Here is a 576716-nt window from a genome sequence, read left to right as displayed (position 1 = left end):
GTTTTATGGCTCCTTCCTCTATTTTAAAAGCCAGCATCATAGCATCTTCAAATGTTTCTCTCCCTTTGTCTCTGACCTCTGCTTTTGTTGTGACACGTTCTCTGACTAATACTCCTGCCTCCCTTTTTTAAGAACTCTTGTGATTACATTGGGTCCACTCAGATAATCTAGGATAATCTTACCATTTCAAAATCCTTAATTTAATAACACCTGCAAAGTCCCCTTTTCCATGTAACGCCACATGTTTTCAGATTTTGGATAGTACTTTGTGGACCTCTTGGCACAGGACGGGGAATGCTTCCTTCTGCCTACTACAGAAAATAAGAGAATATAAAGAAATACAAAAAAAATAAAAGGAATAAAATGTAAACCTTGAATACCCACATCCATGTAAGAGCAATGCCTCAGGATAGAAAGAAGAGTACAGATGGAAGAAAATGATCAATTAAATAAGAGGAGAAAATTTTCTAGACCTGAAGAAAGGCAGTATGTCTTTAGGTTGAAAAGACCATGTGGAACTAAGCAGGATGTATAAAAAAAGACTTAACAACTAGACACGAGTGAAAGATGAGATCTCTAAGGATAAAGAAAAATGTATAAAAGCTTACAGAGACAGTAGCTTAAGCACAAATGAGTGAAAAATCATATTGTCATTAAGCTTTTATTAAGTATTACTGGGTACATTAAACAATAGAATAGGGTCTTCAAAATTTTGACACAGAATTATTTTAAAAGTTAGAATTCTATACCCAGTGAAGTAACATTCATGAGTGAAGACTAAGGATATTTTTGTACATGCCAAGGCTTAGAACTTTTTCCAGCCATAGACCCCATTTGAAAGAATTGCTTAAGAGGCTGTATTCTAGTAAAAACAAAAGGAAGTAAAATGAAGAAAAAACAGGGGATGCAAGTAACACTGGAGAGCAAAGGAACCAGTAAAACTAATGAAGTCTAAATCAATGGTGTATATGTTTAAAACTAATCTGAAATTTAAACCACAGATGATTCTAATGTAGATGCTGGTAGAGTTGATATGGGTAGGGAAGAAAGGAAGTGAAATGAAGCCAACTTTTTGTTTGTTTGGTTGGTGTTTTTGTTTTTTTTTTGTCTTGCTAGGCATGAAAAAAATCTTAATGTAGTTTATTTTTGCATTTTCTAGATTAAAATTTTAAAAAGTTAAATTAAAAAGATTAGATTGATAATACTCTGTGTTAGTGTATTTTGAAAGAGATATTCTCATATGCTGTTGGAAGGTGTGTATTTTGCCTAGTTTTTTTTTTTTTAGAGGACAATTTGGTAGTTTCTTTCAAATTTTAAAATGAGTATATACATTTTAAAATTTTAAAATAAGTATATACCTAGCAATTTCCTCTCTAAGAATTGATCCTGTAGAAGTATTTTTATAACTGCAAAAAGGTTTGCAAGAATGTTATGTGGCATTGTTCAAAATTATAAAAAATGGAAAATAATCTAAACCCATATCAGTTAATTAGATCAATTATGGGTAACTATTCCCTAGTTAAAAAGTCAAGTAGTTATCATTGATTGCAGTCATAAAAATATCTTCTAATAATATATAGTTTTTTTGTGTGTGTATCTTAAAAGAATCCACTTATTTAGCTTACAAATCTACAATTTGGGCAATATTCAGAGTAGGATTGATTGTCTGTTTCACTGGATGCCAAATGGAGAGGTGGGAAAAACAGGGTTTAAAATAATTTCAGGATTTGTTCACTCACTATTAGTTAATAACGATCCAGCTATGGCTAAGACCTTAGCTGCATCTATTGGCTGGAATACTTTCACGTAGCCTCTCCATGTGGTCTGGGATTCCTTTTAGTATGGTGTCTGGGTTTGAAAAGCAATCATTAAGTAAAATAGAGATATAGATGGATATCTGTATCTATATATCTATATCTATATCTATATCCAGAGAAAGAGAGAAAAGAAATAAAAAACATATCACTCTTTATGACTTAGCCTCAGAAGTTTTACAGGTCACATCCACTACATTCAATTCATTGAGGCAAGTCCTACCCAGTTACCAGAGTTCTTCTAATAATATTATTGAAAAAAAGTAACTACAGGTGTAATTCTATTTATTGTAAATGATCCTGAAAAAAAATATATATATATATTCACATGTATATGCAATTATACTGTTGTGTCTGGAAAAATACAGTCCAAAATGTTAACTGTAGGAGCGTTGATTTGGGAGACAATTTGCTTTTAATTTCTTCTATTATTTTACAATAAGAATATTTATGTATTGTGCATATCACTCACATAAGATACTAAAATTCAAGAAGAAAAGAGCAGAATTCCTTGAAATCTCAAACCCAAGGATAATTACTGTGAACAGTTTGGTGAGCATACATCCAGACTGCCTGATTATACATATGATTATGCAGATATATTTAATTTTCCACAAAAGGAAACATACATAATCCATTTTAAAGTCATTTTACATTAAACTCTTTTATTTTGACATGATTGTAGAGTCACACGCAATTGTGAGAAATACTACAGAGCAACCTGTTGTACACTTTACCATGTTTATCCCAATGAAAATGTGTTGTAAATCTGTGCAGTATCACAACCATGACATTGACATTGCAGTCAAGGCAGAGAACATTTCCATCTCCCCAAGAATACTTCATATTGCCCTCACACATGCTTCCCGCCCACCCTTCACTTCTTACTTAACTCCTGTTAATCACGAATATGTTCTCCATTTCTATCATTTTGTCTTTTTAAGAATGTTATATAAATGGAATCACACAGTATATAACTTTTGAGGTTGGCCTTTTCACTCAGAATAATTCTCTGGAGATTTATCCAGGTTTTGCATGGTAAATAGTCGATTCCTTTTTATCGCGAAATAGTATTCCACAGTATGGTTGTAACCATTTATTTAGTCTATCGCTTGTTGAAGGATGTCTGGATTGTTTCCAGTTTTTGGCTATTAGAAATAAAGCCATCATAAACATTGGTATGTAGGTTTTTTGGTCAACATAAGTCTCCATTTCTCTGGAATAAATACCCAGGAGTGCAATTGCTAGGCCACATGGTAGTTACATGTCTAGCTTTTTAAAAAACTGACAAATTGTTTTCCAGAGTGACTGTACTATTTTACATTATTTCTCCCTTTCCATATGCATATCTTTTATTTCTTTTTCTTGTTTTCTTACACTGACTAGAACTTCAGCACTGGTGGTGAAGAGAGTCCTGGGAGCAACATCCTGCCTTGTTCCTGATCTCGGAGGTAAAGCATTCAGTCTTTCACTATTAAGTATCATGTTAACTGCAGGATTTTTGTAGATGTTCTTTATCAAGTTTAGGAAGTTATTCTCTATTCTTATTTTTCTGGGAGTATTTATTTGTTTTTTTAAATCATGAATTGGTGATAAATTTTGTTAAATGCTTCTTCTGAATCGATTAGTATATGTGGTTTTTCTTCTTTAGTCTGCTAATACTGTGGATTACATTGACTGATTTTCAACTATTGAACCAACCTTGCTTTACTGGGTAAACTCCATTTGAACTTGGTCTGTAATCCTTTAATGTATTACTTAATTCTATTTCCTAACATTTTTTTAGGGATCATCTACAGTGATGAGGGATATTTTTCTATAGTTTTCCCTTTTCTCTTTGTCTAGTTTTGGTATTAGGGCAATACTAGCTTCATGAAATGAATTAGGAAGTTCTCCTACCTCTTTTATTTCTGGAAGACTTTTGTTTTGTTTTTCGATTGGTATTACTTCTTTAATGTTTGGTAGAATTCTATAGTGAAACGCTCTGAACCTGGAACTAGCTTTGGGAGAAGTTTTAAAATTATGAATTCAATTTTCTTAATAGCAACAGACTATTTAAAGTTTTTCTTATTGGGTGAGTTGTGGTAGTTTGTATTTTTTGAGGAATTGGTCCATTTTGTCTAAGTCACTTTTATGTATGTAGAGTTGTGTGTAGTATTTACAACAGGTCCTCAAAAAAATGTCATTTTGTTTAACATCATTTTGTCATAGCATTCATAAAAATAAAAATCGATTCCTAACCATGGCCACTGTCTGTGTGAAGTTTGCATGTTCTACCGATGTCTATGTGGGTTTTTTTCCAGGAATGACTCCAGTTTCCTCCCACATCATGAAGATGTGCACGTGAGTGAGGTGAATTGGCGTATCTAAATTGTCCCGGTCTGAGTGAGTGTGGTGTGTGTGTGAGTGGCCCTGCCATGGAAGGTAATCTTGTCCAAGGTTGGGTCTGGCCTTGAGCCCTGAGCTGCCAAGATGGACTCTGGCCATCTGTGATCTTGAACTGGAATAAGCAGCTTGGTATAAGCAACATTATTTCAATATTTAACATTAGAAGTGCTTTGGGTCTTTATTTAGAAATTTGGTGGTGTTTCATGATCAGAAATATGTCATAGCAACTTAAATCTTGTTTATATTAATTAGCCTATAGTAAAAATTTTTTTGATATGTCATTTCACTTAAAGTCTGTTTCCAAGAACCTATTGACAATGTCAAGTAAGGACTTACTGTACTTTCTCCTTCTGATGTTTTCAGGGTCTGGAATTATAACCCTTTGTTACATTTATGATATTCATTTGTATCTTCTCTCTTTTTATTTGTGAGTCTTGCTAGAGGTTTGTCAGTTTTACTGATTTTTTTCAAAGAAACAGCTTTATTTTCTCTTTTTTTAATTCATTGATTCTGCTCTTTATTATTACTTTCTTCCATTTGTTTACTTTGTTAATTTTGCTCTTTTTCTGATTTCTTGTAATGGGAACATAAATTACTGATTGAGACCTTTCTTCTTTTGTAATGTATGCATTTATTGTAATAAATTTACCTCATCACTGCTTTAGCTATGTCTCACATATTTTGACATGTATTTTCATTTTCATTCAGTTCTGTGTCTTTTTTTAAATTTACCTCGAGAATTGCCTTTTCACTATGGTTGATTTAGAGGTGTGTTGTTTGGTTTTCAAGTATGTGGTGATTCTCCTATTATCTTTCTGTCACTGATTTCTAGTTTAATTCCATTGTGGCCAGAGAATACAGTATGTGTTCTAAATTTGTTGTGTTTTTTTTTTTTTTTATCTCCTGGGATATGCATTTATTTTTGGTATATGTTCCATGGGCTCTTGAAAGGAATGTACCTATATTCTGTTGTTGTTTTTTTATAGATGCCAATTATATCCTGTTGCATTATGGTGTCATTGCCAATTTTCTCTCCTTGCTAATTTTCTGTCTAGTTCTATCAATTGTAGAGAGAGGGATGTTGAGGTTTCCAACTATAATTGTTGATTTATCTAATCTTCCTTGCAGTTCTACCATTTTTTGCTTCAAAAATTTTTCAACTTTGTATTTGGTACATTCACATTTAAGATTGCTATGTCTTCTTGGTGGACTGACCCTTTGATCTTTATATAATGTCCCTTCTTGCTCTGGTAATTATTTTCTCTGAAGTCTACTTTATCTAATATTAATATAGTCATTCCTGATTTTCCTTGGATGACATTTGCATGATATATCTTTTTCCATCTGATATATCTTATACTGTAAACCTGCCTGTATTGTATTTTAAGTGAATTTTTTGTAGATAGCATTTAACCCACTTTGCTAATCTGTCATAAAATTGGTATCTATTGATCTATAGATCAATAATTTGATATAATTATTGATCTGTTAGAACTTAATTATGCCATTTTATTTTTGTTTTGTTTTGTTTTGTTTCAGTTTTCTGGGTTTTTCTCCCTGCTTACTGTGAGTTCCTGGAACATTTTGTTCAATTCCATTTTTATTTATCTACAGGGTTTTTGAGTGTATCTCTTTGTGTAGCTTTTTTAGTAGTTTCTCTATTATATCATATATACTGGGGGTGCCAAGAAAATGTATACAGTGGACACTTTGGTCAACGTTGTTCAAGCAGTAGTTTGCCATAATCAGAAGTGTGTGGATGCTTATGGTAACCATTTTGAGCACCTCTTGTAATTGCAGAAGTCAAACGTAACTTGTGTTCATCTTTTGTTATCAGCATATATTGAGCATTACAATTTTACTAGTTTTTTCTTTTCTTTAAAAGTGTATACATTTTTTCATTATATATATTGTGGAAAGTTTGCAAACTTAATTGTCCAACCTCGTATATAGTCATAGTCTACTGGTATTGTTATTTTACCAGTTTGAATGAAGTACAGTAGCCTTACCTCTATTTATGTCCTTTTACCTTCCCCCAGTTGTGATATAATTGTCTTAATTTTTTTCTCTACATATATTTAGAAAAAAATCGGTAGTGTTATAATTTTTTCCTTCAGCTATCACATATATATAACTCAAAAAGAGAAGGAAAGTTTATTTACCCACATTTTACTTATTGAGTTCTTTCTTCTTTTCTGATGTTCCAAGGTTCTTTCTTTTATCATTTCTGTTCTGGTTAGAGAACTTCAATTTCTTTCTTTGTTTATTTCTTTCTTTCTCTTTCTTTCTTTCTTTCTTTCTTTCTTTCTTTCTTTCTTTCTTTCTTTCTTTCTTTCTTTGTTTCTCTTCTTTCTTTCTTTCTCTCTTATTCATTTTATTTGCCTTCTTTTCTAGTATTATTTTATATTAGCTTCAGGTGTACAGCATAGTGGTCAACCTTCCTTGTAGGGTAGGTCTGGTGATGACAAATTCTCTTTTCCTTCATCTGAGTATGTGTTGATGTGTTGATTTCTCTTTCATTTCTGAAGGATGTTTTCACTGGGTATAAGATTCTGGATTGCCAGTTCTTTTCTTTCAGCAAGTAAAAAATATTGTACCACTTCCTTCTGGGGTCCATGGTTTCTGATGAGAAATCTGCTACTCTAAGTTTTGTTTTTTTCCCCCCTTTTAGGTAAGAGGTCATTTCTCTTTCACTATTTTCAAGATACTTAATTTTAGTTTTCAGAAGACTGACTTTGAGGTATCTTGTTATAGATTTTCTTTAGTTTTTACTTTTTGGTATTCATTCAGCTTCTTAAATTGATAGGTTTATGTTTCTGGCTAAAATTGGAAATTTTCAGTCATTATTTCTTCAGGTAATTTTTTTAGCCCTACTTTTTCTCTCCTCTCCTTCTGGAACATTGTCAGATAATTGTAACATATTTGTCATCTCAGTGTTGACATCTATCGATTATCCTTTTTTATTCAGTTTGAGATATTCCTGGTTCTTGATATGATGCATAATTTTTTTATTGAGACCTGGTCATTTTCGTATTATATTATGTTACGTTTTATATGCTGTATCTTATTTAAACCTTGTATTTTAACTGACTTTTTTTGGATATGGCTCCAGTGGGGGAGGGGTGGCTCCACCTAATTATAGCCTCATGCCAGGTGGAGACAGAAGCTCAGATTCCCCACTTGGCCTCAGTTAATACCAACAGCGTTTATGTTCTCTCTTACTGCTGGGCAGGTGTGGGATTTCTGGCTCCCCCAAGGTCCCTGCTGATTTCTTTGTTCCTCCTTGTTACTGCTAAATGAGTAACTGTGAAAATTCTAAGTCTCTACAAGGCTTCCTCTGACATAACTCCAGGGAGTGGGTGAGGACACCTCATTACTGTTGGGTGGAGATGGAGATCAGGTCCCCACATGGTGCCTACTGTCATCACAGTGGGTGGGCCTTATTTTCAGCCAGCAGTGATAGAAATGCCAGCTCTACTTGGCTTTCTCTGATATTTGGGGTGTTGGAGTGCATCATACAATCTCATAAGGCTAGAAGTCTATACTCCCCATTCAGCCTTTTGCTGGTAGGAGCAGGAGTGGGATCAGAGGTTTTCTGTGGTGTTTGACTGGCAGACAGCAGTTATTGTCTGCAAGTTTTGCTCTTGATTGCCTGTCCCTTTCCTGGTTCTTTGGATAGAGAGAGTAATGTTTGTTGGGGCTATTTTTGTCTGCAGCCAATGACATTGTTGAATTGCCAGCTTTTGTCCCAAATCTGAGATGAGGCAAAAAGAAAATCCAGGCAGTTCACCACTGTGTCATTTCTTGGATCCTGATGTCCAGAGTTAGTCTGTCTTCTTCTTTCCACCTTTTCTGAGACTTCTTATGTTAGTTTTATTTATAATATGCAGAGTTATTAGTTGTATTTAGTAAGAAGAATAGGAAGAAGCCTATCTACTCCATCACCCCCGAAGCGAAAATCCTGTACTAAATCCTGATAAACCAAAATCCATTTGTAACCTACTTTTTCATTCAATAATATATTGTGAAGATCCTTCTATTCAAATGAATAATGATTGATATTATCCTGTCAGTGGACAAATATTCCGTTATGTGATTATCATCATAGTTTCCTTGAACTAATCCATTATTAATACACCTTTAGATATAATAAACAATACTGTGATGAACATATTACAGAGACCATGTTCTCTTGTCTACTGATTGCAAAAGCTATGTAAAACAAAAGTATTTTATAACGTTTGGTGCAAATTCATTTTGTGGCAAAATCTGACTAGAAATCACATAAGGCTATTTATAGTCTTAATTTGTCCAGCCTGATTCAACACTTCATGTTTGCTATGGAAACACTGAGATGTTTGATTACAGTTTGTTGCCCAGACTCTGCTGGGGATTGTTATGAAACATGTGGTTTATGTATCTTATTACTTTCTAAGATCCAAATGTTCTAAATTCTAACATAACTCTTTCAAATCTTCTTGAGATAATGTCCCAAGAGAATGATTGTTAAATTTTGGTTCATACTATCAAATTGCATTTCTAAAATATTGTACTATGTGCTCTTCACAGAACATAGGAGTACCCATCATTTCTACATGTTCTTGACAACAATGAATATTGTCATACAATAGTTTAAACTTACATTTATTCTTTGTAGGATTATAAATAAAATCTATAAATGTACATTTCAGAAAAATCTAGAAAATACAGAGCAGTATAAAGAAGAAAATAAAAACACTTATAACATTTCTTTTCACAGGTAATGGCTTTTAATATTTTGGTTTATTTTCATATCTACTTTCAAAATACAGAATTGGAAGCATGCTATATGTAGGATATTTTTGATTCCATTGTTTTTTAGTGTTACATTGTAAGCAATTTCTTCTTTCTCTAAACATTCCTATAGAGTATGACTTATTGTATAGTTTTTCATTTAATAGATATACCATAATTCATGTAACTAATTATTTATTGTTGATCAACATGATTGTTTCCAGATTTCCCATTGTAATAAATATGGTCATACACATTCCAAAGTGTAAGAGTTAAAAAGAAGGAGTTTTGGCCAAATCCTGGTTTATATCTCTTAAAACTGAAATTCCATCTTTTCCAAAGGTATTCTAATTCACTCTGATTATAGTACTATTATTTTCATAAGAATATGACATAGAGTGCAAATTGAAAGGCATTAATTTTCTCTCTTACTTCCCTCTCTTCTTTCTTTCTTCTCTCCCTTTGTCCCTACAGAAATATTTAAATAAAAACATTGAATCCTGTTGTCAAGAACCTCAAACAAAGAAAAGTAGAGGACATGGACTTTTAGTTCTCATGATAATTCAACTTGGAACCAGGAAAAGCCACTAGAATTTCTTGTCTTTACCTTCCTCAGCTATAAAGGGAAAAAGTTGAGTTAGTAGTTACATAAGATTATTCCCAGCTCCTAAATGCCTATGTTTTCCTTTCTTCAGGCCATGATAATGTCACTGAGGTGAGATCTTCATCATTTTTCTAGTTTTTTCTGTTTATTTGCATGATTTTTTGGCAGTTGTTATTTATCTTTGTTTTATTATTTTAAAGTTTTCTGGCAGGATTTTTTGTGAACAATATGAAGGGTACATTCTTTAGATTCCAGGTGAAGATTTTTCTATATTTTACTTCATCTGTCCTGGGGTTGATGGGAGAGTCAATCACCACCCTGAATTTCTCAATACATTATATATGTACTACATTATAGAATACAGATAATGTGCCAGCTCTCTCCTTTTATAGCCATTTAGTCTATGTAGGCATCAGTTTCCTTATCTGTAAAATACAGAGAAAATTATATACCTCACAGCTTTCCCTTAAGAGGTAAATGGGGTAATGGGTGGGAAAGTCCTCCATGAAATCAACAGAAGTCCCACAAAGAGAACAAATTAAATAACAGGAGGGACCTCTTACCACTAGATGGCAGAGTGGAGGCATGGAGTTTGTCCATTCTGCATTGAACCAGGTTGACCTCCGCTATTCCAAACTCTTATATCAGCATCTATTTCTTTCCCACCTTTATTAATCTACTCTTCTGAGGCTACTTTCTTAGCTTTCAAGACCCCTATTCTGGTATTCTTAAGTTATCCTCCTTTTAAGCTGTCAAAGGAAGACTTTTTGGCTACATGTTTGCAATTGTTTATCCCTACTCCCAGGTACTTGACTGGCTCACTTGCCTTGACTACTCAGGAGGGAAGCCAAGCATCTCAAGCTAGTGGGCGGGGCTGTCATTCTTGCCAAGTTAAGAGCCAGTACCGTAAGACTTTCTCACATATGCTCATGTGGCTGTTGGCATTTGGGGGGGTCTCACATCAAGCACAGCAGTGAGGGAATGAGTGTCAAGGTAAAGAACACTACCCCTAGCACCTGGGAAGTCAGTTCACGTTGAACCTGATCTCACTGGAGTGTGAGTGGTTTAGTACTTTATAACAGATTCCAAACTCCTCTGTAGTTTATGTGTAATCGGGACCGTTGCAGACACAGTTTTTCACTGTTTGTTTTTTAGATAAACTTCTCACTGGAAATCAATATAATCAAAGCATGAGTGAAGGAATATAGATGTTGTCTTATTTGCAATGATTAGATGATATGTAGCTATACATTGGTACCCCCTACTCCTAGAGCAGGCATGAACACTGAAAAACTGTTGTTCTCCCAAAAAAGGGCTGTTCTTCCAAATAAGCAGAGTAGATGTTCCTCTAAAGATGTGATCTACAAAAAAAGTGTTAAAATTTTTTTTCTAAAAATGTCTTCCTCATAGTCCAGCTGGAATGCTCAAATTTCCACTATTTGTCTTTAAGGCATTGTTTCTCTTTGTGTGCTAAAATTAGGCTAAGTAATAGCTAAGGTCAAGTTAAGTTCCCTTAAACATGATTACAGACTATGTTTTGATGGGGTCAGAGCACAGGAAGAAAAGAGACCAGAACAGCAGATGGTGTCCAACAATACTGAGTGTCTATAAGGAAGTGGAGTGTAGGCTTAAGGGTTGATCGAAGGATTGAATGAGATAATGTGTAGAAAGTCTTTAGCCTAGGGACTGACACAAGGTCCATCCTCAATAAATGTTATTATTACTACAGTGTGCCTTGCAGCTTGATGATGGGCTGACAATAGAGAACAATACAGGCTTGGTTCTTGCCCTCAGGGAGTTGGGTAGATGGACAACTAATCAAAATTCATAATAGGGTGTGTGATAAATACTATACTGGAGGAACATCAGAGTAGGGTGTTTGAGGAGCAGAGGCACACAATTCAGTATTCTGACTAGGAGGGCTTTCTAGAGAAGATGATTATTCTGTGGCCTGAAAGAGAAATGGGTGATGTGGGGAAGGGAGGAGAGGAGAGTTTCAAACACAGGGATCACACACATGAAAATCCAGAATTGCAGTCAAGCAGGTCCTGTGCTTAGAGCTGACAGGATTTAGTTGGAGAATAGAGTACCAGTCAATCAGTGTATTGAAATGAGATTGAAAAGATTGGCAGCAGAAGGAAGCGTGGAAAGTGGTGGGCATAAAAGTCTTGTCGATAGTCTGGAGCTGGAACTGACTGCTCCAAAGTGAGAAAAACCTTAGTCACCAGTACAAATCTGCCAATTGTTTTTGGAGTATTGATGCTGCAATCAACTCTTATTGAATTTGAGAGAAAGCTGAACATTCCAGTTGCCACTTTCATGCTCTGAATCATATGCTGCAATTGGAATGTTGTTACTTCTCCCCTTACAACTTTTCCTTTTCTCTTTTTGTCAGAATGGTCAGAGTGATACAAGGGTCACTTCACTTGCATTATTAATGTCTACAATGTGTGGGACCACAAAGAACAAGCAAGGAATGCTGAGTATAGAAGGGGATACAGCTGAATAAACAGGGAGCTCAAAATTGTTAGAAGTTTAAAAAATAAAAAGTATACAGGAAAAGTAAATAATATAATTCACCTACTCCCACCTTCTGCTGCCAACCTCCCCAGTCTCATTTCAGTACAGAGACTGACTGGTACTCTCTCCTCCAACAAAACTCCTTTCAGCTGAGGAGTTAATGTTAACAGATTGGGGCGTATTCTGCTGTACCTTTCTCCACGACCAAATGCATATAAACCTATACATATGTAGAGAGCTGCTTTCTAGTTTTTAAAAGGAGCTATACTTTATACATTACTTTGAAACTTGCACCGTCATATAATGGTACATCATGGACAATATTCCAGTTTTAGAAACATGAAGACTTATCCCAATCTTTTTTATACAATATTATACTAGTTTCAGGTATATGATACAGTTATTACACATTTATATAACTTACGAAATGATCACGCTGATAAATCTAGTATCCATCTGACACTATAGTTATTAAAACGTTAGGTTGGTGCAAATGTAATTGAGGTTTAAAAGGTTAAAAATAATTGCTGTGACGTTAGTGTTGGTATACTTAATATTGTCCCAGATGTACCTTAAACTGTCCTCAGTTTTTTTCTTTTTTTCCTTTTTGCTCTTCTGTGTTTTCTACCACTTATCTTCCAAATTGCTGATTCAGTCCTGTGCTTTGTCAAATCTACCGTTGATTCCCTCTAATGTAGTGTTCATTTCAGTTATTGTATTCTTTGTTTCTGACTGGTTCTTTTTTGTTTCCTGTCTCTTTGTTGAAGTTCTCACTGAGATTGATGAGCATCCTTATAACTAGCGTTTTCAACTCTGCATCTGGTAGATGGATTTTCTCCATTTGTTTAGTTCTTTTCCTGAAGTTTTGTTCTGTTCTTTCATTTGGGCTATTCTTTTTTGTCTCCTCATTTTGGTTGCCTCTTTGTGTTAATTCTCTGTATTAGGTAGAACCACTATGTCTCCAGGTGTTGGTAGAGTGGCCTTATGTTGGAGGTGTCCTGTGGGGCCCAGTGGCATGGTCTCCCTGGTCACCTGATCCGGGTGCTCCAGGTGTGTCCCTTGTGTGGGTTGTGTGTGCCCTCTTCTTGTAGTTCAGCTGTGATTGCTTTTGGCATATCAATGGGAGAGATTGAATCTCAGGTGAAGACTGGCTGTGACTACAGTGGAGGAGCTATTGTGTAGGGACATACCCTATGGAACTGGATTCACTTTAGCAGGGCTCTGGTGCTTACTGAGTCTTCCTTTTGGGTGTGCCATTAGTGGAAGTGGTTGGGTGGTACTCTGGTATGGTCTGAAACTGGCCAATGGGTATGTTCATTCTGTGGCCTCTTGGGAGGGGCTCTGGCAAAAACCAAGTTTAACCAATGCCTGTGCCCTGCCCATGGCTACTTGGTATGAGTTTCAAAGTGATCTGTAGATGGTTGCCACTTCTGCTGGGCTTGGAGGTACCTAGAAGAGGCTAATTTGCAAACTGAGGCTGGCTGCCACTAGTGCTGGGCTTGGGGCTGTTTATCAAGAGGTATGGAGCATGCCGAGGCCAGATGCTGTTTGTTTGGGAGTTGTGAATCTTTGAGAGGTTTTAGGAAAGTCTGCAGCATGATCCAAGACATGCCATTTCTATGGGAAAGCCACTGGAAGTTGCTTGGGTGGGCCCGTGTGTGTGGGGAAGAGGGCGTCTTAAGGAATCACCAGAGTGGGCTGAATGGTATTAGCTAGGTTGATGGAGGCTCAAATATGACACCTTCCTAAGTCTGCAGGCTGGGAGAGGGGAAGGCTGAACAAAGGAACAATGTCTTCTGCTGGAACTTCTGTCTGGGAGAAACCTGCTCCTAGCCTTCACTCTGATGTCAGACAATTCAGTTCCTCCCTGTATGTCCCTGGCACCTTTCGCACTGTTGCCCCAACAATGGAGTGGGGCTCAGAGTCAGTGAGTCCCTCAGCGAGTGAGTCCATGAGCAGGCCCTTTAGGAGGAATGCCTGGGATTCCAGCAGCCTTCTGTGTCACTGAGCCACAATCTGCTGGTTTTCACAGCCGAAAGTTACAGAGACTTCTCTCCCTGGCACTAAAACCTTAGTCTGGGAATCCTGGTGTGGGACTAAGACCCCTGACTCTCCACAGCCAAGTCATCCCTCCCAATTTTTAACTGTCACATGTGAATGTAGGACCAGCCTGCTCCATGTCTCCACCCTTCCTACACGTTTCAAGATGGCTTCTTCTGTATACTTAGTTATAGGACTTCTGTTCAGTTAGACTTCGGGTGATTCTCAATGATGATTTTTATGTAGTTTAGTTGTAGTTTTGATGTGGTTGTGGAAGAAGGCCAGTACAGCATTTACCTACTCCACCATCGTGACAAGAAGCTGCTTAATCCAATCCTTTTCATGCTGCATACTATTCTGTCGTAGAATATGCTGTAATTTAATCAACCAAGCCATTTTTTATGAACCTTCAGATTGTTCTCAGGTCACACTATAAAAATGCTATAGCAAGTATAAGTATTTATAAATTCTTACAGGGTTTTTCTATGGGTTGTCATAGGTGCCAAAAATTGAATTGAATTTATCAACATGTGTGTATAGGAAATCCATATTTTCTCTTTTGAGGATGCCAAATTTTTCTCTCTTCTGAATCCTTGGGAGCAGCCAATACTCAAATTTTGGGTGGAGGGATTGGTGGTACTCAGCTTTGACCCTCTATAATTTTATCAAAACATCCTATAAGCCAGCAGCACCCAAACTTGTTGGTCTCAGGTCCCTTATACTCTCAAAAATTATGTAGAACCTCAAAAACTCTTTTTTGTTAATGGAAGTAATCTGTTAGTATTTATCATACTAGAAATTAAAACTGAGTAATTTAAAAATATTTATGATTTCAATTAAAAACAGCAATAACAAATGTATTACATAGTAACATAAAAAATATATTTTTTATGAAAAGTAGTTATGATTACCAGAAGAAAATATTACTGAAAAGAATGGCATTGGTTTTCCTTTTCTGCACAATTTCTTTAATATTTCGCTTAATATTAATAGATGACAGCTGGATTCTGATACCTGCTTCTGCAGTCTAGTAAATTGCTTTTATTGAACAATATAAAGAAAGTTTGGGCTCAAATATGCAGTTGGAAAAGAGGATTATTTTACTAGAATTTTCAGATAATTGTGGATGTTCTTCTTTGCTACTACATCAAAACTTGACTAGTGGTAGTTTCATGAAGGTTATGTGAAATGTGGAATCTGAATCCGTAGCACTAAATTGTACTCTGTTACCCTAAAATTAAAGAGGCTGGTTTAGCTTATAACTCAAACAATCTCACAGGTGCTTTTTCTTGAGGCAATCTTTATACTTCCACTTGCATCAGCAATGCCTTGTATACATACTTCTTGTTTATTTCTGTCCTCAAAATAGTAAAAAGATGTGTATTCAGTGGTAAAGATTTAAGAAAATCAGTATGTTTTCCTGCATCATTAAAAACATTAAAAATGCAATTGGCCTTTTTTTCCCTGCAAGTGTGTGACAGTGAAGAAATTAATAATTATTTCTACAGTTTGGTGCCAATACCTTGATTCATGCTAAAGACCCCAAAGTTTTATCCTCCATTGCTTTTGTACAGTCAGTGCAAATGCCAATATAGTGAAAAAGGTAATGCATTTTGGTCTTGTTTTAAAAATATCTTGATCTTATTAACCCCTTGAAAGGTTCAGGTACAGTGTTGCAGCCAGGGTGCAGCCAGTGTTGAGAACCACTCTTCTAGATCAGTGCCTCTCAAATATTAATAGCACACAAATTGCCTGGGGATCTTATTAAAATACAGATTCAAAATCAGTAGTCTTGAGGTGTGACTGGAAAGTTGCATTTGTAACAATTTCTCAGGTGAAGATGATGCTTCCGGTGGGTGCCTATCTTTTAGTAGCAAGTCTCTAGAACTGTACCGTTCAACACAGTAGCCACTAAACTATATACGGCTTCTTTAAATTTAAAGAAATTAAAATTAAAAACAAAATTAAATATACAGTTAATCAGTCATATTCATCACATTTTGAGCACTGAGAATGGACACAACAAATAGAGAATATTTCCATTATCACAGAAAGTCATTGGACAGTGCAGCTCTAGATTGTTTACAAGGAATTAACAGTGACAGACTCATGTAACTGAGTCCATTTAAATATTAACCAGAAAGTATCCTTTAAAACGAATGTGGAGGTGATTTATGAATAACTTCAATTTTCTGACCAGTGAAATAAGGCAATAACTTGGGATTAAAAACAAAAGAGTGTTTTAAACTCAATGGCTTCAAGTTGCCTGACTAATTTCTTATAAACTCTCTAATGCATATCTCTATGGGCTACATAAACTGATATTGCCTAGACTGGTGCATGAAATTCCATTTTTGTAGAAGAAAGAAGTCTATTTAAAAGATAAAATGATTAGATGACTGGTACAGAGATGGAAAAATCCTTAGTCATTGTAAATGATTTTCATAATCAAAACATGGTCCTCCATATAACTCACAAGGAACAATTCGAGTGAAAAAAAACACTCCATGAGGGAGAATAAAAGGTTACGCCTCAGAGGTTAGCAGGCGGTATAGTATTTCTGCTGGGCACACGCCAGTGCAGACGGCATGCTGAGAGGCATTCCTTGGAGTTCTCTTGGGCAGTTCTTGCTCAGATGAGAGCTGGCCAAACTCTGCATACCCCACCTGATTCAAGGAAACATTCCAAGGTAGGCTTTCCAAAAGCATTCCTAGTCTGCAAACTGCGCAAGCTGAGACGAGCCTAGTTGGAGTGAAGAGCAAATAAAAGCTAACAAAAAGAAAAGAAAAGTGGGGAAGGTCATTCTAGATTGTACGATGGGCTCTTCTTTAGGTTATTATTTTCTGTCACTTCTATATCCGTAAGTACAATTTACTATATACTTGTAAAGAACAAGTTGTGAATATAGCCCACCTGAAGTGTAGCTTGTTATTTGGAGCTATAAGAACCTGTCAGTAGCAATGCAAAATGTCTTTTTGTCAAGCACTCCAGTTTTAAAAGTGAATATGGTACTAAGTATTCTGGGAGAAATGAGCAACTCCTACCCTGTTCTTGGTCTCTCTTTATGTAACTAACGTACTTCTATACAATTTTTCAGTGAGAAATAATAGGAGACAAGGAGAATGTTCCATCAGTCTTGGCTACTGGTTTACCAGTGTTCAGAAGCACAGGGTTAGCAGCTTTTGTAATTTCATCCTCCAGAGTAGGTGCAGATGTTGCTCTTGTCAGTTCAGTTCTCATTTGGGTAGAAGTGTCTTGGCTTTGAAACTTTTCAGACATCAATAAAATACCACCACGAGGAGCAGACTGGTGAACGCCATTGGAATCTACATCTAAGAAACATGTTTTCCTGTTGCTGCATTAGCTGTCACTCTGTGGTTTTAGAGTCTGGTCTCCCAACTCCCACAGTCACACTTAGGTGCCAAGCCTTCCCTCTGTGCTGTGTCTTGGACCCTGGAGTCATATCTCAGTGGTCACCGTTATTGTGAGAGGCCAGGCTGTGGGCATTGTTTTTGTTATGTAGTTGAGACAAAAATAGGAACATGTTAGGTAAAAGGCAGGATTTCCCTTTGCTCTTTGGTGTGGAGGTGGGTAGTGAGGGGAGGCAGATGTGCCGCCCTGGGCTGGCATTTTTATAGATAACCTTCTAGGAGAGCTCAGTGCACAGTGCCTGCCCTGCTTAGGCACACGTGGCCTTTTCAGTTCACACCTGTCCCTACCTGAGTCACTTGCCTCAGTTACTCTTTCTGCCTGGGCCTCACATTTGCTTGTGCAATTCCTGCTTCAGAGCACTGATCTCTTATAAGCCTCATAATCTAATATACCTATGGGCATTAGAGTTCAGTGTCATGGCAAGAAAAGCCAGCATGTAAAGACAAAGTGGTGGCCAAGTTCTCCTTTGCAACTTCTCAATGAACAATTTGCATTTACTAAGAAGCTACTATGCACCAGACCATCGGTTAGGTGCCAGCAGATAGTGGGCTTTCCAAATTTATTTGTCAAAAGAAAGAAAAGAAATAAAGGGATAGCTTGTGGAACTTTCACAACCAAATCTATTAATGTATATTAGGACTCAAGAGGCTTAATAGTAAATATAATGGAGTAAACCCTGAAGGCAAGCAGGAAAGTTTTGAGAACCCTGTATCTATTCTTCCTTAAAAGCAAAATGGTTTGAGTGTTCACATGTCTGCATACAGACTTTTCTTTTCCTTCTTGTTGGTTCAGCATCATTATCTTAAACTTTAACGTGCTTTAAAGATCTTGTATAGGTATTTGTATAGCACCATGGATTCTCAGACTTTTTTATAGTTTACTTAGGTAATTATCCATGAGTAATTTTCTTGCTAATCAAGGTTTGCCTTGGAAGCTAATTTTCCTACCTACCATTGGGTAAGATGCTATTACACTACATTAATGAAAGATTCTAAGTATTAGCATTACTTCAAAACTATATAATGGAGAGACTAGTCAAGAATCTTACAATCAGTGAAATTTTAATCTTGAGTAATTTGAAATGAGACTGTTAGTTCTCCCTTTTTTCTTCCAAAGTTTACATCACTTAGAACAATTATTAGATGAATGAAGTACTTGCTTTCCAGCTAAAATCTACCAGGACACAAGTGTTGTTCTCTATACTTGCAACTGGGTTTAATTTTTTCAACTAGGAACAAATGTCATAACTACTTATTCTTAGAAAGAGCAACTCATCATCAGCTATAAAAAAAACCCCACAAAGATGACAGACATTTACAGATGTGTTAAGTGACTAGTGTTTTTTTTTTTAATTAAAGTTTATTGGGGTGACAATTGTTAGTAAATTTACATAGATTTCAGGTGTACAATTCTGTATTACATCATCTATAAATCCCATTGTGTGTTCACCCCCCAGAGTCAGTTCTTCCTCACCATATGTTTGATCTGCTTTACCCTCGTCTACCACTCCCTTCCCCCCTTAAGTGACTATTCTAATACATTCACATAAAAGCAATTTACTCAACTACTTAAAGGTGCAATTTGAAATTTCTGTGCTAGAGATGTTATTTTGTCTACTACAAAGGCTTGAAATATATCACAGTTTTTGAACCATGTTTTGGTATTTCTTTATTGTTAAATATGAGGAACCTTAAAAAATAGAAGTACCCTGAATCCCTCTAGACCTCTGAGAAGCCCTGCTTGCAATTCAAAACAAGTTATTTTTAATTGATAACTTAGAATATCAGTGTGTGATATACCGTTAGATAATTCAGTCCCAAATTAATTACAGTCTAATTCTTGCCAGAAGCTCTTTTAGAGATATCCTAATTAACATGTTAATTCTCTCTAGCCTGCTCTTTAGCTTTGTCCCTAAGTTACCTGATTAACAGTGCTGGTCCATGTGATACCAGCCAACTGTGTAATTTAGTTCCTGCAGAATTGCTATCACTGTGTTAAGATTTCTTCTTGGCTCTCAGTTTTTCAAGAATACTAGAAACTCACAGATTCATTTTTAGATATCATTTATTCCAGTTCTTTCATTTTGGAAATAAAGTAATTGAGGCCTAGAGAAGGAAAATGACTTGCTCAAAAATGGTGAAGATAATTGGTAGAATCAGTACCAGAAATCCGTCTCCCTTTTCCTTTATGTGACAACCCCTTGGAAATGGTAGTGTCTCTGACTTCCTCCACTGTGTGTCCTGTTTCCTCCATGCACCTGGTCCACAGTTTCTGGTTTTGAATCCTGTGGGTGAGCAGTAATGAGTGGAAAGCATTAATTCTGATGAATGTGTAGGAAATCCTTTAAGATGTCCACATATTCATATTCGTTCGTTGTCCACAATACTACTTCTAAAAGGAATCCACATTCCATACACTGAGGGGGAACTTTTGACTGGAGAATCCATGTTGGGCCAGGTTTCTTTGTGTTGATTCTAAAATTAGTTAAAATTAAACATAACATTACATTGAATATCACCATTGCCTGTATAATGAAGTCATTCTAATATAAGTATGACATCCAGACCATGTGGCTTTAAATATATTCTACCACACCAGTCCGGGGACCTTGAGTAAGTTACTTATCCTCTCTGTGACTCAGTTTCCTCATTCATAAAATGGGGATAGTAATCGTTCTTATCTTATAGAACTGATGTAAGGAATAAAGAAAATATTACAAGCAAAGCTTTTGGAATAGTGTCTGGTACCAAGCCATTATTGGTATTTTTATAAACTAATCCAGGCTTTCTTACTGAAAGGCATGCATAATGGGAATTTTGGAGCATGCATCTCTAACAGATAAATGTTTCTTTATATTATATTTATATCACTGTATTATTATGTGTCTTGCATAAGCTACAAAAATAGAAATTAAGATTGATGAGATAAAAATTAAATATTTTTGGATGCCCAGGGACTGTCTTGCATATGTATTCCCACGAGAAACTCTGGACACCACAATTATACTCTCATGCCCGATATTTTATGCTAGTGCTTCCTTCAGCTTTATTTCACAGTCTACCATCAACCACAAAATGAGCAGAGGACAAACTTCTTTCCTCTCTCAAAGCAATCATTCCTAACTTTAATCAAATTCAGTGGTTTAAAGTACTGGTAACCTTACAACATACATCTACAGTAATTAAGGATTTCCCCCCATCTGGCACCAGTGGAATTATTCTGTGGTGATTAGTCAAAGGCTATAACAAATTATATTGTATGCTCAGTGGTTAAGATTTTTTTATTGCTTCAATCTGAAGGCTATAATAGCTTTTTCAGTGTCTTTGGTTTTTTTACAATGTTTTGTTTATAGATGGAAATGCATCAAAAAGTTCTCTTTTTCTCAGATTTTTTAGTTTGTCAGTGGAGGATTTTGCATATGGTCTTAGTTACCATAGGGAACCGGAGACATTCCACTGAAGTCTTGGAGGTACCATATGTCAGAGTCCCAGATGGGCTGCAGATGACATTTAAAATGAAGGTTGTCTTTGGTAGCTTTATACTAAGACATGTCAAACATGATTTGTAAGATGATTAATGTTACGGGGTAACTTTTCTCAATTTTTATGTGGTTGTGGAAGTTGTTGGGGCATCTCTAAGATGGTAAGCAATTATGAAAATTCAAATCCATTTCTTATTTAAGGATTTAAGTTGATTACTCATTTTCATTTTGGAGGAGGTAAAAGCACTCATCCAATTAATAATGATACAGTAGGTATGAATGTACTATTGGAATTGTTAGGAAGTTTTTTTCATAACTTGTCTCAGCAACAATATTAAAAAGCAATTATTATATTATATTAATGCTGTATTAGATTGTCCTATATAGGAATATCATAGAGTTTACCTATATTATTTTATAAATAAAGTTCTACAATGGTACTTTAAAGCTAAAAAGATATATTTTATCTTTAGTTAGCAAAGATTAATTCAATCATCACAATGTTAAATATTTTGGGGGAATGCTGTGAGAGTTTACCTAGAATATAGAAGACATAATACACAACTTCAAATGCAGTAAAAATCATACACAGAGAAAAAATATTTAGAAAGACAACAGAATCTTCAAACATCTACAAAATTACCCATAGCAATGATTATCTAAGTGCAAAAAGTGGAAAGGTGGTTGGTTCAAAGACAATAAATTGAGAATATAATTACTGAAATATCTGAATCCAGCTATGGATGAAATTAGAATGACTTTTTTGATTGGGAAGGATTTTTTAATAAGTATACTTAAGGTTTAGAGGAGAAGAGGAAACAGATTTCCCCACCCTCAGAGAGTTAATGTAATCTTCAAGGGACAGGAATTGGGGGATGTCTAACAGCTGCCTTGTCCATCTTAAATTTGAGAGTATGTTGGCTATTATTCAGTGCCAAACTTGCACAGGAAGGCAGGCTTCATCATAAATGTTGACATTAGCCTGGAATTATTCTCCCTTTGGCTTTTTGGGCACCATATTGCAAACAATATGGCTGTTGTTGCTAAGCATTCATAATCAGTCATAAATGGTGAGCCAACTTTGTTGAAGATCAATGTGTAAAATGCAATCACATAGGCACCTTTAAAAGTACGTATTTCTTAATTATAATTTTATATTTCTTTGTAGAATGCTCCATAAAAATTTATTCCTGGCAATTAAAAATATTTTATATTGTCTATGTTTTTGTTACTTTTAAACTTAAATCACATAGAATAGAAGCGTTTTTCTATTCATATTTAATTGTACATGGAACTATGGTTATATTTTTTCTCCCTTCCTTCTTCCCTCCCTTCCTTCTTATCTCTTCCTTTCTTCTTCCCCTCTTTTCCTCCCTCCCTCCCTTCCTCCATCTCTCCTTTCTTCTCTCTCTCCCCTGCCTTTTTCTTTCTTTTCTTCTTTCTTCCTTTCATCAGCTCTGTAATAATATCTTGAGGTCTGTTTATAATTTTTAAACATATGAACATTTAAATTTCCTGTTAATAGAGAACAACATATTTTAATCACACACTTAATTCCCTGATTTTAGCTTTTATTTAAGAAATATTTTAGTGGAAAAGTGTGGAAATATAGGTGATCAAGTTTCAAAAATTTTATTCTAATAATATACAAGTCCTCTGATTTGTTATTTTATCATTTATCTTCAAATTTATGTTGAATCATATGAAATTGCTGATATTCAACCATTTAAGATCTCTAGAATAATTTTTTTTAATGTGAAAAGCCATTTATGATCTACAAAAATGGCAGTTTTATCATTGAGCCCATCCAAACCTAAAGAAATTCCATTGGCACCTAAGAATACCTACAAATTAGGATGGGGATAAATAAGTACAAGTGACCTCAAAATCCAAATGCTGCCCACATCTCACTGCACATATTGGGGAAGTCTGTTGTCCTTGGTGACTCAAGTATAACAGAGGTTAGTCCTACAAGGTTATCAGGAGGATGGTTTGAGCATAACATAGACAGCTCAGTGACAAGGGACATTTATTGATAAATATTAAGGCTATAATGATGGGTTCTATTTTTTAACGATGATCTTTTGAGTGGTAAGAGTTACAAAAATATAATTCCAATTACATCTTGGAAATATGATTTATATTTGAAAAGTTAGGAAGACAAGAAAATGACGAACTAATAGAAGAGAGTCTCTGTTACAAGATATGATAAGTGGGCCAAGGCTAGGTCATGGCCCTGAGATGCATGGGAAAAATTAGAATTAAGATCACAAAAAAGAATCAGTAGTCTATATGATGAAAGTAGGAAGAAAGACAAATCAATGTAATATAATCATAAAGTAATTTGGTACCATTAATGTATTATAAAGATTTTTATGAAAAAAATAGCAAATAATGCTTTAGAAAATTATAAATGTATGGTTGGAAAACATTTTTGAAAGTTTCCTAATTCCAAATATTTTGCTTTGGAATAGTTATTTTCTACTAATTGTTGACTTCCTCAACTTAAACCACATTATTAGCTCACACACAAAAAGAATGTTCTGAAAAAGACAAATGGAGTAAGAGTAAAATAAGAAAAAGATGATGATTGAATCATAATGTTTTATTACTTATGATGTAATACAACGTAAGTTTCCTTTGGGGGTCAGCTAGGGCTACTGCTCTGGATATATGTGAGTGAACTACAAAATTTGTGTTAAAGCAGTGCTTTGAATTTTTCTGTACTAAATCGTGTCATGTAACATGTGGTTCACTGACGGTCATTCCTTCAAGTACATGATGTGCTGTGTGAAGTTTGAAACTAGTAATCTTTACAGTAAATAAAATGGTAGGATTGAATTGTGGCTTGGATAAGATACCACAAAATGAAATACCAGAAGAGAAAAGACATTACCACAGTGCTTGCTGTTTGCCTTATAATCATTCTCTCTCTCTCTCTCTCTCTCTCTCTCTCTCTCTCTCTCTTCTCTCTCTCACACACACACACACACACACACACACACACACAAGTATATATGGTGACAAAAAATGTATACATATTTTAAGAAAGGAAAACTGTATTAAAATTATAATAATATATACTGATAACAAAAGTGAATACAAGTCACGTTTGACTTCTGCAATTACCAAGAGGTGCTCAAAGCGGTTACCATCAGCATCCAGACACTTCTGATTACAGTGAACTATTGCGTGAGCAATGTTGACCAAAGTATCCACTTGTATACATTTTTGACACCCCTGGTGTATATATTTATGTATATATACACATGTATATATGCATGTATGTACGTATTTATATATGTATATATATGTATATATATATATGTGTATACATATTTTGTTCATTTTGTTTTTAGTTTTTTAGTCAGTTATAACCTAAATATTTGAGTTAATCCAGTGGATTCTTAAAGTCGTCTGCTTATTTGATTTTTAGAATATAACTAATTATAGCATAATTTAAAAATGCTTAAATTAGCCAAGGAGACATAGATTAAAAAAGAAAATGAGGGGAGATGCACGAAATATTTTTAAATTCTAGACCCTCTTATGGAATATGGGGAAGATGTCTTCTATGATGCTTTAGACTAGAAATTTGTCAACCAACAGTCTTCAAGTTTTGATGTAGCGATATAGAGGTTTTAAAATGGTGACATTTCACATAAAAATCTGTTTTTTAAGCTTCTCTCGAAAACTAAGAACTTTTTGGCAACATCAGTCCTGCTTTCTCCCATGGCAACAATAATCGGTTGCAGAATAGTAGCTATTCCTTTTAGACTGGGCAAGTGCTCTCTCGTTTGCCACAATCCCCACTACTCCTGGCCAACTTCACGTAGCTGTTATCTCCCCGGTTTCTGTTGACATCTGAGTTTGCGATTTAGAAAAGAGGAAATTTTTAGTTTAGCATGATAACTATGTTTTATTTTTTATTGAGGTATAAATGACACATAACATTGTATTAGTTTCAGTTATACAACATAATGATTTGAAATATATATATATATATATACATATATATATACTATACATGTATATACATACATGTATGTATAGTGAAATAATCACAATAAGTCTAGCTAATATCTATCACCATGCATAGTTACAATTTTTTTCTTGTGATGAGAACTCTTAAGATCTACTCTCTTAGCAACTTTCAAATATGCAATACAGCATTATTAATTATAGTCACCACAGCATGACAACTTTAGTCTTCTAACAGCGAAACAGGCTGTCTCGTGAGGTAGCGGATGCCCCTCTAAAGTGTGAAAGAGGGTTTGGGTGTAAAGGAAACCAAGAAATAGATGTGAAATTTGGCTAGATAAAATTCTCTTTATCTGGAAACTCTTTTGATTCACTACATTAGCATAGAATTATTTTCTGAGAAGTGTTAGTCTTCAAAAACTTCTTGTCATTTATTTTAATACCGTTTTTAAAAGAATTACGGTAATTTTATATATTAAGAAACCAAGACATACAACTAGGATGCATTTTAGATAATGAATGGAAAGTGTCTGTCCTTAAACCCTGGACCTTATTGTCCAACATATCTATTTGTTCATTTGGCATTTATTTATTGAATACCTTCTGTGTGTTCAGGATCCAGAGGACGTAGGGCTACAATGAATAGACAAACTATATGCTTTAATGGGTGTTTGTATTTGGGTGTGTGAATTAGAAAATAGTATATAATTTCAGAGAGTAACAAGTGCTATGAAGAAAATAAAGCAGACTGAAGGAGTCTATATATGCTCTTTTAGGAAAAAATCGTCCAAAATGCCCCTAAAGAAAGTGACTTTTGAGTAGGGAATGAATAATTAGAAACAGTCAGCAATGCAAGGATATGGGGGGAAGGGACAGGAATGAGTTTGACTCCTTCAAAGCACAAGAAGAGAACTATTGTAGATGGAGCCTAGTGAGTAAGGGAGAGAGGGCAAGAAATGAAGCCAGATTGTAGGAAATATTCTGAGTGCAATGGGAAAACATTAAAAGATTTTAATCTGGGGAATGATGTGGTCTGATTTAGGGTTTAAAAGATTACATTGGCTGATCCATAAAGAATAAGCTTCAGGAGGCAAAAGAGTATGTAAGGAGAACAATTTGAAAACTGTTTCTGTAACCCATGATGGGTGTTAATGGTGAATTGGTGAGAAATGATGGTATAGGATTTATACCGAAAAGAGAACTGACAGAATTTGATGATGGACTGGAAAGAAGGAGAGAAAGAGAAGAGTCAAGGAAGACACCTACGTTTTTGTATTGAGCAATTGAATAAATAATCCTAGTAGTGAATAGTGAAGCAAGTTCTCCCAACAAAAACCCAAGTAGCACATTAAGTCTTTTCTGGAAAAGGCAGAACATAAATACTCAGGATAAATATATTGGGTACTAAGCACAAATAGAAAATGAAGACGGCACAGTCCCTGGTCCTGGAAGGCTTATCATAGTCTGGTGGGGGCAACACATGTTAAAAAGTCAATAAAAACTTTAATCCAATATAATAGAGAAGTGACTAAAGTAGAGGAGGACGGAGCTTCCAGGATTCTCATTTCCTTATAATCAGGAGGTAAACAGACAAAGTTGTAGCAATAAGCTCAATTGGATGCCTCAGGAATGGCTAGTAGCATGAGCTGTGAACTTCCAAAAACCATTATTAATCACCATTTACCTATTCTTTTATAGGGAGAAAAGGTTTTATTTAATATTTTCTATGAGGTCTTATTTTTCACCATTTTAATCATCCTGGTAATTCTCTGATTATTCCTTTACATCACATCATGGAAAGAATATGGAACACGAAAGAAATTTATTTCAGTCTGTTTCTCTTTCCTCCTCAAACTCTAATCGTGTTTCCACTCCCCTATCTCCTTTCTGTCTCAACAGAAATCAAAATCTACCAAGTGTTTCTTAAGAGTCCGTTATGAGCCAAGTACTTGTTTCTTTCCACATTCCCTGTTCTTTCTGGCACTTTAACCTTTGAGTATGCTAAAATTTCCAGCTGTTATTTTAAAAGCATTTTTAGACTTCCTCCCTTCCTGACTAGAAGTTTTATTTTCTTCACCATCCCCTATCTGTCTCTTTCATCTTGTTCTGCATTTCCCCCTTTTTGCTTAAGTGACCAATAACCTGATAATCTTTGCCATGTTTGCGCTTCCTCTGATTTAGCTCGCTTTCCCTTTGCCATCCTGTGCCTCTTTCCCATTTCTTATTCTTTCATCGGAGTTCCCATATACTCCATAGTTACCATCTCTCTTTACTTTTCTAGGTTGTTCCCTGTCCATATCACTTAATTCTGCTCTCTCTAACATGCCCTGTTGACTGCCATTTCTTCAGTAAATCCATACTAAAACAAATTTTGTATCTGAACTTTTTATGCAACTTAAAAATAGTTTGCTCTGCTGGTTATTGGTTAATCCTGCAAAAAGCAATGACTGCATTTCTTTCCTTCTTGCTCACTGGAGTTCCCATTGATGCATTTTCTTCACACACACACACATACACACACACACGCACACACATACACACAAAATACAAACAGCTGATCTACTTGTCTACTTTTGCCTATTGGATGATTTTAATTGAGCAGGGACTGAGTAAAGACTGCAATTAAGTATGATCCAATAGTATGAAACAAAAATCCAAATAAAAGGGTGGTTGGTTGGCTCAGTTGGTTAGAGCGCAGTGCTCTTAACAACAGGGTTGCCGGTTCGATTCCCACATGAGCCACTGTGAGCTGCGCCCTTCACAACTAGATTGAAACAGCTACTTGAATTGGAGCTGATGGGTCCTGGAAAAACACACTGAAATAAATTTAAAAAGTTAAAAAAGAAATCCAAATAAAAGGTTAACAAAATTAGATTCGGAGAAGGTGATAATGACATACATGAAGATGCACATGAGGAAAAAAGCAAGGAGTGAAATGCAGTTTCAAAGTCCTTACATTTTAATAGCTATTTAAGAGCCCCTTATTGGAAATTCTGTTATTGTAGATTGGGCAAGAACTGTGCTTCTCCTTTGAAACTGAACAGGTTCCCTCTATTCCTACACACTGCTAGAAAGACTGAAGTCAAATTACAGGTCATAATCAGCTTTCCTTTCTTTCATTTGTTCTCCCACTCTCCTGAAGACATTTAGGCCCCGAAACATTTTGTTTCCTTATCTGCTATCTACTTTTAATTTGTTGTCTTGTTGCATAATATTTATGCATGTAAGCCATCCCAAATATTTCTGATGAGAAATAAGATATAAATATGTTTTCTTAATAAACCCCCTTTTCTAACCATTTGGTGTCACTGTTCACCCTGTTTCTACCTCAGTCTTAACTGACTAGAATATGAGCCATTTGGTTACAAAAGCTGTCACATTTGGAAGAGAGCAGCCAGTCAGAGAGAAATTAAATTGTTTTTCTTTGTCTGTCTGCTATTCCAAGTTTCTGCTGGCATTGCCAGGCATTTGGAGGGAGAAGTGTGGGGCTTGTTCAGCTGTCAGTGAGTGTGAAGGAGGTTGGGTGGATGCACGCCAGCCTCTCCTTTTTGCCATGGAGTCAATAACCAAAGGCTGGGTAGGCACTGTGGGAGGCTCCACCAGGCCATCCTTGGAGGAAACAACTAATGCTTTCTGAGGAAAGACGGCTTGTTACTGTTGTGAAACTGATGGCATTGGTCTACTAGGCAAAGCTAATTTTTTCCACTTTCATATCTCTGGCATTAAGAGTCTTTGTGAACAAAACAACTTTAAGGGAGACTATTTACTAAAGCTGAATTTGCCATTAAGTTAGTTCCGTCACCCAACAGGTGTGAGATGCTGAAATAGTAAGAGTTTCTTTGTGTGAGCTAGTCCAATGAGATAACCCTGGAGTGTTAGGTCACATCCCTTTGTTTTTGTCTTAAGAAGTATGATGTTGGAGATACTAGAAGTGTAGCCCTCAAGTATGACTGGAATGAGAAAGACATGGATGAAGTGAATCCGTACTTGATTGAGGAAAGTTATTGAGGGAAAAACCTAATCCTATGGAAAATGGTGCAAGCTATATGGACGATGGAGCTCATTGTAAAATACAGAAAGCTACTAAGGTGACGTTTATTAATAAATTGAGAGGCCAATTTGTCTGATATTCAGTGTTAATGCATATTTATTTCCAGACTTATAGCAGAAATCAATTACTTGACTGTTGGGAATTAGTCCTGGGGATTAGTCCAGTAGCTTTAGGACTATGTCCTTTCCTACAGAAAAGCATAGGTTAGAAATTGTTATAGAAAGGAGTTTTCCTCCTCCTGCCTTTGATGTTTCTTTAGTGATTATCTGTATTACTATGCTAAGGACTTTGAATGCACTATTTCATTTAATACTTATAATAAGTTTATGAGCTCACCTCTGTTATCACCTCCATTTTCTGAATGAAGAAATTGAGACTGAGATAGTTACTGAGTAACTTGCCCAAAGTTCCACAGCCTGAAATTGGCAGAGCCAGGTTCAAACCCCAAAACTCCTCAGGTTGCTAACCATTTTATGCTATCTACATTTCATTCATGATATAGCTGCAAATAAGAAGATAGAAAGTTATCTTAACTTTTAATCTGTTAGGCATATACTAAGATTTGAAAGGGATTATTGAGCCACCGATTTATTTTTATTGAACTGATGAGAAATGGGAAAAAAATGCCCTCAGCACAGAACTTTGTAAGACCATCTCAAGCATGACGGCAATATAAAACAGTTTTCATGCAGATGTTGGAGTTTATCAAGGTACTGTATACAGTAGTCCCCTCTTATTCAGGGGGGATACATTCCAAGACATCCAGTAGATGCCTGAAACCTCAGATATTACCAAATCCTATATACACTATGTTTTTTTCCTATACATACGAGGTCTGACAATTAAGTTTACAAACTTGCCACTGTGTGCTTACATTGGCAGCACTGTACAAACAGCTCAATAAGGTTTCATAATCTTGATATATCAGTGTCTCACAGCTGTGTTCATGTTGATGTGTGGCGGTGTCTTGCTGAGTGATGTTCATTATTGTTGCGTGTTTCTGTGTGCAGTTATGAGAATGTCTGAGCTTGAATTAGAGCAACGAACAAACATTAAATTTCTTATTAATCTTGGCAAGAGTAGAAGTGAAATCAGGAACATGTTAATCCAAGTTTATGGGGATAATGCCATGAAAAAAATGGCAGTGTACAAACGGATTAAACGTTTTTCTGATGGGAGAAAATGTGTCACTGATGAAGAGCGATCAGGGCGGCCAGTAAGGAGCAGAACTGAAGAAAACATTACAAAACTTTGTCGAATTGTGCGTCAGAATTGTCGGCTGACTGTGAGAAGCATAGCAGACCAATTACCCATCGACAGAGAAACAGTTAGGAAAATCTTAACTGAAAATCTTGGCATGAGAAAGGTGTGTGCAAAAATGGCCCCGAAGGAGCTCACCGATGAACAAAAGCAAAGCAGAGTCAAAGTTTGCCAAGACCTTTTGGAGAGGTAAGACGATGTTGTGGGTCATGTTATCACTGGTGATAAAACATGGATGTACCAATACGACCCTGAAACAAAGTGTCAAAGTGCACAATGGAAGTCAGCCAATTCTCCATTACCAAAAAAATTCTGTCAGTCCAAAGCCAGAGTCAAAACAATGTTGCTAACCTTTTTTGATATCAGAGGGATTATTCATTATGAATCTGTGCCAACTGGACCAACAGTTAACCAAGTTTACTATTTGAAAGTGCTGAAAAGGATGCATGAAAAAGTTAGACAAAAACAACCAGAACATTTTGCCAACAATTCATGGCTCTTGCGTCACGACAATGTACCAGCTCACAGCACTGTCTGTGAGGGTGTTTTTAGCCAGTAAAGAAATAACTGTATTGGAACACCCTCCCTACTCATGTGATCTGGCCCCCAATTACTTCTTTCTTTACCCAAAGACACAGGATATGTTGAAAGAAAGACATTTTGATGACATTCAGGACATCAAGGTCACATACGACGACACTTCGGATGGCCATTCCAGAAAAAGAGTTCCAAAATTGCTTTGGAAGGATGGACTATGTGCTGGCATCAGTGCATTGCTTCCCAAGGGGAGTACTTCAAAGGTGATATTCAGGAATGAAGTATGTAGCACTTTTTCTAGGATGAGTTCATGAACTTAATTGTCAGACGTCGTATGTATGATAATGTTTAATTTCTAAATTGGACAGAGTAAGAAACTACCAACAATAACTAATAATAGAATAGAACAATTATAACAATATATTATAATAAAAGTTATGTGGATGTGGTCTCTCTCTCTAAAAATATCTTATTCTGCTGTTCCCACCTTTCACTTAAAAATAACACTTTATGGCTTCTTTTTGGCATATCCGAAGTGCCAGCCAGAATCACTACTTTTGCACTTTGGGGCCATTAGTAAGTAAAATAAGGGTTACTTGAGCACAAGCACTGTGATACTGTGACAATTGATCTGATAATTGAGAGGACTACTGAGTGACTAATGGTTGGGGAGTGTACACAGCATGGAGATGCTGGACAAAGGAGATGATTCATGTCCCAGGCACGATAAAATGAGATTGTGAGAGATTTTATTACACTGCTCAAAATGGTGTGTATTTTAAAACTTATGTATTGTTTATTTCTGGAATTTTCCATTTAATATTTTGGACCACAGTTGACTGCAGGTAACTGAGCCATGGAAAGTGACACCACAGATGAAGGGGGATTATTCTAGAACATTTACTGAGACCTACTCATCTGCTAGGCCCATCTTCATCACGTCTCATTGTTTTGACCCTTACTAGTTGTGTGACCTGGTTCAAGTTATTTCACTTCTTTGGATTTCATTTTTATCATTTTAAAAATAAGAATAATTACTCTACTTCCCTCTTAAGGTTGTTGGGATGTTTAAACGAGCTCATATATGTAAAAGATGGCCCAGCATATAGTGCGTTCTCAAATGTTAGCTATCATCATCATCACACTTTAATTCCTTTTAATTCTTACAACAACGTTACTTACTCAACGTTACTTATTCTAAGTGCTATATATTTATTGACTCAGTTCATACCTATAACTTATGCGGTGGGTATTATTATGTCCATTTTATGAGTGAGAATACTAAGGCAGTGCTGAAACTCAAGATGTTAGGCTCTGGAGTGAGCTTTCTTAACCACTACCCAAAGGCACGTAGATACGATAAATAGTCTGTCCAAATTCACACAGCTAGAAAGGGTCAGAACTGGCATTTGGACTAGCGTTTTCCCACTATAAGTCTAGACTCCACATTTTTAAATATAAATTGGGGACTGATGAGAGCTGAAGAATTGAAAGCAAGATTCTCCCTAACAATCAGAGATGTATTAGCATTGCATTCCAACATATGAGTAACTTCTAGCTTGCCAAAATCAGATTTTTATGGAAAAGAGGAATTAAATACACAGAAAGAAATTTCTTGAAAATACTCAAAATAAGCAAGAAGATTAGTTATATTAGTGAACTAATATAAATAACAGAATGGATCAAAGGAAAGTCAGAGATCGATCCCCAAACCTAACCCCTAAAAAGCTCATTTTAGCATGGCAAAGCAAAGTAGGAGTAAGATAATTGGATTATGTTTGCTTACTATTATGTTTTATTTGTTTCTGATGATGTCGAATAAAACTTATCAAATTATAACAATCTTAGCGCCACAAAATAATTTAACATTTTGAATTCTTCGATTTTTGTATCAGATCAGTTTTTATCTCATTCAAATTCATTAAAAACACCTATCTACCTTTGTGAAGGTTCAAATTTGGTATGTTTTAATATTCTCTTCAGGTTAATTGTCATTTATTGAGTGTTCAAAATACTATCAAAATGTCATGCCTTGAACATAGTGCCTACAAAAACCATCATATGAACAAGATGAATGATCATTTACTCTGCAATACCAGGAGAAACTATGCATTACACTTTTTCCTTCATATCGTTCTAGATAGCGGGGACCCAGCAGGAAAAGACAAGGACAAACCAAAGTGTCTGCTATCCTCAAATGAAGGAGAAATATAAAGCACCAAGAAAAAGGTCTAAATGCAAGTCAACAACAGAAATACTTGCAGTCATCTTTTTAATGCTGCAACTACTATTGAAAACAATAATAGTAATAATAATGACGATGATAACAATAGTAATACATGCTAGGTAACATTTATTGAGGACTTACTGCTGCAAAGTACAGCTAAGTGTTTTATATGCATTATATCTTTGAATACTCACATTTCGTTCACTCTGCAAGTATTTATTAAGAGCCTGTTTTGTACCAGGCACTCTTATAGAAGCTGGCTTTTATTAGTGAGCAAAACAAACTCTGTGCTTTGGTGAAGTTTATATCTAGAACTAATAAGTATGTAGTGAAAAATGTTTAAAAAAAAGGGATCTTATGTTAAGTGTTCTTAACACACACACAGTAATAATAATAATAATAATAATAATAATAATAATAAGAATAATAAAGGGTATGGGAAAAAACTTTGGGAGGTAATGGATATGTCAATGGCTTCCATGGTGGTGATGGTTTCACAGGCATATACTTATCTCCAAACTCATCAAATTGTTTATATTAAATAATTACAACTTTTTGCATGTCAATTATACCTCAGCTATGTGGTTTAAAAAAGACACAAACTTTGTGATTTGGAAAGCCAAAGTAATCGTAAAATCAAGGATAGATGAAAAGTACTGGGGAATGAGAACTAATCTGGAGAAAAGAGGGGGAGGTCAGTTTCTAACAGTTTGAATGTTGAATTTGAGGTTATAGCAGGGCATAAATATGGAAATGCCCTGTGGCCATTTGTAAATAGAGGAGGAGCTGATGGGAAATAAGAACAGGAAATGGAGATATGGCGATTAACTTCTCAGGAGAGAGTTGAAGCAATGACTTTTATAAAGTCGCTGACTGAAAGACTATGAGAGAAAAGTATGAAGGGCAAACGACAGATCCTTGAGAAACAAGAAAGGGCAGAAATGATGAGCAGGAGTTATCTAAGAAGAGAGAAACTGAGCAGTTAGAGAAAGAGAAAAGACCGAGAGAATTCTAAATACAACAGGGAGCTCAAAGGTAGTGAAGACAGGAGGACAATACTTTTTGCCAAGAAATTGGCTACTGATAATATCAAAGAATACTTTATGTGGAGTGGAAGCAAAGGTAGTGCAGAAACCAAATGCAGGAGATGGAAGGGGGTGGGCCGGCAGGAAAAAGATGCAGCAGTATGAGGAAGCAGAGGTAGGATAAAGGAGTAGTAGGGCAACGACATGGGTATTAGGGCAACGACATGGACGGACCTAGAGAATATTACACTAAGTGAAATAAGTCAGGTGGAGAAGTATAAATACCATATGATCTCACTTATATGTGGAACCTAAAGAACAGCATAAATGAATAAACAAAACAGAACTAGACTCAGAGATGTAGGGGAAAAAACTGATGGTTGTTATATGGGGGGGGAGGGAATGGGGCAGAAGGTAAAGGGATTAAAGTGTAAAGGAAGTATAAATTAGTAGTCAATATATAGGCATGGGGATATAATCAATAATGTAAAGATTATGTAGGGTGCCAGTTGGGCACTGGACTTATGGAGATCGCTTCATAGACTGTAGATGCCTGACCTCTGTGCTATACACCTGAAACTGAAGTTGAATAATATTGAATGTCAATTATAATTATATATATATGTGTATATATATATATGTGTGTGTGTGTGTGTATATGTATATGTATATATATATATATATATATATATATACACACACACACACACACACATATATATATATTCATGGGATGTGGAGTATAGCATAGGGACTATAGCATAGGGAATAGAGTCAATGGAATTGTAATCACTATATTCGATGTCAGAGGGTTAGTAGAGTTGGAGGGGGGTTATCACTTTGTGAGGGATATAAATGTCTGACTATTGCATTGTTTTGTACGCCTGAAACTAGAAAAAAAAGAACACTCAGAGACACAGTCAGAATACACCTATGGATAGTGTAAGTTCAGTTCACAAAACCAATATGAATACACTCACAGCCAGTCACTAGGCAGGTCCAGACATTCAGGTTCTCATCAAGGCCAGAGAACTCAATGGGAGGCATAGACAGGAATCTGGCCATAGTCAGTTGAGAGACCGTGGGAGGTACAGACAGGATGAGGATGTTTATTAAAATGGCAGCTCTGAGACAGTAAGTAACAATGGAAACAAGCATAAAACGGAGTTTTCCTATTTTTTGTACAAACCTTCCACTCTATAAAGATAGCCACAAGCAACGGGACTATTATCGTAAGTGAGACACTAAGAGAAGAGGAGCTAACTCAAAGACTAAGTAGAGACAGGAGAAGAAAAAACATGAAGCACAGGAATTTATTGTGAAAGCTACTTTTTGAGGATAGTTGTCTGTCTTTATTCTTTTCTTTAATCCTATGATTCTACTCTAATCCTTCCACTGCCTATTAATCGGCTTTTAAATGATAGTGTATACTTGTCCTCTTCAGTTAGCATAAGTTAGTGGTGTGAGTTTAAATTTTAATAACATTATAGAAAAAAATTGTTGTGTGGGGTTCAGTTAGAATTAAATATGAGTGCTCAAGTTTTGGATTTTCTGCCAAATCTGATATTACACATGACTCTTTAAGGAGGTGTATTAGTTCTTATAGTAGCATCAGCTCACTGTGTCTATAACACCCTTGAGTTTACACACAGAGCTTCCAAGTCTCTGGTTTCAGACTATCTAATTGAATAAAAAATGCCAATAAATAAATAAAATGAAATGGGTTGTAGAGCCATTCCAAGAACAAAGTGGCGCTACCCTCTTCATATCTAGTCTCTGGTACATAAGACTATTGAGACAAATTGTTTTTATCTCAATGAAAACAATTCCTTACAAAACATTTGGTAAAAATCTATTTTTTCTGCATAGTAGTTAGTATTGAGAATACAACCAAACACCAGAAGAGACCCTGGTATCATTTCTTGAATATGAAAGCTTTATTGTCCCCTTTCCCTTCAAATAGAGATTTATTTTTGCTGTCAGTCAGAAGGGAAAATTGTCCACTGGTAGGTAGCGGGGTTTGAAGCAAGGCAGAAAATGAAACATAACTCTGTCACAAGGTTGCCTTTGTATTAGGAAACTATCATTTTGGCAGGAGAGACACTGTAATTTGTCAAGTAGGTTTATCTTGGAAATGGAACGTCCAAATCAAATGGCAAAGCCTTTAATATATCTCTTGGATAGATAGATTGACTGGAGCTCTCTAACTGCTATTGGAGTGAAAAGAGACTCAGACTATCTGCAAGAATCTAATGGATGGAATCATGATAAATTTGGCGAATTTGTGTAATGAGATTTGCTTAGTTTTGACCCCTTTCCGCAACACAGCAGAACAAGTAGAAAATGCTTATTTGGCGTGTAGTAGTAGCCTCTGTATAACACGTTAGCACCCATTTAATCTATCTGTAGGTTGTTCATGGCTAGACATGTAGAGAAATAAGCAGAGTAATTTTTCTTTCTCTTTTAGTCTAATTATATCTGTTATATTTTCAAATTAAGCAAAAAGGAATTGACAGGGAGCAAATTCAAAACAACACACAGGAGCTAGAATTTTTCCTCAAACCTTTACAAGCTGTTCCAATTGAAACTACATTTAATGGCAAGCTCATTCTAATTACACTCTGAAATTCTTGTCTCATTAAGGGGATCTTTCAGGAAATATTTGTTTACTGATAGATGCACAAAGTCTGTGCTTCACACATTGGCACTTGTCCTCATGTTTAATTACCAGCAATGGTGGTAGAGGTAAGCGGTTCTAGAACATTGAGATATTTGGCTTTGGTAGAGCTTTATTTCCTCACTTGAAGGTTAGTGCCAACTCCTGTGTATCCCCATGGTAGTTAGTTAGCAGAGTGCTTTTAGGGTAGTAAATAGACATAAAGCATGGTTCAGCATATGAACACAAAGAATGCTGTCATTATTTTCAATTGTAGTAAAAATAGTTTAAAAATCCCATAAAGAAGTCAAATGGACAGAATTCAAGAGCTCAATACATATTGATAATTACAAAGTCATCAATACCCCGATCCTAATTATTGATTATTTGGGAATCTTAAATTATAATTTGTAATACAGACAGATTATATCCAGTGTTTCCAGTTTACTACCGTTGAAAGTTGATGCTATTTGAGTAAATGGAGCCTCCGAGGAGTAGAGGGCCGTCTACGGAAATACAACACATATGGTTTGGTGCTGCCTAAAATGTACATAAATTGCCACGACTTGATCAAATTGTAGTATCTCTCCTTTCAAAATCTTAGACAATTTGTGCACACCATCTGCTCTTTGTCTGTATTCCTTCTGTGCTTTTCTTAATCTAGAAGAATGGTTCTTGAAATTCTTACAGGACTCTTTAAAATGTTTGCCACATATTTTGAGAAGCATCTGGTTGGACCAAGTCCCGCTTTCTGTATTTGTTCCCAGTTGTCTGATGTGTGCCATGTTTCTTGTGAATCCAGTTTTGTTAACTTTTGGGGTAAATGCTTTTGCATTTGCTTCGGTACATATTTATGGTGAGACTAATAGCCCAAAGCAAGTTGCTAAGGGTTGTATAAATGAAAGACTCAGTGTCAGGAAAATTTGATTAATTTACCTGCCATGTAATTTGCACAAGGTTACCTGGAAATTGGTGTTTGTTTCTTTTGCTTGATGATTTCAAGATGGACCTTGTCCCTTTAAGGAGCTCTGGATACCTTGAATACTTTTTCAAACATCTGCTCTGGTTTCATCAGGGAGACTGTGGGATAGCTATAATTCACATAGCTTTCCTTCAGCAAACAAGGCACCTACCTGTCAGTAAGACAAATTTTCCAAAGAGCTAAAAAAATGGAGAGTGTTATAAAGGAGTTCTGAATCTTACTAGGGACAGAGCTTTCAGTTAAGGTAGCTGTTGAAGGTTGTCTATTGGCTGCCTAGTTTTTATTACTTTAATAGTTTTTAAAAATTCAATTATTAAATTAACACACATTAAAATTTGGAAATTTTAAAACATATAAACAAGAAAATTAAAATCATACATAATGTCTCGAAATATCAATAGCCAACACTTGTATGGTGCGTCTATGTAACAAGCACTGCTATAAATGTTTTACTTGTATTAATTCTTTTAACTCTCATAATGATTTTAATAACATAAATGCTATCATTGTCCTCTTTATGGAGATGAGGAAACTGAGGTACAAGTTAACCTATTTGGCCAAGGTCACTTGCCTAATAGGTGGCATGGCCGGGATTCAGATGCAGGCAGTCTAATTCCAGGGTCCAACTCTTAACTGCTGTGCTGTGCCATCAATACGTATTTATCACTATTTACACATGATATTCCTTCCACACTGCTTTTAGTGATGTTTTTAAGACAAGGTCCCAATCAGAGACCCTGTTTAATTATTTGCCTTAATTTTGTTTACTTAAACTTGTAACACATTTTCTCCTACACTATCTATTTGGTAAACATCTTTGTAAGAAAGATGTTTTAATTCAGTAGAGCTGCGGAGACTGCCTTCTTCATGTATCACCTGTTTACAACTTTTGCTTTGCCAATAGAGCAGTAACATAGTGCACAAGAAAAAGTGCAGGTGCCACCCAGCTCGGTGCAGGGTGGGTCTGAGTGAATGTCCTTTGGTCAATTCCTTAACCTCTTTAAATCTCAACCTTCTCATCTATTAAATGGGCGTGATGATATTGATAACCTGCGGTACAGGGTTGTGATGACTGAAATATATACTTGTGAAGTGAGCTTAGGAAAGTGTACAGTCATTTACAAATGTCAGTGATTACTTTAAAAAACAGCAGTAATAATGAGTGTGTCCAACCGTGACTGGCAATCCCTAAAGAAAATTCTTTCTTAGGCAAAGGAGGAAATAAGAGAGGTTCATCAAAGAAATGAATAAAAACATTGTAAGCTACTATTGAAGATATTTCAGTAATGGTGGTGGAAGCACTGAAAAAAGAAATCAGAATAAAGAAGATTTCCATGTATGTACTTCCAGAGTTTTTTCTACCAAGTTTTTTTTTTTTTAAATTGTCATTTGGTTCATATCTGGTCTAAGGTCAACAAACAACTAAGTCAACTGCTTTCATTTTCTTTTTTAATTTGCTACTTGCTCTTTCAATTCTCCCATTTTCACTTTGTTGCTTGCTTGCCTAATTTCTCCCTTTTCTCTTCTTTCCTGCCCTTCCCAATGCCATTGATATATGGAGCCCTTTTGTTTGTAGACAAACCAGGTCTTGGGTGAGGGACTGCAGTCTTGCAGTGAGAACTGCCTGTCCATTCCTCTTCTCTGCCTTTGCACAGGACCAAGGTCAAGTGGTTTCAGGCACAGGAGGCTGGACACTGCAGGGAAAGAGATTGTGACTCTGTTTCCACAGTACTGCAGCATACGACCTATAACCACAAGAACCAACTTGGTTAAATGACTGCTTTGTAACTGACCTGGCTTAACCACTTAAGAAGGAGATAATATTCAAAATGCTAATAAAATGATAAAGAGGAATGATTTTTAACTTCCAGTTCCTTCTAAAATTGGCTGAATCTATCTACAAAAATTGCACTGATGACATTTTATATGAAACACTCTAATTCTCCAGCTTTTGCCATCTTTGGATATCGTTGGTAGTAGTTAAGCACATATTGACATATTTTTTCATTTTCTTTGAATTTGGGGCTTGGCACTTGCATTAGAAATCCTAGCGAGACTGAATGGCACATCCAGCAGAGATGGAATACCTGTCTTGTAAACTTGTTGTGGAAATATCCTTGAGAATATGTGAAAAGAGAACCTGTGTTCTGAAAAGATATCATCAGTCCCTGCCCACTGCCTTAGATTCATGTCATCTGCCCACAGAATGTGCATTAGAAAATTCTGCAGTGGGGAAGTCTAGACAAAATATTTTTGGATGCTTTGAGCATATCCCTCCAGATTAAACACTGCTGCGCCAAGGGGTTAATTGGACTCAAAGATCCCTCTCCATGAGGTTTGAAAGTCTGTGATATAAATTCCATCTGTTTCTTGAAGCAGTTTATGGGTTTGGCAATATGATGTGTTGGCCTGACAATTGTTTAAAAAATCCTTTTAAGCCTGATACAGGTATAACTTTTTTATAGTATCCAGATTTATTTTCTTCAACATCTAATTTTAAATTAGAAACCACTCCAGCACTGTGTCTGGGATACCAAATTTGTTCTGAATGTGAATACTACATAGTCGTCTCTTGACCAAAGAGGTGTAACTTTCTTACTGCAGTGTAGGAGTAGAACATTCTTCCTTCAATTTTAATACTATGAGAATTGGAATGTTATAAATTGTGAAAGTCAGACCTGAAGTACTTCTTGACTATACTTTCTTCGCTTCAAGGGATTGTCTGCAAACTCTCTTCAGTGGATGACAGGATCTGAGATGATCTCTTGGCTTATGTAGCCGTGTGAGCTCATTTTCCATGAATAACTTTCATACAGGTAAAGCCAGGTTTATACAGAGAAGAAGTAAATACAACCTTAAATGGGAAAAATTGGAAAAGTCAGCCTGAGAGAGGGTAAAATTTGCAGGAGGAAAGAGGTGGTTCCATCTCTTGGCCTTAGTCATAGAAGGGAAGGATCTGCTTCCCACTGGCTCCTTCTTCATCTGTGACTCTGGCTTTGAATTTTACATAAAGAGTTACTTTGGCTATTTATGCTTGGATAGGGAATTCCTCCAGGTCTGTCTGCTTCAACCTGCTCATGTTCTATGAAACGTTTGGCTTTTTATCATGCTTCCTGTCCTCTTACATAAACTGATTTGGTCACATGATCAGTTTATAAGCTTTTATTCTGACCTGGTTTCCCCTTAAATTCTGCTTCTAATTTAACAACTTTCCCAGGTTCCATACCCCACGACTGCTGGCAAAGGGCTCTGTTCCTTCAGTCCGCACCAACCATTCAGGAAACTTGTTATCTGGACTGATACCAACCCTTAGGCTTCACTTGTATGAAGAAGAAGATAGGACATCATTTAGTAATCGCTGTTTAACTCCCAGAGAAAACAGCTTCCAGTGTGTGAGGATGCTGCACCCACTTTTTTACCTGCCCAATGTACCAACAGGGGATAAGAAGCCTTAGGTCACCCTTTGTACCAAGGGAGGTGTCATGTTCCATTATTTAGGACTAAATAGAGCAGGCTTCTGTCTTCATAGCAAGAGGATAATGATCTCAGGAGCCTCAGCAAATTTTATGGACAAAGTCAATAAACCTGGAACGTCAATTTCTGGGGAAAATATGTCACTCTAACCCCTTACAGATAAATCAGGACACCCTGTTAAGGACTGGTGCCCACCGCACTCATGGCTTCTTCTGGTCTTTTTGACCTACGTTTTCTTTAGATTGTAATTTGACACTTGAAATTATTCCTCATCATCTGTTCCAGTTGCAGTGTTCCAGAATAATATGTTTGGGCTCTTAAAAAGAAGATAACCTAGTGTCCTTGACTCTAAAGACTATTAGAACCATGACAGAGTTAGCATCTGGAATGGCTACCTGCTTTTGTGGATGCCTGATTTCTTGAGCTAATGTTTATTTCACCAGTTGCCCTTTTAAACATTCCCAGTCTCCCAAGAGCCAGATAAGAAGCTCTATGTCCATCTGCTTTTCTACTCAGAACATTCTCCTGGCTCCATTCCTCATCATCTCCTCCAAAGCTCTTTCTTATTAGCTATCACAGTCTCCATGTTCTTTAAAAGTCACTAGGCTTTTAAAGTTCCTCTTTACCAGTTCCCCTTTGGAATGGCCGCTTGATTTCAGACTGTCATGCTGGCTCTTATCTAATATCCCTTTGAGGTTGTGTTTTGGTAAATGCCTCCATCAAAAGGCCTCAGAGCCACGATACTATCACTATGGCATTGGCTTCCTTGTGACTTTAGACATCAATTGAATACAGTATTCTTTTACTCATTAACTAACAAATGTAGTGCTGAAAATTCCTGCCTCTAGATCTAAGTGACTGTCTACTCCAGGGCACTGATTCTATGTGATCAGCTGTATCAGGTGTGACCCAACTTAAGCATCCATGTGGCAGGGATTTTCATGTGCCCATCACCCGGTGTACCGTCTGGCAGATGTAATGTCAACATAAATAGCTTCTGAATGAATAATCACACCTCAGGGACAGTTTGAGTGCATAGGTGGAACTTTAGACTGAGCTCTGTATTCTGTCAAAACTTAATTATTAGTTTATAAAAAGATATAATCCAAGTTTCAACTCAGGTGAAATTGCTATACATCAGACATCAAAGTGACTATGAAACAGATCTCCATATGCAGCATTACAATTTTTAAAAAATTATACATGGGATTTAATGTTTAGAGGTCTGACTGAGGGCTGACAAAGAATGGTTAATACCAGAGAAAGAAAATTTATTACTTACATTTCTCAAGAGACGGGGGAATACCACGTCATACAATGCTGCAAGAGAAGCACAGGTTTTGCTCAGGAGAAAGAAGCAAGGGCATGGAGAAAGCCTAGGTCAGAAACTTCACTGGGGGTTCTGCAGGAAAGGCAAGGCAGGGCAGGGTAAATAGCTCAGGAGTGTCTAGTCTGTATAAGGTCAGTGGGCTTTGGTCTGTAGGAGTGGTCTTTAGTTGTCTGATATCTGGTCCTTGGTGATTTAGGGCAGGGGAAAAATTGGCTTGATGTGTGAGAGTTTGATAAGAAGAAGACTGGAAATATAGGCTCCAGATTGGTTAGCTTGCACATGAAAGCTGTTCTTTCAAGTAAGTTGTTTACTATCGTTAGGAATTAGCCATCCCTGGAAGGGACAGTCTCTCCCCACATCTGTAAGGCACAAAGATATCAAATCATCATACCATGCAGGAAAAAAACAACAACAAAAACAACATGGTTAATACAACAATGAAAATGGTTGCTCACCAGTTCTATGACCCTTGGACCCCTCAGCCAAATCAAAGATCTAAAAACAGGTCAGGAAGTGACTTTTGATAATATTTGTTTGGAGAGGAAATGGTTACTATAAAATGATATCTCCATTACCCCAATACATATAAGAGGTGAACTGATTAAGGAGTTCTGCTTTAACCTGGCATAGTGAGGGAAGCTGCTACAAGATCCCTCTGAGCGCCTGCACTGAGTGTTTATAGAAGATTGTTACCTGACACATGTCTGAAAAAATGGAAGCATCCTGTGGCCAGTTTGTCAGTCCAAGAAATGTATAGACTTTGCTGTGGAGTGGTTGTGGGCCAGACAGGAGAGAGCTAGAGTCATATAATTGTAGGTCCTGTCCAGTGGGGCTGCCTAGAGGAGAGGACCCCAGTGAGAACATCTAGATGAGCCCTGAATACCTAAGGACTGCAGGAAGAGTTGCAAGGGACCAGCGAACACAGAGACTCATCCACCTGGTCAAGAGAACTGCAGAAGTCGGGCCCTGAGTGGCAGGAACTGCCAAAGTACCCTCAAACACACCCACCCAAAAAAGAACTTCAAATATCTGCCAGTCCCAGGGAGTCCAGAGGCAGCTTATGAGAGTGTCTGTTCAAATAAGACCTTTATCCCTTAACACTTCTTTCTTCCTCTATTTTACCTGAAAGTATCTAAAAATGGTTAGCAAGCCAGGCAGGGTGGAGATTGAGTACAGAGAAATAGAGAGGAAGCCATCCGTTTCACCTTGTTTCTACTGCAAGTTTCTAGCCTGAAGCATACTAGAAACCCAGTTATGATTAATTTCTTGGGAGGACACTTCTAATTTCTGAATTAAGACAATGCTTTTTATTTAAAGAGACTGCAGCACTAATCATTACCAAAAAGCAAGCAGAAAAGTCATGGGACCTACCCAAGTTTTCATCAAAGGACTGGAAAAAAGGATACAGAGGACACAAGGAAATATTTTGCCATAGAAGAGAGCTACAGTACCTTAATAGAGCTGGGGAAACAGATCTACCACAGGAAAGAGAAGAAACCTGTAGAAATTTCCGCTTTGTGTCTCCAGTGAAATATCAAGGGAGCATGATCTCTCTGAAATCAAAAGATTAATTGAAAAAACAATACGTTGGGATGCAGGTTGAGAGAAGTAGCAAATGAGTGAAGGAATCAACTGAATCATCATAGAATTAAAATACCAAAACAGCACATAAAGAACCAAACGCACATGCAGAAAACAGAATCAATGAGGCAGAGGACTAACCTGAAGCATTCTTAAAGCATGCTGAGAAAGAGCAATGGTGGCTCTTGTGTGTAGAGCACTCACTGGACGCCAAACATATGATTTAGGGAAAGAAACTAAGACCTGGAAAGGCCACCTCATGTTTCCAGGCAAACAACCAGTAGGTGACAGAGCAGAACTCAAATTCAAATCTGTCAAACTCCAACACAAGTCTGTTAACCATTACACTGTTAAACACAAGGACGAGACATTTAGATCAGAGGGAGAATGAACAAAGATCCAACTTACAAGTGATCGATATTTACAGGGGAAAAAAAAGCAGAACAAATAGAGCATAAGCAAAAAATGAAAAATAGAATGAAACTTTCTTGAACTAAAAAAATAGACAAATAAAAGATATTGTTTAGTTAGAAAATTGGACAATTGATTTAAAAAAAAGCAAGAACTAGTTCTTTATGTAGAATGAGGGTAGGGGATATGGAAATAAAATAGTTAAACCATTGGCAAAAGTGATAGAATTTACTGCTGTTAAGAATGTAGTGAGATAGGTATTCATATTTATGGAAGTATCAAATAGAAAATATTGATCATAAGAAAATAATGTTAGACACAGATAAATCATCTAAAGGAAGCAGACATTAATTTTATCATCAGAAAAAAATACTTAAAATAGATTTTTAAAAAGTTTTTAAAATGTAAAGAGAACTAAAATAACATTTTAATGTTTAGCATAGATTATTAAAATATTAAAAAAAATACTTGCTTCTTATTACCAGAGCCTGGTATCTGAGGCTTTTCATCAGTGGAAAAAATTGTGGTATCCCCACAAAAATCCTAAGAGGAAACTATGGACACATTTGACATAATAAGCTAATAAACAGAGTAGGACTGTGTTGAGTTTGGCAATAATCTTTGAATTCCTTGATGTAACTCTAGAAAAGCAGGATAGGGCAGGCAATGGTGGCTGGTCTGTAAGACAGAAGATGCAAGTTCTATTCTGGTTTGCCATTTATGGTGTTACCTTGTGCAAATCAGTTTCTTACTCTAATATCCAGCCTAGAAGACCCTCAGTAAGTATTTCTTGCCCGTGTCCCTTGTCCGAGGCCACACAGGTATTAAGTGTTGGAAGAAGAGAAGTGTGGTGAAGCCAAGCAGGTTGGAAGATAATCAGAAGGGAGGAAATTCCAATTAGAGAGAACAGTGTGAAGAAAAAGTATGGTGTTCAGCCCACATGAGAAGCTGGCTCTTTCCAGGCAGTACAGATATATATACTGAGGATTCAAAAAAAATGTATGCACTTTACTTGTATTCATCTTTTGTTATCGGTGTATTTTGAATATTGCAATTTTAATACAGTTTTTTCTTTTCTTAAAATGTATATACATTTTTTCACACCCTCTGTGTATATATAGTATCTTAGCATATCAACAGTATCTCATATTATATTTATTATAATAAAATATATATCAGCTTTCTATTATGATTAATAGGTTTATAATTGAATTACTTGTATATTTTCTTACTTAGTCCTCAGGAGGATCTTTGGATTTTATAGAACTGTCATTAATCATCCTCCATCCTATTCTTGAATTACAAATAAAAAAACTAAGAGAATAGGAACTTAATATACCCTCTCCTACGTAAGTAGCAGGCCAGGAAATTAATTGAGACAACTCAGAGCAATTTGATGGAAGATATTGAAACCAGTGGAAAACAGTGGCTTGTGCCACTGATTGACTGATTCTACAGGTTTATGTAGAAGGTATTTATATATGAGGCCCAGGGTCAGAATCTAGCAGTATGGATAATGGTAAAAGAAAAAGACAATCCCCAAACAGCATCCTAGAAATTGGATAGTAAATTTATCTCCCACAGTTCAGAAAGTATAAATGAAACAAGAAGCATTCAAAGAAGAGGTTGACTTGGCAATATTCTGAACCTCAAAGACTGATGGTTTTTGATTTCCTGTCTACCTTAAGGCAAGACCACCTCTCAACCATCTCATACAGATAAAAATCTTCCCAAAGAAGACATCAAGAAGAGATTTCTCAACCTTATACATTTCAAACAAGTCTTTGCTTGGCTAAGATAAGTGAGAATAAGCTGACGTCTGTCTGCCTGTTCTGCCTAGCTTCAGTCAAGTAGGATCTTGGAAAATGGCTCCGACATGGTTGATGTTGGATAGCAGAGCCCTGTCAAACCAAGAGGATGCTGGAGAAAGCTTCAGAGCAGGGCAAGCTGGGCCTCAACTCTGGTTTCTGGAGGCATACCTGACTCTTCTGTATGTTTGCAAAGGCAGCCTCAGGTATCTGAGCTCCTCGTTTCCTCCAGTAGCCCCTAGAAGGTATCTTAGACACTTGAAGCAAAAGTTCAGTTGCTTAATTTCACAACCGACCAGAGAATGCCAGCAAGTATAAACATATTTTGAAAATACGTATTTTATTTATTTAAATACATATATATTTGCACACGTAGAAAAAATATCAATAGAGATCAAATAGCTTTTAAAATGTTTTAATAATTTAAATACACCTGCTTATATATACAAAGTGTATACACACAGAGAGATTTACTGGAAAGACTTACTTCGCTGCTAATTGGTCATGTGCTCAGTGACCTGTGAAATCATCTCCCTTTTTTGGTATTAATTTGGGGGCTGGAGAGGATGAGATCCAGTGGCATTATGCCCCATGTGAAATCTGTGCCTAGTGGTCTGGCCATGTCCCCAGTCTCTTTTTCTAACTAGCAGAAACTCTCCAAGCACGTGATATGCCAACCAAGTTTCTCTTTCTCCTGTGGGTCACTCATATCCTTCACTCAATAATCTCTGAAAATATCCGTATTATCTCCTGAGACAACAGTCTCCTCATTTGTTGGCTTTTGGGTGAAGAAATACTCTTATAGAGCAGAAGTAGTATTAGTAGTAGGATTAGTAGTATTTTTGTTCAACACCAAAGCAAAAGCCATAATCTCGTTCGATGATTAGAATTTAATAGCCAAGCAATAGTTCCTTCTTATGGATGAACTTACGGATTCCTTTGAGGTTTCTCAAGTACTTGCAGGTTGTTTTTGATTTTCTGAAAAATGCCATACATCCTGCACTTGATCATAGTCCAAAAATTGAGCATTTCCTTGGAAATTCTGTAACTACATGAAAGTTTTAATATTAATTCCTCATGATGATATATCAGTGCTCTGAAAAGTTTTCAGGTAGACGTTTTGCTATTTCTGATGATTAAACATTTTACCATGCAAGAGACAACAAACAAATGGGAGTAAATGTGAATATTGTTTGTTTGTTGTTTGCTTGTTTCTGGATAATTTTTGCTAGAGCTAGAAGCAGCAGAGAACACATAAACTTAGAATCCTCTAAATGTTTGGAGATCGTTTTTATGGTTTCTATAAGAGTTTCCCCAAACTCTCTAGTTTCCTTAAACACAAATAAAGTCCAAATTGCTAACCAGTTAGGCCTCATCTGTAAGAAAAGAGTCAGCTGTTGATTCTTCCTTCACATGAGAGGCTCTTTCATTCTCCATTTAGATCCTTCCAAAGGACTTATAAATACCTGTGCTGTGGCTGGCTAGAAGTATAAATGCTCTGCGTGGCAACATAAGTAAGGAGGTAGAGAGAAGGCATACATAAGCAGCTCTGATGTGGTCAGAACGGCAGAGGCAGCAGTAGTAGGTGCAGTTCCCATTCATCAGGTGAGGAAATAGCACTGACCTCCTCCTCACTTTCCCGGAAAGAGATTCATTACGGATCAGTTCAGGTCAAAGTCTTACTCGGTGTAGCCTGCCCTCCTCGTCTAAGGCCACCTGTGATGGTGGCTTCGTAAGAGTCCTTAAACATTAATTTGTTTGAGTAGTGAGGGTTGGTGCCTAATTGCTTAGAACATGATTTTCCTTTTGCAGTGAAGACTGCTCAGAGTTGGCTGGCCATTATTTTTATTTGGGCCATTTTTCTCATTTGCCCTCTGTCTCTTTGAGGTCCTGTGGTGCCTTTGTCTTTGATTTTTCGGGGTCACTGGTATAGTAAAAAGAACATTCGGTCAGGAACTAGGAAACCTGAGTTTTCCTTCACGTATGCCATTACCCACTAGGTGAACTTCAGGGGGAATCATCTAGCCCTCTCGTGTCTCAGTTCTCTCATCTGTAAAATGAGGGCATTGCACTAAATGGCTTTTCCAGAAATCAAATTCTGTGAGTGGGCTCAATCTCACACCAATCCTCATTTCCACATCTTATCTTCTGGCAAATTTTATATTACCACTTTTAAAAATGAGATAATAAAAGTAATACAGGTTTGTTGTGGAAATTTCGGAATAATACAAAAAAAGAAAAGATCATTTAATACCAAAATCACTCCTACTCCAACCAGAGGTGACTGTTAACATTTGTTCTCTTGGTTGCCAGCGTTTTTCTTTTGCGTATGCATGTGTGTATTTGACTTACAGTTCATAAATATATGATATACACATGTAACTATCCATCTATTCTGTAGGTAAATAAAAATATATTTATAAAGTGTGCAATCATACAGTATTTATATAATTTCATATACCATGTCCACTCTACTAATAAGCCGATCAAAGGCACTCTTCATTTCTGTTACAGTTTTTTTTTTTTAATCTCTAGCATTTCTTTCCGGTTATTTCTTAGGAATTTCATCTCTTTGTTGACATTGCCCACCTGCTCTTGCATGCTGTCTACTTTCTCCATTAGAGCCCTGAACATATTAATCATAATTGTTTTAAATTTCCAGTTTGATAATTCCAACATCCCTGCCATGTCTGGTTCTGAGGCTTGCTCTATCTCATTAAATTGTATTTTTTGCCTTTTGGAATGTCTTGTAACTTTGTCTTGACAGCTGTGTATGAGGTATCTGGTCAAATGAACTACTTCAAATAGGCCTTTAGGAAAGTGGCGGTGAGGAGCGGTGGGCGGGAAATGTCTTGGAGTCTGTGATTAGGTCTCTGTCCTTTAGTGAGTCTGTGCCCCTGGACTATGAGCTTCTTGTGTGTTTGTAAGTTTTTTCCTCCCCTGCGGAGGTAGGACAGAATGGCTAGAGTAGGCTGGAGATGCGTATTTCCCTTCTCCAGGTCAGTTAGGCTCTGATAATAGTACCCCCGCAGGTTAGTATCTGGTTAACTAGTTTCCCCTGGGGACAGGCCTTTGTAAGAACAGAGGACTCTGGTGCATTTCAAAGCTGTTCCTCCCTCCCAACACCCGGCCCTAAACATCACTTGCTGGAAGCCCAAGGTGATTTTTCTCCAATGTTTAGTATCCTCACAGGAATCTGGTGGTACTCCGGGAGGTAAATCTCACAGTCTGACTGGTTTCCTTCTGGGATCTTTAACTCTCAGAGTTGTCTGCACTGAGCCTCCATTAATTCATCACTTACAGTTTAGGTTTTTCTCCTCCTCACTGGTCTCCATGGTGGTTTCTGCTTGTGAGTCTCTAAGGTAAGCCATGACTCCTTGTAGGTGCCTGTCTGATTCTCCAGTTTTGAGGGCAGCAGTCTGCCCTATGGCCACCTCTCTTATTGATTCAAGAAAATTTGATTTTTCAGTGTGTCCAGCTTTTTACTTGTTAGGATGCAGTGGCAACTTCCAAGCTTCTTATGTGCAGAATAGGAAATTGGAGGTCATTTCAAATATTTCTTTTAATTAAATGTATTGGGGAGCCAATGGTTAGTAAAATTACACAGGAACATTTCTGTAATACATCACCTATATATCACATTGTTTGTTCACCACCCAGAGTCAGTTCTCCTTCCATCACCATATATTTGATCCCGTTTACTCTCTTCTAACATGCCCCCTCCTCCCTTACCCTCTGGTAACCACTAAACTGTTGTCTGTGTCTATGAGTTTTTGTTTCTTTATTTGTTTGTCTTGTTCCCTTTGTTGCTTTCAGTTTTATATCCCACATATGAGTATTTTTTAATGACAATCTCAGGTCCATATACCACTAGAGACACCAGTCTCTATACATGTTCTTGCCAACATATCTCTGAAGTGTGGTACTTAGACCTACCCCCAATACTACAGATGGAGCCCAACCAGAACAAAGTGAAATGCCAGTACTGCGTATCTCATTTTGCACACTATTATCTAACTGATGCAGTTTAAGATGGTATTCATTTGTTTACCCATCCAATAATAACAATAAACTTGTACATAGTCTTTATAAGTTATAAGGAGTTGTACATATTTTCTTCTTATTTAGCTTATTTATCTATAAATCCTCAAGACTTTGTTTTTTTTTTTTTTTTTTTTTTGCTATAGTTATCTTTCATCCTGGACTTTTTTTTCAAGTTGATTTCTTGAATTAAAGTACAGGCTTCAATATTTATTTCTATTAAATTATATTTTATTCAACGTGTCCCATTATTTTAGCTTGACATACATTTTTGAGTCTCTATTGGTTCTTGAGTATCTTTCTAAACTATTTGCTGTCTCAAATTTGAGTCACATATGATTTATAACCTCAGAGAATCCACTGATTTAAAAAAAAATTATCAATAACAAGGCTTAGAGAAGAATCCTGTGGATTATTATGAAATACTTGTTTCTTCTCCTATCATAGCTGATGTCATTCTACTGTCTCTCTACAGAGTTGTTTATCCAGTTCAAACAACTATACTATTATCCATATTTTCTCAGTATTAGGACATTTGTACAATATATTTCTTTAATTGAGATGTATTATATTTTTGATGTACAAATATAATGACAAATTCAAAATATTAAAGCATTTTGGTATTGCTTATTTGCACTGAGCCCATATTAGTTCCTGATGATCAATGCTTCCTTTATAAACCATGAATTTAATAAATCCTGGCAAATTTTAGAACACATTATAATTCAACAAATAATTTTTATGATGCTGACCAGTGAGTGTAGCTTTCAGGAGAAGAGATTTCTAATGAGAGGGACTCATTAGAATACTCTAATGAGTATAAATTGTGTATAAATGCTACATAAAAACCCTGGAGGCTAGAGAAAGGCAGTTTTCGTTAAGCCACTGTCGACTGCCCAGTCACATAAACCTCAGAACATTTTAGTTTTCCCCTGTGCTTTTTTGATCCTTCAACAAGAATGCCAATTACTGTACTATGTTGATTTACTAAACAAAACATTGAGGCTAGATAATCTACCAAATATTAAAGAAGTTAGCATTTTATTCACTTGTTGAAAAAGGAAAACTTAAACTCTCTTTTAATTACATTGGGTTCTGCATGTAGTAGGAGCTCAAACACAATTTAACCATAAGTACTTGTTAAAAGAATATGTATTGATATTCAATCATAAGGTGTGGAATTTTGGCTGTTTCAACTGGAATTACTGTAGAAGCATTTGTCAGTAGAGGGAAATGCTATATGGAGAACAGAACACTTCCTTATTTGTCTCAATAGCTACGTTGTAAATACAAGCTATATGTGGGAGTCAAGGTGATGAGTGAGGTTAAAGGAGAAAAATGACTTTGGTTAAACACTTACTAGAATGTCTTATTTACCCCTAAATATAGGTGAATTGTTTTTGCTAAATGCTCTTTGAATACTGTAACAGTGTTTTTTCCCACTTCTCTTAGAATGAACAAGAGTGTTTTTCAACCGAGGTTTGACAGAAGAGCATTTTACCATATCTATCTTTCCCAGAAATGGTTTTTTATTTGCCTCATAAATCATACATACAAATTGGAAATGCCTATTTTTATCAGTCTGAATATAGCCTTTTGCACATTAAGTGGAAATGAACAGATAAGATACCTGTTTTGCTTCATATTGTTTCTAGAATCCAGTAAAGGAAAAACAATTTTGTACTTAAGACCTATGTTTCTAAAACTATTTGTTTCTTGTGGATAATATTGAACAAAATTAAACAAATTTTTTTTGAGGAAATTCTAAAGGTAAAAATGAAGATGAGAGCCTTCTCTTTGTTATTTTGCTTTTTAAAGAAAAAAACAAATATAAATGAATAAAATTAATAGCAAACTTATTTAGCTCTATTTTCATTGATCTAAGTTGCACTCATTTCTTCATACAATTGCTTCACCTGCCACAAAAACTTATACTACTTTTTCCATTTTAAGTTTTCTTACTTTCAAATATTAAGCTATTACTTTCTGCTTTGGTTAAGGTATAAGGCAATGGAAGCCAAAGAGAGGAACATATACTGGAGTAGGCGTGGTCCCCCCAAAATGATATGTTGGTGTGCTAACCCCCAGTACCTCAGCATGTGAACTTATTTTGTCTTTACAGAGGTAACCAAGTTGCAGTGAGGTCTTTAAAGTGAGCCCTAACACAATATGACTGGTGTTCTTACAAAAAAAGGGAAATTTAGAGACAGAGATAGACTCACATAGAGGGAAGATCGTATGGAGAGACACGAGACGATAGCCATCTACAAGCCAAGGAGAGAGGCTTAGAAGAAATCTTTCCCTCACAGCTCTCAGGTGGAACCAATATGGCTGACACATTTGATTTCAGACTTTTAGGCTCTAAAACTGTGAGATAATAAATTTCTGTTGTGTAAGCCATCTAGTTTGTGGTACTTTGTTACAGCAGACCTAGCAAAATCATACAGGTTATTAGGAATCATTCACAAATATAAAAATGCTTATTACAGATAAGATTTACTAAGTCACTTCTATGTGCCAGATTTAGGAAGGGCTAAGTAAGCTAAGTATAGCAGCTCATTTAATCTTTATTATAATCCTTATGAGGTAGGTACTTTATCACCCCCTTTTTGTAGATGAGGAAACCCAGCCTCAGAAAAATTTACAAAGTTGTCCAAAGTTACTCTGCTAAAAGGTGAATTTGGAACTTGACTTCAGGTTGAATGGCAGAATCTGTACTCTTAACTCTATATTGGTTACTACACTTTGCCCAGAGAGAACCTGCCAAATTATAAAATTATTTATTTTTCCAGACTTCAGAAACATTCCATTTTAATTGGTGAGATTTTTCAGTGTTAGTGCTTGTATTAGTTTTCTGTGGTTGCCATAACAAATTACCACAAACTGGGTCACTTGAAACAACAGAAATGTATTGTCTCACAGTTCCAGAGGACAGAAGTCAGAACTCAAGGGCCACAATCCCTCCAGAGGCCCTAGAGGAGATTCTGTTCTTTGCCTTTTCCAGCTTCTGGAGGCTGTTAGCATTCCTTGGTGTTTCTCGGCTGTGTTACTCCAATCTCTACCTCCTATGTGTTACTCTAATGTCTACCTCCATGATCACCTTTCCTGCTGCTCTTCTGTCTGTGTGTCTCTTATGAGAACACTTCTCAGTGGATTTAAGCTCAGATAATCCAGGATGATCTCCTCCCTTAACTTAATTACACCTCAAAGACTCTTTTTCCAAATGAGGTCACATTTACAGGTTGCAGGGATTTGATTGGATATGGACACATCTTTTTTTTCCGGGGGGGAGGGGTACCATTCAACCCCCTACAATGCTGCCTTGTATTTTTAAGTCAATGTGCTTTTCTTGTAATCATAGTGAACCAAAATCATTTAGGCAAACTAATGAAGAAATACAATGATAAGAAGGAAGATAAGGAGAGAGGGAGGAAAGAATAAGAGGAAAGATCAAAAAGTTACCTCTGGGAGAGTGACCATTACAAACCACTATATGTTTCAATGTTTGCTATCAAAGTGTAGTCCTTGTTATTTGAGAGTAGTTTAAAACAAGTGAAAAAAGATCATGGATTTTTTGATGGGTTATATATGGTTAAGTGTTTGAATAAAAATATGGGGGAAAAGACTTTTAAGGCAACTGAGATGATCTATTTTAACATTATATGCCCTTAAAAACATTATCATAAAGAAACAGAAATTTAAGTCATCATCACAATCTTCAATAGCTTTGCCTCTGATTCTATGGCAAACAGATGATAACATTTCAGCATAGTTTTGTACTATTACTGCAAGACTGAGAAAATGTCATGAGACTAAGAAGCTATGTGTCACTGGCAAGCCTTAGTGAGTCTTCTACATATGAATGTTCATAATAACTTCCAAAACCAAGTTTAAAATCCAGAATTGTATTCATAATATGAAAGTTGGAATTTTCTTAAAAGCTTTTCACACCCTAATAATAATAGAACAATAATCATTAACAGACAATTCACAAAAGAAACCCTATAAACACTAAATTTATGTTCAAACGCAGTAATCAGAGAAATGCAAGTTACCTGTTTATCCAACAGAGTGGCAGTGATTAAAAAGAATAATGATATTCAGTATTGCAAAGTATGTGAATGAAAGGGCATTTTTGTAATTACTGGTGGGATGTAAAATAAGACCAATTTTTCCAAAGGCAAGTCTTTAAAATGCACAGATACTTTGAACCAACAGTTTTACTGCTAGGCAATGTACCCTAAGGAAATAAAAATAGATGTACTCAAAGGTTTATGTACAGAGGGCTTATCCTAATATACTTACATTAGTTACAAATTAGAGACAACATATGTTTTAAACATCAATATATTCACTGAATCATAATGTATATACATACACAAAATATATCCAGCTGCTAGGAATGATGACAGAGATCTATTGAAATGAAAATGAATCGTGGTAATGATACCTTGGGACATGAAAATAGGTTATAGAAGGATGTGATTCCGTTTTTGTAAAAAGCACATTTTATTTATACATTTTATTCATATAAATATACATTTTTTCACATATTTGTTATACAGAGGAAAATATCTGGCAGCAAAAAAAGGTTAAGAATATTATCTAGCATTATGTGAAACTTTAAAAAAATTATGATTGTTTTCCAATTTTTTAATAATGAATTTGAACCACATGTAAAATAAATAAGAAAGTGTTTTGGAAGTTTTTAAGCACACTCTTTAATGAGTTCTCCATCAGAAAAGGAACTAATATGTTAGACAGTGTTTCACAAGGACGTTTTAAAGATTTGCCTCATTAAATTTTGCATTGTGGACATACATAGTTAATAGAAAACACACATAGAGTATTTTTTAGGGTAAAACTTTGTAATATGTTGCAATAGAGAAAAATAAATTTCCAAAACTAAAAACAAAATCCAATAATATGTTTCTGCTTGCTTCTGAAGGACAAGAATTTAAAATTTACATCAGATATATAATTGGCAGGTTAAGAATGTTTAGGGCTCAAGGATTTAAGATTAAATGAAGGGGAATAATAATCTCAAGATCCATCCATGTTGTCCCAAATGTCAGTATTTTATCTTTTCTATGGCAAAATAGTATTCCATTGTGTATATATACCACAACTTCTTTATCCAATCATCTGTCGAGGGACATCTTGGTTGTTTCCATGTCTTGGCCACCGTAAATAAAGCTGCAATGAACATTGGAGCACATATATTTTTATGGATAAATGTTTTCAGATTTTTTGGGTAGATACCCAGGAGAGGGATTGCTGGGTCATATGGTAATTCTATTCGAAATTTTTTGAGGAGCCTCCACACTGCCTTCCATAACGGCTGCAGCAGTCTGCATTCCCACCAACAGTGTATGAGGCTTCCTTTTTCTCCACAGCCTCTCCAACACATGAAATAAGTCAGACAGAAAAAGTTGAGAACCATATGACTTCACTCATACGTGACATATAAAACTGAAGGCAAAAAAGGAACAAGACAAACAAAGAAAGAAACAAAAACTCATAGACACAGACAGCAGTTTAGTGGTTACCAGAGGGTAAGGTGGTGGAGGGATGGTAGAAGAGAGTAAGGGATCAAATATATGTGGTATATAGATGATGCATTAAGGAGTTGTATACTTGAAACTTATGTAGTTTTGTTGACCATGGTCACCTCAGTAAATTTTAATTAAAAATAATAAATGAAGGGGAAATAGGGAGCTACTGGAATAAGGTAGAGATTTTCTGCTATTCTTGATACTGCTTGCTTCATATTCTAGAATAAAATATTGCAGGGACATTTCTTCATGTTCATTTCAATTCAGTAAATATTTATTGAGCTCACAGAAGTTACTGTATTCAAGAATGAAGAAATTAATAAGCCACAGTCACTATCCTCCAGGAGATCAAGTCTGGATCCTCTCCTATTCAAGTAATTTTCTGATTCATACAAAAGAGAAACTTCACTAGTAGCACTCAGAAACACTATCTAGTCAATGTGTCTCTAAGAAATTCCAATGTTTTAATTATTAATTTTATTTCATTCATGCTGTACTAAATGCTGTTATAGGCAGAAGATTGATGTTAAGAACCAACTCTTCCTTAAAGTAAACATTATAAATGCACTGTAACTTTTCCGTCTTTCATAGCAAATTGCTTTGTCTTAGTCCTTTTAGGTTGCTATAACAAAATAAGACAGACTAAGTGTCTTGTAAACAACAGAAATTATTTCTCACAGTTGTAAAGGCTTGGAAGTCCAAGATAAAAGTCTCACTCTGGTTAGGTCTCCTTCTGGTTAGGGCTGTCTTCCTGTTTCATGGCTGGTGCATTCTCACAAGGCACTGATACCATCCCTGAGGGCTCCACACTCATGACATAAGCACCTCCCAAAGGCCTCACCTCCTCATACCATCATCTTTGACAGTTAGAATTTCAACATATGAATTTGGGGGGACACTCACATTCAGACCATAGCATGGTCCAAGAAAAGCATAAATATAACAGGTTAAGACTAAGGAATAGACTCTCAGTATTGAATGTCATGGCCTTCATTTACTTTGAACTTGATTTCTAAGTTGAGGATGGTGATCACATCTTCAACACTTCTCTCTCATTCATGCTTTGGATCTGTTTATTTAAATATGTTTAAAATATCTGTTAAAAGGTATACACACACATTAAAAAAGTAAAATAGAACCCAAAAATGAGGGGGAAATACTGTCCTATTTTCACTCTTTCCCCCCCCCCAGTGCAGTTTGTGTAGAGGCAACTATTTTAAGCTATTTTCCTGCAGTTCTGTCCATATTACTAAATAATATACCTACACATATTGTATTCTCCGCTTTCTGTTAGGATATTGAGGATTTACTGTTTTACATCACCTTCCAGCTTTACACAGATCCTTGCAAAATAATCATATATCTTAATTCTAGGCAAATCAATGAACAATATTTGCATTAATTAGAAAAATAAATGATTCTCATAGTGTCAAGTGTTGACCTTGGAAGGCATTTCTTTTCTGGTAAAATTTTGTCTCCTAAAGTTACTAATTGTTTTGCTTTTCATTAAAGGACTTTATTATAAAAATGATTATATTGCCCCACAAAGTTTCATCAGAGCCATTTTGCTATGCAAAAGAAAAAATGGAGCCCAATATTGTTGTGTAGCACTCTGGGCCGGCCACTGTCTTGGCCGTGTCACTGTCTTGCGACTTCCCTAGTGTATGACCCTTAATAGGATCCATGTGTCCTAGGTCAAAAGCCTTTTCCTTCTTGGTGTACTCTTTGGTGTAAGAATTACCACATCCATAAGTACTTTCTAGAAAGAGTGCAGCGAAGGCAAGTATTGCCAACCGTATATATCTGAAAATGTCTTTATTCAATCCTCACTTATGACTGATGGTTTTGTTTTAGGATATAGAAACAGGCAAAGAGCTCTAAAATGTACGATAAAAATAAGAGACAAACTTGGAGTATCTAGCATTTCACTAATAGGTATTCTAGGAAAGAGATAAAGAGAACTTGGAGCTGGTCATTGTTGAAAGAGAGAGAGAGAGAGAGAGAGAGAAAGAGAGAGAGAGAGAGAGAGAGAGAGAGAGAGAGAGAGAGAGAGAGAGAGAGGAGAAGAAGAAGAAGAAGAAGAAGAAGAAGAAGAAGAAGAAGAAGAAGAAGAAGAAGAAGAAGAAGAAGAAGAAGAAGAAGGAGAGGAGAGGAGAGGAGAGGAGAGGAGAGGAGAGGAGAGGAGAGGAGAGGAGAGGAGAGGAGAGGAGAGGAGAGGAGAGGAGAGGAGAGAGGAGAGAGGAGAGAGAAAAGAAAGAAAGAAGTTAATCGTAAAGCTCCAGATCAAAAGAGCAAGATACCATTTTGAAGAAATTCAGCATTTTGAAGAAATGTTTCCATTGCCATCTAGCATCCAACGTTGTGGATGAGAATTCTGAAGTTATTCAGGTTTTTATTTCTTTGTACTTTCTTTTCCACTCTGGAAGCTTTTAGGATCTTCTTTTTACCTCCAGAATTCTAAAATTTTATAATGATGTGGTTTCCTGTCAGTATTTTAAAAAATTATTTTGCTGGGTACTTAGTTTTATCCTTTCAATGTGGGGCTTTATGGTACTTTAGCTCCAGTAAATTTTTGTTATGTTTTGTTTTGATTTGCTTTAGTTTGTTTTTTTTTCTTTTCCTTTTCTGAAACTCCTATTAGTCAGATCTTATCTTCTAGATTTGTTTATGTCTCTTGCTTTTTAAAAAAGAATAATATTTTTCAGCTCTTTGTTGTTTTTTTCTATTTTTCTGAGAAATGTCTTTAACTTTCTTTTCTAAACTTTCTGTTGATTTTGTTATTTAGGCACTCAAATGTTTAATTCTCAAGAACTCTATTTTCTTTAATTGCTTAGTTTTCATAGTTGCATGATTAATGAAAATTAATCTGTTTGGTATACAAATTAAAAGGTATTATTGTTGTCATTCTCCAGTCTTCTCAGTTCTCTCTTTTTCTTCTGTGATTTTTTTTTTTTTTTTCTGTTTATCTTCTTTGCCTTTCACATTATGGTCTTTTAGAAAAACAAAAAGAAAGAAAAAACCAGTGACTTTCAATTGCTCCATTAAAAAACTGGCTGTGATCTCTGTTGGATTTCATTTTCAGTTTTCAGCCTTGCCTGCTAGTGATCAGACTAGGACTCACAAAATGTCAGAACACCAAATATCTTTTCTCTGGGGTTCTTTATTTTTTCCAGAGAAAAAGACTCCACTCCTCTGTCTAAATTAGATTCATGACTACAGTCTTTCTGCCTTTTTCATCTGAAGTGGGCTGTGGCAGTGTGGACATGGGGTTGGGATGACTGTACGCAGACTTGCAAATAATTCCCCGTTTTCAGCCCATCGTTTTATCACTTCTCCCAACATTAGCTTTCTGTCTGGGGTTCTACAGGATATGCTGCTTCCTTTATTCTGAACCCTCTCTACAAGCACTCTAAGCTAAGGTCTCCTCTGAGATGCTGCATGAGTTACCATTCTTCTACCTGCTTCCCATTTTCCAAAGTTTTCTTAAATCTGTCATCCATTGATAGCCTTTTTTCTATCTTTTGGTTATTCTTCATTTAACTTCATGTCTCTTAATTCATCAAGCACCTGCTTTACGGTTCTGTGCTATGAGAGGTACAAGACAACTATAAGAGGCAGACTCTGTCCTGAAAAAGCATAATTTTTTATTTTAAATTTAATTTTTTTAATTTTTCAATTATAGTTGACATATAATATTATGTTAGTTTCAGGTGTACAATATAATGATTAGACATTTATGTACCTTACAAAGTAATCACCCCTATAAATCTAGTACACATCTGACACCATACATCATCACAATATTATTGACTGTATTCCCTATGTTGTACTTTATATCCTCGTGACTATTTTATAACTGGTAATTTGTATTTCTTAATCCTTTCCCCTTTTTCACCCATCTCCCCAACCCCCCTCCCATCTGGCAACCATCAAAATTGTTCTCTGTATCTATGAGTGTGTAAGAAACTTATACCTTAATGGCAGATAAAAGACTGATAACAAATGGTAATGAGCAATGAGTAGTATTATGCAGCACTAGATTGATGTGTCCCATTCTAATAGCGTGTGGGAGTTCAGAGCACTTGGAGTCTGGTCTGAATGACAGAAACATTTTGAATTGTGGAAGAAAGAATTTACTGAAAGCACTTATCATTGGTCTTTCTGGGTGTTTACTCAGGAACATGGCAATTTTATATACTATTTAGGAGGTTGACTGGCTAGTACAAAGGTTAATGTTGAACAGTAATAGCAACAGATAATCAGGGTCTTAAAGTGTAAACTTCATATGATAATAAAAAATACAAGAATTTATATGTTGCATGGCAGTGGATCTCTTGTAATTTTGTTGTATAGATAAGGAAACCAAGGTGCTGATAATTTAATTTGGTCTTGAATAACAAAGGAAGGAATCCAGGAATCCAGCAAGGAGCTAGAGATCCCAAGATCCCTGATGGATAGTCTGAAGCCGGTTTTACTACACATCATCTATACCTAATTTCTGATGTTAATTATGGTTTAGTTCCTTTTTCATGTAAAAAAAAATCCTGCACATACTCAGAGTTATTAGTAGCTGAACATTATAATGCTTAATTGTGAAGCAGAATGCATGCTTTATACAAAATTATTTTGAATAATGTCTCTTGCAGTCTGCATCAACTAATTCATTCATTTGCTCCTAAGTCATTATTTTACTCATTTTTTTTCCATGCGGGTGCTGAATGCTGGGAATACAAATATAAATGAGACACTTCTCTCAAAGAGCTCATTTTGTGGCTGTAAAGAGACAAAGTTATGTTGCTTTGTTTTGTGTGATTTTAGCAAGAAATTCAATTCCTTTGATTATTAGGGTTATTTCTAGTCCATGCTAGTGTTTCTATGTTGTTTTGTTGCGGGCCACCCACATTTTCCTCTTCCTGATAATTTTCCAGCAATAAGAACATTATGGCCAGGTATTGGATTTAGCAAACACGCCCCAAAAGTATTTTTTCCAAAATATTTAATGATACATTTTGGATTTAGTAGAACCCAAAATACAACATATTCAGGACCGCTTTTCCCTCTTGATTTCTAAATTCTGTCTCATTTACATATAACTCAATACAAAATTATTTTGTGAGAATGGTTCAATGTCCCAGAATTTTTGAGTTTCTGGTATTTACTCTTTTTCAGTCCTAACCACCAAATATCCCCATCACTCTCCCACCACCCAAAGCAGGAAATCCTATTATATCTAAACAGCCCTAAATATTTAAGTTCTGCTTAAAACCAAAAATTCAGAAAGTTTGAGGTCAAAGGTATATTTTGATGGCCCTGTCCCATATCTGTCTCGCCTGTTGAATCAAGTATGTTTTAGAAAAACAAGAGGTAGCGAAGGAAGGACAATTTCTACCAGTGTTTTGGCACTTATGTGTTCTTCTGCAACTTCCCCACATGCGAGTGTGATCATGAAGACAGAGCAGGACATTCTTTTTCCTTGAAGAATATACTGGCATGGATATTTTTGTTGGAATTTAGGCTTTTATAAAAACTGTGCTGAATCAGAAGAAAGCACTGATGGAAAGTTTCAGCATCTTTCTGCCTTCCCCTCCTTTTCATCCCTAAGAAATTAAAAAAAAGTCCCACAGAATATGTAGCACATTCCGAGGACATTGATCATTATTGTGTTTTAGCAACCCTCAAAATGGATAAAGCAATACCCAGGCTAACCTGGTGGAGCCTGAAGTTTCGTATCTTTTTGCCTTCTAATTGCTCCAATTATTACTAGGGCCATTACCATTACTATTACGGCGGGCATCTCACTCTGTTTTCAAACAAAAGCCTGGCTCCCATTTCTGAAAATGTCAGAACTAAGCCCCCTGTAAAATTTTAAGGAAACATTTTAAAACTAAAACAGCACGGTTTCAATCTGAACTTCATTAATGGCCTCCTTGAAGCCAAACAAAGTCTTGCGAGGCCTATTAGTGTGATCTGGAGACGCTGAAGTCCCACATAGTTTCTTGGAGTCCAAAAATGCCTCACTTGAGCTGGCATCATTCCCTGAACTGTGCTGTTTGAGGCCTTTGCTGGGTCCAGGTAAAATTCACATCTTGTTTCTTTCTCTTGATCCTTTCAGCTAAGAAGAAATATAAGATAGTGCTAACCTGCTTGGAGAACTAGCAGCTGGATGAAGGGCCTTCTTTATTGGCAGGGCTGACTGAGACAGCTTTTCTGTTTGTGGCGTCCATTTAGCAGAATGTCCAGAGGTTTCTCTGTGGCATATGCATTTCTGTATCCTTGACTAAAAATGCACACTCCGTCATTCTATGGCCAAATATATAACAAGGGATCCATGGAAAATAGAATTCTTCATAGGGACTGGAATGTATCTGAATCTTCCTGGAAAGGAAAATTGATGAAGGAACTTCTGATCCCTAGGCTTGAGGATTAGACCCAAGCCTACCCCTATGAGTAGGATTGCTTTTGAATGGCCTATTTCCAACTCTAAGAACAATGGTTTTCATTTACTCATTCAACTAATACTTGGAGACAGCTTCCTAGGTACCAGATATTATCTTAGGTGCCGGGAAAACAATGGTGAACAAGACAGGCAAAAGACTCATAGGGAACTTACAATAGTGTGATGGAGGCAGATAAACAAATACACACAATTATTATTTTTTTATAATGCTTTGGATAACCCCTCCAAAGAAAATTAAAGCAAGATAACAAGATGGAAAATGGGGTGGTAGATATGTGGTAAGTGTGGGAGCTATTTTAAATGTGGCAATCAGGGAAGGACTTCCTAAGGAATTGGCATTTAAGAGGTGTCTAGACACAATGAGAGAACAAATGGTGGAAATCTGGGAGAAACCCATTCCAGGGAGAGAGAACAGTAAAAGCCAGTGCCCTGTGGTTGGGATGGGCCTTGAATACTTCAGGAGCAACAAAATCCCGGTCTGGATAGAAGGGGTGGAAATAGGAGACTGTATTAAAAGATGAGGTTAAACCACGTGGTATACGAATGACTGGCCTCCATTCTTCACCTCTCAGAGTCTCATCAAGGTTAAAATGTATCTCTTGCTCCTTGACTTTGGCATCATCCACATGATTTCCCTTGGCCAATGGCAAGTGGGCAGAGATGACAGGGTGCCAGTTGTGACCAGAGAATTCAAGAGGCCTGGCATATTTCCATTTTTACCACAGCTAGTGCACCGATCCTAGGAGAAGGATGAGAGGCATGTGAACTGCTATAGCCTGAAGCTGGTTTGCCCAAGAATGGCTGGCTGAGGCAGATGTACTCAGCCAGCTCACACATCTGTGAAAATAGATGATTGAAGTTCTTGAGCTGTGCGGTTGTTTTTTATACTGCAAAATGTGGCAGTGGCTAATTAATACAGGGACCTCATCATTTAGCATCTCGAGGTCTTTGTTGAAAAGCTGGATATTCTTCTAAGTGTAATGAAAAGCCGTTGGAAGATTTTGAGTTAGGAAATGACACAAATTGAATTAAGTTTTTAAAATACTATTAAGTTTTAAATGATCTTCACTCTCTGAAGAATAGATTATAGAAAAAAATTATATCAGGCCATGCAGGAGGAATGATTCAAGAGAAATGTTGGTGGCTAAGATACTCCCTTGTTTATTAAAAATGAAAAAAAAACCCAGTTCTGATTTCTGCCTTAGAAACTTGGTAATTATATTACAGTCAATAAAATCAAAGGCATTTGTTTTGTGTTAAAGATTTGTTTTGTGCTTTGCTCTACAACTAGAATGAGTTCTGCTATAGCAAAATCAAATCTAGAATTTTTTTTGTTTTGTTTTCAACATAAGAGGCAGGGAGCAGAGCTTGAAATCAGGAAGAATCTTTTCTGATGACAGTTTTTAAGTATAAAAGGGGAAAGTCTAGTCATAGAGAAGAAACCAAATACTTTTTTTATTCCTATATTTAAAAGCCTTGAAAACTTTAAGGATATAATGTAGTAAGAAGGAAAGCGAGAGAAAGAGGGAGGGAAAAGAGGGGGGAAAGACAGAGACAGAGACAGACCAACCCCTCGGACAGTGAGTCAGTCAAGAGAACTAATGTCTTACTGTTGTGTCTCTAAATAATCTTGAGCAAGTGGAAGTCTTAGATCTTCCTCAGGTTTCTACTTACCCACTAGAAAAATGGGATAATAACTGAATATCCAGCTTATAAGCTTATCCTGAGTGTATTGTATTTTTGCTGAAGCATTTTAAAGAAAAGTACAAAATACTAAACCCATGGAAAGTATAATTATAAAACTTGAAAACTAGTCAAGGTCTTTGCTAGTGAAAGACAATTACTGCTATACATACAAGAATTCCTACTAATTTACTTCAAGTATTGTAATGATTAACATATCTAGGGAATTTCCACTTTTACTGAATGTAAGTTAGAGTAAATCTGAGCAAGTGTGACCAATCATGTCTGCTCTTATATTTAAATTTTGAGCTAATGTGGCCTGACATGGTAGCAGGAAATACACCAGACTCTTTAAAAGTGCTTTGCCATTGTGAAGGTATTAGGGAAGGATTTGAACTCTTCTAGGTTTTATTTTATTTTTTTGTATTAGAAGAAGAAGTAAGCCAGAAAGTGAAATCAAATGTGTTTTTTTCCTCTCTCTCTCAGTAAAAAATATCTACCAAAATTACAGATGCTTTCCTAAATCTAGGAGTAACTTCACCCACAGCACACATGCGTTGTCTGCTCTAATGTTTGTCCTAAAAGAGAAGACAAGAAATAATGTGAGCTCTCGTGCATGCTTTTCCAGTCTCTCCTGCCCATTTTTCTGTCATCCCTATGTCATTTGAGGGAAAATTCTCCTCCACTTACAAAGACAGCTATAAAATCTTCATGCGAACTGACATTTTTAAACCAAACTGCCCACTTATATTTTATCATTTGGTCAAAAATATTCTAGACCTTGTGTTCCAAATTAAACCAAACTAAAGCCATCAGTGGAAAAGTTGGGTGAGGCAGTGAGGACACTGTCCAGAGGAGTGGGACCTGGCCAGCTGGCTTTCCTTCTCAGATAATAGGGAATTTTAGACTTGCCAGCAGAGGTGACCGAAAGGCAGAAGTTTTTCTTCTCCTTTCCTTTACCCTTTCATGTCCATAAGGCAGAAGGGAGTGCTGGCGGGAGCCCACTCCACACTTTGGGGTTCAGCCCTCTCATTTGGCACAGTATTTATGATTGTTCTTGGAGCTTCTCACCAGGGACCCAGTTGCCTTGCGCAAGCTAACAGTGGACTCCGTGTTGGTTCTAACCGTGAAATAGCAGCAAGTCCTCCCTCTCATTAGCTCTCTGGCTTTCATGTCATCAGATGTTGAGAGAAATTATAGATGTGTAAATCAGACAACTTCCCTGACTGCTCACAGAGTCACAGAGGCAGGTGCTTCCATGACCACCCCTTCTCTCCAGAAGCGGGGAGGGCAACTGGGGTACAACTCAATGTCTTTTTGTTTATGATATTAATAGTTTAACACTCCTGTTTCAACTAAGTTGTTTCTTTCTTGATTCCATGTTGGTTTTAACTTTTTGCACTGATATTGTTTGTAGCACTTCGTGAGCTGTGTGGTCTTTGAACTTGAAGGAGAGTGTGTGCACGATTCAGTGTGTACAGAAGTATGTGTGTTGTGGCAGATTGAGAGGGTCAGAAGCTTTCATGATATTTTCAGAGGTCTGTGATAATGCGGTAAGTAGTATTAGACTTACTAATAAATGTGTCATTTTACATTCGGCTCTAGGACATTAGCCTTAAGCCATTAAGGGCACTGTATGAGATCTACTACAAGCTGGGGCAACTCCAAGGTTGCTCAGGGAATTGCTCAGATTCCATCACCCAAGTACTTTTGAGCTGAAACTTTATTTCCTCCTTCCTTTCACATTCTAGAATCCTTTGGCTTAAAAACCTGTATACTCTTATTAAGCACGCTACCTTATTACTGATACGTCATTTAAACATCTGTGAATTTGACTTTTACCGTCTTTGCATCAGAATCAAAAACACAGGAATTGGGAAGGACTAACAGGATGAGGGGAAGAATGAGAAACTGGAAACCTTTTCTCAATAAGGTTTCCTTGATGTCACTTCCTGGTTCTGAATCCAGAACCACAGATTTCAAGGTTCCAGGGCCTCTGACTGCCTGAGGAAGAAAATTGGACATGTAATACACATTTTAGTGGCTCTAAGAATAAAAAGGCTTTTAAAATCTGTCTTCCTTCTGCTAATTCAAAGACTCCATTCCAACAACCCAAGCCATATGGCACATATTTCTTTCAGTGCCTAACAGACCGAATGGGTTACCATCCCTCCTTTTACTTGGATTGGCTTGATTGGCCCCAGAAGCCATCTGCATCTGGTTTGCAGTTTCCTGTTCTCTGGTATCCTGAAGAGGAGCCTTCCTTTCTAGGGCTGTTTGGCCTATAGGAGGGTTCTGCCTTTGCTCCGTCTAATTTGCTTTATCCTCCTCTGGAAATGTTTCATCAGGCAGGATCTGACAATAGCTCTTTTTTGACCTCCTGAAACATGTCTATTTAGCAGGTTATTTCTTCTTTTCTTGATCATGTCTTTGAAAGTAATTGAATGGATGGAAGAACCTCAAAATGTGTAAGTATTTCCTGCTTTTAGACATTCTAGAAATAAGCTGCTGGTCATTAATTTAGCACTTCTCAACCTGGTTCAAAAAAATTACAAACATCAAAAATGCACAAAGTTGGAATAATAATAAAAGATTGTTCTGAAGCTAGGAGGAAAATGAAAATGACTTTTTCAATCACTGGGGAAATCTAGAGTGAAAAATTTGTTCATATAATTTATTCTTCAAAGGAAGTGGGTCCCATCTCCCATGTAATGACTTCCTAATCTCTGAAGACCAAGCTACAATTCATCTTAATTCAGATTCTAGTTCTTACTCTGTTATGTTACTTGTGGGTCACCTAGGGCCTTAATTTTTATTTGGGTCTCATGATTTCCTAGCTGGAACACTGTAACTAACTGTAATTTTCCACCTTTAAATAATCCTTGACACAGGGGCATACTCTCAAATACAGAGACAACTTCATAGGCCCACTATAAATCATAGTGAAGGCACATTTTGCCATCTTCTGAAAAATCTAATCTACACTTTAGGATTGAGCTATTTTTCCAAGTTATGCTGATGTATCCAAGTTCTTAGGTTGCCATTTAGGATGTTGAACAAGAGTAATAATTTGGTATCTATAGGAAGCCAAAAAACCTGGAGAGAGAGAAAAGAATAGAGCTTTGTCAGTGGTAACATGAATTATCCTGATGACATGTTTTAACAAAATGTTTACTTCAGAGCATTCTGTACAGCAGAATTGAGTTGAAAGTTGCCAACCAAAATGGTTAATTAGTATCTAACCAAGACAGCCCAAATGAATAGTTGATTCTCATCTTTGAGCATGTCTCATGTCTAAAGTGTTTTGAATGAGTTTGGCCTGCCTGACAGATGTCAACTGTCAGTGGGCCATTTGTAAGGCTGCATTAAGTAAAATGAAAGCAGATTGTGTAGGACCTCAGACTGAACTCATCAACTGAACCAGATGCTTCCATCTAGGCCTCAGATCTGCTCCTCCGCATAAGGACCTGATATTCTGAAACAGAGGTTAGAGAGTCCACTTGCAAAACCTGTTTACTTTAGGGTTTTGAAATAATCACCAACTTGTGATAATCTTTAAGGTAGCCTGTTTCTATAGCAGAATTCTTCTTTTTCCTTTTTCTTTTTTCCGTCCCTCCCTTTTTCCTTCCTCGAGTTTCCTCTTTTTCTCCTTTCCCTCCATCCCCGCCTTCCCTTCCTTTCATCTTGATGACTGTTGTAACATTTTTACTTTCTGTAACAATCTAACATTTTTAGGGTCACCTAAGGTCTAAGAACCTGTCTTAGAAATATATTATATTTGATCTAGTAGGAAGGTCACCAACATACAGAGACTGAAGCTGAGAAGGCAAGCTGGGGAAAGTTTTAGTATATTTTCATTCTTCTAATAAATAAAATCCTTTTACTCCCCAAATTTATTTATTCCTTTAATAATCAAAACAGTATTGCTTAAAATCTAACATCTGTTGGGGGTTCTGTGTTTAATTAGCTATGTATTTCAATGAACATGAATCTTCGTCTTCATGAGAATTTCTCCTTTCTCCTTTTAAATATTCTTGCTGATCTATTGTATTCTTCTTTAGATCGCTCTTCAAATATTTCAAAACTGGAAATTTCTTTTACTTTATTTTTTTTACTAACCTATATTAACTTTAAGGTATTTTTTCCTCTAAATTATTTTACCTGACGTCTAGTCCATCCACTAATTCCAGAGGATTTTTTCTTCACTAGCCCACTACACTTGTTTACAGTCTTTAATGTTTTCTGTGCTCACATTATTTCCTTCACTTTCTGTTCTTCTCCAGTAAGAACAGAACCAACCTTACTCCACAGAGTTTCTCACAGCTTGTTTTCTGCAGGGGATTCCCATAAAACTCTTCATACACCAAGATTGTAACAATTTTTATTATATGGAATGGTTTTCTTCCTTAAACTTCTGTAGCTCGTATGATACAGTGACTTTACAGCTAACAATAGAAGGATTCTCTTCTTTCATCCAAGGCACAGAATAGATTTCAAAATATATACCTATTAAAAATATTAACATAAATTTCTTCTTTAGTCCCCATTTTTTAAATGTGATAATCACAGTGGTATACAACTAGCTCATAAGAGTTTACAGGAGCCAATTATACATTTTTCAAGAATTTTACCAAAATTAGCAATATTAAAAATTAAATCATATAATGTTCATTAAATAACTTCTATTAAAAACAAAGTATAATATTTAAAACTCTTCAGTACCTAATTATTTTATTACATTTTACATTTATTTTATTACTATTACCTATACTCTTGAGATTATGTACATCTATTGCATCTGTATGGTAGAAATACTATATAATGATACACTACTATGCATTTCTTACCAGAGCGTGGGAGTATTTCCACTACAGAAATTTGCAAATGCAAATCAGGTCTTGTTTATGTTTTTGTTGATTGACAAGACAATGTTTATTAAACTTAAAGTGTATTGCTTTTGTACTGCTTTCAATGTGTATACCACCAAAAGTTGAGGAAATATTTTTCCTGTATTCAAAACTATTATTTAACCAAGAATCTCAACATAATTGGTGAACTAGTGAATTCCAATATATGTCTTCATTATTTAATTTTTGTCTTATTTACCAGCATTAAAAAAAAAATCAATCTTCATTTATGTCCAAACTGCGCTTACTCTCACTTGCAACCATAGACTTGGCTACAAAATAAGAGTTAGACAAAAATCAAAGAAAACATTCATTCTGTGAGAATTAATGGCTGTATGGAATTTAAAGGGAGTCTTATGTATTTTTAAATTATTTGTAAATTGCTACATATCCTTTATAGCAATACATTTATAATAAATAATATAAGTAAATATATTTTTATATATGCATACTTTTCCCAGAAATTTCCCCCATATTTATATATTTCACTACTTATCCTTTCTTTCCATTTATTACCTGGTCCTATTCTCTTTTTGTTTCTTTAAGTATGATTTTTCCCTTTTCCTTATAATGTTAACTATTAGTATACAGTCACCCCAGAGAATCATTCAGTCGTATGGGAGGCTAGTAAGAGTGGCAGTATATTTTCATAGCATTTATATAATTTTCCTTTAGAGAACAGCTAATATACCAAAAGCTGGTATTAATGATGATTTCTTTTTCAAGTGGATTAGGGCCACTTGTTGCTCAAAATATCTAAGAAATTTGTGCATCTGGAATAACCATACACCTCACTGATATTGCTGTCCATTCAGCATAGTATTTCTGTGTAAAGAGAGAGAATATAGAAAGTGAATATGGATACATGGATTTAGAAATGGCAATAGATAACAGGAGAGTTTTCCATTATATATTAATATAACTTATCAAGTAAAGGACATTTTGGGCTTGTTAAATAAATGGACAGACTCTCATTTAACTTGAGGCCCACGTTTTATTAGACACTTTATTGGCAATCAGGGATAGAACTAAGTTTTTGTGGGGCCTGAAGCTTATAAAATTCATGGGGCCGGCCCCCTTTTCTAAAAATCATACACAATTATGTACAAAAATTAGGTTACAAAAGTGAATCTTTATTTAGAACAAATACAAATATTACAAAACTGACACACAGCACAAATATTACATCTAGAAAAATATAACTTGTACTGTGTTTTCATATGAAAACAATTTGTAAAAACATTTCCTATACAAAGGATCGAAAGATAATTTAATCTTTCTTCTAGAATGATTGACAAAAATTCATTTTTTATTAATAGAAAATTTTCTTTCAGCATCATAACTTATTGGAAATGTCATGTACATTTTTAGGATTGCTGTCAAATTTGGGAAAACCTCTTTCATGTTTTATTCACTATGAACTTTAAGATTGCAAGTTTGTGTATGTGTGTAATGATTAATTGTAAATACTCTTTGAATTGATGGCACTCATTAATTAATGTGTCATTGGTGTCCTTATTGTACAATGTAACGTGTAATTTTATGTTATCTTTATTAATGTCAGTGTTTTAGGTCAAATCAACAATAAAGTCACAAGAACCAGTAAAATACAATTAGCCAATAACCAAGGGAAGAGAATGAGCAAAATTCTATTCTAGAAATGGTGAGCATTCTAGCTTGGATAGGACATAGTGTGCAGGGAAGGCAGGAATGGGCAAAAAGGAATGAAAAGTCTCAGAGCCAGACTGAAGAGTAGGGAAATAATATCACATTCTGGCAGGAGTTTGAAGACAGACAATCATGAAAAGGTATGCTGATGGATCACTAAGCATATGAAGGACAACTTAATGGAAGTGTTAATAACATTCTAGAGTCACACCAAGTCAGGTGTGAATCCCAGCTATGCCACTTACTCGTGTATGAGACTTTGCTACCAATGACTTAATTTTACATGGAAATGACTGCAAGTCACATACATTCATCCCACTAAACTGAATTAAAACTCTCTTCAAATCTCCCTCAGCCAGAGCCCTGAAATGCTTGTGGTTCTTCACACCACTCCACACAAGGAGAAGTGTGACAAAGAAGCTGGAGTGGAAAGAGTCAATGGTCTTAGCCAAGGCAGTGAAAATATCTTACATTTCGCAATTCTGTTTTCACACATTTCCTGGACCCCCTATGGGGCCTTAGGCTGGGCTGTGCAAGTGGGAGGATCCTAGGTTAAATTTCCTTTCAGCTTCACAGTAAATGAGCCTCTGCTGGCAGTGTCATGGAGGAAATGGCATTTTGGGTGTTTCATACATAATCATGATAATGACAAATTGAAGTGCTAAATGAGGTTCACTCTGAAATGCACCTTTGCCTCGGTTTTTTTTTTTTTTTTTTTTTTGGTGCACATACAATAAGATCACTGATCTCTGTGTGGTAATGATCTGCCTTTGCTGCAGACAATGAAAAGTACTTATTATTGGGCCACTGAAAGAGCTTCCAGAAATTGTGTTCATTTGCTGCTTCTGGCAAACTTTAATTTATAGGAAAAGCAAGAGTCAGTGAAGGGGCTACACTAACATATTATCTATAATATATGGTTGATCTTAAAACTCAACATACATTATGTATGAATGAGATAGAGATTGAAAAATAAAACTAAAATGTTCCTATTTTCCAAAAATTAGGCAAAAAGAACTATGTTTTTATGGATGAGAAACATGTTTGCAGTTGATTCAGTTTTGTTTTACTGGATTAAATTTGGAAACTCGAAATGCTTGTTACAAAAGCTTTATTTGTGGTATTACTGCTCCTCTATGTTCTTACTTCTGAGTGTTTTATTTCCTCTACCAGGCCAGTGGTTGTTAATCTTAGCTGTAAAATAGGATCGCTGCAGTACTTAAAAAAAAATACCCATTTTTTTAGGCACACTAGTAGGTTTCTTAGGTTAAAAAACAACCTAACTAATTTTGATACACAAATGAGGATTGAGAGCCAATGTACCAAACAAATACGAGGGCAAGACGTCTGTAGTCTAAGCTTCAACAGTTTCGTTACTATACTAAGATTAGAAAGAGGAAACAGAGTCAGGATTGTTTGTCCTAAAGTACAAGCATTATAGCTCCACCTACTGGAGAATAATCACTTAAAAATGAGTATTTACTTTATGAAAATATAGCTGGTTCCATTTCAGCCATTGACAAAATCAATTTAATCTTGATTAACAGCAACAAAAATTAGTTACCAAATACCCTATTTTATAAATCAATAGAATTCCTAGTTTCTGGCCCTGGTGAAAGGCAAAGCCGATGTGGGTAAACACATCAACATATTCCTTCAATTGTTGAAGTTGTTTGAAGCATGCATTCTATTCTAACTTTACTTCATATCTCAACTTGATGTTTATTCTGAAGAGTTCCAACCAATACTTATGGCGAATGAAACAATTTTACCATGAAAAAAGAAGTTAATGGGATAAAAACTTGCACTTTGGCTCCTGACCTATATGACACATCTTCTTTCTCTAACAATCCATTTTGGAAAAACTACTCTGACTTTGATCTTTACTATTTGTTAAAAATTAATTTTGAAAGTTCTCTGGCTTTTAATTTCACTTTTGGGGGAGAGAAGAAGAATCGACAATATCTCACTTCCCTTTTCCCTTGGGCCAGATGACAAGGAATTGATTATCAGAGCTGAACCTAATTCATTGATACCCACAACTACCATATACTATAAAAAAATATAAACTAAAAATAAGGTCTCGTCCCTTTTCTTAGAAAACATGCACTAATATTTATTATAAGAACTTTATAATGTAGTGGCGAAGAGCACAGTTTTGAAGCCAGGCTGCCTGACCTCCAACTCGGGTTTCACTATCAACTAGCTCATCCTGAGCAAGTTATTTAATGGAGATGTGTCCCGGTTTTCTTCATCTGTAAAATAAAGCTGATATTAGTTCTTATTTTATAACATTGCTGTCGTCAAAGTCTTGGCTTTGTATTTTTATGAGCTTTTCTTTTTCTTTTTTTTTTTTTCTTTTGAGCCACAGATTTCTTAGCCATTTAGGAGTAGGAGATGGAAAAGAGTGGTAGCTTGGAAGGAGAAAGAGCCACCTCGCTGATGTGGAAAGTGACAAAGACAGGTGTACCTGGAAATGATGACGAAGTACTAAAACGCCTAAAATATGGGCCAGTTGAACTCATGAGTGTGTGTTTTGGGTATTAGATTTGGGCAAGGAATATAGGAGGAGATAGTGTACTGAACAGAAGGCCAAGGAATGTCTTGGCTTGGAGAAGCAAGCTCCTGGGAGCCTCCAGAACCAGCTTTCTAAACTTTTTAAAATTGAACTTATGGAGTTGTTTGTTTAGGGTCATGTTCTTTGATCCACCAATGTCTGCAAGTTCTAAAAGTTAATTTAAATTGTTTGTGTCTCACAAAGAATGACATAGTTTTATAACTCATACAATGAAAATGAGAGTTTCTCTGTATCCAGTCTATAAATACAAAATTCTATAAATCCAAGACAGTTATAGCAAGGCTTGAGTTAGGACCTTCAGCTGAAGACATTTGGAATATGCTTCCTAATATGTTATAAAAACATTCAAAATGATTGATTTGGCTTTCAAGAGCACTTGACTAGAAATCCCAGATGAGTTACCTGGATTTTCTTTTGTAAGTCTAACCTTGGTAGATTTGGACTATGCCAGAGGAAGCAAGAAGATATCCCATGACTTGCCTGCCTGAACAGCTAGCTCTGATGTCGTCTCCAAGACACAGTTAGTCCCTCTCCATGTTCTTCCCATTGTAATATTTCAGTTAATATTTTAACAAAATTGTTAAAAAATTATATTGTATGAAGGTGTAATAAGTCATTTCACTCTGTGATACATCTTTTTCAGGTCTAGAACAGATGTTTTCTCCTTCTCTCTGCCAAGGCAGTTTTGCCATTGGCTATTAAAAGGAATGTGTTCATGAATGCTGCGGTGACATGAATTATGTTGAAAATAAACACTAAACAAACTAGAATGGGATAAAAATTTAGAAATATTAGAACAAGAGCAAAGCTGGCTGTAGTTATAATTATTTGTTAAACATCTTTCCCCAAAGCAGTTAATAATTGTACAAAGGGGAATATAGACAGGGAAGAGAAGAAGAGAAAAATTGCATTCTTTCTCTGCTTAGGCAACTATCACACTCTCTCCTGCATTTGAGTGTTTTGCAAGTTCTCTGAGCACCATGCAAGTTGAACTAGTTATTGCTGCCACGTTTTTTTCTACTTTTGCTGTGATGCGTAAGTGAGGTGTTTGCATATCCCTTCATTCATCAAATAGGTATTAAATGCCTTCCAGGTGCCAGACACTATACATGTGTGATAGGTTTGTTGGAGAGCAGAGATATGGGAAGTTATTTGAGTTCCTTTCTCTCTTCACAGTTTAAGCCCAGGGGGTTGATGACTATAAATATAAAGTTTAATGAGATGTATTCATTTCTATGATGATCTGATCATTTGGTGAGACAATGAAGATGAAATAATAGTATTAATGTGATGTCTACAGAAACAGCATATTAAAACTCTCCTAAGGCAATAGAAAGTGGGGCTCCATCCCATATTGAGCCCAAGTTGCACCTACTAGTGAGCTTCATGCAAACACAGGAAAAGTCAATGAGCTAATACAGTGGCTGGTCTCAAGGTATCTATTTGCATAAATTGATTAACATGGGAGAGGTTGACTGCCAAAGCAGAGGATAATGGGATAAAATGGGGGTTCAAAGGGCAGTAAGATATCTGTTTTAAGTATTTGTCTCCTGGTACAATGTTATGAACTCATTTCTGAGACTTACGGAAAGAGAGAGACTTTAAGTAAAACCCTAACCCTGGGAAAACAAGGAGGGCTTCTTTGGCAGCACAGAAGTATCTGGATATGAGACAGTAGTAGGAAGAATTCTCCCCCACCTCTGCTCAAATACAGCATCCTGAGGTTGGTAACATCAGGAGAATCAGGAGATAGTAGGCATGGCACAATCATTAGAATCTTTTCTGTGCTTCCCATTATCATTTCAAATTTAAAGCAGCATCAAATAACTTCTTCGGCAATGGACATTGATGAGTGAGTGGGAGTAGGAAGAGGGGTCAGATTCCCAGTAGTTAACATGACTGATAGAAAGGTTGTGACACATATAACACACTCTGAGCACTAGTAAACATATTAATAAATAGGTGCAACTTCATAGGGGGATAAAGCCTTTTAAAATGAGTTATTATTATTAACATGAAATTTAGATTACATACCTGCAGAGAGTACTTGTATAGAAGGACAGAAATATTCAACCTTTGGTTATTTCTCTCTTTTGGTTTGCTTACTATTTTCATTAGAAGGAGCTAAGCATCCAAAAAACCTCAATATTCCCCTCAATCCCCTAACTCCCATCCCAACACCAAAGCACTGTCTTTACTGCTGGGAGCATTTGAAAATTAAGCTTCTTTCTTTGCCTTCAGGAAACACAAACCAGGTTTTTGATAGTGAGTCATTTGGGTCTGGTTATAATGTGACATCAAGATCTATTAAGAAAGCAAAGAGAATTGACTAGGAGATGGGGATGGAAAGATTAAGAAGCTGTGACAGATAAAGCAGACAGAATTGCAGGTAGGAAAAATAAGTGAAGAAGATATTAACCTCAAAGTCTGGGAAACTATCCTGGATTATTTGTCCAAGAAGCAGGGGTGGAGGTTGGTAGAAAGAGACCATTGCCCAGTAACTGCCAGATTGGTGAACCTAAGAAGACTACTTTGAGAGGTATGCCAGTTAGAAATTAACAACAAAAGAACATCAAGACCACTCTCAAAACTTAGTGACTTAAAGCAATAACCATTGATTTTTTTCTCCCCAGGTTATAGGTAGGCAGGTGGGCTCTGATGATCTGGGCTGGGCTTGACTGATCCCAGGTAGGCTTGCTCATGAGTTTGAAATTAGACATGAGGTTCACCGGAGCTGGTTGAGAAAGCCTTGGGGGGGTGACTCCTCATGTGTCTCTCACATCCCTCCAGTAGGCTACCACTTGCATGTTCTCCTAGTACAGACAGCGTTCCAAGAGAGGAAAACGAAACATGCTGGTACTTTTTTCAAGTCTCTGTTTGAGTCAAGTTTCTACTTCGCATTGGTCAAAGCTTGTCACATAGTCAAGTCTAGTGTCACTGCGGGAAGACACTATCAAAGGCCTGTGTAGAGAAAGGTGGCATTATTCGAACGTCCAGGTGCCATTTGGAAAGTTGACTCCTCACTCTTACACAGCAGAGAACCTCTTACCACCTTCACTCCGGACCTACACCAGGTATTCCTACCACCCAAAGCATAGACATAGCAACTTAGTTGCTTAGTTGCTACCTGTGTCTGGCTTTTGTCGTCATCCCATAATGTTTAGGTTTTGGTTACAATGTTTGGATTAAAATAGTTTAGTAGGAAGCTAACCCATACTAGTAATGATAAAATCCTTAAGTTTTGTCTCGTGTTTGAATGCTTATAAAATTTCATTAATTTATAGTTTTGAGGCAAAACTGCTTACCTAAAGACATTTTTCTTGTTCTTTCCATTCAGAGTAAAGGCATAATATTAGGTGTCATCTTGGGTTAGCTTTACTTGAGTTTATAAATATTTTCAATGCTATACAAATGTGTATAACTGATATATGTCATTCATTCATTTTATCCAGAAAACTATTTATAAGGATATAAAAGAAAGTAAGAAAAAATGTTTACAATAGTCATAAAACAGGAACATAAAGTTACATCTACAACCAACAATATGGATGGATGTTCACACAATTATAACATTAGGGAACAAAAGTAAGTTCGAGTACATTCTATACAATATGATACATTTGTAAAAAATTAACAACAAAAATGAACAACATATTTTAGGAATAGTTATAAAATAAAACTTTATGGTTTTAAAAGCAAGGGAATGATATACAAGAAATTCAAGATAATAGTTACCTTGAATATAAGTTGAAGGGGCACAGGATGAAAGAAAATCATAGGATGTATGTTATTGTTAAAATTCTAGTTCTCATGATGGGTGTAGGGATATACAAGCCTAGTATTATTAAAAATATATTCGTACATACATACCAAGGGGAACCATATATAGATCAATGGTGAGAGTGTGTCATGAACCACAGATTAATTGAACTGTTTATATGAGTGTATAAAGTATTACTTAAAAGTTTTAAATGTTCAAGACAGATGACTTAATTTTGAAAACACACACACACACACACACACACACACACACACACATATCCCTACCTCTTTTCAAACTGCTTTTACTTTTTTCTTACTTCCTTTGAAGAAATGGCTTTTCTATATATAAAATATTATCTATGAAATAGCTTTAAAACTAATTTGTCTCTAACTACAACAAGTACCACTACCAGTGATTACAAATCTCACTCCCTTTGTAATTTAAGTCAGTAAACTACCAGTAAAATGTAAACTTTATAATCATGGTTTATTTCTACGTTAGCCATTCTATAACAATATTACACACAAAGTTAGTTTGCAACATCCTATTATTTGGCTGCCATGACTATATGAAGTTACGATAGATACAGCAAGTTTATTTTTCTTAGATTTGAGAATAACTAGGGGAAAGTCTAAGTTGGTTACTATTTACTGGAAATTTCTATTTAAAACAAAAAGAAAAGAGAATGTCAGCAAAATGCTTACAAATTATTACAAACTATGTTAGCAGGACAGATATCTAAGAAGTGAATCGACACTGACTGTTCATTGGTTAAATTACATTAGTTTTATCCTAGGCATGGGGAGAGGTATCATGAAATGCCTCACCATCACAATCCCACAATAAATGACAGGGAGATGAATGCTGTGAGACAGTACCAGAGAAACCCAAAACCAAGCATTCACTCACTCTGAAGGCAACAGCAGATGTTTTCCTTCAAAGTCGATTACAACTGGGAAGCAATTAACAACAGTCAAGTCCTACAGAGATTTCCCTCATCTAGAGGATGCTTTAAAAGAACTTATTTAGAGATACACATTGTCCCTGTGTGATACTAAAATTAAGCTGAATTAATTCCTCAAGGAATTGCCCATAAGGAAGACTCCACAGGCAGCCTGGGAACCATTACAGATTATACAACAGAGGAAGGCTTTTTATAGGATGTTTACCCAATGGTTCACAAAATTCACTAGAGATAGGATAATTATGGGAGCAGTGGGATGAGACATCTAGGAGCTCTGCTTGTGAAGATTTCTCTCACTATTGAGACATTAATTCTGTTAGGAAAGAAAACAAATGTATTATATTCTGGTTGGTTCACTCCAAAGGGTCTTTCTTCTGAAATTCCATGCCACTCTTTTTCATTGCTCTAAAATATGTTCATAGACACTATTTGATATATGTATATGTACATACATAATATATTTATATATTGTATACATTATATATAATATTCTATTTATAAATATATTAATGTAAATATATATAAAATACATAATGTATATTCACGTACATATTCATATGGAAAGTTAGTCTATTCTCAAAAAGACTACGATGACTTAGAGTTTAATTTCTCTCTAGACATATTTTTTTAAATATTACTTCCTTCCTGAGTTTGTGCAAGCTTTCTAAGTGAAGGTGAGATTAACTATGAGATTTCTTGGGCTCGTTGCACTGACTTCAAACAAGATAAAAGTTATGGCACTTGGCAGCAGATGCATAAAATACCTTGATTCTTTTTCTTGTATCAAGGAGCTGGTGATTCCAGAGAGCACCAGGTAGAGTCTCTTTAAAGTAGTGACAGATAGGCCCATTAGTGGATGGCAGTGACTAAAATCAGCTCCTTCTTGGCTGACGCAGCAATTGCTAATGCCCATGGGGGTCCTGTCAGAGTCAGTGTGGAACAATGCACATTAACAAGGTACAAATGTGCTCTGGAGCTAACTGATGACTGTCATGAACATTAAATCAGAATAAGCCAGGACTGAGAATTTCCAAAGAAATCAGGCTTCACCAGGTATATGGAATAAACCTGAACATGGAGCATCGTCAGATTCTACGGGAGGCTTAAAATAAACAACGAATGAATTGTGAGAATGTGCAGGACAGAAGGTTTTTAGGTAACAAACCAAGAAAGTGAGACTTGATTAAAAAAAAGTAACAGTAATAAAGAATTCTGGATACAAACTCCTAAAATAATAGCTGTGATAGGAACCAGGTTGGTTGTGATGGTACCATTTTTCCTCAACGATCATAGAAACAGAAAAGGTTGCTAATCTGTAGGATCAAGAGAAAAGGTGCAGTGATTTCTGACGTGGTACTGAGAAGACTGACACTAGGGATGAGAAATCTCAGGACTTCTTCACTTTCTGATCTCTGTGTTTGGAATATTCTTCCCCAGGCTCACCATTTGATGGCCCTAGCAAGCCTATGGCTTGCCCCTTCTCTTCCTACCTTGACTATGTCTCACACTGTGCAGGACCTCATGTGAATGCATTTGGAAACCAAACCTGAAAGTTCAAGTTCTATCCAAACCCCTCCCCGCTAGGAAACCAGTAACCTTTGTCTACACATCTGGTCTAGGGGTACAGAGTGGTCCACCTCAGAGGGAAGAACCTGGATAGGAGGACTGCACAGGCCCTGAAATGGGCTCCGGGCCATTTGAACATGAAGTGTGGTTTAGAAGAAGGAGGCATGGACTCTGGTGACCACCCGCCTTGGTCCTGTAGACTCTGCTCAGTGAGAAGAGCATGACTACGTGCCTGAGTGGTGTCCTTTCAAGTGCAGAGCCCAGAACAGGGACCCTCATTACCTGTTGCCCACTTTAACCCAATTATCCTCATGGTTCTGTCCCTCACTTCTCTTACTTTCTTCACTGTGCAGGATATTAGAATAATTTGCAATTGCCTTGGCATTTTTCCATTTCAGCTCTGGAGGCATTTACTCAACAGAGTTGTCACCTATAATTTTTGAACAGTATAGATACAGAGTATATTCACATCACAATAGTAAATGCATCTTTCAGAAATTAAAAAAAAGACATTTTAAAAAACTTTTTGAACATGATGAGGGATGAAGAAGTATGTGTTTATAGAAGTGGACCACAAAAGAGGATGTTGGTGAAAGCAAGCCATCTGCTCTTTGTGGTATGGGCTAGCTCCAACAGGGTGAACACCTTGGACTAGAAGAGCATTTTTCATCTCATGGAAATCTTCCATGCCCTCTACCCTGGGTAGTAAGTGTAGTCATGGTGAGTAAAGAAGGAGGGTAAATGTCATTTCTTTGACAACGATCCAAGCTCAAATTGAACCAACTCACAGAAGCCAGTTGTTAAAGTTTCAGGAATTTTGCAAGCCAAAAATTGTGTTAAACTCAGGCATCAATAAAAATTAACATATAAACTTATAATGTAATAACTTATATTTTTTAAAAAGTACTAAGACCTCATTGCTTTCTAATTGTCATGCTGTATTTTATTCTTTTCTATGTTTTAGGAAGTATTTATATCTGTTATATGTGCATGGTGGGAATACTACAAAATGATGTACATTTGTACTTCTGATCTTCATTCTGTGTTCCCAGACTACTAAACCTCAAAAGTTCACTGATAATGGTAGGTTTATCTTCTACCCTCTGGAGTATATGTATCTTGTATGTCTTAGTCTGATTAACATGATGTCATTGATATAATGGATCAATGTAATTTTCTACAGAACATCCAAACAATTAAATCCCTTTGGAATATATGAATATTAAGATCTATAAGATCTCTAAGATCTTACTCTCTAAGATGGTAAGAGAGTTTACCATAGCCCCAGGGCAAGACCATGGGTATATACTGTTGTTCGCCTCACATGAACACAAACTGCTTCTGACCCCTTTCCTGATAGGAAGAACCCATGACTTTGAATAGACTTCTTATAGACCCAGTGTAGACACACCTTGAGATAATTATGACTTAATTAGATTGCTTATTTCTTTTCAATTAATTCAAACTAATTTTTGCTTTTATATTTATAAATTACTTCCTCCTGTTTCACAAGACTTTTTTTTTTTGTCTCTCTCTCAAGTTGAATGCATAAAGTATTTATTTTAATTCATATATTGGGAAAAATCAGAGGCATAATTGTATTGGAAATCAATCACATTTCACCTCAGAGAACACTAAAATGACCCTTTCAAATATAACTGAGCCAGCTTATATTGAAGAATGTTAACACAAAAAAATATAAACTCTTAGTTGTTTTATTTTTTAAAAAATTATTTCCGTCACCTAACCACAACATCGAAAGCTCAAAAAGATACTCTATTTCATTTTCATTTTGCTTCTTTTTCATTGATTTTTATTCCCATTGCAGTTTAAATAGTGTACTCACTTGACAAAGTCACTCCATTATAAAATAAAATATCTAAGTGTTTGAAACTTAAATATAGTGAATAGTAAATCAAACATTTCTTGAATTTTTAAAGTTTGGACCTTAGTACAATAAACCATAGCAAAATGGTCATCTAAGAACAATATCTCTAATAAGCTTGCAATCTGAAAATAATACTGATTTTGACTAAGGTTATTTTAGTGCATTCATCTAATCATCATTTTTTAATCTCAAGAGAAATTGTGAAAACAGAAATATTGAATATAAAATACTTCTGCAAATACCATCTTTCATATTTGTTAGACTCTTTTTACAAAGCAGTGATTGAGTTTGAGATGCTTCTTTTGACATAATAGTATTTATGAATCCATGTGTTTATATTCTCTGCTTTTTCCTGTTTTGTTTCCCCTTTGATTCCTGTTCTCTTATTTTCATTCCATCTTTTCCATCATCAATTGCATTTATTCTATTAGTTGAGGTCTAGGCTTATTATTTCTACAGTAATGGTAGCCAAATTGGAAATGACACATAAAAATCAGCAAACAAGCGAACGATGAAAGTAAGAAAAGAGAAAGATCTTTCCTAGTATATTTTTATCCATAAATGTATTGTCTTAATGAATCTCAATATTCCTTTTTCTGCTGTGAGAGCCTTCATTTCCTAGGTTCGAGTATAATGGAGTCTAAGCTCATACTGCTTGCCGCATGACAACCAATAAGACGAGTGAGAAGCTGTTGGGGCAAGGAGAACAACTTTATTTGGAGAGACAGCAAGCCAAGAAGATGGCAGACTAGTGTCCTAAAGAACCATCTTGAGAAAGTATAGAATTCAGGCTTCTTTTGTATCAAGGGAAGGGGGAAGCAGGAGGAATAAGAGGTCATAAACAGCTGCAGACATCTAGGCGCCAGCAAAGGTCCAAGGGAGATTGTGAAACTTCTTTGTTCTTACTTTGTTGACTCTAGGTGATGCGGCTCTGGTCATGAGGTTCCTGTAAATCTTTGATAAATAATTATTATTTTTGTAGTTCTTCCCTTATCTCCTCAGGAAAAGCATTTTCTGGCAAGGGGCTGTTTTTGTAAAACTCAAGCCACAAGCAGAATTCCTCTAATGATTAGCATTCCTGTATGCAAGACTAAGCAGAAGATGTTAACTTGAAGGCCATGAGAATGAAGTTGGCTTGAACAAGATGAAGTCAGAGAGGTCGAGCATTTCACTCTATTACCCAAAACCCCCAAATTTGAGAAAATGAGATTTAATATTGGAGAGACATTAAATTAAATTCACATCTTAAAACTTAATGTGATGTGACTTTGGGCACGTTTTATTAACCTCTGAAGCTCAGTTTCCTCTTTCATAAATGGAGAGAATGCTTACCTTGCAGAATTTTTGTAACAATTAGACATATACATATAACTCCAGGGACAGAGCTTAATATTCATTTATCTGTTCATTCTCACATTTGACAAATATATAATGAGCGCCTTCTACATGCCAGGCATTATGTTAGGTTCTGCAGTGCTGCACCTAAATTTTTGAGAAATAAAATGGTATATTTCAAGCATAAAGTAAGTGGGAACTATTAAAAGACTGGAAAATATACTGCAGAAAGAAGCTTAATGACTCAAGGAGGGAGTAATGGCGTGTGAGAATCAATAGTTAGCAATGAAATTGTACAGTTATTTATTCTACTCAAGTATTGACTGTGAAAAAAATGAAGAACAAATAAGGAAAGTTAAAACTTTTTACATTTATTGACATGTTCTGGGGTAGTGTTTGTGACACTCTAGATATTAGAAAATATTGAATCTGACTATAAACATTAATTCTGTTTAGAAGTAAACACTAAAAGGATAAAAATAGAATATTTAATGTTTTTCATCTAGTACAATAAACAACAGAATGGAGAAGATAATCTTTCTACAAAAGGAAGAGAGGAGTTAAAAATTAGTAGAACTATAAAACATATTAAAATGTCAAAACAAAAAGAGCATGCCATGTATCTACTGATAATGGAAAATTTTAAACCTGGTGCGATAGCAGCATTTGAAAACCATAAAGGAAGGCTAGGACAATCTCAGCATTGCTGGGCCAGGGCCTTCACATTATGGATTTGATGAATTTAAACAATAAATATCTTTATGCATTTGCCACTGGTAATTGAAACTTTTTTAACTCATGGACAAAATGATTCTATCTATATTATGTAAGAAAAATAACTGAAACTTTTATAAGTTCCATAACATGTATTGCAACATATTAGTAAATTCTCATAACATATTGTTGCCCATAACTATTTCACCTAGTAAAAATTAAGTTTCACTTAGCTTACTTTTATTTAATAAATTTGTGGGGATACAACATTTCTTATTTCCTCTGTAAAAGATAGGTCTGATTCCTGTAGCCTCCTGAGTGCTTATGGCTTGTAATCTACTTATATATTTATGTACTACAGTTCCCACTTGGTGAGTTATAGTTTTGTTTGTTCTCATTTTATGGCAGTTGTATTTATTTTAATGACATAATCTAATTAAATATTTACTTAGGTGAATTTATTCTAAAGACATAATCTAATTAAATATTTACGTAAATCATAAATATGAATGGGAAACAGAAGAGAGATATTTGTATGAAAATTAAATTAAATGCTTTCGAATGACCCAATAGAGAGAAACAGCTGAAAATGATGTGAAATTAGATGTAGTCAAGGTATTTAGAAAAGAGTGCAACACCATCGAAATCTGAAAGGATTTTAGCATGTTTTTTGTTTCAGTAAAATATTTAAAGGATACTCAATTCATGTATCCTTTAAAAGAATGGAAACTGGAAATGTTAGATAATATCATGGGTGTGGTTTATGCAAGAAAAGCCAGGTGAATTCCCATCAGTGGCTATATTCTCAAGGCAATGACTTTCATCCTACACCACAAGACTAGAAATTGAATTCATAATTATTTGCTTTAAGTTAACATAAAATAAAATATTTATGATACCTGTAATTTTTTCTTTCCTAATTTAACTAACCTTTCAGATTAATCAATTAACCACCAGACTCAGTTGCATTGGTTAAAAGTATTTCTATTGTACTTTATGCATTTATTTCATAACATGCAATGTTAATAAATTTTAGTAGGTGAGTAAGCCACTTGCTTTTGCTTCTGACTCTCAGCTGGATATCAGTGTTATGGTTGAACTTATGATGATTTGTCTGAAGGTGGGCTAGAATTGACTTTATCATGAATGTTCTAATAGCCATACTTGGAGTTTTAATGTATAAAGACTTAGAATGGCCAAGTGAATTTTTTGTGTTGGCAATTTTTACAATGTACAACACCTTTTCCATATGATGTATAACACAATATATTAGGTGCAAAAGTAACTACGGTTTAAAAGGTTAAAAACAATTGCAAAAACTGCAATTACTTTTGCACCAACCTAATATTAGTTATTTCTACAATTATTTGTGAATTCTAAAGCCTTTTTTCTCCAACTTGTACCGAATTTACCCTCATTTTACCAGCCGGAGTTGACTTGTGATTAGCTCGTTGCAAGAGGAATTGCAGCAAGTCTGTTTTGCTTTGGAACACAGTAGTTAGCTTTGCCTACTGTGTTTCCCTGAAAATAAGACCTAGCTGGACTATCAACTCTAATGTGTCTCTTGGAACAAAAATTAATATAAGACCCGGTCTTATTTTACTATAATATAAGACCAGGTCTATATAATATAATATAATATAATATAATATAATATAATATAATATAACATAATGCTAGCTCTTAATATAATATAAGACCAGGTGTTATGTACTAGAATATAACAAAAGACCAGATCTTATATTATTTTTTGCTCCAAAAGATGCATTAGAGCTGATAGTCCAGCTAGGTCTTATTTTCGGGGAAACACAGTATGTGCAGAAAAGGAAGTCTACCCCAAGGCCACCTCCCTAAATTACCATTGAATTTTAAAAGGTTAATTTACTTGATTTAGGATGTTTATTTGGGTGTTTTTCTAATATAATTCTGCCTTGTCATTTCATTACAGAAGTAGATAGCTTCTGAAACATGGGGGCGGGGAAGTCATTTGAACACCCAATGGCTTATGGCAACAGAGCATAGCTTATTCACAATTCAGAAGGTTAATAGCAAGCATGTGGGTACCATTTGTTCTGAAAATCAAGAGCCTCCGTTATTAAACACACCATATTCATACTTAACCAATTACAGTATTATAAGAAAACCTGACTTCTTCGGGAAGGAGGATACTTCACAGATTTTATAGACAAGTATGGGGTGGGAGAACTACCAAATGCTGAAATATCAGTTCTAAAGTTTAACTCCTAAATCACAAGGCTGAGAATAGCTTTATCAAGTTTCTCTCTCCATTTCTATGTTGATCTAACAATAGAAATTATTCTCGTATGGCCCAAATCCAGTCACTGCAGAGAGTTAGAGAGCGAGCTACAAAATGTGACATTTGCAACTATTTCACATTATAATTGTCTTTCTCAAAAGTTAGCAAAATTTTGGCTTAATTCTGAAACCAAATTATATTACTGGGCATGTTAATGATTCTTACAACCTCCTCCTTTAATGGGCAACATATCCTACGTAATTTCTTTAAAATGTCCTCCATTATCTTGCAGATACTTATCGTGATCATTATAAAAATCTTCTTTCTGAAAAATTAAAAAAAAACATTTTGTTTAAGTATCTGACAGATGCCACAGAACTGACTTCGCACTGCCAGGACTGGGAGAGGCTGCTGTGTGGAGTGAATATTGGATAGAGGTGAGGAAGTTAGGGGATGCAATAATTATCAACGACCTAAGGCCAAATAAGGACAAATAAGTTAGCCACGTGGCAATAAAACTCCAAATATTTGGGGCCATCTACATATAAAAGGATATTATGTGATATGTGTGCAAGGGCATAGCTGTCATTAAATAGTTGAGATAAAAAAAAAAGTAGTTCTTAACCTAGCGGAAGCGTGAGGTGACTTGGTGTGAGGTAGGCTTGATAGGGCTTTTCTAACTTGTTCTCTAGACGGGAAAAAAGGTGTAGGTTTTTGAAGTAGCACTCATAAGGTATTCTCTTGCTTTTTGATTCAGTAGCATCCTGAACACATGTCTCTAATATCATTTACCACACTAGATTGAAATGGCCTGCAGGTTCACCTAAAATTTAAAAATGGGGACTCTAGGAAGTCGAGAGTGCTATTTGAGATGGTTTTCTAGCCCATTTTTCTGTGCCTCAGTTTTCTTACCTGTAAAATGGGGAGTAATAATGTGCCTGCTTTGCATTTGAGGTGAGGATTAAAGGAGTTATATGTATGTAGTGAAGAGTCACTGACACAGACAACCACTTAATGTACCTTAGCGATTGTCTTCGTAGGCCCGGACGAGGACTAGTCGTCCATGTCCTCTTGGGAAGTTGCCCTGCAGTAGTACTCTTCTTTGTGTTCTCCCTGAATTGTATGGGTATTAAGGAGCTTTGTTTTTAATGGGAGAGACCATCTTGTATTGTGGGTTTTCTTTCCGTTTTTGGCATTTGGCGGATAAATTGTGCTGCGGTGGGGATTAGTGGGGGGAGGAGTAGATCAGAGTGATATGGCAGAAACAGGCTGACAGCTTGATGCCCACATTGAAAAGTTTTCTGTTTTCTGTCTTCCTCCTCCGCATGCCTGCTGTGCAGCTCAGAAAGAATAAAAGAATAAAAGGAGAAGAACCGTGGCCTCTGGGTTGGGATTAAATGCGTGGGAACGTGGGAGGTAATGTGAGAAAGGGAATGGAGAGGTTTGGCTGTAAAAATCTACCAAACGAAATTTTAGAAGCTTTGTAGCTATTGATTTCTAATCTAGCCCTAGGGACCAATTAATTTTGATGATATTTCCCAGTCAGTTTGGGGCTAATGGATCCTCATGGAAATCGACAAATGAAATCAGAAAGTTGCAATTAAATACCAGGCCTCAGGAGCATCTCTATTACATACAGTCCTCTATCCTACAGTAGTGTTTTCTTTGCCTATCTGTCTGTATTATTCATTAATTGTTTTGTATTTATTGTAATATGCCAGAACAGATATTACAGGTTCATGACTTCTTCATATTTTTATTCCCAGCATCTAGTATAGTATCTTGCAAATAATAGGTGCACAGTATGTTTGAAGAAAGAAAAATAAGAGCAAGAATAGGAAAGGAAAAGAAAGGAAAGGGATGAAGGAAGACCGGAAGGCAGGAAGTTGAAAAGGAAAGGAGGAAAGGAGAGAAAGAGCGAGGAAGGGAAATTTAGCTAGTGCTTATTTTTATAACTGTTGTAAATGACTGCAGACAAATTCTCTTTTGAAAAAGCCCTAGGAAAGAGTATCATATAATGTTTCCCCATAATGTACTCCAGAGAGTAATAACTATTTGAGCAGAGATGTTATAAGGATCATAGATCTTTATGTAATCTAATCTTTATGCTGAAAGAGCAAGTTTTAGGGATACAAGAAATATGTTAAAGAGAAGTTAATCTGATTAAATTTAGACAGCACTTCTATCAAAAAATGCCATGTTCTATAATTAGGGGGGGAAAAGGTGATGTGATCCAACAAACGTTTTGCATAATGCAATTGAATGTTATTGTAGTATTCATCAGGAATCCTTCTGAAATATAAATATGAACTTTTACCTGTTTTTAATTCCCTGGAACATTATAATAAGGTAAACCATTGTACTTCTGTTAAACCAACACCTTTCAAAATTTTCTTAGCCTGTTAAGGTTGATGGATTATTTATTGTTAAGCAATTTGGTTGCCAGAGGGAGACAGTCTATGAGATTTTGGAAGCAAAATATGAAAAGCCTCATGATTTTGAAAGAACATAGTGCACTTGTTGAGAACTTTATTCAAATTCAGGGATTAGCTCAGCAATGTGACATTTCCCACATATATTGCTATCTCAATAACTTCAACTTAGAAGGGAGAGGCAGCACTTGTTATTTCTATCAGCACTTGTGGAAAAATGTCTTTTAAAAAATTTGATATTGTAAATATCTGATGGAGATAAAATGATGATGAGAGAACGCAGTTCCTCAATATGTTAATTCAAAATCATATGTCAAGATTTTAATTCTGAAGAAAACTATGCCACTTAATTCAAGTTCCCTTGGATACTATGAGAGAAATATGTTCTAGATTTTCGCAGTGTGTACTTCTAGTTTGAGCAAATGTGAATGGGCTCAGAAATATTTTAGCAAACTCTTAAGTATAATGTTTTTATTTTTAAAGGTGTGAAGCTACATGTCAACTTACAATTCCTCTTCTTTCACTATTTTAAAGGAGAAACGTGAGGCTTTTCTATGACATGTAACTTCTAGCTATATGTGCATTTTATATATGGAAGCATCAGGCAGTGCCAGGAACACAAGCAGCGTTCAATAATTGTTTGTTGAGTTGAAATTAGTAGTTAACACTCAAGTATTATCTGAGTGAATGAATGAATGAATGAATGAATGAATAAGGACCCATTAGTAATCGCCCTTCCGTTGCCTATTCCAGTTATTCAATATGCATTATCATGGAATACAAATATTCAGTCTTGTTCTTAGGGATTAGTCACAGAAATAAAAAGTTTCTGTATTTAAATTTAGTAACTACCCCAGTTTCAGGGAATGTAAATATATACTGTATAAAGCAGATAGCATTTAATGAATGAAAACAGAACACACTTCATTCACCTTTGCCTGCTTTTCCTAAGCAGAGGATCTCAGACATCACTTTGTACGTTCACTGAAAGGAAAGAAATGGGAGGTTACCACTTTTATAATGGAGAAAAGTGTATTTCATTTTCTTGGAACTTAAAGATTGTTCAATTGATTTTCTTCACACTTTCCAATAAAAAATGGGCTGGGATTAAATATGGAATGTTTCAGTTTAAAGTGATTTATTTTCAGGAGTAACACCCAACTGTGCATAAACTATGAGAATGGAAATCAAAACATCACTGCACTGATGCCCCTATTTTTTTTTTTTTTTGGTAGAATTGGTATATAACATTATATAAGTTTTAGGTATACAGCATAATTGACATATACACACACTACAAAGAGATCTCTACCAAAAGTATAGTTATCATCCATCACCATACAATTGACCCATTTTGTCCAACCCTAGCCCCCTTCCCCTGTTCTCTGTATCTATGAGTTTGTTTTTATTTAGTTTATTTCTGTTATTTTTTTTTGTTACATTCCACATATGAGTGAAATCATATAGTATTTGTCTTTCCCTGACTTATTTCACTTAGCATTATGCCCTCTAGGTCTATTCATATCACAAATGGCAAGATTTCATTCTTTTTTATGGCTGAATAGTGTTTCTGTGTGTGTGTGTGTGTGTGTGTGTGTGTGTATCATATTTTTTTTATTCATCCATTGATGGACACTTAGGTTATTTCTATATTTTGGCTCTCATAAATAATGCTGCAGTAAACATAGGGGTGCTAATATCTTTTTGAATTACTGTTTTTGTGTTTTTCAGATAAATACCCACTATTGGAATAACTGGACTGTATCGTAGTTCTATTCTTCGTTTCTAGAGCAATCTCCATACTGTTTTTCCACAATGGTTGCACCAATTTACTTTGCCATTAACAGTGTACAGAAGTTCCCTTTTCTCCACATCTCCTCTAACAGTTGTTCTTCCTTGTCTTTTTGATAATAACCTTTCTAACAGATGTGAGATGGTATCTCATTGTGGTTTTGATTTGCATTTCCCTAGTAATTAGTGAGGTTGAACATTTTTCACGTGCCTATTGGCCGTCTGTATGTCTTCTTTGGAAAAATGTTTATTCAGATCCTCTGCCCATTTTTCAATCAGGTTGTTTGTTTTTTGTTGTTGTTATTATTGAGCACCGGTGTCTTTATATGAGGTTATCTTTGAATTCTTTCCTGGGAAGATGTCATACAGGCAGAAACGTATCAATTTTGAGATACTTGGGTTAGTAGTTGCCTTAGATGGGAGGCGAACTAAGCCTATTATTGATTTCTGTTTTGTAGCGAAGGATGTTATATCACATGTTCAGAGTCTTAGTAGCCATGTTAGTGACTACTCAACAGACCCCACAGAATACTACACAGACTAAGATAAGTACTTGAACCGAAATGACTTGAAAATGCTTTTTGAAAATGGGTTTAGTTTATACTTTGGGAAGTATGAGTAGAAACATTTTCACCTTTATTGTCCAGTAACTGATTTAAGAAAATGATAACAGCATTTTAAAGAAACAAAATTTAATAATGGAGATGGTGAATCTATTTATCCAGGCAGAGGGAAAAGAGCAAAATAGAAGGAGAAACATTAGAGCTGGGAAGGGCAATGGAGATAATTTATATGAAGCTCACCACCTCTATTTTATAAGTTACCAAAATGAGTTCTAGGAAGACAAATGACCTGCCAAACTTCATCTGTGATGAAGAGAGCTGGAACTTTAGTTCTGAACTTCATGTTGCTTACCTGTAATAGGACACCTTAAATTAACATAACCCCAGGCATCCAGAATTTTTAGAATATGTGAAACTGAATGTGAGAAATTTAGTCCTACTGAGAAAATGGAGTGATTTCAATATTCCAGTGCTAGTGGTGGTGGCATAAAGGAGAGGAGAAAATGGTGTTCTTAAACGTGGTTGAAGTGGAGGGTAGAATAAAAGTGACTCTATCACAACCTTTAGGACTGATAGTTGAGTAGATGAGTTGAAAGTGTGGCATCCGATGAAGAAGATGTTAAACATAGCCTGACACTACATAGCCACAAACACAAATAATGCTACATGTTGTTTAATACCCATATAGTAATAAATAAATAATTACATGGAAATAATAGACTTTCAGAACAGGATATTGGTTAATTTAAGGGGGAAAGAGGGTTACTCAATGTGGGAAGGGTAACTGGAATATTTTATTATAATAATATTTCATTATTAAGCTGGCTATATTTTTCTTTAATCCTGTGTATATATTAAATATTGCATAATTGTGTGAAAGCAGTCTTCAATTTAGGATATGGTTATAAACTGTCCGCATACCTGTGCTCGTATACATTCATTTTCCCATATCACCACCCAAATACTGGTTTAAAACACAAAGACATGAAAATATATTAAGTCGTCAAAAGTTAATATTTCACCTTATGAGCCTAATTTTCAGACTCTTTATTGGTGGCCCCTCCTGTCTCTTCCACCCCAATTCTCACTACCTGTTTCCACCAGCTGTGTGTCCACCCACTTGGGCTTGGGCCCTGGCACTCTTAGCCCTCCACACGCACCATCTCAATACAAACTCAGATCAGCACAGGATCACGTTTCCTTGCATGCCTGTCTTCCTTTCTCAGTGGTGGGGAGATTTGATTTCACTAGGTTCAAACCACTTTTAGTGTAAACAATTCTAAGAACTAAGAAATTCTAAGAACTTCAGATGCCCTTAGCGAAGCAATTTATAAAATACTTCTTGATAATTGCAATACAGCTGTGGTTAAGTAAATTGAATATTTAGGAATTCAAACAACAATAGGAAGATTCACAAGTGACTATTTTAGTATGAGTAATAAGTCAGGAATTAACCTGAAGTACTAATAGGTACATGTTTTCATTTTCACTGAAATCTTCTCAGTCCTGATTCATAAACTCTATTGAATTAATGTTCTGAAAGTGTCAACTCCGTACCAAGGACTAAGCCTTTTCACCTTATTTTTTTCATGCCAAGAATAGATGCTGCTCCCTGTTCTCATCACTCAGCTCCTGTTATATTCGAGCCATGTGGGAAAAAAAAAAAGTGAAATTCTACTTTGCAACTACATGTATATCTGGGTTTAAGATGTAATAATGCAGACTCCTGTCTCAAAAATTTCATGGGTGTGATCATAAAGTGTGAGAATATGTGCAAGCATATGGCACTGCATTGTATTCCAGATACAGTATCATGGGATCTAACTTCTCAGGAGACATCATAGATGCATAGGCAGGAGTGAAAGAAGAGGCCAAGTTCATAACATGTCATGAAGAAAAAAGTAGTTGCTAGCATAGAGGTGTCACAAAAGAGATGGCAGGCCTATCTCTTATTTTCCGTATCACTTCAATCAAATCTATTGTAGTAGTATGGGTCAAGAGACCAGCAAATACCACATGTGAAAACTAGTTCAAAATCTTCGCCATGGCACCACAGAGTATTTCCAGTGGCAGGCAGATGTTACAAACTTTGGAAATTCCCAGGAGTCCATGTTCTGCTTTGAGATTATCCACCTAAAAAAGATTTAAAGGGTTTCAGCTTTCTTGATTGGCCCCTCACTACTAGCCTGCTTTTGACTAAAAAACCATAGATGCCCTCATTTCCCCTCTGCTAGTCTCCAAATGCCATTTGTATGGAGACAATTTTGAGGGGAGGCATACCTCTTTTATGATCCCATATTATTTTGGCTCAGCAGACTGTGGCAGCATAAAAGTCATACTTTAAACAACTGGTAGTTAAACCACAGAGGCATGGGCTGTTTCACAGTGCCAATGGGGAATTTGTCCTGAGATGGACTTCTAATGGGATTATGCTGGACTGAATAGACTATCTCAGCTATATATCCCCTTGTAGCTTTTTGGCTTGACAGTTGGGAGCATCACTCAGGGACCAGTAGGATCTGAGACAAAGTCCAGAACCACCCTCTGATTTCTTTGATGCCACCTCAAGCTGGTTCTTAGGCGGCAATTATTAATAAGGGAAGGGTGGGTGATAACAAAGGCAAGACCCGAGAAGTTTCTTGGGACTGCCCATGTAGGGACTATGAAGGCATTTCATGATGATGTGATAAGGGATGGTTCAGACCATGCAAGATGTAATTTTTATTTTTAAAAACTTATTTTTTCTTTGTTTAAAATTTTCCTGTTTGTAAATTACCTATGTTTTCCCTTCAAATTTCTTTTTCCTATTGACTTGAAGAGTTATATGTATGTACATGAGTGTGTGTATCACTCTGTAGTTGTTACTCAACGCTAAAACACATACACTAATTTAGTCTAGGCACAATAATAATATATTGCAGTTCTCACAAAATCCTCATGAAGCTGGTGATCTTATCACTATTTTACAAATGAAATTGACTCAGGGAACTTAAGCCAGTTATTCAAAAATAGAGCAATTATGCAAAGTACTGGATTGTAACTAAATGGACCTAATTCTTGTTTAGTTAGAATTTGTAGCCTTTAAAGCAACTTGATGTTTGTGTTCAGGTAAATATACTTTTATGTATTTATGGCTCTTTTTTTTCTCTCTTCCTGTAATGAAAATAGAATGGAATAGTGAGTAAAATATCTAAAACAGATCATTTGAGAGCTCTATTTTCCCCCCACTTTCTATCTGTGAGTGTGCAACTTTGTAACCAAATTTCTTTTCAATTAGCATATAATGTAAGCATTTTTATACTGTCATAAAATCTTTATAATCCTCATATGCATGATATTCATTCAAATAGTTATCACACCAGTTACCTATCTATTCGTCTATTCTGCAAATGTAAATAGTTTGAATTTTTCTCTAAGCGCAAATTTTGGTGCAATAAATATCTCAGTGGCTGATTTTTCTCATGGATTTATAATTATTTCCTTAGAACAGAGCCACAGAAGTGAATGACTGAATCAAGGGGTCTGAATATTTTTAAAACTATGATGCACACGCTAAACAATTTTTCTATGTGCCATACAAATAATATGTGGGTGTGAGTTAGCTATTATATTATCTATATGTGTGTTTATATGTATAATTGTATATATAGGTGTGTATATACTATGTGTGTGTGTATGTTATTATCTGTACAATTACAAATCAATACAAAATTAGAAATAATGTTGACAATGTATTCCAGTTTAATTAATGTAGTCAAATATTGGATGATGAATGAAACCCATAAAATATTTCTCTGATAATTGAACAGGTAGAAATACATACTTTTTTTAAAAAGCTAAAATTATTCTTAGCAGATACATTGCTCCAGAGAGGCACTCATAGCATTGACCAAGGACCTATTTGTACCTAATTAAATATCAATATCATATTGGTAAATATACATGTAAATCAGCAACAGAAAATTAGATAAGATTTTAGAAATATTGGAACACAGACCACATAGTGTTGGGCCACAAAAGAGATAATAATTTGAGACGAAGCAAGAATTTTTAAAATGCAGGTCTAAATTGAACCACTGTGACAGTGGTTTCCTAGCATGTTGTGCTTACTCTTATTCATCATCTTCTAAATATACCTGAAGCAGGGAATTCCCAGGTACATGACCCTAAAACTATCTGAGCAAATTCAATCACCATATATCATCTTTAAAATACTAAATTAGTATTTCAACAATAAAAAGAGTTCTTTAAGAACTATCTTCAAAGATGATGTGTGTCACAAATGTAAATAAATTTAGAAACTAGAAGTGTATCTCAATAAAATGTCAAATAAGTGACCAAGAATATGTACATAAGGTGGGTAATCTAGTTTTATGTGTGTTATTTCAAGTTACATGAACAATGATAAAATAAAAATAAAATACTGGTTTCTAGCATTGTCTCTTTTCATTTACATCTTCTAGATTTTTTTTCAAATTCAGATCATATAGATATAGAAAAACTGGGTCTGGAAATTATGCTCAGCTTAGACAATTTAGGAATGAATAAAATAGCATTCACCAATTGTCACTTATCAATAAAAATGATGGGATAACTTATTACTAATATTTGTATTTAACATGCTATTATAGTTTGTTTTATAAACAAGCTCCTTCTCTTCTCTAGGGACTAGTGACATTTTGAATGTTTTTCTATTCCTTTCTGAGGCTCCAGAGACTAAACATGGCCTCTTCGCTTCCCTCCTGTTGCCACCCCACCATGTTGACAGGTATCCAAGTGTCTTGTTCCTCTTTCTAGGGCCCTCCCAGGATAAGGAGAGTTTACTTCAGCCTTTACACCACCAAACATATATGTGTTCATTCATCCCTCCCCACAACACACACACACACACACATACACACACACACACACACACACAAACACATACACACATATACACACATACATTCTGCCCCAACAAGGCAGAGTATGGGTATTTTTCTTTCCAACACTAACTAACATCCAACTCTTCTACTCTGTTTCAGCTCTCCCCTTTTACCCTTAGGCAATGGAATCCTAAGATAATGCTCTCTCCTTTTCAGTACTTTCCATACTTGGCTTTTTGTTAGGGATAACGAGAGACATACTTAGTGTAATTCTTGAGATTCAAGCAAGTCTTTCTCTAGGAAACTTCAAGACTCAAGTCCACCATGGAATGTGGAGAATAGGCATAAATCACATCCTCACCATCTACATTTTTCATAATGGACTCACCTTAAATGTGCTTTCAAAGCACATTGAATTGGGAAATAAATTTTGCTTGATGGTGAATGGATATAGTAAACAATAGAATTAGTTTAATTTGGGTAAGCTCTTTCATGACCACTCTCTACTTCTACCAACCTCACTCTAAAACCTAACAAAACATATTATAATACAGTATCATTGTATGTCAAGCTAACTTTCTTCTCTGCTAGTTTATAAACATCTCAAGAGCAAGAAGGAATTTTGTCTTACTCACCTCTCTGTCCCTAGAACCTACAAGAGTGCTTGACCCTTTAGAACATTCAATAAATACTTGTGAATGAATGAATGGATGTGGTCTTTATGGTTTCAGTGATTGAACTACCTCAATTTCATCTTACTGGCAGCTTCCATGAATCACTGTAATATAAAAATGTCAAGAGGCTAGACCAGTGATCAGGAGACAGGGGAGGAGGAGTCAGCGATTTTAATAATAGTATCATATTTAAACTTGTTCTCTTCTCATGAGCAGATTCAATACAGTGGTGTCCCCATTGTGAAGCGAATTGGTCAGATATGTGATGTAACACAGAAGAATAAATCAGCTTTCTAGAAATTTCAAGAAATCGCAAAAAAATTATTTTTCACTACCTACTTTGTCATCTATGATTTGATATCAAAAATATGTTAAATCAATCTTTTAGAATTTAAGTAATGGCTTTCATGCCATTATCATAAATATATATATATATATATATATAAATATATATATATATATATATATATATATATAAATTTATATATATATAAATTTATATATATATAAATTTAGTAACTGATAGCCTGAGAGGTGAAGGGTCTTAATTGTGGTGACACAGCTAGAAAGAGGTAGAATTGAACCTAAATCTTCTCACTCCAAGTATTCTCTCCATCATGTCATAGATGTAAGACCTTATGATGAAGAGTCCAAAGATAAACCAGGCATAGACTCCTTAAGAAGTATACAGTCCACAGGTGAGATAATTGACTATGGGCCAAGGTGAAAACTAGAAGGACCATCTGAGAAGTACAAGTAACTTACAATGGGAAGATAAAGGAATGAGAGCTGACTTTCGCCTGGGGGAGGGGGAAACTCTTCACACATTAGTGAATGAACAGGCTTTTAGGATGCCAAGAATTTGGACATTTGGATTGTAGGGGAAGATCGTTTTAAGTTGAAGAAAGCGCATAAACAAGCAAAAAGCTTGGATTAAGGATCAGGGAATAGCAAGTGGCTAAATCTGGCAGGATCTTGAATGGGTGTACTGCAAATATGGTCAGAAAGGTCAGTTGGGGCCAGATTGCGAAGGAACTTGAATTCCAGACTAAGGTGTTCAAATTTATTATGGAGACAGTGATCACTAAAGATGGAAGTTTTCTGAGTGAGCCATTAAAATTGTTGAACAGGGAGAATGATCTGCTTGGACTGTGGCCACTGCACTCATATCCCCCATTTTTATCAAATCAAATATATGTGCACCTGTTTCTTTGGCTGATGTCAGGAAATCCTTGATATTTCCCCAGGGTTATATTTTCCTTGTACACCTCAAAAAAAGGAAACTGAAGATCCTATGAGCATTTCCAAGAAATGGGCTGTCCCAGGGCAGTGAGCCCTGATTTCTATCCGACAAAACAGGTCTGCTTTGAACAGGGTGTGCACTGCACACATTCAGTTGATAGCAATGGGAAAAGCAGATATTCCATCTGCCAACGATCAAACACATAAAATCACACAGGAATGTACAGTATGCTGGTTTGAACTACATAGGCGTTTGCCTCAACCAAAGAGAAAAGACCTGCCTATTTTGGTCCCCTGGTAAGGACATTAGTGAGGAAAAGCTTTGATGTTTAAGTAATCATATAATTGACTCTACTGTTCGATCCAGAAGTCCAGGGCTGGTTTCAGGAATGAACACTGAACATTTTTAATGGCACTATGAATAAATGGAGGCATGTGGTGAAAAATGTTTAGCACATAGACTATTTTATCTGCGAAATATTCTGATTATGCAGATTTTAAACTTTGCCTCTCAAAATGTACATTGCCAGTGTTGCTGAATTTAGGTTTTAGGTACTATATCCCTGGGAATCTAAAAAACAAAAACAAAAACATAGATTCTCAAATGTGGCAGTCAGAATATTTTGTACAAGTTTTGAGAAAACAGGGTAGGTGGAGGGGATTTAGATGACTGCAGGAGGACACATCTGTCCTAGAATTTTATGATTAGAACTGGAGCCAGTTTCTCATCCTTTTGCTTCTTCCCAATATATCCAGTGAATTTGCCCAGTTCTAATCAATTCATCTTTGACAAAACTATAACCATCTGCCCTTTTTTGTCACCAGCTTACTCCAGGACTTCATCGCTTTATTCCTGAATAATTATAATAGTTTCCTAACTGATTTTCCTGCCTCCAGTCTCCTCTTCCCCTATCCAATCTGCAAACTACCATCTTTTTTACCCCCATCCAACCTGCAATCATTCCAAACTAACATTCTTAAAATACTACTCTTGCTCTGTTACTCATCTGTTCATACTACCTCATGGTTCCCCATATCCTACTACATAGCTGGGTATTCAAGGTACTCCTGATTAAGTACATCAAGTAGGTGATACTCCTCCATTCCACTATTTACCAACACACACCCTACACTGTGCCACACTATTTGCATTTTTTTGAGATTTTTCTGGCCCCATCCCTTCCCTTGGTTGATAGCTCTTTTCTCTAACCTTCCTATTTATCAGCCTAAATCTTACCTTTTCATGGTTACTCCAGTCCACATTCATTTCTAAATTTTCAGAACGTGTTTCCAAATTTGTGTCTGAACTCCTAATCTAGCACTAAATTATGGGCTGCCTTGTTTGCTTATTGAACAACTTTACATGAGTGTTGTTCCGCAAAGCAATTTTATGTGCTGTTAAAGAAAGGATCAGTTGCGATTCCACATTTGTAATCTCGAGAAGTTTTATAGAGTGAATTCAAAATTAAATACTTTTTAAATGAATTGAATATAATTCTTTTCACACAGACAATACAAATAAATGATTTTTAAAAAGTTTAGCTGATGTGTTCTATCCCAAAACCGGAGAAATGATTTTTAAAAATAAGATAAATAATTATAGTGAACAATTAAGTTATTGTTTATTTTGTTCCAGGCATGCTTTTGTAAACATTAGATGCATGATTTTGTTTAATATGTTCAGCAAACTTTGAGGTGTTACTAATGTTATTTTCATTATATGGAGAGAGAAACTGAGACATATAAGGATTAAGAAACTTGACCAAAGTCACACAGCTGGTAAATGGAGTTTAAGCATAACTTCAGAAACCACATTTTTAATTACTCTTTGCCATGGTCTGAATGTTGTGTCTCCTGCACCCAAAATTGATAGGTTGAAATTCTAATCCCCAAGGTGATAGTATGAAGAGGTGGGGCCTTTGGGAAGTGATAAAGCCCAGAATAAGAAATAAATGTCCATTGTTGATAAGCCACCTAGTTTGTGGTATTTTGTTATAGAAGACAGAACAGACGAAGACAGTTCTATAGTCTAGATTTCTTAGAGGGGCATCAGCTCTCTGTCTGTTGTTAATATAAATACATATTTTATAGTATAATATGATTATTTTACTATTGATATTGATTACTATTGTTACCCAGCTAAAAATGTGAGACAATTAGTACCAGGATGAAAAACAGTTCTACTTAGAGAAAGAAAAATTGTATATCCCTGAATGATAATGAGGGGAAACAATTTTAAAGAAAACAAAAATATACCACGATTGGAATGGAAAAAATAGAATAATGACAAGACACATTAATATAAGCATGTCATTTAGGCATTGTGATATACATTTTCTAGTCTGAGCGTTATTGCGTTATTATTTATGACCAACAAATATTATTTTTAAAAATAATTGGCTACTGTTTCTGACTTTAGACACAATTTGGCTTTCACCAGAATTTCTTGTTCAGTTTGGAGTCTGATAGTTGAAATAAGTTGTAAAGATAATACAGTTTTGGAAAAAAACGTCTAAATTTAAAATTATTTCTCTTAAACCGTATTGTAGAATTTTATAGAAAACAAGACTGTCCAGCTGGTCTATATTTTCAAAGAAAACAAATAAGAGAAAATTGGATATTCTTCTAGCAGAAGGGTTTCAGGCAGTAAGTATTGTCAGTTTGGGAACAAAAAGCTCTCTAATTGAGAATCATGGTTCATAATATCAATGGTTAATATGTAATATTTTATATGAATATTGTTTAAGAACTTCAGTGGGAACTCTGCCTTTCCCTTGGGAATATCTTCATGATCCTTCAATAACAGAGAAATTTGAAAAGTTGTTAGAGCTGGTGACCAAAAGATACTTAGGACATCAGCCATCTCTGTGGATAGTTTTTGAGCTGAAGACTCTCAGACAGGAAGGGTCCACTAGTGTGTGTTCAAAATGGGAGAATGAGCTTTGAAAGAGGAAAGACTTTTCTAGTCTGGCTAAAAGACTTCATTCAGCTCTAAATAGTTTCAGATTACTTTTCCCAGCAAGGGCACATGCGTAGCCTCGTTTAAAACAGCTTAAAAGTGGAGTGCTTTGGAACCAACGGTCACAAATACTGATGAATAATCCATTTCTTAAATCATTCACTCAAACATAGCTTTTATCCAACACCGTTATACACCAAGCTCTCTACTAGGCACAGAGGTTATAAAAAGTATTTCATAAAAGTAGCCTTTGCCTTCAAGGGCTCAGCATGGTTTTGAACCAATAGTTTGTAAAAGAGAAGTGGATTAAAGGTGAATATAGGACTCTTAGGGCCTTCGAGTTATGACGGCAGGGTGACAGAAATAAGTGCTGCAAGGTTGCTTGAACAAATTTCCCTTTATCGCCCCAAACTCATTTTAGATATTTCAAGGGGAAAGCAAAGGTGCTTGTCCAGTTAATTCAGTATAGACAGCAGTGGTTTAGTCCTAATGGCCAGGGGAGGTGTGGCCTGAGACAAGCTTTACACCTGACACTCATCAAGGGACCTGCAGTCAGTAATGAGTTCTAATCCTGCAAAAACAGAGTTGGGGCTAAGGATAAAATGTATAGTATACTCATTTGGACCATCACCTCACAGACACCTGGTATCTCTTATTAAATACATTAGGGAAACAACCTTCCCAAAGAAAGATTAGTAAGATATAGGAGAAGGAATGAAAGGGCCATTTTCAAATTGTAAGGATTAATTTACTTTCTAGTCTGTCCTCTCATTATATTACTTTATTTCAGCCCTCTGGTAAAATTCATAAAACCTGAACCATGAAGGAAATGACTTCTTCATTGTCTTCACCAAAATTGTGCAGAAAAGAATGGCAGACTCCTTCCCGAACAACAAGGATATGCTAGGTAACTTCTCTGCGAAGGGAGTTATTGTAGTACCTTTAGGGAAGGGATGACTGGAAAAATTATAGTAATCATAAAGGAGCTGCCATTTGGTCCGTGCTTGCTATGTGCCAGGCACAATAGTAGGTATATTTTGGATTTGTCTAAAAATACATTTTGAGGTCATAGATCTTAGTTTCTTGTTACACATATTCTAGCCTCTCTGCCTTTATTATGACTCTGCCTAAAGCCCCTTTTCTCCCCAAACTATCTGTGAAAATTCCATTCATCATTCAAAACTCACAGTTTGACATCTACTTACCTGAAAGACTTTGCTGTAACTTTCTTCAGTCTGAGGAAACTGATCTTTTGTTCTTGAAATCTCTGTAGTGGGTATTTACATTTCTCACATACAACCTACTTTTTGCCTTACATTGCAATGCTCTAAGCTCAGATGGCATGTGTCTGGCTTCCTTACTGTAAGATAAACTCTTTCAGAATAGAAACCATGCTTTTTTTTTTTTTTAAGGATTTGTCTTCCCTAAGAAGAGTGTTTTTCAAGATTTTCCTCGTAGATCTCATGTATCAGAATCATTTAGGGTATTTGTTAAAAGTCTAAAATACTAGTGTCTACCTCAGCATTGCTGAATTAAATCTCAGGAAGTAGGGGCCAAGGATTCCTATTTCAAACCAGCATTTTAAGTGAGTCTTGTGTCCCTTCAAGTTCAGGCCTCTCTGTCTTAGCATAGTTCAGTGGTTTTCAACTTGGGGGTGATTTTGCTTCTGAGGGGACATTTGTTACATATGGAAACATTTTTGATCATTATAGCTAGGATAGAGGTGGATACTACTGGTGTTTAGAGGGTAGAAACCAGAGGTGCTGCTCAACATCCAACAATGCACAGGGCAATCTCCAACACAAAGAATTCTCCATCCCAGAAGGTTGGTGGTGCTGAGGCTAAGAAACCCCTGGCATAGAGCAAACAATATCCTGTGCATATAGGAGATCAATAAATGTTCCTTGAATAAACAAGTATGTGGTGAAGTGGGTTGAGAAAAATAAAACTGGGCACTCTTATGAGGGTTCAGCTGCATTTCTTCTGGGATATGCGGCTGCTTCATAGCTTTGTACCTGCCTAGTGTTTGGGGCCATTGAGGCCCAGGACCTCCTGAAGCTCATCCTTTCCAGTTAACTATACGTCACACCTTAGCAACCTCTACATAAGAGAAACAATCTTTTTTCAACAATGTTCACATCGTAGTAAGTTTCTAATTTTAGTTCTTTAACATAGTTTCTTGCATTTTAAAACCACCCAATATGTATTCCCTTAGGCAATCCCAGTATTCATGGGATAGGAGACCGCATGAGTCTCCGTATTACAGACAAGCACACTTGCAGTAGTAGTTCTATGATTTGCTGGTGGTCATGTGGTGAATGCACTCCCTCCTTAAGATTATAATCTACCATTTTCTACACACAAACCATAAAGCTACATTGCCCCCCAAATACTTATTTTGACTTCTTTGGTCCTTCCTTGGAAAATGGAATCTTCTGAAATCTGACATTACATGCTTAAAATGTCTCCTCAATTATCTTTTTGATTGCTCAATCCTAAATGAATCATCATCCATCATAACAGTGCAGCATTTCCTCTGTCTGGAGAGAGAATGTGTTTAGGTTGTCTCTATTGAAAGAAATCAAGAACGAGCTTATTTTGACAACAGTCACTTTGGAACCTTGTACTGATGATCTTAGTATGGGCATTATTTTCAAATATAGGCCATGCACAACTTTTGGCTGTGTTAATATGGTAAGCAAAGCATTTGTTTCATAGTCTCAGAGATTATATATGTGTGTATGTATATGTAAACATACAACTCTAGAATACTGAAACGAAATATATAAAAATTAAAGACTCATTTATGACTCTTTGCTTCCATCACAGTTCCCCTCTTTTGATTTTTGTTTGGGTTAAAAAACCCCCAGCTTGGCTGCTCTGTGTTGAGGTTCTCTGGCCTTTGGGTAACACTTTGACTATATAGTAGCAGGAAAGAAGAGAATGAAGATTCAGTTACCGTTTTCCATCTTAAAATAAATTCTTGTTTTTTTTTTAAAGATATTTATTTATGTAGAAACTTTTAAGGATATAACTAAAATTTATAACACATTATAGATTCCTTCACAAGTTCCATGAAAAATTTGGACACAGACTATATTATTTTCCTCCTTTTTTTAATCTTTGAGAAATTCAGTTCTAGTTTGTTCAGGTCAGAAGTAAAAATGAGTTTAAAAGACTGGAAAGTATTTAATAGCATATAAAAACATTTTTCTTGGGTGGTCTCCCTGTAACTCATCTCTTTTTAATTTTCCTTCACCTTATCACCTATATTTTCAAACATGTTTCAATACCAGACAAGTGAATCAAGGGGAAATGACTTGAAAAAAAAAATTTATCTTAAAGAAGAAAGGAGAAATGCAAAGGCTAATTAATAAGGGTGTTTTATGTTTTCGTCTCAGCATTTAATGCAAGGCTAACTTTCACTGCTGTCTAATAAAATGAACCAAGAGTGAAAAGTTCAAATATTAGGCTTTCCTGTGGAGCTGGTTTCATGAAGTCCTGGGAGCCAACATCAGCGGAGTGACAGAAGGGCGTTCATGTTTCTGTCTCGTCTGTGGTGGACTGCTGAGATGGCTACTTGAAGCAAATAAAACTCCCCAAACCAAAATTTAACCTGTACCTCAGAAGTTCAGTGACCTAAGGTGAAGGAACTTTGCTTCAAGTCTCCACTGACTTCCTCTACTTTTCACCAACCCCTCTGCCCAAATTGCCTCCTTAAAGCTAAACAAACAAAAGCGGCCAAACACCAGACTTCTCAACAAAAGGCATTTTGTTTTCTACCCAACTGTTGTGCACAATATATGAAAGTCGTAGTCATGGCAGAAGGAAACTTACATTAAATTAACATTCCCCAAAACAACTTAAAATCAATGGATGTGTTTTCTTCCAGAGAAATCCATAATTATCTTGGCTTCAGCACAGCAGAAAATAACAGACTATCATAGACAGTTTTCTGAGTTGACTATAGTTCAGATCAAGGTCCACATATGCTGTAAATCTCTGTAATGGCAAATAACTATCGTAACCTACCAAGCCATTTAGCAATTTCAGTGGGCCACACCAGAACTTCCAAATAGATTGGGAACAAGTGTTCATTTCTCATGAAGTACCTTGAAACGACCAGTAGACAAAGTAACAGTTTAGAGATTTAAAGCTGTGGCCATAAAATAAGGCTGCCGGATAAAATACAAGACACACAGTTAAGTCTGAATTTCAGAAAAGGAATTAATTTTTTTAATATAAACATGTCCCATATATTGTATAAGACATACTTGACTGAAAAAAATGATTTATGTATCTGAAATTCAAATTTAACTTTGTGTGTTTTTTTTTATATGCTAAGGCTGGCAACCCGATCTAAGAAGATAATTTCAAACTTCAACTATAGAAACCCTGTTATTAAACACTTATATATATGTATGTGTATACATATATATACATATATATACATATATATGTATGTATATATGTATATATATGTGCATATATATTTAAAAACTGTACAAGGTATACGAAATGTGAGAAATTGAATGCCAGTGCTAGAGGCATAATCTGTGCAAAGATAGCTAATGAATAATAGTAAAAAAGAGGTAGGGTTTTCCTAAACCTGAGTCTTGTATTTAGCACATCTTGTACACAGGCTAGCCCTCTTGGTGCAAATTATGATGTTTTGGGTCATTGACAGTGACATGTCCAGAGATTATTCTAGAGAACTGAACATTGAGTTTACCTGTGATGCTATCATAGACGGTGACTAGTTGATCTAAGTTTGAGCAGAGCAGAATCATTGAATATCTGCAGCTAAATAGTTGTTCTCAAAAGATATATAGGTCCCAGAATAACATTCTGTTTCTATGGGTTCTCAGTAATCATAGTGTCGTGGTTAATACAGAATTTTGCTTTAACTACCAACTCTACCACATGTTAATTGCATGAATTGGATAAGTTATTTAGTCTCTCTAAGCCTCAGTTTCTTCTATTTGTAAAATGAAAGTAAAACCCTTTCAATAAGCTGTTGAGATAAGCCATTATATGAGATAATGTAATTAGAACAGTGTCTGAGACTATTAATTATTAAGCTATGGATTCCCTGGATGCCAGGACCTATTCTGTCCTGTTCATGCTCTAATATCAACACGAAGCACAATGCTTGAGACATAGAAGGAGTTCACATACAGCAGTTCCCTCTTATCCATGAAGGGTATACAAAGACCCCCAGTAGATGCCTGAAACCACAGATAGTAACTGAACCCTATATATACTATGTTTCTTTTCTGTACATACATACGAGTGATAAAGTTTAATTTATAAATTAGGCACAATAAAAGATTAACAACAATAATTAATAATGACATAGAATAATTATAACCATATATCGCAGTAAAAGTTATATGAATGTGGTCTCGCTGTTGCCCTCTCTCTCCCTTTCTTTCTGTGAAAATATTGTATTGAGAATGAGAGAACCAAACTTGACTTCCAGATTCCACAATTAAACTGTTTTTGTTATTCTCTACACCTACTCTCATACCTATTAACTTTGTAAAGTAATAAAACTGTGTTATATATGTTAAAAATATTTATTTTATTGAACTGTATTCATCTTTTCACATAAGTGAAGTGCTTTATGGCTTCTCTTTGGCAAATACGCATTGCCAGCATCACTACTCTTGTGCTGTGGGGCCATTATTAAGTAAAATAGGTTTATTTGAACACAAGCCCTGTGATACTGAGAAAGTTGATCTGATAACCAAGACAGATACTAAGTGACTAACAGGCATATGCAGTGTAGATACACTGGACAAAAGGATGGTTCACATCCTAGATGGGTCAGTGTGAGATTTCATTATGCTACTCAGAACGGTGCAAGATTTAAAACTTATGAATTGTTAGGAATTTTCCATTTACTTTCATTTCACCGTTGACTGTGGATAACTTAAACTGCAGAAAGCAAAACCACAGATTAGAGGGAATAAATAACTTTAGTAGCAGACGTAGCCCTACTAATTCACTAGAGTACCTAATAAGTCCAGAAACTTAGTATTTTGAAAGAGAGAATTGCTCTTTGTGGTTTTCTGGAGGGTTTGGATTTCTGGAAGTATAAAATCAAGTTGTTAAAATAGATACATTTTATTTTAGGAAAATCACCAGTAAGACTCTTGAGTTACCCCACTGTAAAATACAAACCAACCCACTGGGTGGTATTGTGAGGTCATCTTAAACCTGAATGTCAATGTTGTAAATTGAGCTGCTTTGTGTCTGTTCACCAGTGAACATTGATGCACCTTTTTCTGCATTTCATCGTGCCTTTAAAAAATTAGAATAATGATTACTTAAAACATAGATTTTGATCAAACTATGGACATGCCTCATACAGTGTTGTTTAAGATTAAATAATCTAGAGCTCAGTCTATTAATTACTATTACTATGCTATGTAGGCTCTACAGATCACACCCTATGAGTTAAGAAGGGCTGTACCTTATCTTGGAGGAAATAGAATTTCCAATCTATGATTTTACCAGGGCAGGAGATGAAAGAGTTTTAAAGTGGGGGAGGAGAAGGCCTTCTATTCTGTAAGACTGAGAGTTGCAAGGCTAGACTTGGAGGCATGTAAATGTCCATAAAACAAACACCATGGAAGCTAAAGCTGATGTAGGTTCATCTGGTGACTGCCGTGTTGATTCCTGTTCAGATCAAGGTCCACATATGCTGAAATTCTATAATGGCAAGTAACTATTTGCTTGATTGAGATCTAGATGGGGACCCTTGATTTGTATTCAATTCCTATAAAATGCAAACATTCCCATGACATTTAGCCATGTGAGACACTAAATCTTGTACTTCTGTTGTCCCTTTAGCATTCAATGATATTTTCTAAAACACTTCAGTAAAGGCCTAGCCACATTTGGAGAGTTAACCAAGGGATCTATGTCCCTGCTTGGAGAAAATTGGGATGGGGAGAGAGAGCAGCCTAGAGAATCAAGTTATGAGATGACATGATGTGACCTGTGAGAGCTCTGGATTCGAGGCTGGGAGACATGATGGCTGGCAGAACTGAAGAGAGACCACTAGGTTGGATTTGTAGGACACCAAAGACTTCCTCAGAGATTCCCATAAATCACTTGGAAAGAGGAACACAGTACAAAAATGGACTTCCTGAAATCGATTTGGATATTAAAAGAAACGTAACCTTATTTTGCATTACAAGCTCGTGAGATTTGGGGGCATATTTATTGCATTTTGTTCATCTTGGCAGCCAGAAAGCTCAGAGCTGAAAGTATTGCTGGATTATAATAATAATCACATCCGGAATTCCTAAAATCATCAGAAGCTACTTGGAAGGGAAATCCAAGTACGTCTTCTCTCCTCTTAAATGATTTATGATGGCTCTTTTAATCTGTATTATTATAAAACCTTTTGGGTATGATTTACACATAAGCTGGGATTTATATATGCCTAGGCATGTGCAGTGAACTAGAGGGCAGCCTGCCAGAAGTCTGCTCAGATGAGTGACTAGGTTGGCTACTTAGAAAAACGGAGTCACTCACAAGCTTGGCCCCAAAATAAAACATCTTTGGAGGGGAGGAGAGACTCTGGATGCAATCATTTTGTCATTTGTATTAGACATTTGTTCTGCCTCCATGGACATATGTCTGGGACTTCTTGGGAGAAGTGTAAGTAAAACCAGAAAAAAAAAAAGTGTTTCTATTAAAACTCTTGCATGAGAACTAAAACAAAACTGCTTTAGTTCTCTCTTTTAAAAAATGTTAGATCCCCTTACCTTTGGCCCCTCAAGTGTTCTGAAACATTCACCATAGTGTCCGTTGGGAAACAGTGGTGCTTTGCGAAAGATGGCTTTGGAGTCTAGCGGCCAAGATTAACAGGTGAAAAAATAACTGTAAAAAGCAGCAACAGGAGTGCCTGGTGGGCACAGAAATATACAGAGGAAACAATAGTGAGGCCTGGTAAATGGAATATGAGAAGGGGCAAGACTTTTTCCAGTATGAGACTTCCCAGTATGAGAAGTGGCAAGACTTTTTCCTTGATTAAACTTTAGTCAGCCTCCTCTAAGCCCTCTAGGCCTGAACTTTGGCATCTATCCTTGTAGGGCCTGCAATAGGGCTTCCAGTTGTAGCAAAAATCTTGCTAAGTCAGTTTTACAAGAATCCTTGTCCTTCCTATCTAATTACCCTAGATATCTGATCAAATTCCTCGTTCCCCATGGTTGGCATCTGATTACCCTAGTCTACCTTCAGAAAGAATCTTGTTAAGATAGTTTAATGAGAATCCCCCTTTACACTTGATGTTTCCTCTTAGTAAATTTTCATACGCTTCTTGGCTATAAATCCCCAATTGTCCGTGTTTAATTTGGAGTTCAGCCCAGTTCTATACTGAGGTCTCTTTCCCTCCATTGCAATAGTCCTGAATAAAATCTGCTTTTACCACTTTAACTTCTGAATGGCTCTGGTTTTCTTTAAGAGAAGTGATACTTGGTAGAACTTGTGTCAAGTAGACCTTGTATCAAATAGACCTTGGCAGTACCTAGCATAAGGAGTGATGGTACACAGTGGTGCTGATGTTACCTGTGTGATTAGCAGTACCAGCAAAGGCAGCTATGTGTTCTGAGTGTACAATGAGAAGGGTGATGGCATAGTTGATAAGCACATATGAAACTATCCTTGATGAGTCTCAGAATACTTGGGGAAGGAATCTTCCCAAGTAACCAGAAGAAGAGCCAAAAAAACAGATTACAGTTGACCCATGAACAACATAGGTTTGAACTCCACAGGCCCACTTATAGGCGAATTCTTTCAATTAACCTATGCAGTTCAAACCATGTTCTTCAAGGGTCAATTGTATATTTGAGTCTCATAAAGTCAGTAGTATTTATTATAAATAAAATATTGTGCCATTTTAAGTATTTGCATCCTTGTTTTATAGGCAATAAAACTGAAGCTTAGGAGAGGATGCAAGATGGCAGAAAAGGTAAACCCCGTATCCCTTGACACATTATCCCTTGACACATTAAAATTACAACTAAATTATAAATCACCCTGGAGAACCATCTGAAGTCTAGCAGAACAGAAGTTTTATAACTAAGGATATAAAGAACAAGCCATGTTTAGACTGGTAGGAGGGGTGGAATGTGAAATGGGCTGGCACCAAAATTCTGTGTGGTGACTGATAATTGGAAAAGATATCTCGGCAATGGAGGTTCTCCCCAGAGGAGTGAGGGACCCCAACCCCAGACCAGCCTCCTCAGCCTGGAGTACTGGTGCTGGGAAATGGAGTCCCAACAACATCTGTGAAAAACAATGGGGATTTTGACTGTCCAGGTGGGACAAACAGGAAAACCAGACATCCTTCTAAAGGGCCTGTGCACAGACTCACTCACTTGCAGGCATTCACCCTAACCTCCAGCAGAGGGATGGTTACTTGGGAGCCATCAGAGATGTATGGGGTTGGTGTGGGGTGGGGGAACTGGGTTGTATGGCTTCGGGGGGGGGGCGGGAACTGGTGGTACAGTTGCCATTTTCCCTGTGTGGGGGTCCTCCTGCGCAGCTGGAGGGTGGGTACATTCTTTCCTGTGTTGACCCACATACCCCATGCCCATGTCCAAATCTGAATCTGAAATGGTTTGGTGTACTTTGCTCGCTCCACCCTGGTAACTCACTGAGATCCCGCCTCACCCAACTCGTATACCTCATGAGGCTTTATAAATGGCTGAACCTTACAGGAGCCAGTAGCTGGCAGCAGGCCTCAGAGTGTCCTTGCTTTTTGCAGAGCTGCTCCAGACCCAGTACTGGTGACAGCCATCCTCAATTCACAGTGTGGCCACTCCCATATACCTCCAAGTTCAGCAGAGGAAGTGACCAACTGTGGATCACTTTGTAGCTCCTAACAGGTAGTCCCCAGTCAGTCACAGTCAGCAGCTGACCTTGGCCTACACCTGAGCCCCTTCCAAGAGGCCCCAGAACCAACATACTTAGAGGTTGGCTTTAGAACACAGCCAAAGCCCCACTCAATTAGCCCCACAAGTGGCACACCCAAAGATCGGTCTCAATAGGCACCAGCGCCTGCTGGGGCAAATCCCACTCTGTGTGGTAAGCCCCTCCACACACACATACAACAACCTGTAACCTGTGGATATGGCCAAACCTCACAGCCAGTCAACCTAAGGGTCAATCCCACCTACTGATGTGCCAATAGCAATTAAGGCTCAACTATAACAGGAAGGCACACACTACCCACACAAGGGAAACTCCTGGAGCACCTGGTGCAAGTGACTAGGGAGACTGTACTACTGGGCCCTACAGGACACCTACTACATAAGGCCATCCGGCAAGACTGGAAGACATAGCAGATCTACCTAATAGATAGAAACAAAAACAGAGAGGCAGCCAAAATGAGGAAACAAACAAAAAAATACAATCCTAAATAAAAAAGCAAGCAAAAACTCCAGGAAAAAAGTAAACAAAATGGAGTCAAGCAACCTACCAAAGACAGAGTTCAAAACAATGGTTATAAGGATGCTCACGGAACTTAGTGAGAACTTCAGCAAAGAGATAGAAAGCATGCAAAAGCACCCACAAACCATAAAAAGAACCAGTCTGAAGTGAAGAATACAGTAACTAAAATAAAGAATGTACTAGAAGCAATCACCAGCAGACTTGATGAAGCAGAGGATTGAATCAGCGACTTGGAAGACAAGATAGCAGAAAACACCCAATCAGAACAGTAAAATGAAAACAGAATTTAAAAAATGAGGACAGTTTAAGAGACCTCTGGAATAACACTAAGCATAACAAAATTCGCATATAAGGGTACCTGAAGGAGAAGATGGAAAGCAAGGGATTGAAGAAATAATGACTGAAAATTTTCCTAACCTGTTGAAGAAAATTGAAGGAAATAGTCCAAGCAGTGCAGAGTCCCAAATAAGATGAACCCAAATAGGCCCACACCAAGACACATAATTAAAATGGCAAAGGTTAAAGACAAAGAGGGAAGCCTAAAAGCAGCAAGAGAAAGGCAACTAGTAACTTATAAGGGAGTTCCCATAAGATTATCAGCTGATTTCTCAACAGAAACTTTGCAGGCCAGAAGGGATTGGCACAAAATATTTAATGTGATGAAAACAAGGATCTATAACCAGGACTATTCTACCAGCAAGCGTATCATTTAAAATCGAAAGGATAGATAAAGTGATTCTCAGACAAGAAAGAGCTAAAGGAATTCATCACCACCAAACCAGTATTACAAGGAGTGTTGAGATGGAAAAAAAAAATAAAAGATCAATATTATGAATAATCAAACGGCAATAACTACATATCTATCAACAATTACTTTCAATGTAAACAGATTGAATACTCTGATAAAAAACTTAGGGTTGCTGAATGGATAAGACAACAAAACCCTTACATATGCTGCCCACAAGATACTCACTTCAGATTGAAAGACACACACACAGACTGAAAGTAAAGGGATGGAAAAAGTTATTTCATAAAAATGGAAATGGAAAATAAAAGCATGCGCAGCAGTGCTTATACCACACAAAATAGACTTTAAAACAAAGTTTGTAACAAGGGACACAGAAGGACCCAGTAATCCTAGTTCTGGGTATTTATCCCAGGAAACCCAAAGCGTTACTTCAAAGGGATGTGTGCGAGCATATATTCACTGCAGCATTATTTGAAATGGGCAAGATGTGGAGGCAGCCTGGGTGTCCATTGATGACTAAATGGATAAAAGTGGTGGTATATATATATATATATATATATGTATATATATATATATATATATATATATATACACAGTGGAATATTGCTCAGCCAGGGAAGGGAGTGGGTTCTTGCTATCTGCAGTAGCATGGATGGACTTGGAGGGTATTGTGCTGAGTGAAGTGTCAGATAGAGAAAGACAGATGCAATGTGATTTCACTTATATGTAGAATCTAAAGAACAAAATAAACAAAACAGAAACATACTCATAGATACAAAGAACATTTTGATGATTGCCAGATGGGAGAGGGTTTAAGGGGTTGGGTGAAAAATGGGAAAGGATTAAGAAGTACAAATTGGTTGTTACAAAGTAGTCATGGCGATGTAGGGTATAGCATAAGGAATATAGTCAATAACTTTGTAATAACTATGTATGGTGTCTTATGGGTACTAGATTTATCAGGGTGCTAGATAGGAGGGGAGTTGTGGGACAGGGTGAAAAAGGTGAAGAGATTAAGAAATACAAATTGGTGGTTACAAAACAGTCGTGGGAGTGTAAAGTAAAGCAAAGGGAATATAGTCAATAATATGGTAATAGCTATGTATAATGCCAGATGGGTAGTAGACTAGTCAGGGTGGGTCACTTCTTAAATTATATAAATGTCTAATCACTTACGCTGTACACCTGAAATTAATACAAAGTCATATTGAATATTAACTGTAATTGAAAATTTTAAAACGGGGGCGGGGGGGAAGGTGAAAGTGAATAAGTGGTCCAAATCTCTAGGTATAAAATGAATAAGTCATTGGGATGTAATGTACAGCATGGGAAATATAGTCAGTAGTTTTGTGAAAGCATGATACGGTGTCAGATGGTGGCTGGACTTATGGTGATCACTTCTTCATATAAATGTAAAATATATATAAATGTATATAAATGTTGAATAACTATGGTGTACCCCTGAAACTGGTATATTGCTGTATGTTAGGTATTTTTTTTTTAATATAAATCTTTTAAAAAAACTGAGGCTTAGACAAGCTAATTCATCTTGTAAATGGCAGGATTGGGACAGAAATCCAAGTGTTCTGCTAATTCCCAATGCTTATTGTACTATAATACAGCTGTCACTCATTTAAAATATTTCCCATACAGATTTTGATGCCCAAGTCCTTTTACAAAATTAGATGATATATGAATTAATAATTTATTTTTCTATATGTCAGGTGAAATATATTTCATACCTTGCTGATATTTAATTTTTAAATTTTAAATGGAATTTATTCATTAAAATGTATTGATTTAATTCATTAAAAAGATGCTTCCCATCTTTATTTGAAGAAAAATTTACTAAATTTAAAATTAGGTTATATACAAAATCTGGCAAGAAATAAGAAGATAACATTGCTTTAAAAAACACAAAACAAAAAAACCTAACTGGGGACTTTAAAGAAGCATAGAAGATTTCCATTACTGTTTTTAAAAGCTTCCCTTGAAAAAGGACACTCAAGCAAGATGGTGACATGGAGCAGGATAGGGTCAATACTACGGGACTTGCCAGCTTAGTCCAGGAAAGCTAGAGCAGGCAGTAGATTCACTCCACTAGCACAGAGGCAGCCAGCGCCAAGAACTGGAGCCCTGCCAAAAGCTGAGCAGGGTGAATGCCAGAGGAGTAGCCAAGAGAACAAGCCAAGGATTAGTAAGTAGAGAAAGCGGCAGAGGTAATGGGAGACAAGAACACAGGAAGCGGTTCTTGGGCTATCTATCTGCATTGCTTCTGGACAGTGTTTCTTTAGCATAATGCCTCATTTAATGCTGCAAGCATGAGCTCACTACACAGTGTCTTAAAGGTACTTGCTACTCCTGATACCACACTACCCCAATCTAATCTTCTACCCCTTGAAATATAGGATTTGGTGTGGAAGCTGAGAAACATGAGCATCTGAGTTATCTAGGTTGTCATTACAATGTGTAGCAGTCTTTCTTGTCCGTTTCTTAGACCTGTGTCCATGGATGACCCCCAGCCACTGCCTTGGCACAGAAGAGAGCCTGACAGATCCTGGAAAATACATATATATACATATATACATATATATATACACACACACACATATATATATATATGTATATATGTATATATATGTGTGTGTCCCTAATCAGTTGATTTTGAGTTAATCAGAAGAGTGAGTATCCTGGGTTGGGCTGACCGAATCAGGTGAGCCTTTAAATATAAGACTAGGCCTTCCCTGAAGGTAGAAACTCCAAGCAGCAGAGACTCTTTCTGTCTGTTTCTAGTTTTCAAGCAGCAAGCTGCAATGAATTCCATAGCCTCAAGGTAATAAATCCTGTCAACAACATGACAGAGCATGGGGGGTGATCCTTCCCCAGTACAACCTGCCCTGAGAATGCAGCCTGTCTGACCCCTTGCTTCAGCCTTGTGAAACCCTATGTAGAGAGTGCAGCTAAGATTTGCCCAGATTTTTGACCTACAGAGACAGTGAGTATTGCTTTAAGTCTCTACATTTGTGAAATGTGTTATGCAACAATAGAAAACTAATACAGATATCAAATAGGTTCTTCTCAAAGGGAAAAGTGAGCAGAGACCCACAGGTCAAAGTTACCTGACTTTGGATTGGGGCACTCTAGACATTTTTTTTTTTTAAAAGGGTTGAACCGTGTTGAACGTGGTGAAGGGCAGGGGGAAGATTTCATGCAGAAAAGAGATGGCTCATTTTTATGTGTGCAATGGTGCCTATCAAACTAGTAAAGCCCATCAAAACAATTCCACAGACAGATGTAAATTTGCAAGGGGGGAAGAAGGCTTCTCATTGTACCTTGTCAATCCAGGGAGTGGAAAATACTAGACCACCAGCTTAGCATGTTGGATGGGCAGCTTGATGCAGCCGGGCCCATTTGGCAAATGGTGCAATTGAAATGCATGCACAAATGTGCTCTGGTAGGGGAGAACGAATGTATACCAGGCCTTCATTAATGGAGGCCTCCTCTAAGTGTAGACAATGGGATGGCAGATGTTGATGCGATGGCAGGGGCAAATGGATCCGCTTGCTGAGGAGGACCATTTGAGTTTCGAAACCAGGATGAGTTTTCCTGTGGGGAATAAGAGTGAACTGACATTTGAATCCAGCAAAGGGCACAACCTTTGTCAATATCTGAGTTTTTCTCAGTTTTACTGGGTTCTGAACCTTTGCCTTGTAATGGAACAAACATGGTGTTTCAGTCTAAGAATTGCTTTTCCCACCTTGGATGGAAAAGGAGCCACAAACTAAACCTGAAAAGCTCAAGGGAGGCCTGCATGGTGGGTCTTATAAACTCAGAGACTGAAAGTAACCACATAGAATAGTCTGAACTTTCAAATTCCTAACTGAAAGCAGGTCATAGCAGTAGTCTCGTCCTAGGCCTGTAGCTTCCTTGACAAATGTCAGTCTTTACTTTATTGTCTTCTTGCATCTAAGATAACATACCTTTGAAATGTCAGAGTAATCTTCTTTTCCAGACCCCTCAAGGCACAACCACTGGCACCAGAGCAGAAACCATAGAGAACCCCTGTTGTTATCTGGTTCCCCTGAATACCATGTTTACGTGCTGTAAATGTTAATTATTAACTGTCCTGTACCCACCAATGTAAAAGAAGTGTCTCTCCATTTGACTTTTTATCCAACCCCAGAGATTTCCCCACTTGGCTTTCTCCCACCCCCTTAATCTATTACCAATGGATTTCATGTAACCCTCCTTATATCTCTTCCTTTGATTCTAATGTATAAAATAAGCTGCAAAACTGCCGTTCCCCAGAGCATTTTCTCTATCCATTGAAATGTTGCTTCCCGGCAATTGTCGTTAGTTGGCTCAAATAACTCATGAAAATTCTCTATAGGTATGGACATTTCTTACACGTACATCACAAAAGATCTCTGCTGAGATAGTCTAGCTCTCCATCTTCTCCAAGAGATAGTGATAAAGGAAAACATATGTACCTCCAACACCTCTTATGTGATTGCTCAGTTGAATTAGAAATCTTAATATTAACCCTTGAAACACACAGAGGATTCAAGAGTGCAATAGGAAGGCACCCACAACAGCTGTGAAGGCATTATTTATGCCCACAGGGAAAGATTGTTCTTTTGGAGGTGAGATTTTTTCCATTTACAAAAGAGATAAGGAATAAACAGCTGATTTATTACCAGAGCTCTGGTATAGTTTGGGGAAATAACCCTGTCAGACGTGATGAAGAGCCTTGTACAGCCCTAAAGGTGGATGCCATTCACACAGTAGTCCCAGGAATGGCTCTCTGGACTCACATGGTTCACAGCCCACAAGCACACAGGGACCCAGGTGAAAGCTCAATGATATTGAAACCATCAGCAATTTGGCCAGTTGTGCAGAAGCAAAGGTAAGTATATGATTCAATCTGTGACCTGAACATCGTATGTTCTGTCTGCCAAGGTTGAGGCCCTGAGATTCACTCAGAGATATTGTTAGAAAATGGGACACATCAGAGCTCTGCCCGAGGGATGCAGCTGAGAATCACTGAGGGACAGCAGCCAAAGTCATAAAATAGAGGAATATAGAAGACAGTTGCTAAGGCAATCTGACGAATTGTATCAGATCCTGTCTGGTCAGTATGATTGTAACAGAACTGTTACAAACCAATATCTGACAGATACCACTTCATTTAATGGCCTGATCATACTACAGTTAAATCTAAACAATACAAATATTTGAATTTGTTTGCCCTCATTCAGTTACATGTAAAACATGGACCATTGACATTTTTATTACGATAAACAATACATTGGAAAAGTGGCGGATTTTTGTTTTCCAATCACCAATTCAAGAATGTGATGTTTCTGTAGCAAAGAATGAGAAACCTTACTTTCGTCATTTCCCAGGAAACAAGAAACCAAAATTTTCTATCCCAATAGAAACGTTTTAGATGTTGTCAGAGGCTTTTTTTTTTGTTTTAAATTTAATGGGGTTAAATTCACAGCAGACAACCCTAGTGAAGCTATTTTATTCTAGAAATGTTGCCTATAATTTAGAGTTGGATTGTGACTGTGGGTAATGATACCTTAGTTGTGGCACCATAACCCGAACAACCTACAGGAGGTTGTGGATGTCTGAAAAGAATGCCAACATGGTTTTTCTCTCCATAATGGCTTCTTCACAAAGTGAAACGTGGGGGCCATTGTTTATACAACATCAATAATTATATTGGTAAGATGACACAATTAAAATAGGATTAAAAAATTATTAGCTTCTGCAGGTAATATATATCTGTGCCTTTTCCTTCTGTCCTTAAAATATGAAAATATTTATATTAACCCGTCCCCCAGTAAAATAATGGTAACACTAACTCCCAAGTGTTTACCATGCTGCTTAAGAAACAAACCTTACTGACTCCTTTTCCCTGACCCATATACCACAGAAGAGTAACCAGTACTCTGAGATTTGTGTGCATTATTATCTTGCTTTTTATTACTCCTATAGTAAGTACATGGATATACAGTACTATGTAATATGTACACATCTGAAAATGTATATATCCCTGAAAAGTGTTTATTAAATACTGTATATTTGTGATCTTAAAAGTAGGATTATACAGTAAATATTCTGATGCAACTTTCTTTTTCACTCAACATTCCATTTTGAAATTAATCCATGTCACAGCTATATAGTATTCTATTGCATTCATGTATCACAACGTATTCATCCAGTTGCCTATCGATGGACATTTGAGTTGTTTGGTTTCTTGTTTGGTTGTTTGCTTTGTTTTTTGCTAATATCTATTCTCTTATGAATATTCTTTTATGTATCCCCTAGAGCACAAGTAAAAGAATTTTTCTAAAGCACTGCTTCCTGATCTTTTTAATAGGTTATCATTCATAAGAACTACCATTCATTCTATGATACACTGGAACAGTTAGATGGATTGCTCTAGTCAAAGGCAATTGCCACAACCCTCTCAGACATTCCAAGGGCTAAGAGCAACAATTTTTGGCAGACCTGTGACCTAAAGCACACTATATATAAGAAGCTCTGCTCTAGAAAACATACCTAGGAGTGGGGTGGCTAGGATTTAGGGTTTGCGCATGTTCAATGTGCCTTTCAATGCTTCTTTGACTTACTCTCTTAGACTAGCAGTGGATGAAGGTCTTGCCACTTTCCAACACATTGTATTGCATGAATGTAAAAATTTTGTTAGGTGGGTGCAAAATGATCTTTTTATAGTGGTTTTCAATTTTTTCATTTCTCTGAACGATATTTTTTTATGTTTAAGGGCCATGTATTAGTTTCTTAGGGCTGCCATACAAACTACATCAAAACAAAAGAAATGTATTCTCTTACAGTTCTGGAGGCCAGAAGTTTGAAATCATGGCATCGGCAGAATTGGTTCTTTCTGGAGCCTGTGATGGAAAGACTGTCCAATGTGTCTCTCCCAGCTTCTGGTGGTTGCAAGAAATTCTTGGTGATTATTGGCTTGTAGCTACGTCACCGCAGTTGCTACCTCCTTCGACACATTGCCTCCTTCCTGTAAGTCTCTGTGTGTCTTCACATGAGCTTCTTATAAGGATATCAGTTAGTGGGCTTAAGCATACCTTAATCCATTATTATCTCATCTTACCTAATTACTTCGGAAAAATTATATTTCCAAATTCAACTCAGTATAGGACATTTATGAATTTTTTTCTATAAACTATCTATTCATATCTTTTGCCTATTTTCTCTTTTGTCATTGGTCCTGTTCTCAACTTTAGGACTTAATTGTTCATAAAGGGTATTAGCTTTTTGTCCTATTAGACATCAATATGTTTTCCAGTTTTTCTATTTGTCTTTTATAATGCACCTAGATTTTGAGTCATACTCTCAAGGGTTAATATTTTACAGTAATGTCTCTGATCTATTTGGAATTCATTTTGATGTATGGTGTAAGGAATAGATCTAGTTCTCCATATGCCTATATAGTTTTCTAGTTACTATTTGAAAATCCATATTTTTTCTAGTGATTTGAGATGTTCCCTTTATTATATACTTAAGTTTTATATTCATGTGAGTCAATTTTTTGATTTTATATTACTTTAATTTGTCAATCTATTCTTGTGCTAATATCACACTGTTTTATTTACAGAACAGTTATATGTTAATAGGTAAGTGCACAATCTTCTTTTTCTACAGTATTCTTTCTTTCTAGCTATTCTTGCATACTTATTCTTACATATAAACTTTAAAATCACCTCATCTAGCTCCCAGATAAAAGAGGCATTTTTAAAAATTGGGATTGTGTTACATTTAGAAACTAACTCAGAGAGATTTGGCACTCAATGATTTTGAATTTTTCTTACAAGAATAGTTATAACTTTCCATTTTTTATGATATATTCTGTATATTACTATGTTTTATGATTTTCCTCCTATAGATTTTGCACATTTCTTATTCGGTTTATGCCTAAGTATTTTATTTGACTTTTTCTTAGTGTAAATGTGGACTCTTTTCCACTATTATCTTCTAACTGGTAACTTTTATATATTTGAGGACATCATTTCACGTTAATTTTGTTTCTTGGTATTTTATAAATTATTGCTTATAATACTGATTTATTGTTGAGTCTTGTAGGCATGCAATCATAACATTTATAAATGAAGGTAATCTTACTGCTTCCTTTTTAATTATTATGCCTTGAATTGCTCTCTCTTTTTTAATTATGTTAGCTCCAACCTTTTATAAGGTTAAATAGCAAGAAAGATAATGGGCATCCTTGTATTGTTCTTCAGGTTAGTAGGGATGCCTCTTATGTGTTTCCATTACATAAGATGTTGACTTTTGGGTTGAGAAATACATATAATTATTATACTAAAAAGGATTTATCAATTTCTATTTTATCAAATGTTTTCTTACAAATTGAAATTAATTTATGTGAAATGCCTTTCTGGAATATATGAACATGATCATACAAACTTTTCCTTAGATCTATTAGTATGATGCATTTTAATAATGAATTTCCTAATGTTGAAATAACCACTTGATCTTGATATAATATTGGATTCTGTTTGCTAATATTTTATTTAAGATTCCATATCTATATTTAGAAATGTGATTGGTCTCTAGTTGTGTATGTGTGTGTGTGCACGTGCGTGCGTATATGTTATATCAATATTAAACTCACCTCATGAAAGAAAAAAGGAAAGTTACACTTCTTTACCAATGCCCTGGCATAATTTAAGTAGCTTTAAGATAATTTGGTCTTTAAGGTTTTGTAAATTCCTCTTTCATATTATTTGTCCTGGTGACTCTTTGACAACTTTTATTTCTTCTATGAAAACTGGACTGTTGAAACTTTGTACCTTTATTGAATCTAGATTTATAAATTATATCTTCCTAACAAACTATACATTTCATCTGGTTTTAAAAATTCATTCGCTTATAGGTTTGCAATAGAATTGCAAAATATTTTAAAACTCCTTTTGTTTTAACGAGCAGTTTCCCCTTCATATTTCTTATTTTGCATATTGGTCACTCTATCTCCCTTTCTCCGCTACGAATTTGTCTATCTGTGTTTTTCAAGAATCAACTTTCTATGATCTGTTTTTTAACTCAATTGATGTTTATCTTTAGTAATTTCTTCCATTTGTTTTACTTTGCTTTGTTTGTCTTTTTCTATTCTTTTTGAATTGTGTGTCTTGTTTATTTGTTCTCATTGTATTGGTATATGTATTTAATGCTATGAATTTCTTTGCAGGACTACTTTAGCAATGTCCCATAGATTGTGGACATACATCTGTGTGGGTTTGAATTTCTCTCCTGGTTTCAAAACATGTACTGCTATCTAACAAGTTAACATCAACTAGGGGCTTAAAAAATACATACATTTCTTATCTCACAATTTCTGTGCGTCAGAAATCCTAGTGTGGCTTAGCTGGGTCTCTGTTTAGCATCTCTCAAGGCTATAACCAAGGTGTCAACTGGGCTGCATTCCTTTGTGGAACTTAAGGTCCTTTTTGAACTTTGTGTAGTTATGTAACAGAATTCAGTTCCTTGTAGTTGAAGGCCTGAAGTCTTCCACCTCCTTGCTATCAGCCAGAGGCTGCTCTTAGCTTCTATAAGCCACTGCAGTCATTTGCCATGTGGGTCTTTCAGAGTCCCAACCATGCATGACAGTTTACTTCTTCAAAGCCAGGGAGGGAGAGACTCTCTCTCCAATCTGCTAAGACAGGATTTATATAATGGAATCTCATCAAGAGAGTGGCTATCTCATCACTTTTGTCGTATTCTATCGGCTAGAAGCAAGTCACAGTTCAGCTGCAACACAGGGGAGGAGATTATACAAAGGTGTGACCCCTCGGGGGTCATTTTACCAAAGGTACGGAATCAGCCGTACCTTTGTAGGTAATTTGGCTTTTCTCTCTAGCCAATCTTAAGAACTTTTCTTTGTCTTTGGTGTTCTGCAATTTCACTATGATGTTTTAGGTGTGGATCTGGTTTTTATACTTTTGTGCAGCTTATCCTATGTTTCTTGTAACCAGATTTGTATTTTCCAATAATTCTGGAAATTCTCAGGCATTGTCTTTTCAAACATTGCCAGGTGGTTTCTTTCAATCTCGGACCAGATAAATTTAATTTCTCAGATTATCTATGAACACATAAGTAATGCAAATTTGAATCCTAGACATGTATGAAAGTAGTTTTGTAATTTTTAATTTTCAGAGGAGACTATTATTATAACTGTTAGTTTTTTGCACCCAGCGTCCCAGAGATAAATAGATTTCCTTTTAGTTCCCTGACCTGGTAGGCCAATTTTTCTCAGTCAGTATTTTCACAGACGGAATAACCTATTTGGTTGTGCTTGCTTTGTGCAAGTGTTCCAGTTCATTTACCCTATTTTGGGAAGGCCCTGGGCTTTGTTTACTGGTCTTCCATGTGCAGCCATTGATTCCCAATGACATATGTGCCTGGTATTGTAATTTATCCTGAGGCTAGCCTTGTTTTTCACTTTTGCTTAATATCCTGGCTTCAGATTATAATTCATTCAATGTTTTTCGGTTGTTTGGTTGGTTTGGTTTGGTTTGATCTTTGATGATTTTTTTTTCTTTTACCTTCTTGTGAGTCAGAAACTCACTTAATATTATTTTTGTCGTATTTACCCAACATCTTCATGTTTCATTGTGGGAGGATATTTTAGGAAATAGCTGTATTATTGATGTGGCAGTGTACATTTTTTAACTGCTTTTAGTCATCACTCTTAATCTAGCCTTGGCTTTCCTCTGAAGATTAAGTAGAACACTTCTTTTTATTCACCCTGGATAGTCATCTTGGATTTCTAAGCTTTTCCCTCAGCTGGTCTTTCATTTTCCAACAAGCTTATCATATAACAAAGACCTTTCATTTGTTCATTTCGTCAAAAAGGGAGAACATCTTTTAGCAATATTTTTTCATGATGAATCTTTTATTATGGAGTTGGGAGTAAATGGAAAATTGGTTTGCTACAATCAGTTAAGATGTTTTATTAGAAAATAACTTAAAATGTTTTCTTATGACTTTTAACAAAGATATAAATTTATTTTGTTGCAACTTTTCTTCTTGGGCTTATAACAATCTAATCTCTACCTTATAAATCTGAAAATTAGAACAAATATTTTACCAACTGCCAGGGAAAATTTTTTGTATCTTGAATTATGATGGGAATTTGTCTGTAAATGACAAACTTTATCTGTGATCTCTTTTCATCTACTACGCTGCACAACTGCTTCTGCTTATACCGTTAAATAAAGTCCTAGAAGATATACAAACTTTGGTGTACGTAAGAATATTTTTGTATGCTTGATAAATTTGCTTATTCTTTACCTACATATCTATTCTGCTTCTATAAGGTAGATAAGACTATAAATTTTACATTTTTAACAAGCACCCTAGGTGAATTTACTACACAAGGACTAGGGATCATAATCTAAGCAACCCTATAGTACTATATTGATTCAACAAATCATTCTAAAATCCCTTTCTTTTCTTTTATGTGTATCTGTCACAGTGCTTTCAATTTTAGGAGGTATCAGAAGACTGCCAACATATTGAATTGAACTGGATTTTAAATTATAATTTACCTACATGCTGATTACTTCCAGGCCTAGATTAATTTGTTTCATGTTCTGGGTCTCTGGAATTCTTCTGACTTGCACATTTTCATTTTATTATGTTTTTAATATTGAAGCTATAAATTATAATCTTGACATTTGATAACCTTCTTAAAGATATTTAAATACATTTTTTTGGCTGTTCACCCATACATTTAATTTTTCTAATTCACTACCAGTACTTTTTTCCTTTTCTCTTTTTGCAATCATGTTATTGAAGTTACAAACACCAGCATTTTCCATTGCTTTTCCTCTTAGTCATGTGACTTAGATTTTATTGTGATTTTCTTTAATTATTCTATGATGTGTTTTATTCACTTCTTCCCATAATATTTCACTTACAATAACATTATATATAGTAGTGTCCAAATTTTACATAAAATGAAATTAATGAATGTAATTTAGTTGTATACTTGATGTTTTGCAATCAAATTTATTTGCCTTTTGCTTAATACAATTTTGTAACTTTACTGGCATACCTTTTGGTCGTTTGTTTGTTTTCTTAAATTCATGTACATAGTTTATCTAGTGTTACACTGAAAGGGTCATAATTTGATTTTCAGAAAAAAATTATTTTTTTTCTATAATGTAATTTATTATAAGTGTATTATAGAATATATATGGAATAAGTGCCTCTAAGTAAGTTATATTTGGTCTCTGTAAAGAGAATAGTAAAATATCTTACACTATTTTGGAGCTTGTTCTCTAAAAAGGAATAGATTAACAGCACATGGAGTCACTCATATCTCAGGCCTTTATTGTTCAAAATTAAGTCTAGGGTGATGATTTGCTAGAAAAGCTCAGCAGACACTGAGAAAATCAGAGTGGCCTGAGATATTAAATCTAGTGGCTTAAGATGTCATCCTACTGTAGGAGGGAGGAGACCCAGACAAAAAAACTAAACATGAACAAGATGAATCAAGGACTGTTCTCTTTGTTAAAGACTTCTAGCAAATTTACCGCATAGTGAAAAGGAAAAATACAACTACCCAGGGGCTTTCTTGAGTCTGTCTCCTGCTCTCCAGTGGCCACAACCAGGTATCTTGGAGATTTCACTACAGTGCTTAGGCATTTGGGGCAAGAGCTTTCCCTCTGGGAAACATGGCAATATGTGCTGGGAACCATAGGAGATTAGAGAAAATAGCTTCAGACTAGCACTGAAACATCTGCAGTCAGAGTTTAGTTTTGAAAGGGAAATAAAATGATACAGTGGACTTTAAACCTTGCTTTTATTTGTTTACTGAAAATTTCATTTCATTATATTTAATAAATCTATAGTTCAATTGGCTTTTGGACCAGAAATGATCATTCTCATAGCTTGTATGGGTGTTTCATAAAATACAACATATATTTAGTTTTTCATTTAGATCTAGGAAATTAAACATAGAGTATCAGCTATAGGAATTATTTAAAATACATGCATACTGTATTCATTCATACATACATACATACATACATACATACATACATAATCCAGGGAGGACAAATTCCAAACCACTACTAAATGTTTTTCCTGTCTTTCTGATCCCCCAAAATCTTTTAATATTAAAACGCATATTTGACAGATATCTCTAATCATCAGCTGTCATACATATATTGCACTGCTCCCCACCAGGAATCATTAAAGACATAATTAATTAATTATTAACAGTTGCAAATGTTTTATTGAAGCAGTTTGTAGAGAAGAGAGTCTTAACATCTTAAGTCTTTAGGATTTCTCTACTATTCTATTTTAGAATTGTTCAGTGAAACTCATTGATTTAATGATGATGTACTTTTTCACACCTGTATAGTACTTCCTTCTTAGAAAAAAAAAAAACACCGTAGGAAGCAAATGCAGGTATCATTACCACCAGCAGCAGCAGAGAAAGGGGAATAAAAATTTAGATTTGTTTCCAAAATGTAAAGCTTTTACAAGGAATGAAATACTAGAAATGAAATTGGTGGAACCTTGGTTGTGCCCGAGGTCCTGTCCCTAATTCTGGTCCCTTCAGTTTAACTGTTTTGAGAGTGCCAGAAGCACTCTCTGCTTGTCCTCATTAGAGCTTTCCTAGGCAGAGCAGAAGTGAGAAGAAGGGGACATGATTTGGAGTTTGCCTTCCAAGTATCTGTTTCCCCACATACTAAGATATTTGTAGTTAAATTCATTAGGAAACAAAAAGGAGTTGCTAGTAGCTCAGATTCTGATCCAGAATGGTATATGTGGAGAATCGAACACAATTTATTGTTTAAAATAAAAAATCAATTTTGTTAATAATGGATTGACAGTAATAATGACAATATAATAATAGTAACAACAGCTAATATTTGGTTAGTACTTCTCATGATATGCCATACATTTCACATGTATTAGCTTATTTACTTCTACAATAACCCAATATGAGTTAGGTGCTATAATTATCCACATTTAAGGAAAGTTTAAGTATAAAATTTATCTATTTTACTATAAAACTTGCTTATACCAGCTAATAATTTTAGTTATGATCCAACGTTTGAGTAGTTATTCAAAGTATAAATGTATAGGCAGACTAAATGACATTTTAGGGTAATACTATAGAATAGAACACTAATGTCTACACAGTAAGTATAAGTCTCAATAGACTTAGGAAAAATGATAAGTTAATATGTGTCATATATTCAAAAAGGTCAAACAGGCATCAATTCAAATTCTGACTTGTCTCTGTCCTTCTGTTTGTCTCCCCCCACTCTATTTCTCTCTCTCTCTCTGCGTGTCTCTCTGGATCTCTCTTTCACTGTCAAAATATCTCTTTTCCATATATATATATATGAAAATATATATATATCCCTGAATATGTTACTTAATGTATCTAAGCCTCAATTTCCATATCCATAAAAGCAAGTATGCTAATATACTTCATAGTGTGTTTTAAGAATTAAGTTTGACAACATAAGTGAAATATTACCCTGAGTACCTCTTACATAATACATTATTTTCAATCTCCTGATGATAAAGCATTTAGAAATCCCACTTTATGGAATTATTTTTTTAAAAGTCAAGAGGGCACCAAATGGCAAATTTTGTATAATTCACTCATTACTAGGAGACAGAAGCAATTTCATAATAGATACTGTGGGTTATGGAAGAATTGTGAAATATTTCATATTTCCACATACTAAAGTAAGTATATACACATCATACACACACACACACACACACACACAACTTGTCAATGAGATGACATTATATAAGATTATATTGACATAGTTAATTCGGTGTGGGAAATAAGAGGGCAAAATGGTATACAAGGTGCTAATTGTTCTGTGGGGATTAAAATGAAAATAAAGGAAATAAAGACCACTGAGATCTGGGACTTTTAGGGGAAACCTTGAGAAGGCCCTGCAAGTATATGTTCTCTAAGTATATATTGGCAAGAAAAGGAGAGAAGTCTAGACAATGGAAGCACTTGAATTAAAGTACAGAAATAGGAATAACTTCCTGTGTGTCTGTGAGTGTGTTTGTGAGTGTCTGTGTGGTGTGTGTGTGTGTGCGTGTGTGTGTGTGTGTGTGTGAGAGAGAGAGAGAGAGGGAGAGAGAGAGAAAGGGAGAGAGAGAGAAAGCTGAGCATTGGGGTAGTCAGCCTGACTTTAACACAAAGTTCTTAATAGTCAGCAGTGAGAAATAAGGTTGGAGGGTTGACTGAGGTAGGATTACTCATATGCACTCCAAGCCCAAAAGTAGTGTTTCATGACTGGCCTAGCATTGGCCATATGAACCCCATTTGTGAGTATGTGTATTGGGCTAATTTTTCCCACTTATTTTATGTATCTTTCCCAGATTACCAATATATATTTTTAGCATTGATTTTTTTAAAATAAAAAGCAAAGTATATTCATGAATCTATTTAACTTATCAAGCTGGAGATAATGTGAAGAAACTGAATTAAATTTAATATATTGATTGCTTATTATGTGTCACAAACTGGGATAAATACTGAGGAGATATCAGTAAATAAGAAATGTGATCTGTGCCCACAAGGAGCTTACAGTTAAACAGAAAACACTGGCATTCATTTCTAAAAAGTGCAAGGAGTTTTGCTAGAACAGACACTTAAAATGCTATAACCTAGTCTAGAGAGTAAATGAAGATTCACAGAGGAATGAAAAACCTGTGCTTTCTCATAATGGAGTTATACAACAGTTGAACACAACTTCCCATTGTCTTCTCATTCACATATGGCCAGTTAGGTGCTCAGAGGGATGGTAAATCTTTATTTATAGAGAGTTTCTTTGTGTCTTACTACCTGTTAAGTGCTTTTGAGAAGAGAAAACACAGGAAGGAAACCAACAGCACTTAAGGGGTTGTTGGGAAATAAGGTAAACCCATTTAAGAAAGACATTAGTGGTGAGCTGGAATTTCCTTTTATTTCAGAGTTAGAAACCATCTAAACTGGGCTCAGCCTTTGCTTGAGGTGATGATTGTTTCTAGATGCACCACAGGGTCATCTGTATTACTATTTTAGATTCCTAGAGGACAGCCACGCTTTGGTGGCTAAGGCAGCTCAGTGGTTCTGGGACTGACTCACATGTTAATAGTTAGCATTCTGTAGCATCCGTGGTTTGGAGGGCTTTGGCCAGTCCAGAGACCCCGCACGTCAACTCACATGACAGATGGTTCAACAAGACTGACTTCTGGTGGGTGTTGCTGTCAGGTGCTCTTTCAGAGGTTGAAGCAGGAGCTACATTCAATCCTGCATACAGAATTCAGACACACAGAAGCTCCAAAACATCATACGAAACAAAACACCACTCTTCTGTGACCTGTTAACTATTTCTTGAAAGGGTGGGGAGGAGAGGCTTTTCCTTGGTTTTCTAAAGTTGGCAAAATTCAGATAAAAACAATCAGGATTTTTCCACTCTGTGATACGTGAATGTGTGTTGTGACTCTTAGCCTGAGTTATGATATGCAATATTTCCCCAGAACAGTTCATTATGGGCCCTAGTAACAACCTGATACACCAGTGTTCATGCCCGGTTGAGGAACGTCTACAATAAACTCTTGTGGCCTGATCTTGATTATGGTGACATTTTTATTCCTTGACATCTATGAGATCCAAATCAGTCTGTCTTCATTTTACACCCCTGACGTAGCGCCTTTGGCCTACAGCTGAAACCAGTCCCGGCTTGTCAAAGGAACTGACTGAAGCCAGATCGAGTGTTTTTTATCAAAGGATGCCACACACAAACTTTTAGAAACTTTACTCTCAGGAAGTTCTTAAGTACTGCATCCAAAACAAATTAAATGCCTCATGCTCTAGCTGTAGTCAAGTACTTCTTATTCTGACCTCAGTGGAAATTCAAAGCCACCGATAATCATTCTCACATATTTGTTTACCATTAGCAAATCACTTTTTAGTTGTTTCATTTTAAATGATAAATTATCCTAGCTCCTTTTATATCTGTCACATTGAAACAAACACTTGTTTCTTTTCTGGCACATAATCCCACCCATGTCTGTCTGGTGGTGTGAGCCCAGTTAGGAATGGCATTGTTCAGAGGTGTGTTTAGAAACTTTCTATAATCCTTTTTTGGAAGAAATTTGCATATTTCTGCAACCCTAACTTAGCTGCATTTTAACGTACGCCCACTCATAGAATAGCCCCTGATTTTTGTGACTAACATTAGTGATTTTACTTCTGAATAAGGGTTGCCAGACAAAATAAAGGATACCCAGTTAAATTTGAATTTCAGATAAACAATGAATACTGTTTTAGTATAAGTATGTCTCATATACTGGGGAAAAAAACCACAAAACTTATTGTTTACCTGAAACTCAAATGTGCCTGCGGATTCTATATTTTTATTTACTAAATTTGACAAATCTAATGAGATCATTTGAAGAGTACTCATTTATAGAAGCAATCATTCTTGTGTTTTCAGTTTAAAATGAGCCCCACACCTCTCTCCTGTCTATAATCAGAAGCAGAAAATATCTCAGACTATTTGAATAATACCTCTTGTTGGCTTTACTGTTGATACCTGATTACTGATACCAAGGTTTGAAAGAGTTTTTTGTTGTTGTTGTTTTTTTTTTTTACCTACCACTGTGGAAAGCTTAGGAATCATGAATGCTGCCATGACCATATAATCTTAGACAAGTTTCTTAATTTCTCTGAATGTCAGATTCCTCAACTGTTAATGGGGATAATAATAACTGCCTTATAGGCCTGTGTCAAGGATGAGAATGATATAATTTTTGTAATGGGCCTGAAACAACACAGGGGCCTTCCTTCGGCAACTTCCCACAAATATTGGTGCAGTGACAATACAAGGCAGGTAGTTTCCTAGGAATCGAGGAGATCATAATGAGCTAGACAGAATCCCTGTAGATGATAAACAAGTAAAGGAACAAAGAAGCAAAGGAAGTTTAAATAATGGTAAGAGCTAGGCAAAAAATTAGTTGGGTAAATATGAAGGGCCATTAGATAGGGACATGCTGCTTAGCGTGGAGGATGAGGGAGAGTTACCGGTCGCCCTGAGTTGCTAATATTTAGACTGAGATTGAAGTGAAAGGAGGAGCTGCCCAGGAGGAGACGTGTGGGCAGGGCATTCAGGGAAGGAGTTATAAGTGCAAAGGCAGAGAGAGCTTCCGTGCTGGAAAAGATGGGGGCAACAGAAGGATGGGTATAAGAAACAAACCGTAGGGCTGGAGGAGCATGAATGGGGGCAGATTTCTAGAACAGTGTTTCTCAAACTACATGCAGTGAAAGACAATTTTTCTAATGCCCAATATTTTTATAAAATACAATGAAAATTACCATAAAAAACAAAACAAAGAAAAGCATATACAAAGTATATTTCTTAATTAGATCCAGAAGTACAAAATCATATTTTAATAAGTGATATCAGAACAAACATAACAGATAAAAATTACAAACACAGTTTGCACATTCATTGATTGTGTGCATATAGGCAATTAATACACCCTGTTCAATAAGTTGTGCCTCCCAATCACATGTGTGAATGTCGTGGTGATGTCAACATGCCATACACATTTCTTTTTTTAAATAAAGTTTATTGGGGTGACAATTGTTAGTAAAGTTACGTAGATTTCAGGTGTACAATTCTGTAGTACACCATCTATATATCAAATTGTGTGTTCACCACATACACATTTCTTACTCTCATTTTTGCAAATTGGCATTGGTGCATGGACCACATTTTGTATAACTAGAGGATACTCTAGTAAAAAAAAAAAGCAGAGGTCACAAAGGCCATGATAAGAAGTCAAGATTTAATTCTAAATGCTAGCCAGATAGTAAAATTAATAATAATATGAAGACTCATAATAATGAAAATCTGTTTTCCCAGTCAGCTGTGAAGGAATAGGATTCTCTTTATTCTAAACTTCCCAGAGGCTTAGGTCTAAGTAAGGTGCGTTCATTATGGAAGATGTCCACAATGGCAAAATCTACGTTCTTCCAAGGTTCCCACAATTTCTGTAGCACCAGCTGGTTTTTCCTTTCAATGGCATGCTGGAAAAAGAGAGATCTAAATGGGGCAACAAAGGAACTCAGTTCGAGTCTGGCTCTGACTAGTAGCAAGTCTTGGGCAAGTTTCTTAACATTTCTGGCTCTTAAGTTTTCTCGCATGTAAAAGATAAGATGGAGGACTAGCTAACATCTAGAGTACTTCTGAATTCTAAAATTTTATAAATCAATGATTCCAATTGTCTTCTTTCAGCAGTGGAATATACTTTTCATAAAGAAAATAACTTGCTAAATTAAAATCAATAAAAATAATTTCCATTAAATTATTTTCAATCAAATCAAAGTAGTTTAAATCATGTTAATTAAAATAATAATTTTAATGAAATGAAACTGCTAGCAAATATTTGAATAGCTAAATTTTCTAATAATTACCATATCTTGTTTCTGCATTGGGTTTACCTTAGGAAAGCATTTCCAGAATACTCTGGTCAGGCTGCTATAGATTCAGAAATTCTTAGTCGTTTGCTTTCTAACTTTTTATTCTTATTCCAGTACCCTTCATCATGTTTCAAATTTTAAGCCTACTGATTTCTACATAGATACTCTGTGGTAATTTAGAGAGCTGCCAAAAAATAATAAGCATTCCCTTCTAGAACTTTTTAAATGTAAATTTTAAAATGACTCAAATAATGATTTTCTGGAAATGACCATCCGTCCATTATATATTTATTGAACACTCTATTAAACATAAAATAAATGGTACCCAATCATGTCCATAAGAAGATTATGATTCGTTTGGGTAAAAACTCAAAGCAGGTCAATTTAATGGATAAAATTCTTTGAGAAAAGTACGAGTGCTATGAGAACGCCAGGCCTGGAATGGATTAACTGCCTAGGAGAGTTAAGACAAAAGTTGCTGGGGATACCAGAATAGGATCTAGAAGAAGACTAGAAAGGATATTTCAGTCAAGAGGGAAAGTTTGTACACAGGTACAGTCAGGAGAAAAGGAGCATGGGAGAAGGCAGGTAGTTCTGTGAGGCACTGAGGAACAACAGGCCTGTCTGTTACTAGCGTTATATTTTGAAGTTTCTCTATCATGTTACCAAGTTTGGAAATTATGTTGTAATGAATGGGAATAGACTTTAGAGGATGTAAGCAGAGAAATGAGAAGCGTCATTGAGAGCCACTACTGTCAGGTATCTTACCAGTATTACCTCCTTTACTCTTGACTAATCTTCCAGGTAGTTTTGACTTTCTTACTTTACAAATGAAGAAACTGAGACTCAGAGAGTTTAGTCAGTTTCCCCAAAGTAACAGAGCTTATAAGTGGCAGAACTGGCATTTGAATCTAATTGTTTGACTTCAAAGTTCCAAAAACCAGACATTTTACACTTCAGCACCAGGCCACCAGAAGGCCACATGTTGCTAGTGGGAAAAGTTCTCCTCTGTCTTTACCCTCAAGCCACCCGACTTCTAATGCTCCCTTCAAAATGTAATAGTTATTCCCCAGGATATTTTATTTGCAAGGGGATGGGAATTTACCTAACTTCAGAATGCTGTGCTCTTCCTTATCAACAAAGGCCTCACGGGGTCTGCCTTCAGGCTTTTCATCCCATTCCAGCAGGTCTGGCAGAGCGGTTCACAGGCTACATGGACAAACTTAATTAAATTCAAGTGACTGTTGTTACCAAGACCTGACAGGCTCAGTTGTGTGAGGCTGAATAATTGAGTTGTGCAGGTTTCTTTTTTTTCTTTGCCTTCTTGGTGGTAGCTTTTTTTTTTTTGGCGGGGCGGGGGGGTTGTTTTGTTTTCTTTGGGTTTCTAAAGATGACCCTGACACTTTTCATAAAGCTGTTTTCTAGTAGGAACGCCCTCCATCAAAGAGACGCAGTTTGGTTGCCAGGCTACCGTGAGAAAAGAGAACTCCGAAAGGACAATGCCGACCTTTTCTTGGAATATCCAGGGTCTACACTTGCTCAGTACAAAAGTACCTCCCATAGACCTCACAGCTAGAACTCCACAGTGTCACTACCTGAACCTCAGACTGTTGGACTGGAAGACACTCCTGCTCTCCTGGACTAAGCTCATAGCTAGGATTGAGAAATAAACTATATCAAATCAGTAGTGAGGAAACAAAAACGTCACTTAGAAAACTGTTTTAAAAATATCATGTATGATAAACACAGATGAAACCAATTCAGGAGCATTTTCCTGATGCAGCCCTCTGGCACAGGGAAAGAATGATGCCTGGTGGGTAGAAAAAAGGCAACAAAGGTTTTGCAGCTGATTTGCTTACGTTTTTTGGGGGTAAATCATTTGCAATCTGTGCCTCAGATTTTGGCTTTCAGTTTTTTTCTGCATGATCTGTTTTTCATCTGGTTGTTTAAACATTACAAAGATTACAACTCAGGGATTCCTTAGTTCCTGCTTCTCCATTGATTGTCAGTAATCATCCAGTGTATATTAATTCCTAGTATGAAATACAAAGCATAAAATAGAGTGAGTATTTTTAAAATGGTTGTTTTTGACATGTGAATCACTATTTAAAAGAATATGGACTGGTAGAAATTTTTAGTTTTTTTTTATCAGTGTGTATAGGTTTTTAGAGAGGGCTTTTGGCTTGAAAATACTTGAATATATTTCATTATAGTAGGCCATACTATGGTTAAAAGTCATTGAGGTGTTTATAAACTAGGTGTTTACAATATGTTTTCTTCTTTTTAAAATATTTTTATTTTATAGCTTCTTCCACTCTGATAATAGTATGGAACTCCACAGTTCATAAAAAGCTATCTTTCATGTAGACTATTTTTTATAAAATAATCTTTTCCAATTCCTGTGATATAGATTGGGGTAGATATTGTTACCTACATTTTACACATGATGAAATGGAGATTAAGTGATTATCCAAAGCCGCACATTACCTTTACCAAAACTTGATTGTTTCTCAAAAATCTCTCCTGACCCTTGTGCTAGAGTGGGTAGGGGAGAAATTCTGGCTCTCAGTGACTCAGCTCTATCCTCTGCTTTTTTTTTAAAGGTTTTAGAAAGATTCCTTTTGTCTGGACCTCTGAAGATCCTTGGGTTTTCTGGACAACTTTGTAAATTAGTACATGTTCTGACCATTGTTGGCCAGAAATGAATTCTTCCACAAGTCTCTATGGTTTTCCCTCTTCATCAGAGAATATTCTATAAAGTTTTAACTGTTGATTTTAAAACGGTATCAAAAAGTGGTTAATTGATTTATTTGCATTTCAGTCAGAAGTATTGTGGTGATAGTCCTCTCAAATTTATAGATAACTACATCACTTAATATTAATTTAATAAAATATTTAATGAGAACCTACTATATGCCAGACATTGTTTAAAAGCTGGAACTATAGCAATACACAAAGAAATTGCCTGTCTTCATAGGTTGGCCATGATCAGTTCCAAACAAACAAACCTATAAGGTCAAGGTTCCAAGGGTGACACAGTGATTGTCCTTGGTTGGTTCTTTTTAAAATGATTGTCCTTGATTGTCCTTTTGAAAATGTCTTGCAAGTGATTTTGATGTGCTGCCATTTGTATTCAGAATGTAACACAAGGCTTTCTCATACCAAAGGACTTTTTTTTGGTTTAAAGTGGTCTGTAGTTTTGGAATATAAATATAAACATTTTCTTTATAAATAGCCATGAAAAACATTGTGTTGAGAAATTCATAGGCTCTATGTAGTTTGGATAAAACCAGCAGGCATTCTTTTTGAAAAATTTTAACTGAGGAGGTATTTGTGGAAGATGTCAATATTTGAAATAGGGAATATAATCCATGGAATTGGTTAAACAGATTAGGGAGGGCTGGAGAAGTGAAACGGAGGTCAGTGAGGTAGAGATTAAGAACTTGTTATTGGAACTCCTGACGGGAGGGGAAAAGAAGAAGGTCTAGGGGAGACAGGGCCACACAACAGAAGCTGGACCCATGGTGGATCTGCCTAGTGGGAGCTAGAGACCTGAGTGGAAATGCTGCCCCAGGCAGAAAGAGGGACTAAATTACCTGCTCTCTCCCTTCCTCCCATCTTCCAATATCCCACTAGTGACTTGGACTGGCCAAACCCAAGAAGGCCAGTTGAGAAGGGAGTTTGAGAAACATAAGCTGCAGGAATCAGACCTTTTGGGCTGTAGAGGACAGCAGATCATGAGAAGAATTGAATTTGATGGATGCTGACCCAGAACCAGCACATTTATATACTTTTCTTTGTTCATAGCAGCTCAAGAACCAAACTGCTTGGGCTCAAATCCTGACTTTGCTATCTATTCTGTGTGCAATCTTGAGCAAGTTAATTAGTCTCTCAAAGTCTAATCTTCCTCATCTATAAAATCTATAAAATGAGGCCCAAGTGGGAATGACATTATGTAACTTGTCAAACTGTGGTAACAATTCAATGAGACAATGCATTTAGAGTGTTATTATTATGTGTAAGGCATTGCACTAGGTGATGTGAGAAACGTAGTAAAGCCATCCCTGCTCTCAAAATCATGTATAATTTATTCTAACAAGAAAACACATTGATAAATGAGGGACTATATCATGCAGAGGGAGGAGTGAGTATTGCATATTAATTAAGTATGGAACCATTATATTCAGTTTCCAAGTTGCAAATGGAAAGGGATGGTACTATGTGAAATTATTTTTAAATCCTAGTAGTATATGCTTAATGTTTAAATGTCCTATCTAGATTTGTTGTCAAGAGAGCAGTTTGTTTTTTATATTTATTTTTTGGATTATAAAAGTAATGATTTTCATTGTATGGAATTATAACGGTATGGAATGATACAAAGAAGAGAACAGTAATTTTCAGTAATCTTAACATTCAGAGAATATTTGATATATTTCTTACCAGTCTCTTTTAAATAAATGTATATAATGTATCTATACATTATTTTAGTTATAAAATTTAAAACAATTATATAACTATAAATCCTGATTTTTTTCCAGTACTCCATTGAAAGATTTCCAAATGTTATTAAATATAATTTTTTAAAAAAAATTTGGCTACGCAATATTGTATGTTATATCTGGACCTACATTTTTCTATTTCTTGTATTTGGACCTTTGATGAATTTACAGTTTGTCACAATTAGAAACAGTGGTGGAGTAGTATAATAATAATAAACCAAAGAAGTCAAGCTCAAATGGTTGCAGGAACAAGTCAAGTCCCTAACAAGCAGGTATATATAAGACAATATGGAGTCGTAGAGCTTGTGATTGACACTAGAGAATGAATGCTTTGTATAAGGGCATTCACAATGCAACAACCCCCCCAAAAAAAGTTAACAACCGACACGGGCAAGATTTGGCATTTGGGTGGACAGATGGAGACTTCTGGACTTCTATTAATGTTTTCCAGAAGAGTACCTGTGGGACATGAAATGCTTGGCCCAATTCTTCCTCTTCCATTGAATCCATGCCCTGAGGTGGTTTCATTTTGGATAAAGCATGCTTCCCTGCTCTTTAACTCAGAGTTTCACCTTATGATTCCCTTTGGCTTATGGTATGTGCCAGGTCCAAGCGTGGGTCCAAAGGAATCCAGGGCATTTCCACTTGTCCTTGTGTACCTCTGCCATCACCATGAGAAAAACTTGCTCTAGTTAGCCCACTGGTTTCAGGAGAAGGATGAGATACATATAGAGGAGACCACCCCAATAGAAATTTCAGAATGAAGTAGAGTCATTCCTGCTGTCCCAGAAACCTGTAAGTGAGAAATAAATGCTTATTTTTGTACGTCACTGAAATGTTAAAGATGTTTGCTATGCAGCAATAGCTAAATGATACCATACCAAACTGTTTAACAGAAAAGTATAAATTTGCACTTTAGGTTTTGCATAATATTTTTACCTCATACGTGCAAGTTTGCATTATATTTTTACCCATCCATAGTAATGTATAAGATAAAAATAATTGTTTGCATTTTGTGTTTTGGATTCATTAAAATGTCACTTTTAATTTCACATGCTTATTAATCATTTATATTTCTTCTTTTAATCAGGTCCTTTGACAATTTTTCTACTACAGTTTTGTTTGTTTGCAGGAGCTCCTTATAAATAAAAATACAAGGCTTTGCTATGTCTGGTTCGGCCTCCACCGTGTCCTCAAGGGGGACCCAGATGACCTACAAGGTGTCCACATCTGGCCCCCAGGCCTTCAGCAGACGCTCCTACTCGAGTGCTATCAGCGTCAGCATCATCTCCTTGGCCTTTTCCCAGGTGGGCGGCGGCTACCAGGCTGGCCTGGGCATCAAAATGAATCTGACCCGGGCTGGGGGTGTGGGAAGCATTACAACAGTTCAGGTGAAATAGAGCCAGCTGAGTCCCCTGAAGCTGGAGGTGAACCCCAATATCCAGGCTGTGTGCACCCAGGAAAAGGAACAGATCAAGACCCTCAACAACAGGTTTGCCTCCTTCATCAACCAGATGTGGAGCCTGAAGCAGCAGAACAAGATTCTGGAGACCAAGTGGAACTTCCTGCAGCAGCAGAAGACAATTCACAGCAACATGGAAAACATGTTTGAGAGCAACTTCAACAACCTCCCACGGCAGGAGAAACTGAGGCTAAAGGCAGTTTGGCAACATTCAGGGGCTGGTGGAGGACTTGAAGAATATGTACAAGGATTCGTATGAGATCTACAAGCGCACGGAGATGGAGAATGAATTTATCCTCATCAAGAAGGATGTGGATGGAGCTTACACGAAGCAGGTAGAGGTGGAGTCCCACCAAGAAGGGCTGACAGATGAGAATAACTTCTACAGGCAGATGTATGAAGAGGAGATTCGTGAGCTGCAGCCCCAGATCTCCCACACATCTGTAGTGCTGTCCCTGGACCTGGATGGCACCATTGCCGAGGTGAAGGCCCAGTACCAGGAGACTGCCAACCACAGCTGGGCGGAGGCTGAGACCATGTACCAGATCAAGTAGCAGGAACCACAGATGTTGGCTGGGAAGCACGGGGGTGACCTGCTTTGCACGAAGACAGAGATTTCTGAGATGAACTGGAACATCAGCCAATTCCAGGCTGAGATCAATGCCCTCCTCAAAGGGCAGAGGCTTTCCCTGGAGGCCGTCATCGCTGATGCTGAGCAGCGTGAGGAGCTGTCTCTCAAGGATTCTCAGGCCAAGGTGACGGAGCTGGAGGGGCTGTTCTGAGTACCACCAAGTGGACATGGCCCTGTGGCTGCGTGAGTACCAGGAGCTCATGAACATCAAGCTGGCCCTAGATGTGGACATTGCCACCTACCATAAACTGCTGGAGGGCAAGGAGAGCTGGTCTTGTCTGGAATGCAAAGCATTCAGTAAATGCTAATGGAGTCTATACCTGAATCTCCTCCTGCCTCCACAGCACGCTTGCTCTACTTACTATAATCCTTCTAGTATTTGTCTTTAGTTCTTCCTTCTATAAGTTTCTTACCTTCTGCCTACAAACATACTCAGATCTCTTCCAACAGAAGAAAGAGAATCTTTCCTGGATTACATTTCTCTTTCATGTAATCATACAAATACTTTTAACGCCATATTCATATTTATTTTCCCCTCCTTGTCATTCACTCATTTCATAATGCTTGGAAATCTGATTCCATTTCTACCTGTGAACTCCTAGTGACTTAATCCAAGGTAATAGCACTAGAAGGTACGTAGCTTGAAGGACATATACTCGTGCTTCCACTGCCCCTTTGTACAGATGAGAAAGGTAAAACAAGAAATGCTTCATGACTTGTCAAGATCACATAACTATTGTTGCTCTATACTAAGCACCACATGAGATGACTTCTCTTATGGACGACATCTCATTTAATTCTCATTATAGCTTGGTGAAGGCAGAATTATTATATCTTTTACAGAGGAGTTGGCTTATTATTAAGAGCATAAGTTTTGAAGTCAGACTCTCTGGTCTCAAACCTCAGCACCACATCTAATTAGCTATAGAAACTTAGTTTCTTACCTTTTCCTTTACCCTTTTTCTGCATGTGTGTATTAATATCAATCTTAATGGATTTATGTATGTGTTAAGCGTTAAAGAAATGATGCATTTGAAGTACTTAATGCCTGCTACAAAGGAAATATCCTACAGTAGTTCTTAACTGGGGGTAATTTTATTCCCAAGGGGACATTTGGCAATGTCTGGAGTCATTTTTGATGATCATTACTGGCATATGCTACTGGCTGGTATCAAGTGGACAGAGTCCAGGGATGCTGCTAAATGTTCTACAAATGCACAGGACAGCTCCTAACAACAAAGAATTATCTGGCATATATGTCAACGTGGCCAAGGTTGAGAAATCCTGTTCTACAAGTATTAGCTAGTACTAATATACTATACTAATTAGCAGGAAACTAAGGGGGCAGAGAAGCTAAGTAATATAGCCAGGATGACACAGTTAGAAAATGATAGACCCAGGCTTTGAATCTTTTTTTTTCCCTCATTCCAAGTTTGAATTCAATTCAGGTGTACTTTCCACTACATCACAACTGCTACGTACCTAAAACTAAATTTGTACCTAGCACCCAGGTCTTGGTGTCTAATACCACGCTCCTATAAAAGAAAGCAAGGCTCCTTGGAGAAATGGTTAACTCCAGGGCTAGGGTAGAAAATATACAGAATGATCCTGGAGCATCTTGTAATGACAGAAAGTAAGGAAGTACCAAAAAAACAAAGGAAAATACAGATACCAATGGTGGGAATATGTCAAAGGAACTCAGGAACCAACCGAAGGAGCTTCTGATGTCCAAAATTGGAAAAATTTGAGCAATGCCGCAATATAGTATTGGATTATAATCCAAAATAGAAAATAAATACCCATGAGTCCATCCTGATATAAATAAATAAATAATTTGAATTTATAAATTAATGGGGGGGATAGACAAATCTCCCATGTAGAATTCCAAATAATTTATGTAGATATTTTTACATCAAGAAAGAAATAACCCCTTACTGCTTAAGTGTGGACTATATCTAATAACTTCTGTCCAAGAGAAAACATCATGGAAAGCGGGGTAAAAATGATGACTTTCCAGAGGAGAAGCCTGAAAACACTACCTCAGTCAGGTGATCAAGGTTGACATCAACAATAAACTCATGTTGATAGCATGGACCCTTGATATGATGTGATGAAACAACACTTTACCTCTGTGGTCTTTTTCCTAAAAACTTATAAACGTTGTGTAATCATTAGAAAAAATATTAGACAAATCTCATTTGAAGGGTATTTTACAAAGTGATCAGTATTCAAAACTATCAAATTTATCAAAAACAAGGAAAGTGTGAAAAACTATCACAGCCAAGAGGAATCTGGGCAGACATGATGTAGTATCCTGAATGAGATACTACAACAGAAAAGGGGCATTAGGTAAAAACAAAGAAAATCTGAATAAAGTATGGACTTTTGTTAATAGTGTATCAATATCGGCTCATTTACTGTGACAAATGTAAGATGTTAAAACAGGGGATCTGAGTGTTGAGTGTATGAGAATTATCTGTACTATCTTTGCAACTTTTCTGTAAATCACAAACTTTTCTAAAATAAAACATTTTTCTTTTAAAAAAAACAGTACATTTGAATAACTAATCTTGAAACAAAGAGCTGACCTTTATTTTTTTTCTCGTAGACAAAAGGCAGTATCAAGTAGGGCTTTTGAGGAGGAGCGATGAAGTTACAGAGGAAGGAATGCCTTCAGTATTCTCAATAGAGTAGATACCAAGTGGGGTATTCTGAAATAGTAAAGGGTTGGAGGCAATTATGGTTCTGAAGTCAAAATTCAATAGGGATTTATAGGGAATATCAGTAAGTACATTGTATAAATTCTTTTAAATTGTCCATGTGAAGACTATATTTGATGTATTTAAATGTATGTGAAACAAAACCTATGTAAGTGATTATTTAAAATAAACTTAATATTCATGTTACTCAGATATGGAAAAAGTGAATACATACAACTCATGCGCACCAGTATCAATCAGCTGTTCAGAACTAGGTCTCTAAAATTACACTTAGACCACAGAAAAAACATCTGTCAGGGAAGTCTGTTTAGCAGATGAAGCTCTTTGTCTATTCAATATACATTTTTTATTTTTCTTACTAAAATATCCCTGGTTTTGTTAAGGGAGGCAGTGGAGCCATCTAAAGTAATTCAATACCCCAGACATCCTTGAAGCTAGAGGTGGCCATGTGACACAGCTATGAGGATTACAGAGAATTTGCTGGAGTTAGGGACAATTTTGTCTTCTTGATTATGGGTACCAACTGCCCTTCACAGTTTAACTTTTTTTTCACCTTCTTCTTTTTTTTACCTTCTTCCTTGTAACATTGGTTCTATACCTAGCATGCAGCAATAATTTTGTGACCATGAACCATAGTCATGAGGATAAGACCCACACATTAAGGAGAGCAGGATAGAAAGATGGACAGCCAGGGCCGTGATAATATTATTGAATAAATTCACTAGCCTGGAGAGACTATTGCCAAACATCTAGTTATCTGAAGACAGATAGTGGTACTCTTTGTAGGGTTCCTGTTCTATGAAGTCAGAAGCATTCTTTACTGAATAGTTCCCTAAACTGACTGTGCAACTTTAGGGAAGGAGGAAGGGAATATTGATTTAGTGAATCAGGTTTGCTCATAATCAGTCAATCAATGGATGGCTAATAGAGATACATCATCCCAATATGCTGGCAATCTGGGTTTTATACAGCCAGTCTTTCTTCTTGATTTAGAAGTTTATCCGTAAAGGAATGGTAGATTATGTCATCCCTGCCTGTGTTCCCGTGTTATCGCTAGGCATGTCTTCCAGTACACAGTGAATGTCAAAAAGGATTCATGGCAAATGCATTTTCTTAGAATATTATTATGTGTAAAATATTGATTTAAAATAATGTCTTTTGAAATGTACAAGTGAGGGGAATTCCCCATAGCTGATGACTTCTGTTGCCTTGCCAAAGAGTTACTGTAATGTAAAACAGACAAACAAAAACAAACGGAAATCAGACTACAGGAGCGCAAGGATAGAATTTTTTCCCCAGAAGTCTCATAGCAGAGTGTAGTGAGTTGATTTATGAAAAATTTTTGAGTAGATCACTGTCCATGCATGACCAATACCTGAGGGTTAAAATGAGAAATGATTGTATTATTGGTTCCATTCATCTGAGTGCCTCCCTTTTTAAATTGCATAGCAGTATTCAGATAGAATTTGGTGGTACTTAAGATATTTGTAAGGCGTCGGATATTAGAAGTTTAAGAGGGAAAATTTTCTTTGGAAGGAAATAGAAGATTATATAAATAAGGACCTGAAAAAATAAATTTCTGATAATTTATCTCAAAAGGATTTTTATATTTTTTCCTTGAAATTTCATTATATTTTATCTGAAAATATTCAACTCATTCCTTCCTATTTTTTATTGATTTTGCTGTCAAGAAAGTATATGTTTTACCATAATATTATTTAATTTACAAATGAAATTGTTGCCTTTGTTATAAAAAGTGAACCTCCAATGTAATCTACTCTTTAGATTTAAAATATTTTTTTTTTTCCTGTACTTTCTAGTGGAAGGGATTCTTGTTAATTTGTGGAGAAAAATATGTCCTCTCTGAACAAAAAGGCTAACGGGATCTCTGAAGTGCTGGAACAAAACTCTCTTTACAGCTGTTTTGGAAAATGCCGGAAGCCGGGAAAATGTGAAGAGAGCAGCATAGACTTTTCTTCCATTCATGGACCAAAGTAAGTCTGACATTTTCCCAGATGTCAAAGGACAAACTGACCCCGTCGTTAAGCACTGTTTTCAGAAGCTTCATGACCAGAGGTAGAAATAAAATAGAAAGCATAGGATTGTATCCTAGAATGTCAATAGAAGACATCTTACAGCCAAAACCAAAACCAAAACCAAAAAAAAAAAAAAAAAAAAAAAAAAAACAGAAAGAAAGAAAAAGCCCTCCATTAACAAAGATTATGAATTAAGCACATATGACTAAAAATTATATGATTTGATGATTTGAATGGAAATGATCAATGGAATATAAAAGTAAGGAAGAACTTTTACTAATTCTGATAACCCACGAAGCAGTGATTTTCCTTCATGAGAAATTTTGAGGAATTTTGGGTTGCTTGAATAAACAGAATTGAAATGAAGAAATGGTTGATTAGAAACATGATCCTCTATAGGTAAAGTACTGAAAGCAAGTACAAAAGGCCTGGCAAAATCCACGTAAGCCACCAGTCCTCTCCCTTTTCCCCATCCAAAGTCAGCGGAACAATATGGATTTTATTACTGCTTCTGGGAAATACAATTGGTTCCAGGAGGTCGTGGCAAGCAGAGATGCCCAAAGTGGCATTTACTCCCTGCCTACTTGGCCCACTAGGTAGAAGTGGGGCTCTTCTTTGGCTCCTAACAAGTGAAACTGTGCCAGGCAAAGAATGGTGGTTCTCTGCCAGCTAATTCTTGGCTACTACTTGCTGTCTTTGGCTTTAGATACTTCCTATTTCTCCCCAGGCCACTGTACCTCTGAACTAGCAAAGTATGATTACAGTAAATCTCAAATTTTCATATTTATGTGTTTTTATGCTAGAAAGGTTTGAACAGAGGGATCCACATAGTCTTTGACAGTTCCCTATCAGCTTCTAATTGTGAACAAGATAATTTCCTTTGCCTCAGGTGTGCCTGAGGAGACAGGAAAATCATCAGGCACATCTGTTATTTTAGAACAAACAAATGAAAATGCTCTGAAGCACTAGAACTTACTATAAGAAACAGGAGTAAATTTTGAAACCTTTTTGTGTATTAGTAAGATTCTAAGAAACTCTACATTTATGTAACCAATATGGTCAGTGATAAAAAGAGACCCATAAGAGCAACTTAACTATAATTTAAAAATTATTTAAAAAAATGGTTTCCAAATTAAAAGCAATGAAAAAGGCAGTGAAGAAAAGTTTGCATGTTATAGCAAATTGAATTTTAAATTTTTGACATGTTTAATAAATTCTACCAGAGCCTAAATAAAGAGAAATAGAAATAAAAATAATGGAAAAAAAGGTATAGACATGTGAAAGGATTTTAATCTAGAAAATGGATCTGGAGGATATGAAATGGAGAATCTTACACATACATCATTCTCAGAAGAAAGGAGCTTAAGAACTGAGAGACTAATGTCCCGTAAACGCCTGATTTACAGACGACCAAGATTTATCTCCTGACCAATGAACATGTGCCAACAATCTCTCCCTGTCTTCAAGACAATGAACTTTCTGCTTGGACTCTGCAGGACTTCCCCTTCTTTGCACTCCTCAACCATAAATACAGCTCACCCCAAGTTTTCAATGTAGTTTGCTACCTCGTGTGTTTCCAGAATTGCAATTCTTCTGCTATTCCTAAATAAACTCAAATTATCAGAAACTTATATTTCTGATAATTTGAGTTTGCCTCAGTTTACCTCTTTATTTAGGTTGATGGGCAGAAGCAAGAAATTCAATATGCATATGATAGAGATTTTAGGAAGAGAAAGAGAGCCAAAGAAGTGAAGTACTAATGAAAAGATAAAGACAATTTTAATGAGCTGAAGAAAGCCTGACTCTGAAACTAAAACAGCCTCACTGAACACAAGGCAAAATAAGTAAAAAGGGAAATTAATAGCATAAATCTCAAGAAAATAAATTCAGTTACTTCTAAGCAAGTCTTTTTTTTCCCCTAGCATTACATTAAGAATTTATTAAAGGAACTTACATAGGAGTTACATCTTAGGCAGTGACAAGAGGAAGTGGATATCCTCCACCAAGCAACTCTTGAACAAAAAAGAAAATTTCCAGATAGTCTAGATAGATTAGAGACTACACATAAAATAAGAACAATGAAAATTCAGTGTATCAAAACTTGTACTAAAGGACCAAAGCCATTCTAGAAAATGATAGCCTACATGTTTCCATTATTAAACACGAGTGAAAATAAATTGTTAAAAACTTCAAAACATTTGTAAATGAGGAGTCAACTCTAAGGAAAGCAGGAAAAAAAACGAATTAATACAAAATGTAAAATAAGTAAATACAAACTGAAAATCTATAGACAATCATAATAGCTAGGAACAGGTTTATTAAAAACTGTAAAATTATATATAATGTGATGATAAATCTAAACAAAAAAATTACAAAATTAATATATCTATAAAATTTTTAAAATAGACTATTATACAACTATATTAATTGTGTTAACAATCTTAAAGATATATAATATTTTATAGAAATATAAATTAATAAGATGGATTCTAAAATAATCAGAAAACCTCAAAAGACCAAGAAACAGAGAAGTATTTAAAAATTGTGTTACTTTTTAAGGCTCCTTTTTTAATAGGTTTACAGGTGAATTTTTCAAACTGTCAAGGAAAAATTAATATAAAGTCCCAAGGAAAAGAAGGAAAATTTTCTAATCTAGCTACTATAAGCCTAATAGCAAAATCTTCCAAAATGCAAAAAACTGCAGTTCTATCTCAGTTATGACAGTGTAAACATTCTAAAGATATTAGCAAATTCAGTACAACATGATTTTAATGTAATAACATATCATGATCAAGTAGGAACTATGTAAGAATGGTTTAAGGTTAAGAAATTTATAAAGCCATGCATAGCAACCAAAGGCCAAGGAAGAAAATCTACACACATATTTATTGGTTTTGCAGTGGGAAGAGGGCAATAAATGACTCTCATTATCTTATTTGCTACACCTCCTAGAATGCTGAATCAGTTGAAATGTAAACAAAAGACTCAAGCAGATGAAGATTCAAATAGCTTTACAACTGAGCTGTAACCATTTGAAAATACAATGAAAATCAAAGATTTCTTTCACAATGGCAACAAAATTTAAACTATCTATGGATAAACTTAGAACTAATGAGCAGTAATAAGAAAATTTATGAAAATTTACCGAGGGTCATAGAAAACACTTACATGGAAAGACACATCATATGCAGGGCAGGGAGGATTTGATTTTATAAATGTACAACTCTCCACAAAATAAGTTATAATTCTAATTTCTATGTGATTTCTCCCCCTTTTCCTTATAGTTCTTCTCCTTTTCTTACCTCTTTTCTCTTTCTATCTTACTCTTTTTGTTTGCTTGCTTTTTTCCTCTTTTGAAGTGTGAATAGCTAAAAAAAATTAGGGAAAAAAACCCCTGAGAGTTATCCTAAGATGTTATAATGCGACACTACTTAAAATTGCTAGATGTTATGTGTGTGTATATATGAGTATATACTGTTATTGTGTTCTATATGTGATGTTACATTGGTACTGTGTTAATATGATATCTATGTATTCTCTTGGGCTCCTGGACACGATTCTGGTGTGTTTGTATGTGATTGTGTGTGTGTGTGTGTGTGTGTGTGTGTGTGTGTGTGTATGTGTTTGTGTGTGTAGGCTTCCCCACACCAATAAGCAATTTTGGACATGACCAGGATGTCCTACAATTCAACTCAATTCAGACTTTATCCAGAGAGAGTTCTACGAGTAGGTTCCACAGGTTAAGGGCTCAGTCCTAAGAGACTTGCCACCATCAGATGTCAATCACAAGCCCAGGTTGTTACCTGTGCTTCTGACCAGCTGGCTACAAATCAGAGGTTCCCATGACCCTCTTCTTTGGTTCAATTAATTTGCTAGAACAGCTCACAGAACTCAGGAAATCTGTTCACTCAGTAGATTAACAATTTATTGTGCAAGATATTAAAGGATTTGAGTCAATAACCAGATGAGGAGATATATAGGGCAAGGTCCCAAAGAAGGGAGCTTCTGTCTTCGTGGAGCATGGTGGCATGTGGAAGGTTCTGGTTCTTCAACCTGGAAGCCCTCTGAACCCGTTCCTTTTTGGGTTTTTATGGAGGCTTCTTTATGTAGGTATGATTGATTAAATAATTGGTCACTAATGATTGATCCAACCTCTTGCCCCCCTCCCCTCCTTGGATATCAGGAGGTAGGACTGCAAGTTCTATGTCTCTGTTAATGGTTGGTTCCTCTAGCAACCAGTCCCCATCCTTAGATGCTTTCCAAAAGCCACCTCATTAACATAACTCAGATATGGTTGGTCTTATCCCTCAAGAAGTTCCAAGGGAGTTGGAACTGTGAATGAAGACCAAATATAAATGAGAAATATATTTTGGTCATCTGAATGACCAAATGTTTACATATGTATTTTTTTTCCCAAAATATCACAAGCATAAGTGTTTTATATATATATACACATATATATATGTATATATATGTATATACACATTACATATATATGTATATAGTTCTTAAATATTACAATATTGTAAGCATAAACAATCTGAATATTTTTAATTATAGTAGCATTATAATAACAGGATATATATATATATATATACATATATATGTGTATATATATGTATGATGTTAGTATGCCTGTGTTACATATACATGTGCATGTATGTATATCTGGAGGCTTTGCTTGAAATAAATGATAAAGATTTAATCAAAGGTCTTCGGGTTTGCAAACTGGAAACACAACTAGTCAAAAACTCAGAAGTGTTTGAAGAAGAAAGAAAAATAGTTCTTATAGTAAAACGTTCAGCCTTGAGAAGAATTAGTTCCTCATTCTCAGCCCTAGCATTGGTTCACGACAGTTATCAGTCAGATGTCAGGTATTCTGGATGATGGATGCCAAGAGGATGTCAAGTGGTCTGGATACATGAGTCCTTCAGTGGGTAATTAGATGGTTATGTGGAGGTCTGATATATATCAAGGCATTGACCCAGGACTGGATAGTTCAAAAGTTTGGGTTCCCAGTTAAACAAGAATGGAATCATTTCCTCATACCTCAACCTGCTTGATTTTAGTAATTTAACAGCTTGGCTATAGGGACTCCATTTTATTTCTTCTCTCTATTCATATATACAGAGGGTGCCCCCAAAAATGTATACACATTTTATGAAAGGAAAAAACTGTATTAAAATTGTAATACTCAATATATACCGATAACAAAAGATGAATACAAATAATGTATATACAGTTTTTTGGCACTCCCGTTATATGTGTATGTGCGTGTGTGTATACAAACACACACACGTAACAATATAACATAAATGTCACACAGTAAAAAGGGTAAATGAATTTAATTTAAAGCCAAGTCAGCTAATAATACTAAGTACTTTAGATAAGGTTCTTCCTTGCCTGGAGGTGGGGATTGGAATGGAAACAATTACATGCCTGAAAGGGTAGTGGGTAGAGTTACCATCTAATCCAAAAAGGACTAAGTGAAAGTGAGTTTGGCTCAAATAAAATCTTAACACTTTTCAGAGTTTTTCTGAGAGCTCTGTTTACTGAAATAAATAATTGCGGCATACCCAGATGTTTTTGTCATTTGCAAGTTAAGCAGCCTCTGGTTTGCATGTTTATAAGGATTTTATTTTGTTTTGTTTTAACTAGGCTCATTGAGTATATATAAAGAAGTTATATTCTCAGAGCATTTGTTAGAATACCACTGTAGAATGTTTTATACTTACGTTAATGCAATAGTTGTTTCAGAAAACTTCCTAAGATGGCTCGTCGTTTATGTATAGCTTTTTTTTTTGGTAGTTGTGGGTTTTCTCAGACTGGTTAAGATAAGATTTTACTTTTGAAGTCACTGACACTTGTGGGGAAATATTTGGCAAGAGATGCACATGTAGTGTAACAAATTAAATGTATAATATTCTTTGAGAACAAACTATAGTACTTGAAGAAGTGGAGTTTAGAATATGTTATTGAATTGGGCTGAGATGGAGTATTCTATGAAAAGCATTTTTATGAAGTGATAAAATAATTTTTCATGTCTAAATGTTGACTATCTGCCAGTGATATTTTCAGCTTGTCTTTGCTTATAGGAAATGGAGTTTTGTTTATGTGCTTTATTGGCTGATGCACACATTACAATACACACTTAAAAGAAAAACATATGGTGTTAAAAGTGAGGAGTACCTTGATAGTGCATGTGATAATGGCTCAAAGTGAAAATCATATGAATAGCCCCTGTTATGGAGGATTTGCCACCACCACCACCCCCCCCCCCCCCCCCGCCCCCGCCCCAAGAATTGCCTTGGCCTGGGATTCTGATCAGGAACTGATTTTTTCTGCTTTTAAATTGTCCCTCCCTCTGTTACTCTAGGACAACAGGATGAAGAGTCCTCAGGTTACTCAAGAGTCCTCAGGTTATGAAGAGTACTGCAGGGCCAAGCAATTAGACAGTTCTACTAGAATAAATTCTATAGCCTGCTGGCATTTCTAAAGTCTATGAGAAGGAGAAAACCTCTGCAACTCGAGAGAAAACAGTTGGCCAATGATTTTCTTAATGGTAGCTGTGAATATTTGTAGTTGTCAATATCTCTTAGCAAAGAGGCTCTTGATAGAGGAAAGCAAGTCTCTCTGAAATTAACAAGGAACAAAATCAGCTTGATTTACACAAGTAATCAGCCATGCTTGAACAATGCAAAGAAGTAAATCCAGACCCAGTTAGATGTAAGGCAACATCTCTTAGCCACTCTAAAGATTCTCACCAATTACTTAGTGCAAAGCAAGTGGAGTTCATATTAGTGTTTCACTATATACTCTATATTTGTTTGTGCTTACACTGACCATGTGGTAAAATACATCTAAACTCTCTATCTTTGGTGGGTGTTTGATTTTTCTCAAGAAATCATTTTTTTAAAGGGTTTTATAAAGTTTGAACTTAGAGAACTCTTCTAAGTACCGTGTTTCCTCAAAAATAAGACCGGGTCTTACATTAATTTTTGCTCCAAAAGATGCATTAGGGCTTATGTTCAGGGGATGTCATCCTGAAAAATCATGCTAGGGCTTATTTTCCGGTTAGGTCTTATTTTCAGGGAAACACGGCATTGTTATAAAGAGGGATGGACACCACTTCTCTATTATAAAATTGTGCCTAGAATGGACAAATTTAGGTTCAGCAAATGGAATTGGCAATCACAACTGGAATGTTCTAGCAATGTTACTTTTCTTTACTTATTTAAATTTAGTTAAAACATCTTTAAATCTCCAGATCTCTGGGCCAGCAGGAAATTCAATCTCAGTTACTTGGCCTTCCTAGAATTTTAGACTCACCAAAACACAGTGACCTCTCTAGGTTTGAATAGCACAGGTTACATTTGATATTCCTTGTATCCCAGACTTTGTGGCTTGGTGGGGAGCATAAGTGCCTGGGTTTGGGCTTCCCCAGACTGAACAACAGCCCTTGCCCTCTGAGACCTTGCTGTTTTCATAGACCTCGGCTCACCAGGCCTTATAGGAACGTAAAATTCTCTGTCTCTTTCACCAAACAGTCACCCATGTCTCTACCCTTAAGCTTCTGGGAAACAAAAGCAAGGAAGACAAACTATATGCGGGGTATTTCTCTTTTTAGTCTTTCCTTGAAGTAAGTGAACACAGAGCTTGGTGTGTGTGTGTGTGTGTGTGTGTGTGTGTGTGTGTGCGCGTGTGTATGTATGTAGGGGGAGCAGGGTTGAGGGGATATAGGAAAAAACAATAGTCACAGAACAAAACAAGTAAATGTGCTGATAATAGGTAGTTAACATCTGTTATAGAATATTCTCTTAATAGAGCTTATCTCTATCTACATATTAATAATGAGAACACTTCGTGTATTTTCACAGAAGATGAAAGAACAGTATTTTCTAAAGTAATCAAAGGGATTATTAGTAGGACATTTATATACCCAAAAACAGCCTTTAAAGAAGCCGTATTATATGATATAAGAGAAAAACAGGAATTATGAATCTAAGAGACATTCTATATGGTTTTGAAACATATGTTAAAATATTATAATTACTTAAGACTTGATTTTTATCAAGAAAATTATTCTATAATTAAGTCCCTCAAACTACAGTACCTAGTGGTTAGTCTTGCAATAAAAGTATCAACAAATTCCTTCAACGATTCCTTTCTTTTCTCAAAGATGAATGACATCAGACAGTTCCTTGAATTCTAAACTATTAATGGACAGCAAATTGTCAGCAAATTTCCATCCTCAGTGTAGGATGCTTATTGCATAAGCAGTTCAGAAACGTAGCACCTCAAAGGGAAATATCTGTCGTGAGTCACTGTGGGCACCAAACACTCCTGAGAGAGATTGTAGATTGTACATTGTGATTTATTTTTCAAAAAATTAATAATTAACCTTTTGTAAACTGGTTTGGTTTAATGACGTGCTCACTGTGTAAAAAAAACACATGCCGTTTTAGTCAAAGCACATTTAATCTCCTAATCAATGCCACAAGATGCTTTCCTGGGCTTATTTCTACCCAGTTCTGAATTATATGTTGATTGTGTATAATGGATGTTTAGTAAGGAATAGGGGACAAAATTAGATGTTATTCTACATAGCTCAAGCTTGGTTTTAATGTCACGTGGTTCCTATTTTCTGTAATTATCTATGAATAGTATGTCCCTGGGCCTTGCTACTCAGTGTTTTCTGAGGACTTGCCATGTCACTATTACTGGAGAACTTGTTAAAACTGCACTACCCCAAACTTATAGTGAATGAGAATTTGCATTTATTAGGTACCTAAAAGTTTGAGCAGCATGCTTTTGTACACAGTTTAGATTGAATTATCTGTGAAACTTTAGAAAAACATAAATACCAAATTTCACAGATCTATTGAATCAGAACAGCTAAGAGTTGCATACAACATATGCATTAAAAAATATATATATCCACAGATCAACTTCTCATGTGCACCTACATTTCTTTTTAGAGTGGGAAGAAAACTGCATAGTAAATGTAGACATGTTTTCAGCATGAATTGTCATAAACTGGTATTTAGTTCAAATGTTGAAACTGTTTTTTTACTAAAGGCAACAGATTTGAGGAATAACTAAAGTTTTATAGATTTGCATAACTTTCTTATGCTATTATTAATTTAAATTATTGATAAAAATAAAACAGAGTAAATATTTCTGATAATTTTTTCCAAATGTGGGAAAAGCATTAAATATCATTAGACTATTTGATTCTGTGTTAAGTTACACTGATGGCAAAAGTTCTTTCTAAAATGCTCACAATTCTTTGAGATGGCATAAGACTACTAAAATGGTTGTATAATTTCACATTTGAAATGTCTCTACTAAGCATTTATCATTTGAATTTGTCAGAATAGTGGTAGCTTCTGTGTTCTTGCTTTTAGTGTGATAATAACAAAATAAATACCCTAGACATAAATCTTTGTTTGTTTGTTTGTTTTTTCTTCAAATAATTGTCCCTCTGCAATAATAGCAACAAAATAAGAGCAGCAACAATTTCTAGCTTGATTACATTTGGTTTATCATCCAGCTGAGAATCTATTCAGATAAAACCCCAAACTTTCCAGATTAGAGTTTGGTTTTTGTTTTGTTTGTTTCTGTTTTTCTTCCTAAATAGCTAGCATCTAAGATTGTGAGTTGTTTTCTTAAGGAGAGACAGTCTTGGACTGATTGTTGATTTCATAACTAATTTTCCATTTCTTTGGTGAATTGTTTTCTTCTTCCCATTTTCTCTGTGCAAATTGTTCTTAATTCGAGTCTGGAAAAGTTAATTTGCTACCTTAATGAATGTATATAACACCCTAAGAACTAAAGAATTGATCTTATTGAAAAGCTGTTTTTATGAGATAACTCAGTGGAATGCTAAGTTTGCTTGTTTTTCCCTCAAAGGAAAAAAAGACAAAACCCTTGTAAAACATTTTGTGTAAACTTTGCCAGTCAGTGGATAAATAATATGATGGTTCAGATAATTAAATAATAAAATGTAAACTTAGTTCAAATGTACGACAATGATTTTTAAAATACATTGTGTCTCACTCTATAGCAAAGCTATAGTTTTTGCATAGTCATTGGATTGAGTACTCCAAAGACATTTGACTCTATTTCTCTGCTTTCAGACAGCATAGAAAGAGTTGAGTGTCCTAATCTCAAAATCTACAGGAAGTTTTCTTACAGAATTTATTTTGTCAATTTACAGTAACAAATCCTACGTAAGTGGAGGGATTCTCAAATGTAATTTTAATATAGCTTTTTCCACATAAACCCATTTCATCTTGTTTTGACTCTAGTATAAATTCAGAACACTTAAGTTTCTGATTTGAAGATAACCTACATTCTTTTGTAAAAGAATCCAATTTAAGAGCTGTAACTGCTAATTTGATAATTTACATCATATTGAGTCCCATTGAAAATGGTGAATCCTACCTTATTTTTTTAAATGGTAATTAATTTAGTCTTGTACTGTGAAGTACCTCCCAAATGTTTTGTAACATTGAGTTGAGAATTACAGAAAGCAACACGCAGTTCTGAAGTTCACAGTATGGTGGCACTTCAAAAATATAAGCACTGGTATGGTTGGTAGGAGTCAGTTATTTAATTAAATTTATCATATATTTGTTCAATGGTTAACTATGTGAAAAGCACTATACCACATCTTTGATTTTGAACCCCTGCCTCTCCAAGAGAATATATTGACTACATTCAGTAGTCCTAAATACTCATCTGTTTTATCCCAAGTTCCACTATATTAGAGTTTCTTGAACTATCAAGAGGAAAATCATGGCATAAATGCAATGTAATTTGATGATAATTCTAAATGCTTCACTAATAAAATAGCTATAATTATTAGGTTATGCCATATCAAGGAACATTTAGAAGAATTTTAAAACTCCCTCATTTCCGTTTAAACCCCAGGAAGACTCTGATCTTCTATTGCCATTTAGAGTTTCCAAGCAAAAAATATTTCAAACACTTGTAGAAAAAGATTATAAAAACAATGGAAGGCTGATAGCAATATCTGCTCATGTTCGTTGGTTATGAACAGTTAAATGCATTAATTGTAAAACTAAATTTTATAAAGGAAAGAAAGAAGGATATTTATGGTGCTAATCAAAGATGAGGGTACAATGAATAATCCCAAGTCAAGAAAAAGGAGGAAAATCAAGGAACATGAGGAATAATTTTTCAAGTCTTGTCGTGTGGTAAAAGTATTCTTCTGAAAGCAAATGATTAAATTAAAAAATCCTGGATGTCCAAATTTATCCTTATTGGTTTTCCTCTAAAGGAAAAGTCTATGGGAACAACACTACCTCAACCACTAGCTAAAGCATGAACCAGATGATCTAGTAGGGTTTTCCCATTTCTGATTTCTTGATCCTTATGTTTATAAACTTTTCTGTTTAAGTTTTTGTTTTTTCCTTTCAATGGGACTTGCAAAAACTCTTGTGAAATGGATCCAAGATTGAAATAGCTTATGCACTGATAGTAGGGAGGAAAGAAAACCTATTCATTTCACTCTGTTAAGTAGAGATAGTAAATGTTAACTCCCTCATTCATTCAACAAATATTCCTTGAGTGCCTACTATGTGTCAGACTCTATTTTACGAGTATGAAAGTTTAGCATCCTAACTTCTAACCAATCTAATGCCTTGGTCTAAACAAATAATAAGAGTAATGTATAGGCAGCATGCTTGATTCTCTGATCCACAAATGAAAAATCAGTATTACATAAAACAGGGAGGGTGCTGTATGAGAGGGACTCTTGTCCTTACTGAGCAACACTGTAATTCTATATGTGCTGCTCTCAGCCCCATTACCTCATTTTGCCGGTCTTATAGCTGTGTTCTTTGAGACTATAGAGGGTAGAGATATGGAGAAGATGGCCAATATGCTCAACTTTCACGGTCCTATAGTGGTGAGTTCCATGTACCTACTCTAAAGTTTCTCTGTGTTAGTTCTAGGTGTCGGGAATCCCAGGACCTGGAATGAATCTCATCACCGGGTAAGGGAAAAAGGACATCATTTCCCTAGACATGCTAAGGGTATAGTAGATAAGGAAGCTCCAACTTCCATGAGATGGGAATTATGCTAGATAATTGTAATTGAAAGTGAATAAAGCAGAGAGAGGTCAATGCTGTCAAGGCACTTGCAATTTAGAGGAAGAGGTGGATATAAACTTAGTTGATTATAATGCAATAAAGTTCTGTACTCTCACTTGGAACAAAGTTAAGTACAGAATATCTCAGATTTATTTGACCGTGGGAAACAATTATATTTCATGTACTGAATATTGATAGGAGGTCATTAGATATACTAAAAATGTGGGAAAGAACTTCATTAAAAAAACAAAAAATCTTCTCCTTTGTGAAAGACAAGGTCAAAAGAGTGAGAAGACAAGCCACAGACTGGGAGAAAATATTTGCATTTTTTTTTCTAAATAAAATAGGGATAAAGGACTGCTATGTAACATATACAAAGAACCCTTAAAACTCAACACTAACAACCCAATTTAAAAAAAAATGGGCCAAAGACCTTAACACACACCTCACTTATAAGAAGTTATACAGATGGCAAATAAGTATATGAAAAGATGCTCCACCTCATACGAGTATGTCATATGGGAAACTCAAATTAAAACAACAGTGAGATACCACAACACACCTATTAGAATGGTCCAAATCTGAAACACTTACCCACCAAATGCTGGCTAGGATGTGGAGCAACAGGAACTCTCATTCATTGCTGGTGAGAACGCAAAATGGTACAACCATTTTAGATAACAGTTTGGCAGTTTCTTATAAAACTAAACATACTCTTACCAGATGATACATCAATCATGCTTCTTGGTATTTACCCAAGAAATTTAAAATTTATGTCCACACAAAAAAATTGCACATGGATGCTTCTGGCAGTTTTATTCATAATTGCCAAAACTTGGAAGCAACAAAGATGTCCTTCAGTGGATAAATAAACTGTGGTACATTCAAGCAATGGAATATTATTCAGTGCTAAAAAGATGTGAGCTATCAAGCCATAGAAAGACATAGAGGAAACTTAAATGCATATTACTCAATGAAAGATGCCAATCTGAAAATGCTACATATTGTATGATTCCAATTATATGACATTCTGGAAAAGTGAAAACTATGGAAATGATAAAAAAAAGATCAGTGTTTGCAAAGGGTTAGCGGGGAGGGAGGGATGAATAGGTGAAGCACAGAAGGTTTTTAGGGTTATGAAAATTCTTCTATGATATTACAATGATGGATACATGCCATTATACATTTGTCCAAACCCATAGAATCTACAAAAACAAGAGTGAACCATAATATAAATCATGAACTTTGAGTGATTATGATGTGACAATATAGGTTCATCAATTCTAACAAATGTATCACTCTTTTCTTACTTTTGGGGTGATATTGATAATAGAGGACGCTATGCACATGTGGGGGTAGGAGGTATATTGGAAATCTCTGCATCGCCCCCTCAATTTTGCTGTGAACCTGAAATTGCTCTAAATAAATAAAGTCTTAAAAATGTGTGGAAAAGGTAAATAGCAGAAGCAATAACAAACATACAAATGAATTTCTTGCTGCAAGAAATGACAAACATTTTAATTATATGTTTAATATACAATAAACATTCGGTATCAAAATGTCCACATACACAGCACTGACCAGTCACCCTCAAACAGAAAACACACACACACACACACACACACACACACACACACACACACACACACCTCTCTGCTTAGTTAATTGCTGCCAATACAAGGATGCACAGATTAAAATGTCCACACATCAACTGATTTCATGAAACTTATGTTTAAAGGGGATGATTTCACTATTAGGGAGACTACATACATGTGATTACTTTTGAAATCATCTCTCTGCTATAGATGAAAAAGGGGTCACATACTAAACCTGACAAGCTCAAGGGAGGCCTGCAAACTCAGAGACTGAAAGTAATCACATATGATAGTCTGAACATAAAAATTCCTAACTAAAAGCGAGTCACTTTGTGGTTAGTCACTTCCTAGGCCTAGCTTCTTTGACAAAGAAAGGTCAATGTTTACCTCAAATGAGCCTGTCTGTTGTCTTTTTGCATCTAATATAACATACCTTTGAAATGTCAGAGTAATCTTTTTTACTAGACCCCTCAAGGCACAACCGCTGGCACGAGAGCACAAGAGCACAGAACCCCTCATTGTTATCTTGTTCCCCGCATATCATCTGTATGTACCATAAATGTAAAAAGTATGTACTTCTCCATTTTACTTTTTATCCAATCCCGGAGTTTTCCCCACTTTGCTTTTTCCTTCTCCCTTAATCTACCACCAGTGGATTTCATGTAAGCCTCTTTATTTCTCCTCCTTTGATGCTAATGTATAAAATTAGCTGCAAAACTACTATTCTCCAGAGCATTTTCTCAGTCTGTTGAGATTTTGCTTATTGGGAATTGTCAGTTTGGCTCAAATAAACTTGTAAAAATTCTCTACAGGTTTGGGGATTTCTTACATTGACACTACTTAAAACATACTTTGGAAGAAAACATACTACAAACATTTCTTTAGCATTTTTGTGGAGAATCTATTAGCATCCTCTGCAATACGTTCTTTGCCTTGTGGAAAGGAAGAGGAATGGTGTTACAGATTGAAAAACCAATACGAGCCAGTGTGGACATGAGTGTGGGAAACAACACTAGCTGGAGGCAAAGAAACACGGAGGGAATGGCAGGGGTTTGATGCTACACAGGCAGGTAGGGGTCAGTTTGTGGAAGGAACTCAACGACTTCTTTACCTTTGACTCCTAACATTATCTCTGGTAAAATTAAAAGTTCATCCATTTTAGCTGTTTATATTTTCCTACTTTTCTTAGAACTTGCCATATTTCATTATCAGTGAGTCATCTGTACACATGCCACATAGTTTTGTCTAAAAAATATTTTTCATTTAAGCCCTTACTATTTTCTGCACACTGTGCTAGACAGTTTACATGCAAGATTATGTTAATTATTGTAAACATTTTGCAAAAGCAGTATTATTAAACCGATTTTAGAGTCAAGAAAACTGAGGCTGAATCTACATGTGAATCTTCCTATCTGACTCAAAGTTCAATGTACTTTAATAACTGGTCTTTGTAATGGCATTTCCCTTAGTGTGTTCCTCGGAGGATAAAGCATGAGAGAAAAGCATTCTATGGTTATATCAATATGAGGACAAAAGTGCACTATATCTCTCTTGAAGACTCACAGTATACTTAGGATATTAAAGTCCCTGTAAAGTTCCAAAAAAAAAAAAAGAAATTCATTTCGTTTTGTTTATCTGAATACTTCACAAAATTTTTGACTGTCAATTTTTTTTTTTTTTTGTAAAACATTTAACATTCCAGGACGTACTTTGGGAAACTTTGTCTGAGAGTATATTGGGAGATCCTTATTAATCAGAACTCAACTCATGTAGAGTCCAAGAAACATAAACCTTAGTATATACTCTCAAGTCAATGTTTTTCAGAACGAGGGTCATGACTCATTGGGTTATGAAATCAGTGAAGAGGATCCTGACCAGTATTTGGGAAAATAAACTAAAAAAGAAAACAAGTAGGATAGAAAATATCGGGGTTGTTGTATATAGTAAGTACTGAATCATGAAAGTTTTACTGGGTCACTAAGTAAAATATATTTCTTTCTATGGTCATGGCCAAAAATGTCTAAAGCCACTGGTTTCATGAAAGTCATATGAATTACTTATTGTGCCAGAAGTTATGTGATAACAAATGTCTGACCTTTGTAAAATTAACACAAAAAGGCCTATTGTAATGCCATGGCTAAATATAGTATTTGTTATTACTTAGAACTGGAGAATTTTAAAGCTGAAATATAGGGGGAAACCAAAATAGAGCTTTAGCAATTTGTCAAGGTCAAAGGGCTGTTAGTTGGGTCTATAATCCAGGTGTTCTGATATGTATTCTAGCATTATTTTACTTCTCAGTGTAAATTAATATATTTTTTAATTTGTAGACCATGAGTGTTATTTCTTTTTAATCAATAAGAAAACCAGGCACAAAATCAGCAAATCACTCCTGGATGGTAGGTCAACGACAGGTTGCAAAAATGCTGAAGGCTTTAATTGAAGGGAAAAAAGTAATTTAGAGATACTTCAGTGCTGGGGTCTAATTATAACTACAACTAACAACTAATTAATGTAATACCCCGTTAATGGTGGGGCCATTCAGTTATCTGGTTTCTCATTTGCACATGTAAGTGTCCTGTATATATGATTTTGAGATGACAGCAGAAAAGAACACATCTGTGAATACAAAAGCTTGCTATTGGAATGTAAAGATGCAACCCTTAATCAGAAAACCCTTCACACTCACACCTTTTTCAAAAAAATTAAGACAAAGTATGACTTATCGAAGCATGCCTTAGCAAAACAAACAGGTTCTACACATTTTATTTCAAGCAGGCCCCTGCAAGAATCTTTGCAATTGAAGTCATTGAAGATTATACCTAAATTTGTGCCTAATCGCTCCTCTTTCATGGTGTATTCTTGGGAGGGAGTGTTAGAAGCTGGTGAATGGAGGCTGGAGACATGTGCTTCCTTTTCCATCCCTGTGCTTTCTGGAAAGCACCCTCAGGAGCCTACCCCAAGGAAATGGGCCTGGGTTTGGATTCCAGCAAATTCATCCTGTCTTTGGAGCCCAGGTTGGTGTCATCTACTCCCAGGAAGCTCCGGGCCACACTGGGCAGAAATCATTTGATAGCTTAATCTTGGTGAGAGGAAGAGAGGCTGAAGCTTGTGTACTCTAGTGATAAACGGAAGCAGCCGGCGAGTCAAAGAAGAGACATGGTATCTTTAAGAACTAATATAAACGAATAGCGCATAAACAAGAACTTAAAGGCGGCGGGCACCACCCCCACCAAAACGAGGGAGGCGACTGGTGTCTGGAAGGGAGATAACCGCGTCCTTAAGACCTGAAGGTTCCACGAGTTTTCTCTGGAAGACTCTTCCCTGGCTGGGAGAGCAGTGGAGGTTGGAGGAGGTGAATTTCTTACAGCCCAGGACTAGCCCTTGGACCCTCCCCCTTCTCATAATTAACTCAACGCCGGGTCCAGCCAGTCGGCACCCGTGGCTCCCCCGGACCGTAGCCTCCCCTTCTATCTCCAGGAAAGGATCCGGGGGTGGTGGGTCCGGCCCGGGCCACAAGCCCCCGCGCGATTTCAAATCCTGACTCTGCCTAGGGCCGGCCGCCCACTAGGTCCTCCCTACTCCCCTCTCTCCTCCCCCGCCTGCCGCTCCCGCGGGCTCAGGGGACGCGGGTGCCTGCCCTGGCCCCGCGTGACGTGGGCGCCGCGGCGGGAGGGGCGGCCCGGGGGGCTCGGTCCGCCTTATTAGTGGCCCGCGGGTCGCCGGCAGTGAGCAGACGACCGGCCGCTCTCCGAGCAACAGGAGCCCGCTAGCGGCCCACTCCTCCCACCTCCTCTGCCTCCTCCTCCTCCCTTTCGGCTCCTCCCGCCCCCACCTCTGTGCGCCGCGGAGTCTCCCTTTCCCTGCCTCTTTCTCCCGCTCTCGCTAGCTCCTCTCTCTGCTAATACTTTCCCCTGCTGTGCTCCAGGGGACCCAAGCATTCTTCGCGCTAACCTTAGGGACCAATGGTGCTCGAAAAGCCTAGAAAAAGCCGCTCTGGGCAGAGATAGTTAGAAGCCCCTCGTCCCTTCCCCCTCTCCCGGTGCAGCCCGTGCCCGGCTCGCAGCACCTTCTCGCTCCTGCATAGTCTGTTTGGGAGGACGGGGTGAGAAGGTGAAGTGGAAAGAACTGCAGAATAGAGGGGGCCAGTCTCAGAGCTCAAATTTCATTTTCATTGAAGCAAAGCACAGAAGATCAGGGTTTTGGTTTTTTTTTTTTAATTTTTTATTCTGCATTTTTTTTTCCTTTAAAAAAATTTTTTTTAGAAGAAACTTATTTTGGGGGGTGTGTGCTCTGGGCATTTGCTTTGCCCAGTAGTTGAAAAGTCAACTCGACTCGTGATGGTTCTCCTGTCACTTTGGTTGATAGCAGCCGCTCTGGTACAGGTTAGGACTTCAGCTGATGGACAAGTAAGTGGAAAATAATAATAAAAAAACTGAAACCCAACCTTTTCCCGAAAAAGTTTCTCCCCTCTTTCCCCTCCTCGCTCCCCTCCTCTGTCCCCCCGCCTTCCCTGTTATCTTGTGCTTTCAGGAACTGTGTTTTGACTGCTGGGCGCAGCGCGCGGGGCTTTTTGGGGTGGGGGGTGAATTGCACGGGAGGTTATGACTCCCACTTCGGGAGCCCAGGCTCGTCACACCTAGAGCTTCACCACTTTGCGGCATTCGTAACAATTCCTGGTGACAGACTGCAGCTAATTCGCATCCTCTCCGGGCCATCTGGTTTCCCCTTTCCAGAGGGCGGTCTGGGCGCTTGAATGAAGTTCTGGACGCTGGGTCCAAGATCCCAGTGTTCTGGTTGCTGCTGCGGGAATTGGGTTCGTGGGGACTTTCTCTCCTCACTGAATCACAGCTTTTTCGGGCAGCCAGAGGCGGGGGTTTCAGGAAGTGTTTGGGTCGGACAGGGAGCGATCCAGTAGACACGTGTCCTGGGAGAACCGCGGCGGGGCTGGGGTTTGACAGTTGGGGAGGGAGACTAAGGATGTTTCCTGCCCTGCATTTTCCTGGGCTGAGGCTGGAGGCGCCGGCCGCTTTTCTCCCCTCCCCCTCTGCAGAGCTCCTCCTCTTTAAAGCTGAGTGCAGCTCTGTTTCTTTTTGGCCCAACCCCCACCCTTTGGAGACTCAAGGTGAAGCCCGACGCTCTCAGAAGAGTCCTTAAGGCTAAGCTGGACGAGCCGAGCCGTTTGTAGTAAATCACATCAGCACAGGGCCGGTGGGACTTTGGGTACAGAATTTGTCCGTGAATTTTTGTAGCGTCTCTGGTCTGCCTGGTCTGAACATAGGGTAGAAAGTCTAGAATTGTTGATTCTTGACCTCAAATCTGATAAATCAAGCCCCCTTTTAGGCTTCTTTTCGCACGTGTAATGTAGAGACTTTCTTTTCTAATCCTTACCCAGTATCTGAAGTTTTCAGAAAAGCATATTCAGTGTCAGTATTTAATTTTGTTAGCTTTATAAATGTTAAATTAAAATTAAAATGGGCAAACAGTTCCCTGCCCCGAATTGTTCCTGAATTGGCTCGTGCTCTCTGGTCACAAGAACCTTCTGCAAACCCAGGTGCAACCTTTAGGCACCAATCCCTGTCTTCAGCATCTCCTGATTAGCTAGCTCCTAAAAAGCATTAATGGTAGAAATAAAACGCACAAGGTGATAAGATGAAACCCAGTAACTGTTTCTTTTTCTTACTTTCCCCCTCCTTTCCAGGCTGGTAATGAAGAAATGGTGCAAATAGGTAAGCATTGTTCTCAGATGTCACTCTTATCTTAGTAGAAAGTAAGGAATGAAGTAAGCTAAGCAAAATATTGTTTCTGAACTTTCTCTCATGGTTAAAGAGTAATTTGTAGTCCAGGAACATTTCTGTTCTTCAATTCCTCTTTCGGGAGGAGAATCCCACTTTCCTCAGGATGAGTTATAGCGAATTAAAAATTCTGCATTTGGACTTTTCAAGCATCAATTTATTACTGTCTTTAGACACGCCACTTGTAGCTTCTTGGAGGGAGATACAGGGGCTGAAAGAAGATATGGAGATAAATCGAATCAAACCAACTTGTGTAGCATTAGGAGTAGCATAGCTGATTAGAGCAGAAGGCAAAGTGTAAGAATGCTACAAAGAAGGGGAAAATGAACAGAGCATGGAAATTTTTCTCTTAAAAATCTTCCAGCTTTGAATAAACCGTCTGATGACTTCTCTTATTCTATCTGCTTTAAAATAATTACCTACTAATGTGTAAGATACTGCTAGGCCCTTTGCAAATAACATCTAAAACCTCAGTGTTACCTGATGATGTGGGGATTATTCCCATTTTATGGGTGAGGAGACTGAGACTCAGAGTTTAAGTGACTTGAAACGGGTCACTCCAAAGTGCATGGTCTTTTTTGGAACTGTTTATAATAATGTATTTGTTCTGAATTCAGAGACTGAAAGTCATCTGGCAAGGAGCCAGGCTCCATTCAAAGCCTTTTTATACAACATTTAACTTGGGTTACTTTAAAAGATAATTTTTCTTTTTGGCAGAGTATCAGCCTCTGTAAATTCTGTATTTGTCAAGTGATATTGTAAAGTCATCTTTTAGATGAAAAGTTTTCATTACTGCAAACATAGTTACAAGTCATTGCCCATGTACTATGTGCCAGGCAGTGTTAATTGCTTTGTGTGCATTATGTCCTCTAATTCTTGCAACCACACTATGAAGTACGGCCACCACTGTACCAATTTTAGATTTGAAGAAAATGAAGCTTGAGAGGTTACACAGCTACTTGCTGTAGTGCATGGTTGAGAGCTGGGGGCATTCCATACTTATAAACTAATAGGGAGACCCCAAGATCCAGGATCAGAGGTGTCTACATGCAGCTGTATATCATCATGTGTCAGAATGTTCCTTTCGTACTCAGTGCTTAGCATTGTTGGAACTCTTCCTCAAGCTTAAACCTGCATAGTAAGAGCAGGATAGAGGGGAGGAGAGTGGCTGAGAACTGCATTAAAAATATAGTGTTTATGAAGAGACATTTGTCATTTGTAGTTGATAGTATTCAGCCATCTTTCTCTTTCTCTGTATATATATATATTGGTTTCCTAAGTGTGTGTGTATGTGTATGTGTGTGTGTGTGTGTGTGTGTGTATATATATATATATATATATATATAGAGAGAGAGAGAGAGAGAGAGAGAGAGAGGATTTCTTTTTTTAACCAATCCTTAAACAAGTAGGGAAAAGAAAGCTGTTTTATTTTTAATACTTAATCATTTGATTACTGAAACATCTCAACTTTTCGATATGTAAATTAAAAAGCTCTTTTAAGATTACCCATTCTACCAAAGGAACAAAATATATTGCTTTGATTAAATTGTCAGATAGAATCAGCATGCTTTCATGTAAGCAACCCTTGGTTAAACTGGTTCAGTCCTTTTGCTAATATAAGTTACTTTGGTAGCCCTTTTCTGTAGGGACAGAAGTAGTACAGGTGTGCTTAAATTTGGCAGGGGGGGATGGGTAGCAGTAGGGCAAGGCAGTCTTCTACTTGCTCACAAGTTCCTCAGCTTTATGGAATATCTCTCTTTTATTATCATTTTTGTTTATCATTTTTAAGTTGAGTGAAGAAACAAAATAAAGACAAAAAATAGGTTTGGACTCAAGTCTTGTGAAAACAAAAGTGTAGCTATCATTTGACTTTGGGTTATCATCATTTATGTAGCTCTTAAGAGTGATTTCAAAATATATTTTTAAAAAATCTTACACACAGTAATGATATTTCTCTCCTGTGTTCCCCTGCGCAAAATATTTGCTAATAAGGAGATTTGGTAAGATGCACACCTCTACATATAATCAACTTTTTTCGAATAATTGATTTAAATGTGGTCTTATAAAACTGCCCAGAGGTGCTCTTTGATCAGTTATATAATTAGGAAAAACTAACAGTTTTGTAAAATTAATTAATTAATTTATATTTGTTGGTAGGCTAGGGAAAATTCCATGGTTCTGAATAATTTCTGGATAATTTAATGTCACAGGACACAAATTATTGGGAAGATAAATTTAAAAAGTATTTTCTACTGAAGTATGATACATATGCAGGAGAGGCATGTAAGTACACCTTGCTGATTTTTCACGAAGGGAAGCGAACACTCCCATGTACCTGGATCAGTAGGTAGAGGATTATAGTGCTTGTGTCCCTTTCCGAGCACTATCCCTATATGAAGAGTAACCACTCTTTTGACTTCCAACAGCACAGATTAATTTTGCCAAGTTTTATTGTGTGTGTTTCTTATAAATAGAATCCTATAATATGTACTCCTTAGTATCTGGCTTAGCAAACCAATTTTTAGAATTATATCTGATATGCTTTTCAAGGCTGATATGCTTTTCAAGGCTTAGAAAGGCTTTTATTTAGGTAAAAAGTAGGCAGTTTGTAATGGGGGCAGGTTAGCATATGTATAGATGTGTCACCTATATAATGTGTCATAGGGGATGTTGCTTCTTTCCTTCTCTCTTCACCCAGTGGAAAAATGCCGTCTTGGTTTGTGGGTAAGCGTGATTCACCTTAGAGAAAATGAGCAAAGAGGTTTTGAAATGTGCCCTACTTCTCTGCTCCTTGGTCAACCAGAGGAACTGCCTACCTACCTATTTACCCTGTACATGCTTACATACACCCATACATAAGCACATAAATACACATAGGCACATGTGTGAATGTGTACGCATTGTGTATATATGCGTAGGTGTGTTTCATGAGGTCATTAACATACTTCTGTGGCACATCAGGGAGTTCTTGCCTTTCTTACTCAGAATATGGCCTTGGTTGGAGGCTTAGGGTGATTGTGGGAAGCCCTGATTACGTAAGGAACCTTGCTCTGTGACACATGTGGCTTGGGAAATAATCCTAGTTCTGTAGAAATTGGAGAATCTGAGAAAGAATTGTCTGAGTCCTTTTGTTTCACTTGTAACCACTTTGAGTTTACCTGAGTATCATTAGAGGAAAAAAAACAATTGTGAAGCTTTGGTGTTAAGCTGTCTTCCCTCCCTCACCCGCTCTCTCGGAATTGGGGCATACTCATCTTTCTGTGCCCTGTTTCTGCTTCCGAGCTTCAAATTCCATTACCTTTCATTCCTAACAAAATAAAGTTGCTAATCTTGTCCTCTCAAATATGCAGTTTACTGAGAGATATTTTTTTCATCATTTGCAGGTATTTGGTTTTCAAGGTTTAGTGTAAGTCACTTCACCTAGTCCTTGGCATATAGTAAACATTTCCTCTACTGTAGACCTCATGAGAGCACAGAGTTGTCCTGATGACTGCTGTATCCCCATAAAAACAGGGGATACATACCCTGTGGATCCCCAATATTTGTTATTTAATGAATAGATCTAGCAAGCAGGGTATTATCACATTGGGATTTACCTGTGTTCTGAATTTTCTTAAATGCTCTTGTTCTGTGCTCCTCTCCATGTTTAATTGGTCCTCAAAAAAATGAGGATGGCGAAAATGGCTATACAATTATTCAGTGTTTTCAGGGCTTCTTGTGACTTCTCTTTCCACCCCACAAATCTCAGGGATCTAGGCTTATCAGTTTTTATACATTTTTCGGTTTGTGCTTCACAAGTATTCGGCCAACTGAATTATGTGCACATTTGAAATGCCCATTAACTTTGCCCTAACGTCTACTTGGGATCCTTTGCCCTGTTGCTGGAATCAGGTGAAATAAAATAAGCTAAGATTAAAATCTATCCAGTTTGCCAGCAATAATACTAAAAAGTGTGGTTTAAAGGAGGTTTAAAAGCATGCTTTGTAAAATTTAGAATTTTAGCTACCCAAGCCCTTATTCTTTCTTGTAAGTGAAGATTATGCACTTGACTCTACTGATTTAGCTCCTACCCCTCCATTGAGCGTCATAATGGTAACTGTTAAATTATTTAAGCCTCTTAGATGAAGATGTTATTAAGTGCAGCATATTATCTATCAGCAGCAACTTATTACTGTTTAGCTCATATATTTCTTCCACATACATTCACTGTTTGCCAGTCTCATTTTACTAAATAATCATGATATTGCTCAGAAATACTAAGAAATCCCCAAGGTCACCTCTGTTTCCAGGATGATTATCTCTAAATATTCTTTGCTTGTGACTAGCCAACCCAGATTACCTTGGAAATCCACTGGAGACAATTCGAAATTGCCTGGTAAAATCATGAGTGATATCAATATGAAGAGTTTGGTTATACTCCTTGGACAGGATATATTGACGATGATGACTTAGATGAAACTCTAATGCTTCCTCAAAGAGGATTGCTATTACCAGAATGTTGGGAACCCACTCTCTATTGTTCCTCTAATAGAGATCAATTTTTACTTCTAAGCTGTGCTACTTCTGTTATTATACATTGTTGAATTATTCTTTTAATTAGCTTTTGCTCTGATTATAGAAGATTTATATGTGCCCATTATAATCATCTTCTTTCATTTTTTTGTATTCCTCAGACTTTTGACAATCATCCCAAACACCAAACTAGTGCTATAATTTGGCATACTCTTATTCAGTCTTCTTTTAGTGCACAGATTGTGTGTTTTTGTAAACCTGTTTTTATTTTGTTTAATATTTTAGTATAATTTTTCCTATCATTAAAAACTTCTTATAAACATCATCTTAATCCCAGCATACTAATAAACCTTAATTTATGTAGTCATTTTGATAATGAATGCTGCCACACTGTGTTGTATATAGATCCTTGCTTGCTTTTTTTTTTTTTTTTTTTTTTTTTTACTGTGAAAACTGTAATACAGAGATATCCTTTATTTTGACACAATTGGGCTTGCTTGCTTTTCAACTGACAACTTTAGGAGACACCAAGAAGTTGATGACTGAGCAAAACCAAATTAACATGATACACTTTACAATGTATACATGTCAATGATACAATGTATACAAGCCAATGATACAATGGGTTTTGAAAATGTTTGTAGGATACAAACTCCTACTAGAAATATAGGAAAGTGTTGATTAAAAAAAAAAATAAGTGTAAATTAGTTTTGGCTCCATTCTTCTTGACATGAGTATAATTTTTAAATATTTGGTAATGCAGTCTCTGAAAGAAGGAATGAATTAATCATTTTTCTAGTTATCAAGTACTCAAAAGTATGAACAATTATATAAAAATGTTTTGTAATTTTATTTGTATTATAAGAAGATTCATCCACATCATAGAATAGAATTTGAGAGTTGTATATTCTTTAGAATGGATAGGAAAGCGTGGGAAGAGTTTCCTAGCTTAGGAATCTCAATTCCCACATGTAATTGATTCATCCTAATTTCCCAAATACGTTTACATGACTTTGCTGACTAACTGTAAATCCCTAGGAGAGATTTTGTGGTAAAATGTCAGTCTCTTGTTTATAAAAATGATTGCCACAAATCCAGCATGATGAAGCTTTATGGAATTTAGAACAAATTGTGAGCAGCATGAAACAGTCTGTCTCATTCTCGAAGTGACTGATTAAAAAAAAAGATTTAGGAAACTTGTAGAAGGTAAATAGGATTTAATATGTGAATCTTCAAATACTGTAGCCTCACTTATTAAATCACATATCCTAGAATTTTTTTCATATATAGTCCATATATTTTTATATGTGTATAGGTACACAAAAATAAAAAGGATGATTGAAATCATTATTCATATGATTTGAGTTCTTCTTCTTTTATATATACAAACTTTACATGTAGAGTCCATTCCTTAAACTAAAATCTAACCAGTATATCCAGTAGAGTAACTATTAATATCTGTTGCCTTTCAAATAGAAAGGGGCACAGACTCTGTTCACCATGTGGTTTAAAATCCTGACTCCACTACTTTCTAGCTGGTGACTTTAACCTCAAAGCATCAGTTTCTTTTATGTAGGCCTACTGCTACTACTTACTTAATAGAGTTGTAAAGGATTCAGAAAATGCTGCACCTGGGAAACAAACTAGAATAATATAGATATTAGTAGTAGTATATATTAGTCCTGTGCTTTTTAAAAAAAACAACAACAACAAACTTTTGCTCAAGGAGCCACCTCATTCTAATCCCTACATTTTTGACAGGTCTGCTTGCCACCTTTTCTTTCCAGGAGCCATAATTTACTGTGACGTGGACTTGTAAACTATCCAACCACTCAGCTCATCATGTGACAGCTCTTTGAGAGTTCTATTTTCATGTGTTATCTTTATGTTGATAATGAAGTGTTGCTTAATCCATTGGAATATAGCAGTAGAGGGAGAATGTTGAGTAAAGAATGGTACAAAAACAGTTATTCCATATGGATTCCACACCATCTATATTTTGTGTATACAAGACACAATTCTTTCTCTTCTTTTCACCTTATTTATTGAAATTTCTTCCATTTCATTGAGAGAAGATTCCTATATTAATTATGACTTCTTTCAATGTAAATAACAGGAACCAAGTTGATACTGGTTAAGGAAAATAAAATTGATCAGGTAATCAAAGTCAGGTATAGCTGGATCTGAAGGCCCAAAATAATTTCAGGAATCTCTTCTCCCTTCTTCTTCCTCCTTCTTCTCTTCCTTCTCTTTTCGCTTTCCCTCCCTCCCTCCCTCTCTCCCTCTCTCTTTCCCTCCTTTCCCTTCCCCCCTCTTCTCCCTTCCCTCCCACCTTTATTTTCCCTCTGTGTGGGCTTTATTTCTCTATCAGGATAAGATTTCTGTGTCCTCCCCACCTCCCAAATTGTGGCAAATACTGTCACCAGCATCTCTAGGCTATCATTTTACCTTTCACCCCCATAGACAGAATATTTCTTTTTTGACAGTTCCAGTAAGTTCCTGGTAGTGCTTTTATTGGCTACCTAGCTTGAGTCATAAGCTTATCCTTGTACTATTCGCTGTCAGAGATGCAGTGCTCTGATTGGCCTCAATTAAGACATTTCACCCTTGACTTATAGGGACTAAGAGTAGAGTGTGGAGTGGTTAACCTGAGGGAAAATTGGGGTGCAGTTAAAGAAATAGGGATGGAAGCTGGGGAGGCACACACGTGCAATATTGTCACAGAGGTGAGGGCTTTCTAGCACACGGAACTGGTAGGCAGAATAATGGCTCTAAAGATGTCTACTACTGAATCCCTGAAACTTAGGACTATGTCATGTTACACGGCAAAGAGGAATTCAGTTTACAATGGAATTAAGGTTGCTAATCATTTGACCTTAAAATAGATTATTCTGGATTATCCAGGGGGGAATCCTTATAAATGGAAGAGGTAGGTAAAAGAAAGACAGCAGTATAAAAAAGACTTGATTGATATTGCTGGCATTGAAGAAGGAAGAACTATGAGCCAGGGAATGCAGGCAGCCTCTAGAAGTTAAAAAAAGGCAAGGGAACAGATCACTTCTAGAGTTTTCTAGAAGATATGCAGCCCTGCTCATTCCTCGATTTTAGACCCTTGTGACCAATTTCAGACTTTGACCTCCAGAACTGATATATAATAAACTCGTGTTGTTTTAAGTTGCCAAGTTTGTGGAAATTTGTTATAGCACCAACAGGAACTAATCTAGTGGCCCCTTGGACTGTCCCAGTACCTCAGACTTTCGTCAAACCATGAGCCAGACTGTTTTAGATTTGGAAAATATAATTACTACAAGTAAAGTTTCAGTGAAAATCTTTAAAAATGCTCTCCACATTTCTTATCTGTCATATTTTCCCCAGTCCTTGGCCCTGAAGACAAATACTGATTTTCCTGGCTTTAAATTCTAGACTCAATATTAGTCTTTAAAATTATTGTCTATCAACAAATTGTAAGATGTATGAGAAATATTAATTTTTATAATGCCTAATATAGCTCTCGAGTCTGCAAGACTTCCAGTGATGATAAATATAGACAGTAGAAGTGCTTCTTTAAAAACTATGATTGGAATGTTAAAATTTTGGCATTTTGGCCTCACTTTTAAAAAAAATAATTCTCCGCTACTTGTTATTCTAGTATTGATTATTTGATCTTTTTAGATGTAGCAAACAAAGAAAATACTTGGATTTTAAAAAAAACAAAAACATTTTTCTTCATGGTTTTGCTTTTTTTGAAAGATCTCTTACCTGATTTTATGTTTCTGGAACAGAAAAGAATGTGCTGTTCTTTCCTAAATGACTTTTTTGATTTTAAACATTGTGCAATTGCAACAAATATTTATGAAAAAGACAGATTAGAAACAATGAAAATAATTTTTCAGTTTACAACCATTTTTAAGTGACTGAAAATAACCCCCCAAAACAACTTTTTGTTTTTTCCTCAAACAGCTTGATAAAAGATCTTTGACTATGAAAATGGGTTTGCAATTAATATAAAAGACATCAAAGAGTATCTCTGCCTTGTGATAAGAGCCTAGAGGAGGTGAAGTGAGGAAAAAGAATTTGGCTGTGTTCAGAGAAGTCCAGCATGCGTCACAATTAAATTTTAATTGCTTTTGAGAGAAGTTGTGTCCCCTTCTTTGTTAGCATTTACAGTTTTGGTAAGCCCTTCGGCGTGTGGTATCCTTTTTAAGGTCCATTCTTCACCCCACGCACATCTTTCCTGGAGCAGCTGGCTCCTGTCATTTCTGATGAAAGTCATTCTCTTTCCCTTGGCTCAGGATTTGGAAATGTTGTTGTTGGAGCTACTTCTTTAGCAGATCTTGAATAATGCTCATTTATTTTATTCTTGTGTCCAGATTGTTGCATACTGAGGATTTATACCTGATAAAGGAAATTGCCTGTGTGAACTGCCTCTTCGTAGTAGAGCAATCAGCCATTCTTGGGAGAGAATTCCAGTCTCTGGGTTGGGTAATGGAACGTGGTTTGTGCCAGTCAGCCTGGAATTCCATCCTTCTGTTGATACGGAGCTTAAGGTCCCTTCTAACCACATCGGAAACACAGGGCATGAGTGGGAATGCAGCAGGGAGAGAGGCCGGAGGGGTGCTCGGACACGGAAGGAATCTGAACTGCCTTCCTTCTTCTGTAGCTTTAGCTAGAGGATGATGGTGATGGTGAAACAACATCAGCTAATTTTTCATTTACTGAAATGTTATTAAGTGGACCAAGCCCTTTATGTGCTTTACCTCATTTGCTTCTCATTATTATCCCTTTTTTACAGATAATCTCTCTGAGCCTTAATTTCCATAATTTTCTTGCAGGATGCCAAAAAGTATATTAACTTGAAACCAATCAGAATTCAAACACAAGGCTTTCTGACTATAGACTTGGAGTGCTTAACCATCATACCCTATTCCCTTCCTTGCTTGGGATTAAAGCCACATTGCATCAATTACAAGGATTCCAGTAATCTGTCTGCCTGGGGTGATTTTGGTCTTAATTAGATCAGCTAAAATTGCCATGATATATGGGAGCTTTGTACTGGAGTCACTCCAGGTCTTAGTAGTGTTGTGCTACTGAGTACTTTTGTTCTCTTACTGTTCTATAGTGTGGTCTTTGCAGTGTTCTGGGGACATCTAGTCTCCTCTAGGAGACATTTGTGTATCATTCTACAACATACTCAGAAGCATACCAAGCTGCCTGTCCTCATTTGTGAGATATGTGGCTGAATAGGTAAAGGAATTAGGAAAATCCTGAAGCATGGGCCGCAGTGTCATACTGAAAGCACTCTTTCTCAAGAATTCCCAAAATAGCCATTGATTTTTTTCCCCCCTCAAAGACTGATGTACATTTTCCCAAGACTGGGACATTTAAACACAGCTAAGATAGCACATGTCTGCCTCAGAGAACTTAAAATCTCACTAATGACAAGACATAAGCATATAACTTTTCTTCATAGAGATTTTTTTATAACTTTTATACAGACAGTGTATGACAGTGAGAATCGGAAGCTCAGACAAGGAGGTCTGTACTCTGGACAAGTTAGCAGGGAAGATTTCTTGGGAAAGATGAGCCTTGAGATAGGCCATGGGGGCTGGTAGATTTGCATAGATGAAGAGAAAGCAGCAGTACCTTTCCCCTTGCTGATACAGTAGAGTAAACAGGCGCGTATAAAGACAGGCGTGATTTAACTGGGATTGGTGAGCAAATGAGAATGTTTTCATAGGCTAGTATGTGAGATGCTATCAAAAATAAATTAGGGACAAAATACAGAGGGCCTTAAATATCAAAGTTAAGTTATGATTTGCTTACGTTACCTATTCTGAGTTTCACTTCCTTATTTGTAAAGTGAGAGGATTTAATTAGTAAATTTCAGGTCTAACATGAAAAATAGATATCAGTTTTCTGCACCTATTTTATCCTGAAGTAATGATGTGCCATTTAAACTATTTAGAGAGAATAACATAGTAATATTAATACTCAATATTTATTGAGCACTTACTATGTGCCAATGGTGTGTTCTAAGCACTTTGGGTTACGCCATTTAATTTTACCCCAAGTCTATGAATTAAATACTTTTACTCTCATTTTTTCACATGAGTACTGACATACAAAAGCCTTAAGTGACCCAAATCGTAAAGGGAGTAAGAGGTAAAACCTAAGCATTTTAAAAGTGGCCCCTTTAAAAAATTTTCCTGGCAGTAATTTAGATAAGATTTTGATACAATTTATACAGTATTTGCTCTTGAGGAATTATATGTAGGGAGTTTGGAGTTGGTACTTTTTGCTTGAAGGTGATTGGAAGAAAAGGGAGTATAGTTTGAGAAAAAAGACTAAGGGGAAATCAGTAGAACTTGAACGATATTAATTTGGGGAAAAATTGAAATGATGGTCAGTTTTCTAGCCTGGGGGTTTGGGAGAATCAGCACATCAGGATCAGAAATAGTGACGTCAGGAAGGCAAGCTAAATGTTCAAGTGAAAATGAGCAGTTTGGGTTAGTCTTTCTAAGAGTGAAAGGGTAAGAAACATTTTTCTCAGCAGAGAACTGTCCCGTTCAGGTTTCAGTTGGAGGGAACTTCTTTTTATCTTTTAACCTATTATGTGTGGGTATTATGTTAAAACACAGGCATGTGTGAATGTGTCAGAAGCCTCAGAAATGATTACAATTTGGAAACTATTAGTACAATCGAACATGGTTGACGTTTAAACCGGAAAGTTTGAATAGCTCCAAGGTCTTTACATGTATGGAAACATAGAACATTCCCCCCTCAAATTCTTAGATGTATATTGTGTAATATCTGTGTATGAGTGTGTGTGTGTGTGCGCACTCACAGATGTATACGTATGTCACACATACATGTATTTATACACAAGAATGTAGTTTTTCATGCAGCACAAAGAGGAAGAAGGCATTAAGTTAAACTCTAGAATGAGGAATTGAGATAATGAGAGAATCCCTCTGACAAGAATTGTTAGTGTCATAATTAGACTGCCAGCCGAGATGTGACCATACTTTTGCGTAAAGGTAGTTCAAGTTTCTGAGGAGATCTAAATGAAAAAATACCCCTTACCCTCCTGGGTTCTGAATCAGTTGAGAAATTAGCAAACCTAAAGATTATGGTGAAAATATGTTTTACAAGAGACCAGGATGAAGCTCAGGCTTTCACTGGTGAGGCAGTGTCCTGGCTGAATGTGCACCCATCCCCTGTGTGTCAGGCCCACGGGGCTGGGGCAGGGCCTGCACCTGGGGAGGTGGAAGAGAACGTGTCTCCCTTATCAAAATCCTTCCCAGGAAGAGGAACGATGAGGGAGGTGTTGGGCTTTGCAACCGTCTTATTTTCCCCAGACTTACCAATCACATACGTACTTCTCTATTCTTTACCACGGGGAAGGCGAGTTAAGGGGATGGAGAGAGATATTCCTGGAAACACTCAGAGAATAGTCTCTCCTCATAGAGAGCAGGAGCAGGGTAAAGGCACTCCACCTCTAACTTCAGAAAAAAATAATGCTATCTACTCGAGATGCCTTCATTGTAAGAAAGAGGTAAGGGTGAGATGATTTTTCAAGGTCGTTTTCATGTTTGACCTGTATAGTTATTCTGTGAATATCCGAAGGGATTGCAAAGTGGGGCCTGATTTCCTGCTGCCTGCTTCTAAGTGTGAGGGGCTCTGTGTCTGCATTCCAGGAGGTCTGTTTTAATGATTAGACCCTTTTCTTTTGGTTGTTCTAGTAGCTTAAAATGGAAGACTCGGATACTATGAAATATTTGATTTATTGGCCAGCAGGAACTATGAGAAATGTACAGAATATTTGCAAGCAAAATTCTGACTGTAGAGGTACATAACTACTTTTGTAGTTTGCTGTCATTGATTGCTTGGTAGTAAATTACTATTTGGGTAAAGAGGATGTATTAAAGTTTTAGATACCCCCTCAGGCTCAAACTGCTCTCATTCATTCATTCATTCATTCATTCATTTGTTCATTCACAGATATTTATTGAATGAAGTCAGGGTCTTTTTAGGCACTGGGGACGGTAGTGAAGAGAACAGATAAGAATCCCAGCCCTCATGAAGCTGATATGCTAGTAGGTATAAAGAAACAATAAAGGAATAAACGTACAAATAAAATTTATGGTTTGAGATGGTGACAAACTTGTGGAGAAGTGTGAAACACAGACAGGGTTAAAGAGTGACGAGGTGGTACTGGTGGTCAGGACAGACCTCACTCGGAGGGTCACATTTAAGCAAAGGCCTGAAGGAACTGAGGGGTGAGCCAGGCACTTGTCTGAAGGGAAGATCATGGGCAGAGATACAGCAAATACAGTGACCTTGAGATGGGAGCTCCCAGTGCCAGGCTGTAGGACCTTATGAGCTGTTTTACTCTGAATGGGGTGGACTTTGAGGAGAATAATGATGTGACCTGCCACTTCAATTACTCTGGCTATAAAGGGGAAGAGCAAAACAAGGAAAATGGTTATGAGACTCATTCTAAAATGAGACGATGGTTATTTGGGCCTAGGTAGTAGAGGGGGGAAGGCGGTGAGCAGTGGTCAGAGTCTGGAGATATTTTGAAGGTAGAGTCAGTAGACTTCATGGAAAGATCTGGTGTGTGGTGGCAGAAGAGTGAAGGATGGTTTAGTCAAGTTTTTGGTCTGAGTAACTGGGAGGATAGAATTGCCGTTTATTGACATGGGTGAGGGCAGATTTGGAAGCAGGAAGATAAAACAGTTTACTTTGGGCAATGTTAAGTTGAGATGCCTAGTTCACATGGAGAGGATCTGTTGGCATTGAATTGACAAGAGAAGATCTCATGGCTGAAGCTTGGGCTAGAGATACACGATTGTGAAGGCATTCAGAGTCACGGACGGGATGAGCTCACAAAGTGAGAACAGGTAGACGCAGAAAGAAGAGTCAGTGGACCTGGTCCCGTGGCACTGCAGTGTATACAGGTCATGAGAATAAGGGACGTGAGGAAGGCCAATGAGGAGGGGAGACAAAATGAGGGAAAGAGCTGTCCTGGAAGGTAAATATAGTATTTCTAGAAGGAAAGAGAAACTGGATCAGATGCTGCTTGATAGGGCGAGTAAGAAGATGGATTCTTGACCATTGGTTCAGCAACATGGGGTTACCAGTGACCTCCACAAGAGCCTGACTAGAGTGGGTTATAGAAGGAACAAGAATAGGAAGAGAAGAGGTGGAAACATTGAACTGAGTTCATCTTTTGAAGTTTTGCTACAAAGGGGAACAAAACATGAAGGATTAGGTAGAGGTGGATGTGTCATCAAGAAGGCTTTTTTTGGTTGTTTTGTTTAAGATGGGAAATAACAGCAGCTTGTTTATTTGCTGGTGAAAATGATCTAGTGATGTGGGGAAATTTGATGAGGAAAGAGAGAGAGGACAATTGTTGAAACAGTTTTTGCAAAGGCAAAGGGGGCTAAGATGAGGTATGTAAGTGAAGGGTTTGCTCTTAGGTAAGATTGCACACAGTACATAAATACTACCAGCAGGGAGATAGACCATGTGTGCGCGGATGCCAGCGGATACTGGACAAGTCACTGTATCTCAGTCACGCTTGGATAATTAGTGACCACAGTGTGACTTTACAGTGGCCTCAGCCCTCTGTGCTTGTGGAACTTCTGACCTACAAAAACCTTTACACACTTACTGCTGTCGCCCTTCAGCTGACAATGAAATAGTTTCATATTTTAAAGTTGCACATGGGCATTACTTTAATGGGTAGCTAATTTACATGTCAATTAAAGTACCTAATATTTACCGAATCCTCTACATAATCTCCTTTACACTTCTTACCAAACCTATGAAGTTGACTAACCTCCAGTTAATAAATGAGGAAACTGAGCCTAACGAAAAATAAAGAACTTGTTCAAGTTCATATGCTCAACTTGCTGCTTTCTGACACTGTAGTTCATTCTTTAACAATAGGGTTTATTGCTTTGTGGAAGTATTTGAGCCTGTGAGATGTGTATTTTCCTGAATGCAGGCAAACTAACATTGGATATAATTTGATTTTCTTATGTGATGGTAATCTGAAATTAAATATTTTTGATAACTTTGAGCTTTATCCTTCCCCCCGCCCCCTTTTTTCCTCCCAAAGACTAAGAATTTAGAGTTTTTACAGAATTTTTGAAATTACACTAGAGGCAAAATTAGTTGACTAGCTGCGGTTAGGCAGAACATCATCATTCTTTTTTTTCCCCCGATTTCTTGATTTTTTTTTAAATAACATTTATTGGGTTGACAATGGTCAGTAAAATTACATAGGTTTCAAGTGTATAGTTCTGCAATATATTATCTATATATCACATTGTGTGTTCACCACCCAGAGTCCCTTCTCCTTCCATCACCATATATTTGACCCCATCTACCCTCTTCTATGTGGGGGAGGGTGGTAGAAGTGGTAGAAGATGTCATCATTCTTGGGGTAGTTTTCCTTTGAAAGTCAGATATTGAATTAGTAATTGACAGCAAGATGTTCCACCTTTTCTAAAGTGAATGAGAGCATAGGAGCATGGTCTTCAGCATCAAATATTCAGAAATGAAATTTTTCTTTAGCTTCTCACCGGCTTTGCGTCAGGCCTTCAGGCCTGCTTTCTCATTTATAGACCAAGGATCATATCTATCTTCTGTGACTGTTTGAGAATTAGAGATGATATATTCTTGAGCACAAAGCACAGCTCAGTATTTATTCTGCTAATCAGTAGCAGGAGACTGGGTAGCCCTTTGTCAGGTCTGTTAACGTTAACTACCCTCAGGGGATGGTAGCTTGAGGGGTTACTAAGTGCATCTTTCCCCTTGATTACCTTAATGTCCATTGGAAAATGACTCATTCAGGGTTTAATTTCAGAGATGTTTCTTACATACAGGTTTTAGGAATGATTTATTATTTAGTATTAGAGAAGACAGAACTCTATAGAAACATGGCATCTATATTTTGAAAAAGTTCAGAATGTATTGTCTGACAGGAAAATGGAAGTGTCCCAGTGCATTTAGGATGTATGGTTCATTGTAAGCATAAGGCTCTGGGTATCCTCCTGGGTGTGGAGGAGCCTCCCTGAATTTCTCTTAAATTTTCTAGTTCTACAGTCACTTAATCCAGGCATCAGTATATTGTCTAGACTTTGGTTGTGTGAATTCTCTTCGGGGGGATGAGAAATCCATACATTAAAATTAAGCATTGCTTTCTCCTTCCCATGAAACAGTAACTGATGGTTAGAGAAAGAGTTACAGCTGGGATTATTGGTACAGCCAGGTGCTCATGGGCCTGGATAGTAAGTCAGAGTGTGCAGCAGAATAGAGCAAAGATTCTCTGGTTACCTGTGTTACTACCTTAATAAATGTTTTAAAAATTCTATTGACAAGAGACCCTGGCAAGTACAAAATCTTCTATTAGATGATATTGGGACTACTAAATTGAATGCGGAGTTCTTATCCTCAGTGAATTAATTTGGGGTAGGCCACATCCCATAGACCCACTGATCCATCCTTCACTGTGGAAACTTTCCCCTCCCTCACTCTGCTCCTGTGACACCTCAGTTCATTCCCTAATATTTTGAGTTCTTTCTCTAAACCAGAATTTACACAAGTATTCCCCAGGGATTTGGTTGTAAAGGAGACTGATCTCCGTGCGTTGCTTATACCGATGCCTCATGAAGGCCTTGACTGTGATGCAGAGTGCCAACCAAGCAGTGAGTGTGCTGCTACTGCTGCCAGTGTGGGAGCCTCTCTTTTCTCTGATTTGACAATCCTCACTCCTTCTCTGCCTAGTAAATATTTACAATCGTGTTACTCACTCTGTGCATTTACTAAAGAAGGATGTTTTGTTTAAATCCTTGGAAGTGGCATAATAATCATAAACATGCACTCAAGAAATTTCCAAGTTGCAAAATGCCTTCATTTGTCTTCTGGTACTTTACACACTGTGTGAGATATTTAAAAAGCAGAAAAATAATGAAAACATAGTGATTCTGTAAGGATACTTTAAGAGCATAGGTTATAGGATTATTTATGGGTCTCATACTCTAAGTTATTGGATGTAGCTTTGATAGGTTAGCAGTATTTGGGAATCACTGAATTTTTTCAGGGTACTTGAACATACTGCAGGACTAGTCTTAGCCTAGAATTATGACGGTGGGGAACTGTTTCATTCATGTTCTCAGATTTACCTTTCCATGCTCTTTTTCTTCATCCTATTGCCTCCCCCCATTTCCTTCAGTATCCACTGTGTTCTGCCTTCAAATCATTTCTATTAATGGATAAATGGTTCATTCATTCAATGTATTATCTTTCCCAGGATGCTTGCATCTTAGCAGACACAATACTCAGATTGGCTAAGCAATGGGACTTAAATTCTATAATTGTGAAATACAGTTTAACATGTAAGTGGCCGCCCGTGTTGTCAGGTGGACCCCAAATACACTTTCGTATTCAAATTAGTGTCTGTCCCATGTAAGAAATATGGTGCAAAATGACAATACCATTTGCTCTTGACTAACTAGTACCTGCAATCAGTACAGGTACTGATTTACTAGTACCTGTAAATCAATTTACAGATTTTTCTTTCTTTAACCCATTTTGCTCATTTCCTGAAAACATTTGTGATTTATGGGACTTGATGTAATGTAGCAGAATGAATGTATGGACATTGGAGTACAACTTGGATCCATACCTGAGTTTCACAGTTAGTTGACCTTAGACACATACCCCCTGAATCTCAGTTTCTTCATCTCTGAAGTTTGATTGATAGGGTTATTATGATGGAAAAAATGTGTATAAATTACAGCACCATAAACTACAGTGTATATATTATAGGTCATGGTAGATGCAATATAAAGTAGCTATTGTAATTAGTATAAATTCTAGGATTCTTATAGCGAAAAAATTGTAAAAGTGAGAAACAAAATGTCTTCTACATAATAGCAACTTTGTTAAAAGTTTGTAGCAGGTGTCCATTAAGCAATAATAAATTAATTGGGGACATATCCTGATTATAAGCAAGCCACATATAGTTTATGGAAACTTATATTCATGTTCTCAAACATATATATGAGATCTGAATATTTACATTGTAATAAACTTTATGAAAATTAAAAATGGTTCTTTGGACACAGAGTTACCTAAGTGCATTTAAAAAATGATGTGAGTTCTCAAAATTTAATACTTATGAGATCATTCAGGAATATACTTATAATGCAAGTTGAGGTGCAGTCTTGTGAGGTGGGTGCTTTATGCATATGTTATATGTTCTCCTGTGTTCTCTTATTGCACAGGGTTCTACAATTCTGTTTTTAACTCCACAGATTTATCAATAAAGAGACAGAGAGAGTATGAGCTCGTCACTCCCGTCAGCACAAATCTAGAAGGACACTATCTCTCCCATATTCTTTCTGCAAATCACAAAAGAGGTCAACGAGGGACGTGTCCTCCAATTCTGAGCAATTGTTCTTTAACATCACAGCATTTGGAAGAGATTTTCATCTGCGACTGAAGCCAACACTCAGCTCCTAGCTCCTGGGGCCGTTGTGGAATGGCATGAGACTTCTCCAGTGCCTGGGAATATAACTGACCCTGTTAATAATCATCAACCAGGAAGTGCTTCTGAAAGAATCTGGAAAACAGAGCCTTTGCAGACTAACTGTGCTTATGTTGGTGACATCATGGACATTCCAGGAACCTCTGTTGCCATTAGCAACTGCGATGGTCTGGTAAGACTCATTCCCTTTTGTGTGTATGTTTGCAGGTGTTTGGGAGTGCAGCATGGCTTCAGCACGGTTTGGACGATAGAGGTGGAAAGGATGCCTCATTATTATATTTTAAGCTCAGGAAGAAGAAGTAGAAAGCATTTCACTGTCAAAGATGTGTACTTTGGCTTTCATTTTGACATGAAGATATTATTCCAAGAAACAATAGACCAGTACTTTAATATTTTTCGCTTATATTTTCACTTGTGTTACATTGGGGAGTTTTATTTCCCTATTTCTTTCAAAGAAATTCTGAAAACTTTCTAAAGAAACATAGATTCCTCCAAAATGATAGTATTTCACTTCTTATGTGGAAACTTTGGATATCTTCTAAAAGAAAGTATTTTGAAAGGCATTCTTTCACCTCCCCACAGAATGCTAAAATGGAAATGAGCAGATCTTATGTCTGAATTTGTTCAAAAAGCATTACTTTATGAACACAAGATGTAGTTCTCTCTGGATGGTGGCTTTGGTTCATTTTTTTTCTTTACTTTCAAGTAAAATACCCATATATTGCTCTTCAGTTTTGTGATTGAAGCCAATGGTAACTAACCTTTCTTTCACACTCTGCAGATGTGAAATATTTTTATTTGTTTTGTATCTCCAGATGTTATTTGAAAAGTATGTCAATGTTTATGCCTCTTCCATCCACAGTTGACTCCAAATCTTTGCTCAAAAAGGGCAACCGTTTTTCCTTTCTATGGTTGCCAGGCTGCTGTTTCTTGAGAGTTCAGAGCTATTCTCTTTGTTTTGTCACCGCTTCTAAGGTTCTCAAAATATTCCTTACGTTCCTACTTATGATTACTCTACCTTGGCTGTTCCTCCAATATTGTGAATATTCTGCTGTTGTCCTTTCTAAAGGGCCCACATTGGCCCAATTCAAAGGAATTATGATACCATATATTTTACCAAATGCTGGTGAGTTCATTGTTTTAGCTTTATTTTTCAGTCCTGTATTGCCTCATGATGTTCTGTAGAATTTTAAGAGCCAGCACACAAAATGGAATAGAATATGTATAGCAGGTCCAACTCTCCAAATTGGATGCCAGTAGTTTAGGATCTGTACCCTCATATTTGGGGTTGGACCATGTTCTGGGGAAGACGTAAGGAATCTCTCAATTTTTTCTCATTCTACACAGAAGTGAATAGATCTGAATTAATTCATTGAATAAAAATTAAAAGAAAGTACTTTCTGGAAGACTTAGTAAGTTTAAAGTAATCACGGAGAGAACTTGCTTGATTCAATACTACTAAGATATAAATGGAAATAAATTATATAAAAGGTGCTGTTTTATAATACTTTTAAGGAAAACATTGAGTATAAAATTTAAGTGTTTTATAGCGTAAAAAAATTATATACTTTTCCTCTCCTCAGTTAAGACTTGAAACTTGGAACGATGGCTTGGAAAATCAGTTTAAGGAAAACAAAAGGCAAATAAATTGTTTTAATAGATTGTCATAGTGATTTTAAAACTAATTTAGCAATCAATATTTTTCTTACTGTACATGTCAAATTATCTAATCATCAATAGAGAAATCTGGTGCAATAACAAGTTGTTATAAGGAAGAGGAAAAACAGATATATAGTGTGACTGACATTATTAGGATTGTTTAATTTCTCATTTTAAAGATACGGTGTTAACTATTGACATCGTGTATATGTAGATATAGTGTGTGTGCACTATACCGCCAGTGTACACTACAGATACTCATTAATTCTTTGATTAATTAATTAATTTATTTAAAGGTAGTTGTAAGAAATCAGTTTGTGGGCCAAGCACTATTCCAGGTGCTAGGAAACGGTGAAAGGAATAATCACGGTTTCTGTCCTCATGGAACTCAAAGATGTCAAATTTACCATAGAAATTAAGTGTCAAACATTTTTTAAAATGTGTATGTCTGTGTGTGTGTGTGTATGTGTGAGAATCATGTCAACATAAAAAATTGTCATTATGGGGAGTACTTTGTGGAGAGATTTTATGAATGGGACAATTTCAAACCAGAGAAAAGTGGCTCGGGCCTTTAGCTTGATCAAAGAATAGGGCAGGTGTGGCCTGCAGCAGGTCGTGCTGACTATGTGGTATGCAGAAATGGAAGTCTCTTTTAGCGTTTCCCGATTAGAGCAGCTTTGGAGGAATAATGAAGATGATGGCAGGAAGAGAACAGGGTGTGTGCAGAGCAGGTCAACAAACTGGATGGATACCACCAGCAGCTACTTCATTAAGCTAGGGCCAAGTTCTTAAAATTGCAGTCGTATTGGACAGGCTAAGCCCTTAGCAGGAATTAAGCAGGCACTTTAACTGATGTAAGTAAATTTGGCTGATTCCTACACCCTTTTTGTTTCTTTAACTTCCAATGTAGGGATTTAACTTGAACATCTTGACCTTACAAAGGGAATCAGGTATATTAAGAACATAGATGTCTGAGTACTTACCTCAGGGTCCAAAAAGCCATTGATTGCTCTGGGAGGCTCTGGGCTTATAATCAAATCCAAGTTGTCTAAGTAGAAAGTATAGCCACTTCTGGCCTAAAATACCAATGGGAAAATCTCTGTCCAACAAGTTATAATTAAGTCTCCTGGTACTGAAGCCATTGAAGCCCTACCTGGATGGGAATCTAATCCTTTTGATTAAGTTAACTTTAGACTGGCGTAGATGGGATTGCAGTGATATGATTTCTCCATGTGTCCTTTGAAGCTGTCGCTCATAGCAAGCAGCCAAAGTCATTTATTTTTCACTAAGGTTGGAGGGTTCATAACAAGGCCTTCTCCCTGAGTGAAATCACTTACCTTTTCTTTTTTTCTTATGCTAACTTATGGCGTGCTATTGACTTTGAAATGGGCAGTGCTCTGAGACAGAATTAATTTGTTTGAATAGAATGCTTTAATAATAAAACAGTGCTATGCAAAGTGTGTCCACAGACTCAGGTTTATGACAAGATAAGTACAGAAAGTGAGATTATATATAGAAAGTTTTATAGTAATTTGACAGTTATTATATTGTGTTCTAATAAAAATGGGCCTGGGGTTTATGTGTTGCTTTTTTATTGTATTTTCTAGTAATTAGTTTTTATTGTATTTTACAAATTATGAGTGAGACCAATTGGGAAGAAAATAAACTGTTTCTTCACCAATGAGAGTTTGAAAAGCAAGCAGTAACTCTTAGCTGTTTTTACCCCACTCAACATCAGATACTTGACTGAAACAGTCAGGTAGTCTACCTATTCCAGGTAACTGTTTGAAATGATCACGGGAAGGGTACTTTAACATTATTGACGAGAACAGAAAATACATTCAGTGACATACCCAGAACCATGGTCTAAAATGTGATCTAGACATCGATATGCATGAGAACTGAAATATTTTTCTGTGGGTTTCTGAAATCAACATCAAAGTCTTCCGCACAAAGGAATTGACAATGATTCTCACCCAGTGTGTCCCAAGAACAATATCTATTCCTGTCTAGCATGACCTTTCCTGTTTTTTGCCAAGATTACCATTTATGAGTGACTTTTATTTCTTTACCAATTACAGCTTTATTCCTGTTCTTATCTACTCTACTTATAGGTACGAATTATTGAGATATTTAATCATGGCATTCTCCCCATTTTCTGACAGCATCCAATCTAGAACAAAGCCCTGCTTCTCTAGACCCTCCCCAAATACCCAAACAAAGCCTGAATCTTGTATAATACGTTCTTACTAACACTATTACTGAGATGTTCATAGTTCCTTCTGGTGTGCATTCTCCCTCTGTGCAACATGTAGTAAACCCAGCTTGTCAACTGCAGATGTGCTCCTGGTGGTTTTTGGCTGGAGGGTGTTGACATGCTTTACCTCTCTGCTTCTACATCTTTGAAATGAGAGTCCAGTGGTCAGGAGTCATGGTGATGGCAGGCATTTCACACTCTTCTTAGTGGGAAGACACTTCTGGCTGAGAATCCCAGTTGAAAATAGATTTCTTTATCCACAATGCCCTGGCATTTGCTGTGTAACACCATTAAATCTCCGCTGCGAGTAGTGGCAGCTCACAATAATATTTTGTGGTCTACAAATTTGCCAAAATAAAGGATTGTTTGGTTAGTAGGCTTTATGTCATGTATTTCATAACATAAGGAAACTGGATTTTTCTAGGCTTGTTAGAACAATGTTTGCTTTGTTCATTCCCCTGGATTGTCATCAGAGGAACTGTTTGGGAGTAGAAGAATTGACTGGTGATGACTCTTCTGGGTTATCAGTTTGGTGATTTTTTTCATGGGCTGATTTTATGATCAAGAGAATTTATCTAGGATAGAATTTTTATATATATCTATATCTATACATATGTATTTATGTGTATATATATTTATATATATATGACATTTGGAATATATATGACAAATGAAATCACTAGGGGTTATCTAATAAAATAATATGTAAAAATGGATAACTTAGAAAAGGCCTGTAAAACACAGGTGGGAGATGTTCTTCCTAGTTTCTCTTCCTCCCGCCTTGTTCTCATTCCAGACCATTCATTCTTAGGCCTCCTGAGGTATGGAGCAGGGATTTTCACTGTTAGGGCAGGAGGTCTTGGAAACTTGAGTTTAGCAGTTTGGGAACCATAAACAACCTCTTTTCTAAAATATCTGATACTCACATCTGGTTAAATATCAGAGGCATTATCCTTGTTAGATTTGGGGCATGGAAATGAAGCCTTTGTGGACTACTGCTAACTTAGAAACAAAACAGCTTTAAGACTTCCTTGCCTTAAGACATTTGCTTTGGGATTTGGTCCTTCAAAAACATGTCTCTTGTCATGCCTATTTCAGTTAGCCGATCTGTAGAGGCACTTTTTAAAATTATGTTTTCATTTTTCAATTATTGTTGACATTCAATATTTATAGTAGTTTCAGGAGTACAGCATAGTGGTTAGACATTTATATAATTTATGAAGTGATCCCCCCGGTAAGGCTAGTACCCACCGGGCACTGTACATTGTTATTACAGTATTGTTGACTGTCTTCCCTATACTGTACTTTACACTCCCCATGACTATTTTGTAACTACCAATTTATACTGGTTAATCCCTTCTTCACCTTTTTCGCTCAGCCCCCCAATACCCCTCCTACATGGTAACCATTAGTTTGTTCTCTGTAGAGTCTGTTTCTGTTTGTTTGTTCATTTATTTTGTTCTTTATTATTTTACATATAAGTGAGATCATATGGTATTTGTCTTTCTCAGTCTTTTTTACTTAGCATAATACCCTCTAGGTCCATCCATGCTATCACAAATGGTAAGATTTTATTCTTTTTTATGGCTGAGTAATATTCCATTGTATATACTCATATGTGCCCCATCTTCTTTATCCAGTCATCTGTTAATGGGCATTTCAGTTGCTATTGTATATAGTGCTGCAGTGAGTATAGGAGTTCATGTATCTTGTTGAATTAGTATTTTGGATTTCTTCACAAAATACCCAGAAGTGGAATTTCTGGGTCATAAGGTAGTGCTATTTTTAAATTCTTGAGGAAACTTCAAACTATTTTTCATAGTGGCTGCACCAATTTACAGTCCTACCAACAGTGCACGAGGGTTCCCTTTCCTCCACATCCTCGCCGATACTTGTTTTTTGATTTATTGATGATAGCCATTCTGACAATGTGAAATGGTATCTCATTGTGGTTTTCATTTTCATTTCTCTGATGATTAGTGATGTTGAGCATCTATTGTATGTCTATTGGCCATCTGTATATTCTCTTTGGAGAAGTGTCTGTTCATGTCCTCTGCCCATTTTTTAAATTGGATTTTTTTTTTTTTTGGTGTTGAGTTGCATGAGTTGTTGTTTTTATTTATTTATTTATAAATTTTCGATATTAACCCCTTATCAGATGTATCACTGGCATATATCTTCTCCCATTCAGTAGGATGTCTTTTTGTTTTGTTGATGGTTTTCTTTGCTGTGCAAAAACTTTTTAGTTTGATGTAGTCCCATATGCTTAATTTTTCTTTTGTTTATCTTGTCCGAGGAGATATATCAGAAAAAATATTACTAAAGGTAATGCCAGATAGTTTACTGCCTATGTTTTCTTCTACAAGTTTTATGATTTTGGGTATTACATTTAAGTCTTTAATCCACTTTGAGTTTATTCTTGTATATGGAGTAAGAAGAATAAATGGTCCAGTTTCATTTTTTTGCATGTATCTGTCCAGTTTTCCCAACACCATTTATTGAATAGACTACCTTTACCCCTTTGTATCTTCTTGCTTACCTTGTCACAGATTAAATGACCATATAGGTGTGGGTTTATTTCTGGTTCCATTGATCTAATCTGTTCCATTGATCTACGTGTCTGTTTTTATACCAGTACCATGATGTTTTGATTACTATGCCCTTTTAGTTTGATATCAGATAGCATGATGGCTCCAACTTTGTTCTTCTTTCTCAGGATTGCCATGACTATTTGGGGTCTTTTATGGTTCCCTATAAATTTTAGGATTATTTGTTCTAGTTCTGTGAAAAATGCCATTGGCATTTTCATAGGGATTGAATTGAATCTATAGATTGTCTTGGGTAGTATGGACATTTTAACTATATTAATTCTCCCTATCTATGAGTACAGTATATTTTTCCATTTATTTGTATCTTCTTCAGTTTCTTTGATGTCTTACAATTTTCTGAGTGTAATTTTTTACCTCCTTGGTTAAATTTATTCCTAACTATTGTATTTTTTGATGCAATTATAAATGGGATTTTTTTCTTAATTTCCCTTTCTGATAATTCAGTATTGGTATATAAAAATCAGTTGCTTTCTGAATATTAATTTTGTATCCTGCTTGTTTACTGAATTCATTTACCAGTTTTAACAGTTTTTTGGTGGAGTATTTGGGGTTCTCATTATGTAGTATTATGTCATCTGTGAATAATGGCAGTTTTACTTCTTCCTTTCAAATTTGGATGACTTTTATTTATTTATGCTTTTCTTGTCTGATTGCTATAGCTAGGACTTCCAATATTATGCTGAATAAAAGTGGTGTGAGTAAACATCCTTGACTTGTTCCTGACCTTAAGGAGAATGCTTTTAGCTTTTCCCCATTAAGTATGATGTTAACTGTGGGTTTGTCATATATGGCTTTTATTATGTTGAGGTATGTTCCTTCTATTCCCACTTTGCTGAGAGTTTTTTTTTTTTCTCCTTCATCACCATATATTTGATCCCCCTTACCCTCACCTCCCAACCCCCACTCCCCTTACCCTCTGGTAACCACTAAACTATTGTCTGTGTCTATGAGTTTTTGTTTCTCATTTATTTGTCTTGTTCTTTTGTTGTTTTTGGTTTATATACCACATATCAGTGAATCATATAGTTCTCTGCTTTTCTGTCTGGGCCTATTTCACTTAGCATTATACTCTCAAGGTCCATCCATGTTGTCACAAATGTTCCTATATCATCTTTTCTTACCTCCGAATAGTATTCCATTGTGTATATATACCACAACGATTTTATCATTCATCTATCGAAGGACAGCTTGGTTGTTTCCATGTTTTGGCCACCATAAACAAAGCTGCAATGAACATTGAGCACATGTGTCTTTATGTATAAATGTTTTCAGAATTTTTGGGTAGATACCCAGGAGAGGCATTGCTGGGGTCATATGGTAATTCTATTTGAAATTTTTTGAGGAACCTCCAGACCTGCCTTCCATAACGGCTGCAGCAGTCTGCATTCCCACCAACAGTGTATGAGGGTTCCTTTTTCTCCACGTCTCTCCAGCAGTTGTTACTATTTGTCTTGCTGATGATAGCCATTCTGACTGGGGTGGGGTGATATCTCATTGTGGTTTTTATTTGCATTTCTCTGATGATTAGTGATGAGCATTTTTTCATATGTCTATTTGCCATTTGTATGTCCTCTTTGGAGAAATGTCTCTTCAAGTCCTCTGCCCATTTTTCAATTGGGTTGTTTGTTTTTTTGTTGTTGAGTTGCATGAGTTCCTTGTATATTTTGGATATTAGCCCCTTATCGGAGGCACTGTTTGCAAAAATCTTCTCCCATTCAGTTGGTTACCTCTTTATTTTGTCAATGGTTTCTTTTGCTGTGCAGAAGCTTTTAAGTTTCATATAGTCCCATTTGTTTATTTTAGCTTTTACTTCCATTGCCTTTGGAGTCAAATTCATAAAATGCTCTTTGAACCCAAGGTCCATAAGTTTAGTACCTCTGTTTTCTTCTATGCAGTTTATTGTGTCATGTCTTATGTTTAAATCTTTGATCCATTTTGAATTGATTTTGGTACATGGTGACAGATAGTAGTCCAGTTTCATTCTTTTGCACGTAGCTATCCAATTCTCCCAGCACCATTTATTGAAAAGGCTGTCTTTCCTGCATTGTATGTTTTTAACTTCTTTGTCAAAAATTATCTGTCCATATTTATGTGGTTTTATTTCTGGGTTCTCAATTCTATTTCATTGATCTATGTGTCTGTTTTTCTGCCAATACCATGCTGTTTTGATTATTGTTGCCCTGTAGTACAAGGTAAAGTCAGGGAGTGTGATACCTCCAGTATTGTTCTTTTTTCTTAAGATTGCTTTGGCTATTCGGGGTCTTTTGTGGTTCCAAACAAATCTGATGATTTTTTGTTCTATTTCTTTAAAAAATGTCTTTGGGATTTTGATGGGGATTGCATTAAATCTGTATATTGCTTTGGGTAATATGGCCATTTTAACTATGTTGATTCTTCCAATCCATGAGCACGGAATGTCTTTCCATTTCTTGTGTCTTCTTCAATTTCTTTCAAAAATGTCTTATAGTTTTCAGCATATAGGTCCTTCACATCCTTGGTTAAGTTTTATTCCTAGGTATTTTATTGTTTTTGCTGCAATTGCAAAAGAAATTGTTTTTGTATTTCTTTTCTGAGATTTCATTGTTAGTATATAGGAATGCAATGGACTTTTGTACATTGATTTTGTAGCCAGCAACTTTACTGTATTCATTGATTGTATCTAAAAGCATTTTGGTGGAGTCTTTACGGTTTTCTATATATAGCATCATGTCATCTGCAAAAGAGTGATAATTTAACTTCTTCTTTCCCAATTTGGATGCCTTTTATTTCTTTCTCTTGCCTGATTGCTCTGGCAAGGACTTCCAACACTATGTTGAAAAGCAGAAGTGATAGGGGACAGCCCTGTCATGTTCCTGAACGTAGAGCAAAGGGCTTCAGTTTTTTTCACCATTAATTATGAGATTAGCAGAGGGCTTGTCATACATGGCCTTTATTATGTTAAGGTATTTTCCTTCTATACCTATTTTATTAAGGGTTTAGTCATAAATGGATGTTGTATCTTGTCAAATGCTTTTTCTGCATCAATTGACATAATCATATGATTTTTGTCCTTTATTTTGTTTATGTGATGTATCACATTGATGGATTTGCGGATGTTGAACCATCCTTGTGTCCCGGGGATGAACCCCACTTGGTCGTGATGAATAATCTTTTTAATGCATTGTTGTATTCGATTTGCTAGACTTTTGTTTAGGATTTTTGCATCTGTATTCATCAGAGATATTGGTCTGTAGTTTTCTTTTTTTGTGTTGTCCTTACCAGGTTTTGGTATCAGCGTAATGTTGGCCTCATAAAACGAGGTAGGGAGTACTGTCTCTTCTTCAGTTTTTTGGAAGAGTTTGAGTAGGATTGGTATTAGATCCTCTTTGAAGGTTTGGTAGAATTCACTAGTGAAGCCATCTGGTCCCGCACTTTTGCTTTTGGGTAGGTTTTGGATGACTGATTCAATTTCGTTACTGGTAATCGGTCTGTTTAGATTTTTCAGTTCTTCATGGTTCAGCCTTGGAAGGCTATATGTTTCTAAGAACTTGTCCGTTTCTTCTAGGTTATTGAATTTGGTGGCATATTGTCCTTCATAGTATTCTTGGATGATCCTTTGTATTTCTGTGGTGTCCGTGATAACTTCCTCTATTTCATTTCTGATTTTGTTAATTAGTGTCTTCTCTGTTTTTATCTTAGTGAGTGTAGCCAAGGGTTTGTCAATTTTGTTAATCTTTTCAAAGAACCAGCTCTTTGTCACATTAATTTTTTTCTATTGTCTTTTTATTCTCTATTCCATTTAGTTCTGCTCTGATTTTTGTTATTTCCTTTCTTCTGCTGACCTTGGGTTTCACTTGTTCTTTTTTTTCTAGTTCTTTAAAGTGTAATAAGAGGTTATTTATTTGGGATTTTTCTTGTTTCTTGAGATAGGCCTGTAATTATATAAATTTCCCTCTTAAAACTGCTTTCGCTGCATCCCAAAATTTTGGTAGGATGTATTTTCATTGTCATTTGTTTCTATGTATCTTTTGATCTCTCCTCTAATTTCTTCTTTGACCCACTCGTTCTTTAAAAGTATATTGTTTAATCTCCATGTATTTGTGTTTTTTCCTGCTTTCTTTTTGCAGTTGATATCCAATTTCAAAACCTTGTGATCAGAGAATATGCTTGGTATGATTTCAATCTTCTTAAATTTGCTGAGGCTGATTTTATGTCCCAATATATGGTTTATCCTTGAGAATGTTCCATGTACACTAGAAAAGAATGTATAGTCTGATGTTTTAGGATGAAGTGCTCTATACATGTCAATTATGTCCATTTCATCTAATGTGTCATTTAGGGCTGCTATTTCGTTATTTATTTTCTGTTTGAATGATCTATCCATAGCTGTCAATGATGTATTTAAGTCCCCTGGTATAATTGTGCTTTGGTCAATTTCTCCCTTTAGTTCTGTTAGTAGTTGCTTGGTATATTTCGGTGCTCCCTGATTGCAGGCATAAATAATGATGACTGTTATGTCCTCTTGTTGTATAGTCCCCTTTACCATTATGAAGTGTCCATCTTTGTCTCTTATTATCTTTTTCACCCTGAAGTCTGTTTCATCTGATATCATTATGGCTACACCTGAGTTTCTCTGGGTACCATTTGCTTGGAGTGTCAATTTCCACACTTTCACTTTGAGTCTATGCTTGTCCTTGTAGCTGAGATGTGTCTCTTGGAGACAGCATATGGTTGGGTTTAGTTTTTTGATGCAATCTGTTACTCTGTGCCTTTTTATTGGTGAGTTCAGTCCATTTACATTTAGGGTGATTTTTGATATGTGAGGATTTCCTGTCATTCTATCTTTAGTTTTCTGGTAAGGCTTTGTCTACATTGTTTCTTTGCCTTTTTGTTGTTGTCTATTATTTCTGTGTGGTGGTATTCTATGATGTTTCCCTCTGTTTTTTCTTTTATTACAGTATATATTTCAGTTCTGGATTTTTTTTGAGTGGTTACCCTTAAGTTTATGTAAAAGAAAGTTTGATATTTAGAGTATTCCATTTTCTTCAGCACGCTTACTTTCTCCATTCCCATAGTCCGGTTCAGGCCTTTACTCTCCCCCTTTTTATGTTTTGGTTGCCACAAATTGTCCCTGTTGATGGTGGTCGAATAGCATCCTTTAGTATTTCTTGTAGTGCAGGTCATGTATTAGAAAATTCCCTCAGCTTCTGTATGTCTGGAAAGGTCTTTATTCCTCCTTCATATCTAAAGGATATCTTTGCTGGATATATTATTCTTGGCTCATAATTTCTCTCTTTCAATAGTTTGAATATTTGGTTCCACTCCCTCCTGGCTTGTAGAGTTTCTGCTGAAAAATCTGATGATAATTTAATGGGCTTTCCTTTGTAGGTTACCGTCTTCTTTTCCCTGGCTGCCTTCAGGATTCTTTCTTTGTCGTTGATTTTAAACAGCTTCAATACAATGTGCCTTGGAGAAGGCCTGTTGGGATTGAGGTAATTAGGTGTTCTATTTGCTTCTTGGATTCGAGGATACAGTTGTGTCCACAGGATTGGGAAGTTCTCATCGACAGTTTGTTTGAATATATTCTCTGTTCCCTTCTCTCTTCTCCTTCTGGTATGCCCATTATTCTTATATTGCTCTTTCTGATGGAGTCAGAAAGTTCTTGTGGAGTTCTTTCATTTCTTTTGTCTCAAGTCTCTTTCTTCTTCCATCCTTGTCATTTCCATGTTTCTATCTTCGATGTCACTGATTCTTTCCTCCATCTGGTCAACTCTGCTACCTAAGCTGGCTATTTCATTCTTAATTTCTTCTATTGAGTTCTTAATCTCCAGAAATTCTATTTGGTTCTTTTTTAAAATTTCAATCTCTTTCGTAAAATACTCATGTTGTTCTTTGACTGTGTTTCTGAGTTCATTAAACTGCCTTTCTGTGTTTTCTTGCATCTCATTGAGTTTTTTCAGAACTGCAATCTTGAATTCTCTGTCATTAAAGTCACATATTTCCATGTCTCTAAGTTCCTTTTCTGGAGACTTTTCACTTTCTTTCTGAGCTGACTTGTTGCCTTGGTTATTCAGGGCAATTACTGATTTATTATTTCTCTTCCTAGACATCTACAGGAGTGTGTTCTGCAACAGGTTGATAGGAAGAGGTCTTTCTTTTGTTTTCCAGTGCTTGTTGGTAGAATGCTTTATTTTCTCTCCGACTGCAGCCTTTTTTTTCTCTCTCACACGGTAGTGCTATGTTTTCTCTGCACTATTCCAGCTTCTCACACAATGGGGGGATTCCCTGGGAGATGGGCTTCTCCTCTGTTAATAATTCGCCTGGGTCACAGGGTGCAGTGTCCCTGTGGGTATGCGGAGAGCTTTTGAAGTTCCAAAGCTCTTCCTGCACCAGATTCAGAGCCCATATGTTTCAGCAGTTCTGTTTACTCTTGCAGGGATCTGCCCAGATAGGTGGGGATAGGGGCGGTATTGTTTGTGAGAGGTGGCCTAGAGCAATGGTGGTGACCACCACGACAGCTGGTCCTGTTTCCACAGCTCCCTCCCCTTTGCCGGAACTAATTGGGCTGCTTATCTGTGTCTGTTGACCACAGTTCTCAGAACAGCAAATATTCTGTTCTTTTGATCTGGCACTGCTACTGTTCTGCTTCTAGTATTGGGCTGGTGGGGGCGGGGTCAGCTCTGAGAGGGTCGGGAGGGGGCGGCTAGTCTCAGTGCCTAAGGCTTCCGTTCTCTGCTCAGCAGTGAGGGCTTAAACCACCGTTTTCAGCCTTCTTCCCTCAGTCTTTGCTCCGAGGTCTCTGCCATGAGCGTTGGGTTCAGCCGTGTTATATGCTGTCCCCTCAGCTGTGGGCCATAAATGGAGCCCTAGCAGTCCAAGTTCTTCCCTCTCCCACAGCTGTGGTAGTTCTGGGATGCAGCGAGCTTGGAGCAGGAGCACTGAGCTAGGTCTGCGTCCTGCGCCCGCGCGCCCTGTCTACGCACTTCTCCCATTCCTCCTTCCCCACTCGCGTGATTCGCCCACCTTTAGGTGAATTCAGTAGTGGGCTTCTTCATCTTGCCTGTCTGCTGTGCAGGAAGTCCTTTGTGGAGTTATAGTTGTTCGATTAGTTGTAAATTCTAGGGGAGCTTTACAGAGGCTCACCTCTTGCCGCCATTTTGATGACGTCTCCCTCCTTCCTGATTTTTAATGGTCACATGCAGGAGTGAGATCAGCCTGTTCTGTGTCTCTGCCCCTCCTGTCAGTCTCGAGGTAGCTTCTTCTGTATGTCCTTAGTTGTTTGTCGGGCTTTGGTTCAGCTAGACTTCAGGTGGTTCCCAGTGATGGTTGTTTTGTAGTTTAGTTGTAATTTTGATGTGGTCATGAGAGGAGGTAAGCACTCTGCCATCTTGACCAGAAATCTTATAATAACTCACTATTTTAGATTTTTCTTGTTTCTTGACGTATGCCTGTATTGCTATGAATTTCCCTCTTAGGAGTGCTGTCACTGTATCCCATAGATTTGGCATCACTGTATTTTCATTTTCATTTCATTTTCATTTGTCTCAAGGTATCTTTTGATTTCTTCCTTGATATCATTGTTAATCCATTCATTGTTTAATAGCATGTTGTTTAGCCTCCATGTGTTTGTGTGTTTTTAGGTTTTGTTTTTTTTTTAATTTGATTTCTAGTTTCATACCATTATGTTTGGAGAGGACACTTGATATGATTTCAGTCTTCTTGCATTTATTGAGATTTGTTTTGTGGACTAAAGTGGTCTATCTTGGAAAATGTCCCATGTGCATTTGAGAAAAATGTATACTGTGTTTCTTTGGGGTGGAATGCTCTAAAAATATCAATTAAATCCATCCGGTCTAGTGTGTCATTTAAGGCTGCTGTTTCCTTGTTGATTTTCTGTCTGAAACATCTGTCCATGGATGTCAATGGGATGTTAAAGTCCCCTACAATGATTGTAGTGCTTTTGATCTCTTCCTTTATGTTGGCCAATATTTGCTTTTTACATTTAGTAGGTCCTATGTGGGATGCATAGATGTTTACTAGGGTTACATACTCTTGTTGGATTGGCCCCTTTATAATAATTATAATAAATTATAATAATAATTTATATAATTTTTTTCTTTGTCTCTTATTATAAATTTAGTTTTAAAGTCTATTTTGTCTGATACAAATATTGTTACCCCAGCTTGTTTTTCATTTTCATTTGCATGAACTATCTTTTTCCATTGCTTTACTTTCATCTATGTGTGTCTTTTGATCTGAGATGAGTCTCTTGTAGACAGCATACGAGTATGTATGGGTCTTGTTTTCTTATCAATTCAGCTATGCTATGTCTTTTGATTGTAGCATTTAATCCATTTACATTTAAAGTGATTATTGATAGGTACAAAGTTATTGCCATTTTATTATTCATAATTTTTGTCTTTTTATTTTTCTCCTTCAGCTTCTTTAAAAAGTCAATTTAACATTTCTTGTAATACTGGCTTGGTGGTAATGAATTCCTTTAGCTTCTTTTTGTCTGGGAAGATCTTTAAATTCTATTTTAAAAAGTAGTATGAGCTAGTATGCCTGGGATTGAGAACATTTGACCAGTGATTGATTGTAAATAAGCTCAATCTGGTAAATAAAGTGTTTGATACTAAAAATAGATACAACTCCGTAGCTATTTATAATTGATTTAGACAAGTGAGTTTTCAGAGCTGATCTGTTGACATTTGAACATCTGCTTTTAGGAGAAGAAGCTGATTGCTAAAGGCCAGTCGCCTCCCACCTTTTCCTTTCATGGACATGTCAGTGGAAGGTGTCATATATTTTGTTAAGGGACAAAAGGGAGATCTGTGTCTCCATGGTTTACATGCTGATTTAGGAGACTTTAGAAGGTCTGAGGAACAAAGGACTGAAACCTTGCTTTACTTCTAGGCATGTACACGAGACAATTTTAGCTGCAGGATTAGAAGAAGCTCAAAGCCTCTATACCTTTTAATTTCTAGAACTAGAAGGGAAAAAGCATCAGGCATTGGCCCCTTTTAAAATGAAGAATGGGTGAGAGTCCTCTGTGTTAATTAGTCTGGGAGAACTAGTATTGCGACAGACCTCATTGGTTCTTCCCTGAAATGTGATCAAGATGTGGCACTATGGGAGCTGCTAGTATTTACCTAGTTATGTGTACCTGCCCATGTCAGGTCTGGGCTGTTGGATACATGCCCCCAGCCCCCAACTCCTTTCTCAGATAGGCAGCTAGTTTGTGCTTATCTGGAGGGAAAGGTTTGACATAACTCTTGTTTATTTTCATATTTCATATCTAAGTTTTATAAGCCTAGAATCATACACATGTCAAGCATTTTCCAAATTGTTTGATGGTATTTTTCTTGTGTGACTAAGTTGGTCTTATACAAAAAATAGCGAAAGACATGAGCTTAGAATAAAGTAGGAAGTGAAAAAAAAGTCAAGTGTTTTCAAATTTTGAAAATGTTCCTTAATAGTGATTTTGTAGTTAATCTAAATTATTCATGTTTATGAATACTGCCTATTTAGTGCTTATTATTTGATTTATATCAATTTGATTATGATTTATTTCCTATTATCTTCTCTAACTTGGCTATAGTAAAATTTTATTAAGTTTAAAGATGAGTTAAGTATTGGGGAAAAATAAATATAATGTGTATTGCAAATCTTTCTTTGAACAGACATGGAAAACAAAACAAAAGGGGAAGGAAAGTACTTTTTCTTTCTGGTGTTGGCCTGTCAAGTAATGATTCCTATTCTTCTCAATGCCATACCAACCATGACTTCATTATAACTCTAATAGAGATTTTTAAAGATACTGAAGAAATGCCTTAAGAACTGTGAAAATATTGCTGAGCCATCTTAAATATCTTCTGGGTAAATTATAATTAAAACAAGAACAAAGCACAGTGAGGTAATGATATGATGCCCTTGTACATAATCATGAGGTCTTGCAAACTAAACCCAGCCTCAAAGTTCTCAACTACAAACACTGTGTCATTAATTTGATTTAATAATCTTTGCTTCTAGGAATAGTGATCAAGTTCAAGCAATTTTAAGTACTAGGATATGTCAAGTGCTGAACTGATTGCTGTGGTAAATACTAAGGGAAGCCAGGTGTAACCTTTGTCTTCCAAGAGCACTGGGAATAAGATATGGAAAAGTAGAATCAAAGTACAAGGCAGAATGCTTTATATGCTGTAAGACTAGAATAGATAAAATGTGAAAGCTTGGATGATGGAGAGATTATTTCTGCCTGGAAGGATGGTAGAAGGCTTCCTGGAAGAAACAATATTTGTGATACCAGAGAACTGAAGAGGTAAATATTATATTAATCACCGATGATGGCAGGGATGGGATGAATTGGTAGGAAGAGGAGCCTTTGAGGAAAGTAGGGCTGTCTGGAGAGCCACATGTGACAGCCATAAGAATGGGGGAAAATGGGGTGAATTTGACTTCATGAACTTCATAATGTATATAATGAATACACTGGAAATCCTAAGTAATCTTGGTCAGTATTTAACTGAATATAGGACCAAATATGATACGAAAGGGAGAGAGAGAAAGAAAAAGAGGGTAAGTCAGTGAATGTGTGGTTGATACTGACAGGCTTGCATGGGCATTCAGGATGAGAGAAGGGCAAGGATTCCTGTTCCTTAATTATGTTCTTTTTTTTCATAGCATAATTTCTCTGAAGTCATGAGGCTTTTTTCTCTGGAGTTTAGGGGGGCTGATCTCCAGTAAGTGTTCTCTAGAGTTTGTTTCCAAAATTTTATCTGAGAGGATTATGAAATTTGATTTTAAAAAAAATTTAACTTCTCCCATTTTCTAAACCTTTAACCTTTCAAGTTTGATCAATTGAGTGACCCATCTAGCAAACCTCTTTCTAGGGCTATATTTTCTTCCACCTGAAATGTTTTCCTCATCCTCTTATTATATTTACTATACATTCATATTCCTTACTTCTTTATACTCGTAAGACTCCAAGTAGTATTCCTAATGTCATTTCAGTGATTTTTGTTTATCATGGCCTGCTATGTAAAAAGTAAAAAAGTAGAGCGTGAAGAGTAATTTGATTAGCTTAACTCTCAAAAAACAAAATAAAAATAACCCTGTCAATAAATGAGCTGATTTTGATATTAAATCCCATTTTACTTTAGATTTTTTATAATATGCATACTATATAACTATATATGTGTGTGTGTGTATGTGGAAGTATATACACATGCATATACATATATATTTATACATATACACATATGTATGCACATATACATACATATACATGGAAAACCATAGAAAAGGCAGAGAAAATCAATGTTTAATTAAATACTTTGATTCAAGGACCAGTAACAGAATTTGTTGTTAGGTTGTGGAGTTGCTGGCAGAACTATATTGGTATGTGGGTCTGTTTGCAACAAAGCACATGGTGGTTCTATTATTCCAAGCTACCTAAATATGCTTCTCACAGTGTGGGTCATTGACAAGGAAGCCATGATGATAATTAACTTGTATTTTTAAAATTCTTTTAGAAATATAGAGAGATTAACAGGAAATATAATTGAAAAGGGAGATTTTAATTTACTGTTGTCAGTCTATAACAGTGATAGTGCAAAAAATTGGCAGTAAAAAAATCAATTGTACTGTTAAGGTAGTCAGACTTTGAATTCTCTGTTTCTAAATCAAGGAATTTTAAACGTGGTATTTTTTTGAATATTTGTTTTCAAAGGAGTTGATGCATTTTTGAGCAATACTAGACAACACTAAATATGTCAAGAAATTGTCATTGGACTCACTGTGGTTTCTCAGTCCTTTGGTAAACCAGTTCAAATCTTCCATAATTATAAAAGATTTCTGAAAATTCTAGTTTACTGGTCGAAGAAATAGGGATTTACAATTGCAGAGACATCTAACTCCAGAGTCAGTAATACTTTTTCAAAGGAGGACATTATGTAGTGTGATAAGTTTTGAAAAGCATTATTTAAATTGTTATACTTTTATAAAATATTTTAGATAATATTAAATTAGGAGTTTTATAGTAAGAACAATTAATAAACACAAGTGAAGAGGAACAGTGGCCAAACTATTCAGTCATTATACTTTGGAAGAGTTGAATTTGGCAAAATGTAAGTACCACTGGTGACAGAAATAAAATTTATAAAGTGGTCGAGGGCGGTGGTTCATGTTGGGAGTGGGCATCATGTTGGTTTAGAATCAGACAAACTTGGACTCTAATTCCAGGTCCACGACCTACTGGCTTTGTGACTTTAAACAACTTATTTAGCCCTTTGGAAGTCTCAGTGAAGTGGGGAAAGGAATGCTTATCAGGCCAAGGCCTTACCAAAAATATTCATGTATCTTTCACACAGCCCGGCTCCTAGGAAAGCAATGATTGTTACTACAGTCACTTTCCTTCTTTTTCTATTTATCATTATTTGCCTTAAGATTTTGTGATTAATAATAATAATAATAATAATAATAATAATAATGACTAAGATTGCAAAATAAGAAATCCTGCAGTTACTCAACTCAACCTGTGACCTGACTTGTGGAAAATAGTCTCCTATGAAGTGAATACCTTGATGAAAATCCTGTAATTTTCAGTTCACTTTCTCCACCTGATGCAGAGCTCCTTTATCGTCTTCTCTGAGGGGCACTCAAACCTCTGCTCTCTTAAAGACTTCTAAGGATGGGAAACTCACTATTTTCCATCTCGTTTATATAGAGTTCTGCCACATAGAAAGTTCTTCTTTAGGTTCTGCTTACAAATATGAAGTGAGATATCTTGTTCCACTTACTAGATTCTTCAGTTAACAAAGATACAGTGACCATGATTGACTTCTATTTGTGCTATTATTACAATACTTTGGTTTTATGCAATTGAATGCTCAGTCATTCAGTGCACCATGCAGCCAACTACTCTAGGAAACTTTTTTTTTTATTAGAGTGATAGATCCCATACCCTGGCTGGAATGGAATTAACCAGGCATAAGTCACAATGTTAACATTCCTTTCAGGCTTCTCATTCGATCATATATTTTAAATGAATCTCAGAATGAGACATTTTTTGGGATAATGATAAAGAGTTCTGTGGCATTATTAATACACTGTTGTTCAGAATCTTCCCAACTTGTTCATTTCATATCTTTTGTATTAGTTGATTGTGGTCAATATGCTATCTTATATCCATTTTTTCCCCCAATCCAGAGTCTTCCATGAAAAAAAAATACAGCGAGGACTGCATTTTCTACAATTCTGTGGAGGCACTTGAGGGGAATGGAGATAAAGGTGACGTGACGAGTCCCTAGCTCCAACTACCAGAAATGCATTTTTGATTAAATGGCATTATCAAAATAGAATTTTGGGGTCTTGGTGATTTTTTTGATTACATAATAAGACTTTCCAACCTCAATTTAAAATGTAAGAGTTTTCTGGAAGGACTATTCCTGTCTGGTGATATCCCTGGGTAAAGTTCTTTATAGATTCAGAGGACTCTGCTATTAGAGGCTGGGGTGTCATATGAACATATGAATTTTTTTGATTAGCTGATAGGACTCTCCAAACCCAGTTTAAAATGTATGAGATGTCTGGAATGCCTCCTTCTATTGGTGATGTCCCTAAGTGGAAGTTCTTTATAGATTGAGAGGGCTGTGTTATTAGATGCTTGTGGTGTCATATGAACATAGCAGGACCCAGTCTGAGCATCTGAAGCCCAAGAGAAAACGAAGAACAGCACTTAGTGAGAGATTCTGCAAATGTTAGCAACCCAAACACAGTGGGAAACGTTTTATTTAGCATTATCTGTGAAACATGATGCTTTTAACATAGTGATTGGAATCTTGGGGCAATACTTCCTTTGGGCTTTCAGGATACTTGATCTTGCTTAGAGGGTGCCAGTATTTCATACTTTTCTGCCTGGCTTCATATAGTCCTTTATTTTGCATACCTGGCTCTGAGGATGATATTAACTGGCTGCCAGGACAAGAAAGCAGACCAAGCATAGTGATACGGGTCCAGATAAAATTAAGTCACTGTGAGATCTCTGTTTCTGTTTGGTCAGCTGCATGTCATTGTCATTTTTGGCTGCAATTATGGTACCACATTTAGATTTAGCATAATGATGGGGGAAGACTCCGAGCCATATTGGTCCTAGACCCTAACCATTGATCTAAAAATTTCGGGAAAGGGCCTCTTTTTGTAGGATATGCTTAGAAATATTTTAGAAGCATGTTGATCTGTGAGGATGTTTTGAAACTTGGGCTATAGTCATGGAACTACCTTGTTTCTCTTTCCCATACTTAAAAATTAGGGGTTTGAATTAGATCAGTGATTCTTTTTGTTCTACTTGTTGGATCTTATGTTATAAAATATTCTGTAAACCAGACAGAATGTTTATTAAATGATGAATCATTTTACCTATATGTTAATAATCAAAAACATACAAAATTGTTTTTATCAGTGTTCCCAATGAGTACAAATTATTCTCTCTCTACTCTGTTGATGACCTTTTCCAATAAAAGAGTAAATTATCCGTAGACCCTTACCATTTTGTTCAGCCTTGTGAGACAGTGACAGTCATTTCCAGATCTCCATTACTGCCTCCACTGGCCCCTGTGGGACCAAGGATTTAAAGTTCGGAAATTGTTGACTGTAAGCTTCCTGAGATTCCTTCTAGGACTCATGTTCTATAACTCTATAAGTTTGTGTTCTATTTATCCTTATGAACAGTGCATTTCTGGCCAAGGAAGAAATCAATGCATCACACTGACCATTATTCATTAATCATGGTCTGAAATGGAAATGGCATATATGAGTGTTATTTTTCCAAGTTCTGAGATATTGGTTAATTTCTAATAATGCTTTTTCTACTTTTTAAAATTTATTTTTAATACACTAAGTCTAAATATGTCCTATATTCTTGAAGGCTCCAAAGAACCTAACTGCTGTTACAGTTTTGGGAGATGTTTCAGCATGACTTCTAATGAAATGTGGAAATAAGCAGTGTAAAGAGAAGTATATACACATACATGTAATATATTCACACATACATATATACACATAAACACATACATGTGTACATGTATGTATACAATCATGTGCTGTGTAATGAGGTTTTGGTCAACGACAGACCCATAGACAATGGTGGTCCCATAAGATTATAATGGAGCTATAAAATCCCTATCGCCTAGTGATGCCATATCTGTGGTAACATGGTAGCTTGACTCGTTACTTATATGTTTGTGGTGATGCTGGTGTAGATAAATCTGTGCTGCCAGTCATATAAAAGTATAGCACATACAATTATGTACAGCACATAATACTTGATAATAAATTACTATGTTACTGGTTTATGTATTTACTGTACTATACTTTCTATAATTATGTTAGAATGTACTCTTTCTACTTATGTAAAACAATTTTGCTGTAAAATAGTACACTGTCTTATGACACGAACAACTTCACACATCTCGTGTTCACTGTATTTCTTGTAGTATAATTTTTCACTTGTGCTTGATTTACTCTTATGTCATTTTGTACAGTAACATGCTGTACAGGCTTGTAGCCAAGGAGCAATAGGCCACACCATATAGCTTAGGTGTGTAGTGGGCTCCACCATCTTGGTTTGTGTGAGTGCACTTTATGATCTTACAACAATGAAATCACGTAACCATGCATTTCTCAGATCATGTACTTGTTGTTAAGTGGCAAATGACTCTGTGTGTGTGTGTGTGTGTGTGTGTGTACACACACACACACATATACTGGGGGGGGGTGCCAAAAAATGTAACACATGACTTGTATTCATCTTTTGTTATAGGTATATATTGAGTATTACAATTTTAATACAGTTTTTTTGTTTTCTTAAAATGTGTATGCATTTTTTGGCACCCTCTGTGTGTGTGTGTGTGTGTGTGTGTGTATGTATATGTATATATACACACATACGTGTGTGTGTATATATATATATATACATATGCATGTTATATATAACATAGCACACATATAAAACATATATGTATATGTATATACACACATATATATGGAGAGAGAGAGAGAAGAGAGAGATTTATATTTTTATTAAACAGTAAGAGCAGAGGAGACTGTCCATTGGATATACTGTTCGTGAAGTACTAAGTTACCTCACCATAAGAATGTAGCACTAGCTGTATTGATGCAGCCATTTCCTTGAGATAATTCCTCATATGTTGCATTTGTGGAATATGCAACTAACATTGAGAATCCTTGTTCTCCCCAAGGGTCCTCTAACCTTAGTGGGCACTGAGATCTCCTGGAGCGTTTGTGAAAACATAGATGGCCACGTGCCACCTCAGAGTTTTTGATTTGAAAGATCTCATGGAGGGCTCTGAAAGTTTACATTTCTAACAAGTTCTTAGTGCCAGACTCTATAACTCAGCTGTCTGTTTCTTGTTTGTATGCAGTGATACTGGATACTAGTTTTTTTTCCCAGTTGACTGCTTTGTTTGGTAAGGAATTTCAACTTTTTTTTTTTTTTTTTTTTTTTTTTGTCTGTAATACTATCTTGGCCCTTGTGCACTTCCCAGTCATAATCCCAGCCAGTTTGACTCAGCACCTGTCAGTCCTAGATTGGATTAACTGTGCACAACTACAACTTCCTTTCTCGGTTCCGTTGCTTGGAGGCTGCATGTTCATTGGAAGCATCCAGTGAGTGCCATCTTCCCAGGACAAATTTTGGCAGAAACAGCAACTGGGTAAACTTGGACAAGCCACTTAATGTGTCAAATCCTCAGATTCCTGTTTTGATTCATGTAAAGATTTCCTGGTGGAAGGTGGAATTTGAAGTGGGTAGTCATGTTAGCTTATTAAGTAGCCAGTAGTCACTAAGAAGTGTTCCCATGTTTCCAACGTCATTTTGCTTTCAATAGCGGGTGGTGGGGCTGTGCCACGGGCATCACAGAGGCTTTACAACCTTGCATTGTCCTGAACTTTAAGTTTGGGGCCATAATGCTCCTTGGGCTCCCATGAGTCAACCCTGTACTCGACCAGCTCTGTGTTTTACCGCACCCTCTTCTGTAGCTACACTGTCAACCTAGATGATCTCATCTAATTTTATGGCTTGAAATACCATCTATACAGTGATGACTGTATGTGTCTGGCCCCGCCTGCTCCTCCAAGCTCTAGAATTCTGTGTGTGTCATGCTGCCTACTCAGCTTTTCTGCCTGGATGTCTAATAGTCATCTCAAATTTAACTGGGCCAAAGATCAACCCTTGAGAGCCACTCCGGCATGATTTCCTCCAAAAAGAAAAGTTTGGGCTCTGTTTCTCAGGCCAAAAACTTAGGCTTATGCTAAATTCCTCATCTCTCCGATAAAATCCATTAATAAGTCTTGAGGTTTTTCTATTAAATATTTTCTGAATCTACTTATTAAATCTCCAAATGCTATGACTTTGGTCCAAACCACTATAAGTTCTTCCCTGGATACTACAGTGACCTCCTAACTTTTTTTTTTTTTTTTTTTTGGTCCATTTTGCCCCTCTTTATCCACATACAAGCCGAAGTAACCTTTCTAAATTTGATGAACTTTTTTCTGTTTAAAAGCCTTTAGTCACTTTCCATTAAAATCTTACCATGACTTTTAAGACCCTATGTCAGTAGTTCTAATAATCATTGTGTATCATAATCACCTAAAGAGCTTTGAAAACAATATAGCTGTCTAAACCCCAAGCCCAGAGATACAGATTCATTTGGTCTGGGGCAAAGCTCAGCATAATTAGATTACATGCTGCTCCAGATGGTTCTAATATGCAACTAGAGTTGAGAATCATTGGTGTCTCCAAGAGGCCTCTAACCTTAGTGGGCATGAGATTCCCATGGGGAGTTTGTTAAAACATTTCTGGGCGCCACTTTGGGGTTCTGACTCAGTAGCTTTGCAGAGGGGCCTGAAAGTTTGTATTCCTAACAAGTTCCCAGATGACACTAGATTTCAAGAACCACTGTTCTACAAAATCTGGTCTTAACCATACTTCTCTGATATAATTCCCTTGTTCACCATATTTAGCCAATCTGATCTTCCTGCTGTTTCTTAAAACTGCTCAGAATATTTGTGGGGACAGAGCCAGGAGTACAGTTTCCAGGCTCTTGGCCTCACGTGGAAAGGTGCTGGCTCGGGTAGTAATTGGCCATCAGCTTTGACTAGTTGGCCATCAGTTGTAACCAGTTAGCCATTAGCCACTAATATAACTGCTGTGGCTGAGCTAGCAAGCGCGGATTGCAGTTAGCAAGTGGGGTTGGTTGGTTAGCAGAGAAGTGGTCGGCAGATTGCATATCGTGTGGCTCCTGCTTCCTGTGTTTCCAACCTAGCCGTCAGTGAGAATATAGTGGTATGACTCCACTATCTATGGCTCCGTGGGTGTTCCTTTTTGGCCTTATCATATCCTGCGTTCTTATGTGGGGAGCAGGAGCTGAGACCCCGCATGACACCCTGCATGACACTCTGCATGACAATATTCTTTTCTACATCTTTAAATAGAGGTTCCTGCTCATCATTTGGGTGTTAAATTGCGTTTCTTCAAGAAGGATTTTTCTGGCCATTCTAGCTGAAGCAGAAACCCTAGTCACTCTACACTATATTAGTGTTTTAAAACTTATTTGTAGCCATTGTTGGTCTCTCAAACTTATCTTGAAGTTATTTTTTCCATGTATTGTTTGGGGAGGCATGACTGTCTATACTGAGGATAAGAACTCTTTTTCCTGAGTCTTGAACAAAGCTTGGCACAAAGTATGTGCTCCATAAATCAGTATTGACAGACTCAGTGGTGTGAGTATTGGAAGGGAGAATTGATTACCACTTTTGAAAGTTAAATTATAGACCTTTCTTTGGTGTGTTTAGATTTCCCTATGAGTTTCACAAATGAAGAGAGTGCTATGAACTTGAAAGTTAAGGTTCCTAAGATTTCACATAAATCAACTCCATCAATTTGAATAGTGTTTTAATGCTGTGGTTTTTATAACCAGTTTTTTCCCCCCTATCATTTTCTATCTCCTCTTCTTTCACATATGAGTGAGTGAAGGGGCAAATCCACACCTGACAACATAATATAGGTATATTGTATCTCTTAAATTAATTTACTCCTGTTAAGTAACAAAACAGATACAAATCAACATGCTTCCTGTTGCTTAAAAAAAAAGAATTAAAAAAGAAGACATTATAAAACATTATACTTTGGACTGATTTCTTAGAAGAAAAAATGTGCTTATATATTGACTTTCTAGTCAAGGTTGTTACTATAGCAACCTGTAGTTCTCCTTTTGGAGCACTGATAACACATGATTTTTTTGTTTAATGCCTTTTCTCCCATGTTAAACTGGAAACTCCATGAGAGTTGGAACTTGTCTGTAATGCTTACTCGTATGTCCACAAAACCAGGTACCATGCCTGATAGACAGTAGATGCACAATAAATATCTGATGAGTTACTGAAAGAATGAAGACTCGTAAATTCCACAGATAATCTACTTGCTATCACCTTCCAGGTTTCACGAACCTTAATTGAATAAATGCTTCTTTGGTGCAGAATTCCGTTCCTTCCTTGCCCTTTGGTATCCGGAACTCTGCCTTGTAACCTTTCATTTCTTTCTGTGGTTTCTCCTGGATGAACGTTAAAAAGCTTCTCAAGCCAAGTCCAGAAAGCTACATTTCCTCAGTTTCTTGGAGTGTTTGATTTCTTTTAGACAAGTACTGGTCTTTCCAGCTTTGTGTCCCTTAGTAACTAACAGGATTCTTTGTATTCCTTTGAGTGAATTTTTTCTCTTTCTGCTTCGTAGGAGCAAATCAATAGATTGATTGACGTCTGGATTGAACTTGGCTGAGTCATGCATTCATTCCATAGATATTTATTGAGAACCTACTGTAATACTAGGTATTTTCAGTGCTAGGGATGCAACAGTGAGCAAAAGCAGACACGGTATTTGCCTCTATGGAGTTTAGATAGTGTGGGAAATGCAGATAATATTTTTTAAAAAGTCACCCAACTACATAAATATAAACTGACATAAATGCTCTAAAGGAAGGGGTTTTTTAATGAAATAAGTAACAGTCATCTGACTTAGGCTGGAAGTCAAGGAAAGGGTCCCTGAGGAAATGGTAATTGAGGTGAGTTTTTAAGGATGAATTGGAGTTCCCTAGATAAAGTGCTTGTTGAGCACATTTTATGAAGTAAGAGGACAAGGAGAGCACAGGGTTAGGTTATCAGGATTGGCTGAGATAAAATTTGACCTCCAGAAGAAAACTAATCTGTCACAGTGGTCTTTGTGAGCAACCATAGATGTTTAATCATAATACTAAGACTAGTTAAAATTTATGAGCACCAACTATTCGGTGCCAGGCACAGATCTGTCTTTTATGGGAATTATCTTAATTCTGATAATAGTACCAATTTATAGATTAGGAATCCAGAGGACTGAGTGTCTTGTTCTGTGTCTCATGGAAGACCCAGATACCTGTATTCAGAACCTGGTTTTTTAACTGTTATGTAATCCTGGTTCCCAGTGCGTATTCCTAATATTTCACATAGCTTGGGCAGCTTGAATTCAAACATAGAAAAATGTATGGATTTCTCTTGATATTCCCTATCTATATCTATATAGTTATCTATATATCTTTATCTCTATATCTATACAAAGGTGTATATGTGTGTTTATATAAAATAGTCCATGTGGGTATTTAGGTGTGTATATATGTAATACATATGTGTATACGTTTCAGTAGTATCTCTTGAGACTGAAAATTGAATCTAAGGATTTGAAATCAAGCAATTTAAGTGTGAAAAATTTGCTGGATAGGATAGAGAGATGAGTATCAGTAATTAATAAATGGAACTGAGCTGTGTTCTCTCAAATGTGGGTGCCTAACCACAGCAGGTGAGTGCATTTCATTAGGGCAGGTGAAAATCTTCTGTGTCTAGCCTTATCCTCTGCCATTAAAGCAGCTCATCTCCATCCCCAGTAGCTACTTATAGATTTAAATAGCACACCCTGGACTCTCTCTGCCAACTGTTCTCAAGCCGGCCAGGGTTACTGTGAGGCCAGGGTTGCACAGACGATGCCATGCTGCTATCTGTATGAGGCCAGGGAAGGGGTCAGTGAATTGGCCAGCTGCTTGGGCACCTGTGTGGGGAAGCCATGGAGCAATGTAGCAATTTCCTGCTTGGAGGCTCGTGCTGGGTAACCCCAGACACTTTGTGATACCTCATTCCCCCCTCCCACACACCCCTCCATTTCTCTGAGAGGAATTTGGTTTATGTTATCCACAGGCACATGGGGATGATTTAAGGGGATCATGAAGCCCCACCCGACTCCAGCTGACAATCATGTTGCCTGCAATTTGTACTATTAGAAAATGCAAATATCATACTTTCTAGTTAGGAGTTTTTAGTTTAAGTCAAATCATATGAGCAATGGAGCAAATTTGCTCCTGAGGGACACTGAAGGGATGGGAGAAAGGACAGGTGAGGAGGCCAGTGAACATGAAGCATACATCAGAAAAGGTGTGAAGAATTGGCCAGTGCCTGGGAAAATAGACCACCAAGAAGGAGACAATCCAAAGAAAAAGACCACACATTTCCTGCTCTTCCCAGTTTTCCTTAAGTCTGACCTTGACTTTGCCCATTTCTCTTTCTTTAGATGGTGAGACCAAAAGAAAATGAACAGATTTTTTTTCCTGTAAGTTCCTTTAAGTGTCACTTCTATGAAGGTGATGAACTATTCCATACTAAAGTAGGGCTGATAACTAGCTTCTTTTCTGAGCTATCCTAATTGCCTAGGGATGGTTTTATTTTAATGTTTAACTTCAGATGCCCCTCTAATAAGTGGTTGAATTTCAGGGAGAAATTTGAGGACAGAATTGTTTTCTATGTTATGTAGGGGTGATGGAGTATTTCTCAGTGAAATACAGTCTGGTCACTGCTGGCTTCTGGGTCTTTTGGCTGAGCCACATGCTTGTCTAATATGAACTATTCCTCCTCAATGAAGTGGGATGTCTCACAGGAAAAGCATTTACTCTGACTAAATAGGAGTGGGGTCCTAAGACTCTATGTGTTTTGATTCTCAGTGATAGGGAGCAGTTGTCTTTCCAGTGTGGACCACCCTGGAGCTGTGAGCACACCAGCTGGGAATATAAAGACCTACATGTCCTCCCAGGTTTCGGTCATAGGGTTCTTGTTGTTATAGAATCATTCCCATTGTTTTATAGATGAGGAAACTATTGCCAGAGAAGTCAAGTGATGAAATCAGTGTCACACATTTCTAAGTTAGCAGCAGTGAAAGAACTGGAACCCAGGTTTTACAACCATTGTGTTCAGCATTTTTCCTGTCCGGCACCTGGTTCTGAATCCAGAGTACTTATGAGAGGTCTTAGGGCAGCTGCCTATTCTGTCCACTTCTAGGTTTTTCCTTCTCCTCAGCTTTCTCAAATACTTGGTTTGACAATATTAAATTATTATTCATTTCAGTATTTTATTTGAACTGGCTGCCCTATGCCTATTTCTCATGAAGCATCAGTTCTCATAAGCTGGTTATGTCCTTCAGAAAATACATATCTGACTATCCACACTCATTTGATAACAATGAAGAGAGCATACTGGCCAATGGCAGACTCGAGAGTTAGCATGTGAATCCTACAGCTTCATGACATAGCAGGCCTGAAACCGTTCTAGGTCTCATTTCCTCCTTGTTAAAATGGCGATAATAAATGGTAAGTTAATAATACTAAAACCTGTTTCATGGGTTAATGTGAGCAATAAATAATTCATGAATAAGCACTTAGTACAGATCCCGGGATGTGATAAATATTCAAGGAAGTTCATTATTATTATCCTGTTTAGATAAGCTCAATTTTTCAGTTTATAACTAATACAGCATTGTCATTGCCTCAAATTTAAAAATCATACAACATTGTCAATGTGTACTTATTTAGAACGAGTCTAGTGTTTTCACAGCAGAGAAGCAGATCTCTGACAATTCTGAGGAGCAGGTGTGTGTAGGTGCCTGCATATCTTCCAGGCTTCTTCCTTCCTGTCCTCCTCCCTCACTATACTTTTTCCCTTTGTCTTTTTGTTGAAGTTCTCTCCCTTTTAATTACTTTTGAAAGGTCTTGAGGAGATCTCATGTTAGGACAGTGCCAGCTAAGTCATTTAAGGAAAGATCCAAGACCATGGGAAGGAAGCTAAAAGGAATCTTTTCAAGTATATGAACCGAACAAGATAAAACACTTGGGAAACAAAGGTTGCTCTAAAGTTTTTGGCAGTTAAAGCTTAAAGGGAAATATATTAGCTTACAGGATTCTAGTTTCCTGACAGTAGAAAATAAGATACATTAAATCTTTAGAGGCAAATTATTATTTTTTCTTTTTTTTAAAGATTTTTTAAAAAATATAGCTAACATACATTATATTAGTTTCAGCTGTACATCATTGTTATTCAACATTTATATACCCAAAGAAGTGATCACCATGATAAGTCCAGCAACCATCTGACACCATACCACGCTATCACAATATTATTGACTATATTCCCTGTGCCGTACATTATATTCCTATGACTTACTTCTTTTATACCTGGAAATTAGGACCACTTATTGCCCTTCACATTTCCCCCCCTTGTTAATTTAGAGACAAATTATTTTTTTTTTCTGATAGGGCTAAACTCAAGTTATAACAATTGTAGGTCCTACTTTTATAAATCAAACCATGATCAATAAACTACACCTGATAGACAACTCAACCTTTGCATTTTCAAGTCACATTTTCATGTTATTTTTGTCTTTTAATATGATGTAATTATAATCAGGTTATATATTAAAGATGTTCTTCATATTATGCATGGAAATAATTCAATGTCAAAAGGAGTCACTTTTGAGTGTGTTGGCATATTGATATTTTCACTAATTTTTTAAACTAATAGCAACTAGGGATGAATCATGCAGTTATTTAAAAAAACTTAAAATATTCAATATAGATTCTTCATATTTAAACCCAATTAAAATATGATATGTTATAAAATAAAATTTAATATAAAATTTCTTTAGATGTTTCCTTACCCAAGGTAAACAATAAGTTTTCTCATATATTTCATTTTAAGAAGAGACATTTGCATACAATTTTACTGTTTGGTTTAATTTGTTCTCACAATCCTGAGAAACAAAATGTTTGTAAAATATATAGGCCAACATTGTCCTCAGGCTTTTAAAAAAATGTTAATTGTGTAAAAAGATAAGATTTTAGAAACTGTTTTTCAGGAAAAAAGGAGATTACTTTGGGCCTGTGTTACCTTCATGAAGTTATAAAGAAATTCCCTCAAAATTCATTGGAAACAGTTTTTTTCTTCTTTTAATGCATGAATCAAATGTAGAGTGAGTATATACTCTACGTACATTTTCATTTTCTTATTCAACTTTTAGAATAGTCAAGTGTTCACTCTTTGCTGTATGAAAGATTACTGGGTAATATCCAAGACTTTTTCCTATGAAGTTAAAAATTAGATTAATAAATTCAGGTATCATTATTCTCTCCTATTCATTTTGATAGAACAGCCCTGTCTGAAAATACAGTAAGAATATATCATTTTCTATCTCATGAGGTTATGGTTGGGATTTTACATTTTTAAGACTTAAAACAATTCTGTTAAATAATTGCTGGGAACTAGCTCACTTTGGTACTCGCTCAGCCTTAGATATTTCTCTCTTTCTTTTTTTAACTTTGAAGTTAATGTTTAAACTTTTATAATGGTTTTAACCTTTTAAAAAATGTTTTAACATTTTTAACATTGTCAGAAATGAAGACTGTTCTTTTTTTGTTGGTTATGATTCATTTCTATACCAGTTTCCAAGAAAGCTGTTACGCAAGGTGTAGTGATTGAATAGAATAGAATCTGTGTGGGGGAGACTTAGAAGTTCAATTTGATAAATATAATCATCCTGTATTTGTTCTAAAATTAGTAATGAGAATGGTCTAATTTCAGAGGATCACTCTTTTCTTACCACAGTGCCTGATACAAATCCTAGATTTTGTAAGTGATTTTGGTTCTCTTTTTGTTTCTGGCCTCTGAATCTCGACTGACCTTAAGTGTTCTATGAAAGTATCCTCAACATGCCAGGGTTCTATCATCTCATGAGGATTATAACCAGGACAATGTAGGAGGTGCTGCTGAATCTGTTCTAAGAGAGGAAATTTCATAGAAGTGTAATGTTTGTAAGTTGAATGGAGAGAAACTAACCGGGTTAAGTTTTATTTAAGACTTTGAAAACTGTACCAGGTGTTAAAAAGATCAGAATCTGTAGTGAATACTAAGGATGGAGTTTGGCCCACCACACCTACTCAGAAGGTCAATGGTGGGAGGAAAGGTTTTCAGTCTTTTTTTTCAATTATGGATTTGTGTGTAGGAGAAAGGATATATCATTTCCTCTTTGATTGTGAAATGTCCCTCCCATGGGGTCTTTTATTGTATTGGTTCCAGCAATTGAACCTGCCATCTCACTTAAGCTTCATTTCTATAGAGGTCTCCCGTGTTTTTACTTGAAATGCTGGCGTTCTCCTTCCCTGTTTGGTTAAATGGGCCATATAAAGCTCTGTGTTTTAGTGGGTAGTTTTGGACTATCTCAAAGAAAAATCTAGACATCCTGACCTCATCTCAGAGAGATCTAGGTAGGGCAATGCTGTAGTTAACCTGGAAACTTGTTAAAATCATTTTGTTTGCTTACTGAAAGCATTCATTTGTATGTGGTTACTATGGCTTGATTTTTCTGGTAAGTGCTCTGTTATACTGATGATGAAAGCTATGAATACCTTCAATTTGAATAGAGATTATTGACAAAGAAAGAATTTAACAAACTGTCGGCAATGCACAGTATTTGGGATACTTTTGTGTATAATTTAAAAAATAATCACTTTTGAGTATGTTTCTTTGTAGAATATGTTTTGGCACAATTATAAGTAAGTCTCGCTTTCATGATGAGAATGATATAAACTAACATTTGTTGAGTACTGATTACATGCCAGAGAGACTCCGCTAAGTACTTTATGTGTATTATGTTATTTAATCCTAATAACAACCCTGTGAACTAGGTGCCAAGTTCTTTTTGAAACTGATTTCAAAAGACACTTACTATTTTAAGAGAGAGTGAGTATTGGAAAAATAGAGAAGAGAGGTTGATCACTGCACAGAACTTGGCCTAAGTAGTTAGGGCCTGGATTATCAGACATGAAGATTATAAATATTTGGATTAATTTTGAAATGTTAAATAATCAATAGTTTTGACTATTTGTTTATTTTATTTTTACCATTAAGGACTGACTGTGTGTAAGAATCTGTTAAATGTTTTGTTGAGGATATAGATTATTTAAACATGGGTGTTTGAGAGTTTGCAGTACTGTAAGGAACAGAAACTATGGTTTGCGTCAGGGAAGAAATATAGTTAAGTGTGGGGCACAGCAGGACTGCATGGGTAAGCTCAGGAGAAGCCTATTGTTTGAAAATCTGATGAGCTTTCTGAGACAGAGCTTACCCTGGGAAGAAGAATCCAGCTATTCTGAGCTTGACTTCATTTTAGGCATTATAGGACAGAGCAGTTCGGACCATGGGATAATTATTCTGTTGCTCTAGCTCTCAATAGATTTATGTCTGAATGCCATGTAAATATAGGAGGGCATCTAAATAAAAACTGTAGTGAATGAGAGAAGCTTTGTTCACAAGTATATGGGATACATGCTTGGAGTCTCCTAGAAACACTTGTGACTTGTATGAGCCTAGGGACCCCATATCAGTGGGTCGAAGAGTTGGTGACATTTAAGTTAGACCCATCTGTGCCTGTAAGGGGGTAAGGTCTGAAAATATAGAGGTTAGGGAAGTAACTGCTATACCAGTGAAAATGAAAGGAAAATATTGAGAGAGAGAGAGAGAGAGAGAGAGAGAAGAGAGGAGGAAGAGGAGGGAGGGCAGGAAGGTGTAAGGGAGGGGCCGATATTCAGAAAAAGAATGATTGTTCCAATCCTAGGGCTTGGAAGACTTCAAAGAGGAGAGTCTTAAAGAATATTTAATATTTAAGCATAGAGAGATTGGAAAGAGAGGGTATGTCGGTCTGTGTGGAGGAAAATATAGAAGTAAAAATATGGACATGGTAAATATGGGGAAAGAAGGAGGATAGTGAGAACTTTAGTTGGCGTCATCATAGAACACATAAAGAGCTTCAGAGAGGCGACTTAATAAACAAAAGTGTCCTGATTGGAATTATATTCAAGAAGGTTAAGTAAATAGGTGACATTGTGGGGAGTGAAACAGAAGTGAAGGGGAAGTGGTGGAGCAGTTTGGAGGATACTTCAATTTTAATACAGTAATACAATGCAATACGGTATAATACAATAATATAACAATTAGGAACTAGAGGAGTAACTGTGGACGTAGTAAAAAGGGAAAGATTGCATAACACTATTGAATGGAATTCCTACAACTTGGCAACTACTGTGAAAGGAGAGGGAAGAAGAGAGTGTGTTTAGGAGGAATCAAAGATGAGCTGAATTGAGCTGAAAGTTTTGGGATAACTAGGAAATATGGAAAACAGAAAAAAAAAACATTTGATAAATTATCTTTAAGACACATTAAATGTGAACAGGCAACAGACTGTGCAGATAGACATTTAACAGACAGCTGGGAGTTGTGGGAACTCGGGAGAGTATATATGGCCAGGGAGAGGAGTTTAGAAGATATGGCATAAAGGAAGTAACTGAAGCTGGGATAGTAGGTAGACTTGAGGATGTCCAGATAGGAGAGCTAAAGTACAGAGCCTTGAAGAAAACCTATTTTTAAAATACTATTTATTTATTTGTCTGTTTACGCAATTTTAGGTTCACAGCAAATTTGAGCAGAAGGTACAGAGATGTTACAAATACCCTCTGCCCCCACAAATGCATAGAATACCTATTTAGGGAGCAAGAAGAGTAGGGGCCAGAAGAAGAGACAGAAAGAAGTAGCTAAGCAAAGGAAAATAACAAAAGAGTAGAAAGTTTATAGAAACCAAAGGACTTAAAATTTAGGGTCAAGTTTAAATAGGTAAATAATTAAATTACATAGTATCCTTTTTTTGAAGTATTCTTGTTAACTCAAATTATGCCAAAATAGTATTCCTAAGAAATTCATGTAGAATCTAAGGGATTGTTTTTCAGGTGTCAGGATCATGAAATTACATTTGTTCATGGTTGAATCAGCTAGACAATTGAAATTTCAAAGTGTCTCTCTTAAAATATAAAATATTTCCCCTAATTCTTCTTTTTCTCAGATCAGAAAATCATTTAAAACCTTTTTCACTCTTCTTCCCCATGTTAAATATGACCATTCTCATTGTTTCCTAAAGTTACTTTGAAATTTATCTTAGAAAAGTAAAATAAAAATAACTCAGTTTTTCAGTCCAAGAGTTACTGGTGAGAGATTTTAACCACTGATCTATTTTACCCACCACCCCCCCAGTCTGTTTATAGAGTTCTTCAGAACCATTACTATAAATGAGTCATTGCGGAGGTACAGACTAGAAACTAATACCCCAAGTTCTTAGTAGTAGTAGTAGTAGATTTGGAGGGTGAGTGGAATTATGGAGACTTCTGTATTTGACTTTATAGACTTATGCATATTTTATAATGTACGTATGTTTGTTTATTTCAGTTTATCGATGTACTTTTTGAATTGAGCATATTATTATGCATGGTGAATGATATTATATATTTTCATGACATTTTGTTTATTTTTATATACTCTAAGCTAAAAATAACATGCTTGATAGTGAACAGGGTCATATATGACTTTAAAAAAATCAGCACAAATGCATGGGGATTTATTTATATTACCTATGTGGATGGCCAATAGAGTACTTAACACGCAGTCAAAAGAGACTGGGCACACTTAACTCTGTATTGGACATGAATGACAAGAGATATCACGTCCTTAGATAGAAAACAGGCAAAGTTCCTACAGAGAGTTTCCTATTAGGCTCGAAGGACAAATGCAAGAGTGGCTCTTGACTTTCCATCAATCTGAAAGAATTTCATGGAGGAAGTGGGATTTTTGCAAAGGTTTACAGGTTCAATGAGAAGCGGTGTCTTACAAATAGTGGACCAAAACAAGATGTGTTCTTAGCATATCCCAGCCTTATCAGTTGAGTTTTTTAGCTGTTGTCAAAAGAAATAGTATTGGCTAACATGAGGAAAAATGGAATATACTGGAAGTATATTAGGCAACTCACAGAAATTGAAGGAAAAGCTAAACAGCCATGCTTTAAGAGGGCAGGAACCAGGACAGCCAGAAATCTGACAAATCCATTTCCTGGGAGATTGGAGTGGTCAGGTTCCAAACATCCCTATGGTGTATTGCCTTTCTCTAGATTCAAATTCCCAGGAGTGAGATTCTACTTAGGTCATCTTTAATTGGGTTACCCTTTGAAAGATGGCATGGTAATTGATGGTCTACCAGAGCCAAATGGACTGGGGAGATACTGCTCTCCAAAAGGAGGATGAGGTATGGTTACCACAAGAAAGAGAGAGAGATGTTGGACAAACACAAGAGGCTTGGCTTAGGCAGTGATGGGGCTTTGTATAACTTCTAAAAAAGTGGGAAAAAAGTACTTGCGTGATCTCTGGAACTAAATCTGTATCTATATACACTCAACATATACAGATATACACACCCACACATATATATTTTATACATTACTTTTGGTTGTTTTCTGCTGCTTTTCTGCTTTATTCACTACTCTTGTGGTTGACTTTTTGAGTGACACACTACAGGCTGCCTTTATAACCTCAAAGAAAAAAATTAAAATAATAAAAAAAGAGGCCCCCAAAGATAAATGATCACTGAGTGTAACATATGACAAGTACTGAGGTAAACTTAATGTGGAAAACCATTTTTTGGTTGTTAACGAAGGCAGTTTATTATTTTAGGCAAAGAAGTGTGTTTCCATGTCACTTATTTGAATAGAATTTACATTGACTTACATGAATGTTTGTATCTACCAGTAGGAAGAGATTCTCCTGCTGAAATAAGCTTTTCCTTCTGGTGTGCTGTTTGGCTTCTGATCCCGAACTTGATTCACTATAATTAAAAACATGTACAGTGCTGTCAACAAAAATCTAGAGCTTGTCACTTACATTTGTGAATAGGTTGTTTTAGATAGATTCCCATTATACTTTACAATAGGAAGAAATTTCTCATTGTAGTTCTCACATTATAGACAAAAGAATAATAATTAAAAAAAACATTCTGAAGTCATTTATACAGACCTTTAGGTTCCAGATCTATGGTTCTCAAACTTCATTTGGCATTAATCTCTCCTGGGGTGATTACTGAAAATACAAATGTCTAGTTTGCCTTCCAGAGATTTGGATTTAGTCCGTCTGATAGGGCTTGGGATTCCAGTTTGATCAAATATCCCAAATGATTATGATGCAAGTCGTCTGTGGACCACACTCTGGAAAACTCTGCTGTAGATGATGTATTCGCTTATGAATAGTGTCAAGGAAATAAGAATTATGTATAATTAGTTCAAAGGTTTGGAATTGGACTATTTTAACATTGGTCATTCAGATCATTTACTGATGAACTGCCCTTCTACTAATGTGGTTAAGAATTCTGTTATTGCTGAAAATACTAGGGAGTTAATGTTTGTGTGAACTCTACATTCTTGACTAACATTTTAGTTCTAGATTCATTTCGTATATTGATAATACACTTTTGTATATGAGAGTATTCCAGGGTGAGTTAGAACATTCCTTTTTCCTTATTTTTATTTGGAACAAGTCAATATTCTCTGACAAGTGTAGTATGTGCTCCAAGACTGTAGTTCCATCTTATATTCCTTTGAAAGTTATATCTCATTTATGTACTTTTTCTTCTGAAAACAGGTTCCCCAACCCCCCCCCAGGCTTTTTTAGTGAAAGCCTTTAAAACCTTTTTATTACATCTATTTCTCTCAATATAAGATGGTTTGATTTGTGATGTGATTAAAAAAAAATTAACCAGGAGTGAAGCTATCAGCGATACTATCTGAAGGATGCCAAAAAGTCCAATTTTAATCGTCAGAGACACTGTGGATCCCACAAAATATTATAGGGAGTAGTTAGAACAGGATGGACCCAGCAATCAGGAACAGAGTGTTTACTTTTGAACAAAATTATAAACATTACCAGCCGCGGCATATACTGGATAGCTCTATAAGACAAAGGACATATTTTACTTCGTGTACTATGGAGAAAAATTGTTTACAGTACTACTGTCTTTTAGTTGTGCCTGAGCAATCAACTGCAGAAGCATCTGCATGTACAAGTAGAGATGCTGGACAGCTAAGGGCCACACAGCTGATACCTGCATTTTTCAAATTACCATAGCTTTTCAAAATCTCAGGCAGGAAAAGCAAATCTAGTAGGTTGTTTTTTGTTTGTTTTTTATTTTTTTTAAATCAGGTCCTCAAAGCACAAAAATTGGCTTATCTTTCTTTAATGGTATGAATTTAGTAATAAGTGTTTAATTTTTTAAAAAAATATTTAGATGAATTTCTATATAATGTGAAGATTAGCTGGTTGATTTTAATATAAACAGACATCTTTCTGATGATGATCGTTAACCTATAACAAGAAAAATTGAGATTTTGTTGGAGGAGACTGTTATACTGGTGCTATAGTTGCAGAACCCTTGAATATTTGTAAATCTTACGATGCAATAAATTTAAGAGTGTAAAAATACAGTTTTCTTAAAAAAATAGCTGTTATTGTATTCACTTGGATTAATAATTTTGTGAGATGTCACCTGATAAAAATATTTTAATATTTAATATCACATTAAATAATGTATAGTAAGTGAAAGAGGCTCATTGATGTACCTTCGGTTATATCATTTCCGTAAAAATGTGAGAGATAGACAGGAAAGTATTTTGCAAGTTCTCCAATAGAGTATGTTTATAAGTACGTACTATTGAACAGTAGTGACCTATTAAAACAGAATATAAGGTGGTAATGCTACTGCGTGCTGAGCCTCTGTTTTCTGCGTTTTTAGTTATAGTACACAACGTATTTTGTGGTAGTATCCATATACATACCAGTTTCCAGAGTAGAGGTTTCTATGGCTTTAGGTGATAGGATAAAAGACATTTGTTTACATTTGTCCTGAAGATAAAACATTTCCAACAGCTTTGCCTTCTTTCATTTTAAATTTCTGGATTATACAGGGAAGAAAGCTTCACTTATTTGGTTCATGCGTTTAACATCTAATAACTTCTCTTTAGACAAGCAAAGTGTTGTTTGAATTCAAGGCTCTGACAACTACCAAAGGTGGGAACTGGAGTGACACCAGGAAGAAATACTGGATATTAGACATTGTTACTGTGCCAAGTAATGGTCGAGGGTGGGAGGGGCGACGTCCCTTTAGATATTGAGCTTTCAAAATATGCGATCAAAATAGATTTTTACTGATGTATGGCAGAGTGCTCATAGTTAACAATAGGTTATTTGTCAGGTATATTTGAGTTGAAGTATATAGAATCATAATTACCATCTTCAGAAGCCAAATGAAAGAAGAGTATGCAAAAGGACAGAAGACCACTTAAAGTGGGGAAGCCATTGGGCCCCCATTTCCCCATATCTCAATTTTAAAGAAACTTCCTCACTGTGTAATATTTGCCCTCTCAGTAATTTCAGTGGAATTAAAAGTGAATAGGGCTGGTGTATTACAGAGAAACCAACTACCTCTGACACAGAGCAATGTTGGTCTTAGTGGGCTGAAACAGCTAAGCTGAATTCCAGTTGTAGCAGTGGTGATACTGGGAGAGGCAGGCACTATGACATACCTACACCGTGTAGAGGGCGGCTTGTGCAGATCAATAGCCAACAGGAAACAAGCACTCTACAGGTTATGAAGGTTGGAAAGGATCAGGCTGACGCTACCGTGTTTCCCCGAAAATAAGACCTAGCCGGACCATCAGCTCTAATGCGTCTTTTGTAGCAAAAATTAATATAAGACTCGGTCTTATTTTACTATAAGACCAGGTATATAATATAATATAATACCGGGTCTTATATTAACTTTTGCTCCAAAAGACGCATTAGAGCTGATGGTCCGGCTAGGTCTTATTTTCGGGGAAACAGGGTAGTCTTGTCTTTATGAACTTGAAGAAAGGTGAGATCTGAATGCCATGGTCATGACAATCCACAAGATGGAGTTATTTTACATTAGTAAAACATTTCCAAAACGAATGCTTGCGTGAACAATGCTGCTTTCAGCAAGATAAATCCCAAAGTAAGGACACTTGGTTTATTACATTAAAAAATATGGCTAGAAAACCCCATGAAAGCTACTGTTTTGATGATAATTTTATCATTGCCAATTTTATCAGTTCATTTTGCCAAGCCTGTAGATTGAAAATTTCCTCTGTAAGATTAAATGTACTTCATGGACTGTGTAGATGCCTGAGCACTGCACTGTACACCTGAAGCTGAATAATATTGAATGTCAACTATAACTTTATATATGTATATATATATATATATATATATATATATATATATATTCACGGGATATGGAGTACAGCATGAGGAATAGAATCAATGGAATTGTAACAGCTATATACGATGTCAGAAGGGTAGTAGATTGGGGGAGAAGGGTTATCACTTTGTGAGGGGTGTGAATGTCTAACTATTACATTGTTTTGTACACCTGAAACTAATAAAAAAAGATTAAATGTGCTGCCTTTTTTTTCCTTTTTGCCATGTTTGTAGGATATACAACTGAATTTTTAGAAAATCTAATGAATCTGTCTTTACAAAATTATAATTCGTTTCAGAGATTAAAAAAAGATGATGTATTATAGAACTGTACACCTGAAACCCATGTAACTTTACTAACAATTGTCACCTCAATAAACTTTAATTAAAAAAAATTAAATTAAATTAAAAAAATAAATGAAAAAAATGTTTTTCCATTATAGTCATCTTCTATCCCTAGTGCATAGTATGATGAGTGGCATATAGTAAGTGTATAGTATGTTTGTAGGTGAATAAGATTGCTTATATGGGATGAAGTAGAACAGAAATAGTGCTATATTGATCTAGGAAATAATGTGCTAATTTGTCTCCATGTGAAATCTTTGCTGTTAGTAGGTCTGGTTTATGCTTTCATCTTTTTTCTTCTTACCATGCTGAAATATATATTCCAAGAAAAAGTCCTCCCCATTTTATAGTGTCCTCAAAATCTTGGTTGGCAGCATACATGATGGATATGAGAAAGGTTTTTCTTTTTTTCTTTTTTTCTGTTTCTGCAGGTACTTAAGAAATAATTGAACTGAAACAAATAGGTGTGATTGGATGCTTTTTTTAGGTATTTGTTTTGGGGTTGAATTATGTGTTGTAGCCTTGACTGTATTTCTACAAAACAAGATTTTAAAAGTTTGACAATTTCCCTTCTCTTTTTTCCCTTTTGTAACAAAAGGTAGTGAATGTACAGATAATAATGTATAAAGTGTAAGCTTATTAATAATGTGAACATAGCCTTTTCATTTTGAGTAATACGAAACTATATAACTTTTCTGCCTCTAATATCTATAGAAATTTATGGACTCTTACACAAAGTGCATAAGATTTGGACAGTTATTTATATTTTTCCCCACTTGGAATGTTGCAAAGAAAATAGATAAGGAAAGGGCCAAAATTTTTACAAATCAAACTTTATAAGCTTATCAGAATTCTTACAGATGGTGGTGCTTACTTGAATTGTTAAACTCTTTTAGTAGAATAGAGCTCTTTACTAATTTATATACATATATACATACATATACATATATACACATATATATGTATATATGTATGTATATACACATATATATGTATATATGTATGTGTGTGTATATATATATATATATATATATATATATATATATATACACACATACCAAGTTTGTTTATCATATAGAACCTGACTTACAGTGATATGCTTTGGCATATAAGTAAAGGGAGAATAAAACAAACAAGCAAACAAAAAACAACAAAAACTGAATATGTAGGGAAAGGTATAGTTTTAATAAGAATCAGTGCCTGATATAGCCTTGTGCACTCCCAGTAAATCTGGAACCAAAAGTGATGGCTAAAGAATGATGTAACTGATTATCTGTGTATGTTGCCTGGGGAACAGAAATGGCCATGTGTCTCACTTAGTAGCTATTAAAATTTTGCTTTGCTGGTTGGTTAGGTGACTCTCTCCTTTACTGTCATCTAGTAAATTGTTTTTGGCTCCAGCTCATCTCTTAACAAGGTCATTGAATCACGAGTGAGATTACTTGCTGTGAATTTTTAAAGACCTATTTTAGCATGACCATCCTTCTTTCCTCTTCAAGGGAGAAGAAAATACATCTTAGCTTTTTTCTTCCTTTATTATCTTCTGTTTATTTTTCTGAACATCCAGCCAATGTAACCTGTTAATGTACATATTCACAATGAGTTGTTTTCTGTGAAAAAGATAATCTAAGAGTTGACATACCTTTTATAAAAAAATGTAAAGACTCTAGATGGACATGTAGCATAGAGTAGGCATTTTACTTCTTTTGTGACTTTGGGAGAATTTCAACTTTTCAGTATCTTTTTTTTTTAAAAAAATTCTCATTTATAAAATAAAAATAGTCAGTGTAGATGTAATCTTCTCTAAAATGGTTCTTAAATTAAGGTAAGGATGAGCACAGTTTTCGTTAAATCCAGTCAACAGACAATTGATAGTTTATTGAGCATTTATTATGTGCAAGACTGTTTTGCTCTCCTGCCTTTTAAACTAAGAACAGTAGAGGTGGAATAAGAAAGTGATACAGCAGATGAGAAGTGGAAGAGCATCAGAGAGTGGGGGTGAAGTATTCCATCTGCGCTGGCATACCAGCTGTTCTAAGAAGTTCATTCTGTTGAATGCCTAGATTCTTCCTTCAAACTATGAACTGGACACTCTTTGTTCTTAAACTCTTTCTTCCATCTGGTAATTCAGTCTGTTTTGGAGAAGAAGTATTTTTCCTCCTATTTTGGATTCAATTTTTTGGTATCAAAAATCTGCCTATTTGAAAATTTGATTTTACCAGCTTTTGGCCCTTTTGATGCACTCTAAAAAATATGTGTTCAAAGCCCTGAATTTATTAATGCTGGAGGGCTTTTGCTTCAGAGACTTGATGGAGATCTAGATTGTCAGTTGTCTTTGTGAAATAAACATAGAACCTGTGGTTCAAAAACTTTTATTTGCAAATGGGAGCCGGATAGATCTCTTTATACTGGACTAAGCAGAGATATAATTAAGGTGTATGCATATCAAAATCTTGTAGTTTAACCAGGGTGGTCTCAATACTTACCATGATGATGAAGATAGGTATTGGATTTTGAAGTAAATTAGAACGGATAAAATCTGGCTCTGCTTCCTAGAAACTTTGTTATATTGGGTAAGTTTAATTGACTTCTGTAGATCATAGTATCCTTATTTATAAAGTAGGAATATTATTTACTGTGGAGGTGTTTTAGTCTGGCTTAAACTAAGATAGTGTGTAAATCTTTTACTACATATCGTGCTTTCCTAAAGGAAGATACATGGTTGTTATTTCTGTTAGAAATGTGGGTATTAAAACATGTAAATATGGTCGGGATCAGCAAAATATGTCAGGAGAGAGAAGAAAATAAATTAGGGGTTGGAAATTAAGGTAACTTAAAAAAAATGGAAAGTTGGAAAATAAGAAAACTGGTAAAAAGATACTCCTTAAATGACTTTATTGTAAACATTTTTCTTAACAAGCTAAAAACTCAATAACCTGTCAAATCAGAACATAAAAAATAAGTCTTGAAGTTGATACAGGGAAACTTAAGAACATTTTCTATTAGAATACATATAAGTTTGATTTCTTACCTATTTCCCATGATCTGCTTGCTCACAGTTTTAAAATTAATATCATATCTGAAATCGCTACTTGATAACTGAACTCTGCTCTGAACTATAAATTATTTTAGCATAAGCTGATGTGAATGAATCACTATGATTGACATATCTGTAGTCGTTCAAGAAATGGAATAACAGAGTTGGAAACAAAATATGCAAGAGCAGTATATTGGACTATGTGGAGAAATTTTGGAAGATTGAATTTCTTTAAACTACAGATCTTATTCCCCACTTTTAGTGTTTGTTGTCATGAAAATAATTACAAACCCACATGCCTGAGGCTTAATGAAAACCTAGTGGCTGTAGAAATAATCAGAAGTATAATATGTTACATTTCTGTTTTTAACTCATTTCATCCAACTTAACATTTCACACAGTATTTTCAAGCAGTATTGTGCATACCAATCTCATGCAGAGGCTCAGCTTTTGAAATTTCTGTAATGTATGAAATAAAAGAAAAAATAATTGAAAAGGACTAGAATTTATAAGCCATCATTTTTCAAGCTGAAGAGAATTTTGGGGGCCTTATACATTTAGAAATCTATTTCCAAGAGTGGTCTATACTGCGGTTTGACTGCCTTGTTATCTTTTAGGTGCCCACCTTTAATCTAGGCTGTAATCATAATAATAGCAGTAAGCCTCACTGGTACTCTTTGCCATGCTGCCTATCTTCACCATCGGGGCAATTCTTAGTTTTTCCAATATAAACTTGTGGGCAACACAGATTTGCTGTGAGGAGCCTGGGGGATCCCCCCATTTCTGCTCAGGTGAGTAGAAATTCAAGGGAATTGAATATTCCTGGCCTCATCTCTGGTTTGGTATAGGAATGCAGAGGAGACACAGTGACACCATTTGTGCCTTAATGAGATTCAGGCACACTCATCTGTCTTTTGTTCTTTTGTTCTTCTGCTTTAAGCCTGCTTTCCTCAGGGAATATTCTGGTAGGACATATAGAGGGCCAGCCTTCCAAGTTGTGAAAAGATAAAGACAATTGTTTGTTTAATGAATGATATTGAAAAATTATATACGGTGAAAAGAAAAAAGGGCCAATAGCTTTCAGGACATTACTCGAAGAATTTCACACGGGGAGAAACAAGGATAGCACCCTTTTATATGTGACATACACTGTAATTTAATGCTAAGTTTTTAAAGGTTTATTATTTTTTTGCTTTGCTTTTCACTCATTACAGTAATTCTAATATATGTAAGGCAGGATAATAGGATTGGGTAGATTGGGTGGGGAAGAGGAGAAGGAGGCAAAGTTATTTTAGAATAGGAATATGGCAGATAAATGCTATTTTAATGAGATTTGGGCACTCCTTGTTTCCCACCCCCGCTCCACCACACACTTTTATCCAAATCATTATATATTGCCTTGCAGTGAGGAAAGATACTAGGGCTGGTTTAAACCTCTCTGAGAACCGCTGTTAGCAACAGATTTGTTTTCTACCTGACACCAGGGTAGACCAAGTGTGTTATATGTCTACCTTGAAGGCAAGTGAAGAGTGTGCTTTCTGAATTCATTGTTAAGGGACTGTTATACTTCTGGAAAGAAGAGAAATAAAAGAAAGAGGGGCTTGCCATAAATAGAAATGAAGCTATAACATTTATTTTTAAGATTAATCACTGATAATATTCTAACCAAGACTATAACATTTAGTTTAGCTATAGAATTTTAAACGGGATTCATTGAGGTATAACTTAGATGCAATGAAATTCTCCGATTTTAGGTGAACTATTTGATACATTTTGACAGTTGTATAGTCATGTAGCCATCACTACAATCATGTTATAGAACAAGTTCCCTTAACGTGGTTTTGTAGTCAGTTCCCTTTCTCCATCTCCAGCAACCACTGATCTTTCTTCCACTATAATTTGTCTCTTCTAGAATTTTATACAAATGAAATCATACAGTAGGTATTTTGTGTGTGTATGTAACTTTTCAGTTATCATAATACTTTTAAGATTCAGCCATGTTATTGCTGAATCCATAATTTGTGCATTTTTATTGCAGAATACTATTCTACTATACAGATACATCAAAATTTGTTTGAAAGTCACTTAGATTATTTTTAAATTTTTGGCTATTGCTAATAAAGCTGCTATGAACATTAGGGCAGACATCTTTGTGTGGACAGGTTTTCATATTGTTTATGTAAATATTTAGGTGTAGAATTACCCAATCATATAATAAGTATATGTTTAAATTTATAATAAATGTCAAATTATTTTATGAACTGACTTCACCGTTTTTCATTGCTCATAGCAAGGTGAGAGAGTTCCAGTTCCTCTACATCCTTGCCAACGTTAGGTAATGTCAATCATCTTAATTTTAGCTATTATTATGAGTGGGTAGGGGTATCTCATTAAGGTTTTAATAATTTTCATTGCTGTAAGGAATGGTGATGCTTTAAGTTTTTTTCATGTGTATACGTGTATGTCATTCATATATCTTCTTTTGTGATATGACCATGCAAATCTTTTGCTAATTTTAAAAAAACAGCTTATCTTCTTGAGTTTAAGAATTATTTTCATATTCTGAATATAAATATTGTATTGTCCTCTGTCTGTGGCTACCATTTTCGTTTTCTTAGTTTTTTTAAAGAGCAAATGTTTTTCATTTTGTAGTCTAATTTATTGATGCTTTTCTTTTATATTCGTGTTCTTTGGGTCTTATTTAAGAAAGTCTTGACAAACTCAAAATGCTTCATTTCCTAGAAATTATGTAGTTTTATTGTTTATATTTTGTCTAATCTGTTTGGACAGATTATTCCCACTTTATCATTATTTTTCAAAATTGCTTTAGCTATCCTAGTTCCTTTGACTTTCTGTATACATTTTAGAGTAATCTTGTTGATATCTATGAAAAATCTTGCTTGGATTTTCATAGGAATTGTATTAGCTTCATGTAGAACTTTGGAGAGAATTGACATCTTTTGAGTCTTCAATCCATAATCACAGTGTATCTTTCCATTTATTTAGATCTTTGATTTCTTTCAATAATATTACATAGTTGTCAGCATATAAGTCCTATACATATGTTCTTTTACTATTTCATCTTCTTTTTTCCCTGAGTGTTGTAGAGGTATTGTTTTTTAATTTTGGTGTTCACATGTTCATTGCTTATATAAAAATGTAATTGATTTTTGCATGTGTATCTTGTATCATGCTATTTGCTGGACTTATTATCAATTTTATGAGGGTTTTCTTTTCTCTGTCCTTTAATGTCTGGCTTATTTCTTTTTTTAAATTTTATTAAATTTATTGGGGTGACATTGGTTAATAAAATTATGTAGGTTTCCAGTATACAGTTCTATAATACATCATCTGTATATTGCATTGTGTGTTTACCACCCAGAGTCAGTTCTCCATCATCACCATATATTTGATCCCCTTTACCCTTTTCTACCGCCCCCCACCCCATTTCCCAATGGTAACCATCATACTATTATCTGTGTCTATGAGTTTGTGTTTGTTCCTTTGTTGCTTTCAGTTTTATATCCCACATATGAGTGAAATCATGTGGTTCTTGACTGTTCTCTCTGACTTATTTTGCTTAGCATAATAATCTCAAGATCCACCCATTTTGTCGCAAATGGCAATATTTCGTATTTTCTTATGGCTTAGTAATATTCCATTGTATATAGGTATCTCATCTTCTTTAGCCAATTGAGATTTTTTTTTTTTGGTAGATTCCTCGGAATTTTCTATATGGCTATGTCATTTGGTATTAGTGTCAGTCATATTTTTCTTTCCAATGTCCTCTTTTTGTAGTATATTAAATAAAGACAGCTGCTGAGAACAGACACCTATGTCTTGTTCCCAAACTTAAGAAGAAAGCCTTGAGTCTTTTACCATTAAGTAAAATATTATCTACAGGTTTTTTTGAAGATGTTCTTTATCAAATTGAGGAAATTCCCCTCTATTCCTATTTTTATGAACATTTTTATTATAAATTGGTGTTGAATTTTGTCAAATGATTTTTCTGCATCAATTGATAGGATTATGTGATTTTCCTTTTTTATCCTGTTAATATGGTGGGTTGCATTGCTTGATTGATTTTCAAATATGAACCAACCTTACATCCCTATACTAACCCTCTTTAGGTAATTTGTATAATTCTTCACATTGTTATATTGTTGAATCCTGTTTGCTAATATTAAGGATTTCTGCATCAATATTCATAAAGGATATTGATGTAGAGTCTTTTTTAATTTTCTTTTTAGTGTCTGTCTGGTTTTGATATCAGGGTAATATTAGCTTCATACAATGGACTGGTAAGTCTTCCTTCCTCTTCTGTTTTCTGGAAGAGATTATATGGAATTAGTGTTGATTCTTCTTAAACCATTTAGTGGAATTTGTTAGTGAAACCATCTGGGCCTGTAGATTCTTTTTTTTTTTTTTTTTTTTTTTGTAGGGGTGGGAAGATTTTAAAGTTGTGAGTTTAATTGCCTTAATAGTTATAAGACTATTAAAATTACCTATTTCATTACCTATTTCATGAGTTGTGGTAGTTTATAGTCTTTGACAAAATAGTTTATTTTCTCTAAGTTATCAAATTTATGTTTATGGAGTTCATGGTATTCCCCGTTATCCTTTTGATATCTATATAGTGTTTTATATATTTATTTATAAATTAATTTATGTTCCAATTACGGTTGACATTGCAATATTAGTAGGATCTTGAGTGAATCTCCTGTTTCATTCCTGATCTCAGCAACTTGTATCTTCTCTTTTTCTATTGTTGTTAGTCTTGCTAGAGATTAGTCAATTTTATTGATGTTTTAAAGAACCCGTTCTTTGTTTCATTGATTGTTATCTATTGTGCTTCTCTTTTCAGTTCATTGATTTCTACTCTTTATTATTTCCTTCCTTCTACTTGCTTTGGGTTTATTTTGCTTTTTTTCTAGGTTCTTCAGATGGGAGCTTAAATAATTGATTTGAAACTTTTCCTTTTTTTCTAATGTGTCCATTTCATGCTACAAATTTCCCTCTTTGTACTGCTTTTGATGAGTCCCACAAATTATAATATGTTGTATATTCATTCAATTCAATGTATTTATTTTTTTACTTAAGATTCCTTCTTTGACTCAAGGATTATTTAAAGTAGTTGTTCATTTTCTAAGTGTTTAGGGATGTTTTTGTTATTTGTAGTTTGATTCCATTGTATTCAGAGAACATAGTCAATCTGATTTGAATTATTTTAAATTTTTTGAGGATTTTTTTGTGTGGATCAGGATATGTATGTCTATCTTGGTATATTTTCTGTGGGCTCTTGAAAATCTGTGTATTTCGTGTTCTTGGGTGGAATGTTGTATAAAGATTGGTTAGATCCTCTTGGTTGATAGTGTTGTGTTCTAGATCCTTGCTGATTTTCCGTCTAGTTATTTTATTATTTCTTGCAAGAGGCATGTTGAAGACACCAACTATAATTGTGAATTTGTCTATTTCACCTTTCAGTTCTGTCAGTTTTTGTGTAACATATTTTTCAGCTCTGTTATTTGTTGCATACCTGTAAGGTTTCTATGTCTTATTGGTAGATTGATGATTTTATGTTTATATAATATCTTTTTCTGTCTCTGGTAATTTCCTTTGCTCTGAAGTCTATTTTATCTGATTTTAATATAGTCACTTCTGATTTCCTTAGATTGATGTTTACATGATATGTCTTTTTCCATTCTTTGCTTTCAACTTTCTTATATTCTTAAATTTGAAGTGAGTTTTTAGGCAGCTTGTAGTCAGCATGTAGTTTGGTCATGTGGGGAGAGGGAAAGATGCTTCGTTACTTCTGTCCGAGGGTAGGAGTTTTGACTTCCTGTGTGCTCTCCACTGCTAACACAGGGGGCTGGTTACTGACTCATGGGATGAAAGTCCTAGCTCCCCACTTGGCTTTCTCTTACATATCAGTTGGAGTGTTGGGGTGACTCATTATAGTGTTGAGAGAATGGAACTCTAGGCTCCTCTCTTGGCCTGTGCTGGTGTGGGTGTGGGTGGGACCACAGCTTTTTTTCCTGTGGTGTTTGGCTGCAGTAGAGCTGTTATTGTCTAAGGTTTTCTATCTTGTGAGGCTGGCCCTCTTCTGGTCCTTGGGGCTTTTGTTTTTTGTCTGTGCCTGTTGTTATTTCTGACTTGTCAGCTTTTTCCATTCCAAGTCTGGACTATATGAGGCAAAAAGAAAACTCAGCATCTCACAATGGATCCTGAGGTCTCTAGCTAGTCTTTCTTCTCTCCATCTTTAGACTCCTATGTTTGTTGTATATGTAATGTCTGGGGTATTCAATTGTACTTAATGGAAAGAATCCCTAGATGTAGTAATAGTATGCCTACCCTATCTTCCTGGATATGGAAGTCTATAATCTGCCTTTTTAACAAGATACCTGAGATCTTTTGCTGCAGGTACACATGTTGAATACTAAGTCTCAATGTAGTTAGTTATCATTATTTTTGTTAATATTGACATGTCATTCTTTTTAGCAGTTCAGAAATAGAGCACCATGTTACCTTGTAGCAAATTACAGAATTTTTTGTTTACTTTATGTTAATTTTTGGATGAATTTCTCCCTCACTCATGTTCATGATTGTCAAATATTACCATTAAGTTTGAGGGGCCTCAGATTGACCAATGTCTTAACACGAAACAAATCATTAGCAAATGTTTCCTGAGGCACTAAAGTCATTCTATAACTGTCAATTTGGGGTATTTATAAAGAATTACTTTTACGCTTCCTCTTACCTGTCTTCTGTGTGGCATCTCCAGTATTGATTCCCATGAGAGCACTCACTAGCACAACTCTGATTTTTCTGGTTTCCATTGGGGATTCAATAGAACTGAAAAATGAAAGAAGCAATAGTTCCCTTGAATGGAATCCAATTTTAATACCTTTTTAAAAAGACATATTGGGTAGCGAACAAGATGACATTGTTAGATTCTTAACTTTACAATAATTTATAACATGAACCAGTAGGTTAATTAAACTATTTTGGTGAAAACAGCAAGAAAACAAACTGCTTTATATGGAAGGAAAAACTTACGAGTAACTTTTATGTTGAAATGTACTGTTTATGTGTCCTTAATATACTATATAAACCTACATTGAATTGCTTTGAATGTTGTTAAAAGATATTTCACCAGGGATCTTTCTGTATTTGGCATATATTCTACAGTAGCAGAGGATAATATTTTATTTTCAGAAGAAAAAATGATCACTATGTGGTTTGTTTTTTATAGGCTTCTTTTCTCCTATGGGGCATGAAATTTTGACCTTGGCAAAAACAAGAGATGCAGTGGAATTGAGAATGTATGAATATCAGAATATTTATAAAAACATTGTTACTCCTTCTGTTTGTCACTTACATTGTCAAGCCCCATCTCATTTTTTCCTGGACCAGGATTTCCAGATGTGAAAGGATATCACTTTTAGAAACTAAGTTCTCATTTCTAAGTCTTCCTTGTGTTTATCTGAGGAATTTTAAGTGTCTGCTTTATGTTGCTTAGTTTTTGACATTCCAGCTTCCAGCTGAGGGAGAAGTGGTCTCTACTGATAGCCTTCTACAGTGGGAGTATCTTGGTTTCTCTAAGGCAGTGGTTCTCAAAATTTTGACCTTGGAGCTCTTATATTATGAAAAGTTGCTGAAGACCTCAAAGAAATTGTGCTTATATGTGTTATGACTATCTACATTTACCATATTAGAAACGAAAGCTGAGAAAAATGTTAAAAAATGATTAATTTATTTAAAATAAGAAACTCGTATGTTAGCATAGATCACTTTACAAAAAATAGCTATATGTATTTTCAAAAATTAAACAAATTAGAAAGAAGAATGGCATTGGTTTTCATTTTTGCAAACCTTGTAAATATCTGGCTTAATAGAAGACTACGAGGTTTTTCATATCTGCTTTTGAATTTTAATATGTTGTTTCGATTGAAGTCTCTAAAGAAAATTTGGTCTTAAACATATGCAATTGGAAAAGAAAGAAGTATTTTAATACCTTTTCAGACAATAGAGGGTATTCTTTTATCCTATACTTAACTCAACAAATGGTAGCATTTTAAAGGTTAGTTGCACTGTGGAATCTGAAACCGTATCACATATTTTTGTATTCTGGAATCTGAAACCATATCAAATATTTTTGCAGCATTAAAATCCATGCTGCACTTTCAGTAGATCATTTAGCCATGTATGATTTTGTAATTTCATGCATTGGTCATTTGGAAAATATTGGTTCACTGAGTTATGAGATATTACAATATAAACATTCATTAATATATTCATAGATCAAATCAGAAAAAGTCTTAGTATTGGCAGGCTGTCAAACTCACAGTAGAAGATACAAGTATTGCAAATTCTAATTTTTACTTGAAAGCTTGAATTTTATTATTGGCAACAAATCCTGTCACTTGTTTTCCTTGAAGAGGCAGGCTCACTTTATTCATTTTCAAGACGTTTGCCAAATACCCAAGTTTGAATAACCATAATTTGTGTTGTTATATCAAGTGAAAATAGTATTCCATGAAAAAATGGGGCTAGTTCAAGTAATATCTCAAACGATTGAGTAAGTGATCTGTCCCTTATATTCAGCAGAAATGTGAGTTGGTTGTGCACTTCCAATTTGTGTCACAGAAAATTAAAAATGTTGTACTTAAGGCTAAAGATTTAATAAAATTCATTCTTATTGCTTTATCAGGATGTTATTAAGTTCACCTGGCTTTTGAAAAATTATTATTACTACTGTAAGTACGTGGAGGTGAAGAATATCATGACTATTTTATACAGTTGGGTGCCACTGCCTAGATTCATGCTAAGGTGCCAGAAGTTTCACTCACCATTACTTTTGCACCATCAGTGCAACTATCAACATAGTGAAAAAGGCAAAGACATCTGCATGTTAAGATGAGAATAGATTTGACCTTGCTGAACTCCTTTAAGAAAATGGGTTTCAGGATCTCCAGGGGTTCACGGATCAAACTTTGAGAACCACTGCTCTCAGTCATGGATATATAGGGGAATGGGTATTATTTTAAAAAATACTTAGTGTTATATAATTTTTTAATTAATTTATTTTTTTGCTTTGAAATTTAAAGGAATTTCTGAAAAAAATAGTCCTGGTAACCCTCATTGTAGCCCTGAGATGTAAGTGGCAATTAGAGTATCTGTCTGAGAGATGGAGAAATAAAGTCAGTCTAGCTAAGCCATTTGGCCTGTGGCCAGGCAAAATTAGTCGGAAAATATGCTAGAGTTGTGAGAGCCAGTCCCAGCCTGGACTAAAATGATACTGAGTATGAACTTTTCCTAAGTTCCTGTTTTTATCACCTTGTACACAAATTTGAAATCTTTTCTGAGGAAGAGTACGGCACAAAGTACGGCACATTGGGAGGCTACTTGGAAGGGCCATGTCTGAGAGACTTGTGTATGCCAACCACTGAGATGTGAGAAGTGAGACAGCAATAAAGAGGAAAGGAAGCTGATTTTATTAATGGTCTAATGTGTGCCAAGTGCTGTGGAAGGCACTTCACATATGGTACCTCTTAATTTTCATGAGAAACATGAAGTCACTATTATCAGCCGCATTTTAGAGATGATGAAGTGGAGCCTCAGCTGTTAAACCATTAGCCTGAAATTGTATCTCTTCTATGGGTTGGAGTTGGAAGTCAACCATCTCTTTTCACTCTAACATGGCATCTTCATATCAGTATTCTTGAGCTTCTTGGCCTATACTGTTATCTGGTTAATTATTACTATATCTGTCTCCTAAGCATATTTCTGAATATATACGCATACACTTTAGGCTTAATTTTTACCTTTCTGGGAAAAACAAACTCATTTTTAAATTTATTCATCCACTAGGGGGGGCAAGAGTGCTAACTTGTTAAGTACGTAATGATTGATGAGCAGGGTTTAAATGATGTTTGTAGTATGATTTATAATTGTATGTACTTGAGGAAACTGTATACGGAAAATTCTGAACAATTATCTAATGATTATTCCTGGTAAGAAAGATGCTGTGCTACCTTTGTATTGAAACCTAGGAGACTGCTTTCTCCCCTAAATAGGAAAAGTAAATGAGATGTAGTTTAACTTAGAAGTGTGACTGGCAGTTGAAGGGAGGGGATCACGTAATATGGACTGGCAAAATAAGCAGTGAACCAAGTCAAGAAGATTCAAATGCTAGTCTTCAGTTCATTCGTGTGCTTGCTCTTTAATACATGTATATTTTAACATTATTAGTTTAACTTTGTTAGGATCTGTTTTATGCAGTGGTGTCTGAAGGAAATTATGTGATTTTTCTAAGACATTATTTAAGCCTTAAAGGAAAGTATTACACAACTTTTTGTATTCGGATAATTGATTTATCAATCATTATTTCTTATTCCAGATCTGTCATTTAAATATGGCTAGGTCTGGAGAGATTCCCTTAAAATAACTGATGTATCTAGTTCTTCATTTATATAATTGTCGTGTGGAATTGTCGTGTTCCAATTGCATAATTTAGTAAAATTATGAAGTACTTGAAAAAAACAAACACTAAAACAGTTGTGTAATATTTGGCATTAACGTGTTTGTATTTGAAAAGAAATTTTGGCTATTGTCCTGATTTATTGTTCCGTCAGACTCGTATAAATTTTAGTTGATGATTACTGTGAAAAAATTAGAAATTCCATCAACATCATAACCATGATAATTGTGAAACTTTGTCAACCAGTTTCTTACTCTATATATTGAATAATTTTGTTGTTGTTGAGTTTGTAAATGAAGGGATCTAAAATAATTTATCACTTGACTATTTTTAGATACAATGCAGACTTTCCTTGAGCTCTGCATAAAGAAAATTTTTCAAACTCTGAAAATCTTTGAAGGATTATTGAAATAATATCTTTATATGATTTTGATTTTGAGAGGGTGTGGCTATTGGAGCAAAATGGACCAGAGCCCATAACTTTCTTTTCTCTGATAATACAGGCCATGCAGTGTTGGCATATAGCTTAATCTCTTTGAACATTAGTTGACTCCTATGTAATTGGACTGTAGGGTTGCTGTGAAGTGGTATGTGATGAGGATATAAAGGTGAGTGGCAAGTTGTTGTGTCTTCAAGGATGGCAGTCTAACTGGGGCACTACACATGTAAGCAAATAATCACAATGAGCTGTAGTGAGGACAGTGATCAAGTGTTGCAAACTTGCTACTGTGGCGTCACCTCAAAGGCATACCAGCTTATCCGGGGATACGTTCTGTGAAGATGTTTCAAAGGAGGTAAGTCTTTAACTTAAAAGACAAGCAGGTATAGAATTTGGGGAGCTGACAAGAAGGAACAAATTTTAGTCAGGGGAAATCATATGGGATGAATCATGGCCTAGGACAGTATGACTCTTTTAAGTGATGAGAATATAAAAATGGGATAATGCCGGAGAGTAAGTTGGAGGTCTACAGTGGGGCTGACACCAGTGTATCTTGAGTACATAGTAACAAGTTTGGATATTATTTCAGTGATAGGAAGCCATTCGTAACTTTTTTATAAGGAGTGATATGATCTTGTATTTTATGAAAATCACTGGGATAGCACTTGGGAGAAGTCAGAAGGTATATCAGTAGATTCAGTGAGAAGTGATGTGAGCTGAGCTAAGACTGTAGTGGTAACACTTGAGATGGTGTGCAGTGGATTCTGGGGGCACTACCTAAGTATAGGATTAACAGGAGGAAATGAAATCATGAGGTTTTTAGGAATTTGAAGCTCCCAACTTGGCAGTTAGAAATTGGTCTTGAAGAGGCTGAAGGACCCTAGAGTGACTCTTAGGCTTCAAATATCAGTGACTCTATGGAAAATAGAGGAGAGTGGCAAGCCTTTATGAGGGGGCTTTGAGCTGGAGATAGAGATTAAAACAGAATAAAACGTAACCTTGAAGCAATGTTTGAGTACTTACTGTGCCAGGGGTACAGTAAGTTTTTTAGCATACATATTTCATTATCTTAGTATCCCCTGAGATATTACCATCTGTCATTGACAAGTGAGGAAGCAGATTCAGAGAGGTCACACGTCTGACCAAGTTGAGACTAGGTCTATCTGACCCTAAAGTACAACCTTTCCCCTCTCTATTACTTTGGGAATCATTGTATATAGCTATAGTTAAAGCAATGAGTGTAAATAGAAATGTCCATAAAGAGTATATCGACAGAGAAGAGAGGATGGCCAAGGACAGAATATGGACAAATAACATTAGATTAAGTGGAATCCATAGAAGATGCAAGATGAGAGGTAGGAGGCTAACTAGAAAAAAACATTGTCTCCAAGACAAACAAAAACTGTAGAATCATCCTTCCTATCCTCTTCACCCCCAGCAAATTTTGTTGGATCTGCCTTCAGAATATGTCCAAAATCTGACCATTTCCTCCCACCAAGCCATTCAGATGTCTTGTGCTCTAACAGGATTTCCTGCATGTATCCTGTTCTCCTACCATCTTTTCTGCACCCAGAGTTCAGACCAGTCCTTTCATAATACAAATCAGATTGTCATTCGTCTGCTCAGAACTGTCCAGTGGTGTTCCTTGGCATTCAGAATATAATCCAAACTACGGTGGCCCCCAAAGGCATCAAGGACTGTCACAGGCTACCTACCTCTCTAATTTTCCTTCATCGGCCCCGAGGCCACACTGCCAGACACAAGCCAAGCATGCTGCCTTTCTGGGCCTTTGCACTGACTGCTTGCCTGGAACACTTTCTCCCCAGGTCTTTGTCACTCAGCAGAGACTTTCCCCAACCAACCAGTTTAAAATAGCACTTCCCAGAGGTGCTATTTTAGCACCATATTATTAGCTATTATTAGCTATTATTATATTAATAGCACCATATTATTCTACCTCTTCATTCTCTCTTTAGAAGTTTTCACCACTTGACATATTAAAATTGTTTGCTTGCTTTGTGCTAATTGCCCGTGGAATCTCTAGCCCATGTTCAACTTTCATGAAGGTAGAGATTTTGCTTTATTTTATTTTTGTTCACTCCTGTAGCCCCAGGATCTAGAATACAGTAAATGTCCAACAAATATTTGGATGAATAAATGCAGCAAGACTGGCGTTTAAAAACAAGTACATCATGTGCCACCCCCCGCATCCAACTCTCCCCCCACCCCTTAACGCTCTCACTCCAGTAGTCTCGGAATTAAATCCAAACCGCTTTCCGTGGTGGACGAGCACTTCCACGGTCGGCGCCTTGGCTGAGACTGACCCCTAGTCTTGCCACTCCGCCCTGGTTGACTACATTCCAGGCACATTGGCCTCCTCATTCTTCCTGGAACTCTTGTTTCTTCCTCTTGCTGCTCGCTCTGCCAGCCCTCCTTCTACATGGTTGGCTCCTTTTGATCCTACAGATCTTTGCTCACATATTGCTTCTGCAGGAAAGCCTCCCCAGACTACCCTCTCTTCACACAGTCCTCCCAATACTTGCCCCTCTCCCCGACTTCCTCCCAGGAGTCAGGCTAATTTTTGTCATAATTGTCACTGAGCAATATTGTTCATCTGTCTACTTATCAACATACTCTCTCCCAGTCTGGGTCATACACTTCATGAGGATGGGGGCTTTTTCTGTATTATTTACCATCATATTCCCAGAGCCTAGAAGGGAGTGCTTGGTACATCTAAAAGCCAAATACTTAGAGGATGGAAGAATGAAATACTTCTTGCACTCCTGTGATGGGGGCTAATTGTTACTATGACTCCTTGAATACTCTGATGGTGGCACACAGTTTAAATAAACGCCTAAAACTTCTAGGATGAAGGTTATGCAGTTTGAACATTAAGTAACGGGTCTACCTTTCCAAACTGGCTCGTGGAATTCCGGTACATTATTTTACAGAGATTCTTTCTGCACATTCTTGGGAACCCAAATCTCTCAAACTTTCAGAATGTTGCAATTTTTGTTTTTACTTGTTGCCAAAAGTATTAGACTGAATTAGATTGCTCCTTGCTGGAGGATAATGAGTGCTATAGTCTCTTTCCCCGAGCACCTTACCCAGAGTTCAGTACAGAGCAGATATTCAATAAACATTTGCAAATGGTGGTGTACAGAAGTTTGTGCATTTAAAAATTGAGAATTTTCTGTAAAATATTTTCGCTTTTAGTAAATTTCACAACTAAGCCCCACACCGTCACCATCTCCAAGAAGCTTAACCTTTAAGCAGTGTTTGGTTACTGACCAACTCAGAAGAGGAATGAAGGAGTGATATCCCCTACTAAATTTAAATTCTGTCCACCAGGCTAGAGGAACAGAGGGGACCTATAATAATTTATTCACCTACTGTAACTTTCTATTTGGATGAGGTTGGGTGGAGGCAGGGAAAGGCCCTGTGGGCCAGCATCCTCCTTCACTCTTATTTTCTTTTTGATAAAACAGCCAGTGTTTAGTGTGGCTCCAAAAGTTTTGGTTTGGGGATTAAAAAAGCGAGCAGCAGGTACCTGTGACGCAGGTTTTGCACAGTCACTGAGGTGCACACACCTTAAGCCAACATAACCAGTGAAAGGTGGCAGTGTTTGAACTGAATCTGTGCTTTTTAGATGGAGCAGCACCTTTTCCATAAAAGCACGTTTATACCGACTCCTTAAGAAGTTTAGACTGGAGGGCTGTCTCCAGAAACTGCCCCCCCCGACCCCCCTCCCGCTTCTGCCAAACACCATTTGTTTGTCTTGGCAGCCTGGCTGTGTCTACTTGGCTGGTTCTAATGCTGGGATGTTAAATTGATGAAACACAGAGCTCTTGATCCTTTTCAGTGAGGCTTCTATTCGGTTAATGGCAGGGTAGAGCTCTTTGCTGCTAGCCACCTGTAACTGGCCAAGATTTAAAAAAAAAAAAAAAAAAAAAAAAGATACAGAGATGTGGAAGAGGAAATTTTTCTTTAAAAATTACCAAATACTACATTTTTTGTTTGTTTGCCTGTTTTAATAGCCCAAATCGTTTTTAAAACACTGGAAAAGAAAGTGAGAAAAAGCCCACCTAAATCCTACCACTATTTTTGGGCAGTGGTAGTGGCTGGGGGAGGAATGGAGAGTGGGTACTCTTACAATGTAGTTAGGGATTTGTGGACCTGTGGAAAGATACTTTATTTGAGTAATTAACTCTGCTTTTCACTGTGGCTCTTGTCTTACACTCTCTTTGGTCTAGATAGGATTGTTTTTCTTCAAGTAATTACAATATATGATTCTGTTTGACATAAATACTCAAGCAGAGATAACCTGACAAAAACGATGAAGGTCATTGATTGGCTTTTTGAGAATTTTGGCATTCCAGAGACATAGACCAACTCTACTTGTGCAAAATACACTCATGTTTGTTTGGTGTGCTTGGGATCAAGACACCCTTAGGCTGTCAGTCTTCATGACTGTACATTGTTCCAGAAGCCATTGGCTATGACTAAACTTTTTAGAAATAACAGCACAGAAAGGAAACAAGTATAAACCACCTCTCTGGATGTTTCTCAAGAGGGATTTATAATATTGCTTAAGTTGTTACAGGTGTTGATGGTCCCCAAAGGTTGGTGACTTTCTTACTTCCTCACTTTATTCAGGCTTCTGCTCAGATGCTACCACCTCAGAAGAGGCAAACCAGCAAGCCCTTCCCCCGTCACTCTTTAACCATTCACTGCTTTATTATATTTTTTGCTGTATATCATCTGAAATTATACATGTTTTAATTTTATATCTCCTTAACAGCAATATAAGTTTTATGAGGACAGGGACTTCTTCCTTATTTATAGCTTAACCCTCAGTACGGAGAGTATCCAGGATGTAGTGAGTACCTGATAAACGTGTGTCAAATGACCAAATATATAAGAAAAGGAAAGGAACAATCAAGGATGAAGTAGAGAAGGAAATCATGATCATTTCCCAGATGATATCATTCATTTTGTCGCTAGTTAAACCAAGTCAGGAAAGTCCATCAATCTGGCAAATATGAAATGTTGATTAGTACTTTCAATAAAACATTGAAAACTGGATTGAATGTAGCAAAGATATCACTTGGCCCAAGTAAACGAAATCGTTAAGTTAGCCCAAAATCAGGGAATATGAAGACATAGTATGATCATAAAAAAACAAGCCTAGAATTGAAGAGAAATAAAATAGGTTGTTACTTACATCCAAATGTAGAGAATACTTTTAACTATAATATGCCAGAAAGAAGAAAATTGCACAATTAATACAAGTTCTAAAATACCCTTATTTATTTTATAAGACCAAGGGAATATTCAAACATCATTAATATTCCTTCATCATTAAAGGAGGCATCATTAAAAAATGGTGTCACCCACTTGTCTTATTAGGGAGACCACTTCAGGGATGGTGGAGATGCCTGATCACTGCACTGTACATCTAAAGCTGAATAATAATGAATGTCAACTATAATTTAAAATATATGTGTGTGTGTGTGTGTGTGTGTGTGTCTGTGTGTGTGTATAATAACAAGAAGTGGAGTACAGCATAAGGAATAGAGACAGTGGAAATGTAATGGCTGTATGCGATGTCAGGGGGATAGTAGATTGGGGGAGGGAAGTTATCACTTTGTGAGGGGTATAAATGTCTAAATATTACATTGTTTTGTACACCTGAAACTAATTTTAAAAAGTGGTGTCACCCAGACAATGGTCATTGTATCTTTGAACTAAAGGATTGAGCAGAGAAATTCGATTTGTCTTCATCAAGGTGTTAAAAGAGTATGAGTTCGGAACTTTTCCTATTGGCCATTAAGAGAACATCTAATATTCTCTTTCCTATTAGGTCATCTCTTTTAGAAGGGGTAGCTTTGTCAATTTCAGAATCTCTATTCTATCTGTTCTCTGAGTACACTAACATTATGGTGCTATAGCACAGGCTGCCTCAAACAGATGGAATTGACAGAAGAAAATACCTCTGGTCCAGTAAAAAAACAAAACAAAAATTAAAGAGGATGTTTGATGCATAACAGATGGCATGAGAAATAAGCTGTGAAATTGAGACTGCTGATAATGGGTTAGTGAATACGCTATACTTAATTATCAATTATTCTTCTCATGATTATATTTCTTTCCACTCTATGTCCACTTTTTATGTGATTCAAATCATTGTATTCCATATTTTCTATTTCATATTTTTATATATTAACTTTTGCCATGAACATTTATCTGTTTTCTTCTACAGTTCCGAATGGTTTTATCATATTTCATCAAACTGACATGTTGGAATGAGACTGTATTGAGAGCAAGGCTCTCATATGTTCATTAGCAGGGCTTGGTGTGTAGGACATATTTAATTCGTTTGTAGATTTTAATTGAATATTTCAAATTTATTTAGCTTTTGTTTTATTTCAGGACATTAGTTTCTTTCTGGTTATTAATAAGGATAATGATGTGGTGACTATCTGTCTGAATGCCTATGACTTCATGATTCTTTTGACTCATGGTCTTAGGATGAATTCCCACAGGAAGGTTTATCAGTCAAAAGTTGTCAACATTTTTATATATCTTGATTGGTGAATGGGTGACATCATTTTTTTAATGATATCTTCAATATTTGAATATTCCTTTGCTCTTGTAAAATAAACAAGGGTATTTTAGACCTTATCTTGCATTGCATTAATTGTGGCATTTTCTTCCTTCTGATATGTTATAGATAAAAGTATTATGTACATTTGGATATAGATAACCTAGTTTTGTTCTCTTCAATTCTAGGCTTGTTTTTTTAAATGATCATCGCATGTGTATGGATTTTTATTGATATGTGATTTATAAATTATGTGTCTCATTAATAATTGTTGCAAGCTTAATCTTTTAAAAATCTTACTTCACATGGGGTCACTAAAACTTTGACATTACTTAAGCCCCCTTTTTCTTCTCTCTCTCTCTCTAAATTTTTTGAAATTTGAAAATTTGAGTGGCTTTTGAAGTTGTTATAAATTGTTAAAACATATACACGTATTCTTATGATATATGGAACATAATTATTGTTTCTTCCTCAGGTCTGTTACTCTACAGAGGAGCAAGTACACTAGAAAATTCATCTTGAACAGGTCTAATAAACAGAAAATGAAATCCGTGATTATTTAAGGTGACCAAATCTGGTTAAAAATTAGCTAATGACCAGTTTAAAAAAAAAAAAAAAGTTACTCTTAATATTTAATTTTTTGTTTCCTGGTTCTATTTAAAAATTTGGAATACCAGAATCTTCCCCTGACAACAACTCTGTGACAGTAGTGTTATTGATATTAGGATGATAGCTGCTGGTAATAATAAATATAATTTGAGATTTTTTATATGTGTAAGGCACTGTATTTCTTACGTATTTCCTCATTTAATCCTATTATTCTTTCCACTGATGATGAAACTGAGGCTTTGAAAAGTTAACTGAAACTTTTACTAGAGATGAAAACAGTGTTCATACTTCGGTCTGTTCAATGTTGAAACCCCTTTATTACTCTTAATCAAGATACTATGCTGAATGCATTGGTTTTGATCATTTAAATTTGTCCCTAAGGATTTCTTTTAAAAAGTCTCCTCCTTTCTGATTGTGTAGATTTATATGACTGTCTCAGAGTTGATATATTAAGTAAATACAGTTTTAATTTTTATCCAAAATATTCTTGATGACCAGGTACCGATTGAAATACCCTGGGAAAGCCGTCTTACAGTATCTCTGCACAGAGCACTTACAGTCCCTTCTAAGCTTTACTCTGTTTCCTAATCCTAGGCCTCTTCCTTAAACAGAGTCCTTATCCTTTGCCTAACTCCAAACTTAATCAAAATAAAATTGATTCTGGTCCTGAACATTTTTAATACATTCATTATTTAATATCTTTTTATATTTAATAATTCATAGTATTTAAAAACACTTTTGAAAAGTCAGAATGGCTTTTTATCTACAAAATGGTTTTTCATTAGCATTTCTCATTAATATTTCCAATGTTCTGCCAGTTTTTGGCAATTGACGCAATCTGGGCAGTACACTGAACTTGATAAAATTGCATCATTTGTGGTCATCAGTTTCTACTAGAATATTTAAGTGTTCTGTCAAGGTCCTTGTTACATTCAACCCTAATCTTATTGAAAATGATGTGGCACTTACCAGTAGAAACCCTTTATGATATCTGGAGGTAGTCACAAAATACTTGTTTGCAATGATGATCATTATTTACTTTAGAATTTCTTAACCAGGGGACCATAGAGAGGGTTTCAGTGTATCTTAGAAAAACCTCAAGTAGTGTGAAAAATGGGTCATAGGGTTATTTTTTTAAAGAGTTCATAACTTTCATCATTCATACAGTTATTGATTGAATCATCATTCATTGAAATACCCCTAAAGAAAATTAGACCCAAAGAAAGTACATATAAACATCCCTATTCTCAAATTCTCATCTGCATTTATTTACCTACTTACACCTTAATACCAGGTCTTTTAGATACCTATTTTGACCATATTTTCTGTTTTTATTCTTTTGTCAATTTCCTATGCTTAACTCTAAGCTTTTTGTAAAAATGTTTTTTCACATTTTTTTTTTTTAATTAGTTTCAGGTGTGTAGAGCAACGTAATAGTTAGACATTTACACCCTTCACGGAGTGATAACCCCCTCTTCCCCAAGCTACTACCCCTCTGACATCATATATAGCTGCTACAAAACCATTGACTGTCTTCCTTATGCTGTACTCCACATCCTGTGACTATACACAAACACACACACACACACACACACATATAAAACATATATATATGTTTACAGTTGACATACAATGTTATTCTACTTCACCTTCAGGTGTACAGCACGTTGTTCAGGCATCTACACAGTCTATGAACTGATCCGCCTGATAAGTCCAGTGCCCATATGGCACCTTACATGATTTTTACAACATTGTTGATTATATTCCCCATACTGTATTTCATATCCCCATGACTTTATTCTGTCTACTAATTTGCACTTTCTAATCCCTTCACTCCCATCCCCTCCCCACTCCCATCTAGCAACCAACAATTTTTTTTTTAGCCAAGATTTGGAAACAACCAAAATGCCCATCAATAGACAATTGGATAAAGAAACTGTGGTACAATGGAATATTACTCTTCCATAAAATAGAATGAAATCTTACCATTTGCAACAACATGGATGGACTTTGAGAATATTATGCTAAGTGAAATAAGTCAGACTGAGAAAGACAACTACCATATGATCTCACTTATATGTGGAATCTAAAGAACAGAATCAATGAACAAACAAAACAAATAGACTCAGAGATACAGAAAAAATAATTACTCTAAGCATTGTTTGCCTGGTGTGGTCTTTGTTTTTAAGGCAAAGAAGGCACGGGCATTTGGTCTTTGTTTTTAATTAACATCATGATCTGTTAGTATCTAGTTGCTTAAATGACCTTATTTCAGAAAGGGAGGAAGGGAGAAGAGAAGAGAGAGGAGATTTACAGAAAGGCAGACAGATTACAGTTTGGAGAAATTACGCCTCTAGTTTGATTGGCTGGTGTGAACTGGATATTTGAAACCTGTTATTTCAGTGATGTATGTACTGTAGTTTAGTAACCTTAAACATAGCCCTAGGATTCCCTCTTCTCTCCTGACAGTAAGAAAAGGAATTTATCAGTTTCTTTTCATCATTGCAAGCAGCCCTAGACCACCTGATTTAAGCACTGCTCACCTGTCAACTTGGGATAAACTCTAGTCACTGAAGCAATCAGTCAGTCAGTCAGTGCCAGGGTCTCCCTGTCCTCTGTTGTTCCTCGTTCTTCACTTTGCATCCTCTGTCCCAAAGATGAATCACAGCACCCGACTTTCTTCTAATTGTCTAACAGAGATGAGTTTATTTTATGAACAAAAAAACAGAGAGAGTATGAATGAAGGATGTAAAGTGCACTGTATATTTTAAGGATAAAGGTTGGTTCTGAATCAGTCTTGCATGATTCTAAGAGAAGACAGTACCGTTTAGTAGTTAACAACCAGGCTATAGAATTTGTTATCTTAGACCTGCCCCTGGTTGGTTGGGTCACCTTTACAGCTCAGGATAAAATGAAATAATAGTGTATTCTACAGGCTGGGGATAGAGCAGGCAACGTTCTTAACACATCGTAAGTCCTCAGTAAATGTTTATTAGTGACATGGAGTCATCTTTTGATGTCTCCCAGTTTTAGTGACTTATCTAGGAACAGTTGTATTTCATTCAGAGTAAAACAACCACTTTATTTAAAGTAAAGCAAAAATCTATATAAACAAATTCAAGAAGCGTGTAATATCTAATTTGGAGCCGTACTCCTTCCTCTCTGCCTGACTAGATGCCAGATTGCTAAACATTCCAAACCTATTAAAATAAAATTGATTTTGTTGACTTACATTGCAAATGAATTAGAGTATTATTACTGTCACTTATGTGTTTAATGATTTTGAGCCTGTAAATGTAAACGATTTATCGCTAATCTTTGCTATGATCTGCCAGCTTCTTATAAGTAATGCCTATTGACAACGAGTAAGCAGAATCTGATGGAATTCACTCACTAATGTAGGACATTTTGGGTTAGAAGAAAAAGCTTATATGATTTATTAATTTTTGGTTTCGTTAAAGATGTAGCACATCTTTATTTCATTTAGCATTTAGACATGCTGAAAGATATTTTAAACATAGAAGAAAAAATGCTGCCCTCTTCCCACCCCCCGCCCCAACTCAAGGATCTCTATTACTTACATTTTGGATAATTTCCTCCCATGATTATTTCTACAAATTTAAGACTGTGATCCTCCAATAAAAACCATTTTGAATATATTCACTTTAGTAAGTTTCTCAAGCACTTTCTTGTGTCTTTTGATCATTTTGTAATTTTTCCCTGTGTTGGTTTGGAGCACCCCACAGGGAGGGCTCTGTTTAAAAATAGAAGAAGTGATGAAGCAAATATATGAAAATAAATAATGAATCAACAGTGAAAGAGGAGCCTATCATTTTAAGCAGTATGGAGTGCAGAAAATGCATGTTATCTTCACAGTTCCTATCTAAATGTGGTCTAACAGGGAAGGTAGCAATCGTGAGGAAGTGAAGGCTGATAGGAATACCTGGGTGCCCGCCGTATACGTCAATTATACAGCATTTTCATTATTTAAATACTTTAAAAACCATTTCAAAATGATTTAAAATGTATTTCTCTTTTAACTGTAAGGTACAACAGACATTTGATTAGCTGACTATGAACAAAACCTGGTAAAGAGTATACTAAAATCACTGGTGGATTCAGGTTTTCTGGGGCTGGACATTGGTGTAATTTTGTAGACCACATTTTAGAAAAATTAATACAAGCTTATAACTATAAAACTAAGAACAATAATGAATAGTTATTTGACATGAGAAAAAACCATAAAAAATTAAATTTGATAAAGCTGATATTACATAGTAACACTAATATCACATAATCCAGAAAAACTGGATTTTATTAACTAACATGTTTCTATTTTTTCCCCTCCATTGCTTGGCTCCCATACTTTAAATGCATCTTTATTAACAATTTTACAATATTTTTATAGAGAATTAAAAAGTGAGTATTTATTCTAGCATGGTCGATCAGATTTTGTTTTTTATCATTGATAATGGAGATGCATACGACATATGTATATAGTCATCTTCACTGTTTGTAGTGTTGCTACTGGGTTGTCCCTTATGAACATGGGAATTCTGATAAATTCAATTGCATACATTTCTCATAAAAAATCAGTACAGAGTGTTCATAATTGTATATGTTGAATCATCAAATACATTTTGGATGGGAGAATTTCCATTTTGAACATGCATTGATGAAAATCAGTTCCTTCGCTTAGAGTTTTGCACATCTGGGATTGAAAAACTTTTCCACAGCCCAGGTTCTGGCTTCCTACATTTCAAACCCTGTTTCTCTTCCACCAGTCATGCACTTTCAGGCCAAGCACTGTTTACTATTTCTGTCTTTGTTTCATTCTTCTAGTGCTACTAATACCCTTCTCCTGGTCCTCTTCAATCTATTATGTTTTATTAAGGTAATTTTTAAACTAAGGTAATATTATCCAGGTCAAAACCTCCTGGCTGATAAGAACAACGATAATAGTAGTAGCTAGTAAGTGTCAAGTTCTGTTTGTCAGACATGTACTAAGCACTGTATCATCAATCCTTGAAACAACTCTTGGAAATAATTACTCTACTGCTCCCGGTTTTATAGATGGGAAAAGTGAACTTACTGCGATTTCTGTTCAAGTTTGCCACACTCTGAAACTTGTGTTCCCAACCACTACAAACCTCTTTTCAGTAATTATGCTTGAGATGAGGTGGGTTGAATATAAACCTGACTCTATATTTTTATAAATATGAATATATTAATAAATGTTAATTACACAAATTATTACACTAATTATGTATTTGCTAATCATAACTCCCCATACTTGTGGATTATCTTAATTTCATATTTGTAACCTTTCAACAACAAATCATTTTATGATAATGTATCTGTAAACCAAAAATATTTAAGTCAAAGGTAATTATTAGAATAATATTTAGTATTTCAGAATTCTATATAATGATGTTTTATTTTAGAATAACAATAACAAAAGATCCAATCTTAGTTCAAAAAATTAGTGCAAAATAAAATGTCCTGTCCCTAAGAGTTGAAATAAATATTTACTTATTTTATCAGTGTTTTCATTCAAATTGTTTTAGTCTTTGTGAATGAGTATGAAATATTTTTTCCTCATCTCTGTTGTAAAGGTGTGTGTATGTGTGTGTGTGTGTGTGTGTGTGTGTGTGTGTGAACATATTCCCACCTTTGCCAAACAAATTGGCAAAGGTATAATATAATCGTAAAGTCAAAATCTATCCAATTCTTTCTTTTCTCAATGTTGAAAGAGAGGTTTGCAATTTTTTGGGGGGATGGGGTTGGAGAGAGTCTCCTTTGTCTTTAATTCCTGAAGCTCAATTGGCACTTAAGTATTATGACTTGACCGTTTCTAATGAGCTTGCTCTGTTGAGGTCTACTTTTTTTATCTTTGTTGTAAGGCACTTTCTCACAAACACAGGGAAAGAAAATCAACCAGTGCCAATCCTAAGGATGGCCTGTGGATACTGGGACCACACCACTTTGTATTGTATTATTTTTCCTTCAATGGGCATGACTTATTATGAAAAATATTATCAGAAGTATACTGAGTTTTGATTTCTGTTCACTATTTTGAAATTTTTGTAAAATGTTTGGAGCCAGCTGTATAACAAACTTTTTTCCTCCAGTGTCATTCTATTTCTGTATCCATGGTTATAAATTTCTGGGTCTGAAAATGTTCAGTTTGAGTCATGAAATAGCACTGGCTTTATTTCTAAATATATTGACATTAGAACAGGGCTAGCTTTTCCACTAGTGCTTCCACACGTATCTTTTAACTTTTAGGTTTTATAGATTTTGCCAATCTAGTCCACTCATGGTTTGCTACCATTTTGGAATCTGCCAGTCAGAAATGACCTCAGACATCACTAAAAAATCTGTGCTATTCTTTTCCCATTATAAACTGTTCTGCTGTTACCTCTCTTCTCTCTCTCTCTCTCTCTCTCTCTCTGTTGACATCTGTTCTGCGTAGTTCAGATCCACTTTAGCCAGGCAGTAACTTTGTACTAAATGTTACTTGACCTTCAAGTTACTTGACCTTCAAGAATCCATAGATCCAGCCAGGATTGGTTCAGACTTTATCCTCTCCAGTTTTAGATATCTGGCCAACTTCTCCAGCCAGAATTAGGCTTTGATACTCCTAAAGGTCTGTGGATGATTTCATAAAAAGGTATGCCATTCTTTCACTTGTCCACAGTTTGTCTTTATAGTGAAAATAATGGAAATTGTGGGTTACTGCTATTTTCTTTGGGAACATCTTATCTGCTGCAGCCTTCCTTTCTTTCTTTGCTTTGCTTTCCTTTCCTTTTCTTTTCTGTTTTTTTTTTTTTTTTCCCCTCTCTCTTTTTTGGTAATTTTCATTGCCGTAATGAATGGCGATGCTTTAAGTTTTTTTTCATGTGTATACATGTATGTCATTCATATATCTTCTTTTGTGATATGACCATGCAAATCTTTTGCCAATTTTAAAAAACAGATTATCTTCTTGAGTTTAAGAATTCTTTTCATATTCTCTTTCACCTCTCTTTTTCTTCCTCTCTCCCTCTTTCCTACTCCCCACCCCCATTCCTCATATTCCTCCTATTCTTCTTTTTCTGGGAGTATTAGTGATAAGTGGAAACATTTGTATGCTGCTTTTGTATGTCTGGTTTCTTTTTCTGGTACTGCTGTGAAGATCTTTCTAGCAAGGCAGGTGGGAGGGATGATTGGGATGGCACGAGCCACTGAGCTAGAATGGACCAGTATTACTGACTGAGGGAAGCTTCACGGAGTCCACACTTTTGCATTGAAAGGACTTTGCTACAGATTGTAGTTTACCATAGACTTTCTTTGATTGTGTAATCATGGCAGGCCTTGTGTGTACATTTGTGGCCTTGGCACCATTGAATGCCTAGGAAAAATTTGTCTAAGACAAACCAATTACTAACTTTATACAGGCATGGTAAAACACCGGGTTGTAGAACAGTTCTTCAAAGAACAATAATTTGAGAATAGTCATGTTGTGGATTAAAAAGGTTTTTGTAGCTTTGAAGCTTCTTACACAGAGATGATAAACAAATCTTACCTGAAAAAACAAACTAGGATGTCTTTTTCTGTTGCAGGAGTGCTTTACATACTTCGCCATAATGTCAAAGCCTGGTTACATGGCTTCTAGATCATATATATCAGCAGAGGCCTAAGTGTGCTGCTGAGGGGTCAGGAAGAGATGTTATTGAAGTTGAGAGCTGAAAGAAAAGAAAGTGCCAGATGTTGGGACAATTGGGAGGATCAGGGGGCAAAACGTACCAGGAAGAGGGAGCGGGTAAGGTCAGCGAGCTATAAGGAGGATGTTAGAAGACAAAGTCAAAGAGATTGGTAGAAGCCACACCTTGTATGGTTTGTAAGCCAGAGTTAAAATGTAATTGTAGGTGTAATGGGGGCCGTGGAGAATTTTAAACAGAAGGATGATATGGTATGATTTACTTTTTTAAAAAAAGATTACCTTTCTGGGTAGAGAAAGAATGGGGAAGGGGCGAGAGTCTAAAGTGGAGGCTCTTGTTTTCCAGCTGAGAGATGACAGTGGTTCAGACTGTGGTAGTGATAAGGGAAGGGAGAGGGGAAGGAGTAATTGATTTGGGATATATTTTGGGGGTATTTTATAGGACTTCTGGAGGCATGTGATATGTGAACTGAAAGAGGAAACAGTGCTAACTCAGATTTTAGATGTGAGGAAAAGTATCGATTTACTGAGATGGTGACCACTTGGGGAGCAGTGGGTTTAGCTAGCAAACCCAAAAGTTCTGTTTTGGCCTTGGAGTGTATGAGATGCCCATTTGACTTTCCCGTGGAGATGCTGAGCGGCAGTTGTGTCACCAAGTCTGGAGCCTCACTGAGAGGTTAGGACCGGAGAGCTAGGTGACACCAACAGCTGGAAGATGTTCCTTAGAGGAATGGGATCACCTAAGGGAAGCAAATTGTCTGGAAGGGGAAGGGCCAGAACAGCACCCCTACTTTTATGGTTGAAATACAGAGAAGGATCCAGGAAATGAGACAGAGAAAGAGTAGTCAGGAAGGTGGGAGAAAAACAAGGAGAGTGTGATTTCCCAGAAGCAAGGGAAGATAGCATTTCAAGAATGAGACAAAAGTAACTCTAGGTTTTGTGGAAGCCCTTTAAAAGAAAAATAATTCAGAATTATTAGTATGAAATTAGGTACTAATGTGATCATTTTTAGAATGAGAAAGAACCCATGAGAAATTACAAAGTAAAGATAAAAATGCCACAAATATCACAAAATTCAGGAAAAAATAATAATTGTATTAACATAATCACATCATGTACTTTTATAATACTTTCCTCTATTTGTTTGTGGGGATGAGTGCTTAATTTTGGATTGTTTCTTCATAGTACAGCAATTTTGTCAGACCTTCTACAGAGATTAAAGATAATTAATTCCCTATTTACCATGGTTGGTCAAAATTGTATTTTTGATAATTTTTGAAAAGTTCTTTTAGATTTACAGCCTGTTATTGATAATGTCATGTAAATTTTTAGGATTATTGCCAAATTGTGGGAAACTTCTATCAAGTGTCTTTCATATGTGAGCTTAGTGATTTCAAGACATGCCAAGTTTTCATGCATATTGACCAATAAATAATCTTTGAATTGACAGCACTCATTAAACCAGCTTAATGCTGACAATTTTTATCATCACTGAGGAAGAAATTTCTACGCAAGACAACTAGAAATAACTGAACTATACAAAAACTTTACTGTGAGCACAGAGATATAGCCCATGGAACCGAAACTAAATATACTAACTCAATTTCTATCTGTACAGATCCCAAAAATGTTTGCCAGTGCCTGCCTCCCTCCTCCCAACAACAACATAAGAGCAAGTGTGGTAAAGGGGAAATTGAAGTGAAAAAGACAGCAGTCTTAACAAGTTGAGGTTAAAATATCTTTATTTTTGAAAACTTAAAATGCATCCTGGAAGCTTCATTAGGGCCCCTCTCTGGGCCATGCAAATAAGGGGCCTAAACCGTAATTTCTTTAGTTTCCTCTGGGGCAGAGCTCTAGTAATAGGTTAAGTGCATACAGGACAGGCAAGTGATCAAGTGAGATAAAAACAGAGAGGTCCCCATTAGATTCATACTCAAAAATTAACTATTTAGGATTAAAAAGAAATGTCTAGGCTTCGGGGAAAAGTTCTAAGTAGCAATATAGTAAGTAGCAAATGAGTAAGTAGAAAGCTGCTCTAAGCATCCCAACTGATAGATACCCAATCCCTTGCATTACTTTAGTTTACCTGCGACTTCGGCCCATCAGTGATACTCTTAGTATTGTTTATAATATCTTCTCCATGAAATTTTTATATTTTAGCAAAATCTTTCATTAGTGATTCATTAATACGGGCTAAGTCACATAACCTGGTTGATATGGAAATCAAATTGTCTTCTGAAATTTTATCCTGAATTTAAGGTAGCAATAATTGATGTGCCTGGCACATCTTCCACTGGTAAAAGTCAGCAGAGATAAGGGTTTACGTTTTCAGATATGAGCTGCATGGAGTGTTTTCCCATTTTCCTTTCTGAAACAAAGGAAAATACAAACATTAGCTGATATTTGCTGCATTAGTGTCATAAGTTTTGCCTTTCAGGGCCCATTGTGTTCTTTATTCTTTTATCTGCTACAAAATATGTAAATGAAACAGATGAAAATGATTAGGATGAAGTGTGTGGAGGCATCAAAGACCTTTCTCAATTAAATTTAGGTCCTTTTCGTCTCACATCTCAAAATCGGAGTTGTTTTTGAACATAGGAGAAATCTCTAGATTTCACATCCACATTCTGTTAAATTTATTTTCAAGTGTGGTGTCAGGGAGCATGTCCTGACTCAAATTTTGCAGTAATTGAATATAAACTTAATACCTTTGCTCACAACTGACTGAAGTTCTTAAAATCAAATAAATTTGCGTGGAGATCATATTATTTGTTTAAATAAAAATCAATATCAACTGCATGAAAATAGGTCAGAATGGAAATTGGAAGATAGGACGTGGAGAGAAAAGGGATGCGACTGGAAATAATGGGATCCCGCCCTGGTCTCTGTGGCAGCTTTTTTCATTACTCCCTTTGCTTGCTGTTCATGTTGGCAGTTAGAATGACCGCCAAGAAAGGCATAAGAATTCTAAGATATTGGTATTTATTTAGTAAATTCTGGCTGAAACTAAGGCCCTTGTATGATCTGTAGTCCGTTCTATTTTGACCAACCACAGAAACAGTTCCCTAAGATAGGAGTAGAGCTGTGAGTGAAGAATATGAGAGAAATGAAAAGAAAATGACACGGATGTGTAGAATTGCGTTAGAGCCCTCTGAATTTTTTAAAATTTTCTTTACTATATTGTCTGATTCACGAAAAGGCTGTTTGACCTATGAAAAATCCTTTTGTTGTTTTTCTCCTTGCCATTTTAAAACAATAATTTTAGATTTTTAATTTGAATTGGCAGATTTGTTAAGATGCATGAGGAGGGAAGTTATGGGCAAGTAGGCTGCATGTATGGTTCAGCCAAACTAGAGAAGGGATTCAAGGAATCTCAGATGAGCTAGTTCGACCTACTAGTCAAAGACTGCCTTCTCAATAGATGGTGAGTCAGCCTTCACGTGAATAGTCTAATTATTGCCCTTTCATGAGTTTGCCCTGTACATATTGTTGGGCAGCTATATTTTGTGAGGTGTCAAATTAAATTAATCAGGGAGCTTTTTTTTCACATGATCTTCACATATTTGAAAACATCATTGTAGCCTTTCCCTCTGTGGATTAAATAGCCTTAGTTTGTTCTGCATGTGAGATGGTGTTTGCATCACGTAGGACTCTGATCTCTTTTTTGTGCTGTGTGCTACCTTTTCTTCCTGGCAGAGCCCTGACTTTGTTCATTGTTCTGCCCTCCCATTTGATTTTGGGAGATGACCTCTCTTCCCCAGCTCCAGGGGTAAATCATGGTCAGAATGAGCCAGTCATTGTACTCTTATTCCCGTGGTTGGGGACTGGTTTGGGCATGGTCTTGTGACCCAATCCTGGTTCTGGGACCTGAGAGGAAGTCAAGCAAGGGGTGTTCGAAAAAACTTTTTCCCTAATAAAAGCATATATAGGAAAAAGCCTATTTCCTCCCTCCGTCCCTCCCTCCCTCCTTCTCTCCCTCCCTTCTTCTCTCCCTCCTTGCCTTCCTCTCTCCCTCCTTCCTTTCCTCCCTCCCTCTGCAGTTAGCTTGGGAGCAAAGTTGAGTAGCTGAGCACTCCTTCCACATAACTTATTGCATATGAGATGATCGATCCTTTCCTATTTCTCCTTCTTATAGTTTTTTCTTCTGTTACTTGCTGCTCTAAGCATCCTAACTGATAGATACCCGTATTATTTTAATTTACCTGCAACTTCTGCCAATCAGTGATATTCTTAGCATTGTTTGTTATATCTTGTCCATGAAAGTCTTTCACCAGAATCTTTCTTTAGTGATTCGTAAAGATGGGCAAAGGCACATAACCTGGCTGATACGAAAATCAAATTGTCTTCTGAAATTTTATCCTGAAGTTAAGGTGGCAGCACTTGGCAGCATTTTTCTGCAGTGGGTTAAATGCTGGTGAACACCCGTGAAACATTGCTTTAATACTGGTTGGTTTGGGCCTATGGTTTCTTTAAGGAAGTTCCCCCATCCCATGTACATTACATTTGTTTAGCTGGTCTGTTTTATTGCAACTAGGTCTTGTTGATAAAAGTAACATTTTCCTATATTTTTCTTGTTGGCTCTTTTTTTCTGCTCAACCTTTTAAAATAAATGGATTTAAAATATCCTTTTTTATAGAACTGCTTTCCCCTGAGGACTGTACATTTAATTGAGGCTCTGAAGCGCTTAGGAAACTTTGTCACAGATTATTAGAACATTTGGTGGCTGCACTACTTGCTGAGATAAAGTATGTTCAGTGTGTGGCACTAGAGTCAGGAGAAGAGTTCTCTCTCCCAGTGTTACCTTCCTCTTTATCCTCCCAGATTTATGCTTGTAAATATGAAAAAGTATTTATTCCATACTCTCTTTTTATACATGAAGTAGGTGCTGGGTCATTCACTGCTGCAAAGTGTTTACTATTTTTACCAGCTTTATCGAGGTATGATTCACATACCATACAATTCACCTATTTAAAATTGGGTGGTTTCTAGTATATTCACAGAATTATGCACCCATCACCACAATTAATTTTAGAACATTTTCATCATCTCAAAAAAAAACCCTTGTGCACAGTAGCAGTCACCCTCCATTTCCTCTGATTCCTTTTCCTTTCCCCTCAGTTCTGGACAACGCTAATCTATTTCTATGTGGATTTGCCTGTTCTGGGCCTTTCATAGAGATGGGATCATACAGTGTGTTCTTTTTGACTGGCTTCTTCCATTGAGCGCCTTTTCAAGGTTCCTCCCCGTTGTGGCATACAGCAGTTCTTCATTCCTTTTTATTGCAGAATAGTATTCCATTGTATGGATCTACTGCATTTTATTCATTTTTCAGTTGAGAGACATTAGCTTGTTTCCACTTTTTGGCTGTTACGAATTATTTAGTATTTTGATCTGAGTCTATCCTTTCTTTCCTTCCGTTTGCCTCTAAAGAGAGAAACTATGCTATTTTTCTCTGATTTTATGCAGCATTTAGATGTGACATTTCCGTGTATGAGACTTTAACTGACCACTTAATATCTTAAAACATGTTCATAGCTTCACATAAAACAAAAATGAAAGAAAACTCAGCACACATCTGAACACAAATGCCCCTACACATAAATCCAAGGATTTAAAAAAGTTAGAGAAATCCACATGTGAACACATTACTTTTAACACAAATGGTAATTGTAAACCTTGGTTTAGATTTAAATTGGAAAAAAATACCCGAGGTGTTTAATGTTTATCCTTAAATGTCCAGGATAAGACCGTGATGACAGCTACCAAATTATTTTTTATGATCTTGGAAAGACATGAGAGGAATAAATTTTTATCATGCGTCACACACACAGATTTGCGTACCTCTTTTACCTCCCCATTTAGAATTTGGTGAGGGTAGCAGGGAATTCTTTCCTTGTTTGTTTTTCTAGGAACAGGAGAAGGAACTGTCTGTGCATTGCTGTGTTTGTATTTTCTCAGAAGGAAAGGCAGCACAGGGCCCATTTTCACTCAGACACACACAGCAGTAGCTATGCAGCATGTGTCCCCTGGCCTCCTGCCGTTGTAGCTGATAGCTGACGTGCTTTTCAAGTTTCCTGCAGGATGTGCTGACACATACAAGGACTGTTATTAGGGTGATTACTTAGCTGTGTGTTTCAATTCCGTAAATATATGACTGTCTCCCTTTGATACCCATTCTCAGCCCTTATGTAGACTTATGTAGGTTGGAACTGGTAACCCATAGGTCCCACTAGAATGACCACAGAGGACACCAGAATGACCAGTATCATTCTTTTCTATTGCCAGAAATTTGAGGAACAATCGAGCTAATAACAGTGAAAACATGAAACAGGATTAGTTCAACTTGGAATGTGAATGAGGTTTCTTGGACTTTTCTTTTCTTTTCTTTTTTTACACTTAGTCTAGTGTCTCTGGGATTTCAGATTCCCCTAAATGGGAACATTACCTGTTAAAATTGCATTAATTTATTTTAATACAGATTGTGCTTGATTGCCTAACAATTCAATGGACTAGCTGTGAACAAGGCTTAAGGTACTTTGTCTTTTGTGGGAAATTAAATATTTTGAGAACCTAACAATTGCCTGGGAGTATGCTTATTACGGAACTCAGGGGGTTCATTGCTTGGGTTGTTTTATTCAAGAACAAGATATGGTTGTCGTAGGTAGTTTTATTTACTTGCAGCAGGTAAAGGAGACCAGATTCACATCCAAAGCTCTATTTCCCAAAAGGGAGGCTCAGCCATTGCTTTTATGTGTATATACACTATCTGGCTAATTACATGTTGATTTCTTCTTTGTAGTATCTACACTTGGTTGGGTTCCTGTCAGGTTCATCCTGTTTACACCTGCATCTTCAAAATACTGTGCTACATTTTAACATGTAGCAAGAATAGCATTTAGTAAGCCGCCCAGTCCTTGAGACCCTTGTCCTATTTAACTTGTTGAATAAGATACAGTAGTGACTCAATGACATCGTTGTCTAGGTGCATACAAAGACATTTTTAACACTAGAGACTAAGCTTTGTGATGGTAGTGACTCAAACTATTCTTATTAAACACTGTACATCTATTCCCAACCACAGTCCTTGACACTTACTGGGGACTCAACAAATAGGCTATGAATATTTAACCTGGTAGCTACACTATTGAGATGACTAATGAAAGAACCAAGACCAGCTCTGTGTTGAGCCTTTTCCCTGTGACAAAGATGCAATTTCTGATGAAAAACTCCATTATAACAGGAGTGAGATGCTCCTAATCTGGAGAGGATTATTGGTACATAGAATGAATAATGAATGGGCAGTGGTGAATGATGTGACTGCAATTTTTGATAACAGAACTCCCAGAGAATATATAAAATGGGTTATGTAATCTGTGGGCATACACAAGAGTTAGAAACCGTGAAATTCCTAAATCAACTCCTTTGGAATGAATAGAGACCAAGGCATTATCCATTCCCTTGCTTTAACCCCAGGGTCTGAACCTGGTGGAGGAGGCTGCTCAGCTTCCTGGAGAGGAGAGATGGAGTGCTTTATGTCCCACTTCATCCACACAGGGCTGAATCCCTGTCTCCCAGATGGTGATACAATTCATATAATCGTTCAAGAACCCTCAATCCCAATCTTACTCCATGCAGAAAAATTAATTTGAGGTGGATCATAGACCTATATGTAATTTTAGAAACAAAAAGCTTCTAATAGAAAGTTTTGGAGTAGTCACAAATTTCTTGAATAGGACAGAAAAAGCAGTGACCATAAGAACCATTGATAAATTGGACTTAAAATGAAAAATTTTGCTCATTATAAGACATCATTAAAATAATGAGCAAACCACACACTGGGAAAAAAATATTCACAACATATAGATCTGAAAAACAATTTGTATACTGAATACTTAAGGAAATCGTACAAATCAGCAATGAAAAGGTGAACAATCTAATGTTTTAAAATGGACAAAAAAATTTGAACAGACATCTCATAAAAGAAGATATAGAAAATGTCAATGAGTACATGAAAGGTATGGTATATTCACGCAAGAGAATAGTACTGAGAAATAATAAGAAGAAATTGCTGATCTATGCAGCAGTATGGGTGAATCTCAAAAACATGCTGAGTGGAAGAAGCCAGATTCAAAAATCTACATATACTATGTTTCTATTTATATTAAGTCGGAGAATAGCTAAAAAATAAAAAAAGAAAATATCAGAGGACACTTTGGTTGTTTCTATGTCTTGGCCACTGTATATAAAGCTTTGATAGATGATTGGATAAAGAAGATGTGGTATATATACACGATGGAATACTACTCTGCCATAAGAAAGATGAAATAGTACCATTTGCGACAACATGGGTGGATCTTGAGATTATCATGCCAAGTGACATAAGTCAGGCAGAAAAAGTAGAGAACCATATGATTTCACTGATATGTGGGATATAAAACTGAAAGCAAAAGAGGAACAAGACAAATAAGGAAATGAAAACTCAAACACAGGCAACAGTTTAGTGGTTACCAGAGGGTAGTGGGGGACAGGGGAGAGTAAAAGAGAGTAAAGGGGGTCAAATATGTGGTGATGGAAGAAAAACTGACTCTGGGTGGTGAGCACACAATGTAATATATAGATGATGTTTTACAGAATTGTATACTTGAAACCTATGTAATTTTTCTATCCATTGTTACCTCAATAAATTTTAATTAAAAAAAAAATCTGTGATGGTAGAATTAGAAATTGGTTGCCTGGGAATGGGAGAGATAAATGACTGGAAAGGGATATGAAAGAACCTTTCGATTCTGACAGCTATGTCCTGTATTTTGTTTTCAGTGTCAGGTGAACAGGTGTTTGAATTGTGAAGGCTCATTGTACTGAACACCTAAGGTCTATGTTTTTATTATATGTCATTTTCACTTCACTTAAAAAAATGACACAAAAATAGTGGTAATTTTCTCATCAGAATATTTCTAGTAAAAAAGAGTAGAAATCCAAATTGAATAACCATATTTTCCCCGCATGGGACTGAATGAGATTATCTTGTTTTTATTTATGGATGGGCACTATTGACACAGTGAACATTTTTAATTTTTCTGGATTGTTCCTCTTGTATAAAGTTCTCACCTACACTGTGCTATATCTTCACAGGAAGAAGGAAGATGTGTCCACAGACATGTGGGAATGTGAGCTTTTAAAAATGTTGCTATGGCTGATGCAGAATGTGTGATTGAGCTTTACCACGGGCCAGGTGCTAAAAGGCCCTCAGGGGCCTACTTGTTGAAGGAATGAACTGGCAAAAGATAAGGTGTTTGGGAGGCGGAATGAGCATCGTATACTATGCTAAGAAGTTCAGATTTCATATCTAGGCGGGCGATACCCATGGAAGATTTTAAGTGTGGAAGTGATGCCTCTTCTTCCCCCACCCTCCCCCACACCTTAAAAAGTTGACTGTCTTTGTGGAGAGGAAGCTAAAATTTGGAGAAACTGGTGGCAAGGACATTACTGTGTGAATATGGTGTTTCTGTTATAATGCAATTGACCTACAATAAAAAGTGCCTTTTAGATTTTAATATTTTACCAGATTTCGATGCATGATTACCAAATGGGGTCCAGACTTTTTTCTCTTTTGAAATGTTTGAAATGTACCGTGAAGTTCATCTTTCACTTGCCTATATGATGTTTTTTCACCTTACTAGTATCATATAATTATTATTCTGTCAGGCAGTTGCAAGTGACCTTTATCAAGTTAGTGAAGTTTGAAATATTAACTTGTGGTATTTCATTGTAAAATATTTTGCTTTTTTTTCTATTTCAAATAGAAAAACTGTTAACTAATGTGTATCTTCTGAAATTTTGCCTTGACATTTTAAGACATATTTCTTTTTAGAAACAATCATAAATATCCTTCATAGTTACCTTGTGGACAATTGAAAAGTGAAGAAAAAACCCACAAAAAAAATAAAATAAAATTGGAAAAGGAGGCCACATTTTTTCTTTAGGGAATTACTGCTTTTGGAAATATATTTTAAAGTTTCAGCAAACACCTTTTCAGAAAATGATTTATTTAAACAAAATTACTATGCCAAGGTAAGGCTTATACCAGTAACATAGCAACTGAAGATACACATTTAATTTTGTGAAAAAGATGGCAAGAAAAATGTCTTGAGCTTGAAATTAATGTCTATTGCCAATTCAATAATGTGAAATATCTCACATGAAAGAAAGCCACTGGTTACGATGGTGATTTCTTATAACATTTTAATCTAAATAACATGTTTTGTCATTCATGTTTTTAAAAAGAAAAAAGAACTTTAGGAATTGTTAAAAAGATCCTACCGGTCACTCTCAGTTGTTATATACATAACATTTAAGAAAGAGGAAACATCCAAAAAGAGGAAAAAAAATGATGGAAACAGATGACTGCATTATTTGAGTAAAGACTTACTCATACACAATTTCATTTAAAAGGAACTAAAGGTGATGGAGGGGAAACATGTGGTTTGGCACTTGAATGTCATAAAGCAAGGTTAATAGACTTTATTCAGTAAGCTTTTTAAAAAATGAGCTAATTCTCAGGAAGCCAAATACTTTTTTGTAGTTGTTGTTCAACGTAATTAATTACTGTGATTGTAAGAATTCTGATTGCATTTTGTGAATACTTAATGAAATGACATGCACTACTTTTCTTTTAAAGAATAAATATATTTTGGGGACCATTTACAAAATTACATTGGTTCAGTCCCAAGTTCCCAAGCTAGAATAAATTAAATACGGCTTAATTTTGACTTTTCCTAATGTAATACATCAAACTTTTACTTTGTATATGCTTAAGTACATGCTACTTAGAAGATTCCACTGATTTCAAATTAGGTTATTATTAAGCACTGTTAATTAAGCATTGTTAGTATAAAACTAACAATGAATGTATGTATGCCCAGGAGTTAGGTACCTTGTGATTTTGAAGGCATAGCAGTAGTTAGTGTATATTGTGATTTTAAGCAAGCTGGTTTTTTTAATCTGTTTTAGCACTGCTGTTCTTATAGTGTAGTACAGAGAGGGTAACCCATTGTCTTGTTTTGCCCCACACCAAGGGGTTTACCTGGGACATAAGACTTTCACTGCAAAGAGTAGGTAAGTCCCAGGCAAACAAGACAAGTTGGTCACTCTATGTCCTCAAGACCCTTTCAGGGGTTGTGTGAGTTCAAAATTATTTCCATAAAATACTAAGACATTATTTGTTTCTTTTCACTCTCATTCTCACTCAAGTGTACAGTGGAGTTTCCAGAGGCTACAAGAGGTATGATATTACAACAGATTGAATTCAGAAGCAGGTAGGAGAATCCAGCTGTCTTCTATTAAGTCAGAAATAAAAAGATCTGCAGAAATGTTAAACAATGTCACTCTTCTAACTCAGTTTTGTTTTGAAAATCATAGTTATTTGTCACAAACTATATTATTTATTTTACCATGTAATGGAGAAATTTATTTTTAAATGAATTAATACATTATAAAATTTTGTTTTAATTTCTAATATAATAAATACCAAGAAACATAACCTACATAAACAAAGGCTCTTTGGGGATCCTCAATAATTTTAAAGAGTATAAAAGGGTCCTGAGAGCAAAAAGTTTGAGAAACAGTGCTTTAGAATTTTTCTACATCTAAAAAGGAACTTTTATTTGTGAACAACATCATACACTGAACCTTTCAGCAGGCTTTGTTTATGGGACTGTGAATCCTCGTCTACTCCCATTACCTCTGTGTGTGTAGTCAGGCTGTTTCCCTGTGTTTTAATTTCCATACTTGGAGAGTAAAGGAGGATGCTGTCAGTTAACTGGCTTAATCTCACTCCAAATCACAATAGCTAAAACTCAAAAGGAACAAAAAACCAAAACATTTGTGGTGACCCAAAAGGATAAAAGGGTTCCATCAAATTAAACACCCATCTTATTTAATGGGAAGAAACTTATAAATAGTCAAGTTGTCCTTGTTCCCTCTAAATTGCCTCTATTTTGCCATTACTGCTGTTAGCATATTATCTATTGTTAATATTAATGAATATAAATATACCACAGGACTCCACCTAGCAGTGTGACAGCAGAAAGTCTTCTTGTTTTCTTCCCTTTGTGGGTCTGAATTATTGTTAGTATTGACATAACCAAAGCCATGTGGCTCCAGGAGGGCTCATCCTCATATTACTTCTGTTGTCACAACCCTCTGGAGGATTGGTTCACAGTGGACCAATATGGAGGCCTGGCTGAGAGCTTTGGAGAAGGTGAATGTTGTTGACCATACCACCCTAGGAGAGTATATTCTGTGTCAATTTTTCAACCTAAACATTTACTTGAGACTGATAAATTGTGATAAAATTTGGATTATGGTAGAATTTGGATTATGATCATGGCCATAAAATCCTTAATATCAATTAAGGGTGGGGGGAGTACAGATCCATGGTCACAAAACTAGTGTTCTGATAATCTTTGTGTTGTAATGAATAAGTACAGAGCTTTCCTTTAAAATATTCAGTTCCTCTGAGAATATTTTAGGAAGTTGGGTGACAAATCTTTGATGTCACATGGTTCTAGTGGTGCAAACTATCCATGGCATTTTGCTGTTTGCTAAACAGTACAGCTCAGCATGTATCTATGGCAGTAAAAATGCATTAAGGACCTAATTTTCATGTGGTTTTGCCATAATTGATTGATTTAATCCCTATCTATTGTTTCTTTTTGGAATGTATGTGTTTAAGTTTCTAGAAGTGGAAATGCTGAGTCAGAAGATATATGCATTTTTAAGAATTTTGAGTGACATTGTTAAACTACCCTCCTGAAAGGTGGTAATAATTCATAATTCCATAGTAAGGTTTAACAATGTTGTTTCTTCGTAACTTTGAAGACCTGGGGTTTATCTTTCTTTTAAATCTTTGCCATTCATACGGACATTAATGGGGGCCACTTTAGAACTCCGCCTGCCATCGAACCCAACCTCAGAGTATTTGATTTAGCCAGTCTACAGCGAACCTCCAGGGTTTCCATTTCTTATAGGTCTGAGATCTTCTATTCTGTAAGAGTGAAAAGAACATCCGGTTAGGATTTGAAAGATACAGGTTCAAGTCCTAGTTTTGCCACTCACTGTATGACCTTGGGCATGTCATTTAACTTCCCTGGTTTTTAAATAGAAGAAGGTGATTTTTAAAGACTGAATGAACAAACTGCATGTGGAATGGGCTATCTAAGTATACGTTGATAAAGTTATCACTCTTATAGTACCATCTAGTTAGACCTTAAAGACTTGGGTGCATAATTAACTTTTCTTGGGGGACGGAGGCCCCATTTTCTTTATAGCCTATCAATCTCAGGATGCAAACCGGCATCAATCTCTTTACTGTGTTCTCACATGGCCATTTAAAGATCAAGATGTGTTCAGGGTTGAAGGCAGAGTCTTGCTGCTTGGATTTGATAGGATATGTCGCCAGCTACTGGCCAGCTACTCTTTTAATGGAATCACTCTCACTAGTCTAGTTGATTGATGTGCTAGATAGTAATAAGAAGCAAGAGAGGCCAACTCTTCTATAAAAAAATGTGCTTTGTTGTTGGAAACAATTTTTTTTCTAATTCTAACTCACACCCTGTGGTATATATCTATAATTTTTTTTTAAAAAAAAGGATTAATCAGCTGGCATACATAACAGAAAGCACAACTTGTTCTTTAGAGACTTTGTAAGAAATAGCAGCTATAAACACTTGGAAAATCATTTATGCATGTGTGCTATTTAACCAAAATTATGACGTTAAGAGACAAGTTTTAATACCAGCACATAATGTTAGTAAATTTTCTTATAGAACAATACCATGTTTTTGTGACATTGCATTTTCATATAGCAAAGGTGTGGAAAGAAAGATTCAGGAGGATTAAATAAAATATGTGAAATATACTAGGCTCTGTGACACACATTAGATCAAATGTACCTGTTCAAAATAACAAATGCTTTAGCTTCATATTTCATGAGCTGTTTCAAGGCCTGGTATGAAGCAAGGTATAGCTTTTCTGACAGATAAGCCTTCTCTTTTTCTTGGAATGGTACATATTAGCTAATATTGCATGCAGAACAAGAACATTGTAAGACGCTCAAGATATATGTACCAGGGCAAGGATAAATTTAGAGGGAAAAGAAGGAACTAGAAAAAGTCTTTATCCACGGAGCTTGATAATGGCCATTTACCACTACTGAACTTGTAGCTGGAGAGATGCTTTAGCATTTTAATGTGACTTGCAGGCAGGGTGTGGCTTTTGATCAGGACCTGACGTTAATGATCAGGGTCAGCTGTGGTTAAAGCTTGTTTTTTCCATCGTAAGAAGATCATCAGGGGAAAAAGTCAGTATATTTCAATACGGTAAACTGTTTTGGGCTGGTTCGGCCATTTGGCAGCCCTATAAATGGAGTAGAGTTTCACTGAAAGTATGAGAACTGAGAAATATATGTTCTTTGCCTTCCAGCTGAGGTGGATGCTGTTCCAATGTAGAACTAGTTTCTGAGTGCTAATTATAAGAATTGGAACTTGCTACTTTTTTCCTGAAAATATTATAAATCTCATAAATAACTATTATGAAATATGTGAAAAGTTTGGCATATAGATACTTTTTTTTTTTTTTTTTGGTATGAGCTACATATAATGATTATGTAGAAAATGTAAAAGGGAGAAAAGCCACTTATCAATTCCATTATTAGTCATGGGTACCATCAGTATAACATGAAGAAGTTGGGCCAAGGTAATTTTCCAGATCAGTCTCAATTCTAATGCTCTACCATATTTATTAGTTTTCTTTAATACTCAAGTATTATACTTTTTATTCAAATATTTAATGAGATGGAGTGGTATTTCTGTCAGGATCCTGGTAGGGAGCAGTGACATTCTTTGAAAGGTTTAACTGAGTAGAGTTTCATGAAGGGGTTTTTCAAAGAGCTGTGGCCAAAGTAAGGGAACCAAGATGGGATGGTGAAGCATCAGGAGCCTATCAAGAACAGGATGTTATTGTACCTAGACCGCAAGGTCTTAAATGGTATTAAAGGAGCCACAGAAGAGGGTACCTAAGGGAAGTAGATATCACCATTGTTAGTTCTGTGATAGGGCAGGGAGAGAAAATAAACACAAATACCTTTCCTCTCTCTTTTTTAATCATCTGAAATGCTGAAATGGAAGGTACAGTGACAGGATATTATGGACCAGGCTACCCACCCCCATTCCATTGACTAGTATCTGGACATTCCTAGTTGCAGAGCAGGTTGGGAAATGTAGGTCTCCTGTGTGCCTATAAAGAAGACAACAGAGGTATTGGTGATTACCAGCAGTCTGCTACAGAAAGATCAAGAATGACTCCCAACTTTCTGACCAGAACACCTGGTGGATTGTGGTTCGGAAGCTACTTTGGGCTTTCTTCTCATCTGTTGGTAACTTTATTCATAGTAACTCCTAGCTCTTTCTCTTATTACTACTTTCTCTTCATAGGCTCTTTCTCGGTTATAGTCAGAACATACAGGTCTTACAGATCTGTCCCATTTTGCCTCCCCAAAATTTATCTATCCCTTTACCCTGCTTAATTTTCTTAATAATACTTATTATTATACGAAAGTGTATCATTTTCTTTTTTATTGTCCTCATTAATATTTTAAGGTTTATGGGTAGTGACTTTTTTCATATTCTTCACTATATTCCCAGTTCAAAAATTTTTGTTCAGAGGAGGTACCAAAGGATTTCATGAGCTACATTAGCCACTGTGGAATAGTTATTTCTTCCCATTCTTATTTATTCGGCCTGGGTATTCTATTTGCTTCACTTTCCTTTCTTTTCTTACATCTTTTCCTTTGCTCTCTCTACTTTGGTTTTATGTTTTGCTTTTAGGGGTATTCTGTTTAGTCTAATGAAAGAGGTTTCACTTATAGAACCAGAAGCCATCCTAAAATCTTAACAGTCCGTGTTCTATTTTTAAATTCCTGCATATGTTCTCAGGTTTTCATATATTTTATTTGTTGCTGATGCCTTCAAAGTTCCCTTGCTGTTTTCCCCATCCAATTTCTGTAATAATCTCTTGCCTCATCTCAGGAGTCACCTTCTCCCTTGAGTTCTTTTAACATTTTGGCACATCTTTGTCTCTATGATCCATCGTTCCCTCTCTTAGCTACATAACTTTGTCTAAACAACTAAAAATAATAGGTAAAGGTCAAGTATTTGCTTTTATTTACAAGATTTTTTTTTTCCTACCTGAATTCTAACTCCATTCTTTCAGTTTTCCATTGTTGTATAACAAACCACCCAAACTTAGGATGTAAAACAACTATTTTATTTTGTTCGTGGATTTTGTATATCAGGAATTCAGAGAGGGCAAGTGTCTTTGAGTCCAGAATGTCTGAGTCCTCATGTGGCAATGTTCAAAAGACTGGGAGTGATTTGAGTAGCTGAGTGTTGGGAGCTGGCTTCTTCATTCACATGTCTGGTGGCTGGGCTGAGTGACCTGAAGACTTGGACTGCCACCAGAGTGCCTGCACATGGCTCCTTCATGTGTCTTGGGCTTCTCACAGTGTGGCAGCTGGATCTCAGAGGAAGCATCTGGAGAAAGACTGTTCTATGAGACTGAGGCAGGAGCTTCAAGGCTTCTTCCCAACTAGGCTTAGAAATCATGCAGTCACACCTCCACTACATTGTTTTGGTTACACATGAGTCGCGAATGTTGGCCTCCATTCAAAGGAAGGGAAATTAAACTCTGCCTCTTGATGGGCGATTGGCAGTGTGGGATGGGAGATTGTGTTGTGGACCATCTTCAGAAAATAAAATGTGCTACCTTGACCTATACCCAATTCTCATGGGGTTTTCCTCTGTTTAACTCAATGAGGTTGAAATACCCTGAGGCCTTGTTACTCAAAGTGTCCAGGAACCAGAAGCATCAATAGTACTTCGCAGTTTTAGAAATATAGGATTTCAGACCACTGAGTCAGAATCTGCATTGACAAGATTTCCATGTATTTATTTACACTGTAAAGTTTGAGAAACATTGCCCTAGGGGACATTAACTATGATAGAGGCTTGCTGATATCTATCCACCCAATAGCAGCAAAGTAGCAAATGCTGAAGGAATAGTTGATCTAGTTTATCTTTTTTGGAACAGTAAATATATCTCTAATATGTATCCTCATAATGTATTATAATATACAGTCCTAGCTTTACTACTAATCATTAATCTTCTTGACTCAAGAAGGTTTATAATAATCATGTACTTTGATGTGTATTGTATTGCTATTTTGAATTTAATTTCTAAAATCAAAAAGTTAAGTTCTTTTGGGTTGTACATTTCCCTTAACTTATTGGAATTTATAAAGCTTCTTTCCTGTGACAGCTGTTAGTAGATACCTATTTTCTACTGAATGAAAGAATATGATTTTTAATTTGTTTCACATGACTATTAATTTAAGACACTGTCTCATTCTGCAAACTCTTAAAAACCTGAGAAATGTATACATATTTTATTATGTCTTTAGTAGATGACTTATGTATTTTAATTATTATGTAGAGTTCATAGATTCTATTTACTCAGGTTTCCTTTAAATAATCATCTTTTTAAATTTTGTTTTGGGGTAAGAGAATAAATATCCAAAAATTCATTTTGATTGGCACATTATTTTTTAAGCAGTTTTTCTCAAACTATAATTTCCAGACAACTACTATTTGCAGCATTTGAAGTGCTTGTTAAAATTGCAGATTTCTGATCCCCTTCCCAGTACTTTTGAATCTAACTCTCTGGAGTTGGAACGTGGAAAACTATCTGAGGTTGGGACCTAATTTCTTTGGCACACAAAAGTTTGTGACTACTTTATATTAGTCTTGCAATCATATTTCATGATATTTATCATGGGAATAAGTGGGTCTTGGACATGGACAGGGAACAGCTTGTCAAATGCATGCCTTTTCTGGGAGTTAAATATTGGAAGATAATTTAATTAGAAGTCCTTTTAGAGATTATCTAGTAAAACTCTTGTCATTTTTCAGATTAGGAAACTGGGTCCAAAAAGCTTAAATGACTTTACAAAACTCATACTAGTTAATAACAATGCTATGACCAGAACCCAAATCTTGTATCAGCCAAGCTAGTCTTCTCATTTATGCTTTTTAAGACAAGGTGGGATCATCTGATCTTTCAGCATGGCAGTTAGGTATGTAAATGACAAGATAATAAAGGAAATCCTGAGCATTTAATTAGAAGGAATCTATTGGTTTGCTGAATTGACCATGTTAATAAATTGAATGTTTGCAATATTTGATCCTATTAGGACTTTAGTCATCTAATTTAAGTTTTTTCCTAGAGATTTTCTTTTAAGTCCTCATAAACCATATCATGGCTCAGGAAAACTAATAGATAAAATGCCTTAACATGAAAAACTCAACATGAAAAACCAGATTTTGATCAGTTATATAATGCACAGTATTTATAAAATAAAAAAGAACCCGTTTTTCAGGAGAAGCAAAACTTCCTTTTACTAAAATCTGAGAGGTTTTATTTCATTTTTTTTTTTTCCTGGACTCTCACAGAGCAAGCAGTGTATAATTATGATATTGAGAGAGATCCTTAACACTGAACATACTATTACAGTAATGGACATTCTTGGGTCTCTTTTTGTGTAATCTCCATCATAGGATGATATTTTAACACTTTATATAGTTGAATGAAAAAAGTACTATTCGGGGCCCAAATATTTGTGGCCTGGCTTAATGGAGGCAGGGAATGGTAATGGAGATTAGGGAAAATTAGTGGAGTTAGACTGGATGTATAGAAAATCCTTTAATCTTCAGGATATCCTTCTAGAATTTTATTTCTTGCAGTTTGATTTGGGTAAGAATCAGGTAGCAGATGATTGGAAGTTATGTTCTCTAAATAAGGAAGTAAAATGGTGATATCTAATGTCACTGATTAAGGTTAGAGTCAATTACTTTAGCAATTAATTGAATTGTGAGTCAAGATGGCATAATTTTTTTTTTAATTTAGTACTCCACCCATAATATCCGACTGAGTAGAGGACACATTCATCCTCTTCATGGAGGAGAGTCTGCAAACATATGTTTACTGTTTATGAACTTTCAGGGAATTATGTTAGATGCTGTTGTGATTCAGAAGTCATACAGAGGATCATTGTTGAATGAAATGCCAACCAAATCCAGATATAAACCTGGAATTTAATCAGATTTATATTTTGGTTCAGCTGACATCTTACTCAACATCTCTTAATTTCCAGGTACTAGCAAGTTAAGATAAGAAATTATAATAAAAGATTGACAGTGATAAATACCATAGAAATACAGATAAAATGGTGGCTCCAAAAAATGAGTAAAGATTTCTTCCAGCTTTAACATAATTGAAGACTTTATGGCAATCAGCGGCATGGCTTGGAGATATTGTAGCTATTTTTAATTTTCATAAACTCTATCCAAACACATTCCATATAATTAATCTTTAATGTAAATAAATAGTGTCTTTGGTTAAACAAATACAGATTTTTAAAACTGATTTTTATTAAACTATAGCTAAAATACAATATTATATTAGTTTCAGAGGTACACCATAGTTATTTAACTTATATATCTAAAGAAATAGCCACCATGGTAAGTACAGCCACCATCTGACACCATACCATGCTATCACTGTCTTACTGACTATACTTCCTATGCTGTACATTACATCCCCATGACTTACTTGTTTTATACCTGGAAATTTGAACCACTTATTCCCCTTCACCTCCCCCAGCCCCCTTTTTTAAAATTTTTCGATACAGTTGACATTCAATATTATTTTATATTAATTTCAGGTATACAGCATATAGTTAGACACTTATATAATGTAATAAGTGATCCACATGACTAGTGTAGTACCCACCTGGCACTATACATAGTTATTACCATATTATTGATTATATTCCCTATGCTTTATTTTACATCCCTATAACTATCTTGTAACTAGCAATTTATACTTCTTAATGCCTTCACTATTTTCACCCATCTCCGAAACCCCCTACCATCTGGCAACCATCAAAATGCTCTCTGTATCTATGAGTTTGTCTATGTTTTCTTTGTTCATTTAGTTATTATTTTTTTAGATTCCACACATTAGTAAAATCACATGGTATTTGTCTTGCTGTGTCTGACTTAGTTTACTCAATATAATACCCTCTAGGTCCATCCATGTTGTTGCATATGGCAAGATTTCATTCTTTTCTATGGCTGAGTAATATTCCATTATACACATGCATCACTTTTTTTTTTTTTATCCATCCCTTCTTGTACACCCATGTTTCCTCCATATTTTGGCTATTATAAATCATACTGAAGTGAACATATATACAAACATGTCTTTTGAATTAGTATTTTGGGTTTCTTCAGATAAATACCCAGAAGTGGAATTACTGGGTCCTTCCTTGTCTCTTGTTATAGCCTTTATTTTAAAGTCTATTTTGTCTGGTATAAGTATTGCTACACGAGCTTTTTGTTTGTAGGTTTTTATTTTCATGAAGTATCTTTTTGACCCTCTCACTTTCAGTCTGTCTGTATCTTTCAATATGAAGTGAGTCTCTTGTAGGCAGCATATGTAAGGGTCTTGTTTTGTTATCCATTCAGCCACCCTGTCTTTTGATTAGAATGTTTAATCCATTTATATTTAAAGTAATTGTTGATAGATATGTAGTTATTGCCATTTAATTATTCATATTTTTTAATATTTTTTTCTCCTTAAAGAAGTCCCTCTAACATTTCTTGTAATACTGGCTTGGTAGTGATGAACTCCTTTAGCTTTTTCTTGTTTGGGAAGTTCTTTGTCTGTTCTTTGATTCTAAAACACAGCTTTGCTGAGCAGAGTAATCTTGGTTGTAGGTCCTTGTTTTTTCATCACTTTGAATATTCTATGCCAATCTCTTCTTGCCTGTAAAGTTTTTGTTGAGAAATCAGCTGACAGTATTAAGGGAGCTCCCTTCTAGGTAACCAACTACTTTTCTCTTGATGCTTTTAAGATTCTCTCTTTGTTTTTAAACTTTGGCATTTTAATTATGATGTGTCTTGGTTTGGGCCTCTTTGGGTTCATCTTGTTTAGGACTCTCTGCACTTCCTGGGCTTGTTTGTCTATTTCCTTGGCCAGGTTAGAGAAATGTTCCATCATTTCTTCAAATAGGTTTTCAATTCCTTTCTCTTCTCCTTCTGTTACTCCTAATGAGGCAAATGTTGTTATGCTTGATGTTGTCCTAGAGGCCCATTAAACTATCCTCATATTTTTTTGGATTTTTTTTCTTTTTGCTGTTCCGAATGGGTATTTTCTGCTACCTTAACTTCTAAATCACTGATTCGATCCTCACTTCATCTATTCTGGTGATTCCCTCTAATGTATTCTCATTTCAGTTATCGTATTCTTTATTTATGACTGCTTCTTTTTAATGTTTTGTATCTACATTTTTATATTTCCTATCTCTTTGTTGAAGTTCTCCCTGAGGTCACTGAGCTTCTATATAACCAGTGTTTTGAACTCTGTGTTGGTAGATTGATTACTTGTTTTCATTTTTTAAAAATTATTTTGTTTGAGATACATTTGTTTATCTTCCCATTTTGGCTGCCTCCATGTGTTTGTTTCTATCTATTACGTAGAGCTATTATGTCTCCCAGTCTTCGTAGAGTAGCCTTAATAGTGGGTGTCCTGTGGTTCCAGGTCACCTGAGTCAGGTGCTCCATGTATGTCTCTTGTGTGGGTTGTGTGTGTCCTCCTGTTCTATTTGAGCCGTGGATGCTGTTTAGACATCAGTGGCGGAGAGTGACACTCAGCTGATTGGTTGGGAGGAAAGGCCATAACTGCAGTGGAGAAACGGTTATTCAGGGGCTGACCCTATGGAGCAGAATTCACTTTAGCAGGGCTTTGGTGCCTGCCCATTCTGCCTTTTAGATATGACATCCTTGAAGGCAGCTGGGTGATACTCCTGGGAGAGGCTTCACCATAGACCAAGTTCTCCCACAGTCTTTTCTCTGCCCGGGGCCACCTGGCATGAGCCACAAAGCAATCTGCAGATGGCTGCCAACTGCACTGAACTTGTAGGTGCCTCTAGAGGCCAAGACATGAACCAACACTGGCTGCTACTTGTGTCAGACTTGGGGCTGCTTAGCAAGAGTTTTGGGACACACTGAAGCCAGATGCTGCTTGTTTGGGTTTTGTGAACCCTTCAGAGATTTTTGGAAATTCGGTAGTATGAGCCAAGACAGGCTGTTTGTATTAAAACACCCTGGAAGCAGCATGGGTAGGCCCAAAAGTTGGGTGGAGTGGAGTCTTGGGATTACCAGGATGGGCAAATGTTGTTAGCTAGATTTATGGTAACTCAGATATGGCAGCAACCTAAGTCTGCATCCTGGGAAGGTGGAGGACTCAACAAAGAAACAATAGCTTCTACTAGCACTTCTCTCTGGAAGATAGCTGTACCTCCAGTCCTCAACCTGAACCCAGACATTTCAGTTCCTCTCTATATGTCTCTGGTGCTCAGAGTGAGTGAGTGTCAGCTAAGGAATCCATGTAGGGGCCCTTTAAGAGGAATGCCTGGGAATCCAGCTGCCCTCCATCTCATTCAACCACAATCTCTGCTGGTTTTCATAGCCAGAAGTTACGGGAACTTCTCTTTCCAGCATGGAATCCTGTGGAGCCTTGTGTGGGGCTGGGAGCCTTTGCTTCTCCAGGAGGACCTCTGTAGCTGAGATATCCCTCCTGATTTTTAACGGTCACATGCAAGTGTGGGACCATTCTGTTCCTAGTCTCTGCCCCTCCTCCAGTCTTGCAATGGCTTCTTCTATGTGTCCTTAGTTGTAGGACTTTGGTCCAGCTAGAGTTCAGGTGATTCTCAGTGATGGTTGTTCTGTAGTTTAGCTGTAATTTTGATGTGGTTGTGAGAGGAGGCAAGCACAGCATTTACATACTCTGCCATCTTGACCAGAAGTCAGCAAATACAAATTTGAATCTGTTGTCCTCACTCTATTTTCGAGCCCTTCTGAATTATTTTGCCTTCCCCAATGAGTGCTCTGCACAATTTTTTTGGGAGGGGGATATTATTGAAATACTCCCTGAAATTAAGGACCATTTGGAAGTCATAGTCAGGTAATAACTTTCTGATGATAACAGAACCAGGCAATGTGTTTAATTTTATATTATTGATAGAGTAAATAAATGTTGGAGAAAGCAACATAGTTTAATGGTGATACTCAAAATGTGTTTTCTTGGAAACTTAGTGAGCTAAGATGGAGTTATTGTACCACTAAAGTATGATGGTAACCTTCCCTAAATATTTTATATACATTTATTCTGTCTCACACACAACATTAATATAAAACTTTCCTACTCTCTTTTCTAGACATTTAAAACTAAGCTATCTTTAAACTAATTTAATTAAACCTTAAACTAGACATTTAAAACTTATTACTGCTTTTCCATGCTATGTTAAGATTGTAACTAATTTAGCACAAAATAATGAATATTTAGTTAGTTTCAGTTATATAATACATTATTTGGCAAATAGTTCCTGACATTCTAAAAGAAGCTACACAGCTCTGCTCTCCTTCCTTAATGGATTTGAGAATCCCTGCAGTAGAACAACATATAGGAGTCACAATTAAAAATTGAATGTTTCCGTAGCATAAGTTTTCAAGAATATCGGGCACAGAATTAAAAAAAAAAAAAAAAAACAAAAACAAAAACAAACAAAAAAAAAACACCTTAGTAATTCCTGTTGGAATTCTTTCTAAAATGGCTTTTATGCTGATTTTTATTTTAAATGAAGTCACACACAATTTAGTTTCTTTTAGTGACTTGTGTTTATTATCACCAACCTATAAAGACTAGAATTTCATATTTGTTGTAGGACTTTAAAGTTTACAAAGGGCATTCATAGACATTATTTCATCTGAAAGTCCCTATATCCCATATGCCTAACTCTCTTTTGCCATTTACACTCTGATGAGTGTTAGGAAACCATCAAACCTGGTTTATAGAATTGGGTGTCAAATGTGTCTGTGAGGACCCCTCCTAGTGAGTTAGGAGTATGGCCCTTGTGATAGTTGTTTCCATACTCTGAGTCTATTTGGCTTAATCCTGGATCCTTGGCAGTGTTTGAGTTGAGTGATGTAGCTGGAAGAGTTGACCAGATGAGACGGGAATTATGCAGCTGGATTTTTAGTATAGATCATTGTTTTATAAAGATCCCCTCTGAAACACTATCAAAGGGCCTGTGTGAAGACTTAATTAAAACATAATAAAATATGTTTAATGTAATATGCTTAATGCTGTACTAAACATAAATATTCTACAAATTAATCCGTATTAAGTTTTAGAAAATTGAGAAATACAATAAACATTTCCTGTTTGGTGCACGGGATTATAGAATGTAATAATACATTCTATATTATTAGCTTTGTGTCATAAAGGGAAATTTATGAAATTTTATCTTGATGTCATATCAAGTAAGTAACATAAAGATGGATTTAAAATGATTGCATCTGTTTAAACAGAATCTGTTAGGACCATATGTAATCTTGTGTATGACATTTTCAAACATTTCTAAGTTATAATTTAAAACTTGTAAATTTCTGGCAGCATTGTAAAGAACACTAGTACTTAGAGTGTCATGGTCTGAGAGTTTTTTATTTTATGTACATTCGGTTTTATTTCTTTAAGTCACTCCATCATCGTATGTAATACATGTATCCTATAAAAGTATGGAAACCTGAGAGCAGGAGGGTATATTTAATATTAGAGTGTGACGATGTGTGGCCTTTGAACTTCCAAAAATATTTATTGGATGAGTGACTATCTAAATGATGTCTTAGTAGAAAAACGAGACTTCAATACTTAATTATTAGTATTGATGACTTTTTTCCCTCCCACTACGAATGCATGAGCAGTTTTGTCTAAAAACACAGATTCTTTCAAAATAGTCACTCGATTTTTGGTGGCAAGAGCAGCAGAAGTATCTAGCTATAATTGTGCCATATAGTCCAAGGTATGGAATACATGTGGTTTTACCACCTACTTGTTCCTTAACTCTTTGTAGTATTTCTTCAGCCCCAGTATTCTAATTTAGAAATTTTGTTTGTCTAATTTCCTCTGTCTTCATTCTTTGTATCTTCTTCATTGTAGTTACTTTTATTTTGATAAAACTCTCCTACTTAGATGCCCAGACTCTCTACTCTGTTTTCTTACCATCTCTCTTGCCATTCCTTTTCAATTTCCTTCTAAGATTTTTTTTCACTTGTCCTTTTTTACATTACTTTCTTCTACCTCCCTCAAATATTAGGCACCTACTTTGAGCCAGGCATTGCTCTGGGCCGTGGGATACAACCTTGATGTGACAAAGTCTGTGCTTGATGAAGCTTATGTTCCAAAAGGGTGACAGATAATCATCTAAGTGATGCCTTGAAGAAAAGAAAAGAAAAAAAATTAAAAGGCTGGAAGAGAGAGTGAAGGGGAAGCCAATTTATATAGCTGGGAGTAGTTCCAGGGGGTCTAGGCCTCATGCAGCTGGATGAGAAAGAACAAGGTATAAAGCAGTAGGAGAAGCCAGAAAAACAGACAATGCCAGGTCATGGAGGGCCTTGTAGGCCATGGTCTGGAGCTCGGATTTTAGGAATTTCCTATATAGTAGGTCGAGGTAATATAAGTGCTCCGTAGCCTTGTCTCCCAGAATTGTCCTGCATAGACTCTTCTCTGAGTGAACAGGTACTAACTATCCTTAAGCATATTTTGGTCTTGAGCACTTCAGATTCTTTGCTCAAGGCTGAAGTGTCTCACTTCTCATGTCTTCTGTCCCACCACCAGCATAGTAGTCTTTCCACCTTTTCAGGACCGCCAAAGTCTCTAAAAATTCTTTACCCCCTGACTCATACTATTCATTCATGGAGTTCTTTTTAATCAAAAATGTATCGAAGACAAATCTTTTTTTTTTCAATTAAAGTTTATTGGGGTGACAATTGTTAGTAAAGTTACATAGATTTCAGGTGTACAATTCTGTAATACATCATCTATAAATCCCATCACCATATATTTGATCCCCTTTACCCTCGTCTACTACCCCCCTCCCCCCTTACCCTCTGGTAACCACTAAACTATTGTCTGTGTGAAGAGATATCTTGTGCCACCAAATGTGCTGGCACTTAGGGAGACAAAGGTGAATTAAGATAGAAAAGTCTGCCTCGAAAGCTGACAGTGCCGTGGCCAGACAGAGAACAATAAATTTGACATTCAGGCAAAATATCCTGCGATTTGTGTTAAGGATCTGGACAAAAAAGAACACGTTGCTGTGAGTTGGGATGATTACCTAAGATGGGCCTTAATTTACGTTGAGGCATCTAATCTATGTGGGGATAAGGGAGTCAGAAAATCATTTCTAAGGGAGTGTGCATTTAAGCTGACACCTGGAGAAGGGGAAAAAAAAGAGCTATCTAACGGAAGTATTGTGTGTTGGGAGAAGGGACTTCTAGGCAGAACCAATAGCATTTCAAAGGCCTAATGCTATAAAGAGCTTGGAAACATCAAAGGAAAACCAAAACTGAACAAAGGGCCCTAAGGCCAGGGCTAAGTACCCTGGGTGAGAGTGGCACTGCTTGCTGCTGATAGGCAGGGCCAGATGATGCAGGTCTTGAAGGCTGTGGTAGAGACTGTGGTTTTAAGTGCAGTGGGTAGCAACTGAAGCATTTGAGACAAAGGAATGACATGATTTTGTTTGAGGTTGAGACTGCCATCTGTTCATCAAAATCCGTTTGTCTTTTCTCCCTGGGCACAAAGCCAGATTCCATTTCCTGGCTCCCTTTGTAGCTGGCTGTGTATCCTACCCATGGAAGTAAGTGGTAGTGATGAATATCACAGCTAGGGCTAGCTTATAAAATCTCCCATGTGGACTTCCTCCTGTTGTTTCCCCTTGTGACTGGGCAGATTTGGGAGCCCATATTAAAATGGCAGAGCTCGGTGGAACCCCCTTCCAGCTGATGTACAAATGTCCTGAACTTTCATGTGAACAAGAAAGAAGCACCTGATGTTTTGAGCCATTACATGTTCAGCCCATTTGTTACCATGCTCTAGCTTGTCTAAATATGATCATTTGAAAGAACAGTTTTGGCTGTTGTGCTATGTGAAAATGTGAGACAGTGTGAACGATAGCAGTGGCCCAAGTGAAGTCCCGTTGTGATGGGTCCCAGAGAGATTTTAGTTGAAATAGATTTTAGATAATTTTGGATGTACAATCAATAGCTCCTACTGATAGTTTACTATGTGTAGTGAGATTGTGGGTAAACAAAAAAAATTTTCACTTGATTTGACTCTCAATTATCATATCACTTACTTTCTGAACTTTCCGTAGCATACCTCATTGAATAGGTATACATCTTATTTATTTGACTAGATTCCCCTCAACTGGAGGGCAAACAAACCATGTCTTTGAGAATTTTTTATTTAACATGGTGTCCAGTACAGTACTTTACATAAGGTATTTTTTAAAAATAACTTTGTTTAAATAAATGAATGAAAGGGTTGGCACTCAGATTTCCTGTCCATGGAGTTATTGGAGGTCACATGACCCAGCTTTTGCCTTATCAATGATATTCCGTCAACCTGGCTTAAGTTTTCATTGCCTTCTAAGGGAGAGGTTTAGCTCTATTGAATTTTGTTTTACTTATGGTCTAGGGGGGAAAGTCACTTCATGGGGCCTGGGATTCAAATGTTTGCAATAGAAGTTATGTAGAAATATCTTTTAAAGGCATGTGGGCAATTCCTCAGTTCCCTCCCCATCACTTTCAGTTGTCCCCACTAGCCATTGCTCATTGCTCAGAGTTGCTGACTGCTTCAGTGGCCACTGTTTCCATCCAGAGTTAGACACTCATCTGGGAGAATTATTGTGGTCTATGGAAAGTCTCAAGATATGAGGCAGTTTTTGTCATCCAAATGAGCAATGATGAGGTCTGTAACTAAGGCAGTAGCGGTGGAAATAGAAGGATGGAAGAAGAATGTAAGAGACTTTACAGAACATGGTGACTGAATGGATTTGGGACATAGAAAAAACAGGAATAAAGATGAATACTGAAGCCCCCATGCTGATGAACTTCAACTTATAAAATTAAATATATATCAACAGACCTGTGTTTCCAAGGTAAAGCCAGTTAACGCTTCCTGCCATCAAAAGATGGTGTTAGCAATGAGACTAGACATTGCAGCCTTGGATATGGTCTGTTTGTTAACTTGTTATATGTTTACTGTGTTTGTGCTTAGATTGGATGTGTTTTATGAGCATTATCAACCCATCCATGCCTGAGAAGGGCAAAAGCAGTGATGTTGAATTACTGGTAAGAAGAGATGTAAGAATACATCATCAATGTGTAAGATAAAAATGACAATTGAAAAGCATGAGAACAATGTTGGAAACTGTATTTATAGAGGAGATGAATCCACTGACAGTAGAAGCAACTCTAAAGGGTGAAAGTGTCAGGCCCCTTGTGAAAACACTGTATTTCACTGTACGGGAGTAGGGATAAAGTAATTGACCAGATGAGGAAACAACTCCAAATATTTCTGTCTGGAAGATCATTACTATTGAATGCCCACTAGCTTGATGTTCTTTATAGTGAAGGCCAGAAGTTTCTTTAAGAGGGTAAGAGCTAAGCATGGTGAAAGGGCTCTGGTGGTGTTTTCGTAAGACATAGTTCCATAGAGTCAAGGGCTATTGGTATGTTCACAGCATCTAGGTGGGTGTAGAAGTGGTATGTGGAGACAGCATAGCTGCTAAGACTTCCCTGTGGGGCTTATACAGGGAAGAAAAGGATAGAGTGTACCTGGTCGTAGAAGTCACAATGAAAGGAGGGGACAGATTTGAATGCAAAAGAAAAGCTACTGTCAGAGGTGTATTTACTGAAGGCAAATACTGTTTGGTAAAGTGTACCCTCCTTTCATTTCTGTGTTGCTTAACACCAGAAAGGTAGAGACATTAAACTAACATGACTTAGAAGGAATGAGAAACCCCCCCTGCCCCCAGTCATGTTCCATGAAAGCCAGTGACCTGTGAAAATATAGAATAAATTGAGGGCCTTAGAAGAAAAATATGACTTACCTCTAGATCTGATACATATTTTTGAAATAATTACAATTCCCACACTAATGCATTATTTCTTCAACTTTGTTTTCAAATAAATATACTGCAATTTAAATTAACAGTACATATCAATGTATGGCCTTTGAAGTAGAAATATGAGCTGTAACTATTTGACTGTTATGTAGACTTGATACTTAAGGAAGAACAAATTTCAGACAAAACCATTATTTCTCTTCAGCTATAGTACTGAATATATTCCTGGTATTTTGTAAATAAACAAAAATGAAACAGTCAGAAAAGGATACTAAACAGAGAGGTGGAAAGAATTAAATGTAAGAATAATCTTTTCAGTGTGAAAGGATGAAACTTGAGGAGGAGCAAAAATATGTATTCATGAAGTTAGATTAAGATAGGACAAATATGAATTAGTTTTTCAAATTAATAAATATTGGAAAGTTGGAGTTTCCAATGAAGGTTTAAAAAGCTATTTAAAGTCAGAAATAACTTTATTCACTGAGTGCACTTTGGAACTTACTCCCCTCATACCATGGAAGATGGTATGAAAAGAGATGTAAATGAGTTGTAAAGATGTAACACGCATGGACAGAAGCTCCACAATGAGTTATTATGGGAAATTAGAGATGTTTCTCGAGTTTATGTGCTCCATAAGGTTTCTTTTAGAGATAAAATACCAAGTAGAATATATAAATGCAGTTTTTGTGTAGTCTGATCAAATGTGTATGTTGAGTGATTTTCTTATTCTTACCATATATAAAGTTCTTATTCTACCTTATATGAAGTGTTTTTATTCCTATCATACATGAATTTATACCACATGTGAATTAATGACATTTTGTATTACTTTATGGCCAAAAATGGAAAGAGAAAGGATTAGTTTTCACATACTATAGCCTTGCCATTTAAAGAGATACTTGTGAGGTAAAGATGATAGCTATTTCTTTAAAAAAATTAACACATTTTATGCTTTCTCTAGGCTGGAATGATAAAAAGTGATAATGATGAGTATTTCATTGAACCCTTGGAAAGAGGTAAGCAGATGGAGGAAGAAAAAGGAAGGATTCATGTTGTCTACAAGAGATCAGCAGTAGAACGGGCTCCCATAGACATGTCCAAAGACTTCCACTACAGAGGTAGGCGTCTTTGACAAAGCTTAATAATTAACTGTCATTTTAAGATATGGTGAAAATAACTCTCTTATCAATTAAGGGAATGTGACTGTCATGTGCTCTTGTATAATGTGAAGGAGAACAAGAGGTTTATATTTATAAATCATGAAATATGTTTTTTAAATGCATAGAGGAATTTATGTTATAGATGTTATTTTATTCCAGTGCATTATTGTATCCCCCATTTGTTTTTTATAATGTTTTTAAAGTTTCACATCGTTTCTCTTGCTTATGTTAAAATTCGAATACATTTGTGTTTTCCAGAAGTATCTACGTTATGCACTATTATTATTATTTAAAAACATTTAAAATAGACATGACAAAAGATTGTTTTGTTTTAAGACCAGTATGATAGGAACATTTGAAAATAACTAAGTATGCTAGTTTACTTGAAGATCTGTTTTGAAAAACTTTTTATTATGTGGAGGAAACAATGAGTTGAATGCTTCTTTTGAATTTTATTTCAAAGTAAGCTGGACCATTAATCAAGTAAATTATGGTACCTGAATGTTTTCTGTTTTTGTTTGTTTTAAGAAATCTGAAAGGAACTTGGTGTTAAAGAGATATTCTTATAAATTGGGTATGGACGTTTCCTTTATGGAGAGGAAAGGAAATTTGGGAATCTATTTTTTTTAATCCAAATCTCAAAAACATATACTATTTACTTATGCCAAATCTCAAAAAGGTATAAATATTTACTTTTTGAAATATTTTTAAATTTTTCAATTACAGTTGACATACCACATTATATTAGTATCAGGTGTACAACACAGTTATTAGACATTTATATAACTTACAAAGTGATCACCCTGATAAATTTAGTACCCTCTGACATCATACATAGTTATCACAGTGAGTACTACTGACTATATTCTCCATGCTATGATCTACAGCACCATGATTATTTTGTAACTACCAATTTGTACCTTTTAATACCCTCTGCCCTTCACACAACTCCCACCTCTCCCCTTCAACCACCCCCATCTGGCAAACCTCAAAATGATGTCTGTATCTATGAACTTGTTTCTGTTTTGACTAGTCATTTTTCCTGTTCTCTAGATTCCACATATAAGTGAAATTATATGGCATTTGTCTTACTCTGTCTTACTTAATGCAGCACAATACCCTACAGGTCCATTCATGTTGTAGATGGCGAGATTTTGTTCTTTTTTTAATGGCTGAGTAATATTCCATTCTTTATCCATTCATCCATTGTTGGACACCCAGGTTGCCTCCATATGTTGGCTATTGTAAATAATGCTGCAATAAACATATGGATACACATGTCCCTTCAAAGGAGTGTGTTTGGTTTCTTCGGATAAATACCCAGAAGTTGGTACTGGGTCTATCCCAGATTTTTGTTTCACTTCCATTTTTCATGAAATATCTTTTTCCATCCCTTTACTTTCTTTTTTTTTTAATTAAAGTTTATTGGGGTGACAATTGTTTGTAAAGTTACATAGATTTCAGGTGTACAACTCTGTAAACAGCATTTATATGTCACATTGTGTGTTCACCACTCAGAGTCAGAATTTGACTTCAAAGGCAAGGGAAGTAAAAGCAAACATAAATGAATGGGACTATATCAAACTGAAAAGCTTCTGCACAGCAAAAGAAACCATCGACAAAATAAAGAGACAACCAACTGAATGGGAGAAGACTTTTACAGATAACACTTCTGATTAGGGGCTAAGATCCGAAATATATAAGGAACTCATACAACTCAACAACAAAAAAACAAACAGTCCAATTCAAAAATGGGCAGAGGACCTGAAGAGACATTTCTCCAAAGAGGACAACCAAATGGCCAATAGACATATGAAAAAATGTTCAACATCACTAATCATCAGAGAAATGCAAATAAAAACCACAATGACATATCACCTCAAACCAGTTAGAATGGCTTCCATCCCTTTACTTTTCCGCCTGTGTGTGTCTTTCAATCTGAAGTGAGTCTCTTGTAGTCAGCATATGTAAGGGTCATGTATTTTCTTTTCCATTCAGACACCCCATCTTTGATTGCAGCATTTAATCCATATACATTTAAAATAATTGTTGGTATATATGTAGTTATTGCTATTTTGTTATTCATATATTTTACCTTTTTTTTTTTTTTCCATGTGAAATAAGTCCTTGTAGCATTTCTTGTAATACTGGTTTGGTGGTAACTGCTTTAGCTTTTTTTTTTTTTTTTTGGGGGGGGGGAAGCTCTTTCTGTCCTTTGATTCTAAGTGACAGCTTGCCTGGGTAGAGTAATCTTGGTTGTAGGTCCTTACTTTTCTTTTCATCACTTTGAATATATCCTGCAAAGTTTCTGTTGAGAAATCAGCTGACAGTCTTAGGGGAGCTCCCTTCTAGGTAACCAACTGCTTTCTTCTTGATGCTATTAATATTCTCTCTTTTTCTTTAACCTTTGGCATTTTAATTATGACGTGTCCTACTACATTGGTGTGGGCTTCTTTGGGTTCATCTTGTTTAGGACTCTCAGCACTTCCTGGGCTTCTGTGTCTATTTCCTTTGCCAGAAAACAGAAGTTTTCTGTTATTATTTCTTCAAATAGGTTTTTAATTCCTTGCTCTCTCTTCTCCTTCTGGTACCCCTAATGATGCAAATGTTGTTAGGCTTGATGTTGTCTCCAGGACATTAAACTAGCCTCAGTTATTTTGGATGATGATGATGATGATGATTTCTGTTCTGGTTGGGTATTTCCTGCTACCTTTTCTTCTAAATTGTTGATTTGATCCTCTGCTTCAGCTACTCTACTGTTGATTCCCTCTAACGTATTCTTAATTTCAGTTATTGTATTCTTCATTTTTGACTGGTTCTTTTTATGTTTCCTATCTCCATTTTTATGTTTCTTATCTCTTTGTTGAAGTTCTTCCTGAGATAAGTGAGCATCCTTATAACTTTCCTGGGAGAAAGCTGCCCCTCCTGCCCTCACCATGCAGCCAGACAATTCAGTTCTTCCCCATATGTCCCTGGCACTTTTCAAGCTGCTGATTTAATACTGGAGCTCAGAGTGAGTGAGTCCATCAGCGAGTAAGTCCATGCATGGGCCCTTTAAGGAGAGCACCTGGGACTCCAGCAGACTTCCATCTTACTCAGCCACAATCTTTGCTGGTTTTTGCAATCAGAAATTGTGGGGACTTCTCTTCCTGGCAGTGGAACCCTAGGCTAGGTCCCCTCACTCCTCAGGGCACCTATTATTATTGGAATATCCACAGCCAAGATATTCCTTTCAATTTTTAACCACAACACGTGGGTGTGGGACTAACTCATTCCTCATCTCCACCTCTCCTACTAGTCTCTAGATGGCTTCTACTGTGTATCCTTAGTTATCAGACTGCTCTTCCTCTAGACTTCAGGCGATGCTCAAGTTGTTCTGTTGTTTAGTTGTAACTTTGATGTGGTCGTGAGAGGAGGCAAGCACAATGTTTACCTACTCTGCCATCTTGAACAGAACCTCTATAAATATTTCCTTTTGCCAGGCCAACTTTCTGTATTAAAGGTAATGGAAATTTCCCCTAGGGAACTATCAAGGATATAAATAATCTTAATTTAGCAATTATCTGTCTTATAGATTGAGTTGATACCTAGTTATTAGTTTGATTTTCAGATGCTGTGAGCTTCCTTTAATGTGTTGTACTAATGGACCGGTACAATTTAAAATAAATTTAAAATGAATATGACCCAAAATTTTTTTGAAAAATTTGTGATTTGAAACAATAAGTCTGTATTAATAGATGCTGTACTATGCCATGTGTGCCTGTCCTAGTGGGTCACTATGGTGTAACAGAAAGAGGATACCCTGTAGTTAGATAGACAAGTATGAATAATAGCTCTACAACATTGTTGTTCTGTTTATCTTATATTAATATCTTTCTGAGCCTTATTTGCTCTACCGTTCATAGGATTAAAATACATAGCACAATTGTAATAAGTATTAAATATGATATACGTGAATTACTGACTAACCTTCAACAATAATAGGTGCGTAATCAATGCTAGATGTTCTTATTGTTATTAATATTAATTATTTTGTGCAAAAGATTTACATGTTATGAGTTTTGTTAAAGTTGAATAGTTACACATTGCTTTTCTTCATATGCATACATTACTGTTAATTCTCATTTATATTTTCATGTTTTAAAGGTGTCATTCATTATAAATCAGAAGACTGGTTATGTGAAAGGATAGATGTAGGATACAATGCTTTTCCTACAGTTTTGGTTGTTACATATTAATAATATCTAGTATTTCTTTTGAGGCAATAATGAAATATCATTTAGAAAAGCATAGACTACATGTTATGGAATTGTATGCGAGGACTGGAGACCATATTAGTCATTATGACTATCTTCCCATTTGCTCCATCTGTCATATCTATGGTTTCACCAAGCAGTATCCTAATGCTCCATTTCTGTCCGTAAGAGTATTTATTTCTATAAACATCAGACTTTGGTTACTTTTCATTAGTCTGATATTTATAGGGAAGGAGAGAAGATTTTTTTTTCTTGAAATAAGAAAATGTGAGAAACATTATGATTAATACCTATTGTACTTTTAGGTGCTAGATTCTGGAAAATAATTTAGTAGTCATGGTATATTAGATTACAAGAGCTGAACGGAATTAAGGTAATTTGAGATAGTAATTTAAAAAATATTTAAAATATCAAACCCAGTAGCATCAAAATCAACATACCCAGATTTTATAATGAATCATTATTAAGAAGGTAGAAACTGAAGATTGTTTATTTTGAGTTTTTCACTCATGAATAGAAGATTGCCTTACAGTAGAAGTAGGCTACAAATGAGAGTAATACATTTTGGAAAGGTTCTCAATGGTCATGGGTGAAAGCAAAAGGGGTTTCTTTGTTAACTCTCAATTACCTTGAAACTTGAACCAAAATAGAACCATTCAGTTCTTTCAGAATGTTCCATGATAAACCTTAGTATGAGCTTAACAATTTTTATTTTCTTATTTATGAAGTTCTGATTGAACTGAGTTACTGGTGATATCAATTTTACCTCCTTTGGAGAGTCTTAAATTGTAACCATATATTTTAGAAATATAAATCTTTTTCCAGGGAAAAAAGAGATTCAGAACTTTAGGTGCCATGCTGTAACTTTTAAATTCTTCTTTTAATTTCTTGGTCACAGGACTGAAAGCCAAACTTTTTCATGGACTAAATAGTTTCCAACTGAAAATTAAGAACATATTTTTGTACGGTATTCCATCATTCTAACATGTAAAATTGAACAGATTGTAGGACTAGAAAGGCATATTGATTTATAAATGAAAACTATAGTATCATAAAACTGTGCTTTTTCTGGATCAATTCAGGATGTTATTTTAGGAGACGGTTGAGGTCTTTATTGAATGAGTTATACAAAGAGGAAAAAATACATAAGATAATACTTATTTAGAAAGAAATGCATTTGAGGGTCATGGTCTTCATAAATTTCTCTGACAGCAAGTCACCAGGAGGGGTTTTGATCTAAGCAAGGCACTTCTGACCCTACAGAGTTTCATCAGTAGGGCCCTGGTAAATAAATATTCTGCATTTTGCTAGTTGTCACAGTAATTGCCTGGCCACATTTCTTGCTTTGTCAGCTTAGCTACTCAGAACTGCCATTCATTTGAGGTCTGTAGTTTGTTACAAGTGTTCTAAATTAAAACCAATTATAACCTGAACTAGGTGAGTAGTAGTGAGATATAGAGAAAAGGAGCCAAAGTGGATTTGGATTGAAGTAAAATCGATGGGGTTATTTGTCAGAGTATATGTTACAGTTGGAGAGAAAGAGAATAGTCAAGGATGACTCAAACTTCTAATCTGGAAGACTACAGAATTCTCCTTCCAGAATTCAGGTATTTAAAATGATAAATAGAAATTTACTTCATGGAGGATAACAAATGTATATGAGTTTGAAGATACATTGGAAAAGTGAGTGAACTAAAAACTGCATAGTATATCTTCATAATAACGTCCCAGAGTTAATGCATGAGTGACCTTGTATACATGTTATAGTAGGGATGGGTAAAGGTTAGTCTGGGAATTAGGTGAAAGGTATTTACTTGTGGACACTTGGAATAATATCTCTGCTTTACTTCTATTCTCTCATTCTCAATTCTGTATCACTGAGTATCAGTATGTGTACAATGTACAGAATCGGGAGCCGATGAAAGATGTTTGCTACCCATCACTCTAGGAAAGGAGGACATTACGTCCTCAAAGAACAAAAACTAAAAATAAAACAAAAATATGCTTCTCCCACACTCAAGAACCCTAAGCTACACTTGACTGAATGTAAAACATATATTTTGATTCCTACCCTCTAAAAATAGTTATCTGGGTTTCCAATAGAAGTCACAGCTTTGAACCTGTTAAGATAATATATGGTATGATTTAACAACAACAACAACAACAACAACAACACCCTTAACCATTCCCATGTATTGCACCAATTCTGTTTCCTTGACTCTTAATACGGAAATTGTGTGGTTTTTCAAATTGGAAAAATATGAAGAGCTATTTAAAAATATATTGAACTTGTAAAATCACAGATGCAGTGCTCTGTTTTAGTATTAGTTTTAAGAATAAGACCTAAAGCAGTTCTACATTTGGCAGAATAAATAATCTCTTCCAGTGCAGAACTGGCAATAGTATTGTCAGTTTCTGGCAAAGAATACCACCCTTTTCATTAAACAACAAACATAAACTTGGCATGCTTATGATAAAGAAATTTGTCTACTACTTCACGGAGGGAGGGTTGAATTTACTTCTTTTTCTGATTCCTTCTTTGGGACTATGGAAATCACATCCATTTTTGGCATCTTTGGTTTGGACACAACTATTATATATTTCACCATTTCTGAATTTTACTTGGTTAATAAACCATTGAAGGGTCATAAAATTCACCTCTACCACTAAATCAGTCATCAGTCTACCTAAACTCAGATTGAAAAAAGCAAATTATACCCCTGACCATCTCTGAAAAATGCCTACATTGTCAACATCAAGAAAGTTTGCTTTAGGCAGTCTATTTTTTTGGTGGCGTGGAGGGCTGTACTTGTATGACATCATTCAGCTTTTCATATTTTTTATTTAATCCCAAGGCCCTTAGGCTTCTCCCTTCAAATTACAAACTATTCATTCGCCAGAAGCTTTGTGTTAAAGTAATTTTTGTAATTACTTCCTACCAGTGGGAAACAAGGAATAGTAAGCCTTTATCTCCTCGCTTCCTTTCAGGATTTTCATTTTCTTGCATGAACCCAAGTGCTTGTGACACTGGTGTGGTTGTCATGGTGCTGTGAAGGAGTGTCTTTGTCCCAGGTGGGAAACATGTACAAGTCAGAAATGATTTGGGAGTTGTTCCTGGTTGCTGGGGAATGAAACTATGAAACAAGAACTAGAATAATGGGAAGACTATTCCTCATTTTAGTGATGCTAAGAACTTGCTAGGCACAGAGTCCTTCCTTGAATGTATGGACACGTCAGTAGGTACTATGACCCTTTGTATTTGGAAGTTCTCATGACCTGTGCCCCAATCAAAGAGAAACATTTGTAACACACACACACACACACACACACACACACACACACACACACCAGAAAAGAGAAATTAATTTTAGCAGATGTTTTCTTATTAAATGAAGCATGGAACATAATATGTCTAAATCATCATGATCTGTCAAATAGCAACCATTCTTTTAGATAGGTGTTAAATGACAAATTTTTCACAGCTGCATAGTTTAGTTTATAATATAAGGGTCAGACATTCATCAAGGCTAGTACCATTGGATTCGTATAGAAATATTAATCACATTTATGGAATTCCTTTTCAGTTAGATTTTACATATTTCATACTCTAGGTATTCATAATAATTATTAACAAAAATGAAGACAATTGAAGATTGAATTATTATATAAAATAATCAAGAAGCAGAGTTATAGATAAAGAGCTTTCAGATGTAAAACATAAAGAAAATACTTTATTTCTTTTTATTAAAATGGCTTACTAGGCCTATTCTATCTCTTATGAATAGATTCAATAAAAGGAATTTGTTTATGAAATATAAGTCCATATTTTTTCTAACTGAAATGGAAAGACATACTATTGAGTATTCAGAGCTGCTGGATAACTGTTTAGTTACTGATGTGGCGTTAATCGAAACAGAACTGGCAGATTTTAGGTATATCTGGGAGAATGAAGTGCAGTTGAAAGCAGTTAATTTACTTTAGAGTAGAAAGCTAATTCAGATAATTTAGGCCAAATCTTGATTCTTAAAGTAAATCATTGTTTACTCAGAAGTAACTACAGTTGACCCTTGAACAACACAAGGTTTAGAGGCACTGAACTGGTGCAGTGGAAAATCTGGGTATAACTATTGCTTCCCTCAAAACTTAATTATTAATAGCCTACTGTTTACTGATAATATAAACAGTTGATTAGCACTTATTTTGTATGTTGTATTTATTATATTCTTACAATAAAGTAAGCTAGAGAAAATAAAATGTTATTAAGAAAATCATATGGAAGAGAAAATACATTTTCAGGACCATACATATTCATTGAAAAAAATCTATGTATATAGATAGACCTGTGTAGTTCAAAACCTTATCGTTCAAGGGTCAATTGTATATCAGTTGACTTATGAGGGAGCAATTCATACATACCAAGAAGAGATTTTGGTAGTAATTAAAGTGCATTTATTCTTTCTAAATATAAAATATATCCTATTATCAAAATATACTTTTAGTATTTGGTTTTATTTATGTCAACTACTTTTCCTTGGGAGGGATAGATCCTACTTTTGGTATAATATTAAGTACGTTTTGACTCTGCTCATGCCAACTGTGACTGCTTAAACACATTTTAAAGCCTCTACTTTTTTTTCATGTCCATTTTATAAACTTTCATGTTAGTAAAGTGTGAAGTATTTGTGTAAGGAATCCGAATATGTCTGGAGGCTTAGTAATCTTTTGTTTCATCATTTCTGACTAATGTGATTGACATTTTTAAAGAAAATAATTTACTATAAAGTAGATTTTATTTATTTTTCTGTCATTGTTTTCTTTCCCCTGCTGGATCATCAGTCATTAACTTTAAATATGAAATGTATTTGTGATGAGCAATGCTATTTGCTCCCGATCATCTTCATTTGGTATTTTGCAAACAATTTCCCTGCCAGTGGGCCTCTTGTTTCCCTGTGGAGAATTCAGGTGTGTTTTTCTCAGTCCCCTCTTTCTTTATAGTATTATTTTTTAAAAATCACTGTCTCCCTGCGGGGCATCTTTCTGGTAGATGAGGTGCCTGTCAGGGATATACTCAAATGCTGGAAAGAGAAGTGGAACAATGGGGAAAAAGAAGCGTAGCACAGAAATAATATTTTTATTGGAAAAGAGTTTGAAATTAGATTATGGGGACTGTGAATTAAAATGTAAGGATTACACACAGGCCGAAATCAGTGCTCTTTTAATGCGTGATTCTGCAAGGGAAGCTAAATACTTGGTTTTATTCTTTCTAGATACAAGAAATTTTTCTCTGGTTTTCAGCTGTGATACATCTGGTCTAAATATCTAAATGTAAAAATTCTTAAGGAAGTTCTTGAACTTGGGACTTTATATATAATGAAAAGTTTTGTTCTAGGAACAATTGGAGCCATTTCCCTAAATGAGAAATAAAGTTTATTGTAGATAAATAATTATACACAGTGTATTCCTGTTATCACTTTCTAGTACCTTACTATGTATCTGGAAAAAATCTTGGACAAGTCTTAATGAGACATTAGTTCACATGTTTTTGTTTGTTTATTTTTCATCTTTCACGACTATTGTAACCACTTATATACCCCCCACATTAACAGGTTCTTTGCTTTTGGGCTGAGACCTTTATTTGTTCATCATTTCGAATTCATAATACCACACATCCTAAACCTTTGTGTACGTTTCTGTCCAAAGGACAGTCTTTAATTCTAAGGGTGCTTTAACCAACTCCTGTGGAGATTTTGTTTCTGTCTAGTGTGCTTTACAAATTGCTGTGTGCTCTTTAAATGTCAAAAATAATGTTTGTATGGTACTAAAACTTTTGCACTCTACTTTCAGTCGTCCATCTCAGCACTTTGGCAGGTTTGTTTTCATGTTTTAGCATGTCTTACTCCATGTGCTAAAAAAGTAAAAGCAATGTTTAATCCCCTTTTGGTGAGAAAAGTGAGTGATAATGGCAGATTCTCTTTATGTCCTATGCGATTATACCTATACTAATAAAACACCACTAAACAGCCTCCTAGTAACAAGAAATTGAAACAACAGAAGAGCTTTTAAATTTCTGCATTCCCAGTTTTGGATGACATATATAGACAAAGCAAATATAGGAATTTGATGCAAAAAAAATGTTTTGTTTCTCATTTCTTGAGCCCAGGCTTGGCTTTTGAGTCTACGGGGACGTCCTAATGGAAACCACTGCTAGGTGTAGTAAATGCACCTCCTTGTTTATGTTTAAAGGAGAAACAATCAAGTTAATCAAGTTAGATATATAGTTTTTGTCTCCTTCAACATCTCTCTATCATCTGTGATTACCCAACATTTGAAAAGTCAGCAGAAACATTTGTGTGGTTGTTATGGGGTTGTTACCATCTGAGTTCCTTTGGTTATCTTTCCATCACTCACCAGTACTCTTTCTCTTAAATTTATGGAAGACATGTCTAACATCTTGTCATCTTAAACTTATGCAAATTATTAATGGTCATTGATGATATACACTAGGATTATTTTTACCGATTTGAGATCAGAAGCACAGACATTGGACAAAGTAATTATTATAATACCCAGATTTTTATTCTTGAATAAAACCCCAACTTTTATGGATGTTTTATCTTTCATAGTTATATGGCTCCAATTACGTTGCAACTCAGATTTCAATTCACAGTGTACACAAAAGCATCACTCCTCTCTGGTTCTTCTTTTTGTAACCTTATGATAACTTTAATAAAGCAACTCAAGTAATTCGAATAAACTTCATGTTTTGTATCCTGATTAAAAATTAAGTAAATGGGAAAACAAGAATTTACTCTACGTAGTAGGAATTATGGAAACGGACTTCCTTTATTGATACAGTGGTTAAATTATAGCACCTATTTATTTTTTACAAATATCCATGGAGAAAAGAAATAGACAAAAAACAGGAGAAAAAAGTCCAGCCATCCTACAAGGTGAAATGAATCTCTTCTGCTTTTGTGTGGGTGTCTTATATGTTAACCGGTACATGGGCTTCTTTGGCTGGCTGAGGAGGCCCTGCCCAGCTGATACCCCTTGCCTTCCTGGCTGCTGCTAATCCCTGCTGGAATTCACTGCAGGTCTCTCTCAACTTGACTAGAGTCTGCCCTCATTGGGTGGTAGCAGACCACCCTGAGTTCTGGCTAGGACCTCAGTGTCCCTGGCCCATATGATCCAGCTGTCGTGGGCTCACACTGACCCTGGTTCAGCAGCCCTTTCTGACGGCCTCCCCAGGAAGCTCAGGTATTCCTGTTCCTGCAGCACCAGAATCAAGGCGAGTCATGGCTTCCTCAGCTGCAACCAGATTGAGGTGCTAGCAGCCCATGAGGTGTTCTTCTTCCAGAGTCCCCAAAATAGGTCAGGAAAAAAGGCTTTGGCCTTGAAGATCCTCCAAGATCTGTATGTTTTAATTCTGTGTCCCTTCTCTTGTGAGGCATGGCCTTGAAAGGAACTGGAGAGAAATCAGTACCACTGTCTCCTTGTTCCTGTTTGTCTCCCTTGTCTCAGAAGCAGTCCAAGATCAAAGGGACCAACCTTGCCTTTTCCTTCCTCTAATTAATTCTCGCTCCTCCAGCCTCATCACAGGGACAATGGCTCAGACTTTCACTCACAGGAAGAAAATACAAATAAAAAATGAACAAATTAAAAAAACCTTCATTTTCTAAGAAATAAAAACTCATAGACACAGACAATAGTTTAGTGGTTACCAGAGGGTAAGGGGGTGGGGGGTGGGAGATGAGGGTAAAGGGGAACAAATATATGGTGATGGAAGGAGAACTGACTCTGGGTGGTGAACACACAATGGGATTTATAGATGATGTATTACAGAATTGTACACCTGAAACCTATGTAACTTTACTAACAATTGTCACCCCAATAAACTTTAATTTAAAAAAAAAAAACCTTCATTTTCTATTCTCCAAGGTCTAAGAGGATTTAGAGAATCCTTTCTACACAGACAGCCTCACAAATCTCTCTTCTTTTGAATTCCAGATGTTGAATTTTGGGTCTCTCTATATTGATGCAACAATCCTAGTGACCAATGGTCTCCTTCTCTTCCCTTCCTCCTGCTTCTCTCAAAGCCTCTCAGTGCTTGGGGATGAGTAGCGAGTTGGTCATCTGTGTACATGGGCAGAGAAGAATAAAGATGATATTTTCTAAATACCATCCCCATTGCACAAATTATCAAATTTCTCTGGTTCCCACTGTTGCAGTTCCATATTATAGTTACGAAACCTGGGGTTGTTGAAAGGGCTCTTGTTGAAATCTTTTCCACCTTCATTTTATACAGGTGATGTTGGATAAGTAATGATAAGATATCAATGAAAAATAGCAAAAAACATTTTATACAGGTGATTTTGGATAAGTAATGATAAGATATCAAATGAAAAATAGCAAAAAACAGGGTTACAAATATAATTAATGTCAGAAAAAATAAATTTTATTTCCATAATTTAAGCATACTTTACACATGATTTTAATCTGAAATGCATCACAAATATGGCTTTGACATCCTGAGTCACTAAGAACAACCTTGGAATCTTCAGTTTTCCAATGTTTAGATGTTTAAATTCAGAGACTTAATCCTACTTGACTATTGTTTTCTCTTTCTAACTAATATCTGCAAATTCAGAATTTTATCCCAAATTCCACCAAATTTTATTTGTGATTAAAAGAGGAAATCAAATGTATTCTCTTTGTGATCTAGAAAGCTGATGTTTTATTTATGATATGATTAAAATTAAGTGATTTTTATACAAATCAGAGGATAGTAGTATTATTATAGTTATCATGATCCTATATACTTCCTTTGGAGGTTTTTCTAACTTTTGTTCCAGAGATAGAATAATGGTGTTGGAAGTGACAGAGGTATCATGACCAGTCCTCCTTCAGTACCAATAGGGAGGTCATCTGTTTTAGTCTTCTTCAATTCTTGGCAATAACAAAGGGAAAATTAATAAGACCAGTCATGAAGGCAGTTCCTTACCTTTGGTACCCAGATCCAGTGACTGAAGCTTTAAGAACAGCTTGAATGTGATATACAGCAGGAAAAGCTAATGGGAATGGGAAACCACAGTGCTCTTGAGAATACCCTTCTATTTCTAGTTGTAGGGGCAGAATATAAATGATTCTTTCAGAAAACACATTTTGATTAATATAAGAGTATGTTGCATTAAGATGGGATCACACACATTCTCTGTTTAGCCCCCTCTCCACACACACTCTAACCCCACCTTAAGGGCCATTCTTAAGAATAGCCAAAGGAAGACTGTCCAACTGTGTTAAATTTCTTAAAGTTAGCCAAGGCATATCCTGTGAAAAACAACTCAGACATTTGAATCTGATCTTTTGAGCCAGTTTTAAAATTAGATTTTCAACCTGGGTCTTTAGGAGATTAAAGAAATCAGAAATCTAAGCAGTGACTTTTTTTTTATATAAGACTATTTAACATGTTTCTCTTTAACTATTGTTACTATTTCCTATCTCACAGAGAAGGAAACAGAGCCACATTTTTCAGCTAGTTCATAGAAAATTAAAACATTTATCACAGATGGAATATGTGTCCATAGTTTATACCTTCAAAAGTATAAAGACATAATATGAAATTATTAATGATGAGTTTTAGACAAACACCTAGTGCTATTATTTATTTTTACTTGTTCATTGGGTACTTAATATATGCTCTCCCAGCAAAGATTGGTAAAGAAACATACAATTAAAATTAAACCATTATACAATTAGCATTATAATGGCTGATCTAGAAAAGATGTTTTCCGACTTTACAGGTACCAGTGAAGGCTCGAATATTTGAGGACTCCAAAGATACTGAAAGGGATACCTGGATTTTGAATCAAATTTCATGACCAAGGTGAAAGACATTCCTAAGGAAGGAAAAGTTTAGGTAGAGACATATTGGTGAAAATATGGTGATGATATTATTATTAATAGCTATTAATACTAGAAGTAGAAAAGGCACCTGTAGAAATCATTCTACCTTGTGTAAAAAAAGTTTTTTTAAATACAATAACTGATTCAACCAGATTGATTCAATGTCTAAGCTGTTATTGATGTGGTAAATGTTTTTTTCCTTTAGTATAGTTTTAGCCCAAAGGCTTTCCATTAAGTAGCTTTGTGACTTGTGTCAAGTTACTTAACCTATCAGTGTTACTTTAAAGGACTGTTGTTTGGATTATTCTGATATTGATGTAAAACCTAGTTTTATTAGTAGCTCTTGGCACTTACTAAGCACTCAATCAATGTTATCTCTTACTGTTCTTTTATCATGACTACATTTTTCCTTTGTGGTAGTTTTGTAATCTCATAAGAATCATCAGCCATTTTTCTTTGAGCATGTGGTTTGTTATATTTTCATCATAGTATCAGTTTTGTTTTTCACCTTTTGGTGTCATGCTTATGTTCTCTCTTGTGTTTCTACTTTCAGCTTCTAGGAAATTGCTCTCCAATAGAATTTTCTGTGATGACAATATGTTCTACATCAGTGATGTTCAATATGGTAGCCGCTAACCACATGTAGCAGTTGAGGCATGACTAGTGGCCTGAGAGACTGAATTTTAAATTTTATTTAATTTTTATTAATTTAAATTTAAAGAGCTACATGTGACTCATTGTTCTTGTATTGTACAGCACAGGTCAAAGATTTGCACCATGGTATATATCTTCTTGACGCTTTTCAAAGTTCTTTCATAAACCTTATTTCATTTGAGTCTCCTAAGAATTATAGAGCATAGAATAGGTGGGATTACCCCATTTCTCCCTCTTTGCTCAACATTGTTTATTCAAGATATAGCACAGGACCTAACACAGAACACGTCTTTAATAAATATTGAATGAGTGAATGAATCATTGATTTGGATACTCAGAAAGTTTAAGTACCTTTCTTAAGGAAAATAACTTAAAATTTTCTTCACAGTCTTAATTTGGTGATAAAGTATAGGTTTGCCAGTACTTTTAAAACTGAACAAAAGGAGCTTACAGATGAATTTGTCAGGAAGGTCAAAAATGAAATACGATGTAAGATGGCCAATGGGATATACAAGAAGACCCACAGTGTCAATATTCTCTGTAATTCGTAGGAGAAAATTCCAAAGAAGATAATCGAAAAGAGCACCTACCACCTCAGGTGTCTGTTTATCAAGCCCAGATTATGTAATGAAGTTTCCTACTGATGGCCTGAGGGTACTTCATTACATAGTCTATCAGAGGGCGGTGGTTGGATGGACTCAGGAACGGGACACACAGCACAGAAGTGATTGTGGGGTGCTTCAGATTTTTGATGTAGAGTTGGCTTACTTAGTCATAATGGTATCTATCACACGTTGTACTTCTTCCTCTTATTCTAAAGGCATTTTTTTCATCTTTATGAACTTTCATAAAGATGCTCATGGGTCTCAATTGGGAGATGCAAAAAATGTACAGATGAATAATATAGGTCTACGTCTTCATAAACATTTGATTGGAATGTGGGCCATTTTACCCCTTTGTAGATATTTGTTCTCATCACCTTTGTTGCCAAATTTCTGTAATGACCATATCTCTTTTTACTTCTTTCTTATCACATATATATGTTTGCTCCTTCCATATCATATATTTTTTTACTCCTTAGTTTTTTGCTTATCACTCTTATCCAGTTCCCCTTCAGCTGGCTCTCATCCTCAGCACTTTAATAGTTTTCCCAGGTATTGAAAGACAATTAAAAATTGTAATAGATTGTTTTTCTCAATGCCCATTCTCTTGCATCTCTTCATGATGTCTGATAGCACATTGTTTAAATTTTATGTTCTCTTGGTTTCTGTCACACTCACTATAGCCTCCTTATCCCTTCCCGTCTCTGGTAAGTTATTTGGGTTCCCTTTTCTTATTACTTAGTAGTACATCTTCCCTCATATTCAGTTTTATCCATATAGTTTCAAAAGAGATGTTCTTTTTAAGTATCTGCTTTAAGTATCATCTTCACTGAATATCCTTGAATCTTTTCTGGTGTGGGTTTGGGAGCCTGACAGACCTGGATTCAAATAGTGGCTTTGCTATTGATTATCTCTGTGACTTTAGGCACTTTGGACAACTTCTCCAGATACCATCGCCTCATCTATAAAATGGAAATTCTCCCTACTTTAAGGTGCTCTTAATGATATGGTGCCCTACACAAGATGGATAATTGACTCGTAATCTCTCTCGCATCTTTCCCTTTTGCTTTCTTACCATGGCCGAAACAACAGTTTGTATCCTTTTTCATATTTTTCTCAGGCAAGGCCAGTTAATGCCAGTTTTGCAAAGACCTTATTTTACAAGTTTAAAAATCAATCAAACAAACAAACAAACAAAACCTGACATACTCATGGAGGTGATATATTGTCATGTCCATTTTAGAAGATCTGTCTTCCATCCTGGTAGAATAAAGAATAGAGGGGTAAGAAAATGGAGGCAGTTTAGAGTTTACTGTAGTAAGCCAGGTGAGAGGTGATGGAGGGAATCTCATGTGTCGACTCCAGTGTGAAAAAGGAAGAGGACATGGGTTGAGTGCATTTTAAATAGTGGAGCAAACATTTTTATGGGGTCATTTTGATGTGAGGCTGTTTGTGATCATGATAACCATTACATTTCTAACTTTGAAAATTTCAAAATAACATGTACAACAGATTGTCTTAAACCTAATCTCTGAGCATAAGATTCAGGGATGAGGCCAAAATGAAGGTTTTCTGTTATATGTATTACTTAAATAATTTTTAAAAAATACAGAAAACATCATTTAAAAATTCTTTTGAAATCATGAAATAATTGTAAATATACTAACACACTGTGCTTCAAAAGTAGTATCACTTGTCCATCCTCATGGTAAAAAGAGAAAACTTGGTGGTTGGTTAGATGTAGGTTTGGGAGAGACATCTAATGTAGTTAGATTTGCTTCCTTTTGTTTCTCCTGTTAGTTATTACTTCTGTAAACTTAGGCTCTTTTCTGTATCTGGAATATCTTTTTCTCACCTCTGCTTAGTCTTCTTTATTCAGCTCGACTGGAAGTGTTTTTTTTTTCCCTGAAATTTCATAGTTCTTATAAATTCAGTTCATTTTTACACTTTGTCATACACCATCTTATGATATGATTATTTCATGTGTTTATTCCTTAATTACATAGAAATCTAGTTCTCAGCTCCTGCTGTTTTATTTATTTGCAAATAAATAACAAAACTCTTTGAAGATAAAACTATGACGATATATTTTTCTTTTTATACACTGTACCTTTCTGGAGTATAGACTCCTTTGGCTTTCATGACTTGACTCTTAACTTGGATTTCCTTCTTGGCCTCCTTCCTTGATAACTTTTCCTCTTCCTATCCTTTTCATGCAGATCTTCCTTAAGATTCTCTTTTTGTCCTCTTCTTTTCTTGTGTTTTGTATCATTGGTGATCTGTGGATGAATTACCCAGTGGCATGTCTTGCCCACATTCTTTTTCTGAGCTCCAAGACTGTATATTCAAGCACTTATTACCTAGCTGCACTTTAATATCCCACAAAGACTTCCAACTCAATATAGCTAACATTGAGCTTGTCTCTAACCATACACCGATTCCTAAACTACTCCTTGCTTCTCCTACTGGTACTTACATCTACTTAGTTGACCCTTCTGACTTTCACGTTCCTTATCTAGTTGGTAAGCAAGACCCACAAATTATATATCCAAAAAACTCTCAAGATAGCCCATTCAGTCTCCATTGTTTCTACTTTTGTTCAGAGCCTAATAATTTGTTTTGATTACTACAGCAGCTTCCTAACTATTCTCCTGCTTCTAAAGCTGGCTCCCTTCTACTCCATTTTGAGATACGATGTTACTAAACTTTGTGTACTGTGTAATGTATTACCATAGTTTATGTATTATGGAACATACACAATGTGTATTATGGGACATACACAGAAGTAGAAATTATAAAGAATGTAATAAAGATGACTGTGATAGAAGTTCTATTTTTTTTGCCCATATTCCAGTAACTATTTTTATATATATTTGCAACATAAGTATCCTGTCTTGGAGAATGCTGCTTTTGATTGAAGATGTAGTGGTCTTTTGAAACTGAAATACTTATTATGTCACTGTTGAGTGTAAAATTCGTAAGTCATTCCTTATTCTGTGTTGGATAAAATATAAATTTTTTAGCATTGTCCTCTGTGACATGGAACCTCTGTATTTTATCTATGTTATCCCTTACTATTAGTGATTCTCACTGCCCACTGTACACTCTTTATTTTGAATTCTATTGAACTCTAACATCCATAAACACACATTTTTCCTACCACGCTTTCTTGTTTGACCTCACATGTGCTGGACTGTATCTATTTTCCTTTTGGAATGTTGGGATGTATCTTTGTATTGGGCTTTACCTAGCAAACATTAGACCATCTTTTTTGAGAAGAGAATAGATTGTCTGCCTTGGATTTTGTAGAATTTGAAAGGTAGGGATAACATTTGTCTCATATCTGAGGACTAACTGAGATAACTCACTTCAACTCCTGGCACATATATTTGCCTATTTTAATTTATATTCAACCCTTATTTTTGTCTATCCTCATCATAGTCTCCATTGAGAGTAAAACAAATGCAAATTTTATTTTCCTTCAAATTTCTTGTTTATACTAATTTAAGAGAGATCTACTTTTTTATAACTAACATTGTATATAATTGGAGAAGAGCCTACCATAAAATAGATTAGAGGGGAAAATTAAAAAATGCTTTGAGGAAATGCTCAATCTCTTAAGGAAGACGTTGTTCTACATGAATACTTTCCCAAAAGAGCTGGACAGATTTTTTTCCCCCTAATGAAATTGTACTCTGTAAATTAGATTCTTAGTGGGCAAATGCATCAAGAGGTCCGAAAACTCTTTGAATGTAATTTCCTATGTATGTGCATATTTGTGTTGTCCCCTTTCTCCCAGAGAGGTTCCATAGCTTTTAAAGGATTTTCAAAGGGGTCAATTATTGTAAAACTTTGAAGGAATAAATGTCCTTAACTGTTTTAATATTCTTAGGGCAATTTAATTTGCTTTTCCAAGCCGTATGTATCTATATATTGGGAATTAAAGAGGTGAGAAATGGATCTTCTTCATGTAATGATGTGTGTTCCTACCAACTATTGGACTTTTAATATGAGAATATTAATTGAATAACATACCTATACCCCCTAAAGAAAGCATAATTTTTTTTCCCCTCTTAAATGTATGAGTAAACTGCCCTAGTCCAATAGTATCTACTTAAAAAGAGATGTTTTGGTGAGAGGGAAACATGTCCCAAAATGCTTTCTTTCCAAGAATCCAGAAGAGAAAGAAAAATATGACCATCCCCCCCAACCAGTAGGATCCTTTTTGTATTTGACAGTTTAGGAAATATATGCCACAGAAATGGTAATGCTTTGGATGAAGAGATCTTCGTTATCTCAGCCAACAGCGGTCTTCAGAAGCAATGACATCATTGTTGCTTCAATGACTTCAGAATTTAGTCAAGAGCCAAAGCCTTGGAACTAAGGCAGCTTCTTTGTCAGACATAGTTCAGAAAATAAGACACAAAGGGCCTCCTTTTGAGTCATGGCAAGCTTTGCGACTCTTTTCTTGGCCCTTTGTGAAAGCACATGACTGGACTTGTAGAAGATTAACCCCCTTAACATTTCTGTAAAAAATTAAACAGATGCAAAGCAGCTCCATCACCTTTTTTCCTCTCTGTTGTGAATTCAGTATTATGGTGGGCAGTGAATTATTTTGAATTCCCTCAGAGAGGCCAGGGCAGTCAATGGGGACTGTGAATGAAGGCCTCTGAAGGGCTCAGTTGTGGGTTTTCTTGGGCTTTCACTTTTTATAGCATTATTCCTCTGAAAGAGTTTCCTCTAAGAGTGGGGTCAGTCTAGAGACCTTTATAGTGCTTGAAGTAATCCACCCTTTAATCTGTTCCTTCCTGTGGGAAAATCAGTATGAAAAAAGAGTGAGCTAGTATTTATGTCCAGTTATAGACTGTTTAGACTGCTTACATTTAATTTACTACTCTTCTTTGCATGAAAATAGCTTGTTTTCAACTTCAGTTTTTTAATAAAAAAATTCCAAAAACTTAACATATGGTTTGTGCTAAGAATTTTATCTAGTCATAGATGAAAACTGAAGAGTTGATGTTCTTAACACTGTTTCGTACCCTGGATTATCATGTCATTAATCCAGCAGATGTTACATATTTTCTCAAAATAATTATGTACTATTTTAGTGTTATGAAATGATCTCTATATCTGTATTTCCTTGGTTCTGAGTTTATTTACTTTGTATATGGAAAGGATCATGTATTTTATCATACATCAAAATATGTTTGAGGATAGCGAGATTTACCTCTTTAATGCTAACATTGGTGACGGTGATAACACAAATAACAATGGTGTCTTTTGGGAATGGGATGGTATTTGTGAGAGAGGATGAGAGAAGACTTTCGCTTGTTATTGCTCAGTTTTTAAAATGCAACCACGCATTCATGTATTAGTTATATATTTGAAAAAAATTAAAACAACAGAGAGGAAATTTTATTAGCCTGGGAGAAGTAGTGAGCATTTTAATTCAGGTTCTGCTTATTCTCCTCATCCTAAGTCTATAAAAACTGTATCTCATGGCAGTTTTCAATTCCAGTCTAAAAACTCCAGATCATTAGGAAGAAGGAAAGGAGATGGGGAAAAATATTTTCATCGAAAATATCTGAAGGATAGAAGTAGAATGTTTTTAGGTGCAATCTTTTGAAGCCAAACAATACATCAAAATTTCCTTTCTAGTTCCGGATGGTTAGAAATAAAATAAAGTTAGTTGCTTTCATTTATCTATGAAGTAGTGTCGAGTGAAAAAAAAAAAAAAGAATTAAAAAAAGACATAAATTGGGTTTAAGCAAAGAAGTCAATAAAAGAATTTCCTTGATTCCCTTGACCTCTTTCTCTCTTTTCCCCTTCTAAGAACTGTTTTTTGGAGAAAATTGGTGATGTACGCTAAACCTAGCTAGCATCTCTCTCTTGGCCCTAATTTAGGGGCATGCAGAGACAAAACTACAAGTAATTTGAATTTTCAGATAAAGTGAATGTTCAGTCAGTACAAAATAGTGTTATGATGTAATCATATGATTTGCCTACTACTTTGGATTAAGGAAATGGAACTTTCTGATATGCAGGAAGGCAATAAGAAATTTGTGGTGGGGTAGGGTAGTGATAGATGGGCCTATCTGGGAGAAAACAGGTTTAGAAATATAAGTGCCCTGAGCTTGTGGAGCATGGGGGCCACCACAGAGGGGAGGGATATGGGAGGCCACAGTTACAACCCCGTGACACTTAACTCATGTCCCTGCTGCTTCTCCTCTTGTTCCTAGATGGCACGGCGGGACCTAGCTGTAGCTGCCTATCTCAGGTGAAGCTTAAGGAATTTGAGCCGCAGAGTACAATGGAAAGGGCCTAGGTCTCCAAGAATCAGGGAATATGGGTTCTGATCCTCATTTGCCGCTAGCATTGGGAGCTAAGGGGCTTACTTCTCTGTTGTGCTTTTAGCCACCCTCCAGATGGACAGGTGAGGTTTTAAGCTCCTTAGAGCTTCTTTGTACTTGTGGTGCTTAGCATAGGGCCTGGCACCTGGAACAAACACCTAATACAGTTTTTGAGTGAAAGAGTGAAATACATCATTTTTCTGATTATAAAAATAAGGTGGGGTTGGGTGGTTATGGAGTGTGATGTTTCCTAAATTTCCTTCAAGCTCTTAAACTCAGATTTTAGGTCATCTAGTTAATGTTTTTCCTACACACGAAACCCATCTGTAATAGCTTTGGCGTGTTACCCAGCTTTCTGCGTCAGTAGCAATATCCTCACCATCATCGTGTTGTGTTTTCTTGTTTTTTTTTTTTTTTTTTTTTTTTAACCTGCATTATTTAAGTTTCCTGGTCTCCAGTCTTGCTTCCTTTTAGGAGGGTTTTAATGAGGTTGAATCATAGGTAACTGCTGTTTTTGTAGATCCAAGCAGTTGAATACGGATCATTTCAAATGGTGCAACTCAAGTTCATTATCCAAACTATTGTCATAGAAGTTTGCTCCCTGCTTTAAACGTTTCCATGGCTTCTCATTATTCCCCAGCTCCTCCCTCCATTTCCCTACCTCTGTCCTCCCTGAGCCTCTTCTTGTCCTGACTCACAAGGGCTTTAATGATCGGACCCTCATTTTCTCAGCTGGCTGATCTATTCTATTACCAATCTCTGTCACTATCTACACTCCAGCTGCACTGAAATGTCAGTTCTTGGACTGCTAAGCGTTCTCTTCAGTGTGAACCTTTGGGAATGGCATTTTTTTGGCCAAAATTACTCTTTTCTTTCTTCTTTTCTACCCCCACAAACATGTAGCCTAGTTTAGCCAACACCCATCTTAGCAATGGGAGAGAAATAATATACACATAATAAATACACTATTTAATATTTTAGAAGTGAAAAGTGCTATTGAAAACAGGATTTTCTTTTCTGTAACTACCCTGCCCCTGAATTTCAAATGTCCCTTTTACATGTTGGTGCTATAACTGAGCGTAGTACCATAGATGTGGTCTGATGAGCAGAAACTGCAGTAGGAAGGAAGACGAGTGTCCTTGTTTTGGGCCCTATAATTCTATCATCATTATGATTTTTTAAGGCAGTCAGCTCTCAAAAAATCTGAGCTCATAGTGATTTTCCATTGCCCTGTACATAAAAGAAGCTTAAAAAAAAAATGCTTGGCCAGAATTTCTTATTTCTAGGAGCCCATGAGAAAGGGATCATCATGGAAGTTAGGAAGGCATGACAATTTTCAGGAATAGTTATTTTATTTTATTTTTTAAAAATAGCTTTCAGATATTTATAGAGCAACTTAGGAAATAAAGTGCTTTCCCAGACAGGTGTTTTCGCTGTGCTTTGGAATACTGGTGTGGGAGAAATGCTACTGCAGCCTTCTTTTAATTCATAGGAGAAACATACCCTTTTGCTCCCTCCTGTATAACATTAGCTTTGCCAAAATTATGAGTAATCAGTATAGGAAATGTAGTTATTTTTGGTTGAATATTATGTTTTCATAAAGTATGAGATAATAGGAAATGAAGTGGGTGAAATAACTAAAGTTAAAAATGCAGACTTTGGATCTAAGCTGCCTAGATGAACCTGGACTCCACCTTAGACAGTTTACTTAAATTCTCTGTGCCTCAGATTCTGCACATGTAAAATGAGGAAAAAGACAGCTTTTGGGGGGAATTAAATGAGATAAAGTACTTAGAACAGTGACTGGTGCATCATCAACACCATCATCATAAAATAAATGTACTTTCTAAAATTTTATGTATAAATGGTCATGCAGAATCCTGGAGGCTTTAAAAGAGCTGGTTAATATTTCATAATGCAATGCTTTTGCAAACCTCAATACTATAGGGCTGTGATAATTCCGTAAAACTTTCAGTGCTTTCTACTTGTTTAAAAATGATTTTAATTATGCTACATTTTTCTAATAAGCTGAACTTTGTTAAACATTTTGAAAAAGCATGATGAAAAAGTATTAAAACGTACAAGAGATGGCCGTTTGTACTTCTTGTGCATTTTAGATTTGAAAATACTATCAGAATTAGTGATAGAGACCAAAAATATATTCTCTCCCATTTGTATTCACTCTTTTTTCCCCCAGTCTTCCTTCCCCTCTCCGCTTTCCGTCTCTCTTTCCCTTTCTTTCATTCTTCCAGGCATACACATTTATATGTGTGGATATTTATGTAGTCTTTCCCTCTCTATCTCTTTCCTTCATTATTAGGAAAATATAAGTAAACTGTAAGCTAAATAACTATTATTCCTTGGATTTCTAGATTTATTTCATACTTAATGTTTATAGAATATGTAAAGAACTTTTGTGGCTTTATTGTTAGAATGGTATGCATGAGGCATCGGTCATTGATTCACGATTATTTAAATATTGATGTTAATTCAAAGTCTTTCTTTCATGGGACCCATTATCCTTATCATTCCAAAATATTTGTCAGAATGTTTTAAAAATAATTTAATTTGTGACATACTTTTATGGACCTTACATCTTTTTTTCTTAACTTTGGGACATTTTGGTTGAATCAAAGCTGTTTCCCCAATGCGTAGTCTTTTCTAGATGCTATTCATGATATGCTCTGGTGAGACATAGTTTCCTTTTTGTATGATTTTAATTTCATGGCCAATTTTTATTTTCATCTCTTAAATAAAACGTTTTAAAGTTATGAAAATGAACGTAAACTTACAGACACTTATGTATATATCATAAACTTAAGCAGCTATCAATATGTCCATGTAATTGCTCAGATCTTTCTGGGTTTTTTGTTTGTTTGTTGGTTTGTTTTTTAATAAAACATTATAGATTCAGTTAAATTCCCACTGTTCATGCCTTTCTGCTCCTTCCTACCTGAGGGGTATTCATTCACAAATTTTGATATGAATTATTTTTGTGCATGTTTTATATTTTTACTAGATCTGTATACAGTTTTAGGTTATATGTGCAGAAAAGAGTTGACATAGCACTCCTGAGACTACTGGCCTTAGAAAGCCCTGCCTGTAAAGTTGGCCATTGGCTGGCTTCTGAGAACTTGGATTTTAAGAGGTTTTCCCCCGATTCCCAAAACTGATAAGAGGGGCTCACTGTGCCTAAACTGTACAAACAATATGGTTGATGCTAATCATTCTTTTGGGAATGTGGAATTTTGGTTTGTGCCAGGCAGAGGTGGCCTACACAACCAGCCCCCAAAAGGAAACCTTGGATGCTGAGCATTAGAATGCAGACAACATTCCCTAGGTGCTGTCACAACTCATGGCTGGAGGAATTAGGTGTGTCCTGTGTGACTCCACTAGGAGAGGACTCTTGGAAGCTTGCTCCTGGTTTTCTCTGAACTTCACACCACATTCCTTTTTCCTTTGCTGATTTTTCTGTTTCCTTTCTCTATAACACATCTTAGCCATGAGCATGACTATATACTGAGTCCTGTGAGTCCTCCTAGGGAATCATAAACCTGGGGCTGATTTTGGGGACTCCTGACAGAATGTAGTCTTTATATTGGTTGGCACATACCTAGGCTAAGCTGCTGCAACAGGAGACCCCAGAATGCAGTGACTTGAACGAGGAAGAAATATATTTATTTATTTTTAATGAAACGATTTAGAAGTTGAAAGACCATTAGGTTGACAAGGGCAAACGGCCAAGCAACATACACACAAGTGACTGGAGCAGTGCACATTAGGGAGAACTTATGGGAACAGCAGGACTGGGAACAGGGACAGGCCCTCCATTGCTTACTGCATTCTAGGGCAGCACAAGTCACTCTAGCACGTCTTGATGGCAGACTTTGGGAGCGGGTCTCAATAATTGGGCTGTGGTGCTTTCAAGCTCGCGATGAGGGAAGTACCGGCTGACCTTCTGGCATGATCATAGGCCAAAACCCAGTAGTGGTATGACCCGGCAGAACTTTGTGCCAGCCCTCTGCTGCTGGATGAGGGTTTGAGGTTGGAGGAGCACCAGCCTTTCACCTGGCATGATCAGTGGGCTGGGGTCCGAGCCTCACAGTAGCAGCTACAGGTACAGTCTAACATGGCTAGCTAGCTGGCAACAGGATCTGCCTCATCAGTATTCATGATCGAGAAGAATCCTATTTTCTCCCTATGCTAAAGGAAATGATTTGAATATCTTCCTATGTACAGATTGGTTAGTCTTTCAATGACCCAGACTTTATCCAAGAGTCTTTGTGCCACAGTCCTTTTCTCCTGTCCTCCTTTGGGTATTAAAATCTATGCCCCTATTTAAATGAGGGGTGACTACCCTCCCCCCAAAAAACAACAAAAGCAAAACCGAAAGGGAAAAAAAAAACGCTCCCACCCTACCCTCACCTGGCTGCTTAATGGGGCTCAAAGAAGGTTTTAGTTCTTTATTTCTGGTACTGGTGACTTCTAAATTACAAGGCTAGGTTTTCACTTAAAAAAATGTTGCTTGTATTTCATGTAGCTTTTCTAGATATTTTTTGCAGCAGTTTTTTCTTAAGTTTACAATATTCCTTTATTGTTTGATTATAGCTACTGCTTTTTTTTGGTAAAGATCCGTTAACAGATTAGCACCTAGGGTTTTGTTGTTTTTAAAAGCAAGACTGGCCAATTAAATAATTGAATACTCAGCCTACTTGACTACTTTATAGGGAAAATAGTCGACTCATTGATCAGCTGCTGAGTGGGCTGATTCTATTCACTGTGTGTTTTCTTGGTAGCAAGAGTAACAACGGTCCTTGGTTCTTTCTCCTCCCTCCCTCTTTCCCTCCTTCTCTCTTTTTCTCCTTCTCTCCAGACTCCTTTCTATGGTGATGTCTGTTGAATAGTGCTAGCATTCTGTTTTGGGCTTTCTTGTCCAAGGAGTTGAAGATGAGTTGATCATTGATGGGACCATAAAGCAAATGTAGGAGAACTGTTTGTATAATTGATCTGCATATAAACACTGCAGGTCTTTCTTTTTAATTTACCACTCCCTTCCAAAATGTTATAAATTCACACAGAGGAAGGCCACTAAGGACGACGTTATTCTCCAGTGGAGAAGATGTTTTTAGATTGTATTTGTCTTATCTGGTATAAACTTACGATTCAACCAAAAATAGCCTAGCTGCTTCTATTTAAGAATGACTGCTATTCCATTCTTTCCTCTCTCAGTCCCTCTGTCTCTCTCTTCTTCCCTCCCCTTCTTTATTCTTTTTACTTTGGAGTTCCTAATGCCAACTGCAAATAAGACCTCTACCCTGATGAACAAATTACTTATGAACAGAATCTCTTTTATGAATACTGCTTGAATTTTTGGCCTTGGCTAGATAACCTTACACATTATTTCCATTGTCCCAGAGAAATAGGAAGGTGATGAAAGGGTTTGGACAGAGGAGAACCATAATCTCTACTGAAAAATACAAGCACACCTCAGAATGTGTACATACCTATTCAATGGTGGACAATAATATTGTTTTCACATATGATTAGTGGCTTCTATCTTCAATAACGAGTAATATGTTTTCAATTATTTTCTATCTTACTGACAAATGAGACAGAAATCGGCTGTTAGTAATTACATGGTAATTACCTGGATTTTTGCTTTTATACTTTGATGTGAGAAAATTACTTCTTTAGTGTCGGATGTAGCTAAGTAACATTCTTTAGGAACTTGTAAAAACACCACTTTTTTTCATCTTTTGCTAATTATATACTGGAGGACAGCAATTAAATTGCATTTTCGAGTCTGAGACTTTTAATCAACCAGGAAGAGACTGAACCCTTTGTGCTTTGACTAGCACCACTTAAGTTGCCGTAGGTACCAAATTCAAATTAATTTCAATGGGAAATTTTGATAGTACTGTATTCACCATAGCAAGTACACCCCAGAACTACAGATGCTTTTTCTAATTAACCGTGCTCTCTATAGCTAGAGTGATATAAGAGTCACACATCACCACCCCAATATATAACTCCAAGACTGACTCCCTTCCTCAGTGTCCATCTATAGGTGGCTTGTCACCCTACTTTTACTGAAGAGATTTGAACACAAAAATTGATAAGTAGTACCTGGTTTGTAACGTTAATATTTGTGGAAGTTATTTGCCATTTAATAATTTTTGTAGTTACTTATGATAAATGTAAGAGATGGCAAGTATGGTCGACTTCAGTACTTGTATGGGGTTCAGATCACAAAGCTTAATGGAAGGGCTGTGATTCTGACAGTTATTAATCATGTGGCTTGGGAGCATGACTAAACTTCCATGGACTTCTGTTTCATGGTCTGTAAAATGGGTCTAATAACAAGGATGCCTGCCTCGTATAATTGATATGACAATTAAATGTTTATATAAAAAACATCTTGTAACTTGTAAATATCTTAGGAATTTTAGTTATCTAATGCTTTGTGTCAGCTAATAGATTTAATCCCCTAAAGAGAAGGTACTCATAATTTAAAAAGAAATTCAAATTTGTAATTTCTATCTTGATGTCTATTAACCTTGAAAAATTAGATACCTTCTTGTTGTAAAACTTCTTTAATAGCCAAAGATAAAAAACAAGTTCTTAAGATTTTTGATAGCATTAGCTATTAATAAGAGTTTTTATTTTTCTAAATGAACTCTGATGTTTCAACTAGATGTTGCATTTTTATCATTCACCTCATTTTTAAAATAGGAGTGCCAGTGGTTAAGAATTCCAAAAAGACTCACTAGTTCACCACACTGAAGATCTGTTTCATTATGAACCCTTAAAACATCATGGTGTTTTTATACCGTGAATATTTTTGATTAAATGGTACAATGGGTTTAAAGGTCAGGCTCTCAAATCAGGCTGCCTGCATTTGAATCCTAGCTTAACCTAGTAGATATAGATTGTTGGAAAATTTATCTACTCTTTCGTTTGTGATTGGATCATGAAAACAGTGTAATGGTGCGCCCTGGGTATTTGTCCAGTTGGTTCAGTCTCTCTCTCTCTCTCTTTCTCTCCCCCCTCCCACTTTACTTTAAAATTTAAAAACAGATTTAGAAAATAAATTATCTCTCTCTTTTGTTGTGCTGATCATGTGATAATTTTTTAAAAAATTATAGAACTAAAGGAGCCACAGGATCCTTGCTTTGTCTTTGCAAAAATATTCTCTGCCAATAGTGTTTACCGTTGTTATCCATAAGAAGATTGGTTGGATAGGAACCAGTCAGCCATATAAGTCATCACTATAATTCATTTTGAAATGTGGAAGATGCACATATAAATAAAAATAGTAGGAAAAACATTTCTTCTTGAAACAAGAGAAACTTTCTATTTACTGGATATACTATACAGCTGTAAATTTTGCTTCAGGAAAGAACTGTTTATGTAACAGGAGATCATTTAAATAAAAGTTGTATACTAAATTCTACTGTAAACCTGAGGAGTATTTTTAAATAACTGTATATTTTAAAAGTTTAACTCTTTTAAAAGTTATGATTTATAAATTGGCAATTGAAGATACAGAAAAATATATTTGAATATGATATTGAATATATTTAAATGTTCTATCAACCCAATTATCTTATGGGTTCCAGTTTGAGAGTTTAATTTAGTAGCTCTCAGTTCTTAATATGCAGAATACTAGTCCATGGGGTTTGTGAAAAATACAAATTTCTGAGTTCCATCCCCACATATTCTGATTTAATAAGTTTGGGGGTATTACCTAAGAATCTGAATTATTAACACATTTTTTTGGTGATTCTTGTTCCACACCTAGGTTCAAAAAGCACTGGTATATCTTTTCATCCCAACTCAGATTTGAGGCTCCCCAGGATAATTGTGAATGGGAGTTTAAAGAGGAAGAAATTGCTCAGTGGTTTTACAAGTTAGATCTGTGACTTCCCAGGCATTTAATCTTAGGGTTATTTGCCTGTAAACCACAAAATATGACTACACTAATTTAAGCAAACAAAATGATGGAATTAACTGAAAGGATCCTGCATAGTTCAAAGAATCAAAAAGTTGAACAAACAGGTGTTAGATTTATAACAATGAGGCAACTTTAGATCTTCCTTTGCAGACAGTCGTGGACATGCTCTCTGAGTGCTATTATTGGCTCAGTTCCAATAGCCATGAGTTCCTTAAGTTCCCTTCTAAAGATTATATTGCAAAAATTAAAACTGACTGGTTTAATACGACTATATATCCACTCCTGTATTTAGAAACAAAGGTCCTATGTTTGGCAGTTTGTCAGAGTTGCCTTCAGAGATACTGAGCAGGAAAAAAAAAAAAAAAAGAGAAAAAAGAGATCAGCAATACAGATTCTGGCTTTTGGCTCCCAAGGACCCTCTTTTCATCATGTACACAATTCTGAAAATTCCTCTACTTAATATAAATGTAGAATATCCTGAGTATAGCTACAAGTGCCCTTATATCCCAATGGATGGCATCCCAAAATCATACTGTCAAGGGACCACTGTTCTTCAGGTCTAGGTGATAATGATTTTCCTCCAGGTTTATTATATTATCATCTAAATATTCGGTAGCCTGTAGACCAAATAGACACCTCTTTACTTGATATCTATATCTATATCTATAGATTTATATCTATATCTATATTTATATTTAATCTATATTTGTTTCCCATGTGTTAAGCACTATGATAAACACTTTACCTATATAACTTTATTTTATTCTCCTGAGAGTAGGTCCCCTTTCTCTTTTGTTCTCTGTAAATGCCAAGCATTTAGCATAGTGATGGATATGTTAGGAACTTTATAATTATTTTCTTAAATTTATTTACCAATAAATAAACAAACAAACAAGTAAATAAAGTCTGTTATTTACTAAAAGCTAAGTATATAATGATGGACCAAACAGACTTGGTTCTTAACCTCATAAATCGTGAAATGGATTCTATTATTGTCCTTGTTTTGTCCTTGTTTTACTGAGATATCACAAGTTCAATGAGGCTAAATAACTTATTCACTCAGCTAGAAAGTGGAAAAGCCAGCAATGGTATCTCTTTTGTCCAATTCCTAATATATTGCACTTAAATACTACATATTTCTTCCCACCAATTTAAATGAGATTATTTTGGATGTTGTGTTTCAACTCAGAAACTTTTAATATGAAATCCTGCTCAATAAAAATCTATAACTGCCATATACTTTTTTCAGGAAAGCTGACATAATTCATTTTAATCAATCAATTTTAAAATACTTGAAACTTTATTTATAAAAGACAGATATTTGTGATTCCAGTAAATAGAGCTGGTTCAAAGTTAAGTTCCATTTAGGTATATGTGTTTGTGGAAATCCAAACTTTCCAGATAAAAGTAAAAGAACAGATATATATTCACCCCTATGCCTTATCGTTCCCTGATTTCCACCTGCTTTGTTGACTTGCCTCTTTAAAAAAACGCTTTATTTATTTGATTAGCTTGAAAAGCTTGCTGTATCATACTGACAGCCTTCTCTGTCCCCACACCATCAGTGTCTGCACTTTCTCCCTTCACTCTTCTCTGAAGATCCTAAACAATTATTGTTTTAAGAGCCAAAAATGTTCAAACACTGGCTAAAAGTGTACTTATACAGATTTTCCATACATGTGCTTTATTTTGTGTTGCTCCACTTTTGTCATTGTTCCCTCCCCATCTGTCTCTCCCAGACTAATTATGTCATATTTATAAAATGCTAAACTCAGCATTTTTTATGAATATTATGCACTGTTATTGTATTTGCATTGTGTTTTTCTTTTCCATTTCCATTGAAAACTTGTGAAGGTTTTAGAAGGTGAAAATAAGATTCTGTCTCTAAAATGATACTGTAGATTTCATGCAGCGTCCCCAAGAGCTCAGCTAACTAGTAATCCACCCTTTTATACATCTCTGACTGGGCAGTATTTCTTTACTCCATAACTTTTACTGTATATAGCCTGGTACTCTGCTTTATGGCTTTCCTCAATTATTTTTTTAAGTTTGCTTGTATTTTTTTCAGTTAGTTTCCATATCTACTTAAGAAGAGCATTTCTTTATAATGTAATACTCACATGTACCTTTTGTTCTGAACTAATTTATCAACCTTTAGAAGTAATTGTACCTCAAGCACAATTTGAGAATCCACAAGTTCCTACCAAATTCTCTAATGAATGCAAGAAGGAAAGTAGCCATTTTGACTCTTAACACTGAGTTCAGAATATCTCTTTTAAAGTACACAGCGATTTAGTGACTGCTTCATATATTGTGCCTGTGTTTTGTAGTTGCAGTTAATAGAAAAGCATTTTCTATGGAAACAAATGAAGGACTTTAATAAGAAACACCAGTCTTTTAATATGGGTGGGATTTTTATAAGTGGAGATGGGATCATTCATATGTTATCCATTTCAACTCCACCTATTAAAGAGAATTTTTCCAGAAAAATTTCCTGAAAGGGTTTTTTCATGGTTCTAAGCATACGTTCTTTATTTGATCGCTCTGCAGAATGTGCAGAGTCAGTCAACTCAGTTTGAAGTAGTTTATTCAGTCACAAATATTTGAAGAAATTCAGAGTGTTCATTCACAGTTATTCCCAGATTTTCGTTGTTGGTTAGTGAATTCCAGTTTTTGAGCTAAGAAATTTCAGCTGAAATAATGGAGAAAACGCCCTTTCCCTGAGCGCAAGCAGAGACGACACTGACCTAGCTTCAAAGTAGGAGTTCCTTATTTCTGTCCAATGGTTGGCAATATCAAAGGCCACTCAAAATATCAAGACTATTACCTAAGTGGCTCAAGGTAGCAGAGCTGTTGGCAATGGGACTATGTCACACCAGATGGAATACTTCTAGCAGCTGCAGAAGAAAGTTTGCATAGCTTTGGAAAATGCTGGAATGGAGAGACAGGTGTAAACCAGTGACGCTCTGTGACTGCTGTGTCCTTTCTCCTTTACCAGTCTAGGTAGACCTTCCTAAATTGACTTTTCCGAGAAGGCTACCCAAGTGAAGTTATTCTACAACAACATATAATCCTAAATCCCTTTGATATTTCTCCTTTTTCCACTCTACTTCCTCATTCTCCTGTAACTTCTTATATGAATTTATATGGAATAAAGGTGCAGAGGAATAACCAACTATGGTTGTAAATCCAGGATTTGCACCAGAATGGTTTAGAAAGATGTCTGCAAGGAGCTAGGAACCATCCCATCCTCTCTCCTTTCTAAGGGTGATACATATTCAAAGTACTTACCTACCATGTGGCATGGACACACCCAATCAGAACAGACAGTGACACAGGTGCTGAGGCAGGACGGTGGCCGTCCCTTGCTGTACCAGGCATTTACCTTGTAGTTACCTTTGTGGGTTTGCAATACTCAGAGTAGTTTGGATAGCAATTAGTGCCAAGTGGTATGGGAGCATTTCAGTATTTTAACATCTGGTAAGACCATGCTCTCAGTACTGGCTAGCTAGTCCTCCTCTCTCTTTTGCAATACTTGAATTCTTGTTTATCCATGCCATTTAAGTGGATGTCTCTTAGGAAGAGTTGAAAGACATTTGATGAGTACTCTCACACTCACGTGGTATCTGTTTATTAAAAATTGCCCATATTCAGTCATTAAAAGATGCTGTCTTTGGCAGTGCAATATAAGAAAACTATGAAACAATTTATACTCTCCAAGGGCATACTGGTTTTATTCAACAACTCTGTGAGGTGGGCTTTGGCGGCAGTAATATCTTCATTTTGCAGATGAGGAAACATGTCCTCGGACATGAGGTTCTCAAAATGTGGTTATTGATCAGGAACATCAGCCTCACCTAGAAACTAGTTAGAAATGCACTTTTCAAGCCCCAACCAAGTCCTCCTGGATCAGAAACTGTGGAAGTGGGACCAAGCAGTCTGTGTTTTAACAAGCCCTCCAGGTGATTCTAATGCACTCCCTTCCTTGAAATTCACTAGCTTAGAGGTTCAGTGACTCAGGCCTTCAGTGACGTTCAGAAAGCTCAAGTCCGGGGCCCTGTCTCTATTTTACCTTTCTGCCTCCATAGTGGTAGGTATTTATCGAATGTTCAAGCTAATTTGGAATAATTGTGTGTAATCCGTGTTGGAGTTAGTGGTAGATAGTATATCTAATTTACGCTAGGTAATATTTTTCATAGTATCTGTGAATCAGAAGAGCTATCCAATTTAAATATAAAGCAGAGACGAGTGAAAAGAGAACCTGTGGTAACCTACTTTCATATGTGTAAATGTCTTTTTTTCCTGTATGTGACATTGTGAATGAAGTCATTCTAACTTTAATGTTTACTCTTTTATGTTTTACTTATATTTAACAATGTATAACACTTACATATAATCTGTTACATATATTTGAAAATATATATATTTAAAGCTTTCAAACTCTAATAGTTATTACCTAATGACCCTCTTTTGTTTTTCATCTTAAACTTGCCTCACCTATATTTCTATTGTTGCTGGTATCTCTGGCGTATGGCAATTTTGTCCCCTTTTTTCTTCTTAATATAAATTGATATCTAACTTTGCAGTTTTCTCCTTTGTCATCTGTATTTTCTCTTACAGAATTTTATGCCACATAATACTCTGATCGTAGCCCTGGATGCTTTTCAATTTGTTTTGTGGAGGCACAGAGAGACTCTTGGCAAAACTCAAGATTAGAGTGATTATTTTTCTTCTTTGGAGCAAAACAATCCTTACACTGGAATATGTTTGAATTTAGCTCCCCCTTTCAAAATTTTAGAGTTTTTCCTCAACCCTTTATCTTTAGTTCATTATTTAATATATTTCCAATATAAAGCACCTCTACTTCATAGACTCAAATCCTTATCCTGCCAATGCAAATTTCTGCCTGATATGGCCCTTACCTGTTTCTCTCTCTCTCTCTGTCTCTCTCTGTCTTTCTGTCTCTCCTTCTGTCCCTCCATCCCTCACATTGAAGATGACCAGTTTGAACAGAGACCCCTGTGGGGCAACCATGTAAGATCCACAGTTTTGATGAATTGAGGTCAGAAAGGCAAGCAACTGTATTGCAAATGATCCCTTTCCCCTGCATAGACCAGTAAACCTGGCCTCCTGCTGATACCACTTACATCTTGTTACAAATTTGAACTAAAGAACAGCAGAATGCCACTGCACAGGATCCCACAGCCTCAGGATGTAGTCTTTGTGCCAAACCCTGCCTTCTCATTTACATCCCTTCACCACGCTGTCCATAGATGCTAACCTCTTCCTGACATCCGTTTTAAAGCCAGAAACTATCCTAAGCGGGGAGCTGGTCAGGTAACTTGCTGACCTACATCCCTGGCACCTACATGTAATGTATAAGAGCCAGCTCCCTTCGTCTCTCCCCAATTGGACAATCTTTGAGACAGATCGCAAACCTATGAAGGGAGAGAAGCAGTGGGCTTCCCCCATACATAATGTCTTGGTTTCATTAAACAAGAACATTCTAATGTTGTGCTCTCATTTCTAACCTTGTGATAAAAAATAGAAAATCCCCCAATGGCTTCTCTCTGTAGGAAAGATACAAAGAGGAAATCTCTTGGTGTAGCTTGAGCAAGAAATTATCTCTCCTGAATTGTTCCACATGTGGGGTATGTTATGGTCATGGACATTGGCAGTATGTAACAGATTTACTAAAATAAGCTCATTTACTACAGCTCTTCTCGGTCACTCCATTTGCCCTGTGCATTAGTGACGTTCTGGGTTTTCAGTACAAAGAATAAAAGTGCACTGGGTGCTAGAATCTTTCTCACAAATCATCACATGGAATTATTATAATACCGTGTTTCCCCGAAAATAAGACCTAGCCGGACCATCAGCTCTAATGTGTCATTTGGAGCAAAAATTAATATAAGACCCGGTTTTATTTTTCTATAATATAAGACCGGGTCTTATATAAGACCAGGTATAACATAATATAGTATAATATAATACCATATCTTATATTTATTTTTGCTCCAAAAGACACATTAGAGCTGTTGGTCCGGCTAGGTCTTCGGGGAAACTCAGTAATCATTTGAGGAAATAAATGTCTCATTTTATTTTCTACTTTTTCATCCTCCCTCCAAGGTCCTCCTCTGGCAGCTTACTTTCTATATCTATGGGTCTGTTTTGCTTTGTTTTCTCATTTGTTTCATTTTTTAGATTCCACGTTTAAGTGAAATCATACGGTATTTGTCTTTCTCTGTCTGACTTATGTCACTTAGCATAATACCCTCTAGGTCCATCCATGATATCGCAAATGGCAGGATTTTCATTGTTTTTTATCTCTGAGTAATATTCCTTTGTGTATACACACACACACACACAATGGATGGATATTTGTGTGTGTGTGTGTGTGTGTATCTGTTTTATCTATTTATTGATGAACACCTAGGTTACTTCCATATCTTGGCTATTGTAAATTATACTGCGTTGAAGATAGGGGTGCATACATCTTTTAGAATTAGCATTTTTGTTTTCTTTGGATAAATACCCAGAAGTGGTATTGCTTGGTCATATGTCAACTCTATTTGAATTTTTTGAGGAATTTTCATACTGTTTTCCATAATGGCTGCACAATCCCAGCAAGAGTGTATGAGGGTTTCCTTTTCTCCACATTTTTGTCAACACTTTCTGATTTTTTGATGTTAGCCATTCTGATAGGTGTGGTTTTGATTTGCATTTCTCTGATGATTGGTGACATTGAGCATCTTTCCAGATGTCTGTTGGCCATCTGTATGATCTCTTTGGAGAAATGCCTATTCAGGTCTTCTGCCCATTTTTTAACCGGAATGTTTGTTTTTCTTTGAGGTGGGTGATATTTATCACTCTTAGATCTTGGATGAATGTCACTTTCTTGCATGCTATTCCTGACCCTCCAGACTGTGGTCAGGCCAACTATTATATACCCTCAGAGTACTAAGTACTTTCTGTTCCCAGCACTCATTATAGTGGGTGATCATATATCTGTGCAGTTAGTTGTTTAAGCTCTGTCTTTTCCATGAAAGCTCTTGAAGGGCCAGGAATCTCTGTTTTACTCATCATTTTCTTTCTAGCACCTGGCAGAGTACTAGGCACATAGTAGGCACTCAGGAAATATTTGTGGAATTGAATGAACTGACCCCTAGAAATGCACTGGCTGCTTGGGGGCAGTTCTTTGTGGTAAAATCAAACTTACTGGGCCAATTTGCTAACTCAAAGGGATGAAACAGAGTATTTACTCAGAGTTGCCAAAGGCAGGTTACTGAGTCATAGTAGGGTAGGGAGACAGTGCCTAACACACAGTCTAAAGGGTGAGGTAATGCTAGAAATGGAGGGACTGGTAATAAAATAGGTAGCCAGGAAGATCAACATCAAGAAGAAATATAGTTGGAGGAAACATTTCAGAACTAAAACTATAAACAGTGATCTCCTTTCATGTAGTAACCTGTGAGATAATGGAAGCATTTCTGAAGAGGATACTGAAGAACCAGAGCAATAAAGCTTAGGTAGTAGTTTTTGTGGTTTCTTAGAAATACCTACTTTCATTTAAAGGTAGTAATTGCTTGTATCAAGGTCAAGAGATTTAAAATAATTATAATCATTAAAAGGTGTTGTTGAGAGTATTTCTTTGCTAGCCATTTTTCTGTTGTCATTTATTTGTTGCCATAGTAACAGCTTCCAAATTTAAAAATAAATTCCTTTCACAGCATTTTAAACCAAGCAACTATGCAAAAGTATAATCAGTCACCTCATTCTCTTGAAATGTATAACTGAAATGGCAATAAATAATCCACCAATGTAGACAGGATGGAAGAAACAGAAGTGGAAGAAAATTTAGTGTAAGGAAAAAATATAAAAATCTATTTATGGAAGTGTTTATTTTCACATTGCCTAGTTAATAATCAGTGACATCTTTTACTTTCTTCTATTAATAACTTTCTTCTTCCTTTTGCCACGTAAAATTATCCAATTTTTGAGTAATTCGTATGTGCAATAATTCTAGTGCCGTCCTGAAGGAGCTAATCCCTTGTGACTGGTTTTCTTTGCTTCTGGGTTAGCCGCTTAATGCTAAAAACTATTCTTGGCTTCGATGATTCAAAGCATAGCAAAAAAATAGTAGTAGGGAATTCTATACCAGAAAAACAGGGGAACCATTCCCAAACATTTAGTAGAATAAACAGGCTGCCACTCAGTTTTTTAATTAAATAAATACATTTTAAAAATTTTGTCACAGTGAAAAAAGTACTGTAGAATGACTTACAGGGTATGTACTTTTTCTTTATGTTGCTAACATAGCCATATACTTTGAAGACTTTTTTTTCAGATTCTTCGTGCTAAACATTCCGTCTGGGGAAATGAAGAAATAGGCAATATGCTTATTTGAGCATATTCTTCATTAATCTCTGGAGAGTATCATTAGTCTTTGTATGAATGTCCAACAGCACTTTATATCTTCCTAGAAAATATAAAGCTACCAGAGCAAGACCTAAAGTTGGGTCAGTACTTCAGATACTTCCCTTACAACTATTTTGAGTTAAAATACTCTAATTCTGCCTGATTTTGAACTTTAGATAAATGAAACATATACATATTACATAGTTTTTTGTGTCTGGCTTATTTTTTTGAAATTTATCCATATATGTGGAGCTACGTTTCATTCATTTTTATTGCTATACAGTTTTCCATTACATGGGTATACCACAGTTTCCTTATCCACTTTATTGCTAATGGTCTGGGTTGTTTCCATTTTTGGCTATTCTTAATAGGGCTGCTCTTTACATTCTTGTACATATTTTTTGGTGAGCATATACCTAGGAGAAAAACTTCTGTGTCATATATTGAGTTTTAGTAGATATTTCCAGCTTTCAGAGTGGCTTTATCAATACATGCTGTTACCAGAAAAGTGTATGAGAAGGCTGATTGCTCCACATCCTCCTCAGTACTTTGTACTGTTGTTGTGGTTATTTTAATTTTAGCCGTTCTGGAGGTGTGTAGTGATACCTCATTCTGCTTTTATTAGCATTTCTTAATGACTGTTAAGGTTGAGCATCTTACCGTATGTTTATTGACCATTTGGATGTCACTTTGTTTAATTGCCTGTTTAAGTCTTTAATTCATTTTTCTTTTGGGGTGTAAATATGTACTTTTGCTATTGATTTGTAGAATTGAAGTTCTTTATGCACGTATGAGCTTTTTCAGATACATAAATATTATAAATATCTCTGTGGCTGAATTATCACTCTCTTTTGATGAACAGATGTTAAAATAGAATTTAGCAAAATTTTCCTATAGTTAACATTTTTCATGGCTTATTAAAGAATTTTTGCCTATCCCAAAGTCAACGAACATAGTCTATGTTTTCATTTAAATGCTCTTGCATTTTTTTTTCTTTCTTATTTAGGTCTACAAACCATCTACATTTGATTTTTGTGTTTACCTAGTTAATAAGTACAATTCAAGATGCATTTTTCCCCATATGGATATTCAGTCGACCTAGCATCATTTACTGAAAGGCCATTCTTTTCCCATTTCATAGTAGTGTTGCCTTATACTTTAGTTGACCATATGTGTATAGGTCCATTCTAGACTCTCTGTGTTCTTCCAGTCTCCTTGTTAGTCTTTGCATCAGTTTTGTACTGTTTTAACTAATTGAGTATTCTAATAGATTTTGATATATGGTGGTGTAAGTTGTTCAAATCTGTGCTACTTTTTAAAGATTGCCATGGCTGCTTTTTTTAAATTAAAGTTTATTGGGGTGACAACTGTTAGCAAAGTTATAATACACAGATTTCAGGTGCACAATTCTGTAACACATCATCATATATCACATTGTGTGTTCACCACCCAGAGTCAGTTCTCTTTCCATCACCATATATTTGAATCATGGCTATTTTTGACCCTTTGTATTTCTGTGTAATTATTTTTTAATTGTCCTTCTAGCTTCCACAAAAAAATACTTATTGAGATTTTGATTGGGATTGTGCTAAATCTGTAAATCTGGAGAGAATTAGTTTCTTTAAAACAACGAGTCTTCCAAACTATGAACACAGTTTATCCTTTCACATATTTATGTCTTTATTTTCACTCCATATTTTATTATTTTCAGTGTGTAAGTATTGCATATGTTTTGTTAGATATATTCCTAGTTATCTGATTTTTTTTTATGAATTCTATCATTAAAATTTTTTGTGTGTGTCTGGAATATTGAAAGATAATCTTCATATTGACTCAATATCCATCTTCTTTGCTAAATTCAGTTATAGTTTGTCCATAGAATCCTTTGAGTTTCTGGATAAGTTTGAATTACAAATTCAATTTCCTTAATAGATACAGTACAATTCATATTTTAATTTCTTTTTGTGTCATTTTTAGTAAGTGATATTTTTCAATGAAAGTTTTCATTTCCTATAAATTTTAAGGTTTTATTGGCATAAAGTTGTTCATGATACCTTCTTTTTTTTTGTTTTTGTTTTTAAATGTTCTCAATCCACTTCTTTAGATTTTTTTTTTTAATTAAAGTTTATTGGGGTGACAATTGTTAGTAAAGTTACATAGGTTTCAGGTGTACAATTCTGTAATTCATCATGTATATATCATCACATTGTATTCACCACCTAGAGTCAGTTCTCTTTCTACCATCATATATTTGATCCCTTTTAACCTCATCTACCACCCCCCTCCCCCCTTACCTTCTGGTAACCACTAAACTATTGTCTGTATCTATGAGTTTTTGTTTTTTCATTTGTTTGTCTTGTTGTTTTGTTGTTTTCAGTTTTATAAGTCAGACAGAAAAAGTCAAGAACCATGATACCCTCTTATTTTTAAAATTATTTAAGGATCTGTAATGATATTCCCTTTTTCATTTCTTATTTTTGCAATTTGTATCTTGTCTCTCTGATAGATCTTTGTAGAATTCTTCTAATACTACATCATTTTTTTCCTACAGATTTGATTTTTTGGCTGTTTTACTTTTTTTCTGTGGTATATTTGTTTCTATTTTATATCCTCTCTTTTTGTTATTTCATCTAATTTAATGACTTTTAATTTTTTCCTTTTCCAACTTCTTGAGATGAATATTTAGGAAATTGATAATCACCCTTTTTTCTCCTTCTCCTTGAATTTAGGCATTCAAGGCTATAAATTTTCCGGCTAACATCAGCCATGTGTGCATCCTACAAATTATAATATGCTAATATTCAGTTCAAAATATTTTCTAATTTCCACTGTGATGTCTGTGACACATGTTTTATGAACATATTGCTTAATTTCCATGTATGAAGATTTTCTAATTTTCTTTTTGCTTTTGATTTCTTGCTGAATTACATGATAGTGGGAGAACACTTAATGATTTAAATTCTCTGAGATTTGTTCAGGCTTGCTTTATGGCTCAGCAAAAAATGTTGTGGTCTAGCAATAGACAAATGTTCCATGATCACTTGAAAAGAATATCAATTCTGTTGTTGTTGGTTACAGTGATGTTTGTTCCCAAATCAAGCTTGTTAATTGTGTTATTTATCATCTAGAAATTTATTGTTTTTCAAAATCTGCTTATTCTTTACTTAGTGTTAGTTGTATTAAAACTACTCTCTATGATTAAAGATATTTTTTCTCATTTTAGTTCTGTCGAATTTTGCTTTATATATTGTAAAGCTATGTAATTAGTTGCATGTGAATTTAAAATTGCTGTATCTTCCTGGTAGATTGACTTTTTAAAATTTTACAAATGTCTTATTTATTTTTAGCAATGCTCCTTGCTTTAAAGTCCAGCTTATCTGACAGTAGTATTGCTACATCTGCTTTATTTTCTTTTGTGTTTGCTTGGTACACTTTTCTCCATCATTTCATTTTTAACCTCTGCATTTTAGTATTTATGTCTCTTGTGAATGGTATGTTGCTGTTTTTTTTTTTTTTTAATTTTGGTTTCCTCATGTAGTGTGGCAATCTTGGGCTTTTTTTTTTTTTAAATATAAATATATGTTCAATTTCCACATAACATAATAGTATTAGTTTCCTAGGGCTGCCATAACAAAGCACCACAAACTGGAGGTCTATAAACAAAAGAAATTTGTTCTTTCATTATCTGTAGGCTAAATGTCTGAAATCCAGGTGTCAGTAGTATTGGTTCCTTCTAGCGGTTCCTAGGGAGAATCTTTTCCATTCCTCCCTCCTAGCTTCTGGTGTTGTGCTGGCAATCCTTAGCATTGCTTGGCATGCATCACTCTATCTCTTCTTCCGTCATTACATCATGTTCTCCCTGTGTATCTGTGTCCAAATTTCCCTCTTCTTATGAGGACACCAGTCATTGAATAAGGGCCCTTCCTAATTTAGTATGACCTTATCTTAATATGATCACATCTACAATGGTACTACTTCCAAATAAGGTTATATTCATGGGTATCAGGGCTTAGAGCTTAAATGTATCTTTTTAGGCGATACAGTTCAACCTACAACAATAATTAATGCTATATTTGGTATTATATTTACTATGTTACTCATTTTTTGTCTTGTTCCTGTTTGTCTTTCTCTTTCTCTACTTTCTTGCCTTCTTTTGAATTACTCAAGTACTTTTTTTTTTATTATTCCATTTCCACCTGGAATCAAAATTCCATTTCGATTAGCTGTTTATGTAAACATTCCTTGCATTCTTTCAGTGTTTACCCCAAAATTGCAGCATTCATACTTTACTTAATGTAGTCTAGTATAATTTTCGATACTTCCTAGGAAAATGCTAAATCTGAGACCAACTTAATTCCATTTACTGCTCCCTACCAACATTTGGATTATTATTATAATGTGTTTTAATTCTATGTATATTTTTTAACTCCCCTAAATGGTCAAGATTCATTTTTATTTACCTACTTTTTCTGGTTCTCTTCATTCCTTTCTATACAAGTTTTCATCTGCTATCAGCTTCCTTTTGTTGGAAGAACTTCCTTTAACATACTTTTTCCTATACGTTTGCTGACAGTGGTTTTGATTGATGGTTTTAGTTCTGCTTATTTGAGAATATCTTTATTTTGCCTTGTTTTTGAAGGTTATTTTAGTAGAATATTTTCTTTTGGCACTTTAAAAATATGATTGTGCTGTCTCTTGACTTTCATCATTTCTATTGAGAAGTCAGCTTGCCAGTCAGATTGTTGTTCCTTTGAAAGTAATGTTTCTTTTTCTCAATGACTGATTCTACAATTTCCCTTTTGTCTTTGGATTTCACTGACTCAATATGGTTTTCTTTCGATTTATCATCCTTTGGTTTTGTAGCACTTCCTAAATTTGTGGCTTGATGCCATTCACATTTTGGGAAATTCTATCCTATTTATATTTTTCTTTGCTGAGATATAGATATAGATATAGATGTATAGATATATATGCTTTAGGCAAAGGTAGTTACTAAAAGGAGCCCTAAAGAGCATAGCTTAGGAAATCTGGATATACACCTTCATTCAGAGCAGGGCACACCCTCACACTAGATAAAATTATACCTCTGGTAGGTAAAATTTCACATCACCTAGGTTAGTATCTTCTGCTATCATGCAACAGTGAAGATCAAAACAGTGAACAGCTATCATCTTGCTAAACAGTTTTGTGTCATGAATCTGCCAAAAGTATGCTAGTACTCAACATAGTATTTTATACAAAGCATACTCAAAAAAATACTGGTTAAATTAAAGAGTAGAGAGCCAAGAAATGAAGACTATTTTGTAGTGTTGTTGCTTTGTAAGGCCTCTTGCCCTATTAATAGGTCTCTTGGATCCAGTGGACTTGCAGACCTGAAAGTGAAAACATCATGTGATTAAACCTAAATACTATGTTTCCCTGGAAATAAGACCAGGTCTTATATTAATTTTTGCTTCAAAAGATGTATTAAGGCTAATGTCCTGAAAAATGATGCTAGGGCTTATTTTCCAGTTAAGTCTTATTTTCGGGGAAACACAGTAGGAGTGCTTATCATGCTTTGTGACATTAAAGCTGATAAGTACTACAGGAGACAGAGCAAATTCCTGGACCTGGTTTCCTACGTTGGTTGCTTTAGTGTTGGGGTATAATGATAAAGCTTACTATAATATTCACTTCAGAGACAATTTACATGTCCTTAGACCTTAAAATTCATCAATATTTATTGCCAAAAGATCTTTAATTTTATCACATTTTCCTGTATGTTGTTTGTCATATTGACTCCATTTTCTCCTAGATGTCAACTTGAATGATAAAACCAGTATTCAATACATTAATTTTTTTCTGCATTAGTTATTGGTTCAGTTCTTGGTGTGTGTGTGTGTGTGTGTGTGTGTGTATGTGTGTGTGTATATATATATATGTATATGTATATGTATGTATGTGTATATTTATATATGTATATGTATGTATATATATTTATATACCTATATACCTTCCGTGTTCCAGGAACTTAGAATATTAGAATATAAAAGACTCTCTCTTCAAGATACTTTACAGTCATACACCAGAAAATTGATGTTATAAATATATCAATTTATGATACACATGATGTTTACAGCATCTCTGTAGATGTGGTGCCCAGTGCAGTGCACAACCTGCAAGACTGTATGCAGTGGTCCTGGTGTATAATGCGTACTTCTTGCCTTCTGGGAGCTCCTAATGCAGCCAAAGAAAATACTTACAAATAGTACTATATTGCAGCTCTATTATACATATAATAAAGGTATGCATCAAGAGTTGTGGGAAACATGAATGACATTGTGGTGTGGAGATGTGGGAAAGGTTTTCAAGAAGAGGTTGGCAAGTATGAGTAAAATATTTACCAGAAATACAAGGAGGTAGAATTAATGTCAGTGATTTTTCCAGCTGTGCTGGAAATGGCTCTTATTTCTCCAGCTGATAACCTGCCTTCTTCATGACCACACAGCTACGTACATCTTTATGCAATTATGAAGTCATGTCTGGTAGATATTAGCCTCTGAAACAATTTTGTTCATATGTGGTATTGTCCTTACTTTTTTTGTTCCTACAAGAATGAAATTCCTCCACCACTATTTACTGAATGCCTCCCGAAGTGCCAGGCCTTATATTGTGTTGGCACTGTGGATGCAAATAGAATGAATCTGGTCAGTTCCTTAACAACTCTACAGAACGAGTAGGGGAGGCTAAACAAACACAGATTTAAAGTACAGTAGAGAAAGTGCAAAATATATGTACTTATAAAGTGTTGTCATATATTTTTTAAAAACCACAAAAGCTTCCTGGAGTTGGTATGTATTCCTGTACACATTAAATAAGCATTCTTTAAAAGTTGCCCATAAATTTGCCTTTTTTATTCATTTGTTTTCTTTTGAATAGGTTTTACTGATTTTTTTCTAGTTATAATAGTTATCAAAATTTGGGGAAAAATAAACAAAATTGAAAAAGGGGATCCTTTTTAGAATATATCCTTCCAATCTCTTTTTTCCCTGTGTGTGATCCATGTGCATATGTGGATCTGCGTTTGGAATTTGAACTTTTTCATGTTCATTGATTCCCTGTATTCATTCATGCATCACTACATTTTTATATAATATGTTGCAGATTTTTTGAGAAGTTTGATTTATACCATTTACACCCCTTAAATTATTATTTTTTAACCTGCAGAAATTCAAACTGTGTATCTCTCAGAAAAGTAGGATATATCAGAAAAGTAGGATAGCATGGGAATTAGGAGGATGGACTCGAGCCAAATTCCCTGACCTCAAACACCAGCTCTTATGCCTAAGTGTGTGACTCTGCAAGTCACTGTATCTGTGGCTCATTTGCTCATCTGTAGAATGGAGACAGTAATATCACCTATTTCATAGAGTTGCTGTGAGGATTAATTAAGTTAATATATTAACTTAATATATTAACAGTGCCTAGAATATGGTATTAATTTGTTGTTAATGAGATGTATATTAAAAAAGGGAAAATAAAGATAATTTTCAAAAATCTTTTACTATAGTAAATACAGTAAAAATTTCATATCAAAGAGGGAAAATTGAGATATTTATTAGTATTTATATTTAAACTATATTTGGGTAGATAGTTCAATTAGTTAATTTTTATTACGCAATCTTAAATACTAATATTAAAAATTACTGAAGAACATATCTTAGGTATGAAAGTCTATGTGGTGCCAATAAGCAAAATATTTTGCAGTCTCTTCTAATCATGTGTGAGTGTGTGTGTGTGTGTGTGTGTGTGTGTTGTGCATTTCCATAATACAGAAAACCAGTGGCATTCTTTTCTGTCATTATGTACATTCATTTGTGTAAAATTGTACATTTCAACAAATTACATTTATTACTCAGTCTTTCATGAAATATGTCTTTAATTACATGAAGAAATGAAGCAAGTAAGTGTATTTGTACAAGCTGCTTTGCTATGTCAAGCAGTCACAAAATTAGGAAAACTAAAGTTAAAAAAAGAAATTTCTGTTTGACATTTGTTAACTCCTGTAGAATCTGATGAGACCACAGACTTCCCGGTCAAGGATCTATATCCTTTTCAGCATGCTGCAATATTGTTCAATTTAAGCTTCATCTTGATTGCATTATTAGTCACTGTCAGAGAGTAGGACATTCAAGGGGGAAAAATCCACTTATGGTGTGAAAGGCATTGCCCTAGGATTGTAACACATACGTGAACAGTACATGGATAAAAATCAAATGCCATTAAGGCAGTCAGAGTGATTCCATAACTACAACAGTCTAACCCCAAATGAAAAAAGGATTAGAAAAATTAGGACTGTCATGACCCAATGGCAGTTACATAGTGAGATTAGCAAGCCACACTGACCGTTTCTACATTACAGTTGGGATAATGATTTGTTCCATCTTTCTGTCCCCCTCCTTTAGAATAATTCTCCCTACAGTTCTGTAATAAAAATATGCATTAATTATATATAAATTAATCCTAATGATGATGATACTTAATCTTTGAGTGTAGTTTATTAATTTTGCTAGCTTCTTAAAGATGAAGGACTATTTTATTTTTACCCATGACAATAATTCATTGATATGTTTGTTAAAGTAGTGATGTGCATTCAGAGTGACATAATCACTAGTAATTAGAGTATATTCATCCAATTAGCATTTTAAGTGTTCGGTAGGTGCTATGTATTTCACCAATATTACTGTCATATCCTCAATATTATTAAACCAAGCAAGGTCTTAGTATTTCCAGCGCCTTCAAATTTAAATGGTGTCCAATATTTGGGGTGAGGACGGGAGAGGGGTTGTAATTGTGTTCTTGAACTGAAAGATTTAGCAATATTTTTTTTTCACATGGGCCTTTTCTGCATAATACATTTGCACTCTAGCATTTTCTTAATTCATGCTCATGATACTAAATGTTATTAAAATGTTAACTCATGTAACTTAAGTTAATATAAATAAAGAGCATAACATTCTAAATAACTGTATACTATATGTTGAGAAACTCAAAACAATTCACTAATCTTAATTCATTATTTGCACGATAATTGCTTGAGGTCCAAGGTAGGCCTAATGGATGGTTTCTCCATTTTATATGGGTGCAGAAGTGAAAAAATCAAGGGTGTTTCCCAAGGCTCATAACAGAGAAACATACTAATCTGGTTCACTGTTTTTGGTTTTTTAATTTCTTATTTAGGAAATCATTTTTCCAATAGTAAAAATTATTTTATTAAATTTTACCTTCAACTTTCTGTGAATGGGTTCTTAGGTCTTGCTCTCTCACAACCTGAATGTTCTGATTTTCATCTTATCGCTATCGCATTTTAAATTACAGATCATTTATTCCTCTATCGCCTCTTCAGTCTTTTTCAGCTTTTTCTTTCTTCCTTCCTTGTTTCCTTCCTTCCTTCCTTCCTTCCTTCCTTCCTTCCTTCCTTCCTTCCTTCCTTCCTTCCTGCCCCCCTCATCCACTCCCCACCCCCCGAATCTCTGCCTTTCAATCAGCCTAGGTAAATTCACTTTAGAATCTCTCCCCACTATTTTAATAATGCACATTGGTCTTTAAATTTGTTGAATTCAGTTAACCCTGAAATTCTATATTGACAGACTTAGATGACTCTGGTCCAAATCTCTCTCAGGTACCTTTCTTATTAATAAAAAATTAATAGTTTATCTGATGAGAAATTGTTTTATGCACATAGCACTTCTTAACTAATATGGAAAAGCATTACTTCAGTTACTTTCCTTCTTGGATTATTTAATAGGTTAGTGTTGTTACATTGATGTGACTGAGAAAAATGAAATCTAGATATCAGATAAAACATTTATTATGTTTTATAAGATAAGGACATATGAAGTTTATTGTTTATTGTACTAGGTCTTATCATCCAAGCTAATTAATATCACATAGAGAAAAGACATTACATTTTTAAAATAAACAGATCAACTGAAAATGAACAGTTCATACTGTAGTGTATAGTAGTGTATTGTAAATGTACAACCCAAATCATACAATTCAGGATCTCCTGGAGTGCTTCTTGAAGTGCAGATTCTAAAACTCATTACAGACTTACTGTAGTCAAATGTCTCAGAGGAGACCCTAAGAATTAGGTGATTCTTAAGGCACATGAGAGTGCTGTAGAGAAACCATGTTTCTTTTCTTTTCTTTTTTTTTTCCTTAATGTTAGCTAGAATGACAGCTGGTTTTATTTAAAGACCTATAAAGTACACTAAAGCAGTGTTCAGCATACATAAATACCAAAGTAGTTTATATCATGTCAGGAATATGGAGGGGGGGTGTCCTTTTGAAGAATGATCTCATAGGCATTCTTTGGCAAAAATCTGACAAATGTCCTGTGTACTCTAGCTAGGCTTACATTAACCAGACATTCCACTCTTTAAGAAGTAAATTTTGTGGATTGATTTAAAGTGTTTTTGTTATCAAGTCACTTTTTTTAGGAGGAGAGAAGGCAGTCTTTGTGGGAGGCTTTTTGCCGTTCTTGCATAAATTTGTTTGCATCAATTTAGATTGCTACGTTATGTTCTTCAGGGATTTTTATGATGTTCTCAAATGTTTCACATTTCTATACTCATGTGTCAAACAAGGCATTGGCGTATGATAGAATAGATTCATATTTAAACCTTATTGTGTTTCTTTGTATTTTTTTCTTGATTTATAGTATACATACAGTAAAGTTTATAAGTCTTAAGTTTTCAGCTCAATGAATTTTTACAAATGTAACCATCATGCATATCAAGTTATAGAATATTTCCAGCATCCCAAAAGCTTACCTTGTACCATCTCCTAGTCGGTACCCCACCAAGGTAATCACCATTCTGAATTCTATTAACACCGTGTGGTTTGGCCCTTTCATGAAATTAGTATGTATAATGTAAATTAAATCATATAATATTCCTTTTTTGTCTGTTTTTTTCAAACTTAATATTATGTCCATAAGGTTAATCCATGTTGCTGCATGCAGTAATAATTTGTTCATTTTTATTGCTTTCTACTATTCCACTGTACAATTTGCCATAATTTATTCATCCACTCTATTTTCCAGTTTTACCTATTATAAGTAGCTATGAATATTTTTGTGCATGTATTATGGTGGGTGAACATATGCACTCATTTCTGTTTCAGTTTTACATAGAATTGCTGTGTCATAGGGTTTTCATATATTCAAGTATAGTAGAAAATGCTAAATGGTTTAGAAAGTCGTGTACAGATATACATTCCCACTTAAAGTGTATGAGAGTTCCAGATGATTCAAATATTATCCAATTCTTGGAATTGTTTCATTTTCCATTTTAGCCATTGAAGTAGGTATGTTTTATCTAGCTTTATTTTTCCTGATGTCTAACAATGTTGAGAACCTTCATATGTACCTATTGGCTATTAGAATGTTATTTTTATAAAGTACATAATTAAGGACACATTTAAAAATGGATGTCTGTCTTGTTCTTGTTGGAGTACTTAGTATGAGTACTTAGTACTTTGTAGGAGTTCTTATATATTCTGGTTATGAATGCTTTGTCAGCTATATGTTGCAAATATTTTCTCCAACTCTGTGGCTCAGTACCTTTAAGTAATGTTTATAGTTTTCAGTGTAAAGGTCTAGCACATCTTTGTTAGATTTTTTTCCCTGAAAATATTGTTTTTATACTTTTTTAAATGGTATTGCTTTTCTTAATGTTTCTTGATAAATTTCATTTCTCATCGTTTGCTGTTAATACAGGTAACCAGTGAACAACAAGAGTTTGCACTACATGGATCCACTTATATGTGGATTTTTTTTCAATAAATATACAGTTGGTTCTCTGTATCCCCAGGTTTCACATCAGTGATTCAAACAATATTTTCAGTCTGTGATTGGGAATCCCTGGATGCAGAGGGCCCACTGTATACATTGTTTAATGCCACTTTATATAAGGGACTTGAGCATCTGCAGATTCTGATATGCAGGTGTGGTCTAGAACCAACCTCCACAGATATCAAGGTACTGTAGTTAAGTTTTTGATAAGTCAAAGGTTGTACGTGGATTTTCAACTGTGCAGGGGTCAGCACCCCAACCCCTGCATTGTTCAAGGGTCAACTGTATATCAAATTCAAGTAATTTTCTATATTTGGTTTGTATTCAGTTACATGCTTAATTCATTTATTAATTCTAATAGTCTATCTGTAGATTCTTTTGGATTTTCTATAAAATCAACCACATCATTTGGAAATATTGATGTGTTTCATTCTCATAACTCATAATTCTGTATTATTTTATATTCTTGCTTACTTGAGTGTTTTTTGCAACTCTGCACATGCCTGCAGATGACTGAGAAAGCAGTTTTAACTTGGAAATTACAAATAAATTTTAGTGAATAAGCAAATTCACAAGTACGGAATCCAGGAATAATAAGGATTTACCTATTTTATATGTCCATAAGCTATAATATATCATATAGTATTACAGTGTTTGCCTCTGTGTGTATTGTGATAAGATTAATTTATTTACTTGTACCCATACTCTTGGAAGTATAACTTGTGTCAAGGTTTTCTTTGATATTATCACTTCTTGTACTATTAGAAACTTAACAATTAGCTGTTGTTTTCCTTTTCCATTGCTCTACTTTTTTCACACTGACACTATGATCCATTCATCTCCTCATTTTTTTCTAACCTCAACATTTACCTGCTGATTTGTTCACTCATTTATTTGTTTACCAAACATTTATTGATTTCTTATTGTGTTTCAGGCTTATTGGACTACTTTTTAGCACATTTTCCATTTATAAAAAAGGGATGCAATCATTAATTATCAGATTTTTTAAATTACAAAAGTATTCTGCATTTAAGAACATTTATTTATGCCCCTCTGTCTACAATACCATAGTCAATATAATAAAGAGTTCCAAAGCAAATAGGATAAAGTTTCACTAACTCTCAAATTCTTGTGTGAGTGCAACTGTATCCTAACAAGTAGTATGTGGTATATACCTAGCTTTGTTGTTACATGAAATTGCGTGCTGTGGTGAGTTTTGTTATCTGTGACTATTCTTTGCTCTACAGAGAACTTACTCAGATGTCCATTGAATAAGAGGAAAAATATAACACATGAATTTTCCCTTGAACATTTTTTTTTGGAAGTTTTGCCTTTACGAACATTAATTGAAAGTCCTCTGGGACTGCTAAATATATTGATTATAGTCAGATGAAATGATCCTTAAACAGGGAAGATTTTCATCAAGGTTTTTAAGGACTTTTTAAGATAATGTTTTGTTCAGGTGGACAACATTGTAGGCTGATTAAATAAGTAAAATGGCAAAAATGAGTAAATTTTAAGAAATAATTAGGTTAATTCTTCTAGAGGAAAATAAAATGAAGCTGCAATAAGAGATGTATAGTTTAGGTAGTGAAAAGTTTGGCCAATGCCAAAATGTTTAGATTTAATGAAGAAAGGAAATTTGCACTACTAAAAGCTCTTGGAGTAACATTTAAAGAAGGTAATCTAAGTGGTTGAACATATGATAGAGGAGACATAAAACAGCTAAAGAGAAGAAATAGACCAATATATAGAACCTGCATTACAAAGTTGGATGCAGAAATGCAAATAAAGTGGCAAATCTAAGAATATTATGTAGCAAGAATTATCACAATTTGGCAACGGCCTGATGAGACAAATAAAGTAAAAATAACTTCAGGGTTTTGATTGCCTGGAAAGAAAGTACAATATTGTTGAAAGATATATCATGTTGAGATAAGTTAATGCTTTGAGAATAATAACAATGAGAAGACAGTGGAACAGAAGGTAGAGATGCTCTGTAACTCAGGATAGGTAAGCTCAGGTTTAAAAATGTGTTGAAACTCTCTGACTGAACGAGTTGTCCAAGGAAGTCTGTATACAAAGCAAAGGTCTTGTGTAATTCCCAGCAACACTGGATCCAGCGAAGAGCCACCTAAAGGGACATACGGAAAACTAAGAGGAGAGAACGAAATGCAGAGTTGAAAGACTGCGTCAGTGAAAAGAGTATGTGGCAATTCACTGTATTGAAGAAAGCAAAGTTGGCTGAAAAATGGAGACAGTGGTCTAGAGAGATAGGAAAAGAAATCCTCATTTGACTCAGGTCAATATCTATAAAGAAGGAGCTATACTGACTGAAGCCTGGAATGGAAAGGGGTAGAGAAGGGTATCTGCAGGGAGGGGACTGAAAGCTATTACATTGCAAACAAGACAAAGATAAAATGAGTAATTTGAGGAATGTTGTCTAAACAATCCTTGGACTAGGTTAAGGAGTGTATAACATATTTTTTAAGAGCACTTGGCACATAATTGATGTTCAATAATGTTTGTTAAATAAATGAGTGACCTCTCTTTCCTGCCTTGTATACATCCTATGGCTTTTGCTGCATTTTCCAATGACTAAAAGTATATTAATAGTGATCTTTGAGAAACAGTTATATGGCAATATAAGCTAGAGGCCAGATTGGCAGCAGTTTCTGAGGGATGCAGGAGAGACCAACAGAGGTGTCAGGCAAACTCCACAAAAGTGTAGAATCACAGAAGCAGTATTCTAGAAATAGAAGAAATCTTTCAGGCCATTGACTAGCTCTACCCTCTTATTATACGGCTATGGATTTCAGGTCCAGTGTTGTTAAATAACTTACCATATATATGTCAAGGTTCAGTTCCAGGAAATTGAAACCACACTAGCTATTTTAAGCTTGAAAGGATTTAATATAAATAATTAAGTGCACATTAAATTGTTGGAAGGATTGGAGGAGTGGCCCCTAGGCATGGGCTCCAGGACCAGTTCCCAGAAGGATACAGCAGCCTGGCCCACCGGGGCAGCTGCTATTGCGGCTCTAGTCACAGAGGGGGGAAATGAGCAAGCTGCTGCCGGACCTGTTGACTCCAAGAACTTGCCACCGAGGATGATTTCTGAAGATAACAAGCTGCCATTCCTACTACGACACTTTCCTCTCAGCATCCACACAGCTCACGACTAGACCTAGGATGCTGCTAAAGAAAACACGTCTCCAGTGTCTCCCCAACCACATTAGCCACGTCTGAATTCCAAACCTCACATGAGGGCATCAAATTGGCTTAACCAGATTCTCACCTGGAATCCTAGCTGCAAGTACACTGGGGCAGGTAGTTCCGGCTTCTGTGGGGGTAGGCACCACAAGGAGATTGGACCCCTTGTGTACAAATTCACCACTCCTGTCCCCACAACCAGGAAAGACCGTCACTGCAAAAAGAACATGGAAGCCCTGTTAGGCAGTCAGTCTGTTCCACTGAACACAGGTGCGCAAAAGAGAATTCGAGTCATCCCTGCCTTCTAGAAATCACATTCTGAGACTGAGAGACCTATCAGAAGAAGGATGACCACTTAATTCACTGTTCAAACGAGGAGACATACGAAAATGAAAGAAAATACTGCTAATATTTATGCCGGGATAACAAACATGATACAGAACTGCCCCAGGAGAATCAGCCCTAAGCCTGTCTATAGAATATTTAAGATTCTTCATGATCTCGCCTCAGCCTCCCTTGTTGACCACATCCCTCAACACAAATCTTCACTTACTTTTTGCTCCATCCTCTTTGAAGTTCTATTTCCCCAATATGTCAGTATTTTTCCAGGTCTTCTGCACATGTGTGTCCATTGCCTCCCTATTTCTCCACATGTCTAACTTTTGTGAATCTTTTAATATCCAACTCATATGTCACCTCCTCTGTTGAAACTTTCTAGATTTTTCCAGGTGGAATAACTTGATTCTTCTTCAGTTACATACTTACCTGGAATGAAAGTATCTGTTTATAGATCTTTCTCTCCTATTCAGCTGTGGCATCCTCAATGACAGGCACTGGACTTACTTATCTTTTATTCTTAGAAGCTAGATCATATTCTGTGCTGAAAAGGTGCTCAAGAAATGTTTGGAAATAGATGGGACGAAGGCATTAAGGAAGAGAGGAAGGGAAAAAATGAAAAGGAGTGAGGGGAGCAAGGAATGGAGGAGGGAGGAAAAAAAGGAAAAAGGGAGGGAATGGGGATGGCAGGAGGAAAGGAGCTAATGAACCTTTTCTAGTAATTCTAACATTTTCATATATGAGGATTCTCCTTGTGTTACCAATCTATTAGATCTCTGTTAATTGAGATGAAATAAACTGACATTCACTTAGAAATAGACTTACTAGTTATAGTTTGGGTTTCCCTCTGATATTTGAAGAAAATAACAATATTTATTTAATGATAGTGGTTAAATGTCTTCACTACATCTGTGTTAATCTAACCAATATGTAACTCCTCAGTTTGAGGTAAATATATTAAATTTGGGTTTCTTGTGCTAAAAATGCAAAAAGATCTTTAAAATCTAGAAAGATGAACTTAGATATAATAAGACCTAATGCACCATGAATTGCCTTTGTTTCACCTTCCTTCACTTACCACAAAATGATTCCTTTTTGAGTGAGCAGTTTCATTCTGCCTGTTGTTGATTTTAGGGGCCACGGTGAACCTTGATTTATAGAACTTACTTCTTGCCTTCACCTCTGTAACATGACTTCCTGAAGTACACCCCCAATTTTCTTCATCTAAACGTGATTTTTAAAAGCCGAGTTGGCAATTCTCTAAAAAACTTAGTGCAAAACATTTTCAGTGAAGATTTCAAACATTGTGTCCTTTAGACTGTAAAGCAATACCTATGTTTGCTAAGGTTTTAATTTTTTGAATTCTCTCCATGTTTTTGTTAAGTAGCAAGCAGCTGTTTTTTTTTGTTTGTTTGTTTGTTTGTTTTTCCTTTTGGCTACTCTTGGAAGACAGTTTCTTTCTGTAAACACTTTTACAGTATCTTTTGGTTCAGCCAGCTCTCAGTGAATAAAGAAGTTCACATTCTTTTCTGAGAAAGGTGAATAGAAATTTTTTTTTTTGGAGGTTTACTAAATACTATTCAACCTTAAATTGTTCTCCCTTGCATATGATACTCTGTGTTGCAAGGACATTTTCAAGGAGATTTCATAGCTCATAAATGTATGATTTTTTTTTAATTAAAAGAACAATGTCAGAGTTTTTACACTGAACATTTCACAACTAGCTAACTTCCACAAGTCCAAGTAAATGTGTCTAGAAAGTCATTTAGGGAAAGGTGAATGCCTATAGAAAATTCTAAGTCATGTTACAGGATAGCATGCTGATAAACCCAAGCTTCTAAACCACCATATGCTCTTAGCAAAATCCAATTAAGTGAACTTCTGCTTCTGGCCAAGATGAAATAATAAAGACTGGATTTACCCTTCTGCTTTAAAATACCAGAAATGGACAAAATATGTGAAATAATAGTTTGCAAACACTGGGTATCTGGCAATGGGCACTGGTCCCTAAAAATGAGAAATAAATGAGGTGAGCCTCATCATTACCCCAGTTTATTGCCTGGAGGGTTTCCAGTCTGAATGCGAGGGAGGGAGAACTCAGGCTAAGCCTGGCAGACACTCAGAGTTGAGAAGCCAGAGCTAAGACACTGGGAGATGAAGGTGGCCAGAGTTCACAGGGCTGAGTATGAGAGAAGAGAAAGCTACAGACAGACAGAGCTCTGCACATTTGTAGTGGTTATCCTCTAGTATTTAGCTGAGTCCTGGTCTGCACATTCATGTGAGGAAACTATGCAAAGCTTGAAAAAGAACCACCTGAGAGACCTAGAGGTCACAGTGCCTGACTTCCGTTGGACTGGGAAAAGGGCTTATTCCTCCTAAGCAGACTGGAATATCTCATGATTCGCCCAGCATTGGAGAAGCACACACAGGGGTCTTGCCCCAGTTGGTCTGAATTATTAGCTCTAGATGAGCCTCACTCTGATCCTGATTAATATATCTTAAAAGTAAGACCTGAAAGGACCAAACTGTTCTCAATTAATTTAACTGCATCCAAGAACAAAGCTCAAGAATATTTACAGGAATACAGATACATCCAACAGCCAACAAGGTAAAACTTTCTATGTCAGACATCTGATTAAAATTACCAAGAATGTAAAGAAGCAGGAAAATGCAAAATGAAAAAAAAAATCAGTCAGTATCAACCCAGAACTGACAAATGTTAGAATTAGAAGATAAAACATTAAAACAGCTAATAAAGCTGTTTGTATTCCATATGTTTTTTTAAAAAATAGAAGATCTAAAAATACTCCCAATATTTTTTGCTTCCATATGATCAGTACTATCTGGGAGAATGTATTATAGGCATGTATTTATATGGGCAAAATGTAAATATAACTGTCTCTTTCCTCTGGCATATTTTATTCCTTAGACTAAGAATAGTTTCATTTCAGCAACGTGTAGTTAGTGGAAATTCACTTTCAGATTGACTCAACAATTTTATTTGAATGCAAAAAAATGCTATGTTATTAAATTTAACTTGGATATTGACATTTGTGGGTTAGGAATTACACTATTCCATTCATAATATTTGATAGCAAATATTGTTGTGCCATAAATTTGTCTTAAATTTGCAGTAGTTACTATAGCTTAAATATATTGAGAATATATTATATAATTATAAAAACTGACCTTCCGTTTGAACATAAGTCAAAACTATTTAGTCAGTATTATCCAAATGAGCATACCACTTTAGATTTTTTAAAAAAATGCAGAATGACCACTTCTTCAATATTGTGTTATGCTAGTATGCATTTTTAATTCCATGTTTTTATAACTCTATTTCAGTAACAATTTATCGGAGGTTGCATAATTAAAATTTTATTGCATCCAACAAAAAGGCATAAAATGAACTTTTAATCCCTGAGGATAAAATTCTGGTCTGTGTTGTGGATATGTAAAGACTTAAATAATCAAAATGTCATGTTGACTCAACTTTTTATAGGTTCTCTATAAATCTGGAAAAATGACAACATTTTATTTTTCAAAGAGACTGAAAACGTCTTTGGCAACATTATGTGTATTTGATGATGCCTCCAGACTTTATGGATACTCGGTGCTCTTCTTTAAATGGTGAATGAGAAGATTATGTATCACTGTGATAAATTACTAGAATTCTACATTGTCATGAAGTATTTTATATCATAGTGTAGGTTCTCTTGTAGTGTAGCACATTTTATTCGTAAAAATATTTTAATTGTGAATTGTATCCTTCAAGGGTTTAGCAACAAATACTAGTTTGGTGCAAAAGTAATTGCAGTTTTTGCAATTATTTTTAAACTTTTAAACCACAATTACTTTTGCACCATCCTAATAAATTATATATATCAATCATATATGATCAAAAAAACTGTAACAACAATAAGCACCTTTAATAATTTAAATTAGTGAAATTATGGCCCAATTATTAATTATGGAAATTTAGCCAGGAGGAAGATTTTAGTGATCCTGTAGCATAGCACATTTATTTTACAGATAAGAAAACTGAGGCTCAGATAAGTTTGGCATCTTTCTCCAAATCATACAGATGGATCATTGCAGAGGTGAGGCTCAAGCTTTGTTCTCTTTGTATTATTTGTCCGTTGCTACATAGCAAATAACCAAGAACTTAGTGCCTTAAAACAACACTTAATTTATTAGCTCACAGTTCTGTAATTCAGAATTCAGGTGACTGGACTGGGTCCTATGCTTAGAATATCTAAAGGCCAAAATCAGAGTTCTAGTCAGGTTGAACTCTTATTTGGAGGCTTTGGGAAAGAAACCACTTCCAGTTCCATCAGGTTGTTGGCAGAATTCAAGTCTTTGTTGTTGTAGGCCTGAGGTCCCCGTTTCCTTGCTGGCTGTTGTCTGGGGTTCACTCTCAGCAACTATTAATAGATGCCTCTCTCTGGTCCTTGCACAAGCTCCCCGCATCTTCAGAGCCAGCAGTGTCACATCATAGCCTTCTCATGGTTCAATTTCTGACACTGCTTTCTGCAACCCACCAGAGAAAGCGCCCTGCTTTTAATGGTTGATGAAATCATATCAGGCACACCGGGATAATACCTCTATCATTCCTGGTCAACTGTGCCATCGGACATAATCATAGGAGTGATACCTCATCACATTCACTGGCTCCAGGGATCTTTGTGCGGCCATTTTAGAAAGTCTGGCAACCAAACTCTTGAACTACTTTGATTTTCTTTATGTTATATTATATAGTCATTCCGAAAGATCTACACTATAAATTTGAATAAAAAGTTTACACACACACACACACACACACACACACACACACACAAAGTTCCTTTATATCTTACCCATCTATATCTTTGATATTCATGTGGCTTATTCCATTATTTCGCAAGACCTGTATTTTCTGCCTTTTTTTGAACACCTTATTTGAAACTGTACATTCCTCAACTTGTCACTCTTCCTCCCCTCATTCTGTTTAATTCTTCTTACCCTGCTTCGTCATTTTTATCACTGGAAAGAGTTCTGTGTGGGAGGCGCCATGTCTGCCTTGTGTACTCCCAGCTGCTTAGAACATTGCCAGGTCAATTGGCCCTGTTCTTTAAATATTTATCGGAAAGAATAAATGACAAATGTTAGTATTCATAGTTTGGCTATAAGAACTTGTTTACATTTTTATTAAATTATTTAAATATGCCTTTGGGGGAAAATTTAGTATGCTTAAGTAATTTCTGGGGAAGTTTAAGGTAAAGAAATCTTTTACCCTTAATACATAATATATGTTAATAGTAGCATGTAAGAAACAACTGATGGAAATAACTTCACTTTGAAATTGACAGCTGTAAAATGGAACCTTACCTTTCTTTTACGCAATTGAGCTTACTTAGAAAACTTTAACTTTTAGCAGTGTGAGTTTACTAGAATGTAATCTAGTAAATTGGGCATGGGACCTCTTCCTCTGCTTTTCAACTTAGAGCTGAACTATAAAAACCATAAGTAAGAAAGAATATAATTTAAGACTGGGAGGTAGATAGCCAACCAGGGTTCCTGAGATTGGAAGTTTAACTGCTACTGCTGCTCAAGCCTGCCAAAGCTCTTGTCCAGCTGCTGACCTCTTACTAGTATCTCTAGAAACTGTCTTGCCAGTAGTGGTGACAGCAGGACTCAATCACCCCCTTCTCACACTCTCTCAAGAAGTTCCAAATGGCGTCTTCTGTGAGCAACGTGGCTGACAGCACAGATCCAATGAAAAGTGTGCTTTCATTCCAAGGGTTAGCTGAGTTGACACACTGAGAATATCAGGCAGGAGATTTTTGAGGCAACTGGAAGACACTGCCTGTAGCTCTGGAGACAAGAGCCAGACAATACTGGTGGGCTTTTAATATTTTCATCTATATACTTTCAGTGTTGAAGCCTGGACAGATCTACTCACTTTAGCACTCTGGCAATTAAACAGAAACCCATCTGACAGGAGCCTATTTGAATTTGGAGAATGTGCACAAGGAAAGAGGACAATTGTAGGAAAGCAGTTGAGCATTACCAGCAGGCATTGTGTTTCAAACCAGATTTCATCGATAGTTATATTAACCCGGCAGCTGCTTTGGTAGCAACAGGTGACGTGGAAGTGGCAGTACAAGCTTACATCTCTACGCTTCAGTACAATCCCGATTTGCTCTGTGTTCACAGTGACCAGGGAAACCTGCTCAAAACCCTGGGTCACTTGGAAGAAAGTGTCAGGTGGGTAAAACCTCCTGTTCCATGAGTAAGGTGCCTCTCTGTAGGAAGCTTGAGACCTGGATCTATGGCAGACACACACCTCCTCTTCCAGCAAGGAATGCACCAAAAAGACATATGATGAAAAATATGGCATATTATTTGAAAGTAATTGAGACACAACTGAATTTTGCAGTAGCTTGGAGTAATCGTGGCTGTATTTTCATTGTGCAAAAGGAAATTTGGCTTGCAATTCATTACTTTGAAAAGGTTGTCACCCTTGATCTCAAATTTCTGGATGCCAATGTCAATTTAGGAAATGTCTTGAAAGAGGTACGCGTTTTTGACAGAGCTGTGGCAGCTTACATTTGTGCTCTAAGCTTGAGTCCAAATTCTGCAGTAGTGCACAGCTCCCTGGCTTGTGTATGCTGTGAGCAGGGCTGATAGATCTGGCAATGGACCCCTATAGGCGAGCTATTGAATCGTGACCACATTTCCCTGATGCTTAGGGCAACCTAGCCAATGCTCTCAAAGAGAAGGCCAGTGTGGCCGAGGCACATTATTATAATACAGCTCTCTAGCCGTGTCCCACCCTTGCACACTTTCTAAATAACCTCGCCAATATCAAATGAGAACAGGGAAAAGCAGTTTGCTTGTATCATGGAGCATTAGAAGTCTTCCCAGAGTTGGCCGCTACCCATTCAAATTTAGCATGTGTACTGCAGCAGCAGGGAAAAACTAGAGGAAGCTCTGATGCATCATTAGGAGGCTATTCAAAGTCAGTCCTACCTTTGCTGATGCCTCCTCTAATGTGGGAAACATGCTAAAGGTGACACAGGATGTTCAGCGAGCCTTGCAGTGTCACACTCGTGTTATTCAGATTGACCCAGCATTTGCAGAGACCCACAGCAAGCTGGCTTCCAGTCACCAGGATTCAGAAAATATTTCAGAAGCAATAGCTTCTTACTACACTGCTCTGAAACTTTAACCTGATTTTCCTGATGCTTATTATAAATAACTTGGCTCATCGCCTGCAGATTGTCTGTGATTGGACAGACTGTGATGAGCGAATGGAGAAGTTGGTTAGTATCATCGTCGACCAGTTAGAGAAGAATAGGTTGCTGTCTGTGCATCCTCACCATAGTATGCTATATTGTCTTTTTCATGGCTTCACGAAGGCTATTGCTGAGAGTTATGGGAACCTCTGCTTGGATAAGATTAATGTTCTTCATAAACCACCTTGTCAACATCAAAGGTCTTGAAGCTCAGTGATGGTTGACTACCTGTAGGATATGTGAGTTCTGACTTTGGGAATTATCCTACTTCTCCCCTTATGCAGTCTATCCCAGGCATGCGCAATCCTGATAAATTTGAGGTATTCTGTTATGCCCTGAGCACAGATGATGGCACAAACTTTCAAGTGAAGGTGATGACAGAAGCAAATCATTTCGTTGATCTTTCTCAGATTCCACACAATGGAAAAGCAGCTGATCGCATCCATCAGGACGGTATACACATCATTGTAAATCTGAATGGTTATACCAAGGGTATTTGAAATAAACTGTTTGCTCTCAGGCCAGCTCCTATTCATGCATTGTGGCTGGGATATCCAGCGACTAGTGGCGCACTTTTCATGGATTATATCATCACTGATCAGGAAACTTCACCAGCTAAAGTTTCTGGGCAGTATTCTGAGAAACTGGTTTATATGCCCCATACTTTCTTTATTGGTGATCATGCTAATATGTTCCCTCATTTGGAGAAAAAGGAAGTCATTGATTTTAAGTCCAGTGGGCATATTTATGACAATTGGATTGTTCTGAATGGCATTGACCTCCAAGCATTTCTTGATGGTCAACCAGATGCGAAAATTGTCAAGATGAAACATCCTGATGGAGGAGACAATACAGACAACAGTAGTTCAGCTCTTAATATGGCAGTTATTCCTATGAATACTATTGCAGAAGCAGTATTGAAATGTTTAACAGAGGGCAAAATCAGATAACAATTAATGGATTCAGTTTTAGCAACCGACTGGCAACTACTCAGATCAACAGTAAGGCTGCCACTGGAGAGGAGGTTCCCTGTACCGTTATTGTAACCACACATTCTAAGTACGGGGTACCAGAAGATGCCATTGTGTACTGTAACTTTAATCAGTTATCTAAAATTGACCCTTCTACTTTGCAGATGTGGGCAAATATTCTGAAGTGTGTTCCCAATAGTGTGCTGCGGCTGTTGCATTTCCTATCAATCAGCAGGAGAACCTAATATTCGACAGTATGCACAAAACATGGGTCCTCCCCAGAACCACCTCATTTTTTCATCTGTTACTCCTACAGAGGAACATGTCAGGAGAGGCCAGCTGGCTGACGTCTGCCTGGGCACTCCACTCTGTAATGGGCACACTACAGGGATGGGAGTCCTCTGGGTGGGGACACCCATGGTGACTATGCCAGGAGACACTTTTGCTTCTCCAGCTGCACCTTCCCAGTTCACTTGTTTACGTTGTCTTGAGCTTATTACTAAAAATAGACAAGGTTATGATGACATAGCTGTGAAACTGGGAAGTGATCTAGAATATCTAAAGAAAATTCATGGCAAAGTCTGGAAGCAGAGAATATCTAGCCCTCTGGACTACACTGAACAATACACAATGGAACTAGAGCAGCTCTGTTTACAGGCGTGGGGGCATTATGTAGCTAGCAACAAACCTGATCACATGATTAAGCTTGTTCAAGTCACTGAGTCAGCCTAAATAAAGACTGCATACATGGGAGAATTGATGCTGTACCTGAGCCTCAACCTCCTGGGGGAAAGGGAACTAGATAACGTGCTTTTTACTTATCTGTACAGTATCACATTGCAGATGGGTGACAAATAAGTATAATAGAATAGCACAGCTAGGCTTTCGTCCTGCATGATAAGGAGAGACACAAGGAATGGGAAACTGCTGTTCTACAAAGAATTGACATAGAATTTTGCAGGAACCAGCTGGTGCATGGTTTCTAGAAGGTCTGCTCTCCCTTGGTCTTCATGGGATGGTTAATGTGGAGGGGAGATCTAGATTGTGCTGTCTTTTAGTGATTCCATGGATTGATTCGGTCTTCTAAAATAATTTTTTTTCTTTATATATGGGGTGTTGGAGCTTTTAAAAATGTTTGGTTTCATATGTGTTTATTCATGTGAAGAGTATATAGTTCTCTTGAGATAAGGTTTTAAGCTAAAATGTTGCTCCTTGTTTTAGTTTTTGAACTTTACAGGTTAATGAGGTCTTTGCTGATGTAATCTTTTTATAGGTTTCATAAACCACTTGAGCCTGTATCAGTCCTTTCAATGTCTGACCTAGTATTTGGAGCTATCAGCGCTTTGTTGGTTTAGATGATGATTCAGAATTTTTTTCTGGTCTATTTCCTTCACTTCCCCTCCCCCTACTTTAAAATTTCTCCTTTCTCTTATGAGTGAAGGTCACCTTTTTCTTATATATTGAAAGACATCTGTTTTTTCTTTGAACTCTCTGTTCACATCTTTTCCCCATTGGTATTTGGTATTTCTCTTTCCAGTTTTTAAGAGCTCTTTATCAATTAAATGATTGTGATATAATTTTGTGATATATATTGCAAATATTTTCTAAAGTTTTAATTTGTTTTGTGATTTTGCGTTCTTTTTGCTTTGAAAAAGTTTCTCCTGAACTGTGAAAGAATAAATTCTATTGTTATAAACCCCCAAAAAACAGTTTCTCCTGGTACTCAGCTAACAAAACCAAGTCTGATTCAAAACATCCCAGAGTGTTTTCTCTAAAACACGACACCTAGTGCCAAATGAAAATTCTTAGGAATGATTACTAATTATGAAGGACATGCTTGTGGTACTGTCACTGATGATAATAATATAGATTTAATTTTGGGGTTAGTCTTGACCTATTTCACCAGTGTTTTACCTTCGACTGCTCCTCTATGCTGCTTTCAGAAGTGATGGTGTGTGGGAAGACTTTTTTTTTTTTTTGAGTCCTGCTCTTCCTATTTCTGTTAGCAAAAATGAAATCCCAGATAAGTGTGAGTATTCAAATATTTGATCTGTAAATCACTGTTACTGTGAATACATTAAATAAATTTCATCAAAAACCATGTTATAGGTTAAAAGCTCTGAAGGACCAGCTATGTATCTAAGTAATTACTTTTCAGACCTTGTAGGGTATTATATTATAACTGTCTTCTGGACTTGGTCTTGAAATCTGTATCAATTCAGCCTGAGTAGTAGTGAAGTGTACTACTACTTGGTTTGGAATACAAATTAAACTGAGCCCTCCTGGAGCTTGAATTTTTGGTATTAAGAACCATTGGAATAGGATTGAGGGCTTGAAGTTTAAACAAGCCAACATGTGAATATATGTTTTGTCTTGCTCTACTATGCTTATGCTGTCCAGTAACAGATGATTTTTTGTCTGCTAATAGTGTCGTAGATTATAACGTCTTTCCAAAGCACCGAGGCAATATACCTATCTATTCGTTAGTGGCAGCTGATGCCTGAATGTACCCTAGATGACACATTATTGACTAGTAAGAGCTTGCATTTCTGAAAGATTGTGACTATTAACCAAAATCTGAGCCAGGAGACTCAAATGTAATTCTTAGCCAGATTTACATGTTAATGAACTGAGTAACTTTTAACAATGTAAATCAGAGAACATCAGTTTAGGGATTTCTTAATTTGTTTTTCACCTGATTGAAATATCAATTAAAGGTTACCAGCATGGTTGCAGATAAACTGATGTTTGCAATTCACCAAAATGCTTAATGCGGAATAGGAGAATATACTTCCAATGTCATGCCTGTGACCTCACAGCGATTTCACAAAGCACATCATTCCTCCTGTAGAGATGAACTTTTCCTGGCTGGAAAAGTAGGCACTCTGGTTTAAGCTTTGCTTATTGTAACAGGCTTTTATTTCCACGTAACCTGTCTGTACAAGACTTAATTCTGACTAGAGATGTAGATATTACTAGAAACTGATTGTTTTTTTTTCTATTCTACTCTGCTTTATCAAAAAAGTAAAACATTTAAATTGTGCAACAGAAATCCAGATGTAGTCTTGAGACCTTTGAACAATAAGTGAATGATTTGCCCTTAAAAAAGGAAAGAATATAATTTAATCAAGAGGACATAAATGTTGATTAAAATGCTGTTAAATGTACAGAGTAGCAAAATTTGGAAAAAAAAAAACTGTAGTGTCTTCTAGACTGTATGATTTTAGCTGAATAAGAGCAACAGGAGAAACAAACTAGAAAACAGATCACTAGTAAAAAATCTCTTCATTTAAAATATAAAGAGAATCAAATAATTAATTTGGGAGATTAAACAGAATATATTGTCTTTTTTTATACTCAACTATTTTATTTATTAAATTTATTGGGGCAACAATGGTTAATAAAATTATATAGGTTTCAAGTGTATGTTTCCATGATACATCATCTGTATATTGCATTGTGTGTTCACCACCCACCATCAGTTCTCCGTCCATCACTATATAAGGATGGTATAGCCTGAGAATAGTTTGTTAAAAAAGACTGGGAGTGAAATGAGGACAATTGATGACTATAGCAGAAAAAGTATGGATAGGTTTATTAATCAGTTTCTTTTAATTTTAGTTGTTAGGAACCAAGATCAATCTGTGTTAAGCAAAACATTTTTGAAAAACAAATAAAAAAGAAAATGAGGTGGTGATAATTTATTGACTTAATGAAACTGAAAAGACCAAGGTTTAAGGGATGGTTGGATTCAGAGGTTCAAAGTCATCATAGGAGCATAAACTATTTTCTCCATTAGTAATCTTCACTTTTTTCTTCTTGCGCTAAACATAGACCAACAGCTATCTCAGTGCTAGCTCCAAGTAGCTGCAGTGTTGTATTCTTCTAGTTTTGAACCTAGTAAAGAGAACTTCCCTTTCCTAGTAGCTCCAAATAAAACAGTCCTGGTCATAGTTCGACTGGCATGATTTAGGCAATTTTCACACCATTAACCAATTATTAGAGTCAAGGCAGTAGAATATAGTATTTAGCCATGCCTGGGCCAGTGCCTATACTCAGCTAGAGCTGAGTATAGAGGGGTAGAGTGCAGAAGTGAGGCCGGAGGGTGTAAATCCATGTAACTACATGGACCTGGAGAAAGATATTTGCCCCACACCTAGAGTTGCCAGATTTAGCAAATAAAAATACAAGATTGTCATTTAAATTTTAATTTCAAATAAACAGTAAGTTTTCAGTTTTAGGTATGTCTCAATTAACATTTGGGACACACATTAAAAAAAATAGTTGTTTATGTGAAATTTGAATTTAACAGAGAATCCTGTGTTTTGTCTGACAACTCAGTCCACACCCATTTTAGTGATTTATTCAAGAAATGGTTGGAGAGTCTACTATTCGGAGAATGAAGGACTGTACCTTTCCAAAAACATTAAGAGGCCAAAACAATGCAGAAGTAATCTCTAGGCAAACAGATTACAATAAGAGAAAGTAAACACAAACTGTTAATGCAAATTAATATAAAGTAAAAGAAACCAGTGGAAGACTGTTACTAGGGAATGTGGGAAGAGGAAGGTCTGAGACGGAGAATTCAGCAATGTGGGTTGCCTGTACATCTATTTCCCCTTCCTCTTTTATTTTAAGGACTTCCCCTTTTATTTTTTTCATAGGACCTTAGTATTATTCATAAACCCACACTTTTCTTAAACATGTGCTTCAGAAGAGGCTGGCCCCAGTCACAAAGGTTGACATAGTGGGACAAAGACATACATGAGGTTCTGTTCTTACCTATGAATGATTTTTACATGGGCATTTAATTCAATTCTAGCCACTGAAAACTGTAGTTAAATGTACCAGAGGGCTTCCACAAAAGATGTTTGCCTTCTCCTAAGAAAGACATGTGTGAAGATACAATTTGTTGTATCTGTCTGTGGTGCTGGAATTGGTACAGTCATTTTGGAACAATCAAAGAAGCTAATCTGAAGACAGAGTTTGTACACCAGGAATGGCAGGATAGGGAAAGATGGAAAAACTGGGTAGTTGATGATGTACTAATTAACCCAGGAATCACCCTACCTCAGGACCTCTTGTAAGGCAAACTTTTATGTTTTCTGATTGCTTAAAATACTTTAAGTAAAATTTTCTTTATTTGTAGATAAAAATATTCTGACATATAGGAGATTCTCATTAAAAGTCAGAATTTTCTATATATTGGACACTGAGATGACTTTTTTCTTTTGTTTGTATGCTAATGATCATGAACCCAAAACATAAAATCTTTTTTTTTTCACTTTAAAGGTAAGAAATTTTCCATTAAAAAATGCCATATGTATCCCTTAAAGTAGTCAAAAATGTATTTTAGAATTAGAACTTTTGGGGAAAGAAATCACGGAAACTAATATTCATTCAAGGGTAATGTCTTTTTTTTTTTTAAGTTACTTAGTAAAACTTCAGAATGCCATCATAAATTGGTGTGAATATAGTTCTTTGAACTATCAATATGGAATTTCCTAGTTGGTGAAGGATTCAGCTGCTTTTCACAGAAATATTTTATATCTTGGTAGAATGGTGCCCCCGTATATATGGAGATGTTGTTACTGTACCTTTTTAGGAATTGATAAAAATATAAATTTTTAAAAGATAATGAAAAAAATCACTATTGGATGATACAAACAGGTCAACACAATTATTTAAATTAACTTCTCTCTGCTTCTGATGTTAACATATGACTGCTGGATTTTACGCTCCAATCTTAGGATCTCCACCTACTATTTCAGACACTTCATTTTCACTACAGTATTCCGTTCATGAAGAATGTCAAATTTCTACATATAGACTCATTCTGTATTTATTGTTACTGCAAAACAGTATGCTTCTTCCTCATTTTCTGCAGTAGATGCATTATGAAGAAAATTGCTATGGGACATTTGGTAAACTGAGTCTTTATCATTCATTTATTCATGTATTAACTTGCATTCCAAAGGGAGTAGGAAGGCCTAGAGAGCCTAATAAACAAAATTGAATCTTTTTAGTGATATATCTATTAGAACTAGATTCTGTGATGTTAAAAAAGAAAAACCTAAACATGGCCAAAATACACTAGAAGTGCTATTCCTCACTTGTAGCAAAGTCTGGTGTTAGGCAATCCAGGGCTGAGATGACAGCTCCACAGTCATTGTGGGATCCGATCCCCTCTTTATAAATCTGTCCTATCTTAGTCAGCACATGCCTTGATTCCAACATCACCTCATAGAACTCCTAATATCATATCCACGTTTCCAGGCTGTAGGAAGAAATACTGAGTGAAGAAATAATTAGCACCTACCAAGATGAATCACCTTCCTTTGGGGGGCCTTCATGAGAGCCCTCCATGCAAGCCCATTTAGGCCACCGAGGCATAAGCACTACTTCTGCTCATATCTCACTGGCTGATCCTTAGTCATGTGTGGTCCCTAGTCACAGGGAGCCTGGGAATGACTTTTAGCTGGATTTATTGCCACCTCAAATATAATCGACATTCTCCTTAGGAAGGAGAGGATAGAATATAGGGTAGATGATTCTCTCACTGCCTCTTATGACAGTACGAATGCATTCCAACCGCAATATATTTGTATCAGATTCAGAACTTGTAACCTTTCCAATTTTATCTTTATCTCCTGCCATTTTTCAGACCATAGGAATTTCTTCTGGGGTGGAGAATGATTTTGCCAATCTTGCATTGTAAATATAATTAGGCATATATATACATATATGTGTGTATATATATGCCGTATTTCATCTTGACAATGTCTTAAGCCCAAGTGTTCACAATCTGTAAAACAAGTTATGTTGTACTTTATCTGTTTAAATTCAAAATCCTGATTTAACACTAACAATCCTATGTTTAACACTAAAATAACTATACTTATTGTGACTTAATTGGTTACCTATGTTTCCCAAAATATTTTATTGCAACAAAAACAGTCTTTATAGTAAAATTATTCTCTTTCTGTAAGTTCACATACAGCAACTGGGAAGCTAGGGGACATACAAAACGATAGAGTCACAATACTTCCAAAATATTAATTACCTTTTATCAGTAACTTCTAAGGTAAGTTTCAAAAACTTCCATTTTCCAAAACGTTTGAAGAAAGAAAACTCACTCAATCTAAGTACTAAGAGGAATTGCCTTTGATATCTCTGAGAACTTGAAAAGTACTCGGAGCATCACTTTTCTGGAACGAAGCATGGGGAATAGTAGCACCCCTGTACCTGTTGCAGAGACTTATTTATTTCTTTTTAAAAAGTTGCTCAGTTTTCCTGCTAATTCTGTTATCACGTCACTCATTGTCTGCTGTCCAACTCAGCCACTGTCATTCAAGTCACCTTGAATGCACTTACACAGCAGGACGCCAGTAGGAGGCCACCCGAGATCCATAGTTTGCAACACCCAATACAAAACGTCACTCAGCTTTCACTTCTTGAACTTGCCTACTGCCTTCTATGTGATTCCTTTCAGTCCTCTTTGCAGTAAACAGATCTGATAGGGAGTGGATGGACATGATAGCGTGACATTGCCCTTTAATAGTCCTGTCCCTACGTCTTATAGGGGCACAGCAATAATCCTAAAATTAGACACAGAGGCATCTGAAAATTTGTCAGCTTGTCAGCTTTTAAACTCTGAACCTTTATAAAAGTGTTAACTGTTACTACAAAGCATGCTCTAGTACCCCAATTAGATTTGCCTAAACTAGAAATTGTGAAAGTGACTCAAGCCTAAGTTATTGTTTGTTACTACATGATACAAATCCAGGTACATTTTGAATATGAATCCAGTACAGCTGTGTGGTTCCCAGGGTTATACCTAGAGGAGTGCCAAGTAGTTCTCTACCTTCTCAGGGTCTGCGTGAGGGTACTCAGTAAGTATGTGTTGAGTGAAGATCAGTGCCATCTAGAAGCTGGCTCTGTACAATTTTGTATTAGGTTTTTAGTCTACTAAACAAGCTTGTCTCATTGGGTTTAATCCTAATTTTACATTCAAAGTGAACATTCTAGATGCTTCTCTCCTTGTACCTACTTTGAGCTCTGCAGGAGATATTACCCTCCTTCGTTCTAAAGTTGTCAGCAGTTCAGATTTTCCTTCACTAATTTCAGATTTATTTCTTACCTCTGTTTTAAAAGAACGGTACCTGTTTATTTTTTGATGTATAAAATAATATAGGAAGCTTTAAAAACTGACAACTCTTAACGGGAAATCATGATTATCATTAGATCATCGTTAGTGTAGTCGTAATAGTAAATAGTATTTGTTTGAGCACTTACATCTAAGCACTGTGCACAGTGTTTTTGCAACTATTAATCATATCACAGCAAGTCTGCAAAGTAGGTATTAGTATCCCATTTTACAGGGAAGGAAACTGACGTTTAGATTAGTTAGACATCTTAAATAAAATAACATTGCTAAGACGTGACACTTCCAGGACTTGAAGCCAGGTATGTCTGATTAAAAGCTCGTGCTACTAATCATTTATCATTAAATTATAAAGTAGGCATACTGAGAAAAATTTGTGATGAATGAAGATATTTCAAAGCTTCAGAACTGTCTGATTAATAGAGATGTGTATAGATGAAAAGTGCAAGAAGTTATTCCACTGTTTTTCTTTGAAATGTTTGACATTGCCCACTTTAAGAATCATAGAAAAGAATAGTGTACAGTACAGGGAGAAATGGGGACAGGGATATTCTTGATTGAATAAAAGCAGTGGTTGAAAGAAAAAGGTTTCATTCTTCCTTGCTAGGTTTCATGATGAAAAAAAGAGATTCTCTTTTCTTTACAGAAAACTACCTATTTAAGGAGAGATGGAAAGGCCCAATCAAAGGTGTGTTAGAGCAGAGTGAACTGTCTTTCTGAAATAAGTATTCAGCCTTCTTCATTCATGCATCAGACTTAATGATATGATGACATTGCCAGTATATTTCCATTGGTTTCTGCTGCTGACAGTTCTGCCAAAAAAAGAGCCATTTTTAGAACTGGGAGTTCATGTATGAATTTCCTATTTGTACGCTTGCTATCACAGCCTTTCACATTCTCAAGTGTGTGAGAAGACTTGAGGTTGAACAGTGAAGCTGTTTACAGGTGTAGTCTCTTGCCTTCAACATGGGTTTACAACTCTTAAAAACAACTTTTGAGGAAAGCTTTCTGTTTGATGTGGATGGTGGTGAGAGTTATTTATGTGTTGTAGAGCCAATGTGATTCCCTGATGAGGAGAAAATTCCCAGCTAATGATCTAGCAGTTGGGCTTGGGTTAGAGTGACTTACAGTATAGCTTTCAAAGCTGAGGAGTCACATTCAGAGCTTATGCCCATACTCTTAGGGGAGGGTGCTGGTGTTTCTATGTATTTTTTTTTTTAAGTGGAAAGGGTGTGAGTGGGATCTGTACTCCTACTACTTCTAATCCCACGTGGCTGGGGCTTGATCATCAATCTTTCTAGCCAAGAGACACATTTTTCCCCCACTCCTAACTTTACTAAAACCACCAAGGTGGAAAGGAAAATGCCTATTCATTAATGTCAGACACTGATTCAAAAGTCTGCAGGTCCCCATACAGCATTAAATAAACCTTCATGTAAAGCATGAGTCAGACATGGTTCTGTCAAGTATGTTTTTAGATATGTTATGTTAGATATCAAGGCAGTTTATAAAATAATTTTTTACAGGTTTTATATATTTGAAATGGAAATGAATATACTTTCCATTTTACCGAAACATTTGAATAGCTTTTATTTTAGTATCCAAATGATATCTTTCAATTCACCAAAAACATTTTCTTTACCAAAAATGTGGTAATCTGAAGGCAGATAATCTAGAATATTAGAACCTAAGAATGCCTCTGTCACTCTCTCCAGATTGATAGATAGATGGATAGGTACAGATAGACAAAGGTAGGTATATCTGTATATTTATTTCTCTTTTTATATATATTTATATGTGTGTAAATATGTGTGTGTGTGATTCCATTTAGATTATATGTGTGATTATATGTGTGTAAATATGTGTGTGTGTGATTCCATTTAGAAAGTAAATTTAAATTCCTTCAACTGCATAAAATAAAAAATGATTTATGCTTTTATTTTTCTTCAGATATTAGTAATGTTCTGAGTCTCTTACTTTGGCATTTCATAGATGCAGCTAGTTGGCAATTGAAATGAACTGCTATCCAGCACAAATGTGTAGACCTATAATGTTAAGTGGATATTAAGTGGATGTACCTTGTATATCCACTTCTTCCCTTGCAGTATTTACTAGAAAACCATAGCAGAAGAAATAAAGTAATATATAGGGATCGATATTTATACCACCAGATGCTGTTGTGTTGCCATGCTATCATTTGATTTTTAAGTTCAGGCTACTGGGAAAAGGAGAGACTTAAGTTTATGTGATACAAATTCTACATTCTATAGTTACTTAAATTAACCACTGTAAACTTACCAACATATGATTTTTTTCTTTACAATCACCACTTGTTTAGTAACTACTAATCATGTGTTCTCTACCAACATTTTGCTTTGCACTGAAGATACAGCTAGAAGACCAAACTACTCTTGATCTTAAAGAACATTCCGACCTGCACGGCGATATTGCTCTCTACAGTAATATTCGTTTACCTTCCGTGTTGCTGTTCTATGTTGAATTTATAGGATGTCTGTCTGACCATATGGATGTGCACATTACTTAAGGAATAAACTGAAAAAGCAATGTCTCATTGATTATGGATTGCAACGATAGGTCCCCTAGAAGATTATTTTTGTAAGAAGTTATTAGAAGGTCTACTGGGGAAACTGACATGCCTGAGTAATTTTTGTTGTTGTTGTTTCTTAATAGAGTCGGATCTGGGAGGCCTTGATGATCTAGATACTGTTTACAGCAGCATTGACAGGCAGCTGAATGAAACAATGAGGCACCGAAGGCACGCAGGAGAAAATGATTACAACATCGAGGTGCTACTGGGAGTGGATGACTCTGTGGTCCGTTTTCATGGCAAAGAGCACGTTCAAAACTACCTCCTCACCCTGATGAACATTGTGAGTAGTGACTCCTTTTTGAGATTTTTCGATCTTTTAATTTACTCCTCCTGTTTTTTTTTTACTGTCTTCTGGAAATGTGTGTGGGGAGTTTCATGAATGCACCCCGCATCCAAAATGTGTACACAACTGCATTAAATGCAAACAATGAGCTACATATTTAATATACCAGGATGCAAAAATAAAGGAAGCATAAAGCACACATTTCTTTTGGTGAATCAGGTAGTTTTCCATTGTCATCAAGGGGAAATCATTAATTTTAAAAGTCATAATGGGATGAATTATGACATGACATGAATTATGATTTTCATTTTGTTCTGAGGATAATCAAACTCTCAGGACTTGCTCTTTCTGCCTTGATGTGGAGCACAAAGGATGAAATAGTTCTTTCCGCATCATTTTGTATCCTACGATGATAAAGAATGAGTTAGGCCTGATAACTCTGTCTAGATTCTTGTTGGTAGAGCTTTTGTATAGGAGTAATATTTTACAATATTCTCTGAAGAAGATAATATATGTACAAAGCACAGTCAACTTGGCACAGTGCTACAATGCAGTCAGAAAGGGCTCTTTAAATTTTTCTTTATTTATGAGCCTTAATCATATCCAGAAGAAATTTAGTAAGCATCCTCAAACTAGCATTTTTTTCCCCTTGTGAATTGGCAGAGAGCAACTGAAGAGAAATAATTTATAAACCACCTTCTTCTAAAAGATAATTCAGATACTAGTACACTCTATGTTATATATTTAATCTCTTAGAATTATGAAATATATATTATATTTATCTATCAAATGTATAATCCTAAATCTATTCTCTCTTTCACCTTTTAACTATTAACGTAATTTCTTTGGGTATCTCTATGTTGTTTACCTTTATTTTTCCATGCTTCAGATTAGATTTCAAGTAATTTTTCTGAAGAAGAAAAAGTATTAATTTCATTAATTATGATTTTATTTATTCTAATGAATAAATAAGTCTGTATGTTAAATACACTTTTGTTCATTGAGATGTCAATTTTTAAAATTCCACATATACTGTGTCTCTGTGAAATGGAAAATGAGTATAGAAATTCAAACACATTTTTATTTGTTCATTGGCTCTAATTCCTGTTATGAAGACACAGAAAACAAATTACTAGGCTTGACAATAGGTGTCTGTAAAGTTTCATCATTGTCAATTAAATGAATGCCTTCAACTATTGACTATTAACATTTTTTAAATACATTTTATTGGGGAATATTGGGAAATAGTGTGTTTCTCCAGGGACCATGAGCTCCAAGTCGTTGTCCTTTAATCTAGTTGTGGAGGACGCAGCTCAGCTCCAAGTCCAGTTGCCGTTTTCAATCTTTAATTGCAGGGGGTGCAGCCCACCATCCCATGTGGGAATTGAACCAACAACCTTGTTGTTGAGAGCTTGCACTCTAACCACCTGAGCCATCCGGACGCCCCTCCAGAAGCTCAGCAGCAGCTAGTTGTTTTCAGTCTAGTTGAAGAAGGCTCAGCTCACTGGCCCATGTGGGAATTGAACCGGCAACCCTGTTGTTCAGAGCTCGCACTCTAACCAAACAGCCATCCGGCCACCTCTGAGTATTAACGTTTTATATGACCTGCTAGTTGTGTAACTTTGAGAACGTTGTTTAGCCTTTCTATGCCTGCTTTAGTTTTTCCATCTGTATGAGAAAAATAATAGGACTTACCTTACTAGGGATGTTAAGATGATTGAATTAGTAAATGCAAGCCATATGCTTTCTACAGTGCTGAGTACACATGCCGAAGTATACAATCATGTTTTAGATTTCAACATGAAATTTACTTCTAAAATAACCTAAAATTTACAAATTTCGATGGAGATGCTCTTCCCACTTGTACCACTCATTGTGTCCCTGGGCTGCTTTCTCCTACCACTAGCAAGGCAGTCAGTCATTACAGACTTCCTAGGCTGCTAACTAGTGCTCAGACTACAGAAAGTTATTAGAGAGCAGAGATTTGATATGGTCCTTTTCCTCACAGAAATTATAATTTAGTTGAGGAGAAAAAAGAAATACAAGAGAAATTTTAAAGGTTGAGCAATAAAAGGTATGCTATTGTTAAGACTTACATTGTGGATACTGTATTATAAATTCCATGAGACTTTAGAGAAGGGAGCTGTGACAGTAGTCATTCCACTTGTAAAGGGTTAAGAATATTAAGTTGGGACACAGGGGTCAGCGACTTAGTTCAAGCTCTTTCACTGGTTGGCTCTGTGACTTTAGACAAATTCCTTCCTGGGATTTTGTTTCTGTATTTATAAAATTGAAAGATTTGATAAGATGTTCATTCTGTAATTCACCAGAAAGTTAGGAGTCAAACTGGGTCTTGAGGGATTTGTTTATCTGTTGTTGGTCCTTTATTTTGCTTAGGTTATTTTGTTTTTTGAAGGGCACCTGAAAATGTAAAGGTTTTGTAGGTGTGATCTATTGACAAGAAAGTAGAAATGGAAATAGTATATTCACCAGACAGTAATTTAGGTATCAAAAAGTAAACAAAAGGATGCATCTTAGGTTTTATAACCGTCAAAAGAACTTTTGTTTTTAAGTCCATTAAAAAGGTTAGATAATAGGTTGAATCTCTGTCTCAAATACTAGAAATTATTCTAAAGTTAATAGAGCCTGAGAGATTGGAAGTGTAAAGGAGAAAATGATTTTTAAAACTTAGTAAATTCACTGTATTGGAGTAATTAATGAAGGTAGGGGTTTTGAGGCAATAACAATAACACTCCTTCCATTCCCTCCCAAGTTCATAACCATCTGAAACATAGACACAGTGAATAGACAGATGGAGAATAAATTGTTTTATTGTTGATGAGAGCTGAATTGCACATGACTTAAGTGTATGGCCATAAAGATTTTCCTTATTTTAAATAATTCATTCTCTACTGAGGGAAGTTTGTCCCAGCCCCGAGGGACATTTGGCAGTGTTTGGAGACATTTTTGGTTGTTACATCTGGGAGAAGGTGCTACCTCCACTAGTGGGAGAGGCCAGGGATGCATCGTAACGCAAGGACAGCTCTACACCACAAAGAATTACGAATTATCCCTCTAAAATATCAATGGTGCTAAGGTTTAGAAAAACGTGTTTTAAACTAAACAAGCTTACTTACAGCCCCTGTCCCTCTCCAACTGGATAATGTCAGGCTTCCCCTATAAGGCAGGAAGACAGCTTTTAAGCAAACAGACAGCTTACTGCATCTCTTCCTCTCCTCCCTGCCCTCATTGCCCTTCTGCGGACTGTTAAATCCAAAACACTGAGATGCGCATGCTTATTACTCTGTCTCAAATTTATCAATTAAATAAAAAGTTGGAGGCATGAAGAAAACTAGTAATGATGTTCTAATGGAACAGCCTCGTGGAATCCTGAAGCCAAGGAAATTGTGTGTTTTTCCCCCCTAACAATGTTTGAATAATTATTACCTCCTATGCTAGTCATGCTTCATGACTTCCCATGGTTATCTAAAGTCATGGCTCATTAAACTCAAACCCTTTCCAAACTTAAAGGCTTTCTTTACATGTCACATAGGTTTAGACAGAAATTGTAGAAGAAAACTGACAATAAAAAAGTCTGTCTCCTTCCATTGATTGGGGGAGAAACAGTCCTAGGGTATAGAAAAGACCATGGTTTCCTTTAATCTCATTTGGCACCTTTACCGTAGCTGACTAGTCAGCAAATATGTTCTTCCTTTAGTTAATTTAGTTTCCATACCAGAACCCAAATGATATTTACTACCTAGTTCCTGAACTAAGAGACTACCTTTAGGTCCAAGGGATTTGCTTCATGGTTGTCTCTTTAATTTGAACTCTTTTTTTGCAGGGTAGCTTGTGTTTCTTATTTCATAGTTTTTCATTGTGAAAGGGTTCTTAAATTATTAAATGTTAAACATTTGTTTAATAAAAGAACAGATAAATGAACAAAGGTATATAATAACATAGAAATAGATTATGAACAATCTTGGGAAGCAGAACTTTTGGACTTGAAACAAGAGGATATAAATAACAGATGAAGGCTTTTGATCAGCTTAAATGTTAGTTGAGGAGAAAAAGTAACATTTATTGGGTATCGTATTTTTTTCAAGGATATTGCAAGATGGGAATTATTACCATTTTGCTAGAGGAGACAAAGCCTTGCTTAAATAAAAATGTTAGTAAAATTGAGGTAGAATTTTTAAATTATTTGAATTTTGTAAAAGATAACATGGTGATCGTAATCATTAAAAGTAGGCTGGGTGGAGCTTCCCAGTTGGTGGACACATCAAGGTGCTGGAAGGATGGAGCGACTGAGAGGAGCATGGCAGCTTTGCACCCCTACCCCTACATATTGCCTATGCATCTCTTCCATTTGGCTCTTCCTGAATTGTGTCCTTCATTTAAAAAAAAAAAGAAAATAAAAAAAAATGGTAAATGCGTAGGAGGCAGCAGACTATAGTGGAAAGAAAACAGGACAGTTTGGGCGTCAAGCATGCCCCCAGGACCTACAATGTGAGAGAGGCCTTGTACAAGTAGAAATTTTTCATCACCGCATTTTCCTCACTGGTAAGATAAGGATGCCATGTTTCCCCGAAATTAAGACCAGGTCTTATATTAACTTTAGCTGCAAAAGACACATTAGGGCTTATGTTCAGGGTATGTCATCCTGAAAAATCATGCTAGGGCTTATTTTCCAGTTAGGTCTTATTTTCTGGGAAACACGGTAGCAGTCCTGTGCTCATAGGAGAGTTCTAATGAAGAAATTATATTGTAATCATAACATGCGTGGAACTGAGAGGGTGCTTAACAGATAGGCAGTTTACATTTGCTCTAAAGGAACTCAGAGTTCTTCCCACAATTTGTTCTTCCCCTCAAGTTTTTCAGTTTCTACCATGAATCAGACACGGGTGGAGGGCTTTCCCAAAATTAAAGAGCAAATTTGTGGGAGATCTAAACCAGGAGCTTCCCAGCCTCATTTGAGGCCCCTGATTTTCTCAGGCTCTTGGAGCAGAAAACACCGAACATATAATGCCTAGGGTGGAGCCTGAGCTCAGTCCCCAATCTCATGAACCTTTTGCCTTCTTCCACTGATGATCCTGAAGCAAACTCAGGAGAAAGGGGAGCAAACATTGTGAGCTAGTTTCATTGTGAAGAATAACTGGGAGAGGAGGGCAGGCACAAAGCTATGCTCTCTTCCTGGGACTGTTCTCTCTTACAAAGCAAAAGCCTCTGCTGGGGTGCAACAAAGCCTGTGGCCTCCAGGGCACAGATAAAGATCAGTTGCATTGGGGGAAGGATAGAAGAAGTTAGCACTTTTCTCTGGGCATTTGAGGGTCAAAGCCTGAACAGCCCCTGGATGATTTGATACGATTGCTAAGAGGAGGGACACCGTCTACCCATCCCCCAGACCCTTTGTGAGTCAGTGAAGGAGTGAATACTCACCTACCTTGTATCTCCTTTTATTTTGAATTCTTTCTTTTCTGTTGATCTGGAAATTTCTCCAACCTTTATCTATAAAGAAGAAATAAGCAGATACAAATGTATCCGAAAACGACATCACTATTGCCCATTCTTAGATTTGTAGATTGCTCAGTCTTGACAAATATTTTTTTGTTTCATATAAGAAATATATATGTTAAGCCTTGTTGGGATCTTATATCTTGTTATATTATGAAATGTTTCATTTTACTATTTTATAACATGGCTGACCTGCTAGGAAAGTGGTTCTCACCTATGTGCATGTCTCATTCCACAAATATCGGTCCATGACTACTACAGGCAAGGTCTACATAAGCGTAGGAGATATGTCAGCACAATAGAGAACTCTGTCCTTTTGGAGCTTGGGAGAGGAGATGGGTGATAGTCAAAAGAAGAAATAGATATGTAATTGTAGGTAATAATAACTAACAAGAAGGAAAATAGATGAAAGTAAAGAGCTGTTATCAAGGAGAGAGGAGGGGTAACCATTTTGAATAGGAGGTTAGGAAAGGCATCTCTAAGACATATGCAAGCAAAGATGTAGAAATTCTGTGAGGAAGACAGTTAGGCAAAGATCTTATGGATCATAAACTACAAATGTTCCAAGTCAAGAAACAGCTACTGAATCAGGAGTGTTGTATTTTAAGCCCAATGGATAATTTTGATGAACACGCCTAGTTAAAAATTCACTAGTGGGACAATCAAGGACAAGACCTGAGAGGAGAGAAGGATGGTGAACTTTTGAAAATAAAGAAATAGAAATGAAATTTCTTAGAATAGAATAATATAAGTAATTGGACTATCCTAGATATTTCTCCAGTCATTTTTCTTTGTATGTTGATATTCAAATCCTGTTGGCAGAAATTTGTTATCATGTGAGCTACTGTGAAGCTTAGCTTATTGAATGAACTCTGAGCATTCTAGGCAGTTAACAACTTTTTCCCAATCTGAATATGCTTTTTAAGTCTTTTGGTTTGTTAATTACCTCATGGGCTTTAGTACCGTTAGACTGTTTCTTTTCTTGGATTATGTCTAAGCTGCTGCAGGGGAAATATGTATCTTGCTAGGAGGAAAACCAATGAAATGTAAAGTATAGGAACCAGTTCTTATCCTCCCTTGATCTACAATGGAAAAGAATGGCTCCAGGCAACATTATGAAAGTAAAAGGAGGAAATGTCCTAAAGAGATTTAGGATAGTCTTGATTTAGAAAGTTAAAAGGTGGAAGGTCACGTAATGATCAAACACCAAAGAAAACAGAATTGCAAAGGATAATTTCATCATGTGAAATTTTCAATGTTGAAGTCCAATGTCTTATAATGCAAATAGGATTCGTGAGTGAAGTTCCTTCTCCAGAAATCAGTTTAGTGTGATTTAGTGCAATAGAAGTCTTTGTTTTCTAATATTTGGCTTTTCAGCCATTTGCTCTCTTTGCCACAGGTCATTTAGGTAAAAATTATCATTTATATGACTGAACGTAGGATCACACCTTAAAATTTAAGAAGAAACATTAGAGATGATCCTCTTCCTTTTTAAAGATATAGAGGGATTGAAAGGTAATGTCAGGTTACTTACCTAGTCTCAAGTACTTAGTTAATGCAAGGCCAGACTGATTTTGTTTCTGATCCCCATTTTAACTCCACTTCACTTTAACATTTATGTTAGTAGTCATTAGTACACAATTTTCAGAACTATATCTGAAGGAGACTGTGATGTGAACTAAAAATGTATGCGCTCATTAACGCTTTGGATTGGCTGCTAAAAAATGTAGGCTATAATGGGAACTAATTTGCAACATCATTGCATAAAGAGGAATATGCTGCTGACCTTTATTCTTTTTTAAATTTTCTGACTTGCTCCATAATTATCAACTCAATCCTGAAAACTAATTAGTCAAAATAATATTTAGAAGTCAAAATGTGTGTATCATAGATAAGAACAATGATTTCTAACCATTTTGGAGTGTGGATTTATTTATGAGTTAAAGGAAAACCATGAAAAATATATTTGTGTCCAAAATAGCAGATACCATTTCAGAAATTCAAAGTCCCCTTGACACTCATCCATGTTAAGAACTCTGATGTAGCTTCCAATAGCCAAATCTGAGATAATATAAACAAAAATAGATAAATAGAGTAAAGGATTATGATACATGCAGTATAATAAATAGTGACATAAATACTAAGTTCATACTGATATAAATAAATAATTGACGATAGTAAACGGGACAATTCTTTCTTATAGTAGAATTACAGTTAATAAATGTAGCAGGAATGATAGATGTAGAAAATTGCTAATTGGCAAACACTAAAGCAATAATTGTTGCAGGTAAATATCATCAATGAGTGACAAAGTTAGTGGATGAAAAGATAATGAGAAACAGGATATATCCATCATCTCAAAGTATCTCCCCCACAAAGGATTTATTCATCATAAAGGGAAAACTAGTAATGTTACATTGGGAAAACCTGGGAAACAGCACCTAACCTTGGTCAGGTCATAGGTGCTTGAATTCCATTTGAAGTAGATTGAGGGAAAGCCACTGAAGTCCTCTTTCTGTGTTGTAAAGAATAGATTGGAGAGGTTTAGGAACAATGAAGACAAACCAATTGATAATTAATTGTAGATGTTTAGGCAAGAGATGATGGTGTATTGGACAGTGGTGATTGCAATAACAAGGGAGTATTTATGATATGATTAATAGAATTTACCAGTGGCTTAGATGGGGGTGGGGGTTGACGGAAAGGGAGGAATCCGCTGTAATTTACACTTTCCTGGTTTGAATACTGATGGATGATGGTGCCACTTACGTAGATGGAATGGTTTATGGAAAAAAAAAAAAAAAACTCACCTCAGATTGTGTGGAATGAAGGTTAGTGATGAAATCTTGGAAGGTGTTTGAAATCATCTAGTTTCAGGTCTGAGTTCAAAGAATGATTTGATATTGTTAAGAATGAAGGCTTACCCTACTATCAACATTTAACCTTTGCTCTTTGCCTGGTCCTGTGCTAAATACTTTACATGAATTATGTAATATTTCTCAATCCTCAAATATGTTCATTTTTCGTCCCAGTTTATAAATGTGGAGATTGAGATTTAGAGAAGTTAGGCAACTACCCCAGAGTCAGACACCTAATGGGTGGCACAGCCAAGACTTGAGTCCACATCTCTGTGCCTTGAGCCCGGTGTTCTTCCTAAGTTTTACTGTCTCTCACGTAGCCCTTTCCAAATAAACCTCGGATGTCTTTCTTTTACCTGTTTCTGTGTCTTGTGAGAATACCATTCAAGTCATTGAAATGAGAATTCAGTTCCATGCCTGATTGAATCAAATCAGCTGGCAATCCAGTTTAGAATTCTAACAGGATGATGAAGCAGATTTTGTGGTTCAGAGGGTGAGTTGTTCTCTTTCAATATGCCAGATATTCTCTGTCCCAAAATGATGCTGTCTGTGGCAGGTATCCTTGTCATTTGCTGAGATCTATGAAATTTTCAGTGCCTTGCAGATAACTGAGTTTGTGCCTTAATCTCAGGATTTATCAAGAAAAAGAAAACAATTAATTTAAAAGGTGCCTCCTAGTATGAAAAACAATCTTATATTTCTAAGTAATTGAGAGAACTCAATTCTTTTTTATATTAAAATTGACAACTTATTGATGGACATTGAACTAATAGCAGCGTAATTGTGTTATCTGGACATGGCAGGCTTTCCTATCTGATACTATTAAAAGAAAATACATACTCCACAGAAGTACTCTGGTCCTAACAAAGCACTAATGGACTTATTCAAGAGTTAGCAAATATGCATGGTTCCTTGTTCCTTAGTGATGATAACATGTCAACACTGCTTTTGATTTCTTAACTAATGTTTCTGAAAATGTTGAGTGAGACTGCGAGGCAGATTTCTCGAGGCAGTATATGTGTTTAGGCAACCTCAGCAAATCATCATGTAGCAGTTTTCTATTTTGCATCATTATCTTTAATCCATTTCTTATATTTGAATTCACTCTGTTCTCTTAGCGTTTGTTCACCTAGCATATATGTCCTCTCATAGACCAAGTCCTGTTAGATTCTAGAGAGGCAAAGATTAGTAACATTTAGCTCCTTTCTACAAGAAGCTAATTCTAGCAGATGAAATAAACAAGTCAACAAATAATAATAATAAAATGTGATAGTTTCTTCAAAAGATTCAGCCACAAAGTACTATGTAAACATTAACTGAAAAGAAAAGGATATGGTTTGACAGATAATGCCAGTAGTAGATGAAGTCTTCATAGAAGATGTGTCATTTGAGTTGGACTTTAGGGAATGAATTGGCATTTCCCTGTTAGAAAAAGAGAAGATGGGACTTGGAAGATAGGGAACAGGTTGTAAAAAGATACTAGAAGTAGTAGCTCTTGGAGCCACTGGAGTTTTATCTGTAGGTGAAACAAGTGTATTTAGAGGAGATGGCAAAAGATGTGGCTGGATCAAGCAGCTGGGTCTACCTTTAGAAAAAACATGCCATCCTAAACAGTTTGAACTTCACCATGCTAATGAAGACTCATAAAGTGTTTTAAAGATTAATGACTGGATCAGTCTGTGTTTTACAAAGAGAATTCTGGATGCATTAGAACGATTTGGAAGAAGAGACTCTGTTAGACATTGTGCTGCACCTATATAGACACATAATATTTATGTGCCAGAATTAGGGGACAAACCACATTCTGTCTGGCTCCAAACTCCTTGTGGTTTACAGTACCGCTCCCTGCCTCAGCAAACTGTCTTACTTCCCCCGATGTGGATTGAACATACCAGGTCACAGAGGCAGACTGGAGTAAGCACAAGCCAATTCAGCCACCCCTTATGTAAACATGCAAACCTTCCCTGGAATATCCTGGACCCGTCATTCTAGAAGAGCGTTCCCACATCACAGGTTACATTAACATAACACGACATCCACACAGTTTTGCTGCCTCAGAGGTCCCTTTCATTTTTACTGACGCATCTTAGTTTCCTCTTTCCCCTTTGATTCTGCAGCCCCAAATTCCTTCCTCAACATTCACTCATTTTTCCTTTTTTATGCTAAAATTAATCAGACCGACTTTATACTTCCCAGGTTTATTCCACCTTTTCTTTTTCCCAGGGTCCTAAAATACAGAAAAGCTTTCTAGCTTGCTGAGGAAATCATTTTTCCCATTCTTGAAGAAAGGTTATCAATTCTACCTGTGCTTTCGCTATGCTTCTGCTTTTCCAAAGGCCAAAAGAGGTTGTAAGATCTTGTAGCCAGATAGCCTATTTTTGATCAACCCAGAGCTCCTTTGATGCTTAAAGGAGGTAAAAGCATAATTAACATAAAAGAACAGACTCATACTTATTGAAAACAACTATCTCACTCTTATAACCTGGCCTTTTGAGGAACTACTGAAATGGGCCCAAATTACCCAAATGCAAACATTTGCAAACGTTTTAACAATTTATTGCAGCATCCAAACTGAATTGGATGGATGCTAAGCTGCTGGATATGGAGGTGGACAGGAAGGAATAGGTTTAAGAGATTTCCACAGGACTTGGTAATAGATTGTCTGTAATCCCTGAAGAAGAGGAAGAAATTGAGGAATATTTTGTCTTCATCTGTTACAGAATAATCAGGAGAGAATATATTTTAGGGAAAAGGTGAGTATACTTTGAGATACATAGGTGTACTTCCAAATAGAGATCTGTCACTAGAGTTGAACAGATAACTTTGGCGCACAAGATAGATGAATCAGTGTTAGATACACAAACATTTGGAATTCATCAGCCTATAGCTAGTGGTTAGAAAAACAGCAGTTGATAAAACATTGCAGGGCAAGTGTGTGAGAGGAGGATGGAAAACAAACCTTTGAGACACAGACATGTGTGGACCAGGCAGGAAAAGATAAGCTAATATTGCTAAAACAAACACACAAAAAACAGAATAATATCATTGAAGACTATAGCGGTAAATAGTACTAAATACGGTAAAACATTGTAGGCAGGTTTTTTATGATGAAGGAAAATTGGCAATACTAATGAAAGAGGGAAAGGAACACCAAGAAAGGGAAAGAGTGAGTAAGGGAAATAGAGTTGATTTTTTGGAGCAAATGCTTTTAGGAAGTAGGAAAGAGCCTCAGAAGAAGTAGAAACTTAGCACTTCCACTATGACAGAAAGAAAAAGAAAGGCAGGGTAGTTGTGAAGAAAACAGACATTGGCATCACATAGACTTATTTGAATTTTGGCTGTGCTAATTCTCTAGGGAACAGTCGCAGACCTTCTCTGGGGCTCAGTCTCTTTCAGGTGGTGATAAAGATGTCTCCTTTGTAGGGTTCTGAGCTTTCATGATAAAGAAGTGGACCTGGTGCACTTACTCTTCCCTTTGCCTCAGTTGCTCGTTCTTCAAATACTCACTGACCATCCCCTTCCTGTCCTTGGGTCTCCCTGCTCTGACTGCCCAGGCTCAGGTACCTTCTGCCTCAAACTCTTGTCCTCTATCTCGTCACTTAGATTTGTTTTCTTCATACCACCTCTTCCCCTCTGAAATGACCTTGTCTGCATGTCTTTTTGTATCGATTTATTTTTCCCATGCTCATAGCCTATTTTACCTATTAGAATATATTCATGATAAGAACAGACACAAACTCACTATTCAATTCCCCACCCCTAGGATAGTTGGGTCCCTGGCACTTGTTCAGTAATACTCTTCATAAAAGGTAGTTATTAGTCTGAGTTTGGGGGTGAGGAAAGAAGAGTTGGCAGGTTGGGAGACAGCTACCTGCTCTACATACAAGGAATATAGAGTCTGAGGCTGAGAATCCAAGTATGTGTTTGGAACTTTTAGCTCTGCAAGAGATAGCTGTAGAGAGAGTTATATTTTTTCCCAGTCCATTTTGTAATTGTTGTATTTATTTATTGTTAAGTTATTTATTCTTCCAGCAAAATCACCTAGACTATCTTATTACTTGTTTGCCTTCAGTTAACCAAAAGTCTTTCTCTAAAATATCGTGTACCTTACCATTTACTTGTTTCTGTGTGAATAGTAGTACAAATGATGGCTAACAATTTTTGTTATTATATTTGTAATGGCCAGGCACCATTAAGTACTATACACATATGAGCTCATTTAGTTGTCTCAACTATCTTATAAGGACAGAACTATAATGATCCCATCGTTCAGATGAGAAAACTGAGACACAGAGACAAGTAACATGCCCAAGGTCACATAGCTAAGGTCAAAGGCAGGCAGTGTGGCTGCAGAGCCCATGCTCTACACCACTAAGCTATACTGCCACTCAAGACCTGATCCACTCCTCTGAAAGAAAAATGAATATTGCTTTGTTAAAGCCAGACAGAGCTGTTCATCAGCTAGTCAGACAAAGCAGGTCAGATTGTCCTGCCAGGGAAATGTCCTGGGAGAAATTGTCCTGTCCGGGAACAAACCTGGAAGGAATTTTCTTTTCAAGGAAAGGAATACTTGATTTGATCTTACCTCTTTTTCCTCCTCACATCATTGGCAACCCCTTCCAATTTAAGGTCATCTGAAAATCGAATTAATGTTCTGTTTACCCCTTCTTTCAGGTAATTTAATAAAGACTCTGGGCTCAACCTTAAACTCCTCACAGAAAATCTACCCATGCTCCAATAGATTGTTTCACATGGTGAAAGGATATTCAGTTTTTCATAAACAAACTTTGATTTGCAATATTGTAATGTCAAGTAAGTGATTTCTTAGGACGTTTATGCTTAATGCTTTTCTTACAACTCAAAACACTGGTTATAAGTTTTAGCCCTATCTTTTCTATTTTTACTCAGTTATTCCTGTGGTCTGCTCTAGCTCCTCTTTATTTTATCCTGCTATACTTTTCTAATACCATTATACCGATAATCAAGAAATTCTTATTTATAGTAAATTGAAACCAATTTTTCATATCCTTAAAATTTACATCAAGGAAGTTTGTGAAAAGGAAATGAAGTTTTTAAGTTCTCTTTCTCGATATGCTTCCATACTAGTTTCTTAAACTTGGGAGTAGCAAATCATTATTGATTATTCTAAAACTAGATCTTTTGTGCATAGTGACGATGCTGTGGTCTGCAAGTCTGCGGAAGTGTAGCGATATGCTGAAAACTACTCACTCTGGAGGGAGTCCGCCCAGGTGTTCATCCTTTGCTCTGTGTACTAATTGTGTGACCTGGGCCAAGTTGCTTAACTTTTCTGGGTCTCAATTTCTTCTCTACCTCCTCCTCCTCTTCTACCTTCTCCTCCTCTTCCTCCTCCTCCTCTTCTTCCTCCTCTTCCATATTCTCCTCCCCCTCTTTCTCCTCCGTTTCCTCCTCTTCCTCCTCCTCCTTCTCCTGGCGATGGTGGGGGACTCATTTTCTTTAAATATAAAATGGAGATAATATCTCTAAAGTTGTTGCAAGGGTGACTTGAATAAATGTAAGTATTTAGAACAGTGTGTGGAACCTGGAAAGCTCTATGTAATATTACCATGTTTCCCCGAAAGTAAGACTTAGCCAGACAATCAGCTCTAAAGAGTCTTTTGGAGCAAAACTTAATATAAGACCCAGTCTTATTTTACTATAATATAAGACCCGGTCTTATATAATATAATATTAAAAAATATTAAAAAAGTATAATAAAAAATTAATAAGAAGACCGGGTCTTCTTATATTAATTTTTGCTCCAAAAGATGCATTAGAGCTGATTGTCCGGCTAGGTCTTATTTTCGGGAAAAAGGGTAGCTGTTGTTTTGTTTGTTGTTGATGTTGCTGTTACTTAGGAAAAAATTGCTTTCCTTGTCACTAAGAATTATAAAAACGCTTTGTAAACAAACATTTAGTTCATCTTGACAGATTCAATGGTTAATTCAGTATGATATGCTTTTAGTTCTTTCTGTATATCATTTATTAATCGTTAAAATTTGTGATTAATTTATAGCCAAGTAAAGGAAGCTTTTCTTTATGCCTCTTATATAATGCTTTGAGCACATGAAAACCAATCTAAATAAAGAGGTTTTCAATATTTTTCCTTTGATTTTAAGAGTCAAATGAGTAAAGCATTCAAACTCTGTGTTTTCCTCAGGTTAGAATATTTTTAAATTCTTATTTAACTTTAAGGAAGTTATTTTATTTATATGTAAATATATGAAAAGGCAGACACACCCACTAGTATGCAAGTATATTCTGGTGCATTAAGAGACCTGTCCTTTCCACACGCTAAAATGTGCATACTGCCATCTGCTGGGAAGAGATTTTGCATCTAGACAATATTTTTGAAAAAACTATTGTCAATTTTTTTACGTGGGTTAAACTACATCTTTCATTTAATTGAAATTAAACGCATTACAAGTATGAGTTTTGACATCTCTCAGTGAAAACTAAGATGGGACAGTTGTTTTTCTCGTTCTTTTCAGATAGATTATGAAACTACATACATAAATCCTTAAAACATTTGGCATGAATAGGTGGCAGAGTGCTAAAATACTTTGTATTATGCTGAGGGCAGTTGCATGCCATTTTGCATGATTTGAATAACCTGTGAAGAAGGCAGAGCAAGTTCAATTATAGTTTGCCAGTGAGAAAACAGAGGTTCAGAGAGGTTAAGTGACAACCTGAGGTCATTCAGTTTATCTGTGGCATAGCTTGAACCAGAATCCAGGTCTTTGAATAGCTAATCCTGTGGTACAAATTATTTCTGCAACTCGAATCATATCCTATGTGTCAAAGCAACCAAATTATTATTATTATTATTATTATTATTATTATTATTATTATTATTACTTTTTGCATTAGTGTTTCAGATTTTTTTTAATTGAAGTTTATTGGGGTGACAATTGTTAGTAAAGTTACATAGATTTCAGGTGGACAATTCTGTAATACATCAGCTATCTATCACATTGTGTGTTACCACCCAAAGTCAGTTCTCTTTCCATCACCATATATTTGATCCCCTTTATCCTCATCTACCACCCCTCTCCCCCGTTACCCTCTGGTAACCACTAAACTATTGTCTGTGTCTATGAGTTTTTGTTTCTTCATTTGTTTGTCTTGTTCTTTTGTTGTTTTCAGTTTTATATACCACATATGAGTAAAATCATATAGTTCTTGTCTTTTTCTTTCTGACTTATTTCACTTAGCATAATAATCTCAAGACCTATCCATGTTGTCGCTCTGATAAGGAGCTAATATCCAAAGTGTATAAGGAACTCGTACAACTCAACAACTACAAAAAGCAAACAATCCAATTAAAAAATGGGCAGAGGATCTGACTAGACATTTCTCCAAAAAGGACATACAAATGGCCAACAGACATATGAAAAAATGTTCAATATCACTAATCTAAAACCACAATGAGATATCACCTCACCTCAGTCAGAATGGCTATCATCAACAAGACAAATAATAACAAGTGTTGGAGAGGCTGTGGAGAAAAAGGAACCCTCATACACTGTTGGTGGGAATGCAGACTGGTGCAGCTGCTATGGAAGGCAGTGAGGAGATTCCTCAAAAAATTAAGAATAGAATTACCATATGACCCAGCAATCCCTCTCCTTGGTATCTACCAAAAAAATCTGAAAACATTTATCTGTAAAGATGTATATGCTCCAATGTTCATTGCAGCTTTATTTACAGTGGCCAAGACATGGAAATAACCAGTGTTCTTCGATAGATGATTGAATAAAGAAGTTGTGGTATATATACACAATGAAATATTATTTTCCCATAAGAAAAGATGAAATAATGCCAAATTATTAACTACATTTTATTTATTTATTTCCCCTTCTTCCGCCACTCCAGTTCAAATCGCTGTGTCTCAGTCTAGTTGTGTAGGACACAGATCCCTGGCCCACGCTGGTATTATGAGACTTGTGCTCCCCTTGGCTGAGGCAATTGGTTGCCAGTCGTCGGTCAGCCGCTAACAGCAGCTCACAGGAGCTCTCCCTGGCTGCCGGCCACTCACGCTGGCTGCCAGAGACCTCGGTGTTAGGAGCATGGCGCTCCAATCACCTGTGCCACCCGGCCAGCCCTACATTTTAAAAGTGAATAATGTATAGGAAGCAACTGTTTAAACCTTGAAAGGCAAAACAGTAAGTACTATGCAGTGCTTTCCACAATATAGACACCTAATATTTATTGATTTGCCACATCAAGAGAATACTTTCTGTTATGTATAAGTATTGCTGCATTATATTTGATTATTCTCTTTGGAGAAATGTCTATTCAGATCCTCTGCCCATTTAGGTTTACCCTGTGACAGTTTCACAAATGTGCACTGACTCAGAACATTCCATAATTAATTTTGGTTTCTACCAGGGCACTCTGTTATCTAATTAGCCTGGCATAATAATGACTTTTGTTAAATAAAACTTTTCTTTTGGTGAATGGTAAATTTGGCTTTTAGAAAATATCCTTTTATTCCATCATTTTATAATGTAATATTGTTTGAAATAGATGAAATATATTTGTATAGTATCGCCATTGAGAACATGGATTTCATCCATTATATTTTCTTGGCACTGTACTGATTTTAAAATTTACCAAGTACAAAGGAATATATTAATTTAGGGTGATTATATGTGCATTGTACTAACTGAATTAATTGCCATTATTATCACCTTTTGTTAATTGTATGATTCTAAGATTGTCTGATGTAGGTATTTCCTATAATATTTAAAAGTATAGTTTTTCCTTCTCAAGCTCTTCCAAAAAATTGAAGCAGAAGCAATACTTCCTAACTCATTTTATGAAACCAACATTACCCTGATACCAAAACCTGGTAAGGATAACACAAAAAAGAAAACTACAGACCAATATCTCTGATGAATGCAGACGCAAAAATCCATGAACAAAACACTAGCAAATTGAATACAACAATATATTAAAAAGATTATATATCATGATCAAGTGGGATTCATTCCAAGGGTGCAAGGATAGTTCAACATATGCAAATCAATCAATGTGATACATACACCACATCACCAAAGAATAAAAATCATATAAGCATTTGACAAGATACAACATCCATTTATGATTAAAACACTTATTAAAATGGGTATAGAAGAAAAGTACCTCAGCATAATAAAGGCCGTATATGACAAAACCTCATCGAATATACTTAATGGTGAAAACCTAAAAGCTGTTCCTCTAAGATCAGGGACAAGACAGGATACCCCCTTTCACTACTGTTATTCATCATAGTATTGGAAATCCTTGCTAGAGCAATCAGGCAATAGAAAGAAATAAAAGGCATCCAAATTGGAAATGAGAAAGTCAAATTCACTTCTTGCGGATGACATGCTCCTTTATATAGAAAACCCTGAAGACTCCACGAAAAAGCTATTGGAAACAATAAGTGAATACAGTTGTTGCTGGCTACAAAATTAATGTACAAAAATCCACTGCATTCCTATATACTAACAGTGAAATTTCAGAAAAAGAAAAGAAAAATACAATTCCTTTTGCAATTGCAACAAAAGAGTAAAATACCTAGGAATAAACTTGACAAAGGATGTGAAAGACCTATACACTGAAAACTGTAAGACATTATTAAAAGAAATTGAAGAAGATACAAAAAAATGGAAAGGGGGGGGCGGGTGAAGGGATTGAAGGGCAGTCAGTGACCACAGGATGGCCACGGGGTTTGAAAATTAATCTGGGGAACGTAATTTAGCGGTTACCAGAGGGTAAAGGGGTTGGGGGTGGGAGATGAGGGTGAGGGGGATCAAATGTATGGTGATGGAAGGAGAACTGACTCTGGGTGGTGAACACACAATGTAATTTATAGATGATGTGATAGAGAATTGCACACCTGAAATCTATGTAATTTTAATAACAATTGTCACCCCAATAAATTTAAATAAAAAAAAAAAGAGAGAAGAAATTTAAAAAAAAAAAAAAAAAGGAAAGATATTCCATGTTCATGGATTAGAAGAATCAGCATAGTTAAAATGGCCATATTACCCAAAGCAATATACAGATTTAATGCAATGCCCCTCAAAATCCCAATGGCATTTTTTAAAGAAATAGAACAAAAAAAATCATCATGTTTGTATGGAATCACAAAAGACCCCAAATAGCCAAAGCAATCCTTAGAAAAAAGAACAAGGCCGAAGGTATCACAATCCCTGGCTTCAATTTATACTACAAAGTGACAAGAATCAAAACAGCATGGTATTGGCAGAAAAAAACAGACACACAAACCAATGGAATAGAATTTAGAACCCATAAATAAATGCATATATATATATATGAGCAGATAATTTTTGGCAAAGGAGCCAAAAATATATAATGGAGAAAAGAATACCTCTTCAATAAACGATGCTGAGAAAATTGGAAAGCCATGTGAAAAAGGAAACTAGACTGCTATCTGTCACCATACACCAAAATTAAAACTGATCAAAGACCTGAAACAGTAAATTACACAGAAGGAAACGCAGGTAGTAGACTTATGGACCTCAGGTTCCGAGAGGATTTTATGAATTTGACCTCAAAGGCAAGGGAAGTAAAAGAAAAATTAAATTAATTGGACTATATCAAACTAAAAAGCTTCTGCACAGCAAAAGAAACCATCAAGAAAACAAAGAAGCAAGAAACCAAATGGGAGAAGATATTTGCAAATAGTACATTTGATAAGGGGCTAATATCCAAACTATATAAAGAACTCATACAACTCAACAACAACAACAAAGAAAGCAAATAATCTAATTAAAAAAATGGACAGAGGCCTGAACAGACACTTCTCTCAAGAAGACATACAAACAGCCGACAGATATATGAAAAGATGCTCAACTTCACTAGCTATTAGGGAAATGCAATTCAAAACCTCAAAGAGATACCACCTCACACCTGTTAGAATGGCTGTCATCAACAAGACAAGTAAAAACAAGTGTTAGAGAGGTTGTGGGGGAAAAGGAACTCTTGTACACTGCTTGTGGGAATATTAATTGGTTACAGCCACTATGGAAAACAGTATGGAGGCTCCTCAAAAAATTAAGAATAGATTACGTTATGACCCAGCAATCCCTCTTCTGGGTATCTAACCCCAAAAATCTGAAAACATTTATCAGTAAAGATACATGTACTCCTATGTTCATTACAGCATTTTTCACAGTGGGAGACATGGAAACAAGTGTCCTTTAATAGATGATTGGATAAAGAAGACATGGTGCATAACATATACAAAGGAATACTACTCAGCCATAAGATGAAATTACTGTCATTTGTGACATGGATGGATCTTGAGATTATCATGCTAAGTGAAATAAGTCAGACAGAAAAAGTAGAGAACCATATGATTTCACTTATATATGGTATATAAAACTGAAAACAACAAAGGAACAAGACAAACAAAGGAATAAAAACTCATAGACACAGACAACAGTTTAATGGTTACCAGAGGGTAAGGTGGGAGGGGGAGAGGTAGAAGAGGGTAAAAGGGATCAAATATATGGTGATGGAAAGAGAACTGACTCTGGGTGGTGAACACACAATGCAGTATATAGATGATGTATTATAGAATTGTACACTTGAGATCTATGTAATTTATTAACCAATGTCAACCCAATAAATTTAATAAAAATTAAAAAAACAGTAAAAGTATACTTGTCACTGCTATTCTGCAATAGCTGTAAGTGCCTCCCTTACATCCATCTCCCTCCTCCAGAAATTAATTCACTTTTTTAAAGCCTAACTACTTTTCTTTGGTTTTAATTTTTATTGTTCTCCTATGTTGTGTATTTACTAACATTGCTTTCAACTTTTATTTATGTTGGATATATTTACATTACAGTTACATTAAGTACATGTTGAGTGAGGCCATGTTGGTTATTCAAAACAGCTGTCTTACAAGAAGTCTCTTGAATCTCTGGATGAATGTGTTAATGACAGGCCTGGCTTCAGACTTTTTACTTTTACTGGAACTATAATGTTAGGAATTTCTTACCAGATAATTAATTCAGAAGAAAAGGGGAGATTCCGTCTTCAGTTACGCAGTAAGTTAAGAGAATCTGCCCATGACCAAAAACAGGTTGTGAGAAATCAGTTTTTTGTCCAGCATTTAATTTTTTTTATTTTGACCTGAAATCTATCCCTTTAATAGTGTGAACCCATTGTTTTTAGTTTTAGTTTCTGTAGTTATGCAGAGTAAATCAAATTCCTCTTCCATATAGCTATAAAGTCTTCTTTCTAGGTTTTTCTTTTCTACTTTCTATACTCTAATGTTTTTTAAAGTCCTTCCCTCCCCCTCACTAAAATTTTTTAAACTATTTGTTTGCCTGAGTTAAATCTTTTCATTCTTACCCTAATCCTGTGTCATAATGTTCTTATTATGTCCATTTGATTGAGGCTCAGAAAGATGAAGACTACACAAGCAATGAGCGTTGAACCAAGATGTCCACTGAGGCTACTACCATGTTTCCCCGAAAATAAGACCTAGCTAGACAATCAGCTCTATTGCATCTTTTGGAGCAAAAATTAATATAAGACCTGTTCTTATTTCACTATAAGATCGGGAATATAATATAATAATAATATAATATAATATAATATAATATAATATAATATAATATAATATAATATAATATAATATATAGTATAGTACCGGGTCTTATATTAATGTTTGCTCCAAAAGACGCATTAGACTGATGGTCTGGCTAGGTCTTATTTTCGGGGAAACAGGGTAGTGTCTAGAGTCAGGCTCTTAGCCACTGTGTCTCCCCAAACATTCTTTATGTGACACATTTTTCTAGGTTCCTTGCTCTTTGCGCTTCTTGGGATAAATTTGTGTTTGTCAACACCTCTCATGTTATTTGATACACAGACAAAAGGAACTTAATACTTTAGGGGTATTCTGGCCTACAGTGGGGCAACTTGGGGAGGAACTCCCTGCCTACACACCTGGTTGCAGATTTTTTTTCAGCCCTTGGCCTATCTAGAACAGGTATTAAATTGGGTCTTACCATTCTATGCTTGTATGTGTATTTGTAAATGAATGTGTGTATATACACATGCATTTTTCCACTGAAAACGACTCAACATCTGTTCTGTTCTTGTTAAACTACATTTTGTCATCTTTAGTATATATTACCTTTTCACATCTTTTACCTCCGTGTTAGCCGTTCTTCTCTTTTATGTTCCATCTACAAATTCAGTAAGTACACCTTTAGTCTACATTAAAGGTCTTGGTTTTTAAAGGTGTTCTGTGTAGTCCCATTATATTCTTGAAACACTTCATTTGAGATTTCTTGGTCTTTATCTTGATCAGTGTGACATTTCACAATTTTATGATTCATGAATCTCTTTTATTTTTTAGTGCATTCTATCATTGTTGACTTATATTTCTTTTTAAAGCCTCTATGAAATTATGTATGTCTTTTTTCTATAGGTTTTAAATTTGCTGTGTTTAGTGTCCAGACCTGGATCTCAAATTGAATTGCAGTTGGTATTCCATCCCTCCTTTAGTTATTGTGACAAATATTGGCTCCCTGTTCCCAGGAACAGCTAACTTTGTAATCTAGCAGGATAATTCCACCATTCCCATTCCTGCTGGCATTTGTGAATTTACTAAGCATTCTTTAGTCATACTAATTTTGCATTAGCTTAATCACAAAATACAATGACAGTCCACTTTATATTCGTATCTGCCAATAACTTACTTGGTGTTTTTGTACGTTGGTTAATCTCTAGTCTTCATGTTCATTTTTATAAAATGATATTGCACTATGACATCTGAGGTTGCTTTAATTCTAATATCTATGATTTAACAGTATACAAAATCACTTTTAGAAATTTCAACCTAATTTTTAAGATTAAATAAAATAGGAGTGACTCAGCTTTGTTCTTCTGAGCTATATCCAGGGCTGACATTCATCTAACATGCACTTGTACAATCACATTAGTAATTCAAATATTGAAGGATTTCTATCCTATAGGACTTCTAAATAATCCTTGCCCCAGCTGTCTCACTCCTGGGGGAGAGGTGCATTTAGAATGCTGTACCCCTGCACACTGACTCCACTTGCATGTGCTCCCCCAACCAGATGTACCACCCCTGGCAGTGACATGGGTAGTCCAGCAGGCAAATGCCTCCTATTTTCCTCCACTTGGTTGGGCCCACTCACAGCTTCAGCAGAGTCGTCCTCTTGTGGTTGCTTTTAGTAAATGTTATATGTGGATTATAGCACATGTGGACTCTTTCTAACACTATCATACTTAAATGAAGCCCTTTTGAAGCATATTCTCTATGTCCCTGAGACTCTGGAGTTTACAGAACCAGTAATTCATGTATCCAAAAATTATTCCAAAGCTGAAGGTAAGTGATTTTATTTCCAGAGTTCAGCTTAAAGTAAATTTTTTAAAAAGTGATTTGATTTCAATATTTGTGATTACTTTCCTGTTCCATTAATTGTCACACATTTCACAAAATCCTCTGTGTGGCCTTTCTTTTAATCATTACCTGCTTTATTTCTAGGTGAATGAAATTTACCACGATGAGTCCCTGGGAGTGCATATCAATGTGGTCCTGGTACGCATGGTCATGCTGGGGTATGCCAAGGTAAACTGTCTTAAAGTATGAGAACTATGAAAATTAAGGGTTGGCTTAGCAAACCAAAGATTAAGTTGCTGAAACTGCAGTTAACGAGTAGCATAGATACGTATCACATAAACTGCGGTCGCTCAGAACTGAGGGAGAGAACTGCCACAACGAACAGAGATCGCCAAATCTGAGCGGATAATGAATGGTTTTTGTCCTGGTACCATTCACTTTGTTTACCTCTGTCTAATGTCGTTGGAGATTGTTATCCTGACTTCAGGAATGACTATATGAATGAAAACAAATGGATACCATTGTAAGGAAAGAGAATTTCCTTAGTCTATCATTGTTATTAAATTTGTGATTCATTTATTCCTTCAAAACATCTATATTGAGTGCCTACTATGTGTCAGATTATTTCTAGGTGCTTCAAATATATCAGGGAAGAAAAAAAACAGGTCTTTGCCCTCTCATGATTTATTGAAAACAATATTTTATATGTATATACTTCCACTTAAGAAAAGTGAGGCACACAGTGAATATTTTCATTTAAAAGAGCTTTGGTTCTTTTCAAAATTAAAAGTTGGATAAATATGCGCACAGTAGGCATTTGATGTAATGTAACTAACTTTAGTTGGCTTTAAAGTGACACTAGATGTGTCCCTGTCCTGGATATAATGAAAAGGATGAAATGGTTTCTCCCTTTGAGGAGGAAATTTTCTTGATATTTAAAATGATATGCCCCCCTCACAATTAAATTATCCTAGTTATGAAATACTAATGAAATTATATATTTAGCAAATACGAGAAATCAATGTGTTTGCATTTCATTATGTATTTAACATCCACATACCATTTTCTGATGAAAGGGTATCATCGATCTTTATTCCATTAACCTGACCAACTTTGTGTCACTAACACAGAATACAAGTCAACTCCAGCTGGAGGTGTTAACGGTCTTCAATTGGTTGTTAAATCATTTGTTTGAGGAAGCATGTGATCAGCATATAACAAACCTAGCTAATTTTATTAAGAATGTAAACACTGATAATAGCATTTGCTGAGAAACCCTCAGAGTGTCAGCCAAGTAAGGACTAATTTTGGGTTGCAAGTTCAATTTCTCATTCCATCAGAACTACCTTGGGAAGTTTTAAGTGGCTCCCGTGTTCTTGAAGGATGGCCCCTCTCCCTCTGAACTTTTAACTCCTGACCGTAATATGATAATAGCAACATTCCAAAGAACTTCAGTACATCTACTAGAACTGTAAGATGAGTGTACACCCTTCTTCATTGCTGTGAGGTTAAAAAAGAGAAGTTGTTTTTTTCCCTATGTGGTTTCCTCATATATAAGTTGACCATTCCCCACAAACAAAGATTTGGCCAGCTTTGCCAACTCATTGAAGAACTTACATTCTTCTCATATGTTGATTAATTCTGGACCCCCCCAAAAAATCTTAGCTGAAGAGCTTTCAATTTAACATCTCAGGATGAAAGTCTTATGCTAGAATCTTTCCCTCTATTTTTAATTCTTAATATACAGAGGGTGTCAAAAACTGTGTACACACTTTAAGAAAAAACTATTAAAATTGTAATACTCAATATATATATACTAATAACAAAAGATGAATACAAAGTCACATTTGACTTCTGCAATTACAAGAGGTGCTCAAAGTGGTTATCATCAGCAAAATTTTAATACAGTTTTATCCTTTCTTAAAATGTGTGTACATTTTGTTTTGGCACCCTCTGCGTATGAAACCAAAAATTTAAGCTGCAATAGGAAATATTTAGACTACTAGAATTCTTAACCAAATGAATTCTTAACACCAGTTGCCTTATCATAGCAAATGTCACCATCACATAGTCCATAAATGGTATCAGTCACCTTTCACACAGATAATATTGATCATTATAAAGATATCCTTCATGGGCATTTGGAATTCCCAAACGAAAGGAGATATCTAATAAGCCCCAAATAATATTGAACATTATTTAAAAACTATAATCCCAAATCTCTTTGGGGAAATGTTATGTTTGTCTTCAACATATTGTTCCCTCGCAGTCCATCAGCCTCATAGAAAGGGGAAACCCATCCAGAAGCTTGGAGAATGTGTGTCGTTGGGCGTGCCAACAACAAAAATCTGATCCCAACCACGCTGAACATCATGATCATGCAATTTTCTTAACCAGGCAAGACTTTGGACCTGCTGGAATGCAAGGTATTTCCATTAGTATATAGACGAAAAAGTTAAAGGCATGCCTTTTTCAAAAGTAATCCTAAATCAGGGTGTCTGTTCAAATGTTCACGTCTCTACGTCCACTTTCCACCATGTGTCAGCCAAACATATGTTTTCTTTCTATTGCTTCCAGTGACTTCTATGGAATTCACAATGTTAAATCCCACTTAAATGCTATAATAAATTATACTTGTCTCTAAAATAAGGATTGTGCATTTGGGGTATGGAGGGGATGCTGTAAAATGCAGTGTGATTTGCACTAAGTGTTTGGAATGGGACAAGAGATGCCATGAGAAATGACTGCTGCCAATGAGCTTTCTTCCAAAGTCAGCTTACATTTATCTAATAAATTCTGATGTGGGCTTTGGCAAAAAGCAGACTGCCGATTTTCTTTTCAGTGTTGATGGAATTTCTGGCTCCCTTCTTCAGTACCATGATATGAGGGACCATTCACTAAAAGAGAAGGACAAAGCTTAGTTGGTGGGCAGAACAGAATGGTAACCCTGGGCAGTTCCTTCCCTTCGGAACGGAGAAAATGCAGACCCAATGAATCTTTTTAGAGACCATTACCTGTGGTTTTCCCAAGAGAATGTGGCACAATGCTAACAGCGAGATAATACTGCTTCTGTTTCCTGAAAAGCCTTTTTTCCCCCCTAGGCAAGGGTCCAGTAGTAATTCTTAATGGGTTTTCTCATAAAATGAAAATAAAAGTAATTGTTATTCTCTACAGGATATGCTCCAGTCACAGGCATGTGTCATCCAGTGAGAAGTTGTACCCTGAATCATGAGGACGGTTTTTCATCTGCTTTTGTAGTAGCCCATGAAACCGGCCATGTGTAAGTCACTGTTGACAGCTATACAGCGAAAAAAGGTCTTTTTTCTTTCCTCTTCTCTCAGTATTGTTTGTACTTTTAGCAGAGTGCATGCCAGCGTGCGACTCTCGTTTCTTGCCAAGAGTGAGGAGCTGAAAACATTGAAGAGGTCATGTACTGAAACTGAATGAGTATCTCTGGCTTGCAGAGTCACCCCGATAATTTTCATAGCTATAGAATGAAAAAAGGCATTTCTGTCAGATTGTTCTCTATTTCACAATTTCTATGACTCTTCCACACAAGCCATGTTAACCTAAAAAATATTTATTTCCCTGTATAGTAAGTCCTAACGTAACATCATCAATAGCTTCTGCAATTTTGAGCCAAATTAAATATAATGGAACCAGTTTAACCATAGGCTGATTGACATAAAAAAGAATGAAGTTCCTACAGCATCTCTTCAATGTTATAAGGAAATGACATCGAACAAAATGACGTTGTCTGAGGGCCAGATGTAGTTATTTTTAAAACACAAATTAAGCAAAATCCTTAGTCCCTATGATTCTTACCAGTGAGGTCTCACTTTATGTTCTAGGTTGGGAATGGAGCATGATGGACAAGGAAACAGGTGCGGTGATGAAACTGCCATGGGAAGTGTCATGGCTCCCTTGGTGCAAGCGGCATTTCATCGTTACCACTGGTCCCGATGCAGTGGCCAAGAATTGAAAAGATACATTCAGTATGTTTCTTTTGCATGCCATGACAGCATTTATGTTATAGCAGAAATAGAGACATGAAACTGCCTTTTAGGACCTTGAGCATAACAAAACTCCCAGTTAAGGAAAACCGTTTTTCACAATAAACATTTTGTCATCAGAGCTTTTGACACAGTGGTTCCATAATGTAATCACAACATTTTAAGCCATAAGCCTAGAATTTAAGGTATTTTTTTTTAAACTGATTTCTTTGTAGTAAATTCTTTATGGAATCTTTGACTAATGGTCAAATTTGAGTTGAGGATGAGGACGAATGGCCCTGTGATGCCTGCATATTATACCACCTATAGCACAAGTGTCAGCTCCGTTCTGCCACGCCATGTGGGAGGAGTTCAGCTAGGGACACTAAGAAGGCTGTCACAGTTCTACTGCATCCCTAAGTCATGCGTGGCTTATTTTCCTGGGATGAATAAGGGTAAGGGGTATTATTATTTCTTTTTTTATGGAACTGAAACCAAAAACTTTTGAAGATATGCTTCTCTGACCTTTCTCTATCATCTGATGAAATTCCAGTGTATGTAACCTAGAACAATTTTTTCATTAGGGCATGATAGAAAAAAATGAACATTAAACTGCGTTCGATATTTTCCTTCCTACAGTTCCTATGACTGTCTCCTTGATGACCCTTTTGAACACGATTGGCCCAAACTCCCAGAACTTCCTGGAATCAATTATTCTATGGACGAGCAATGTCGTTTTGACTTTGGAGTTGGTTATAAAATGTGCACTGCGGTACGTTCCAGTCAATTTAGATCTTGCATCTTAAATCTATTTGCGTAGCTCCTGTTTGGTGAGCTTTGCAGACTCACTGGTGCAAGTATGAGAATATCTACCAATGATTGTGTGTTTACTATGTCACTACGTGCTAAAGATAAGTGTTTTAAATGTAGTACCTTATTTAATCCTTGTGACAGACTAGATGGGACTTGGTATACGTTTATTTTGCAGATGAAAAAGGCGAGACTTACAGAGATTAAGCAACTTGCTTAAATCACACATCTGGTAAATAGGGGAGCTGGACATTGAAACGAAGATTATCTCCAAAACTTTATGCTCTTGGTTTTTGCGACCTTCAAGATGACTTTTAAGCTCAGATAGATTGCTTTTCATTAGCTTGTTGGCCAGGATTCCATGTAGCTGTGGCCATAAGGAAGAGTTGTGCTGGTATCTTGTCACATGGGAATAATATGGGATAGCACAGAGGTCAGGAATATGGGCTCCATAGTCAGCCTGATAGGTTGTCAGGGCCGACATCTGACACTTACTAGATATATGACTTTGAGCACCTTATTTAACCTCTTTGGCTTAGTTTCCTCATTCATAATATGTGTATAATGGTAGTATTTAGCTCATAGAATTGGCATCAGGATTCAATTTGATAAAGTAACTGAAGTGCTTAGCACAATGCAGGCACATAGTAAATGCTCAGTGGAATCTAGTAAAGCCAGTCTTCCACATAACTATTCGGATTAGAGGTATGTTTCATTAAATGTCCATTTCGAGCTCTTGTTCATAAGAACAAGAGAAACGGGTTTTTATATGTTGGAGCAAGCTTTATGTGGTAGAGGAAGAAAAACAGGTATTCCATGGTACTGAAATGAAGTTGATCTGCTATTTGAGATCGTCCCTATGCAGGTATCTACAGCCATTTGGTCTGTCTATAAACTACACATTGTCAGCTCCTAGTTACCTGCATTAATGTGTTGACCTGAATATTCTAAAGCTTTGGGTCATTACTGTAAAAAAAAAAAGTACAGTTTCTGCATTAAACAATAGAAATTAGAACAAAAAACCGTGGTCCAAAATGAGTATCAATTAAGAAAAAGCTCTGACCATAGGCTGAATGTGGGAAATTAATGATGTAGGCAATGTCATGTGGGTAAACTGGGGTTTGATATATATATTTTTAAATCTACCTAAAGAATGGTGAGATTCTTACAGTTAGAGAACACACAACTTAAGAGCACACATAAATATGTGTACTTATACATACATTTGCATTTTATAATGTGGTGTTTTAGGAAAACAACAACAACAAAATAACATTCTTAGAGTGAGAAAACTAAGATTTTAGTCTGGCTGTATTACCATCTGTCTTGTAACCATAACTGTAGCCTTACCCAGTAACCCATATTTCTCAGCCATGAATTCTTGTGAGGCTCAAATATATGAAAAGTACTTTATAAAATACACGAATGTATTGTAATAGTTGTTACACCTGGAATACATTATTGTACATAGAAACTTTGAAAAGTATTTCCTGCTTTTAGTCAGCTCATTATAATGGGCATTTTTTTGTTTATATCTGAATAGTTCATACTTACAAAGATAGCGAGAAGCTATCTGATAGCTTGAGAGCTGCAAAACCATTACAATAAATTCTCATATTTTAAATGTTCGTAGTAATTACTCACTTTTCAATTATAATATTGTCTATTTGAAAACCATAAAATAGAAATGGCGCGTAGAATGTTAAAAGTCAACCAGAAAAAAATCCCAGACAAATCATTGTTTATCACTGTTATTTCAGAAAAGCAGAAAAAAAGGACTCTCTACTTGGAATTCTTAGGCAGTCTTTTTTTTCTCAACATGCCACAACATTGACTTTAAGTTGAAATCAAAATATCCAAGAAATATGATGTAAAGAAACTGGATAGAAAATATTGTTGGTACATGTCTTGCCATCTGTATTTCATTGAGATTTTGATTCTCTCTTCCAGTTCCGAACCTTTGACCCATGTAAACAGCTGTGGTGTAGCCATCCTGATAACCCCTACTTTTGTAAGACTAAAAAGGGACCCCCACTTGATGGGACTGAATGTGCAGCTGGAAAAGTGAGTCTATTTATACATTAAAAATTTAAGATATGTGGCATAATAATCATCTTCAAAAGTCTGGGAAATGATGAACACAGCTATATCGTCATTTTTATGAATACGATAGTACATGAGGTTTCATTATGGCAATGCAGTGACATTGCGTACTAGTTTCCGATGACTGCTGTAACAAATTACTACAACCTTGGTGGCTTAAAACAACAGAAATGTATTCTCTCACAGTTCTGAAAGCCAGAAGTCTAAAATCAGTTTCACTGAGGCAAAGTCAATGTGTGGGCACAACCATGCTCTCTCCAGAGGCCCTAGTGGAGAATCTGTTCTCATCGCTTCCAGCTTCTGGTGGCTGCACCACTCCAATTGCCCGGTCTCTTCTGTGTGCACGTTTCCCTCTACTCCTCTCTTATTAGGACACACATGATGGCATTTAGAGTCACCTGGATAATCCAGAATAACCTCCCCATCTCAAAATCCTTAATTTAACCACATCTGCAAAGACTGTTTTCCAAAAAAGGTAACACAGATTCCAGGGATGAGGACCTGACGTTTTGGGGACCACTATTCAGCCCTCTACCAGTGGCAGCTTAGCAGAATATCTGGGCCCCTATTAATGGGATTTAATTTACTTGCTGGCTTCCCACTCCTTGTGAAAGTTTACAGAAATAAAGTCAGGTGAACTTATGCATATACAGAAGATTTGGCCTTGCTCCTTGGGGAAAGATGCCCAGAGCTTTTAAATCTCAAGTTTTGTAGTCAGGATTGAAAGCTCAGATACTGTCCAAGTGCCAAGCTATGCTACTCATGAGGGAAAAGATCACTAATCCTAAAACAAAGGCATGTTAAGAACTCAAACTGAAGTACCATGACTAGTTTGGAAATAAGATATTGTGGACGAAACCAAAAGCTGGCAAAGAATATTTATATAACTTTTAGTTCTTTTAAATATGCTCTATTTCAAATGAGTATAAACTGTACTTGCTATGAGAATTACAAGCATAATAGTAATAATAATAATAATAATACCTGCTATTATTCATGTTTAAACTTTTTAGACACTATTGCTAAACACATTTATACATATACTGTGTTACTTTGGGAACATTTAGTATTACAAACTTTTGACTCAAAAGACAAGAGTAACAATAAGTTGACTCATTTTTGCTTTATGAAAAAGATATCTTCTAAATCAACTCAGAACATCCAGCTTCCCTAAATATATTTGTGTTATATTTAAATTTACCAAAGTTGAGTTTTAAGAAACACTTTTATTGTAATACCTTTTGAGCACTGTAAGCTACGTGCCTCTATGGTATCAGGGTTTTAGTAATCCCCATTTAATTACTTCCTGGTCAGATGGTCTTTTATTACATCATCCTTTCCGGAACCCAATTTTCCACATTTCCTACTGTGCAAATGGGTGTTCAAATTATTCTTATTGGTTATGTTTGATATTCACTGGTAAACGTATCATTTAAAAACTTTGTTGGGTGAATGTTATTTTTTTATTTTAACTTTATATTTAAAAATGCAAGTCTAAATTACTCTTTTTATAGGGGATCTTATTGTTATAATTGCTTTGGGATAATTTTAAATGCATCTGTACCTGTGGGGGAAGCAGTGAAGCCTTACAATTTGTGGTTCGTACCTAACTATTTCAGTTTTAGCACATGCATGATTTTGTCATTTTCCTAAGTGGTGCTATAAGGGCCATTGCATGTGGAAGAATGCTAATCAACAAAAACAAGATGGCAATTGGGGATCATGGACCAAATTTGGCTCCTGTTCTCGGACGTGTGGAACTGGTGTTCGTTTTAGGACACGCCAATGCAATAATCCAATGTGAGTATGACCCCTGCAATTCTGGTTATTTTTGGATAGGCCAGAAAATGTTTCAATATAATGTTATTAGTATTTTGTTTCATGAAGCATATGTAAAATACAGCACATGAAAACTACGGATTTAAGTGTGTCTTTTGGGTAAATCTCCATTTATCAATCTGGTGAAGAGTAGTCAAGGTCAAGATGAGAGGCTTGAGTGACGATCAGAGATTTTGAAGAAATTGCTATTTAGAAACATTAAGAACCTGAGCAGGGGAAGCTCATCACTATGCTCTCAAGGCCTGGGCAGCGAGGCCGTGAGATCTACTGTGAGAAGCTCAGGCATGTCCGGGCGGAAGCAGCACCAACCACAGATGCTAACTCACTCACTCACGAGAAGGGGGATGCTTCAGAATGGGACAACAGAAAGATGGTAAAAGAAGGCCAAGGAGCTGTTGGGGGGAAGTTATCCATTGGTTCACTCAGACTAAGTTGATTGAATCCCTCTTGCATGCTTGGCAAAATTTATTTTCTAAGGGAAAAACGAATAAATGAAATATTACATTTAGGACATTCTTCCTTGTCTAGGATTTAACATGTGAGCAGCCCTGTGGCTCTGGGAGCAGGATGGCTCTGAACACGTCTTTTATAAAGACTGAGTGTCACATATCTGTCTTCACAGGAAGAGAATGAAAGTCACAAAAACAATGAAAATTATAGTAATAAGAGCAGCTAAGGTTCACGCTGAGCCATACTTTGTTCTAAGTGTTTTAAATATGTTAACTCATTCAATCCTCTCAATTTTTCTCTAAGGAAGACAGGATTATTATTTTCATTTTACACATGAGGAAACTGAGGCATAGAACTGTGATAGAAAGTTTCTTTGGGTTGCATCTACCTGTTTAATGCAATAGAAAATGTTAACATTAATTTCCTGAGTCCATTTTTATCTTTTGTATTTTTTTTATATACTTTCACCATGCATTTAAAATATACCGTTTGAAAAGCCGCTTTAAGTTGAGTTTTGGGTCTCCTCTCCCACGCAAGCTGGGAGAGAATGGTGCTTTTGGAAAGGGATTGAAATTAGGAAGTCTGAGTTCATTCACTTGGTGCTGGCAGCTCAGAAGCTCTGGCTTTCTGCCCTCAAGCACTGTGTCTGCAAGCTTCAACTGCTGGATGAGAGCCAGAAGTCCTTTTTAAATGTTGTCTTTTCTTTAGGCCTATCAATGGTGGTCAGGATTGTCCTGGTGTTAATTTTGAGTACCAGCTTTGTAACACAGAAGAATGCCAAAAACACTTTGAGGACTTCAGAGCACAGCAGTGCCAACAGCGTAACTCCCACTTTGAATACCAGAACACCAAGCACCACTGGCTGCCCTACGAACATCCTGACTGTGAGTAGACACCCGCTCTTTACCCCCAGTATGGATGGTTACTTAGGGTTTACACTCTGTATACATCAATCCCTTGGACTGTTGATCCCTACTTGGTAACTTAGAACACTTGGTGCTTGTCGGGGTAAGTCCTTCCAGAATTCCAAAAATAAGGTTAATGTGCTCCTTTCTGTGGAGAAGTGAGAGTTGTGCCTCAGTTCCCGGCAAACAACACAACCAGGAGAAAGCAAACAAAACAGTTTTCTCATCCAAATAAATTCCCTCTACTAGGAAATGTTTTTGGAATATTGTGATCTCTCCTTTCTGAATAAGTGGACAAAAATATAGTTCTTTTACAGTGGAGTCAGGCACAAGAAAAAGACCATTATTTAATAATAGCAGGCACTTTGTAACCTTTTACTTTTGTATTGTACACTCCTTGCTAAAAAAATACACTTGGAAATTCCCTTTAATGTTTCACTTCTTACTCCTGAATTTTCAGTTAAATATGTTCAAATGGAAACTTCTCACTATATTTCTTATTTGGGTGAATAAGAGAAAATAGTTACATGATTATTATGTGATATAATACTCTGCTGAGTTCCGTTTAAAAGCTGTTTTAAAGGAAGGATGCATCCATGTTGGGAATCAAAGTTGCAATGCATTTAGAAGAAATGCATTATTTTTATCTATTTTGGTGAAGTGAGTCACATAAATTATGCTAAATTTAATTACTAAGATCCTAGAAGTGGCAAAAACTATACTAAGTCGTGAAGTCAAAAAAGATAAATCCTTCCAGTGCTCTATGTGTCCCTAAAACTAAACTGGTTCTGAATTAAAGTTTATTGAAGAGCAGTGCTTAAATCTAGGGTTGCCGTACAGCCGGATTTGCCTGTGATGATAGTCCCAGCATATAACTCTTGTCCCTGTGTACTTAGTATTAATAATAGAGCCCCTTTCCCTCTCAAAAGCATCCTCGTTTAAATGTTAAATCATATAGTCACCTTAGTTAAAACAAATGCCAAAGAAACATACTTTTCCCCTCCTCTTTACTTTATTATACCATATTTTGCTTTTAGGAAATCTTTGTGTTTTGTATTTTAAAAATAAAATAAGCTATACTGTTCAGATATATCATTTTATGTAAATAATTGATTTAGCCCTCCATCTTACGCAGCCAAGAAAAGATGCCATCTTTACTGTCAATCCAAAGAGACTGGCGATGTTGCTTATATGAAACAGCTGGTGCATGATGGAACGCGCTGTTCTTACAAAGATCCATACAGCATATGTGTGCGCGGCGAGTGTGTGGTGAGTTAAAACTGCTTCTCCCAAAAGCTCCCTACAGTATTACGCAATTCTACTTCTATTGTTCAGCTGCATATTTTCAAAAATTTTTAGCTATTTCTTATCTGTGAAATCACATTATCATGAGAAGGTATGAATAGTTCAGTAGCTGAACTAACTCTGGGAAAAACTGCACTTAATAAAATAAACTTTGCTCACTGGCAGAATCAGGATTTGTATAGTTTTCCTAATTTCCAGCCAAAATGCTTTTCCTACATTACTCTGATGTCTGTAGGTTGTGAATACAACTTGGGAGCAATGCCTTTGTTTTGAGTATTTTACTAGTACCCATCTGCTATTAAAATACAAAGTCTTTTTTTTAAAAAAATTCAATGTTAGATGTGTTTTATCTTTTGCTTAAGAGACAATAGAAACCTCTTTCTCCTTTTCTCACCTTCCAATTGATTCTAAGTTTAAACACTGAATTTCATATGTGAACAAAAGTAGTGAACATGCAAAAACTGGTGTTTGCCCCATTTAATCTTTTTTAATGCAGTTTATTTTTTTATTCATATTCACATATCATGTTAAATTGATATGAAATTACCCTTATTAACTTTAGAACACATCGCTCTTGTTTGATTCCTTTTCACTTGAGAACAAGTGTTATATTAATGAATCTTAAGTATGTGGATGACTCATAGTTGAACTAATATTTTCCTGAAAGTAGAATCTGTGTTTTGTCCATCTTTCACCTCCCACAGAATCTAGTGCAGTCAATGGATGTGTTGTTATTTTCTCTGCCCACTCGCACCCCAAATTTATCATGTGTCATTGTATGAAGTGTCATTACATTATACTGATTTACAAAAAGGACCTACCCCAGCTCAGGAAACCTTAAGTAGTTCCCTGCTAAGTTAATGTGAAAATGCAAACTCTTCCTGATACTCAGGGCCTTTCACCGCCTGTGCTTTGCAAATCTTTAACTCTTCTTCCCCTGTCATACCACACTAACTTTCCATTCATTTAAGTATTGTTCTCTGAACCCACTTTCCATGAATGTACAACTTCCATGGCTCTGTTTGAATTGCTCTGTATTTATGAAATGCATTTCCACACTCCCTATTCCTTCAGGGCCCTAAGATAGTCTATACCACTTTGGTGAAGATTTGTCTTCCATCCCTAACCAAGTTGTAAAGCTTGTCCTAATATGCAGGTCACTATTTTATTATTCATCTTTATAAATATAAGAGCAACAGGGGAAAAGCACCATCTTACTTTTTGTCTGCTCAGCATCACCTTGAACATCTGTGCTTGATAAATGTTTGATGATGATGACTATCCATGATGGTTATTAGTCTGGGGGAAGTTTATCATAGGGTACGATTTAATCTATAGTACAAGTCATTTGATTACACAGTAGTTCTTTAAAAGATTGAGGTATCATAAATCAGAGCTAGACCGCAAGTTTGGGGCAGACTGCCAGACTTTGGGCTACTGATTAAAACAAATGAATCATCATTCTCTAGGAAGCTGACCTTTTCTTGGCACATTGAAATTAGCCACATTTAACATCTTCTCTCCCCAGAAAGTGGGCTGCGATAAAGAAATCGGTTCCAACAAGGTTGAGGATAAGTGTGGTGTGTGTGGAGGAGATAATTCCCATTGTCGGACTGTGAAGGGGACATTTACCAGAACTCCCAGGAAGCTTGGTAAGATGAAGTCTCTCTTGAATTTAGTATCCTCTCTGATTTGTGACTCTTTGTGACTTCCTCTTTTAGGAATGCAGCATTTTCCCTATAAACATAACAAAAAATTAGCTGCTGATTATTTTTATTTAGATTATCTTTTAAGGAACTATTAAAAACCTTTAAATTCATAGTCTATAGCATACATGACAAAAAGAGTATCTACTAAACTTTGATAAGGAACAAATAAAATCAATATCAATTATAGTAGCTACCTAAAATGTTTTATTTTGTGTTTTTAATAAAATGCATTAGACCCAATTAGTAGGATTGAGGCTTATGTTGAATTTTCTGTTGCATATAAATTGTTGATCAGAAGTTTAAAATATCAGAAAACTTTATGTACAACTTAAGATATTACATTCATTTTGCTTCTTTTATTTTAAAAGTGAACATGTTTATCCTGTTTATAAATCTATAAATCTAGGGTCCATATTTTACATAATTTTTACAGTTTTTTTTTAATTAAACAAAACTGAGGTACAACCTTAAAAACACCCAGGAAATAATTGCTAATATGTGTGAACTTTTGTGCTTGCTAGATAGTCAATGACCTGGTCTTAGGTGTATAGTAATGATTCAACAGATGTACAAAAACACTAATATTATGCAAAAAATTAGTAGTTTCATAATTATTCATTGGAAATTTCATAAAATATTTGGATACATTTATTACTAAATAATTGAGTTTGTAACAAATGTTATTCATCTATTCAATAAGCATTTATTGCACAAATGTTTCTGGGAATTCAGCATTTAAAGATAAATTTGATGTGGTGCTTCCTTTGAGAAACTTATACCATCCAAAGCACTGTCGGTGTACAGCAGTCCATTATAGAATGACTGAAAACAAAATAAAACAAACAAAAGCAAAGAGATTTGATTTACTTCGAGGACAGTGTCATGGTAGTAATTTTCCCTTTTAGAGGAAAGGAAAGTAAAAAAATTTGGTCTTCAAACAAATGGAATAATTCTCTTAGTTCTTTTTATTATCGTTATACCTCAGCTACACAACTCAAGCCAATTCCACAATACCCGCTTTGCTCTTTGATATAGTTAGGGGAGCAGAGCTAGGTGATGCCAGTCTAGTGTGTTTTTCTTAGGCATTCCCTACTCTAGTTACTGAGTATTGCTATTCCCATGTGATGTTTACTATGTTTTGTACATTAAAAACTGTTAAAAGGCAATTATTACCATTTCTGGCTGATTATATTATTTTAATAAAGCAAACAGGTTTAGAATTGTATATATATATAAATAATGGTTTTGGTGGAGTAAAATGTACTTCTTTCCATCTTATGAAATGATTTAGTGTGCTTTGTTGCAGTTGTGTATTATTATTTTAGGTGTTAAATAATTCATTTTATTTCCAGAGTGAATTAATGTAAAGAAAAAAATTCTTGACATAATCATCTTTTTCTATATTATGTGTAATATGAGGTAGTGGTACTTTTTTTCAGATACTTCAAAATTTATACTAAACCTGTGAATCAAGGTCAGAAGAACAGAAGAAAGCTTTCGTCAGTCATACAGATTCAAACTACTCGAAGAAAATCTAACATCCATTTCTTTGCACTAATGCTGTTATCATAGTCATTCAATAGACTAATTAACCTTTTCCAACAGGGAAACATTTAAGCAAGAGGTGCCATAAAGAATTGAAGTTGCTGGAAAATGAAATCTGCAAGTATTCAACTTCAAATCACCTATATCATTTCTCATTCACGCTTAGTCTTACTTTCATTGACTATTAACAGTTTATTGGCATTTGCTAACTATTATAAATGCATTTTGACTTCAACATATAAAATTACAAAACATATTTTATATCTTACCTAATAATATATATAGCTTATTGTATAGTCAATGAAACAGCAAGACTGATAAACATGAAACCTCTACTAATTAAAGACGTTCTATTTAAGGGAAGACAAGAGGCGCCTTCACTTTACCCAAAGGAGCTCGTAATATTTCTCTTGCTGAAACAAGGGAAGCTAAAAACGTCCTGGGTAAGTTGTAGCAAACTGCAGAAAGATGGGCATCCATAAATGGCATCAAGCTGTTTTGCTGTCCTTGGCATCTTAGCATGTTCCTCCTAGCCATCGCACACTCAGGCAAACATGGTACCTTTCATGTACTGTACTTGACCCAGGCTCAGATGTTGAACACCTTGACCCCAAAATGACTGTTCCATTTAGTTAAGCCACTAATCAATATTGTGAAAAAGTTGGGTAAATCTACACATAGGTAGATATTAATTGTCCATATACAAATGACAAACATGTTTTTATTTCTGATTCCATCAGCAACTTTGTGTTTATAACTGAATTTCTGTCAATACTGATCATATAGTTTATGAATTGGATATTTCATCATATAAGGTGTCATCTTCCTATATTTGTATTGTTTTGTGTTTTTTTTAAAAAAAAACTTATTATGGAAAATTTCAAAGATATATGAAAAGAGAGTGAAAAGATAAGGAATCTTATGTAGTTATAACCTAACTTCATCAACTACCAACTCATAGCAGTCTTTTCATCTATTTTGATGGAAATGAGATATAACACTTGATTTCTCTATTTGCCCTGACAATTGTTGATTCATAGTTGGGATCTTAATTCTAAATGATCTTAAGATAATCTTTAGGACATTTGATAATACTAAGGTTTGCTGTGTATGACATTGACTGTAATAGGGTTAACATATGATTTTAAAACCCATTAATTGTATAGATTGTATTATTTTTGCATTGGAAGATTGAGGTTAGGGTACATGTAAAGGCAATGTACAACATAGCTTGCAGATCTTTTCCAACCAAATCGTTCAGTAAAATCTACAACATATACAGAGGGTGCCAAAAAATGTATACACATTTTAAAAAAGGAAAAATTGTGTTAAAATTATAATAATATATACTGATAGCAAAAGATGAATACAAGTCACTTTTGACTTCTGCAATTACAAGAGGTGCTCAAAGTGGTTACCATCAACGTCCAGACACTTCTGATGATGGTGAACTGCTGCTTGAGCAACGTTGACCAAAGTGTCCATTTTTATACATTTTTTGGCATCCCTGATATTTTAAAACATTCTCATTATAAAACTTGTTGAAAGCTTTAAAATTAATTACTGACCACAAGAAAAATGAAAGCTGCTCACTATGTTTTTTTAATTTCTTTAGAATAAAGCAAGCTTGTAAACATAAAGATATTTCATTAATTAAAAAATTAGCTATCTAAACTCACCATTTACGCTCTTAAAATTATATATAGACAGATAAAATATCTCAAGAAGTTTACCAACCCTGTACTCCAAAACCTGGTCCCACTTCAGAAAGGTGGTTTAGAAAACTGAAATCACATAAAAGTACAGTATTTGCCTGAATTATTGTTGACATAATTCGTAGGTCAACACAAGGTGAATGGCTGATAGGTTAGAAACAAGATTAACTCTTTTCTTCCTCTTTAATTAAAAAAAATAAAAAAGTGTTTTTCTAATCTCATGCGAGATGTCACACAAGCTACCAATGCTTTGAAGTTAATTTCTGTTCTGAAACTGCTTCTTTCGGTTTATGGATGCCCTCTTCTGCATGCAGGAGCAGTAAGAATGTAATGCCTGACTAACCACGGTTGTTGCTTTTTTTCTCCTTTGCTTCCTCCAATATTTACCACACATGCAAAGGGTACCTTAAGATGTTTGATATACCCCCTGGTGCTAGACATGTGTTAATCCAAGAAGACGAGGCTTCTCCTCATATTCTTGGTAAGTGTGTCTGTCTTCTGGCTCTGCTTTAACATAGACTTAAACATGGAAATGTCAAGAAATCATATCTATCTATCTATCTATCTATCTATGTATCTACCTATAGATAGATATATGTATAGATGTATATATAGATATGCAAGATTCAAATTATATATAAATGTATTATTGTGAGATTTTTGTTGGTCATTTCTCCCAACTATTCTTTGTTTAAAACAAGAAATATTGAAAAATAGAGCTTTAATTCTTATTGAAACCTGGATTAGTTATTATTTAGTAAAGAAAAAAATCATGTGGCAAATTTGTATTTGTTATGCATTTTTGTTCTGCATAAGGGAATAAGAAAAATAAATATGTTAAAATGCACTAAATTAAGGAATAATATCAGAAAAATTTGCCATATTTATGTTGACAAATTAGTTCTGATATTTCAGTTGATGCTATACTGTATGCCTCTCCTTACTTTTATTGCATTTTAAGTTCTTGACTGAAAAGCTACCACATATCAATTTTATTAGTCTAGTGAAAATTTTCCTAATATCTGCTATGTGTCTAGTTATTGACTGACACATGCAGATCCATTTGCATGGCTGTTTATAATTTCCAAAAGATCCTTTTTTTTCCTTTATGAGAGGATCATGTAGAAATGACACTTTAAAGGGGTTCATATTCAAAGTGTATATACAGGTGTAAACATAACTGTCACATATTCCTTGACCTATTAAAGCACTAAGAAGATTTCTGAAACTAAAACATCTGTCAACCCCATGAAAATTTGTAGAAAGTTGATTTCCTAAATGTGTGACTTAAAAAATGAATTGTTTTATGGTATTATATAGAATTTTTTTAGTATTTAAACTATATTCACTACTAGATTCTATAACAGTCTAGCAGTCAGCCAGTTTTGTGTGTGTTTTTTTTCCTGGTAATTAAAATTACTTATTTTTCATCCTAGAATTCAGATTATTATGTTAGGAAAATAGACTAGTTTGAAAGCTCAAGAAGAATAAATGTATTTAACTGAAATTCCTCATTTTCAGTAATGGTATTAATAAGAAATTTTATTTTCTAACATATTTATATGCTGATAAACACCTCCAAACTTTAAAATCCCATTTGTTATTTTTTTTATCCATTAGAGAAAGCATTTTATTTTCTGATATATAGTAAGTCTATAATACATTAAGACTTCTATCACCAGTAAACAGCTTTTTTCTAGCATGTAGTAGGGAATGTGGCCTTGGAATTTTTACAATTTAAGATCTAATTGTTGGCCTAATAATTAGTTCAACTATATTGGGTGCCTATAAATATTTAATTTGAAAGAGATACGCAGTAAAGTAAAGAAGCCATTACATTATATGCTGAACTAGCATACATGATTTGTACTGATTATTATAGAAGTATCCATTGTTTTCTAAATAGTCCCAGGTTTCTGAGGACATGTATAGGATGAGTGAGTTAGAAACAGTTATCCTCTTTGACAATGTTTTCAAATGGGAACATTTCCTAATTTTTGTCTTCTATGCAACCATCTTGCTGTTGTTTTTGAATAGTTAGGAATGCTTCTTGAGGATTTTGAATGCCTAATAAAGAAAATGGTACTCATATCAGAATTAGCACTCGTTTTGATTGGTTTGTTGCTAATAAACAGTCATTGATTTATAGAAAGGGATAGACTTACTATGGAACATCAAAGCTGTAATGTGATCAAATAAAATGTCTGCAAGTTACTCATTTTGCTTCCTTTAGCTATTAAGAACCAGGCTACAGGCCACTATATTTTGAATGGCAAAGGGGAAGAAGCCAAGTCGCGGACCTTCATAGATCTTGGTGTGGAATGGGATTATAACATTGAAGATGACATTGAAACTCTTCACACAGATGGACCTTTACATGATCCTGTTATTGTTTTGGTATGTGGCATTACAGGCTAATTATGTAGTTGGTTTAGTTTTTAACTTTGTAATTTATCTGAAAAATACTTTGACCTTGAACACTATTTACTTTCTTGTTTTTTTCTAATTCCATTTATCTGCCCCTCTCCACTATTTGTGCAACTTTGTCACATATTGTATTATATATACATCATAAACCCAATAACAGTACTGTGATTTTTTGACTTTAGTCATCTTTTTTTGACTTTTGTATTTAGTTATTTGTTAAGACAAGAAAAAAAATTGAGTTTTATACTTATCCCCATATTTACCATTTCTGATGCTCTTTATTTTTTCCTGTAAATCTGATTTTCCATCTAATATCATTTACCTTCAATATAAAGAACTTCCCTTAGCATTTCTTGTAGTGTGGGTATGTGTGCTAGCAATGAATTCTCTCAACTTTCAATTATCTGAAAATATCTTTTTGTCAGCCCGTTCTTAAAGGGTATGTTTACTAGATACAAACTTTTTGGTTACTAGTTTTTGTGTTTCTTTTCTTTTAGCACTTTAAAGATGTTTTTTACATTGTCGTAGGAAGTTCAAGGAATTTCAGGGCTGATCAAGGAAATACAGAGGGTACCAAAAAATATGTACACATTTTAAGAAAGGAAAAAACTATAGTAATTGTAATAATATATACTGACAACAAAAGATGAATACAAGTCACGTTTGACTTCTGCAGTTACAAGAGGTGCTCAAAATGGTTACCATCAGTGCCCAGACACTTCTAATTACCAGCGAACTACAGCTTGAGCATAGATAACATCTCTTAAAATGTGTATACACTTTTTTTTGGCACCCCCGGTAGATGTCACCATGAGGTGGCTATAGCATGCACAAGCTTTGTTGGTGACCTCTTAGCAGGTTTGCATGTAGAACCACAATCCAAAAAGAGAGAAAGGAAAGGGAACTCCTGGAGAGAAGAGACTGGAGAAGGAGTTTGTGTGCTAGGTGATGTCACTCAGCCACGCAGCGGAGAGTCTCTGGGTCATAGAGCTTCAAAGAGCAGCAACAGCAGTGTGGGTTCCTTAGAACCACAGTCTTATTTACAGTTAGCAGATGTTGGGTGCAGTGTCACTGAGGGATCCAAAGCAAGCAGCCTCTACGTGGCTAATAACATACTTGTTTGACGTACATTTAAAACAACTGGATATATAAAATTTTGCTTTTGATGCTAGCAGGCTTTTGAGCTAAAGGGACTCTGCCTGCGGTGAAGAAATAAACAACCTCGGGGCCAGTATACAGAATCCATCTTTGACTCATTTATATAATCTGTCTTCTAGATCTATCATTTCTGTTGAGAAGTCAACCTCATTTATATTGTTGCTCTGTATTTAAAGAGTCCATTTTCTCTGACTGCTTTTAAAGATTTTTTTCATTATCATTTTGTTTTGTTTGTTTAGCAGTTTGACTGTGATATGCTTAGCTTATGATGTTCTTTGTATGTATCCAGCTTGGAGTTCACCAAGCATCTTGGTACTGTAAGTTGAAGTTTTCCACCAAATTTGGGTTAGATTTCCATTATGTGTTCAAGTTTGTTTGTTTTTTCTCCCATCTCTCACTTCTCTACTCCTAGCACTCATTTACATGTATGTTAAACCAGTTGAAATTGTTCCATACGTCTCTTAGGCTTTGTTCATGCTTTTATAAACTTTTTTTCTGTTCTTCAGACTGGATAATTTTTTTGAGCTGTGTTCAAACTCACTGATTGTATCTTATGTGGCCTCCAATACATTGTTGAGTCCATCTAGTAATTTTTTTCTGTCAGATGGTATACTTTTCTAGAATTGCCATTTTTTAAAATTATTTCTATTTCTCTGCTGAGATTTCCATATATTTTTACTCGTTATGTCTAACTTTTCCTTTAAGTCCTGTGTCTTCATGTTTCCTTAAATCCTGCTTCCATGGGCTGCTTTTTTTTTTTTTTTTTTTGAGTCACATTTTCCTGCTTCTTACAATCTTTTTTATTGTACACTGGACATTATAGATGGTAAGTTGTGTGGCATTTGATTTATATTGCTTCCTATAGGCTGTTGGGTTTTGTTCTGGCTGGCAGTTAAGTCATTGTCAATTCCTTCTTATCCTGTAGGCCGGGTTTATTCTTCACTAGGGTTGATCTATTTCAGTTTGTCCTGTTCTTATGATATGGCTCTTTTGGTGCTTTAACTGAACACCTGAGATGTTAATGAGGCCTCTGGACTCTGGCTGGATGAAAACTCCTGTGTCTCTCAGGCCTGTCTGACCTCGAGTATCTCTGTCCTGCTCCCAGACTCGGAACAAACACTCATTGGTAGATAGCATGGTATCTTGGCTTGGGTATGCACAGACCAGCCTTCAGCCTAGGACCCATGCAGCCTTCTGGGCCACCCCTCTACGTAGCCCCTCTTCTTTAGTACCCTGCTCTGTGAATTCCAAACTCTGCTCTCCATCTCCTCAGCTCAGTGAAGCTGCTGTCTTGGCTGAGGCTCCTGCTCCCTGTGCCAGGATCCAGAACGGCACAGAACCTGGCCTTGTCAGGAAGCCCGGACCTGGCATTTCTCCTCTCTCAGGAATCATTGTCCTTTGCTACATTATTCTCTGCCAAAAAAAGTTCCCTCATATAATTCTATCCAGTTTTATTGTTTTTAATATCAGGAAGGCTCCTCTGTTATTCCCTCATGGATGAAAGCAGAAGACATCTACTTGATTTGAAAAATATTGTTGGAATCTGTATACAACTATTTATTAGACTCTATAAAAATATTGTACTAATCTAAAATCAAATTTTCCCACTCAAGTCCAAGTCTTCTTTTTTCCTTTGAAAATTACTTCTTTTTGGTAAAGTGTCTGTTCAAATCTTTTGCCTATTGTTAAAATAGGTTGTTTTTTTGGTAGTGTTGTTGAGTTTTAAGAGTTCTTTATATATGCTTGATGCTTGATGTAAGTCCTATATGAAATATGTGATTTGCCAAATATTTTCTTCTAGTTTATAGTTTCTTTTCCTTCTTTTAGTCTTTCACAGAGCAAAATATTTTCACTTTACTGAAGTCCAATTTATCATTTTTTTCTTTTATGGATTAAGATTTGGGTGTTACATAAGATTTTTTGGCTAATCCAGAGTCAAATTTTTTTTTTTTTTTTTTTTTTTTTTTTGCAAAGGTTATAGTTTCACATTTTACATTCAGGTTTATGAACCATTTTTAGTTAATTTTTACATAAATTTTGTATGATATATTAGGTTCACATTTTTGCATATAGATGTAAATATTATCTACTACTACATAACAAATTACCCCAAGTTTAGTGGCTAAACACTAAGCAGCATTTATTATCTCATAGTTTCTGTGGCTCAGGTATTTGGGGGCAGCTGAGCTGGCTAATGCTGGCTCAGGGTATCTCATGAGGTTGCTGTCAGCTGTGGCAATCTGCTTACCAGCTCAGTCACGTGGCTATTGGAAGGCCTCAGAAGATTGCTCCCAAGTTTTTCTTGTGCTGGCTCATGGGCCTGGAATCTTCACTATGTCAGCCTTTCCATAGGTTGCTTAAGTTTCCTCATCATATGGCATCTGGTTTCCACTAGACCAAGTGATTCAAGTGACAAAGAAAGTGAAAGAGAGCAACCAAGACAGGAGTCAGTCTTTTTTAACCTAATCTTGAAAGTGGCATCCTATCACTTCTGCTGTTGTGTGTTTGCTAGAAGCACATCACCAAGTCCAGCCCACACTGAAGGAAAGAGGAATTAACCTCCACTTATGGAGGGGGAAGTATCCAAGGATTTGTGGACACATTTTCTAAAGCCATCACAATTTCCAGTTGTTCTAGCATTATTTGTTGAGAAACACTGTTCCTTCTCCATTGAATTGCCTTTTCGTTAAATTATCTTTTCATCTATATCAAAAATTAATTGTCTAAATGTACGTGGGTTTATTTCTGAACTGTCTTCTGTTCCATAGGTTAGATAGTATTATTGCAAAAATGCATATTGATCAAAATCTTGTTGAGTTTGAATGATTGGAGATCACAAGCTCTATTTCACTCATATAATTATACTGAAAGGCCATTTACCAGTCCATTATAAGAACTGTAAAAAGTATTTGTACCCTGTAGCCCCCTAAGGAAAAATCAGAAATCACCACAAAGGTGGAGACAGATTCTAATCAATGCAAATATTTATTGTAAGTACATGGTTAAATAATACATACTACTTTTAGGCTTAAACACTATACTGGCATTTAAAATTATGTTTTCAAATAATATTTATGGACTTGGGAAATGTATGTAACATAGTAAGTGAAATAAGCAAGTCCAGAAATGTATGTGTGTCCGCGCATATGCACACGCATAAACACACACACACACACACACACAAAATATGAAAATACCTTGTGATTATATCCCAAAATAATAGATATGACTTCAGTTTTCTCTGGGTTAGTGGAATTATGGATGATTTTCCATTTCTCTTGTATTTTTCCACAATGTATGTATTTTCTGGAGGGATCTTTATTTATCATCATATGAAAACAGTTGTTTTAAAGAATAACTTTTAAATGCACTAAGGAGATATATAACAATGAAACTTTTAGTGAATCTTATTGTAAGGCTACTATTTTTTATAATACAAATCCTTACTCCTTATTGTATGTATTTTTATACTTTCAATGGTCAAAGTTTTATATGTTTGCATTTTTTTTTCTTAAACAGGGCACACTTGTACTTTCAGTTGATAGAAACAAAAACACTGTATTTTTAGAAACTACTTGAAAGTCTTCCAGTTTCACTAGGAAAAGTATCCTGATTTTTTTAATTTTTCAAATTTAAAATTTTAAACTCTCGGGTGATTTACATATCTATTTCATGTGTATGTTAGATTATACCTCAGGAGAATGATACGCGCTCTAGCCTGACATATAAGTACATCATCCATGAAGACTCTGCACCTACAATCAACAACAACAATGTAATCCAGGAAGAATTAGACACTTTTGAATGGGCTTTGAAGAGCTGGTCTCAATGTTCCCGACCCTGTGGTGGAGGTAACAGCTGATCATATTTATTACATTCCCATGTAATTCATATTAAGCTCATCTTCTTGCTTCTGACCTAAGGATTGTGTCTTAACTGAGGCCACAATCTGAGAATACCAGACATAACAACTAAAGCATAAATACAAAGCATTTCTACTGAAATCTCAGAATCTGCCAAGGATAGAAACCCATCCATAACACGTGGACCTTCTTAAAATCCCCTTGCCCGTTCCCCCTGGGTTCTTTCTGTCTTATATTCAGGCAGTGGTACCTTTAATCACTTTACTCTTCCCAGACTCCCAAATTCAGTGTCCTCTGGTGCTTGCCTTTCTTCTTTACTTTTATTTTCCATGCCTATCATTTATTTTCTATCAGTGTTAATAAAAGAATCGTGTACCAGATATTGTTTTAAAAGCTTTATATACTAATGCATGAATACTCACAATCCTCTGTGAGGTCATTACTATTATCATCTCCATTGTATTGATGGGGAAACTGAAGCACAGGGAAGATAAGTAATTTGCTCAGACCATTAGCTACAAACCCAAGAGGTCTAGTTTCTGAGTACATGCTCTTACTACATTATGCTGCCTCTCTGCCCTCCGAGAGTAAATCCATTAAGCTGTTCTCAGGTTTTTCCATTTCTCTGTCATCCATTCTTCTCCTTTTGAACAACAAATGCTCCAGGACCAAGCTGGCCAAGACAGAATTCTCCCCAACAGGCAAGAGAAGGAGAGGGCTCTCACAATAGTGATACCAAATAATTGAAAACAAAAAATTATTCCTAGTAGAGAATGCCTGGGTGAACCATTTAGTTTATAATTATGAATTCAAGGATGTATTTTTTTTGGAGGAAACATAAAATGTTTCTAGTTAATTATGTAAAATGATACTTTATCCATTACATGATGCTTATTAATTTGAATCCTTCCTTCTGCTGCACCCTCAACATTGACTTAGTCACAAGATTTGTCAGAAACACCTTTTTAATACCTGCTACATCTATTCCTTCCTCACCAGGCCTCCTTCACAATTTTGGAAGGGAAGACTATTGCAAAAGACTTTAGTCAACTAACTCTGGTTTTCTTCACTTTATTTCCAGGGTAATCTTGAATGAATGGATGAATGAATGAATGAATGAATGAATGAATGAATGAATAGAACTATGTTATTTCCCTGATTCAAATCCTTTAGTCTCCTAATGTGTTGCCCTGAAGACACAACATAAATTTACATTGTAGTCTTGCTAAACGTGAATAACATGAATCTAATCATTAAGAGGCTATTAAATAAATTCAAATTATGGGACATTTTACAAAACAATTAGTCTGTACATCTCAAAAATATTAAAGATAAAAAGAGATTCAGAAATGATTCCTGATTAATTCCATGACAACTAAATACAATGTATGATCCTTGATTGGAAAAAACATTGCTATGAAGAATATTATAGGGACAATTTACAAATTTTAATATGGTCTATATATTAGAAATAGTATTTCTCTGAATTAAATATCCTAATTTTAAGAATTATAGTGTGGTTATATAAGAGAATATGCTTGTTATGAATGATACACTGAAGTATTTAGAAGTGAAGGCTCAAGATGTCAGCAACTTAAATGGTTCAGCAAAATTTTACTTAAATATCATATATTAATTATATATTATACCATTATAATTAATATATTACATATATATATCAAATATGGTGACATGGTAAACAAGGTTAATCTATATGCAAAGCATACAAATGTTTATTTTGTTTCCCTTACAATTTTTTTTAGGTTTGAAATTTTTCAACATAAAAATTAATTATTTACAAATGTCAATGTTGGTGGTTGGAGAGACTGTCAATAACTCCCTGTGATCTCCAGGATAAAGTCCAAACACTTGTCTGGCACTCAAGCCTTTTAAGATGAGATCTTTTCCTATCTTCCATGCCCTTCACACATGAAACTTGAGTCATTCAAAGAGACCTGTATTTCTCTATATGTTGTTTCCTTTGCTTGGAGTATTATTCTGTCTCATTCCCTTTCCACAGTACTATTTGAACTTCACGATTCTGCTCAAGGAAGTGCTGGTCTTGTAAGCATTCCCTGCTCCTCCTCCTTCCCCTTTGTGTTCCTTTGATGCCCCCTACAGTAAAATATTCATATTGCTCTATAATAGCCCAAATCACTGGGTATTGTCACAGTCGTTTTTTTCAAATCTGTCCCCCACACTAGACTGTGTATATTCAAAATTTAGTTTATTAGCAAGTGTGCAGTTGTTATTTTATAAATTTGCAATATTTATTAAATGTAGGCTCTGAACAGTTAAGAATTTTTGTTTATTTAATTCACTTCTGTACTTTCAGCACCTAGAACAGTGCCTGGCTTGTTCTATGCACTCAGTAAATATTTGTTCAATGAATGAATGAATGATTAAATATAACAGAATGAATAAGTGATTAAATCCAAAGAAATGCATTTCCTTTTCCAGGTTTCCAGTACACTAAATACGGATGCCGTAGGAAAAGTGATAATAAAATGGTTCATCGCAGCTTCTGTGAAGTCAACAAAAAGCCTAAACCTATTAGAAGAATGTGCAATATTCAGGAGTGTACACATCCACTGTAAGCATTTATTTTAACTATCATATCCTGAGGACAAAATAATAGGGATTTAAATGTCTTTAGCTCTTTTAGTTCTAATTTTCTTTGTAGTCAAAGCTAATATATGCAATTGGCTTAAATAGTCAGATCATTTCACAGGAATTATATAAAGTTGTGGCTCCCTGTCCTTTACCATATATCCCTGCTTCTCACACAAAAAATGCTTTCAGCTATTATGCTTCTTTTGATATTTGGTACTACTTGTTTTCATCTCTCTAAGTAAAATGTTTTTGCTTCTACTCCTTGAGTTTTTGAGGGGAGGAAAGAGGTAGAGGACATTGTAGACATTTATATATTGGCTTTCCACTGTGGAAAGTAAAAGATTTAGCACTCTTTTACAAGCCTTCCCCAAATGCACACTCACAACCCACACATCTCCCTTTTCTGGTACTTCCAATATTAATATAACCTATCTTTTACCGATATTAATATTCAGAGTTTATATTATTTCAACAACATGTATCTCTCTTAACTCTTGATTCACTTGGCATGCTCTTATGCTTCCTATAAAACTTGGTTTCTTCTAGAGTTAATGAATGTCTTGATTTTTACATATTTTTTTTTACTACTTTTCACTAATTCATCCCCAAACTCTCTTCCATGGGTATGAATCTCCTCTAAATACTAAACACTCAACTGTCCTGTCCTGTAAATCTCTGAGAGAGTTCTACGTGTTCCAGCTCTGCCCTGACCTTCTACACAGCTTTCATCCTGGTGTTTCTTTTTATCATCCTCCTACCAAGTCCTACTGCCTTTCTCTCACATTGGAGCTCCTGTTTCTTGCGTTCCTTGTCTTATCTTTTGGTGTATTCATTTGTTCTGGCGGCTCTTCCAGTAGCTTCATGGGGAAAAAAAAAAGTATATAGAGAGTAAAAGTTTTTATATAAGAATTAAATTTTTCTATACTTAAGAAAAATATATAAGAAGTTAAAGTATAATGGTATATAAGTAGCCTTTCTTCTACTCTTACTCTTGATCATTTGGACCCATACACATATACAATTCCAAACTACATTTTCCCTCAGACTTTTGAAACCATTGTTCCATTGTTTTTTTTTAGACTCCAGAGTTGCTGTTGAAAAGTTATTTACTATTCTGATTCCCACTTCCTTCAATGTGACCAAGTTCTCCTTGTCATCCAAAGTTTAAAGGATCTTCTTTTTATTTCCAGTGTTCTGAATTTCAGTGATGAAATTGCCTAGGTGCTCATCTTCTCTCATCCATCATGCTGTGCACTCGTAGACTTTTTAAAACATGAAACCAATACTTTTATCTCTGGGAGACTTTCTTATATTTTTTCTTTGAAAAATGTCTTTTTTCTCCAGTGTTTTTTCTTTCTGGGATATTTGTAGTTATGCTTCCTGAACAGATCTAATTTTCTTTTCTCCTATTGTTTATTGTTTCACTTGCTTCATTTTTCATTTTTGCTATATGTTGTTAGTATTCAAAAGCTTTAATATCGAAAAACTCTGCTTTGTTCCTCAAATTTTCCTTGTTCCTCAAATTTTCCTTTTGCAAGTCTTTGGATTCTTATTTCACAGGTGTAATATATTCTTTTATCCATTTTTAGGATAGTAAAGATTATTTTCTCTTTCCTGCATTATATCTTTTGAGTTCTTTTCTTCTTTTTCCCTACCTCCATCATTTATGTTAAAGGCTTTCTGTGTCTGGTGAGCATTGGTTTTTCATGCATACACAAGAATGCAGTGTTAAACAGGCTGACTAGAAGCTTGCTTTACGGTGAAGATTTGTTTGCTGGTGGGCTTCACTGTAGGATAAGCTGGCTGAGCTATTTCATTGAAAGACCCTAAGTTATCTATATATTTAGGGCTTTTCTAATGAAATGATAAGTTTGCATAAACTAGAAATTATCTCCTGCTGAGGGAGTATAAGCTTATTTAACAGCATTTCTGGAAGTTGTATATGTGTAGGCAACTAGGGTCATCTCATCTCCATATGTACATTTTTACATAACCCCTTGTTTTCACTATGATCTCTTTCTCTGTTGTCTCTTGACTCTGTCTCCTGTCCACAACTTAAAAGTCTGTTTCACTTTCTTCAGAGAATGAATCTCAAGTCTTCTTCTGGGTTGGAGGTGGAAAAATCACCTAGTGGGGTTAAAGATCAGGAGATCTAACTGCCTCCAAACAGGTTTTCTGTCAGTCCCCCCAGTTACAGCCCTGCCATCACCCACACTTTCATGAGGCCACAATTCCTGTGTATTTCTGAAGTTCTGCGTCAAGTTGGTTTGTTTCTCAGCTCCTGCTGCAGACTTAAACTGTATCCTTCTTAGGTCTGCTGAATTAGTAACTGTATGTTCAACGGCTTTCTAGCTTCCAAAATTATCTTCTGGTGGCTCCTTTTCAGTTTTTTTTTTCCTTGCCTTTGTGGGTTTATGCCCTTTTTATCCTTTGTTGTCATTCTAGAAATTTCACGAGTGAATAAGGTAACCAGAAATGTCTATGACTATAAAATGTGTACTTCTCACATAATATCTGTCTTCAAATGAGAGTCACTATTAAGGCCTTCAAAATTGAATACAATTTCTTAGTTGCCACAGTACATTCTACAAGCTAGAGTAATCTTACACTGTGAATACTAAAAACTGCTGAAATTTAAGCATGGTTATATTTTGGTACCCCAGATATACAGGAAGAAAAAGAAATTGCAGAAGAAAAGTAACTTTTGGAAGGATAAATAGTATGCCTTGATTACATTCTGACAGCTTAAGTAGATGGAATCAATGGTGACAGCTCGTTGGGACCTGGTAACCACGTGTAATGGAGAACTGCCCATAATATTTATCCACAGCTGATTTGCAGAGTTCTGGGTTCATTGACATCGACACTAGGATTTGGAAATGTACCATGGGAAATCTTTTTTTAAATATATTTTTGGAAATATTTCTATCAGGTGCATTCTAGCCCTGATGCACACTACCTCTACCTTTCTGTCAGACCCACTAAGGGTTAATATGAAGACCTGAATTTTCCAAACAGGATAGATATTTCATGTAGGCTTCATGGCAGCAACTGTGGAAATGAAATGGTCATCTCAAAGTATTAAAACATGAGTAAACTCCTGATTTCATGGAAAAGCTGCAGCTTCCAAATCAGTTGCACACGTCAGATGGATTCCTTTTTTGATTTCCTGTCAGATGTTAGGCAATATGGCTGAGAGTGAGTTGGTGTAATTTTTGAAAACTACCATCATGCCTAAACCTAACTGGATAACCTTAAGATGAGTTTCAGAAACACTCTGGTGATCATCCTTTAGGAAAGGAGAAGGTTACAGAGTCAGTGGGAGGCAGAAAGATACTAAGCCATTAAAAATAGAAGTGCCAGGCCTATTGTTAGCAAGTTCTAAAACTCCTTAATTGTGTGATGCATCCATCTTTCTGAAAGTGCTTCCTGAATTGCAGTGTGCCCCACTGGGTGGCACATCACTCAGAGAGCAGAAAAGACTAGGTTTGCATGCTCTACATCCCAATAACTGTGGGATCTTAATCCCCACACCCACAGCTGGGTAGCGGAAGAGTGGGAGCACTGTACCAAAACCTGTGGGAGTTCCGGCTATCAGCTCCGCACCGTACGCTGCCTTCAGCCACTCCATGATGGCTCCAACCGCTCCGTACACAGCAAGTACTGCGTGGGTGAGCGACCTGAGAGCCGCCGACCTTGTAACAGAGTACCCTGCCCGGCCCAGTGGAAAACGGGGCCCTGGAACGAGGTGGGTGTCTGAATTCTGTATGCATGTGTGTGTGTAAGCATGTGAAGCATGTTTTAATTTGGCTGAAATACCAGCTAGGCTTTGTGTGAATTGAGAAACTCATATACATTTTAATCATTAAGCACCTGGAGATGTTAGGAAAAAGCGATATTTTAAAGAAGTGTTTACATTTAACATTCATTGATGGGGCAAACGATGTTTGGGTGTTTTGTGACACAGTGGAGTCTAAAGGTGACTGATCCTCTGTCTAATGTCTTTGTTGAATTCACTGTTCCTACAGGATGAAATACAAACGACTAACACTGAATGCAGTACCCTGCCCCATGTGCACCATGATAACTTTTCTTTTTTAAATTGAGTTATAATTGATAGAACTTCCTGTTAGTTTTAGGTACACAATGTAACAATTCAATATTTGTATATATTGCAAAATGATCACAAGAAGTCCCATGCTGACTCTTGTTATTTGTTCTTTATTCTAACTCCTAGACCCAGTTTGAGTGAACGACTCACTGTTCAGAAAAGACCATGGTGGTTGGAGCCTCCTACCTTTTGGTGGGCTGGCCCTTCCCCATCCTCCTATCTAACCATCTCCCTCTTAGTGACCAAGGCTCGTCTCCACAGTCCAAAATACCACCTTCCAGAAGATGCCTTTCCCACGTCCTTCCCCTGCGTCCCCAAGGCAGAGACACCTATGCTAGTGTAGTGTTCATGGCCAAGTTTTGTACCTCCTTTCCTTCAGCCTGTGCTTACCACTAGTCCACCTACTTCTCCAAAGCCGTGTGCTTTGCTTCCCCAGTCCCCAGCTGGTGCCTGTGCAAGTGGTGTTTGCTTGGTGACTGGCCGACTCAGTGTTGAGGAGCCTGAATTAACCTCGTGTCTTTGGTATTCCTAAAAACTCATAATGAGGAATCATAGGGTCATAGGCAAAGAACTTATAGGAGAAAGGGCATCAAAATGCAGATAGAGAATGGAGGAGGAAGTGGGGAGCCCACCCAAGATGGAAGGACGGGCAAGTGAAAGTTTCATGCACAGACCGCGAAGATGACTCATGTTCTGTTCCCTCAGAGGCTTAGAACAAGGGCTCCTCCTTTGTAGCTCCTACCTAGAACAATAGCAGAATCATTTCTGGGCTTAGTTTGAGAGCACTTGGCTCCTTCATTAAAGACTTTATGGGACTAGTATAAAAGTAGTTCCAAAGAGGTGGAATTAACCAACATAGCACGTCAGTAAATTCTGTCATCTGTAAGCAAGGTGAAAGAATGGGAAGGTCACTGCCATAATTGGCTCCCTGCAAACAGGCACCCCTACTCTTGTTCGGAACTATGTAGGTATTAAGATTATAATACTAAGAGCTTCTTTCATATCAAATGCTTACTACTGTCTCCTTGGCCTTCATTCAGTTCTACAACAATCCTGCGAGGCAAGGGTCATTATCCCAGCTTTCAAGGGAAAAGCCACGTGCCTAGGCTGGTAAGGGATGGGGCCAGAGTATCCACCTGGGATTATCTGTCTCCAAACCACTGTGTAATACCACAACCACAGAGAAAGGACTCCAGAGCTGTGCGTGTATGTGTGCGTGAATGGGGAGAGGAAGAAAGCTGTCTTGGTGCAAAACACGTCTGTAATGGCAGCCTTTGTTTCTGTAGTGTTCCGTAACCTGCGGTGAAGGGACGGAAGTGAGACAGGTGCTCTGCAGGGCTGGAGACCACTGCGAAGGAGAAAAGCCCGAGTCCGTCAGAGCTTGTCAGCTGCCTCCCTGTAATGGTAGGTGTGGCACTATTGGTTTCAGTGCTCTGACAATGGTTTTTAAGCCTCAAAAAGCAGAATTTCCTTTTAGGACAAGTCCTAGAATTTCTATTTGCTTATCGAAAAACAGCCACAGGAAAACAGCCTTAAAAATTAGCCTCAACAAGTCTTAAGAACGGTGTTTGAAGCCATGTCCCAACCAAGGGACTTATCCTAGCTAACCACTGCAGCCTCTCCCACAGTTCCTCTTAGGCAGCAGTGCTGGGGTAAGGCCTGTGTCATGTATATGTAGCTTCTAGAAAAGCTATATATTTTTTCTCTATGATTTTCTTTATAACCTCCCATTGTAAAAGCATCATACTGCAGAAGGTTTTGAAATGTTTTACTGAAATTAATTCAGTTTAGACGCGTGGATGATAAATGCTCTTCAAAATGCCATTTCCAACAGCTGTCCATCCATATATGCTCACTTCCCCAGGGGGATTTCAGAATAGACACCTTGCACAAATGCAAAGATTTGCCTAACCTACTCTCTGGCTGTACTGCAAAAGCAGAGTGATTTTATTTAAAAATAGACATCAATGTGCTGCTGTGAAACAAAATTTATATTGGATGGTTTCAGTTTCTGTCACTGTCTCCTTCCTCCTTTTCCGTGCTGGCTCTATTTACATCTGTCTGTGTCCTCTCTGCCTCATTTTGTATTGCCATGTTGCTCTCTCCTCTCTCTCTCACATTCTGTGTCAGTCTGGCCTTGCTCCACACCTGCTGCCTTTTCTTCTTGTCTTCTTTTTCCTCTTCTCTCTCCCCAACTCTGTTTCCCTCTTTCTCTCCCACATGTGTCTGCCTCTCATTCTCTCTTTCCAGTCTCAGACATTCTGTCCCTTCTGGCCTTTCTTTACCCTCCCCATGTCCCCCACCACAAGCTTCCTCTTAAATTCAGTTTTCCTAAGTCTGTGCCTACTGTTCTGCCACACTTGGGACTGAAGAAGTTGCCATTTTTATTGACTTACAAACACTTTAAGTAAGCCATCGATTGAATATTGATATCTGCTAAATTTTATTTTCTTTTTTCAAGAAAATTGGCAAGGTGATAATTTATCAAATGTCTAATTTTTTGAGGAAATTTCAGGGTTCAAGTTTTTTAAACCTTGTGAATTATTTCATTGTACGTTTTCATTTGAAATGTGTGGTGGCATGAACGAGTATGACCATGAGGGGGAGACAAAGGACAGATAATCATTTTTCTCTGGAAAGTATATTTGAAAGTTTAAAACACAAGTCAAAGCCAAAAGAACAAACTTTACTCAGAAGCTATAAAGTTTAGTTGCCCTAATATTTTATTCTTATGTAGGCATTACCACCAGGAGGCTAAACACTTTGTGTGAGTTTTATTGATCTAAATAGCTGATAGTGCTTTATATTTCTGCAAATATGCCTAATTGTCAGCAAGAATTTGCTTGATTCTCTTCCTTTAGCAAAAAGGAAAAGATTTTATTGTAAAACAGAGGTGCAAATGAGAGTACATGACTATGTTAGTGATTCCCTATTCTTTTAGCTGTTCTCTTACTCTGAAATGTAGGTCCACAAGCCAATTCTAGGAGTTCTACAAGGCCACATATTTCTACCATACATCAGTGAAATAAATACTACTTCCATCTGTCTCTAACTGCAGTTGGAATCAAATGGCCTTTGAAACCATGTGTAAAAACCTTTTTCCTGAACTTCTTATGATGATCTGGGCATAGAGTGAGAAGGCTGAAAAAGCTTTCTGAATTTTAACGATTTTTGTTATGTGAACCTTTTCTAGGCCTCATTTTGATTGTACTATTTACTGTAGCTGTTGAGTCCTTCCCAGATATTCCGAGGCAAATTACCACAAACCGAATGTACTCTTTTGCTTACTTGTTTCTTTTCATCCCTTTTCCTCCTCCATACAGAAGCATATTCTGGCCATAATTAGACCCAGGCTGTGAACTGGTCCTGGCAATGCCGAGCTGCTCACACTTAGACACAGGAGATGCTCATGTGGCCTCCTTTAACTCAGAAAAAATAGAGCACTTTGAGCTGGACCACAGAACAAGGGTGATGGTGCCGGATCAGAGGGAAAAGAGTGTACAGGGTCAGTAAGGTCCTTCCATCCTAGAGACTTAAACACAGAGGAAGAAGACATTAATTTCCTTATTTTAAGATAGAGGCATAGAAAAACTCATTTGGATATGATGTGGAATTGATATTTGAGGTGAAACCCATCAATGTGACGCTCAGACATTCATAACATAATTAGCTGATTACCTTAGCTAATATGAAATACTCAAACACATCATACTATACAATAGATCTGTAAACTGACACCAGGCAAATACAAGTCATTCCACAATTTTGGAAGAGGCATTGTATTGTAATTCTCATAATAAGAGGTAATAATTAATAGGTAATAGTTTTTAGCCCTCAATTGGCCTTGTCAACTGACCCTTCTTTTTTTTTTTCTTTTTTTTTCATACTTCAGAAAAAGATTCTTCAATTTCTTTGGCAAGTTATATGGCAGGTCCTTACCTAGCAATTTAGTATTTCCCAATAATACATTGTAATTTAAAGTGATTACAGTATATAAATGCTACAATTTATGATTCTTTGCATTTATTAATTAGATAGGGGATCAATATTTCTGTGTTGCACTATGTGCACGGGATCCACCTAGGATATCCCTGGAATGACTGAAAATATGTAATATTTGAACTTTTTGACATCTAATTCTTATAACCTGTATTCAATAAATTTTTAAAATAATAAAAATAGTGCATACACACATGTATCAAATGCTTTATGAGTGCTGCTTTTAGTATTATTTAAACATAAAGTGATACCAGGTTATGAAAGTTAACCAACAGTTTCATGTTTACTATTGAATATTCTCAGGTTATTTGTTATTTCAAAGTGCAAATTTGAGTAAAGTGTGGCAACTTTCTTATGAGTAAATGTGAAATTATTGCATTCACTCTAGAGAATATTATTCTAATCAAGATCTTATCTTCATTTTTAAATTTAAATTTAATATAGAGGCTACTCTATTAGGAAGACAGAAATGCCATATATATATATATGTATATATATATATACACATATATATATATACATATATATATGTATATATATATATATATATTCCTTTACATTCTAAAAATATTTGTGGTAAAATTAATCCTATTTTCTCATTTAAAAATCAGATATATGTTTCTAGCAGGAAGAAAAAAATACCTGGATCTGAAGTCTCCTGATGGAGATAGTAAAATGGTGGTCAACCCAAGTGCTTTGCATTTAAAGAATTACTTCTTTCAGTGAATTCATCCTAATGCTGATATTTTTAATGCAAAGGCTCATGTGGAGAACTCCCTTCAATGTCAGATTTTCCTTATATCATTTTATATTCATAAACAAGTTTAATGTCTTCTTATATTTTATGTTTAGATTTATTATTATTTTTTTCTTTAATTTTCACAGATGAGCCATGTTTGGGAGATAAATCCATATTCTGTCAAATGGAGGTGCTGGCGAGATACTGTTCCATACCAGGTTATAACAAGTTATGTTGTGAGTCGTGTAGTAAGCGCAGTAGCACCCTGCCACCACCATACCTTCCAGAAGCTGCTGAAACTCATGATGATGCTATCTTTAACCCTAGTGACCTCCCTGGATCTCTAGTAATGCCTACATCTTTGGTTCCTTACTATTCAGAGACCCCTGCTGAAAAGAAGAAATCCTTGAGTAGGATCTCTTCAGTGGGAGGTCCAAATGCATATGCTGCTTTCAGGTCAAACAGTAAACCTGATGGTGCTAACTTACCCCAGAGGAGATCTCAGCAAGCAGGAAATAAGACTGTGAGACTGGTCTCCCCTGCCACCAAGAGTGGCCACCTCAATTCATCTTCACAAATGGCTGCTGCCCCCTTCTTTGCAGTCAGTGATTCATTAGGTGCTTCTTCTCTGGCAAGAACCTCAAAGAAAGATGAAAAGATTATTGACAAGAGACGTCCGGTAAGATCATCTACCTTGGAAAGATGAGAAAGTGAACCTAAAAGGCTAGAATCAGAGGAATACCTGGACAAGCTCTCTCTCTCCGTGGTGCATACAGCTTGTTTAAAGTGGAAACCTCCATAGATTGTCAACTCATTTTACCTGTAAGTGGAAGAAAAAAAAGTGCTGGTTCACTTTTCTAGTTGCTTTCATCCTTTTTGTTGTTGTTCTGCATTGACTCATTTATCAGAACTCATTGGAAGAAAGCACCAAAGATTATTCACAGAAGGAAAGTAAGTTGTTGAGTATATTGGTCACTCTCTAAATAGAAAAGGGACTGGAACCAATTGTGCATATCAGCTGATTTTTTGTTTTAAAAAAGTTATAGTAAAAATAAAAAGAGAATGCCAACTGTTTACACCTTAACAAAATATTTCAGAAATGGAGCAAAGAATTCGTAGACTTATATGCCTATTTATCTATATTAGAAATATTGTATGAGCAAATTTGCAGCTGTTGTGTAAATACTGTATATTGCAGAAATCAGTATTATTTTAAGAGATGTGTTCTCAAATGATTGTTTACTATATTACATTTCTGGATGTTCTAGGTGCCTGTCATTGAGTATTGCCTTATTTGACATTCTATGGGTTGATTTTTCAAAGCAGAATATTACATAGAAGAAGTTAGAATTGCAGCTACTGACAACACAAAGAGTTTTGTTATACGGTTTAATCAACAATGTGATACCTAAATTATAGAAAAAGAAAAAAAAATAAGATGTAGACACACAGATTTCAGCTTACCTGTTACATTCCATCCTTTCATATAAAGGAATGGGATTTGTGTCTTACTCTACTTGTGGTCACAGGGAACAGAGACCAGTAAAGGAGCCTGTGCAAGAAAAAACTGAAACTCCTCTTACCAGGATCTCAGTGGGCACCATTCAAGCGTCCTCTCTTCTTATGTTGGTTTTTATTTCCCATTGTTGACACATACAAAAACTCTATACTCAATGTACTGTAATAATAACAAAGGAAAAATGTCTTGAGATAATTCATATGTTGGTAGCTGAGAAAAACATCATTAAATTAGAATTGACACTCAAGTATAATAGGGCTTTGGAAGCAGGTTCAAGAAAGCATTTGTCAATGGTTGCGATATTTATTTTCTGCATGGTTCATATCCAAATGTTCACAACCACAATGCATCTGACTGCAATAATGTGCTAGTAATTTATGTCAGTGGTCACCTTACTCACAGTGAAGCCAGAAATGCTCTCTCCAGGGAGTAGATGTAAAGTACTTGTATATAAAATTCAGAACTGAAGATATTTATTAAAAGTTGATTTTTTTCTTGATAGTATTTTTATGTACTAAATATTTACGCTAATATCAATGACATATTTTGGTAAACTAGAGAGACATAATTAGAGATGCATGCTTTGTTCTGTGCCTAGAGGAGAAATTTAAGCAAACTACAACCTCCAAATCAAAGAGCTAAAATTTGAACAAATTTGGTGTCATGCAAACCATTTACATTTTTAAAGTGATTGATAAAAAAGTTGGTGACTTGTTCGCCTTCAGTGAAATATAAAATAGTATGGATTCAGCTAGCTTTTTATGAAATAGTGAATTAGAAACATTTTTTTTAAGTATGTGCAAGAGATATGTACCTTATGAATTATACTTCAAAGAAAAAGTGTTGTCAGCATACTATTTTTAAGGTCAGTTCCTGAACTGTTTAAAAATGTATTATACAAACTAAAATGTAGATATGTTAACCTTTCAAAGCACAGAATGTGCAAGGACTTTTGCATTGTAATCATGGTAAACAGCTTCACCTATTGACTCTATACCTCTTAAGGAATCGCTGCTACTTTGTGCAAGGGTTTGGAAAGTCAAATGAATTAGGTGAATTCCACATCATAAAACAATCTCTGAGCCCCGAGTAGAAGTCATTTCCCCCTTCCCCAAATTTCACCAGATTGATTTCTCTCTAGTTTGCTTGCATGTGTATGCATCTGGTCCACAGGGGAATGTAGAGAAAGATGGTCAAACACATACACCTCCCATAAAGGATGTATATATTCGTTATATTTCCGATCTTCAAGCTTCCTTTTCTACTAAGCTAAAAAGTCCTTTTTATCAAAGTGTACACTACTGATGCTGTTTGTTGTATTGGGAGCATGTAGTAATAAAAATGTTAACAAAATACAGATCTGGCTCGATCTAGATTTTGTCATTAGATTCATCACTGAGTAATACAAATGGATTGTTTTTCTCCTACAAAGTGAAATAAGATTGAATCCATTCGCTATTGGATTTTTTTCTAAAGAGACTCAAATAAAGTGATGGTGTCTCCTATTCTCACATCAGGGTATATCATAATGTTAAAAAAAATTAAAAAAAAAAAAAGGTTACGGGTAGTGGCTTTTTGTTTAAGTTCATTCCACAGAACTATAAAGAGGCAGAGAGAAAATGGCAATAATGCTAGTACATATGTGAAAGAAAAGGGGGACTTTTAAAATGGGTAATGCTAGAGAGTTTTTTAAAGAAAAGCTGCCCACCCACTTTGAACCCTGATTGCCAAAGCCTTGGTGGGAACACATCACCCATGACTCAGGAATGTGGGAAGGAACTCAGAAATGTGGGAACGACCATGGAGGCCGTTTCACTGTGTAACTGGGAGACCCTCTTGTGCCGTGGTTTAAACCACAAAGGGATACCACCTCAGGCTTGAACTCCACCTGGAGCTTCACACCTGAATGATCTTGAGCAACCTGACTAGACTACAGTTTCCTCGTTTGTAAAATGGAAGACAGAATTGGCTAACACCATTGTGTAATGGCTATGAGAAATGAGGTAAGTAAAGCTGTTAGCACATAGTAACTCACAATAAATAGGATCATCGGCTCTGTATCATCCCCAGCTTCCTCCTTGCCATCTCTGTGACGCCACCAAAGTACAGCTTTCCTTTTGGGGCCACAGCTAGTTTGAATCATGGTCACGGTGTCTCATTGATGGTGGTAAAGAACATAGTTTCAGAAATCTACAGATAAAAAAATATTAGCTTTAAAAATTGATAGCAAGGAAGAACTCATTAAAAATGATCTCCAGTCATTGATGTTGAAGAATTGCAGTTGATTATGCCCATTCTCGCTTTGCAAACAATAAATAGTCAAACTAAGGGAAAACTATTATGTATTTCTGCAAAGATGGTCAATGGTGCAATAAAGTTCCAAATTATTATCAAAAAAATGGTTCTCAGATATTTACATTAATACACTTTGCAGAAATACCAAGTCATACCTCTATACGTATTTTATATTTTCTTCATGAAGAAGATGCTTATAAGATATAAAATAAAAAATCAATTGGAAAACGATGAAAACATAGGGAGGCCATAAAGGACATCACTTGGTTAAAAAGTACTAAATAAAGAAAAAGGTTAACAAGTAATGGTTAAAGTAACATTGCTCAAAACGCAGGAAAATGTAAAAACCACCATAGGGTGTGCACGCATTACAACCCATCAGCTAATATCAGAAAACAGTCATTCGGGGCCCACTTTGGAATAATTCACTTAGAGCTAGAGGTAAAATTTAAAAATTAATTAAAATACTGCCTACCAAGTAAAGCATAATCTACTGACATGAATTTGTTATCAAAAACACAAATTCTAAAAACAAGGTGCTATAAATTTCTGCAAAATCATCACAGAGTTTGCCTAGGAATCAGAATTACCTCCTCATTTCCCGCTTCCTGATACATGGCGGGGACATAAAAAGTTGCTTATCTAATTTGTAGCAACACTAATGTTACTGCATTAACACTGTTGATGGGAAAGACTGCTCTTTTCGCCAATTCACAGTTTCAAATAAATTACTGATTTGACCAGTTAGCTTTCAACCATTTGATGTTAATTCACCTGGTCTGAATATATATATATATATATATATATATATATATATACACACACACACATACATACTCACACACACACACACGTATATATATTTTTACCCTACCACAAATTCAAAATTACTCTTATGTCAGTAAACAATATGGTTATTCACAGCCAAGTGTTATTATTACTCATATCACAGGTGTTAATATCCTGCCATATACGATTACTCCAGATGCTTAAACCTAAATAACAAAGCCCTTATATAATCTGCTGCTGTATAAAAAAGTGATACAAAATTAGACATGACCAGTATTTTATATTATATATTGTATTATATTATCTTAATTATTATAAGACCCAGTCTTATATGAATTTTTGCTCCAAAAGATGCATTAGAGCTGATTGTCCGGCTAGGTCTTATTTTCGGGGAAACACAGTAGTAATTCAAGAGTGAAACTTCTCTATGGTAGAGCGTAAGGGAGCGTAAATCTTTCTCGTCCTATGCCAAAGAGATAAGACGTCTAGACTTCAAATGAAGTTACAGTGCCTGGTTGAGAGCGTGAGTTCTAAAGCCAGACAGAGGGTTGAAGTGCTAGTTCTATAGCCAACTAATTGTGTCTTGAGCAAATTACTTAATGTGCCTAAGCCTCAGTTTTTTAATCTGTAAAAGGAAGATGACAGTGATACATATTTCACGGGGCTGCTTGAGCATGAAATTAGATAATCCAGGAAAAGCAATGAACATAGGACCTGACAAGAATTAAGTGTTCAATAAAGATGTGTAATTTCTTTTTATGGATGACCAATAGATCTCAAAACGTTCAATTTAACTTTTTAAAATCAAGGTCACAATTTTCAGACAGTCCCATCTGCCCAAAAGAAGTTGGAACACAGGATCCAAAGGAGAGAGTTGTATGAACTATGTGTAAAGGCTGTCCATTCATAACGGGCACCATCAGGCAAATGACTGCAGAGATCGAGGGAACTGCTTTTTCCGTGGTGTCATCATGCACAAGATACTGTCCACAGATTTGCTGCAACCAAATCCTCCTCAATGGGTGACGCACTTTCTTTAGACCCAGGGGAGGGGCTGTGGCTATTACATGCCCAGGGATGAAGGGATCGATCACATATGAACTTTCACTATAACTGAAGGCCATTATCCCTGGATCAACAAGTGTCTCCGTGATCACCCTAAAGAAGTGAACAGAAGTCTGCATTTTGACAGAGAAAGTCTGAAAGCCTATTAGCGAAGTATATTGCACTTCCAAGAGCCTACTGCAACCCCACACGCCACACAGGAAGGTGCCCCGCTACCCGTGTGGGGCATCTCCATTTGTATGTATTGGCTACTGAGATGAGTCACATTTCTCTGGTCTCATTTTCAGAAGATCTGTCTAAACGATGAGATGTACGTAGTATTCTGGTTTCTCTGTTGGATTTCTCAACTCCTAATTTTACATCTCAGATGTTGCATGGTGCTTAAAGGCAACAGCACACCCTCTGGCTGAATGCTTTCGTATCTATAATGTTCTCAACATGGAGCCCAAGTTGTCAGAAGCAGACACTCTGGTACCATCTGCCTTTGCTTTGGATTGTCATGACTGTAAGAAATGCTCCTGAGTGATGGGAGTGGTCTAGATAAAGTTTCTTTTACCATATAGACAGTTCTGTAATTTTCTTCCCTCCATATTCATCCTTCTCTTACACAGATTCCTTAAACTTCCAAGCATGCACAGGTCTTCCTCATGTACAGGGAAGGATAAAACTTCTCCTTGACTCTGCTTCTTCCTCGTGAGCCATTATCTGATCTCCTTTCTTTCTTCACCACCACATTTCTCAGGAGGATGGCCTAGCTTCACCACCTCTCCCTCTGCCCATCTCTCACCAGTATTTATGGTGGAACCCACTGCAGTCTGTCTTCTGCTCCAAACATATAACAAAGGTAGCTTTCTCCAAGTCATAGATTCAACTAATTTTTGTTGAGCTCTGATTGTGTGTCAGAGATTGTTCTAGGTGCTTGGAATACAATCTTGTGCAAACTGGTAAAAATCCATGCCATCTACCTGGAGCTTACTTTGTAGCACAATAAATACACAACAAAAAATATTCTTTATACATTGGTTTGTTATAAGATATGTTAAAAGGCATATTGTAGTATGAAATAAGAGGATGGTGACAGAACTCATTTAGAAGGTGACAGTAGAGGAAAGGCTTGAAGGAGGTGAGAGAATTCTGGGGAAGAACATTTGAGAAAGGAATGATGGGTGCAAAGTCCCTCAAGTAGAATAATGTCTAGCATGTTCAAGGAACAGCAAAGAGGACAGTGAACTGGATAGGAGTGTTTGAGGGGTGAATAGTAGGAGATACAAGGTCAGAGAGGTAAAGGCGCATTGGAAAAAAAAAAATCACTAGGACCTGACAGGCCATTATAAGGACTCTGGCTTTTATTTTTCCCAGATTCTCTACAGTGTTTCATGACCTGTTAAAAAGAACCCAGGATTTTATAGATACCTCAGATCACTTGAGTTTGAATTCTACTTTCCATTCATGAACTATGGGATTTTTGTCTCTTCAATTCTCTTAGTTCCCTCATCTACAAAAGGAAATGAAAATACTTTCTAACTAGTGTGAACTGAATGAGCTCAGGTGTCTACAAGTGTTTTATTTAAATGGTATTACAAATATTTTTGTTATAAATAAACTGTCATAATTTTCATATAACATGCTTTCCCAGTTTCCCTTACATCTGACATTATACAATCTGTGAGTTGGAGGGACTTTGTAGGACTCCCAGAAAACCGCTCCCTGACTCTTCCTTCTTGGTCCCTTAGCCTGGCTCTTCTGTCTCTTTTCACTCCTTAAAAAGTAGACTCCTAAATCTACATGTGTAAACCTCTTCCAAACCACAAATTTCAAGTGTCTGTTGGGCAGCTTACCGCTGCTCTCACAATAGCACTTCAACATTTAAAACCAAATGACTACCATCCTTCCATGTAAACCTAGCTCTGGGTTCTGTGTTTCTCACTAGACTATCCTCACAGAAAACCAATCATACTTTTTCACCATCCTTTTCTCTTTTGCTTTGCGTGTGTAATCTGGCCCCTTGTCTTGTTAATTCTAATTCTAAAATGTTTCTTGCAGGTGTGCCCTCTTTTTTGCTCCTGTTATCTCTGCCTAATTCACATCAGGTCCTAACTACAATGATTACAATTGCCTTGCGATATCTCCCTCTCTCGGTTTTCTACCTATCTCTAGCATTATAATCACCCTACCATCAGATTTTCTTTCATGCATGTCACTGACCTGCTAAGCCATATGTTGCCAAAATAAAGCATTTTTATGGTTTCTCTCTTTCACATCTTGGGGGTCCTTCAACCTTTTATACTCCTAAACCGCAAAATACCATCCCAGATGTTTCTATTTTTACAATTTTAGCGTCCCATAAAACCAACTCCAGCATTTTTAGCCCCGATAAAATGAGCTTCTTTGTGCTCTACTGTCCTTGTGACTTTGATTTTAGTAAAGATCAGAACAAGGTCTCAATTTCTATATACCCAGAGTTCTCAAGCTTTCAGATGCAGACTGGGGCTTTCACTGTTGGCCTACAATACTTAGGCCTTTGGATTGAAACTGAATCACACCTCCAGCTTTCTTGGTTCTCCCTCTTGGAGACAGCAGATCATGGAACTTCTCAGCCTCCAAAACCACCTGAGCCAATTCCTATAGTACATCTCCTCTTATTTATATCTCCAAATAGCTTATTAGTTCAGCTTCTCTGGAGAATACTGACTTAATATAATTTTTATGCTCAACCTCACCTGTGTAAGTTCCCTTCACGTTCTCACTCTGTCTGAAACCTGCCTCCTCAGTGAGGACACTGCTTCTCCTGTAGACCTTTTAGGTTGGGGGCAGTTTTTATCTTCTATACTGTTTTGTATCAAAGGATTTAGAGGTACATAGGTGTCTTCCACGACCTCATTGCAACTGCTTGGCTAATTTAGCCTCCTCCACTAGAAAACACCCAGTTTTGAATGTACACTCATTAACACCTCTCCTTGTTTCCATCATCTTTCCCATACTCCCAGGACACTCCTCTAAATTTTTGAAGAGAATGGCTCACTATTACTCTCTTCACCAGTGCTATTGTATGTTTGATGATTTTAGTATCCAGATTGACAATCCTTCCAAACCTTGGTCTCTCGGTTCCCAGAACCTCTCGGTGCAGTGAGTGATCTCATCCTGCATCTCACGTCAGCCTATGGTATCTGAGGGACAATCTGTTCCATGACTCTTCCTAGCTTCTGATCGTTGCCAGAAATCATTGGTATATCTTGGCTTGTAGATGCATCACTCTAATGTCTGCCTGTTTTTTATGTGGTATTCTCCTGTTTCCCAGTCTCTGTGTCCATGTTTTCTCTTTTCATAAGAATACCAGTTATTGGATTAAGGCTATCTTTATGCAGTATGACCTCATCTTAACCGATTACATCCGCAAAGACCCTGTTTCCAAATAAAGTCACATTCCGAGGTTCCAGTTAGACATGAATTTTTAGAGAACACTATTCAACCCAGTACACCACCCAATTTTTATTTTCTTCTAACACATCTGAGCAAGTATCCCTCTTCTACTCTGATTTATATCACATCCACTCCTACCTTCTCCAGGATTGCCTTTAATTTCTCTCTCTCTTGAATTATTAGTCTTCCCCTTTTATCTCTACTATGATCATGGAAGTATGTTTCACTTAGTATTTTTCATACTAAAAAAAAATAAAAAATACTTGATTCCACATTCTCAGCTCCATCTCCCATCACTTTGTCTGCTCTGGTTTATAGCCAAATTTTTCAAAAGAGTTGCCTATACATGATATCTTCATTTCCTCATTGCTCGTTTTTCTGTTGGTCTTTCTCTTTCCTTTTCTGGTTCCTTTTCTTCTACCCAACATGTAAATGTTAATGTTCTCCAGATCTAAGACTTTGAGTCTATTCTTGTCTCTTTCTATAGCCTCTTTCCTGGTGACCTTCATTGTTATAGTTTCAGGGATCATCTATTGGCAGAATGGCTTCCCAATTTTTATTTCCAACTCAATTTGCTCCTCTGAGATCCAGATTCACATGTCCACATCTACACTTGGATGTCTTACATGCATCTAAAACTTAACATGCCAAACAGGATTCTTGATTCCCTTCAAACCTGTCCTTCCCAAACAACTTCCCACCTGGCTCAGTTTCTTACATATTTCAGAAGTGGTGGTACTTCTACTCAGTTACTTAAGCCAGAAAATCTAGACATCACCTCCTATTCTTTCCTTTCCCTCATTCTTATCCTCACCATATCCAAATCACCAGAAAAACAAGATCTCAAATGTAGCTGTTAAACGTTACATCAACTGCTACAGCCTTGGTCCAGACTCATCAGCTCATCAGGACTATGACAAATGGTTCCCCATTCTACTCCTGACTGTATATAATTCAAAACAAAATAATGCTTTAAAACACGCCCCTGCTTAAACACATTCATAGCTTGCCACGGCACTCAGAATAAAATCCAAACGCAGACTCTATGACCTGAGTCCTAGCTATTTATCCCACCTAGTTTTACTCTACTTCTCCTTTACTCCTCTACCACTGATAGCTACATGGCCTTCTTTTCATTCCTTATGTGTTAAGGTCTTCCCACCATCAGAGTCTTTGCATGCCTTGTTACTCTTGCTTAAAATCTTTAGCATTTCCCCCACCTACTATGGGTAATGTAGAGGACAGCAATCTGTTGTTCCTAGGTAAGACTGAGATCATGAAACAGCTTCAGAGAGAAACCAATACTTTGTGTTTTGAACAGATTTTAAAGGCATTTTTAAGGATTGTAAAGGAAGAAAAGAGCTCACAAAATAATCAAATGGAAGGAAGGAGGGCAAGAGAGAAGGTGATTCAGATAAAGGAAGAAACAGGTATAAGAAGATGTTGGAATGAACAAGCTGATACTTTCTGGAAATGTCAAGTAGATCCATATACCTTGAGCTTAGAGCATGTGGCGATGACTGATTCATTTCTCCTAGGCCCAGTCCTACATGAAGGGTGTGACACCACCTCTGAAGCAAGAGTCTACATGGATGACGTAAAATTCTGACAAGCTACCATATTCCTTCAGGATTTAGAGGTGAAGTTTATAGGTGATATTTAGCATTTAAATTTTAAGTTACTCTGGGGATTCTAGAAATTTCCAGTTAGTAAATATAAACTATAAATTGAATTTACTTGCAGATGGTAACCATGATTCTATTACACAAAAGCCTTTTCCATATATAAGATGCATCTGGAATCCATTTCTTAATGTGTCAAGCTATCCCTTAGCAAACTGTTTTCTTGTTAAGTTTTTGTCACTTATCTTTACTAGTAGTTTAAACTGCCTTCTAAAATGTATAATCTATTTCCAAAGTAAAACCTACCATATATGAACAAATGTTATTCTTGGCTCCTGAAACAAAATGAAAATGAAAATTTCCACACCTATTTAACACCCTCTGAAAACTAAGGAGCATTCTCTTTTCCTATTGGGACTGGTTAAGACAAGTGGCTCATTCAAGGAGCTGGTAAAGCTAGGTTACTTGTCTAATTCACACATCAGATTATTTAGCTCTGCTCTGTTCTATACTAAGAGACAGTCCTCAAACTATCACCATCAGAATTATGTCCTTGATCAGTAAGAAATGTAAGGAATTAAGTCCACATTTTGTTGTATTTTCTACAAACTATTCAATTTGAATTCCTGAGTGAGTGACTGCTATTCATGTTTCAAATTCCTTCTTTTTCTTTTTCAATGTTCTGGTTGAGGCTACATAAACTCTTTCTGTATTATTTTTCCCACTCTCTTTCATAAGCTCCTTTCCCCAATTTCCGTTCACTGGCTTAAGCTCTGATATCTGAATAACAAAAGAGTAAGGCATTGATAGCTTATCAAAGCCTAAAAGAGAGAAAAAAGTATAATAAAACCAACTATATTACAATTAAAAAGCTATATGCTATACACATGATGTGCAGTGATTAACAAATGGGCTTCTGAATCAAACTGCCTATGTTTAAACCCTGACACTAGACTTCAGTCTTCTCATCTACAAAATGAGTGTAATAATTTTGCCTATTTCACAGAATTGCATGAGGCTATATCAAATAACACATTTAAAAATGTTAGTGTTGTATTGGTAATGGGGAAAGCAATACATTTAGGCATTTTATTTGTTATTTAACTTGCTATTATTCTTCGTTAACTTTTCTTTTCTTGTACCTTTATTCATTCCAAATCTATTTTATATTTACTTATTTATTCCAAATATGAAACCATAAAGAATGGAGAGATGTGTTATTACTGAACTGAATACACCTTGGGCATTTTGATGTGACATAAATTAGAAAAATAAATAGAGAAAATAACCTCTTTTAAAAGAACAACAAAATAGAGATGTATTCTGTCATGCTGTGTAATAAGTCTGCCCTCATTAATATATGTGAATTGGTATCTAACTTTGTTTACCTCATTTTAATAAAAATAATTTTTGCAAAGATGTTTCTAATGGCTATAAAGCATGTACTAGACTTTTACACTGATTTTACAAGAATTGGGGTCCCCAGATACCCACAGGCTCACAATAACTTGAAGGCAAAGCAGTATGGCCAGTCTGTGGTCATGGCAACTAAGATGGTCCTACTGAGGAGGGAGCACTGCAGTCTTCTCAGCAAACACATTTCCATGTTGGATAATATAATTCTGACGCCCTGCATCCTGGGATTATTCTGATCCACCTATTTGATAAATAGTGGTAGAATTCAAAATCATTCATTAAAGAATTTCACTTATAAATATGTATAATCAGTGGAGAATCATAAAATAGAGGTATTGAATTTAGGAGACAGCAGTGGAGGAACAAAACTGTTTAGCCACTAATGTTTTTATGATATTGATTACCTGCAGTCAACTGCTGCCTTCCTTTCATCTGTTTTCCTAAATCACATTCAATTGGTACAGCTCATAGACTCAAAAAAGCATTCATTTCTCAATTTGTAGAAGAAAAATTGATAAAGCTAGGAAAGGCAAAGAGAACTCTCACTTGGAGGTTCTACGTTACAGGATTCATACGGCATTTAATTTGGAAAACAAAATAGCTATGGGGCTTGAGTTCTAACATCTAATGCCAGACAAATTGTAGAAGTTAAATATGGCAACACAAGCAAATGCTATAAGGACAGAATATTCAGAATCTTAGAATATTACCCCAGCCAGAACTGTTACAAAAACACAAAGAAATCTGTTCTTTTTCTCTTTCCAAAATAAGAAGGAATTATAAGATAAGAAGGAATTTTATTTTTAGCAGTAATAGCACTATGAAGACACAAGGATGCAGAATCCATGAATGGTGTTCAGAATTGCACAAACTATGAAGGGAAACATTTCTTAGCTTAGAATTTCATAGCCTTTAAAAAAGAGTCAAAAGGTTTATCATATCTCAGATTTCCAGCTTCAGCAAATGCTGTTTTCTTCTACATTAATCTATCGGTAATCTAATTAAACTGCATTTTAAAATTTTTGCTGCTCTCTCAGAAAATTCCATCTGGCTCTTTGTTCATTTTCTCCGAACAGTTCTTCCTGTCATCATCTGTCAATCTGAAAAACTACTGAACTCACACCTTCTTTTGTATTTTCTACTAGAAAAGCACCCCCTTCACACACACACACACACACACACACACACACACACACACACACTTGCTTTTAAGACACTCTGGTTGTGGTCACACATGTTTACAGAACAAAACTAAGTATATTTAATTCACAACATTTACCGAATGTAAGCAAAGCAAATAGAGAATGAGATTAGTTTTGGAGTAACCAGCAAATCTTCCTGAAAGACATTAATTTTGAACAGGAAGCAAAAGGACCACAAAAAAATACAGATCAGAAAGTTTAGTACAACGGAAAGAAGATCCCCTATTTTAAAAAATTCTTTAACCCTTCAAACAGGTTTCTTTCATGACACCTGAGTTAAATTTGCATTAAGATATCATAAAGATTAACATTTTAAAACTTAAATTTGCATCAAATGTTATAAAGATAAAAAGATATATTGTTACCAAATTTTCTAATGCAGGAGCAGTAAAGTTTGGTTCCATGGATGGGATTTCAGAAACATCCATGAAACTACTACAATTATATGCAACATTTGGTGCGTATGTGGGTATGGATGTTTTTTTTTGGAGAGAGGTATTATTGTATTCATAAGTTTAACAAAGATGCTGTGATCCCCCAAATATTTTAAGCCACTGTTTTACAAAATAGGTAATATTTTACTAAGTAAATCAGAATCCATATCTGTATCAATATCTCTGTATACAGTAGTTGTGATGTGATAATTCACTACATATGTACATGGTGGCATACATCACTATTTTAGAAGTTTTCCTGATAATTTTGGATAGTTTTTATTTTCTTACGGGATATTTAGCCATACTCAAATTTGAATACACTTCTGAAAAGTCTGTTTTATTTAAGACTTCAAAACAAAATCTAAATATGTAAGGAATCATACCAAATGACATGAGCTACCACTAAAACTAAAAGAAAAGATTTACTAAGTCTTTTACTAGTTAATTAATTTCAACGTGGCATGGTATTGATATGTAATTGCCAATGTAAATGTGTCCTTTTCCAAATTCCCCAAATAATTTATTTCATGAAAAATTATGACTGATGCTAGTTTGCTGCTCACTTTATCCCAGCACTTTTCAGCATGTAAGCTAGGAATGCCCGCCATCCTTCTTGATGGCAGCTTCACCCTAAGATTGTCAGAACAGAAGTTTAATCATGTGCACTAAGCATTACACTGATAAATGCCACCACATTGAAATCCATGAAGGACTTTCTTCTTGCTCTTGGTGTCTAGACAAAGTGACCATTTTCTTAATTGCTGTCTCTGGCTCTTGTTGTTCTCTAAGGGGGACTTCCATAATGGTCTCATTTTCTCCTGGATCTCAACTATATTGGATTATAGGAAGCTTGGATTATATTGAAGCTACTACACATGCACAAATATAATCTCAAGAAAAATAACGTGAAGTAAATGGTTATTGTGAATTTCATTATATGATACCATCTCTCTTTTGAATGTCATCATCTTGCTTTTCATTTCTGGCTTGTTTCCTCTTTGCTTGTTGGAGAATCTCTTTTTTCAATCAATAGACATCCCCATCAATGGTAATTATTCCATTTTATTTTACCATCACTAGTAAGAAAATGTCATTTGCAGGATATTTACTAATAAATGTATATATATACATATATAATCACATATAACATATGAATGTGTATATAATCATATACATATTTTGGGGATATAATGTTGAGTATATCTACAAATATAAATGTATGATCCTTGAAAAATTTCATAAAAGTAAAACACAGGTTCTGCAATGCTATCCTAACTCCAAGTTCTACTTACAAAAGCTCACTCTATATAAATTTACTTTAATATGAGTAGTTATGATGATATTAAAATGTTGCAATGAAGCCTAGAGAAAGGTAAATACAAACAGAAGTAGAGGCCAGGTCTTAAAGCACTGCCTTCGGTGTACAAAGAGGAAGAGAAGAAGTTAAGATTAATATAGTGAGACAGACAAAAGCAGCACTCAAGATGGCAGAAATTGGCAAACTGGGGATTAAAAAACAAAAAAACACAAGACAAACATTTAGATGAAGGATAAATTTACATTAAAAAATAAAAGGTCAAGTCTTTTAGTGTGTGCATTTTCTGCAAAAAAAAGAAATCAGTTGTGAGGGAGGGAAATGATTTGAAAATGTCTATCTAACAAGAGATGATCAATGGAAATTGAGTGTACAGTATTTAACTTTACTAACAATGGTATAGCAGAGAGAGAGAGAGAGAGAGAGAGAGAGAGAGAGAGAGAGAGAGAGAGAGAGAGAGAGAGAGAGGGGCTAAGAGCCAGAGCACCTGGTTTTGGTTCTTGCTATACAGCTTACTGGTTCTGTACAATTTCTGTACTAGCTCTGGGCAATTTATGTAATTAATTTTCCAGCTGTCTGTTCATTTGTAAAATGTAGGTACTACTGATACCTAGGGTATGACTCCTAATATGTTATTAGGTTTGTTATGAATAAAACATGTTGAGACTGATGCATATTAAGCACTGGATACCTGTTTCTGTTATTAATTTAAGGTATATAAAATGTCATTGATGCTGTCATTTTTCCATATTTCAAGTGCTAACTATAAGTGTGACTAACTAAAGAAATGTGTGTGTGTGTGTGTATTTGTGTGTGCATGTATCTTCTTAACATACCATATAATACACTGATACAGGGGTGTCCAAACTTTTTTCAACGGTTTTCACCAAGGGCCATATGCGGTAAAATACACAAACAGCCGGGCCACTCACTCGAGGTGAAGTACGTATTGCCTCACCTGGTTTATTTAAGTAAACTAAATATATTTTTGGAATTTGCTGCGGGCCAATTAACAATGGATTGCGGGCCGCAGTCGGCCCGCGGGCCGCAGTTTGGACACCCCTGCACTAATAGTATCCTTATTAGCATAGGGATTTTGGCATATTTTGTTCCCTGAAGTATCCCTTGAGCTGTGATTCATCCATTATAGGTGTTCGATAAATATTTGTCGAAGAAAACATTAACACCTTCTTACACAGCTTGAGTGCAATGTAAGGAATTTATATCTGCTTCCAGTTTACATCTGTGCCTATATTCACTCATCTGTGATTTGAATTTCACCCAGCATCATCCTCTGATAACTAAAATAAACTCTACTTGTCAAGCATCCACAATGTGCAAGACTGTGTATAAGGCATAACTGAAAATAAATTTAAAAAAAAGAAATGTAAAATACACTTTTGATTTCCACTTTTTGAGGATTTAACATGTTTCAGATTTTGTGCTTGGTGAATTGCATTGTATTATCTCATGTAGTCCTCACAACATATTAGAGAGGTGAATATTTTTATTATCTAATTTTTACAAATAGAATAAGGATGCTGAATTTTCAACAAACTCCTCCAAATAGTTTGAATACAGTGTGTACATAAGCTATATCTTGTGAAATATTGAGAAAAGTTTAGAAAGGTTTTCACAGCCAAATGAATATTTGCATCCATGGTGCCGACGAAAGAGCAGTTAGAGTCACTAAATGCATAACAAAGAATTCAATGCCTATAAGAAGTGTTCATTGTGTAGATATTTTCCTTGGTTTTCTTGGCTTCCTGGCTCTAAATCAAATTTACAGAGATGAACTCACCATTTGTCACCTTCATATAAAGTTTGGCATTTTTGTCCATCAAAGAAATGAGATAAACTTATTCAAAAAATTGTAGAATTTCTACTATAAACACAGAGAGAAAATTTTGATTGACTATGATAAACAGTGCAATTAAGAGAGTGACATTTGAGGGGTGGTGGATGGGCGGAGAGGGGTTGTCACTGTGTGAGGGATATAAATGATAAATGTCTAACTATTACATTGTTTTGTGCACCTGAAACTAATACAAAAATGTTTAAAAATGTATTAATAAATGAATTCTCAAGCCACAAAAAAAAAAACAATAAGAGTCTGACAGTTAATAAACCAAGGGCAAATATACGCGGTCAGACAATTAAGTTCACGAACTTGTTGCAATGATGTTGCTAACCTTTTTTTGATATCAGAAGAATTATTAATTGTGAATTTGTACCAACTGGACAAAGAGTTAACCAAATGTGCTATTTGGAAGTGCTGAAAAGGCTGCGTGAAAAAGACAAAAATGACCTGAACTTTTCGCCAACAATTCATGGCTCTTGCATCACGACAATGCACCAGCTCATAGGACACTGTCTGTGAGGGAGTTTTTAGCCAGTAAACAAATAACTGTATTGGAACACCCTCCCTACTCACCTGATCTGGCCCCCAATGACTTCTTTCTTTACCTAAAGATAAAGGAATTATTGAAAGGATGACATTTTGATGACATTCAGGGCACCAAGGGTAATATCACGACAGCTCTGATGGCCATTACAGATAAAGAATTCCAAAATTGCTTTGAAGGGTGGACTAGGCATTGGTGCATAGCTTCCCAAGGGGAGTACTTCAAAGGTATATTCAGCAATGAGGTATGTAGCACCTTTTCCAGGATGAGTTCAGGAACATAATTGCCCAACCTCGTAGATCACTATGCAAGTTCATTCTAATGCATGCTTTTAGAATCATAGACTGAGATTAGAAGGATAAGAAGAAAATGGGTAAGCAGCAAGTCTGCAATCCATTTTCTCCCATACCTGGATAAACACCTCAATGAAAGAAAGAAGGTGGCTTGATCAAACTTCCCTGTAAACATGCTAATGACAGGCAAAACCAAAAGCAGGCAAACCATCTTGTTATTTACCAGCTGAGGAATCCTTCTAGCAAGATGCATCTAACTTTTTTTCAGAATTGCTTACTGTAAACAAACTAGAACCTGTGAATTTACTGGGCGTGGTTCCTTTGAAAATGTCACCTGAGCTGTGTAAATGTCTGGGTATAAATAGAGATGTTACAGGACTTAAACGACTCCTTTGTGTAAGTGATAGCACTACAAGCATAGCATAGAGACTTCGTAAGCTAGTCTTGAGTTGGAGCAGCAAGAAAGGACATGGGGAGCTGCAACAGAGATCCTGGATTTCTCCCTGCTTCACCTGAGCTTCTTCATTATTATGCCCTTGAAATAATTAGTAATTCTGAACTAAGAGCAAGATTTCCGATGTGTGGGTATCTGATAGGACAATCCAAATCTTTCAGTTAGATCAGAATGTGACAGGACTACCTTTTAGACCCAAGAAATACAGTGGCTAAACAAATTTTTGTAAGAAGAAAGGATGTGATGCATTGTGGACTGAATGTTTGTGTCCCCCTAATAGGGCTTTCTTATTTTGAAGCCTTAACCTTCAGTGAGATAGTATTAGGAGGTGGGGCCTTGGGGAGATAATTAGGTTTAGATGGAGTTAATGACCTTATAACAAGAGGAAGAGACTAGACTCTCCCTGTCATGTGAGGACAGAGTGAGAAAGTCTGCAAGCAAGGAAGCGGGCTCTCACAAAGAAGGAAATCTCCTAGCACCTTGATCTTGGATTTCCCAGCCTCCAGAACTGTGAGAAATAAATGTTTTAGCCACTCAGTCTGTAGCATTTTGTTATAGCAGCATAAGCTGACTAAGACAGGAGGTAAAACACAGTGAGGACATGACGTCAGGAGGGCTGCCTCCCCATCTTTGAAATGAAATAGGAAAAGCTGTGGGGCAAAGAGTAGCAGGAAGAAAAGAAAAGTGAAAATTTTGTTACTCACTCTTTCACTCTTTTTATAAGCTAGTCCTCTAAAAGATGTGGCAGTCGGAGAAAAAAATCTGTAATACTGTTTTGTTCCCTGTTATTGGAAAGTCTTCTAATGCTCTTATGGCAACATGGAAAGATGTTATATTCACTCAAAAAGTAATTAAATTAACTGATTAAAGTCTAAACATGTAGGAGGAGACTAGATTAGTACAGAATCCCAAGGGTATTCTGTTAAGGCCCAGGCCACTTCACAGAGAATACCAGCAGAAGGCTGACAAACCACTGTTGGCACATTATAATGATAGATATTGCGGATTGGAAGGAATTATGTTTCATAACTTATATCCAAGTGGCTGAGAACTTTTGTGAGCAGATGGTATGACAATTGACCTTCTACATTTAATGAAGGTGGGATATGGTCCACTTACTCTGAAAAAGGTAACTGACACACCGCCTCCTCAACCCACAAATTTAATACTCCTTCTGAAGTAGTAGGAGTGATCTATGTGTAATGGGGAAATATATTTAAAAAGAAAATCTGCTAAAACAGAGAACCTCTCCAAAAAGTTTTAAGAGAAAGAAAACAGTTTTATTACTAATCATTAAACCAGAATGTGATGTGAATTACTGTTAGTTCACTAAAGGCATTGCAAAGACAGAAAGAAATCTCGCCCCCATATATAGCCAAGCATATATAACCCATTCCATACATGTTCCGAAGATGAACTATAACTAGTCCTGTCACGTAAGAGGACTTGACAGCACCATTTGTTACACATTGTTCATTCTAAAATCACTTGGTAATTGGGCTAGACACTTCTGTTAGCTAATTGGCTCTATCCAAAGGACAAATTAAACTTCTCTTATCTTTGTGACAAACTTTTGGATTTGGGCTCTTCCCCCTTCCAAAGATAAATCAGGTTTTTAAAAAAATGGAATTTCTAAAGCTGGAGGAAAGGCTGTAGTCAATTTTAGTTGTTAAAAACCTCTTCAAATTCTAGGGACAAACTAGAGAATGTGGATAATTATGCAATTAATTATTCAGTCAGCAGTTTTATTCACTCTGCAAAAGCTATAGTACAGCGTCTACTATTCTGTACTGGTCCCAAAATTGTCTTTTTTTTTTTTTTTTTTTTTTAACATTAGGTCACTTTATTGGCAAAATGGCTGACTCTTAGATTGTAACCACTTTGTGGGCCACAGCTAACAAATGATGCCTTAAGCATTTTATGTCAGGTGAGCAATACTAACTTGTCTAGTTTGGCCTTATGCCCCTGTGAAGTAAAGAATTATAATAACAAAGCCAAAATACCATTTTGCATTGTTCTCTAGTTTCTGTGGCTACCAGCAAATCGTTTACATTTTGAATAATTACACACCCCATGGGTGAGACAAATTACTTTTTTTAAAAAATAACTAGAGTAAATAGTAGGAGAGTCTTGAAACCCTTGAGCAATCCTTTTACATAAATATTGGATTACTTTGGAGGAAAGAAAGACAAAGGGAGAAAGAAAAATGTAGAACATAGATCAGTTGCAGAGAAAGAAAAATTTTGCAGGCAGTGGGACTGAAGTCAGAAGTCAGTTGCAGGGTTAGGAACTACGGGGATTAATGGCTAACATCTCTTACAAGTCTATATTAGTGGTCAAACATTTCTATCAAATTTGCCCTTTTTTTGCTGGCAGCATGGACAGATTAAGGGTGAGTCCCACTTTGTCATAGACTACATGTGTCCTCCAAAATGCATATGTTGAAATCTAATCCCCAATCTGATGGTATTTGGAGGTGGAGACTTTGGGAGGGGATTAGGTCATGAGGGTGAAGCCCTCATGAATGGGATTAGTGCCCTTATAAAAGAGACCTTGATCCTTCCACCATGTGAGCAAAAGGAATGGTGAGTATGACCCAGGAAACAGGCTCTCACCAGACACCTAATCTATCAGCACCTTGATCTTGGACTTCCCAGCCTCCAGAATGATGAGACGTAAATTTCTTTTATAAGCCACCCAGTCTGTGATATTCTGTTATAATAGCCAAAACAGACTAAAACACCCTTTTTTAAGACTATTCTTTATTTTTCTAATTCTTTTCTAATTGCTTTTATTCCTTTCAATTGAACTCTTGACAAAGGATATTGTTTTACACATGATCATGGATTATTTTCCTGGTAAAGTATTTTTATTGGTTCTGTATCTTGAATTAAACCAGTATCATTATTCTCTATGTACTCAATGACATGCTTTAGTTGGTTTCATCTCAGGGTGCATTCACAGCACAGTGCGAGACTGCCACTCTCTACTGTACCCCTTTTCTTTCAGAAGGCACAGACTAGTCAGCTCGGGATCCTCCTCCCCAAGGAGCTATACAGACCCTCCATCCAGAGTTGAGAACGCGGTAGGTAACCTTTAAGGTGTACAGCAGGTCTCTCCCTAACAGATTTACAGAATCAGGAGAAAGTAAGAATACATGCTCCTAAGTTAAGAGGATCTGTTTGTATGGGGGAAAAAGAACAAGTCGAGGGCTGACCACAGATAGCAACTACCAATCTTGATCTACTGTCAAATGGAACACAAGAAATTCCCGTGGAAAATGAAGAATATGTAGCATCAGTATTTATCAGAAAAGGCAAGACAGATTATTACCCTGAGGAAAAGTCACTGACACATATGGTTCACCAGTTCACATTGCTAAGATTTCCTCAATCTGTCAATTGAGCCATCTGCTAATTATTTTCTGAGTAGGTGCAGTTAAGATTTTAGTAATAGTCTGCTCTTTCCATCTACCACCTTTTCCCTAATTTGAGTTTGGAGAGTCAGCAAGAGAGCCAAGAAAAGGTGGTTAAGGCCATAGGGCAGTGTTTACATGCCCTTGGATCCTTGACAATATATTTTGAGAAAGCTTCAAAAAACCATTGGTGGAAATCAGCGGGACACTCACCTGTCTTCTGTGCATAGTACTGCAATTTCACACACCTCACCTTCAGTGGAAAGGCTTCAAGTATTGCCATTAGTACCCCTCTCTATGGGTCTCTAATGCCCTTAGGTCTTGCATAATCCTGTGTGTGTGTGGGGGGGTAGTTGTCTTGGCTTGGCCCCCATATCCCTTAATGTGGTGATCCTCCTCCCAATCCCTGGCATGCTTGCTCCATCAAAGAAGCAAAGTATGCTGGTTGTAAAATTCCATGCAGCTGCCATTGCAGAATTCCACACAGAAGAAGACGGAGTGCATCCAAACGTGTGAGCTATTACTGAAAACATGCTGCATAACACTTCTGCAAACTGCTGAGGTACAGAGAAAAGATGTCTTTAAATGAATTATGTCAACTTGTGAGAAAGCCATGTGAATTGCCAGGGAGCCCCAGGTGGTTCTCAATGGCATCAGCTCTGCTGGTGATCCAAATAGGGAGGGCTAGTTTTTCTCTCTGTGAGATTATATGTATATATATAATATATATATATGGCACTTTGGTTTCTCTTCCCATGATGACATTCATCAGCTTAACATCTTTTTTTGGGGGGGCTTTTGTTCATGTGTTTGTCACAACACAATCCTTTGTTCTCTAACAGAGAAAGTAATTTGTGGCTGGTTAAAGAGATTGTGTCCTCTTTACTGGGAAATTCACTAATGAAGGGAAACACCAGTCTAAAAAATCCATCTCTCTCTCTCGCTCTCTCTCTCTCTCTCTCTCTCTCTCTCTCTCTCTGTCTCTCTCTCCCTCTCTCTCTCTCTGTCTCTCTCCCTTCCCCAGGAGTCAGTTTGAAACAGGAAAGGATGATAAGATACAGGAAGAAGCAGGAGTAGAGATAGTAAAGAAAGGAGGAGATTCTGCGAAAGTGAAGATGCCTTTCATTTTTAATTTCCCCTTCCATTTTTCTCAATCTTTTGTTCTGGCTATCCAAATGATTTAAAATTATTTTCTTACACTGATATTTTCCCCATAAATACCAGTTTTGGATGAGGCCTACATTTGCTTTGGATGAGGCCTAATACCCCACCAATCAATTAATTTATCCAAATCAAAAGAACTGCCCTTAGGCAATTGCAAGACTGGATTCTCATACACCCATTCTAAATATGGCAGAGATATTTCAGTTATTTAAGAGAAAGACCTGCAGGCAACATTCCTTGCTTCCCATTCTTTCCAACTATATAGTGATCTTGATGGACTTTACCAATGCTTATTCAATAAAGTAAAATAAAAGAATCTTAAATTTGGAAAGGTTGGTTCTTCTGACTAGTATTCCAAAAGAGCAGAAAACTAGAAGGAAAACTTTATAATTCAGGGTCTGTGACCTCAGTCTTATATGGCCATAAGATGTCCAGGTGGTCTCTTCAATTCAAGAACCGCCAGAGTCATCCCATTTTCATTCCCAGAATTATTGCGGAAATAAAATAAAAAACAAAATCTCCTGCCAAACCAGAAAATCTCTCCGAAAAGGTAGAAGAAAAAAGCTCATTATTGAATAAGCATTAAATCAGAGTATTACGAGTATCATAGGTAATTCACTCAAGAAATTGCAGACAGGGAAAAATGTCATACTTTTATATAGCTGACTACATACAACATATTACATTTATGTTCACACAATAAACTAGTCCCCAAGTCAGAGGACATGATAGCATCTTTTGTCACACAGTTCACCCTAAATTCTCCTAGTAATTGGGATGGTCAACTGGGTTAGCTAGTTAGCTTTATCCAATAGCAAAAGAAACTTCTCACCTTTATAACGGGAGGCAGTATTGGAGTGGGAGATCGGCAATCTTTCTTCCTTGATCATTATAATTCCAACAGATGGCTCCCAGGTCCTTGGGAAAGACATTCCTGTCTTGTAAAGCACGCAAGAAGTTTATTTAGCTTTTGAAAATAATTGCATTTTGTGTTCACCACCTTAGTCAGTTGTCCTTCAGTCACCGTATATTTAATCCTCCTTTCCGTCTTCTACCACCCCACTCCCCACCTGCAATATATACATGATGTATTACAGAAATGTACACTTGAAAGCTCTAGAATTTTACTAACCAATGCCACCCCAATAAATTTAATAAATAAAAAAAAATAATTGCATACATTTCAAGGAAACAGAGAAAGAATTCACAACAAAAAGTTTTCAAAAGTAAATGCTTTGAGTAAAGGGAATGAGGAGCAGCCTCTTCCATTATTTTCAACAGAGGAAATTAATCCTCTTATTTTTAATTTGTATTTGCTCTTACACATGCAAGAAACTCTAGAGGAGAAGAGCTTTATGATGTCTGAAGGGGCACAGTTAATTTAATCTTGGATGCTTTATCTAATCTTATTCTTGAGAAGCTAAAATAATATCCAGGAGGCAATGACTGACCTGCTGACTCAATTATCACATACGAGCAACATGATTGAATAAAGAAAAAAGATTCACATTGTATAAAAAATACTACGAAATCTGATGCTTGTAAAGGTCAATAGGTAGGAGTACTAGAAGGCCTGGCTAGTTTGTATATTTATGGGAACATTCTGTTAACCTAAGTTATGGCAGGATATCACTGGACAGTGTGGTCTTTATGATTTTGAACTAATGGCTCAATTACAATGGATTTATCTTCTTTGTGGTCAACACAAACAAATAAAGGGACAACATAGTGATGTCCCCATGAGGGTAAACAAGCAACACTATGTAATGACATCTGGAAGCCAGTATCTCTAGAAAACTTTACTGTGATATCAAAGTATGGTTGTGTCTTCAAACCACACAGAATATAGAAATTATCAAACAATGACCTGTGGTCACTACTCTTGTCACAGGGGATGTGTGATATACGGAAAATGTTTCTTTTGGGAAGGAATGGATAATTTTAATTGATGTCTGGTACATAAAATATTATTTTAATCTTTCTACCACAGCTCTACAGTGGAATGAAAACTTAAAAAAGCTCATGAGTAGATAATTTTCTCCCAGAAAGAGACAACATTTGGGAAAACTGATTTAAAGGTTCAATTTAATACTCAGGTTCAGTAATACTCAAAGAAACTGGTCAGAAACAGAATATTAATTTGGTATTGGAAACATTACACAATTGATAAAATGTCTCCAAGAACACATGTAAAAATTTGAAATTACTGCGGATGATGGAGAATAAAGAATTGAGCTAAGAGAATATCAAAGGTTTGTGAAGGAACATGGTCATGATTGATATGCTTTGCAGAGTGAATAAAATTGTAATGAAAATTTGCAGAAGATGTTATAAGACAAATAATAAAAATACACCTGAGAAATATGTAGCAAAAAACATTTATACACGTTAGAATATAAACTGGGAATTAAATGATTAAGAAGTAGGTTGGCATTCTATGTTTTTCCATTACTACCCTGTTTCCCCGAAAATAAGACCTAGCCAGACCATCAGCTCTAATGTGTCTTTTGGAGCAAAAATTAATATAAGACCGGGTCTTATTTTACAATAATATAAGACCCGGTCTTATCTAACATGATTGTGACGGGCCAGCCGCCACAAATCGAACAGTACCCGAATGGGGGAGTGGGAATGAAAAAAGACACTCACACATATGATGATGCGGCCGGTCTTCAGTGATCCTGAAGCACCGAGTTTACTATTCTTCACCAATTTATACCATCTGTGTACATGCAGCTTAACAATCATGAGTATGCATTATCTCATTAAGAGTAAATTTATGACTTTTACATACAAACTACAAAATCCTTGAAACTTTCCCAAAGTCATTATCTCATGACAAAGCCCACCAATTCTCCTGCTAGTCTTCAGTCCTCAGTGTCCGAGAACCGGTCACTCCCACCTCATTTCTCAGCAGCTTGCAAGCACACTCCAGGTGCAAGCAGAGATAATGCCTTAGAAGCTGAAACAAGTTAATCATAAACTGAGCCAGTCTGCAAGGCTTTAGAATAACAAGAAATCATGGCTCCTCACACATGATATAAGAAAGACCGGTCTTATATTAATTTTTGCTCCAAAAGACGCATTAGAACTGATGGTCCGGCTAGGTCTTATTTTCGGAGAAACACATATGTATACTGGGTTCAATAGTGTTTCCCCAAAATTCATGTTCATCTGAAACCTATGAATGTGCCCTTATTTGAAGATAGGGTCTTTAGAGATGTATTTAAGATGCAAGTTAAAATGAGGTTATATTAAATTTGGGTGAGCCTTAAAACCAATCACTAATGACCCTATATTGAGAGGCACAAAGAGACATAGAAAGGAGAATGACACATAGATGGAGGCAGATATTGAAATTATGTTGTCACAAGCCAAGGAATACCAAGGACTTCCAGTAACCACAAGAAGCTAGGAGAGAGGCATAGAACAGATTATCTTTCAGAGCACACAGAAAAAACCAAACTTGCCAACACTTTGATTTCAGACTTATAACCTCCAGAACTGTAAGACAATAAATTTCCATTGTGTTAAGTCACCCCCCAGTGTGTGGTACTTTGTTGTGGCACCCCTAGGAAACTAATACTCGGACACCAAGAGACACGTCAAGAGAAAAATGAAGGTAAGCTTGTTAGATCTCCTTGTACACATATCGGAACGACAGACATCCTCTTGAGTAAATAGCATCTGCTAATGAAAAAGTCCTTAACTATAGAATGTTTTAGTGAGATGTCCCTGCCCTTTTGTAACCATGGGTTAGGATCCAGTCCAACTCTGCCCTTTCACATTCGTTGATTGGAAGATCATCAGCCCTTCTTCTCCTGTGATGAGAAGTCTAGGATTTAAGTCTTGCATTTTTAGCTATATAGCATAGTGGGCCAGTGGCCTGATCTTAGTATTCTTGAATTAATTGCCTTAGGGATTTGGCAGTAGTTGGTTTCCATGGAGCTCCGTTGGAGGGCAACCTCTTCTCTGAGCGGACAACATGTAGGGAATCGGTTGTGGACAAATGAATCCTTTCTAAAAATATTTTCATATTTTATGAGATACACTTTATCCATGACTAACAGCACATGTATTTTTTTCATAATCTATGATCTGAAAATCAAAATCCTTTGAAACCATCTTAATAAGCCATCCAAATCTTCATTTTTCAGTTAATGTTTTTATAGCTCTGTCTCCACAAGACTCAGCCATCAATTTGTCAGATGAGTTTTGGTATCTTTAGATACTTACTTCAAGATGCCAGCACACGTCCCACTGAGGCTTATCAGATTGCTGTTAAGTGACACATATGCTTTTCAACAGTGTCTCAGTCATTAATCACGATACATAGCTCTTCCCCCTGAGGTCAGATTGAAACATGACTTGTGTTTAGTTATGCCTTGGAGACTTTTTCAATTTTTGTGAGTAAGGGGTTCTATTTGTTAGTTAGAATGATGTTTTTCACCCATGGCTGCATATTTAAATCACTTGGAAATTGTATAACATCATCAGTGTCCCACTGCAGACCAATTAAAACAAAGTATGTGGGGATGGTGAGCAAGTATCCGTGTACAACTCTCCAGACGATTTTAATGGGCAGCCAGAGGTGAGAGCCATTGCTTAATTGTAGTGCTTCTCAAACACTATGCATCTGGTTGAAGCTCAGATTCTGCTTTAATATGTGTGGGGCTGGGCCAGAGATCACTTCTTTCTAGTGGGTGATACTGCTCTGTGAACCACACTTTGAGTAGCAACGTTTTTGAAGTTCTTGGTTCTCAATGGTTTTGCCTTTCTTAATCAATATTCATCAAATGCATATTTTATAGACATGATTTCTCTGTCCCTTGTTAAACAGCAAGCAGCACTCCTTGTGAGCTATGGTGTTGGGCTTCTTGTTTTTACACCATCTGAATGCGTAACATGGTTTTTACACCATTTGATGGTTTTACGCCATCGAATAGAACCTTAAAGGTGATCTGGTCTGCTAGTTTCTAGATGTGCTTCCCAGAACTGGGAGGCCTAAGAGGCACACTTGGAGAGTGTGGAGAAGTCGGAGGATGCAGACGAGGGTGAAAGCCTCATTTCCGTTCCAATAGGAAATTGCACTTTTTTAGTTTGTGTTATCCTTCAGTGTGATTTTTCAGTTGAAACAATAGTAGGAAAACCACTCATTTTGCATTTTGAAGAAAAGCCAGAGGCACAGGCGGTAAGTTATATATTTAAGTTCATTAAATATTCATAACAAATTCATAAGGTTCTGAGAATAAAAAAAAAATCATTGTCTTCACTGAGTTATAGCACCAGCTAACTTTATAGTATCAGATGGGATAAAACTATCTCATAGTAATTTTGCTTTTAGTGTCTATGAACATGCCTGTCACCTTGGTGTTTATTTATAGGTGAGTCATCAAAGATCTAATGGGAGCATTTCACAATAATACTTGTATGGCTTTTAGTATACAGCAGATAATGTAAGAAACCAGGAATAAAAAGACTAAACTGTCTACAAATACCCAAAGCAGCAAATCAGCAAAAAAACAAAGCTCATGTTGTCATCCCTTCCATTTGTTTCTCCCAGATGTTCTAAGGACTCGTAGACTTGTATACTAATTAGAAGTTACTGTATACAGTATTTTTCCTAAATTTGTAATTAATCTTGATTCTCTCTTCTCTTTTGAAGGGAGGAAAAAATAAGACATTGAACTGCACAGTAAGGGTAAAAATGTGGCCTTGTCTTGTTGTAGTGACCCCCTGCAGTGGTCAAGAGCATCATGCAGTATGGCCTGTGGGCAACACCCAACAAAGCCATAGTGAAGTAAGTACCATAAGCAAAGGAAACGTAACAAGGAATCAGCAAGGGAAGATTTGGTGTACGTGCTCCTCCTTAAAACTTATAATAGGCTTTGCTCATGTTCATGTTTGAAGAAAGATGAAGGAAAGGGCTACCTGCTGACGCCTAGAACAACTCATTTGGAACAATGGTTTCAGAAAATGTATGAGTGACTTTCTAGGTAGCAGCAAATCCAGGCCAGAGAGGACACAGGCACGTCTGCTTGCTCCTTTTTGCCCATTTTGTTTGTTTATGCCTCGTAAGGGTTCTATTAGCAGCCCTTGTCTGAGGCCTGCCAGTCTGAGTGCCCTTTGACTTTGCCAGCCTGAGCTCATAATCCCAAGTTTCTTCATAGCCATCCGATTCTTTTCCTATGTGAAATCAGAGTTCTCATAACCTCGTGTGGTTATATGACATTTATTTAACCCCCCCCAGAAAAATTCAGAATTTTGTTCCATACAAAACCTAATTCTCATTCCCCCTCTTTCCCAGCAGTGGATATTAGGAAATTCTGAGAACATCTTGAAGAAGATATGCACAGACAAGTTTGCATTTCTATGATTTTTACCAGATTCTGTTCTGAAATGAGCTGTTATGCATAATTCGACTTGGCACAAGTTCATTGTACTCTATACTCAGCCTGGGAAGGTGGAATAAGGCTACCCAGCCTGTGTAAACCATAAGCATTAAATCAACACGCTTATAATTTCACTAAGGAAATAAAGAAAAACCTATGGAATAGTTAGGAAACATGTATGACAGTGTGTGATTACATTCTGATATACCTGCTACACATAATACATGCTGTAAGAATCCACAAAACAAATGGATCATTTGTTTCTGGGTTTCTCAGGACAAGGTTCAGATTGAATTGGATTTTGAGTGGAAGGATGTGATTAGGCTGCTGTGAAAAGGGGAAAAATACGTGCCTAGTGTATACCTGACTTAAGTGGAAAGAAGTCATATTTTCCATGCTACTGCATGTGGACTGGCACTGCATGGCTCATAACTCGAGGGGAAACAAAGGGACACTGGGCGAGGGCTGAACCAGAAATCTAATAAGCTCAATAGGTAACAGATTCATGAAGAAGGGATAGTCAGTGGAAACCCATTGTCTCTGGAAATAATGTGGAAAAATCAAAAAGGCCGCGGTGTTTCTTCCTTCTCTAACTCAGAGACAGAGACGTCAATAGATGTCAGACTTAATATGCTTGGCAAATGCAGTCAAACAAATAAATAGTGATTTTAGAAAATTCCCCAATACTCGTATTAGCCTGTACGTCAAAATGCTATAGTCACCTTGCTACTGCTTTAAAAGAGAATTTGCAAGTACTGATAAAAAACAAGACTTTTATTTTTTTAATTAAAATTTATTGGGGTGACAATTGTTAGTAAAGTTACATAGATTTCAGGTGTACAATTCTGTATTACATCATCTATAAATCACATTGTGTGTTCACCACCCAGAGTCAGTTCTCCTTCCATCACCATATATTTGATCCCCTTTACCCTCATCTACCACCCTCCTCCCTCTTTACCCTCTGGTAAACACTAAACTATTGTCTGTGTCTATGAATTTCTGTTTCTCATTTGCTTGTCTTGTTCTTTTGTTGTTTTTAGTTTATATCCCACATATCAGTGAAATCATATGGTCCTCTACTTTTTCTGTCTGACTTATTTCACTTAGCATTATAATCTCAAGATCCATCCATGTTGTCACAAATGGTCCTATTTCATCTTTTCTTACCGCCAAATAGTATACCACAACGTTTTTACCCATTCATCTATCAAAGGACATTTTGGTTGTTTCCATGTCTTGGCCACCGTAAATAAAGCTGTAATGAACATTGGAGCACACTTGTCTTCGTGGATAAAAGTTTTCAGATTTTTTTGGGTAGATACCCAGAAGAGGGATTGCTGGGTCATATGGTAATTCTATTCAAAATATTTTGAGGAACTTCCACACTGCCTTCCATAGCAGCTACACCAATTTGCATTCCCACCAACAGTGTATAAGGGTTCCTTTTACTCCATGGCCTCTCCAACACTTGTTACTGTTTGTCTTGTTGATGATAGCCATTCTGACTGGGGTGAGGTGATATATCATGGTGGTTTTTATATGCATTCCTCTGATGAATAGTGATGTTAAGCATTTTTCAAATGTCTATTTGCCATTTGTATGTCCTCTTTGGAGACATGTCTCTTCAGGTCCTCTGCCCATTTTTCAATTGGGTTGTTTGTTTTTTTGTTGTTGAGGTGTATGAGTTTCTTGTATATTTTGGATATTAGCCCCTTATCAGAGGCACTGTTTGCAAAAATCTTCTCCCATTCTGTTGGTTGCCTCTTTATTTTGTCGATGGTTTCTTTTGCTGTGCAGAAGCTTTTAAGTTTGATATAGTCTCATTCATTTATGTTTGCTTTTACTTCCCTTGCCTTTGGAGTAAAATTCATAAAATGCTCTTTGAACCCAAAGTCCATGTTTAGTACCTATGTTTTCTTCTATGTAGTTTATTGTTTCAGGTTTTGTGCTTAAGTTTTTGATCCATTTTATGAGGCGAGCATTATCCTGACACCAAAACCTGGTAAGGATAACACAAAAAAAGAAAACTACAGACCAATATCTCTGATGAATACAGATACAAAAATCCTAAACCAAATTCTAGCAAATGAAATGCAACAATACATTAAAAAGATTATTCATCATGACCAAGTGGTGTTTATCCCAGGGGCACAAGGCTGGTTCAACATATGCAAATCCATCAATGTGATACATCACATAAACAAAATAAAGGACAAAAATCATATGATTATATCAAATGATGCAGAAAAAGCATTTGACAAGATACAACATCCATTTATGATTAAAACACTTAATAAAATAGGTATAGAAGGAAAATACCTTAACATAATAAAGGCCATATATGACAAGCCCTCAGCTAATCTCATAATTAATGGTGAAAAACTGAAGCCCTTTGCTCTATGTTCAGGAACACGACAGGGCTGTCCCCTATCACCTCTGCTTTTCAATATAGTGTTGGAAGTCCTTGCCAGAGCAATCAGGCAAGAGAAAGAAGTAAAAGGCATGCAAATTGGGAATGAAGAAGTTAAATTATCACTCTTTATAGATGACATGATGCTGTATATAGAAAACCCTAAAGACTCCACCAAAAAGCTATTAGAAACAATCAACGAATACAGTCAAGTTGCCAGCTTTCAAAAGTTCAGAAAGCTCTCCGCCACACTCTGCTCCTCACGCCCCGCACGCCGCCTGCGCCCACCAGGGCCTCCATTCAACAGCTGGTAGGAAGACGGCTCTTAGTGGAGAGCAGAGGCTTTGATGAGTGCATGAAGGAATTAGGAGTAGGGATGGCTCTGCGGAAAATGGGTGCCATGGCCAAACTAGACTGTGTCATCACCTCTGACGGCAAACACCTCACCATAAAAACTGAGAGCACGTTGAAAACAATGCAGTTTTCATGTAACCTGGGAGAGAAGTTTGAAGAAGCTACAGCTGATGGCAGAAAAACTCAGACTGTGTGCAATTTTCTCAACGGCGCATCGGTGCACCATCAGAAATGGCATGGCAAGGAAAGCACAATAACAAGAAGAGTGGAAAATGGGAAACTAATGGTGGAATGCATCATGAACAATTTCAACTGTACTCGGGTCTATGAAAAAGTAGAGTAAAAATTCCATCATCCTTCTGGACAGGAATTAGATGCTCAAGTAAACAGGCTCAGTTCAATGAGCAAATCTCTCCATGCTCTTTTTTTTTCATCTCTGTATTCATTTGTTTTTATCATAAACACTTTACATGCAACTATTTCCAAGTGTTGGTTTAATTAAGATCGTCCCTTTGGTTAGTGAATAAATATGTTTATGCTAAAAAAAAAAAAAAAGTCATTGCATTCCTATATACTAACAATGAAATCTCAGAAAAAGAAAAAAAAAAATTTCCTTTTGCAATTGCAACAAAAAAGAATAAAATACCTAGGAATAAACTTAACTAAGGATGTGAAAGACCTATATGCTGAAAACTATCAGACATTTTTAAATGAAATTGAAGAAGACACAAAGAAATGGAAAGGCATTCTGTGCTAATGGATTGGAAGACTCAAGATAGTTAAAATGGCCATATTACCCAAAGCAACATACAGATTTAATACAATCCCCATCAAAATTCCAATGGCATTTTTTAAAGAAATAGAACAAAAAATCATCAGATATGTTTGGAACCACAAAAGACCCCAAATAGCCAAAAAAATCCTAAGAAAAAAGAACAATGCTGGAGGTATCACACTCCCTGACTTTAGTTTGTACTACAGGGCAACAATAATCAAAACAGCATGGTATTGGCAGAAAAACAGACACATAGACCAATGGAATAGAATTGAGAAGCCAGAAATAAAACCACATAAATATGGACAGATAATTTTTGACAAAGAAGCAAAAAACATAAAATGGAAAAAAGACGGTCTCTTCAATAAATGGTGCTGGCAGAATTGGAAAGCCACGTGCAAAAGAATGAAACTGGACTGCTATCTGTCACCATGTACCAAAATTAATTCAAAATGGATCAAAGACTGTTTTATTAAAAGCTTTCTTCAACTTGCAAAAAAGAAAACCCTCATATCAGACTTCCACTTTATACTGCACTGTACACCTGAAGCTGAAGCTGAACAATAATGAATGTAAACTACAATTGTATATATATATATATACACACACACACACACACATACATATATCTATATATATGTATGTATATATAGTTATATACATGTATATATGTATATAGTTATATACACATATATGTAATATATATGTATGTATGTGTGTATACACACATACATACATATATAGTTACAAGAAGCAGAGTACAGCATTAGGAATAGAGACAGTGGAAATGTAATGGCTGTGTGCGATGTCAGAGGGATAGTGGATGGGAGGAGGGGGGTTGTCACTGTGTGAGGGATATAAATGATAAATGATAAATGTCTAACTATTACATTTTTTTGTGCACCTGAAACTAATTTAAAAAAATGATTAAAAAAATAATAATTTTCATCTTCTAATCATACCACCTCGATGGTCTGCCATATCACTCTGTTAATTACCAAATAAATTTTCTATTGATTGATATATTAAATTTAAGTCTCAGCAAAAATATTTGAGTTCCTGATCTCTAAAAGGAGAAAGGTCCCAGAAAGGACAATGGGTATGTGTTGTAATGTAGAAGATAAACTCCTTGGAAGCTAAGTGAAGAAAGTGTTTTCAGAAGGTAGAAATGATCAATTGGCAAGAATGCTGATGAGAGATCTAGTAAAAGAAGGCCTGATTATGGACCATTGAATAGCAACATGATGGTCAACGGTGACTTGACCAGAGCACTTTCAGTGGCGTGGTAGGGATAAAAGATTGATTGAAATGGTCTCCATGGAGAATAACTACAGGAAGTGGAGAAACTGTCTTCAAATGACCTCTTGAGGATTTTGCTCCAAAGAGCAGAGGGAAATGGAAGGAAATGAGAAATCAGGAGAAAGTTTTGTTTGTTTTTAGGACTGCTGATACTAAATGAGTGACTCTCAAGACATAATCCAGCAAAGAATGGGGTGGGAAATTTATGATGCATGAGAGAGAGGGAATCATCACAGGATGAAAGTCCTTGAATAGGTGAGAAGGATGACAGCCAGTGTACAAGTGGAAAGTTTGCCCTTAGATAACATATAAAAATACAGTCATGGGGAAAAGCTCAAGATTGTTCAGAGAAAAGCTTGTGTAAGACGGATGACTGCCTGTGCATTACTGGAAAGTCTGCCCGTAGATAACAGGACATGAGCAATAAATGGCAATAAAATTGGTTAATTCTGTGGTAATTGCACATGGAAGATCTTTTTGACCCTCTTAATTTTGCCTGTAAAATAGAAAGTAAGATTACTAGCAGAATTACTAGTCTTCCTGTGTTCTAATGTTTCTTTTTTAATTTATTAGGTTTCTTAATCATTTTTTGCTTGTTTGTGTGTTTATTAAGAGACCACGTCATGAGCAAACTACAGGCATGTGAAAAAGCTCAAGATTGATCAGAAAAGAACTTTGGGGTTTTGGGGTTGGGCTAACCTGGTACGTGGCAAGAGATAGGAAGAGGTAAGCTTTGCAGTGTAGTTCACTGATGGATTGAGAGTAGCCTTGTACATTTGAAGTGTGCAGATCTTGGGTTTCACTCTGCGGATACTGGGGAATTATCATTAGTCATTAAGCAGGGAATGGCCTGATTAAATATATGTCTTCAAAAGGGATTTGTAGAAGACATTTTGAAGAAAATCAGAAAGCAAATAAAGTTTAGTATGTCTTTGATAATCTGACTAGTAAAGCCTTTTCACATTATAAAACCAATAAATTTGTACACTTTGGGAAGGTACAATAAATCTACCCTGTTCAAAATGTTTTCTTCCAGCAAAGATACTGGTAAACATTTGGGGATTTTGCAGAAAAACACATGCATGCAAATACATACACACACAGCAATTTTGAATCAACTGAAGTCAATGGAATTGTCATCATTAGCTCACCTTGTTCTGTTTTAGAGTCTCTGCTAAGCACATTTTAAAACAAAGATGTTTTTAATGTTTTAGGGGAAATTTGTACAGCTTTCATCAAAATGTACACAATAGTAAATTGGGATTTTTTTGTACTATTCTTTTGAAAACTTTATTTTGGTTTACTATATGGCAATGGTATCTAAGAGAGAATATATATATAGATATAGATATAGATATTCATAAAATCTGTCAACAATTTGTAAATACGTTTCACAATTTAGTTTAAAAGCAAAATTACTGCTTCTTTTCCCCAATCTACTCCTGAAGTCATTTGATATTTGTGTGCAAAAGGAAAACTTGGTTCACGTTGCTCATTATTGTGGCACTGCCGCAGCACTGTCATGATGGATATGATAATACAAGACTGAAAAATTAACACTTTGTTGAGAACGGAATGAGTCCACAGGTCCTCGGTTTACAGCCTTTAGTTAAGCTGACTAAGGCTCTGGCATACCAAGATCTCTCAAAGTTCCCAGTTCTGTAGTGACTTTAGTTGGTTAGGATAGTTGTACTGAAACATAGAATTCAGTTTTGACACCTCCCAGGGAAGAGCTCAGTAGTTGGGGGAATTCTCCTTACAAGGCAAGTGAGCAAGACATGAAGCTCCGAGGAAGAGACTTAGAGGCAGAGCTAAAGTAAGTGTAAATGCCCAAAGGCAGGAGTATGGACATTTTTTTCCCTCTAAAAATGCCCTTTTAGTCCACAAACATAAGTTTATAACATCAAGTTTTATATGAAAGCAATCTGTTTTGATTTGATTCAGCAACTATCTATTGAGTGGCCTCATGCCAAGAGGAGCTCCTAGCAGGAGCGAGCCAACCTCAATAAAAATGAGTCTGGCAATGTGGGGTCAAAGCAGACACTGAGCATGCACAGAAGTGGCCAGAGGGGTGAGGCCTCACTTTAGCCAGGGAACGGCCACCTCTATTCTACGTGGGAATAAATTAGCCAACAAGTTTACCAAAACTATACATCTGTCACACAGAAAGCCCATGCAGCCAGATCACAGTAAGAAATTTTCACACATCAAGTAAGACATTTTCTGCTTCCCTACCTCTTCTCCATCCCAAATGTGCCAATGTCTCCTTACCTGATCCTGGGGGAGCCACACATAGCAGCTGGCCCGTGAGGGAGATGAAAGGAGACATCAAGAGGCAATCACACTCTCATTGCCCGTTGAGGTTTCTCTGCCTTGTGATCTGGGAGGGAAGCAATTTAATTTAAGAGGGTTTTTCAATTATACTTGACTGGACTAAAATTTTAATACCCAGAACAAAAGGTTATTTGTTAACTGAGAATGACTAGAGATGTTGTGGGACCGCTTAGAGGCGCTCTCAGAGGACAGAAAAGAATGAGTCCACAGATTGAGTCTGGAGGGCTCTGGGAAAACAACTCAGATTTCTTTTATTTGAGCTTAGCTCATTGATTAAGCATACCTCCTTTTACTGTCATCAATTGGTACAGACCATGGTGATCAGCTATATAGCTAAACACATTGCAAATTCTAGTTGGAAAGGAGTCTAACCGCTGTTGGCTGTGAAGGCAGCAAATGTATTTTTACTTAATGAAATCCACTCTGTCAGAAGGGGCAAAGCAAACGGAATACTGTGACTAAATGCAGCCATGTTTTATTCTGAAAAGTTCTCAAGAGGTAGAAAAGGAAAGGAGGAGAAACATGAAAATAAGAAAAGAAAAAGAAAAAAGAATGAAATATTTAGAGACTATAATACTAGGAAGACTTATGAGTATAAGTCTTAGCTGGTTATAGAGGACCATTCAAATCTGGTTCCAACGTCCTTCCTCATGCTGACTTCTCCCTCTTCCTGTCATGCTCCTGAAACAATGACTTTCTCCCTTTTGTGGGTACACACCAGGTTCGTTCCCCATGGTCCTATGTCCAATGCATTTCTTAGCCTGGAATGGCTTCTCCTACAATCTGTTTATGCCTCTGCCACTCAGCATCTGGGTTAAATGTCACCCCTTTGGAAAATATGTCCTTATCTCCTTCAGGCAGAGTTGAACATTCTGGATTTTGCCTTCTCTGAGTATTCTTTGTCTGGTTCAACGTAGATGCATTTCCCCTCCCGCACTATAGCTATTTGTTGGTATACTTATCTTCTCCACTAAACTCTGAGTTGCTTGGACATAACTGTGTTTTTGTTATTTTATCTCCAGCACATGATAGAGTTCCTCATACATATTAGATGATCAGAGGTGTTTATGTAGTTAATTAATTAACAATAATTTTGGATTAAGGATAAAGAAGAAACCACACTGCCTGTATACGTCATTGTTAGATTCCAAACTCCATTTACTTATTAATTTTTTCAAGGACTCTCAACAAGAGGAATAAAGAAAAGAATGGGATCTCCAGCCCAGGATGAGACAATGGCACTGAATCTTTCTCCTGCTGTCCTTCCCGCACTGAAGACTTCTTCCAAGCAGTTCTGGCCAGAGGTGAAGCAGCACTTCAGTAAGGACATAACAGACTAGTCAACTCACAGCTGAGGAACTAAGGCTCTGCCCCCATCACAGGGAGATCAAAAGACTAAAGATACAGAAAAAACAATGCTGCTGAAGTGGTCTTGGTCTCACAGTGCATAACTGAAGACCTGCTCTGAAAGTTGCTTTTTAATCAAGTGCGTTTTTCCAAGCAAAACCTTAACTATATTCAAGGGAATCCTTAGTTTTCTAACATTTCTCTTTAGGGGAATGCTTCTACATTGTACTCTGTCAGTTCCTGTTTTCCCTCATCTGTAGAATTTATCATTGCTTCCTCTCCTTCAAAATCAAAATTATTTTGTTTCCAAAGGATAGAGGTATGTTAGCTCAGAGATTCTGGTTTGTAAACTATTTACACCAGATTTGATGCTTTTGAGACTGTACCGAGTTTTATGGGAGGTGCAAAGACACACATGCAGAACACTAGGCTGCACCGAATATCATTCTTGGTTATGCTTTCCTCACAACTTCTAACCACCCGGCCCTTCGCCACCAATAATCATGCAGCTGGAAGAGACTCTGAAGGTTTTCTGATGTTTGTAATACAATTTTTTGCCCCATATTTTAAAAGTTATAGCATGCTGACAAATTAATTTAATTAAGAGACATGAAAAAGCCAAATAGCTTTAGAAACAGGGTATCAATATAATCCTAGACTAATGAAAATTCATTCTGTTAATGAAAACATTTTGTTTGCTATTTTAATTTAGGAAACTTCAGCATTTGGGGAGGTTTTATTTGACTTAAATGATATTAATACAATTTTAAAGGAGTTTCTTTTCTTTTTCTAGCCTTAATGTCCACTGTAGAAATTACACGATGGATAGATTACTAGATCTATCATAGGTCACAATCTATTATTCCAGTGCCTCTAAGTCTTTACTTATAAACTACAAGGTCTGAGTTCTTCATGATATTTTGCAAACTAGGATTTTTTTTTTTTAAAGAAGGAGCTATACCTGGTGCTGTCTAAGCTTCCTTCAGATTCCAATATTCTGTGTCTCTATTTCCACATTTCAACAAGGGCAGTACTGATCATACACAATTCTGGCAAATATTCCAGGGGGACTGAGTAATATGTCAAAAGTCATACAATGAATATCAGTGGGAAGCCTGGGATTTGAACTCAGAGTTTCACTACAATATGTATTTTTTTCTACTCTTAACATAATATCACTGAGATATTTTCATTAAAATTTCCATATTTGAACATTTTAGTCCACCTTTTTTTCTGTTTGCTCTGGACGATGGTGAATGACAATTTTTTATATTGGAGTGAATGTTTACATACATGAATTCTGACATTTAAAACTATATATTCTACCACTATTACTAATATTTATTTGGAATAAAAACAAAATACTTGACCAAAATTAAATAACGTTACTAAATGTCACTATTCTGAAACTATGTGATTTGAATTAATTGTTCATTTCTTAAATTTGGTTTTAACTTGTTTTATTTACAGAAGAATGATTCCATACTGTCTAATTTTAAGGACTTTCAATTTTTTCCCTTAAAGAGACTAGGTATTGGTTTTTAGTATTTTAAATCTCAGAATTACAATAATTTATGTATTGTTTTATTGCCGATAATTTGAAATAATTTTATTTCCATGCCTTAAAATTTATATTAAAATGCTTCCACAATAGTTTGTTTGCGATAGTAATAAAACTTCATAGAGATGACATGTAATTGTTCAGACTTCTTCAAAATTATCTTTGTAAAGAGTGTTTTAGAATATTTATCTAATGACATATATACTTCCTACAACTCGTAAGCTGCACCATGACAGTGGAATGCAATACACTCAGACCAAAAAGAAAAAAAATCATCTGAACATACAAAGAATAATTTCCTTTAGAGAACTAAAAGTTCATAAATATAAAGGTGAAAATAATTGTCAAATATTACAAGATGAGATGTGCTCTAATAGAAACATGATTGATTTTAAGTACTTAAGACTGGAAAACATTTACTTACGTTCCAGTAAACCTACTTAAGGCTTTTAAATATTGATAGACTTAATGGACTATCTGTGCACTAATGTCTCTGGTCTCTGGGCATACATAATAAGTTGTTATGCACATACAAACTCAAATATCTTGAAATTATTCACTACTCATATCGACAATAGGTAGTCACAATTTTGTATATGTCTCAGATACTATCAGTCTCTATAAAAATGTGATAAATGTGTTATTTCTATCATCAATAAGGAAAATGAGTCTTAGAATAGCTTAGCAAATTTTCCGTAGTTATGCAGCTAGCAAGTTGCAGAGTTAAAACTCTAATACTTCAAACTCCAGTCTGTGCTTTTTATCTACACCAAACTGCCTCGAATGAGTATTGATGTTATTTTTAGTTTAGGAGATTTGTTTACCTGCAAACAAGAATTCTTAAAAGGATTTAAAAAAAAAATTGGTTATTTTCTTGACTTTTGGCACTAGACACTCCTGAATTTAAACATTAGTTTCAAAATTATTTGTTGAGTGACTTTATTTGGTCTCTTTGGGCTTCATTTTCTCATATGTGAAATGTGGGCAATATATACCTTGCAGTTATTGTGAAAATTAAATACAGTAGTGAATATAAAGTACTCATCACGTTGCTTGTTACAGAGTAAGGTCTTAATACAAGGCAACTATCATCTCAGATTGGCCTTCCAGATTTTCTATTAACAACATGGCATGATTTGGGAACATCTTTCTTCTATTATATATTATTATAAATTTAAAAATATTCATTCAAAATAAATAACTCACAGAATAACAGTTTCTTAAGTACCATCCCTAAACTAAAAATCAACTAAGATAATATAGTTTAGTAATTGCTTTGAACATGATACCTAGTGGGATTCAGACTGGATAAATGGGATAAAGTGGAATCTTTGGAATGACAACTAGAATTCTGTATAGTTTGCTTAAGAATTCCTCCCTTTGAAAAGTCAAAAGCATCTCAGTGTAGGTTACTTTGCCCATCGGCTATGAAATAGAATATTTCTAACTTCATCATTGTTAGCATTCTTCCAAAATTTCTAATACTTCCTCCCCCAAAATAAATATCCTCTGGAAGGAGGGAGGTGGGAACTATGTACACTGGCCAATGGACACTACAAAAGGGCCCCAAATGCATTTGCACTGTCATTACTGCTGGAAATGTGAAAAATCACTTTTATATTTCCATTAAATCTCCATGCTGTATATTTCAATTAAAATAACTCACTTCAGGGCTTTCCAGTTTCGGGTACCCACTCCCGCTGGGGAGCTGCAACCTCTTCTCCTGCCTCTAATAAACTATCTTCCTTTACAAAAATAATAATAATAATACCAACAATAATAAATAAAATAAAATAACTGACTTCTGAGTTTATTCTCTTTGGTTTATTAGTCAGGAGGAATACTAGATAATGTGTGAATAAATGCCTATATAAGAACAAAACGTACTATTTTTATATGGTAAATTATTATTTACCATCTTCATTACCACTGAAGGAACATATTCATAAGGAGGTTTGGGTATGAAACTGCACACTGTGTCATAGGCATTAATTACTTGCATCAGCATTTATTTCTACTTTCTAGTAGTAATGTCACCTCATAGACACAGACAACAGTATGATGGTTACCAGGAGGTAAAGGGAGTCAAATATAAGGTGACAGAAGACGACTAGTCTTCAGGTGGTGAGCACATAATACAGTTATTGTATTACAAAGTTGTATACCTGAAATTTATATAACATTATTAACTAATGTTACCATAAATAAATAAATAAACAAATTTAATTAAATAACACTATTTTGAAGGAAAAATTAATCACATCACTGTGAGATAAGGACCTAGATCTAGAGTCAGTAACTAAACATGAATTTGTGTTGTCTCATTTTGAAAGTAGTTTAAGTCTATCTTTAATTGTTCATGTTAGGGCTATGCTTTATTAGGTGGATGTATTTCCATAATCAAGTATTTGAGAAGAGGACTGGATTTGAATGTTGAAAAGCCATAGGATAAATTGGTCTGGGCAATATTCATTCCGCTCCTTTGGATAGCAACAACTGTTTTCTTTTCAGGGATCCCTTATTTTAGTTCACGTGGTGTGTGTTGAACATAAAAAGAAATACATATATATATAGAGAGAGAGGCTAACCAAGAGGATAAACTGGGGTAAGGGAAAGATTTACTCAGAGGTTGCACAGAGAAGAAAAAGCAGGCAAAGATGAAACTGGACAACACGGTGGAACAGAGATATCTCATGTTGATTTTTATCAAGTTTTGCTCTATGGCTTATGATGTACCCATTTTTCCTGACTATCTGACTATAGTTAAGATTTCCCTTTCATACTAATACTCATGGAGTGAATTTATTTTTGGGGGGTGAAGAAAAGTTCTAAAATCTGTTCCAAGGTTAAAATAAGACAAGAATAATGCAATGTTGTAATCAATATATAACTACAAAGTCCTCCTTATACCTGGGGTTATAATCACTGGAACTCAAACAGGAAATGGAACACAGATATTTGTGATTGATTCCCTAACATTAGGATCTTGAAGAAAAATCTCATTCAATGATGATGAAGGAAGAGGTATTCTTGATAAATATTTGTGCAGTATCATATATCTCTGGAAACCTTTTTCATATACATTGCTTCATTTGTTCATCAAAATACAGACAATGCAAATGTACTTATCAAAACTGACCTAATCATGAAACAACTGAGGCTCAGAGAGGTAACCTTCCCAGAGGTCCATTAAGTATGTTGAATTTGAATTCTGGTCTTTTGAGTTCAGTCTGGTTCTTTTTTAAAAACAATAGTTGGTATACTAATTGTAAAACAGTTATAAATTTGGGAATAAAAACAACTAAAATATACAATGCCATTTTGTATATTGGATATTATTTTAAAATTATCTTAATATGCACTTTACTTTTACATTGTATTCATTCAGCATTTTGTTATTCTATAGCATCATTTCCATTATTTTCCACTGTCTCTGAAGATATATACTGGAGAACTGTGTTCAAAAATCTCAAGCTCTTCAGAATAAAGAGGGTTATGGAAGGAGAACTGACTCTAGGTGTTGAACACACAATGTGATATATAGATGATATATTCCAAAAATTGTACACTTGAAACCTACGTAATTTTACTGTTGTCACCCCAATGAATTTTAATTAAAAAAAGAGACTATAAGTGTCACAGACTACATTTATCATGGAAAATCTGTGGAAAACTAGGTGCAGATTTTTTATTTTTATAATGAAATAAGTATCCTTTTGGGGGAAAAAAGTACTGCTTAAAAAGGTAGCTAGAAATATTTTTTAAAAAGCAATGAAAAAGAAAGTCATGATGCATATTTTTACTCCCTTCTTTCATAGAAGCCATCTTAAGGTATCTAAGGCAAGACACAGTAGACTTAGTTGTAAACTAAGCAATGTATTTTGAGTACATATATGATATTCTGGACTTCAAACAAAAACAAATATTATTAAAAATGTGTCATAAAATATTCTATAACTATTATACTCTTAATTACCTCATTGTTGTAGAACATGGTGCTAAAATAAACCATTTTCTTTGATAGTAAGGGTCCCTAAGGGGGAAAATATCCGTTAAACACTGAGTATCTTAAATATCAGCTAACTGTCTCAAACAGATGGCTGACATTTCTCCTAACTCTCTCTTTTGTGACAGCTATCTTTTAACTATCAAGCAATAAAGAAAACATGTCAAGGATGAAAGAGTATAAAGGTACAAGGAACTTTTGATGCTATTGCTGAATAGCTGCAACAAATGCAGCAGCCATTATAGAAAAGGTAAGCTGTGATAGCCAGACTGTGTCACTGGTGTTTTAGAGGTGTAAAGAAGAAAAAGATCCGCTACTTGTTATTCAATATTGTACAGCTCACTATGGGCTTTTATGAAGGTTTCTAAATTAATCAGATAGTATTGGGTTATAGTGGGGAAGAAACTAAAAGTATTGATGTCATCACAAAGCAATAAAACCAGTTCACCTGTGAAGCTGAACAAGGTCAGCTGTGTTACTTTAAAGATCATGTCTCACATTAATAGAACAAAATTTGTTTCTAAAATTGTGTCAATTCTTAGCTAGCCCTAACTCCAAAATTGAAAATGTGCCTACTTGGAGTTCAAGTGTATCTAAATCTCTATCATAAAGTCACTTTTCTTTCTTTTCGATTTTCTTTCATTTCTTTGCTCTCTTTGTAGTGTTTGATAGAAGTAAAATTGCTATATGGAAAAAATATTCTAACAAATGTATTTCTAAATGAAATATCTAAATAGTCTGAGATTAGTTATGCATTGTTCATCATCGTATACTTTCTCCTGCAATTTTGATGAGAAAACACATTGTTTCTTTCCTTTTCCTAGTAACTCTGCTGCTTGGGCATATTTTTAAGAAATTGAGAGGTAAAAAAATATGTTTGATGTTGGAACATTTAAGGAAGCTCCATCTAGAGGTACAATCTGATCAAAGAGCACAGGCTTTGGAACTAATGGACCTGTGTCCCATTCAGAGCTTACTGTACAGAGTTTGGCTGTTCAATTTTAGATAAGTTCCTTGATGTCTCTGAGTTCTAGTTTTAATATGTATAAAATGGGGATAAACAATATTTATCTAATAGTCTGAGGTCAAATACAAAATTATATAAAATTTCTGACGTAAGTCTCAATAAAAGATTGAGTTTTTACTACTGTTGCTATTTGTGCTCCACATTGTGGGGAATCTAAAGATGAGTAAGGCCTCATTCATCATGCCCTTGGAAATAAGACAGGAAAAGTCGAAAACCATATAACTTCACTCATATGTGGGATATAAAACTGAAAGCAATAAACGACCAAGACAAACCCAAAACTCCTAGACACAGACAACAGTTTAGTGGTTACCAGAGGGTAATGGGGGGGGAGGGGGATGGTAGAACAGGGTAAAGGGGGTCAAAATGTGGTGATGGAAAGAGAACTGAGTTTGGGTGGTAAACACACAATGCAATATATAGATGATGTACTGTAGAAATGTACACGTGAAACCTATATAATTTTAGTAACCAATGCCACCCCAACAAAATTAATAAAGATTAAGAAAAAAATAATAATTTATATTCTAGTTGCAAAGATAAGACAGAACAATTACAATACAATTGAGGTTGTCATAAAATTGTACACAATGCTTTGGGGAGGGAGTAAACACCTCTGTTATAAGAAAGCAAACAGACTTTCTGAGAGAGATAGCTTTTTAATAGACCTAGGACAATGGGTAGACAGGCAGATAGGTGAATGAAGCAAAGATTAAGTCATAAATGAAACAAAAAGACAATAATCTAGGCTGACCATCTCTGTTTGATTTGAGTTTAGAAAACAATTTGTGTCGGAGATGCAACCAGGAGACATGAGCCAGGCGGTGGTGAGCTTTGAGTGTCTGTATGTTTTAACAGGCAGAGAGCTTCTGAAGTTGTTTTTACAAAGGAGAACCTTCTACTTTAGGAAGATGACTCTGCCAACTACTGAAAGACTAAGACTGAAAGGGAGGATGGGATTCAGTGAAGAGAGTCTTGCAATCATTAGGGAAGAGGTAATGAGAGGTTGAAGGTGATAAAAGGTAGATAATTAACAGGTAAGAGTGCAAAACCAAGCCAGAATCCCTTCTGGCTCCCCTTCTCGCCTGGTTTCTCACTTGCAAGATATCAGACCGGAGTCCTTTTCCCTTACATTCACCTAAATCAACTTTCTCAGACATAAATCACGGTTTGGGGGCACTAGTTCCACCTCTAGAATCGCTGGTAACATATTGATGTATACCTTGAGTTGTTTTTACAGGAACAAGAAAACTTCCACTGGCTAGAAAACTGGCGACTCTTGCTGAGCACTGTCACGTAAACCCCAGACCAGCTGGTGCTGAGCCAGAACTCCTATCTCTTTGTAACTCCAGCTCCAATCAGTCAGAAGATACCCATGAGCTAATCACGCATTGAAGACCTCTACCCCCATCTCACGCTTTAAAAGCAACTGCAAACAAGAGGACGGAGAGTTGGGTTGGAACTTTGAGCATTTTCACTCCCAGTTCTCCTTTCATCAGTGCCCATGAAATAAAGCTTTTTTTCTGTTAAGGCACCCCGTTACCAGCATAATTGGCTGTCTGCAGCAACCGGTAGACTAACCCTTCATGTGGTAACAAGAGTATGGGGTTTAGTTATGATGTTTTTCAGGTGCTGGTAGAATGTGGGAATGCCTGTCAGAAAATGATAGTCTCTAACAAAATAACCTTCAACATCTAAGTACACCAACTGTAAATATTATTTCAGTAAATCAGGGCAGAGGAATATAAAATCAAATTCTGTATCTAAAATTTGAGAAAGTTACTCTTCCAGATGGCAGGAAGTAACACTGCATATTCAAATATCACATCGCTCAATTCAGTTGAAAACTCAACCATTATTTTCTCAAAGGCCTATAATATTGAAAAGCTTTTAGCTTGAACTACCTAAATGAGTGGAAAAATTTGATAGTCCAGTTCCAAGCCCAGAAATTTATTTTTATTTGCCAAACTATTTGTTTTATAATTCCCAATTTTCCAGGGACTTATCTCACCCGAGAATAAAAGCTAGCATTTACAACTATTATCATGACATCAAAGTAACAGCAGCATCCAGAGGTTTGCAATTCCCTTCGTAACAGTAGCATTAATTCACTAACCCAGTAGGAGGGCTGCATTTATATGTCGTGCTCGGTAGGGAATTTGGAATGATTGTTCTTGCTCTGTACAAACTTTACGGGAGTCTTACGATGATTTTTGAGCATCTCTGCTCAAAAGCACTTCAAATGAGAGCTGCCATTCTTCTGCCAACTGCTGCATTTTATAAAGATTTGCTTTTTTATGTCAGAGATCCTATTAACAAGGGAGTTAAATTGGGGCCTATATCACCTCTGTAAGAAACGGCTAGGGCATTAACTTCATTTGGGAAAATATTAAAAAGACAACAATAACTCCTATGGAACAATGTTATGATTTTACCAAGTTTAACTGTACTCTTAAAAAAAAAACACCTTTAAATACAAAGAAACATACTTTGCTTTTATTTGCTATTGTAGTTCTTATTTCTAAGAAAGCTTAGTACATTTCAAAAGCAAAAAACAGATAAATAATTCTTTAGTCTAAAATTTCAAATCCAAAAGTAAAGGGAGAACTGACAAAATGTAAACGTACTCTCATGCTAACTACTGCCCATTTATCACCATATGGAGGCTGTGTGCGTGTGTGTGTTTGTGTGTGTGTGTGTGTGTGTGTCTATGTGTGTGTGAGTGTGTGTCTACAGACATAATACACATGCTTGACTCATACATAAACAGCTAAGTTGGAAAAGGTCAGGCTTTGTAATCTGTTCCTAAAAATGGATTTATCCAAGCAAACGTGTATATTAGTCACTGTACATATTTTAAATAACATAAGATTGGTTATGAACCTAAGACCAGTTTGTTTACTTTGCTTTTTCCAGAGAGGGCTTTCTATACATGTTTCCTTTGGAACATTCTTAGGAAGAATTGAAGTATAAAGCCATAGAAAGCAACAATATTTCAATATAACACATAGAATTAAAATCATCACACGAGCTCTTTTTAAATCTCATTGCTATCGGTAGCTCCTCCTAATTCTTCCATCACTAATTCCTGCTTGAGATTTTCAGCACTTTTTCTACAGCAAATTTCCTCATGTGGGTTTTGAATTACAGGTTTCAGGGTTGACTGATGAGATGTATTGATGACCACATTGTTTTTCGCTCTTAGGGCGTTGGCTTCCTTGGGCTTTGCTCGTTTTTGGCAGAGCTGGAGGTGAACAACATCTTCAAAACCACGGCGAAAATTCTCATTGAAGAAACCATAAATGATGGGGTTGATGCTGCTATTGCAAAAGGCCAGCCAGTGAGCGAAAGGGTAGATATAGATATTAATGAGCTGCAGTTCACTTGGAGACAGGTCAGCATAGTCTGAGAGCATCATCAGAGTCCAGAGGGGTAGCCAGGAGAGAATGAAGAGCAGGGCCACGACCAGGAGCATCTTAATGACCTTCTGCTTTTTCTTGGATACCATTTGCCACTGCTCCTGGTTCTGCTTGCCTGTGTGGGGCACTGTCATCCTGAAGAGTGAAATTCCAATCCTTCCATACATGATGACAATGAAGGACAAGGGAGCCAGGTAGATACTGGCAAACAGCACAGTGGTGTAGATCTTTCTCATTTCCATACTGGGCCAATCTTCCCGGCACCAGTAGACTGGAATGGTTTTATTCTGGGAGTTGAGTCTCACTCGGTAATATTTTTCTTCTTGTACATCTAACATTATCACAGATGGAGACATAATGGCAATGGCCAAGACCCAGATGATCACAATAGTGACCAAGGCTGTCTTGATAGTGAGCTTTGGTTTAAAAGGGTAGATGACACACCGAAACCTGCAATCAAAGGCAAATATCAGTGAGGCAGTGCCTCATAACTTCCGATGGAGTTGTGAATTAAATGTATTTAAATAATTCCCATATGCCTCTCAAAAACATAGAAAGTTACCATTAGTAGTAGAAAGGCATGTATTGACATTTTCTGTCATTGATATGAGTTAAATTTTAATTCAAAGTATAAGTAATTAGAGTACATCTAACACTATTATTAATAAAAGTAATAGTGGCAACTAACATATACTGAATATGAACATTTAATACTTTGTTCCAGACTCCTTTCCATTGGTTTACATGGATTATCTCTTTAAGCTTACCATTAAAAAGTGGAAAAACAGGCTTAGACAAGGTAAAAATCTTGCTCATAATAACACATGATTTTTTACACAGGCAGTTCAACTCCAGAGCCCATATTCTTAGGCTCTTCTTCATGTCCTTCTGTGGTCCTCCCATGTTATTTGTGTGTTTGGCCATGAAACTTGCCTTGGCCAAACAAGCATGACATAAACAGTAGCTTTTTATGCACTTGCACACTGGGGCTTGTCTTTTGAAATGCTTCCTCTTGAAAGCCAGCTACCAGGTTGTAAACAAGCTTGAATTTGATGACAAGCCATGTAGAGAAAGACCCTGGAGGATAAGAGGCTGGTCATCGAGGATGTTCTAGCCCCAGTTCGTTTCCAGGGTAATGCTACAAAACAGTAAGCAGAAGAAACAGACGCACTCAACCAATCCACGGAATCATGGGAAATATTAAGCATTGTTTTAAGCCACTAAGTGTTTTGGTGGTTTCTTTCATAGCTATAAGTGTCTAAGTGTTAGCATTATGAATTCCGATTATGTGCGTTCCCAGTGGTCTGTATCCTCTGGTGAGCATGAAATTTCAACATCAGTATGTAGAGTAAGTCTCATTCATTTTACTGCTATTTTGTTATTGTGATTCTTGAATGTCACTATTTTAATTATAAGATAATTATACCATTATGCAACTGTATAACATTTTATAGTTTTCAAAGTACTGTCACCTATTTAATCTTCTTTGACTTTTGTGATGACTCTATAAAACTGAAATGTTATGATAATTATTACTTTGCAGATCTGCAGGTAAGGAAACTTAGAGCTTTAAGTGGTCCAGAAACTCCAAATTAATTTATCTGACTTATCTTCATATAATGACTAGTGAGTTTATACCCTCACTGCTCTGTTGTCCTTTGAAACTATTATACATCATTGTATGTATAATATCTTCTGTCTTAATCTCCAAGTTTTCCTACAGTCTTCTAATCAGTGAATCCTCCCATTCACTCGTTCTCAGATTATGAGTAACTTCATAGGCACAGTTCTAGGTACTTTGCTCTTGCTTTTTTTCTAAACCAAATTTAATCATTCAACAAATATATGTATATGTATTCAGAAATGCAAAGATGAACAAAATAGAAAATGCTCCCTGACAGAAAATTGTCAATGGAAATATTATGCAATTACGCTAAAATCATGCTCGAGTTTGGACTTGGCCAGTGCATCAGTCACGGTTCTCCAGGCAAACAGAACCAACAGGATATATATTGAAAGATGTTTATTATAAGGAATTGACTCATGCGATTATGGAGGTTGAGTAATCTCGAGATTTGCAGTTGGCAAAATGGAGACTCAAAACGGAGACTCAGGAGACTCAATGGTGTAATTCCAGTTCAAGTCTGAAGGCCTGAGAACCAGGCGAGTCACCAGGTGGACTAGATGTAAGTTCTAGTCCGAAAGACGTAAGCTTGAGACCCCAGAAGAGCTGATGTTTCAGTTCAAGTCTGAAGGCAGGAAAAGACTGATGTCCCAGTTCAAAAGTGAGGCAGGAGGAGTTTTCTCTTACTTGCAGAAGGGTCAGAATTTTGTTCTATTCAGGTCTTCAACTGATTGAATAAGGGCCACCCACATTGGGGTGGGCAATCTTCTTTACTCAGTCTACTTACTCTATTCCTTTGATTCAGTCTCCTCAAAAACACCCTCACAGACACCCAACAATAATGTTTGACCAAATATCTGGGCCCCTCGTGACTCAGGCAAGTTCATACATAAAATTAATTCATCACAGCCAGTTAGGAAAAACAATCTCAGTATTCTATCTCAAACAACAATAGATAGTGGCCTGGCTCACGATTAGTGAGCACCCAGAACTAATGGGACTTAAAGAGCAATAAGACAGAAGCGGAAAAGAGAAGGAGGTTTCAAGGATAAATATCAAGATTTTCACTTGAACTGAGTGAGGGGTCCAGACATGCACTGATTGGGGAACATGAGAAAAGAAGCTGATTTTTGGTTCGTTTTTTTTTCTTTTGGGGGACTGGTAGTGAAGATAAGTTCAGTTCCTGGCATGTTTAGTTTCAGGTGTTTGTTGTTGGATGTACAGATGAAGTTATCCAGAAGGTATTTTAAAAATAAGTATAGAATTCAGGAGAAAAACTTAGTCTGAAGAAATCGGTTTGGAAGTTTCTTTGTAGTTTGGCTTCCTCCAAGAGCTGACCCTGAGGAAAGCACTTAAGTGCAAGTAGTTTAGATAGAGATAGAAGTGTGGGGGCTTTAAAACATGTCCAAACTCTTTGACATTCCTTCCAAATTCTATTCTCTTATACTTGAATATGGGCTGTCCTTAATGACTCACTTCTAATAAATAGAATGCAGAAGTGATATTGCATGACTTTCACCAGCGCTCTCTCTTAGGGCGGACGTTCAGAGCCTTGGACTGACATGTAAGAAGTCCAGCTACCTTGAAACTGCCATGCTGTAGGGCCCATGTGGGGAAACAAATAGAGATAGAGTGCCTGAGGAAAGCCAGCTTCTGCAAGTTGTTGTCCCAGCCTAGGCACCAACGAGAGACTGAGAGAGCCTTCAGCCCTGACCTTGGAGCACCCCCACCACCTGATACTATATGAAGCAGAGACAACCTATACTTGCTGAATCTTCCCGTATCACAAATTCAGGAGCTTAATAAATAGTGTTGCCATTTTTAAGCCACTAAGTGGTTTCTTTTGGAAGATGACTTGTTATATAGCAATAGGTGACTGAAACTATAGAGAAGTGATGTATGGGTGGGAAGACAGGCAGTAACAGTGTGACTGAAACCATCAGTTACAGCAGGTGACCATAATTCCATCAGTTTTTAAAAAACCTAAAACATTACAGATACAGTTGAAATTCTTTTGGTAGATCTACTTAATCTCTGTCATCTTCCTCTTTCCACAGAAATCTTGAAGTTGCCATGTATCTCTCCTATCATGTATTTTTATGCTTTTAGAGTAGTAGTCTGCATCTACAATATTTTAAATTTTATATTGGCATGTGTATCATTATGTAATTTCTTTTTTAAGTTTGTACACTTTTGAGATTTATGCATTTTGATATATGTTGACCTAGCTCATTAATTTTAACCATTGTATAATTATTCATCAAATAAATATTTGATAAATCAAAAAAATAAACAATTTATTTATTATTATAACTTCATTTACTTTTTAAAATGAAGAGCAATGTTTATTTCTAAATTTCTGTTCAGGAGGCAGGCTAGAAACAGTGAAAAAGGAATTTAGGGACATTTAATACTAAATGTAATGTGGAAGTATATGTGTTAATCTCAAGATTCAGGTCAAAAATGAAAAGGAAATTATAGGCTTTTATTCACTGTAAGATTGCATGTATAATTATATAATTAAGGAATAAAATTTATATAAACCTTCATATTAAAATAATTTTGTAGTACAACTACTTACTAGTATAAAATTAGTACAAGTATTATTATAACAAATAAGTAGTGCGCAAAAAAATAGTATAATAGTAGTAACAGTATAATAAATTGGGAAATTTAATGTAAAAAGGTATCCTTGGCATATAGTAGTTAGCATATGTTTAAATTCTATTTTCTTTATAAACTAGATAAACTAGATAAACTAGATCTATGTGACAAACCAAATAAACTAGATCTATGTGATAAGTTCTGGGAAACAGATGAAAACATTATAAATAATGATGCAAATAATAAATCAATATTAAATATAGAATCTACCAAGTTTTTTGATATCAACAATTGTACTACATATCATCTTTTGAAATCTCTGTGTGTGTATGTGTGTGTGTGTGTGTAGGTGTGTATGTGTGTGTGTGTATGTGTGTATCCAGTTTCTTCACTTAGGGAGACATCTTTCAGGTCATTGTTCAGTTTCCTTCTCAAATATCTCTTAATTACCATTGCCACTGCCTTAATAAATGCATGCATCCTTTCCCATCTAAGTTACAAAAGTTCCTTAAATTTTCTGCCTGTCTCTAATCTTACATAATTCCATATCATTTCTACCTATTTTTCCAAAATGAAAACTAGTCATCATTCCCGTTTAAAAGACTTCAATAGCTCCCTGTTGTCTTAAGGACAATGTTTAAACTTCTTAAAATGGAAGGGACCATAGAAAATCCACTTTTCGCTTTTTACTACTGCCTTCTTTGCCACTTCACCAGCCTCTGTTGCAGTTTAACTGCTTCTCTCCACATCTCTGGACAAGTGCTCTCCTATTTCAAATGTTAGGCAGATAGATAAGAGATGTCACTTCCCCTATTTCTTCCCAAGGTAAATTTCTGATCCCTCAAGATTTAGATACGTTACCTCTTCTATAACCCCACCACTCCCTGTGCTGACAGGTAACTTGATCACTTTCTACTTGCACAACTGGGCCCGTATTAAACAGTATTATTTGTAAGTGTTTGTTAATGAATCTGTCTACCCCTACCGGACTGTGAACCGAGACAGCACATTGTCTAATATGCTTTAGAGGCTACACAACCCAGTCTAGTACCGGGCACAGATTAACAGTGTTTATAAATGAATGTGTTAATAAACTTTATCTTAAAATATGGATAAAATTTCAGATATACTTCAGCACATTTACATTTCCATCATTAGAAAATTCAAGATTCTAGTGTAAAAATAGTAAAATTATACTGCTATAAATTGCATGTTTCAGTGCCCCGCTAATCCATATGTTAAAAACCTAACTCCCCAGTGGGATGTTATATGGAGGTGAGACTTTGGGAGGTGATTAGGTTGAGATAGGGACATGAGAGTGGAGTCCTAATGATGGGATTAGTGCACTTTTAAGAAAATAAAAGAGATGAGAGCTCGTGCTCTCTACCATGTGAGGATACAAGAAGAAGAGGGCCCTCGGCAAACCAGGAAGAGGTCTCTCAACAGGCACTGAATCTACTAGGATCCTGATCTTTGACTTCCCGGCCTCCAGAACTGTGAGAAATAAATGTCTGCTGCTTAAGCCACGATATCTATGGTTTCTCATTATAGCAGCTGGAATGAAGACATGTATTATCTTTAATTATTTAATTTTAAAATGTGGACATTTAGGTTTCTTTTCTTATTCCTGAAGCTTTAGTGTGTGTGTGTGTGTGGGGTATGTGTGTGTGTATGTATATATGTATATATACGAGCACGTATGTATTTAGATGTTACATAACCCAGCCTAGTACCAGGCACGGATTAACAATGTGTATAAATGAATGTATTAATGAATTTTATCTTAGAATATGGATAAAATTTCAGATACATTTCAGCACATTTACATTTCCACCATTGGAAAATTCAAGATTCTGGTGTGAAAATAGTTAAACTATACTGCTATGGACTGCATGTTTGAGTGCCTCCAAAATCCTTATGTTGAAAATCTAACTTCCAGTGGGATGGTATATGGAGGACCTTAATATAGACAGGTGGTGCCAAAAAAAGTGTACACATTATAAGAAAGGAAAACTGTATTAAAATTGTAATACTCAATATATACCAATAACAAAAGATGAATACAAGTCACGTTTGACTTCTGTAATTACAAGAGGTGCTCAAAGTGGTTATCATCAGCATCCAGACACTTCTGATTATAGTGAACTACTGCTTGAGCATCGTTGACCAAAGTGTCCACTTGTATACATTTTTTGGCACCTCAAGTATATAGATAGATATGGATATAGGTATAGATATATAGATATATCTTTCTCTTAAAGAGGTAGATAGCATGGATCCAAAAATTTTGGCAGGTATTGCTCCAATTTAGTAGATTACATATTTTTCTCTGGTTAGGTGGATTAATTGAAGACATGCCCATTTTTTTCTGGATTTAGCTTTTGGTGCTGACTTACCTATCCACTGCTATTGCAACCAAAGTAAAGACAGAAGACGCGACTGATATTCCCTGGACCAATCCACTGAGTTTGCACATTATGCTTCCAAATGGCCATCCTGGGGGGGGGGGGGGAAGAGAAAAAAGGAAGTTAGTCTTTGAAAAGACTTTTTTCTAAAATTTCACTGAAAATATAAACAGAAAGGCATGAAATTAAGATTCATACAACTTTCCGAAATGATATTCAGGTAACAATCAATGTTTCCCATTATTTTCATTATTTCCAGAGCTCTGTTTTTCAGTACACGAATAATAATAATAATAATAATAATAATAATAATAATAATATCAAAATTATATAGTAATTACAACATTCTAGGCACTGTCATAAGTGCTTTGCATCTATTAACAAATCTAATCTCCACAATAGGCTTTTGAAGGCTTTATTATTCTCCTCACATTATAGACTAGGTAACACACAGATATCACATGTCTTTCCCATAGCTAGTTAGCAGCATATTAAGGATTTGAATTCTAAAAGTATGGTTCCACAGTCCAGACAACTAACCCTTATACAATAGTGCCCTTTAAATGAATAAAACAGGAAGAAAATCAGTATTTGAATTTAGAAATGTACCCCATTAATTATGAGGAATCAGGAGTTACAAGTAGAATAAAGTTAATATTTATTTATATGTAATGTAATCAGACAAATTACCATAGAGGTACTTTGTTATGCAATGAATATTTGTGCTCACCCCCAATTTATATATTGAAGCCTTAATCCCCGAGGTGATGGTAAATGGAGATGCAGCCTTTGGGAAATAATTAGGTTTAGATGAGGCCATGATTTGGTACCTGTACAATGGGATTTATAAAATGAAGAAGAGAAAGGTCTCTCTCTCTCTCTCTCTCTCTGTCTCCCCACATGAATGCACCGAAGAAAGGTCATGTGAACACACAGCAGGAGAGTGGCTGTGTACCAACCAGGAAAAATACCATCATCAAGAACTTGACCATGCTGGCACACTGATCTTGGACTTCTAGCCTCCAGAATGGTGAAAAAAATCAATGTCTGCCATTTAAGCACCCAGTCTGTCGTATTTTGATACTGCAGCAGGAGCTAAGACATACTTTGAGAACAAAGAGCACTTGGCATGAACAAAAGTAGTCTATCTGAAGTCCTTCTTAACTGAACCTCACTTACCAGAACGATTATTTAAAAATTAGCAAAATTATTATAGCAGTTTGATATTCTAAGCACCCATCTATTATAGGAAAGTAACATTATTCTCCCACTAGCAAAAATTCTAGTTTTTCTAAAAGATGAATGCTACCTATTTCTCAGATTTTTAAAAATTTATCTCTTAAAAAAAATATCCTGTAATTTATTTTTAAAAATATTCTTACCTAACTAAAAATATTCCTACTAACGTAAGTAATCTAAATATATCTTTTAAAAAGAACACAATTTTACCACCAATCCAGACCATTTTGCAATAGGTGCTTAAGTGACTCTACTGAATAAACCAAAGGAGAGCATGTCTTCCCCATCCTAAAATTCATTTGTTTGTTATAGTATTATTTTTCAACAAAAAATGCAAAAAACATGTGTATAGCCATTGGTTGAAAACGGAAGAATAAGCACATGATTTACCTCATCTCCCTCACCAAACTCCACTGAAATGACAGTAGTAGGACAAAAAAAAAAAAAAACATAGAAACTGGGATGCCAGATACTACTGACTATAAAGTTGGGAAAATAACACGATTGGCTGAATTATGTATAATGCAATCAGATGGCTTTTCCCCAGGTGGGTAGAAGAAAGGAGGATACCCTCTAAGGAGGTGGAAGCACAGTGGCTCCAGATTCTTAGTCACAAGGTGCATGGGGAGTGGATGTCATGAAGAGGTAGAAGAATTAAATGAAAGTATATATTCTGCACGCAATACCAATACCGCTGGCCCACTCAGTCTGGAATGCAACAGCCAGCCTTATATCCTTATGTCAAATCAGAGAATTTCTTCCTGGGGAGTGATCCTTCCAAAAATAGTGACATGCAGATTGTAACAGTTTTGGATTTCCCCGTGAATGATCCAGACTAATAAAGCTGTTAGCGGTCCTAACCTCAATCCCCAGGCATGCAGAGGTTCAAGGCAACCACACAGTGTCTCATTCTGAAACACAAGAGCTAAGCAGCAGTTGACACTAGGAAAACCTCAAATATGAAAGAGTCTAAAAAAAACAGGAAGACAGAAATTTAGGAGAAAACCAATATGAATCTGGTAGATGATAAATGAAAAAGCAAATAAAAATTATTAATAATAACCTCTGACAATTAAGTTCACAAATTCATCCTAGAAAAAGTGCTACATAACTCATTGCTGAATATCAATCACTACAGTCATCTTTGAAGTTCTCCCCTTGGGAAGATGTGCACTGATGCCAGCGCCTAGTCCACCCTTCAAAGAAATTTTGGAATTCTTTCTCTGGAATGGCTATCAGAACTGTCGTCATATTACCCTTGATGTCCTGAATGTCATCAAAATGTCTTCCTTTCAATATTTCCTTTATGTTCAGGTAAAGAAAGAAGTCATTGCGGGCAAGATCAGGTAAATAGGGAGGATGTTCCAATACGGTTATTTGTTTACTGGCTAAAAATTCCCTCACAGAAGTGATATGTGAGCTGGTGCATTGTTGTGATGCAAGAGCCATGACTTGTTGGAGAAAGGTTCAGGTAGTCTAACTTTTTCATGCAACCTTTTCAGCACTTCCAAATAGCACATTTGATTAACTGTTTGCCCAGTTGGTACAAATGCATAATGAACAATCCCTGTGATATCAAAACAGGTTAGCAACATCATTGTAACACATTCGCAAATTGTCAGACCTTCATATAACACCTTCTATGCGTGAAACATGTGCATAATAGTATAAGGAAAATATAGAATATAAAAATAGCTCAAAGAATGTAACATACAATAATAGAAATTAACTCATCATAAAGTCTGGAAAAGAAAGTTAAGAAAATCTTTGAAAGTATAATAAGAAACAGAGAAATGGAAGAAAAAAGATGAAGAAAGGGTGGTGAGGGCAACTCAAAATCTCCAATATCTGACTAATGTGAGTTGAAGAAAGGAAAACAGAAACAAACTCTGTAAGAAAATTCCCCAGGATTACACGGCATTCATATTTTTATTAAAAGGATCTAGCAAATGAAAATAAAAACACACTTGAAGGCATAACTGCCTGAAATTTAGAACACGGGATAAATAGAAGCCCTAAGAGCTTAAGACAAAAGTAGAAATTTTGTCTTAAGACAAAATAGAAATCATGAGTAAAAGAAGCAAGAGTCAAATGACATTAGATTTTTCAGCGGTAATACCTGGCTTCTCAGTAGTAATAATAGAGTAATCTCTTCAAATATTTTGAGGGGGAAAAATGTCTAGCCTAGAATACTTTATACAGCTAACTAATCAAGTGTGAGAGCAGAATAAAGATATTTGCAGACCTACAAGACCTCAAACATTTTCATATCAATGCACTTTCACTGGAAACTAACAGAGAAATAAACTAAGAAAAAAGAAATGGCATCCAGAAAAAGGGAATTGAGAGAGGCAAACAGATTGTTAGGGTCTCAGTGAAGTGACATCCCAGAGTAGTAGTTGAGCTCCCTGCCTGGAGAGCACTGTGTCTGGATGGGAAGAGGACTACTGAGAGCACTCTACAGGAATAATATGTAATTTACAGGTTACTTGTTATGTTTGAAGGATTCACAAGAAATCAATACTACTGGAAGACAATATGAGGATACATTACTGATAGGTACACAGACAAAACTAAGCAAATCAAACTACGATGCCCTTATTAAATCCAAGAAAACAAACAAAAAAAAAACGTTTTATAAAAGAAAAATTGCTATCATAGCACTCTATTTGGCTCAGCAGGGATAAGATACATGTCATAATAGAATGTATGACATCTGACAATTAAGCTCGCGAACTTGTTGCAATGATCTTGGTAACATTTTTTTGATATCAGAGAGATAATTCATTATGAATGTACATCAACTGGACAGTTAACCAAGTTTACTATTTGGAAGTGCTGAAACGGTTGCGTGAAAAAGTTAGACTACTTGAACCTTTCTCTAATGATTCATGGCTCTTGCATCACGACAATGTACCAGCTCACACAGCACTGTCTGTGAGGGAGTTTTTAGCCAGTAAACAAATAACCGTATTGGAACACCCTCCCTACTCACCTGATCTGGCCCCCAATGACTTCTTTCTTTACCTGAAGATAAAGGAAATATTGAAAGGAAGACATTTTGATGACATTCAGGACATCAGGGGTAATACGACAACAGCTCTGATGGCCATTCCAGAAAAAGAACTCCAAAATTGCTTTGAAGGGTGGACTAGGTGCCTGGCATCAGTGCACATCTTCCCAAGGGGAGAACTTCGAAGGTGACTGCAGTGATTGATATTCAGCAATGAGGTATGCAGCACTTTTTCTAGAATGAGTTCACAAACTTAATTGTCTGGCCTCTGAATTTTGATTTAACCAAAAATTATATCATCATATCGAGAGAATAGAGGAGGTAGAGAGTGTGAACATATATTTGTGTGAATGTGTATTTGTGGTTCTGTATAAATGTGTGTGATTGATTTTATACAGAATTTCAGCCAATCTTGTTGTTTTCTCAATTTCACATTCAATAGTATCTGACATTCAGTTTCTATGGATTTGCGTTCTCTTGTCCTAGTGCTGTCGTTTCAGTGGAGTGTGGTGAGGAAAACTACCTCCTGTGGTAAAAGAGGATTATGAAAACTAAATTACATCTCTACAGTTCAAAGGTAATACATTATAATGAAAACTTAGAAATATGATAGTGATTACCAAAAAAAAGGCAAAGAATGCTGAACATGGCTGCCTCCTGAGAATGAGAATCAGAGATAATGAAGGGTAATGTATATGAAAATTTTTTAAACGATAATTTAATTATAAATATTTTCATGGGAAATATTGAGAACATTTCTTATTCATAAAACAGGTTTCTTGAGAATGATAATGATGATTTTTATCAATTCTTTCACTTTCTTTTTTACCTAGCACAGTATTTTGAAAACGTATATCCTCAATAAATATTGTTTTTTAATGATAAACATAACAAAGACACAGTCTCTTTGAGTACACGGTAATAGAATAGGCATTTTGAACTCTCCCTGGCTCCCACTCCAGACAAAGGAAGGAAACAGGTAAATTTTATAGAGAAACCTCTTATTCTTCTGTAAATTGATGTTGATTGCTATAAAAGATAAGAATGATGGCATGGCTCAGGCTGCTCTAAATATTTTTGGTATGCTGTTATTGTTTTACTTTTTTGTTATAGATTTGGAATATGACTATTTGAGTACTATTCATTAACACAAAAAATATTTCTTAAGCAGGTCCTATGTAACAAAACTACTGGGAGCTGGAGATACACTGTTCTTGCAGTTTCAGAGTATACAATGTAGTGCAAAAGAAGTAGTAATATGGGCCCAAAAGTACTCTGTGACTAGTACTCAAAAGTTACTAGTCATTACTTATTGTTGCATATGTAAGTTACCACTGATGAAACTACCACTTTTTGAGAAATCATTGGGACTGCTGCTCCATCTTCCATCAAAAACTGTTGGAAATCTCCCCAGTTAACGACAACAGGGCCTAAATATCTATTTGTGTTAGATTGAAGACACTGCATCAATTGAAACCAAACTTCCTAGTTCCTTGAACTTTACAATCCGTAATATCTTCAGTAATATTTCTACAATATTATGTGTATTCTGAACTGCATTAAGCAAATTCATAGTCTTTGGTAATACATATTAGATCCCCTTCACTGATGACCTTTAGTGAACACTATAAAAATAACAGCATCCACTCCTCATCTCTGTCACTGCTTTATTTTTCAACATAATTCTTTTCATTCTCTGACCTCTTATATACAGAGGGTGCCAAAAAAATGTAGACACATTTTAAGAAAGGAAAAAACTATTAAAATTGTAATATTCAATATATACCAATAACAAAAGATGAATACAAGTCACGCTTCACTTCTGCAATTACAAGAGGTATTCAAAGTGGTTACCATCAGCATCCAGACACTTCTGACCATGGCAAACTACTGCATGAGCAAAATTCACCAAAGTGTCCACTTATATATATATTCTTTTGGCACCCCCAGTATTAGTTTATAATCTTTCTCCTTTAGACTATAGACCTCATGAGGACAGGTACCTGGAACAGGTCTTTAAACTCCATAAAAATTTGTGAATGAATGGATGACCCTGTCATGGCTACAGGGAGATGGGACATGTTCTCATATTATCTTTGCACTGCACACAAGTCAACATACCTGCTATAATGTTGTCTAGCAGCGTGATAGGCATACAGAATATGCCAACTAGTAAATCACTTACTGCCAGGTTCAAGATGAAGAGATTAGTGACTGTGTGCATATGTTTGTTCCTCGTTACAATAAAGCAAACCACTGTATTTCCCACCATGCACAGGAAGAAGATCAGACAGTAGGAAATAATGAAGACTGCCGCCACTTGAGCCTGGTGAAGATAGTAGTTGACATAGGTAATATTGGTATCTGAGTACAGATAATGCTTTGTGTCATTGACACTCCAACTGTGATGCCAGTTTTCTGAAGAATTTGAGTTCCAATTCTCATTCATTATGGACCTGAACAAAGGAGAGGCAGAGAAGAAAAAGCATAATTAGAAACCAGTAGAATGTCAATTCTATGCCTGAGTTTAAGAGAGATACTTTTAAAAAGCTATATAATTTTGATGGGCCTTCTACAATAATCCATAGCTTTGCATGGAAGTGAGCTATAAATAAAACATTCAAATTACTAGGATTATTAAACAAGAGCATTTGAAAGTTCCACTTTGTCCCATAAGTAACACTTATTCTACTTTATTTCCATATACTCTGTACTTCATTTCTTTATAATACCTTCTATCCCTTTGCAAAGTTTCAAGGGAAAGTTTAGAAGGGAAACCTTCCAAAACTCCCCTCCTTATGACTCCAGATATCATAACCTGCCAAAATCTACTTGTTCTTTGAAGGCTAACTCACATGTCTCTAGCTTTCCTGATAATTTGAACAAGATGAGGTGTCTACTTCTTCAAAACTCCCATTGAAATAAGCTTCTTGAGTTTTCCTTATTCTGCTTTGACTCAGTTAATTGAATATTTTTTTATACACTTCTGTATGGAAACATAGACACCATACTGTGACTTTCTTAAAATAGGTCTAGACTACTTGTCTTGGTTTCACTGAGCATAATTCCATTCACGTAGTATGTAAGCTTTCAATAAATATTTTTATTTAAAATCTTTGTATCTTAACATAGACATTTCAACCCACTCTGTATGTCAGAGGTTCCCAACACTGTCAGGTTTGATGACTTACTAGGACTTACTAGGACACCAAGCTACCAGGACACATTGAAAGCTAAATGTTTATGATAGCAAAAGGCTACAAACCAAAATCAGCAAATAAAAGGCACACAAAGTAAAATCTGCAGGAAACCAGGCACAAGCTTTCAAGAATCCTCTCAGTGGAGTCATGCAGGACACGCTTAATTCTTCCAGCAAGGAGTTTGACAACATATGTGAAGTGTTGTCCACCAGGGAAGCTGATTAGAGATTCAATGCTCAAGGTTTTTAATTAGAGAGTGGTCACGTGGGCACCTTCTTCCTAGCATGTATCAGAATTCCAGATGGAAAGTAGGTGTTCGGCATGGCTATGTTGTTTGTATACACAGATTAGACACGGTGAGTCACTCTTGTCATGTAAAGAAACTTTATATCAACATAGGGGACTGTTTATGATTTAGTTTCTCTAGTCTCCTTGTCTGGCTGCCTCACAAATAAACCCTTTTCTCTGTGAAAAACCTCTTGCCTCAGATTTTGGCTTCCCTGTGTACAACCAGCAATGAGCTCACAGACCTGGTTCCGTAACATTACTTTTGTGGGCAGTTTCCTGGGCTCTTCAGGGACACTAATCTGTTGCTGTGGAGTTCTCATCTACTTCTCTTCATATGAGGAAATTCATCTCTGGCTGCTGCTGGCTCTTTCGTCAGCCTGGAAACTAACGAAGGGCCAACTTTGCAAGCCGGCTTTTCTAAAGATAGCAGCCTCAGGACTGCTTAACTCTTTCCTTCATACCTTGTAAATTGGTTGGGCAAAAGATGATATGTGGGCTTTAATGAAAATGAATTTGATGAGCTCCCATATTCCAACAAAAGAACCACACTGATGCCGATGGACAGCCGGAAAGGAATTTCTTCTAAACTTTGTACACAAACCCAGTCCTTGTGGACAGTATTCAGAAGCTATGGGTGCCTAATAATTTGCACTTGGCCTGGCACCTTAATCTAACCCAATCAGAAGTTAACAAAACAATGTCTTATAAGATTTGCTATTACACTCCCTCCCTCTTAAAAGCTTTTTCCTCACCCATATCACGGAGACCGATCTGAGCCATATCTCTGGTCTCCTTGTCTGGCTGCCTCACAAATAAACCATTTTTTCTGTGAAAAACTTCTTGCCTCAGACTCGGCTTCCCTGTGTACGACGGGCAATGAGCCCACAGGCCCGGTTCAGTAACATTATTTTTGTGGGCACATCTTCCTGAGCTCTTCAGACTCACTAAACTATTGCTGTGGATCTCTCATCTACTTCTCTCCATGTGAGGAAATTCATCTCTGGCTGCTCCTGGCTCTTTCCTCAGCCTTAAGAAATCCTACAGCTCACTCTGCTGCAGAGCATCAGTTAACCTTCACTCAAATGAGTCAATCATCCCTGGCCCACAGTTCACACTCGTGCATCTTCTGTCTGGAAAGACTCTAGGAGTGTAAGTTGGCAAATGCCACCAACTCTCTGTTGCTCCACTATCAGAGAAACAAACCATCCAGCCAGGTCTGGGCACTTTAGATGTCTCGAGTGTAAGGCAGACACAAGTCCACTACATTCTCCAAAATGTTAGGTACGTATATTAAACTCTCTGCATGTCTCCTTTAGTTCCTTTTCTAAGCGTGAGTTGAGGGGCAAGTACTCCCACACTCCAAGACCCTTCCCTCTCAATCCTCTTCTAATTTCTAATTCTGGGCCTTTTCATTTCCTCAGCCTTATGATAAATGTTCCTTGTTACCCTTCTTTACAAGTCTGCATGGTGGTCCTACGTAATTGTCTTGGGGTTTTTCTGAAAATAAAACCAAATTAGTTCAAATCTAACATGCTATTACATAATTATCAGAAGGAAAAACCCCAAAGGCCTGAGGATCTGGGAATATCCTAGCAAGTGAATCTTATGTTATTCAAACGTTTCAAAATTGGAATTGTCCCAAAAAAAAGTTTGTATTCTTCTTGTCAATTCAGAATGCATTGTAAGAACTTCTTGTAAATGGTGGGGTAAGCAAATGTTGTACACGTCTCCTCCTACAACCATATCAAAATTAAAACTAAATTATGGAACCACCATCATGGAAAATCACATGAAGACTAGCTGAACAAAAGTCCTATAACTAAGGATACAAAGAAGAAGCCACCATGAGACAGGCAGGAGGGTTAGAGATGTGGCACAAGCAAGTCCCACATCCACAATGTGGCAATTAAAAATCAGGAGGGATATCTTAACTGCATAGACCCCTGAGGATTGAAGGGTCCCAGTCCTAAATTGGGATCTCAAGGCCAAGGCATCAGTGCTGGGAAGAGGCATCCCCATATCATCTGGCTGTAAAAACCAGTAGGGATTGCATCCGAATGAGATGGAGTGCTGCTGGAGTCCCAGGCCTTCCTCTTGAGGGGCCCCAGCATGAACTCATTCACTCACAAATTCACTGGCTCGAAAATTCACTCACTCTACATTCCAGTGCAGGGTCAGCAGCTCTAAAAGCACCTAGGACATACAGGGAGGAACTGAATTGAATAGCTTCAGGGCGAGAGCTGAAGAGGCAATTCCCTCTAGGGATGGAAGTGCTGACCGGTGCCATTGCTGCTTTGTTGAGCTTTTCTCCAACCCATCCAGTAGGCATAGGCAGGCACAAATCAGAGCTCTCTGTTAAATTGGTTAACACCGTTTGCCCAGCTGTGGTGATTCCCTGAGATTCCACCCCACCCAACTCCTATGCCTAGCCCAAGAGGCTTCCAGAAGCTTTTCCACACAAGTGGACATCCTCAGCTCATGCTGTGGACTTTCCTAAAATATCTCAAAGGTCCACAAAACCCAAATAAGCAGTGGCTAGCCTCAGTGTGTCCTGTACCTCTTTCTAAGCAACTCACAGCCAAGCAAAAGTGCAACAGGTATCAACTTTCATTGTAACTCCCATAAGGTGAACCAAACTAAATCTGGCATAAGCTACATCCAGTGTTGGTTTGCAATATAACTTCGATTAAGAAGCCACATGCCTGGCACAAGTCGTGGCTGGCCTCAGCTCACATCGTGCTGTCCACCAAAGTATCCCAAGCCTGGCACTAGTGACAGCATAGCCTGCCCTGAGTGCCTCCAAGACCAGCACAAGTGGCAACCAGCCACAGAGCATTTTGTAGCCCTCACCCGGCAGACTCAAGCCAGGCACAAATGGCAGCTGACACTGGTCCGCACTGGAGCCCCTCCTAAGAGGTTCCAGAACCAACACACTTGGTGGGTGGCTTCAGTCCACACCAGAACACCACCCAACCAGCTGCACAAATGACACCCTGATGGGCAGATGCAGCTGGCACCACAATGACTCCTGCTCTATAGGGTCAGCTCCCACACAACAACTTGTTCACTACAGTCAAGGTTAGCTCTCACAGCCAGTCAGACTGAAGGTCAATCCCACACACTGATGTGCCAACAGCAATTAAAGGTTAATACAGCATTAGGGCACACATGATCCATACAAGGGACAACCCTGGAGCATGTTGCTCAGGTAAACAGGGAGATTGTGCCACTGGATCTCATAGGACACCTATTTCATAAGGCCACTCTGTGAAGACTGGAAGATGTACCAGATCTACCTAACACATAGAAACAAACACAGGATCTCCACCAAAACGAGGAGAAAAATAAACAGGTTCCAAATGAAAGAATAGGACAAAATTCCAAAATAAGAACTAAACAAAATGGAGACAAGCAATCTACCCAGTACAGAGTTGAAAACATTGGTTATAAGGATGCTCAATGAAATTAAGGGAAGAGCAGATGAACTCACTGAGAACCTCAACAAAGGCATAGAAATCATAAAGAAAGAACCAGTCAGATATAAAGAATGCAGTAACTGCAATGAAAAACATAATAGATGGACTCAAAAACAGATTAGATGAAGTAGAAGACTGAAGCAGCAATCTGGAAGACAAGGTAACAGGAAATACCCAATCAGAAAAGCGAAAAGAAAAAAATGTAATAAAAAAATGAGAACAATTTAAGAGACCTATGGGACAACATCAAGTGCACCAATATTCACATCACAGGGTCCCAGAAGGAGGAGAGAGAGAGCAAGGAATTGAAAACATATTTGAAGAAATAATGATGGAAAGCTTCCTTAACCTGACAAAGGAAATAGACATACAAGTCCAGAAAGTGCAGAGTCCCAAAAAATATAAACCCAGAGGCCCACACCAAAACACATAATTAAAATGTCAAAGGTTAAAGCAAAAAGAGTATCTTAAAAGTAGCAAGAAAAAAAACTGTTAATTATGTACAAGAGAGCTCTCATAAGACTGTCAGCTAATTTCTCAACAGGAACTTTGCAGGTCAGAAAAGATTGGTACAAAATTGTCAGAGTGATGAAAAGCAAGGAACTACAACCAAGACTAATCTACCCAGCAAGGCAATCATTTAGAATTGAAGGAGAGATAAAGAGTTTCCCAGACAAGAAAAAGTTAAACCAGTATTACAAGAAATGTTAAAGGGACTTCTTTAAATAGAAAATTAAAAAAAAAATAAAGGAAAAAAAAAATCTCATTGACAAAGACAAACAGTAAAAGTAGTGGGCCATCCAACTATAAAGCTAATACAAAGGTGAAAAGGCAGAAGTATAAAGATCATGTGTAATTATAATACATTAAGGGATACACGCAAACACATACAAAAGAAGTAAAAAGTAATGAAAAAAATATAAATGTGGAGGTGGTGAGTAAAAATTGTAGTAAGTTTAGAATGTGTTCAAACTTATGTGACCATCAACTTAAAATAAACTGTTACAAACATAGCTTGGTGTTTAGGAAGCAAATGATAACCACAAACCAAAAATCTACAAGAGATATACAAAAAATAAAGAGAAATAAATCCAAACATGAAAATGTAGAAAGTCATCCACATACAAGAGAAGAGAGCAAGAGATTAAGAAAGGAACAGAGAAGAACTACAAAACAATTAGAAAACAATAAAATTGTAATAATTACACAGCTATCAATAATTACTTTAAATGTAAGTGGACTAAATGCTCCAATTAAAAGACATAGGGTTGGGCAGGCCCGGTGGCTCAGGTGGTTAGAGCTCCATGCTCCTGACTCCAAAGGCTGCCGGTTCAATTCCCACATGGGCCAGTGGGCTCTCAACCACAAGGTTGCCAGTTCAATTCCTCCAGTCCCGCAAGGGATGGTGGGCTCCGCCCCCTGCAACTATGATTGAACACGGCACCTTGAACTGAGGTGCCTCCCGAATGGCTCAGTTGGTTGGAGCGCATCCTCTCAACCATGAGGTTGCCAACTCAATTCCTCGAGTCCCACAAGGGATGGTGGGCAGCACCCCCTGCAGCTAAGATTGAACCTTGAGCTGAGCTGCCACTGAGCTCCCGGATGGCTCAGTTGATTGGAATGCGTCCTCTCAACCACAAGGTTGCCGGTTCAACTCCCGCAAGGGATGGTGGGCTGTGCCCCCTGCAACTAACAACAGCAACTGGACCAGGAGATCAGCTGCGCCCTCCACAACTAAGACTGAAAGGACAACAACTTGAAGCTGAACAGCACCGTCAACAACTAAGATTGAAAGGACAACAACTTGACTTGGAAAGAAGTCCTGGAAGTACACACTGTTCCCCAATAAAGTCCTGTTTCCCTTCCCCAATAAAATCTTAAAAAAAAAAAAAAAAAGACATAGGGTTGTTGAATGAATAAAAATCAAGACCCATAGATATGCTGCTTACAAGATACCCACTTCAAATCAAAAGACATGCATAAACTGAAAGTAAATGGATGAAGAAATTTTATGCAAATAGAAATGAGAAGGGCATTTAATTTCCTAATGATAAAAGGATCAATATAACTCTTGTAAATATCTTGCATTCAATGTTGGAGCACCTAAATATATATAAGCAAATATTGACAGACATAAAGGGAAAGATCAACAGTAATACAATAGTAGGGGACTTTAACACCATATTGACATCAATGGATAGATCATCCAGACAGAAAATCAAAAAGGAAACTTCTCTTATGATACATTAGATCAGATGAACTTAACTGATATTTTTAGGACATTTACCCCAAAAGCAGCAGAATATACTTTTCAAGTGCACATGGAACATTTTCCAGAATAGACCACATGTTAGGCCACAAAACCAATATCAATAAATTTAAGAAGATTGAAGTCACATCAAGAATCTCCTCCAATTATAATAGCATAAAACTAGAAATCAATTACAAGAAGAAAACTGGGGGGAAAAATCTAATAAGTGGAGGCTAAATAACACACTACTAAACCATGAATGGGTTAACAATAAGATCAAAAAATAAATCAAAAGATACCCTAAGACAAATGAAAATAAAAACACAATGACCCAAATCTGTGGGACACAGCAAAAGCACGTCTAAGAGGAAAATTCATAGAAAGGTAGGCCTACCTCAAATAACAAGAAAATATCTCAAATAAACAACTTCACCTTACATTTGAAGGGACTAGAAAAAAAAGAACAAAGCCCAGAGTATTAGGAAGGATATAATAAAGATCAGAGTAGAAATAAATGAAATAGAGTAAAAATCCAATAGAAAAGATAAATAAAATCAAGACCTGGTTCTTTAAAAAGAAAAACAAAATTGATAAACTGTTAGCCAGACTTATCAAGAAAAAAAGAGAAAGGTCCCCTGTACATAAAACCAGAAATGAAAGAGGAGAAGTGACAAGCGGACACCAGAGAAATACAAAAGACTATAGGGAAATACTATGAAAAATTATACGCCAACAAAGTGGACAATCTGGAAGGAATGGATAAATTCCAAGAAACTTACAATCTTCCAAGGCTGAATGGGGAAGAAACAGAAACTATGAGCAGACTGATAACTGCTAATAAACTTGAATCAGTAATCAAAAAACTCCCAACAAACATAAGTTCAGGACCACATGGCTTCATAGGAGAATTTTACCCAAACACTTAAAAAAATTAATACCTATCCTTCGCAAACTATTCCTGAAAATTGACGAGCAGGAAAAGCTCCTGCTCATTTCCCAAGACCACCATTACCACAAGAAAATCAGACAAATATACTAAAAAAACAAACAAACAAAAATTATAGGCCAATAACCCTGATGAACATAGAAAAATTTAGCAAACAAATTTCAGCATACCTCAACATAATAAAGGCCATATATGACAAACACACAGCTAACATACTTCATGGTAAAGAGCTGAAAGCTTATTTTTAAGATCAGGAACAAGACAAGGATAACCACTCTCACCACTTTTATTCAACATAGTATTGCAAGTCCTAGCCACAGCAATAAGACAAGAACATAAAATAAAAGTTATCCAAATTGGAAAGGAAGAAGTAAAACTGTCATTATTTGCAAATGACATGATACTATATAGACAGAACCCTACAGGTTCCACCAAAAAACCATGGAACTAATAAATGAATTCAATAAAGTAGCCGTATATAAAATTGATATTCAGGAGTCAGTTACATATTTATACACCGATAATAAACTGTCAGAAAGACAAATACTGTTTCCCGGAAAATAAGACCTAGTCAAACGATCAGCTCTAATGCTCTTTTGGAGCAAAAATTAATATAAGACCCAGTCTTATTTTACTATAATATAAGACCTTATTTTACTATAATATATATAAGACTTTTATAATATAATACAATAAAAGTGAAAACACTGTAAGTATTTGTTCATGTGAAGAAAGACCCTTTCAAAGAATGATTTTTTTTGTTGGAAGTATTGATGTGCTACAAGATGTAGGACAATTTATTTAATCTATCACCTGGTGTTGGAAAACTAGAAAATTTTCAACTTTTCTGATATTAAAGTAATATTTTGATGTTTTATTTTTTATCACTTTTCTGCTCTTGACAAATATTATTTTCTACTAGAAAGTATATTGTGATAAGTTTACAGGGTGACAGATGATTACTAAAATTAGTCAGTTGATCACAAGTTGTAAGGTGTAAAAATGTCAAATCACCATATTGTACACCTGAAATTAATATAACGAATATAAGTATACCACTATACTTAAAACAAACAAAAAAAAGCAGAATAAATTTTTGAAAATTTTTAAAAATAAAAAAGAAAGTAGGTCTTGATTTACATTTATTCCAGCATGCTTAAAAGTGCTTGTTCTTTCTGTCTTGCCAATACTAGGCACTAGTATTCCCACCATTTCTTTTTAAAATCTTTTCCAATTTAGTATCTTAAAAATAGTTAACTTCGTATTTAAGTGTAAATTTCTTTAAATATTAATGGAGTTGAACTTCTGTTCCATATTTTTAGAACTTATTTTTTTAAGTGAATTGTTTATTTCCTTTGTCTTTCTTCATATGGAAGTGTTCATTTTTTGGTCGTTGTTAATGGCATATAAATGCTTTCTTATGAGGGATTTTACCTTTGCTACATATGTTTCATATATTATTTCCAGCTATCAATTTCAATTTCTTAGTGTTTTTAGGGCAAAAATATTCACGCATTTATGTAGTAAAATCTACCATAGTATTTCTTTGTGTTTCCTCTAAAATATTTTTTCTGGAAACACATAAGTATTAATTCACATTTACTTTATATTATTTAAAATATTTTTTATGTTTTATAATTTAAATTACATATCTATTCTGTTATCCAAAAAAGCCCTTTAAAATGAAAATGGTATTATCTCACTTCTGAATTTTAACTAAATTTCCTTCATATCATAATTTAGCGCTACATGAATGCATGCGATCCACTGCATCCTTCAGAAATTGGACTGCTTTCTGTTTACTTTCTGAACACTTATATTTACTTGTCCAAGTATACACACACACACACATTAGGTCTGACAATTAAGGTCGAGAAACCATCCTAGAAAAAGTGCTACATACCTCACTGCTCAATATCACTACAGTCACCTTCGAACTACTCCCCTTGGGAAGCTATGCACTGATGCCAGTGCCTAGTCCACTCTTCAAAGCAATTTTGGAACTCTTTTTCTGGAATGGCCATCAGAGTTCTCATCATATCATTCTTGATGTCCGGAATGTTATCAAAATGTCTTCCTTTCAATATTTCCTTTATTTTCAGGTAAAGAAAGAAGTCACTGGGGGCCAGATCAGGTGAGTAGGGAGGGTGTTCTAATTCAGTTATTTGTTTACTGGCTAAAAACTCCCTCACACACAGTGCTGTGTGAGCTGGTGCATTGTCGTGATGCAAGAGCCATGAATTGTTGGTGAAAAGTTCAGGTCGTCTAACATGATTTAATATAGTAACAGGCCTAAAATAAACTGTCTTCTTGCCAGTTGTTTTCAAACAACACTTAGGAAATTTCTAAATTCAACAATACTTTCAATTTTCTGTTCTTTGATGCTCTCAATTATAACATGTGTTCAGATGACATATCTTACTATAATTTTCAAATAAATTCAAGAAATTATATTAATAGAAAACCTTCTTGCCAAAACTCAATCTACTAATAATGATACACAAAGGAAAAAAAATATAAGGAAAACTTCCTATACTTTCTTTGTCTGAAAATAATTTGTTAAGTCCTCAAGTTAGAAATAAAATTTATTATTATTCTCATCAGAGAGACAGAAATTTGTTACTAATAACTAGAATTTTATTGAGTTACATATTAGCTATTTTACATTTGTTATTTCATTTAATCATTACAACAACTCTGAAATTAATTAGTATTGTCCCTATTTTATAAATAAAAGACTGAAAGTTAGGAAAATTAAGTAACATATATTGTCATATAGAAATTAAGCAACAGAACCAAAATTTGAATTCAAGTGTGTCTGAATCCAAATCTATACAGTTTTATTTATAATTCTTAAATTATTGACTCAATTCTTGAGTTGTTGACTAATCTTAGCCAGTTGTAAGCAGTTTCCTCATTTGTAAAATATGGAGACAAAATCCTATGTGCTTTTATTCTATGTTTCCCTTGTAGTACTTCTTACAGTTATATTCAGAATGAAAAACTACTAATTTTTTGACGCATAAAATATTGAATGTTAAAAATACATTCTCTGAGCAGCAGTAGAATTATCAAATTATACGTTAGATATCAAATTTATTTATCAAATATGAAATTAGAATTTAAGCATAAATATCCTAAAATTGTCTTTGGGAATAAAAATATTTCAATATTTCTGAAGGCATAAATTCAAATATTAGGTCTGTGCTACGATCACTGATGTTAATTTATGTAATCAAACATTTATGTTATCAAAGATTAGAACTGTGTTAGGATCACTATTTTTGTGTAGGCATGTGTCCATTTGTATGATTTTGCGTGTGTGCCTCATATATACGCAGAACATGTTTGTTTGCTAGGAAGAGTAGCATAAAAAGTTATTCCAATAAACCTTATTAAACTAATGAAATGTTGAGTTTGTTTTGTTTTATTTTGTTTTGTTTTGTTTTGTTTTGTTGAAAGAATAGTCCTATTGGTGTTTCCTAAAAAGTAATATAATGACAAGGTAAATTCTACTGCATACCTTTTACTAAATCAATATTTAATAGATGCATCATGCTGGTGCCAATACAATATTTATAAACAGCAATTTATCCAAAGGTGAATGGACTAAGAGCTCAGCAGTGCTAAGAGGTATGTGATCATTATGATATGCTTTCTCACCTCAAAAGAGCTTTCTATATTTGTAGTTTAGTGATACATGGAGAAAATATTTTGGAGAGTAGCGATAAGAATAAAATTGAAAGAATTGTACAGTAAACTCTTCTTCTTTAAGTTGCCTGTACAAATTGTCTTAACACTTATTTTACTTGGCAGCTTAGCTAAAGACAATACATTATGCTAATCAGTACAAGAAAGCATTTCTGAGCCCCCTGCATCTAGACAGAATAATAAGATGAGTTTTGGCCAAATGAACATGGCAAGTGACAAATGTCTCTTCCAAACCACATTCTGAAAAGATTTTTGTGCTATTTCATGTTTTCTCTTTCTTTCATCCATTTTTGTAGGCAAGAACTCCAAGTCGGCTGAAACACATGATGGAAGAAGCACAGATCCCTGGGTAATGATTTGTAGTAGTCACCCTGTAAAGTTGCTAGACCCACCTCAGATGTAAATGAATGAGAAATAAAATCCTATTGCAGTAAACCACTGAGAATTTAGGATTTACTTGTTACAAAAGCATATTTTACCCTATCTGAACTAATCAAATACAACAGTTATTTGCTTACTATACTATCCGTTGGGACAGGGCCAGTAGAACAGTAGAGCCAGGCTCTTGGCCTCACGTGGAAAAGTACTGGCTGAGCTTGTAACCCATGCATGGGCACACCACCTGGACACATGTTCCCCGCCCCCCAACCCCCCATTATATAACCAGCTGGCGGTAAGCCACTTTTGTTCAGTATGCTGTAAAACTGTCGTGGCTGCTCCAGAGAGCACGGATGCTGTTTCCTGCGTCTGGACCAGCTGCCTGGAGAGTATACGTGTAGTATGAACCTCTTACCTACGGCTCCGTTGTCTTTTTTCAGCCTTACCGAATCCAAGAGCCTGCCGGGAGTCAAGCTCCTGCGTTACACCATCTTCTCTCTTTTTCTACATATTTAGCTACATATTTACAGTGCCTTATATATTATTTGTTTAAATTAATTCCATAGAATTCACAAAACATCGTGTAATTGTCATAATTGTTAAAAGGAAAATTTACCTATTCAATACACATTCATTGAGCTTTTACATATTAACACTTAAATCACTCTATTTGTCATCAGGAAAATTACAGTCTAAAAAGCAAAATACATATGTAAACAAATATATGAAACATAGGTTCTAGAGATAAATTTTAGAAGAAATTTTCGTTTCTATCTGAAAGGTTAGAAATGGCTTCCAAGAAGACAAGCTGTTTGAGCCTAATGTTAAGGATATATTGGAGTTCATTAAGTGACATCACAGATCAAAAAGTGAAGGATTTGAAAAAAACATTGCTCACTTGGGGATTATATATTATTCACTCCTCTACAGCTAAAAGGCCATTACATACCTTTAGGGGTATTTTGGTCTTTTCATATGTAAGCTTTATCACCCTATGCTTGGATATGGTTTATATATGTGATTTTTCTTCTAGATGTGACAGTGATGATAAAATGTAAAATGTCAAAGAACAATTTTAATTTAAGAACCAGAAGCAGGATGAAAAAGAAGAAATGCTTCTAAGCTCAAAAGTCTACAGTGAAGCCTTTATCATGAAGTCCATTCTTTATTAGAAAAATGGAGAAGTTCGACTGAAGATGACAGAATCACTACAAAAGTGAAAAGGGCCATTTGGAAGCCTCAGAGTGAAGGAGAGAGGAAAACTGTAAAAACACTGATATATTGATAAAGGCACAGAAAGTAGGAAAAATTTCATGTAGAGACCATCAACTTCACATAGACTTCTAAAGATATCAATATTATAGCCATAAAATAGTACTTGATGATTCATGTGTTGATACTGGAATTATTAGATAAATTTAAACATAATCTTGCTCTATTTAAGAAGAAAGACTAATGGAATTTATTTTTAAAAATTATGAGGTAAATAAATAATTGTTTGTAAAATATTAATACTATTTAGGGAAAATTCCCATTATCTGAAAAACTGATATGGCAATTATCTCAATTTTTTTGAGATTGTTTCAATTTTTTATGATACCTGGTAAAAGAGAACATATATTATTCCTATTAACAGTATTATTTTTATGTGCTAAGTGTTTTACACAACAGTTTAAATCGTTTAACAGTGTGATTTATTATGGCAAAAAACCATTTGCATAGTATAAAAATATATTTGTTCACTACATAAACATACAAGTGAGCAAACACAATCTGTAATGTATATAAAAGTGACGTTAATTAGTTCTTGCATAATTCCCAGAGATGAGTAAATTTTATTAAAGGCATATATTTCTAAAGAAAAAAGACTTACTTAACATTAATGTAGCTCTCTTTAAACAATATTAAAAGTATATGTTCAAGAATTTTAATTGTGGGGTGACCGGATGGCTCAGTTGGTTAGAGCGTGAGCTCTCAGCAACAGGGTTGCCGGTTCGATTCCCTCCATGGGATGATGGGCTGCATCCCATGCAACTAAAGATTGGAGACTGCAGCTGGACTTGGGGTTGGGCTGCGCCCTCCACAGCTGGATTGAGGGACAATGACTTGGAGCTGATGGGCCCTGGACAGGTGTACTGTTCCCCAATATTTCCCAAATTCCCCAATAATAATGAAAAAAAATTCAATTGTGATAAGTGTTCTCAAAACTGTATATGAATTCACTAATATACAGTTCTTGAACTTGTACATTAATTCAACAATATTTATTGTGTCTTCTCTTTCCTAAACACTATGCTTGATAATGAATATACATTATGAGTAGGATATGCATTATTGTGGCCATAATAGAACGTATAAGGTTGTACACTCCATGAATGCTAATACAAAAGCAGTAGGAGCATTACAGTATTCAGCTTTAGACTCAAAAAGGACAAATGCAGATATCACGGCCTATTCAAAAAGCAGAACTGATGCATATCACAAACCTACAAATCATTTTCTGAAAATTACCAATATTTAGTTGGCACTTTTCATTTTATCAAGACTTCACCATCTAATATTTTATTTAATGTCTGAACTTTTTTTTTAGAAGTTAGAGAATTAATGAAGCAATTGAGAAGTAATGCTAAACCCCTTACAGTATCAACACAATTTGAAAAAGCTCTTCTATTTGCATCAATATCAAGTTGGAACTCCAGCTTCTAGCCAAGATAGAATAACAGAGACTAAATTTACTCTTCCGCCTGACAAAAACAAATAATGGACAGAGTAGATTGAAACAATAGTTTGAAATACACTGGACATCAGGCAATAAGGACAGTCATCATTGAGAGATGGGTAAAATGAGGTGAGTCCTATAATTGCCTGCCCCAGCTTACTGCTTTGAGAGAGTTTTGAGGCTGCAGAGTAGAGAATGGGAACCCAGGCAGAACTCCCTGAGATAAAAAGATGGAGTTGAAAAATCCAGGGACCAAGGTGGCTAGAGCACTCAGGACAGATTGCTGGAAGAACTCTCTCTCCTCCCCTTCCCCAGAGGATAAGCATTTCCTGTGAGTTACACAGAGTCTGCAATAGCACGTCTTCCCACCAACCAAACTAGAAAATGTCAAAGTTTAGCAATTCCTTTAGTTTCACTTCTATTTCTTTTTCTTCTTTAAGAATAATTTTAAATTGAATAAATTTAAATTATTATTATTTAATATTATATATAATAAATTAAAATTATTTAAATTATTATTTAAATTTAAAATAGTATGTAAACCCTGGAGTATTTTTTGTCTGTCTCTATATGAAAATGCCTATCTGTCTTTCTATATCTGTTTATATGATAAGTATGTGTGCTGTGTGTGTGCTTATAAATGTTTAATAATTGCCTTTCAAAACAACAACAGCCAAAATACAACAAAGCCCTGGAATGAAGCCTATAGCCATGATGTAAATACTCCCACCAGGGCTGATTTTCAATCTACCAATGTAACATCCCTGAATGCAGAAACAGGAAGAGACACTCACAGTTAGTTCTTGTAAGTCAGTACAAGCCAGACCCAGCACACCGCAGGACTTATATGAAGTTACGTCTGCCCGGTATTAATAGTGGTTGCTTCTCAGTGTTGGAATTTTGGATTTACTTTCTTCTTAGTACCCTTCTGGAAATTAATTTTATGACTTTATTCATTTATTTTTTGTTATTTACTCATTAAAAGAGAAGAAAGAAAAAAAAAAAAGGAAAATCCCTAGAAGAAAGATGTAGAGATACAGTCCTTAACAATGATAATTGTCTTATCCACTTTGCATAAAAGTAGATGTATAAATGAGTGGATTAATACATATACCTCTTCAAATAAGTATGAACAAACACACATTTATAAGAATATATGTCTTCTTAAATTTCCTTAAACTTCATCTTCCCTTAAATGTTAAAAACATATTAGTGAAAATATGTTAGAGACACTGAGATAAGAAAATAAAAATAGGATGTTGTAGAAATAAAGACTTAAATAAATACTCAATTCAGTTTACAAATTAGGTAGGCAGTCCAAGAGATTCACCTATAAACTAATTAACGGACTGACTTACAACCAGACAAACAAAACAAAGTGTGCTTTATTTTTACTATACTTTGGAGATAAGCCTTTACATTAATGTCTGCTTAAAATGGCTACAGTCCTGGACCAAGGACTGTGGTAAATCCAGTTCTCTCTCTTAGACTTTTAGGGATGTTAAAAACAAGCCAACGGGTCCAAAATGGAGTTGCTTATGCTAAGCCCCATATCACCAAAACCAGACTTAACTGGATTACAGTTTCAGCTCTCCCAGAAATATGGAATCTTAAACCAGTCAATCAGGAATTGTCTGGTCAGCACTAATTAGGTTATCAGCCTGATCTATCCATGCCATCCCCTAAAGGAAAGTAACCTTGCCATAACCAATCCATTTTTTGTCTAGCGTAACTTCTTTGCCTCTGCTCCCTTCTGCCTAGAAAAGTCTCTTGCCATGGATAGCTCTTTGGAATGCTTTTCTATCTGCTTGATTAGTTGCTGCCCTGATTCCTGAATCATTGAATAAAGCCAATAAAATCTTTAAAATTTATTCAGTTGAGTTTTGTTTTTTAATGGGGGTAAAATGATGAAATGGGACATCTTGTGCCTTCTTATCCCAGATTATGGCTTTCATTAAATTCTTCATTCCTTTTGCCTTCTTGGCTTCTCCCCTTTCATTTTTCAAAGTACACTTATGTTAGGCTATTGATTGAGGATAAAAACTGCAGCAGAATCAGGAATGGAAGCAACCTTAAATTGAACTTTAGACATCTTTTTTTTTTTTTTTAATTCTCTCAACCATGCTTAATATGAAGAGTTGTTTTCTCAGGGGGAAATTGCTTTAGCCTCAACAGGTGGGAACTGCTCTTACACTTCCATTCGGTCCCTTCAGTTTTCTCTCTTCTACCAATACTAACCACCCACTTCCAGAAAGCAAACAAATCACCTTTTACCCTCAGCATAGGAAAATCATCAAATTCTTATTAATTTATTATTGAGAAAATAAGTTTTCTCTGAATAATTTCTAGATTCTTTAGAAAGGGCTTCACTGGTCACAACTGAAAAAAGTTTATGTAAACAAGAGAATCATTTAGTAATGCTTAAATCCTATCCACCCAAATAATGAGCAAAATTTAAAGTTTGGGTATAACTTTTCCTAGATTATATTTTTAGCCCAGTCTGTCTGCCCCAGTCTTTCTCTATAAGTAGAAGGCAGTAGAAAATCATATTACCTGTCTTTCTAAAGAAAACACCAGGGGCCATGGAAATTCCTTTTTCTATGTTATTTTGTTGTAATTATCTTCCCAGCATATTAGCAACAGTGGCAAACAACAAAGCTTTTAGCAAAACAATTCACAGAATCTCTAGTGGGTCTTAAATATATTTCTAGCAAGCTACTGTATAGACCATAACTCAGATTTTTCAGTGCTCAGAGATAAGTGTTAAAAATTGAACTCATACAAGTTCTCATGTACCTTCAGGACACAATCTGCATGCCAAAATACTCACGGACATCACTGAAATAGCATGAAATAGCGTTTCAACTCCAGTAGGTATTTGTGATGGAGTCTAACATTCTTAGCGCTAAAAAAATTTTTTTAAATATTGCTTCCGTTTCTTCTTCCAATTTTTCTAAGTATGTTTATAAGGAAAATGAAGACTCGTAAAAATATTTACAAATTTTCTTGTCATTAAATATCCATGTTACCACTTTATGAGAGGTGTAAATGTCTAACTATTACATTGTTTTGTACACCTGAAACTATTTTTAAAAATTCATGTCAAAGTTTACCAAGGAAAAGAATCTGTGGCTGAATATTGAAATGCAAAATATGAAAAAGCAAAAAGCCAAGTTATAAGCCTTTTTTTCCAGTAAACTTTCTTTCTTCCTCTTTTATAGCTGAAGATTATTTACATTTCATAGAAGTTTGAGATAATAATAACATAAGAAATAAAGCTGGGAGCAAAAAAATACTAACTTCATGTTTAGCTGAGAGCTAGCTCATGTCAGTTGTAATAACAGGGAAAAGAAAACTGATAAAGCCAACAGAATGTGGAAAACAGTGTTAACACTGTTGGTGTTTCTTTTTTGTCGTGTATATTTCTAATTATACTCTTAGGAAACTTACCACTATTATATGACTTTGTTTTCTTAGCACATTGCACAATATTCTCAATTAATAGGTCTTGAATAAAGGAGTGAATGATCGCAATTTTTGGATTCCACCTAAAACAGAACCTAAGACAAAGTGATCTATTTGGGAGGCAATTCCAAGAAGCAAGAGTGAATGAGCAGGGGTGGCCGGTTAGCTCAGTTGGTTAGAGCGTGGTGTTGGTAGCACCAACATTGTGTGTTCAATACCTGCATGGGCCACTGCGAGCTGCACCCTCCTTAAATAAATAAATAAGTAAGTAAGTAAGTAAGTAAGTAAGTAAGTAAATAAATAAATAAAATGTTTGAAAAAGAGTGAATGAGCAGGGTGAACAAGAAAGTGAAAGAAGAAAAACCAGTAAAGATGATTATCGATCTGGTTACCATTGTTGGCAAAGGAGGATCTCTGAATAAATGTGTAGAAAGCATAACAGGTGGCCAGGACATTTACCTACTGACTCCAGACTCCTATTACTAGAGTGTTACCTGTCAGGGAAGGGCATTACGTGTCCCACATTCCAGGCTGAGAGACCTGTTTGTTGCCTCCAGGAAAACACTGAGGCACAGAACTAGACAGTGGTTTTGTGCACAGGAACTGTCCCCAACAGCTGTTGCTGAAATCCGAGGAGGGCTGAGAGGGCTGACAGAATGAGTGGATCACCTAAAACATCTGCCACAAAGATGAATCAGAACCTTCATTTAAAATATCATTGTTTAAGATAAGGAAATTTAGGTTAGTGACAATCAGTTGGTCTGAAAAATACCCATGTAAATTTTGATCTAGTCATTGTATTGCCCAAATTTTTCAAAGAATATCTGAACTCAACCATACTGAACTATTTGCAGTTTCCCAGGTGCAAAATGCTGTTTCTTGCTCTTTTGTGAAATTGAGATGACAGGGCAAAAATACAATCAGGTAAGTCCTTATAAGCCATAGTAAAAAGAATGAATTTTATTCTAATCAAAAGGGTTTTGGGGGTGGCCAGTTAGCTCAGTTGGTTAGAGTATGGTGCTAATAACACCAAGGATGCCGGTTTGATCCCCACATGGGCCACTGTGCGGGGCGCCGAAAAAAATGATTTAATTTGCATTTAAAAATATTTTACCAGTTGTTATATGGAGAAGGTATTGGGCAGAAGAGGGGGGCAAGAGAAGCAGCAGGAAAGTCATTTAAATGATTCTGGTAGTTCACTTGGAAAATGCTGATAGCTTAGATTAGGTGACAGCAGTGCATATATAGAAAGAAGGATGTATTGGATATCTTTGTTGATGGTAGTGCCATTATTTGCCAATGAATTGGATGTGTTGGGTGGAAAGAGAGAGAGGAAACAGGCACTGGATTTGGCTTCAGAACTGAATGGGAAGTAACAACGTTTATTTAAATTTGGAAGCCTGTACTGTTTTGGACATATCATATATAAGATACCTTTTAGAAGGCCAAGTAGAGATACAAATTACTTGGCTATATGAGTTAGCAGCTCAGAGAATAGGTAAGGGCTGATGAGATCATTTGGGAATTATTAGCATATTGATGGTATTTTAAGTTATAGAATCTGATGAAGTCACATATGGAAAGTGGGTATACAGGAAAGAAAGAGGTCTAGAGTCAAGCTCAGGATCCTGTAATATTTAGAGTTTAGGGAGAAGAGGTCAAACCAGCAAAGGAGGTTGGGAAGGGACAGTAAATGAAGTAACAAAAAACCAAGAGAGATGTGACTGAAGCAAGACAGGAAAGTATTTCAAAAAGAAGAGAGTGGTCCATAATGCTGCTAAGAAATTGAGTAAAGTGAGAACCAAAGAATGATCACTGGATTTGTTAAAACAGATACTCTGGATGAACTAGACAAAACAATCTTTGCTAGAGTGAGTGGGAAGAAAGCTTGACTGGGATGAAGTAAGGAGTGATTCTGAGAAAAGACACTTGCCCTTTTGGCTTCTCATTGGATGGCACACTTCTGATCTTTTTGCTCAGAGTCTCTTATTCCTTGAAGGAAGCTGACTTAGAGTTATTTCTAAACCAGTCTCATGTTGATATCTCTACATCATTTTCTATACTTGTTCCCTGTGAAACATACCTCTTCATTGAAGTTGTATTGAGAGAACAATTACTTTCCAAACACAATCATCTATTTGCTACCATAGGTAGCATCAGACAGCCTCTTGCCTATTAAGTCCAACCCAGTTATAAGTCTTTAGTCTCAGACGCATGGTGGTCTTCTTAAATCCACTCCCACCCCAGCCCACTCCTTGACTAGGCTTGATGTTAGTATGAATATCCCCGTCTCCTGCTTCTGAAGTGTTGTGTATATGTAGTAGAGGGATAGGGGAACAGTGGGCAACGGAAAATGCCACCGCCCTTTACCAGTTTTCTCCAACAAAATTTTCTCTCCAATCATTCACTGTACTCTTGGTCTCTCTAAATTTTTCGGAGGTGGGTACTGGGAGGCCAACTAAGAATTACTGAATAAATTATTAACCAACTACTTTACGGGATCTGGTTAGGGATCAGTCAGGAAGGACCATATGGGACGTGGTATCTATGATACGAATGATACTTTACACCAGAGAGCAACAAACTTTTTCTGTTAAGTGCCAGATAAATATTGGCTTTGTGGGTCAAAAGGTCTCTGTCACAACTATCCAACTCTGATGCACAGCACAAAACAGCCAGAGACAACACATAAACAAATAGGCATAGTGTGTTCCAATAGAAATACATAAAAAAACAGGCAGTGGGGCTGTAGTTGGTCTCTCCCTGCTTTACATAAGAGTGGGAGTTGCTCAGGAAGTGAAGTACCAGAGGGGACTGTTGGAGGATCACAGAAAAAGTCACTAATTAGTCACCCCAAGCACTGGTGCAGAATGATAGAGACCTACAGGAAGCTGATGTCTCAGTGTGGCTACTGGTTGTGTTGGTCCTCAGGGTCAGCAGCTGAGAAGAGCATGCTGTGGAACAGAGGGGAGTGAGGAAAGGCTGAGCACCTCTTTATCTATTTGTCACTGCCTCTTATCCTTCCAAGAGTAATGGCTACTGGTTCCCTTTAACCTCGCTAATTTCTTGAGATTTCCTTTCCTATCCAAGCATGCAGGTTAAGGATATTCTAGGAAATAGTTTCCAGTTTAATAAAGTTGACACTACAAATTGGTATGTTCTCACTTTGGATCACGGTATGTTCTCTCTTTTGGATAAAAGTGAGGCAGAAAGAGTCTCATTTTAGCATAATGTACTTGTGGGAAAACAAAACTTCCCTCGATTTCTCAGTATTCCCACAAAAAAGCCTCAGGTCCCTGAAATATAGAAATGTATATAAATATAGAAAATGTTTGATTTTTTCCCTCCCCTTGAAACATTTAGATTGGATCTGTACCCATTTGTTTCACTGATGATGAAATAGTTCTTATCCAAAATACTAATAAACCTTCTGGTATCTCCTCCAAGAGCCAATGGTTACATCCTGGGGTAGTTGGGAGATAACTTCTTAAATTATATAAATGTTTAACCACTATGCTGTACACCTGAAATTAATATAAAATATTGAATGTCAACTGTAATTGAAAAATTAAAATGGGGGGAAAGGTATAAGGGAACAGAGGTCCAAATCTCCAGGTATAAAACAAGTAAGGCATGGGTATGTAATGTACAGCAGAGGGAATACAGTCAATAATACTGTGATAGAGAGGTACAGTGTCAGATGGTTGCTGGACTTATGACAATCACTTCTTTAGGTCTTTAGGTATATAAATGTTGAATAACTATGGTGTACCCCTGAAACTAATACAATACTTTATGTTAGCTATATTTTAATACAATTCTTTAAAAAAATAAAGTAAAATAGCTTCCAATGATCTCTGCCTCCTTGTATATATGCCCTTGTATAATTTGCTCTCCTCCTTCCTTGAATGGGGGCTGAACCTAATGACTTGCTTTTAATGGATAGAATATGACAAACGTCATGGAAGTCACTTCTGAGGTTAGGTTACAAAAGACTGTGACTTCCAACTTGCTCACACTCTCAGCCTCTTCTTGCTTGCTTACCCTGATGAAGCCAGCTGACGAGTTGTGAGCTACCAGGGAGAGTGCCATGCCCACGGCCCACAGGTAACCAGCTCTTCCTCACAACCATGCGAGTGAGCTTGGAAGTGGGTCCTTCCCCTTCCAGATGAGATCACAACCCTGCTATTTACCTTGACTGCAGTCTTGTCAGAGCTTGAGAGAAGAGGACACAGTTAAACCATGTCCAGTTCCTGAGATAAATGTTGTTTTAAGTAACTAAGCTTTGGGTTAGATTGTCTGCAGCAATAGACAACTAATACACCATCTTGACTATCATATTTTATCTCCATCCTCTTCTGTCCCATAGCACCTGTGCTCCTGCAAGCTGTCACGCCTAGACTGAACTTTCCTCCTGTGACTCTCATGTATTCACATCTCCATGCTTTTGCTATTCCTGTTTAGTACTGCCACCCCTTTTTTTCCTATCCAGTAAACTATAAATTGAGACCCAGTCATTTATTTCCTCTTCTGGGACTCAGTCTCTGATCATGTAGGCAAATTTTATTGCATACACACACACACACACACACACACACACACACACACACACTTTTATTCTGCATTTCATACAGATTGATAAATCATTTCCTTTGGCCATGACTATATCCTCAGCTCATGGTAGAGTGACTGGCACATTATAGGTGAAAGGTGTGATTTTCCTGAACTAACTTGAACTTCCTCTTCTCAAAGTTTTCTCCATGTCCTATTCACCCCAGCTGGAAAACTTCACTTGGTTCTGTGTTAAAGTGGGGTTACTCAGAAATAAGCACTGTTGTCTTTTTCAAGCAATATTGCAGGGTGCTTTTATTTTGTGCCAACTAATACGTGTATTTTGTTTTGAAAACTTACATGTTGAATGCTTGAAATGCTTTCCACTCATAACATTTTTCTCTTATTTATCCTCGGAGTATCTCCACACCCCCAAAGTACATTACAAAGTTTTTTCTTCAGTAGCTGTTTCAAAGCAATTTTCTAGACACTGACTTTTCTATTTCATAGCAGTATTAAAAGAGAAACTATTCATTTCTTCAAATGGCCTTGTTTATTTTGATATGGGCAGCAAGTAAGTGTAGAATATAAAATGTAAGGCATGAATAAATTCTTCTGGCTTGTATTTGTGGTCTACAGACTCTTGGAAGAATAAGACACACAACTATACTTTTGGTTATGAAAGCTAATGTTCTGAATTTTCCCTAAATTGTATTTTTTGAAAGCTTTGCATTGTACATTTAGATAAAGAATCAAAGATATGGGAATGCAGCTTTACTGAGTTTACGAAACAAAAAAGCTTTTTGAATTTAAGGATAATTGCTACTCCGTTTTTTTAATCTTTATGTCATTGTATATACTTACCTACTGCTACAGAAATGCTTTGTAACCAACAACTATATAACCCCAGAGGCATATATATATATATATATATATATATATATATATATATATATATTTTTTTTTTTTTTCGCTCTAAAAGCTATTGGAAATTCTGCTAATCTGAACTGGGCTTGGAGGGGCTCACCCATGCATCTTTGATCAGCTGTAGGCTGGCTTTGCTAATCTTGACTGGGTGTTCTCACATGTCTGAGACTTCTATCTGGACAACTGGGCTGAGACAGCTCTATACCATATGTTTCTACAAGTGCCATCCTCTAGTAGGCTAGCTGGGACATGGGCATATTCTCAAAATAAAGGCAGAGGAGAAAGAGAGAGTCAAAGTCACAACGCACAAGTCCTGGAATACCACCACTTCCTGTTGATAAAAAAAGCAAGTCTCAAGCACAGCCTAGATTCAAGGGATAGGGGAAGTCTCCACCTCTATATGGGAGAACCTATAATTGCATATAGGAAGGAGCATAGAGATGGAGAGATAAAGAATTGTGACCCTTTTTTGCAGTCAATCTTTTATAGTATGTCTACTTTTGAAGGGATTGAAAACATTAAGAAATTATATACTGAACTTGTGAAATGTTCAATTAATTACATTGCAATTAATGTTAGCTACTAGAGAAACATTCTAAAGAAAGTAAGTTGTAAAATAATTAGTTTCTATTTTATTACTTTATAGGCAGGGAGCACACCTTTCGAGTTATTTTCTTATTTAAGGATCCCTTAGATGAACATTAAAGAAACACATAGTCAAGACGGTGTAGTAGTGATCCTAACCAGAAGAGAAAAAAACAAAGTATGACGACATTATAATTTTTTCCTTGGACTTCATGAAAATGTTAAAATAATAACTTACGTATATTACCCTGAGCCTGCAGAAAATAGAGCCTCCCTTACCTAAAAGCAATGTTAATTAGACTTAAACTAGCTGCTAGAATATGTAGCCTTAAACATAGAGTATAGCTGAAGAAGAAAGATTATTATGAGTCATAATGGAAGTAACACCTAAACTAAAAAATAAAAAATCTCAGATACCAAACAGTTCCAAACAAATCATCCAATGCCCAGTTATTGTGTTTGGATTTTGACAAAACTGTATTACACATTTACAGATTTTAATAACAATGCCTTAATGCATTTAGCCTTACTATAGACCAGTGATTATTATTGGTATACATAGTTGATGTGCATGTATGCCTTCAAGGTAGGGAGATTATCTGCATTTCTTGGCTGGCACAGCTGAGGCCCAGAGACATTAGGTGGCCAGTCAAACGTCACACAAGTAGCAGCAGGTGGTGGAACCCAGATCTGAACCGAGGTAGTCTGCCTCATATTCTTAATAATTATGTCAGTGTGCGTGGTGATAGATTACTACCATTCTCATTCTCTTCTGCACTCTCCCTGTATCAAAATGGCTGGAAACCAAGAAATGTTTTTTGCTCTAGGTCAAATCCAGCAGTGAAAACAGTTACATGAGATTTGGAAGGTGGAGGAGTGGCACAAACCATATTTTGCTCCCCCAGCAGTGACAGCTATATGATCTCCAGCAGATATAAAGTCTTTTCCTAAGTACCTCCAGGTACTCTCTAACTCGTGGGTTTGAGTGCTACAGTCAGATAGAATCACTGGTTCTACATCTTCCTGAATTTTCTAAAACCTGATGGAGAACTTCAGATCAAACAGAAGCTTTCCCAGATCACCGATCCTTCCGTACCTCCAATTCTTTTGTGAGTACATAATTCCCTGAATTAAAAGACTTCCTGCTATTGAAAGCCTCTTTGCCTGACAGAATCCAGACTGATACTGTATTGAGTACATAAATAGAGGAAATAGAAGCTCAAAAATGGCATTCAGGGATTGGTTATTTTACTTAGTTTGATTAAAAGCACTGATGACCTCACCACAAATGGAAAATGGAACACTTATAAGCCATGGCATGCAGTGCCAGAAAATGTTATTTAAGTGATCACAGGAGTATGCATGGAATAAGGTGCCTATTGAAGGCAAGGTTTAGAATGGCCAAGTAGCTGCTGCGTTAGGGCTTCCCGGTGGGAATGATGATTACAAGACTGGCTTCTGACCTCATTGGGAAGACCTCTCAAATAATGACAAGGCCATGGCTTTAAATTCTCAGCTTGAGGTATCAATAGAGAAAAATAGTTGCCATTTTATACTTTTTTCAGAGGTTCTGAATTCAATATATTAGTTTAAGCAGATAGGACAAACACATTTTCTTGGTTAAACTCAATGTTAGCTGACATTAATTAAATTACATTCTTTAATACACTTGTTATAATACTAGGGAGGGAATCTACCTCTTTGCGGTGCTATAGGAGGCCCAGAGAACTTTCCATTCACCAAGTAACTTTCCATTCATCAAATAAAAAATGCATTGCTCGGGAAAGCACTAGCATCCTTGAAAAGTTCTATAGCACAGATATACTCTAAAGGCAGGGGATGTATGATGATCGGAAATACTGTTACTGAACTGGGCTTCCTGACTACCGTAGGTGTTAGGGGTGCTGGAGGGGCAGAGACCAACAGGCAGCACTTAACTGCCAGGCAAAAGTGAGTGTGCTTACCCTGATGGCAAGCATGTTTCAAAAAGGTAGCAAGAATTGTTGACCCACAAAGATCATTACAAAATGCTATTCACTTGAACTGAAGCAAGTCAACTTATTATTAAAGTCATACTTTAGGAATAAAGATTAGACACCTGCCTCAAGTCACTACAATGGGAAACCATGGTCTCTCACCCAATTTTCAGACCAGAACTACTTCACAGACTTAAAGTCTCTTGAATAAATGGAAAGATGGAATCACATGATGAGGAAGCATCATGCATCACTTCCTCAAACAGTTTCACATGTCTTTTAATAATGGAAACTGCAGTTAACTATCAAGGTGATGATTTTCTGGGGAATAAAATAACCAGATCTTCTGGGATTTCTGGCATTACTAATATGTAGGTTTCCAAGATGACACTGTGGACCACAGGTCATAGCAGAGGCATATAAATGCCAGGTGATAACAGTATTTTAGCCTAAGTCTGTCTCAGAGTGGACCCGGTGGGTCTGCAAACACACCATGCCTCTTTTCTGCCCTCAGTTATTAGACATGACTCGAGTAGCCATACTTAGCAATTGGAAGAATCCCCACTATGGCTCCCTGATTCACAGGATTAGTACCATTAGTACTATTAGGAAGAGCCAAGTTAAAGATCCTATAACTTGTCCCCACAAGGATAATAAACCAAAGCAATTACCATATCCTTAGAAGCACTGTAGAGATTGGTGTCATCATCAAAAACTTCAAAAACACATAACTGCTAATTCTTTTTACATTCAAGTTTGCTTATTTGTGGTGTAAAGAAGACATATAGCTATTATTTTTTTAAAAAGATGAAAAGTGTTGGTGAGGATGTGGAGAGATTGGAACCCTTGCACACTGTTGGAGGCGATGTATAATAAAATGGTGCATGAGCTATAGAAAACAGTGCATGAGCTATAGAGATACCACAAAAGATTAAGCATAGAACTACCATATGATCCAGCAATTACACTTCTGGGTTTATAGCCAAAAGAACTGAAATCCGAACCTCAAAGAGATATCTGCACTCCCATGTTTGCTGCAGTACTCGTTTAAATAACTGGAATATAGAAACAACCCAAGTGTCCAGCAATGGATGAAAGGATAATAAATGTGGTATACACATACAATGGAGTATTATTCAGCCTTTAAAAAGAAAGAAATCCTGCCATTTTTAACAACATGCAAACTTTGGGCAACTTGTTTTTTGTGGTTTTTTTTTTTTTTACTTCCCAGAGGTTAAATTCCAGTTCTTATGTATGAAATTCACCAATAATGAGTGAGCTATAGCAAAAACCTAGGCCCCCCCACCCTTAACCCTTAAAAAAAAAAGCAGAACCCCAGACCCCCCTTGTTCACTAGTGGTCTCTCTCTCTCTCTCTCTCTCTCTCTCTCTCTCTCCGTCCCTCTCTCCCTACCCCAACCTCTCTCTCTTTCTCTCACTCTCTCTCTCTCTCCCTCCCTACACCCCATGCCTTTGCTCTGGTTCTGGCTCTCTCGCTGTCTCCCTCTCTTCTTCCCTCCCTCCCTCCCCCACGACCTCACTGTGTGCCCCCTAGCTTTCCTTTGTAGGCTCCAGGACCTGTAAGTAATAAACTTTTTTTCCTCAAGTTTTCTAGTGGTTATTGCTAAAGGGCATCTTGCAATCATAATAAGAATCACAAGGATCCATCCAGTTGTAATGTTGGCTTAGAAAGGGGAGATGTCGTTGGGATACTCACAGGGCCCAGGTAAGTGTTCCCAGGCATTTCTAGCCACTAGACTTAGCCCTGCACAAAACAGGGATGTTTGGCGCTAAGATGTTAAGATGGCTATGCCATCACTAGGTGATACAAATTTTCAGCTTCATTATAATCTCATGAGACTACTGTCATTATATGCAGTCCACTGACGCCGAAACACTCTTATGCTGCACAGGACTGTACAACCTATGCCTCTAGTTAACATTACAGCACTGTGCACTTCACAATTTGTTCAGAGGGTAGATCTCACATTAAGTGTTCTTACCACAGAATAAAAACAAAAGGGTGATACAGGAGAGCTAGCATGTCCCTAGGTAGACAGGGAGGTCCCTGGTAAAATAAACAAAGACAGTCCTATCCTAAAACTTCAGGTTTTGAAATCACTCCTTCGCTCCAGGACATGATGTAACAAGGCCTTGAGGTAAATCATAAAATTCCTTTTGGCCTGACAAATGGAGCAGATCTGATAGATAAAGAGCGGGTTACTTTGCTAATTCCTTTAGGATGGGCAATGGAACCAACCTGGTAGACGAATTTCATTAGAAGACGCCAGTTTCCTTCTTCAAACAAGTTCCCTTCTTCAAACAGCTCCCCTTCCCCAAGCAGGCAAGGGAAGGTATAAAAGTAAGAGCTTTTGCCTCAGTCATGGGGCACCCCCCTTTCGGGACCCCCTCCCGCTCGGGAGCTGTAACCTCTTCTCCTGCCTCTAATAATCTATCCTCTTTTTAAAACTTTTTGCCTCTCCCTGGTCCGTGTTTCCATTCTTCGGCTTCACGAGACACGATCCCGGCCCACACTCAGAAACTGCTAGCAGATCCAACATCACCGACATCAAGGGGACAGGGGAAACTTTGGGAGGTGTTAGATGTGTCTGTTACCTTGAGTGTGATAATGGAATCATGGGTATTTGCATGTGTCCCAACTCATCAGATTATACACAATAAATATGTGTCTTTCCTTATATAGTGATTATACATAAACCAATACAGCTGTTAAAATTAAATTTTTTAAAGTGGGGGTAAAAAAGAAGCTCTTGGAGAATGACAGGGTCTTACTGTAAATTTAAAACAGGTATCAATTCCATTGACTCTGCCTCTATTCCAGAACTACTGCTTTTGCCGGAGTAAATCAGCAGAGCCCCCTGGAACTTGGTATACAGATCCTTGTCTAAAAATATATCTTTCTACATGTGATCTGTCAAAGACCACAAGAACTAGTTTGTCTTCACTCTGCAGAGACAATAGGGTATCTCCCTCCCTTTACCTCGGGGCTATGTCAAATGATGTCAGTTCTTTAGCTCTGTTCTATAATGGAGCTTGCAGGGACATTGCTCATATTCCTGTCCCTGGTCCACAAAACAATGAAATCATATTAACCAGACCTAGTGAGAACAAAATAGTTAATACAGTAGACGCCTTGATAAGACAGATGACAACCAGAGGGTGGAAGATAATACCCACAAAAATTCAGGAAACTGCGGCCTGAATGAAGTTTCAGGGGAGTTATAGTCTAAGATATGAATAGTTATCCCCCGCTCTAGAGAGCCAGTTGCTATATCTTCTATCCCTCAACAACTGAAAAGCACAGCACTTGATGAGCTTTTTGTTGCCATAAACAATATTTACTAGTGGATTACTGATATATTTGCTAAAGAGCCCCTACAGTTTTGCTAAATCATGGTGGAACCCAGGGCAAGAAATTTTGCAGCAGATTCAGGCTATGGTGTGAACTGTTCTCCTTAAGATTTTAGGATCTAACTGTGCTTAAAAGGTTGTGACAGAGGATGATGAACGGAAATTCTGGCAACCCTAGGGTGAGAAAAATAGAGCCAATTCCAAGGGCTTTACAGCAAATCTACATTCTCTTGTGAAAATGGAAATTTGTCTTTTCAAAATAGTTTCTAGCTAGCTACTATGCTAAGGCTGAGACAAAATTATATTTTATATATAAAAAAATCAGTAAATACTATTGTACAACTTAACTTTATCATTATATGCACAGTGTAACAGCAATGGGAAGAAGAAATGGAATTTAAAAATGATTTTAGGGGGCTGGCCCAGTGGCTCAGGCGGTTAGAGCTCCATGCTCCTAACTCCGAAGGCTGCTGGTTCAATTGCCACATGGGCCAGTGGGCTCTCAACTACAAGGTTGCCAGTTCGATTCCTCGAGTCCCTCAAGGGATGGTGGGCTCCGCCCCCTGCAACAAGATTGAACACGGCACCTTGAACTGAGCTGCCTCCCGAATGGCTCAGTTGTTTGGAGCACATCCTCTCAACCACAAGGTTGCTGGTTCGACGCCCTCAAGGGATGGTGGGCTGTGCCCCCTACAACTAGCAATGGCAACTGGACCTGGAGCTGAGCTGCGCCCTCCACAACTAAGACTGAAAGGACAACAACTTGAAGCTGAACGGCACCCTCCACAACTAAGATTGAAAGAACAAACTTGACTTGGAAAAAAGTCCTGGAAGTACACACTGTTCCCCAATAAAGTCCTGTTCCCCTTCCCCAACAAAATCTTAAAAAAAAAAAAAAAATGATTTTAAACAAATGGATTAGCTTAGTGACAGCACATATTTAAATTGACTTGAAAACAGACCTTTTCCTCTAGAATGCCTGAGGGTTACAAAAACATACAGGAAAAACAGACATTGAGCTTCTAAAGTAATCTGCCTCTGTCCCAGGACTAATGCCTTGTGGTACAGGCAACCAGTAATATCCACATATTGGCAACCACATATTGCCAACACCTTATTAGTTCTCTTAGTCTTAACATATACAAGTTTAGCAGTCCTTCCCTAAAAGTTCAATACAACATTCTCCCTAATTTAATCTGGCAACTGCATCCTATCCAAAGAATACCTATGAAAGACATTATACCATCAGATTACACCAGGATACCAGCTGTTTATGACAACTCTTGCTGCCATAAAATAACAAGATAAGAACCATGCAAATATGGCATGTTATATGACATTATTTATTTTATTGGTTTATACAGTTTAGAGATTCAAACGTACAGACGGAACCCTTAACTCCACTGCCCTGAATATAACCAAGATATTGTTTCAAAAATGAAGCAGCCTTTCGAAAGGGAAAAATGTGCTTTAACCTAAGGTTAAACTTCAGTTTTGTGTGCAACAGTAACGTACTAGATGGCACAATTGTGGGAAGGGAAAAAAAAAAAAAAAGGACTTGTTATTATAGCTGAGATTGCTGCAGTACAAATGACTATTACATTTTAATTGAAATTAGTGCTCTTTTAAATCCCTTCTCTTATAACTTGACTTATGGTCATGAGATTTATCACTAATCTAATAATATCAAGTTGTTTCTTCTGCAGCTACTGCATTCACACTTAGGCAACATTTACTGGTAACGTTTTTCTTTTTTATACTATCATTAACAGTTTTCTCTTCTATGCAAAATGTCTCCTACAGATGGTCCAAGAAAACTCATCATGGAAAGTGATTTTCCAGCTAAGGAGGTGATAATATGAGAATAACTATAACTATATGTCTATGAAACAATTATTTTCATTGAAAATGGACCAAAAATGTGGAAGACATTTTTCCCCAAATGCTTGATATTCTATTTACACTAGATAAATTCCACTAAGGAATGTTTGACTATAATTGCATTGTAAATTGAGCTTGGATCTACATGACTTAAAAGGCTAGCATTCTGTCTCTAATGTAAAATCCGTAATATCTAATAATTGATATTTGGAATTGTTGATATAAATGTGAACTTATAGTACCTAAGAGAACATTGCTTGTGGATTACAGCTTCGTAAGGTGAATCTGAATTACCACATCATACCACGTCCAAGGTTACAATGGCAGCAGATTTTAAAAATTTTCCCACTAAATGTTTCCCAGCTATTTAAAATAAACACCAAACATATTCTGCAAATTGATGACAGTCTGTGTTTTACAGCTTTAGCTAAAAGATCATTTCCTAGGCCCCTTTATCCATTTTTTCCAAAATAACCACCCTCAAAAAATTCTATCATACTACTATATCTTGGCAAACTAAATTAAGATTCTGTTCATATTGAATGCATTGGAACACATGTGTATTCCTTATCAGGACGCTAAGTTAAAAATTCTTCTTTAGGTCTAACAAAAGGCAACCAAAAAAACAACCCAGCTTTGAAATTAAGTGTTATAAGATTCTATTTAATAAATGTACTGTGGCTCCTCTTTGCAAACAGTAATTTTAAGAGGACATGCTCTAAATTCAAACGGTTCAATTTTTGAAGTTTTATCCTCGTTTTTTACTTGTATAGAAAACAATCCAATTATGTTGTGCAGTAGAACACTAAAACCAAGGTTAAAGAGTTAATTTTAAAACTACTTGCATAATAGATAAGTACTTTCAATTTTAATAACATGTTCCACAGAGAACAGTTCAAATGACCTAGTAGAACTGCCCATAATGATTTGCTCAAAGTTTTCAGGGGAATGAGAACTTTCTTCTCCCCCTCCTCTTTCTCCTCCTCTTTCTCCTCTTCCTCCTCCTCCTCCTTCTCCTTCTCTTTCTTCTTCTTTTATTGGAAGATGTATTGCTATGATCTCCCTGTATTTCTTTCTTTATAAGGTCTTCAGAAGTTGTGAACTATGGTGGATAACAGTATTCTATAGCAGAAAATAGATCAAGTTGGAAGACAAAAAATTTGACTCCTCATTCTGGCTCTGCCTAAGCTACAAGACTAAACATTGGTGCATTTTAGTGTGATAGTCTATAAACTTATGAAGAAAAGTAAAAATTAAGTCTAATGTTCATTCTAGCTCTAAAACTTCACAATAATGCCAATAAAACTCATGATTACTGATTGCTAATGGAAAAATATTGGAAAAAGAGATTATGGAAAAAACTAATTTTTCACATTGTGGCCTCATTACTAACATGCTGTAAAGTCTCAGTGCTCATATTCTCTTGGCATCAAACACTTTATTGTTCAATATTTTCGCAGGAATTATAATAAGTGTAAATGACAAAAATTAGTGAATATTTGGTAGGAATGTTAAAGAGACAAAAACCATCTTCTTGTTGCTGATAATATGATTTTATTCCAAGAAAATCAATAAACTCTAGTAAATAGCTACTGTAATTAATTGCAGAAATTGGTTAACTGGTGGCTCAAAATAGGTTACATTTTTTTAAAAGTAGCCTTTCTTAATATTAGCAATAACCACCAGGAAAGTAAAGTAAAAACAGGTTCATTTTAGACAGTCACCAAAATATAGAGTATATAGAAATAAAATTTAACAGGAAAAAGAAAACATTAAAAAAATAAATGACATAAAAAATAAAATCCGATTAAAATATTTTAAAAGTTCTGAAAACTAATATAATTTTAGAAGGGAAATTTTAATCATTTAAAGGTCAGGTCTACCCAAATTAATACGTACATTTAATATAAGAGCATTTAAAACATTGGTAGATAAATAGCTCAGTTGCAGAAAATATTTGTAACGCAGATGACAGAATTTGTTTTGGAATATGATAAAAAGTTTAAAGGGAAGAATAAATGCCCAAGAAGAGCCAAACACTCATGAGAAAGAATATTGAAGATACATTTTTTTTTTTAAACATCAAAACAAAATACTTTCCGGCAAACAAAGCTAAAGCAATTTGGAATTGCCATAGAAATGGAAAAACAGAGCAGTGAAATAGAATCAGAAACATAGAAATAGATCCTAATATAAATCAAATTTTAATATATATATTTCAATTTGGTGGGTAGAATAAAATTATTTAACAATCCATTTGGAAGAAGTGAAAGTTGGCCCACTATATTAACAGCATATTGGATTTTTAAGTGAATTTTTAAAAATTCACTTGAATTAAGTACAAATGTTGAAAAGTTAAAAATAAGAAACTTTCAAAAATACCTAGAAGACCAGATGCCTAACCTAGGAGTAGGGAAATTGATATTAATCAACACTGCAATCTTAAAATTTACATAATAAAATTAAAATGCATTGACTATAAAAATATTGGAATGTGTCTACTAGTAAGTTATTTTGAACAAAGACAGTAGACAATATGGAAAATATTTACTGTGTGAGTTAATATTGATAATATCAAAGAACACATATTTTCACAAATAACCCAGGAGAGAATGAACAGAGATATTGATAATTTACATAAGAGACAATCTAAATAACTGAAAGGCATGAAAAGATTCAACTTCACAAGTTGGTAAGTGATTAAAATTAATGCAAAAGTTAGAGTTACAACATCTGTGGGGACAGGAGTAAAGAGTAGTTTTATAATTTGGGGGTAAAAATATGAATATTTATAACAACTTTAGAAGTAATATGGCAACATACATTATAATTTGAAAACTGTTTTTATCCCTTGAACTTATAAATAAAAGAATTTATGAATTATTTTTATTACACCCTTGTTTTGTGATAAAACTGAATAAAATAAAAAGCTTAGGAAGCAATGTGAATGTCTATTAAGTGAGGATTGGTTGAGTTTATTGTTTCTTATCCATATCATGAGATATTACACAGATATTTACATTTTTAATTTTATCTAGAATAGTTAACATGGAAGGCTTTCTACAAGGTATTAATGAGTAAGAAAAACAAGAGGCACATTTTTGAAAAATATGTCAAAAAGATTGATGTGAATGTGTATACAGAAGCATGTTTGTATCTGTATGTATGTGAATGGTTATAAAAAGACATGAAAATCTATAATAGAATTCAGTTGCTAACATGGGTTACGTGTGAAATGAAAGCAGAGAAAAAGGAGAGGACAGAGGCAATTAGGAAAGGAAATTGAAGAATTAAGAATTCAAAAGCAACAGCATTATAATATAATTTGGACATTTATACAATGTATTTTTTAAATAAAATATTTTTAAAGATGAGTAATTCTCAAGCCAATGAAAATAACAGAATGGGTAGATTTAACTTGACTAAAACCTAAATATTGTGCCATTTTATATTTTAGTCTTTCCTAGGGCTCAGACCCATATTATTCTTTAAAATCAACATACACAGATACTATGGAACCTAAATGTATATTTAAATAGTGTAGTCAATGGTAAACAAATACTTTTTCTATTTTTTTTCTCCCGCACGAAAGAGAAAAGTATATACAGATTGGTCTTTTAGTTAAGGTAGGAGCAGTAGAAAGGAGAGGGGGAAAAAATAGCAGAAAGGAAGAAGGGGATTACTGGACCTGCAAAAGGATGTAGAAATTGATATGGAAATGAAATTTTCACTGAGCAAATATTAACTGAGTATCTACTATGTGCCAGACTGTTCTAGGCACTGAAGCAAAAGGCACTGAAGAGAAAATGAAATCACAGAAGTCATTATGTGGATCTTAGATTTTCCTTCTGGAGAGTAAGATCCAAACAAACACATAAATGGTGGTAGTGTTAATAGCACAAATCAGAAGACACTGTGGTGACGAGTGGTGTGGGGAGGCATACCAGACCTGAGATGGTAAAAGCAAAAAGCATCCTCTTTGCAGGTCTAAGAGGCTAGTTTCCCAGGTAGGGAGAAAGAATAGCAAGTGCAAAATCTGTAAGTAGGGCTGAGCTTGGTCCATTCCGGGCTGGAGATACCAAATGAGAAGAGGGAAGAGTGAGAGCTGAGGATGAAGTCAGAGAGAAGATGTAAGACTCTGCCTACTGTAGAACCTTCAAGGCCTTACTTCTTCTGTAGAAAAGCATGAATGGAAGTTACTAAAACCTGGATAATTGAAATATCAAGAAAAGCAAGCTCAGGTTAGAGGTACTTGTGCAAGCTGGGGTGGGTCTTCGGTGAGCTCCCAAGGCTGCTAGTTTTAAAAGAACCATAAACCACACTGTAGGTCAGAAATCATTTGAGGTAGCTTTTCCAGCTGAAATCAGTGGCAACAAAGGCAACCTCTGAGTCAGGATTCTAGCTTGAACTTTGAAGCCTGAAGTAGCACTGCGATATAAATGATATAAATGCCTACCCAAGAACAAAAATCTCTTGAAAACCTGTTAAGGATGGGGAATTCCAGAGAGAAGCCCAGGGAAATGCAAGGCTATAAACTCTGCTGAGAGAATGCCTATACAAATGTGATACACTCTGCTTACGGAAAGGATTGGAAGCTGTGTTCCTAGAGAGAGCTCACATTTAATTTAGTACCAATGTGCCAAGAATGCAAGATCAAGGAGTGAAACTGAAAGAAAAATTTAGAAATATTAAATAAGTACTTTAAATGTAAAGACTTTATAGAAGATCCACTACAAAGTAGGGAAGTTCCGAGACATCCTAGGTACTACAGATGACATCTCTTTGATAGTCTATATTTTTCAAGGAGACAGGGCTTTTGATATAACATTCTCTGAAAAAAGCAGCAGTTTATATAAGTGACAGATCATTGCTGGCCGCCACACCACCTCCTACCATGTCCCAGTACCAGAATCATAAGGTCGTGAGCAAGTTTTTGATTGGAAATTTTCCTTACTGAGTTTTATGTTCACTGGTGGTACATTCTAATATAGACAACTATTTTATTTAATTGGAGTTCTAGTGAGGCTGAATTCAAGAGATGTTTTTCTGCTTGTTTCTCTAAATGTCCCTTTTCCCAGACAAAACTTGAAGGTTTTTTTTTTTTTTATGACTGCAAAAGTAGCAATGTGGGTCAAATTTTTTTACTAGGAGAAATCATGAGGATTATTTTCACTCAGAATCATGAAAATACATATACCCAGACCTGACTCCAGATCACGGGTCTGCAGTGTTTGGACTCAGGTGTGGGCACTTGGGAAAGCTTCACAAATGTCTGATGCTTTCTACTTCAGCTTATAAGAACCTTTGTCAAGATTGTAATATTTATTTCTTCCTACGCATGTAGCTTTTCCTTGCAAAGGCTTGGCATATGCAGAAATTAAACTTTGAATGTAAGCTGCTATTACTATCTCCCTGAGGGTCCCCCACAGTAACAGAATCTAAACATGTGAACAAGAGTTCATTATCCTGATTCCTTGACTAAGTAAATATATTTACTTTGGGTAAATTATTTCCAAAGCCTCAGTTTTCTTATCAACAAAATAGGGATTGTGGTTTCCCAAATCACAAGGATTAAATGAGATAGTGCATATGAAGTAAGAGCTCACTGAAGGTTAGTTACTACTGTCTCAATTTGGGAAATTGTTGTTTTCTAAATTTTGAGGAAATGCAACAGGAGCTGTAATAGTCTAATATGTTTGGTAGACCCTTGAGAGTTTGAAAATATAGGTCACCTGAGATTTCTGTGAGGGACTAGAGAAAGGTGCAACAGTCCTAGATGATGCTTTAGTCTGCAATGGCCACAGTAGAACCCAGACTCTATGCAGGCACCTAAATGGAACCCTTTCCACAGCCTGAGAAGAAAATAGAGTAAGAAATATACTTTGGTAATATTTGGAAATATTAAATGTTCAGTGGCCACAAAGTTAAGGGAGAGCCAACTTCTTGGCATTTCAGGCTTACTTTGCTTATGGTGGTTTCTTCCTTTCTTTTCTTTAAATGACTGGCGTGGTGTGATTTGTGTTGTGCTGCTGTTCCCTTTATGTAACGTGTCTGGTTGCTCAGCTGTAATAGAGAGTTGAGCCTAGTTTGACAAGGAACTGGAAGAGGAAATGTCTTTTCAGTCTTGTGTGGCACTGAGATATTCATTTGTGTGCTGTCCTGACTCATTTTGACTTTTGCTGTGGGGGGGAGGGTTTGGGGAAATATCAAAGAGGTATTTATAACGTGCTTGAGGCTCTGACGCTCTCATCTCCTGGACCCAGTCAGACACTTCAAGAGCTATACTGGTAATGGCTACCTGAACGTGAAGGAGGGACTTCTCTGCACTTTGCTCGTCTCCCCTGACAGAAGCCAGAAGCCCCTTTAGATTCACAGAGATAGATGTGTGCACCTTGTACATCTCCTATGTGCCAAGTGTTGCATCCAGCATGATCATATATACCATCCATTTATTACTTCTAATAGCCCACTTTACACAGGAGACACTGATGTCATAGGATTTTCAGGACTGTGCCTAGGGTAGTGGCTCTCAAGTGGCAAAACAAGGATATCTGAGCTTTCTCACACCCACTATCCTCTGCTCTTCTACCATAGAAACAGGGAAACCAGAGTAGTGAAAAGATTTTAGAAAGCATATTCTAGCTCATTCTTTTACATTTGAGAAATCTTAGAATCCGAGACGTTAAATGATTTGCCTCAGGCACAGAGCCAGTTAGAAGCCTTACAGGGAGGAGAATCTGATCTCTTCACTTTTAGAAATCTAGTATCTCAGAATCCCACAAGGCACGTGAAGGAATGAGACCCATTTGAAAGAGCTGTCTATTGTAACCATTGTAACTCATTGCGGGGGCAGTAATATTTACATCTGCCTTAGGTTCAATACAGTGAGGTACTCTCTGAACCCTTAATGTTAAGTTTCAAGGCAATTGAAAAATTCATTTAAGAGCCAGTTTATCCCACAGAGCTACAAATTAAAGCTAAAGGGAATTAGGAAAGAAAATTCAGCTGTCAACATCGGGCTAATGGCAAGCATAACATTCATGTATTTAAGAGAACGATTTGGTAAGAGTATTAAAAGACTGTACAGATATATTTTAGAAATGTTTATATTGATCGTACTCAATTCCCTCTTTCTATAATAAGGAGGGTAATATTGTACAAAATGATTATTTTTCAATAAATGAAGCTTTAAGGAGCAAAGTTCGCTTTATTGAATGTCCCTATTACAGCTGGAAATCCATTTTAGTGCAATGCAGTGAAAATGTTCATGAATATTTATCAGAGGCGTTTTCATGGAATTCTCATCAAAAATCACACACACAAAAGCCAAGAATAATAAATGAACTAATTTTGCAGGAGCAAATCATTCACTGGGTAATAGTGAATTTATATCAATACATTCTACAGCATTTGACATCAGTAAGAGAAACTATTAATGAATAGAGTGATTAGCAAGAGTGATGAGGTAAAAGTATTATAAAAATAAATACAAATTTCTAACATATACTTTTCAATATTTTGTAATGTATGCACAAAATGCTCCAGAATAAAATGTCAGATAAAACAGATAGGTAGATAATAAAGGAAAAAATAAGTTTGAGGTTAAAACTCTCCTGAAGATGTCTATAGACATTAAGAAACATGGCTGGTTCAAAGACCTAATTGGATTATATGGATCTTAGAAGAACTTACACATTAATAAAAAGCATAAGACACCGATATATTAGTAATGCATGTGTCATTACCAAGCAATAATGAAAGCACATTTTAGAGTATTACAATATCTACTCTTTAATAATATTAATATATACCTTTAAAGATAGTGCAGTATACATAGTGAAGAAGCTGTTTTTTCAAATTGTTGATCTATAGCAGCTTTTCCCAAATGAAAGACTCTGATTGAAAGCTCTGCATACACTTATCACTGAACTTTCTGTTCATGATAATGGTTCTTTGAGCACTCCATAGAATTTTGCAGATTCAACGTAACTTAAAATATCACCATTAAGATAATTTTACAAGCTATTTTTGTTTAAACAGGATTCTAGCTGAAAACAACAATATCCACAGTCAACAAACCACAATTTACTCATCCTCCCCTTCACTAGTTATCAATTGAAAATTATTTGGATGTATAATGGAAAGAGAAATGTAGACACAGGGTTAAAATAACTGAATATTTGGGTCAGAAAAAAAAAATCCCAGCATCGTCTTATAGTTTATGTCATCTTATATTTAAGATTCTTTAAAATAAATAAATCTTTGAACTATATTGCTGAGGGAAAATGAGGGGATAAATTAATGTATCTTCATTTCTAAGTTTAGAGTTCTGTCTTTAGCAAAAACCACAGCACAGAGTAGATAATTTTCCTGATCTCCAAAGCCAGATCCTAACTTTAATCAATGTTATTGGAAAATGCCTGCAGGTTTGGCAGAAAAGAGGTTAAACTTGGCATTGTCTAGAAACCTTCTCTCACCCCCCAAAACAGCTGGAAGTCTCTCCAAGAGCCTTCACTGAGGGCTCAGTGGTGTCCTGGACATGTGGTAAGAAACCACATTTCAGCCTTTCTGGCAAGTAGAAACGCACAATATGCAGCCTCACATACAAAAGATAGACAAAGCTCGGAATCGTCATGGATGAAGAGAACAGTTCAGAAAACTCTCGCTGTTATCAAGCATGCCACCCAAGGAGATTTCCTCAAAGTTGCAACAATACAGCCCCGGAAGAGGGTATTGGGAGAACTTCATGGTTAAGAAAGCGCTCCCTCGTCCCTCGCCCCTTGCCCGGGTCTCAGCTCTGCCTTCCTGGGAGCAGGCATCCATCGTCCCGAGAGAAGTCCCCCAAATGTCGGGCTAGTGACCAAAGCGATGCCCTCCTGAACTGTGACTCCACAGAGGGTGCCCAAAGCACCAGGAAGGGACTGGGTAAAGTCCAAAGAGTCAAGTCGCAAAATATAAGGTAACAGTCCCCAATCGCTAACACGAAATTATCCAAGCCTGACCCGCATCCTCACCTGCACACCGCGCTACGGCAAGAGAGTTCCCTCGGCTCGGGTAACCAGAAGCGCCTACGCGGTGCTCAGCAACAGGTTCCTGCCCTGTCTCGCTCAAGCCACCTGCCACCACAGGGCTGTTCAGCCCCAGCCAGCGATGTCTGCCCAAGGGCTGGGCGCTCAGTGCTCTGCAAGCCCTCCCGCCTCCCCGTTCCCGTCAGACGAAATGTTGCTCTCCAGGGGATACCAGCCAGCTGCTTGGATTCCAAACAAGCTATTCACATCCCGTTAAGGGGCGTCCGGATGCCATCGGGGGAAGTTCAGAATTGCCGAGTGCAGCAAAGTAACGAATCACTATGACGAGTATCCCATCATCGGTTGCTTGGCTCCACACCGTGGGCCAGTGATTTCGCCTTTCTGTGCCTCAGTTTGCTGCTTTGTAAAATAGAGCTGATGGTAATAGTTAAGTGGATAATCTGAGCCTTAAATGAGTGTGTATGTGCAAACTGCCTGGAATGGTGCGTCGTACAATATTAAGCATTCAATAAATGTTAGCTATTGTTTTAAGGTTCCCTTAGGAATGAGGAATGAGAAGTGCAGACTGTGATTCCAAATACCTCCAAATACCCACTCCAGAGCCTTCTATGAAGTAGACTGTGTTCTGTGAATCCTTGCAAAGGCCTTTTAGCTTGCAAGAAAATCCCTCTGGAATTCTGGAAACGTGAATTTACATCATAATTAGGAGGAAAAGGAAAGAGCCAAGAGGAAATGCTCAGTGATTACAACAAGAAAATCTGCCTAATTGAAGTGCTAATAGAGAGATCATGCCTAAAACTGAATGAACTAACTTAGAGGTTTATACAATTACTGAGAAAGGGATAATTAAAGGTGTTTTAAGAGAGTAACAAGGATAGGGTCAAGTGTGGGTAATGTCTTTTAATAGGTCTGATCACGTCTGAGGTTATCAGGTCTGATCCTCATAGCAGCATGTGAGTTTTGTCAAGTGACTGTGTATAATTTTTCCCAGTCTATGCCAAAGCACCAGGGATCATTGTCTTGTCCAAGATTAGTTAGTTTTTAAATGACTAGAGTTAGTTTTTAAATGACAAAGCAGTCTCTGGAAGCTGAATTCAATTCTTTCATTATTATATTTCTCTGCTGAAATCACTGATAAATGTGGGATACAGGAAAAAGCTACTTGGAGAGACCTTTTAAAATAGAATTCCTTGGTCTTGAGTTAAAGAAGATTCAGACATATGCGTGTGTGTGTGTGTGTGTGTGTGTGTTTAAATCTGGACTATGACTATGTTGAGGATCCAGAAAGGTATCTCTCCAAGACTTTACCAAATTCAGGGTAGAGATATTGGTCCCAATTCTCTGAAGTTTATCAGGATACCCAAGGTATAAAAAGTCACAGGAAACAAAAAAAGATATTAAGCAGATAAACAGCTAATAAGAGGCAGGGCTTAGAAGAATAAGTTACTTCAAAAAAATAAAGCTAAGAAGAGAAAGGTTTAAATACCTATTAGGTTACTTTGTACACCTGAAACTAATAAAAAATAAAAAAAAAGAGCGAGCGAGAGAGAGAGAGAGAGAGAGAGAGAGAGAGAGAGAGAGAGAGAAAGGCATTCTGTATTTAATCTGAGAATCTCAAATCGAAATGCAAGGAAAAAACATTGTTGACCACCACCCCACATAATCCCTCTTAACGCTGGAATAATGAATTACCAAAATGAATAAGAATAACAATGCTTTTGATGAAATAATGAAGTAATGTCTAGCTTGCAAGAATTCTATTATAAATTAAAAGAAACACAAAACTTGTTACATAATAATCATTAAGTTATGAGTCACTTACTGTATCTTGTAAAAAAACACATGGTGAGAACTATTGTCTTGACTCTCCTCGCCATCCCCACCCTCATTGGAAATATTAGATCACATCCACAAGCAGGAGAAAATTATGTAAAACCAGAGAGGGAGCTGAAATGCACCTCTTCCTCTCTACTTCCCTTAAGCACCCACACTCCCTGTTTTACTTTCCACCCTTTCATTTATCCTGCTTTGTCTTAGTTGGTTCCAGTAGAAGAGCTTGTCTGTCTCCTAGCTAATGCCCACCTCTACAACTGTAAGTTTTGTTCCTCACTCTCTCCCACATTTTCAGGATTCTCACATTGTCTCTACCCTCCCTCTCAAATAAATTATTCCCACTGGTTTTTAATGATGCTCAATCTCTCCCATTAAAAAAAAGTCCCCACAAGGCCTTACATACATAGACCTACATCATTCCTTCCCAGGCACAGCCACCCTGGAAACTGCACTCCAGTTCTGCTGTTTGCAGTTCCTCACTTCTCAGTCACTCATCAACCTGCTCCAATCAAGCTTATGACTATGTCACCTGACCATCTCATTCTAAATGCCTCTTTGCAACAACCTGTCAAAAATCATTATCTTCCATGTTGATAAATAAAAGATTTTTTCAGGCCATGTTTTACTTGGCTTTTGAATGCCTGACTTCTTTCTAGAACAGTGTCTTTTCCTGACATCTATTTCACAATTCTCCCCTACTTTGGGTTTTATTTTATTTACCCTGAATCTCTGGATAATCATTTTCTGCATCCTTTATAAGCTCCTTGTTTCCTACACAGCCAATTAATATATGTGTTACCTAAAGCTTAGTGCTATGTTTGCTCCTCTTTTTCTTATGGACTAAATTCCTAAACATTGGTATTCACACCAGTGGCCTTAATTACCATGTATATGCAGGAGATCCAAACATTTATGGCTCCCTTCTACACCTTTCTTTGGAGTTCCTGACTCTTGTTTACATTCATTTCCAATTGTTGTCTCGATGTCAATCTCAAATTCAACACATCTAAAAGTAGAGTCATGATCTTCTTCCTAAAACATTATTCTCAAGCTCAGTTAATGGTTTCCATCCACACTTCTCTCTGCTAACTTAAACATGGTGGAAGTCAAGACACCATCCTGCACGGTGGGGTAGAAACCACATTCTGAGGATGGCAGAGAAGCAGGACAAAAGGAGTCTGAACCTTTGATAGCTCTGGAAAACTTGACAGTTTTTGCTGGCTTACCTTTGACTTCTTTTACATGTGAGAGAAAAAGAAGTTCATCATTTTAAAAAAAGATGTACGTATTTATATATCATTATACATTACTTAATATAAGCTTCACATAAGTGTAAAATCAGTGTAACTTGATATAGATAGAAGGTGCACATTAACACACATTAAAATAAAAAAATAAGAATCAAATTTTAAAAGTTTGTCAGTATGCTATTTAAAATGATCATGCATTTCACCAAGAGCATCTCACCCTGCACCACTGGAAACAGTGCCTTACACAATATGAGAATAAACTGATATGTTGTGATGCAGAAGGAAGGATCAAACATTGCTGACCATATGGCAGCTTTGGGAGAACAAGTCCAAGAAGGCACAACAGTGAACAGAATGAGAACCTGGACCCCAGAATGGAGCAGAAATGAACCAAGTGACTAATGGGAAGGTGAAATAAGGGAAAGCAGGTAAAAAAGAACGTAACTTTAATTTTGGTAATTTCTAACCTAATAGTGTCTGATCCTAGTAGTTTTTTGATCGTCAAAAAAATGGATTGATTAAAAATAATATTTACCTCAATGACAACAAAGGCTTGTATTTGTGAGAAAAGAAAAACAAACAAAAAACCCTAAAGACAAAGGACATGAGTAACAAATTCACAAAATTAGTAGAATTACTGATTTTAAAAAATGCATATTGCTAATAATCAGAAAAATGCATATAAAGCATCATTCAATCACCATTTTCCCATTTAAACAGCAATAATATGTGCTTGTCAGGTTGTTATGAAAGAAGCATAACTAATTAACATGCTCTTTTGAAAAATAATATCTATAAATGCCAATAAAAATGTTCCTAGACTTTGATTTAGTAAACTAATGTCTAGAAATACATCCATCAGAAATACTTCAAAAGCAATAAATACTACAAACAAAAAGTTATTCATCAGTATTAACTACACGGTGGAAAACCAAAGACAATCTGGTACATAAACTCAGTGAAATTTATGTGACTATGAAACATTTTAATTGTGATAACAATGTGCCAACATAGAGAAAAGACTATAGAATAATATTAAGCAAAATCAATTACATTTGACATTTTAGGTAAATTAGGATTATGTCTATACAAATATATGAATTCTTACAAATAACGTCTAAATGAGCATCTGAATAACACAACAGTCCATATATCAGGATAGTATGATTGTGGAGTAAACTTTTTTTTCAAAATTTTCATTAATTATTCTATTAACAGTGTGTGTAAAATTTAAAAATAAAGTGTTCTTTAATTAGATAAAACACCAGAATGGAAATTAAGAGTCCCAGAAACTGGCTCAGTTTTGTCATTTTTAGCTCCTCATGACTTTCAGTTCTTCATATACAGTATGAAGGGATTCAGCTAGTGTTTTTCATGTTGGAAGAGCCTATGATTCTAACTCCCAATTCAAATCTAGTTACCTAGATATTCTAGTTACCCCCAAAAAGCAAATTATCTACCTTGTTCTCTAAATAAACCTATCGCTTTGTCTTTCTAAATGCCTATTTCATTCACTTAATAATATTCATTGACTCTCTACCACTGGGTAAAGTCATGTGCTAGTGCTTTGGAGGGGTGGAGGAAAATAGGTAGGAATTAGATAAATACGTAAAACACTGTTTCTAAACTCTAGACTTCCATTTGTTCCTGTTATGAAGGTGCAAGACACAAGGTAAACATTAATTAGGAAAGAGGTTTGGAGTCAAAGAGGGAAGATTATCACAGACGGAAGCATCAAGGACATATTTGTGCTAGATCTCAAAGAATAAGTCCCATTTGACCATGTGGAGATGGGGACAGAGTGGATTAAGTATTTCAGACAAAGGAAACATCAGGAGAAAAGTATGGAGCTAGGGAACTCTGAGGGATGTGTGGAAACAGTTCTTTAGAGACTGTCTGAGAGCAGCATAGGCTGCATGAGAGAGCAGAGAGTGCTGGACTTGTTAGGCCACTCTATATTGTAACACAGGCTCCAAAACTGCTGACAGAAGCAACGGGAGGGGCTTTTTCAATTGCTGTCATAAACTCTAAAGTGTGCTCTATGTTTTGGGCTCAGTAACATAGCCAACATGACCTGAGAGGTATAGAGCCTCCATGATGGAGTGAGGTAGCCAATTAGATGAGTCCAAAGCCTTTTTCCTCATTTCCCACAAGTCGTGTGAAATGTAGCAGAAACAAACAAACCCATATTCTCCACTGAGGAAATACAGAGGTGCTAAGAGAATCTGGGTCAGGATAAGAAGTCTCTGTGCACAGGAATTACGCAGTCAGAAAGAGTCAGGACTCAGCAGTGAGAGACATCCTATTTCTCTGAAAGGCCAGATGACATTGGTTTTAGCTCAAGGAACCAGGCCTGACCCATCACTGCCTGGCAGAGAGGCCCTTGCCTTTTTACATCTAACTGACCAGATACCATCTTAACAGAAAGCAGCTAAGAGAGAAGACTGCATTTGCCGTGAGATTTTTATTTATCCAAACAAGAAGTGATTGTGAGACTATAAGTTCACAAGTGTTAAAGTTTTGTCTCTCCACTCCCCTCCCACTATGAAAAATATTGTATCAGTTATAGAAAATAAAAATATATATATATTTGTGTTGCACATCAGAGCATAGTATATAAATGGGTGACCCTGCTATAGAGATTTAAATCCTGATGGCTTCATTTAATAGCATATGATCACAAATAAATTATTAAACTCCTTTAAACTTTCTTTTCCTTAAAATCAGAATATATTCCTCTAAATGGGAAAATTTCAAAGAGTGCTTTTGAAAAGTATTAGTAATAAACGTTAATTTTAGGCATACAATATATCATGCCCTATGCCAAACCGTTTATAATCATTATCCCCACTTAATTAATCCTGACAAGAGCCGTAGGAAGAATTCTTTGTACCCTATTTTTACAGATGGAAAAACCATGGCTTAGATCAATGATTCTCAAGAGTTAATGGAAAATATTTTTTAGTGCAGGTCCTGACTCAGTAGTTCTGTGTGGGACTGAGAGTGCATTTCTAACAAGCTCCTAGGTGATGCAGATGCTGCTGGCCCAGGGTCCACACTTGGAGTAGCAAGGCCTTCCGGGAGTGAGTAATTAATCAAAGTCACACAGATAGTGAGTGATAGGGATAGTGTTTGACCCCAAATCTGTCTGACCCCAAGCCTTTATGATTACCCACATACCATCTTAACTCTACATAAAGAAAATTGAGATTCATTAACATAGTTAAAACTATTCACCTTTGATGGATATATGGAAGCTAGTCATGGCTTGATTGCGAATACTTGGGTGTGCTCAGACTTGGAACACATCAGAGCAATGGAGAGGTTAAGGACCTGCAAACCAGTTTCTTTTCTTTTACAAAGAAATGGTAAAGAGAGTCAATCAGGTTAATTTCTAAACAAAGTACATTCAACGATTTTTATATTTCACCACAATGTGATATATGTTTTGTTGAATACTATGGAATGAAGTTAATAAATCAAAGAATGGTATGATTAGACTTGTTTACCTCTTAACCTCTCTTTTGTGTTGAACCGAATCTTATAAAGGAATTACAAATTAATTTCTAATTACATGCATGGTTTCTATTTCAGCAGCTCATTCTTATATTTAAGCTGCTGCCTTAAAATTATTATGGTTTACCAAAACTCCAGCAACAGCTATGTGACAGATAAAATTAAATCTGCTGCTTCTGAAAAAATACCATCGTTATGATGGATGCTTAGGAAATAAAAACCTTACAGTTCTTGGGAACATAACATTGAGAACTGTAGAGAAGCATTAGAGTAAGCAGTATTTTTTTCTTTCAATATATTTTATTTTATTAGTTGTAAAATATCTATGTTTCTGGATTTTCTGAAGTACCCATAACTTTTGAGAATTTAGCTTAATTCACTGCATGTAAGAGTGTATTTACATTGTCAATTCAGACTATAAAATATTCTAAGCATCTAAAATGACTAAATCTATTTATCAGCCCTCTGCCCTTTATAGTAAAGGCCAAAACTTGTCATTGTCAGAAGTTTTTGAGCTTTTCTCAGGATGACTAATTATATGAAGTCCAGACCTAAAAGCAGTCCAAAGACAACCCAAAAGCTCTTGAACTCAGACATGATGATACCAATGGCCTAAGAAGGCAAATGTTACATTTTACCATGTTTCCCCAAAAATAAGACCTAGCCGGACAATTAGCTCTAATGTGTCTTTTGGAGCAAAAATTAATATAAAACTGATATTATATTATGTTGTGTTATGTTATATTATATTATATTATACCCGGTCTTATATTAATTTTTGCTCCAAAAGGACGCAGATTAAAACTGATTGTCCGGCTAGGTCTTATTTTCAGGGAAATACGGTAGCAGTTAAAGCATTACAGCAATGACTCTCACTTTTAAAAATCAGCATAACGTGGTTTCCGAATGGTGGATTATTTGGAAAGCCTTTAAAAATGAGAGTTCTGGGATGGGAGCTCCAAAATTCTCCCAGGTGATTTGGATGATTAGCCAAATTCCCAAAGGTTTGGGGACCTCTGAAGATCTTTTCACATCTGTCAAATTAGAGCCTCCCAATAACTCTGGGAAGTCACAGGACAGGCATAATTTCCACATTGTATGAATGTGAAAGAACAGGACCTCAGCGACACTCCGAAAGTTGGCCAAGTTCACACAGCTGACCACAATGAGGAAAGGAAAATAGAGACACCTTCTGATTCCAGATCTAATGCCTTCCCCTTGATATTGTAAGCTGCCTAAACTAAGCTATTCCTTTGACAAGTGTCCTAACGTAGAAACCTGAGGGGATAGAGAAGTGGAAAAAAGAATATAATCAATGGTATAATCAGTTACCAATATATTATTATTTGTAAGTATTTGATTTGATTTATTTGAGAAATATTTCTTGAAGCCCTTGAATGAGTAGGAAAAAAAGCAACTTCTATAAAAGGACCATATCTTGAATAACTTATTCACTCCCTGCAACGTTACAGTATGCTATATGCATTGGGTTTTCTACAATTTGGGATGATTTGTATTGTCTTTCCTCCCATGATTTGAGGACTATGGCTGGGGAGCTGGGGTGGGGTTGGACTAACTGGGCATGTGTGGGAGAAGGAGCCTCACCTAAACTTTTAGAACATCAAATCCTAGGGAAAAAACAAAGTTGAGAATAGTAATAATCGGGATCAATTGTAGAAAAGTGCATGAACAAGGGATTTTCTGTAGCCTTGGTAAGAGAACTGCAGTAAAGAAGAGGCAGTGAAAATGGAAAAGAGGGAGGGGGCGTAGGATACTTGATGCAGGTACATACTGCAGGAACTGGCAATTGAGGCCGACGTGTCTCTTATACCAGTTTCAGTAACTGAAGGATGCTAATACCATTACCATCAATGAGAAAGTCTAGAGAAAAATATACACCCTGGAGACCATGCTGATTCTGTTTTAGACATGTTGAATTTAAGGGGTATTCAGGAGAGCCAGATGGTAATTCTGAGTAAGCAGCTGAAACATGAATTGCAGTGTGCCAGACTGATTGTAGTTCCAATTTAGATTTTGGGCATCATCCATTTAAAGGTGATAGTTGAAGCATTAGGAATGAGTTAACTCAGTAAGGGAGAAACTGACATTTTTGTAAAGAACTCTGAGGAAAATCTAGAACGTTGGAAAAGGAAGACAGCTCTAGGAAATAAATGAGGATAAAATAAAAATGTATGAAAAGAACGTGTCCAATTTCATCAAAATCAAAGCAGGACAGAGATTCCTAAAGGACACACGAATGTCAGGTGACTTTAGAAATCAAAGAGAAAGCACTGAGACAGGCCATTGGAGGACTCAGGTGACGAGGGGTGGGGAACAGGGACATGAAGGTGTGGGTCAGGACTGGATGAACTGAGGCAAAATCATCTATGGAGAATCATAAAGAGATCTACGTGAGCAATTAGGCCAATATTCTCTATTTCCAGGTGAGAAGAATAAGGGAGAAAGAGGTTAAATGTTTTACTTAAAATCAATGTCCTAGGACCTAGGCCTAAGAATCTCACTTGTATACTTTGTGCATGCATCTGTGCTGGGGTGACCCTATTCCAACCTGTGGGTTCATGTAAAGATTTATTCCTCCCAAGTATTTCCAATTTCAGAAATTATCTGCTGAGTTCGGGCCCACCTATCTACAAAGCCACGCAAAAGCTTTTCATTGTGTTAGTTTGGTAGACTCATTCTCTATTTCAGTAACACTATATGTATTTCAAGCATTTATATATGGGAATAAAGAATGGTGACTGTCCAGGGGTTTGCACTTAATAGATTTATTTTAAAAGATTGATAAATCAGATGGCTTATTTTAACCAATAATAATAGCATTATTCAAGGGACAGGAGTTTATAGCTCATCAAATCTTGGTTTTTAAACATCAATAGTATGAACTAAATGTTTATTTTAATGTTGCTTTTATCCCTGGAACCTAGCAAAGCGTCATAACATAGAATCCCAAAGAATGAGTAAATATGTAAAGATATCTGATTTTGATAGTCTTAAAACTATCTTGAGAAGACAGTAGAAATTGGTAAAGTTATAGTTATAACTGTGAAGCCAAAAAAACATCTCCTTGAGCTGGTCAATCTCAGTCATTCAAGAGGTACTTATTATGCTATATTACTATATTATCAGAGCATAGCCAGCACAGTGACCCTCCTCCAGGGCTCAGAAGCATGTAAATGAATAATTACATTCTGACAATAGCTACTATAATAGAGGCACTATAGTAGGATTTAACAAGATTTTCTAAATCCTCCTTCCGGAGTCTAGGCAAGACTCCCTGGGAGAGGAAACATTTCAGCTCTTACTGCAGTATTTATCACATCAAATAATATTGTAGTGTGAGTAAGACATTGTCAGGCAAACTCTTGGGTAGAAAGAGGGTATTTAAGAAGCTAGAAAAATATATTTGCAGCTACAGAAGAACAGAACAAAACAAAACAAAACACAAAGATAATGTTTATTAAATGCTAAATAAATATCAGGAATTTTGCAAAGTATATTATGTAATTTGCTACTTACACCAATTCTCTACATTTCTTCTTTTGTAGCTGAGAATATGCAGTCTCAGAGAAGTTAAATAACTTTCTTTAAAAAATACAGCTAACATCTGTATTGCCAGGATTTGAAATCAAGTCAGGTTGAGCAGGTAGACCACATGTTCCACCACTAAACTATTATACATCTATTTTGCTTTAGAATAACTGAAAGTAGTTCAGCATAGCTGGATTACAGTGTGTGTGCATTAGGTAGCACAGAAGAAGAGACTGGAAAGACAGATGAGGGCAGATGGTAAAGAGTTGAGTGTGCTAAGGATTTGCAGATTGTTCCTCAGGGTAACAGGGAGTCATTAGAAATGGAAGCAGGGTAATGACATGATTGGATTGGTATTTTAGAATGATTGCTTCCTATAACACACACAGTGCATTGGAGGGAGAGCAAGCATTGGGGATTGTTTCAAAAAATGCTGAGAAATAAAATAAGAACTGAACTAAAGAGGTAGCAGCCTAGATTGAGAGATGAATGAAAGACTGTTTGGATATTTAGGATGTAGAATCAATAGAACACGGAGACTCCTTAGATGAGAAAATAAGAAACTTTGAAGCTATCTCAAATATTTTGGCCTTGGTCAATGGGTAATTTGGGGTGCTCTTAACCAAAATAGAAACACCACAACTTTTTCTGTCTGACCTATTTCACTTAGCATAATAATCTCAAGATCCATCCATGTTGTTGCAAATGGCACTTTTCTCATGGCAGAATAGGATTCCATTGTGTGTATATATCACAACTTCTTTAGCCAATCATCTATTAAAGGACACTAGTTGTTTCCCTGTCTTGGCCATCGGAGCACATATATCTTTACAGATAAATGTTTTCAGATTTTGGGGGTATATACCCAGGAGAGGGATTGCTGGGTCATATGGTAATTCTATTCTTAATTTTTTGAGGAACCTCCACACTGCCTTCCATAGCAGCTGATATGCAGGATATAAAACTGAAAGCAACAAAGGAACAAGACAAACAAATAAAGAAACAAAAACTCATAGACATATGTTGCCACGTAGCAGCCTACCCGTCTGTCTCTTCGTGCCTGCCCCTAAAGAAAGGAGAGTCTGTGAGATGGATCCTTTCAGGGACTTTGCTTCACCTTTGTGCTTACACCTTATGTCTCCCTGTTTCGCCCCCAAAAGTTGGCTGGTTAGCCAATGACGAGTAAGATTCCCCCCAGGGGGACAACTCAAGCCAGGCACAGTCGAGTGGGGACCAACAGGAGAACCCACGGGGTTCATAGAGGTGGGCACAGCCCCCCACCTTCCCTGGGCTAAGGAAAGCCTCTGCCTCTGTGGCTGCATTCCTTCCCACAACCTGCAGGGGAAGTGATTCAATGGTGTGCTCTCCATCTATCCATATGCATAAAGGTTTTGTCCTTTGGGGAAGTACATACATCCTGAGACTTAGGGTTCTGCTGCCTGCAGGCCAGGGTGATGGGCTTGAATCAGTTTCCTATTATAATGTATGGGATTCACAAATCTTGAGATTGACAAGCTTTATCTCCTTTACTTCCTCACCTAACTAACAAAAGCTATTGTTGGCCCGATTCAGGGCTCAGCCCTTGAGGCTGGAGTCCCTTGGTCCCACTTGCACACTATTCTTGGCTGCTGTATTTCTTAACCCTGCGCAGCCCTCCTCGCTCCCCACAACTCTCGTCGTGCAGGACATGACAGACATAGACAATAGTTTAGTGGTTACCAGAGGGTAAAGGGGGAGGGGGATAATAGATGAGGGTAAATGGGATCAAATACATGGTGATGGAAGGAGAACTGACTCTGGGTGGTGAACACACAATGTGATATATAGATGATGTATTATAGAATTGTATACTTGAAACCTATGTAACTTTACTAACTACTGTCACCCCAATAAACTTTAATTAAAAAAAAAAGAAAGAAACACCACAGAAGGATCATGTTTTACCAGAATAAAATGAGCTCTGATTTAAACATGCTGTTTTCAAGGTGAAAAATATGAAATAGACAATGGATACAATACACTTCCTAATTTATTCCCTACCTCCTTTCCATTCTCATCTCTCATCAGTCTGCCTTTGATCTTTATGCTCCAGTCATTTTAAGCTCCATACTTACGCTTCTTCTAAACAAGCCCTGCTCTTTCAATACTGGGTATTTGTGTATGCTGTTCTATCATCTTGAACTTCCCCTAAAGAGGATGACCTCTCTTGTGTCCCTTTAGTACTTCATGCATACATCTATTAAAATTTATCACATCTCATTGTTATGCATTTACTTGCCTGCCTCATTCATCAAATATAAGCCCCAAGTAAATGGGTCCTGACGTAATCACTTTTGAAAACCTAGCACTTAGAATATTTATTGGCATGTACTGAGCATGTTGTTTGAGATAATAAATGTTTTAGGAAGTCAGGGCTGGAGAGATGGATGTGAAAGCACCAGTATACAATTACTTTGATAAAAGTAATATTTGTTATAAAAGCAATTGAGCATCATAGTTAAAGGCATGAGTGTGGAGCAAGACTTCCCGGATTTGAATATTAGTTCCATAAGTATTACCTTTGTAGACAGTGGACATGCTACTTAACTTCTCTGTTATTCAGTTTCCTTATCTACAAAATGGGAGTAACAGTATTATGTACTCATAAGGTACTTGTGACCATTAAATAAGTTATTACATATGATGTATAACAATGTCTGGGACGTTGGAAAGCTCAAACATTAGCTATTAATTTCCTGATTCATCATGATGGGTTTTAGTCATATGGTAGATAATTAGTCACAGGTTTCACTGTCTTTCTCCTTCTCTCAAGATTATATCTCCCCTCACTTAGGATCCAAGAGAAAAACAAATGTTACACACTTAATGATGAATAATGCTCTTCAGCACTCAAAGTAGAATTTAGGCTATTTTCATTTAGATGAAACGGTTGTCATTACAGTGTAAACAGTGTCCCATTTGTCTTTATAGTAGTCTACCAAAGAGCCGGATGATAAATATATCCCCAGATTCCTCTTTTAAAATGCATTGAAGAAAGAGATAGTTGAATCAATTAAATACTTTAAAAAATCACAATGCAAGATTGGTAGCACATCTTGGTTTAGTTCAGAATAAGTGTTTTATTTCTGGACTCTGGTATTCTTAAAGTGGTTTCCTAACAATTATCAAATTTCAGATTTCTCAGCTGACTTGAATAAGGTTGATATAATTTTTTAAAAATGTATTGATTAGATGTGATATGTTATAATTTAATTTTTAATAATTAAAGAAGATACAAGGATTTTTGTCGAGCATAACTTGTCATACCCATGAAGAGTTCCCAATAATATGTAAGTGAAGAAATCTGAAAACTTTAAAAGATTTAAAAAACAATTAGCTAATATTTCTCTTTCTTGCATGTTGCTAACATTGGCCATGGGCTATAAAAATAGAAAGAAATTTTAATGTAATTACAAGGTCTGACAAACATTTGCGAACTCATCCTAGAAAAAGTGCTACATAACTTATTGCTGAATATCACTATGGTCACCTTCGAAGTACTCCCCTTGGGAAGCTATGCACCGACGCCAGTGCCTAGTTCACCCTTCAAAGCAATTTTGGAACTCTTTCTCTGGAATGGCCATCAGAGCTGTCATCATATTACCCTTGATGTCATGAATGTCATTTAAATGTCTTCCTTTCAATATTTCCTTTATCTTTGGGTAAAGAAAGAAGTCATTGGGGGCCAGATCAGGTGACTAGGGAGGGTGTTCCAATACAGTTATTTGTTTGCTGGCTAAAAACTCCCTCACAGACAGTGCTGTGTGAGCTAGTGCATTGTCGTGATGCAAGAGCCATGAATTGTTGGCGAAAAGCTCAGGTCGTCTAACTTTTTCATCCAGCCTTTTCAACACTTCCAAATAGTAAACTTGGTTAACTGTTTGTCCAGTTGGTATAAATTCATAATGAATAATCCCTCTGATATCAAAAAAAGATTAGCAACATCATTGCAACAAGTGTGTGAACTTATTTGTCAGACCTCATTTAGATTGTGGTTTTAACATAGTTTTTAGAGAAATGTTTATTCATAACTAACTTGCATACAATTTTGTATAGGGTGCCCCCTGAAAAATTCATTTAGTAATAAATCCAGATATCAAGATGTTCTATTAAAATATGGCCCCACTCCAAGTTATTAATGCCTTTTAAATAAAAATATTGTATTCAGTATTTAAACTTGAAAGACTTACCACTTATTGGATGTATTCATAATTTTGACATTTTCAGTGAAATATAAGTACTAAAATTATGTAAAAATAACATATTAGTCCATTTTGACTACACAGAACAGGAAAATAGAAGATTAATTAATCAATCCATTTATACTCTAAGTTTTTTATTCTCAATAACACATCAATTCTTAAAAGTTCTAAAGAATAAGATAAATGTAAATATTCTCAATTTAGACAAGAAACAAAATAGTTTAAATATTCTGTCTAAAAAAATAGATCCATTTAGCATGTCCCAAAATACTAGATTTTTCAGATGGATGTTTCTAATGTTAAATGATTATATTAGCATTGCAAAAAATACCAGACAGTTGTACAGTCTTTGAGGCCTGTCTTTTATGAAAACATATAATATCACTTTCTTCTGGGGACAGCACAAGAATCTTCTAGACCAGACAACAATCTACATCTTAATATTGAATTTCTATGGACTATTACAATAGTATTCACTAAAATCTGTTGATCAATGTGTGTGTGTGTGTGTGTGTATATATATATATATATATATACACATATATATATACATACATACATATATCTGTACATATATATAGAGAGATTGATCTATATATATACACATATATAGATCAATCTATATATATATAGTTCATATTGATTAAGAGATTGTCATCATTAGAGCATTTGTCTTAATTTGTTATAATATTTAAAATTTTTGAAGTCTCTCAAAAGAGACTTTTCTCAAATAAAGTTGTTTCTTTCAACTCAAGAAAAGAATATCTTCTGAATAATCTAATGGTCTTGAGTTTTTCAATGAAAGAAAGATAGATGACTTTTTAATGCACAATTACTGTCTAACAATCAGGATATCAAATGGGGACAAAGTGAAGTGTCATTTATTTGTGCAGGAAAGAATATAATTGGTATAAAGAACAAAATCCACTCTGAAGTTTGATTCTAGAAATATGTAAAGGTAATTTAGATGAAATAATGACATCAGAGAAAATTAAACACATGAGAGCTAGGGAAAAAAAATGAAAAAGAAGAAGAAAAGGCTGGCAACAGCCTCTTTGACCTAATGTCCTAATGGATGTACTGAGGATTTCAAATTCTTACTAATGCTTTAAAGTATTATAATATTCTGTGAAAGTATCTGCTATTTATTTACCTATAGTTAGAAAATTAGTGAACATCCACACTCTATAAAATGAGAAAACAGTATGATTTAAAGCGGTGACACATGTCTTCTTCATAATCTTCAACAAGTAAAAGAGGAAAATCAGAGAAAAGCACATGTGAGTTTCCATTTGGGCAGTTTTGTGAAGTGGATATTCTAAAGTATCCTCCCGCTTTAAAAAAAGATTATTAAGATGAAGACAATATAATAACTACAGTTTGAAATGCCTGTTTGAGTAGAAGAGAACAGGGAAATCCCTGGGATCAAAAATGAAGATGATGGTAGAGAAGCAGAGCTGAAGCCACAGCTCTCCTAAGAGGTTTTGCCAGGATTAGTCCTTGTATTTTAACGACCAAAAGAAGAACAAAAGACATAGATACAGAGTCATGCACATAAGTTGGAACCAGACACGACTGAAGCCAGGATCCTGTAAACATTATAAAAAGTTATACCTTTAGCATGGGGGTGAGGGGAGAGTCAAAGAAACAGTGGCATTAGCAAAAGACAGGGAAAGATGTCTGTTTAAGCCTGTACTCGGAAGAGAAAAATAATTCCCTTAAGAAATTAAACCATAATCCTATCCTTTGGGCAGGTTTAGTATTTAAACGTGTGCTCTCTGGTTGGCTCTATACACATAAGCAAATGAATCAATTGATGAGGTCTCAAATTAATAGCACTGTTGACTTCATGGAAGAAGTGAAAACAAATGTCTCTTTATAATGCCAGGCCTTGCAGTATTCCCTTAGATTAGGATCAGCCAAACAAAAGCTCACAGTCTAAAATTATACCAGACATAGGGGGAGAGTAGCCAGACTCGGAAGAAACAAGCTTAAAGCAATTAGATCCTCAAGTACTTCTGACAGTGGAATTATTGAAAAAACAATATAAAATATATGTGCTAGAAATGTTTAAGGAAGTAAAACAGGGTACCAAAAATATTAGCCAAAAAGAAAAACAACAAAGACTATAAATGATAGTATAGGGAAAGTAAGAATCCTGCACTTAGCAGACGGAGTGGAAAAAGAGAGGCCAGAACAAATTAAAGACCATTTTAGGGGACTGAATGTGATACCTATCAAAGATCAAGGAAATAGAGGAATTAATGTGTCTCCTTTGATGTCGCCTTATATAAAAACGTTCTGCATTCTCAATGGAATCCTTCCTTCCATTACTCTGGACTTTACATGGTTATGTAGACGTGTTTGTCCTGACTCCAGAATCTAATCTCTTAAATGCTTCCTGAATGATTCTGTCCTTTTCTCATCTCTGAGATTAGACTTCTTGATTTTAGATTTATGACAAACGGGATGGACCTAGATGGTATTATGCTAAGTGAAATAAGTCAGATAGAGAAGGACAAACACCATTTGATCTCACTTATATGTGGAATCTAAAGAACAAAATAAATGAACAAACAAAACAGAAACAGACTCATAGATACAGAGAGCAAACTGATGGTTACCAGAGGAGAGGGAGGTTGGGAAGCTGGGTGAAAATTGTGAAGGGATTAAGAAATATAAATGGATAGTTACAAAATGGTCTCAGGGATATAAAGTACACCATAGAGAATATAGTCAATAATGTTACAACAACTAAGTATAGTGCCAGGGGGGTACTAAACTAATTGGGGGATCACTGCATAAATTATTAAATGTCTAACCACTATGCTATACACCTGAAAGTAATATAAAACAATACTGAATGTAAACTGCAACTGAAAAAATAAATTTAAAAATAAATTTATAAAATGAAAAACAAAATAAATAAAAATACGACCAGAATAATAGCAAGGAAATGCTCTAAGCAGATTTTTGAATAATTAAAGTCATATAGCTCTGTTTCAATCATATTCCAAGAACAACACTAACGTCCAGACAACTACTAAACCTTTGGCTTACAGGCGGGTGCAAATCTGTGAAATGTTTATTACTTTTGATAAATGTTTGTTTCTCAGGATAAAACGAGGGGCATATATCAGACTATAAGTCATATATGTCACTAAGTGAACTATATCGTTATTTTGAAATTTCTTTATAACAAGACTTTCTTGATGAAGGTAACCATGCCTCAGTTTATATCCTGGTTTGAGTCCTTTATCTCATTGAGGACTGGTACCTTGAGTAGCACTGCTCTGGACTCTGCAGCATTTAGATGTGTCTGGCACAACATAGCTGATCAGTATGTATTTGTTGAATGAGAATTTTGACTCAATGCCCAGTGTTGTAACATGCAAAATTTAACAGTAGGTTTTTGTTTTGTTTGTTTTACTTTACATCAACACTTCATTACTAATGCACCTGGCAACTAAGATAGTTAGAATCCTTTGAGAGGTACAAAAATATCATCAAACGGAACACTGCTTTCAAAAGATGATGAATAATGTTTCTGATTGAAAGCTGTTTATTCCCAAAACTAAGGATGACATACTCGCTGTAGCAGAATTGTGTTATGCTTGCTTTAACAGTCTTATTAAAAGCTAAGAAGATAAAGATCATCCCGCCCCTCTCCCTAATTTTAGAAGACTAAATTGTGCAATCCTGGGCAGTACTTCCACTAATTTTTACAGTGAAATGGCTGGGAACTTGGTCTTTATTGCTAATTGCATGATCAATGGATCTGACACAACTGTTTCATCTGAACCTTTTATATTTGTGCTATTGAGGTTTTTTTAATCACCTATGTATATATGAGGAACACGGAACAATTCTATCATACGAACACCTAATTGTTCTTCTAGTTTCTTTTCAAGGAAGAGAACTCTTTGCAGTTTTAAACATTGCATGACGCTGATACACCACTTCATGCTGTGGTACAATGACCATTCCTAACTTGCAGGGATAGAATAAGAGAGCTTTTGCTGATTTATGATTTTTAAAAATTTGAATTAGAGAAAGCAGTAACTACTTTTAGTGCAAAGTTATAGTGGAAGGAGCCACAGACATACTGTAATCATTTCCATTAAATGAGAGAAACAGCTCACAGCCAAGATGAACACAAAACAATTTCTTGAGTACACTGAAGCCAGCCTACTTACCGCCTAATTAAATAGTAGTACCTTTAATTGGGCGATAAGTTGGCTGGCCTCAGTGTACTGTAGAAATTAGGCTTTAAATACAATATATAGGCTTTAAAATCAATAGAGCATCCATACTCCTTCAGTGTGAACTTTACATAGGGACTTCCTTCCAAAGAGTACAGCATGAAAAACCAGGGCAAGAGCAATTTTACAATAAGGAAAACTGACAAACACTTCAGTCAGGTGACCAAAGTCAACATCAATAGTAATCAATCATGTTGATAACATGTACCCTTGATATGAGATGAAACTGCATTTTACCTTTGCAGTCTTCCTCTCCAAATCTCAGTAACATCAAGAGAAAATCATCAGATAAATACCGATAGCAGAACATTCCACAAAATACCTGACTAGCACTTTGCAAAACTGTTCAAAGTTATCCAAAACAAGCAAAGTTTAAAAAAACTGTTACAGCCAAGAGGAGTCTAGGAAGATAACTGAATCTAGTATAATATCTAGATGGGATCCTGGAACAGAAAAAGAATACCTGGTAAAACCTAAGGGAATTTGAATGAAATATGGACTTCAGTCAATAATAGTCAATAATAATACGTTAATGTCTACTAATTGATTGAATATTGACTACTGATTGTTACAAAGGTACCACATTAATGTAAGATATTAATAGAAGAAACTGTGTGCAAGGTATTTGGGAACTCTTTGTACTAACTTCAGAAATTTTCTATAAATCCATAACTGTTCTAAAAAATGAAATTTATTTAAAAAATCAATAGAGAAAAATCAAACAATATATAAATTAGGGTAAATAAAACTGCTTGAGCTAATTTAATCAGAAAGAATTTAATATCCGGAATTGGTTACACAGATGATGGAAAAGCTAAGAAACCAAACAGAAAAGAGCTGGGAGCTGCTACCACTCCAAGGGCTGAAGCGTCAAGAAGAGGTGGCATTAGCAGAGCTCAGGAGGTGGCCATCCAGAAAAAGCTGGAATAGTGAGTATGTCCAGGGAAAGCTGGAATCACAGAGGGAGGGACAATCTGGTGGGGAACTGGCTCCATGAAGGGATGCAGATGGTACAGGAAACGCCATCAGTGGCAGAAAGAAAAGAGAGGAAATATTCTGGCTTCTCTCCTTCCACTTTCTAGTCTTCTGCCAATGCTTCCCATTGACTAAACCAACTGGAAGCCAAAGTGGCGTGGAATCCTGGGGAATGTAGTTACTTGAGTAGAGAACATAGGAAGGGAAGGGCAAAAATGGATCTGAGAGCAATGAAGCATACAACAAACGCTCCAAACTTTCCTTTAATCCAATCTTTTATATACTACACTGAAAATGAGAAGATTGCCTATTTAAAAAAATCTATAATCTTTTTTTTTTCTGCTCTAAATGAGAAGTCCATATGTATTTTCATCTAATGGACTTAGTGAACTTTAATTAGTATTTAATAATCTCTTTTTACTCTCTATCTTCTCACTTCTTTCATTTCTTTTAAAGTACGTAATAAATTTTCACCCTTTTATTATTGAGGATTAGCATTTCTCTTCATAATCAGTGTTACTTCATATGCTTTATCTTCTTGAATCAATTGTAATATTTCTTGAATTATTTTTACTCAAAAGCCTCCTCATCTCATTGTGTAAGACAAATGTCAAAAAAGTTGTTAGCTTAATATGATCTTCTTACAACAAAGTTTTGAAAAGTCAGTGCTTTTTTGTTATTTTATTGAAATAGAGAAAATCAGATGAACTCTTAGTGATCAGAGACCAGTTGGATATTATGAATTTTCTATTATAACCAAACATATTGCATGCCTGGGATTAAGCAGCATTTTCAAAAGGAAAGAGTGTCAGCGATTTTAGTGGGTGGGGCACTTCAGAATGAACCAGACACATATAGTTCCTTTGAGGCTTCTTTAAAGTGACCAGATGTTCTGGTTTTTGTCGAATTTTAATTTTAATTAAGACTGAGGAAATGGCACTACCATCCATGGATTCTCTAGGTCAAGTTTTCAATTGAGAGACTGAATGACTTATGCTGTGATCCAGCATATCTAAAACAAGACATGATACATAGTGTAAGAAATTCCTTTCTGCAGTGTTTGATGACATCTTAGATTCACAGAATTTTTGTTGGAAGCCCTTAGTTCCAGTTATTTCAATAGCAGGAATTCCTTATGCCCAAGAAAATGGAAAATAAAGTTAATTCTAGGGAACCATAGTTAAAGCAAAATTAACACTGATATCAAATTAAGATTCAAAAAATACAAGCATAGGCAGATGACTTTCAAGTCAACAAAGAGCTGAATGGTAAGATGATAGATAGATAGATAGATAGATAGATAGATAGATAGATAGATAGATAATTTTTTTTTTTTAATCCAAAGATTGTTGTGTTAGGTATCCATGAGCTGAAACACAAATTTTAGAGTATCCATCCCCCTACCTCTAGGAGGCTGTAAATATAGCAGTGAGGACAAGATGATGACTACAACACTCCACTGTCAGAACCAATTCCAGCACCACCAGGGATGTCCTCATTACTTTGAAATATGCCAAAGCAAATTTAACAACATGACTTAAGCAGAACAGCTATGCATCAATTAATTAAAAGAAAATAAATACATTTTACCATCATGTCCAGGACAGCAATGAACAAACTCACATGGAGGAGGGGGAAGAGTACACACAGCAGCAGAGGTGCGTGAGCTGCAGTTGGAGCCATGAGAGGAAAAGCAAAACAGATGCTTTAAAAATGTTCACTGCTCGTGAGAGCTTTAGCTCTCCAACACTAGCCATCAGCAAGAATGATGTGTAGCCTAAAATCTCTTCCCAGTCGAAAACTTAATCTTGTTAGCAAACAAAGTAATGACTTCTCCTGTTGTTCCCCGAATTCCAAAGAGTACGTCATCACACAAACTCAAGACATATTAAATGTTGTAACTGGAAAATAGTTATCTTTTCTAAACTTCTAAAGAGGCTTTGGTCTCTTCAGTTTTCCCATCCCCCCTGCATATTGCTTCCAGCTTAATCTACCTGAAAAAGCAAGCAAACAAAAACGGTTTACATACCGTGCAAATCACCCAAACTTAGAAAGGGAAAACAACAACAATCCTTTCATTATACGTTACATTTTTGTCTTCTCATTCTGGGCACTAGAACTGTGATTGCATTTGTTGGTTGGGGTTAGGGTCCAGACAGTTCAGTTGTCCCAGAGGTGGGAAAAAAAGCTATGGATGGACACTGTGGAAGGGAATGAGAAAGAATGGGGTTTTGAAAGTTTGGGAACTGGAATCCACCTGAAAACAGGAGCAAGAGGCCATTACCTTAAAGAACAGGAGATGAAGAGCCTTGACAGTGGAGCTAGACCAGAAACAATGTAAGACAGAGATAATCCAAATGCAGTCAAGGTCAATGGCTAGACAGAAAAGTCAGGAAGCAGGAACTAAAGTCAGTGAGCTCATTATGGCCATGAATTCACAACCATCTCAAGCAAAATTAAATAAGGATCCAAACTTTGTGTGTGGGTGGGATGTGGGGTGGGGTGGGGTGGTGGGGAAGCAGCACGTATAGTGGCTAACAGGCTGGCAGGCAAAAAAAATGCTGGAAGCCAGAAAAAAGTCTGCATAGTAGTGCCTCAATATGTGCATCTGAGGCTTGTTTTTATGACAGGCAAGTACAGTGGTTCTCAATGTGTGGTCCCCAGACGAGTAGCAATAGAATCACCTGGGACTTGTTTAAGATGTGAATTCCTGGGCCCACCCCAGAACTACTCAATCAGAAACTGGGTCTCTGGAGGTAGGGCCACACTGTCTATGCTATAATAAGCCTTCTGGGTGATTCTGATGCTCACTAAAATTTGAGAACCACTGGGCTAGTAGGAGGTAGGGTGGACTCTAAGAAGCCAGAAGAGATTCTTTTACTTGGAAATTTCATTTTGATAATTCCATATTACAAAGTAACAAGTTCTATTTATTTAATAGGTGCTCCAGATAGCGTTTATTTGTCCCTTCCGATCTACTTTCTGCCGTTTTACACCCTGCTGTGCCCCCCCCACCCCGCCCCAAGAAGGGGAAGCTGAATTGTGTGTTCTACATCAAAGGGCTCCCTGGATCCACTTATACAGATATAGATAAGCAATTTATTAAGAAATATCCAGTCTATGCCAATTATTCAAACTTAACTTCTTAAACATTTTTTAAAATAAAAACAAAGAATGGAATTCATAAGGAAAAATGTATTCATTTACAAAGTTCTATTTTATTGAGCTCTTATTGATAACCAGTGTGATATGATTAGTGCTTTAAAATTTACAGCTGGTATTATTTAGAATCCTGGTTTGCAAACTGTGCCTCACTGAATCAGAGGTATTTTCAAAGATTCTGAAACCATATAGTATTCTCTCTCAAACAACAACACTTAAATTGTCTGAAGAAACAGGTTAAAATTGAAATTCTTAGCAAATTTTCAGTTAAAAATATTATACTGGCCAGCCCGGTGGCTCAGGCAGTTAGAGCTCCATGCTCCTAACTCCGAAGGCTGCCAATTCGATTCCCACATGGCCAGTGGGCTCTCAACCACAAGGTTGCCAGTTCAATTCCTTGAGTCCCGCAAGGAATGGTGGGCTACGCCCTCTGCAATTAGCAATGGCAACTGGACCTGGAGCTGAGCTGCGCCCTCCACAACTAAGATTGAAAGGACAACTTGAATTGGAAAAAAGTCCTGGAAGTACACACTGTTCCCCCCACCAAAAAAAAAAAAGTCCCCAATAAAGTCCTGTTCCCCTTCCCCAATAAAAAAAAAATCTTTAAAAAAAAATTATATTACACTGCACTAATGATGTGGCAATGTAGGTTCACCGAGTATAACAAATGTACCACTCTGATGCAAGATGCTGGGGGCGGGCGGTGGCTGTGCGTGTGTGGGTGTAGGGAGTACGTAGGAACTGTGCTTTCTGCCCAGTATTGCTGTGGACCTAAAACTGATCTAAAAATAAAATGTATAAATAAATAAGTTATACTGCCTACTAAAATAGTTTTGAAACTACTGATTATGAATATTTGGTTTGCTTTTACCTCTGCATACAAATCAATAGCTATTGTTTAGAAATGAGCCTTAAAGTGGAAAGAAACTTTTATCCCTTGAGGCAGAGTAAAAAAAAAAAAAAAAAAAAAAAAAGAGTAAAACTTGGGAAGTTTGTGAATGCAGATATACATGAGTCAAATTTAGAAGAACAGAAGTACCTGAAAAGCTAAGATTGAAAGGGATGCATCTAGATGATATAATGTAAACAATACTTAGGGAAAAGTCTTCAACATGATCACCCTGTCAGATTACCCACCTTGGTAATAAATAATCTTGTTTGTACTTAAGGCACAGACACCAAAATCAAAAGAATGGAAAATGCCTGCATTACCCCGTGACTTAGAATTTTTACTGTTAATATTTATGATAAACATCTAAGCAATGAGTTCCAGCTTCAGTTGGAAGAGATAGATGATATTTAATGGAATAAAACTGATCTAATTGTAATTCCAAATCTACTCATTAAGCAATGTAACTGGTTATGTGAATCACAATTTCTCTGCATCAAATCCTAATGAATATTTAAAAGTATACTGAAATTTTTGGTGATGTTATTGCATTCCAAATATTCTTTTAATACACACTTTTATAACATATAAAAGTGTTTTTATAACACTTTTTTTTATAACTAGTTATAAAATGGCTTTGTTATCCATTGTATTAAAGACAACAAAAAATAGTAGTGCTCATTCTAGTTTATCTGCTTTGAAACGATTTGCCCTGAACGTGATTTGTTTCTTGGTGTTCTTTGAGGGTGGATCTGAATTTTGATTGGTATTTTCACAGTTTACATAGAGCTGACTAGTGTGTGTTGCTGATATTCAATAATGACCTACCATTATCTGTGTCCTAAAAACAGGTGAGGCAGTGTTTGCTTTAAAGTTACTGTTCAGATACACACACACTTATTTTACTTCTAGCATTATAATGTGTTGTTCTGTCAACCTGGTTTATTCCCAAGGCTCCCCAGGATTCCTGGTATACCTAGCTAGCTGCTTGCCCAAATTATGTGAATTTTCATAGGAAAAAAAAAAGGAGCCCATGCAAAAGAAAACTACTTAAGGCCTTTTAAATATAATATGGCTGCCGAAAAATATATCTATATTAAAAAGTCCATAAATCATAAATGTACAGTTCAATGAGTTATCACAATGTGAACCCACTCATGTGACTGCCACCTATGTCAAAAAATAATCATTCAAGTTTAAAGTAATATTTCAGTAATCATACTGAAAAACACTGCTCAGGTTCTGGTGTTTGGAATAAGAATTTTAACAACATTTACATCATTTTAGTTTCAAGCTATACATAGACAAAAGGGTTTTAAGTCTTACATGTGCATTGATGAAATGCCACATTTTTATGTGTGAAAAATGAATAAAAATACAAAATTTTCTTTGTTATGATAATGTTGTGATGTGTGAGAAAAAGTATAGTCCTTATGATTCGTATCCTGTAACAATCCCAGTATTGAATTAAAATATAACTATGGTTTGTAAACATCCCATTAAAAAAATCTTTTGAGGGGTGGCCAGTTAGCTCAGTTGGTTAGCTCATGGTGCTGATAACTCCAAAGTTGCCGGTTCGATCCCTGAATGGTCCAATGTAAGCTGCGCCCTCCTTTAAAAAAAAAAAAATCTTTTGAATGTTTTGCCAATTTCTTATTTGCTCATTTGCAGAACTTTTGCAGAGGTACCATGTCCTTAATTTCCTTCATTTCTTCCTTCATTCCTCCCTTGCCTTTTCTTTCCTTTTTCCTCCTCTTTAAATGGGAGTAGGTTTAAATAGCACTGCTATTTGTCTTAAACTCATCATGGTGGATCATCCAAGGGTAGATCCAAGTTTACTAAGTAAGGTTAAAATGTCAGAATTTAAGCTGACAGCCTGATTCATAATTTTTCCATTATCTTTTCAGTCATCCAAATAGCCTGAAGGTATGAAGAGAGTCAGGACATTTTAGGTATTTTTTACTTTTTCTCCCTCTGTTAAAAGTACTGTCCCAAAAATTATCTCTAACTCTGCTCAGTTTGTATTCTTCTTCAATGTCGCTGTATCTTTTAGTCTTTGTTTTCTACCTGCCTTATGGATGGATTAAACTCTTTCTTCATCAGGTTGTACATTAGGTGCCCTGCTTTGCAATAGGACAGAGGAATTGAATTAGAGAACTGTCCTAATACCTATGGCTTTCTGTTATAGCGGTTATCTGTGTTGCACGCCAACAGCCACTAATCTTTTGACTATTGGTCAAAACCTGCAAATTTCCTCCAAGTGCATCGATCCTATCTCTTCCTTAGGCTTGGATGGCCTCCCGACATCTCCCTCAATGTAAGGATGGCTCCCCCTCACTGAAGTAAGTCTATTCCACTATTAACCGACCTCGTTGGTGAACAATGGAGGATTAACACTTTCCTTGACTGTGACCCCAGATTTTTCAGGGAAAGGGACTCTACTAAGTATGCGTTAACTTTCTTCACTTCCAGGATCTACTTTGCTAAAGAGCCATGGACTAGAGAGCCATTCACTAAAATTCCATTTTAGTGAATTAATGGGGCATGGGGCTTTTGGGCCAATTTCTAGGTGATAATGCATCCTTCTTTGTGAACATAGGGACCTGGTGAGCTGCTACTTGGACAGCATGAAGCAGCAATGCTATATTGTTCTGTTCTCTCTCAATTAATTTATGTAAGTTTTGACAGGACACGGAGTAAAAGCATAGCATGTTCCTTGGTATTATGGATTACAGTGCGATAATTCTTTTTCATGCTTGTCATTTTGTAAGAGCCCTGTTAGAGAACACATAAAGCCAGCATCTTTATGCTCAAAATGAGAAAGAACAAGTTGAATTTTGAATTCATTAAAGAAATCACCTATCATAAAAAGGGAAGCAGGGTACCTGTAGTGGGAGTAGCAGTGACCAGGCCAGAACCAGGAGACTTTCAATAGAGGAGCATCTTTTCCTCGACCCCTCTCAAAACTGTGATGGGAAGAGGACTTGGGAGAAGGTATGAAGTCTCTGCTAGAAATTCAAAATGTCATGTCATATCACCATTAAGGATAGAAACCTCACCATAAAGAAAAGAGTTCAGGTAATATCTAATTATGACTTATTAGACAGAAAGTAAGGGGGCTTGAGTGAAAAACCATACTGATTCTGAGATTGTTACTGTTTTATTTAAAATAACTTTTGTTATTTTGTATGTGGTGAAGAGAGGGGAATCACACTTGACTTTGGTGAAAGTTCATCCATGCCTCCGTCCTTGTCTCTCTACATTAAAGGAGATTCGTGAACTTTGTCAGAACTGCCTTCACTTTCTAAAACAGAAAATTGGCTTCTTGGGAAGAGGAGTGGGAGTTAGTTTCCAGAGTTTACTAATATTGCTTATAAATTTTGTCCTCTCTGACAGAATTGCCTCAGAGTTTGCATTGTAAATTGATAGTTTCAACCACCTCCACAGCCACCTCCATACCTAAGGTTTCTCTCTTTGATTGTTTCCTTCATCCTCTGGAATTTGATGTGGTGGGTAGGAAAGGGAGGTTGATTGGTATTGTAAACCCGTTATTAGGCTTCTGAACATCTCTACATGTTTTCAAATGTGCTGTTTTCTCAACTGTCTATGAGAGAGCAATAAGGACTGTATTCAACATAACTAGAGGCAAAAAAAATCCCATTCATATGATCTCCTTTAATAACAAGTAGATTGATAAATTGGTGCCAAGTAAAAGTACGTTTTATATGCTCAAATATTTATTGCTTTCACTTGGCATCCGAATTTTTTCCCTTATTTCTAGAGCTGTTTTTCTAGCAACTAAAGTGTGGAGTTACTGATGATTCTTTGTATATGTAAGATTTGACAAAGAGCTGTACATAAGGATCCATATACTTTAATAATCTTACTGCGCTGAGAGCAAATAGTATATTGCATAAGTTTTTATTACATTTAGGATTATTTAAAATTTTCATTTTGGACATGGACACACTGACTCTAAGTAAGTATCATCAGCAAAATGGAAAAAGTGTTTGAAATCAACTGAGTAAAGTACATTTTTCAATTTTTTACAAGAAAAATAGTATAATCGGAACAAAATATGGAAAATATCGAATTTAGTTAGACTATTCTTATTAAGCTATGCATCAGCCACTGACCTTACCCCACCCCCACCCCACCTCACCCCGCAGCTTACATTCTAATGAGAAAGGTAGAAATAATCAAGTAAACAAACACACGATGTAATATCAAATAGTGATAGATGTTATAAAAAAACAGAATGAGGGATTTGAAAATGATTAGAGTGAGGGACACTTTTAAACGGGTGGTAGGAAAGAGTTTTCTGAAGAGCAGACATATTAAAGATCCAAAGAGGAGCCAACAATTTTTTTTAAAAACTAGAAAGTGAGTTAGAGGAAACAGGCAGGACTAGATTATATAGGCCATTATAAGGAGTTTGAATTTTATTTTAAGTTTACCGAGCAACCACTGGAAAATTTTAAGCAGGGAAGTTACATGATTATAATTTATGTTTTTAAAAGTTAATCCCACTTACTAGGTAGAAAAATTACAGTCGGAAGCCAAATACTGGAAACAGAAAAGACACTTAGGAGGCTTTTGTGACAGTCCTGGTTAGAGATGGGCATGATTTGGCCTAACATGGTTCGCACAGAGATGAAGCTAAATTAGCGGATCATGATATACTTTAAGGGATTTGCTGTTAGTGCGGGAAAGAAAGGAACTAGGGATAACTCATAAGTTAACATCCTAAGCAATTGAAAGAATGAATGAATAAAATCACAGTAAGCTACAAGCAAAATAGTCAACCATATAGCATAGGGGCTGAGCTAAAAATAACCCTCCCTGCTTGGATGTTTCACTCTTTTCTGGAATATTGTGCTCATTGTTACATTCTAAAGTATAAAAGAGAAATATGGAAACTGAAAATTTTCTACATACTATTGGTGTGAAAATTAAAGAAATTGAGATAATTTAAAATAATATGTCTAAAGGGTAAATATAGTAGACTTAAAGCATATTAAATTATAAATTAAAGTAGTTGATTTTTTAAAATATTGACTTACACAGCAGAACTCAGTCAATTTAGACATTGGAGAGACTGAATCCAGATACTCAGATAAGTCATGAAAAAAGGTTTTGCACAGAAAACTGAATATAATTACAATAAGAAAGAAACCAACAATAACAGCCCATTGAAGTACCACTTACTGAACAATTACTACATAACAGGCATAGTGCTAAATACTTTCTATATATCTTAATTAATCCTTACCAAATTCTCCCCGATAAGTATTATTCTCTAGACTTTACAGTTGAAAGAATTAAAGTTTAAGAGGTTGAGTAATTTGTTCAAGATTATCCAGCTATTTAATGTCAGGGCATGGAGATCCTAAACACCAGAAAATACCACAGCCAGCTATTTAAGAATGGTTTAACTTGACGGCTTCATCATGACTAGATAAAAAAATCTTACAGTGGGAAAACCGTAGAGACAAATATGTCCATTTGAAAAACCCTGGACATTGTTAATGCCCTCCAGTCAAATGCCACCAGGGACACACGCTTTTATTGCTGCTGTAGTGAGTGAGGATGAAGCCTCCATGGCAAACCCTGGGGCAGCTTAGTGAAGAGAGTGAGAAAGACTTATTTTAGGATCTGGGTTATGTGTGACGTGACTTAGGACAGAGTTTTAAAAAGCAAGGCCTTGCTCTGGCTAGGATTCTGTCAAGAACTGGAGAATAAGTCTATGATTGGATATTTCAATAAATCTTATCTAGAAGATAGGAAGAATGAAATGAAGCTAAAATCTTAATTAAAGTCTTAATTGAAAAAGAAGCAACAGTCACACATATTAGACTGCCTACGAGGATGTTCAATCATTTTTGTGGTTTAGACAGTATTTATATTGTCTGTGTTCAAACATGATTACATAGTGGCCTCCTTTTTACCTTGTCTGATGTCAGCGCTCTGGGAAATGGCGCATGCATTCCAACAAGAGACGAACAAGACCCTCGCTGTGAGGGCCAGGCCAGATACTGGGTGTCAGGAGCAATTTTTCTTTCTGGCATTGACAAGGTAACTAATTTCTCCACAGGCACGTGTTTCCTATCCAATCTTTGCCTAGATTCCTCTTAGGTAAAAGTGAGGAATTGAATGATACTCCCATAGTGTTACATAGCCAAAAATACATCTTTACTTACAGAAAAGACAAGTTTTCACTTAAATATAGTGCTACTCAAAACAACATTTTTCTCCTTAGTATTCATTTTATTTTTTTATCTTTAAAATATTGTTTTAAAACGTAAGAGGCAACTGTGTGTGAAAATTCATTTTAAGAAAATGTATGATAACATAGCAGCTGGAAGACTAAGACTTATTCTCTTTCTTTCCAGTTCTTTTTTGGAATCTACTGAAATAACATTTTAAAAAGTAAAAATATATAACATATAAAAAGTATGACTTGCTATGTTTGAAATTTAGTATGTATGGTCTTTTATAAAAGTAAAGTATGATTATTTTAAGAAATTCAAACTAGATACAAATTATAACTTAAAAAATGAAAACCCCCTTACTCCCATCCCTCAAAGAAAATCATTATAAATAAATATTTTGTGGAATATGTAATACACATATGTATATATTTATGCCTACAAATATAAAATGGAATAACACTATCCATACTACTATATACCATTTTACACAGAAATGTATCACAGCCAATGAAATTGTTTTGTTGATATGTTATGGATTATTGACCCAATTTCTTATTGAATAGGTTTAATTAGGTCTTTCAGCCAATTTTCACTAATACCAATAGTGTTTATATATATATTACACTATATATAATAGTGTAATATATATATAATATTATATATAGTCAACTTCTAAAAAAATAATTAGACAAAAATGCAGAAATACATATCTTTGCATTTTTTTCTAGTTATTTTCTTAGAAGTTGAATTGCTGATCGAAGCATTTCCATGATATAGATTTTGGGGATTTATTGTCAAATTTGACCCCAGGAAAGTCCTGGAATATATGGTCAGACATATGAGGGAGTACTTATACCCTCATTTACTAATATTTATGAATATATTTGTAAGTACTCACTAATCTTCGTCAATATTTGGATATAAATGAAGCCAAACGGCTTCTGCTTTTGCAGGGAGAAACTAGCTGAGACAGGAGAACAGCAACTGTAGGCACCTCTCTACCCCTCCCACCTTGGCCTCATGACCTCACTGCAATCAGGGGCAGTGGACAGCAATCTGACGGGAAAGAACATCACACTCTCATCCATGGACTATGTGGCCTTTAAGTCCATGATCAGGAGAATCATCAACCCCTCCTCTGGTGGGGTCAGGGACTGGGCTACAGTAGCAAAATGATGTGTCAGAACCTTAGCTCCATCCCTATCCTGCCTCTTCCGGGTGTACTCGTGCCTGGGGTGAAGCTTTGCTGTACAGGTAGCTATCGCAGCAAGTTGGTGACAAGACTTGCCACACAGCCTCCATGACTGGGCAAGTACCAGCCTCTGCCTTAGTGTGTAGGGCTAGGGTCCAGTTCCTGGGGTTGATCAGGACTGACTGCCTTCAGAACTGGACCATAACCATTTTTTCCATGAAACTTTGAAGGAACGTGTGGAGATTGATTCTGGAAGGCCAAACGGCAGGGAACAGCTTAGGACAAATTAACCCTTATCTCTGAATGTTATCAATGATAGATAGTATTTCATTATTAAAATTTCTACTTCTTTGATTTGTAGTTGGTTGATCATATATGTTTAAATAATTTATTGCATTTCTCCTTTGCCTCTTATTGCTCTTACTGCCTGTAGTCCAAGCCATTATCCTGCAATAACCTCCTAAACAGCCATCTGCTTTCATTCCTGCAGCCACCAGCACTTCCATTTCCACAGAGCAACCTCAGTTACCTTGTTGTCCTCTGCTCCTCAGGATTTCTCTGCCTCGGCAATATCACCATCCTGGACTAAACGATTCTGTGTTATTGAAGGCTGTCCGTGCATCATCAGATATTTGGCAGCATCCCAGGTTTCTACCCACTAATACCAATACCAAGTCCCCAGTTGTATATGTGCTGCCAAAGCAAGCATAGAAGTCCCCAGTTGTGATAACCAAAAATTTCTCCAGACATTGCCACGTGTCCCCTGGGAACAAAATTGCCTCTGGTTGTGAACCACTGCTAAGGGTTTTCCTTGGCACTATGATAAAAAATCCCAGTTCTTCAAAGTAGGAGGTATAACGATACCTGACATCAAGTTGTACTACAAGGCTACAGTAATCAAAACAGCATGGTACTAGCATAAAAAGAGACACATAGATCAATGGACCAGAATAGAGAGCCCAGAAATAAATCTATGCCTATATGCTCATTTAATCTGCGACAATGGAAGCAAGAATTTACGGTGGGGTAAAGACAGTCTATTCAATAAATGGTGCTGGGAAACCTGGACAGACACATGCAAAAAAATGAAGCTGGACCACTTCCTTATGCCATATACAAAAATAAACTCAAAATGGCTTAAAGACTTAAATGTAAGACCTGAAACCATAAAATTCCTAGAAGAAAATATAGGAAGAAATGTTACAAACATTACCCGGAGTAAGATTTTTACTGGTATATCCCCTCAGGCAAGGGAAGTAAGAGAAAAAATAAACATGTGGAATTACATCAAACTAAAAAGTTTTTTCACAGCAAAGGAAACCATCAATAAAACAAAAAGGGATCCTACTGAATGGGAAAAGATATTTGTCAATGATATATCCAATAAGGGGTTAATATCATAAATTTATAAAAAACTCACTCAACTCAACTCCAAAAAAACAAACAACCCAATTGAAAAATGGGCAGAGGACATGAAGAGACATTTTTCTATAAAGGACATGCAGATGTCAAACAGATATATGAAAAAATGCTCAACCTCACTAACCATCAGAGAAATGCAAATAAAAACCACAATGAGATACCACCTCACCCCAGTCAAAATGGCTATCATCAGTAAATCAACAAACAAGTGTTGGTGAGGATGTGGAGAAAAGGGAACCCTTGTGCACTGTTGGTGGGATTGCAGATTGGTGCAGCCACTATGGAAAACAGTACGGAGGTATCTCAAAAAACTGAAAATGGAACTACCTTATGATGCAGCAATTCCACTCCTATGTATCTATATGGAGAAATCCAAAACTCTAATTCAAAAAAATTTATGCATCCCTATGTTTATTGCAGCACTATACACAATAGCCAAGACATGGAAACAACCGTAATGCCCATCAATAGACGACTGGATTAAGAAACTGTGGTACATTTATACAATGGAGTATTACACAGCCATAAAGAAGAAATCTTACTATTTGCAACAATATGGATGGACCTAGAGAACATTATGCTAAGTGAAATAAGTCAGACAGAGAAAGACAAATACCATATGATCTCACTTATATGTGGAATCTAAATTAAAGAATAAATGAATGAACTAATCAGAAAAAGTCTCAGAGACATAGAGGAAAAACTGAGCATTGCTAGATGGGACGGGGGTGGGGATAAGGGGGAAGGTGAGGGGATTAGAAAGCACAGTCAGTAACCACAAGATTGCCATGGGATCACGAAAGTTAATTTGGGGAATGTAATCGATAATGTTGTAAAGATTTTGAGGGTATCCAATGGACACTTATCTCGTTAGAGAGACCACCTCAGGGATGATGTAGATGCTTGATCACTGCACTGTACACCTGAAGCTGAAGCTGAACAATAATGAATGTCAACTATAAGTTGAGATAGATAGATAGATAGATAGATAGATAGATAGATAGATAGATAGATAGATAGATAGATACACACATGTATATAGTTACAAGAAGCGGATTACAGCATTAGGAATAGAGACAGTGGAAATGTAATGGCTGTGTGCGATGTCAGAGGGATAGTGGATGGGGGAAGTGGGGTTGACAGTGTGAGGGATATAAATGATAAATGTCTAACTATTACATTGTTTTGTGCACTGGAAACTAATTTAAAAAAAAGAGGCAGTGAGTTTTGAGTGTATAACTGAGGTACCAACTGGTTAGGGTCACCACGTGGTTGATCCAGTTAACTGTGTGGCATCTTACTACCTCAAGTTCTTAAACAACAGAAATTACTAAAACATGTTGAACATAAATCAATAAAAAGAAATCATTAAAAAAAAACCCTCCCAATTCTTGATTAACTTGCCCTGATCACATACCCCTTTATTCCACCCTTGTTCATTCTTCTCCAGGACCCTGGCCTCCTTGCTTTGCTGTGAATGTACCAATCTCTCCCTTTTAAAAGCCCTTTGCTTGCTCTTCCATCTACCTTAAAAGCTATTTCTTCCCCCAAACAATTCATGGTTTACTCTCCCACTTCATAGGCTCTGCTAAAATGTCATCAGCAGAAAAGTCTTCCCCATTACACTATGTAAAATGCCCTTTCATTTTCAATCATTCTCCCTTTATCCCCACTTTATTTTTTAGTGTAATTATTCCTATTTTATATTTTATTATGTCAATATCTGTTTATCATTTGTCTCTCTCATGACTGTGTTAGCTCCATAGGAAATGATGTCATCTTCATGCCCATTCAGCTATAATCCAGCACTTGCTAGCTAAGTAGTTGTGGAATAAATTAACGGATCAAATAATTAAAACTTTCAAAATACTTTCTTCATTGTGTAAAGACAAGTGAGGAAGATATATAATGTCATTTTCTTATTTGCCTCAGAGGTGGACAGGCAATGAATTTTTTTTTTTACATTATCTACTCCAGAAGAAAGAACTGAGAAACAAAAATCTTATTTTCAAACCATGATTCAGAGAGTGGTTCATAATATAAAATTAGCTCCCCTACCCCTAAATTAATACTAATGCCAAAATACTCCTGCAATCTATCTTTTCTGATTATAGAACTGCATTTCAGTAGAGTAATTTAGTTACAAATGTTCGCATTTCTGGAGATGAACAAGGAAGAGGTAGGTTTGCAAATAGAAATAGATAATTCCGTTTTGTTAGTCTATCACTGACAGAAGATTTCCATGAAGCTTATCAAACCTCCAGAATATCATGTTGCTTTCAAATCTAGTTAGGATTATTCATTAGAAGCTAAGATGGTTGGTGATTCAGGCTCATTTAAAATGATGATACATGAAATTCTATAAAAATTCTTTTTATGGAATTAACTATATGTTATAGGCATGCTATCTTATTCATGCTCATAAATAGATTAACTGGTGATTTTGCTTTCTCATTAAAAACGTAATTTTGCAACCACATAAATCAAGAAAAAGAAATCATTAAAAAAAAAAACCTCCCAATTCTTGATTAACTTGCCCTGATCGCATACCCCTTTATTCCACCCTTGTTCATTCTTCTCAAGTATATACATTCTTTATCTTTTTCATTGAATGTCATCATTGTGTGCTTTTTAGTATAATAACTTATGTATTAAAAAGAAATTAGTTTAATGTAGCAAAGCTATAACTAATATTCAATTAAAATTATGAATTACTTCTAAATTTACATTCTTCTCAATAAAATAGGGAAACCGAATGATATATTTCTACTCTTATCATTCTTTGACAAATGCCTTTACTTGGTATTATTACACAGTATAAAATAAGTAATTAGAATTTATAAATTGTACTTTCTTCCACTTAACCACAATCATCAATTTTAGCCTCACTAGTAGTATGATAACCTGACATTGTATACTTCCTGTTGTGATGCAATAAGAAATACACAATGTCATTAATGTTGTATTCTTGCCAAAAAATGTCTAGACTTAATCTAATATTGAGAAGTTACCAGACCAATCCAGAATATGCCACATTTTAAAGGAAACTGGCGTGAGGCCTTTAAAAACACAAAATACCATAGAAAAAAGTTGATTGAAGCTTTCTATTGTTAAATATTAAGAGACTAAAGACATATAACACCCCAAAGCTGGGCAGAAACATTGGTTAGAAGTTATGGACCTTATTACCTAAAATAAATGAATAAACATAGGAATGAATAAAGGAATAATTAAATAACTTAAAATATATATCTTGTACAACTGGGAATATTTAAATATGGATTATGTACATATTTTTGTATTAGTGATAATTTTCTTAGATTAATTTAGAAGACCACTATCGTTTCTGTAGATGAATGCTGAAGATGAAATGTCATGATGTCAGCAACTCAAGTTCAAATGATTCAACCAAAAAATAAGTGTGTGTGTGTGTGTGTGCGCGCACGCGCGAGTGCGAGTGTGCACGCAAAGAGAAAGCAAGAATGTGGCAAAACTGGTGAACTATGAGTAAATTTAGGTGAAGATATGTAGATACTGACAAGAAAAAAATTCTGAGATATTCTAAATTAAAATTACAGTGACCAGAGAGCGAAAGAGGCAGAACAATTAGCCTGTTAATAGCTCTGACAAAAGACTGCTAACATTCCTGTATATCTATTGGATTTAAGATTAAGGTCCAGGACCACTATAGTTCTCGTCAAAATGGTGGAGTAGGTAAATGCTGTGCTTACCTCTTCTCACGACCACATCAAAATTACAACTAAACTACAGAACAACCATTATTGAGAATTTCTTGAAGTCAAGCTGAACCAAAGCCCCACAACTAAGGACATACAGAAGAAGCCATCTCGTGACTGGTAGTAGGGATAGAAACACAGAAAGGGCTGGTCCCACACCCAAGTGTGACAAAAATCAGGGGTGATACCTTGGCTGCAGGGGCATCTCCAAAGAAGCAAGGGATCCCAGCCCCACACTGGGATCACCAGCCCAGGGCTCCAGGGCCAGGGAGAGAAGTCCCCATGACTTCTGGCTGTGAAAACCAGCACATATTGTGAGTGAGACAGAGGGTGGCTGGAGTCCCAGGCACTCCTCTTAAAGGGCCCACACATGGACTTATTCACTCATGGACTCACTTGCTCTGAGCTCCAGCCCTGAGGCAGCAGCTTGAAAAGCTCCAGGGACATATGGGGAGGAACTGAATTGTTTGGCTTCAGTGAGAGGGTGGAGGGGCAGCTTTCTGCCAGAGGGAATTGCTGGCAGAAACCATTATTTCTTTGTTGAGCCCTCCCCTTTTCCAGTGTGCACACACAGGGAGCCACCATATCTGAGTCTCCAATAATTTAGCTAACACCATTCAATTGCCCACCCTGGTGCTTCCCTAAGACCTTGCCCCATCTACCTTCGGCCACACACAAGTCTCTTCCAGGGGCTTTTCATACAAACAGCCGGTCTTGGCTCATGCCGTGGACTTCCTTAAAATCTTTCAAGGTTCACAATACTCAAACAAGAAGCAACTGGCTTTGGCATGCCCTATACCTATGGCTGTGCAGCTCAAAGCCCAGCACTAGTGACAGGCAGCCTCAATTCACAACTTGGTCTCTTGAGGCACTGCCAAGCCCAAGGCAGGTGGTGGTCATCTGTGGAATGCTTTGTGGTTCATGCCAGGTGGCCCCAGGCAGGGCACAGGCTGAGGCTGAACTTGGCCTGCGGTGGGTCCCCTCCCAACTTCAGACCAAGCTGGATCATCACCTAGTTGCCTCCAAGGATGACACACACAAAGGGCAGACTGGGCAAGCACCAGAGCCCTGATAAAGCAAAGCCTGCTCTGTAGGGTCTATCCCTGCACAATAGCTCTTCAACTATAGTCACAGCCAGTCTTCACAACCAAACAGCCCAACAATCAATCTGTTCCACTGATGTGCAAACAGCAACCAAGTCTCAACTACAACTGTTCTGTTTTCTTTTTGTTGTTCTGTTCTACAACCAAGATTACTTTACCCAGCAAAGCTAACATTTAGAATTGAGGACAGATAAAGAGCTTCCCAGACAAGAAAAGGCTAAAGGAGTTCATGGCACCAAACCAGTATTACAAGGAATGTTAGAGAGTCTTCCTTAAGATGAAAAAAAAAAAGAAAGGAAGAAAGAAAGGAAAGAAAGGAAGGAAGGAAGGAAGGAAGGAAGGAAGGAAGGAAGGAAGGAAGGAAGGAAGAAAGACGAATAATCAAATGGCAATAGCTACATACCTATCAATATCCACTTTAAATATAAATGGATCAAATGCTCTAGTCAAAAGAAAGCATGGCTGAATGGAAAGAAAACAAGACCCAGTAATCTGCTGCCTACAAGAGACTCACTTCAGATTGAAAGACAGACACAGACTGAAATAAAGGGATGGGAAAAGATATTTCATGAAAATGGAAACAAACAAAAACCTGGGTAGCAATACTTAGACAAAAAGACTTTAAAACAAAGGCCATAAAAAGAGACAAACAAGGACCCAGTAAGTCCCATTTCTGGGTATTTATCTGAATAAACCCAAAATGCTACTTCAAGGGGACATGTGCATCCATATGCTCATTGTAGCATTGTTTACAATGGTCAGGATGTGGAAGCAGCCTGTGGGTGTCCCTCGGTGGATAATTGGATAAAGAGGAGGTGGTACATATGAAAAATGAAATATTGCTTGGCCATGGAAAGGAATGGGTTCCTGGCCTCTGTGGCACATGGATAGACCCGGAGGTATTGTGCTGAGTGGAATATGTCAGAAAGAGAAAGATGTATGCAATGTGATTTTGTTTATATGTGAAATCTAAAGAACAAAATAAAACAACACAAAAAACAGAAACAAACTCATAAATACAAAGAACATTTTGATGGTTGCCAGATTGGGGGGATTTCAGGGGAGAAAAGGAAAAGGGATTAAGAAGTACAAATTGGTTGTTACATAGTAGTCATGGGGAGGTAAGGCATAGCATAGGGAATATAGTCAATAATGTTGTAATAATTACGTATGGTGTCAGATGGCAACCAGATTTATCGAGGAGATAGATGGAAGGGGTTTGAGGGGCAGGGTGAAAAATATGAAGGGATTAAGAAGTACAAATTACAAAATAGTCATGGGGATGTGAAGTAAAGTATAGGGAATATAATCAACAATACGGTAATAACTATGTACAGTGCCAAGTGGGTACTAGAGTAGTCAGGGTGATCACTTCTTAAATTATATAAATGTCTAACCATTATCCTGTACAACTGAAATTAATGTAAAATAAGATTGAATGTCAACTGTAATTGAAAAATTTTTAAAAGGGGGGGGGGAAAGGTGAAGGTCCAAATTTCCAGGTACAAACAACTGCATCATGGGGATGTAATGTACAGCATAGGGAATGTAATCAATAATATTGTGATAGCGTGGTATGGTGTCAGATGGTTGCTGGACTTATCATGGTGATCACTCCACTAGGTATAAAATGTTGAATAACTATGGTGTACACCTGAAACTAATATAATATTGTATGTTAGCTATATTTTAATAAAAATCTTTAAAAGTAAAATAAATAAAATAAATAATTTAAAAAAAGACTAATTTCCTGTGGCTATTTCTGATTACTAACTCCAGGAGCCTCTGCCATGCTGACCCCAGGAACTTCCACTTCTTTTTCACACATGAACTTGCCAATCTGCTGCCCACAGGAATCCACAGGAACGGACACTTCTTCCTTGTGGACTCTGCTGCACCATCTCAGAACTAGCCCTACTTCACCTTTTCCCATCCTCTTTGTCTACAGATAGTGTCAATTCTTTCAGAATGGCTTACGTCTTCCTCTCCCTACTTGATGTTTGAAAGTGTTTGGGGAACTCCAGGATGACGGACCTGTTGTCTTTCCTATCTAGCCATGCAGCTGGTGGTTTAGATTCCATGCCCCAACACTGTTGTTTGTTTGTTGTTTTGTTTGTTTTTTGTTTTGCTAGCAATGGCCTAATAAACCCTTTTAAAATAAAAAAAGACTTTCAGCTGTGGATGTTAAGATTTTTTGTTAACAATAATTTTTGTATTAGTCTTTCAATTTCTCTGTAGATTTGAAAATTTAACAATAAAAACTTTGGGCAGCAATAAAGCTATCTTTTAAAATATAGCATTATTATTTATGTTTTTGTCTTCACGTGCTATATAACATTTCTTTTTCTTTAAAAATTTTTTGATTCCTTTTTTGTTATCTGAAAGCTAACAAGTAGGTGACTTTGTGTTACGGCATCATTGGTTTTGGGATTAGGATTTTTTCTTCCTTTTCTACCTAGTTATTTTCTATTGTTGTTTAAATTACATCTCTTATTCATTCATTTACTTAGTAACTCAAGAAACATTAATCCAACACTTACTCTGGGCCAAGTGAGACAGGTTAGTTAGTATGATTGCTAGGTAGATAGGTAAATTCCTGGTAAAATAAAGAAAAGACAGCCATATCCTAAAATTTCAGGTTTTGAAATCACTCCTTCGCTCCAGGACATGATGTAACAAGGCCTTGAGGTTAATCATAAAATTCCTTTTGGCCTTACAAATGGAGCAGATCTGATAGATAAGAGTGGGTTACTTTGCTAATTCCTTTAGGATGGGCAAGCAGAACCAACCTGGTAGACGAATTTCATTAGAAGGAGCCAGTTCCCTTCTTCAAACAGCTCTCCTTCCCCAAGCAGGCAAGGGAAGGTATAAAAGTAAGAGCTTTTGCCTCAGTCACGGGGCACCCCCCATTCGGGATCCCTCCCGCTCGGGAGCTGCAACCTCTTCTCCTGCCTCCAAAAAACTATCTTTTTTTAAAAACTTTTTGCCTCTCCCTGGTCCGTGTTTCCATTCTTCGGCTTCACGAGACAGGATCTCGGCCCACACTCAGAAACTGCTAGCAGGTCCAACATCACCTACATCACAAGCATAGCAATTAGCCCCAGGAACAGAGGAAAGGAGATTCCCATGAGTAACTTTGGCTTTCAGGAGAATATTTTGGAAACCAACACTACTGTTTTTATAGATCAGAGTATAAACCCTTCCAGAGGGAAATGTGCTCATGTGCTGAGGAATGAAATGCTCATCTACTGATGCTGAAGGCACATTTACCAGGGAGGGCAGCTGACTTACCTGGGCAGCTGTCCAGCCAGGCCCCAGAGATCACCGTGATACATTTACCAAGGTCTAGGTTATATCTCTCAACTCCATGGGCTGATAAAGAAAATACTATCAGTGCCTTAAACTTAACCAGTCTCAAGGATCCTGACTCGTGTTGACAGTGCTCACAGAAGCAGGCATATGAACTGATATGTAAACTGGTTTCATCACTGTAAGAATTTGAATTTGCTGGCAGACAAAACAGTTGTGACAGTTTACATACACTACGAGTATGTGGGAAGCCACAATCACAAAGTAAATTGATAAGCAGCTGACACCTCTTCCTTCTGAATCACTGCAAATATTGTTCTTCCAGCGTCCTCCATTTTCTAATGCTTTCCTTCATCACGGGCCAAATCCCTTATCGTCAGTCTTATGCAGATATGGTGATGGTGTCAGTGATATTACACCCTAGTCCTAACTGGCTAGGAAATCATTTGAGATGATACTATGTAGTATTTCACTAACTGAAAACTATCTAACTCCTTTTGTTTCTAAGACTTTGTTCTCAACTTATTGTCTGTCAAAAGTATCCCATAATCACTATTTCAGAGTCATTTAGGAGAAAATAAAAAATAAAGAGATAGCATGTGTTGCGTCCCATGCGACAAGAGTTGTGGGGAGCGAGGAGGGTGGCGCAGGGTTAAGAAAAGACAGTAGTCAATAATAGATTATAAGCAGGGCCAAGGGACCCCCAGTCTCAAGGACTGGACACCCCGAAACGGGCTTATGCATTAGCTTTTATTAGGTGAGGAAGTAAAGGAGATAAATCTTGTCAATCTCAAAGATCTGTGAATGCCACACATCTTAATAGGAAACTGATTTGAGCCAATCACCCTTGCCAACAGGCAGCAGAACCATAAGTCTCAGGATGTATGTACTTCCCCAAGGGACAAAACCTATGTGCATATGAATAGATGGAGAGCACATCATTGAATCTCTTTCCTTGCAGCTTTTGGGAAGGAATGCAGCCACAGAGGCAGAGGCTCTCCTTAGCCTGGGGAAGGTGGGGGGCTGTGCTCACCTCTATGAATCCCATGGGTTCTCCTGTTGGTCTCCACTCGACTGTGCCTGGCTTGAGTTGTCCCCCTGGGGGGAATCTTACTTGTCATTGGCTGACCAGCTGTATTTTGGGGCCAAACAGGGAGACATAAGATACAAGCACAAAGGTGAAGCAAAGTCCCTGAAAGGATCCATCTCACAGACTCTCCTTTCTTTAGGGGCAGGTACAAGAAGACAGACAGGTAGGATGCTGCTTGGCAACAAGCATGAGCATCCACTTGCATTAACTTAAACTGGCCATAAAAAACTAATTATTTAATTAATTTAATGCATGTAGTAAATGCCATGCTTATCTCCTCTTAACTCTCTAAATTCATTTCAAAATAAATCTCTAACTGTAAAAGAAAGAAGAGTAGCATTTTAAAGACATATTTTCTCTAGAAGTTGCCTTTTGCATTCTCAGCACAGGGAATACCTTCTCATCCATTTCTTAATTTTCTGTGGGGTAATTCAGGGGAAAACCACCTGCCAGCTATGAAAATCTTAAATTTTCTGTTTGCAGCAGCAAAACTGTTTATTTTAGCAGTAACATAACATTATACTACTTCAGTGGAAATTAAGCACAGTAGAAAAACCTAAGCACATTTCAGGCCCTAGCACAAAAAAACCTTTCCTAAAAATTGCATAAAGCCAATTTTTTCACTTGGGTAAAAATGATCTAAAGTTTTCTGCTTCCAAAAAAAAAAGAAAAAGAAAAAGAAAAAACCTTAAACCATTTATAGAAATTGAATAACAGTAAGTACAAAGACTTCAAGAATAAAATGATTAATAATTCTCTATTAATTTTTCCATTGCCTTTACTGTATGAAGGTAAAGGGGCTCATTTCCGGCAAAATAATTTAAATGCCTAAATTAGTCACAGCGAAATTGTAAGGGTGACACTGTATCTTCTACTTTGAGATTTAATTCTCTACTGTAATTTGATTTAACAATGTAATTTAACTTAGGACTTTTTAATTTTTTTTTTCTTTTCTTTGCTCCTCTCCCCTCCTGCCAGCTTTAATGACTCTGTTTGCTCAAGACCTGTATGTATGCTTACCAGTTTCACTGATTCTTTACTTCAAACGGAATGCACACCACACTAATTTCCAGGACAAGTAGGCTTAACGATTTGTTTTCTCAAGACTGCAGTCTACCTCCTAAATCTGTTTACTTTGACTTGAAGTCACAGCCTTCGGATAAGTGCTTCTTTTATTTTTTTTTCACTTTATTTATTTTTTTATGAAAGTTTATTGGGGTGACAATTGTTAGTAAAGTTACGTAGGTTTCAGGTGTACAATTCTATAACACATCATTTATATAGCACATTGTGTGTTCACCACCCACAGTCAGTTCTCTTTCCATCACCATGTATTGTATTTGATTCTTTTTACACTCACCTACCAGCCCTCCCCGCTTACCCTCTGGTAACCACTGAACTATTGTCTGTGTCCAAGAGTTTTGTTTGTTTTGTTTTTTTTAATTAGTTTCAAGTGTACAAAACAATGTAATAGTTAGACATTAACTGTCTAAATGTCTACCTTCTTCTTTAAGAATCCAGATTTCCCTCCTTCAATAGAGACTAGATAATTTTATCTCTAAGACAAAACGGGCTTCCAGAAGCTCCTTTTTTATCTCTTTTCAGATCTCAGTGTGCAGAATTGCCTGACCACCTCCCCCTTTCCTTTGTTCTTCCTCTCCTTGCCTGCCTATAAAATCTTCTGGCCTTGGGTGAGAGAGGAAGGTAGTCTTTGTGACAGAAGTCCACTGTCTTACCTGAATACTGGCATTTTGGAATAAATCTGCTTTTATTTTCATCAACCCTCACCCTGGTTCTTCAACTTAACAGCAGGCAGCCAGACATTAACCCGATAACAAAATCAAGAGTATATTTAGCATGTTTTAAATCAAAAGAGTTGGGTTCAAATGTCTTCTGAATGACACTGATAGTTAAATTATATGAACCTCAGTTTATTCAATCATAAAATGGGCAAATTGTGCTAAGGTTCAAAACAATGTGTTTGCAGCCATTAAACCCGTGTGTTTGGCACATAAAATGTTTAATACTGACAGATCAGAATTTGGATTAAGGAAAGGCTTATTTATCAAAAATGGTGCCATAACAAGAAGATGGGAGATTTCTAGTTTTCTCATATCCATCTTAAGAGCACCCCAAGTTCCAGAGCCCTATTTATCCAAGGAAGGGAGAAGGGGCGGGGAAAGAGGTGGGATCCAAAGAAGAAGGGGGTAGGAGGGGAATCTCCAAATCTCTTTGTTCCCTTCTAATTTTGTTCTAACTTGGGTCAGAAGTTACTCAAGGCTCAGGTAGAACTCTTCCAGTCAATTAACATATATAGAGAAATGCAGGCTGGAATTAAGGTGGAGTCAGGGAGAGAAGCATTTCACCCTGTAACAAATGTATGAGAATTAAATGAGATAACCTAGGTGGCATATAAGAATATACACACAGCATGGTATTCGATTCATAGTAAGCATCCACTAAAAGTTCATACACTTGTTCATATTTCTTCATGCAGGTATATTGAATATTTTTTATTGTCATAGTGTGATATTAGCAACTTGCCTGGATTTGGAACTCGGTAATAACTACTTTACAGCAGCAATGGTTTTGATGGCTGCATCAGGACATATTAAAATCAGTAGAAATGAGCAAATTTTGTGGTTATCAAAGCAGATCATTTCAAACTAATATCACTAATGAGAATAGGTAAAGTATAATATTTCAAACTTTGCTTTTACTTTTTAAATAACTTCCCTTAGCAAATAATTGCTAATTATTGCTTAATATAGCTGTTATTTTTTAAATATTTATTATCTTTGGGGAGAAGAAGAGGTAGAAGTGTTACTGTAGGCAGAAAGAATAGGGCTGTGGGGAGAGTTGGGGGGAGGAAAAGAAGGATAATATGAGGGGAGACAAAGGAAGGAAAGAGATGAGATCATTCTTAAGAAAAGGTGCAGCTACAGCAGATTGTAATAGATTATAACACTATTAGCATTGCAGGCAGGGAAAAATCTCCACACACTGTGTCATCATGACAGTTCCAACAAAGGCCAAGTAAGGACAGGGAATCTCACCTCCTGGTGGGAAGGAGTGGTCAGTGAGGACCTGCCTTGGGAACACTTATAACACCACCCCTAAATCTTGAATATTTCACGCCCTCATTCCAATAAAATCCTAAGCCTCTTTGTTCTTCGAAGTAGTTGCTCTTCTCCTGCCTGTCTTGAGAGTGTACTATATTATCCCCTTTTTTATAATAAATTCACCACTTTCGTGGCTTATTTGGAATGCCTTTGAATTCTTCCCTGTGATGATACCAAGAACCCATTCTCCAGGGACAGAAAATGATTAATGATTCATTTTGCCTCAAAAGGCGGTATAACTGAATCAGTGTATAATTTTGTCATATTAATCATATTTTGCTATTCCTGGCTCTTATCTTTCTGAAAACATTTATAAAAATTTCAATTTAGTCAACCTCACTGTTGTTTATTAGTCATCATAGAGTGTGTATGTGTGTGTGTGTTCAGGTTTAAGGGTGGATGCACCAAAACGCCTCATAATCAGAATTATACAACTTGGATTTCTTGGAACCGCATTTTTTATGACATACATCACTACTATAATAAATCTCACTCTATATACCAATGATATTTAATAACCAAATCAAGTAAAATGTATATTTATACCTGTTTTACAGATCCTACATAAAGTTTTCTTTTTACCATATTATTTTAAAAAACACTGATAATGATTATTACTTTTTCTGACATGAGGTTACCGCTTTTCGTTGACAACAACACTGCTTAATAAAGGGAGGACATGAGAAAGCTAGAGATTTTGTATTTCTTTATTTTTGAGACTCTAAGCTAAATGTTTCTAGCATTCTCTCCAATTTCTCCTAGAAATGAAGGGAAAAATTGTTGTTAGATTACCTCTTTTTCATTCCTCCCCCTTCGTAACAAACCGAGTCATGGAAAACAACCAGTGTGTTTACTCTTGATAGTAACACGAAGAGAGCAACAAGGCTATGAATTATAATGAGAATATGGCCAAGAATGGAATTTATTTTTTATAATAATTTAGTTTAATTTTTCATTAAATTAGGTGTAAAGAAATTAAAGAGATTTCATATTTTTAACTCTTTTGGCAAATGTTAAATATCTCCTTTATAAAATTTCTTAGAATTAATGTTAAAAATATTAAATTTATAATACTAAGCTCAAATAACTATGCTTAATATTAATGGTGAGGGATGAGGGATATTATCCGGAAATGTATGCTGGTGTTTATTGTCTTTTGACCAAAAGATGTTGGAGTTTTTAAATAAAGTTTTTTCCTCTTTGCTCAACTTTAACCTATATATTGATGTCTCCTCATTAGATGAATGCTCTAGTCTTTTCCTGCATTTAAAAATTCTTTCACAGCACAATATGGAAAAAATAATAATGTTGGAAGACTGACACTACTGAATTTTAAGATTTATTACAAAAGTACAGTAATCAGAACAGTGGAGTATTGGTTAAAGACTAGACAAATACGGAATAGAAACACAATAGAAAGCCCAGAAATGGACCCCTATAAATAAGCTCCACTCATCTTTGACTAAGGATTAAAGGCAAAAGAATTGAGAGGGGATAGACTGTTTGACAAATGGTGCTGGAAGAAATGGACATCCACATGCAAAAAGGAAAAAAAAAAAAAGAATTTAGATAGAGACCTTACAGCCTTCACAAAAATTAACTCAAAATGGATCAATGTGAAATTCAAAACTAGAAAGCTTCTAGATGATAACCTATGAGAAAATCTAGAAGAGCTTAGGTATGGAGATAACTTTTTAGACACAATCCATGAAAAGAAATAACTGATAAGCTGGACTTCATTAAAACTAAAATCATCCACTGTGTAGAATACAATGTCAAGAGAATGAAAAGACCAACCACTGACTAGGGTAAAATGTTTGCAAAAGACCTATCTGAGAAAGGACTGCTATTCAAAATATACAAAGAAGTCTTGAAACTCAACAATAAGAATACAAACAACCAGATTAAAAGTTGGGTGAAAGATTTGACTAGATATCTCACCAAAGGAGATATAGAGATGGAAAATAAGCATATGAAAACGTTCCACATCCTGTATCATTAGAGAATTGCAAATTAAAACAAGAGTGAGATACCACTACACACCTATTAGAATGGTCAAAATCCAAAACGCTGACCCCAAATACTGGTGAGGATGTGGAGCAACAGGAACTCTTATTCACTGCTGGTGGTAATGTACCAGTGGTATAACCACCTTGGCAATAGCTTGGCATTTTCTTACAAAACTGAACATACTCTTACTTTATGATCCAGCAGTCATACTCATTAGTATTTACCCAAAAGAACTGAAAATTTATGTCCACACAAAATCCTGCATGCAGATGTTTATAACAGCTTCATTCATAATTACCAAAACTTGGAAGCAACCAAAATGTCCTTTAGTAGGTGAATGGATAAATAAGCTTTAGTACATCCAGGCAATGGAATACTATTCAGCACTAAAAAGAAATGAGCTATCAAGCCACAAAAAGACATGGAGGAATCTTAAATTCATATTACTAAGTAAAAGAAGCCAATCTGAAAAGGTTACATACCATATGAGTCCAAATATATGACATTCTGGAAAAGACAAAACTATGGAAACAGTAAAAAATCAGTGATTGCCACGGAGCAGGGAGGTGGGAAGTACAAATTGGAAGGGCAGAGGAGATTTTTAGGGCAGTGAAATTATTCTGTATGTATTATAATGATGGGTACATGTCGTTACACATTTGTCCAAACCCATAGAATGTACATTAAGATAGAGCCCTAATGTGAACTGTGGACTTTGGGTGATGATAATGTGTCAGTGTAGGTTCATTGATGATAACAAATGTACACTCTGGTGTGAGATGTGGGAGATGGGGAAGGGGGCAGTGCTTATATGGGGGCAGGAGATACATGGGAACTCTCTGCACTTCCCACTCAATTTTGCTGTGGACCTAAAACAACTCTAAAAATAAAGCTTAAGTAAATGAATAAAATTTAAATTCATTAAACTGCACAACTAAAGAGTTTTCACCTAACCTTCAATTGGAAGCGATTAATATCTAGATTTTAATAATATACTCAAAGGCAAATATCAAGAGAAGAAGCTGATAGAATTCTTAAATGTTGCCTTCAAATGATTAATATTTTCAATTAAAATTATATTGTCACAGACTGAGATTATTTGGTAATATCTATCTGTGTGAAAAGACATTTTCAAAGATGAAACATGTAAAATCTCATTACAGATCAGCACTAAGAGGTGAATATTTGCAACAGATTTTGATGCTAGAGAATACTAACTTTGAATCCCAGTTAAGCAAAATGTTATCCTCCCCCAAAAGATCTCGACTCTTATCATTAGCAGACCTGTACTTTCAAAATGGTACTCAATTATTGTTTGAATTTTATCAATGGAAAATTTGTGGAAATTAAGAAAAAAAAAATCCTCTCTCCAGCCTCAATATTCCTCTTTAACACATGATTCCATCATGTGTTAAAGAGCAGTCTTTACTCTCCTTACTAATCACTGTCAACCTCGTCTTTGTGTCTTTCACCCTGTCATCTGCACAAGGGTGTGGTTCCTGAGAAGGTCCCGAGAACCCTCTTGCCTTCTCACTAAAACCAGTGGAATTGCCAGCCTTATTTCACTTTATGTATCACAAGCATTCCTCTCCCTGAAAGACCCTCTTTTCATGGCACCCTAATACATACCCTTGACTTTCATGCCACCTCTTAGGCTCCTTCTTGGGCTTCTTTTCCCCAGCCTGCCTCTTTTGTTTACCTGTTCTCCAGAGACATTTTTTCTGCCCTCCTGACTGATTTCATAATTCGAAAAGCTTCAATTTCCATCTTAATGATAATGAATCTCAAGGTATATTTTCAGAATGTAACACATTTTCTCCTAATATATCGTGTTATTGTTACGTCTAGCAGCCTCATGTTATCTCCCTTGGGGTGTTCCAGAGAATCCCAAGTGTGATGTGTCCAAATATGATCTTATCAGTCTCATCCAGGAATGGCAATTCCTCCTCTATTTCCCAAGTGAAGAACATTTTTATCTCTTGTTGTACAAAACAGCAACCTGCAGGCACTCCCTACTTCTTTCTCTGTCTCACCACCAACATCGACTCTGATCCTGTTAATTCTTCCTCCTAGAAATGACACACCAGCCAGTTCCTTTTTTCTACATTCCCAGGATGTGGGCAAACCATGATCACCTTTTATCCAGATCATGGACATAGCCTCCGAACTGGTGTCTCTGCCTCTAGCACATTCTCCATGCTGCATTCAGAGTGATCATTCTAAAAGTCGAATCCTGTGCAGGCCATGCCACTTCAAGGGGGCATTACAGGGGACGGAAGATTTATTTTTTACACCGATTGCCACGTAGAAGAATTTTCCCAATACAGGTTTCCCCCACTTTCTGGAAGTAAAACATTCCCATGAAACTTTGTAAGCCGAAATGGCATGAAAAAGCAGTTACTATTACTGTATATGGAAACATTTCTTCAGCATTTCCAGACCCCTAAAATAACCTACCAAATCATACCAAATACCACATAAAACCTAATCTAACACTAACTCATAGTGAAATCAATAATGATATGATAAACACACAGCCTACATAAAGTAGAAATAATGTACGAGTATGTGCACTGTGGTTTCACTTACTAGTGCATGCTGCCTCTGTAATGGCTCACTGCAAAACACACTGAACACTAATTTTGCTTTTCACCTTTCTCTGTAAAGTAGGAAGTCCTCTTTGGATTTCTTTCAGTTAGAAAGTCAGGTACCGACGTAGGTCTTTCATAAAAGCGAAGTGGCATAAAGAGGACTTTCAAAAAGCAGAAGATACATGTACATCCTTGAGCTCTCCACTTCTCCCAAAAAGGATAGAGTTTATTTCATTGGTGACTGGAAAAAGAACTGCTCAGATGATTCCCTTCTTGTCCTCTTGGAAGTTAGGTTCTTACCAAAAGCATCCCTGAGGGTCTGTTCCTCCATTCCTGCCCCTCCAGGAAACTGCCATTTTTTAGCACAGCCTTAGGTCTGCACATTCAATTCTGGGATTCAGAACAAGGAAGCATATTATGTCTGTCTGCATACCTAAGCACCATTCGCCTATCTAGCCATTAAGTAATAAAGGGAATATTTCATTTTTGATCTATCTTATTCTGTGTTCCTAGTTCTCAATGTGTTCAGAACTCCTGGGAAAAAGTTTTGCTATGTATTGGAGCCCCCACAAGCCCCAACACCTTCTGTTTTAGCCAGCAAAATGAAGAGATGGACGAGAAATGGCACTTGAGGAGAAAATAACAAATTGTGACTCATGGCATGGCCCTGATATGTTGGTGGTGGTTTAACAAGTGGGACATTTTTGCCTTAGCTGTTTACAGAATTTTATTGTTTCTTGTGATTGTTTATCCCAGGCACGGTCCTGGCTTTCATCTGTTTTGTCCTGACCAGACAGCTTTAGACAACTAACCAACAGCTGTTTTCCTAGAGTCAGAACTGAGCATGCTAGCCTTTTGGAAATAGTAGGTCTACTGAAACTTTAGCAAATATTAGCTGTAGTACAGTATGTGGTAGGAGAAAACCTGCCCACATTCTCTTTGTGAATACTTTGAAAGTATATTCTGGGTCAAAAGGAGGGAAAGTAGAACATCCAATCGTACAGATTCCAGTGATTTAAGGGCCATTGCCTACCACGTGATTTCAGATTGGCTCTTGGCTCGTTAATTATAAAATATCTGACCATGGAGCTAGGTTTCAATGATCCAACATTGGTTTTACCACAGATTGGCTGATTTTATCAATAAATAAACAAAGAATGAAGTTCTTTGTTTTGAAAATAATCTGTCATTTCCTTGTTGTAAATACAAAGGTTAACAAGGCAGTCTACAAAGACTTTGCGTGAAATGCTTGCTTTCTCTTTGAGGGTTTTTAAAAACATGATTCTGTTTTACTATCAGAACAAGAGAATAAGAAAATTGAAATCAAAATAGGAGGAAGTGAAATCTTTAGGACAAAGGTTGGAATCTTAAGGAACAGATTAGACAGATCTCAATGAGATCACAGAATGCCAGGATGGACCTGATAGGCAAATTTAACAGGAAAGAGAAAAGAGGAAATACTAAAACTTTTGGAAAAGGAGAATATTTCTTCCTATTTCTAAATCAGTAATAAATTTGAGAACTAAATAAATCTAACAGCAGAAAAGAAGCAAAATCTCTGAGAGCAGCAGACTGAAACACCTCTCCCAACAGCAGTCAAAATCAAGAACACAACTGAAAGTGTGCTCTTAAAGCCACAAATGAGCCTATAGTTCTTGGGGGAACCATCCTTCAAAGACTGAGGCAGTTATAACAAGTGGTTACAAAACATCAGGCTGATTTGTGAGGGGAAGACAAAGAATATCTGCATAATATACTCAAAGTAATATTAGATACATTTTTAAAGTAATATAGTCATTGTAAATGGAATTTACATCTCTAGTCTACATCTCTTCCTGGAACTCTAGATTCATATCAAATGTACTGCTTACATTTTCCCTTAATATCAAATAGGCACCCCAAATTTAAACAGAACATCTAATCACACCCATGCCACATTTCTTCCTCAGTCACCATCACTGTTAGGTAGTTGATCAGGAAAAACTGTTAGACTCAGCCTCAGCTCTTTCTTTCACACACCATATCCAATCTGTCAGCAAAGCCTATTGACTATGCCTTTAAAACGTGTCCAAAATCTAAGCACTTCTTCCCACTCCCACTGTTGCCATTCTGGTCAAAGTCTGGAAGACTATAGTTGTTCCCTAATTGCTCTCCCTGCTCCCACCTTTGAACCTAGGGAATTCATCCACAGCTAAGTAGCCAGAGTGAAACTTTGAAAACAGATTATGAAACTCCTCTGCTCAATACCCTCTAATTACTACTGTCACTTTCATACATATACGAAGTAGAACAACTAAGTTTGTGAACTCATTGTAAAAAAAGTGTTACATACCTCATTGCTGAATATCACTATGGTCACCTTCGAAGTACTCCCCTTGGGAAGCTATGCACCGACGCCAGTGCCTAGTTCACCCTTCAAAGCAATTTTGGAACTCTTTTTCTGGAATGGCCATCAGAGCTGCCATCATATTACCCTTGATGTCGTGAATGTCATCAAAGTGTCTTCCTTTGAATATTTCCTTTATCTTTGGGTAAAGAAAGAAGTCATTGGGGGCCAGAGTAGGTGAGTAGGGAGGGTGTTCCAAAACAGTTATTTGTTTACTGGCTAAAAACTCCTCACAGGCAGTGCCGTGTGAGCTGGTGCATTGTCGTGATACAAGAGGCATGAATTGTTGGTGAAAAGTTCAGGTCGTCTAACTTTTTCACGCAGCCTTTTCAGCACTTCCAAATAGTAAACTTGGTTAACTGTTTGTCCAGTTGGTACAAATTCATAATGAATAACCCCTCTGATATCAAAAAAGGTTAGCAACATCGTTGCAACAAGTTTGCAAACTTAATTGTCAAACCTTGTGTAGGAGGACGTGTAAGTTTATGAAACCAATTTGTTAAGCATTTTAGCAATATCTACAAAAGATAAAGCATCTTCATACTCTTTGACTCAGCACATCCACCCCCAGGGTATAACCAACAAAAATTTGTACAAAAGAAATGTTAAGAATATCCATAGCATTACTAATACTCCTAAACTGAAAAAATTCATTTGTAGAATATATATATATTGAACATATATATATATGAACATGTTGATTTATATTATCCCTACCTATGGGAGATTTTACAAGAAAAATAAAGGAAGTAATGTGCACTAAATTCCAGAAAATACCAGTTGCCTTAAAGGTGGTAGAAAAAATAAAAGAAAGAAACCAAATTAACAAGCATGTCAAAGTGTTAAGAACTCAACTGGGCCTTTTCACAAGTAGTGGGGAAAGTTGCAGAAAGAAGTCAAAGACACTTGAGTAAACCAGTGCAGAAAATGTGTACCATAAGAAATGCAGCTCAAGACCTGGAGTATCAAAATATCAAAACAAACAAACAACAAAAAAAAAACAACCAGTGTTGTGAGAAGAACATGATAAGAGTTGTTGGTCCTCAGCAGGTGTCTAAGGATTCAGACTCCTCAGTGTAGCTATAGTTCAGAAGTCTGTTGAGGTTTGTGAAAATCTCCAGTTGGGAGAAATATGAGAATGGGAGGAAATCTTCCCAAGGGAGCAGGTTTCACAGGTCTAAGAAATCTATTGTGCAGCAGATTCCATTGTACCACTGTGTCAGAAGACACAAAATGTTCACAGGGGACAATGAAGATGTTGTGGCCAGGGAGCCCACTCTTAGTATCACAATAAGCCACCAGAACCTTAGAACTTAATAAAGAAGTAGAAAAGAAATGGGAAAAAAGACATCTCAAATAAGATCTGGCAACTGGGGCAGGCACCACTAAATTGTCTAAAGGACAATAAAGCAGATGCTGTTCTTTGACAGAAAAGAGAGTATGCAGATAGATGATTTTTTCCTCTAGAAATTTCTAACATGTTAAATTTCTAAAATAAACTTAGATTCTTGATGAGATATTTTCCTGCATTGAGTATATGTTCACTGGGCATGGACTCCAGACATCTGCCAAGGCTGAGTAGAGATTTTCTCATTTATCTCCATGTTCCCCTCATTAGTACATACTTAAGATCACCAACTGTAAATGCAACACAGTTGTTGTCATGGTGACAGAGAGCAGAGTATAGTGTTGGGGGAAGACTGTTTATGTGACTACTTCACAAGTAACCACTAAGCCATAACTTATGTTACATTAACCAGAAATAATGGAAGATGAATAAGCATTGCAGTGGCTCAGGATTTCATTATACATCATTACTCATCTGCCATATGGAAGTGAGCATTTGCATTTTACAAACTAAATAACTCCATATTATGACTATAACAAACCAGTTGTCTGTTGTCATAGTGATATCACAGCAATTGCCACATGAACTAAATTTCTCTTCTCCTTTTCCATTTATACATGTGGTTTTGCCATTTGGAGAAAAAGATTATTAACCAAATGATATGTAAATTTAGTTAATTGTTTGAAAGCCTTCTGAAAAATCTATGTAATATTAAAATAAATAAAATCTCGTATTTTCCTAACCAGTGTGAAAATAACTAAAACTTAACACAGTAGGGTTTGGCAATTAAGAGATTCGTAACCTTTATTTTCTTATTTAAATACTAATTAGCAGACTGTTGTTTTCTTAGTATTCTATTTCATGTATACATATAAATTTATATTCGTATTCATTTCAAGAATGAACCTCTTAGAGAATTACTTTGACATCCAAAATAAACTTGAATTTATCTAATATATGCTAAAATAAAACAAATGCATATATTTTTAAGTTTTACTGATATATTTATAACTATTACTACTAACAAACTATTGATAAAATATTTTAATAGCTTAATGATATTCTAACATTATATGACTTTATAACCTCTATTTGAAGGCTATGCGGTTTTCCAATATTGAAATCATGCTTTTTTTCCAGGTGCAAAATTTAAGGAGGTACCAAAAAACTCAATAGTCAAGATAAATAATATTATAATGCATTATTTAAAAAAAACATTAAAATATAAAGTTGCATGATGAACAATATATGAAAATTTCAATAAAGTGTCATGCTAAGCCATACCAGAGCTTGAGGGAAAAGGAAAAATCATTAATAACTGATCCTTTTTGTCTCCACGCACTCTCAGTTGATTTTGCCATAATCTTATCAACAAAACTGAATTCATCTGATCTAAAGCCCTTTCCATTTCCTCATTTTCACCTCGGAACTCTCAGATTCTTCACTTTTCCTTTACTTCTGTGTCTGAGATATTTTCCCTGGTATGTTTAGACTCATCTTTTTCCCCAGTATAAGTCTTTCCCAGATTATGTATTTCTTTTGAAGATACAACACTCCCAGACACTGAAGATTGAATATGGTGTTATAACTCCACCATCTCTGTCAACAGCTATATCCATTCAATTGTGGATTCTAACCCTTTCCATCATTTCTATTCCTGCTGCTGCTCTCTCCTTATTTAACGTAACAGTTGTGTTTGCAACTACAATCTATTGCCAGTTAAATACCATTAAAGCACCTCCTTTACCATTCTATACCTTTATTGCTCAGTTCACTCTCTGAAGGAGTTTTCTTTTTCTCTACATTTAGGGACATTTTAGCCAGTTCCCAAGAGCAAGTTACCTCTTCCATTAAATTTTCAGTAATAAATAAAGCTAGAAATCATCTTCCTGCCTCCATGACTATTGAATTTCTGACAGTCACATGTGATTTAAACCCCTAGCTTAGATCTTATTTATGATATATCTCTCATCTCATAAATTGTAAACTCCCAGAGAGCAAGAGCCATGTATTTACTTCAATAAGGAGCAGAGCAATGACACTTTCATTCTTTCTCTTCTCTCTTTTCTCTCAATCTCTCTCTCTCTCTCTCTCTCTCTCAGATGATTGGGCGAATAATCAATTTCAATCTCTTTAACTAGTAATTTCTCCACATTAGGATTATATAACACTAGCCACTTAAATGCTGTTGGCCCTGAGGAGAAAACAGAGAGAGGTTCATGAAACTTCGCAAATAAAATGCCTCCCTAGGGGACTGAACATTTTTTATTTGTTTATAAGTTAGAAAGCTAAAATGTTCAACATGTTCTCAGCCTAAGGGAACCACTAGAGAGCAACAAAATATATTAACACTGTCACCTTAAAATAAAGTGGATTTTTTTTAAAGCTTAGGATGATGATTATCTCAAGTGTGCTAAGAAGACCAAAAACTTTTTAGTTTAATTAAACTCAATAACAACCTAGTGAAGTTATTATTTTGAAAGAATGTTACCACATAACACCCACCTTTATATCTATACAAAACAAAACCATTATTTTTAATCCTCCATAGTAATAAAGTGGGCCTATATGCAGCTGGAGAAATAGCGTTTCTAATTTCCCAGATACTCTGGGGGAGGGGAGGTGTGGGGAATAACTCCTACCATGTTTCCCTGAAAATAAAGACCTAGCCAGATCATCAGCTCTAATGTGTCTTTTGGAGCAAAAATTAATATAAGACCCGGTCTTATTTTACTATAATATAAGACCGGATCTCATATAATTAATATAATATAATATAATATTATATTATAATATAATGCAATATAATATAATGCAATATAATATGCAATGTAGTATAATGCAATATAGTATAATGCAATATAGTATAATACAATACAATATAATGCAACATAATATGAATACCAGGTCTTATATTAATTTTTGCTCCAGAAGACACATTAATGCTGATTGTCCAGCTAGGTCTTATTTTCGGGGAAACACGGTAAGAAGAGAGACATTGTGAAAATTGCTTAGAGAAACTGTTGAAAACAGTCATTTGACAAGTGTTTATTGAGCACCTACTCTTCTAAGCACTTTTCCAGGTTTGGGGGTATGTAGCATGAGGAGAAGCCAAGATTCCTGCTTTCAAAGAGCTTATAGATTTGGATGAACAAAATTTTATAAATTGTGTAAAAAATAAACTGTAACATAACACATAGCTCAGTGCTAAATCACTTGATTCAGGTTATAACTGCTCTAAGAATACAAATAAAGGTGAAACTCATGTAGTGTTGTAGTAGTTGTTTCATGGCAGGGGCTATATTAACAAAGAATATCATTAGTCTTTATTAGGACGTTACTAGAGGAGAAAGTATTCTAAGGGAAAAAAATCAGAGTAAACTAAGCATACTTGAGCAGAGCAACACTATGGTGGAAAACAAGAAATTTGGAAATTCGAGTGCAACTTGGGTCAATTCATGTAGTAAGCTAAACAACAGACGTAAGTTGATAGGTATTTAGAATTTCCAAATTATATATGCTTTTCTTCATTTAATTAGTAGTATTACAGAAAACTATAATAACAATCTCGTACGTATATTTAATTTATATACTCTAAAAATTTATTTGACTCATAAAATCTGAATGTATTTGTTGAAAGTTAATTAAAAAATAATTGAAATTCCCTTAGTCCTATGGGTACAATCAGTCATACATTATTTCATTCAAGAAATATTTTTAAATGCTTACTATATTCCAAAGTGGGGCCCAGGTATGAATAAATGTAAAAGCTCTCCAAGATATTTTGAAGTACAGTGAGGATTCAGGTAAACTGTTTAGAAACAATGCAGGCTTTTCCAACTTGAATAAGCCCATAAACTTGTTAAAACTGCAACATTATGGCTTCTCCAGGTGTAGGATAAATCTCAGTAATCTATAATCTTAACAAGCAACTCCAGCCCTTTTGTTTTAGGTGGTTGAACCAAATTCCACAATGAGAACTCTTCCCTAGGACCAGAACTGAATGCACAGGAATTCCATTTCAGGCCACCATGAAATGTCTGGGACCTGACGTACTCTCTAACCATACACAATTAGACAACTGGACAAAATAAACAAAACAACTGTTTGTTTTTCAACATGAGATAACAGGGGTTGCAAGACTTACGCCTGGGAGATATATGACAGGGATCACCACCCCTACATCTTTTTGATATTTAATCTTTGTCACCTCCCCTGAGGTGCAATTAATGTTTTTAATTTCTATATTGGCTGGGGAAAAGGAATTTTCAGAGAATTTCACTTCAACTTTCCCACTATGATAGCTCTGATCTCACAAGCTATGAACCAAATGTGGGTCTTACTCCAACTGAGAAGTATGTAAATCTCAATTATATACTCCTATCTCCAATTAAATCGACAGTCTGGTCACTGCAGAAAATGGACCCTGCAGAAAACAAGATGGAAAATGACTTCCAGAAGATTGGTAGAAGTAGGTAAATGGGGTCAAATATATGGTGACTGAAGGAGATTTGACTCTGGGTGGTAAAAACACAATGCAGTACATATGTGATGTATTATAGAATTGTACACTTGAAATCTATATAATTTGATTAACCAATGTCACCCCAATAAATTTAATTTAAAAAATGTACTTTCAGACTCTAATCCTCTCTAATTCCCTACTACGCATAGACATCTGTTTTGTCTGGAGATCAATATCAAGCTGTCTATACGTCTGGCTTTCTGAGTTGTGGAGGACACAGGGAGGGCTCACTGCAACATCTTTCCCTAATACGTGCAATTTCAGCACTCTTTCTCATTCTCTGCCTCCCCACTCTGAGCTCTCTCTTAAAAGTTCTTTCAGGCACATTGAATCCAAATTCCAAATCAGCACTTCTATATGTGTTCAGATCTGTAGCTCCCTCAACTGAGCTATTTCATTTACAAAATAAATTTTCATCTTTTTTTCACTTTTCAGAAATTTGTTAAAATTCTTCAATAACTCAAAGGCTTCATCCCATTTTTACCATGATTTATTTTTCAACGTGTTTTTTTTAATTTGCTTATTAAAATATTTTATTACAAATAGATCACATTAAAGATAAGCATTCTATGGCACACAATATTCTAGCATCATCCAAACAGTAGTAAAAGAACTATAAAGAAAAAAAATGAAAAAAAGTCTACACTTTTTGCCTAATGCTACTTAGTTTAACTTTTTTTCTTTTTTTTTATTAGTTTCAGGTGCACAAGACAAAGTAATACTTAGACGTTTATCATTTATATCCCTCACTGTGGAACCCCCTCCCCCCATCCACTATCTCTGACATCGCACCGAGCCATCCCATTTCCACTGTCTCCATTCCCAGTGCTGTACTCCGTCTCTTGTAAGTGTATACATACATATATATATACATATATATATAATATTATAATTGGTATTCATTATTGTTCAGCTTCAGGTGTATAGTGCAGTGATCAGGCATCTACATCTTCCCTGACTTGGTCTCCCAAATGGGACACGTGTCCATCGGATACCCTACAAAAACTTTACAACATTATTGATTACGTTCCCCAGATTAATTTTCAAAACCCCGTGGCCATCTTGTGTCAACGTGTTTTTGAAATGATTACATGAGTATATAAGGATGGAATTAATTTTTGTATAGGTATTTATCAAATGAAATGACTACCTTAAAAACTTAAATCGTTTTCTTATTGTCTACATTTGATCATGTTTTTTGAAAATAATGTTTTTCAAAATGCATTTACTATTTTTCTTCTAATATTAATGAGATGAGTCACCCCCACCCCCCCATTATTTTACTGAAGGTCCTAGCAAATTTAGTAAGATTAGAAAAAGGAATTAAAGAGTATGAAAACCATAATTTAAGAGAGAAAAAGTCCTAATATACAGATGACATAACATAAAGAAAACCTAAAAATTTTCTATGGAAAACTATTGGAATTAATAAGAGAGTTCAGCAATGTTGAGCAATGTTGTTGGATATGAAATCAACATCAATAATTATAGTTATTGTCACTCAAACTGTAATTTCAACATATAAGTGTATTTTAGGAATATAATTCAGAAAAAATATAATTTATAGTAACAAAAGTTAATTCCTATGTTTAACAAATTGTTCCAGAAAATAAAAAGGGAACAATTGGTGCTCAGTTCATTTAATGAGGCTGGTATACTCTTGATTCTAAAATCAAAATATTTCAAGCAAATAAAATTATAGGGTCATTTCATATATACGTGTAGAACAAACATCCTAAATAAAATATATATATATATATTGCAGCAGTATATTAAACATAATTATCATGATCAATATCATTATCCCTGTAAATTAAGAATGGTTCTATATCACACACAAAGAAATCTATCACTGTAATTCACTACTTAAATAGCCTAGTAGGAAACAAATATTATTTTTTCAATCAATGTAGAAAAGGTTTTTTTAATAAAATTTAATACCTAAATATTCAAAATAAAATACATAACTTGTAAGAAACTTGGGGAAAAAAGAAACTTACTTTGTTAAAGATATATACTGAGAACACAAAGCAAATATTATATTTAATAGAAAACTGTTACATTCACTTTGTTTGAGATCAGGAAAAATCAAGATGCCCACTGTTAATTCTATCGAATCTATTGGGGATTTAGCCGGGCAACTAGACCAAAAAGACAAAACAAAACAAAAAACAAATAAGAACTAGAAAAAGTTGTGCACACATAGCCCATCATGGTCATCACTCTGTACAACAGAGCTTGAAATACATTCCACAATGTCACATACGTGTAGTTGGATTGAGGAGTACATTCTATTGGAAGAAAGGGGAATTTTTTGAACCATGCATCAGTGAGAAAGAGAAAGACAGAGATCTGACATCTTAAATCACTGCAGTTGCAGAGTCTATCTTCCTCTTATGTCTCCTTTTTCATAGAGCAAAGGCTAAGTGTAAGAGCAGCAATAACCTTGGAAAGATATTTAACACGGATACCAAATATTTAATATAGACTCCAATCTTTACTTGGAGGCAGCTGCTATTAGGTGTTGTCTGGAAAGTGAGTTGCCTGCAACTAGACAAGAATGTATTACAGTACAGGAAGTGACATCATGATGAATTCCAACATGGAAAAGAAAAGCCTTATAGAGATCTATACATAATTACAGCCCAGGTTAAAGAAAAGGGATGGGCTTCCAAGAGGCCCTATCTAGCTTATTGTCCTTTTGACTTTCCATTTTCTTCCTGATTCAAATGCTGACTTTATCACTGCCTCCCTCCAACCTCCTTATTGCGAATACATCCTTTCTTTTATAGTCACTATAGTATACTTGTCTTAGCATGTAGCAGAATTTAAAATTAATTCATACAATTATCTGCATATAAAATCAAAGACACTCAAGGGACCAAATGTCAGAACTAGGAAGAGAATTTCTTAAGAGGTCCAATTATAAGAACACAGAAAACTCAATAGCATTCTTATATACAAGTAACAAATGTTTAAAATGTAACAAAAAAAAAGGATCTATTGTCAAAGATAACAGAAAATTGTTTATTATATTGGAATAAAATGACACAAAGTTGTTTGAAATAATTACAAAAATATTACCAAATTTACTGAATAACAAAAAGATCTTGATACATGGAGAAATATAACATGTTCATGGATAAGAAATTTGATGTTATAAAACTTTTAATTCTCTCTAGATAAATCTCTAAAATTAATGTGATTTCAACAAAATACCAACAAGATTACATGGACCTATAACAGATGATCTTTAAAATTTATATAAAGACATAAAAGATCTGGTAGAGACAAGAACATTTTGAAGAAGATCAAGGCTGACTACTAAGCTACAGTAATTAAAGTAGCATGGTGTTCTTGTAGGGATAGACAAAATGATTATTAGACTGGAAAAGAGAGCTTAGATCTACCTCACACCAAACACAAATATCAATTTTATGTGGCATAACGACCAATGATAAAAGCAAAACTTTAAAATGCAAAAAACTGTAGGAGAATAGCTTTATGTCTGTCTTTAGGGTAATAAGGAATTCTTAGACAAGTCACAAGATATATACTAAAAGGAAAATATTGATATATTTAACCACATTAAATTTGAAATTTCTGGACAAAAGAATACCATACAGAAAATGGAAATACAAGTGGCAGAATGAAAGATGATTTGCAATGCATAAAATTAACAAAGGACTGGTGTCCAGAATACATATTTGTTTATCAATAAGAAAAAGACAAAAATAACTTAAAAAAAAAACTATACAAAGGATATTGAGACAATTCACAGAAGATAAAATTTCATTTGCCAATAAAAAAAAACTGTGTTTATTTGTTTTCACATCACCAAATGTGAAGACAGATGTTTCTTAAAATTGGATCAACAACTCAATGAATTTAGGTCTAACATCACCCTTATTAAAAATTGCAAATCTCCCAAAAGTCCCAACAGATTTCTGCTTACATCATATTGTCCACTTCTCAAGATCCGTACTATTGCTAGCTGTAAGGAAAGATGGCAATATAAGTATTTTTCCTAGAGGTAAATGCATGCTCTCTTCCCCCTAACCAAAAATATAACTTTTATTCAAGAAGACAGATCTATCATAAGTGTCTGCCATAATGGAATAACTTTTATTCAAGATGAAATAAATAAGAAAATTCATGGACCAACAGTATTAGTAATTCACTCAAATGCACCGCAGGAGATAATAACAAATGATCTAAACTTGAGACACACATAGAAGAGATTGAGAGGCTCCAATATATGTCTAATTCCAGAAGTAGAAAATAGATGGAAGTACTATATGAAAAAAGTAGTCTAATAGACTGAGATTTTTTTGGAAATGAAGAGAGATATGAGTCTTTCTTTTTTTAGAAGGAGAAGTAGGAATGTTTTCACTCTTCCAGATGACAGGAAATCAATAGAATAGTATCTCTGCCTTCTTTTGGTTCCTTTACTTATTACTCCACCTCCAAAAAGCAGAGTGATTTATCTACTGAGTATATTTGAGGAATATCACAAGGCATATGTTCAAATCAGCAACTACTCTCCACTGCTTTACCAGGCATGGACTCTTCATACAGGGATTCCTCCTGTCTGGGCCTGAAGGGGTATATGTGGCCAGTTTTCAAGTACAATAATTACCACACGTGCTAGAGTAACTAACCTAAAATTATTAAGTTGGTGCAAAAGTAATTGCGGTTTAAAAGGTTAAAAATAATTGCAAAAACTGCAATAACTTTTGCACCAACCTAATAACTACTTCCAACCTGGCATTTACCTATAATAAAGATGACATTTTGTCCTCTAATGTTACTTTCCATTACTTAGAGACATTTGTTCAAAACTCATGCAAGGTAGAGATCAGCTACTTATTGGGGCTGTTTTGAAGACCTCAAGATAGTCCTCAGATTCAGAGGTTAAATCTAATGTAAAATAAATAAAAATAATCCTTGGACACATAGTGAAATGTAGCACAACAATTATTAAAATCTTAGAAACTACCAGAAAGAAAAGGGAGATTACGGTTAAAGGAATGACTTAAACTAACACCTGGTGAAAGGAAATGTAAAAGCAAAAGCAGAGTCAGGAATGAATAGGGCTAGTTTTCAGATTATCAAAGGTTTTGTGTAATATTGTACAATTTACATAGGGCAAGGAATGGGGAAAAAAGATGGCCAGAGTAAGTGGATCACATCACTGTGACCCTGAATGCCAAGATCCTTTGCTGGTAACAATGGAAAAACACAAAAGGCTTTTAAGTACAGGAATGAGGATGGCAGCAAGGGGAAAGAGGATTTGCAATGGGGAAGAGGTAAGAAGAGAGATTGTTTCATGACGGAGCTCTCTATGTCCAAACTAGGAAAGTATCTGTGGGAAAGAAACATCAAGGATGGAAAGAAGAGATATAGTAATACTAGAATTTATAGTTTAAAAACAAATTGTATGGAATGGCAATGTGTTTCCACTAACATATTTTTAGACTACTGAATGCTCTAATCCATAAACTACCTTCAATTTATATAGGTCATCTTTCTCTCAAGTAGTAGGAAATTGACATTTTTTAAGATATTGTAACAGCATTTTTGTTTTCTAAACCTTTGTTGCTGAAATGTCAAAGCACAATGGATTTTTTTTTTGCATACTGACCTTCTACCAAGTAACCTTGCTAGAAGAATGCATATATAATAACTGTGTAGAATCTACGTGTAGATTCTTTTGCTTTTTTATATACAAAATAGTATCTTCTTTGAATGTATCTTCTTCCTTTTTATACATTTTTCCTTTTATTTTCTTTTCTTGACTTATTGCACTGGTTAGATCTTCAGTGCATCATTGAATAGAAAGGATGATAGCAAGCATTCTTGTCCATTAGTGATATCAGAGGGAAAACTTTGTATATGATTATTTCTTCCTAAAATATTTGATATATTTATTAATGTGATCCTTGAATCATGTTTTTGGGAAAGTTTTAAATTTTGGATGCATTTTTTAAATAATTACTAGAAAATTTCGATTTTTGTACTTTTTGTGTCAGTTTTGATAACGTGTATGGCGTTATAAGTCTTTAGGCAATCTTCTATGTAAATTTTTTGGCAAAAATTGTTTATAACTGCTTGTATTAATTTAAATTCTATTGGTTTTGTGGTTATGTGCTGTTTTCTTCCTGATATTTGTAATTGGTAACTTCTTTTTTTAAAATCAGTTTTGCAAGTTGTTTGTTAATGTAATCTTTTGAATTTTAAAATTTTCTCTATCACAACTCTGTCTGTTCTTACGAATATATTTAGGAACATTGTTATTTTATCATTTGCATGAGAACAGCCCTTAGTCACCTAGATTTTTTTTATTGCTATAGGAATATCACTATATTTATAGTATTGATAAAAACAAGGAAAAATTCCTTACTGAAACTTTAATTCATTATTATCTCACACAGCATATATTTTACAAAAAAGAAATGTGTCATAAAAATATTTTTTTCATATACGAATTGCCAGTTATAAAAATAGTCATGGGGATGTAAAGTACAGGATGTAAAGAGAATATAGTCAATAATATTGTAATAACTATGTATGGTGTCAGATCGGTACTAGATTTATCGGGGTGAGCACTTTGTAAGTTATATAAATGTCTAATCACTATGTTGTACACTTAAAACTAATATAATATTGTATGTCAACTTTAATTGAAAAATAATTTTTTAAAAATAACAAATAATTTTTTTTCATATAATTTGCATGTTTTGGTCCAAATGTGTCTTATTGTTTTCTATAGTCTTTGGCTCAAACTTCCTCCTTTCATGAGAGTAAGTTGAAGTCATCTGACAACAGGTGAGAATTGGGATGTGTATTAGTCATGATATGCTAAGTTTTCCTCTGGTAAAAAATCTCAAAATCCTACTGGTTTAAATAACACAGGTTTATTTCTTAGTCATGGTTCAGATCCTTAGTTGATCCGGAGGGGTCTTTGTTCATTTTAAGGAATCACAGATTCAAACCAGTGGAACAGCCCTCATTTAAAATGCTTTTGTCTTTCTCTGTCTGACTTATTTCACTTTACATAATGTTCTCTATATATATAGTTACAAGAAGCAGAGTACAGCATTAGGAATAAAGACAGTGGAAATGTAATGGCTGTGTGTGATGTCAGAGGGGTAGTGGATGGGGGGAGTGGGGTTGTCACTGTGTGAGG

The 576716-nt window shown here is 36.1% G+C and overlaps 3 protein-coding genes and 2 pseudogenes across 3 annotated transcripts; 4 read left to right on the top strand and 1 right to left on the bottom strand.

The window, feature by feature from the left end:
- The first annotated feature begins 136685 nt into the window (after positions 1–136685).
- On the top strand, positions 136686–137920 carry LOC117022080 (keratin, type II cytoskeletal 8-like; annotated as a pseudogene).
- Positions 137921–159844: 21924 nt separating this feature from the next.
- ADAMTS3 (ADAM metallopeptidase with thrombospondin type 1 motif 3) lies at positions 159845–413300 on the top strand. The gene is given in 24 exon segments (XM_033106796.1): positions 159845–160491; positions 161784–161811; positions 179718–179813; positions 179816–179908; positions 179911–180122; positions 279326–279482; positions 352150–352349; positions 375288–375371; positions 377413–377569; positions 378318–378423; positions 378995–379138; positions 379775–379907; positions 381896–382009; positions 383703–383848; positions 385046–385221; positions 386378–386511; positions 388076–388199; positions 391917–391997; positions 393750–393913; positions 398787–398952; positions 401425–401557; positions 405118–405325; positions 406975–407092; positions 410573–413300. Coding segments are annotated over 24 exon segments (3603 nt in total). The 5' UTR covers positions 159845–160422; the 3' UTR covers positions 411133–413300.
- LOC117022648 (UDP-N-acetylglucosamine--peptide N-acetylglucosaminyltransferase 110 kDa subunit-like) lies at positions 338759–342026 on the top strand (annotated as a pseudogene).
- A 29079-nt stretch (positions 413301–442379) lies between the features above and the next one.
- Positions 442380–442739, top strand: LOC117022550 (fatty acid-binding protein 5-like). Its single transcript, XM_033106677.1, has one exon. It carries the CDS (start codon positions 442398–442400, stop codon positions 442737–442739), a length of 342 nt encoding a protein of 113 aa, XP_032962568.1. The 5' UTR covers positions 442380–442397.
- A 14642-nt stretch (positions 442740–457381) lies between these two features.
- On the bottom strand, positions 457382–511890 carry NPFFR2 (neuropeptide FF receptor 2). The gene is made up of 4 exons (XM_033106411.1): positions 511789–511890; positions 471171–471505; positions 464789–464888; positions 457382–458614 (listed from the first exon to the last, which is right to left on the bottom strand). Exons 2-4 carry the CDS (start codon positions 471496–471498, stop codon positions 457783–457785), a joined length of 1260 nt encoding a protein of 419 aa, XP_032962302.1. The 5' UTR covers positions 471499–471505; positions 511789–511890; the 3' UTR covers positions 457382–457782.
- Positions 511891–576716: the final 64826 nt, after the last annotated feature.

This window comes from Rhinolophus ferrumequinum, chromosome 5 (genome assembly GCF_004115265.2).
Source record: "Rhinolophus ferrumequinum isolate MPI-CBG mRhiFer1 chromosome 5, mRhiFer1_v1.p, whole genome shotgun sequence".
NCBI classification, from domain to species: domain Eukaryota; kingdom Metazoa; phylum Chordata; class Mammalia; order Chiroptera; family Rhinolophidae; genus Rhinolophus; species Rhinolophus ferrumequinum.
The sequence above is the reverse complement of the archived record's forward strand: the minus strand, read 5'-3'. Positions and strand labels throughout refer to the sequence as shown.

Bases quoted from the DNA above. Each gene is read 5' to 3' on its own strand.
- LOC117022550 (XM_033106677.1), top strand. From the start codon at position 442,398: ATGAAGGAATTAGGAGTAGGGATGGCTCTGCGGAAAATGGGTGCCATG.
- NPFFR2 (XM_033106411.1), bottom strand. From the start codon at position 471,498: ATGAATGAGAATTGGAACTCAAATTCTTCAGAAAACTGGCATCACAGT. The intron at 464,889-471,170 runs GTATGTTGACTT...CCCCCCCCCCAG, and splicing joins GCTAGACAACATTATAGCAG to GATGGCCATTTGGAAGCATA. The intron at 458,615-464,788 runs GTAAGTCAGCAC...CTTTGATTGCAG, and splicing joins GTTGCAATAGCAGTGGATAG to GTTTCGGTGTGTCATCTACC.